The sequence below is a fragment of the Mchenga conophoros genome, linkage group LG4, assembly GCF_057382185.1.
Source record: "Mchenga conophoros isolate Kocher_MC1m ecotype Shallow Benthic linkage group LG4, M_conophoros_male_GT1.1, whole genome shotgun sequence".
Taxonomy (NCBI): domain Eukaryota; kingdom Metazoa; phylum Chordata; class Actinopteri; order Cichliformes; family Cichlidae; genus Mchenga; species Mchenga conophoros.
In genome coordinates, this window is record NC_140529.1 from 29310892 (window position 1) to 29880532 (window position 569641).

At 39.7% G+C, this 569641-nt stretch overlaps 38 protein-coding genes, 2 long non-coding RNA genes and 2 pseudogenes across 75 annotated transcripts; 23 read left to right on the forward strand and 19 right to left on the reverse strand.

Moving 5' to 3' along the window:
• The first annotated feature begins 6636 nt into the window (after positions 1-6636).
• On the forward strand, positions 6637-37798 carry dock6 (dedicator of cytokinesis 6). 4 transcript variants are annotated; one of them, XM_085271615.1, is made up of 50 exons: positions 6637-6849; positions 8448-8535; positions 9892-10070; positions 10278-10346; positions 10503-10629; positions 11050-11262; positions 13107-13192; positions 13313-13379; positions 13644-13793; positions 14894-14974; positions 15189-15345; positions 15907-16037; positions 17070-17163; positions 17279-17441; positions 20100-20217; positions 20819-20889; positions 20979-21117; positions 21240-21341; positions 21447-21533; positions 23298-23529; positions 24350-24514; positions 24656-24831; positions 25477-25578; positions 25892-25978; positions 26302-26397; positions 26524-26664; positions 26885-26998; positions 27096-27266; positions 27821-27960; positions 28076-28245; positions 28359-28510; positions 28819-29001; positions 29695-29821; positions 29910-29994; positions 30124-30220; positions 30337-30471; positions 30761-30913; positions 31329-31487; positions 31589-31689; positions 31769-31961; positions 32641-32784; positions 32876-33007; positions 33127-33141; positions 34487-34612; positions 34701-34790; positions 34869-35105; positions 35191-35334; positions 35469-35575; positions 35665-35838; positions 36508-37798. In XM_085271615.1, the coding sequence occupies exons 1-50, from the start codon at positions 6800-6802 to the stop codon at positions 36548-36550; spliced, it is 6363 nt and encodes a 2120-aa protein (XP_085127741.1). In that variant the 5' UTR covers positions 6637-6799; the 3' UTR covers positions 36551-37798. The 4 variants fall into 4 exon arrangements, with proteins under 4 accessions (XP_085127741.1, XP_085127742.1, XP_085127743.1 ...); XM_085271616.1 differs by having other exon boundaries at positions 24659-24831; XM_085271617.1 differs by lacking the exon at positions 25892-25978.
• On the reverse strand, positions 17692-19454 carry angptl8 (angiopoietin like 8). Its single transcript, XM_085272667.1, has 4 exons — positions 18996-19454; positions 18367-18516; positions 18105-18215; positions 17692-18014 (listed from the first exon to the last, which is right to left on the reverse strand). Exons 1-4 carry the CDS (start codon positions 19290-19292, stop codon positions 17997-17999), a joined length of 576 nt encoding a protein of 191 aa, XP_085128793.1. The 5' UTR covers positions 19293-19454; the 3' UTR covers positions 17692-17996.
• A 2600-nt stretch (positions 37799-40398) lies between the features above and the next one.
• kank2 (KN motif and ankyrin repeat domains 2) lies at positions 40399-60806 on the forward strand. 2 transcript variants are annotated; one of them, XM_085271620.1, is made up of 15 exons: positions 40443-40535; positions 43781-43900; positions 44013-44217; positions 46159-46244; positions 51425-51506; positions 51781-53145; positions 53588-53773; positions 53851-53959; positions 54143-54721; positions 54804-54891; positions 55437-55656; positions 55897-56039; positions 57148-57348; positions 57434-57532; positions 59409-60806. In XM_085271620.1, the coding sequence occupies exons 5-15, from the start codon at positions 51470-51472 to the stop codon at positions 59463-59465; spliced, it is 3084 nt and encodes a 1027-aa protein (XP_085127746.1). In that variant the 5' UTR covers positions 40443-40535; positions 43781-43900; positions 44013-44217; positions 46159-46244; positions 51425-51469; the 3' UTR covers positions 59466-60806. The 2 variants fall into 2 exon arrangements, with proteins under 2 accessions (XP_085127745.1, XP_085127746.1); XM_085271619.1 differs by lacking the exons at positions 43781-43900; positions 44013-44217 and having other exon boundaries at positions 40399-40535.
• Positions 60807-70096: 9290 nt separating this feature from the next.
• LOC146576385 (hemoglobin subunit alpha-B-like) lies at positions 70097-70969 on the reverse strand. Its single transcript, XM_085271622.1, has 3 exons — positions 70810-70969; positions 70484-70691; positions 70097-70318 (listed from the first exon to the last, which is right to left on the reverse strand). Exons 1-3 carry the CDS (start codon positions 70902-70904, stop codon positions 70190-70192), a joined length of 432 nt encoding a protein of 143 aa, XP_085127748.1. The 5' UTR covers positions 70905-70969; the 3' UTR covers positions 70097-70189.
• A 677-nt stretch (positions 70970-71646) lies between these two features.
• Positions 71647-72556, forward strand: LOC146576386 (hemoglobin subunit beta-A). The gene is made up of 3 exons (XM_085271621.1): positions 71647-71815; positions 71991-72213; positions 72325-72556. The coding sequence occupies exons 1-3, from the start codon at positions 71724-71726 to the stop codon at positions 72454-72456; spliced, it is 447 nt and encodes a 148-aa protein (XP_085127747.1). The 5' UTR covers positions 71647-71723; the 3' UTR covers positions 72457-72556.
• Positions 72557-73339: 783 nt separating this feature from the next.
• LOC146576387 (hemoglobin cathodic subunit beta-like) lies at positions 73340-74764 on the forward strand. Its single transcript, XM_085271626.1, has 3 exons — positions 73340-73648; positions 73980-74202; positions 74296-74764. Exons 1-3 carry the CDS (start codon positions 73557-73559, stop codon positions 74422-74424), a joined length of 444 nt encoding a protein of 147 aa, XP_085127752.1. The 5' UTR covers positions 73340-73556; the 3' UTR covers positions 74425-74764.
• Positions 74765-80437: 5673 nt separating this feature from the next.
• On the forward strand, positions 80438-82064 carry LOC146576388 (hemoglobin embryonic subunit alpha-like). Its single transcript, XM_085271640.1, has 3 exons — positions 80438-80580; positions 80670-80877; positions 81388-82064. The coding sequence occupies exons 1-3, from the start codon at positions 80486-80488 to the stop codon at positions 81514-81516; spliced, it is 432 nt and encodes a 143-aa protein (XP_085127766.1). The 5' UTR covers positions 80438-80485; the 3' UTR covers positions 81517-82064.
• Positions 81573-83926, reverse strand: LOC146576389 (hemoglobin subunit beta-2-like). Its single transcript, XM_085272522.1, has 4 exons — positions 83908-83926; positions 82606-82720; positions 82280-82502; positions 81573-82182 (listed from the first exon to the last, which is right to left on the reverse strand). Exons 1-4 carry the CDS (start codon positions 83924-83926, stop codon positions 82054-82056), a joined length of 486 nt encoding a protein of 161 aa, XP_085128648.1. The 3' UTR covers positions 81573-82053.
• On the forward strand, positions 82423-84988 carry LOC146576390 (hemoglobin embryonic subunit alpha-like). Its single transcript, XM_085271643.1, has 3 exons — positions 82423-84174; positions 84280-84476; positions 84785-84988. The coding sequence occupies exons 1-3, from the start codon at positions 84162-84164 to the stop codon at positions 84911-84913; spliced, it is 339 nt and encodes a 112-aa protein (XP_085127769.1). The 5' UTR covers positions 82423-84161; the 3' UTR covers positions 84914-84988.
• A 1666-nt stretch (positions 84989-86654) lies between these two features.
• LOC146576391 (hemoglobin subunit beta-like) lies at positions 86655-89634 on the reverse strand. 3 transcript variants are annotated; one of them, XM_085271634.1, is made up of 5 exons: positions 88044-89634; positions 87833-87873; positions 87292-87547; positions 86956-87178; positions 86655-86858 (listed from the first exon to the last, which is right to left on the reverse strand). In XM_085271634.1, the coding sequence occupies exons 3-5, from the start codon at positions 87381-87383 to the stop codon at positions 86730-86732; spliced, it is 444 nt and encodes a 147-aa protein (XP_085127760.1). In that variant the 5' UTR covers positions 87384-87547; positions 87833-87873; positions 88044-89634; the 3' UTR covers positions 86655-86729. The 3 variants fall into 3 exon arrangements, with proteins under 3 accessions (XP_085127760.1, XP_085127759.1, XP_085127758.1); XM_085271633.1 differs by having other exon boundaries at positions 87833-89634; XM_085271632.1 differs by having other exon boundaries at positions 87292-89634.
• Positions 88916-89754, forward strand: LOC146576392 (hemoglobin embryonic subunit alpha-like). The gene is made up of 3 exons (XM_085271635.1): positions 88916-89075; positions 89181-89388; positions 89626-89754. The coding sequence occupies exons 1-3, from the start codon at positions 88978-88980 to the stop codon at positions 89752-89754; spliced, it is 435 nt and encodes a 144-aa protein (XP_085127761.1). The 5' UTR covers positions 88916-88977.
• A 2150-nt stretch (positions 89755-91904) lies between these two features.
• LOC146576393 (hemoglobin subunit beta-like) lies at positions 91905-92592 on the reverse strand. Its single transcript, XM_085271641.1, has 3 exons — positions 92501-92592; positions 92119-92341; positions 91905-92033 (listed from the first exon to the last, which is right to left on the reverse strand). Exons 1-3 carry the CDS (start codon positions 92590-92592, stop codon positions 91905-91907), a joined length of 444 nt encoding a protein of 147 aa, XP_085127767.1.
• A 4252-nt stretch (positions 92593-96844) lies between these two features.
• LOC146576394 (hemoglobin embryonic subunit alpha-like) lies at positions 96845-97689 on the forward strand. Its single transcript, XM_085271642.1, has 3 exons — positions 96845-97005; positions 97114-97321; positions 97560-97689. The coding sequence occupies exons 1-3, from the start codon at positions 96908-96910 to the stop codon at positions 97686-97688; spliced, it is 435 nt and encodes a 144-aa protein (XP_085127768.1). The 5' UTR covers positions 96845-96907; the 3' UTR covers position 97689.
• A 2246-nt stretch (positions 97690-99935) lies between these two features.
• On the reverse strand, positions 99936-104520 carry LOC146576395 (hemoglobin subunit beta-like). 5 transcript variants are annotated; one of them, XM_085271631.1, is made up of 5 exons: positions 102585-104520; positions 102332-102443; positions 100627-100745; positions 100235-100457; positions 99936-100141 (listed from the first exon to the last, which is right to left on the reverse strand). In XM_085271631.1, the coding sequence occupies exons 3-5, from the start codon at positions 100716-100718 to the stop codon at positions 100013-100015; spliced, it is 444 nt and encodes a 147-aa protein (XP_085127757.1). In that variant the 5' UTR covers positions 100719-100745; positions 102332-102443; positions 102585-104520; the 3' UTR covers positions 99936-100012. The 5 variants fall into 5 exon arrangements, with proteins under 5 accessions (XP_085127757.1, XP_085127755.1, XP_085127754.1 ...); XM_085271629.1 differs by having other exon boundaries at positions 100627-102443; positions 102605-104520; XM_085271628.1 differs by having other exon boundaries at positions 100627-102443.
• LOC146576396 (hemoglobin embryonic subunit alpha-like) lies at positions 102430-103458 on the forward strand. The gene is made up of 3 exons (XM_085271636.1): positions 102430-102528; positions 102617-102824; positions 103251-103458. Exons 1-3 carry the CDS (start codon positions 102431-102433, stop codon positions 103377-103379), a joined length of 435 nt encoding a protein of 144 aa, XP_085127762.1. The 5' UTR covers position 102430; the 3' UTR covers positions 103380-103458.
• A 15-nt stretch (positions 104521-104535) lies between the features above and the next one.
• On the reverse strand, positions 104536-107456 carry LOC146576397 (hemoglobin subunit alpha-A-like; annotated as a pseudogene). The gene is made up of 4 exons (XR_014892302.1): positions 107449-107456; positions 106953-107046; positions 106670-106848; positions 104536-106268 (listed from the first exon to the last, which is right to left on the reverse strand). The product of XR_014892302.1 is annotated as a hemoglobin subunit alpha-A-like (transcript).
• On the forward strand, positions 107361-108713 carry LOC146576398 (hemoglobin subunit beta-A-like; annotated as a pseudogene). Its single transcript, XR_014892244.1, has 4 exons — positions 107361-107477; positions 107779-107989; positions 108189-108399; positions 108475-108713. The product of XR_014892244.1 is annotated as a hemoglobin subunit beta-A-like (transcript).
• Positions 108714-109712: 999 nt separating this feature from the next.
• On the reverse strand, positions 109713-110531 carry LOC146576399 (hemoglobin subunit alpha-A-like). The gene is made up of 3 exons (XM_085271638.1): positions 110374-110531; positions 110064-110271; positions 109713-109944 (listed from the first exon to the last, which is right to left on the reverse strand). The coding sequence occupies exons 1-3, from the start codon at positions 110466-110468 to the stop codon at positions 109816-109818; spliced, it is 432 nt and encodes a 143-aa protein (XP_085127764.1). The 5' UTR covers positions 110469-110531; the 3' UTR covers positions 109713-109815.
• An 891-nt stretch (positions 110532-111422) lies between these two features.
• Positions 111423-112339, forward strand: LOC146576400 (hemoglobin subunit beta-A-like). Its single transcript, XM_085271623.1, has 3 exons — positions 111423-111580; positions 111772-111994; positions 112082-112339. The coding sequence occupies exons 1-3, from the start codon at positions 111489-111491 to the stop codon at positions 112211-112213; spliced, it is 447 nt and encodes a 148-aa protein (XP_085127749.1). The 5' UTR covers positions 111423-111488; the 3' UTR covers positions 112214-112339.
• A 1359-nt stretch (positions 112340-113698) lies between these two features.
• Positions 113699-114754, forward strand: LOC146576401 (uncharacterized). The gene is made up of 3 exons (XR_014892245.1): positions 113699-114015; positions 114222-114439; positions 114515-114754. It is a non-coding gene; the product is annotated as an uncharacterized LOC146576401 (long non-coding RNA).
• A 489-nt stretch (positions 114755-115243) lies between these two features.
• LOC146576402 (hemoglobin subunit alpha-A-like) lies at positions 115244-116062 on the reverse strand. The gene is made up of 3 exons (XM_085271639.1): positions 115905-116062; positions 115595-115802; positions 115244-115475 (listed from the first exon to the last, which is right to left on the reverse strand). The coding sequence occupies exons 1-3, from the start codon at positions 115997-115999 to the stop codon at positions 115347-115349; spliced, it is 432 nt and encodes a 143-aa protein (XP_085127765.1). The 5' UTR covers positions 116000-116062; the 3' UTR covers positions 115244-115346.
• Positions 116063-116965: 903 nt separating this feature from the next.
• Positions 116966-117873, forward strand: LOC146576403 (hemoglobin subunit beta-A-like). Its single transcript, XM_085271625.1, has 3 exons — positions 116966-117117; positions 117306-117528; positions 117616-117873. The coding sequence occupies exons 1-3, from the start codon at positions 117026-117028 to the stop codon at positions 117745-117747; spliced, it is 447 nt and encodes a 148-aa protein (XP_085127751.1). The 5' UTR covers positions 116966-117025; the 3' UTR covers positions 117748-117873.
• A 2823-nt stretch (positions 117874-120696) lies between these two features.
• On the forward strand, positions 120697-139663 carry nprl3 (NPR3-like, GATOR1 complex subunit). 7 transcript variants are annotated; one of them, XM_085271644.1, is made up of 14 exons: positions 120697-121090; positions 121995-122064; positions 125800-125838; positions 126506-126638; positions 130966-131040; positions 134038-134188; positions 134291-134372; positions 134478-134615; positions 136991-137147; positions 137535-137641; positions 137830-137959; positions 138371-138599; positions 138683-138875; positions 139320-139663. In XM_085271644.1, exons 1-14 carry the CDS (start codon positions 120895-120897, stop codon positions 139483-139485), a joined length of 1866 nt encoding a protein of 621 aa, XP_085127770.1. In that variant the 5' UTR covers positions 120697-120894; the 3' UTR covers positions 139486-139663. The 7 variants fall into 7 exon arrangements, with proteins under 7 accessions (XP_085127770.1, XP_085127772.1, XP_085127774.1 ...); XM_085271646.1 differs by having other exon boundaries at positions 138386-138599; XM_085271648.1 differs by having other exon boundaries at positions 138410-138599.
• Positions 139664-140241: 578 nt separating this feature from the next.
• mpg (N-methylpurine DNA glycosylase) lies at positions 140242-143494 on the reverse strand. The gene is made up of 3 exons (XM_085271652.1): positions 142621-143494; positions 141015-141219; positions 140242-140769 (listed from the first exon to the last, which is right to left on the reverse strand). The coding sequence occupies exons 1-3, from the start codon at positions 142888-142890 to the stop codon at positions 140318-140320; spliced, it is 927 nt and encodes a 308-aa protein (XP_085127778.1). The 5' UTR covers positions 142891-143494; the 3' UTR covers positions 140242-140317.
• Positions 142551-143774, forward strand: LOC146576406 (uncharacterized). The gene is made up of 2 exons (XR_014892246.1): positions 142551-142702; positions 143478-143774. It is a non-coding gene; the product is annotated as an uncharacterized LOC146576406 (long non-coding RNA).
• Positions 143775-150439: 6665 nt separating this feature from the next.
• rhbdf1a (rhomboid 5 homolog 1a (Drosophila)) lies at positions 150440-187608 on the forward strand. 5 transcript variants are annotated; one of them, XM_085271655.1, is made up of 21 exons: positions 150440-150918; positions 170253-170397; positions 170473-170612; positions 171107-171214; positions 172457-172670; positions 172984-173190; positions 173340-173462; positions 173530-173693; positions 173994-174242; positions 174342-174453; positions 174556-174630; positions 174775-174936; positions 175028-175128; positions 175218-175281; positions 175813-175907; positions 176002-176077; positions 176276-176376; positions 178396-178549; positions 178673-181061; positions 183574-186514; positions 187103-187608. In XM_085271655.1, exons 2-19 carry the CDS (start codon positions 170281-170283, stop codon positions 179090-179092), a joined length of 2682 nt encoding a protein of 893 aa, XP_085127781.1. In that variant the 5' UTR covers positions 150440-150918; positions 170253-170280; the 3' UTR covers positions 179093-181061; positions 183574-186514; positions 187103-187608. The 5 variants fall into 5 exon arrangements, with proteins under 5 accessions (XP_085127781.1, XP_085127780.1, XP_085127779.1 ...); XM_085271654.1 differs by having other exon boundaries at positions 186248-186514; XM_085271653.1 differs by having other exon boundaries at positions 178673-186514.
• aanat2 (arylalkylamine N-acetyltransferase 2) lies at positions 180130-181213 on the reverse strand. The gene is made up of 3 exons (XM_085271662.1): positions 180841-181213; positions 180528-180682; positions 180130-180435 (listed from the first exon to the last, which is right to left on the reverse strand). The coding sequence occupies exons 1-3, from the start codon at positions 181007-181009 to the stop codon at positions 180130-180132; spliced, it is 630 nt and encodes a 209-aa protein (XP_085127788.1). The 5' UTR covers positions 181010-181213.
• Positions 183898-191674, reverse strand: mgrn1b (mahogunin, ring finger 1b). Of its 2 annotated transcripts, XM_085271660.1 has the most exons (17): positions 191294-191674; positions 190493-190611; positions 190279-190367; positions 190033-190179; positions 189312-189429; positions 189122-189188; positions 188483-188526; positions 188336-188383; positions 187869-187937; positions 187630-187789; positions 187416-187525; positions 187068-187282; positions 186575-186686; positions 186451-186496; positions 186264-186368; positions 185855-185900; positions 183898-185600 (listed from the first exon to the last, which is right to left on the reverse strand). In XM_085271660.1, the coding sequence occupies exons 1-16, from the start codon at positions 191379-191381 to the stop codon at positions 185860-185862; spliced, it is 1578 nt and encodes a 525-aa protein (XP_085127786.1). In that variant the 5' UTR covers positions 191382-191674; the 3' UTR covers positions 183898-185600; positions 185855-185859. The 2 variants fall into 2 exon arrangements, with proteins under 2 accessions (XP_085127786.1, XP_085127785.1); XM_085271659.1 differs by lacking the exon at positions 185855-185900.
• A 4615-nt stretch (positions 191675-196289) lies between these two features.
• On the forward strand, positions 196290-208846 carry cdip1 (cell death-inducing p53 target 1). Its single transcript, XM_085271663.1, has 6 exons — positions 196290-196436; positions 198117-198170; positions 201494-201646; positions 202273-202425; positions 202850-203126; positions 204606-208846. The coding sequence occupies exons 3-6, from the start codon at positions 201571-201573 to the stop codon at positions 204715-204717; spliced, it is 618 nt and encodes a 205-aa protein (XP_085127789.1). The 5' UTR covers positions 196290-196436; positions 198117-198170; positions 201494-201570; the 3' UTR covers positions 204718-208846.
• On the reverse strand, positions 208847-211391 carry polr3k (polymerase (RNA) III (DNA directed) polypeptide K). The gene is made up of 3 exons (XM_085271666.1): positions 211254-211391; positions 211066-211153; positions 208847-209092 (listed from the first exon to the last, which is right to left on the reverse strand). Exons 1-3 carry the CDS (start codon positions 211362-211364, stop codon positions 208965-208967), a joined length of 327 nt encoding a protein of 108 aa, XP_085127792.1. The 5' UTR covers positions 211365-211391; the 3' UTR covers positions 208847-208964.
• snrnp25 (small nuclear ribonucleoprotein 25) lies at positions 210695-219572 on the forward strand. Of its 2 annotated transcripts, none has more exons than XM_085271665.1 (6): positions 210695-210716; positions 211711-211950; positions 216489-216579; positions 216705-216810; positions 216899-216973; positions 217071-219572. In XM_085271665.1, the coding sequence occupies exons 2-6, from the start codon at positions 211723-211725 to the stop codon at positions 217126-217128; spliced, it is 558 nt and encodes a 185-aa protein (XP_085127791.1). In that variant the 5' UTR covers positions 210695-210716; positions 211711-211722; the 3' UTR covers positions 217129-219572. The 2 variants fall into 2 exon arrangements, with proteins under 2 accessions (XP_085127791.1, XP_085127790.1); XM_085271664.1 differs by lacking the exon at positions 210695-210716 and adding an exon at positions 211387-211512.
• A 1858-nt stretch (positions 219573-221430) lies between these two features.
• LOC146576413 (uncharacterized) lies at positions 221431-224040 on the forward strand. Its single transcript, XM_085271682.1, has 5 exons — positions 221431-221696; positions 221826-221960; positions 222032-222133; positions 222435-222582; positions 222717-224040. The coding sequence occupies exons 1-5, from the start codon at positions 221558-221560 to the stop codon at positions 222823-222825; spliced, it is 633 nt and encodes a 210-aa protein (XP_085127808.1). The 5' UTR covers positions 221431-221557; the 3' UTR covers positions 222826-224040.
• Positions 224041-225667: 1627 nt separating this feature from the next.
• On the reverse strand, positions 225668-309167 carry mrtfbb (myocardin related transcription factor Bb). Its single transcript, XM_085271675.1, has 15 exons — positions 309144-309167; positions 237995-238199; positions 234605-234670; positions 232257-232312; positions 232092-232167; positions 231726-231887; positions 231153-231331; positions 230773-230919; positions 229424-229671; positions 229011-229143; positions 228031-228900; positions 227180-227290; positions 226924-227061; positions 226790-226850; positions 225668-226702 (listed from the first exon to the last, which is right to left on the reverse strand). The coding sequence occupies exons 2-15, from the start codon at positions 238092-238094 to the stop codon at positions 226272-226274; spliced, it is 2778 nt and encodes a 925-aa protein (XP_085127801.1). The 5' UTR covers positions 238095-238199; positions 309144-309167; the 3' UTR covers positions 225668-226271.
• Positions 269832-291218, forward strand: shisa9b (shisa family member 9b). The gene is made up of 4 exons (XM_085271667.1): positions 269832-270653; positions 272834-272940; positions 285337-285468; positions 287075-291218. The coding sequence occupies exons 1-4, from the start codon at positions 270145-270147 to the stop codon at positions 287452-287454; spliced, it is 1128 nt and encodes a 375-aa protein (XP_085127793.1). The 5' UTR covers positions 269832-270144; the 3' UTR covers positions 287455-291218.
• igfals (insulin-like growth factor binding protein, acid labile subunit) lies at positions 306270-308727 on the forward strand. The gene is made up of 2 exons (XM_085271681.1): positions 306270-306351; positions 306489-308727. The coding sequence occupies exons 1-2, from the start codon at positions 306333-306335 to the stop codon at positions 308228-308230; spliced, it is 1761 nt and encodes a 586-aa protein (XP_085127807.1). The 5' UTR covers positions 306270-306332; the 3' UTR covers positions 308231-308727.
• Positions 309168-311856: 2689 nt separating the features above from the next.
• On the forward strand, positions 311857-320637 carry LOC146576417 (dynein axonemal assembly factor 8). Of its 6 annotated transcripts, none has more exons than XM_085271669.1 (28): positions 311858-312203; positions 312291-312392; positions 312586-312681; positions 312766-312885; positions 312968-313070; positions 313147-313252; positions 313329-313568; positions 313656-313874; positions 313957-314101; positions 314171-314356; positions 314448-314588; positions 315425-315616; positions 315721-315828; positions 315964-316108; positions 316216-316495; positions 316731-316810; positions 316977-317131; positions 317559-317685; positions 317813-317944; positions 318025-318183; positions 318314-318616; positions 318684-318965; positions 319059-319168; positions 319276-319390; positions 319728-319930; positions 320031-320107; positions 320183-320252; positions 320390-320637. In XM_085271669.1, the coding sequence occupies exons 1-28, from the start codon at positions 312117-312119 to the stop codon at positions 320456-320458; spliced, it is 4152 nt and encodes a 1383-aa protein (XP_085127795.1). In that variant the 5' UTR covers positions 311858-312116; the 3' UTR covers positions 320459-320637. The 6 variants fall into 6 exon arrangements, with proteins under 6 accessions (XP_085127798.1, XP_085127795.1, XP_085127799.1 ...); XM_085271668.1 differs by having other exon boundaries at positions 311860-312203; positions 316728-316810; positions 320390-320636; XM_085271670.1 differs by having other exon boundaries at positions 311861-312203; positions 316728-316810; positions 319074-319168; positions 320390-320636.
• A 33-nt stretch (positions 320638-320670) lies between these two features.
• unkl (unk like zinc finger) lies at positions 320671-338112 on the reverse strand. Of its 5 annotated transcripts, none has more exons than XM_085271677.1 (16): positions 338028-338112; positions 337194-337403; positions 332256-332432; positions 331116-331249; positions 330840-330975; positions 330644-330761; positions 329566-329650; positions 329298-329464; positions 328934-329125; positions 327908-327958; positions 327630-327807; positions 327443-327532; positions 327106-327342; positions 326699-326886; positions 326361-326618; positions 320671-326182 (listed from the first exon to the last, which is right to left on the reverse strand). In XM_085271677.1, exons 1-16 carry the CDS (start codon positions 338090-338092, stop codon positions 326027-326029), a joined length of 2442 nt encoding a protein of 813 aa, XP_085127803.1. In that variant the 5' UTR covers positions 338093-338112; the 3' UTR covers positions 320671-326026. The 5 variants fall into 5 exon arrangements, with proteins under 5 accessions (XP_085127803.1, XP_085127804.1, XP_085127802.1 ...); XM_085271678.1 differs by having other exon boundaries at positions 326699-326817; positions 327443-327553; XM_085271676.1 differs by having other exon boundaries at positions 327443-327553.
• A 6718-nt stretch (positions 338113-344830) lies between these two features.
• Positions 344831-346500, reverse strand: gper1 (G protein-coupled estrogen receptor 1). The gene has a single exon (XM_085272668.1). It carries the CDS (start codon positions 346175-346177, stop codon positions 345113-345115), a length of 1065 nt encoding a protein of 354 aa, XP_085128794.1. The 5' UTR covers positions 346178-346500; the 3' UTR covers positions 344831-345112.
• Positions 346501-355784: 9284 nt separating this feature from the next.
• Positions 355785-367722, reverse strand: gpr146 (G protein-coupled receptor 146). 2 transcript variants are annotated; one of them, XM_085271684.1, is made up of 2 exons: positions 367385-367722; positions 355785-360011 (listed from the first exon to the last, which is right to left on the reverse strand). In XM_085271684.1, exon 2 carries the CDS (start codon positions 359968-359970, stop codon positions 358969-358971), a length of 1002 nt encoding a protein of 333 aa, XP_085127810.1. In that variant the 5' UTR covers positions 359971-360011; positions 367385-367722; the 3' UTR covers positions 355785-358968. The 2 variants fall into 2 exon arrangements, with proteins under 2 accessions (XP_085127810.1, XP_085127811.1); XM_085271685.1 differs by lacking the exon at positions 367385-367722 and adding an exon at positions 366964-367231.
• Positions 367723-405095: 37373 nt separating this feature from the next.
• baiap3 (BAI1 associated protein 3) lies at positions 405096-458651 on the reverse strand. The gene is made up of 34 exons (XM_085271686.1): positions 458420-458651; positions 447697-447842; positions 432662-432749; positions 430939-431022; positions 430639-430746; positions 430063-430122; positions 426965-427031; positions 426490-426703; positions 426178-426222; positions 423797-423874; positions 423072-423177; positions 422212-422319; positions 422032-422124; positions 421627-421730; positions 421420-421537; positions 421116-421240; positions 420237-420327; positions 418524-418580; positions 418321-418418; positions 418109-418160; positions 417830-417981; positions 417610-417733; positions 416637-416777; positions 416396-416491; positions 415916-416131; positions 415716-415784; positions 415551-415630; positions 412516-412624; positions 412002-412073; positions 410911-410994; positions 410579-410699; positions 410383-410506; positions 410093-410298; positions 405096-409844 (listed from the first exon to the last, which is right to left on the reverse strand). The coding sequence occupies exons 2-34, from the start codon at positions 447831-447833 to the stop codon at positions 409741-409743; spliced, it is 3531 nt and encodes a 1176-aa protein (XP_085127812.1). The 5' UTR covers positions 447834-447842; positions 458420-458651; the 3' UTR covers positions 405096-409740.
• A 6272-nt stretch (positions 458652-464923) lies between these two features.
• On the forward strand, positions 464924-483083 carry usp31 (ubiquitin specific peptidase 31). Its single transcript, XM_085271687.1, has 16 exons — positions 464924-466083; positions 466733-466867; positions 467231-467325; positions 467416-467508; positions 468954-469089; positions 469407-469554; positions 469663-469843; positions 470065-470176; positions 470686-470780; positions 471768-471845; positions 473093-473222; positions 473465-473584; positions 473783-474008; positions 474608-474766; positions 474894-475046; positions 476526-483083. The coding sequence occupies exons 1-16, from the start codon at positions 465559-465561 to the stop codon at positions 478010-478012; spliced, it is 3873 nt and encodes a 1290-aa protein (XP_085127813.1). The 5' UTR covers positions 464924-465558; the 3' UTR covers positions 478013-483083.
• A 36071-nt stretch (positions 483084-519154) lies between these two features.
• hs3st2 (heparan sulfate (glucosamine) 3-O-sulfotransferase 2) lies at positions 519155-552800 on the reverse strand. 2 transcript variants are annotated; one of them, XM_085271688.1, is made up of 2 exons: positions 551860-552800; positions 519155-520403 (listed from the first exon to the last, which is right to left on the reverse strand). In XM_085271688.1, exons 1-2 carry the CDS (start codon positions 552366-552368, stop codon positions 519785-519787), a joined length of 1128 nt encoding a protein of 375 aa, XP_085127814.1. In that variant the 5' UTR covers positions 552369-552800; the 3' UTR covers positions 519155-519784. The 2 variants fall into 2 exon arrangements, with proteins under 2 accessions (XP_085127814.1, XP_085127815.1); XM_085271689.1 differs by lacking the exon at positions 551860-552800 and adding an exon at positions 529316-529966.
• Positions 552801-569641: the final 16841 nt, after the last annotated feature.

Consider the following 569641-nt stretch of genomic DNA (forward strand, 5'->3'; position numbering starts at 1 on the left):
ACTCTTGTAGACCCCCCTCTTCCTTTCTGTCATTGTCCCACAGCTCTCTTCCAGTTAGATTCTGAACATGGGCTCTGTCTGATATTTTACATAATTGCCTTACATAAGTAGCAAGCTTGGCTCAGAGCTTGGATGATATTAGCGGAGATGAATATTGCATGAGGAAAGCACTCGTTAAGCGTTAATAAGAGGATAGAGATGGAGCCCCACTGTCAGTCTGTCTTAACCCCGCCCCCACCATTCTGACAAGCAGTGACTCAACTCAGCCTGGATGCGTTGGAGCCTTTGAGTCAGTTTGTTAAAGAGGGAGTGTGCATGTGTGTGCAATAGCACACATGCACGTACGCTTCTACTGGCGTACATGGACGTCTGAGGTGAGACGACGAGATTCGGTCATTAGGTGCTTGTGTTTTTTCCACCTTTGTTTGCTGAATAAAAGCGGCTCTTGTAACACAAAGGCGCCCAGGACTGTCAACTGACTGCAGGCCCACTTACAGTTCACACTTAATGTGAATAAATGGGCTTAATTGTGGCCCCTCATTAGAGCCCTGGTTAGTAGCACGGCAGCTGAATCCTCCTCTGTGAATAAGAGGGCATTTAAAGCTCCTATTGTGTATTACTGAATCAAAGGATCAAGCATTGGTTTTGCTTAAAAACCTTTTTGTTATTCCACTGATTATTTTCTTATTGTTGAGGGTTCTCCACTAGTGATGATTAGGAGTCTTGTTGGGGTGGTCCTTTTCTCTTTGTATATTGTGGAATGCACCTTGATGCCAAAGAGCTGAATAAAATTAATACACTGATTTTGAAGACCGTCAGCATTCATAGGAAGCTGCTAACTCTTCAAATAGCCTAGAAAGTACAACAGGAGCAAAAATTGATGCATCTTTTATGATACATTTTTATATATACAGTAGATCTGCCAATACAGTGATAAATATGTCATATATTAGACATCTGGGTGGTGAATATAGGTTTGTTGAAGAATTGAGGTCTAAATTCGTTAGGTTGGATTTTCTGTTCTTCATCTTTTTTATTCTCACAGTATTACGTCAAAAACCAGTGCCTGTTGCCATTGCCCTGTGGTAAGGTAGTGGCCTTGTGTGTGTGTGTGTGTGTGTGTGTGTGTGTGTGTGTGTGAGAGAGAGAGAGAGAGACAGAGACAGAGAGAGAGAGAGAGAGGAGACAGGCGGAGTGAGAGAGTCACACTATGACAGCATATCAGGGGGATGGGTAGGCTGATTCAGCCTCAGGTCTGGTTAATTCGGTGGTCTCTCCACCAGGCCTGACTCTTGGCAGTCCAGGGTTCTGTGGCAGCAGCAATGAAGCAGTTCTTGCTTTCAGGAAAGGTTCCAAAAATAAATTAGCCTCTTTTTGAAAGGACATTTGTTGATAATGGCAACTGGCCTAATTCAACCCTTTATGTATTATTTGGCAATTTTCTTGCAGTCTCCCTCATGGGTTCACTCTTGCACTTTTTCTCTGTCTCTCTCCTCTCTTTCTCTCTATATCCCTCTCTCCCTCTGTCTGTCTGGATGTGTTGTCTCTGGGCTATTATTAGAGTAGACAGGCTGGTGGGAGGAAGTCTCTGAAGTAGACGCTCTTGTCATTTTTTTTATTTATGTATTAAATTCTGCTTTCCATGTGCCTTTTTAATTCTCGGTGTACAGTATCTGTCTTTTGTTTGTATTAAGTGTAGGTGATGCGTTTAACCTCTTTAGACAATGTAACTGTTCCACATTTTTATCATTTGATTAAAGGAAACATCGCACATATGCTTGTCCCTGTGATTATCTGCTAATCATAACGTTATTGCTGCTACTGATGTGAATTCGTGTGGGTTTGAGGAAGGACTAACCTCCTTTAGTGAGACCATGTATTACTCAAAACCTTTTTAAATATAAAGGCATGCTTATGAATCTTTCATTTTGTCCTGTCTGAGGTGGTATCTGGGGAGAGACCTTAAATACACAAAGCTCTTAGACATTCTCTTTGTTTCTTTTCTCGCCTCAGTTCCTGCTGCTCCATTTCTATCTGACATGGAGGAAAAATCATACATGTGGCACAACAGCAACAGAGGAGGTGTGAGTGTGCCCGTTCTGTCGAGCTGAGGTGTTTTTAGCTTTATTTACTCTGCAAATGCCTCGACTTACAATGAACGGTAAATACTGTAAACAGCTATCCTCCCTCATCCTGGAATCTACTTATTGTGCTTTCATGTACACTTTGTTGTGGTGTTTACTCGATAGAGGGAAAGTCAATTATTAGATAGATAACATAGGCTTTCCAAATTGGATATTATAATGTTTCCTAGAAAAGCTTGTGTAGCCAGTGCACTCTATTTCTTCCCCCTATACTGTCTTCTTTTCCTCCTCTCCTCTTTCAATCTCTGGCTTTTACTCCCTGTAGTCCAGCTTTCTCCCCCTCACAGTCCGTCCCCTTTTCAGTAATAGGAGACTTGAAATCAATAGCACATTAGTCTGGCCGGAAACTCTTATGAAATTAAATATAAATGACTGAGATTGCAGCTCTACCTGCTGCTGACAGAGATGCATGATGGCTCTTGGGGATTTTTTTTTCTTTTCGTTCCTCTCTCCAGTAAACAGTCAGGCCATTTTGTGCTGTTCCTACAGCTTACCGGATCACTGGAATACCTAGTGTTTTTCTTGGCGATTAGTGTGCAGCACTGTAGACTTTGATTGGCTTTGTTTAGGGTTTGACATTTTGTCCTCTGTGTTGAACAATGACCAATCTGATAGCATAATCTGATAGAGCAAATGGCATCGTGGACGTCACAAAGCCGCGACAGCTCAGGAGGCATGAAGAATCAGCCGGCCACACCCATCCTCCAAATACAGCAGCAGCGCCATTTGAATATGAATGAGCACTCTGGTTATTAGCAGATTGCATCTTACTTTTTGCTCTCCAGTATTTTCTCCAAATACAATGTGTGCTTTTCCTTTCATTAAGCTTTCAGGTTTGCTGCTCTGTACTTTTATTCTGGAACTTTTTACATGTAAATTTTGTTGCTTGGTCGTCTTCCATTTTCATTAACTGCTTCAGCGTGTAAAGTGCAACAATTTCTTTTAACATTCTGTTTGGCTTAAAAGCATAATTTGCAAGGTGGCTGGAGAGTGCTGGCTGGTGGGAGGAAAGTAATATGAGACAAAAAGCCACTGCATGCGCTTCTGGGAATTGGTGGAGGCTTGGACAACAGTAAGCTAATACACATAGATGATATAGAAGTAGATGTATTTGCGAGCTATATTTCACCCCATCAGAGATGAAACGGTTTGTGACAGATGGACTGATATTGTTCTCCTGTATGGCCCATAAGTGTAGCCCCTCCTGCTTTCCCTCCCTGACAGATGTAGGGGGAGGACCACAGTACACTCTTCTTTCTTTCAATTGATTTTGGTGCTTGAACCCTTAGGGAGTAGAGGATGGTGGTGGGATGGGTATATGGAGATGTTTTAGCCATTTCCTGCAGCACAGAAACTATAAAAAAGACCAAAGCAAAGGCTTTAAACCACTCAAACATACAGGCATATATCTGCATGTATTCAAATATGGCTGCACTCTCATAGCAGTGTGCACTCTGTGCACCGCTCTGACTAGAGCTTGGATGGATATTTCCATAAATCTTGGTTAGTGAGTGACAGGCTCACATGCATTCATGCATGTAATGTAGGCAGAGGAGAAAATGTGGCTGCTCATATTTACAGGGTGGTGTTCAAGAAATATACACCTGATTCACTAGATTATATTAGCGCATAACTATGGAATAATGTTTGTGTTGTTAGCAAAATTGCTATTATTTCTTTTTATTATGCCCTCTGGATAAGTTGACTGCCAGGAAATTCTGGATTGTGTGTTTTTTGGGGTAGTAATTAAGCTGATATCATGTGATTCAGCAATGATTACCCGCTGCACCAACGCCGACTGTAGGATCAACATTAGGAGACTTAACAGCTGTCTGAGAGCAGATGTGTCCTGTTGCTGCACCCATTCTGTGTCCCTGGAGGGGAGAGGTCAAGACAGGGGTGGAGGTTGAAGCAGAGATCGTCTCCCGAGGATGCTCCATGTTGATGCTTTAAAAGAAACTTTAAAAAAAAAGAGAGAGCAGCTGCCTGACCATTGTATAGCACACCAGTATAAGATGGAGATTAGCATTATTGATGACAATTTTCATCTGGTGTAATTCCTCCACCCTGCGTTAAGAGCAGCTGCTTAGCAAGCAAGGTCTCTAATGACATATATAAAATTCACATAAATAAATATATATATATATATGTGTGTGTGTGTGTGTGTGTATGTATATAAACATTATATATAACCATTGAAGGTGTCATGAAAGGTTATTTGGTGGGTTTTTGTTAGCTTTTCTCTGGAAGGTTTTAGTTATTTTGCCAGTTTCTATTGGTTCTAGTGATGCTCTGGAAGCAGACGCCAGTTAAAAAAGAAGTGCATAATGATTTTAATAGGACTCCCTGGTGGGGCTGGATATAGAGGGGACGTGCCCTGGCCATGGGCGCGTGGCAGCAGAGCAGGTGGATGACGGGCAGCTGAGTTCTGGCTCTAAGGGGAGGGGAGGAGGGGCTCCATTTTGGAGGACTCTTGGGGTTGAGAGAGACCCTGAAAAAAAGGCAACCCCATCTGGAACTGAGGTGGGGGCTCTGGTGTGAAAGAGATCTAGTGGGTGGTGTCTGACACTCTCTCTTTTGTTCTTTGGTAACACAACAGTGATGGTGGTGGTGGTGGTGGTGGTGGTGGTGGTGGGGGCTCTCACTGCCGTGGGGGCTGGGCACACAAACAATAGTGCCGATCTAAGGATTGAAAGCCTTCGATGAACAGAAAGGCAAGGAAGCAGGCAGGGAAGGTGTGGACTGAAGGATAAAGCAGGAATGGGTTCAGCCTACTTATAGGAGGTGGGTTTTCAACCAGGCAAGGACGTTGCAATGTCACATAAAGACACGGTACAAATACTAAGTGAGCTCATATTGAAATGCTTGTTGCAGACATTTAGAAATATACTTACTGTAGCTCTTCAGGTTATGCCTGAGACGTGCTGAATACACACATGAATGCAGGGCAGATAATAGAATTTTTATTAATAAAGGAATCAATTATAGAGAGCCCCATCGTCCAATAAATTAGAATTTGTTGGATCTTGGGGCAGAGGAGAATGAAAGATGAGTGTTGGCATTGTGGTGGAAGCGTGCCTGCATAGAGGGAGAGATGGCGAGTATGAGCTTCATTTATTTTCATTAGCAGTGTCTATGGGTCAGAGTCATGCCTGCTGCGAGCTCTAATGCAGCTCTTGAGTGCTACATGCATACATAAACATATATCCTAGAGACATCTGTCTTTGCTCAGCTACAGCCACGCTTCTGTCATGCGAGGTTAATTTTTCCTTGGTTCATTCCTTCTCTTCCCATTTTTCACATCTCTGCTCTACAGTTCTTGCCATTCATCAGCCATCTCGCAGAGGACAGCCGAGTACCTGCAGCAGCTCTCCAGGGTGCTGAATTGGAGAACTGTGGGGTAGAAGGAGTGAGAGTTGGGTGGCGGGGTTGGGCTGCAGCACTAAGCATGGCTATATAATTTCCTCATAGTAGGCGTGGGGTATGGAATGGTGATTGCAGGCAGGCAGACAGGAGGGAGATGTAGACCTGCCATTATCATAAACTGAAAAGTCCTCCATTAGAGGGGAGAGTCAGGGCCAATGTCATTCCTTATGTGTTCAAATACGACAGAGAAAAGAGCTGGTCAAACGGTAAGCTTAAAACATCGTTAGTATCTCCCTTATAGGTGTTTGCCTTTGAAATATATAAGTATTTTTGTGCTCACCAGTATGACTTTCCAACACGGCCAGTAAACAAAGCTGTAGTCCTTTTCTGTCTCCTTGCAGAGGTCAAATTTACAGATTGAATCTTAAAAAACACCAACCAGGCAAGGCTTCCCCTTTCTGCAGTCACGGTGAACAGCCCCATCTGCTGGTTTACTGCAGGTGTAACACGCTGTGTTGTCTTGAGTGGTCAGAGCAAGCTGAGTTGGCATGCTGCTTTGTGCTTTATGACGCATGAACTGTGTGGCCGCCCCTGACAACAGCAATGAACAAAACAAGTGAAAACAGTGAGTCCTTTTCCACCTAGTTATTAATGACGGTCAAAGTCATGTTATCAGAAAACCTTCTTTGTGAAAGTAACAGGACTTGAAATGTTTTTGGTCCACTTCCTAAATTTTAAACAGAAATGAAACCTAAACCGATGTGGATATGCGGCATGAACAGGTCGCTCTAAACCGGTCAGGTGAGATTTCTGCGTTAGCAGATGGTAGACATGATAGCCTCTTTGTGCAAAGTGGTCAAACTGACGCGGAAGGATAGTGAGGCCGGACGTAAAGTGATTTTTTCACAGCATTGTACAATTTTAAAGGCGCAGATCAGATTTTGTAATGTTAAAAGTTCTTACGTGTTTAAAAAGGGTTATTGGTTATGTATACTGAAAACGTAGTGTTGTAACTCTGTTTATTTTGATCGAAAAACCAATAAGGAAAGACGATCGCGTTTTATTTTGAAATAATACCGGATGTAGTATAGGTATGCTTTACAGCACGGCCGCGGTTCAGCTCCCGACCGCTAGGAGGAACAAGTAGGGATCCCTGCCCGGTCCCAGCGTGGAGAAGGAAGCGGTCTGAGAGTCCGCATCCCTGCACAAGCGGGACAGAGCGAAACCTCGAGAGGAGCAGACCACTTTCAGTTTTTATTCGAAGACTTTTCCTTACATGGGGACGAGAAATGTCATCGACTCCGAGCGAAAGGAGGGCTTTTGCTCATAAAATCAACCGGTGAGACAGTGACAGAAGTTATTGTTTAACGGCTACTACACTGCCGCTTGCTTTGCTTGAGAATGACCTGCAGGAGAGACGGTGCATATAGCCATTAAGCTAGGATTTGTAAGGTATCACAAAGCATAAACCGCTTGGTATAAACACACCTGTAGCCTAATACCACAAGAAAGGGGTTTAGTCACGTAGTTTGCGCTTTCTTAATGGGTGTCTTGCACTTTTGCGAGTTTAATAACCTGTTTTCTACACGTTGTCGTAGCATCGTAAGAGCTTTGTTGTCAACAATGATTGGGCTACTTAAGTAAAACAGCGCCGAGCCAAAGGCTGCTCTGCTATTAAGGTGTGTACTTTAAGTGGGAGTATTTGTTTCGGAGTAATAATAAGAGAAAGACTTCGCCTTGTGGGAATATATTAGTAACCTGTTTCTACATGTTGTAAACTGGTTCTGCCTCTCCGTTAAAAGTGGTGCTGCATGCGTTAGAAATGCACTGTTTCATCACACTGAACATATGGTGATCACATTCCAGGTAAAATTGTCAAAACTCGTCACACCTGTCACCTGAGTGTTTGAATAACAACTGCACCAAAACTTGTGTGGGTGTGTGGAGGTGTTGGTAGGGAAGTAGCTCCCTGTTTGTTACAAGTGTTTCCCCCCCTAGCTATTCACCTCAGCTTCAATCAGTTCATTTTATAGTCCGTTTCATCAAGAAATAAACATGATGCTACATTCTGATGTAAGTGTATAATTTCTCTATAACGCATCCTAAAGAGGAATTCTCAATCGCCCACCCCATTCCTAAAATCCCGACTTTTTAGTGAGACCAAGAGCATTGTTTAGCGCCGGATGCAGGAAAGGGTGGGAAGGGGTGTTCTGGCTGTTGACTTTGCAGTTGATAATGTTCCTTTTTCCTGTTTTAAATGGAGGTGTGCAGAGAAGCTGCAGAAGCTCTTTCCAGATTGCCAGTAATGTAGTACTAGTTCTTAAAAGTTCAACCTGATTTGTCATCACAAGGAGATCTTAGCTCTGTATTGGAGATGGAAGTGGAGGTCACTAGTCTTAAGGAGTCCTTGTGGTTTTGATTGATGTATGACATGAACCTTAGCAATGTAATCACAGCAGAAATGTTGAAGCCTTTGCAGCTGTGTATATGAAAGAAACAGACATGTGGTTCTAGAGGAGCAGCTGCTTGCTGTCTCTGGGAAAGGATTGTTTTTTTTTTTCCTTCTCTCGCTTTGTCTGTCTTTAAGCCTCCCTTTGCCGTTAGTTCATAAAGGCCTGCTCTGGCTCTGTGCCTGCTCTGTGAGATCGGATCGGGTCCCTTTTCAGAACAGCTGCTGCCCTTCAGCATTGCTACTAGTACCAGGAGATGAAAACGGTGATAAGGGGTTCACAGATTCTGTGGGGTAGGATTTGAGAAAGTGCAGACGTCACTTCCTGAATAGTTGTAGACACTTAAGCTGTTAAATGTAAATACTTTTTTTTTTTTAAGTAAAAATAAATAAATAAATGTGAATGACCTCTTACATTTAATTGGATTTTGATTTTGTTATTTGCACCCATGTTTTATTTCTAACCTGCAATCCTTTCTATTGTTCAGGACGGTTGCTGCAGAGGTCAGAAAACAAGTGTCCAGAGACTATGGCTCACCTCAGTTGTCAAAGAAACGAGGAGGCGCGCACCACCCTGTGAGTCACCCTGTGTTTAACCTCTCAGAGTTACTGCCCGGCAGCCCTGAAGCTCAAATTAGTCAGGCCAGAAATGGATGGGTGTAACTTTGTAAATGAGTACTGAGTTTAGATACAAGGAGGAAGATGTTACTTAGGTGATTGCAGTTTTAATTAGTGTTCACAGCAAGTGGCTTTGAAGCAAGCATACCTGCTCTCACTCAGCTGTGTTGTTCTACAGCTAGGCAAGGTCTCACCATGAACGCTTAAGAATAGAAGAAGGGATGGTTATATCAGGTGATTTGTCTTGGAAATTGTCTTGTGTCTTGTTATAAACATGCCAGTATGGTTTCTAATTAACCCAGAAGAAATGTAGAATTCTCTGTGATCTTCTAACAGACAGTCTGGTAGACATAGGTTGTGGAGTAGAGCCTTGTTTTTACTTGCAGTGAATTGGGCCATATGAAAAAAAAGATGACAACAACTTAGGGTTTTTTCCATTTAGACAGGGGCTGTAGCAGTAGTTCCTGTGGGGGATTCTGCTTTTGATTAAACAGATAAAAAAGAAAGTACATGCCTTGTTCAAAATTGAGAAGTGAAAACCAAAACTGTAAAAGAAATGGATAACCTTGTTTAGACACAGTATTTTTCTTTCTTTTTAGCTTGCATAGAGATATATAGAGATATATATGTGGTACAGGAAGTTTTTGTTTACCAACCGTGTGTGGATCTTTTATATTTTTCTGCCATTCCTGTCGTAGTGGGTTCCCATATTAAACATGGCTAGTTTTTAATAATCGGATCAGCATTTGTGAAAGTAATCTCTTGCACTGCGTTTTATTGTTTGGTATCAGAACCATGGTTTTTGCTGTTGTATGTCTATGTCATTAATAATTTGGGATACTCCTAATGGGGTCTTCTCAAACAAGCTTTGGCTGCGAGCACAGAAGCCCTACCCATGTGCTGGTTAAACCTTTTGTTTGGGTGCGACAATCAGTCAGGAAAACAGTTGAATTAAAAGGGAGAAGAGAGCTATAAGGTTGTTTCCGACAGAGGATGAACTCAATAAGTTCCAATAGTAAATAAACCTGGATTATTTTGAACGGTTAATCATCCAAAGCTACTCTGATCCAAGAGTAAATATAAGAAGCAAGAACGCATTGAAGTCTCTGACATGATGAATTTAGTGAAAAATGCCAATAAAAATGTAATAACTCCCCAGAAGCTGATTTTTTTCCTGTGAATGCCACTTAATTAAAAGATAACCATTGCTTTCACATGTTTACCCTTTCTGTGATTTTGTATTAAAGTGGTAATGCTAGAAATTGTGGGCACATCATAGTAATATGTACATAATAGTTTAATGCTGACTGACAGCTTCCACTGACGGAGGTGGTTGAGCCGGTGGACTTTGAGGAGTATGTGAGCAGTCATGCTCCCGGGGTGGAGCCCGGCCCTCTCAAGCAGCTAATGGAGTTCCCGTCAGATGACCTGGAGCTCCTCCACCTGGACAAAGACTGCAATACACTGGAGCCCCCACTGCCTGAGGAAGAGGAGTAAGTCCGCTAGTCTGCTAATGGCCAGCACAATCCTCATACTAAACTCTCAAGTCCCATTTATGGTCTTGACATTACTACACAAGCAGAGCTTTAATATCACTGTAATGGATAAACATCACTACAGATAGGAACAAAGCCTTCTCTCTGTGAACATAAATATTAAAAGCATGCTTTGCTCAATTATTCATGTGTTTTTCAATGTAGCTCGCTGGATTCCAGAGTGAGAGATGCCTTGGCTGTCTACACAGATGACTGGCTTGTCATTCAAAGAAAGTAAGTGGTCACAGTAGGGGTGTCAGCTAAATAAACCTACAGTATGCTTTTCATCTATTTTGTAATAATGTGCGCCACATTTCTGTGTTCACTCCACATGTGATTGACAGTTACATTATTAGTTGGACAACTCTTCTTCTTCTTCTTCTTCTTCAGATATCAGCTCTATAGCACCACATACACCCCTCACAACTCTGAGCGGCAGAGGGAGAGGCAACGAGGGCTGGTCAAACAGACCTTTGAACTGGATGAGGCTGCTGCAGCTGAGCGCCAGGAAGACCAGGTAGACGACTGCGATGTTCAAAGACCCTGTAATCTTAAATGCTGATGGGCGTTCAGTGAGGTTAGGTTCATGAAACATGTTTTAGTATTGCCGGGAGTAAAAGTTTTCCAGCTGTCACACACTAAAAGTGCTGTCATTTAATACACAGGCTAAGAGATAGAGTTGCCAGATTGCTGGGTGTCTCATTATCACAGAGAAAGGCAGTATGAGTTGTATTCTGGTCAACAAGCTAATTATATGAAAAATGACTAATGGATAAATGTCTTATCCATTATCTATTACATTTTCCCCACATGAGTCATATCAGATGGGTAATGGGATATGTAGCATTGTAATTCTTATAACACATCTTTGCCTGGAAGGGGGAAAAAATCAAACAGAAAAACACATGACCTCACCTCTCAATCTTGTGTGGTTCAGGATGACGCAAAGCGGCGGTCAGTCAGCATCGATGAGACTCCTCGCGGCAGCTGGGCCTCCAGCATCTTTGACCTGAAGAATTCATCTCCAGACGCTCTCCTGCCAACTGTGCTGGAACAAACAGCTGCAGAGGACATGGACCACCGCAATACAGAGGCACGACAGCAGGGGCGCCACAATGACCTGCTTGGCCTGTTCCCTCCCCCTGATGAGGTTTGTATTTGATTCTCTTATATCTGACTCTGTTGTGGTTTAAGTTAGAAAAAACAGAGCAAATTAAAAATGATCATGATTTATAGCTATGATCACACATTTAGTTTAAATAAGAGTTATTCAGGATTCTATACTGTCAACATAGGGTTTGGCTTACATGCTCCATAGTGTAGTGGTTAACACGTGTATAATATGCTTAAGATCCTGGGTTAAAACCAGGAGGAGACTCATATCCCTGGGGTTATTTGAGGGAATCCGTCATAAAAAAGTCTGTGCCAAGTCAAATATGCAGATGCATCTACTCTGGTAACCCCTTGTGAATAAGAGAACAGCTGAGAGAAGCTTTAGGTTTACTCTGTTTAGAGGAAACACATCACACTGATAATGAATGCTTATCACTCCGGGTCACAATTTCCTGGTGAGAAACATTCTATTATAAATTTTGTGGCAATAAATACCCATGATTGTATGAGTATTACCCATTAGTGTAATATTTTGGCACACAGAGCAATTTCCACGGTGCTGATTTCTCTGCATGGAGCCATGATGAGTTGTAACTGTAGATGAAAGTCAGACACAAATATGAGGCCGTCATGGAGACGAAAATTCAAATTGGGGGTTGCCACAGAGCAAATACAGCAACATGTTAGAGCAATACTGGGAGCATTGACAGAGGAAGCTATAACAGTGGAGGGAAAAAAAGAGTATGCTCATAAGAAGGATGAAATCAAAAAAGCTATATGAGCAAGCTAATGTTTTAGTTTTCTTTGTGTGAGATATAAGACGTCAGCAGGAAGCAAACATAAGCGTCTGTATCGTTTGATTCTGAAAGCTCACTTTGCTCATTTTGGCTGAAACACAATGCTGCAGTTTTTGAACTAAATCTGGGTCAGCAACATTTCTAAAAGTCTTTTTAGTGGTTCTAAAATGTCTTATCAGTGCCGGCGTTAGGCATAAATGTTGTAAAAGTTTAAAACTAAAACTTGTTAGTGTGGATGTACCCTGAGAGTTGTTTCTCTCTTATGGTTCACCCCGTGAGAACCTTGAAACAGCCCACGATCTAATTATTCTGTTATCAAAAAATAGATTTTGGAATTATCGATCTTAAGTGCAGCGTTTCTGTGGGCTAGTTGTGTAATGAATTAAGTGCAACAGCTTAGACTAGCAGCACACTGGAAGTACTGAAGGAACTTGGAGCTGTGTAAATGGTGATATTGCTGGTTTTCCACCAACATGGAGTCTAGAACTAGTATCGTGGCTGTGGGAGAGACTTGAGCAAGACATTCAGCACTGATTCAACCATGATTTCTGGTGGACAGAAATTAACTCCATAGCTAGTAACGTTGATTTGGTCATAATGTGGGCTGGTTAGATAGACCAACAACACTTCATTGGTGTTTAAAAAAAGGCATTACTGACATGCACGCTAAAATGAAAAAGTAAGCACCTTTTTTAGTCAGTGACAATAAAACTGTATTTATCATTTCCACTCCTAACTAAACAGTGCTACGAATTGAAGGCAAACCAGACATCTAAAAGAAAAGCACTGACCACACAGAGCTAAAGCTGCAGGGAGCAGAAGACTCTGGCAGCAGAGTTTATAAATGCCGTTGCCATTTGTTCAGCTCAGAGCTATTGAATGTTCCCATAAAGTGAATGTCCATAATGTCTGCAAATCCAGCCACTTCAGGAGAACTGTTTGCTTTCCTTCCCTCAGTGTTCTCCTTTTCTCACTCATCCTTTTTTTTATGTATGTGTACACTTCACTGTTTCTCTGCCACTATGTTGCCATGACATCTGTGTAAATGCTATGCCGGGGTCTTGTTTTCCTTTCTGTGTGGCAGGATGAAGCAGTAGAGAGATGCTCTCTTCCTGAAGTGCCCAAGGAACATTGTGGCCAGAGGATCATGGTCAAGTGTTTGTCTCTGAAGTAAGGAACATTTGGAGTCTTGCTCCTGGCATTTGTATCTTCATGCTCTGGTTATTATATTTATTACAAATACCCCAATGCACTCCTTATTTGACATTGTTTATTTTGTATGTTTTTCAGGTTTGAAATAGAAATCGAGCCAATATTTGGAACACTCGCCCTTTATGACATCAAGGAAAAGAAAAAGGTTTTATTTCTTTTTGTTCCATTTGATTAGTTCTTATTTGGCATAATGAGTCTTCTTTCAATGAGTTTCACTCTGTAAAACCACTTACATAATGCTGAGCTCATACTTCACTAATTTAATTTCCCTCTTCTCAAAGAGGCCTAAGTGGTCTTGCGGTTTAGATCACTGAGTCAAAACTGAATTAGCATCCCTTGACGTGCATTTCCATTATCATCTTTCCTTCCCCTGCCTCCTCTGATTCCCGCTTATCTTTCCTCCCAACAGATCTCTGAGAATTTCTACTTTGACCTTAACTCGGATCAGATGAAAGGACTCCTAAAACCCCATACACCTCATGTCGCCATATCTACATTGGCTCGTTCCGCCATTTTCTCCATCACATACCCTTCTCCTGACATTTTCCTGGTCATTAAGGTACTGAAAAACTCAACTACACATGTACAGTGCTGGGAAAATGCATTTGATTTGTTTCTTAGTTTTTGGCATATTTGTCACAATTGGATGTTTCAGATCTTCAAACTAATTTTAATATTAGACAAAGATAAATCAAGTAAATAAAAATGCAGATTTTAAATGATAGTTTCATTTATTAAGGGTAAACAGCCATCCAAACCTGCTTGGCCCTGTGTGAGAAAATAATTGCCCCTTAAACCTAATAGCTGGTTCTGCCACCCAAGATAGCAAGAACTGCATTCAAGGATTTGCCATAACTGGCAGTGAGTCTTTCACGTCGCCGTGAAGGAATTTTGGCTTGCTATTTTTTGCGCAATTGTTTTAATTCAGCCACATTGTAGGGTTTTTGACCACGAACAGCTTACCATTTGGATTATGCACATTTATGAAATGCTGTTTTGGTTTTATGCCACATGTAACAGGGTTCAAGCCTTCCAGTAAGTTCAGCTTTTGTCTCATCAGTCTGCAGAATTTTCCTAAAGGTTTTGGGGATCATTGCGAAGCTTTTTGGCAAGTATGAGATGAGCCTTTGTGTTCTCTTTGGTCAGTGGTGGTATTGACTCTGGAACTCTACAATGGGTGCCATTTTTGCCTAGTCTCTTTCTTACTGTCGAATCATGAACTCTGACCTTAATTGAGACAAGTGAAGCTTAGAGTTCTTCAGATGTTTTTCTGAGTTCTTTTGTGACCTCCCGGACCTCCTCCTCCATTGATGCATTTTAAGATCTTTTAGCCTGCTTCACCTGGTCATACAGGTTTTATTTAAGTGATTTCTTGATTTTCTTGAACAGTAATCAGGTCTGTAGAATGGGCTGGCCACTTGGGTGTGGCTAAAAAACTAAATACAAAACTGCATTTTGTATTTACTCAGGTTATTTTTGTGTAATTTTAAAATTCATTTGATGATTTGAAACATGTTTGGCAATTATGCAAAAAGACTAAAAAATCAGAAAAAGAGTGCAAATACTTTTTCACAGCGCTGAACATCAACAACAAATATTACTTTAAATCACATAATTGCTCTCAGTGAGTTAAAAGTGCATTTGCATGTGTTTTTTCAGCTTGAAAAGGTCCTTCAACAAGGAGATATTAGTGAATGCTGTGAGCCCTACATGGTTATGAAAGAATCAGATTCATCTAAGGTAATGGAGCCAAAATGTTCTTTAAACTGTTGCAATGCTCAGAGCTTGCAGCCGCCATGCACGTGGGACCCTCTTACTGTCTAGTCACAAGAATTACTCAATTTTGTCAGGGTGGCTGCAATATTTACTGTCGTCTTTGGCAAGCCAATACTGGCTCTTGCAGATGTTTTAGGCTGTTCAGTATCTTTTCAGATCATATTTTGTTCCACTGCAGCACAAGGAAAAGCTAGAGAAGTTGCGCCTTCAGGCAGAGCAGTCGTGCACGCGTCTCGGCTGTTTTCGCATGCCTTTTGCCTGGACGGCCATTCACCTTCTCAACATCGTCAGCAGTGTGGGAGGTCTGGATCGGTCTGACCCGGACTCTGATTCTGGTACTGCTGATTATATACATATATTTCATTGATAATTTCACATGTGCACGTACACTGATGAGCCACAACATTAAAACTACTGACAGGAGCATCACCGTGGTAGAATGGAACATGATGCTGGGAAACCTAACATTCGTGTAGATGTTAGTGTGATGTGTGCTGTCCACTTAAACACTGTTGCAATGTCAGCAGCGTCTCGCAGCTGGCCAGTGTGCCTTACAAAAGAAAAAATGCTCGGGAATTGCTTGAGGAACTCAAAAATCCCAAAATATTGCTCTAGTTTCTGCACTGTGCATATGTGGAATGCATCGTCACTCATCCAAAGGCCCCACACTCCAAATCTCACAGGGTCCACTGCTAACTTCCTGGATTCAGAAACCACAAAACACAATCAGAGGTCGTGTTTCCGGGTCAGAGCTGTTTTAGCACCTGGAATGGACCTACACAATATCAGGCAGCTGGTGTTAATGTTGTGGCTGATCACTGTATGCAGACCATTTGCCTAATTACAGTAACAAATGTCTCCTGTCCCTATAATACACACCTTTGGGTCACTGCTAGAGCGAAAAGGTCATGGAACGTGGAACGAGAGAAAGAAGAAGGGGTTCGAGCGGATGAGCATCGGTGATGACATGTGTAACTTTGCCACTTTCCGTCCTGCAACACTCACCGTTACCAACTTCTTCAAGCAGGTATTTAGAAGTGCACATGTGTAGATCTGTCCTTACAGTGAGGTAAACTACCCATTATTTGAATGGGGTAGTTGAATATCACTATAGAAACAAAAGGTGAGACATAATAAATAACTGCATAAAAAGTAGAGTTTCATTTTTCTTTCTACTGTCAACAAGCACTTATTTAAAGGTAATCAGTGGAATTCTCTATATATTATTGTCACATTGTTACTTTAAATAATGACAAGTGTCCAGAGAAAGTTATTGTCTTGTGAATTGCTGCTATATAAATAGAATTAATAGTATGAAATTAACAGTATCTAATAAAAGACATGGGAATAAATAAATAGCCCCAGTGCTTTAAAACTACTTTTTCTACTAACCTTGGGCAATACTGTCCATTTAATTATTAATCTTTTAAAAAAAAGATTATGCTCTCTGAGCTGTTGCACCATAGTTATCAGTGAATTGTTGTGAAAGCACAGTCTATGCAGACATCCCTTTTTATATAACTGTGAATCAAGAGTGCATTTCTTTCCAACGATGGGACACTTGTCACCATAACCTGAAGGCAACCCTGTTTTTCAGACCACTTATATGCTATATGTTATCCTAGTAAAATCCATGAATGTGGTGTGATTTATTAAAGTCAGTTGTCAAAAAGCCTTTCCCTCCAAAATGTTAGTTTTTATAAAAGTGAAAAACTGCAGCCTGTTTTTACTCTTTTTAATTTAGTAGAGACAAATGAAACAAAGCCTGTGAGCGTGTCCGCTATGTGACATACTCCTCTCACTGCAACATGTTTCTAACACACCCTCTTAATCATGGCAGTGCACTTAAATTGTCAGTGCTCTGGTCATTCTTCTAAACCTGACTGCATTTAACTCCATCCCCAGTGTCCACTTTTAGGGTAAGACTGAACTGAACAAAGACGCTGACCTATTCTAAATATATATATTAAAAAAAATCCATATAAGAGGGATGATCAAAAAATGCTTTTCAAATAAAATTGAAACAGTTTTATAGAGAACTGCTCTTTTGTTTACCAAGGAGGGGGATAGGCTGAGCGATGAAGACCTTTACAAGTATCTTGCAGATATGCGCAGACCGTCCTCTGTTCTGCGCCGCCTGAGGCCTGTCACAGGTAAACCCAACACGTTTCTGTTGTCTAGGAAAGGTTCACCCAAAGCTTCATGGGTGATTTTAGATGCACTGTTTATATGTCTCTGTTTTAATCCCCGACCTGCTTTGCCTCTCAGCCCAGTTGAAGATCGATATCTCTCCAGCTCCAGACTTGCCTCATTACTGCCTCTCACCAGAGCTGCTTCATGTGAAGCCATATCCAGACCTGCGTGTTCGACCAACCAAAGAGGTGCTGGAGTTCCCCGCCCGCCAAGTATACACACCGCACACTACCTATAGGTGAGCGTTCATCTTACAAAGGCACACACATAGGAACACACTGTGTATGTTTGTTTTATAGTAAGTTTACCTATTAAGCAAATATACATTGACCTAGTCTGGGCCTCTTGTGTCTATTTGATTATTGATTTTTGACTGAATCTGATATTCTTCAACCTTTAAGTCAATAGTTAAAGGAGAAAAAGAGACATTTTTCCAGCATTTTTTTTTTAATCTGAAATTTTTTTTTACTAATGTTATTTTCATGTAGAATATGAGCATAAAAATACAAAAAACAAACAAATTGTTTTTATTCTATGTACAGCGTATACATATAATACTGGTTCACCAAACACAATCTTTAATAATTTAACAGCTTATTTTAAAAAGCAAATTTACAAAGCAAACTGATGTAAAGACACAAAAATAATGCACAAAATATAGATTACAGGCACGATAACAAGGATGTAATTATGAAGGACCCAAAATATATATTTTCTGCCAGTGCAGTTGATCTATAGCATCCATAGCAAGGTTGGAAGGGAGTGCAGTGAGTTTATGGAGTTAAGATCTGGATCATGTCAGCACTTCACTCTGGAAGAGGGAAGCAAAGTAGCAAATTTAATGAAATAAAAACATGGAAAGTTTATCAAGAATATCAGATAGTTTGAACAAGTTATTTACCATCTTCTGCAGTTTGGCAAGCTGCTCATTCTGACTCTCAATATCCTCTTTTTGGAGCTCAGTCAAAAGCTGTAAGCCTCGCAAGACTTTGTCGTGCTCCTCTGCTCTCTCCTACAAACAGAAGTAAAGTTAAAATAACCTGTCAGTGATTATATGACTAGCGTTCAAATATGAAGCAATAACCAGCAAAAGCAACTATGGAGTGATGGAGTGTTAGAATTCATGCTACACTGTAACTATTTTGAGTACAGCTTTCTGTTACCTGCAGCTCCTTGATGCTTGGAGGTACAGAGTTGCTGAGGTACATCTCCAACTGGCTCACTTTTGTCCTCAGCTGCTGCTCTTCCTTCTCCAGGCTGGTCAGCCATTCTTTAGTCTTTGTGGTCTGAGCGTGTTGCTGGGCCATCTGGGCCTATCAAAAGAGGATGTGCCTATATTATTCTCTTCCCCCAACAAAAGCCTCAGTGCAGCTGGCAGCTGCTTTCCCCAGAGTCTTACATGTAGCTTTCACACTCATTTTGCTTGCTCTTGTCTTGGATATTAGAGTATGGTTTAACCTTATACAGCAGGCAAATGAAGTGAATAATAGTAATATGATTGTCTTGGCTGTGAGTGCCCACATAATAACAGCAATACAGGATTTTATGTAGGCATTTTAAAGAAAATGTTTTGCTTTCACAAGTCACCAAAAAGCTGCATTTTCTCTCTCCTTCTCTGTGTCTCCACCTCAATCTGATGGCGACTTATATACTCTGCCTCAAGTTTGCTCCCGTATGCTGTACTGAGATTGAACCTTGATTGTAATTCTGAGACATTATCTCTCCCCAAATACCACAGCCTTTCACCTTCACCTGGGGGATCTGTTGTTTACATATTTCCATGTCTTCTTACCTGTAGCAGCTGTATCACTTCTTTGATCTGTTTCTCCACCTCTGCAGCCTGCTCAGTCTGTTTCCCCAGCTTTTGGAGAGTTCTCTCAGTGTTCTTCAAAGACCGGCTGATTCTCGCTATCTTTGCCTCAGTGGTTTCATAAGCATAGTTTAGGGATTCGCCAAACTGTAAGACACCAAACATGAGCACATTGACTTCTTCTTGCGGTGCCACCTTGTATTCCGTCTTGCTGGTCTTCCTGACCGGGCTTGCGTGCACTGCTCCAGCCACAAAAAGCAAGCACAGGCTCCAGAGCATTGTGATAATAAATGTTGTTTCCTCAGTTCTTTCAGATGTTCAAAAGATATTTCTGATTTATCTTTCAGCAATAGCGCCTGTGCAGAATAAAGCTTTTTTTTTATGTATGAGTCAAAAATGAAAGCCATAAACAGGCACTTGTCTGTCATAGCAGTGTCATCAGCCCCTCAGCGATGAATGGAGGGTGGCTGCTCCACCTTATATTGCATGTGTGCATGGCTACGTGCGATACCAGGGTAAAACATTAGCTCGGCTTTGGCCTGATCACAGGTCTTGTCCATGGCCTTTGCCTCAGTGACCCTCCCTTGAAGTTTGACTGTAGCGATACTAATTTTGTCATTTAGGTCACAAACATGTGCATCATGCATAGCAATATATGTAGCTTTTTTTTAACGAAGAAAATTTTCACATGTATTATATTCTGTGCATGAAGTTTGATTGTTATGTCAATCACATGTGATTGCGTGGTGTGTCAGTGCCTTTATACAAGTGGCTAAAGTCAGCTTTCAAATATGTACAGGAGTTAACTCTAATGTTTAACTTGGATGGGGGTTAAGGTGACTTTCATCAAGTGAGGCCAGGTTCGGGTCACACTCCCGTTATGTGCGCTCGTATGATCTTGTCTTTTCTGAGAATAAGATTGTTATATATTGTAGGTTGTGGGAAATATTTAATATAAATGGGGTGTGATCTTATTGCCACATGCTGACATCATAACAGGAATTAAGTGTTCCCTTCATGGCTATGCAGCCTTTTAAAATTCTTGTATTTTTCTCTCTTTCTCTCTCTGCCTATTTTGGCTCTAAGGAACCTGCTCTATGTTTACCCACAAAGTCTGAACTTCAGCAGCCGTCAGGGCTCAGTGAGGAACATTGCTGTGAAAGTACAGTTCATGGCAGGAGAGGACCCCAGTCAAGCCTTAGCGGTGAGTTACACTCGGGGATAATGAAGCAACATGACCGTGATGTTCTCTGGCAAATGAAATCCCAGCCACAAAGAAAAGCTTAGAAATACTATATGATGTCTTTTTCAGTAGCGGGAACTTCAAAGGAACATATTTGTGAGCAGCAAAGGAAGAAGAATTTAGTTATGCATGACCTGCAGCATATCTTTCATGTTATCACTCTGATTTTCTTTTCTTTTGGTTTATTTAGTATAACATGGACGATGCACACTATATAGTGTTTACTATAAGTGGCACTCCACCCAGGATATTTCTTTTGCATATCCCATAACAGCAATCCCATGTAGAGCTGCAGGGTAGAAAAGGATTGCTTGTTATGTAACATGGCTGCTGCTGACACAGTTACAGTAACATAGAAACTACTCAAAATACTCAACCAGTGTAACTAGTTGAAATTCACTCTTTCTTTCATTTATGAGTGAAAAGTTTTCAAACCTTTGAAAAAAAAATTTTCCAGAGTGAACTGTTCTCAGTTTGGGGTTTGAAACAGTTGTGGTGTTCATTGTGAATGTCTTATTGGTTATGGAAAACTGCATTTATGCACTGCTTTTTTTAAAAACAGGTCATCTTTGGAAAATCGAGCTGTGCAGAATTCATGAAAGAGGCATACTCTCCTGTCATTTACCATAACAAGTAAGGTTCCCTCACCTGTTAAGCCTCTGCTCAAGTCTGTCCAACGTTTCTTTCTTTCCTAAATGTCTTGTTTAACTCTTTCTCATAAGGTCTCCTGAGTTCTATGAGGAGATGAAGATGAAGATTCCTGCCAATCTGACAGACAACCACCACCTGTTGTTCACCTTTTACCACATCAGCTGCCAGCCCAAACAGAACACTCCTCTGGAGACTCCTGTGGGCTACACGGTGAGTGCACTCCTTCAGCTGGCTCTCCTTGAATACTTTCACCCACACACTCACTTGTTCAATAGTTCTATCTGTTGTCTTGCCATCTGTTAGAGATCGCGTGTCTTTCTTTCTGCTTGCAGTGGATCCCTCTGATGCAACATGGCAGACTACGCACCGGCTCTTTCAGTCTGCCTGTCTCTGTGGAAAAGCCCCCGGCTAGCTACTCGGTGCTCACCCCTGACGTGAGTGTGTTTGAAGAGATTGTGTGAACATTGGTTCTTCTTCCAGCACCTATTCCTTTGTGGTGTGCCTGAGTGTTAAATGAGTTGGGTGTCACTTTCCGGCAGGTTCAGCTCCCAGGCATGAAGTGGGTGGATAATCACAAAGGTGTGTTCAATGTCGAAGTGAAAGCGGCCTCCTCAGTCCACACTCAGGTACACAAATGCGCTTCTTACACTTACTGCTCTTTCTTATTCCTCCCACGTGTAAAGACCCAATTTGCTATTATAGCTTGGCTGTGGGTCCTTAAAATTTTTTATAATTCTTATAGATCTGCTATCAAAAATACCTTAAAAAGCGTTGAATTATCTTAAATGTTCTTTAGTGTTATTACTACAAAACAAAAAAATAATACTCCCTGGTCTTTAAGGAGCTCACTTTTGGGCTGCTCAATTTGCGATACATCGGTGGAAGCTATAGAAATGTTAGTCTACAGAAATGGGAACATAGCAGTTAAAGTTAAAAGACATGCACCTGTCCTTGTCCTGGACTGGTGACAGTCAGTCTCACGTACCTAATTACAAGCTGGTCCTTTCCGTGCACGCACAAAAACGTACTCAGTAGCACAGGCAAATAGTCATGCGCTCACAACTACGCAGTAACATTTTGTTAGCGTAGAGGCTCCTGTCTGCAAGTGAAGACACAAAGTTCACTAAAGTAAACCACAGAGGGCCTACCATGAAAACATTCTTAATAACAAATCTAATGAGACATTTAAATCACCCTGACCCAGCTGAATATGGAGTTTTGAAAGAAGCTAATAAAGGCAGTTGCTAAATATAACACTATCCAGAATTTAGAAGCAGCCACAAGCCAGCAGCTTCACGAGCAGTGAACGGATCAAAGCAGATACGAGGAAAATTATGGAGACAAGTGAAAACACATGAGGGTCGATGTCCTGTTATCTGGTGAAGCTATAATTAGACTAGAAAGTGATGTAAGTAGATACATTTGTGTTGTTGTACCTGCTTTTGTTTGGTAAGGTGAAATACGTCAGGTAAAGGTGGATGTACAACAACTTATTTTCAGTTAATTATTTGTGCCTTGTTCCAGTAGCAGAACACTTTATTTTCACTTGTTTAAATTAGAGAGGGTCCTGTAAGTTACTAAAGTTTGGTGGAACTTCTAAAGTCCAATCATTTCTTTTATTATGAAAATAATATTTTGCATTGAAGAAAGGCTGGTTTTTATTTCTATAAGCTGTCAATAATAGCTCCAAGAAAATCAGAATAGGTAAAAATCGTTGTCAGTAGGTAGCATTAAGAAAAAAATCGAAATAAACCAAGAAAGTTGCACTGGGTGCATCTTTAGTTAAAGTCTGTGCCTGGAAGTATGTACGAAGCAAACTGAGTTTCACATTTGAGACTATGGGCTGTCTTTTAGATCAAAAACTAGATTTGTGTTAGTCTTTCACATCTATAAACGTATAAACATATTTCATCATGTAAAACATCAGTGTTTTCCTCAAACAGTATAATTTCACTTTTAATGTATTTCCATCCTGTTTGGCATTCACATTTATTTAAATTAATATACAAGCGTCATAGATGTAACTGGCATATGTCTATAGAAACTAGTTTAGTTTAATGTCTAAAACAATCATTTTGTTGGCTTTAGATAGTATCAAAGTAAATCGGCGTAAACTGGAAAACAAAAGAAGTGTGGTGCACATTAATGTTGCTCAGAGTGGAGAAACTTGAAATTTATTTTATTGTTTGATGTACGTCACAGTCTGCTTGGCTCCTGTTGGCTCACATATATGCAGGTCATCGGGAAATGCAGTTTCATGTCACTTTAGAAAAGGAAGGTCACACACACCCTGGATCACCCTGCTCTTCTAGAATTTCAGGTGTTCTGCCAAATCAAAGTTCACCAACATCAGCTGTTACTTATCATTCATTGTGCATGTGTGCTTCTAGGACCCTCACCTGGATAAGTTTTTCACGTTAGTGTATGTCCTGGAGGAGTACTCCTTTCCTTTCCGCCTGAAGGACGTCATCATAACTGAGGCAAACATGGAAGGGGAGCTGAAGGCCAGCATGGCTGCGCTGAGAGGGGCTGTGCTGGATACCTGTGTCAGGTTCTTGCATCAGCTGCTTAACAAACTCATTCAGCTCATTGTCTACCCTCCAGTCATTGCAGGCCAGATTGGTGAGGAGGCTGTCAACACTTCTTTCTTTTTTCTTTTTTTAACTTTCTTTTTATTGTTTTTCTTTAAACATTATACAGGGAGGGTAGGGGGTAACAACAAAACAAAACAACAAAGCAACAACAACAACAAAAAGATAAATACAACAAGTAGGATAACAACCCCCCCCCCCCCCCCCCCCCAAAAAAAACAAAAAAAAAACAACAACAACAACAAAAAAAAAAACCATGTTGGATCTCCTTGTTTCTACAGTTTGATCATTTCTCATTATCAATGTGTTGGTCTTTATCCTGTTGGGTTTATATACTCAGTCCATTTCTCCCACTTTTTATGGTATTGATTCTGTAGGTCAATTGTTCCATGGTTTGTATTTCATCTATAATTTTGATCCATTCGTCCTGTGATGGTGGGTCTATCTTGTTCCATTTTCTTGTAATTGCCTTTTTACAGGCAGCAAGCATAATTTTCAATATGTATCTATCTTCTTTCATCACATCACAACACTACTTTCTATGCAAACTAGGCAAAAATGCAAATTCTCATTTTTTTGAGTGATTGTAATAACTCTCTTAGAGATATATTAATATGATTATTGATAATTATTTTTTGTTGAAGATATGAAAAACAAAACTGTTTAATTTGCTTTACATTGAGGAATTTACTTCATTAACACACACAACAGAGGAACAGATATTCTAGATTCAGTTTAGCACCTGATAATAAATGCGTTAACTTGTGGTTACCTTTAGGGCAAGCATTACCTTTGTTGTTGTGGTTGTGGTTATTGTTGTTTTAAAGCACTCACTTTGAATTTACCTGCAGTGAACCTGGGTCGGGCTGCTTTCGAAGCCATGGCTCTGTTGGTCAATCAGATCCACAAAAACCTGGAAGGGAACCAAGATCAACATGGCCGCAACAATCTGCTGGCATCTTACATCCATTACTGCTTCCGCCTGCCCACTGCCGAGCCTACCCTGCCACCGAATGGTGAGTCACCAGGCTTAACTGTGAAACCTTTATTTTCATTTGAAAGAACAAAAATGGTTTTTGTTAGACCATAAAGTGCCAGGGGTTTTTTTTTTTTATTGTTTTATTTGCTAACTTCTATGTCCTTTCCTTCTCCCCGAGTAGCAGGCACCCAGTCCTATGAGATGCCAATGCAGTACGCTACCTTATCAAGGGCAACAGCGCGGCCAAGCAGTCTGCACCTGTCCCGTTCCAAAAGCATTAGCAACTCCAACCCAGACCTGGCTAGCACACCAGTTTCTCCTGATGAGGAGGTGCAAAGGATCATGGGGAGCAAGGTATGCTGCACTTCTCAAGTCATTTTAAAGGAGATTAAAGTTAGGTTATTAAATATTTTGCACTTTGTTGGTCTTATGTTTTGCAGGAAATGTGTACCAGTCAAACTTATCATAGGCAGCTGTTGCTTTACTTTCACATTTATTATATTTGCTTAGTGTCTCATTTTTCCCCTAGTATTTCAATTACATTAAGTAAAATATATGAATGTTGTTACAGTCTGGCTACACAGAAAACATGGTCTGTGTTTTCTGTCTTTATGAAACCACTTGTTTATTTTCTAGTTTCTGTTTAGATAATATCACTCTGTTATTTTGTTGTAATCGTAGTTTCTGGACTCTTCACAGCTGATTCAATAAACTCAGGTTAACTGAGAACTCTGTGCAAACAGTCTGTCTCACTGCTTAGACAACAATGTAGTAATTCTCTGTGCCTCTATCCCTTTACTTAATGCAGTACCTCAGTCCTTTATTCTCCTCTCCCCAGCTTTCTTTTCTTTGTTGCTTTTGTCTCCTTTTATTTCGTTCCTGATTTTCTTCTCTAAATAATCTTTTATGTAGTAATTACCCTCTCTTAATTCACTGTGCTCTTGCCTCTTGCCACACTCTGTGTGTGTTTTTGTGTGTGTCTCTGGTGGCTTATGGCAGGGCATTGACCGCTCCCACTCCTGGGTAAACTCTGCTTATGCCCCTGGGGGCTCCAGATCTGTGCTACGCCGGAACCCCAACTCCAGCTGTGAGCTCAAGCAGGTGCCAAATCCCTTCACCTCATCCTCACCTTTACCTCCTCCACCTCCATCCTGCACTGCCTCTCATCAATTCTCGCGGGTCATTTCTTACCTCCATTGCATCTGTGTCTGTCTGGCTCTCTCTCTGCTCGCCTCAGCCCACCTGTCACCCCTTTTTATCTACTCCCTGTACATCCTCTCTGCTGCCTAACAGGCACAAGTTCTGCCTGGGGCTTGTTAGGAGTTCATAGAAAGTTCTCTGGCCACCCACCCATTTCCATTCACCCATTTTCACGTCATCTGTGTGTGTTCACCTCACCATCACTCCATGTCAGGCAAACGACCGCAGCTGCAATCGCATGTCTGCCTTTCTGGACAGCGTGGCTTTGTTTTCAGTTCCCCCAAGGCAGATTGCAAAGAAGGTAAAACTGGCATCTAACTAACTGTAAAAGTTACAAACTAACACATTTGTGATATCATATCATTCACCAACTTCCAATATCATTACCATTCATCAACAATCATGCGATTTGAACACAGATCTACATGGAAATAATGTGAAAATTGAAAATTTAGATCTTTTTGGAATGAAGAACTATCAGTTCGTACTCCTAAACCTTTATAACCTGCAGTTACTGTTTATGAAGTATTCCTAATAGCATTGAAACTGTTTATTTTAATCTTGATAGCTCAAATACAATTAACTAGACCAAACTGAACTAGCTTGTTGTTGGTTCATGTCTAGCTGCTCCACGAGGAGCTGGCTTTACAGTGGGTGGTCAGCACCAGCACAGTGAGGGAAGCGGCACTGCAACAAGCTTGGCTTTTCTTCCAACTGATGGTAAGCATTCCTTTTTGAAATTGCAATAATTGTACACCACTTTCTAAGTAGCAAAAATCTAAAGAGAATGCAGTAAAACAAAACTTAAGGTCTGCAAACCATTTTCTTATGTATCCCCTCCTACAGACAAAGAGCATGGCCCACCACTTATTCCTGACCTCAAAACTGGATGTTCCCAGGCGTCAGCGGTTCCCAGACCGCTTTGTGGATGACATCGCTGCACTTGTGTGTGCCATCAGTGCAGACATTGCCAGCCGATACCACAAGGTACCAAATCCTGAGAGCTACCCCATATTCTAGAAATTGAATTCATTTCTTGATAACAATTTAGGTCACTGGCCAACAAAAACTATAGTGGCTTTATTTTTCTCCCTTATCTTTTATACAAAGCTTGAGCATTGCTGTTTGATTCAAACCTAATATACAACCTAATATAATGTAAACCAAGACTCTTCCTCTTTCTCTCACATGAATTTTCCCCTTCCAGGATGTGGAGCTTGTGGAGAGGTTAAATAGCAGTCTGGCTTTCTTCCTGAGTGACCTGTTGTCTCTCATGGACCGGGGCTTTGTCTTCAACCTCATCCGCTCTTACTACAAACAGGTCCCCATTGCACTTTTTCCTATTTTCCTGTAATCTGATACGCTCAGAGACTCCCACACACATTATTGTATCTTCTATGTAACTGCATGTTAAACAGATTGCCAACAAGTTGCACACGGCCCAGAATCCCAGCTCTCTGAATGCTCTGAGGATGGACTTCACTCGTATTGTCTGCAGCCATGAGCACTATGTGATCCTCAACTTGCCGTGCTCAATCCTGAGCCCCCCAGCCTCCCCCTCTCCTTCCACTTCTTCCACTACATCACAGGTACTACAGCACATTATCCATCATAGACGAATTATAAAAATAAAAAAATTTCACATAAAGAGAATGGATAAATTGAAATGTTGCTAATTTCCCTCTGTAATAAGTGCATACTCATAGCATCAGTGTCCTCAAAGTTCCAGTCATGGCCCTTGGGGATGTTTTTTGCAGCCCTTGAGTCAGCCAAGGAAAGAATGCAATACACTGTATTGTGTCATTTTGGGAGGATTTTTCTTGAATTCCAACTCTTCTGTTCTGGGCATCATAGCTAGAGTTTCTTAACAGAAATACCGCTGGGGTCAAAATGTGCCTTCCTCTTGGTTTAAAAATACAAACATAAATTATGAAATTAGCAAATACACTACAAACACTAACTAAAGCTGTTTATTTTCCTTAATAAATAAATGATGTCTTAAATTTGCAGTCATCAAAAATTCGAGAATAACTCTTCTACTGTGTTCCTACACAAACCATTGCATAACATTAATGTCAGCCACACTTAAAGTCATTTCTCTATAATTCTGTGTCATCTTAACTATGTCTCCTTGTGTCCACAGAGCTCAGCATTTTCCAGTATGGTGCAAGACCAGGGCGTGGCCACCATGTTTGAGCTCTCCGTCCCTTTTCGCCAGCAGCACTTCCTGTCCGGCCTGCTGCTGTCTGAGCTCTCACTCATCCTCGACCCTGATGGTGAAGGGTGGGTTTTTAGTATCTGCTCACAAGCTGATCAAGACTTTACATCGATTCAGACTTTAACGTGAAATAAAATGAGAGATGACAAAGATTATGATGATTTTGTTTATCACCCACAGGGTTTTTTTCCTTCATAAAAAGGCCATTAGTGCCGTTCACTCCCTGCTGTGTAGCCACGATGCAGACCCTCGCTACAGGGACCCTCAAGTCAGAGCCCACATGGCTCAGCTCTACCTGCCTCTCATCCCAATCGTCATGGAGACGCTACATCAACTCTATGACTTCTCTGGTCAGCAGAACAATATGAGCAGCCCATAAATATGATTTTCCACCTGCTCGAGAAGATGTTGTTATATTTGCAGTATTATTGTACCTGAGAGCGCTTTTCTTATTGCCTTGCAGACTCCTCGCCTTCTCGGGTCCGCCATGCATCCACCCACGCTGACGATGCTGACCCAGACAGTGGCAGCACTATCAGTCAGTCTGTTGCCATGGCAATCGCTGGCTCCCCTCTGCAGCACGCCAAAGCCAACCCATTCGCACTGCCCACAGTGGTAAGTGATAGCAGCAAGGGTCATAGTGTTCCCCAGAGCCCTACAGACTGACAGGTCACAGAGTGGCCTCTGTGTGGGCGACTGCTGCTTCAGTTTGACAGACGGTCACACCACACAACACTCACCCATTTAAATATCATTTGCATTCTTTCCATGTTGTTCTTTAGCTAAAGAACAACTGCTCCTCTTCACCTGTAGGTGGCTCTGTGTCCTTTGCTATAACTTTCTCTAAACAGCCATTTTGTTCTATACTCAAGTGGATTACAAGATTGGCACCGATTTTCTGTGTGTGTGCGTGTCGTTACCAGGCGGGGCGCCAGTCCAGCTCTCTGTCCGCCGAGTGCAGTAGGACTCTGCTGGTGTGTTTCCTGTGGGTGCTGAAGAATGCAGATGCAGCTCTCCTGGAGCGCTGGGTGTCAGATTTGTCTGTACTGCAAATCAACCGCTTGCTAGATCTGCTGCATCTCTGTGTGTCCTGCTTTGAATACAAGGTATAATAAATGGGCACCATCAAGATTCACAGTTCATTCAGGGAGATGCTAAATTCCTCTAAATTGATTTTTTTTTTCAAAGAAATCTAGTTCAGAGCAAATATTGATTAAATTTCATTTTCCTTCTTTTTCTCCTGTTTGATGGGGTTTTTATGAAGGCAATGAGTTAATGTTCATGGTTTAATTAGCTGTTATTTAAAAATTAGATTTAATTTAACCATTACTGCAAAAATGATGTCTGTGGCAGCATGTAACAGATCTGTGCTGGTCAGTTACTGCTGGCTGAGAATGCCCTCACTTCTGTCTCTGAAAAGTATATTTGATATGATACATTATACATAATGCATTGTACACTGAGGCACTTGGACTTCAGACATCATATCCAGGGTTACTACTGTATTTTCCATTACTGTTTACATAGCACTGCAAAATCACACAGTAGTCTATTTAGCTGTGTTTACTCTATAAATTATCAATAGGACAGAAGGCTATTTTTATGTTTGTTTGTTTTTAAATTGTTTGCCTTTCTAAAGTCCATTTCTTAGCAGCTTTCTACCCAGTTTTTTTTCCCTTTTATCCACTTTTAATATAGTCTTTTTTTCTCTGTCAGAGAAATTTCTGGGTAAACTTGCCCAATTTGTATGCTACCTTTTTATGATTTATTTGTCCTCTGATGTTTGGTGGGCGTTGTAGGGGAAGAAGACTTTGGAGCGGATCAATAGCCTGACATTTAAAAAGTCTCAGGATATGAAAGCACGACTTGAAGAAGCCATACTGGGCACAATCGGAGCCCGTCAGGAGATGGTTCGGCGTCACAGAGGTGGGAAGCACAACAGAAACATAGGTTTGCGTCGTGCATGTCTGAAGCAATTTATATTTGTGGTGCTTAAGGAAATTTACTCTTACAGAAAGGAGCCCTTATGGCAGCCAGGAGAACGTTAGGTGGAAAAAGAACGTAACTCATTGGAGAACAAATGCAGACAGAGTCGACAAGTATGTGCTTTACAGACATATAGATTTGGTTCTTCTGCTCACCTTGTGAAAATTACAAATATTCTTGGATTATAATTTATGTCAAATGTGTGTTTCTGTGTAACATGATTGTAAAATGACACCTTTCAGGACTAAGGCTGAGGTGGAACAGGAGTCTGTGGTGGATGGAAACCTAGCTACTGAGGCCTCTCTCATAGTACTGGACACACTGGAAATTATAGTCAAGGTAAAACAATGAGAATTAAATAAATCTGTTTAGACACCACCTTTCCAGTGGTTGACATACAGTGCTGTCCTCCTATATAAACATCCTTTGCTTGTTGTGTGCCTGTCTTCTTTCAGACTGTGGTTGCGTCAGAGTTGAAAGAAAGTGTTTTAGGTGGAGTGCTGAGAGTACTTCTTCACAGCATGGCAGGAAACCAGAGCGCCCTCTTTCTGCAGCATTGCTTCAATACACAGAGAGCTCTGGTTTTCAAAGTAAGTGCAGTTTGTTTTTAGCAATTACACAAGTTTTCAGGGGTTTTTTTTATTGTCCTTTCCAGCAAAAAAAAAATAAAAAAATCACAAATTAATGAATTAACACAAATAATTAATGTTTTGGTATTAATAGTTTTACTCCTATTTGGCATTATTCTGCTTACTCATTTTTATTGATGACATCTGTGTTACATTTTTGTATTGAAAAGTAAAGCAAGTGGGCCATATTTAATTTCTGGTGGCAGCGGGGTGAACTGTACGAAGTGACGCTGTGTGTTTTTGTGTATAGTTCCCAGAGATGCTGTTTGAGGAGGACACGGAGCTTTGTGCAGACCTGTGCCTGCGTCTCCTGCGTCACTGCAGCAGCAGTGTCGGCTCTGTCAGAAGTCACGCCTCGGCATCCCTTTACCTGCTCATGAGACAGAACTTCGAGATTGGAAATGTATGTTAAGATGTTTCATTATCTGTGAAATACTTTGATGTTCTTTCATTACTGTGGACATGTCAGCAAAATGCATCTATACCGTAATTCAAGACTGTAATGGGCGACTGTGGTTCAGGTTTGGGAAGCTCAGCTTGTAACCAGAAGGTTGCCGGTTCGATCCCAGCTCTGTCTGTCTTGGTTGTTGTGTCCTTGGGCAAGACACTTCACCTACCACCTACTGGTGATGGCGCGATAAGGCAGCCTCGCTTCTGTCAGTCTGTCCCAGGGCAACTGTGGCTACAAGTGTAGCTTGCTTCCACCAGTGTGTGAATGTGAGAGTGAATGAATAGTGGAATTGTAAAGCGCTATATAAATGCAATCCATTATTATTACTGATGTTGTAAGTCACACTGAGCTACGTTTTTGTTTGTAGAACTTTGCACGAGTAAAGATGCAGGTCACCATGTCTCTGTCCTCACTGGTGGGAACATCGCAGAACTTTAATGAAGAGCATCTTCGTCGGTCTCTCAAGACAATCTTGACATATGCCGAAGAGGACTTAGAGCTGCGGGACACACCTTTCCCAGAGCAGGTGGACAGCAACCATCATCTTGTTTACAGTTTTTGAGCTGAAGCTCGTGGAACGGGTAAGACATTTTTTTTCATTTGGTATATGTATGTTTGAAACTGCAGGTCCAGGATCTGGTGTTCAACCTGCACATGATTCTTACTGACACTGTGAAGATGAAGGAGCATCAGCACGATCCAGAGATGCTTATCGACCTAATGTACAGGTACTGGAATAACCATCAGAGTGGCTGTAAATCAAAAATAAAATAAAACCTAAAGTGTTTTCTCATTTTCTCTTTTCAGGATTGCTAAAGGTTACCAAAACTCCCCTGACTTGCGCTTAACGTGGCTTCAAAACATGGCAGGGAAACACTCAGAGAGAGGGAACCATGCTGAAGCAGCCCACTGTCTGGTCCACAGCGCAGCTCTGGTAGCGGAGTATCTCAACATGCTGGAGGATTGTCGCTACCTGCCCATTGGTTGTGTCACATTTCAGGTCAATGTGTATTCTGTTTAAACCTTTCTACTTACAAATAGTTGGCTAGGTCACAATGATTTTAGTCTAATGCCTCGGTCACAGTCGGTGACCTCCTGATACCTGCCTGAACACTGCAGCCAACATGTTTCAAAAGGCACAAAAATTTGTCTCCTTATCTGGTGCGTGTTACAGTTTTCACTGTTTCACTACAGCTTGGAAAGTAGTTGGCAGTTATCTGACAAGGAGATGTTTTCCATGCAAACTACGGGCAACCGCGACAATCTGCTCACAGTCAAAGCAACTGTAATCTTTCACTGAGGCACTGTATACCTCTTTGTGACCAGTTTGAAACTGAAACTGCCAGAAACCTCCAGCAACCAGTCACTAACTGGGTAGAGAATTCAAATTTTTCCCAAATGACCTGTCGTTGCCAGGTGATGGCTGACTGGTCTCTGGACTTGTGTGAGTTGAGTTTTAGCAATTGAATTTGCAGCGACTGCCAGAAACCTCCAACAACTATTCACCACCCGGTTTGAGACTCTTGTGACCTGTGGTTACTAGATCTTCACTAATGGGTGTCTAGACCTGTGTGACTCAGGCCTAAATGAAACTTTTACTTAAAAGACATATAAAACATGTGGGTTTATGACCAGATGTTAACTTTTTTCCTATTCTGTTTTGTCTGTTTTTACTACAGAATATTTCATCCAACGTATTAGAGGAGTCGGCAGTATCCGATGACGTTCTGTCGCCAGAGGAGGAGGGCATTTGTGCTGGGAAGTATTTCAGTGAGTCTGGCCTGGTGGGGCTTCTCGAGCAAGCAGCTGCTTCTTTTAATATGGTATGACTCACATTCACTGACAAACAGCACAAGGTTCCAGCATTAACATGATTTGTGTTAAAATCTCTATTTAATTGTGCTGTAACTGCAGGCCGGCATGTATGAGGCCATTAATGAAGTGTACAAGATTCTGCTCCCGATCCATGAAGCCAACAGAGACTTTAAAAAGCTGGCTACTGTCCACGGGAAGCTACAAGATGCCTTTAATAAAGTCTACAACCAAGTGAGTTGACAGCTTAATCCTGAAATCACCAGCAATCCACAAAGGAATTCGTTTCTAGCTAATTATCTTTATCCTAATTCCCTTCTTATGTGCTTTATTTCTTTTCTGATCTTTTCCAGAGTTCAGGATGGGAGGTAACAAACTAATCTGACATTAAGAGCATCTAATTTAAAGTAAAACATTCAGCAGTTGTTGTTGACAATGTTATTCTTCTTCCCCTTGGCTTGTTTTCTTCTCCCCTCCTGTGTCAATAACATGGCCACTGGTGAGTGATGCAAAGCTTACTTTATCACTTGGTTGAGTAGAATTAAGACAAGTATTAATTAATTTGTGCTGCAGTCCTGCTGTAATAAAACTACTTCTGAGCATGAATTTGTATTTTCCCACAACATGAAAAGCATCTGTTTTCCCAAATCCAAAGCGTTAACAAACAGTAAATGCTGTTTTGTTTTGTTTTTCATCACTGGTGTTGCAAACACAGGAATATAAATTAGTGTCAGGGTGAAAACAATCTGTGTGCATTTTACAAACCAGCTGTTTTAACTAAAAGAAAAAAACCAAACAGCTTTCAGCCCCCAAACAACTAAACAAGAGAAAACGTTTACAAAGAAAAGGCGGCTCACTGGTGTGGCCGGTTGAGAGAGAGAGAGAAGAAAGTAAATGATCCTCTGTGGTAGGCGGTGGCCATGTTGGCTCTTTTTACAAGGGTGGCCCTCAGGAAAGGACACAGTCATTGGCCCCACCAATATCCACATCCAATAACTATATAATTTCCAAACATCAACCAGACCTTTTCACTAACAGAAAATCAGGCACAGAAGTTAAATAGGATAACGCATAAATACAACAGCAGTATAACAACCATGGATCATGATTGGGGGGAAAAAAATAAACTCTGGTTATTCAGATAGATTTCTAGTTTACATTTCACATTTTAGGCTGTGTTAACACCTCCATATGGCTGCTTACTATGATGACCCCTAATTAGCATATAATTGCATAGTTACTTAGTTACTGACACTTTGTTATCACACTGTTACCAAGTACTTTTTACTGCATTTTTTCTAATGGTTAAACAGCTATTTCGCTAACATTTCTGTACAACACATTACTCGTGGTGAGTTTATTCTGCAGTGTCGCATAATGCTGTTCCTCCTGTTTTTGTGTTTCTATTCATTCATTCAGCATTTATGTACTAGTGGAAAAACAGTATGCTAACGTTTGTATGACAGATTTGGTCTTTGTTTCAAGGTTGTTGAGTCCTCAATAAAAACAGCTCAGTCATTTAAACATTTTAGTTTGTGAAGAAAAAAAATCTTCATTTCAAGTCTTTAGTGTCAGATAATGAGTCCATGAATTAAAACGGGGTATTTTTTTTTTCTACTATTACCACGTAAGCTCTGTGTCAGCTGCTTTTAATTCACTCATGCTCTGCACTCCTTAATCGTTTAAGTTTTCTGTCTTGTTTTTAGTGTTCAGCGAATGTTTGGGACCTACTTCAGAGTGGGTTTCTATGGCTGTCGCTTCGGAGATCTGGATGAGCAAGAATTTGTCTACAAGGAGCCATCGATCACCAAGTTAGCTGAGATATCGCACAGACTTGAGGCATGTTAACTCCTCCTGATGTTAATAAAGATGTCTTTAATGATTTATGAGGAACATATGTCTAAAGGTGAATGCCTCTGGCCCACAGGAGTTCTACTCAGAGAAATTTGGGGATGAGGTGGTCGAAATTATCAAAGACTCCAACCCAGTGGACAAAAACAAACTCGATCCCAACAAGGTAAAGAGATGTGTATGTTTGTTGCTTAAAGAATATGTATATTTTAAAAATGTCTAACTGTACTGATGACTTTTTCAGGCTTACCTGCAGATCACCTATGTCGAGCCCTACTTTGACACATATGAGCTGAAGGAAAGAATCACCTACTTTGACAAGAACTACAACTTGCGTACCTTCATGTACTGCACTCCCTTCACTCTGGACGGCCGCGCTCACGGCGACCTGCACGAGCAGTACAAACGCAAAACCATCCTGACAACGTCTCACGCCTTCCCTTACATCAAGACACGGATCAATGTTATCCACAAGGAGGAGGTGGGTGTCTCTACTGGAGGGATCAGATTTTAAATAAATGTAGACATTATGATGTATGTTCATTGTTACATCTTTGGCTTTCCAGATTATTCTTGTCCCCATTGAGGTGGCGATTGAAGATATGCAGAAGAAGACTCAGGAGCTCGCTTTCGCCACAAACCAAGACCCCGCAGACTCTAAAATGCTTCAGATGGTGCTCCAGGGCTGTGTGGGCACCACTGTCAACCAGGTGATAAAATAATTGAAATGCTGGTCCCCCTGGAATAATAATAACATCAAAGCAGAGCTTTAAGTCTGGGTTAGTGTTTTAAGCAGTGGCAGAAATTCCTCAGCTAATATGTAACTGTTTGTCTCCCCTAACAGGGCCCCCTTGAGGTGGCGCAGGTCTTTCTCGCCGACATTCCTGATGACCCCAAGCTGTTTCGTCATCACAACAAACTGCGCCTCTGCTTTAAAGACTTCGCTAAGAGGTACTGACATGATCTCCGTCTCAGACAAAGACTGTTGTGTAGCCAATAAAAACAAATCCCAACTCCCTGTGTCTTTCTTTTTTGTGCAGGTGTGAAGATGCCCTGAGGAAGAATAAAGCCCTGATTGGGCCAGATCAGAAAGAGTACCACAGAGAGCTAGAAAGGAATTATCATAAACTGAAAGAAGCTCTGGGTCCTCTCATCAACCGCAAGATCCCCCAGCTTTACAGAACCCTACCAGCTCCGACTCTGCAAACACAACGGTAACTTGAGACATTAATAACACACACACACGCCTACGCACAGAGACGCATAAAATGATCTCATGCTGCTTCTTCAAGCACATCAAGCTAACATAAGAGGAACGTAAAACTGTGTCATGCTTCAGGCTATATGCTCTGCATGTCACCAGTGAGCAGACATGCAGACACATTTCAGTGATTTCAAATGTGTCACATTTTATTCCACAGTCATTAATAAAAGATGATGCACTTCTTGAACTGCTGTAGCCTGTTTGACTATGGAAACTATCACCATATGTTACTTTTGGTTTTCATCATCTTCTGGCTGCACCTCTGTGTTTGCATGTGGACTGATTTCTAATCAGAAACAGTTACAGTCAACAGCACCTGCCAGACCGATGCTGCAGCACAGAGAAATGTAAAATCCCAGATATTTAAAATATTAACACAAACTTTGAGCTCCATTGGTCCGCTATATTACATTAGGGGTTTATCATTATTATTCTTGGAACCACAATGCTGACTCAAAGCCATGTAAGCTTTTAGTGGGACAACTTTCACACTCCTTGGGTGGCATTTTTTTGGCTCAAATGAAATAAAAATGAACTACATCTTTGCTAAAATATGTTTTTGATTTTGACAAAAATCTTTTTACCAGTATTCCTACTAATTATCCCCCCTCTCTTGCAGGAACTCCTACAGTAGGTCGAGTTTCCGCAAAGTCGACTGTTGAGCCACAGAAAGCTGCAAAGCGACACAAAGCAACAAGCTTTTAAAATTAGCACCATCTCATACCGTCTGTCCCCCCTTCCCCCCACTGCATTGCACACCAACTGTAGCAGGAACACACAAACTCACCGTCCTCTTCTTCATCTAGCTCGTTATTTTACACTCATCACCCTTGGCCACCTAGTCATGTCTTAACACCCCCCTCCCCCTTCCAGTCCCTCTATGCACACACAGTAAGTTGTCACCTCTTTCGCTGCCCTACCATCCCCACCACTCTCACACCTCTTTTGGGGAAAAAAACCCCTCTGGTGTTTATGCAGGAAGGTTATCTGCTCTGTAAACATTGTCATTTGGAGCAAGGCTCTAAGATGGCAGCGTTTAAAGAAAGCTTTTTACAGTTATCCACCCAAAGTAATCTCTCAGAGCCTGATCTGACTTTACCTTTAGTTTTTAGTGCACTGTTTTACATTTGTTTTTCTTTAGCTTCGAGTGTCTGCTTTTGAACAGGCTTAGGTTGTCTGTTTTGTGTCATGGACTTATTTAATTTGTGAGATTTTTTTTAATCCCTGGTAGTGATCACTGCCAGACTTTGTTATTAAATAGTCCCAGGGAGTTTTCTTTTGTTATCAACAGACCAAATAACTGACATTCCTTCTCCCTCAAGTCGTAACATTTATCTGCCCATCTCTCGTTATAAGGGTTCAATAAAGAGAGTTGGTGGGCTGCTTTTTGTGGAGGTCCAGGTTTGATATGATTGAGCTCATAATGTGTGGGAGAGACTGACTCGATGGGATGTTTAAATGTGTTCTTAAAACTGTGAACTCTTAGAAAAGCACTGCAGTCGCATCAGATGTTTATCACAGAAGCACTGTCTAAAGACAGGCCATCTCGTTTACTCACACAGGCATGTTCAAACTGCGACATTCACTATCATACTACAGTATAGATAGATAGATAACTGAATATGTTATGACTGCGTAAACAAGTCCTCGTTTGACTGTTATGCGCTTCTGTATAAGACCAAATGTTTTGTATGTATACACCTCTGTGGTTTGCATTTATTGTAGAAATCTCCATCTACTGTATCTATGAAATTGCACTATTGTAAACAACCTGCAGCACATTAACACTGTAACTACTAAAATATATGTGCTTTTGTTATTTTACAGAGCTGGAAACTGTTTTTTACCGATTAGATAGGCAATTTTTTTTATTTATTTACACTGTCTTCTATTAAATATTTCTCCCTACACTCCTGGTCATCCTTTATTTATGGGTCTTACGATGTAAATTCATGTAGTAATGTGTTTACTATTTTTAACACTGTTTCACATTAACAGTTTTGTTACTGGAAATCTATGTTTTTCACACATGGTTTCTTCGCTTTTCAGCAGTCAGTATCATATTATGGTATGGGAAGCATCTTTAATACCCATAGACCACAGTGATACTACAAAAACTACTCTAACAACGGGGCTACGACAGTAACATAGTGGCATTTCTACATTTCTGTTTCTATTTTTTTTTTTTTTTTTTTTTTTTTTTTTTTTTTATAAATACATTTCTGTTTCTAGATGAAACATACACAAGGTTTGCAAGTAATTATTACTAAATTTGCATGTATTAATTTTAGTTATGAATCTCAATACTTTTGAATGTTGTAGACTATTCTTTTTCAGATGTTATAACTTAAAATTAACAGTTATAATTAACCCTTTAGAGCCGATCGGAGCGGGAACGCTCTGTTATGGGTAACTATTTTTAAATCCCGGTAGCACTGCAACCATGTAAGCTAGTGCAAAAAAATTTTTTGCATATGAAACCGGAGGAGTTGTACTTACATATTGTGCCATCAGCTTGTCCTAGGTCACGGTTTCCTTCCACATAAAGCTTTGCAAAAACTGCATAAAAAGCGCTTGCAGGAACAAAAACATAATATTCCAGAAACACGCTTTGCCGGTCCGATCAGCTGTTCAAAACACTTCCTACGGTGGAATAGATGTCAGCGCGAACTTTCCGCCATTACCTGGCCGAAACCGGAAGTGACGTCATTTTCGCGGAAATGTAGTCTTTTTTGCGATCAGGGCCTCAGGGCCTATACTGCTCTTTTTAAAAGTTATCTTTGACTTTATGACTTTCTGTGTCGTTTCTGGGATGCTTAGGACTCATATTGCACTGCTGGAAATAGTTTATTTTGATGCATATGCTGCTTTTTTGCAAATTTGCAGTATAATATTTATTTTCGTTTTTCCTGCAGTGTATAAAAATTGGTGTATTTCAAAAATAAAACTATGAAGACACTCAAAATAAATTTCCTGTGGTGGGAAACTAGTTTGTGCAACTTTTTTGTATTTACAGTTTTGAGGGATAAGCCTCTTAAATTTCTCTAACTACAAATATATGTTAAAAAATCAAAAACGATTTTCAATTTTTTTGTAGTTTATTGCACTTTTTTGCAATTTATGTAATTACTATGCACTTAATGAATACATATTATTAAAATCTGGGCTATAATGGTTGTATTGATGTATAGCAACTTGAAATGCTCCCAAAAATGGCTCCACAGCATGTAAAAATATAATATAAGCTCTGGCGGACTTGGTTCTATGGTAGGTCTTAAAGGGTTAAGAATAATTATTTCATCACATATTTACTGCACATTCACAAGGGTTACAGTACCATTATGATTACATATAGTTTTTTATTTGTATTTGTTTATTTGGCGACATCCTCTTGCAGGGACTTTTATGGTTGTTTCTGCAAGTCTTTTGTGGGGTATGAAATTTCTCAAAGATACTCGGTGTCCTTCCACCAACAACTTTTGATGTCCATGGATCTCTAAAGAGGTTGTTTGAGGTCTTAGACGTTTATTGGGATTCCTCAGCGTTCCTTGATTTGATAATTTAATGGATTTGAATATATTTTAGACTTTTCAGTTGTATCTCCAGTTTGCTACACTTCAGTATTAAACTTGAAACTTAATATGCTGTTGTACTAGTTTGACAGCTGTAGTTGCATTTAAAGCATCTGTTGTTGTGATTGGGCGCTAAATAAATGCACAGCTCAGTGTTTCATATCCAAAAAGTGTGATCAAGTTGTTTAAAAATATTTTATTATCGAGTACAGTATGTAAACTTTAATGTTACCAGTGACAGCTGGGGACCAGTGAGGATTTTTAAGATTATAGTTGCTGACTTTACTGTACTTCGTTGCTTATTATTTTATAACAAGGCGTCTTATTTTGAAAGTTTAGCAATTCAAAGATTTTAACTGTTTCCTTTACAAAAGATTTATTTATTACACATATAACCCAGATGCTTGATTAGATTAATATTTTAAAAATGAGTATAGAAGTAACAAGGCGTTGAAAAGAGAATCACCACGTTGACTTCATTGTGTTTATTTACATGAGTTCCAGTCATCGATATTTTGGCGTTTAACCGATTCTAATAAACTGCTCTTGAAGGAATGACATTTATATTGTTAGAAGTAACAAACACATTTTTATAAATAAAGTTTTTTCCCCACAATTTGTTTTTTTATTTGCTTTTTTTTTTTTTTTTTACATAAAATTAAATACATTTTTATATGTCTATCATAGATAAACGGTACAGTACATAATAAATAAACAACCAGACCCATTTAAAAGAAACCCTTTAATTTTCCATTACAGTAAAAAAATAAAAATAAATAAATGTAGGCCAGTGTGATCATAAATGATCTCATCACTAAAATAGCTTGCCCCCCTTTTTTAATCTATGACTTTCAGACTGAAGGAGGGTCAAACGATTGCACAGCTTCATATATGTCTCTGTATGAAGACTCCAGCGAGACGTGCAGTGCGCGAGCCCACCGCCTGGCCTCGTGGCCGCGTGCCCTTTAAGAGAAGCGGGAGGGGGCTCGGAGCATCTTGGCTGCGGTGTTTTTGTCTCTCTGTCAGTGAGCGCTCCTCCTGGGCCGAGGCGACAGAAAGGATTTGCGCAGGGCAGGTAAGAGCAGACAATAAGTTGACTTTCCTCTGTGCGAAAACCAGCTCGGTCTGTCTTTGTCAGCGTGTTTTGTAAATGGCTTCAGACGAGGAGCTTTCAGTGGGACTTCTTTTGTGAAGCGTCGGTCCTGCCCATTCTCCCCTCCGGTGCTCCTTCTCTGAAGTAACGGGTCCTTTATCCTCAAAAACCAACACCCAGCGTAGCTTATGGCTGGTTGTGTATTTCTGTTAAATGTTTCTGACTAATTAGCTTTTATAATTTCATATTAGTATTTATCTGCGGTTGCAGGAATGTTTGACTCTCGCGATTGGTTCTCCGGTGCGTCCTCTTTTTTGTTCACAGCATCACTGGAGGCTCACCGCGCGGGATTAACCAGATTTATCAATATTTATCAATAATTTACATCATATGGGGACTGAGAGTGCGTCTGTCACACTAACTCTGGCCTCACAACCCTAGCTTTCTTAACATTTCTGTTTATAAGCTTTGCATTTTCCATACAGCGGCTTTAATTCATTACATAGGGCTCTATTATTGTCTTGGTGGGCTTGTGGAGGGCGGGGGGTGGGGGGTGCCTGGAAAGCTCAACTTTTAGGCTCTTAAATCTCGCAGTATGCAACTAAACGCGACATCATTTCCAAAATAGCAAAAAAACAAAAAAGAAAGAAAGGCATTTTGGGTGTGTTTGCACTTGGCTTTGAAACTTTTTTTTAATCTCGTGCTTAATTCAGAAAATGTTGCAACAATCCAGTCAGTTTATAATTTAATTAAAAACGAAAATCTCATTTAAAAACTGTAAGGGCTCATGGGAGAGGGTGGGTCCCACGCACGCTGCAAGTTTTCATGACTTCCAGATGTTCTTCAGCGCTGCTTTTTGCCCTCAATATTTGCTGGTCTCGCCAGCTGTAGCTGGCCAGTGGTCAGTGATAAGAAGGGGGGTTATATATTAACAGGGCAAGTGGATCAAATATATACCTTTTGCTCTTTCTTTTTCTTTTTCTTTCTTGAAAGACATCTCTAACCTGAGTTCTTTCTCAAATAAACTAGAATCTCCCTGTTAATTTTTGCATTACTATATTATTTGTTTATGAATGCAGTCATTTTACTGAGAAACTTCTAGCTCAGTCAGATGTTGTTTTCATGGTGGGCAAGCAGAACTTGGCAGGATGTGGGAGTGCAGTCATCAGCCTGTTACACTACATCATACAATACACCACTGTCCTGCTGTTGTGTAATGGGTTGCTGGCTGTATTAAATCACCTACCAGCAGCTGCATGGTGCTCACGTGGTCTCTGTCCCATCTGTCATGTTATTACATGGAAAAGGTGTTGGTGCGTCATATAGAACCCATATATTATAATATAGTTAAAGAGCATTAAGGACAGACCTTAGGGATAAATTAGCTTTTGTTACAGTGGTTTAAGGCAAAATCAGAGCCCTCGTGATTGTAGGATTTATTAAGACAATAATGTGGTTTAGTTTCAGCTAAGAGGACTGCTAACTAAATATTTGCTTGTTAATTTGAGATATGTTGAGTATAAGTGCAGTAAAAGAGAAAACCCACTCTAAGGGAGTCCCCCAGACTGCATTTTATGGATCTGTGTCCAGGTTTGTCAGCAGCTGGAGTCTCCTTAAGCAGATTCTTTTTTTTCTGAGCTGGAATGTGATTGTTTCATTACAGTGTTTGGATCCGGGGGTGCAGTGGAGGAATGCAGGGCCCATAAACCCATTTGCACACTGGGCCACACGCCGGGCGTTTAAATTGTTTAGCAAGGCTAATGAAATTACACCCTGAACCTGTGTGAGACTGTTTATCACTTTCTTGGATTTTTTTTTTAACCACAGATGAGCCTTTCAGAGAAGTTTTACTGCATTTTTAATCACCTGTTATATTAAGACAGTATATCATGTTCATAAAGTCATGTGAAATAATGATGGTTTATGGCACAGGGCTCTATAATAATATTAATGGACCTTATTCATTTATGCATGCAGTTTGTTTTTAGTGTGTTATTCTTCCTTTCTAAAAAGCACCCTGGAATATGCACCATAACAACATGAATATTAAACAGGAAGTTTTGCACTAGAGTTGGATAAATATACAGCCCAGCATGAGACTGCTGTGGTCAAGACAGTGAGTTAATACTCCTACTTAACTCTGTCGATTAGGGAGAGCAGTGTAGTGAACATATGGTGAAAAGCTGGCTTTTTCTCTAATAGGGACAGTAATTTGTTATCCTGCTGAATAAGCTGACTGATCTCCTTTATTTTATTAATCACCCAGAGAAGCCAGATGGACTGTGCTGTCCAGTAAGCAACATGTGTAAAGTGCATTGGATTATTATTTTTCCCCTTGTCTGTTTTGTTTTATTTGTGTCTGTACAACCGTTGCATCAACAACTTCACCAAATCAGGAAGTAATTGATAAGATTCTCGAGAAGGAACTGCTTAACTTAGCATGGAAACCGGACTGATATGACTTCCTGCGTTCTGTTGTACCATCTGTTCACACACGCTGATCTTTTAACCCTCAAACTGCTGTGACTGGCTCTCCACCATCTCTCAATCACTGCTGTCTGGGTTTCCTCCTCTCCAGACCACCTCAGTTTCTCTAAAACAGAGCAACTCTCTGCGTCTCTGCTCAGCATCCGTCTTAATCCCCACCTCCACAACTGCTCAGGAATTTTCTCCCAAATGGCTTTTTTCCCCCCCGTGCCGCTCCTTGTCGCTCAGCCCCACCCTTGCTCAGTTTCCTGTTGGAGGTCAGCACAATGACCAATAGCGGAGAGGCGGGTGTTTACTCTGCTCCTGTTCCAGGAGTAATGTGAGCTGGCCGGCCTCTCCTTTTGGCCATAGTCTCTCTAGCACCAGACTGCTCCAGCTCCACGCCGTCTGCTCCTTCTCATCACCACTCCTTAATGTGAAAAACAGGGCTTTTTCCTAAAGGGCAAGAAGTCCTGGAGGTGACATCCCATTGGGTTATGATTTCACTGTCCCGAATTTAATGGCTACATTAGTCAAAAACCACATGTCCCACCAGCAGCATGAGTACACACTGTATGAGCATGCTGATATGAGATCATCTGACCTCGCATTTGGTGAAGGCCCTTTCTGTCATGCGGTGACATATGCTCTTCAGCCACATTACGCTGGGTGAAAAATGGCTATTGCTGCTTCTGCATTTATTATTCTTCAGCTCTTTGGGAAACATTTGTTTTAATCTTTCTGATTTATTATTCATCCAGGGCTAGTTGGCTGAATGAAGCCATCTGTGCTGCAGAATGAGGAGGAAGACAAAGAAGTCTCAGTAGATACAGCAGCATCTTTATGTGACATTTAAAAGCCTTCAGCACATCTTTTTTGAGGTCTGTGGCCTGTTACCCTGAAAAAAAACAACTCTGAACAACAATAAGCTTTATTTAGTGCAACAAAGTGCTACTTGTCTTAGGGATTCTCTCTTTTTTCTCTCTATTTTAGGAGAGGAATGTACAAATGATGGTAATCTTCTAGGTGGAGCCATGTGGGATTATGAGGAGAGGTCCTCTTGAATCGTTATTTACTCATTGTGAGGAGCGCTCTGCGGCCCCTCTGTCTGATCTGTAGATGTTTGTCCTGCGTTAGTAGCAGCACTCATTCTGGTGTCAGCGTGATTCATTCTGGTGGAGTCCAAATCTGAGAACAGGCATGTTCTTCTCATTTCAGAAGTTTCCATCTAAAACTTTCTTCCCCCTCCTTTTACAGTTTGCCTGTCTTTCCTCGAATTTCCCCTCTTTTCTGTCCCACCCTCCCTCTCTCACTGTACTCCTTTCTCCCTCTCCTACCGCTGCTACCCCCCCTTTTTTCATTTATGCTCTCTTTCTCCTTGTTACTCTTTCTCCTGGGCTGGGAGGAAGTGACTGAGTTGTTTTTGCGTCCTTGGGGAATAGAAAGATGAAGCTCCCTTTCCTGTAACCCTTTCTTCGTCAGACCTCAAATATGGTCTCCGTTTTGAAACAGACAATTATCCTGGTATGATGACAGCAGCACGTAAACTGCCGTTCTGAGAGCTTTTCTTTGGGAGCTAAAACTTTTCAGATGAATTAAAAGCAGCTAAATCACTGGGCTTTCATATCTTCTTTGCCCTTACTTGAATAAATCAAAGTAATATCTTCAACTGTGTTTGTTGATTTATGGGAGTCATCAGGCTTCAGACAGTGTTGGTGTGTTTAGGGGGTATGTGTGTTTTCATCTGTGTTCTGTGGGAGTCCATGGGAGTTCAGCTTGTCTCCTCTGTAATGTTTGGTATTTGCCATCTCCGCCAAACGCACAGTTATAACAGCCCGACATGCGCCGCTGTCTTTGATCTCATTGTTTGCGAGTAGCTTTTGGATTTGATAAATGAGGTCCCATAACTAAGGTGGAAATGTATTCATAATATGTTTTTACTTTGGTATTATTCACAGTCATCAACACATACATCTAGTTTTGTTAACTTTGGAGCCTGTTTAGATTTAGATATCAGTCACTCAGTGCAAGTCCTGCATCTTGTGTTTCCACTTTCTGTCAGTGTGTGGGTCCATAACAGGTCTTCACCAACTGTTTGTTTGTTTTGAGGCAAATTTCCTTACCACACACTCGTCCATACTCTGTCTACCGCTCCCTCTCTTTTTCTCAGAGATGCCCCTCCTTGATTTCTATTAGAACCAGCTGTGGAACTAGGGCCTGAATGAATGGCTCTTTGTGATTTGGCTGTAGTTCTAGTCTAAAAGATGTTTCTCTCCCACCAATACCCTCAGTGGTATTGGCATGGCAACACAATGAAACAATGGACAGAACAACGGCAAGCCTTGTTATGATATGACGCAAAGGTCACTCGTCGGTGTTTTTTAGGCTCTGAGAACTCCAGACAAAATGTCGACCGCACTTTCACAGCAGCCTGACTCTGTGCTGCTGGAGCCAAAGTAGGAGAATCGGCAGCAGACGCTGTCATGCAGCATGTCTGGTTGACACTCACACAGCAGTTAAGACTGTGTTGAAGGAAATGCATCATAAGGCTCATGAAATCAGTCTAGCCTTAGGTGATACAGACAGGTTCCCACTAATCCAGAGGGTGGGGGTGTTTGTGAGTGCCACTGGATTTGGGAGAGTTAGAAAACTGACACATTGCCCAATCACATGGCAGGGAGGCTCCCGCTCCCAGCCTTGAATTGATTAGAGAGCCTTGAACTGGAATGGGGTGGGGGAAATTATTTCTAGAAAGCTGTGAGAGGAGAACTTGCACATGGCTCAGGCTTCACTTATATTGTGCAACAATCAGTGTGTGATTTGCATCTTATGGGTGTATGTTGTTCACATCCGGTGTGTGAGTCAAAAACACTGACACACTGGATGTGTGTTCTGTTTTGAAATGTTTGTTTCCTGCTTTGCAACCTGTGTTTACCCTCACGTCATGCCCACCTGTTATGAATCTCTGTTTATCTCTGTGTCAGCAGAGCTGCACACCCTTTCCATGATTTTACTGATGTCCCCTGAAAACTATTCCTGCATATATCCCAGTTATTGTCATTTTTCTGGACTACTAACTGATACAGTCAAAGGCAGTGGCAGCCAAAGTTCAAATTTCCTCTATTCTTATTTCCCGCAGGTGCTGACTGTAAGAGAGCAAGAAAAGGAAGGGAGAGGCAAGGGGCCTGGGGAGGAGAGATCCCATCCTCGCAGCGCAAGCAGCTGGTATGAAGTAGAAAATAAATCCCTCTTTTCCTAATTCACAAACCATTCCCAAGCTTGAGCAAAATCGCAATCACCAAAGGCTGAGAGTCAGCAGTGCAATGGAAAACTCCATAAAGATCGTCTCTGGGTGGTGGAAAGAGCGGCGGTATTTTTGACTTAGTAGTACTGAGGTTTAATCCTTTGTAATGGCAATAATAATAAGGTGACTCAATGAATGGAAGCAATGAGTTTGATAAACTAGGGAGAACAGACCTTGAAATGAAGCTTGGCATTTTAAAATTACTCATCACAGTGGTCTCAGTCTTCTGAGGGAATGTTTATCCACACTGTAACTCAAACCGAGTTTTAACCCTTTTAATACCATGCTGGAGTTTGGTCTGCATAGAAAGGAGTAAACCCAAAACTTTCATGCACATAGAGGAAAAAATCTTTTTCAGTGGTGAGTACGAGTAGTCAATTAAGCTACAGCATTATGCAGTTACTCTCGTGACATCCTACAGGACATACCACAGACGCGTAATTTGTGCTGGATGACCTGCATCTTACCCCCCCAGGGGTTGTCTTAATCTTAATAGCAGGGAATAGAGGGGAGAGACCAGACCATGCTAGCTTCCTCTAGCATGGTATGCAGCTCTATGAAGGAGGTAGGGGGGAGTAATGGGGGCAAACCATGTGTCCTAGATGGAGGCTGGCTGGGGAGAGTTGTGCTGGGGAAGGGCAAATGCTGGTTTCTGTTCAGATGTCATCTCAAAGGAACTCTGTTTAAACCAGAGAGACGGAGAGGAAGGTCAGCCACTCCACCCCAGCCATACTCACACACTCAGTGGAATACGTGCACACACATTAGCACATATGAAACACTCTGCTGTTGTTGTAGGAGCCTGATAGTGGAAAATAATCAGTTTAAATAAGAAGATTTCAGAATTTTGGAATTTGTTCAGGGTAATTAGTTTGAAACGAGTATGCCGTCAAGGGTGTCCCTTAAGCCCCACTTTACATTTTGCACTTTGCATTATTTATAGAGCTTCTTGCTCAAGTAATTAGAAAACACATTGGAATAACAGCAAATTTACTTACAGGGATAAAACAAGTTTTTATTCATGATGCAAATTAAACATACACTAGACCCAAAATATGTGTTTATAAAGCTATATTTTATCAACGCTAATTTTATAAACTCAGCAGAAAAAAATAGTATTATATATACCTAGGTATCACTATACAAGAGAATCTAAACAACATCAAATTTAAATTATTGTTTTATGCTAAAATAAATAAAAGTAGACCGTGAACGATGTGCTCCCTTAATTTGTATAATAAAGTAGAAATTGTGAAAATTTGATTTTATTTCTTCTGCTATTCCTTTTTCAGTCCGTACCAGCAGAGATATTAATAAAACAGATTAATAAATGGAAATGAATACCTGTAGGATAGGGCAGGGTAATAAGTCTAGAGTAAAATTTAAAATACTACAGCTAGGAAAAGAAAAAGGTGGAATGTTCCTGCCATGGTTGAAGGACTATTGTAGAGCAACACAGTTACAGTATTCATTCTGCTGGTGCAACAGTGGGTATGGTGCAAAAATGGAAAGGTTAAGAATTAAGCCAGTTGAGTGTCATCCTACAATCTGTGGTAGGTGAGATAAACAAGTACCTAAATAAATTAAGTGATCTGACAGAAGTATTGTTAAATATATTGTTTAATTAATGTAAGAGGAATAACTGTTCTTAAGATTTTTGGAATATAGTGAAGATTTTAAACGAGTATAATTCGGACTTGAAGTTTAGAGACTGGACCTGGAAAGGCATTACATCATATCTGTTATTTCAGCCAATACAGATCTCAAAAGTTTTCAACTTCTTAGTGAAACCTGCAATTTACATGAGGTCATCATAAATATTTTTTTATTGATGTTACCCAGAATTTGTTCATATATGCAGTGTCTTGGGAAAAAATTCCGCCTTATACATCAAGGTCAAATCAAGGAACAAATACAACACTAACAGGTGAAGATAGGTTATATAAATAAAATAAAATGACAGCACCTTTATTTAATAATTCATTTTTTTATAACCCCAAAAAGAAAACATCAACAAAGGGGCAGATCTGGAATCTGGACACTGCTGGATACAATGTGATATTACAATGGCTGATCATTATCACATGTTTTCTAATTGTCCAGCAAAACAATCTTACTGAGCAAAGACAGTAACATAAATTAAACTCATAATAGGTTTTGAGCTTGACTATACTCTCGATATCATATATTTAGGTAATCGACCAAATGACTTGTACATTTGAGGCAAATATAGCCATGAAGTATTGCTTAGTGCCAGTAAAAAGGCAATAACAAAGAAGTGTCTGGACAAGAACCACTTACAGGGGAGTGCTTCCTTGCTATCATAAAAGAAATATCCGAAAGGAAAAACTTATCATCTCTGCTCATTAAATTGGCTGTTATTTATGAATGGTAGTTTTACACAGGGAAAACTACTCTCCTGTGTCTGGGAGGTTTTTTTTCCATGGTACCTATAGTTTTGGAAATTAGGCATTGCTCATACAGGATTTTTATATTTGCACGTCAGATGTATGCTGAATGGATCAGGCCCTCTGGCCTCATCCGTGAACTGGATAAAGTTGATGGACTATTGGATATTCATCTACGTTTTTTATTAGGTGTTCATCAGCAGGTGTCTGGGTTGACCCTTCCTTTTTTTTTTTTTTCTTTTTCCCTCTGGGACTAATCGTACAAATAACCATCACCATGTAGTCAGCTATTGATTGTGTGCATTTTAATGATTTACCCGTAGTAACCTGATTTTTTTCTGTTCTGTCTCTCTATGCTTGTTTGCTTCTTCAGAGCAAAATTATAAAAATAAAGTGGAATTTGAAGGGAAGTCGAGTAGACGACATCAACCAGTCTGCTTGGCAGGCATGTTAGGTTGCAAAACTACATACTCTAATTATATCTCATCGGCTGTCCCCTGTCAGTGCTGCCCTCCACCCTGTACGCATATTCTCTCACACAGTCTGTTTTTTTGCAACCACGCCTCTATGTCCTACTCTCACTTTCTCACATATGTAGTCATTCCCAGACCGCACTGTACACCAGACACTGTACACCATCAGTCTGACACTTTCAATGGAGATAAACAGACACTTAAACTGTAGGCTGAAGGCAGGCAGCCAAATTCTTCATCTTTTTTAAAGGCTCTGCAATATTAGTCAAGATTTGTCTTTTTTTCTCCACTTTCTCATATGCAAGTTAAAATTTTATATCTGGGGCATAAAGTCCTCATGTGTAAGCTGAAGGATAGTTGGCTTCATTTTAAATTAGATTAACCAGTGTGATTCTTCCTTACCACCATGGTGCCAATCTTAAAATGGGTTTGGGTTTGCATGCAGTCTGTATTTCACGGCCCAATAGTGTGTGGCAATCTTGGAATGAGAGGGTGATGAAAGGGTACAGATAAGCAGAATCACATCGAGAAATTAAACTGACTAAAGCACTTCAAAAATACCATGTCAATTTAGTCAGTGTTTCCAAGTGTCCTACTTTTCACAAACGAGCAAGCACGGGCTAGGGTCACAAGATAGATGGAGAGAGAGAGCGAGAGCGAGAGAGGAAGAGAAAAAACAAAAAACAGCTTTAGACTGAGGCAAATATAGTTTGCACTTGAAAACAAAGTGGTTTGCAGCGCAGACTTCTGTTCCTATCTTATCAAAGCCATAGTATATAAAGATGTTCAACTGACTAATGCTGTGGACGGCTTAAAGATTTCCACAGTTCCCACAAAGTGATGACCTAGAAAGTTAATCTTTTCCAAGCACACACCAACTCAGAGGCATGGCATTAGGGTTTCTACATTTTTGCTGGCAGTGTGTTGCTCTCTGTGGAGGGAAAGGCTTAGTCTTTTGTTTATAAAGAGTCAAAATCCATATGTTACCTTTGGTAAAATGCAAGTTCTCAGCAATTCACTGTGTGTTTTGGCTGAATTAAAAAGCATCTAAGTGTGCAGAGGAAAAGAAAGGGACTAGCTGAAACCTTCTGATCATCAGCTGATGCTTAGAGGGGTAAAACGGGAGCAGAAGAGCATAAAGAAAGGACAAATAGAGAAGAAGCCAGAGATGGAAGAAGTGCAGGAGAGAAAGAAGAGAGAGTGTCTGTAAATCCTAATGTGAGAGGCGAAGTAAGTGCGCACAGATGATTCCTAATAAGGCTGTAACTGGCAAATCTCTGTCCTAGAATTAGCTGCCAGGAAACTTTCCCCCTGTAACTTCTCTTCTCTGAATGCTATGAACAGAAACAAATATACAACTGACAGTGGCCCAATATGCTCAAAAAAATGGAAGGATAAAATAAGGAATGGAGGCAGGCGGGTAGAAAGGCTAATGCTATTTCTGACCATTATACAGAGAGAGCAATGCAGTCAAAAGCGGTAATTATTTCTGGACACACTATGTCATGCAGACTTTACAGTTAACTTAAGATATTAAGATATTTGAATACTGATTCTGTTAGGTTTTAGTTGGATGTAGACAGTTGTGTATTACTGCATTGATTGCATCTTTATAATTAATGCAAGAAAAGCCACTTTTACAAACACCTTAAAATACTCACCAAAAGACTCAAAACAACAAAAACTTCCACAAATCCACTACAAACTGGACCTGGGAGCAATATGCTTATTTGCACACTTAATCACATAGTTACTGAACACACATCTAAATTATACTGTATTTGCATATTTTGCATCTTGCACATGTCTCACATGTCCTGTCTTGTCTACAATATCCTGACCGTAACTTGAACCTGGTATTCAACACCTACTGCACAATCCACTTCGTATTGTCTCTGTTCTGTCTTTGTTTATGGTACAGTTTGTATTGAATAGTTATTATTATAGTATTGTATAGTTAGCAATTAGTACCTTTTTATCCCTTAATTTTACCCAAATTTAGCATATTATTTATTTGTAATTCCTAGTTTTATATCTCTTGGAGATATATCTTTTATATACTTATAGATGCACCATGGGGGGCTTGGGGTGAAACAGCATTGCAGTACTCTGTATACTGTGTATATTGTTGTAAAGCTCTTGAAATCTTGAATCCTTTGTTATTTATAGAAATGCTTAGTGTACAGTATGTTTAATTTCAACACTTTTGTCTCCCTACAGGTGAGGTGTTTGTGTGACTGTCTGAAAAGCAGCCACAGGCGCATTATGGCACAGGTGCTGCATATGGACCCCGGCTTCCCAGGTGCGCCCTCTATTTTTAATTCCTTATAATGATCAACATAAAAATGATGATAGGTTAATGCTTTTGTTAGGATTTAAACTATCACACAACTGGCATGTATTTTAACTGTAAGATTGTGTCATAATGAACTCCAACAATCCACTTTGTGCCTAATTTGGTGATGAATTCTGAGTACATTTATAACTGTGGAGTAGCTGATGCTTTTTTCTGAAGTCTGAACCCAAGATTAGATGCAGATTTCCGTTTGTTTAAAGTTTATTTCCTTCCCCTGCAGGGAAACTCAACCCACCTGCCCCCCCTTCCCTGCACGCCAAAGAACAGGAGGCACCCTACTCAGTGGAGACCCCCTATGGCTACCGTCTGGACCTAGACTTCCTCAAATATGTTAACGACATAGAGAAGGGGAACACTATCAAGAAGGTGCCTGTCCAACGCCGGCCACGCTATGGCTCTTTGCCCCGTGGCTATGGCTACGCTGGCTCCTGGTGGACCTCCACAGAGTCTCTCTGCTCCAATGCCAGCATGGACAGCCGGCATTCCTCTTACTCCTACTGTGCCCCAGGCTACCATACATCACAAAGGCCCAGCTTCAGCACTGCCCGGGTGGAGAAGACTCTGTTGGATGCTCGCAGGAAGCTGGAAGAAGAGAAAGAGGGACGGAGATTCTCCAATCTTGGCAGCATGCACAGCAGTGTAGTTGGCTCTAACACCTCCATCAGCAGCGCACACAGCTTCAACCGGTCACAGGGTGGAGGTGGATCTTTCACTCCCATGAGCTCTGGCCTGTCCACCCCAGTAACTCCAACCCCAGCTCACTTGCAACATGTCAGGGAGCAGATGGCTGCAGCCCTGAGAAAGATAAGGGAGCTAGAAGAACAGGTGAAAACAATCCCTGTGCTCCAAGTTAAAATCTCAGTGCTGCAGGAGGAGAAACGGCAGCTCAGTGTCCAGCTGAAGAGCCAGAAGTTCCTGGGCCACACTCTGGGGTTCAACCGAGGTCGTCCCAGAGGGGAGCTCTATATTGACATCCCTGAAGAAGACATGAGCACTGGAAAGGGGAGCAACAACAATAAGCCAGCAGGGTCACTGTCCCCCACCACACCTGATGGGTCCAAGCAAGACTCAGGGTGTGAGATTGAGGACACAGTGATTGTGAGTGGAGTGCGACCAGATGCAAAGCGGGAAGTGCGCACCATTGGCGTGGGACCAGAGGACTCAAGAGGAAGTCGTCATGTGGGGGTCTGGGTTCAAGAGAAGGATCTGGGACTGCTGCCTGAGACAGAAGTCCTCAAAAATCAAGTGGGTCAGCTTGAGGGTCAACTACAGAGGACAATGCAGGAACTACAGGCTGCACAGCAGCAGGTGGCAGGAGTCCAGAAGGGCCCTCAGGCAGAGCATCCAGTCATAGCAACGAGCCTGGGCTGGCAGGAGCCTCAAGGCTGCAGCCTGCATACACTAGTCAGCTTCACACAGCAACGACACCAGAGGGACCAGAGAACTGTAGGAATTCAGGTGTACACACTGGAGCAGCCTACTGTGGTAGAGGTGGGAACACTGCTCCGAGCAGAGACCTGCAGCTCCCCCCCCATTCAGCCAGCTGCTGGAGGCGTGGAAGACCACCAGAGAGGGCGAATTGAAGGTCTGTTACTGAGACTTTATGAGCTTAAACTGGAGAGTCTGATGCAGTCCAATGCAAGAGCATTTTGTGAAACCTGTGCAAAAGGTTTCCCAGATATGAATTATGCTTAGTCCTAAACTGAAAGGAAAAAAATCACCAAGGATCTGTTCTTAAAAAAAAGTGTGTGTGTGTCGGGCGGGGGTTGGTCTAAGGCTAGACTTAATCATTGTCTGAGAAACTGAGTCTGTCACCCTCAAATATATGTTTTTACTGAAAGCTGAAAAGTCGCAAATACTTCTATATTTAATATATTTAAATTTTAACTGGAGGGGTTTGGAATGCTGCATTACTGCTGGATTGTACTGCATCAGACTGTATCTTTGCAATAACAATTATTTATTGCATTACTGCACAAAAAGACTGATTAGTTAGCTTTGAAATGTTGTCTGTCTCTCTCCCTCAGATGCTCCAGTTGAGTTGCCGATTGCAGTCAGCTCTAAGCAGGTACGCGATGTCTTGAAGAGCAGGTTGTCCACCTCAGTACCTGTAGCTAATCCTGCCATTGCTGTTGCATCTGATGATCAGATTGTGCATAATAAGGAAGAAGCAAATGATTCTATCCAATCACAAGAAGGCTTACCTAAGACAGGTATGTGATTTTTAAACTAGTGTCTTCTGACCACATCATGCTCCCACTGTATGAATAATTGCTGGTATCTTTTCTAGCTTCATCTCCCCAATTGTCTCTGAGATCAATTATGAAGCGGAAAGCAGAAGGTGAACCAGGCTCGCCCTCTACGAAGAAAAACCTACAGTTTATTGGAGTCAATGGAGGGTAAGTGTTAGTTATTGCATAGCAGCAGTCGGCTATTTTCATCCACTGAGTACCGTGTCAAGGGAATGTTGTCAGCATAAGGTTAAGTAAAAAGGTAAAAGAAGAAGCAGAAATGTACTCCCTGTGTCACCTGCAAAGACTCTGAGCTGTTTGAGCAGAGTGAAAATTGTTCGTGTCTTACAGCTACGAGTCCACATCCTCAGAAGATAGCAGCAGTGAGAGCTCAGATGAGGGGAGTGACTCTAGTGAATATCATGAAGCCAGAGAAAAACTTCCAGAGTCTACAGTCCAGCACCAGCAGACAATACACAACAAAGATTCCAAGCAAGAAGAAAGCACCAGTGTACCTCAGCAAAATGCTGTCAAACTACCAGCTGCCATTCCAGACTCAAGTCCCAGCCAGTCTGCAGCTGTAGACACAATGCCATCAAACAAAGCACCTCAGTCACCAGCGACAGACACTGTGGTGCAAAAATGTGCCTCACAGCCACCAGCATCAGACCACGCCATACCTCCTCCATGTTCATCAAATGATTCTGAGACTGTCAAACAATCATCAGAAAAGCACAAACAGGTCACCTCCACACCAGTTAGCACTGAATCCACTCCTGAGCAGAAGGCTTCACTTACCTGTTCTTCATCACCTGGCCTCACTAAAATCAGTGATAACGCCCAGCAGCGGTACAGCGTCCAGTCAGAGTGCAAACCAGCAGATGAACGTATTTCAAATGAGACTGCGACAGCGCCTTCAAAACAAGTCAGGTAAGTGTACACAGAGTCTGTCTGTGAGGATTAAAGGATCTATGAACATCTGAGAGTGATGTTGTCTCCTTATCTGCCACAGACTGGAGCTGACTGACAGCCTGATGTTAGCTCTGCATGCCCTGCAGAAAGCCCTGGGGGAACCTAATGCCTTCAGCCAACAAGGAGCAGTACGTGTTGAGTCTAATTCACATTTCTCCACATTTCTTCACATTTCTTCTGTCGTTACTTCTTTCTAGGAAATTCAGAAGGTTCACTTTTAAAATAAATGACATAGACCAACCTCAAACAAGGAGGCACAGCTACCCACAAACTGTGCACACTCAATAATTTAATTTAGAATATATTTTACTTTAGTTTGCCAACTCTAAATATTTACTAAAGCATAGCTTAAGATATTTGATTATCTGCATGTTTGATTCAGGAAAGAGTTTATGCCGGATGCCCTTCCCATTTATCCTGGCTTGGGAACGGCACTAAGACTACACTGGATTGTTGCACCCCATGTCTGGAATAAGACTAAGTTAAAATAAGAAAATTCTTAAACTTTGGTTTCATAATTTTTGCAAGTAATGAAAGATCAAACAACACATTAACTCAAGGCTTCTCCTGAGGTTTGGTTTCACATTTTTGATGTCGTCGTTGCTCTTGCATTTCTCCAGCCATCTGTCAAATGTTTATTTGCCTTAACAGTCCTCATTGTGTCTGATCTCAGAGGGCAGCTTACACCACAGTGCTGCAAGAGTGGCTACGTGTGTCCTGCCACAAAACGGCCGACACAGCTGTTGTCAAGGCCTACATGGACACTTTCGCCTCAATCTCCCCTCAGCTGCTGGAGTTTGTCATAAATATGGCTGACGGCAACGGGAATACAGCCCTTCACTACACTGTCTCCCACTCCAACTTCCCCGTGGTGAAACTTCTGCTGGACACTGGTGAGTTCTGTGCTTTTATGAGAAAACAACAGAGGCGCTGGAGAAAATTTTGATATTAAGCGAAGTAAAATCTCATAAGACTGAAGAGTCAATGTAAAGTCTTATGGTTATTTTTTATTATGATAATCTCTACAATTTAAGAAATAAGTCATATTAAATTATTAATGGTAACGATCCCTTTTACTTTGTTGTGCTGCTGTTATATCACCTGTCAAATTGATTGGCCTCTTTACCTGACAGGCTTGTGTAACGCTGACAAGCAGAACAAGGCGGGCTACACAGCCATCATGCTGACGGCTCTGGCTGCCTTCCACTCCGACAGTGACCTTCAAACTGTCCTGCAGCTGCTGCGCACAGGGGATGTCAATGCCAAGGCCAGCCAGGTGCGCCCTCTACTGCTCATTAGTTTTTACTGCGTCTCCACACACACACAAAAATCCCCCATTGTCATGCATTAGTGCAGGACTAGGACTGCATAAAATGTCTTATGTTTCAAAAACTGTAATCATTACAAAAAGTACAAGAGTAAAAACTTTGTAGACAGCTGACCCATGGCCAAGTGCTTCACAAAAGTTGTCACAACAGCGACACTGTGTGGACAGTTAGAAAAGTACAAAACTGTAAAACTTTCATAGCCTCCCACTGGTTGTTACCCAAACAAGAAGTGGTAACCAGATCCCAACAAACTAAATGTGCGTTTTATTGAAATATTTCTTTGTCAAGGAAAATGTGGTGCACGATACTAACCCTGGGAGGCATTTAGCATGTGAAAGACATATTTTATTTTAATCCAATTTCTCAAGACAATGAGCTGATATTTCTACTTCTTTTTTTTTTACTTCCATGTATTTTTCTGTTTATTCCACCTTTAACACTGTAAGCATCTGATTATCATTTGGCTTTCAGAGGAATACATCCATTAACAGGGACATTTTTTATAAAACTGACAAATTTCTGGAAAATATTTCATGCACCAGTTTTACCCAGTTATTTAGAATTTTCAGTCTTTATTTGTCTGAAACTTTTTTTGTGACATTTTGGCAAATATTCCAGAAAAATCTGAATACCTTGTGATTTTGTGTGGATATACAATTTACCACCTTGGGCATAGTGCAGGTAGCAAAAGCCAGTGACATGCATGAGACCAGTGATTATAGTCTTTGTTGCTTTCCTTACAGTCATTCAGTAAAAGCCGCTCTAACTAATTAAGTTTGGAGCAATGTGGGATATGACAACAGGGGATAAAAGTTGTGAATTTCTATGAAGCCAATGTAGAAAAAACAGCCAGTCTCATTTGCTCATCTGGTTTGATTCCTGTTAGCAATCACATTGCAATTGCTCTAGAAACTAGACCGTCTTCTTACAAGTGATTTTAAGAATTCTGCTCAAAATGTATCTGCTGCACCATGTACACAAATGCAGTCTCAATGTGTCCACAGTTTGGTTAAAAAATTAGGGTAACAGTAATTTTAACCAATGTGTGTTTTGTAGGCTGGACAGACAGCGCTGATGCTGGCAGTCAGTCATGGTAGAGGGGACATGGTGCGAGCGCTGCTGTCCTGCGGGGCACAAGTTAACATCCGCGATGACGACGGCTCCACTGCACTCATGTGTGCCTGTGAACATGGTCATGTGGACATTGTGCGTCAGCTGCTATCAGTGCCAGGATGTGATGCCACTCTCACCGATAATGTAAGAATTCCAGTTCGGTCTGTGGTTATGCGAACTCCTTCCCAAAACCAGCGTCTCACCAACATTTTCTCATTGTATTAAACAGGATGGCAGCACTGCTCTGTCCATTGCCCTTGAAGCCAGTCAGAATGACATCGCTGTGCTTCTGTACGCTCACCTCAACTTTGCAAAGCCTCCATCCCCTGTGAGTATCTAAATATGCTGCTAAGACACAAAGTAGCCCTTTCACACCAACATTCAACAATCCAAGAAATGTGTCATGGAAGTGATTGCCACTTTCTATGGCTAATAGCACACGGATAATTATGTAATATTCTTGTTTGCATGCAACCCATCCAAACTGGATTTTGTCACATATTGAGCCATGCAAAATACAACCTCTGTCAATTATTCCTCCAACCAGTTTCTTTAAAATAAGCCTCCTTCCCACATCTGGGCAGTGTTGCAATGTTTGCGTGTTTTCAAACACGTGTTGATATGCAAGAGTTGCATATGGTTTACTGCATACCTACAGAAATTAAAGTTGGCTTTGGGTTGAGCAAAAATAGCAAACAAGCAAATCTGTTTAAGCCAGAAACCAATTACCCACAAGCTTGCAGCTGTCAAACAAGTCACTGCCTTAGAATAAGTACACATTCTCACCTAATGTGGGGTTTATGGTGTATGTTTGTGCAGCTCTTTGGCTAAACAGAACGAGAGATGCATAACTTTGTCATATAATTTGACTTCTACCTGCTCCCCAACAAAACCTAAACTTCACTCATTCTTTTAAGTTTATTTTTTTAAGTTTCCATAAGTGACAGCACATTGCTGAAACATGCAGACATGAGTCTGCTCATGTTTCTCTATCCTACCAACCATCTGCACTCGTCTTTCAGGTATGAATCGCTATCCCAGCCTCTCAGCTGGCTATTAGTTTGTATATAACACAAAGTTGACCGTAAACAGGCAAGGTGTGTCATAAACTAGTATATAAACCCCCAAGTGATGGACAAATTCCAGATGTGCTTTATGCATTTTATTTCACAACCTGGCTAATAAACTACAACAAGCACTAACAAACTGTAATTAACTATCAGGAATGTGTGATTACATGTAATGTAAATGTGTATGTTTGGATGACTGGTAATGTATGTTGAAAGCAAAAGAAGGGAACCCAAGGACCAAGCTGTAGCTCAACCAGTTAGTCATAGCCTGAGCACACCTGGCCCTGAGTTGCTCATCCAGGTAATTACTCTCAGTCAGCTCTTTCAGGACAAAGCACAGCATGATCAAAACAAAGCAGAGTCACCTAGTGAACAGAAGGCCCAGGAGACAGTACAGTGTCTAAAGAATGCCCCTAACATATGAGTAATTCCATATCTTAACAAGAACATGCTTCAGTGGGATTAATTCTTAATATACAAACAGGATGTGTGGTTTCAACGACACATACTCAAATATAATATATTTTGTATTTAAAATGGTAATGTAATATTAATTTGCATGTAAATGTAGTGATCAAGAGGTGCTTTACATGAATAGAAACCACTCCTGGAAGAGAAAATACAGGGGAAATATGATGCACTTAAACAGTAAAAGGATCTAAACCTGAGATTTTTCTTGGATTGGCAGTAGCTGTTATTTTAACTTCACAAAATGTTCATTTCTTCCCAGTGTTAGGTTCATGGGTTCAGAGAGAGTGATAAATGGGTTATTGCTGTAGTGGCAACAATGTGCACTGATCTGGTGAAACAATTTGAGCTGTGGGAAGTGACTGAAAAAAGGAGAACATAGATGCAAGCAGTAGAAATGAGTTTCCTATGAAGGGTGGTGGGTTATCTCTTAGAGGTAAAATGAGCTTGGTCATCCAGGAGGGGCTCAGAGTAGAGTTGCTACTCCTTCCAAAGTATTTGGGGCATGGGGAAAAGCCCCGGGGCAAACCTAGGACACACTGGGGAGACTACATCTTTCCGCTGGCTTACCTTGGGTACCCTGATGGATGGATGGATTAACCATGATGAATTTGATAAAAAATTCTAAACTATAATTTGGTTACTTTTTTTTTTTTACTTGTCCAGGTTTCCCCCAAGTCTCCGCTCTTGGGCTCCTCTCCTCCTGCTGGTGAACTAAAGTAAACCACACGCCTACTGCTCAGCTACACAGCCAATCCACAGATGTTTATTCATCTATGTACTTAAAGGAAACATCAAGTTTGTTTGTGTGTTTGTTTTCACCCTGAATAATTTAATTATGTGCAGATAATTACGTGAGAGCTCGCACCATTGTTACTCATTGCTTATCGTACACAGTGGTCTTACTTTAATCCCAGTGGTGGTTGGAAAAGTGTGAAACTGAACATTGAATGGATTTCGTTCTAGTTTTGCAACAATCCAGTTGTCAGCACTGTTTTTACAAATCCAAACTGTTCACCGCATTTCACTATACGTTCAATATTTATGCACTCGTTCTGTAATTCCATATCAGTTTTATATAAGTTGGCTCATAGAGCAGTGTGTTTTCATTGTACCATAGGTGTTTCACAGTAGCATCGTTTTGTGTGACCATCACAGTCATTTGGAATAACTGAAGCCACCCCTCTCGTGGGTAAGTGTCCTTGCATCAACTAGCTCATTGGTGCTACAAAATATAACACTCCAATAGTCTGTTGATATTTATACACAAGATTTATTTACTTGAGAGTATTTTTGATATTGATTTTTTTTAATCATTCTGACTTAATTCAGGACCTCGTGGTTTTATTTCCCAGGTGTTGGTTAACTTTACACCTTTTTAACCAGTTTTATGTGTTTATCACATTCCCCAAATCAAACCCAAAGATGTCTGTTTCACATCACCTCTTTTTAAAGCTGCTTATTGTGGTAATAATGTTAACACAGGTGGTGTTAAAGAGGAGAGAGGTTACCATTGTTCTCTGATGGCTGCGGTACTATGGTCTTTGTATTTTTATATGTGAAGGTTTTTCGGATGGTTGTTTAGAGGGTATCTGTGTTTGTGATGTGTGCTCATAAAATTTAACAAGACTTTGTTGAGAGAGCGCTGGTGAAGCCAGTGAGATTTGTCAGGGAACCAGAAAGTAAGTGATTTTGGTCTTAAAAGGGCGTGCCATGTAAGATAGGAATATTAAAATAATATATGTCAGTGTAAACTGGTAATAATTATGCCTGAAATCGAACTCCTTGAACTAAAGTGCATAGGCTATTGATGTCAAAATTTCTATTACTTTTTAAAGATGTTTTACCAATTTTCATATTCACTTTTAAGCAAATTTTTTATAAATTTCAATTTTTTTAAGTATCTATCTTTTATACATTTGGAGTTTTTAAGCTCACGCCTGCGTTATGTAATCACACAGCTCTGTAGTTAATGTTTTATGATGGTTTTATGAAAATGCTAGATTGTGTGTCTCTTCTTCTAATTTGTGCATTTTGGAAAATAATAAATAAATGTGGACCACATGTTTTGTTGTCTTGTAAGTTCCACTCAGTCATGTAAAAACAAGGTAAAAACAGTTTGCATATAGAACCCCACAGGTTCCACTAGAGGGAGTCCTAACGCAAACAACTGGGGCTGGTCTCTTTTGTTTTCTTGGCCTTTTTTAAAAAATACAGTTTAATTGTGTTTTTCAGCTCTGAAAATCCTACGTGGTTTTGATGAAGTTATGAGTGCTCTGAAAAAAAAGCTATATAAAGAAAGACTTTCTGATAGTCTAAAAATATGATAATTTGCATTCAGTACTGGGATGTATTTTTAGTATCTTGGTATTCTTCTTGGTATAGTCCAACATCAAGTGTACATAACATTAATAATATGGCAGTATACTCAACAGTTCATTCTGACTTGGGCAGAGAAAACACGTACAGTAATGTGTACAGTAATGCTAAACATTCTCTGTGACAGTATAGCTCAATATGGGCTAATGAGCTGCAGATTCTATATTTAAATTTTGGGCCTTTAAAGGGCCCCAAAATTCAAGATCTGAATCATCCAAACTTTGATGTTACATTGTGCCCGTGCATATTCAAGGGATTGAGTAAAGGGATCTCAAAACAGGCTCTTATTTTTGCTTTAAGGTATACAGGGAGTGCAGAATTATTAGGCAAATGAGTATTTTGTCCACATCATCCTCTTCATGCATGTTGTCTTACTCCAAGCTGTATAGGCTCGAAAGCCTACTACCAATTAAGCATATTAGGTGATGTGCATCTCTGTAATGAGAAGGGGTGTGGTCTAATGACATCAACACCCTATATCAGGTGTGCATAATTATTAGGCAACGTCCTTTCCTTTGGCAAAATGGGTCAAAAGAAGGACTTGACAGGCTCAGAAAAGTCAAAAATAGTGAGATATCTTGCAGAGGGATGCAGCAGTCTCAAAATTGCAAAGCTTCTGAAGCGTGATCATCGAACAATCAAGCGTTTCATTCAAAATAGTCAACAGGGTCGCAAGAAGCGTGTGGAAAAACCAAGGCACAAAATAACTGCCCATGAACTGAGAAAAGTCAAGCGTGCAGCTGCCAAGATGCCACTTGCCACCAGTTTGGCCATATTTCAGAGCTGCAACATCACTGGAGTGCCCAAAAGCACAAGGTGTGCAATACTCAGAGACATGGCCAAGGTAAGAAAGGCTGAAAGACGACCACCACCGAACAAGACACACAAGCTGAAACGTCAAGACTGGGCCAAGAAATATCTCAAGACTGGTTTTTCTAAAGTTTTATGGACTGATGAAATGAGAGTGAGTCTTGATGGGCCAGATGGATGGGCCCGTGGCTGGATTGGTAAAGGGCAGAGAGCTCCAGTCCGACTCAGACGCCAGCAAGGTGGAGGTGGAGTACTGGTTTGGGCTGGTATCATCAAAGATGAGCTTGTGGGGCCTTTTCGGGTTGAGGATGGAGTCAAGCTCAACTCCCAGTCCTACTGCCAGTTTCTGGAAGACACCTTCTTCAAGCAGTGGTACAGGAAGAAGTCTGCATCCTTCAAGAAAAACATGATTTTCATGCAGGACAATGCTCCATCACACGCGTCCAAGTACTCCACAGCGTGGCTGGCAAGAAAGGGTATAAAAGAAGAAAAACTAATGACATGCCCACCTTGTTCACCTGATCTGAACCCATTGAGAACCTGTGGTCCATCATCAAATGTGAGATTTACAAGGAGGGAAAACAGTACACCTCTCTGAACAGTGTCTGGGAGGCTGTGGTTGCTGCTGCACGCAATGTTGATGGTGAACAGATCAAAACACTGACAGAATCCATGGATGGCAGGCTTTTGAGTGTCCTTGCAAAGAAAGGTGGCTATATTGGTCGCTGATTTGTTTTTGTTTTGTTTTTGAATGTCAGAAATGTATATTTGTGAATGTGGAGATGTTATATTGGTTTCACTGGTAAAAATAAATAATTGAAATGGGTATACAGTGGGGCAAAAAAGTATTTAGTCAGCCACCGATTGTGCAAGTTCCCCCACTTATAATGACAGAGGTCAGTAATTTGCACCAGAGGTACACTTCAACTGTGAGAGACAGAATGTGAAAAAAAAATCCATGAATTCACATGGTAGGATTTGTAAAGAATTTATTCGTAAATCAGGGTGGAAAATAAGTATTTGGTCACCTCAAACAAGGAAAATCTCTGGCTCTCACAGACCTGTAACGTCTTCTGTAAGAAGCTTTTCTGTCCCCCACTCGTTACCTGTATGAATGGCACCTGTTTGAACTCATCATCTGTATAAAAGACACCTGTCCACAGCCTCAAACAGTCAGACTCCAAACTCCGCCATGGCCAAGACCAAAGAGCTTTCGAAGGACACCAGGAAAAGTATTGTAGACCTGCACCAGACTGGGAAGAGTGAATCTACAATAGGCAAGCAGCTTGGTGTGAAAAAATCAACTGTGGGAGCAATCATCAGAAAATGGAAGACATACAAGACCACTGATAATCTCCCTCGATCTGGGGCTCCACGCAAGATCTCATCCCGTGGGGTCAAAATGATCATGAGAACGGTGAGCAAAGATCCCAGAACCACACGGGGGGACCTGGTGAATGACCTGCGGAGAGCTGGGACCAAAGTAACAAAGGTCACCATCAGTAACACACTACAACGGCAGGGAATCAAATCCCGCAGTGCCAGACGTGTTCCGCTGCTGAAGCCAGTGCATGTCCAGGCCCGTCTGAAGTTTGCCAGAGAGCACATGGATGATACAGCAGAGGATTGGGAGAATGTCATGTGGTCAGATGAAACCAAAGTAGAACTTTTTGGTATAAACTCAACTCATCGTGTTTGGAGGACGAAGAATACTGAGTTGCATCCCAAGAACACCATACCTACTGTGAAGCATGGGGGTGGAAACATCATGCTATGGGGCTGTTTTTCTGCCAAGGGGACAGGACGACTGATCCGTGTTAAGGACAGAATGAATGGGGCCATGTATCGTGAGATTTTGAGCCAAAACCTCCTTCCATCAGTGAGAACTTTGAAGATGAAACGAGGCTGGGTCTTCCAACATGACAATGATCCAAAACACACCGCCCGGGCAACAAAGGAGTGGCTCCGTAAGAAGCATTTGAAAGTCCTGGAGTGGCCTAGCCAGTCTCCAGACCTCAACCCCATAGAAAATCTGTGGCGGGAGTTGAAAGTCCGTGTTGCTCGGCGACAGCCCCAAAACATCACTGCTCTCGAGAAGATCTGCATGGAGGAATGGGTCAAAATACCAGCTACTGTGTGTGCAAACCTGGTAAAGACCTATAGTAAACGTTTGACCTCTGTTATTGCCAACAAAGGTTATGTTACAAAGTATTGAGTTGTATTTTTGTTATTGACCAAATACTTATTTTCCACCCTGATTTATGAATAAATTCTTTACAAATCCTACCATGTGGATTCATGGATTTTTTTTTTTTTCACATTCTGTCTCTCACAGTTGAAGTGTACCTCTGGTGCAAATTACTGACCTCTGTCATCATTTTAGGTGGGGGAACTTGCACAATCGGTGGCTGACTAAATACTTTTTTGCCCCACTGTACTTGGCCAATAAACACGATTCTGATTCTGATTCTGATTCTGAGATGTATATTTGTGAATGTGGAGATGTTATATTGGTTTCACTGGTAAAAATAAATAATTGAAATGGGTATATATTTGTTTTTTGTGAAGTTGCCTAATAATTATGCACAGTAATAGTCACCTGCACACACAGATATCCCCCTAAAATAACTAAAAAAAAACAAAAAAAAACAAACTACTTCCAAAAACATTCAGCTTTGATATTAATGAGTCTTTTGGGTTCATTGAGAACATGGTTGTTGTTCAATAATAAAATTATTCCTCAAAAATACAACTTGCCTAATAATTCTGCTCGAGCTGACCTGAAAAGGGGTCCCACCTGTCCAGCAACAACACATGGCATGGAATAATAGGCATCATAAACCACAGAGGCAGAACTGTGAAAACAGAAAACCTGAGTGTGCAGCTAGCAGAGGACATAAACAGCTTCTTTGCCCGCTTTGAAACACCACAACAGCAGCATTCATCTGCCTCAGCCCTGCTCCCATCCTCATCCTCACCTGGTTCCTGCACCGCTCCATTCACTGTAACGGAGCACGATGTCAGATGAGTGTTCCTAGCAGTGAACCCCAGGAAGGCGTCCAGACGGAATACGTGGTAAAGTGCTAAGACCATGTGCCCACCAGCTCACCCTCATCTCCACCAGAATCTTCAACCTCTCACTGGATGAAGCAGCCATCCCATCCTGTCTAAAATCAGCCACAATCATCCCAGTACCAAAGAAGTCTCCCATCACCAGCCTGAACTATTATTGCCCTGTGGCCCTCACACCGGTAATCATGAAACTAGTCCTTCAGCACACCAAGGATTACCTCCCCCCAGAATTCGACCCCCACCAGTTTGCATACCGTGCAAACAGATTCACAGAAGATGCCATCACCCTCCACTCGGTGCTGAGTCACCTAGAACAGCGGCAGAGCTACGCCAGAATGCTCTTTGTGGACTACAGCTCACCCTTCCACCACTCGCCCATTGAGAGCCTACTAACTTACTGCATCACAGTATGGTACAGCAGCTGCACTAAGGCGGATAGAGCCACCCTCCCAGCATGTTTGCAATGAGTAGGAGATGCTCTGTATCTCACTGTACAACTGTATAGTGACAAAGGTATTGGGTTCTTTTCTAAAAATTGCTATAAACAGAGGAACCCAAACTGATGAAAAGTGGCGAATATTTTTTTTCAAATGACTATTTTTAGTGGATGTTTGATATGGAGGCAGAATGAGAGAATGTTAAAAGAAGTTACTTTTAGTCATTCTAAGCTGGGCATTGCGTTCTCTGGCTGTTCAAAGCCATGGAACTTTAGACTTTCCAAGCAAATAATGATGGCCATACTGATGTTCTTTTCAGTACATTTTACTTTATGTTCATTTTCATTTTTATGATGTTTCTATTTTTACATAATTCCTCCCACATAGCAAAATTGGTATGGCCTGGATCTGTCCCACACAATGTGCTTACACATGGCCTGCGTACCGCAAAGAATGACGGCCCTATGGTGGCCCAGATCTGGTTTACCAGAGGTGGCCCACACATGAGCCAGCACAAGGCCAGTTGCAGACACACTGCTGGCCCTGTGCTGGCCCAGAACAGTTTCAGCTCTGGCCCCAGATGTCAGCCTAATGTGTACCTTAGCCATGTAAGCCATGTAATAACAACATGTGCTGGAACATAATAGTGCAAAAGTAACATGACGAGACTCTGTTCAGACAGTGAATGGACTGATTCTTATACAGCACTTTTTTACTCACCCATATTACTCAAAGTGCTCTATACAACATGTCACATTCACCCAATCAGGCCAAATGTGGCATGCCATCACATAAACAGTGCCATCTTACCATGCCAGAAGTCAGCCAGCAGTGCCGGCTTGACACCAGATCCAGGCAAGACCCGTCTGCTATGTGGGATGACTTGTTCTTTTGGCATTTTAGTTGTGGATTGTGTTTGGACTGTGTCTCTTGCCCTTTCAGTATTGTTTCCTTGTGCTTCTAAGTGTCCCTTTGTTTCTTTTTAGGTTATGTAGTATGGGTTAGAGATATTTTGTATGTTGTTTTTGTTTAATAAATCCGCCTTTTGGATTATTCCCTGATGTGCCTGAGTTCTGTTATTTAGTGTCACTTTGAAAGGACACACATCCAGCATTGACATATAATTGTTCTTTCAATTTTTGATAAAGATTACAGTGAATTGAGATGTAACTTGGCCCAGAGGTACGGTAGGACGACCAGAGTAAGAAAGTGTTGAAAGTTGGACCTCAACTATTATGGATGATTTTTAATGAATTTTTGAAATTTCCATAATTGTAGTGTATTGACTGTATTGAATTGAATAAATGTTTCCATTAATTTCTGAGGAATTCTACAGTAAATCTGGATGAAACCTGGCACACAGGTACAGTAGGTGTCCTAGAGGGGGGATGTGTTGAAAGTTGTACATCAACTACTCAGGATGATTTTTAATGAATTTCTGAAAATTGACATAATTCTATTGTATTGACTGTATTGAATTGAATATAAGTTTCCTTTAATTTCTGAGGAATTCTACAGTAAATCTGGATGAAAATTCGCACACAGGTACAGTAGGTGTCCCAGAGGAGGGATGTGTTGAAAGTTGTACATCAACTACTCAGGATGATTTTTAATGAATTTTTGAAAATTGACATAATTCTACTGTATTGGCCGACTGCATTGGATACAAGTACCCTTTAATTTCTGAGGAATTCTACAGTAAATCTGGATGAAAATTCGCACACAGGTACAGTAGGTGTCCCAGAGGGGGGATGTGTTGAAAGTTGTACATCAACTACTCAGGATGATTTTTCATGAATTTTTGAAAATTGACATAATTCTATTGTATTGACTGTATTGCATTGAATACAAGTACCCTTTAATTTCTGAGGAATTCTACAGTAAATCTGGCTGAAACCTGGCACACAGGTACAGTAGGTGTCCTAGAGGGGGGATGTGTTGAAAGTTGTACATCAACTACTCAGGATGATTTTTCATGAATTTTTGAAAATTGACATAATTCTATTGTATTGACTGTATTGCATTGAATACAAGTACCCTTTAATTTCTGAGGAATTCTACAGTAAATCTGGCTGAAACCTGGCACACAGGTACAGTAGGTGTCCTAGAGGGGGGATGTGTTGAAAGTTGTACATCAACTACTCAGGATGATTTTTAATGAATTTCTGAAAATTGACATAATTCTATTGTATTGACTGTATTGAATTGAATATAAGTTTCCTTTAATTTCTGAGGAATTCTACAGTAAATCTGGATGAAAATTCGCACACAGGTACAGTAGGTGTCCCAGAGGAGGGATGTGTTGAAAGTTGTACATCAACTACTCAGGATGATTTTTAATGAATTTCTGAAAATTGACATAATTCTATTGTATTGACTGTATTGCATTGAATACAAGTTTCCTTTAATTTCTGAGGAATTCTACAGTAAATCTGGCTGAAACCTGGCACACAGGTACAGTAGGTGTCCTAGAGGGGGGATGTGTTGAAAGTTGTACATCAACTACTCAGGATGATTTTTAATGAATTTCTGAAAATTGACATAATTCTATTGTATTGACTGTATTGAATTGAATATAAGTTTCCTTTAATTTCTGAGGAATTCTACAGTAAATCTGGATGAAAATTCGCACACAGGTACAGTAGGTGTCCCAGAGGGGGGATGTGTTGAAAGTTGTACATCAACTACTCAGGATGATTTTTAATGAATTTTTGAAAATTGACACAATTGTAGTGCATTGGCTGTATTAGATTGAATAAATGTTTCCATTAATTTCTGAGGAATTCTACAGTAAATCTGGATGAAACCTGGCACACAGGTACAGTAGGTGTCCCAGAGGGGGGATGTGTTGAAAGTTGTACATCAACTACTCAGGATGATTTTTAATGAATTTCTGAAAATTGACATAATTCTACTGTATTGGCCGACTGCATTGGATACAAGTACCCTTTAATTTCTGAGGAATTCTACAGTAAATCTGGATGAAACTTGGCACACAGGTACAGTAGGTGTCCCAGAGGGGGGATGTGTTGAAAGTTGGACCTCAACTATTCAGGATGACTTTTAATGAATTTTTGAAATAAACATAATTGCAGTGCATTGACTGTATTGCACTGAATATGAGTTTACTGTGATTTCTGAGTAATATTACAGTAAATCTGGGTAAAAACTGGCCCAGAGGTAAAGTAGGTGTCCGAGAAGAGGATTGTGTTGAAAGCTTGGCATCAACTTTTAATAATGATTTTTAATGAATTTTTGAATATGCAACCAGACTGTCACGATGGCTGTATTGGGCTGTTCCATTGTAATTTATGTGCGCGCCTGCGTGTGACTGTTCACGCGCGTGCATGTGTGCGCGAGTCTAGGCTTTCAATCAGGATATAAAGCGAAAAGGCGCTACCGTAAAGACTGGTGTAAAAGCGCAAGGAAATTTATGCGGCGGATAGGAGGCGGCTGGCTTGACCGCGGCTCACAAATGACGGCTCACTTTACCGCAGTATTTCAAGGTCCTGTACCCATCCGTCAGTAAACTGTTCCTGGGCTTGTTGCAGTGACCGGAAGTTACTAAACTTCAGAGTGTATGCACTCACTCCAAGAATGTGTAATTATAAATATGAGCGTAGTGAAAGTTGGGCAGCACGCTAACGTATTTTGTCCCTCTGTGTGCTCGTAAGGGTCTGACCCTTTCACTGGTTTGATTTTTCCTCGTATCTTTTCTTTGTCTTTTCCTCGAATCTGTCTTTGTACGGACCGGCATTGTTCTCCTTCGTTTTGTACATTCCTTTTTTGTGCGGCAAAGAAAAACAAGAAGGTATTGGAACCGGAGAATGAACGTTTTGCGGTGCTGCAAATGCTTGCATTTGATGCGGTACTTGGATTGTTTTGCCACGAGTTCCCGGCATGCAATGCGCGAAAATCACGTGATTGCTAAACAGGGGGGAGGGTGCATTCGGCCTCCTCGGCTGTAATTGGTCCAGCCCAGAGTCGATCATGACCAATTGGCCAATCCAACACCTTTCATTATATATACCCTTCCTAAAAATAAAATAAAATAAAATAAAAAATCCATCGGCCCATAAAAACAAAAAATCGCCAGCGGCCCACCGGGCAAATGCCCGGTACGCCCGATGGCCAGTCCAGCTATGCCAGTGTGCATGTCCAAACTCATACTCATGCTGAACACAAGCTACACCATTAAAAACAGTCTAAATGTGTGACTTGTAGTCGCTGTTTCTGAATGGTCTGTCACTGGTCATTTAAACACATCTGTGACTTGTATGAGTTTTGGCTATATGGCGGTGCGACGTTGGCACGCAGTCTAGATTTTGATACCTGTTCGCTGAACCATCTGAGAAACCAGTCACTGGTGATGTGATCCAAGTATGATATACGGAAAGCATGTATTGCTTTGGTTATTGCATGTTAGATGGACTATGGGGTCTTTGTGGCCACAGAGACTTTGTTCTGATGTTTGAAAACGAGCATACAGTGTAAACGGAATCGAAGTTGTGGCAAATGACGTGCCAGAATTAAAAAACATACTTAAAACATGGCTTATTTTTTCATACTGTGTGTGGGTTTTTTCATCTGTGTTGTAACCTGTGGGAATGAGCGTATTCTTCTCTACAAAAGCTTGAATAAATGGACACATAGACATTCTTATGTTTGTGAATTTTATTGAACAAGCCCCCACATATGATGAGGGTTGCTGACATTCATGCCACACGTTGGTAGCTTCTGTCTTGATGTTTAGCGGTATCTCTCGGACAGAGCCCAGGCGACGTTATTGAAGAACTTGTCCACGGAGACGTGAACCTCCGGGGTGAAGTCCGCAGGGAAGTACATGCCCAGGACCAAGATCATGTTGTGAGTGAGGATCTGTGTTTGTGACAGAAACAGCAGATTAGATTAAATCAGGCACTTCAGACATCCCTACATTCACTTAGTTTTTTAGTTTTTTAACGCTCACAATCTAAACTAAAGTACGTGCACAAATAATGATTATAATTTCTGGTAGGTTTAAAGGTCGCAATATTTTGTTACCTTGAAGTTGGCAGGATCCACGCGGAGCTGGCTGGCATGCAGCTCACTGAGCTTGCTAAGGTGGTTGGTAAGATCATCAATGTTCTTGACAGCTTTTCCCACAGCTGCCATGATGGTTGCACCATGCTTCTTCACCTGCGGACTGTTAGGGCTCAGGTCGCCCCAGTGAGAAAAGTAGGTCTTGGTCTGAGGATAAGCAACGAGCATCCTGTAAAATACAGCAGAAGGAAATACGAAGAAGTTACAAAAAAAGCAAAGAAAAAATAAAGAAAAACCCACCCTCTTAAAAAAGCCCGTGTCATCCCTACTTTAAAATTAGATCTTACCTGCCCAGAGCTTCTCCACCCATCTCGGCGACCTTTGACTCGACTTTGGCCCAGAAGGTCTTCACCAGGGTCTTGTCTTTCGAAGAGAGACTCATGACTGCCTTTGAATTTCCGGGATGCAAGGGAAAATGCTGATCAAAAAATGCTGCTTGGTTGGATCTGTCAGTGCGTCTTTATGTCGACCCAAATGGTGCCACGCCCAAGTATCAAATCCAGAATGCATGTCTGATAAGCAAACTGCTTATCAGTCAATTACGTGATATCACGTAATTGACGCAATTGACAATTAAAAAAAAGAAAAAGAAAAACTGAATGGCTGCACTGCACGAAAATCTTTAAACAACTGGCGAATAGATTTTATGCAAAAAGAAATATGCTCTAAGCAAAAATGGCATTAAACATAAATCATAATTTAAAGGCTGCACTGTTAGTCAGAGTTTGATATTTTAAAAATAAAAACACGTTGTTTTATAGCCAACAAGGAGCACAAATACCCTCCTAAAGTTAAGAGAGCACATATCCTTTTGGATAAATAAACTGTATGATATCTTAGCTTATTTAAAAGCAGGTGTTAAAAAGCTGGTATTACTGATATTACTGGTCCAATTTTGTGTGTTTTGACTGACTAATAGTATGGATTATTTGTAGCTGAGTAATTTTAAGTGACAGCAATATCTGAGCCAAATGACGTTATCTATCCGGTTGGCACTGACCGTTGCCCAAATTTGCTTTACGCAAAACACACGTCATTAAACAGGCGGGCGCAGATTATCCAATCAGATGCTTCGATGACTGAAGGAGGGGGTGCGGGTTAAACGAATAAAAACGGGAATCTCAAGTAAATCATTCACAAGCAGATTTGTGAGAACTTGTGAGAACCTGTTCGTGAACTAGGAGACTTGCACCCCGTCAAAATGGTCGAGTGGACAGATGCTGAGCGCAGTGCCATCATAAACCTGTGGGGAAAGATTGATGTGGGGGAAATCGGTCCCCAGGCCCTCTCCAGGTAACCTGCAGCTCATAGCAATTCAGAAACGTGGTCGTTTGTTATGCAACTTTTTTTACTATAATGTTGAAACTTGGCCGAAGCGAATATATCAACACGTTTCTTTGTGTATGTAGAAGCACTTATTAATGCTATATGCACTAAAATTAATATTGTTTCTCTGGTTTTATTTCAGGCTTCTGATTGTGTACCCCTGGGGTCAGAGATACTTCCAAGCCTTTGGAGACCTGTCCACCAATGCCGCCATTATGGGAAACCCCAAAGTGGCACAGCACGGAAGGACCGTGATGGGTGGTCTGGAAAATGCTGTGAAGAACTTGGACAACATCACTCAGACCTACGCCAAACTGAGCGCTATGCACTCTGAGAAGCTCCACGTGGATCCCGATAACTTCAGGGTATGCCCCCACCAGCACCCAGAAACAATCATCACACATGGACCTGAAAAAGGTTAGCTAATTAGTTTGTGTTTATTAACTCTGTTAAGCATTTTCTTTCTCTCATTTTAGGTGCTCGCTGAATGCATCAGCCTGTGCGTTGCCGCTAAGTTTGGTCCCAGCGTCTTCACCGCTGAGGTCCAGGAAGCCTGGCAGAAGTTTTTGTCCGTGGTCGTTTCTGCCCTGGGTAGACAGTACCACTAAATTTCTGGAGTGCCAGTTCATCAAAGATGTGCAACAGTGACATCATATATCTTTTTGACTCTGTTGCCAGATGCACCAATAAATAAAACCTCAAATCATACTCATTCTCTGTGCGATCATTTGACTTGTTCTTTTAACCGACAATACAACATCAAGAAGGAGATCTCGGACAGTCAATAGTCCTCAATAGAAGTCGCCTATATGTTTGAGTATAATATAAATATTACAAGTATGCCTCACCGATAATCCGTTTCGTGACTTTTTCCTTTACTGTTAAGTTTTGCTTTTCGTATAAAAAAGGGTGAAAGGGATCCAAAGTTGTTGTTCTCTGGCTGCATGGGAAGTATTGTTGATGTAAGTGAAGTGTTCCAAAATGCAAAGAAGAACATCAGCTATCAGGCATTTTACGCATATTTAAAGTTAGAGCGTTAACAACGAGTCAATCTGCGAGCTCAGAAAAAAGTATTTCTTCTTTAGTGCAGAAAATTCGTTTATAACCTCGACCCAACATAACACAAGAACATAGGCGTATAGCGGCAACATTATAAAAACGCTATGCTTTTGTTTTTTTAAAACGTCTTGAATGAAATTCAAAAATGACTGAAGGATATAATATAAGTACTGTCGCGATCGGACGGGCCATAATCCTGATTGAGCTGATCAGTTTTTAAAACAAGTTTAATTGAATGGGGTAATTTAAGGCCAAGAAATAAACTTTCATACGTTTCTGATATGAAGTGGACCCGCGGATCATTTATTTGGGTGGGGAAAGCCTGAATGTTCAGATAATGATAGCATGGCATAATCTAAGTTCATCAGCTGTTGGAAAATTACTTGATACAACAGGATGGGGAGGTGGTTATGTTTACGTGAGGATATTTTGATGCCATACCATATCTGGGCATTTCCATTGTGTTTTGCAGTGATAGTCGACACGTAGTCTGTGTAGCTCAGACTCATCCGTCCGCTTTTAGTGTGCTGGAAATATAGGACCCTCATACCATCTGCTGGTTCATTTTTGCCAGTCATTAAGCGGAAAAGCTGATCACTCAGCAGCTCAGAGTGCGGAAGTAAAACTGTTTATCCAATTCGCTCAGGTCATGGTTAAGTGGACGGAACTGGAGCGCAGCACTGTGAAAGCTATCTGGGAAAAAATTGATATCGATGAGATTGGGTCACAAATTTGGGCAAGGTAGGTGATTGTGAAAGTTTTACTGTTCAAGAACGGATCGTAAAAAAATCCTAAAAACGAAAAAAATATTCTGGCAATTTTCTCTCAATACATTATTATTATTATTGCTATTTAATTAGTTGATGGGTATTTCGTAATAGTAAAATTCAATGCCTGGTTTAAAAAGAAATAAATAAAGAAAAAACGATCGTGAAAAATTCTTATTTTTTAAATATTCCATTGTTTAAGGGTACGTTGTATATTTAGGGATTTTTTCTCCAGTTAGTTCAGATTTTATCACGTGGTATCGTTTATGCTCATTAACCTGTACCACTGACTGTTGCATTGTCAGAGTCTTGATAGTCTACCCCTGGACTGAGCGATATTTTGGTTCTTTTGGAGATCTCTTCACCATCACTGCTATTTTGAAAAACGACAAAGTGGCGGCTCATGGAAGGATGGTGCTGAAGGCTCTGGACAAAGCAGTGAACAACATGGACAACATGAAACGGACGTATGCTGATCTGAGCCGGTTGCATTTTCAGAAACTCGAAGTGGACCCTGATAGCTTCAGGGTAAGCAACACTTTTCCTCAAACCCACATGAAAAAAATACGTGACGTTTTGCACTTGTAGAGTTTTCATGGTGTTTTCTCTTTTTTTCCACAGCTGTTGGCAGACTGTATCACTATCACAATCGCATGCAAACTCAAGTCAGCCCTGAGCCCCCAGAGTCAAGCTATCTGGCAGAAGTTTATATCTGCTGTGGTCGACGCTATGAGCAGTCAGTACCGCTGAAAAGAACCTATTTGGAGATAATACAACTTAAAGAAAAACACAAAACAAAAAACGTGTGTTAGCCCTGATATAAGTTTGACATGAGTGCATTTCAGTTTGTTTTTTATCAGTTGGAGCTTGGTGAGTCTCATACTGAAGACAGTTACTAAAGACAAAACTGAAGTCAAAGAGACCCCAACACACACAAGCAGCAAGTGAAAGTAGTCTGACAGAGCTAAAGGAGGAAACAGCATTTAGTGACTTTCATGGGTTCCAGATTTCAGACAGTTAAGAACTTGTCATGGACTGAAAGTTGTTTTTTTTTCCAACTCTGTGAAAAGTTAATAAAACATAAAAACTATTTTTATAGTTAATATTATGTCACCTTTTCAAATTACTGTGAGCCTCTGAATATGGGGAACTGTATTAATGGCTATAATTCCTAAAATTAATACAGTACCTTTGCTAAACCACTTGAAATAATGCTGAAAGTCTTTCCATCAATCACACATTCATTGTTACATCTGCCAAACAGGTTATGTTTTTGGTAGTGTTTGCACATGTGTCATTCTGTCAGTAAACAAATGAAAAATGTGAGTATTAAGTGAGAAATACGCAGTTTGTAGCATTGGCGCGTTTAGACCCTTTTCAGTAGTGATGGGATTTCCGGCTCCTTTTAGAGAACCGGCTCTTTCGGCTCGACTCACTAAAAGAACCGGCTCTTCAGGTTGTTTTATTGCTTTAATTAATTTATTATTAACAACAATATAAAATTATGCACAAAAATAATTACTAATGTAAAAAAAGTGGTTTTATTTATATATGTTTATATATAAATATATACAATAGAGACAAAGCATGTACAATTTCCTCCAAACTACAAAACACATTTCTAGCGTTAACTGAACTTCCAAAACAGAGCTACCTAGATCACTTAAATTACACAATTGAACGCATATGTGTATTGTTTGTGTATTTATTCACAAGCACACACATATATTCAAAAAAAAAAAAAAAAAAAGTTCATTTACCTGTTACTACCACACACCAAATCCGGTCGTTGGTACTTCCTGGCTTGTGTAGCCACTGGGTAACAAAAGCTCAACACTGCCCCCTAGCATCCTGGAGCACTTCTGTTGTGTTTGTGTCTGTTTTGAAACTTGTACGTGCTTTGTCTCTAGGGGCCACCGTAAATATACTTTTATTTATTCACTCCACATAAAATGTAATAAATAAATCATATAATACAAAAAACAACTATTCACATTTCAACTTTCAACTATTTAAATTGTCAGCTTTTTCCTTTTAAACAAATTTTAAGTGAAACAACACAAAACACTGCAAACCACAACAAAATTAAATATAAATAAAATATGAAAACAAAAAGAACATGCACATTCTCTGTCATATAGGCCTGCATGAATAAACTTTCTGAATCCTTTATCATCCGTAACTGAAAATAGCTGTGGATGATTACTACACCTTTCTAATGTGACGTTGTTATCCCTGGCTCTCTTTCTCTCTCTCTCCCTCCTGCTCTGTTCCTGTGCTACTGCGAGTGTAACTATCGCTCCTCCCCCCTCTTCCCAGGGCAAAGCACAAGGCTCGCGTGCAGAGTGAAGCGGAAAAAAGTGTGAGAGAGAGGGTGAGAGAAAGAAAAAAAAACCCATGGCTCCCGATAAGGAGCCGGCTCATGTCGTTCATGTCAAAGACCCGGCTCTAAGAGCCGTTTCGTTCGTGACCGACACATCACTACTTTTCTGGATGCTCAACCACCCTAAAAGCAACATGCCCTTTTAATGCTACATTTTCCAAACTTCTCTGTTGGAGATCATACAGCAGATTACAGTGAAATCAAGTCCAGTGTTCTTGATGTCAAGTTGCTATTAGTGCACTCAAACAGAGGAGCTGCATGAGAGACAGGGATGGAAAGGGTTAGAGGTAAAGAGCAAAAGTCAAAGACAGCAAAAGCTGTAGCTTCTCTTTTGCCCACATTCATTGATGATGATTTCATGATCTAAAGTTTGTGCAAGTTTCTCCTCTTTTTCTGCTTTACTACAAATTTTGCTTTAACTTACTTTCAAAAGTTATATTAAGAACTGTGATCATTTATTCAGAATCATTCTTCGTGCATAGTGGTCAGTACAGTGGACAGCTATTCAAAGGCTGTTTTCTTGTATCTGTTTCAGTGTTGATGGCACACTTGCACTTAAACCACTACATCGGACACTGATGTGTCACTCCATACCAAATTCATAGGTCAAAACGTAGGTTGTCCACCTAAGTGGACATGTAACAAACTCTTTGAAAAGTACATGTTTAAAAAAAATGAAGTTCAAAAATCTTTTTTTTCATGCCTAAAGATGACTAAAACTACTTAAGAATAAAAATCCTGACTGAGGTTGTCATAATTCATGCATGAAAGGGTTCAACACTGAAATATAATCCAAAAAAGATATTTCTTTTGGATATGTTTTAATGTTTATCCTGTAACATTCAGGTCTGCAAAGGTGAAAATTATGTTTACATGCAGCATAATATGTTGGTATAATTGTAAGGCAGAATGGATGACGTTATGACTGGGGGCTGAGGCCTCCTAGTGGTTTGATCCTAGAATCGTCCCTGGTGTGTGGCTAATTGTCCCAGACGAACAAGGCAACTGATCATAAGAATGCAATTCTCTTCTTTGCCACAAGAAGTCACTGCCGGAAAAAATGAGTATGGTGCAACAGACCCCTGCTTGTGTGAGAGCACTGCAGACAGAACGAGGGCTCGAGTCATTTTGTTGTCCTGTCATAATCATATCGGACATGGTCGGGAGGTATGACTGAGAGCAGTGCATAGTTACAAGGTTTATAAAACAACTGAAGCCGCTCAAAAAGAAGACGATTGAGCACACTTGGTGTTTTACCTGGCAAAGAATTAGACGTTTATTTGACCAACGGACAGGAACCGACTTGGCCATTCAGTCTTGACGTTTTCTCACTGCGCGAGTGCACACATATAGGTACATTTAACTGAAGCAAATCAGATGGTGACAGCTAGAGTCAAAGCAGGTTCTAAACTTAAACATTAGCTAAAAATACCCGACTCACTGCCAGAGGCGGAGGCAGACATTTGATACACCCGGGGCTTAGCCCTAAAGGTAGTATGCATGTGGGATTTTTTTTTTTTTTTTTTGGGGGGGGGGGGGGGGGGGGGGGTGTTCACCTGCTCTTGTTCCCTCTCTGTTCTGTCCTCATTCTCCTCTCTCTCCCTCTCTGCTCCTCTCTCTCCCTCTCTCCTCCTCTCTTTCTCTCCCTCTCTCCTCCTCTCTCTCTCTCCCTCTCCTCTCTCTCCCTCTCTGCTCCTCTCTCTCCCTCTCTCCTCCTCTCTCTCTCCCTCTCCTCTCTCTCCCTCTCTGCTCCTCTTTCTCCCTCTCTGCTCCTCTCTCTCCCTCTTTGTGCTGACAATCATCAAATATACAGTTGAAACCAGATATTTACACACTTTTCAGATAAAAACACTTTTTTAATTGTAACATCAAATCAGACTAAATGTTTATTTTTTTAGATTGATAAATATAAAAACATGTTTGTTAACTTTAAGAGTAAAGGGAGAAACTATCTGTATTTCTTAATCAAAAATGGCACCCAATTGTATTCAAAATTGAGCCACACTTATGGAGCTCCACAGTTCTTTTCCTGGTGTTTTGGTTGACATCTTTGGTTGATTTTCCCATTTCAAAGAAACAGGCTGTGTTTTGCCTTATATGCATCCACAGGTGTGCCACCAATTTACTCACATGGACTCTGCTAACCTATCAGAAGCTTCTTCAGCTCAGAATGGAATCGTCTGGAGTTTTCTTATTAATTAATAATAAACTAAGTGTACATGTACTCCTAAATTTGATGAAAGTGATAAAAAATAGACAGCTCTGTCTCTCTTTATTCTGACATTTAACTAATTCAAAGGATATTTATTTATCCAAAGCAAAACAAGTTTACTCTAAATTGATGATGTACAGTAATAAAATGTTCTTGTGTTTTCCATAAAGTGTATGTAAGTATCTGGTTTAAACTGTGAATATACTGCTGTGTATTGAAATTCCTCTTGTTTTCCATAGAAATATACTGAACAACATACAAAGCATAATATATAAAATAACATCTACCAGAGTTTTTTCTTTGAAAGAAGCTCCTTATGCCCATTCTTGTATATCAGTGCATTACTGAAACCGATTTATTTAGCCGCGGAGGGTAACGACTGAAAATATGAAATAAACACATGTGTAAGCTAAGACTCTCTAAAGAAACAGCATTGTTGTTGTTCTACTTTTCATTTCGCCATTTGTTGATTCACTCGAAGAGCAAGTAACGTAATATTGGTCAAGTGATCAGTTTGATATCAATCTTTTGTGATTCACCGTCATATTTACATTATTTGTACAGTACGAATGATTTGCTTTTGGTACCTGGTCGATCTTCAGCTCTCCTTAGTCTGCTTGGCTCCGTTTCTCCAACAGGCAGCAGCTCCCCCCGGCCCCTCGCTCAGTCGCTGAGCTCGGATCATACCAATATTAGGAGGGATTCACGCACAGTCATAAATTTCCACAGTGTGCACTATGTGCTTCGAATATTGTGTGTAGTTTTTGTTTTATACAGTTGTCAGCCAGGCATCTAACTATGAAAAAATTACACTCCAAAAGACCCCGGGCTTCTGACAAAACAACCCGGGCTTAAGCCCAGTAAGTCACCCCCCCCCCCCCCCGCTCCGCCACTGCTCCCTGCAATGCAATGAAATAAACTAACACCAAGAGCGAATGTATAATTGTAACCGCGTCGATATGTCGTGGTGCAGCCAGTGCTGCTCCTGCATTATCATGTTTTGTTTTGTTTTTTTAAAAACAGGCCCACCCACTGAAACGATAAGCCTCACAGTAAAAACGAACGCGGCGAATGGCATAATCATCATGTTTGTAACTGATAGCACAACCAACAGGCCTATTAATTAATTGTAGAATTTAGATTTTAAATCAGAATCCACGGACTGATTGTTAAAGCGTACTGATTTAATTTATCTCATATAAATTGCAATTACAAAGGCAGTTAATAAAGTAAATAAACACAAGCATATATACAAATGTATGTATGTTTAAAAAGTTATTCTTGGCCGTCATAAACATGAAGCAGTAGTTTTGAGTAAAGACAACTGGAACATATGACATCAAAGATTTATTTATTCAGAATTAATTATTACGGAAAATATTTTTGACATAAATTGAATGTATACCAATCAAGTACATTTTATTTGACCAAATTCAATTACATTTAGCGTTTGACATGTATGTAAGAAAACTATATGGAAAACTTACATTTAATCAAATTACTTGAATTCAACATTTTGGACATAAATCTCTTTTGAGTGTAAATAAAATATTGAAATAGCAGTTACTAAGTTATATTTACATTTTTTTTCTTGTAGTTTGGTGTAAAACAAAATAAAAGCTTTAACCTCCAGTTAATAAGGAGTGTGATTTGTGAGGATAAACACTTGTTTAATTAGAACAAATAAAAAAATCATCTTTAGATTTACTCATCTAAAGGAGTGAGCCAAAATAAAAATGTTTGGATTAATTCCAAAGTGGAGGTTATTTATAGACCCTTACCATCCCTCAAGAGCGCATTTCCAGTGTGGGGCAAAGCTGAAACGATAAGATATTTGGCTTGTACACATACCATATGTGTTTCTTAGCAGCCAGTTAATTCATTAAGGCCAGTTTTTAACGTCCGAGCATTACCAGCACGTCCAAGTTTGAGCAGTTTGAGCAGGTGATACTAGCTGTCAGTTTTGTACGCTTCAGTTGGATGCCCGTGGGAAATATAATTCTGATTGTTTCGTCCTATATTATAGAACACCGTGAGACTTTGGTTTCGTGTTTATCTCATGCCAGCTGTTACATGTCATTTGGAATCCTTCCAAACGCCTATAGCATTATCTTGAAGGGGGGCTGGGTGTGCCTATGTTCCACTGCATCCATAAAACCCCTCCGTTTGCAGCGAACACGGCATTGAACTTGAAAAAAAAAAAGTCCAGAGGAAAGATGAGTCTTTCTGCTAAGGACAAGGAGATAGTCAAGGCCTTTTGGGCTAAAGTGTCGGGAAGGGCGGATAACATTGGCGGTGACGCTGTTGCCAGGTAAATAAGAAAAAACACGAGGCGAATTTAACCCGCTTCTGCATTTTTATCTATTACTTACTGGCTTATTCACCTGTGTTTTTGCCCAGGATGCTGACAGTGTACCCTCAGACCAAGACTTACTTCTCCCACTGGAAGGACCTGAGCCCCAGCTCTGCCCCAGTGAGGAAACACGGAGGAATGGTGGCAGCTACAATAACCGATGCTGTGAACAAAATCGACGACCTGGCAGGGAGTCTTCTTACCCTCAGTGAGCTGCATGCTTTCACTCTGCGAGTGGACCCTGCAAACTTCAAGGTATTTGTTTATTAAATCATGAAAGCGGTTCAGAAAACCTGTGGGTTTGCTTTAAAGATTAATTGGACTACAAATTAAACGCTTGCTTAAACATTTTTTAGTAGTTTTTATTTAAATGTGCCTCCATAGGCTACTGGTTGAGACTGCATCCCTTCTAGTGAGGAACTGTAACGTCATCATTAATTATTCTTTGATTTAGAAGCCTATAAATCTGTCCCATCCACACATGGATAAGGCCATATGCAAATATAAATAAATCATAAGTTGAACCCCAATTCGTGACATCGAGCTACAGTTATCTTTAGGATAAATGAAATGTGTGTTTCAGCTGCTGCAGCGCAAAAATGTTACACTTTTAAACAAACAGGGAAGTTGCCTGTGTTGTCAGCAAGTCAAAGCACGACACTGTCACCGAAGAAACACAGGATAGACTGAGTTATGATTCAGATAACTGATCTTTGATGTCATAATCCCTGATTCTGCTAAAGAAGTGTCACGATCTTTGTACAGATTCTTGCTCAGAACATCCTGGTGGTTCTGGCCACTATGTTCCCCGTCGACTTCACCCCTGAGGTCCATATGGCTTTAGACAAGTTCCTGGCTGCCTTGGCTCGTGCCCTGTCTGTGAAATACCGATAAATTGCATACTGGAGGCGACGAGCGGCAGGGGCTCAGATAGCAATTCACTGCCAGTCTGAATCTGAATAAATCAAATGCAATGAAACTGCCGTGTTTGTTTGGGTTTTTTTGTGTGGTGTACATTAAAAATACTTTACACCACAATACTTTATCATCCGTCATAATTTATGAGAGGTCCTTTGATGCGAAAGTCACAGCATGACTTATTTTTATTTTACACCATCTTATTTAAAATTTGAAAGAATAGGCTAATTAATATCTTACACCCACTATTTAACTCTTCTGTTACACCCTGATATAGTTGCAAATGCTAGAAAAAAAAAAAGAAAAAACAACAAAGTGAAAAATAAGCTCGTTGTTTTATTGATTTAAGCCTCCTCAAGACATGATTTAAAAAACAGAGTATGTAACGGTCCTATTATGAAAAAGGGGAAATAAAGCAAACAACTTGAGGTATATGCTTCATATATCTTATTTATTAACATCATTTTGAGGTACAATTTAACAACAGAGTGTGTGACGGTCCTCTGCAGCTCTCTAGTAGTACTGCTTTCTGAGGGAGGACACCACCACTGCCAGGAACTTCTGAAAAGCTGCGTGTACCTCAGGAGTGAAGGCTTTACTCAGCTGGGAAGCAACCACAATGGTCAGGCAGTGACCCAGGAGCTGTAACACAACACAACATGCATGATATATCATGAACATGCTAAATAAATACATAAATATCAATAGAAGCCAGTACCATCAGTTCACAATTGCCTACCATGAAATTGTCAGGGTCCACCTGCAGTTTCTCAGAGTGCAGCGCGCTCAGCTCTGCATATGTGGCCTTGATGTTGTCCATGTCCTTCACGGCTTTTTCCAGAGCTTCCATGATGACTTTTCCATGAGACGCAACCCTTGGATTTGATGTGATGGCAGCAGCATTGTAGAGGTTTCCAAATCCACCGAAATACCTCTGAGTCCAGGGGTAGACAATCAGACACCTGCGGAAACAGAAAATTTTAAATAGCTCACAATTACTAAAGAAGAGTCATATATAGAGTCATATAATCTTGCACATTCTTTAAGGGAGAAACATGGTCATACCTGGAAAAAGCTGCTTGCCCAACGACCGCATAGTCGATCTTGGAGAAGATGTCCTGGATCGCGGTGCGCTCAAAGTCTGTCCAACCATTTTGCTTTGTTGAGTTTTGCACTTGTCCTGTTAGTCAGCAGCCCACCACACGCAGCTTTTAAAGGTCTGTTTCGCTCCACCCAAAGATATGCAGTTGGGTGGAGTAGGACAGTAGGGTGGATAAACCGAGTTACATGTAACGCTTTGTACTTCTTTGTTCGTGTAACTTGAAAATCAGTCAAGAGAAAACAAGCTTTCCAGTGTAAGTCTTCGTCACATTTGTGCCAGCTTAGTTAATTAGTTTCATTATTCATAAACGTTTTCGTTACCTGATGTTTTCAGTATTACAGTTTTAAAAAATCATTTTAATGTTAGGGAATCACACAGAGCTACATTTTTAAGTTCGGGAAATTCAGAATATCATAAGAACACCTTCTGAATCGAGCTGACTCACAGACCAAATCCCAGTCTCATTTAACAGATCTGCAGACGTTTTTTTAATTAGCTTAATTAACTGTAAGTAAACATAAATAAAGAATTGTTTAAAGATAAGGTGAGATTAAAAAAAACCCCAGAAGATTCCACTGCGCTGGAGAGATAGCATTTTGGTTTTTATTGAAACTTTTTTGGTCTCATTTTTCCATACTTCTATATCTCTTCCGCTAATTTTAGGTTGATTTTGGCAGAGTTATCATGCCCTGTGCTCACATGGGAACCTAGAAATCAACTTTCCTTCCTGAGGCTAACGGCTCAGTGTGCACCCACCTGTTGAACATCAGATATGTTTCAGTAAGGTGTTGGCTGCTAAGATATAACGTCATCATGTTGGTAACTGACAGCCTTGCAAAATCTAGAACTTGAATCAGTATTTCTAGTCCTCTACATGTTTAATTTTGGTTTTTCAGTACTAAGCTGTATGCTACGTAATTTTTATAATATGTTCTTGTATAATAATAATAATAATAATAATAATAATAATAATAATAATTATTATTATTATTATTATTATTGTTATTATTATTATTATTGTTGTTGTTGTTGTTGTTGTTGTTGTTGTTATTATTATAAATTTAAAATGTCCATTTTACTGCTTTGACTTATTTCAGCACCACATTAATATGAACAGCAACAGACTCAAAGACAACAATCACTGTCACTGGAAATCTATGTTTTGGGTTTTAAAACTGCAAACTTTTAGTATTCAGTTGGATTAATTGAATTAATTTATTAAATAAATGAATAAATAAACACTGCCTTGAGACTGGCTTACGGACTGGTCTTCAGAGCCACCATTGCAATTTTATCTTGCGTTTATCTTGAGCAGAACCTTGTGGTCATATCTCTGAGGTGGCCCGGGTGTGTCCATTGCTTGTTTCATGTATAAAAGCCCCCGTAGTTTGAGCTGATCAGGAAAAGCGAAAAACAAAACAAAAACAGGCAACATGACATCCCTTTCCGAAAAGGACAAGAAAAATAGTCCAAACTTTCTGGGCTAAAGTGGCTGGCAGGGAGGAGGACATCGGTTGTGATGCTGTCTCCAGGTAAATATGCCTTATGATATACAACCTATGACCCCAACTGGACAGACCCTCTGCTGCATTTTTTACCTACTATTTACTTAACCTACATTTTACCTATGCTGACAGTGTACCCCCAGACCAAGACTTACTTCTCCCACTGGAAGGACCTGAGTCCCGGTTCTGACCCGGTGAGGAAGCACGGAGCAACCGTGATGGCTGCAGTTACTGATGCTGTCAGCAAAATTGATGATGTGATCGGAGCTCTTCTGAGCCTCAGTGAGCTGCACGCCTTCACTCTGAGAGTGGACCCTGCAAACTTCAAGGTACTTATTTATTAAATCATAGCAGTGAAACTTTTTAGTGTTTTGCTGTGAAGGTTTGGACCTAAATAAAACAGATCACAACTTTTGTGCATTTTCGTATTAATATAAAAATAATTTAATAGATTTAATATTTTTTTGTCTTTAGACATCCCAAGTTTTTCTTCCCAAATCACTATTCTCAAGCATATCTATTTTCTGTCTAAATTACACTTAACCCAGACTGTGCGGTTCAATCGTACAAAAAAAATGTTTGCAGAATATTACAGCAATTAAATGTGACTTTAAATGTGGCTATCATGTTTTCACAGGTTCTCTCTCACAACCTCCTTGTGGTCCTGTCCACCACATTCCCCAACGACTTCACCCCCGAGGTCCACGTGGCTATTGACAAGTTCCTGACTGCGGTGGCGCTTGCCCTGTCTGAAAAGTACCGATAAATTGCACTCTGACGGTCAACAACATGGGCTTGGATACTCCCAAACTGATTTTTAATGTAAAAACAAATAAATAAATCTAATACAGTACTGCTGTTATCTGTGTGGTGAAGTGAATTTATTTAAAGTTGATATCAACTTTCAATTTGGTGGCAAATCTAAAAAATAAAAACAATATACGTGTAATAAAGGAGGGCTGAGATGAAAGGCCAACAAAATGTGCCAGAATTTATTAAAAGTCAAGATGAGTGACCAATAAGCTTTCAGCTGGCCACTAAATAAAACTTAATGTGCAAACACAGAAAGAGTGTTCAAAGTAATAGCCTACCTTTCTAACCATTAAATGCGAGCTGCCACAGAGTAACGATTTTATTTGTTTCTACAGCTATAATGTTGTGCAATAAAAGTAACATCGCTATAACTTTATTGCAGGCTATAGGAGGCTGCCGATGTTTTGCAGATCCCAGCACAAATTAATATTCTGACGATTATATTTTTTAAAATAATATCAACATTAATTCTATTCATTCTATAAAATAGCTTTTTAGATGCCTGTATATATATTGTTGCTGCAGCAATTATGCTTTAAAATAACATGGAAAATCCAATCCAAGATAAACCCAGAACACAACACAGCAGCACATGCTGTAGTTTGCTGAGAACATCTTTATTATTGTTTATGATTCCTTTATAATTGTCCAGAGCAATGCAATAACCAACAAAATTTGTAAAGCAAAGAAAAAAATGTGTACGTTCAAATGATTTATAAAACCAAACGCTGCAAACTTTATTTTCATTATAACCATGGCCAGGGTCACATGCTCTTATTAGTAATTGACAGTTTATTTGACCTCGATCAGTTACAGCACAATCTGATTTACTAGAAGTTATGCCTTTAAAAAAAACACCCCAGAAGAAGATAGTAGTGATGTGGGATAATGCAGAATAAGGTATCGATCTGATACCAAGTAAATAAAGGCCCAGTTTTGCCCATACCAATACTGATACTGATACTTTAAATCTATATAGGCAGTTTATGTAGGGGAGAGCAGTGTATCAGGATTTATGACATGAGTCATGTCATACAGTTTACGAATTCTTAACACATTTTTAATGTCGTTCTACACTAATGAGTCGACACAACTTATCTCACAAAGTTCAGTGGGCTACATACTGAATTTAGAGAATACAAACAAATTATCAACCCTATTGCACTGCAATCGATCCAATACCATGGTTGTTATGGATACCATCAACTAGAAGACACAATGGTGTTTTCCTTTTACAAGTATCACCTTGCTCACATTTGTCTGTGTGTGTTTGTGTTTGGATGTAGTTGTATTTCGTTTGTACATCAGCTGTCTCACAGAACAGTATAAAAGAACAGTGTGTAGGCCTATATATTTTTCTATATATGAACAAAGCTTACAAGACTCTCAAAGAGTTACTTTTATTTACTAATATGACCATATATTCTGAAAAAAGGGGAAATAAAATGAACAACTTGAGGTATATGCTTCATATATCGCATTTATTATCAGCATTTTGAGTCACACTTTAAAAACAGTCCTCTGTAGCTTTCTAGTAGTACTGTTTTCTGAGGGAGGACACCATTTAAAAATTAAAAGAATAGGCTCATTTATAGGTTGCACTACAAGATACACCCACCATTTAACTCTTCTGCTACACCCTGATATAATTACAAATGTTGGAAAAGGAAAAAACAACAAAGTGAAGAATATGCCCATTGTTTTATTTATTTAAGCCTCCTTAAGACATGATTAAAAAAACTGAGTATGTGACGGTCCTCTGCAGCTCTCTAGTAGTACTGCTTTCTGAGGGAGGACACCACCACTGCCAGGAACTTCTGAAAAGCTGCGTGTACCTCAGGAGTGAAGGCTTTACTCAGCTGGGAAGCAACCACAATGGTCAGGCAGTGACCCAGGAGCTGTAACACAACACAACATGCATGAGATATCATGAACATGCTAAATAAATACATAAATATCAATAGAAGCCAGTACCATCAGTTCACAATTGCCTACCATGAAATTGTCAGGGTCCACCTGCAGTTTCTCAGAGTGCAGCGCGCTCAGCTCTGCATATGTGGCCTTGATGTTGTCCATGTCCTTCACGGCTTTTTCCAGAGCTTCCATGATGACTTTTCCATGAGACGCAACCCTTGGATTTGATGTGATGGCAGCAGCATTGTAGAGGTTTCCAAATCCACCGAAATACCTCTGAGTCCAGGGGTAGACAATCAGACACCTGCGGAAACAGACAATTTTAAATAGCTCACAATTATTAAAGAAGAGTCATATATAGAGTCATATAATCTTGCACATTCTTTAAGGGAGTGAATATCAGAAACATGGTCATACCTGGAAAAAGCTGCTTGCCCAACGACCGCATAGTCGATCTTGGAGAAGATGTCCTGGATCGTGGTGCGCTCAAAGTCTGTCCACACAACCATTTTGCTTTGTTGAGTTTTTCACTTGTCCTGTTAGTCAGCAGGTCACGGCGTGCAGCTTTTAAAGGTCTGTTTCGCTCCACCCACAGATATGCAGTTGGGTGGAGTTAGACAGTGGGATGTGCCAGTGTGGGGTTTGGCAGGACTATATTCACTTCACCATCAAACTGAATCAAAGAAAATGATTCAGTTTTTTCATTATCATTGAATCATAAATTAAATTCTAAATTATTTTCATTCGTCACTCTCAAAATCTGCGAATTTAGCCTCTGACCACTCAGATAGCTAATTGTGTCTACTCAGGTATACATGTGAGCCTCATTAGCTTTTATTATTTTATGTCCTGTTTTTTACATTTCACTGCAATGAAGGATCACCTCTGTCTAAACAGGAAATCTCAACTTTTGAGCTCTTTTGTGAACAAAAAAAGAAAAAAGTAAAAATAAACCCACAGATATCCAGGAAACATTTACTGCTCTCAGGGTGGATCCACCTGTTGGAAGTTTAGATAAGGCAGAAACAAACGTCATCCTCAAACCTTAGTCATCGTAAGTTTTAACTGCCTGAACAAACGGCAGTTAACTGCAGAATTTCAATTTGGAGTAATGACTCCTTGGCAATCTACATGTCTATATTTAAATCATAAATTTGAAGTGAAATTACATCAAATTTTGCTTGAATGAATTAGACCACCATCCAAATCTGGGTCCAAAATCTCCTGTGTAAAAAGCAAAATAAGAATGTTTAATCCACTGTTAAGATTGCAGCTGTCAAAATATAAAAAATTAGCTCATGCTTGAAAAGAAAATGCCTTGTTATAAAAATCCTCTGATATCATTAATTAATTGTTTTCCATTCTGATATCTGTTTGCAACATAAATAAATACGGGATTCACTAATGTCTCACCTTAAAAACTGAACTGTCTATCAAAGTTGATTATTTTAGATGATAAACAATTATTTTAATAAACAGTCAAAGTTAAAAATACAGTTTTCATTTGTTAATGTAACCCATGAGCCAAAAACATTGCAATTTTAGGTATTTATGAAAAAGTATTATATTTCATGATTTTCTATTTTATTTTTAAAATATGTACACACACACACGCACACACTCACACACACAGATATACATATTTAGTATACACATTCAGTAATGCGCAAATACTCTTATATTGTACATATATTTATTCGTATAATTGTCAGATTTACCCGCTCTTATATTTTGCTTGTTATTATGTTATTGTATTTTTGCTTGTGAAGCTCGCACGCAAGAATTTCACTCGCATGTACTGTACCAGTGTACCTGCACATGTGATGTGACAATAAAACTGATTTGATTTTGTTGTCTAGAAATACATTTTCCTTTTCCACTCTTTGGTTTAGTTTTATTTCTTTATTGTGTGCACTAACTTTATAGGTGAACACCATTTAAAACTCTTTTTCTTCAGTAGTTTTCAAAGCTATGTTGGGCCTGTCCAAGAGCCTGTTGCTATCTCTGAGGTGTGTCGGGTGTGTCCGTTTACTGTTCTACATATAAAAGCCTAAAGCTTTTCTGGTGGTCAAGACAACTTCAAACGAAAAGTCAACAGGCAAGATGACCAGTCTTTCTGCTAAGGACAAGGACACAGTCAAAGCCTTTTGGGCTAAGGTGGCTGGAAAGGAGGAACAAATCGGCTGTGATGCTGTCTCCAGGTAAATATGGATTATGACTTATAATCTGGACCCAAATGGACTGCTTTAACGTGCTCCTTTTTTTAAAATATATGTACTGTTAACTCACCTTACATTTTTACCCAGGATGCTGACAGTGTACCCTCAGACCAAGACTTACTTCTCCCACTGGAAGGACCTGCGCCCCGGCTCTGCCCCGGTGAAGAAGCACGGAGCAACCGTGATGACTGCAGTTACTGATGCTGTCAGCAAAATTGATGATCTCACCGGTGGTCTTCTCAGCCTCAGTGAGCTGCACGCCTTCACTCTGAGAGTGGACCCTGCTAACTTCAAGGTACTGACATACAATAAATTCTGAAAGTGGTCCTGATTTCGTTGTGTTTTTTTTCATGAAGGTTTAGTTGCAGTTTCTTTGTTTCTAAGCTTAATGTACATTTAATGTTTAACTTCTTGTAGCAGTACTGAATACTGAATCGCAGTATTCAAATAAACAGAAATAAATAACCCTGGCATGCATTTTCTAACAGCATGGCGTTTTTTTTATAAAAATGTGATCTTCATCTTTTCACAGGTTCTTGCTCACAACCTCCTCGTGGTCCTGGCCACCGTGTTTCCCAACGATTTCACTCCTGAGGTCCACGTGGCGATGGACAAGTTCCTGGCTGCTGTGGCTCATGCATTGTCTGAGAAATACCGTTAAAGTGTACACATGAGCAGATGTCTCAATTTGAATAATGAAACATAATAATAAAATAAAAATCAAACTGTTGTGATTATTTTTATATTCTTCTTGTGTTTGCAAACAATAAGTTAAAAGGATTTAAAAGCTTTCTATTTCAGGTCAACAACACATTGGCCCACATCTACATCCATTTTTTTAAGAGATGTAGACTGACCCTAACCTTTGATATGATTATAAATACTTGGCTGTTTGTAGGGGGGTAATAAGAAGACTTTGCAAAAATGTAGTACAACTTGACAAAAGCCAAGCAGGAGTTTTCCTTGTTGTTTAGTTCTTCCCCTAAGCTTATAACACATCTGAAGCTACATACATAGCATAGAGAAGTCCATTGAAAACCTGAAGTAAAATCAAGATCTGAATTCAGAGCAGTTGGGACACTTTTACTTGACTTTCAAATTCTGCATTGGTTTCTCTTTTCTATAGTCATTTATAGCGATTTAAATAATAACTATTATGACAAAAGTCACCTCAATGCGCTTTATATTGTACAGTAAACACATTGAACATAGGAACACAAGACCTCTTCAGAATAAAAGAAGAAACATAATTAGACGCAGACATGACAACAAGAACTTGACAACACAAGACACGCAGACATGAAACACATGAAGGGCAAGGGAGACTTAATACAGGGGTTGAAGACACAAAGGGGAATCTAATAAAAAAAAAAGTCTATAATGGCAACCTAGGCATAATAGAAATGAACTTAGAAAACCTAAAGGATTTAAGCAAACACGGGGAGAACATGCAGACACACAAAGAAAGGCTCCAGCTAGGTGGCGGAATCAAATTCAGGACCGTCTTGCGAGGCAACAGCGCTGTTATCTGTTATATGACTGTTATCTGTTAACCTGCCAATTACTGAAATTAATAAAGAAATATGATTTAGTCACAGAAACACTGGACACTAAGTTATTTCCATTAGATAAAACAATAATTTTCAAACAAAACAAAACATTAACCCATTTTCTCTGTGGTAGAAAAAAGCTTTTGTGACTAAATAGGTAGATCGAGCCCAGAAACAAAGACCAAAGGAGACCTTCATAAAATTTGGAATAAAGATACAGTTTTTATTGTTGCCACTATACACACTGTATTGTGAATGAAACCATCAATATGTGATTGAAATCCAGACTTTCAGCTTTAATTCAAGGGTTTTCACAAAAATTTTACATTCTTTCAAATACTTTCTGCCAAAGCCTAATTTGACTTTCTTGGTCTTCAGTGTAATCAGTGGTTTGGACCTTGGTGCAAACTCAGCAAACTCAGTATCTCTTGATTGCGACTTTGACAACTCCTCAAGAGTGTTAGATGTTGTAAGTTTTATTTTCCTCACCACAGAAATAATTTTTGTCAGCATGCACTTGTATTTCATTGCGTTTAAGGTTGTTTGGTGTGGCTGCTTATTAGTCAATTGTCCTATAATTTTTCAAGTTCTCAAACTGGGGACTTTGTATAAAAATTACTTTAATTCTAAAACAGTTCATGAAACATTTTTGTAAAACCTCTTGATTTAGAGCTGAAAGCAAGCACTTCAATCACATGTTGACTGATTGATTTACAACCCACTGTGGTTATGTATGGAAGCAAATCCACAAAAACTGGGTTCTTGTCCTGAACATTATGTGCATGCATTTGGTTGCATGGTTTTTAATGCTCTTATTGTTATATCAGCCTGCACCACATACTTTGCTGTGTTTAGTCGTCACATTTGTTTTTACAAGCTGTGAGTTCAATGGATTCATTTTACATTATAATTTTTGAGCGGGATCATAACATTGAGTGTGCTTCCATTTTACTTGATGCACCATATAATATCTAGGTGGTTGTTGCATGACTTTTATATGTATCATTTCGCTTTTGATATTGAAATTTATTTTGCTAATAAGGTAGATATAAACTTTTACATTTTGGTGATTTAACACTAAAATTAGTAAACTGTTGGGGGTTTTTAAGTTTAACTTATCATTACAGACAGTTTATTTTAATCATAAACAAAGTGAAAAAGAAAACAGGGAAATTTCTGAAGTTGCTTAATATTTTATTTTGTTTAAAGCTCATTGAGACAAGGGTTTAAAACAGAGCATGTGACGGGCCTCTGCAGCTCTCTAGTAGTACTGTCTTCTGAGGGAGGACACCACCACTGCCAGGAACTTCTGGAAAGCTGCATGGACCTCAGCAGTGAAGTTTTTACGCAATTGAGAAGCAACCACAATGGTCAAGCAGTCACCCAGGAGCTGTAACACAACAAAACATGCTTTAGCAATCTTCAACTCGCACACACATAACAATGAAAATCAGTACCATTAATTCAATACATACCATGAAATTGTCAGGGTCCACCTGCAGTTTCTCAGAGTGCAGTGCGCTCAGCTCTGCATATGTGGCCTTGATGTTGTCCATGTCCTTCACTGCTTTTTCCAGAGCTTCCATGATGACTTTTCCATGAGACGCAACCCTTGGATTTGATGTGATGGCAGCAGCATTGTAGAGGTTTCCAAATCCACCGAAATACCTCTGAGTCCAGGGATAGACAATCAAACACCTGAGGGAATATATAAATAACCGATTTGCTCTTAGTTCTAAAAGAAAAAATTACATTGTGTAATGCAAAAAATATGCCAGCTTTTTTCATTGCACATAAAGATGCTATTCAATTAACCCCAATTTCTTTATGTTAATATAAACACAAACAATGTTTCACCTGGAAAAAGCTGCTTGTCCAACGACCGCATAGTCAATCTTGGAGAAGATGTCCTTGATCGTGGTGCGCTCAAAGTCTGTCCACACAACCATTTTGTCTTGTTGAGTTTTTCACTTGTCCTGTTGGTCAGCAGGTCACCAAGTGCAGCTTTTAAAGGTCTGTTTCACTCCACCCAAAGATATGAAATTGGGTGGAGTTGGAGAGTGGGAGTTGACTAAACTGGTTCAGTTTAACGATTCTGAGTTCAGCTTTAATAAACCATCAAAATGAATCAAAAATTAGTTTGAAACTTTTATTATGGACAAATTCAATCCATATTTGGATAATTGATCAAGGATCTAATTAACAATTATCTTTGTTTCTCCTTTTAATTGGTTTTGATGGTTGAAAATTTTCACTGTTAGAATTACCAAAATTACTGTGACTGGTAAGATAAGCTTTAGTCATACAGAATACATAAATTTGCTGTAGCTGTGTAAGTCTTTAATGTATGAACAATATATTTATATATTTAGATAATAATTCTCCAACACATGGTACCTAATATAGATATAAATGCTTAGGAGCAGTGAGCAGCCAACTCCAGATTGTAAGTCAGTGCAATGGAAAAGAGAACTTTTGGAGAAACTCTGGTATTTAAAGTGTCTGTAAAATTCTAATTTCTTGTTCAAAATTAAAATTGTGTATCAGTCAATCATTTTTCTTGGTATGAAGTGCCCAAATTCAACAGCAAACAGTTTCCAGATCTAAATATCTTTACTGAAGTGCGTAGGCACCGGGCTTTTGGTGCCAGAGCATGTGAAAGAAGTGACATAAAGAAATATATAATCTCAGTTAGAAAAGTAAATCAGTTTTTCTCCTTCAATATTAATTTTACATGTTAAGTATAACAAACATTTTTGTATTTTTAAATAATTAACACAAATACGTAAATACAGAAGCTGTCAGTGTAATGTGTGAGCTTAAATTTTGAAATTAGAGATTTTGTCAGTATTTTAAAGACACCAAAAATACTAAAGCTTAATGGGAGGTCTTCATGGTGTTTAGATCTAGTAAGACAAGAACAATAAGATACACTCATAAAGGAAACGAAGTTCACTACAGAATGTATTGTTGTTTATTTAACTACACATAAGACCAACACTTTTTTTGTTATAGTTATGTTCATAGGCCTTATGAACTCACAACACACTTATTAGTCTGAGCCTCATTAACTTTCATAATTGTATGTTTTCCTTTTCACACTTCACTGAAATGCAGGATCACCTCTATCTAAAGGGGAAATCTCAGCTGTAAGCCATGTGTGAGCTCTTCTGTGCTCCCAAAAAACGTTAGATAAACACACAGATTTCCAGGAAACATTTATTGCTCTCAGGGTGGATCCACCTGTTGGAAGTTTAGATAACACAGAAACAAACGTCATCCTCAAACCTTAGTTAACGTAATTGTAAGTGCCTGTACAAATGTTAGTTAACTGCAGTATTCAAATTTTAAATCAGAATCCCTTAGCCGTACAATCCACTGTAAATGTTTATATTTAAATTACATCTTTGAGTTTAAATGACAAAAGTTTTTAGTGCAGTGTTCAAATTTATTAGATCACCAGCCAATATGAGGTTTGTGCCACAACTGACCTAATTTCTTAAAGCATTTTTTATGTTTCTATAATGGTCAAACCACCAATATGTACAAACACTTAAATTAAAATGTTAATGCCAAAATATAATTATTTTCATTATCCATAAATTTTAAAATGTACAGCTTTACAAAAAAAAGTAAAGCACAATATTATTTCTTGATTGAGATATCAAATTACAGTTACTTACTCGCCTGTTATCCTTTATTTAATCAGGTAAAAGTCTCACCTAAAAAAAACAAAAGGAGAACCCTTTTAAGAGAAACCTGGCCACAAGGACAGTAGAAGTTATAATATAATAAATAATAGATAACAAGTAAAGAAACAAATGGGTCATTCCATCTCAAATCAGCCAACTTTTAGAACATTTCCTGCTCAACCGTCTCCAATTTGGCCAAAAACTGTCCTTTGACCTACTTTCAAATCTTTTTTTGCACGTTGAAATCTACATGTTTGAACATGAATATCTCCAATTAATGTTCAAACATTTACACATAAAAGCCTGAAAATGAAATAAAATAGAATCAGGATCTGCCAGATTTTTAGTTAGTTGAAATATAAACACAACAAAAAAAGAAATGTCCAGCACTCCTGCAAAGTCTGATATTTGAGTACATATTAATTGAAAACTTCAAATTGCTTAAAAATAACTAGTGATGATTTCTGAAAGATTTGAAGTTAATGTAATACATGTTGTACTCTAATCATAACTTAGTAAAAAAAATTGTTAAATATGTTCTAAAATGTCATTGTTGATAGATTTCATTGAGGGTCGTTCCATCACTAATCTTCACATTTACAGAACCTTTACTGTTAAACCACCTCAAATTTGAATAGAAAAATATTATATGCTTCAAGGTTTGGACATATCATGATTGCTGTACAATCTTAGCTTTATATATAAAATACTTTAAGTTATATATGTTTGTTGTTTCCTTATATATTTTAACCCAAATTATTGATGGCACTAAGTTTCAGCATGATATGTAACTAGAAAATTTCTTCAAAATATAAAATATTACATGCACATATTTAACAAAATTGTTTTCTCAGTTATAAATTGAGCATTATCTGGAAATTCCAGAATTTTGAGCTTGTGATATTTATTTAGTCCAGCATGAAAGTTATATGAAAATGGGATGTTCTTCATTTTTGTGAATAAGAATCTAGTGTTAAGAAGTATTCTGTGTTTATTTTAGGGTTATTGTTTAGTTTTTTATTAGTGTGTGCTCGAACAAATATCTGTCCCAAATGATCAATTCTGATTCATTTTGATAAGAAAGGACAGTGAAAACAGGCTTTAGCAAGAAAAATGTCATGAAAGTGTCCTTTGGGGGAAAAAAAACTATATAAAAACTTACTTGATATATGAATCTAAAATTACCAGCAATCAGTATATACTGTATATTGAAACTTTGGACCAAAAGGTTTTTATATAAACAGGGGAAAGCGGAACTGGAAACTAGATGGTGAAGTTTTTAATATATAAAGCTAAAATTTCACAGCAATTGTAATATATGTCCAAACTCTGAACTATAACATTTTAATGCAAACTGGAGAAGGTTGAACAGAAAATGTTATAAAAATGTGATGATTTGAGTTTGGACTGACCCAAGTCTTAAAAACTAAAAATATGCACACATGTAACAAAATTACTTTCTGAGGTATAATTACAGTATCATCTGAAAACTCTATTATATTTATCTATCTATATTTTGTTGTATTTGGACAGGACAACCTACTGATATTGTTGTTCTTGTGGTACAAGTTATATTGAAAATGGCATTTTCCTAATTTTTGAAGTTTTTAATTAATGTGTGCTCAAATATGGGACTTGCATGAGTACTGGAGTTTTTTGTTGTTGTTGTTGTTGTTGTTGTTTTTCTTTCATTTTGGAACTAGCTCACACATTTTGTGATGTATCTGTCTCAATTTCAGGATCTGTATTAATTGTGACTTTAAGAAAGACCAGTGAACATTTCAGGATTCTATCTTTGATAGTCTTTGAAAGATTCATGTTCAAACATTGCTGCAGATTTCAATGTATGAAAAATTGTAGAGCAGAAGCCTTGATTTGAGACGGTTTGACCCCAAAACAACTGATATTGCATTCAGACGTGAGCACTAACATGCAAATCATATCCAACAAGAGATCATTACAAAAGTGAAATTAAAAGCAGTCATACTGGCCAAAAAGGTATTTTCTCGCTCCATTAAATTGATTGTTTTTTTTATTATATTTTTTAACCTGTTTGTGAAATAGGTTAAAAAATAAATAATTAAATAAATGTATGCCTCACCTTAAAAACTGAATTGTCTATCAAAATGTATCATTTCTCAAGATAAACAGTTATTAAATCAGTTGAAATCAAAAACACAATTTAATTTGTTAATGTAGGCTATAGACTAACAGATATTAAAATTTGAGGTATTTATAAAAGTATGTTACTTTGTGGTTCTATTCTTCAGACATACATTTCTCTTTTCAAGTCTTTGGTTTGATTTATTTATTTATTTTTTCATTGTGTGCACTTTAATTAAGTGAACACCATTCAAACATCTTTAATGATTTACTCTTTTTCTTTAGTAGTTTAGCTAGCATGACAATTGGTTTACCGTTTATCTCACCAAAGGCGTTACATGTCACTGGGGGCCTGTCCAGGTTGCTATCTCTGAGGTGTGCCGGGTGTGTCCGTTTACTGTTCTACATATAAAAGCCTAAAGCGTTTCTGTTGGTCAAGACAACTTCAAACAGAAATCCAACAGACAAGATGACTAGTCTTTCTGCTAAGGACAAGGACACAGTCAAAGCCTTTTGGGCTAATGTGGCTGGAAAGGAGGAACAAATCGGCTGTGATGCTGTCTCCAGGTAAATATGGATTATGACTTATAATCTACGAACCCAAATTGACTACTTTAACCTGCTCCTTTTTAAAAAAATATATGTACTGTTAACTCACCTTACATTTTTATCCAGGATGCTGACAGTGTACCCTCAGACCAAGACTTACTTCTCCCACTGGAAGGACCTGCGCCCCGGCTCTGCCCCGGTGAGGAAGCACGGAGCAACCGTGATGACTGCAGTTACTGATGCTGTCAGCAAAATTGATGATCTCACCGGTGGTCTTCTCAGCCTCAGTGAGCTGCACGCCTTCACTCTGAGAGTGGACCCTGCTAACTTCAAGGTACTGACATACAATAAATTCTGAAAGTGGTCCTGATTTCGTTGTGTTTTTTTTTTAATGAAGGTTTAGTTGCAGTTTCTTTGTTTCTAAGCTTAATGTACATTTAATGTTTAACTTCTTGTAGCAGTACTGAATACTGAATCGCAGTATTCAAATAAACAGAAATAAATAACCCTGGCATGCATTTTCTAACAGCATGGGTTTTTTTTAAAAAAATGTGATCTTCATCTTTTCACAGGTTCTTGCTCACAACCTCCTCGTGGTCCTGGCCACTGTGTTTCCCAACGATTTCACTCCTGAGGTCCACGTGGCGATGGACAAGTTCCTGGCTGCCGTGGCTCGTGCATTGTCTGAGAAATATCGTTAAAGTGTACACAGGAACAGATGACTGACAGCAGCATGAGATTGAATTCTTACTGTCAAACTGAATTTGAATAAAAAAGGAAACAAATCCAATCAAACTGTTGTGGTTATTTTTGTGATCCAGTAAATGTTTTTTTTGTTTAGACAATAGATTAAAAGCATTACAAGTTTAGGTCAATGGCAGGTGAAGACAAGTCATCCTGAATGAATTCATTTGGGTCATGTAAACAACCACTTAAATTGTTGAGTATTTATAATTTTTTTCTGTCTGTTTTAATTTTATTTTACAGTCAAACTCTGCAGTGAACTATTTCTCCTAAACATGACTAGTCTATAGTTATTAGTAGGAAATTATTAGTTATTAATTATACATCATCACATTTCCAAAGTCAGAAAAAAATTGTATTTGTTGAACAAAAAATTTTACAAACAATTATTTTTAAAAAAAATCTCTAGTAAGTGGAGAGGAACAGCAATGGTCCTCTGTCCTAAGACTTGGTATCTAAGGGGATAGGGTTTCTTAAGCAATGTGTGATGGCTGCATGCAACCACACAATTGAAATACTTGGGTAATATTCATTTGATCTTTTTGTCTTACGTTTACATTGTGCTCTAAAGCTTCTGTGATCATAAGTTAACCAATTTAATACTTTGAATTTACCTGTAATGCATGACAGCACTAAGCTATAGTCCAAACGGTGGCACAGACTCTGTTTTGCATTGTTTGTTGTTTTACATGAGTATGTGTTATATTAATTATATTTCTGTTCTTTTTGAGCTACCTGGCCTCTGCTCCAGTCCTGGTTTGGGTGGAAGAGGAGGCTGAGGGTGGAGCTGGTTTAAATGCAGAAGCCAATAAAATGGACTGGACCATCTATTGTGATCATGTAGGGGGGGATGGGGTTCTTCTTGAATGATGGTTAGCTGTTAACTCTTTAGTTTAGTCACCTTTGGTGTATATAACAGTTTATTCATTTGCTATATAACTAGAGCTGTTTCCCATTTGGGCAGGTCAGTTTGTTGAGTTATGTTTTGTGAAGTGAATTTTGTTAAGTTAACCTCTTTTACGGGCCCACCTGGTTCTTAAAAAAAAGTTTTGTTTTGTCATTTTGAATTTTTGTAATCATTTGGTCCTTTCGGGGGTACAATAAAATCCATTTTTTTGAAGATTACATTTGTGCCTATGTGTTCTTGGCTGCTTGGTCCATGATACAATGACTCAAGCATGTAATGTCACTTCCATATTAGTTGGGACAAACATAAAAATTTAAAAAATGTGCAGTTTTGCCTTTGTACACAACACACTGGATTGAAAACAAGAAAGTGCAGGCTTTCTCTCAGCTTTTTTTTTTTTTTAAAGAATGAATGCACTGACCAACTCAGAAACACTAGAACAAAAAAGGACAAGTGCATAATCACTGAATTATTTCAATGAAAACCAATTGTCACGACATGTAACTAAGCCAAAAACCTACTTGAAGAGGCTGGTGTATCACTGTCAGAGTCTTCAATTAAGAGATGTGTGCATGAATGGAAATAGAGTTTACAACAAACCACAGAATACAGTGACAGCCAGGGAGATGAGACTAGACTTTGCCAGAAAACATGTGAAAGATCCTGCACAGATCTGTAAGAAAAAATATAACATTTGGGAATTAATTTGGGAGAAGGAGAGAAGCAGCTCATGATGTGAAGCATGTGGAGAACGGGCGAGGCAGTGTTATGGCATGGGAATGAATGGCTGCCAATGGAAGTGGGTAGTCAGTGTTTATTGATGATGTGATTGCTGATAGAAGTATCTGGGTGAATTATGAAATTTACAGGACCATACTCTTGGCTCAGAATTTGTGAAATGCTGTAAAAAATTATCAGACTGTTTTTTGCAGTGCAAAAAAACATACTACAAAAATATTCCAAGAGTTTCTCAAGGCAAAGAAATTGGATGTTCACAGTCTCCAAGTCAATCACCTGATCTCTGTCCAACAGAGCATGCCTTTCCACAAATAAGCAGCAACTGGAGGCTACAGTCAAGGTCTATCAAAACAACTCAATAGAGGAAACAACATTTGGTGATTTACATGGGTTCTGGATTTCAGGCAGCAATTGGCTGCAGAGTCTTTTCATCCAAGCATTTAAAAATGGCTTTAATCCTTAAGCAGTCCATACAAGGTTTTTGCAAAGGACATTGTATTAAAACTTAAAGATAATAAAGCAAGTGAAAAAAAGAAAGGCACTGGGAACTTTCTGAAGTTGTTTAATATTTTATTTTTTTTAAAACGTATTGAGGCACAATTAATAACAGAGCATGTGACGGGCATCTGCAGCTCTTTAGTAGTACTGTCTTCTGAGGGAGGACACCACCACTGCCAGGAACTTCTGGAAAGCTGCATGAACCTCAGCAGTGAAGTTTTTACCCAACTGGGAAGCAACCACAATGGTCAAGCAGTCGCCCAGGAGCTGCAACACAGCACAACATGCTTTAGCAATCTTCATTGACACACACAAACATGCAATACTGGGAATCAGTGCCGTCAGTTCAGCATTGCCTACCATGAAATTGTCAGGGTCCACCTGCAGTTTCTCAGAGTGCAGCGCGCTCAGCTCTGCATATGTGGCCTTGATGTTGTCCATGTCCTTCACTGCTTTTTCCAGAGCTTCCATGATGACTTTTCCATGAGCAGCAACTTTTGGATTTGATGCAATAGCAGCAGCATTGTAGAGGTTTCCAAATTGACCAAAATACCTCTGAGTCCAGGGATAGACAGTCAAACACCTGAGGGAATGTGTAAATAATTGATTTACTCTTAGTTTTAAAAGAGAAATCTACATTGTGTAATGCACAAAATATGCCAGCTTTTTTCATTGCACATAAAGATTCTACTTGAATAGCCCAAACTTCTAAAAATAAATTTACGTCAATATAAAAAAAAACTATGTTTCACCTGGAAAAAGCTGCTTGCCCAACGACTGCATAGTTGATCTTGGAGAAGATGTCCTGGATTGTGGTGCGCTCAAAGTCTGTCCACACAACCATTTTGCTTTGTTGATTGTTGCTCTTGTGCTGTTAGTCAGCAGAGCCACAAAGTCACCTTTTAAAGAGTTCTTTTCACTCCACCCAAAGATATGAAATTGGGTGGAGTTGGAGAGTAGGAGTTGGCTAAACTGGTCAGTTTAACGATTCTGAGTTCAGCTTTGATTAACTGTCAAAATTAACCAAAAATCTGTTGGAAACTTTCATTATGGAATATCTTACAGACTACTTATTCTTCTATCTTGGGATAGGCTCCAGCCCTGAGTGACCCCTAACAGTTAAGAAAATTGGAAGTAAGGTAATCAAAAATATTTTGCAGACCTGGATAGAAATAAAGAACTGGATGAAGTACAATGAGTATATCCTTTGGAAAATAATGAATTCTAAATTTCAGTGACAAAAAACTTCTTGTGCTTGTAAATAATACATGTTTTTTTGTTTGTTTGTTTTTTAAATGGACCAGATTCCACAGATTTTAATTTTAACATATGACCAAACCATAGCATTAAGGTCCTGCATTTGCCATTTGTACATGCGTTTAATAAATAAACTTGATAAAGAGTTTTCTTAAAGAGGAAAATGACAAGAAAAGAATGGTACACCCACACATCCTACAGGCCTTTATTGACTGGCTGTAAGTAGAAAAAAAATTTAATAACTTTGTCTCAGCTTTTGTTTTTTTCTGGTTATCCACAAAACCTTTTCTGTCATTCTCTTAAATATTTTCAGTATTTCTGCCATATTTTAAAACCTGTTTTTCATCCTCAAATTTCTACACCTGATGTTTAACTTTACCTCAATATATCAGTAGCAACTGTCCACTCTGAGCTACATTTGAGCTCCTGTGGAGAACAAACAGCTGCTGTAAAAATTTAAACTGCCCTGTGAAAGGATTCACCTGCTGAAGATTAGATAAGCCTTAAACTGACACGGTTTTTTGAAGTGAATGTCATTGACATAGATTTTGGTTGTAGTGTTGGTAAATGATAGCCTAAACAACAGTATTTAAATTTTAACCTACACATTAGAACATCCCTGGACTCTCTGTGTTCAATTATATCCGTGATAGCTGCTTTCCACATTAGGATTTGGATTTGGTTTTTGATTATCTGTTTGGAAACATAAATTAGCCGTTGACTTATTAGTCTAAATATAGCCATAAACATTTAGATGCATGTGTATGTACAGTAAATGTATCTATAAAGCCCTGCTATAAATCCAACTATCTGTCCAGACCCAAATTTGAAGCCAACAGCCTTTTTAAAGTTATAATCATGTACCCATTTTGCTTTTTCTCAAATTATTATTATTAAATACATAAATAGATAAAGAAATACAAACTAACAGGTGACTTGTCGTGAATTAAATGGTAATATTAGACTGATATAAATTCAAAAATTGGAAGGTTAGTGATTTGATTTAACTGGCTCTCACTGAAAATTTAAGTTTTAAAATATGCACATTCATTTAATGAAGATGTTTCTTAAGTGAAGCCAAAAAGAAGAAATGAATTCTGATTATCTTGTTAAGTTGTCTTGCCTTATAGAGTCTTTTGTTTGGTGTTTGTCTCACGGGAACTGTTACATATCATTTTGAACATGCCTAAATTCCAGTACCTTATCTGTGAGGTGGGTCGGGTGTGTGCATTTCCTGTTTCATATATAAGACCTCCACAGTTTGAGCTGAACACAACTCCAACAGCAACAACAGGCAAGATGACCAGTCTTTCTGCAAAGGACAAGAACACAGTCAAAGCCTTCTGGGCTAAAGTGGCTGGTAAGGAGGAACAAATCGGCTGTGATGCTGTCTCCAGGTAAATATGGCCCCACAATGCCTACAAAAACCTGCTCCTGCATTTCTGTCTCTTACCCGCTGGCTTGTTCTCTTACATTTTTATCCAGGATGCTGACAGTGTACCCTCAGACCAAGACTTACTTCTCCCACTGGAAGGACCTGCGCCCCGGTTCTGACCCGGTGAGGAAGCACGGAGCAACCGTGATGGCTGCAGTTACTGATGCTGTCAGCAAAATTGACGATCTGACCGGAGCTCTTCTGAGCCTCAGTGGGCTGCACGCCTTCACTCTGAGAGTGGACCCTGCTAACTTCAAGGTACTGATCATTATTACTGTCATGTTTGTGGGGTGACATTATTTGAGGTCATCTACTTAATAAAAAGTTTGTGGTTCAGTGTAATCACTGAAGTGTGAATTTGTGTGAATGTTAGAGAGAAAAAAGCCTAGTCATAGAAAAAGAAGTACTTATATGAATGGGTCAATTAGGCAAGTTGTACGAAGTGCTTTGAATGCTCCAGTAGACTAGAAAAGCAATATATATACATCGGTCCATTTACTATGACAGCGTTTGCCAAATTAATTTTTCTGTTCTATTGTGAACACTGATTGGACTACAAATTAAACTCACCAGCTTTCATTTGATCTTAGATAGATTACTGGTTGATCTGAAATGATGTTCTCTGGTTACAAATAAATAAATGAAAAGTCCATTCATTTCAGTGTGATCATCATCTTTCCACAGGTTCTGTCTCACAACCTCCTCGTGGTCCTGTCCACCATGTTCCCCGAGGACTTCACCCCTGAGGTCCATGTGGCTGTGGACAAGTTCCTGGCTGCTGTTGCTCTCGCCCTGTCTGAGAAATACAGATAAACTGCATTATGTGCTCGAGTACTCACTGACAGTCTCACATGTAATAAAAGATCCAATGCAATTAAACTCTCGTGGTCGTTTGTGGTGATCATTTTTAAACAGTTGGATTATTATTGTAGCTTTTACCAGGAATGGGTTTTTTTCTCTTTATGGGCTAATTAAAGAAGAGTAGCGATTGATTTACTGAAAGCTTATATACACAACTTAAAAATAGAGCATGTGACGGTCCTCTGGAGCTAGTAGTACTGCCTTCTCAGGGAGGCTTGAGCTACAAAGACTCTCCTGGAAGCTGCACGGACCTCAGCAGTGAAGTATTGACCTAAACGAGCAGCAACTACAATGACCAGGCAGTCCCCCAGAACCAGCTATTCCTGTTTTATCGTCATTATTCCGAATTGCTTTCTTTTTCTTCTTCCTATTATTATTATTATTATTATTATTATTATTATCTTGGGTGGATGAATGGATGGAGTTTCGATGGGGGGGGGGGGGGAAATGAATTATTTTAACCACGCAGAAATACCATGACAGCTTACATAGGGTGTGACCTCGGTTGGCATCTCACCCCGCCCCTGCTGAAGATTTTGAGTTCATGCGATACACCTGTTACACTCGGTTGGCGTTTTGTGCTTCAACTTATTTTTAAAAATATATGAATGCATAAAAATAATAAAAAATAAAATTGACACAGATCTGTCACTATGGCTGCCACAGTGTCAGTGTCTACTGTCTGTCTACTGTTTACTATCATAGCCAAGTGGCTAACAAAGGTAAACAGTTTTCCCACGTTTTCCCAATCCCCACTAATGAGTGTTATCTTGTTTCAGGATACACAATACCTGCCATTATCCAAAGACACATCTGACCGGATGTGTCTCCTTTTCTCTTTTTTTCTAAACTGAGGACCTGATGGCTTTGACCTTTTCTTTTCCACCTTCCATCAGTAATTTTTGCGCTCTAATATAAACACCCAACCCCACAACATAAACTAATAGAGCTACACCTTGTATATGTTTTTTTTTCTTGGATTTCACAAAAAACAGGAATAAAAATTAATACATAATGGGCTTGGATTGACAATATTATGGAAGCAGCCCGCCCCCTCCCCGTGAGACTTCAGCACAGCAGCATCAGCAGCAGGCGCACCGAGGCCCCTCACGCTCACTTTTTGGGTATATGTGTGTGATAGATTTTGGAAAACAAATTATAAGTCTGTATCATTTCAGGGATTTGGAGTCATTCTGATGGATTAATTGTGTTAGAAATTTTAATCACGTTAATCCTGAAGACGGTATTAACGTTGACAGCCGTAGTTTGTTGGTTTATTTTCGGTGCCCATGCAATCCCCAAAATGCGCTGGCATGACGTCGGGGCAGCATGGGTACGAGCAACTTTTTTTGCCGATGCCATGATGCCACCCCCACCACAATGCTGCCCTGGGCAACCTCCCATGTCGCCCATATCAAAACCCGCCACTGGTAGCACCCCACCCGCACTGTGCATTGTCCAAAGACGAATCCCAATGATTTATGGGAGACAATACATATAATCATAAAGCATGATGGAGCTAACAGATTTGATTGGGGCAGGAATTCGCACGACTACTTGATTTTTGGGAATCAAAGTGTGTGCTATACACAGACTGATGAAATAATTAAGGCTACAGAACTACAGACTAATTTATAATACACACTAGTTCACATATATTCACTTCAACGTTGAGTGAGTCTTTAGTGCTCATGTGTATTTTATGACCTCTACCTGTTTCCCCTCAGAAAATTTGAAACAATGCTGACTCTCAGCCATCCTCATTATGGTTATAATTGAATTTTCATCTGTGTTTCTATCTGTGTTGAAATCTGAAATTCCTCTTCATTCAAGATGTGCTCTGGCACCAATCATAGGCGACAGCTACTGACAACAAGAAATAAAACAGTTTAGAGGGGCTGCTATGGGCTGAACCGTTTTTCAAAGAAGGGGTTGGGGTGACACTGTGAAATATATTCAATTTTGAAATTCATATTCTGTGTTAATTCTGTGTAGCTAGAATCAAAGTGTTAATGCTAGCTTTTTTTAAATAACAATATTGTCATGTGCAAAACTATGACAGTGACTAGGGGCGACGAGATTATTTTAGGGTGCACCGCAGTATCTGCCTTGCCATGACAGCTCCTTTATCTAAGGAAAGCTGCCATTCAGAAGGAAAAGACGAGGACCACAGAGGAGGTTCGTGGATGAAGGCACATGATGGGACATCTAAAGAGGGCAGCCGAAAGAAGAAAGAGGCCAACTAGAGCAATCAGATGGTCTACGCACACCCACCCGCGTTGATAACAGCTCCTCATTGATAGTGTGACTCTGATGTCGTATATAATTATTACTTTAGTTTGGCCTATTATGAAAGTAGAAGTATGTTTTTTACTTGCTGTTTTTAATCATCCCTAAATCACTCGTGCGCACAGGAAGTCAGAATTTCTAATTTAATGTGTTGGATGAGTGACGACACACCAGGGAACCCTTCACAAGTTAAAGAGTAAAGGGGCGTGTCCGAGGCGTCTGCTGTCGGAGCAAGTTAAACAGTTTTGTTTTATTGAGAATTAAAAATAATAATAATACAAGTATATACCGTGACTAAAGTAAAATAAATGTAAACATGTATTAATTTCATATAGTAACTGTGTTCTTCTATTATAAAAAGGATGTTGGTAGTGTGGCGGATGACACGCTCCATGCAGCGATTGGTGCGCCTGAATCTGGAGTTTAGCGGTATCTGTCGGACAGCGCCAAAGACAAGTTCTGTAGAAACATGTCAAATGAGACGTGGACTTCAGGGGTGAAGTCTTCCTGGGAGAACATGGCCATGCACAAGATGATGTTGTGAGCAAGAATCTGTATAAATAAATAAATATGGAGAAAACGTATTAATTCATAAATAACGAGAAATACATAAAATTTCAGACTCAGAGTCAGAATACTTTAATAATCCCTAAGGGAATTGTGTGAGTTATAGTTGCTCCAAGACAATAACAGTAACATACTGAACTAATTAAATAAAACAATATATTACACAGTTTATAAAATATAAGAAATGGCTCTGATCGACATTTTACTCTAAACTGTAAAACTTTGTCATTTGTTATTTTACTGTAGAGCGTGTGCAAAAGGCTGTAACTATTGCAGTGTGTACTGTGCAACAACATTATAGCTTTATATTACTTTTAGTATTTTGCTCATTGAGAAATTGTATGGACTTATGAGCAATGCATGGATCATTCCCTCCTTAAGCTTACCGTGAAGTTGGCAGGGTCCACTCTGAGCTTGAAAGCATAGCTTGCTTAGATTGGTCAGATCTCCAACAAGGTCGTCAATATTCCCGACGCCATGATGTTGGCGCCGTGCATCTTCACCTGTGCAGAATCTGGCCCAGTGAGAACAGTAGGTCTTGGTTTGCGGATATGCAGTGAGCATCCTATAAAACGTAAACGTGATAAGTTATGATAGAGCGAAGTTATTACGTAGAATGTGGTGCATGATGTGTGCACATCGTCAAAACAGAAAATAATGAAAACCAACCGGCCCAGAGCCTCTGCTCCAATCTCAGGGGCTTTCGGAGTCGCTTTATCCCAGAAGGACCACGGTTTTGTCCTTTCCAGAGACTCGTGTCTGCCTTTAAAGGTTTACGCAGCAGAAAGAAAAGTTAACTAAATTCTGAAAGTTGTTTGTTACTATCTTTCTTTATATGGAACTAAATTGCACGACACCCAGTATCAAATCTAATCCACACCTTCCTGTTCGAGTTTAACAAGCCATTTCTAGAGATAAAAGTAACCACACCCTGTTCTCAAGTATTTTTAGTCGCCGTGTTATCTTACCTTATAAGTCTGTATTTATAAGGTAAGATAAGTACAAAATAACACCTAACGTCAAATTAGTTAGTAAAATAGCGATGAATGCATTAAAGAACTGATGTCAGTATGAAGGGGCATGCAGTCTAAAGGAATAGTGGCAAAATTGCTAATGAACGGGAAAAAAATCTATATAAATTAAAAAGTTAGAGTTAAAAACACACTTCAACATATTAGATGCTCATATGTGCAGGTGCTGAGAGAAAAATAACAAATGAAGAAAATGTTTTGGGGTTTTTGAGCTTTTCTCCTTATGCAAAAATCACACCTTCAAAATCAGTTAAATTCTGCCTTACATTTTATCATATTCATTTACAATTAGGTTTATTGGTAAATGAATATTCGACACTGAATGGCGTCGAACAATTGATGTCGAGTTGATGGTGTTTTTAATGTTTCATGTTCTTGTCTTTTTTCTGTTCTTTTCCCAGTCTTCTGGCAAAAATTATATCTGACTTATTAACAGCCTTTGTCCTTGGTTCTGATCCAATCAGATGCTTCCGGACTAAGAGGGGTGGTAGCGGCCAATTAATAAAGTCCTCCAAAAGGGACCTATGTTTTGTGAACGAAGACTAATTTCAGCGAAGCTGGAGAAAATCTTATTTCTAACAATATGGTCGAGTGGACAGGTGCTGAGCTCAGCGCGATCACATACCTGTGGGGAAAGATTTATGTGGCTGAAATTGGCACCCAGGCCCTGAGCAGGTGAGTTACGTTAGATGATAATTTAACGACGCCTATTGGTATATCCAAATTAATTATTCTTGTTTTTACACGCCTTGTTATTTACCGCATGATAACAGAATTTGTTTTTGGTTTGTTTTCGTTTTGTTTTTATTAATCTGCCACAGAAAACAACTTAATTCAACCGAAATAAAAGAAAAAGTAAAACTCTTTATTTCAGGCTTCTGATTGTGTATCCTTGGACTCAGAGATACTTCCAAGTCTTTGGCAACTTGTCCACCAATGCTGCCATTATGAGAAACCCCAAAGTGGCACTGTGATGGTTGGTCTGGAAAATGCTGTGAAGAACATGGACAACATTAAGCAGACCTACGCCAAAACTGAGCGTTATGCACTCTGAGTAGCTCCGTGTTGATCCTGACAACTTCAGGGTATGTGATCTGAGACTTTTTCCACCAGTGATAATGATGAAGCATGCCATTATTATTGTTTCCCTTTCATTTTAGGTGCTTTCTGAAATTGTCGCTTTTTGTGTGGCCTCCAAGTTTGGACCTCAAGTCTTCGCCCCTGATGTCCAGATGACCTGGCAGACATTCCTCGCTGTGGTCGTCTCTGCCCTGGGCAAACAGTACCACTGAACTTGTGGAATTATAGTTCACATTCATAACCAAATAATTTACAGCAGTGTTTCCGTTTAGCGCTTCGAAGCTGATGCATGTGACAAATAAATTTCCAGTTAAATGAAATTCTCTTTGTGTGATCATTTTCAATTGCATTTTGTTTTTCTACTCAAGCCTTCCAAGAGCAGATTTTTACAAGGGATTGTGCACTTATACTGAAAATGTTCATGATAGTAATAATAATAATAGTAATAATAATAATAGAAATATTAATAAGGGTGGTGTCATTTCTTTTTAACTCAGCCAGTAAGTTGTAGTTAGAATTATCCATGTTGTATTATCTGAAATTAAAACCTCCTAAGCTCATTCTTATAAAAGCGTCTATATTTTACTTCTTATCTTTGCAAAGGGTGACGCTGCCGGTTTCTATTTAGTCCGTTTCAAAATGTGCACTTTGATATAAATGGGTGAGGTCGCGTGACATTATTGATAACAGTGCATCAAAAATACTGTTGGTTATAGTTGTGGACCATGATAAAGGATTTGAAATATTGTGTACATTACATTACGTTGCACTGTCCACTTTCTGCTTCAACATAACAAATTTCCCTCGTGTGGGGCTAATAAAGGTTATCTTATCCTATTAAATTCTTTTAATCCAAGAATCCAAAAAGGGTTTCTTCCACGTGTTCGGTAAGATAAGCAGAAAATGGATATGTATTAGAAGAAGAAAAAAGAAGCTTATTTTGTATAATTATATACAATGTTCATTACTTGTGTGTTCAGAAAAAGTATATAAAATGCCAAATCAAACTGTTTAATATCACGCCATGCTTAATGAATGAAATCCTTGTATACACATTACTATTTACTACCCATTTAAGCAAAGCTTTGGGGTAATTCCTCCACTATAAAGTAAAACGAATATTCAGTGCAAAATGTTAGAAGGTTAAATTTGCATTTAACACAACTGTATGTTCATTTCTGATTGAATTTTCTCTTTTCCTATGCTCCCACACCCCCTTCTGTCACTACAATATTATTAATTTAATTTCTTAACACACCCCTGCAATTATATCAAAAGTGAATAGTGTAGGGATGCAGACAAAGAAGAAAGGACCAGCTTCCAGAGTTTATTATATTTATTAACGGAGCCCTGCCATTTTAAGAAGTTTTATTGACATTACTGTAGATGACAGGCTTCAGTGGCTCCGGAGTTGCCGGGTTTTAGCGATATTTCTCGGACAGAGCGAGAGCCAAGTTCTGGAGGAACTTGTCAACGGAGAGGTGGACTTCGGGAGTGAAGTCTGCGGGGAAGAACATGCCCATGCACAAGATGATGTTGTGAGAAAGGATCTGTGAGGCAAAAAACACATGCATATGTTAGGTCGAAAAGTCTATATTGCCTCTTGACTAATGGTAATCTCTGTCTACAACGTGATCATTGTTGCGTGGATGTTACTGGGTGAGCTCACCCTGAAGTTGGCAGGGTCCACTCTGAGCTTGAAAGCGTGGAGCTCGCTGAGGGCAGACAGACCTCCAGTAAGGTCGTCAATCTTTGACACAGCGTCTCCAATGGCCGCCATGATGGTGGCACCATGCTTTTTCACCTGCGCAGAGCTTGGACTCAGATCGGACCAGTGAGCAAAGTAGGTCTTGGTCTGGGGATAAGCAGTCAGCATCCTGTAAAATATATATTCAAATGATGGAAATATGAATAAGTACTTACTAATTAATTAAAACTATGAATGAATAAAGAATGAAAAGAAAGGGGCTCAATACAACCTCCCCAGTGCCTCTCCTCCAATCTCAGCTGTCTTCGGGGCCACTTTGGCCCAGAAGTTCCTCACCACGGCCTTGTCCTTTCCAGAGAGACTCATGTCTGCGTTTTCTTCAGTTGTCTTCTGAACTGAAAGTGTTGACTATTTGTCACTATCATTTTTATATAACACCAAAATGGACCGCACCCAGTATCACATTTAAACCACACCTCTGCGATAAAGAAAAAAATCCAGCACTTTCCGAGGTATTTCTTGAGATAAAAGTTAACGCCCCTCCTTGTTTTTAAGATATGACTTATTTTGTTGGGGAAGAAACTAATATATTTATCCCTTAAAGAAATTATTAAATAGCAAGAGGTTGTTGAAAAAGCAATGTGATATTTTATAAAATAATGTCCGAAGTGTAAAATATGAAACAAGTGGCAAATAATCTCTCGCTGCCAAACGCTCGTTTGGTCTCAAGAGAGAATTAGAGAATTAGATGACAACATAAGCACTCACAGAATGACACCACATAATCAAAAATTAAGATATTTTTTTACCAAAATCTTGGTAAGTAATCATATCCGAGGCATGATGTGAGATATAAAAGGATGACTGGTTGTTGCGCTTCATGTGCGACTGCACAGCACCTTTATCCTTTGTATCCTATTTATTAGAGGTTGGAGAATTGTTCTCAAATAAAATAGGCTACATTTCTTTACTAGAGATGTGTGTTGCATATATATATATACATCAGAAACGGGTATTTACCCTACTTTCAGGCCAGCTTGTTGGGATCTGATCACTTACGAAAGATCAGAAATCACTTTCGAGGTTTAAATGTTTTTTACTGTACGTATAGGTTAAAAACAGTCTATAAAGACCTGTAGTCTATAATTCTTATACTTATTTCTACATTTGTTACATAAAAATATGTGTTTGCGTTTTTTCCTTATAATCTGGTAAAGATTATCTTACTCATGGGCAACAACCCAAAAGCCTGACGGCTATAGTCCAATCAGATGCTTCCAGGACGAAGAGGTGTGGCACTATGTAATTAATAAAAAGCTCCCGAAGATCGGCGTTTGCGAAAAGGTTTCTGATCACAAGCTACGTGAAAACCTTTACGCTGTCAAAATGGTCGAGTGGACAGATGCTGAGCGCAAGGCCATCATAGGCCTTTGGGGGAAAATCGATGTGGGGGAAATCGGTCCCCAGGCCCTCAGCAGGTAACCTGCAGCTCATTGCAATTTAGAAACACATTTATGTATTGAGTGACTTTCTCTTCCTATAATCTTAAAACCGAACTGAAACCAATGCATCTACACGTATGTTTGTCTTTTTAGATTAAAATGCTTTTTTTTTTTTTTAATTATATGCATTAAAATTGTCATTTTTTCTGTCTCTTGTCTTATTCCAGGCTTCTGATTGTGTGCCCCTGGGGTAAGAGATACTTCAAAGAATTTGGAGACCTGTCCACCAACGCTGCCATTATGGGAAACCCCAAAGTGGCACAGCACGGGAAGACCGTGATGGGTGGTCTGGAAAATGCTGTGAAGAACTTGGACAACATCACTCAGACCTACGCCAAACTGAGCACTATGCACTCTGAGAAGCTCCACGTGGATCCCGATAACTTCAGGGTATGTCCCCACCAGTACCAAGAAACATTTATCACTATTAGATCAGGAGTAATTCTTTAATTATTTTGTCCAACTCTCTCACTTTAGGTGCTCGCTGAATGCATCAGCCTGTGTGTGGCCGCTAAGTTTGGTCCCAGCGTCTTCACCGCTGAGGTCCAGGAAGCCTGGCAGAAGTTTTTGTCCGTGGTCGTTTCTGCCCTGGGTAGACAGTACCGCTAAATCTCTGGAGTGCCAGTTCATCAAAGATGTGCAACAGTCATAAAAGTGATTTTAAAATCGTATCTCTTTAACTCTGTTGCCATATGCACTAATAAAAAAAATAAATTAAATTATAACAAACTCAAACTCATTCTCTGTGCGATCATTTCAGGTGTTCTTATACCCGACAATACAACACTATGAACCGTTTAGTGTCATTTTAATTTAGACTGTCTTCAAAAACAACATTAATGACTTCTTAATTAAGAAATATGCCCCGACTCATTCATTATTTACGTTTCTTTGTCCTTAGTTTGTGTTTAAGTTTTGTGAACGAAGACTAATTTCAGCGAAGCTTGAGAAAATCTTATCTATCAATATGGCCGAGTGGACAGGCGCTGAGCTCAGCGCGATCACGTCCCTGTGGGCAGTGGCGGTCCTAGCCTGTTTGGCGCCTCGGGCGAGCACTCCCTCTGCCGCCCCCCCCCCCCCCCCCCACACACACACACACACATAAAACATATTAAGGATTGTACATTAACATAAAACTGTTGTCGAAATTCACCAGAGAAACACACACACACACACACATGAAGAGAGGGAGAGTATGCATTGTATGCAAACGGCTACCAAATAGCCATCATAATTCGTCATATAATGAGAACAGGACAAATCAACAATTCACAATGACTAATTAATATTATATTATTGGATATATTGTTTGGAGTTTAGTCTGTTACTGTTACTATTTTTACAATTTCTTCTTGGAGCAACTGTAACCCACATAATTTTCTTAGGGATTAATAAAGTATTCTGATCCTGATTGTTTTAAGATGACCCGCCATATCTTTTGCTCGTTCCTCCTTCTCTTCTTTTCTATTTTTTCTAAAGTGAGCACCTGATGGCTTTGAACTTTTCTTGTCCATCTTCCATTGGTTTTAATTTTGCACTCCAGTATGAGCACAAATCCCCCAACTCCAGGATCACCACAACATAACCTAATAGACCTACACCTTAGTTCACAGATTCACTTTGTCTAAGGTGTATTTCTGGGATTTCACACAACCCAGGATTCAAATCATGAATACATAATGGGATTGGATTTACATCATTATGAACCCGTTTCCACGGGTTGTGTGTGAGACATTAAATATTCAAAATATAAAATATAATAAATTTTAAATTGTTATTGATCCCATTACCCCGAGTCTTTAAGTGTATATTTATTTTCTTACTCTTCTTATATTTATTGTTTGTTTTCTTGCACTGCTGTAACTGGAGCCTCGTCGTCTCTCTATATACTTGACTGTATGTAGCGGAGATGACAATAAAGTTTACTTTGACTTCAGCAGCGAGCAGGCGCACCGAAGGCTCTCGCGCTCACTTTTCATGTATAGAATTTCGAAAAAACATCGGTGCAAATTATAAGTCTGTATCATAATGTCTGGTGTTTTCGTGTTTGTTGTTTTGTTTTTATTTTGTTTTATTTTGCGAGTTATTAGATGCTGCTCCAGCCAGCCAGAGACTCCCCCGCCGCCCCGCCCTCTCCTCCCTGCGCCGCAAGCAGCAGGCGCACCTCGCAAACGGAGGGCGCCCGTACTCCCAGCAAATGGGCGATAGAAAACCGATCGGTGCCTATGCCATTACCAATATGCGCTGGCTGATGTCGGGGCAGCATGAGTAGGCTACGAGCATTTTTTTTTTTTTTTTTTTGCCGATGCCCGTGATGCCGCCCCCCACCAAGATGCCGCCCGTATCAAAAACCGCTACTGCTTGTGGGGAAAGATGTATGGGGCTGGAATTGGCGCCTAGGCCCTGAGCAGGTGAGTTATGTTGGATGACGATTTAGCGACGCTTTATTGGTATCATCAAATTAATTATTCTTGTTTTTACATGCCTTGTTATTTACCGCATGATAACAGGATATTTCTTTTGTTTGTTTTCGTTTTGTTTTTATTAATCTGGCACAGAAAACAACTTAATGCAATCGAAATAAAAGAAAAAGTAAAATTGAGACTCTTTATTTCAGGCTTCTCATTGTGTATCAGTGGACTCAGAGACACTTCCAACTCTTTGGCAACCTGTCCACCAATGCTGCCATTATGTGAAACCACAAACTAGCCAAGCACGGAAGGACTGTGATGGTTGGTCTGGAAAATGCTGTGAAGAACAACATTAAGCAGACCTACGCCAAAACTGAGCGTTATGCACTCTGAGTAGCTCCGTGTTGATCCTGACAACTTCAGGGTATGTGATCTGAGACTTTTTCCACCAGTGATAATGATGAAGCATGCCATTATTATTGTTTCCCTTTCATTTTAGGTGCTTTCTGAAATTGTCGCTTTTTGTGTGGCCTCCAAGTTTGGATCTCAAGTCTTCGCCCCTGATGTCCAGATGACCTGGCAGACATTCCTCGCTGTGGTCGTCTCTGCCTTGGGCAAACAGTACCACTGAACTTGTGGAATTATAGTTCACATTCATAACCAAATAATTTACAGCAGCGCTTCCGTTTAGCGCTTCGAAGCTGATGCATGTGACAAATAAATTTCCAGTTAAATAAAATTCTCTTTGTGTGATCATTTTCAATTGCATTTTGTTTTTCTACTCAAGCCTTCCAAGAGCAGATTTTTACAAGGGATTGTGCACTTATACTGAAAATGTTTATGAGAGTAATAATAATAATAGTAATAATAATAATAATGATAGTAATATTAACAAGGGTGGTGTCATTTCTTTTTAACTCAGCCAGTAAGTTGTAGTTAGAATTATCCATGTTGTATTATCTGAAATTAAAACCTCCTAAGCTCATTCTTAAAAAGGCGTCTATATTTTACTTCTTATCTTTGCAAAGGGTGACGCTGCCGGTTTCTATTTTGTCCGTTTCAAAATGAACACAACTGTATGTTCATTTCTGATTGAATTTTCTCTTTTCCTATGCTCCCACACCCCCTTCTGTCACTACAATATTATTATTTTAATTTCTTAACACACCCCTGCAATTATGTCAAAAGTGAATAGTGTAGGGATTCAGACAAAGAAGAAAGGACCAGCTTCCAGAGTTTATTATATTTATTAACGGAGCCCTGCCATTTTAAGAAGTTTTATTGACATTACTGTAGATGACAGGCTTCAGTGGCTCCGGAGTTGCCGGGTTTTAGCGATATTTCTCGGACAGAGCGAGAGCCAAGTTCTGGAGGAACTTGTCAACGGAGAGGTGGACTTCGGGAGTGAAGTCTGCGGGGAAGAACATGCCCATGCACAAGATGATGTTGTGAGAAAGGATCTGTGAGGCAAAAAACACATGCATATGTTAGGTCGAAAAGTCTATATTGCCTCTTGACTAATGGTAATCTCTGTCTACAACGTGATCATTGTTGCGTGGATGTTACTGGGTGAGCTCACCCTGAAGTTGGCAGGGTCCACTCTGAGCTTGAAAGCGTGGAGCTCGCTGAGGGCAGACAGACCTCCAGTAAGGTCGTCAATCTTTGACACAGCGTCTCCAATGGCCGCCATGATGGTGGCACCATGCTTTTTCACCTGCGCAGAGCTTGGACTCAGATCGGACCAGTGAGCAAAGTAGGTCTTGGTCTGGGGATAAGCAGTCAGCATCCTGTAAAATATATATTCAAATGATGGAAATATGAATAAGTACTTACTAATTAATTAAAACTATGAATGAATAAAGAATGAAAAGAAAGGGGCTCAATACAACCTCCCCAGTGCCTCTCCTCCAATCTCAGCTGTCTTCGGGGCCACTTTGGCCCAGAAGTTCCTCACCACGGCCTTGTCCTTTCCAGAGAGACTCATGTCTGCGTTTTCTTCAGTTGTCTTCTGAACTGAAAGTGTTGACTATTTGTCACTATCATTTTTATATAACACCAAAATGGACCACACCCAGTATCACATTTAAACCACACCTCTGCGATAAAGAAAAAAATCCAGCACTTTCCGAGGTATTTCTTGAGATAAAAGTTAACGCCCCTCCTTGTTTTTAAGATATGACTTATTTTGTTGGGGAAGAAACTAATATATTTATCCCTTAAAGAAATTATTAAATAGCAAGAGGTTGTTGAAAAAGCAATGTGATATTTTATAAAATAATGTCCGAAGTGTAAAATATGAAACAAGTGGCAAATAATCTCTCGCTGCCAAACGCTCGTTTGGTCTCAAGAGAGAATTAGAGAATTAGATGACAACATAAGCACTCACAGAATGACACCACATAATCAAAAATTAAGATATTTTTTTTACCAAAATCTTGGTAAGTAATCATATCCGAGGCATGATGTGAGATATACCGTAAAAGGATGACTGGTTGTTGCGCTTCATGTGCGACTGCACAGCACCTTTATCCTTTGTATCCTATTTATTAGAGGTTGGAGAATTGTTCTCAAATAAAATAGGCTACATTTCTTTACTAGAGATGTGTGTTGCATATATATATATACATCAGAAACGGGTATTTACCCTACTTTCAGGCCAGCTTGTTGGGATCTGATCACTTACGAAAGATCAGAAATCACTTTCGAGGTTTAAATGTTTTTTACTGTACGTATAGGTTAAAAACAGTCTATAAAGACCTGTAGTCTATAATTCTTATACTTATTTCTACATTTGTTACATAAAAATATGTGTTTGTGTTTTTTCCTTATAATCTGGTAAAGATTATCTTACTCATGGGCAACAACCCAAAAGCCTGACGGCTATAGTCCAATCAGATGCTTCCAGGACGAAGAGGTGTGGCACTATGTAATTAATAAAAAGCTCCCGAAGATCGGCGTTTGCGAAAAGGTTTCTGATCACAAGCTACGTGAAAACCTTTACGCTGTCAAAATGGTCGAGTGGACAGATGCTGAGCGCAAGGCCATCATAGGCCTTTGGGGGAAAATCGATGTGGGGGAAATCGGTCCCCAGGCCCTCAGCAGGTAACCTGCAGCTCATTGCAATTTAGAAACACATTTATGTATTGAGTGACTTTCTCTTCCTATAATCTTAAAACCGAACTGAAACCAATGCATCTACACGTATGTTTGTCTTTTTAGATTAAAATGCATTTTTTTTTTAATTATATGCATTAAAATTGTCATTTTTTCTGTCTCTTGTCTTATTCCAGGCTTCTGATTGTGTACCCCTGGGGTAAGAGATACTTCAAAGAATTTGGAGACCTGTCCACCAACGCTGCCATTATGGGAAACCCCAAAGTGGCACAGCACGGGAAGACCGTGATGGGTGGTCTGGAAAATGCTGTGAAGAACTTGGACAACATCACTCAGACCTACGCCAAACTGAGCACTATGCACTCTGAGAAGCTCCACGTGGATCCCGATAACTTCAGGGTATGTCCCCACCAGTACCAAGAAACATTTATCACTATTAGATCAGGAGTAATTCTTTAATTATTTTGTCCAACTCTCTCACTTTAGGTGCTCGCTGAATGCATCAGCCTGTGTGTGGCCGCTAAGTTTGGTCCCAGCGTCTTCACCGCTGAGGTCCAGGAAGCCTGGCAGAAGTTTTTGTCCGTGGTCGTTTCTGCCCTGGGTAGACAGTACCGCTAAATCTCTGGAGTGCCAGTTCATCAAAGATGTGCAACAGTCATAAAAGTGATTTTAAAATCATATCTCTTTAACTCTGTTGTCATATGCACTAATAAAAACAAAATAAAATAAAAAACTCAACTCAAACTCATTCTCTGTGCGATCATTTCAGGTGTTCCTATACCCGATAATTCAACACTAAGAATCCTTTTGTGTCAGTTTAATTTTGTCTTCAAAAACAACATTAATGACTTTTTTAATTAAGAAATATGCCCCGACTCATTCATTATTTACATTTCTTTGTCCTCATTACAACGTTTTTTTTAAAAAGATATTTAATATTATATAACGGATTGCCATCTCCTCTGATTCTCAACCAGCATTCATTCTACTATATCGATTGCGACTATGGATATAGTAGTGTTGATTTTTTTTATTTTTGTTTTTTTATTTTATTTTAGAATCTTTGGGTACCACTGAGTTTTCTGAAGTGTCAGTTCACATTTACAAACAAAAAGGTGTGCAGCAGTCTTCCGGTTTCTGACATGTTCCCGCTTTGAAACTATAGAAAAATGAAATGCAATAAACTGGCTGCAACCTGTTGTGGCGTGATCACCTGGAAAAGTGCCGGGGTGGTGAGAATAAGGTGTGTGCCCTTGTGAGTCAGCAAATTGTATATTTGTTGCGAGTTATTTACAGTAATTTATTCCTTATCTTTGCCAGCGGAGAACGGTTATTCTGGCTTCTTCAAAAATGTACAGTTTGATATAAAAGGGAGTGGTTTTCTAAAATTAATGATAACAGTGTGTCACATATTGTGAGGGCGCGGTTGAAAGTTTTGGAACTGATACACACCGGGTGCCCGGGTCTTTTAGTACTTTATGACAGAAGATCTTACAAAAATCTTCATGCATATCTCCTCATTATTTTTGAACAAACAAAGTTACCACTGTTAAAATGTGCTTTATTTCTGCAGGCGTCAGCCGGGGATTATAGTGCAGCTCTAAATGCATGCAAGTGAATAAACAGAGTTCCTATACTCACGTGATATTCAAAATGGAGAATAAAGAGAGTGCAATCCATCCAGCCATCCATCCATCCATCATCTTCATCTGGATCTAAAGTCAAAGCTCCCACAGTCGCCCAAATGCGTCATCTAGTGGATAAAATTTGACATTGACGAGCTTGTTTTATAGAGCTAAGATAAACTAAAATTAGAGCGGATTACAATTACTGTGCAAAACAGGGGAAAGGGTTATTTGTGTTTTGTTCTCAGACATATTCCGATCCATACAGAGATTTAAAAAGAATCTCCCCCAGTTTAAATCTCAACTCAAAACCCATCTGTTCAAATCTGCATATTCACTGTGAACCCACTGTTTGTTAATTTTAGCTTGTGCTTTTGTTTTATTGTTCTTTTTTTCCATTTTTTTCCTCCATTTTTCCATTATGTGTTTTATCTAATTGTAAAGTGTCCTTGGGTGCATGTCTTGAAAGGCGCTTTATAAAAAAAAAAAAATGTTATTATTATTATTATTATTATTATTATTATTATTATTATTATTATTAAAAGAAAAGAAAAGAAAAGAAAAGAAAAGAAAAGAAAAGAAAAGAAAAATGGACAAGAAATGAAAATAGGTTTTAGAAACAATTTAGTTCCTGGATATCTCGTTTGGACTTTTACCATTTCATCGTCATCCTTTTCCTACTGGTCCACAGTCACCAGATCCCAATCCAACAGAGTAGCTTTGGGATGCAGTGGAAAGAGAGATTCACAACATAGATCACACACCTACTGTGTGATGTTGTCATGCAAATGCAAAAATCTTTGAGGAACGTTTCCAGCACCTTGTTGAATTTATGCCATGAAGAATTAATGCAGTTATGAAGGTAAAAGGAAGTCCAACTTAGTACTAGCAAGATGTACCTAATGAAGTGGCCAATGAGTGTTTATTGCAGTGCATATATTCAATTCATGTACATATGCATGGCAACATCTGTTTATTGCAACTATATCATGTCTCCCTGTCCTTAAATAATATTTGTTGACATCTACAAATATACTTTTTAGGAATCCCATGAAAATCGAGCGACCTGGTGTGGCACTTTATGAGGTACTTTTTTATTAAAAAATAAAAAAAAGTATAATAGAATTTTTATTAAAATTAGCACATCTCACAAAAATGGTACAGAAGAGAAAGTTATGGCAATAGAAAACGAACTCATGAGTGTATAATTAAATAAGAATAAACAAATAAATACATGAATTATATCATTAAATAAAACAACTTTGACTTATTAGAGGAGTGATTGTCTTTCACAGTTGTTTGTGTATCTACAGAATACACAAACAGTTGTTTATGTGTATCTATTATTATATTATAATTTTCAAATTAAGATAAACAACAATTTCCAATCACCTTGAAGCATTAGTAACATGTCCCACATTGTCCCACACAAACGCTCTCTCTGAGCTATATTTGGTTTCTTGGGCTCTCGTTGTCCTGCATATGCATCCTCTAAATTATGTATTCCTGACAACTTTTTTTTCAAAAGATTCTCAAAGTGATTTTTCTGACTCAGAGAGTAATTTCTTGCTTTTCATGCTGATGAGATCTGCGGTAGTTAATTAGGAGTTCATTTAGGTTATTTGTAATGTGTTGACACAGCACTGGTTCATGTCTTAGATTGGGTCTTCATAGCTCAACGTTAAGTTAGTCTGAAGGACTAAAAATAAGTGAAAAGTCAGTCAACGTGCAAAGGAAAACTTCAAATTACCCTCATAAAGCCTGGGCATCTATTGCTCAAGACTAATTCAAAAATATTAATAACAACAATTCAAGAAAGTCTCGCTCCTTGGAAGAAAAATCTATAGAAATCACGGTGAGTGACGCAGTAGATTATGTTATGTAGTAGCGGAAGAATATGATATCTGCCCTCCTTGTTTCAGCCGAACAGTTTTCACAGTGACACAAAACAATCCCAACAGTGGCGGATGGATGTGCGGTAGGGTATAATATCAAGGCTTTATAGTTAACTTTAGTCAGGCTATAATTTGTCTCTGGTCGGTGTCTTTGTATGGCAAACACCAGTGTTAAGCTTGAAGTGAAGCAAGATTACGCTCCCTGTCTGTTTGAAGCTAACTGAGGAGTTAGCTAGAATGCTAACATGATGCTCAACCCGTCAGACGGTCTACCAGATGACCGAAAGTCCTTGTACCCTCAGTCCCAAAGTAGTGCATACAAATGCGGCGACAAAACCAGCCCTATTAGCGTCATACTGGTTAGCTCTGGAAGCCGAGGGAACAAACTCCTTTTCCGATATCCCTACCAAAAGGTCGCTGAGTGTCCGTCATCTCTCTCAGGTAGGGGTAGCATTAGCATGAAGCAGAAACATAAACATTTACGCACACACAGATGTCGCTTCCACGTAATTACATATTTACAGGAGATAATAAAGCAGCAGTGTAATCCAGGGCAGACCAACAGCCCCTTTTGTTGTGATTGTCGACTTTGGAACTGCGAATTGTCTTTTTTTTTTTTTTTTTTTTTTTTTGAGGATCGGGTCTGCTTGTTCTTCCTTCTTGAAGTTTCCCTCTTGGCCTCTCAGATTGTTGTTGGTGGATGTGCCACATAAATTTGATGTACTTTTGTTCATTCACAAGTTCCTCTTGTTGCTGGTGTTGCACCAAAAAGTCATTGCAGTTGTTTCTGTGTGTCTTTTATGCCTAATAACCTTTCTTATAATTGGAAATAGGCTGCAGTCAAAAAGATTTCCGAACAGGATTTTATATAAAATAAAGCATTTACTTGATTTGCCAGTATCTGTATGTCTCAGCGTTATTGCACCTACTGTGTTCTAGATCAGGACTGGCCCAGGTTTCTCTTAAAAATGCATTTTAATGACACTTTTTACCTGGATAATTCAGAGATATATAAAAGTTCTACCTTGTGATAGGACTGTTCTTTCTCGCTCAGAATGACGTCATATCATTCATGAGCGATATCTTTGAGACTGTAGGCCGTGAAGTTATTTACAGCAGTTTAAATACCAGCAATTGTGTTTTTGGCAAATACTGGCACAGTACTGATGCTGAGAGGCTTTTACTAGGAACAGGGACACGAACTAGGACAGTAAAAGCATGTGTCTCTCTAACACAATTTTATGATTAGTGAGTTGAAGTCAGATTCACAGTGGTTCTTATTTTTGTTATGAGTCTAATATGTATTTTTCATAATGACTAACTCTCACTGATATCTGTCCACAAGCAAAACAGCGGAATCCATATGTGCTGAACACATCTGGGGATGAGCTTGATGACCAGGATGGTGATTCAAGGTATTTCTACAATCTTCATTTTTTTTATGTATTATTCAACTTACTGTTTCATTCTGAGATCCAAATGAGCTTATTAAGCTCATTATGTTTTCCTCCATCATGCTTGTAATCTTTTTTCCCCCATCTAGACACACTTTTTGTTTTTCAGCAATATTATAGATGCTGACACACATTTTAAATCAGTGGTTCTCAAACTGTGGGAGAGTGGGGATTACCAGGAAAAACTATTAGGTTAAGCTATTAGGTTATTGAAAACGTTGAGCTGTTGAGAACCACTGATTTTAATTAATTGTGTGGATGACCTTTAATAAACTTTATTAAACTGATAAAATAATTGAGTAAAACAGTTCAGTATATGATATATTTTTTAAAAAAAAACAAAAACGTTCACCTCACTTTGTACCTAATATTTGTCACAGCCCGAGGTGCTGTTTGGATAGACTCACTTTTCCCAGCTGCTAAGAGATACACTCACTGGCCACTTTATTAGGTACACCTTACTAGTAATGGATTGGTCCCATTTTCCATCTGTTTAAAGGTTTGATGTGATGTGCTTTTAACGACGCTCTTCTGCATGCCTTGAGTCTAAGCTCAAAATAGTTTGTCCATTCTCCTTTGTCTTCTGGCACCAACAAAACATTTTCACCCAGAAAAGCACCACTTACTTAACATTTTCTCGGTTTTAGACCATTCTGTGTAAATGCTAGAGTTGGTTATGCAATTTGACTTGACTCTGTGCATGCCTAAATGCAGTGAGTTGCTGCCATGTGATTGGCTGAGTAGATATTTGCATTAACAAGCAGTTGAGCAAGTGTATGTAGTATAGTGGGCAGTGAGTGTATGTAACCCCCTAATGTGCATCTTAAGATAGGGCTGTTCGATATAACGATATATATCGGATGACGATATAAAAACGTCTATCGTTTCATTTTACGCTATCGTTTGTTTCATGGTGTCGCAAAATAAACTGTTTACGGCAATATTTTTTCATCGTTTTGATGGTTACTGTAGTGGCTATATAAATTTCTTAAAGTTCTCTCTTTCTCTTATATTTTATATAACCACACTACAACGGACAAGCGCCTGTTTTTATGCGTTGTGGTTAGCAACAACGACGGTAACAGCATCGTGTGTCCGCTTGTTTATGTTCCACATAAACCTTTCACAATAAAGCTCAAGATCCTGTTGAGACTTTTCAAAATAAACTGAATCACGTGAAAGAGCAGAGTATTTACGGATGAGAATTTAAAAAGAGCCGCCAGGTGCTAAAAAATAAACCTTAGACTCAAACGTTAGAACAGGCTTTTCCCCGAAGCACGCTGTGTGATAAATACTCACAAAGAAAACGGCGGCCTTTACAACTTATGTCTAAAAATGTATAGTTTCATGCATCGTTTAAAACACGCGACTCCAGGTACATGACACGCAGCTGGAAACACTTCCCGCAAGACGAGCTGCCCGAGATTCACAGAATTTACAGAAAATGTTACATTTTTGTGATTTATATCGTTATCAGGACGATATAATTCTTATATCGGGATATGAGATATTGGTCATATCGCACAGTCCTATCTTAAGATGAGTTTCTATTTTGTCTTTCATGCTAGTAGATTCCATCAAGGCAGTTACTGTGTAACCACACCAGCAGTCACGTTCTGAATTTAGCTGGGACTCTTCTTCATCTACTGAGTAAAACAAAAGAGTAAAACTGCTTTTCAGTGATGCCACATATGTGTCAATAGCTGTATAATGTTCATATAAGTCTGTAAAATAACCTATTCATAGAAGCTTTGTTTACGTCATTTTGTTATTATTAGCTTTATTAAAGCAAGCAGTGCCATTCAATTGCATAAGAGCAGCTTTCATTTGGTGTTCATGACGTGAAACATATCTTAGATATTGGGCAGGTAGTGTAGGAATTTTCCAGACTAATTTAGCAGAACAAAAATAAGAAAATTTTTGTTGAAAATCAGAATTATGATTTTTCTGATATATATTCTATTACTTCCCACCAGCAGCATTTAAAAATTTTTGAAGCACTACTAGAGCTGGGCGATATGAGATTTTTTCATATCACGATATGTTTTTTTCATTTCAGGCGATAACGATATCTATCACGATATAAGCCAAATAACTATATTTGTAAGATTTAAATGTGCCGTTGCTCACAAGTAAAATGTGAAATAATCAGCAGCTTGTTTTTAAATATTTATTTCCCATAATAAGTTCAACAGGGTAGATGTACTTAAGGAACATGAGACTTTTTCAGATAAATAAAGGCAAATATCGCAAACTACACAAAAGGCAGCCGCTAAAGCGTTTAAGTTTCAAAATAGAACAAACGAAACAGACTAAATTGTCAATTCCACTTAGAAATAAAGTATTAATTCTAAAAATAAATCTTAGTTTGTTTTACAGAAGAACAGACAAAACTGACTAACTTTTGTCAATATCAAGTAAACTGAGAACTAAAAGGAAATTCTCAATCTCTCCTTGTTGTATAGCTGAGCTTTTCAAACAGTTGTAACAGTTACTTTAGTCTGACAAAAGCCGAATGATGAATTAGCGCTTCCAGTCAGAGACTCAGGCTACGTCCACACGTACACGGGTATTTTTGAAAACGGAGATTTTCCGTTTTCGTTTTAAAAAATAATCCCGTCCACACATAAAGGGAGAAATGAAAGAAAACGCTGCTATGAACATGCCAAAGCAGCAGGTGGCGCTAGATTCCTAACCGTGCAGAAATGTTGGCCAATCAGAAGTCTAGAAGCCTCGGTGGGAAAAAGTAAACAAAGCTGGGGCATAGAAGCAGAACAGAGTCGTATGTGTGGAGGGACAGTAACTGTGTGTATATGTAAGCATTTAAACACTGCAGAGAGTAGAATTAACAGTATTGTAGAAATTCATTTCACCGAAACAATAACGTGGCGCACAGTGTGACGCATGCACCAGTTTATTGTATTTCCAGACTTGCTTTCGGCACAATTTACAGTGCGCGCTACTCTGTTTTTTGTCAGACTTGAAATAGCCGAAATACCTTCACACTACGGAACTTCTATGGCTCTTCCGTTCGACAATCTCTCCGGCATTGGAACCATCATCTGTTTTCTCTTCGGTCACGCTCGGTTGATTTTTCTAGTCGGCACACTCATTTCCTCCATTATGCGCTGGCTCCATTACCCGCTGGCTGCTTCCCAAACAAACACACGTGCGGCTTGGCACTTGTGCTGTACGTAACAAGTCACGCGACGTGACGCTGCGGCTGTGATTGGTTCGGCTCTGCGCTACTGAATTTGGATCGGCTGACCTTTTTTTTTTTTTTTTTTTTTTTTTTTTTTTAAGAGGACAAGAGCGGCGAGGTCTATCGCGATAGCTTAATTTCTCTATCGAGTAAAAGTTATATCGCGATACATGTCGTTATCGTTCTATCGCCCAGCTCTAAGCACTACATTAACTGTATTAACCATAAAGATAATTCAGACTTATTTTATTGTACTGTCATATTTTATTACAAACTTAGTTACCTTGAAAACCTTTGAGGCGGGTATAGAAGCTCACTAACCAGCACTGCTGGTATTAGAACTTTAGCACACCAGTGTTTTCACATCACACTATCACATGTTTGTTCGGCTTGTTTTGATGTCCATTTTTATGCATTTAGCCCAACTGTGTGTTGCATTTTCCCTTTTGTTTGTTTTTTTTTTCTTCTTTTTTGTGGCCCAATCCCCATTTCAGAGAGCAATCTCCACTAACTGACGAACAGTTGGTAGCAGGGTAAGACGAAATCATTCTAAACCACCTTTCCTTCGCTTAGATCACCCCTGTCTTTTTATCCCCTTCTTTCCTATTTTGTGTCTTATATGGATCTCCAACCCTGATCTAAGTACACAATCCTTTTAAAATGTCGTACAAGAATGAATCAGTGCTTTGGTTTCTACAAAATATGAGTTTAAGGCTATCATTGAAGCTTTAGTCTGTATTGTTTATATTACCTTTAGCATGTAGAGTAAACTTTAAAGAACACAGTTCAAATTGTGGTGGTGGAGTAAGTCTGTGGTGTGTTTAATTTTTTTTTTTATTTCCGAGAGTTAACACCTTAATTTGTGTCCTTTTGATCACAGCATGAGTTACTTAAGTCAAACCAGCATGAGTCTTTCACACTCTTCATTCATACAGCGATTGCACCTTTTCCGCAAAGAGGCCTTTTTCCTCTTTTCGCCTCTCTAGTAGGCAAACAAGTTTTGTTTTCCATTTATACACTTGTTGAATTTAATTACAGGCAGATGCATCTGATTAATGTAACCTCTCCGATAGACAGGAATGTGAAAAGTATAAGCAAACTGAGCTAATTTAAACTTTCTCACTCATCTCAGTTGTGTCTGTGATGTCCGCGCTCTCCCCACACTGCACATTTTCTTATTGGGGTTTTTCCCTCTTTTAGGTTCTCTGACATCGTCCTCTCCACAATCCTGGCCACCAAATCTGATATGTGTGGAAAGAAGTTTGAACTGAAGATAGACAATGTTCGATTTGTGGGCCACCCCACCCTGCTTCAGCATCCTCCTATCATCCAGGTAGGATCATTTGTCGGCCGCTTTTGTCAGAGTCTTCGAATTTGGACAGTCTGTAATGTAATCGGCCTACAAATGTGGGCACAGAAGGATGGGTTCCTGAATTTGGACACAGCTACGATACCTGACACTGCTTCTTCTTCTTCGGGGTTTAGCGGCAGCTGGCATCCTTGTACATGTGGGTGGCTGTAACTCAGGTGGCAGAGCAGGTCAGCCGCTAATCAGAAGGTCGGTGGTTTGATCCCAGGCTGCCTCCTGGCTGCATGCCAAATATCCTTGGGCAAGATACTAACCCCATGTTTGCCTACTGGTGGTGGTCAGAGGGCCCAGTGGCGCCAGTGTCCGGCAGCCTCGCCTCTGTCAGTGCGCCCCAGGGCAGCTGTGGCTACAATGTAGCTTGCCATCGCCAGTGTGTGAATGTGAGTGTGAGTGGGTGAATGACTGAATGTACTGTGAAGCGCTTTGGGGTCCTTAGGGACTAGAAAAGCGCTATACAAATGCAGGCCATTTACCATTTTACATGCAGTGCTGCCACCTTCTGTTTCAGTCCATTATTACACTCTTAAATCCTACTACTTATTACTGCGTCTTTTGGGATCTTACAAAGCTTCAAACCACGCTTCTGCTATTAAATTAGTTGTCAACGATTTTGATAGTCGACATAATTGCGACTAGTCGACTAATCGTGGCAGCCCTAGTCTCTAAACATGTGGAGTGAGGCCTAAATGAAGGTCTGTAAGATAGAGTGAGAGTCTTGGCACAGTGTTCACTGATTTTAAAGAAATATAATAGGACTGACTAATCAGCTGTTGGGTCTCCAGCTCCTTTGTTTTGATTAATGACATCTGCTCACTTGTTCTGTCACATGTGGAGTGTTGCTCATTAATGTGGTCACGTGCTGCTGAAAGCTCCTACAATACAAATGCGTGCAACATGTATAAGCAAATATTTTGCTTCACTGTTGATAAACAATTCAATTCACGTGTTTTATTATTTATTTATGCAAACTCCTTTATTATGAAATCTGTGCCACATGTCTTTTGTAAGTACTGGTTTTAGCCACGATCTCGTGACACGTGAAGTGAATTCTTTAGCTCAGAGTTGAACTAATTTTATGACAAGAGCTGTTCCATCCGGTTGTTCAGTGATGACGCGACGAATCCTACTTCCGGGTCTAAAGTAGTCTGCGTTTAATATGGCTTTTGTGTTGTTAACATGTTTAATGTTATGTATTTTCTTCTATTTGATCTCTGAAAGCTCCTAAAACTGTCAGTGATCACTGTTGACCTCCCTCGGCTTTTATTACCGCTAATCATTTATTTAAGCTCAGTTTTTAAAACCTTAGGATGTAACTACAGCCCAGCCCATGCAGCAGTATGTGAATGACTAACCTCGTATTGTGGATGGATTAGAGCTGGGCGATATGAGATTTTTTCATATCACGATATGTTTTTTTCATTTCAGGCGATAACGATATCTATCACGATACAAGCCAAATAACTATATTTGTAAGATTTAAATGTGCCGTTGCTCACAAGTAAAATGTGAAATAATCAGCAGCTTGTTTTTAAATATTTATTTCCCATAATAAGTTCAACAGGGTAGATGTACTTAAGGAACATGAGACTTTTTCAGATAAATAAAGGCAAATATTGCAAACTACACAAAAGGCAGCCGCTAAAGCGTTTAAGTTTCAAAATAGAACAAACGAAACAGACTAAATTGTCAATTCCACTTAGAAATAAAGTATTAATTCTAAAAATAAATCTTAGTTTGTTTTACAGAAGAACAGACAAAACTGACTAACTTTTGTCAATATCAAGTAAACTGAGAACTAAAAGGAAATTCTCAATCTCTCCTTGTTGTATAGCTGAGCTTTTCAAACAGTTGTAACAGTTACTTTAGTCTGACAAAAGCCGAATGATGAATTAGCGCTTCCAGTCAGAGACTCAGGCTACGTCCACACGTACACGGGTATTTTTGAAAACGGAGATTTTCCGTTTTCGTTTTAAAAAATAATCCCGTCCACACATAAAGGGAGAAATGAAAGAAAACGCTGCTATGAACATGCCAAAGCAGCAGGTGGCGCTAGATTCCTAACCGTGCAGAAATGTTGGCCAATCAGAAGTCTAGAAGCCTCGGTGGGAAAAAGTAAACAAAGCTGGGGCATAGAAGCAGAACAGAGTCGTATGTGTGGAGGGACAGTAACTGTGTGTATATGTAAGCATTTAAACACTGCAGAGAGTAGAATTAACAGTATTGTAGAAATTCATTTCACCGAAACAATAACGTGGCGCACAGTGTGACGCATGCACCAGTTTATTGTATTTCCAGACTTGCTTTCGGCACAATTTACAGTGCGCGCTACTCTGTTTTTTGTCAGACTTGAAATAGCCGAAATACCTTCACACTACGGAACTTCTATGGCTCTTCCGTTCGACAATCTCTCCGGCATTGGAACCATCATCTGTTTTCTCTTCGGTCACGCTCGGTTGATTTTTCTAGTCGGCACACTCATTTCCTCCATTATGCGCTGGCTCCATTACCCGCTGGCTGCTTCCCAAACAAACACACGTGCGGCTTGGCACTTGTGCTGTACGTAACAAGTCACGCGACGTGACGCTGCGGCTGTGATTGGTTCGGCTCTGCGCTACTGAATTTGGATCGGCTGACCTTTTTTTTTTTTTTTTTTTTTTTTTTTTTAAGAGGACAAGAGCGGCGAGGTCTATCGCGATAGCTTAATTTCTCTATCGAGTAAAAGTTATATCGCGATACATGTCGTTATCGTTCTATCGCCCAGCTCTAGGATGGATTATCTCAGTTGTTCTCCTGGCTGAAGTTTGGTCCTTTTACAGCATCCTGCCATGCAATTACATTTGTTCCTGACCACCGAGAACACTCACGTTAACTTTTATCGAGTGGAAAAAAAAGTTAGCTTGTTTATATTATGCTAACATAGCTGTGTCGCTAGCGGTCACGTAGCACATCATTATATACCAGCTAGCGAAACTTCAGTAACCCTACAAACGTCACTGCTGTTTAGTTTTCTGTCTTCATTTATGCTGGAAGTGATAGCAGAGCTGTACGCTTTAATTTGTTTCCAAAACCCCGCAGTCAGGACATGCTATATTGTATTTAGATAGATAGCGAGCTAACTCCCTGCTAACTTCTAACTCCGTTAAATGTCATAAATTCCGTTTTCATGGATGCCTGGATGTTAAACTCAATTGTTACACCTGGTAGAGCAGAACGCTGATCATTTTATTAAAGATGAAAGACTTTAGACAGTTTTTCAACTCTCAGTAATGCCACAGTGATCGTTTGATATGTGGACCTGCAGCGGAGTTTAGGTCCAGACACGGCTAGTGACGTCAGACTGAACAATCGGATACAGAGGTTCCTCTCTCTGAAACGGGTCGCCAAGCAACACCAAACTGGTCAAAAACAGGGGTTCATTTAAGAAGCCACTAAAGCAGTACCTGCAGAGCTTAACTCAAACATGAATGGCAAATTATTGTTGTTGTAATGTTTTACGTCTTTGTTTGTTGATTTTTAGCGAAATGCTGCGCTGTTTTGAAATTTGTTGATGTATGTTGACTAATACATAAACAATAAACAATAGAAAGTGTCAACTATTATTATAATTATTATCATCATTATTATTATTATCATATTGTTGTGTATCGGTACTTAGCTTGAATAAAAGTGTTTTATATTCAATTGTGGCTTGTTTGAAATTTGGCTGAAGCTCCCTGCTGTCAGTCTTTTAGTCTAATGACTCACAGCATGTGTTGCTAAGATAATGGTGTATCACACAGGGTGGAGAAAATAGAGAAATATGAAAGTCACAAGGGTTGCACTTATTCTTTACAACAACACCTACTGTATCTGACTTAAAATTACCATGAAGCACTTCTGTTTACCTAAACTGAACATTTCAGTCCACAGTAAATTCATAAGATCATTGTACAAGGCTGGTGTGACATATCATGGAAGTTAGGCCTTAAGGTTAAGGTTCCATAGCATTTTGATTAGGTCTTAATTATTTAATTCATTTTACAAGTGAAAAGTGTGAGACCTCCTTTTATCAAATTAAATACTGTACTGCTCTTTTTGTTACAACATTTGATTTTGTTGCACTGGACATTGGAAAAGTTGTGGCAGGTTTTATTTGTCATAGTCTTCCAAAGAAAAAAATAAATCTAAAAAATGGCATCAGTTAGTAGTTTTGACTATAACAGCAAAATAACAAACTGTAAACTGACATTTTAATATAAAGGCTTGTCTAGATTTTGCATCTGGTGATAAGTTTGTCTTTTTTTCTTTGCAGGTTTCTAAAACAGATCCTTCACCCAAGAGAGAAATGCCAACAATGATCTTGTTTAATGTGGTATTTGCACTCAGGGTATGCACAAGATGTATTTTGATTTTAATTTTAAATGTTTAGGATTAGGATTCACCTTTATTGTCATTACACGTGTAAATACAGGGTTATGAAGTACAATTTGCATCTAATTAGAAGTGCAAGAGTAGTAAGTGCAATAAGAGCAATTATATACAGATAAGTGGAGAGCAAATATACAGATGTACTACGGGCAAATGTACAGATATACTGATATATGTCAGATATAGGTCGGTACCTGACCTGCGAGGCCAAATGTTTGTAACTGTAAAACTCTTGATATTGGAAACTTTAAACTTAATAATAATTTACATTTAGTTAGCTTGGGTGGGACACATAGATTTTGTGGGGGGGTTTTTATCTGTGAATGGGAGTGGTATGGGTAGCTGATAATATTCCAGTATACTTTATCAGTGAGAGCATGGTAACTTAGAGGGAGGAAGGGGGGCTTAATCACGTTGACCAGTGCGCCCCTCCCCATGCTGAGTCATGGTTCCCAGTAAGAGCAAGCAAAAAGTACTTAGTCATGTTTTTAATATCTTCCTGGCAACTGTGGAAATTCTGTACAAAAACACAGCAGGCCCACATGGCAGTATGTAAACCAAACACTGCTACATTTTGTTTTCATGTATTTTGTATGTTTATTATTTATGTTTATAATTAACATTATTTGATATTCTTATTTCTCTAATAAAACCATATCAACTTGCATTGAATAGGGATGCACCAATTGTGAACTTCTGAGAAGATGATGATGGTTGAAGTTGATGGTGAAAATAACAATTTGCCCACTTGCCAGTGCTAATATCCATCCATCCATCTTCTTCCGCTTTATCCGGGGCCGGGTCGCAGGGGCAGCAGCCTAAGCAGAGAAGCCCAGACCTCCCTCTCCCCTAGCTTATCCGGGGGAACACCAAGGCGTTCCCAGGCCAGCCGAGAGATATAATCTCTCCAGCGTGTCCTGGGTCTGCCCCGGGACATGCCTGGAACACCTCACACAGGAGGCGCCCAGGAGGCATCATTGTCAGATGCCCAAACCACCTCACTGGCTCCTTTCGATGTGGAAGAGCAGCGGCTCTCCTCTGAGCCCTTCCCGGATGGCTGAACTTCTCACCCTATCTCTAAGAGAGAGGCCAGCCACCCTTCGGAGGAAGCTCATTTCCGCCGCTTGTATCCGCGATCTCGTTCTTTCGGTCACTGCCCACAGTGCGTGGCCATAGCTGAGGGTAGGGACGTAGATCGACCAGTAAATTGAGAGCTTCGCTTTTACACTCAGCTTTCCGGAGACTTCACCACGACGGACCAGTGCAGCGTCCGCAGCACCAATCCATCTGTCGAGTTCCGGCTCCCTTCTCCCATCACTCGCGAACAAGACCCCGAGATACTTGAACTCATCCCCGACCCAAGTGGGCAGTGCTAATAGAGATATTTTATTTGATTATTTTATTTCTGTAGTTATTTATCCACTTCTGCTTTGTTGGTAAAAAGACATTTCCATTATAAACAGTTTCTGAGTTTTTCAACTATTTAAAAGGCTCCACATATACATAGGTATTTTTGGCCTTTGTTTACACGTAAACAGCATTTTAGTTCACTGGACATGGAGCCTTTGAAAAAACCCCATATTTAAATGGAGAAGATTGATTTGTTTTGCATCATCAAAGGTGTGTGCCTTTATCTCATTTTTGACATCAGTGTCAAAAACACTGTTGTTGTTTGTAGACTTCTAATTGGTCAACATATCTATAAAGTTAGAGTTTTATTACTTTTGCTTTGGCAAAAGCACTTGACTCTGCTTTTTACATTTTCACCTGTCTACATGTGAAGCCTGAAACACCTTTTAACATCTGAAGTAGGGGAACAGTTACTGTAACAAAACACATAAGTTATAAACACTGACAATTGTAAATATCAAGTTATTTACCAGTACGTCAACAAGAGTCATATAGTCTGTAACAATGTTTGGCTAATACGCATTGATGCTACTGATCCATGCTCAGGAGGTGGAGGTACTAATTAGAAGGTTAGTGCTCCAGGCTGCATGCCAAAGTATCCTTGTGAAAGTTTTATCACGCACTTTGAGCACTCACGTAGAGTAGAAAAGCACTATGTAAGAACCAGTCACCAGTCCATTTACCTTAAAGTAAGATCTACTTTATATCCAATATGTTGGGAAATTCTTGTGTCAAAGCAGCAAAAAAAACATTAAACACAACTTATATACATGTAAAATATTACTATACGAATTAAAACACTGTATAACAAAACAGTATCGTAGTGTGAAAACTGTACAAAAGAAATTAAAAAAAAAATCAGAATGTAAAATAAAATATAGGAGCTCAAGAAGTAAAAGTTTATTACAATAAAAGTAAAATTTTAAATAAAATACAATAAAAAAAAAAGCTGCATAAAATTCCTCAATAAAGTAAAAATAGCTCAGTAAAACAAAAAAAAAATTGTGTTATATACATTTCTCCATCTTTGTTTTCATACCTAAGGTGGACTGATTATAAGAAACAATAATTCCATGTACAACAACCTCACATCTGCTCAAGTTTAATCAAAATGCAATTCGTAATTCTTAACATTATAAGATGTAGAAATTATTGCAGAGCCTTTGTATTGAATTGCGTAAATATGACAAGAAATAAACATCAAAGATGTGCTCAAAAACAACATTTATACTGAGCGTGTTAAGTCATATTCATTCATCTTTCAGCGGGTGCCATGCTAAGATCATTAACTGACGTTAGGTGTAAAATAAACGGGATGTTTAATAGTTAACAACTGACAGCCTGGACATGAATGTGAACTGATCCATGTTGTATGCAGCGCTTTGAGTACTCCGGGAGAGTAGAAAAGCACTATATAAGAATCAGTCCATTTACCATCCACACAAAAAAGCACTGGTGTTATAATCAAAGTGTAACAGATACATTTTTCTTTCTTTGCATAATTATGACATTTAAAAAGTGGCTGATTTTCATCTCTGGCCTGCAGGCAAATGCTGACCCATCCGTCATCAGCTGCATGCACAACCTGTCACGCCGCATTGCCATTGCTCTGCAGCACGAGGAGCGCCGCTGCCAGTATCTGACCCGCGAGGCCAAACTCATGCTGGCCGTCCAGGAGGAAATTACCACGACTGAAAGTGAGATACAAGCTCAGACTACACATCAAATTTGCAGCTTGGTCTTAGTCAGACTTACATCTTTGTTAACATAGAATATTGGTATTTTGCTTCTGGTATCAGCAGATGGAAGCCCCCAGTCCCCATTTAGACAAATTCTTCCAAAGTGTAAGCTAGCAAGAGACCTCAAGGAGGCGTATGACAGGTGTGTGACCACATGCATTTTACATTCATTTGTTTGGATTTGCTGTCTAAATTTGTGTAATATATGATTCTGCAATTGCTGATTGTGATGATGGTGCTTTTTCAGCCTTTGTACAACCGGTGTGGTGCGACTTCACATCAACGACTGGCTGGAGGTGAGCTTCTGTTTGCCGCACAAGATCCACAGGATTGGTGACACCTACATCCCCCCAGAGGCATTAGAGCGCAGCCTTAAGGCCATAAGGTATATTACAGATTTGTTTTTCTTTTTATGTGACGTTTTCTTACATCTCACAACATCTTATTTGATTAGCTGTAACTAGAAGTATCTTGTTTACAGTTAAAGACACGGGAAGGGTGGGGAAGGGGGATTAGCTGTTCTAGATGAAATAAAATCAGCAGATGTGGGCTGTGTTGCTACAAATGGCCAACTAAAAACACCTATAGACCTCATTTGTCAAAACATAAACACATGGGTGTAATAGCTTTTTTATGTCATATTTAAAATGATATTATTTATATTACACATTCATAACTTACTCTGTGGTTTCTGTGGATTCCTTCTGTTTTTTCACACATTGCATCTTTTCATGACAAAATAAGTTCATCCAGTTGCATTTGTGATATAATCAATTGTGTTCATAATGTCTAATAATCATAATAATATGAATAAATTGTTAAGGCCAGAAAACAATCATTTTGTGACAGCCAGCTTGGAATATTAAAGTACAAACTAATTTGCTAAAAATGGACTTATCACAACTTATAACTTCAGCAATCATTCAAATGCACACAGTTGTACTACGTTGGCTAGTCAGCTTAGGTCTATACATAACCATCAAATAACACAGCTTTGTCAAAATCCCTCTTTGATCCACAGGTCACCTTACCCTTCACCCCTTTAGTCAGAATAGTCTAATTTCCCCTCAGTTTATGTCAAAGAAGTTTTGTGCCTTAATTAGCTGGATTGTATTTGGTAAGCAAATGTATGTGTTTAATATATAAAGCACTCAAACGATGCAGAATTTAGTGTGGTCTTTAGTGCCGCCTACTGGCATTTCAATGTAATAGCTGTAATTTTGATCAGCGCTCTCATTAGTTGCTGCTGCCCTGTGCAGGTACTTGGTTGGACCCCTTTTATCCTTCAGAATTCTTCACGGCATAGTTTTAACAAGGTGCTGGAAACATTCTTCTGAGATTTGGGGCCATGTTGACATACCGTAATTGTCGGGCTATAAGCCGCTACTTTTTCCACAAGCTTTGAACCCTGCGGCTTTTAGTCAGGTGCGGCTTTTCTATGGATCGTCCCTGATTTTTGTCATATCGTAAGACGATTTGTTTTTTTTGTTCCGCTGTTGTACGGCACTACGTTGCCTGGTGGAAGGGCATGTGATCAGACACACAGTATCGGTGTTCAAGAGTGGTATGTTGGTCACATGTCCATCCGCCAGGCAACAGTGCCGTACAAGTAGCACGAAAAACAAACTTCAAAGTAGCGCTACGCGTTCAGCGGGAGTCGTGGATGGTGTGCGGCAATAAACTTGCGAAAAGCAAGTTATGCTCAACTCCACCGGTGGAATCTGACAGCGTGGAAAAGTGTGAAAACATCCATCCATCCACCTGAGCCTAAAAGGTAGTCTGAATCTATTTTTCTGGTGTGCTGTAGGTTATTGTTATGTACTACATTTGTTACTCGTTTATGAAGCACAGCACATGTTTCGTACTTGTAATTACCGCTACTTGTACATATACCTAAAAAGTTGTGCAAATATGTACCCATAACTTGTTTTTCAAAATATTAATAAAAGGGGTGTGTCTCCAAACAGCCATCTCTTTCCTGACAATTCGCTTTGTGCATATTCTCTTACATATGATAAGTCAACATTGAAACACCTGCGGCTTTTAGTCAGGTGCGGCTAATGTATGTACAAAACAGGATTTTCCCCTGATTTTAGCTTGTGCGGCTAATATTCAGGTGCGCTCTGTAGTCCGGGAAATACGGTAATAACATCACAAACAGGTTGCTGCAGATTTGTCAGTTTGTAAATGCAATTGGGATTTCTGTCAAATTTTAATGAGTCTGTGTAAGCCTGTGTAGCCTCAGTTTCCTGTTCATATTTGACATGAGTGGCAGTGGGGTGGTCTACTGCTGTAGCCCATCTATTCCTAGGTTCAATGTGTTGTACATTCAGAGATGCTCTTTTGCACACCTTGGTTTTGACAAGTTATTTAAGTTACTGTTGCTTTCCTATCTGACCTGCATCTAAAAGGCATTTTCACCTTTTTCTCTGTAAACCTGAAAGATGTCTGTGTGGGAAAATCCCAGTAGATCAGCAGCTTCTGGCATCAACAACCGTTCCACATTCAAAGTCACTCAAATCATCTTTTTTCCCCATTCTGATGCTCAGTTTGACTGTCTTGACTATGTCTGCATACCTGAACACAATGAGTTGCTGCCATATGACTGGCTGATTGGATATTTAGTTAACAAACAGTTTAATATGTATACCTTTGTCTTTGTATGTAAAATAAACTAAATGTGTGTTTCTTTCAAACAGAGTCTGCTTGTATGTGGATGTATGTTCATTTAGAATCCGTATTGTGTGTCTGATCCTGCAGACCCTATCATGCCCTGTTGCTTCTGGAAAATGAGAAAACACTCCTCAGCCAGCTTCCCCTGGACTGCTCCCCTGCATTGATCCGCCTGATTAAAACCTGCTCAGCAGTGAAAAACCTGCAGCAGCTGGCTCAGGATGCTGACCTGGCCTTACTTCAGGTACAGGACAGTCACACTACCTGGATCAGATTTCCAGTTTAAAATGTCAGATGTGATTCTCATGAATTTATCAGATGAAATTAGTTTTTATAAGTCTAAAAGATGCATTAGTTGTGTTTAATACACAAAGATCTATAAATCATTGTGCAGTATGCATCACTGATAGAATAGAGGAAAGTTAAAATGTGAAAAAGTGTACTGTACATACATATATACTTTTAAAAAAGTATAACCTTCAGAAGTTGTTTAGTCAGGTGGTCTTACTGTCATCTAGTGGCAGATATATGTAATGCAAATCTGAGAAAATCCCCATGTGTAGCTCTTATTTGCTTATTTTGCTTTTATTTGGCATCCTAGAGATTAATTGACAAATATTTTCTCATTTAGATCTTTCAGATTGCTGCTCATTTGGTTTATTGGGGCAAGGCAATTATCATCTACCCACTGTGTGAGAATAATGTCTACATGCTGTCTCCGCATGCCAACATCTGCCTGTGAGTATCTGATGTGATATAAGCCAGCTGGGAAGAGGAAATGAAGCACACTAATGCTAAGCACTCATCCATGGCATTTCCTCATATAGAGAGGCTTCCTGATCTGACTTGCAACACTGTTTGGAATTAAATTTAAAAGATGTTCTGTGATGGAATAAGCTCTGTGTTGTTCTCTTCTCCCTGAATAGATATTCACCATTGGCTGAGCAGTTTGCCCGGCAGTTTCCTGGTCATGATCTGCCCTCTATGTTAGCCAAGTTCTCACTGCCTGTCTCACTGGCTGAGTTTAGAAATCCCCTGGAAGCTCCCACACAGGAGGTGGGGGTTATTGCATGATGTGGAATACATGTGTGAAGCATTTCAAAAGAGAAATACTTTTATTAAACCTGTGAAAATGTCCCAGTTTCTTTTCTTTTTTTTAAATTTGCATGATTTCAGGCATGTTTAATGAAATAATCTGATGTATATCTATGTCCTGAAGACAGAAATATATATGAAAACTGAACACAAACATAAGTTATAATACTTATAATCCTTGAGGTGGGCCATCATTCTTCGTCTTGTTCTGGCAGTGTAGGTCCTGATGAATTATTAATGGCAAAGGGACATCGTCTCTAGTGTATGCATCCTCCATTTTTCATGAGAACAGGATCAGACTCTTTCTTGTGGATCTATTTTAAAACATATTTGACCTGGTTACGTGAGCATTTTCCAATTCCCTTATTTCAGTTTATCCTAATGCAGTTTGCTGCTCTGCTGGTTAACCAGGCCCAGTTAATCCAGATGGTGGTTTGGATGCTGCAGCGCCGCCTCCTGATCCAGCTGCACACTTATGTGTGCTTGTTGGTACCACCCAGTGAGGATGAGCCTGGGCTGAGGGATGAAGACCCTCCGCTGGCTGCCCGAGTAGGAGGTCGCAGTCTCAGTACCCCTAGTGCGCTCAGTTTTGGCTCACCGAGTATGTCCTCCCGCCTCTACTCTTCTGCTCTTACGGCTCTAACTCTGTACTATAAAATCTGACATTCTTCTTGTTTTGTGTAGCCAGCAGTGATGACATGACCCTAACCAGTCCCAGTATGGAAAACTCCAGTGCAGAGCTGCTAACTGGTGGAGACTCCCCGCTCAACAAGAGGATGACTGAGACACTGCTCGCCAGCCTGTCAGAGCACGAGAGGCAGTTTATTCTTAACATCCCTGCTGCACAAAATCCAGAGGATCTGCGGATGTTTGCGAGGTGATTAAATCTGCCTTTAACTGACAACAGGACCATAGTGTGCTTGTTTTATTAAGTGTCCTTAAGGTTGCCATTGTTCTGTTTTATGTTCAAACATGAGAGCGGTGTACATGGATGACATGAACTAACTGATTGCCTGCCTTTGCCTCATATCTTAGAAATGAAATGTTTATGTCTCTCAATAGATAAAAAAGTATTTGTTCAGTGGTTTGAATAAATCTACTTGCATAGTATTGTAAAATTTAATTGGGCAGCATAGGCTAAAGAGTTAGTTTACCAGCAGTTAGGTGGAGATCAAAAGTGTCTGGAGAGCTTCTCAGCATTCCAGTGCTGCCACCTTCACAGCAATGAAGGCTCCCATCAGAGGTGCAAAAGTCCTGTCTCATGGATGATTGACACTGTTGATCAGTCAGTGAAACTCTTTCTCTTGTTAACTGCTTCCAGGCTACTGCATTATTTCCGAGGACATCACCACCTGGAAGAGATTATGTACAATGAGAACATGAGGCGCTCGCAGCTAAAGACGCTGTTTGACAAGTTCCGCAGTGTCCTTGTGGTTACCAACCATGAAGATCCCATTATTTCAATCTTTCAGTCACCGATGGACTAGCTGTGCAGACAGTGTTTCAGCAACTGGAAAATGTGTCAGTTTAGGAGAAGTTAATGGCCTGCTGGGCTCACAGCTAAGTGGTCAAAGACGTTTCAAAACAAAATGCCTTGACTGCAAGATGTTTTTTCTGTATGAGCCAAATGTTTGTTTACAGTAATAAATTATTTTGTATATATCAGACATGCCTTAAGGTTTTTTTTGTGAATATTGGAAGTGTGTGCAGTGTTTAGTGGAGGCTTCACTTCATCTTCCCGTGCCCCAGATGTGTTAGATCATCTGTGCTGTCCTCAGAGGGGCACAGTGAGTAATGATCATTCCAGACCTTGAGCTACCTCTCCTTAGGAATACCTGATGTGGAAAGAAAAAAGGAAGAGTCTAAACATCAGACAGACTTTTCCTGCTCTGAGGGAAACAGATCAGGCCAAACATCTGTGAAATCACTGAGGTGGAAATTTCCCAAGTGTGAATGTTTATTAAAAATCACAGATGAAACCAAACGAAAGGCGTGTGTAAAGGCAAATTACAGAACCCCCCCCCCCATTTTTTTTAAACAGATGCTAACAAACCGAGTCTGTAGTTCTTCAGTCTACTTTCCAGTACAGCTTTGCATCACTACCATAAAGCTGCAGCTTATTACTAAATGGTTGAGGAAAACAAGCAACATTTATTGTAGAATCTCCACTGCCTCCAAACTACAAAATTACAAATATACAGTTTAATTTCATGTGTGTGAGACACATCCCAACAAAGCAATCATGTATTTGTATGATTTTTATTCTTCTTCAGTGTTAAACTCTTTAAAGAGATCAGATGAGTTTCAGGAATTTTCCTGTTAAGTCCTTTTGACATTGTGCTGTCCTGTATCAGGCTTCACGGCATGGGGACTTAAATCGTTCATGACATTTCCAGACAGAGTCTGTCTCTCTGCCTCTTTATTCACAACGCTAACAGAGGGGTGCCCACGTAGATAAAAACGCCACGGCTTCTTGGCCCATTCCCCGTGGGACTCTATTCCGATGCGTGGTGCTGATACGATATCTTGGGGTTTTGCCGGACTTGTGTCGGGATCATTCTCCAGCCACACATCTGGGTCTGAGGCTAAGTCTCGACGGTCAAAACATCGTGGTATATTTAGAGCCTGGCAGAGCTTTGAAGGCCCGTTGCAGAGCTCTTTGTCCTTCAGCTGACGGGCTCCCTCTTTGCGTCTGGCTGCCCTCAGCTGCCTCATGACGGCCTGACCCTGTAGGGGCTCGAGTGAGCGCAGCAACACAGCAGCACCCTCCCCTGAGCAACACAGCACACAATATGCATCAGTCAGCAAGGCTCCACTCTGTCTCCTTCCTTTTACCCTTTAAACAGCGACTATTGAAGCCATGAACTGCTGTTTATGTTTAATGTTGTAATAATGAAGAATGATCAAAACGGGCCTTTTCACATCCATTGTTAACAATAATAAATATATGAATGTGAACAAAATTAGTGACATAATGTACAAAACATATTGCACCTTTGGTGGGTATAGCGTTTACCTTCACTAGACACGTTCATGCATAGGTAGATGCCATAGATTGGATACACGTAGATTGTGCCAGGCTTCATAAACATGGCTGTGTTTCTCTCGGTGCGTTTGCCTCCTGCCGAGTGTGAGGCCTTGTCCTCCCCTCCAAGGTAAGCTTCAGTTTCCACTATTCTTCCTCGCAACTCCGTACCATCTGCACACCTGTGGACCAGCACCTGCAGGAACAAAGGACAGGGAGATTCTTTCTCTATATCCACAGGATGGTGGGTTACATAGATTTGTCATTTAGCTGAAGGATGCTACCTACAAAACACAACTTTGACAATCAAAACCACAACAAATGTCTATTTTTAATGTCATGGCAAAAGTCCTATGAAAGCAAAATAATAAGTATCTCTGACCTTATTCTGTTAAGCCAAATATTCCTTTTGCTTCAAAAACTGGGTACGGACGTATTTTCATGAGGTGTACAATGAACGATCAAAGAAAATCCATGCTTGCCAGCATGCCAGTTTTGCTGCTAACAAAAAAAAACAAAACAAAAAAACTACACCTCAATCACACTTTCATGAATAAAATATTCCAGCTCAAAATCTTTATTGATTTATACTTGTTGGGAATAAAATAATAACTAGGGCGCACTGCACCAGCATAAGAACAATTGGTCTGAGGATTTCAAGCAGGGACCGTGATGTGCTCGCATGTGAAGGTCGTTGGGACCCTGCAAGGATATCGCTATTACCTACTGCCAAACCTTGCTGGAAGATGCTACAGGCAGCATAATGTTCCCCACAGTATCTCCAGAGTATTTCATATCAGTAACATGGACTCAATGCAAACTTGTTCTCAATTGTGAGGAAACCAGGGTTTCAGTGGTGGACCTGCAACTTCTGCTCACAACTGTACAGTTCTGGGGTGTGATGGAAAGTCTACTGAAGTATGTTGTGCCACCCTCATGGAGGGTGTTTCTGACAGGTTGCTCAGAAATATAACCTTTACACTCTTGAGACTTTGCTGGTAGACACAATAAACCTCCAAAGGCTTGTATGGAAGTGCCATCATGGAAGAGGTGGACTACCTTTGCAGCCTGAATGGTCGCAGGTATTGTCTCATACTACAAGTAGTGACAAAACTAGAAATAAAATCAGTTGGATAAGGAAAGAGCAAAACCTGATAAATCATTCCCTTTTTGGGAGACTTGTTTTTGCCTCTCCAGTACGCCTGTTGTCAATTTCATTTGCACCAAAGAAGGTAAACTAGGTCAAATAAATACACAATGGTTTATGGACAGATTAAACCTGAAGTTAGCAGACTTTGTTTTTGAAGAAGCATATGTGTTTAAATAAACAAATAAGCAACAGTTAGACAGCGTTAAAAATGGGAATCAGTGCTTAACAACTTAAATACAATCACTGAAAGTAAGTTTATCAGGCACATTCAAACGTACAGAAGGCAGTTACTAAGATATAAATTGAAAGGTGAAGTTAAAAAAACAACAATTTTAAACTAAAATAAATTTTCTTCCCTACATTTTGTGCCTCCTGACTTTTAAAAACACACACACACACACACATTTACATACAAAGGTGTTAAATTCAGGTGAGAAATCAGCCTACCTTGCCGAGGAAGGCTTTAGCCAAACTGATGCAGGGCTGCTTGAAGAAGTCCTCTCCTAGCCTGTGCTGCTGCTCATTCCCGGTAAAATAACAGCTTCGCTCCGCCTCAGCACTCTGAGCATTTTCACACTGACTGGGCTGCTTCTTAAGCGCGGTTTGTGAGTCCTTTGGCTTCAGCTCCGTGTCCTTGTTGTGTTTATTTAACGACACAGTTTGTTCAGATGTTGCCGCCGCCAGCGCTAGCATCTTTCTTTTTCGCGCTGCCATCATCTTATCGTAAATTCAGAAGGTTTACAGATTTTTAAAAAACACATGTAGGACGGCGTGTATTTATAAACCCAACAATACGTTTATTCAATATTTAGTATTTAATTCACAATACAAAGAGTCTTATGGAAGCCGTTCACGTACTAGCATACAGGAAGTGGATATGATTGTTTTGGTATCTCTTAAAGGGACCGCGCACTTCTTGGAGGTAGTGGGAGACGTTAACCTTCAAGGCTTTCTCCTAGAAAGATTTTATTTTCCCATCTATATTATTTTATATTTCAGTTGTGAAAGAAAAAAAATATTTATGGTTAAGAAAATGTGAAAATAAACATGTTTTGCAAAGAAAGAAAATTCATGAATGCAGTTTTCTTCTCTTTTTGGGCTGAAAATGTTTAAGCAGCCACTGACTGTTCATTATGGAGCAATTCTATGGTAATAAGACTGCCTCTAAGAACAAATCTCCATCTTTTTCTCACAAAATGACTTTACAGTGCATTATGAATTTTGCCCTTCAGCACAGCAGCCACTTTGCCGAAAGACTACCTGACAACCTGTGCCCTTTTCCTGCTGCTGCCTTATCTTTTCAGGATCATTTGGATAATAAGAGGTTATAAATAGAACCACTCTGCGTGCTCTCCACTGCCTGTGCCCAGGAAGTTGACGGCGCCAGTTTGGCCCCAGGCGCTTTGAGCCCATGCGGCTTTCTGGAAGACTAACAGTATGTGACGTGGTCATGCCACAGACTACAACTTCAGCAGGGAAATACAAGTTTTCTTTTTGGCTACTGTGGAGGCAAATCTCTGGCTGTAAAAAGGAATCAGCCTATTATGATGCAGATGAAAGGAATGAACTGCAAGTCAACTAATAAAGATGGACTTGATGTACCTTTCTTTTTTGACTTTTATTTATACATGTGAAAGAGAAAAATAAGCACGAAAGTGTCATCTTCCTCATTTGGTCACAGATTCTGTGTGGCATTGCACAAAAATAGATGACTGGGACAAATTTGCATGGGTAGTCATTGGGTATCATATTCTGTACTTTCTCTTGTCTCCTTTTTGTGCTGATCAAGCAATAATTTAATCTTGAACCTCTTGAGGTTTGATTTCCAGGTTTCCTCAAGAAGCAACGCTGTGATCACCGTGTTCATCCAAGGGCTGCGCTTCTAATGGAAACCTCAAGTAACTTATTGAGCCAGAATACATTCCAGACAGAAATCTGCTGAGCATGTTCAGTAGAAGTCTCCTGGAATGGCTTGTTGACTTTGTCATGGCTGGTGGGGCAGAGAACACCATTGTTTGCTGTGACTGTGTTGCTACTGCCCGTCAGCAGTGCTTGTGCGGTTTGGGCTGAGCAGCTTTCATTGTTGCTGCCACTGATAATCATAGCAGCCACATTCTGGATCACTGTCAATTCCAGCAGCCACCTCAGCGATCGTGACGCTGAGCAGGAACACCAGAGACTCCGCTGTGTGTGCAGATGGACGAGCAGAATGCCGCCGGAACGAAATGGCTTACTACACGATGACTCCGAGAATTCTATGAAAAAAAGCAATTGATCTTTTGGGTTTCATGTGCAGTATTCAGTGTGTTTGTGTTTAATTAAGGGAATGGTAAACTTATTTTAAAGTGACACTCACTGGACTCTTTACACCTTTTTTAGTACTGGGTTAACTCTCTCATGGTTTCAGATCTGCCTCAGTTTGTAGTGGCACAGATTCAACAAAGTGCTGGAATCACTCCTCCAAGATTTTGGTTTAGCAACTTTGTGATGTTATTACAGATTTGGTGCGAATTTTTCGGCTGCGCATTCATGATGCAAATTTCCTATTCCACTATATTCCAAAGGTGCTTTATTGGATTGAAACCTGGTGACTGTGGAGACGTGTGGAGTGAAGGGAACTCGCTGTCATGTTCAAGATGAGATGATTTGAGCTTTGTGACACAGCTTGTTGTCATGCTGAAAGATGTGTATACTGTGGTCACAAGGGAGGGACATGGTTAGCTGTAATATTTAGGTAGGCTGCTTTAACACCATTACACCAGCAGCAGCCTGAACTGTTGATACAGTGCAGGGTGAATACATTTCATGCTTGTTTACACCAAATTCTGACTTTCTGATTTTCTGTGACATCCAAATGTCACAGAAAAATTGAGACTCATCAGATCAGAAACCTGGTCCTATTTTTAGCTGACAGGAGTGACCTCCCTGTGTTGTCGTCCTTTGCTGTTGCTTATCCATTTCATGAGTTGATATTCTGTGAATTTAGAGATGCTCTTCTGCATACCTTGGTTGAAACAAGTGGTTATTTTAAAAAAAATTAAATCCAGTAGAATTTTGTGCAGGAAAATCCTAGTAGATCACCAGGTCCTGTTTGGCACCAACAGCCATCCCACATTGGAAGTCACTTTAATCAAATTTCTTCCCCATTCTGATGCTCTACCCTTTAACTTCACCAGGTTGTCACGACCATATCTACATGCCTAAATGCATCGAGTTGCTGCCATGTGATTGACAGATCAGGTATCTGCATAACATTGCAGCCAAATATGTATACCTAATAAAATGGTCTGTGGGTGTATGCAATAGCAGTTTGGCATTACTACATTTAGTTTATAACTATCTCTATAAACACATTACATCAAATGGATGTCTAAAAAAACTAGCCTCCTAAATTTATATCTCTATTTTTGAGTAACGTTTATACGATATCTTAGGTATGAATGTCAGTAGCACCATTGCGAAACTCAGACCATTACATAGTTTAATTAAAATAATTTCCCTAAAAAACTGTTACACTTTTAAAGAAAATTCCAAAATATAGTTTGAAGTAGTAATAAAAATATTTAAAAATATTAAAAATAATACTTTCTGTCATCGGTGTGGTAATAATGGGGCGATCGTGGCTCAAGACTTGGGAGTTCACCTTGTAATCAGAAGGTTGCCGGGTCGAGCCCCAGCTTGGACAGTCTCGGTCGTTGTGTCCTTGGGCAAGACACTTCACCCGTTGCCTACTGGTGGTGGTCAGAGGGCCCAGTGGCACCAGTGTCCGGCAGCCTCGCCTCTGTCAGTGTGCCCCAGGGTGGCTGTGGCTACAATGTAGCTTAGCATCACCAGTGTGTGAATGGGAGGATGACATGTTGTGTAAAGCACTTTGGGGTCCTTAGGTACTAGTAAAGCGCTATACAAATACAGGCCATTTACCATAATGTGGACGGACAGAATCTCGTGCATTGTAATTTTTATATGTTATACTATATTGTACTATTGCATGATGATTGTTATTCTTTTAGATTTTTTATTACTATTTATATATTTTTTTTATACATTTAACTTGAACATCGGCAGAGCTGCAAACCAAATTGTGTCACACTGCATAATATATGAATGAAAATAAAGACATATTCTATCTATATTAAGTATCCGTTTGAGACGTAACACCATGTCGCTATTATATGACAGTCATGATTTAAAAAGAGACAGCCATGATGTTGGTTGGTGTAAATAAACACAAGCAACTATTACTGGCATTGCTGAGATTACGTCTGGTCTTGGTCTGTGTTTAAATTTGTATTGCCTGCATGATATAATCGACATCTAAGCACCATAAAAAGCCAGAAATCAATTTGAAAGAGATTTTAGTACTTAGCGCTGCTCATTCCATTTCACAGTGTGTTAGTCTAAGTTAGTTTTCAGAGAGCCTTTTAACCAAGGTTATTAAAAAAATGTGGACATTGTGCATTTTTAATGGACCTCTTAACATCATTTCTCTTCTTCAGAACAAGCTTTATGTTAATAGATAAAGGTTCACTATAAAGAAAATAATTCCAATAGAACATTTAATTTCATTAATTTACATGATAAATTAACCTTCTTTTCCAGAGCAATAACATACATGACTGGAGGGTATTCTTTCTTACTAGTACTACAAGAGTCATTAGGTGGTAGGTAGTATTTGCATCCTCAGTGTGTGATGGGATTAATTATTAATTGCCAGCAATTAATGATTCATGCACCTCCTGTCTTGTTTGCTGCAGAGGTGTGGCGTGTGTGTGTGCTGTACAGGTGGCTGAGGTCTCATCAGGAGATGGAAGCAAGAGGATCACGTCATCTGAGACCCAGTTCATACACCTTGCACAACAAAGAAACGTTTATAAAGAAACAGGTTTGTCTCTTTCCACATCTCTGAACTCACATGTGGAGTTTTAAACATAACCACTGCGGCTTAAATAGGCTTAACCACAGGTTAGCTAATCACTGTAAATAGTTCAAAGGTTCTCTTTGTTTATCTAAATCACGCATAAGATGTTGTCAGTTTTTCCCAAAATTCCCACAGAGACATTCAACAGGTAGAGCTCATTATTTGTATGACTCAACATAATAACATGAGAGCCTATGACAGTTTGAAGACCTTTTTTTTTTCAAAACTTTGAGCTGTTTGGTTATTGATTGAACCTACCTGACCTTTCTCTGCCCTACTCTGATAAAACTTTCCTCGTCTCGGCTCACACCTGTAGCCCTCAGAGGGAACAGTTGTTGAGTCAGGCTGAGGGCAGGAAGACTGCCTGGAAGATTACCGGTCTTATCACAGAAACAAGTGAACATAAATGTAGCCGACATGACCACAAAGTGAAAGCCTATCTGTCTGAGTTATTCCACAGCCTCTTTCTACTTCTGTATTTTGTGCAGTCATGTGGTCTTTTAGTGAATGAATGCTTGCAAAGCACTTTAACTCATTTAACTTACCTTTCCTGATCTTTTGCTTGTTGGATTGCTGCTACTAAAAGCAAGCGTCATGTGAAGTGATTTCTTAGATGTCACTGATGCTGGCAGATGGGCTTTTTCCATCAAATGAAAATTAATTTAAAAAAATCATTTACAAAGTTGCATGATTGGAAACTGTATTTTGCCTCTTTTGAGAACATAAAGCATGTCACCCATGTACAAGCAAAACACTCCCTGTAGTGCTACGAATGATGGTCTCTGCTCTGCTTTTCCACTCGGCTGAAGACAGAGGAAGCTGTTTATGGACCGTCTGACAATGTCCTTTTGGTTAAACATGATCCTCACGCTTACCCCTTTTATCTGTGTCTGATTGATGGGTCTACAGGGGGGTTTGAGTGCTCTTACAGATCCTGTGCTGCTTCCTAATTGCTGCTTCTGACCTAGCTTCAACCCTCCTTGGTCCTAGGGGAAACTTCACCATTAATTACTGTGACTTCATGGTATATCAATCAGGGTGTCCTGAGGGGCCTCTCAACCACCCTTTTACAGTCAAGTACATGTAGAAGACCCACTGAAGTCTGATAAACTCATTCCTGTGGTGGGAATACAATCTTTTGCCTAATTTAGGAGGACGTTTCTGAATGAGCTTGATTTGATGTGTGGCTCTCAGTCACGCCGGCAAAGACGAGACCCCCGGGTGCAAGACGAAGTGGAAGGTTGAGGTGAGAGTAAACTAGCTTTTTATACTTTTAACCATATACTGTGCAGTAATAGCTGTGAGACCAATGTGTTTGAAAACTGCTGTGGTTCATCACTGTGTTTGAACGTATTTAATTCAGTGTTAATGCAGAGATTGGTTAAAAAATAGCGTGATCCTTGTATCAGATTTCTCATAAATGAGAAGAAACATGGAGGCGATGTTACAAAATTTGAAAACCACACTCATATTTCCTGTACCCGGAAATGTGAATACTGATTTCCTGACAAATCTAAAATTAGTTAAAGGAGCTGGCTGACTGTCAAATACTTTTTTTCCCAAAACTGAAAAAAAGCATTTATTTGTTGCCTCTAGATCTCTAGGGGATCCTGTTGAATGTAAAAACCTCTTGTTCTCATAATCCAGACAAGTAATCTACTCTGTCAGCATAAAATGGGGCCATATTATGTCTTCCATTATTTTAACAGCAGAAAGGCAACGATACCCATATTCAGTGGAGAGTGTCTTAATAAAGAAGCAGATCAAAGCAGCTATGAAAGAGACTTTTTCCAGGAACCTGAGATGCTTGTGCCCTGAAACCTCATCTGAGGGAAGGCTCTGAGCTTGGTGCCCCTTGTCAGCACCTCAGAAACTTTCTGCTTCCTAACATCCATCTCTGCTCTAGAGAAAATTCCCAGGTGAATCTGAGCTTTCACTGAAACCAGGATGGAATGCGCTGTAGTGGTCTTTTCATCAGATGGAGCAACAGTGTGTATTAACGGTTGCCTGAATGAGGAGCCTCAGTCACTCAAATTAAATCTCTGAGTTTGCAGCGTAAAGGAAAGTCTGTCTATCTATCTATGGTAGCATAATTTGCTGTTTGAGTTGGATTGCTGTCTTATATTAGGAACCGTTGACATCTCCATTGCTAATTCCCCCTTCTTTCTTGCTTTTGAGTTAAGAAACCTCTTGAGTTTAGTCAGCCACATCAGCAGACCCAACCTCAGAGTCTTATGACAGCGATGCAATACTGAGCCTGTGGATGCTCATCGAGTTGATAAAAAAAAGAAGTACTGTTTATGTAATTGATTCTTTGCTGCCTCTGTAATGAAGCAGGAGTGTATCATTTCACTAAAATATACACAGGGGAGCAGAGGGTGGAGGCTTTGATAATCATAGAAAGCATGTGGTGTTATGATCATCATGTGGCAACAAGCATGGTTTTGTCTAAAAATTGACCAATAAGCTGAAGAATTAGGTTTTTGTGATACATGTTTCATATTCTTTTGACTTGTTTGCCTTAGATGAATATAAATAAATACTGTTGTTAGAACTACATAAATATGAGCGCTTTGATGACCACTATAATAATCCTGAATGCATACTGTTTTATAGACATATCGAGTTGCATTTTGACGTAGAATTCACTTCAATTCTCTGTGTGTGCGGGCCAGTTTAGCCACCAGTACCTTACAGTTATTTGGTAGGAAAATGTCTTACCCTGTATTCAAAGTCCATAACCTCAAATGAATTCAAACAGGTCCCTGTGCTGTAACAGCTTGAGCCCAAGTAGCTCGTCTTTAGTCTGTGGGAGCAGTTCTTCACATGCATAGTGCAATCAATCATTTACTGGATGAAGATATTCGTGTAAACACTTGAAATTTTAATATAATCACTTCATTGCTGGGATTTTGTGTGCGTGTGTTTGTATAATGCCTTAAAAAGCCAAAGTTATGTATCTTAGCTGATAAAGATTCAAAATACTATGATATGTGCTGTTAAATCCTGAAGGTTAATTCGTGTAATTATCAAAAACTATTAATACGAGCTGTGATTTTTTTTTTTTTAAAAACTCACTGTGGTTTATTGCAGACGTGTTTAACTACAGTCTGTGTGGGTTTTCCTTCATTCACTCCACTGGGACACATCAATATAACTGATATGAAAGCATTATTATTGTTTAATTGGCCACAGCCATTTACCGTGAAATTTAATGCCTCTCATAACTATAACAGTCATGGTCCCCCCGTCTCACTGTAGATGAGGGTTAAAGGTTTCAGTCACTGGACCCCACTGTGGCTGAGGATATCGCTTAGTCACCCCGTCTGGAGAAGAAGCAGCGCCTCCCTGTGTACACACCGATTGGTTGGTGATCTTGACGGGCTCGCCTTCTCTACAGACCGTCTTCAGCCCAGGGCGGGGCTGATTCTCTACCAAACTGAATTGCTACAACCGCCAGGAGGAAACTTACCCCGGGTCGATCCATGGAGCAGTGTGGGAATGCTCCGTCTGTAGCAGAGAACCGGACGGCAGCCTCATTTCGACTTAATCATCCTGGACTGCCTCAGCTGCTCTTGGGATCGAGAGTGACCGGATTGAATACTACAGCACTGGGATTGGCTTAAAAAAATAAAATAAAACAAAATAACAGAAAAAAAGAAAGAAAACCCATCTGCGGGGTGAGAAAAGAAGCGCGTTAATCGCCGCACCGCTGTCAGGATGATGTGACAAATCATTTATCTGCTGCCCGTGGAAAAATCAGTGGAATCGGATTTTTTCTCTTCTTCTTCCACTGCTGGAAATCAACTGAACCGGTTGTTATAAGGGTAAGTTGAGACATTATATCGTGGCACTCTCGTGTGGTCGCCCTTACGGAAGGCAGGACTCGGAGGAAGCGCTCACGCGTCGTGACCGCGGTGGAAACGAGCTCAATCCGGTCGATTGAATTACTGGTCAGTTAATTGATCCACAGAGGAACCCTTCAGACTCGGGTTGGCTGTAGTAAACATGGCATCGGTTAGGTTACGGAGTGCTTTGCCATTTTGCACTCATTGTGAAGTTTTCATAGAGAAAGTGGGCTATTTAAAGTGCTCCAACAGCAGCCAATAATTGGTCTATATTTTTGCCCAATCACCTGCTTAACAAGTGTGATACAGCCTAACCTACATAGTAAAAGAGGCGTTGAAGTGGAATTAATGGGGTGTGAAATGAGCTTGAAGTCTGGAAAGGTGAATTACTTTTATTTTTGTACTTGAACTCCTCAAATTCAGGATATATTACTCTCGTTAGACTCATATGAGCCAAAGGCGAGGTGGTTTCCATTTCAACATCTGGTTAGATTATCTAATCTGGCTGTAGGCTCATCACTGGGAGAAAGCCCCAGCCTCATCTGAATTATAGATGTAGCATAAATGTTTTGTGGATAATCATGCAACACAGCACACATCGAATCCCACCTGACCTTATCTTTGTCATTCTCCTCCCATATCACCCTTTCTTCCTCTTGCTCATCATCATAAACTGGGTGCACATAAATGGTACATAATTCATGGGTAAAGGGTGCGAGGAAAGAGTAGCAAACAGTATTTTCTTTCCACCCCCCAGTCTCAGCCTCTGTGCACCCTGAAAGTATTATTTTGTCTTTGGATGTTTGTTTTCTGTTGAATTGCTGCTTTTGTGATGCACAGACACACTGTGACTCAGTGTGACTCAAGAGAAGGGCACACGTTTCTCAAAATCATACCCATGGAGCAGACACTTAAATGTCTCGATTTGACTCATCAGCGGTCCGGAGCTCTGCCAGGATGGCAGCGCAAGCAGCGCAAACTTATTAACAAACTGCACTCTTATTGACATCCACAAAGGGTATGTGCACCTCTGTCATACAGTACCTGGGCAGACTGAAGTGAAACCATAGACATACTGTATTAGAAACTGCTGAGTTATTTTGGCAGACAGGACATAGGAGCACATGGCCTGGTTTGTGTGCCCAGTGTTCCTGATCACATGGAGCAGGAGGGGGGGATCATATCTCTGGGTGATGTAATCACACTAATAAAGCAACCTCCCGATGTGTGATAGTGGCACTCATTCCTATCCTCTGTGTCTGCTCCAACTGGACCCTGGAGAGAATATTCCCAGTGTGTCTGTGTTTGTGTGTTTGTATGTCCATGTGATACTTGGAAGGAGCTGGGAGTAGCTGTGGTGAGGCCGGTCGACCATTCAGTCTGGCTTTTGTTGACCAACTGCTATGTGAGTTTTGCAGAGGGCTGCTTAGGGGGCCACGGTGTAGTCATGCCTACATGACTCACAGTATGTTATCTGTCTATCAGCCTAGCCAAGTGTACAATCCTGTATAACTGCTTCATGGTGTTCAAAACTGTTTCGGGGCAGGATTTTACACTCAGTGATTGATATTATCAGCCTTCATTCACTGCCATTTTCAGTAGATATCTTTCCCTGTGTATCTCAAAGCATAACAACAGCAACTTGGCAATGTTTTTATGTGTGACCTATAATCACTTCAAGATGCTGTATCTACATTTAGGACACACTTATCTGGCCTACAGCGGGCTCACTTTGATGCGCTTTCAATGGGCTGATGCAGTTTTCAGTAAGACTACAAACAAGCTGGAGATTTCCTGAAAGCCCCCCTCTGAACTCTAAAATCTGCCTGTTCTCGAACTTTGAGTGTACTCTCTGTGATTGTGGGTCATTTTAAGTCTGGATTACGCTTTCTCCGAGTCCAAATGAAATGAGCGTCACTGGGCTGAACAGTTCCATGTGTGCAGAGCACATGCTTCTCAAAATAACCTCAGGCTGTTTCACCAGCACACACATCTGTATCACGAGTCAGAAAGTGGCTCACTTCACAATCCTGTTTACTGGGCATTCTAAAGCTGGGGTTAATTCCTAACCTGCTACAAAATAGCTCTGCTGATTTGCTTAATTAATGTTTAAATAGCAAGATAGTGCACACTGTAGAGGCTGCTAGGTTAAATCTGTTCATATATGCACATATTTATGCACATGTTCTGATTGCAAGAAAAATGTCCCTTTAGGGCCTTTTCAGGATACTTTTGCAGGGAACAGTGCCTACTCTGTAGAAGATACCTCTGAGCAGCCCTAAAAAGCTGGGGGGCATAGCCAGATGCAGCTAAAGATGTTGCTAAATAATTTTACTAAATAAAAGGCTTAAAGCAGCAATAAGAAGCAATTACTGCCTCTACCTAGCACCTGTCCAGAGTTTCTGCAGTGGAAGCCCAGCTGTTTATTAGAAAGCATTGCATGCTATTATTATTATCCCAAAATATTGTCACTTCTAAATTTTAAGATAATGTAATACTTATGCTTTTCATGTAAAACTTTCACATGTTAAAATTCTGTTAAAACGCAGAGAGGATTTAGATTTTGCTTAAGCTACCTTTAAAGCAGTGATATTCATCCTGGTTATTCTATATCTTCTGTTTTTCTAAATCAGAAAAATATATTAAAACCCAAGTTTAAAACACTCGGCAGGATGTATGACCTCACAGGTTTGGTATCCTTTCTTAAACTCTCTTCTATAAAATTCAAAGAGATTTGTAATGCTCGACCTCCCTACCAGCGTATGGAGTTAAAGATGTATTGTAGTGTCATAAAAGATTGATGTCTAACCGTTGTGCAGCTGAAACACACATTTTTGTCTGAGACTTTTATATACCTGTCATCTCAGGAAGCGTCTGCTTTGTGCGAAAGCTGCAACAGTTTTGTCTGCTTGCCCGGTGTATGAATCAGGGGCACGGCAGCATTACCTAGAGAAGTCAAACATGTTAACCAACTTGTTCTGCTGCTTTCCAAACAATGCATGTGCATTCCCGTTAAATATATTGGTTACAACTGCTACCACAACCGCACGTTAGCTTAAAAGCATGTCAGGTCTGCTTGCTAGTGAGAGAGCTCACAGGCAATGTTTGATGTCTCCCTCCCTGGCGCTTGCTCAGCTCGTACCTTTTTGACTTTGATGTGGTTTTAACTAAGTTGTCAAAAAGAAGCACTGAGTTTTCTCCCCCCCCCCCCCCCCCCTCCTTGCATGTCAAATCATGTGATATTTGTGGGAGAAAACTGCCTCTAGAGTATGCTTTAGAGCATGGAATGTAAGCTGATACATCCAGCCTTGTTTTCAGAGCAATAAACAGAATATAACATGTATTAGTAGTGGTGCACAAAATGTAATTATATAGGAAGTGCAGTGTTTGTATGAATCCGCATCCAATGGCTGCTGTTTGTTTGGAATTACATTACACCAGGTACAGTAATAGACAGTGTCCGAGTTCTTCCCCCGTTTATGACTTGATGCGTGAGTCACAGGCGCTGCTGTCCCCTTCCCATGATACCTCATTGGTTTTGTGATGCAGTGGCAGCCATGACGATGAAGTTAGTTGTGATGTAATGCTGCATGCAGCAGCGGCAGTGCTATTTCAGGTCTACCTCTAAGCCTTCAGGGCTTCCATTTGCCAGAATGCCAGCCTGCCCTTCTCTCAGTCAGCACCTCGTCTGTCATGAGCATGACAGCCATACATGAACTGGTATTCACAGAATTTACTAGAAACCTCAGGTGTACTGCTTTGGAAAAAAGCTGTAAATTAAAAACGTGTCGCCGGAGTTGTTTTCAGAGTTACTTGGCTGAACTCAACATAACAGAGACGAAAACTTTAAATGTCAGATTGATAGTTACAGGGTGTTTTTTTGGCTTCCTAGCTTGTGTTGTCACTGACACGGCGTCTGAGGCTGGTTAACCTCAGGGCAAAGCTCACTTCCAGGGCGGTGGGAATGGTTTGCTCTTTCTCCCAGAAGGCCAGTGCTTGGAGACAAGCAGCAATGGCTCCTTGGCCTTTAATCTTCCTCTTAAGAGTGTGAAGAGCTCGTAAAGGGTGTGTCTGTGTATAAACCAATAAATATGCAGTATTTACCTGATGTCTCGAGACATCGTATGTTGCAACTGGGAAGTTTCCCTGGCTGAAATCTGTTGACTATTTAAAAGCTTACACAGGGTTCAGTTACTGCAGTGCAACGTGATAGTGAACTTGTGGGAAACCAACCAATAAAGTTGCTCCTTGTTGGAAATGATGAATGCTTTTATTGTCTCAACCAGTTTGTTTGTCACTGGTTACAAAATGTAGTTTTTGTGAACACACTTTTCTTATTGTCAGTTTGCACCGTTCGCTCCTTATGCAGTTCTTTTTTTTGGACAGAAACCTTAGTTGTCAATTTTGGGTCATTCAAACGGACACTGGAAAAAACTATGATTAGATTAATGTGCTCTACAAAGCCACCGCAGGTGGGGTGTTGACAGCCAAGAGAAAAATATGAATTGAAACGAAGTTGAATGAACATAATAGCTTTACAGAAGCTAAACAAATAAAGGCAGGTTGGATCCTTTGGTAATGTTAATGATTGATAAAATCTTGTAAGGTGTTTTGCACGTGAACCTTTTTTTTTGGCTTCTGAAGTAGGGCCTTCTGGATAAGATTTGAGAAACCTGTGGGTTAACCAAACCAAAATATAGTCCCTTTGTCACCACGATAGAATGATCCAGAAACTAAAATCAAACAGATTGTTAGATAGCTAACTAACGTTTGCTAAAGGCCATATATTGCCTTATTGATACATCCAGATTGAAAATACATTAAACTGCTTTCATCCTCCAGCAGCAGGAAGGATTCACCACAAGATAATGTCCAATTTCTTTTGCTTCCTTTTTCAGCTAATTGAAATACTGCAATTTAGAAGTTAGAAATGGATGTGTACAGTGTTTTAGGTAACTAAAATAACCTAATTAGGGCTACAAAACACATTTCAAACACATCAGCCGTGAGGACGGTTGATTCATAATGCAGCTGGGATGTCATGACTGTGAGTCAGCAGCATGACATGGGTATTCTAATACATATTCTTAACGTATTACGTCTTGCATATGAGAAATACACCCACGCATTTTGGCCTAAATTTAAATGTAATACCGAAACTAGTAAAAACTAAACAAAGACATTTTTTAACAGTAAAAACTGAAATGAAACAGGAAATTAAGTGAAAGCGAACTGGATCGGAAACAAAAATTTCAATCAATGAATATCTCATACAAATGTCCAATATCTACTTGTGTATTGATTAGGGCATAATGCCAAAGAGGCAGGTACGCTCCAGTTTAACAATGTAAACTCTTTAGTTGCTCAGAAAAGGATTGCTCTTTAATAAATAATAACTTTTCCTTTTTTTTGAATGAAGTCTCTTCGCAGAAGCTTTAAAATTACATCCCCCTTTTTAGTTGTTGTTAGTCCACATTGCTGCAAAGACTGCAGGACTGCATAGTGTCTGTTTACTTTTCCCCAGCTTTTTGTCAGGCCAGAGGGTCGGCCTGACTAGGAACACCCTGACTGATATAGTATCTCAGCACTATTACAGCAGCAATGAGAGTGCTGTTTTAAATAGGAAGCCTTCCCCCGGCCCACTCCCCTCCTAACCCTCTATCTTTGGCACAGCTGGTTGTCATACCCAGAGGCTGTGAATCCTCATTGTGCACCAGACTGCTAAACCCAAGTTCCCTGAATTGATTTGCACGCACACAGTTATATCTGGACAGTTTCAGCGCAGTCCCACCAACATCACATACCATGCACCAAACTCACTCCAGCAGCTTTCCCAGAAATGAGGGTGTGTTTTGGACTCCCGTGACTTGTCTTTTTACTGCCTTTTTTCGGAAGAGGTGGATCACAGTCGGTGGAAATGCTCTTTTCTTTGGAATGAGACTGAACCCTTGAAAGACCAACGCTGAGTAGTGTCCAAAATGTGCCAGTCATGCATCTCTTTAAATATTAAATATAGATGTTTAATACAAACAGATTTTAAGTAACTGCTTGGAAGATTTTGTGTGTTTTGTGAATAATGTGGCTTTAACCCAGGCATAATTTGCACATTTAAAAGTACCTGATTCTGTAACTCTTAACTTTCCCTTTCTCCTTCCTCTGCTTCTTGTTACACCGGTGCCAACTTTTCCTCCCATTTGCCAGCCGACAGAGCTTGTAAATTTAGTGTGCCAAGGAAAATGATGTAAAGCCTGTCTTTTATGGTTCCCAGCTGATCACGCCCAGTTATAGTGAAAGGCATCAGTCTGCAAGCCTAATATGTGGTGAAGCATATTCGCTTAGAAAAAGGCAAAAACAAACATTAACAATTGTGCAAAAAAAGAAGTTTTTTTTTCTTGAACCGACCCGAGTTTGTGCCCTCTCGTTTTATTTTCAGTTCTCTCATCTTTTCCCACTTAGACATTCTGTCTCCTGTCTCTGCCTCGTTTCCTGACGGTTTGTCACTTCTCCATCACAGTAGTTGTCTTGGTTTTCAGACCACAAACAAAACTTGGAGCCGTCCTTATGTGCGTGCTCTCTGACCTGGAGGGAAAAACTGATTTCAGTTCCATAGACAAAGAAACTGTGTTCTCTTTAGTTACATGAAGAGTAAGGAGGCCTTCCCCTCACTGGGCCTGTGACTGTCCCATAGGACCTGCCCCAGCCTTCCCAGTTTTCCTGTGCTTTTGTCCAGAGTTTTCCATAGATCTTGTGGCCCAGCTGCACGCCTCTATTCTCGCTCTTTCCTCCCCCTTCATCCTTGCTTTTACATCTCCCTGATCACAGCTCAGAGCTCATGGGTTCACTTATGGGTGATCCCCCCTGCATTCCCCTGCGTGTTCACAAAGTAACATATTTAAGGGTCTGCACAATTAGTTGTGAAGTCATGAAATAATTACCCCTTCATTAGATGGAAAGAAAGCCAGACTTTCTGAATTAGGCTTTCACGAGAGGTAAACTGAAAACTATTACAAATGTGAAATTCTGCAGTTCAATATTTGTAGTATTCTGACAAAAGACAGAAAAAACAAAATAATGGGTCAAAATCAATGAATCTACCTTTATTTTAAAGTAATTTAGTTCAATTCAAATTCCAATTAAATGTGAAAATATTTTTAAAAAACATTATTTTCATCCTTTTCGTGAAAACTAGTCATTGAAATGCCTTAAAATGACACCACCTAATAATAGCTTTGACACATAGTCACCTGACTTTCTTTGTTCCTCAGTCGTTGCTCCCCAATCTACACTCTTCACAGCCTCTGCCAAAATGCCATGTGACTCATATTGGTGTCTCAGCACAGTTGGCCTCACAGATTTCTCCTGAGTGGGTTGAATATCTCAAAGACTAGATCAGAAGCAGACTGTTTATCGTTAATTTTATTCCTTTTTCGCACAACTGTTCAAACAAATGTTGATTACGCGCGGCTGATTTGTGTGTTCCTCCCAGCAGTGAGAACTGGCTGTGAATAAGCACTTATCTGTTGGTCGGATCACTTCGCCGTCCATACGTTACGACCAACCAAACAAATACTGTTTCTCCAGCTTTTCCTTTCATCCACATATTTTCCCGTGTGACATTCGAAGGGGAGTTAAATGTGTAAGCTGTATTTGAAAAACATAGCTGTTGTATGTGAAACCGAAAAGGCTGGCTCTCTCTGCAATACACAGGCTTCTGCTGCCGTTTTCTCCAGGAAGAAATGAAATCTCATCTTTATAGAATCAAGCTTCTTCTATCAACCCAGACAGAGGCTCTATTACAAGAACGCTGAATCTGTTTTGCTGCAGAAGAATTGGTTTCATATTCCCCATAATTCAGGCCTTTTTTCAGCACCTGCATGCACAGCTTTATGCTTTCACACACATGCCTACAATCCACTGCTCCTATGTAGCTATACTGTGTATTTTCACAGCCTCCAGTGGTGATAATCAATGCAGCCAGTCAATAAGCAGTACTCTGTTTAAGGTCCGCAAATCTCTCAAAGAGGCGTTTCCTGAAATTGGATGTGAAGGTTGAGTTCATATGAGGCTTTTTAGTAATAACAGCAAGTGTGTTAAATGAAATTATTAAAGATGGAAAGAGTGAAAACCATGATTGTACCTTTGTGAGACGGTCGAGTCCATCAGTTGCTGAATAAAATTAGCAGCTGAGTAGAGGGTGACTCATATTTAAGAGAATAACTCGTCATTTAGATCTTCTGGTGTTAGACTGAGCGATGAATATCCTGTGTTTGGGATTAATAAGTGTGAGCCGTTCTTAACATTTGTTTTCCGTTTGTGTCTTTTATAAACACTTGTTGGGTTTTATCTCACATAAGCTTTTTATCTTACATCCTTGAAATGGATGCTGCTGTTTGCCTAATAACATAGATTCTCTTTAGTGTGCTCGTAGAAGAAGGCGGCTCGGTTTGCTCATTTTTGATGAAAAAATGAATACTTAATGCTTTAAGTTTTTATTCACGAGTTATTACAACTATAATCAAGGCTTAAATGATTTTGATTGTGTGTTTCTCAAAAGTTCTTCTTCATCGCTGTGCGGATTAGTTTTTCATCTACAGTGCCAGTTTCAGAATTAATTTTTTTTCTCTCCTTTATCCTTTTTTAAACTGCTCTACACAACCATCTCCACTTTGGAAGCTCAGTGTCACAGCATCTATTCTCTCCTCTGCTTGAAACCGTGCTACAGGCCGCGTGTTATCTGCTCTCTTCAACAGGCATGTTAGCTTTGATGTCACACTACACAGATCTCGCTCTGCGGCCAGAGTGGGCGGCGACCCTGACTCAAACCAGACCAATTATTTTTGGCGGATGGTGATGTTCTCTTTTACAGTGGACAGCAGTGTGGATGTGTTCCTGTGCATGTGAGCAAATGTATGTTGTTTCCGTGGTCGTGTGGACCGGACGCAGAGAACGCACCCAGTTTGCGGTGTGTTTCCTGCCTTCATTTTCACCTCGCCCCCTTCTCTGTTCTGCATTTCCTTCCTTCCAGCCCTCCTCATTAAAACTAGCAGTAACCTGACCTCTGTGGTCGTGCTCGTGGTTTCTCACAGAGGATGTGAGACAAGATGACAAAGCTAATGGCTGCCCTTTGTGAAGTATTTTTAATCATGTTGATTAGAACACAAGATAAACCTAAACACACACTGGAGGATGATGCATTACAGTTTGTTTTTAATGTTTTATATTTTTTTAAACTATTAACATAACTGTGGTCTATCCACATGTCTAACTTTTGCTGTGTTTGAGTTTAGCACAGACGCTGCTACTAGCACCTGAACGTTTTTAGAAAAGACTGTTAGAAAAGGCTAAGGATGCTTGTTTAAAGCAAAACTCATAATCACATTTATTTTGGTAAACACTGAGACCTTTCAAACATGATTACCTTAACAGAAAAATATTATTTTTCTAACTTGTTTCTCATGATACATCTTGAAACCAAAAGGCTTTCCTTTTGACCAAAACCTTTTTTTCTCGTCTTGGCTCAAGCTGAACTGAAACTGCCACAGTGGTACAGCCAGACGGTTTGGGTTCAAAGGAAGGAGAGAAACCAGAGTAAACTGCGTTTATAACTAAAGAGAACGCAGCACAGCTGTTTAAGCCAAACTTGTAATAGAACATTAATTCAGATTAGTTACACAGGCTTACTGCTGACACGGTTTACTTTGAAAATGTCACAACTCTGTTTTAGTCCCATCTACAGCCTGTATATAGAAGACAGCCATTTGTTGGTGAACTCCAGCAGTGCAGCGTCGAGCTTAGCGTTATCATTGTGGTAGTCTTAGTGTTTTAAATCCGGACGTGACAAGTTAGGGGTGACGGTATGGTGTGAATGAGCGAGAAACCAAGAGACACTTCAAGCTCATTTTAGCAACTAGTACTACGTGTCAGTCAGAAAGTGGGGTTGCTCTAAAGCCTCCTTTACTGCCTTATTTGACTATACAGTGTTCGCTCGTTTATTGCAGGTGTTACGTTTTAAAAATGACCCGCGATAGGTGAAATCCACGAAGTAGCAAACTTTATTTTTTACAATTATTATAGCTGTTTTAAGGCTGTAAAACCTCTCACGACACACTTTATACACTTTTCTCAAACAGGCATCGACATTTTCACACGTGTCTCTCTTGTTTAAACACTGTCAAAGTTCAAACCGTTGTAGAAAAATAAGTCCAGTATTATAGAATGAAATCAAAGATTTAGGTTAGAGCAACATGAATGAATCAATGGTACAGAAGTAGAGGAAGCAAGAAGAATGAGTTGAGTAAAGTTTGACTTATCTGACCGTTTGGTTTCACTTAATGCGTCTTATAATCCTTTGACCTTGACACTGTTGTGTTTGTTGTCTTCTGCTAGCGAAGATTTATGTAAATTTGACAAGCTGAACGAATTCTGTACTGTACAGGAGACACGGCACAAGATTGATTGAAAATAAGCTACATCCGATCAGGACGCAGAACACAATCTGCTGTAAAAAAAAAAAACAAAAAAAAAAATTACACCCCCAAAAAAATCCATGAAACAGCGAGGCTGCGAAAAGTGAGCTGCGATATAGCAAGGGACCACTGTAATGGGGACATAATTTACAAAATAGATATAATATTGTATTTAGTAAGACTTATGACCAGCAACTGAGCCTATAAAGTCTTAATGAAAGTCTTTACTGGTGTCACAGATCAAGAGAGCTGGGGCTATATTCCATTTAACCAAACTTCTTTGGTTATAAGGAATCGAGAATGGAGGTTTAACTTTTCAGACCTCAAATGTTTTTTTTTCTCTCTTTCTGGTTTCATCCGTCTCATGTGGATACTCCCACTTTCCCATTGTTATGTGTTTTCCCAGCAATGGATAATTTTCTCGCTGTTGCTCAAGCATGTTGTCATATTTACTTTGCAGCCCCCAAACCCAGTTTTAGCTGCACATACGTTTCTTTCAGTAACAATTCTTCCTCATTTTTGGCCTGAGCAAAGAAATCTCTGGTATTTCTGGTTATTGCTCTTTCTACACAAGCTCCGTCCACTTCCTGTTTACACTGATACCTGCCCTGTGTACATAAACGGTTATGTGATGATTTATGATGATGAATAAATAAGTCTAGAACTGCCAAACAAACATTATAGACAAACAGCTGCGCTAAAAGGTCTGTCCAGATGAAGATGGTTTTCTATGTGCAACAGTGTTTTAGGTTGAAAATGTATTGGCGCATATACATTTAAGGTGCCACCTTAACGTCGCTAACTCATCTTGTGCGTCACCCTCAGTAATTATCTCAGCTGGGAATTTGCTTACTGCACCATTTCCATTGATGAAGCAATGAAGACTTCAGCCCGCTGTAGCTTTTTTGACTGTGATCGGCCTGCACAATGACCCTTGTTCAGCCCAGTCCACATCAGCCCATACAATGAAGTCTTTTGTAGGGTTGATTCAGTCTGATATCATGCTGGAAACTATTTAGATGAGGATCACATGTTGTTCGGGCACGCCGTTTCTAAGATTCTCCTCTTACTCATTCAAGGGGAGAATGTCAAACCTCCTATAGACAATAAGATGGTTGTATGTAGTCTCAGGACACACCAGGAAGAGATGGTATTCACAAAGAAGACTGACTTACTTCCCTTTGTTGTGTAAAAAGACTTCTCGTTTTTAAGCTGTTCGCTTAACATGCTGTCAAACTGTTGGAGGTTTAATGAAAATACAACCCTGTCAGAAAGTCTGATGTGCATGCTATTGATCTTCTGATTATGGCATGTAGCACAAATAGATATCTTTGACATTTACATTATTTTGATCTGGTCTAACAGCCCTTGTTTAATTTGGATGCCAAAATATTTTCATAGTTTGGAATTGCCTTTCAGATTTATGAGAATGCAATTGCCTGTAAAATTGCTCCCTGAATACCATTTGATTCCTTTCATTATTACTTTATGCCATTGCCTTTCACGGCTTTTCTCAGAATATGCTGTAATGTTTAATATTCTGGCTTAATATCTAAAACATCTTCCTGAGATCAGGTCGTCTCCTCGAAGGTATCACAGCCTTGTTGAATTTCATTAAGTGCTCTCGACATGCATTTTGTGCGTACTTGCATGTGCTCTCTTATACGCCACACAGTGCAGAGTTGTACATCGGGACTTAGCTGCTGCTGAATTTTCCCACACTGTTGCAGACAGGCTGGAGCTAGAGATTCAGCGCTTTGATGATAAGCTTCTACAGCAAACAAATGCAGCAGGTTTCAGGTCTGGCAGCTGGAGTCCAAGCCTAAAGCTAACTGCTTATCAACTACTTAATCCCAAAGTGGTGAAGGCCATTTCACGGTCAAATGATTCAACAGGGTGGTACCTTATCTAACTGAAGAGACAGAGACTATGCACACAACTCTCTTGTTATTATGTGAAACTCTATCTAGTTGTCTTGGCATGTGTAGTGTATATAACCCACGGTGAGGGAGTTTTTACTGTCTGCTGCTTCCTGAAGATTACAGACGCAAACAGCCCACGACTGAGACCTTATACAGATTTATCAAATGAGCTTTATTTTCCCTCCTTGTTCCACTAAAGTGAAGACAGGCCTTATCTATCTATTCTTAACAACACCGAGAATGGCGACGCTACAGCTTAACTTTCCACGACCACATGCAGCCACCTGTATATGCCCAGGGGCTCCAGTAGGAGGTATGTTGTAAATAATTTACCTGTGCAGAATGACTGAATAATTCAAGCGCTGAATTAGACACACGTGTTGTTGCATATGTGACCAAAGTGTCTGCAAAAAGGAAGCAAGCTTTGGCTTGAGTAGAATTCATATCCAGGTGGGTGCTATTTTGTTTTTAAACACATTAAGATTAAAGAAATATGATATCTTGGTTTCATTGTAGTGTAACATGTGTCAGCACTCCTTTGCATTGATTTCCTGTTGCAGGATATTAATGCGCGGTGAAGGGCGGGGACCTGTGCTGATAAAATAGTAGAGCACAATTTTCTAGCTCCTGGGCGAGATATAAGGCTTTGTGACGGAAGGGAAGTGGGTGCATGTCGTTTGATGGCGAATACAGATAGAACTTGTGGTGCCCGTTTCTTTTTACAGGGATAAACATCTAGTTCCTTATAGATAACTTGATGTGCTTTTTCACAGTTTGGTTTTTGTCAGAAACCAGCTTGCCACCCGGTGATCTGAAGCAAGATGTTTTTTTTTAATTTATTTATTTTTGTCTAGAGGTACATTTGCAATCGATTTCCATAAATACACCACATGCACACAGCCTGCTGTTAGGAGGCCATTTATACTTTTGTACGCTATTCATATCTTTGGCTCGTGATCCTGTCATAAAGTAAACACTGGTGGGAGAGCCTAGCGTTGGATGCCATACAAATCTGACACTTGATACTGAAGCTACAGCAACTAAAAGGTAAAATCTGCTAGGTTAAAAAAAAATTATAAATCTAAAAGCCTGAGCTGAGATATTTTGAAAAAAACAAACAAACAAGGCAACGCCTGAGCTTTTCCACCCTTCTCGGCTGGGCATATCATCCATGCCCACCATCTACCTTGCCAGTCGCAGCGGGCTTGCCCGCCCACTATGCCTGCGCCTCAGCTAGCTGTGACACTTGATCTAAGGGTCAGCTGCGTCGGATATTTCTGCTGCCTCTGTGTGTATTTTTTTAATGTCGTAAGGGCTGGTTTGCTGTGACAGCCTGTCACATGTCACTAGGGTCAATTCGGATGACTGCAGCTTTTGCTGGCGCTCACTTGCGCTTGACTCTCATGCCTGTGGCAGTGATTCGCAGAGTATTTTCTTTCCTGTAAAATATGCATAATAATCAGTGGAAATAGAGAGTGGCTTCAAAGTCTGGACCACACAGCTTAATTTTGTTTTCCCACTGCTCTCATACTCGCAAGAGTGGCCAGAAAAGAAGTGACACGTTAGTGGCATGTTCTAATTACTCCCTTGGTTATATCATAACTTGTAACTCTATCATCAAATCAACTTCCACAACTGGTGAAGTCACCTGGCAGTAATGTCCGCCGTGCAGTATACCACGTCTATTTTTAGCGCCTGTTTTCTCTTCTCCACGCCCGAATGAAATATCAGTAGCTTTGTAGTTTTGTCAGCTTCTTAATTCATCCCAGTTGGAGGCACAATGTGCTATATAAAGATCAAAAGCCACCTTCTACAATTAATGCGCAGATGGGTCTCAGATGCATGCAGGAACTACACAAGACACAAGCCTGCAGTGTTATTTTGTGCAAACAAATTATATTTAGATCATCTGTCAGTGTGAGATACCTCCGCCCATTTTCCTTGAATGACTGTATAGCCATGAGTTTCTACTCATCATTACGAAATTCCCTTTGGGGAGCTTCTGTCAACTGCATATTGAGACTGATTTAAGAGTGTTTCAGCTCTAGATGACATTTAATTTGAAGACTTTTTCTCTTTTTTTGTGCTGTGTATTTATGCTGCAAAGAGCCTTTTATGAATAGTGTTTCTAGTTACACTAGTAAAAGAATAACTAAGTAAGAGTGACTACTTGAATAATGCGGTTTCCCTCCATTGTTTCCAGTGTTAAGTCTTGCCTCCAGCAAGGAGAGAAAAATGAAAAACAATGGATAGTAGGAGCATTTATAGTGAATGACTAACTGTTAGAGAATGGGGGAGTGAAACTAATATAACCTGTTTGTTCATTGTGTCCCTAACTTGTTAGTCTGTCTGGAATCTGCATAGATTACATACAAATGTCAAAAAATCCATCAAGCAAGAATGTTTAGGTAATGCATGAGTGCTAATTTAAAGCTTGGCTATAGTGAGAAAACGACCGCAGGAACCGCATGCAGGAATTAAAACGAAAACGAAACCAAAATAAAGAGTATCGACGGAGGAATGAATGCTCGAGGCCAGGAAGCACTGATGCTTTCATGAATCAGGTGTCTTGATTTTTCACTCCTCAGATTAACCAGGTCATCCATCCTTCGTATCCAGCCTTTCTTCCTTTCCAACGTAAACCTTGGATGTACAAGCCATGCTGGGAACAAGCAGGACCCTACTTGGCCAGGCACCTTAGGTTCTGTCAGCCTCAGTGACACAGCTCTCTCAGCCACCCGAAGTGTGGTTGCAGCCAGTCTGCCTCCTGTAGAGCAGCACATAGCAGCAGAGCACACACAGTACCCGGAAACCAGCCAGCTCCTGTCCATAATTGTTAGACTTCATGTGGTTTTTGGCGCTGCCATTTTAGCTTGGCTTAATTTCTACCAGAGCTCTTGTGGAATGTGGGTATGGCATTCACTGAGATTATAAACGACCGCGGATGGAGAAGATTCCAAGACTGTACAAATGCGTCTCTGGGCTAATTATCTCAGAAATGTTTGATTCGTTAATTTGATATCTAAAACAACTGATATCGTAGAGTTTCATACCCTTGGTAAATACCTAGATAACTCATTTGTATCAGAAAAAAATGTTATTGTAATGTTAATGGTGATGAAAATGTAAAGCGACTGACTGAGAGCCGTAGATTGTGATGCAGGCGTGTGTGGAAAAGGCAATGTCTCTGATATAAAGGAGGTCACAGCCAGATTACTATTTTATTTATGAGAGGCATGTAAAACACAAGGGTTATGCGCCTATCCAAGGTGCTTCACATATTTGAGGCATACAAGCTGCTGGACAAAAACTGATATGTTGCAGAGAAAAATAGTATGGCCTCCGTCTGAGAGAAGCTTTTTCTCTCTCTTGCTCCTGAAAGTGTCGGAGGTAGCACTTAGAGCTTCATCCTCCAAGCTTGTCTTCTATTTGACTTTAAGCCTCACCTGTGACAGCTGGGCCTCTGTTGTCATAAGCTAATGTCTTTATGTGCATGACTGAAGACCATTTCCCAAGTGATTACATTAAATGATGGCATGGAAAACTTCCCTGGGCTTGAGTTTGTATGCAGACTATAACGCAGCTTCCCAGACAGAGAATAAGAGCTCCGGTTATGCTTGTCAGCCCCGCTCATTATGGCCCATTGGACGTCCCCGCACCTGGAGAGATGTCAGCTTGATCTCTGTGTTTTGTTCGCCTGTCTGTCTTCTGCTGCCTAATGTGTCCTGGAGAGGCAGAATGAAAAACAATCCACGCTGTCGTGGATCTCGTGATTGAGTAGGAAGTGTTAGTTTCTTACAAGGACCAGCTGACGGCAGGGAGCCAGTCTTGCGAGGCGCTGTCCTAATTTATGGATGTGGGTGTTTTCCCTTTCCCGCTTTAGATGTGAATCTTGAAGTCAAAACAAATCGTTTGGAAATTTTTTTTAAAAAGTAGATTTAATCTGTGGTTGTGGTATGCACACATCAATCAGCAGTGGGAATGTAAACAGACACTTGAAATTGTTGCCATACGCCACGAGAAAAAAAAAAAGCACAGTCACCTTCATAGTAGACATTCGGGTGCGTTTTAGCCTTGAGTCCCCAAGTGATTGCAGATAACAGTGCAATGTTGAGGAAAGGATAATCCAGCACTCTGAATAAGTGCCAAAGACAGAGTTTAACTCCTCTTCCCCTAAGGATATCTGCTCCTGAAGGACATCCTGCCTGTGATGTCCAGTCTTCCTCAGACAGGGACCAGCCTTGAATCTGACCTTTTCCTTGCAGTGATTTATATTTTTTCACTGTGAAACGTGTGTTGGTGCAACTCAGCAATGACTATACCCACTGTTCCAGCTAAACCCCTCCAAAGACACGAGTTGCGGGCCCATGCCAGGTCAGCTGCAATGTTGATTTTTGAGAGAGACGGGAGAGAAAGACAGAAACAGACTTCCAAGGCACTTGGCTTGTCTGTCTGTTAAAAGTTAGAAGTTCACATTGGGATTTGACCAAACGCCCTTGCAGCCCACTGACCAGTAGACTAATGGAAAATTATAACAGTAGCATATGGCTGGATTAATCCTGCCACATCAGGTTATACTGGCATCTCCAGCAAGACTACTTTTACAGATGTGGAATGACTGGGACACAGTCCTTGCCATTCTTGCTGTTCCCGCTCTGTGAGATATTCAAAACATCTCTTTCAGCTGTCAGATTTTCTCTCTGACGTCATTTACATAATCTAAAAAATTGTTTAGAGAAAATGAAACTTGTGATTGCCTGTAAATGACAATCACTTATGCAAATACAGATGAGATGAGTGGGATGCAGCAGGCAAGAAAAGAGCCTAAAGCAGGAGGAAGCTTAGCGTTGAAACAATAAGAGTAAATTAGTCTGATTCCACCTAACCCTCCTTTATTTTCTGAAGTCAAAGCACCATCAACACAGCATTCAGGGCAAAATAAGTTAAAGAAGGAGTGGCCCAAGCCAAAGCAATCAAAACAGATTAAGCATAAATCAAAATTAGCTTCTGGGTGCTTCAGTTCAGTCCCAGTTTATGCCTGTCTGCAACCCTGAAGCGGATGCTCCCTCCTCCCTCCCTTCGCTGATCTGCTCTATATCAGGAGCCCCGCTGTTTGAACTAATGGCAAAAGTAATTAAATGTTGGATATTCTAGCTCGGGGCAAGAGAGATGGCTGTTGTTGCAACAGTGAGTGTGTGACTGGTGTCACACTTGTATTTTCCAAATGTTAGTGGCTGGGCAATGACAAAGATGAAGACAGTGATTGTTCTTTTGTGAATTTACATGTAAATTAAACAGATTAAACATAAGTGAAGTCACCGGAGGCCAAATATATGGGACAAAGTTGAGAATAATAAAAAAGTAAATACATTTTGCATGCTGTCATCGCTCTACTCATCAATCCATTTGACTCATCACCAGCCGGCTTTAGTCCAGTCTGCGGTGATAATCTGGTATCGGGAAGTGTCACTCAAGGTCAAACAGCAGTTGGGATAAATACCTAATAAGTGCATGAGTCCAAAATGTTCCACAGGGAGAGTGAATGACAGATAAACCCCCAATGTAACACCCTTAAGTGTATGCTATTGTATTATAAAGATCCCATCTAGATTTTCTGCGTAAAGTAGCACTTTCCCAGCATTGCAGTGGGAGAAATGTCAGCATGTGACACAGCAATTATACCGGTGCCCTTTTATGAGCCTGCAAATTAAGAAATATCTGTCAGGAAGAGGTCAGCCATGTTTAAATGTTAACACACTGGCGATGACCCTGCTGGTCTCATTGTGAGGCTTTCCTTCCAGCTCTGCTGAGATCAACTAATAACACTTCCCATCATCACTTGGGCTTGAAACAGAAGCCTGTGGTGCATTAAACTGACAATGTGGAGCAGATGTGGTCACTAGAAGGCGTGGACATTTTTTTTAAGACGCTTGAACTGTAGAAAGAGAAGTGAGGACATGACCCAGTGTGGCTGATGAAAGCTTGAGTCAAAGCCCCTGATGTGATTTTATTTTTAAAATGAATAAAGAAATGAACTGCCATGTGAGGCATTTTAACCTCATGAGAAGCCCAGTCAGAGCTTGCACAAGGACAGGGAAGGGACTTATCAGATTTATTTGTTTTTTTTTAACCGCTCTATAGTCTCACAAGTTCACACGTTTCCACTTTAAAGGAAGGCGGTCAGTTATTTTGTTCATTCCTCCAAACTGCTGACTGAACAGCTGATTTAATCAATGATAAATGAGTACGAAAAAATTCATAGGGTAGTGCTTGATCTTTGGAAGTGCCAAGGAGTAGAGTAAAGGGGGTTAAAGAGTGCAGATTTTCATAGGAATTAGGAAAATAATAGAAAACATACCCAGAGTTAGATGATGGGACAATTAAAGGAAAGGCTGGTGATAACAAGGCTGCAGCTACAGACGGGGATGTCTGATGCTGATGTATACTGAGCGCCTCCTGTGGTCCGCGGGTCTTGTCGTGGGAGCACATACACAGTCATTAGTCTCTTGTAGAGCTGCTTTTAACCGCAAAGAAGGATTGCATTTGGTTTTTAACTGTAGAATTAAGGGATTATGTTGAAACCTGCTAACTTCCTCACTCCGAAAAAGATATTTATTGCTTTAAAAAAAAGACTTAAGATGATCTGTTTCAAGGAAGGAGTGAGCTGTAGACTATTCTCAGTGGTTTCCACTTTACTGTCTGATAATCAGAGCTGTGTGAAACTGTGTGAACGCCCATGCTTGAATCAAATAAGGGGCCTTAGCACCCTCTTGTGAAGCACTTCTGCAGCACAAAATCATTGTGATCACCATGTTTACAGCAGAAAACACATGTGCATTGTGGCCCTGTGGTATTTCTGTTAATTGCATTTGATACATTGAGGCTCATTATATTAATGCCATCTGCTCCTTCTCTGTGTGCATAGCTGGCAGGCCTGGGGTGGGACAGAGAACATGGCTGAACCACAGCGGGAAAGCACCAGCAGCCTGCAGAGGAAGAAGCCTCCCTGGCTCAGGCTGGACATTCCCACGACTCAGATGTCACTAGATGAGCCTCCCACATTTGTTCAGGTGCTCTTTCCCTTACTTTTTGTCACTGTTGTCATTTATGTGTGTTAACACTTTTCCAATAAATCTCCTCTGCAGCCGGTGAAGAGACAGGGTTTTCTGCGCAGTATCAGCATGCCAGTCGAGCCCTCTCACCTCCAGTCCCCACCCCGCGATGTCTTTGACACCCGGCGGCCTGTCTTGCAACGCCAGTCATCCATCACTCAGACCATTAAGAGGTAAAACACATGTTTTTTTATTGCCATCACCCACAATATGGAAGTTTAGGATTAACACTTCAGGAAGCTTTAGAATTTTAACTTTAAGAACTTAACATCTCCTTAGCAGAGTAGCATGCAGTGAAGCTGTAGCCCACGTCTTGTTGGCTAGAGTTTGTGACTTTAGTTTACAGATTATGGGATGTCATGCAAAGTTAAATAGTGGATGGTGGCATGTTAAAAAGTAACTTCCCCTCCCTTACCTTTTTCCAAATTTCCTAACTGCTTCCCGTTAACATCTTGATGTCCTCTGCCCGGTATTACCTTCCTAATTTTGGAACTCTAAATGAAAACCTTTACATAACAATCTGCTTTGCTCTCTCCGCATGGCTGCCACAGCGCTATCCAGCTGCACATTTCCTTTTCACTGCCTGTTGTTGTCTTTTCTCTTTTCTTCTCCTTCCCCTTTCTTGTCCCTTCTCGCCACCTCGTGGTCCTGCTCTGCCTGGTCACAGCAGCAGGAGGGTTCACTTTGAGCGGATTAACACAGTGCCCGTTAAGGGGCAGCGGGCTGCACGGCGCAGCACCAGGAAACACCACTCTCTCTCCAGAACTCTGCTCAGGTACGCCAGGATGTGTTTGGTTCAGAATGAGGCTAGAGATCTGTAATTACTGATTTCACTATTATGATATATGGGCTTGATACTTTTAATGCAGCCTTAGACATTTGATCAGTATCAGTCCAGCTTCCAAATCACAGGAAACCATTTCTCTTTTAGTCACTGGATGTCGCATCCATGCGTCATGTCATCACCACAAAGACTTCTTTATAACTGAGTCAGAAGGGCATGCAAAACCAAAAGCTGTTATTTTCCTGTTACTGTTACAAACAAATGTTGTAGTAATGGCCAATAATGGCCATCTGCCAAACAAATCACAAGATGTATATGTTGTCTTAGAGCAGTGCTCATTAGTGAACCAGCATTTTAAGGATGACATGCCAGATTTGACGGCCCCGTTAGATTAGAGAGTATGTTCCTGGGCAGTGACAATGACCAGGCATAATCACGGAAGCCAAGCTGACGCAATAAAAGGCTCTCAACGTCTGTGCTTATCACGGAAGTCCTATCACCAGCATACACTTCAAGAACTAAGGGTCACACAGATATTACATCGTCTTAAGGAAAGGGTGAGCTTAAGAATACATAAACACCATCAAATTTCCACCTAGCCTTCACTCTGCAGCTGGCAATTAGTGCAGAAACAGCTAGCTGGCCTGAATTTTCCTTTGAAGAATGTTTCCACTTCCACTTCCTGGCCTCGGGGAGCTGTAACATTGTTTGCTCTGGTACTTATTAGGCTTCAACTTAAACAACATGATTGCATGTGTATACATCAAGGGTTACTAGAATGTGCCGGTGTGCAGAGTGGGACACAAATAAAACTTAAAAAGCATCCTTATTGTGTGTTTAATGGGATTTGCTGTCTGCTGGTGTCAGTTAAGATTAGGAAAGCTTAGTATGTTGTATTTTATTTGGCGCCTCAAAACTCAACTAGTTCCTAAAAGTGCGTGACAACACTGTGCATAAATATTTGGAGTGTGTAAATGTGTGACTTTCCCAGTGTATCTGGACATACGCAATACATGCCTAGACTTGTTCCCTCTCCTGTGCCCATTACTTAGACTATCTAGGGCACCTTTTTTACACCGTGGGAGGTGTTGTCTTATCAGTGCCTTGCATGTTTGCCGACCAACTCCTCTATATATTGCAAGGTTCTCTCACTCTGTCTTTCTTTAGAAAGGTAGGTGAATTTAATATCTCTGCGGGAAATGAAGCTGAAAAGTTGGTGTTTGTGGTTTTAAGGGGAACGGCGGACTGGTTTGGAGTCAGTAAGGACGGAGATGCCACTCAGAGATGGCAGAGGAAAAGTTTGCGCCACTGCAGCCTGCGCTATGGAAAGCTAAAACCACAGGTGATCCGAGAGATGGACCTGCCCAGCCAGGACAACATCTCCTTGACCAGCACTGAGACTCCACCTCCTCTCTATGTCCCCTCCTCACAACATGGCATGCAAAAGGTGAAGGGACACTTTGACACTACATGTTTAAAAAAAAACAAACTGATCTAATTTAGCAGAGAGGACATGAAAATAACACTGCTCAAAAGACATTACTGTGTAAGTGCAATAAAAACTTATCTAGCAGGTGTCACACTGTTTATTTTGTTTGTGATTGCAAATAAATGTGTAATTTTGATGGAAAAAAATGAGAAAACACAGGTATTTATGGCCTTAATTAAAGAGGGGAACTTTTTTTAAAAACATGTATCTAATATCTGAGGTAAAACATTCTTGTGAGATCTGCCTAACTTGTTGATCCACTGATCTCCAGATTGTGGACCCACTGGCGCGAGGAAGAGCATTCCGCATGGTGGAGGAGGTGGATGGTTACAGCGTGCCCCAGACCCCCATCACCCCTGGAGCTGCTTCGCTTTGCTCCTTCACCAGCTCCCGCTCAGGTCTCAATCGGCTGCCTCGCCGACGTAAGAGGGAGTCTGTGGCAAAGATGAGTTTCAGGGCTGCAGCGGCGCTGGTCAAGGTGGGAGGGAGGGATCCAGTAAACAGATTACATTTAAATACATGCGGTCTTTATAAAAATTAGCATTAATACTGTACAATAAAGAGTAAAACACTTTTGCATGTGGGCTCTATTTGTGCTGGTTCACTGATTTTGATGATATTTCTCAGGGGCGCTCATTACGGGAGAGCACTCTAAGACGGGCTCAAAGACGAAGCTTCACCCCCGCAAGCTTCATGGAGGAAGATGTGGTTGACTTTCCTGATGAATTGGACACATCCTTCTTTGCTAGAGTAAGACGAGACAAATAACAATATTCTTGTTCATGTTTCAAAGCCCCTAATCGCGTCTTCTTTGTAGGATATTCTGATGCACGAGGAGTTGTCCACATACGCAGACGAAGTCTTTGAGTCACCGTCTGAGGCGGCCGTGAAGGAGGCCGAGCCCAGCAGCAAGAAGGATGAGACGGAGCTGACAGGCAGCGCCCTAGATAAGACGGAGCTGGAAAGAAGTCATCTCATGCTGTGAGTTGCCACAGGGTTTGTCAGTGAGGCTGTGCTGATAATTTTAACATGAATCTTCATTCCTGTAAAGCAGTTTTCTCATGAAAAGTGCAAAAGATATGAGTCAGACAGTAGTGTTAGTTTAGATCAGTGTTTCCAAAAATCAAAATATAATAGACAATATAAAAAGCAATATATAAACTGACAGTGTAGGTTTGTGATTCTGGTTGGCGATGTTGTCTGACATTATCGCAAGTTGGAAATTTGTTCTAAAAGACAATGCACTATCTGATGAGGACATACGTCTCCCTTTTATTTCAGACCTCTGGAGCGAGGGTGGCGTAAAGCCAAAGAAGGAACTGGACCACCAAAGGTGCCCTTGCGGCAGGAGGTCGTGAGTGTTCACGGACAGCGGCGTGGGCAGCGCATTGTTGTTCCTGTCAAGAAGCTTTTTGCCCGAGAGAAACGGCCCTATGGCTTGGGCATGGTGGGGAAACTCACAAACCGCACCTACCGCAAGCGCATTGACAGCTACGTCAAGAGACAAATAGAGGATATGGATGACCACAGGTACAAAACTTCTCACTAATGAGCAGTTCTACCCCACAGTGGGTGATGTTGATGGATGTGTAGCTGCTGCTTATTAAACATGTTCTTTGTCTCTTCTAGGCCTTTTTTTACATACTGGATCACCTTTGTCCATTTGCTCATCACTATCTTGGCTGTGTCCATCTATGGTTTTGCACCTCCAGGCTTCTCCCAGCATGAGACGGTTGATTCTGTGAGTCCAGGCTCAGATGGGGGATGTATGTGCATTGACGCCTTGGCAATTTTCATCTTTCAATAATGTGTAACCTTTCTTTTTTTGTGTGTGATAATTCAGGTTTTAAGAAACAAAGGTGTGTATGAAAATGTCAAGTTTGTACAGCAGGAGAACTTTTGGATTGGGCCCAGTTCGGTAAGCTGTCTTTGATTATGTGTTTTTTTTTGTTGTTGTTGTTTTTTTTTGTAATTTGTTCTTTTTTAAAATCTTAGAGTTCATGCATAAATGTCAGCAAATTATTAAATTTTTTCCTTTATACCTCTATCCATTCATTTTTAGGAAGCCCTGATCCACTTGGGGGCCAAATACTCTCCATGCATGCGCCAAGACCAGCAAGTGCATGATCTCATCAGGGAAAAGAGGGACATCGAAAGAAACTCTGCCTGCTGTGTGCGCAACGATCGCTCAGGCTGCGTCCAAACCTCAGAGGAGGAATGCTCGGTCGGTAAACAACCCTTTATTTTGGGATCCTTGACATTTGCAGCTCTGCATCAAAGAGAAGCCATGGGCAATGTTGATTTCTTGTTTTCAGAGTACTCTGGCTGTGTGGGTGAAATGGCCGGGGCATCCCAGCACTCCCAAGTTAAATGGTAAAGACAGACAGTACGGTTCAGTGTGCCATCAGGATCCCAGGTAAGGCGCCTAGTAGTTTCAGTGGTTGAAGCTTGCGGTGTTTATTTAATGATAACGACACTGTACTGCTATACCTTCTGTGCTTCCAGGATATGTCTAGAGCCAGCCTCAGTGTCACCTCATGAATGGCCCGATGACATCACCAAGTGGCCAGTGAGTATGCTGAAACGCCGCTTGGTTTTGAGGCCCAAACAGAAGAAGGATAGATCAGATTGTGATTTTTCTCAAGAGAGTCCAGGATTTAAATCTAGAGCTAGGCCCTCCTGTGTGGCGTTTGCATGTTGTCCCTGTGTTTGTGCCGGTTTTCTCGAGGAGCTGGTACCCTCAGCACTGCAGGGCAACCACCCACTTTTCCACTACTAAGGATCGATTAAATGCATTAAAATAGTTTTTTAAATCTCACCTTTATTGCTACGACTGGTAAATCCTGACACCCTTCTAATATTTATGTTATACCTCAAAACACAGAAATTTTAGATCATTTGCAATTTAGCAATGTTATCATCTTTCTCCCTGCTACTTTTATACTATTCTCAGTATAAAAAATGCTTGCTTTTGGTGTAGCTGAGTTGTAAAAAAAAAAAAAATTTACACTACAGAATTCATTCTGTTTTATTTTAAAATTTTTGCCTTGGATATAATCAGGATAAATTGACTGTTGTTCCCTTTTTCCCTGGCTTTTAGGTTTGTACCAGGTACAACACAGGGAACCATACCAACCTGCCTCATATAGACTGTACCATCACAGGCCGACCCTGCTGCATTGGAACCAAAGGGAGGTGAGGAGAGAAACATTTATTCCAAATAAATTGCACACTGGATGAATAACCACTTGATTCACTTGCTTAACACATGCCGTTTGCTTTCTTCAAGGTGTGAAATTACATCCCGGGAATATTGTGACTTCATGAAGGGCTACTTTCATGAGGAGGCTACTCTTTGCTCTCAAGTAAGCAACTCTGTTTAATACAGAAGAAAGAAAAAAAACCCACTTAGTACTGATTAGAAAGATGTGGGGGGGTTTAATGTTTAAGGAACTGTGTAGGTGTCTGCCTTTCTTTCCAGTTTTTCCATTCCTTGTTTTGGGTTTTCATTATGACTGTGTGATGTTATTATGTCACGACACCGTGTTCTGCCCTTTCTTTAGGTGCACTGCATGGACGATGTGTGTGGACTGTTGCCTTTCCTCAACCCTGAGGTCCCAGATCAGTTTTACAGGCTCTGGCTCTCACTCTTCCTACATGCTGGGTGAGTCAGTCGCTGGCAGTAGCTGCTCATTCAGCTTTCTACCTGGCAAAAGAATCAAGTACTAATAAAAGTAATAGTTGGAAAGTTTTAACAGGTTTTGTGGTGTTTAGTTATTGTTTCAAGACAACTTCTAACATGAGCTGGATTAAACAAAAAGAAAATAATAATAATAATAACTAATTTCACCAACCAGAGGGACAATTAACACAGTTCTTCTTATCAGACAGTGGAAATGGTCCACGTCAGGGTCTGTGTTAGCACCAAGCAGCGAAGACAGAAATTATTAAAAGATCTGAATCAGGCAGGTTTATCCGCCCAAGATGTTTGCCACACACAAGGAAATTAGCTCTTGGTATCAATATGTCCTCGTATCACAACAAATCAAATACAGAGGCATCCTCAACACATATATGAAAGATGAATAGATGGTTAATAGAAGACAACAAAAGGAGGTGAGGACAAATAGTGCCTTTACAGACAATGAATTATATGTGGTTGGTTCCTGTTTGTTTATTAAAAAAATACACACTGAATGGGAGAATATGCCAGTTAAGAAGTGTTGAAATAGTGTTGGTTAGTTGATTATGTAGGCACCTGAGTACTGCAGGGATGACTTTTTCATTCTTTAAATTATATTATATTTATTGGTTGCTAACTGTGCTCTACACTTTTTGGAATAGTGCAGAAAATAAGATAATATGCATATAATAATAATATCATAAAGTTTCTCATACTTATGTGAGTTTTTGGCACAACAAACTTCACAAATTAATGCATCTTTCATTATTACTGAAGCACAAATGCAGTCACATAAAGTAAGTAATAATATTACCAGTCCAAGTTCCTGTGCTTGGCAAAATGAAGAATAATTTCCAGGAAATCCTCTGTAATATCATAATGCCACTTGTTAGCAAATGGCATCTCTGGAATACATAAAAATTAAGAACTCGTGGGTAGTTTATTTCTGTTTTGTAAAGTAAACACAACAAGATTGTAAACTGACATGTGACGTGTTCATTTACCTTGCAAATGCAAGGGGTCACCCGTAGGCGAGAGTGGTGCATGCTCTACGTGCAACCGCCAATTTTTACTTATGTGCGACTGAACTATAAAGCACTTAGTAAATAATAATGTTCCTTATTTTGCTGAATAACTAAATATTCCACAATAATGTGTTAGATATAAATACAGTTGCCCAAACTGACATTTTAATATTTGACGTGTCAGATAGTGACAGGAGTGCACGCTGCATGAATAGGCAGAGAAGTGACAGGTTTTCTGATTCTTCTTGCTGACGCTTCACTTGTCGTTGCCACATTTGACTCCTGCAAATGTTCTTTGGTTTGGCAGCTCTGGGTTCATTACCCTGTTGGTAGCGCATCCTATAAAACTGCTGCATTCAGGAATTTCCTTTTTTTATACATATTTTTCTTTTAAACCAGAACGTTTGTGCAATACAAATTCAAGGGAAGCTCTGTTCTCCCCTCCATTGTTGGGGGGATTTAATTGTTCTCTGTCTTTATTCCTGTTTAAAAGTGTATATATAATAATGTTATTATAATACAATATCATTAGAGAGATAGGGGCAATCTTCTTATCAGATGAACCAGCAGTGCCTCATATGCAGTTGGCTAAAGTTACTCCAGCTGTTTTCCATGTGTTCCACGTATTCATTACTTGCAGTTATTCGCAGTATATATCAGACTGTCAGTTTCTCTTTGGTGTAGTTTAGACCTGTCAGTCAGGCAGCACAAAGAGCTGACCTTCATCTTTATTCAGTCTCTTATCTCTCTCCTGGGTAATTAAACAAAGTGCCCTCGCCACACGAACTCATTAAGCTTCAGTGAGATGGAGGCTGATTTTGCTGTTGAGCAAAGTCATTCCCACTCGGCACTTGAGGGGCTTGCCTCTTCAACACAGAGGGATTATCTTCCCAACACGTGCGGCTTTTCACCCACATTCACTCGCGCATCACACTCGTCACACATATGAACTATTTGTCATTGTCTGTCCTCCCAGAATCCTTCACTGCCTGGTGTCGGTGGCTTTCCAGATGACCATCCTGAGGGATCTGGAGAAGCTGGCAGGCTGGTTGCGCATTTCAATCATTTACATACTCAGTGGCATCACTGGCAACTTAGCTTCAGCCATTTTCCTGCCCTACAGAGCAGAGGTGATCACCAGCTAGACACAATACCTTTCACAAAATGACAAGTAATTTTGATCAGATATAAAAGACTGAACAGCTCATTGTGTTTTCTCAAGCCTGTGTCCCTCGATGCTGTCTTTGTCTCAGGTGGGTCCAGCTGGCTCGCAGTTTGGGATTCTGGCCTGCCTGTTTGTGGAGCTGTTTCAGAGCTGGCAGATCCTGGCCCAGCCCTGGAGGGCCTTCACCAAGCTGCTGTGTGTGGTGCTCTTCCTCTTTGCCTTTGGGCTGCTGCCCTGGATTGACAATTTTGCCCACATTTGTGGCTTCATCTCTGGCTTCTTCCTGTCCTTCGCCTTCCTACCCTACATCAGCTTTGGCCGCATGGACCTGTACCGCAAACGCTGCCAGATTATCATCTTCCTGCTGGTGTTTGTTGGACTCTTTTCAGGCCTCGTGGTGCTCTTCTACGTCTACCCAATCAAGTGTGAATGGTGCGAGTTGCTCACCTGCATACCCTTTACAGACAAGTTCTGCGAGAAGTATGACCTCAATGCTCACCTCCACTGAAGTGTGAGCACTGCAGGAAGGCATCAGGTCAAAAGACACGGACTGGCTGGGGGATTGTCTCCCTCTTCTATGTGGACTATGATAATATGCTTGTGTTATTTTACTCAATATGAATACCCATACCACTCATCATAAGGACTTATTTTCATCATCACTCCTTCACTGTCGAGTGAAACAAAGCTAAGGCACTTGTGAACCTCACCAAAACACCTAGCTGTCCTGCAGAAATGAGAAAAGCCAGCGCTGGAACAATGAAGATTTTCTTTCCCCTTTTTTTGTACATTCACCCTCCAGGCAAAAGATTTATTAATATTATTATCCAGGCAACCTCATACAAAAGCAGGGACAAAAATCAGATATTGATACCTTTGGTGCCTTGTTGATAAATGTACCAACTACTGCCATATTTTTGTTACATTATGCTGAGCACTCGAATGTTATCTCTCCTTTTTTTTTTTTATTGCTTCTCAAGAAGTGATTACTGTTTTGAACACGGTAGTGTTTTAGCTACCTGTCTACTCACATGTATTTGAAAAGAAAAGTAAAAAAAAATCTACAAAATGAAAATGTCTGCCTCTCCTGCTTGAGCACATGATGAAGATCGCTTTAAAGTATTTAAACTCATAAGAATTCAAACAAAACCACAACAAGCTATGGGATTGTATTACAGCTTGGATTTGTATGGTTTATAAAAATAGAATTGTATTTACACTGAGATGTTGTTTACAGTAATTGCCTTCTATAATAATTAAAAACATTATTAATCTATTGTACAAGTGACAGAAGACTAGATAAATAGATAACTGAGAAAAGCAACAGGTTCATTTTGTTGCTTGAGCACCTAAATCCACTGTTGTTCCCCTCAGGCCTTAACACAGACTTAACTCCATGTTCAGTGGATCAGGGGACGCATTAGGATACCGAACCCAGGCCAGCTATATTCGTGTCCTCTTTTCTCCTGCTGCAGTATTTTGTGCTTGACAAGAGTCCATGTTAGAAATAAGTGGAGTGGAGAGTGCAGGGTAAGGATTGAAGGACTAGCAGTCGCTGTTCCGCCGTGAGTACGCCTGTCCAGATAGAGTGTACTCCATCTCTTGGAAGTGCATGTTAGATACTGTGATGGCTGATGGCCCTATCTCCTTGAAGCCAGCCTTGAGGTAGAAGGGCACGAGGAAATCCTCGCAGATCAGCAGAGCTCGACGGAGGCCTGGCATGCAGCTCACGTACTGCAAGTAGCGCCACAAGATGATGGAGCCCTTTCCCTGCTGGCGGCAGTGGCGGTGCACAGACAGCACATGGATGTGCACAGTGGAGCTGTCTGGGACATGCTGAGTCATGGCCTCCTGGTTAAATAGAAGTAATGTTATTAAAAAAAGAAAATGAATGAGCCACAGAATCACAGTCATTTCACCAAAATCAGGCAATTGTGAAATACCTGTGAAAGCCTCTCCTTGTCCCAGCCAGAGCCGATGATGAAAGCTACCAGCTGTCCCTCTTCAAACCAGCCCAGAGACAGCTCAGGGCACTGACCCAGGAAGCTAAGAACTTCATCCAGGGTAAGTGGACACTCTCCAGACACAGATATAAATGCTGGGGAGGATTTTAGAGAGTGCGTCAGTTTGTGGGAGGAATGAAAATGAAAGCATGAAAGAAATATGCTCTCACTAACTCTGTAAATGGCACTAAGATGAAGTTACACATTAATATGTTGCTTATATGAAATGCAACGATCTTGCCTAATGACTTGCCTTCTCTTTCAATCTCGAACACACTGATGGCATCCTGTGGTGTGAGGTTCCTGAACTCGCTGGCTGGGAGTGTGTGCCGCCTCTGTTGCAGAGAGCTGTCCACCCTGACAGGTGTCTTCTGAAAGAAGGGTTTGAAGAACAGTAAGCCACTGACCTGTTGTGTCATCATGCCTCAATACAGCAACAACAGGAGCTTCTGATTATTTTACACAGTTCCTCCTGTGAGTCTGTCTCCTTTTTTCCAGCCTTTTTCTACTAGAACTTTTAGTAGCAGTCAGATAAAGTTAAACCCTGCAAACAAAACCTCCCGTGCCCTGCTTTTCCCACAGCTCTGAGTCCAGTCTTAGTCACCTCAGCTGGCAAGATGCTGACCTTCTCGCCTCCCCCACTCTCTCTCCCTCCTCCTCTTTTTTAACTGATCTCTAAGTGGCTGCTTCCAAGTAGGATAGCTGTCTGTGCACGTGCCACCGAAGTCTTTAAATCCTCTAACGTTAAACAGCAGACTTTATTGTTCTTGCTGTATTTTTTATGCGCTTTATACTTTGGATTTGGTTTGCACTGCCACATTAAGAGATTGACAAGTCTGTAGCTGCAGCAGTTCAGTGAGAATTTTTTACTTATTAGTATTCAGAAAGCTTTAATCATTCCAACACTGAGATAAACATTTGAATCAACCTCGTGTCAGAGTAGTTACAGAAGTCTTTTTTTAGTTTTTCCCTCTGTGTTAGAATATCTTTTTGTAATGGTAATATCCTGCCTGCACAGATGGAATAACTCAGGCAGATTAATTGTAAAACTGTGAACCTTCAGTATGAAAAAAAGTGTGTTGTTGAGATACTAGTTTTCATGGGCACATGGATATTGGCACATGCACATTTGCATGTCCTCTGGGTTTTGTCTTGTTCAGCGTGGGGATGTGCAGGACATGGTGTGACTGTTGTGGTGATGCTCGTGTTTTTAGAGACCAAGGGCGTCCGGGCTACTTTGACTGAACTGAGTAAGGAGGAGAGATTTTATGCGGATTGCTGTGGGGGTGATTTCATGCCTTAAAGAGATTTAGCACAGGCTAATTAAATGAGAGCGCACGAGCATCAGCTGGCCTTGGGTAAACCTGTTTACACAGACGTGTTTAGCTGTCAGCACAACAGTAGAATTTCAAAGGACACTTTGAGTTCACTCTACAGCAAACCACTTCATGTCATGAAATAAAACCACAGTGCTCTATATCACAAATTCTGTGGATGTGTATGCATTGCATTCCTAAACTTCTTCATCTAATAAACTTTTTCATTGGATTTTCCTTTGTTAAGACTGAAAAAAGAAAGCCTTATTTCTCTGGCCCCAAGAGTTTTATATTTTATACTGCAGTTATTTGGCTGTACAAATACTTTCTCCAAATGGCCTCAACTATTAAAAAAGGAACATTATTATTAGGGATTACTGCTTCATACCACTCCTCCCTTTGGCCTTGGGCTGTAATGATGTTTTGTAAATCTCATTTATTCTGTGTTATCTGGACAGCCTGCTAATCACAAATACAAGAACATCTATGTGAGCCGGATCATCAGATGTCAGGCATGTACACAGCCAGAGATTGCGTTACCTTTTCTGACCTGGGAATCGTTCAGTGCTGAACACACTGTTACAGTTAAACAGTGACAGAGTTGACTTTCACTCATTCAGACAAATTTAGAAAAGGAAACGAACCTCTGACGCTCAAAGGTGTAAGCATGTGAAAGCTTATTAAACTCTGACGTTATGTAATTTAGCCTCGCTGACCCACTGACCAAAGTGTCATAGATCTAATCTAATGTGTGCGCGCGTGTGTGTGTGGATACACACATACTGCACACATGCACATTTCTACAGTGTATTATGTTTTTACAGGCTAGCTTGAAGCGAGCTTGTGTAACCAAATCCTCATTAAACTTTAAACTGGCTTACAGCTGTTGTTGTCTGAGCTGGGCAGCAGCTAATCATGACTGCAGAAAAGCTCTGAGACATTTTGCATCAGACGGGTGGAAAATTCTTACTGAAATGAGCTGTCGTTCATTTATTTATTCTTCTGGGATACATTATATCCATTTATTTAAATATCAGACTAGACTTCATGTTTTAGATGTTCTGGTGATTTAATTGTTTATTTTAATATGGGTGTAACCTCCTATGTGTGTTATCATACATATATTTGCACATTCATGCATATGTAGGTTCAGGATAGAGAATTCACTCAGACCTTCTTCACAGTCAACGCTCCCTGTGAAAAATACACTGAAATGTGATCCAAAGCTACACGTTTCCTTGGCCATGTGGCCAGTAGAGAGCAGTGTTCACAGTGACAGAAGACTCCTTATTGTCATGTTTATACACAATAAAAGATATAATCCAAAGTAGCAGAGTGCTTAAGTGTAATTCTAAAACCCTGTGTCAGGTGCTTGGTCTTCATAATGACAGAAACAGAGTATGCACACTTTTAATTTTATTTGATAATATACATAATATTTATTGATACTAGACTTGCCAGTATTCTGTTTGCTATTGTGCACACAGCAAAAAAGAAAAAAAGAAGAGAAGACAGACTTTGATAACTTTGAATTTTTCTTTGCTTTTCATCCGTTTACATGACGCAGTGCATAACATAGGAAACTGTGCTATCACTGAACCTTTTTGGGTGTGACCAAGTATTTGTCTACATTTAAAGAACACAGATTTGTATGTTTTTATCAATTTCAGGACCAACATCTTCATCTGAAGCTTGACAGATTTAATTGATATTGAGTGATGACTGCAAACATCATTTTACATCTCTTATGTTCTTCATCCACTACTAAACGTGTGTGCTTTTCTTCACGATGCTTGTAATTACCTTGTAAAACTCTGAATCCTTAAACTTCTGGGCTAATTTCCTACATCTACACAGTAGCAAATGTCACTGTTTTACTGTCAAAAACTTGTACATTTGTCAGCATTAAACTGTAATCTGTGAGCTCTACAGCATAATATTGTCTTAATAGAATTGTGTTCTTGAGATGATCAGCAAACAACTTGCAGTTGAAGTAATGACTCTTTCTTTATTGTTATACACATGCTGCTATACACACACGGGAAGAGACAGGTATTGATTTTACAGAGAGCCAAATACCACTTAGTGTGGAGTTATCCTGGATACCAGGTCAACAGTGGTCAGAACGGGAAGGCACAGTGTCAAGTTGAAATGGCACAGAAAAGGAGGGAGTAAAGACAAAATAAGCACGTTACCAAAAGTAAAAAAAAAAAACCATTCAAAGGAGTCAGAGGTTTAAGCATCTACAAATTCACATGCAAATGCGAGCCCAATTATTAAGATGCATTTGCCTTTGCATCTATTGCATTGGATGCCTTCCTTTCAAAAACACAATTGTTACGAGGAGAACCCACTTGAACCTAAACACTAATATTGAATGCATAATCAACACATGGCAATAACATAGTAAATGAACAGTTCAATTGAATATTGCTCAATAACAACATACGTTTTTCCAGTAGCATGAAGTTTGCGATACGAAAAAAAGGCTCTGTACATCAGCATAAAAAAAATCCTGTCTACGGGCTGAAACTGTTGTATACTGTGGCATTTTTAAGAACACTAATGTCCATTGCAACAAGCAGGCAGCCACATTAATTCAAGGCACATAGATCTATATGCAGTGTGCTACACGTACACAACCAAGGTAAGTACAGTCGCTGCAGCCACACAAACACGTGACCCCTTTTTTTGCAGCTACATCACAGAAGCAGACACTGGCATTGCCACGGAAAAAAAGGGACTGTAGAAAGTTGCCACATATACCACGAGCACCCTTACTGTGCCACACTAAGTCAGCAAACATGTAGGTGCAGCATCTATGCTTGTAGCAGGCTTTAGCTATCTTTGAGTTCAGCTGTTAGGATGTAAATCTGTAGCTCTTTTTGATTATCAAAGTCTTAAATATTGTGCATGTTAACTGAATGTAGTTCCTTTATTTATATTTTTTTATATATTATATAATATATATATAAAAAAATGTACAATTTTAAAGGCAACTACACAGGACTCTAGTTGTAATACATAGATATATAGTTTGAAATGATAAAACCATGTGTTGATGTTTTAGACAGCAGACAGCTTAAGACATATGTCATTATATACTTTTGTTGTGAGGAATGAATTATAACTGATTTTGTTGGGAGAGCAAAATCACCTCAAATGGCCACACGGATACACAAGTAATACAAATTCTTTAGAATTTAGTGTCAAAAACTTTGATACAGCGTTAATTTAAAGTAAGTGCGCTTAAAAGCACCACCATGACAGGTAGTGAAATTTCTCTGGAATAAACAGTACTAAACAACAACTCGACGACTGAAGACCATTCGAGAGTTAATAAAAAGCTGGGGGGAGTTGATCTTTTTTTTTTAAACTTCAGTCATAGAACAAGCCATCACAAACATCTTTGCGACCGTCCAATTTCTTTTGTTTTGTCAAGAGATGCTGATGGAATAAACAGAGTCCTGCCTCACTCTTGTTAACTTCCTTTCGGGGCTGTTGTCAGCTCTGATCACGCAAGCAGAAGACTGAGCTGTGGGGGTGAAAGGAATGAAAGAGCTGGATGATCTCTGAAGCAAAGATGGGAGGAGTTAGTGGATGAGATGTTCATCTTCCATATGAAGGCTGCTCGTGGGACACAGGAGAGGCTGGCTGGAGCAGTTTGTGCTCTGACTTTTCAGGCTTTCTGATGACCCTGGGGTTGGAAAAAGGGGAAACAATCAATAGATAAGAAACATAGTTAAAAGTGAAGTTTCCTTTCAGACTTTCAGTAGGAGAACAAACTGTTCTACACCAGTTTGGCCTTGCAGGCATTTAATTGTTGATCATAACAGAACATATCACTGCTGGGGGGAGGTTTCTAGCTGTGAATGATAGCAGTGAATGTTACCATTATCATCAGTAGAGCTCATACACAGAGAAGCAGAGCAGACAGGAAAGCCTACATACCACAGTTATTCCTCCATACCAATAGAGCAGGAATCAGGACCTAGAGCTGGCCAAAGTGAGATGGTAAAAAGAGACAAGATGGCAGGGAACAGAAGAGGGGGGGTAGATAACACACAGAAGCACCAGAGCACACACGTTAGAGGCAAAGCACACAGAATTGCAGCCTTAAAGTCCAGGGTTAAAGAAGAAAGACACTGAGCTGAAGTACCAGAGGGAATATTTAACTTCCAGTCAACAGTGACAAGTCTTCACTTTGTGAAGACCTGATTTGCTCTAAGCTTTCATCGGAAAGTACAGGTCCAAAGTTTAAGAAATGACACATCTTTCATTTTTATCACTTCTTCCTTAATTAAAAGGATCCTTGTAAGGGCTTTTTTTTGTTCTTCGTCCCAGATGGAAAAGCTCTTACCTGGCAAAGACAGATCACCTGGTGGGTCACTCTCTGTTTTGGTCAAGCTACTGTGTTCACTGATGCAGTCCTGCAGAATGTCTCCTCCAGAATGCATCCTGTCCTCTGGATACCAACAAAGTCCAGAATGTCATCACTGTCACTCAAACACATGACTGTTCACTGAGAACCAAAGGAGAAAACTCACCTTCATCTGGAGACAGGGATTCTGCCACGTCCTCAGTCGCTGTGGCCTGGAAGAATAAAGGAAGGTAGGTTTTTGTCTGTACTGGTGTCAGAGCTTAATGTCAGTTAGTGAAGAAGAAGCTTACATCTGTGGGGGCGGGGCTACTGGACAGAAGAGTGTGTGGCTGAGCATCAGACATCTCCGACAGCTTCTCTTCATCCTCCTCCTGGATTGGAGACGATGGAGACCTCAGGGTGCTGGAGGGGAACAATGCAGAAAAATAAGAAATACTTAACTATACTATTAGAAGTGGTAATTTAATTATTCACGGTGACATTCATGCACAGAATTTGACTTTGACAAAAATATTCTAGCCCTTAGATAAGCCCTTGGGCCTTCAGCCTCTAACAGGCCCATTTTACATGATTATGTCAGCTCTAAATTTTCCTCTAAAAAAGAAAATTTGCTGGAGGCATAAAGATTAACTAAAAACACAGCTCTTTACAGGAAATGGATAAAGGGGTAAATCTGATTACTGGCAGAGTCTCATGGGAAATGATGTTTGACACCATTACATGCTATCCAATTTCCTACCTAAACCAGATTACTTGCAGTAAAGATTTTATGTCTTAGATTACCTGTCAGGTGACTTGCTGACTTTGCCTTTCTGCAGACTTCCATCGCTTAAATGCTCTGGAGAGCTTAACTGTCTGTTGTCCCCTCCCAGACCCCCAGAGAAATTGATGTCGTCATAGAGGGGGGCTGATGGGATGGCAGGAGACACCGAGCGCAAACCATTCAGGGCCTCTAACAGTGAGATGGGCTCGAAGCCAGGAGGAACTGAGTCTGTGCCCTGCAAAAAGTCAGTGAAAGAGAAAAGTGGATTTATTGTTGATCTTAATATTATAATAAAGATTTCAAAAAAATTTTTTTACAGTTAATGCAGTTAGGTAAGATGCACAGCTGGTTAAAAACGTATATCTTACTGAGTGCTCATCGTGGTCCATAGTCTGAGCCAGAACTGGACTAAAGGACACGGGAGAAAGAGCTCCAGGCTTTTTCCTTACAGCTCTGATCTGAAGCAAGGCTCTGAAGGCTGGAAAGCAGATACATTCATTAATGAATTCATTGATTGAATCTAAACCTGCTCATATAGCATGACACAACTTTTTTTTTTTTTAAGAAAGTAACACTTCTTACGCAGCCTGCAGATGGGGCAGTTGTTGGCCTGGTACCGCAGAGTGTCCGCACAGGAGTTGCAGAGACAAAGGTGTCTGCAGGGCAGGATAAGCGTGTCTCGCAGGTCAGACAAACAGACGACGCACTCGTTGCTGTTGTCACTGTTCTCATCATCAGATGGCTAAAGAAGAACAAAAAGGCTTACAAATCAATCACAGCCAACTTTTTCCAACATCGTGATTCTTCTCAGCAATTCCAACCTTAGTTTCTTGGTTGTTTTTGTTCTCGATTCCATAAATCTCCTGCAAGAGGTAGCTTACACGGTCCACCTGAGAAAAAAGTAAAAAATGAAATTCAACATTTAGATTTTATAAAAAAAATATCCACATATTCTTAAAAGTTTGAAAGAAAACCCATTCACTACAAATGACTGTAAATCTGTTATGTATACTTAATAACATTAAAGTAGTGCTTGTCGCTCAAATGTAGAATAAATAAATACATTCAGAGTCTAAAGCGCAGGTTTACAATCAAGTCTATTTTAGAGATTGGCACACATCTGCTCACATGCTTTCACAGGCTGAAACATCCACCTTTCACCTGCTCTTTGATAGAAACATGCCACACATGGGCTGGATAAATAACTAACGGCTCAAATATGACTTTACTCTAAACTTCAATAACTTATAATAAAACAAGACTGAAATAAAAACCTTTATAAACTTACAATTTGCTTCTGCTTCAGAGGTTTCACTGAGAAACTCCCATCAACATGCTGGGGGGGGGGAGAGACAAGACATGTTTTAGCTCATATAAATAGTAAACATGCTCTCTACATGTTAAAATTATTTATTGTTTTTTAACATATACATACTCTTTCAAATGCTGCCAAAAGCACATGGGCATGTCCAAGACAATCTTGAAAAAAACAAAACATCAAGATTATTGAGGTAACAATTAAACTGTGATCGTAGTCCATTACTTTCAAATGTTAAAAAGGAGCCCACTGAGAGACGATTTCCAGCTTTTTAATTTTATTTTTTTGACTCCACTATAGTAGCTTTGCATGACTCAGAGTTCAAAATTATTCTATTTATCTTAAACAAGGCAGTTTAGCTTTTCTTTCTTGAAGGTCACCCTCCCTTCTAACCTTCCTCTGATTGGCTGCTCATCCCAAAAAGAAAGTTCATGGGGGTGGCTCTCCTGTTTTCACAAGAGAAAAACTGTTTGCCTGAGATGACTATATAAGGGAGATCTGCTTCCTCTGATATCATATAGAAGCAGAGAAAGGAGTCAGAAACCAAACACTTAGAGCACCTAAATGCCTAAACTTTTGGCTCACAAGAATTACCTGTACATAAACTGACCAAATTATCTAAAACTTTGGCCATGTTTGCTGTAAACATCTACAACTGTAGCATATATTAAAGACAAAATGTAAGAAAAAGTTCAACAGTCCCCTTTTTAACAGAGTCAATATTGATATTAGTCCTGTGCAGCTCCAGCGACTTACCGTCCCCTTCATCAACCACAGCTTGGATCACCATGGGAAACACTCCTCGGTCGAGGTCGAAATTCAGCTTTAAAGGAGACAGTTACACATAAATAGAAGACATATATCAAATCAAACGTGGTGATGCAATGCTTTTTTATGTGCTAAATTAAACTGATTACAAAATGCATTAACTACTGCAAATGCTTACATCTTCTTCTTTCCATTCGCTGAAATCTATTTTAAAAGACGGCATGGAGAACTGCTGGCTCACCCCCCGCTTGTAATGCACAGTTTCAGAGGCCATCGACGGATCCTTTGGGCTGTACCTACATGTAGAAGACAGCAAAACTATCAAAGTTGACTTTGGAAATGACAGAAAAGGGAAGAAATATTCCAGTACAACCTGGAAACATTTTGCTGCTGCACTTATACAGACATCAGCAATGAAGACTCAATGTGAACTAACACTTATATGTATTAAGAAATTCAGTACACTTTTTAAATAAAATCAAACTAAAGAAAATAGAAAACCAAGCACAACAGCAGCAGCCGCCGTCATTTTATGGATCATCTTGTTTGTTTCATAAGACGGCAACTTCAGACTATCACTTTCGTCTTTGTCTGAGTCTTATCTGGTATCCATGGTGACTGGTGGTTGCTAAGGACCCATTGCATCTATTCTAGACTTTGTGCTCTGGAGCTCAATCTCACACCCATAAAACAGCATTTAAATGTTTCTTGTTGTTACTGCTTCACATTAACATGAAGACGCTGTGTCAGAGCAGTATCAGTCTGTGTGAATGGTACAACTGATCCGCAGATGCATTTGCCCCATCTTTGTTTACTTCACACACGGCATGGATTTTTATTTAATAAGTAAAAAACCAGATGATGATTTGATTGTATTAATTGTAAGATTAAATCCTTACACTGCCATGCCATTGGAGAACTCCTCAAATGCCTGGCAGTAGAGGGTGATAGCCACTCGAGCATCAGCATCAAAAGTGAACTCCACACCATACTGGACCTTTGGTTTCCCGCCGTCCTCCGCCAGTGTGTCAGAGTCATCTTTATACCTACAATCCAGACATTTGACAAGGCTTAGGCCAATGTGACTGGCTTCATTAAAACTTTTATGGTGATGTTTCATTGTGATAGTGCCTTTATATCACTACCTGACCAAACGCAAAGAATCCTTCCTGATGTTCACCAGACTCCTCAGGGTTTTCACAGGCTCATGGGGTGCAGGTGTTACATATGGAAACTAGTGAAATAGAAGGATTTGAAATTATTGAAATAGTTCTACTGACCATTTTATTGATAAGAAATGTCAAACTGCTGTTGAAAATACAGTGCTAAACAGCAGGTTAAATAAACAACAGTTTTCACCTGCACTGGCCTATTTCCAAGAAAATTCAGGTCCATGTTTTCCCCAAAAAGGTATCCCTCTGGATGTGGCGTGTCAAATTTTTCTCCTCCCATGAAAAAGTGGCTGGCAAAATAATTCCCTGAAGGTGAGATATTTTAAAAGAAAAAGCGATGAACAGATTGGATGCACTCATGTTTAATAGTGCAGTCATTTCGGAAAAAGCAGCACAGCAACCTTGAAGCTTTAATTTTGATTCTTTTCAGCTATTTGTCAAATTTAAAATACTTCCATTATTCAGTTAATGCTAAGAAAACTAGTTTGGCAAGCAATAAAATGGTGGCTAAACTAGTTTATATACTCATCTTCACATTGTTTTTACAATGTGAAAAGATCTATATGCTATCAAACTGTGGTTTAAAGGTTATTGCTTTAAAGGGTGAGAAACATTTGATGACATAGAGGGTCACTACGTCAACATCTATGATTCCCCAGTTCTTAAAAGTCCATCTACTCATGATCATCCTGATGAACATCAAGACTGTCTGTCTGTAATAGCCTAATAAACAGCCATCGTGCTTTATCCTCGGTGGCAGCAATGTCCGACACACCGAAAATACTGTAAATCTGACAAAAATGTTTTATTAAGTTACCGTCTATTGGTAAAAAAAAAAAAAAAAAAATCGCAATCACATATGTTTACAATCATTATTTGTCTGCGCGGCTGACGGTCATTAGCAGAAAGCGCATTTAGACCGCACTAGTTAGGAAGATGGGGGTTTATGACGAATATGATTTCATCGGAGACATTGACGATCATTTACCAGATTTCGGTGGAAATCGGTAAGCCGAGTTGGCTTGAATATCGATGTCTTCAACACCAGCGATTCTACGACTCAGGATGGACCCCATCTCTGCTTTCTCTGTTGGGTCGCTCGATATTAGCTCCAGTTAGCTAGCAGCGAACGATGCGTCGGCAGTTCCAACTTCCTCTGCCTTCAGTCTAGACTAACACCAAAACGATAATAACACCAAACACAAATACACGCTTTATTTATTCTAACATTTTACTCGCTCTGTTTGTTGGTGGCTACGCGGCGAAAAGGAAAACAAATCGAAACGAGCTGTTGTTTTGCCAGAGGAGAGCTAACAAAGCAGGGAGATACGCTGATTGGCTGTCGCCGAGCGTTCCGGAGCGTTCGCTCTGTGTGTAGGGACTGCCCGGAGGTCCACACGGAGCTAATTTAGTAACGAAGGGAAGGTGTCAGAGCACGGGCGTCAGCTCCAATCCAGCAAATTCAACGCTGTATGAACTACGTGTAGGAAATGTTTGACCTAGGGTTAGGGTGCTTCCCAGAGGGTCATACTGATTTCTATAAAGTTAGAAAGCAGCAACAAACTGCATTGCATGGTTACAGATTACATAAAAAAGTCTATCAAAGTAGTTGCACTTAAATTAGTCTACAGCTTGCCAGTTGACTGATATGTAGCACTTCCTAGGTCACTGATGAAGGGAATTTTCAATACAGAATCACTGAAGAAATCTTGAGATTCCTTAGCATAGTTATGATTTTTTGTGGGGTTGGTTCGTTTATCTTTTATAAAAATTTTGGTCGCCCTTTACCAGTCCCAGGCCTCTAGCTCCTTGTATAATTTTCCCATGTGTGCTTTAGAAAAAAATTATAAACGATGACAAGGCATAATGCTGCTCACTGATTGTCACCACTCTTGTCAGCTTAAAAATCTCTCCCATCAAAAGTGTTTTATTTAACTTTTTCTTTATAACATGGCAGCACAGTGTGTTGTTGGGGGCTTTTTGTCCCCTGGCAGGGTCTCCAAAGTGATCCTGGGTGAGGGACCAAAGAGGGATTCAAAAACCCCTATAAGCAGAAGATCAAGGGAACTGTTCCTGCCTGGGATAGGGTTACTGGTTACCCTCTCGGGACCCTGGAGTCAGGCCCAGCGAGGGGCAAACGTCTGGTGGTTGGGCCTCCATTGCTAAAACTGCTGCACTGAAGCTGCAGGGAAACAGGGAACCATCAGGCTGAAGAAGGAGTCTTATTGGGCTTTGTTAGCCTGTGGGACTTCAGAGGCAGCTGATAGGTACCGACAGGCCAAGAGGAACACAGCTCGAGCAGTGGTTGAAGTAAAAACTCGAGTGTGGAAGGAGTTCGGAGAGGCCATGGAAAAACACTTTTGGACTGCCTTGAAGAGATTCTGGCAAACCATCAGGCGACTCAGAAGGGGAAGTGGTACTTTACCTACATTGTGTATACCTGTGGAGGTTCTCAGTGCTCCACGTCATCGTAGTCAAAGGAGCTTGGAAAGAAAAGCGTCTGGACTTCTTTAAGTTTCTTGTGAACCCTAAAGAAGTCCAGACGCTGCTGACTTTGAAGGAAGACATTGTCGGGCTTTGGAAGGAATACTTTGAGGACCACCTTAATCCCACTGACACATCTTCTGTAAAGGTAGCAGCATATGGGGACAAGGGAGACAACTTGTCTATCTCCGGGGGTTACGCCACTGAGGCAGTTAAATAACTTCTTAGTGGCAGGGCTCCCGGGGTGGATGAGGTTAGGCCTGGGTTCCTGAAGGCTCTAGCTGTTGTTGAGCTGTCTTGGTCGGCACACCTCTACAATGTTGTGTGGAGATCAGGGGTTGTAACTCCTGATTACCAGACCTGGGTGGTGGTTCCTATCTTCAAGAAAGGGGACCGGAGGGTGTGTTCCAACTATAGGAGGATCACACTCCTCAGCCTCCCCAAGAAAGTCTTGCCAGGGTGCTCGAAAGGAGAGCCCATCCGTTAGTCAAACCTCAGATACAGGAGGAACAATGCAGTTTTTGTCCCGGTCGCAGAACACTGAACCAGCTTCACCCTCTTTAGGATACTTGAGAGGGCATGGGAGATTGCCCAACCAGTCTACATGGGTTTCCCTCGAAGTGTCTTATGGGAGGTGTTCCGGAGTATGGGGTGTCAGGCCATTCGATCATTATTCAACCGTTGCATGAGCTTTTGTCTGCATACTGTTTCTGGTGGGTGTTGGAGTCCACCAGGGCTGCCCTTTATCACACATTCTGTTCATAATTTGGTCCTCAGCTGGAAAAAGGATGGAGTCACCACTCTATGTCAGGGACAACTTCCTGCCCCAAGCTGAAAGATTTAGGTATATTTAGGTTTATTGTAGGGTCTACCTTACAATTCAAAAGCGCCTTGAGGCGACTGTTGTTGTGATTTGGCGTTATATAAATAAAATTGAATTGAACTGAACTGAGTGGTGGTGCACTGGAAAGGCTTGAGGAGGTGGCCGGGGAGAGGGAGGTCTGGCATTCTCTGATTAGGCTGCTGCCCCCATAAGTGGAAGAAAATGGATGGATAGATAGATGGAATTTGCAAGTTAAATGGACTGGTTCATATATAGTAATTTCCTATTCAGAGCTTTATATAATATCACCTGTTGCCCTGTGACAACTGGGATAGGCTCCACCTTCAGTGCAACCCTGATTTATATAAGAAAAAGAGAATACATTGACTTTATCTTTAAACACACTCTCTCTTCTCCTCATATTTTTCACCACTGTCAGAGCAACTTTAATTTTCCTTGATATTTCCACTTGCTTCATCTTCTACCACATCTTGTTGTAACTATCTGATACACAGACAGACCTCTACAAGAATGTAGCATAGTACAGAAATGATACAAGCTGGTTCAGTTCTCAACCTTTTTGGTGCTAAAGGACATCAGAGGTCATAAAAGATCAAAGCACAGCAGAATAATAGTGAATAGTAGGGCTGGGCCATATCATACCTTTCACGGTAATACCGATATAATGTTAGGCAACGATAAATATCGCGATACAATATGGGTAAAACGCGCATGTGCAGTGCCTTTGTTTTCATACGCACATGGCAGAAAAAGCATAATGACCGAGAATGAGAAGGGCGTTGAATGAAACAGATGAACCAGAATTGGTTTGTTAAAATGGTGCAACTTCAGTGGTGTGGAACTGGTTTGGCTTTTGTCCGTCAGATACACACCAAAGCACAATTTTTGCTAGAGCATGCTAGCGGGCCGTTGTTATTACCATGGTTTTGGAAAAATAAGTTGCTCTTTAAATCCTTTGATTTTCTGAAAAAATTGACACTGCCCCTTATAATTCTTATGTATGAATTCTGGTTGTGCTTACTGACCTCGAAACGATTTTGTGTGGTACACTGTGCTCAAAAAAAAAAAAAAAAAAAGTTTTAGTACGACTTTGCTAAGCTACAAACCCGCACCGCTTGATGGATTGTCAGAGCATTATGGCTATCGTAGTCAGGAACCTCGCTGTGCTTCAACATAATATTACCATATTGTGTGTGTGTGTGTGTGTGTGTATAACCTCTTTTTAAGTTTTGTGGATATTATACATGGTTATGCTCAGGATATGTCAGCCCATTTTCACTGGAAATGCCTTTTGGTTAAACTGCCAGCAAGGAATTTGTATTTTCACTGTTAAATTTTCACTTAAACAGCTGCTTGTTTAAGTGAAAATACATTGATGTTTTTTTTTCTTTTTTTGCACTAATAAAGTTGGGAGTTGTAAAGTATTTTGTCTCGTGTCAATTATATTGTCAGTTATATTGTTATTGCAAATTTTCAAATGTATATTGTGATAAATATTTTTGGCCATATTGCCCTGCCCTAGTGAATAGTGTAATCAGTCTATCTCTATATATATTTGGAAGTTTAAATATATATATGTCCAGATCTTTAAATGTTTATGAAACTGTAACCCTAAAATTACAGTACCTTGGTTGGGCCTAATAAAAGTGTATTAAAAATGCATTAGGGTAAATTAGATTAAATGCGTAATGATGTGATATATAAAAATCACTTTTTGTCAGCATTCTTTAATGTGTTCAAACACAAAACTTAGAGACATATTGATAAAACTGTGAGACTGTACACAGATATCCTTATATTTTATGTTTAAATTTATACTTCATAAATTCATTGTCTGCAGGGTTTATTTAATTACCTCTCACCACACTAATAAGCCACCATAACGATAATCTATAACAACAACAACAATAATAATAATGGTTATGGTACAGGAATGGTTATGATAATGGTTATTGTACAAGGCAGAAATGGTTAAGCAAGGACTACTATTAGCACTATTAACTAAAGTTAATATTTGTAGTGCTGAGGGTTGGTTGGAGGTGATGGTCTAGGCACCTTGGGCCAGCTCTGACTCTGAATAGCTGGCGACAGAATAATAAAGCTAAAACATAATAAATATGATGTTGAATATATAATTCATAATAAAAAAGACTAGCTCACTAAACAACAATGGTGCGGTTTATTTATTTATTTTTATTTTTTTACAGCATTGCCATTGTCTTTCCATTATGCCTTCACTGACACTAACATTGTCTACGTTGACTAATTGACTAACGTTGCAGTTCTCCAGTTCGACCGCAGGAGGCCAGTAAACAACGATTTTAAACACTCGAAGGTCAGCTATTAGTTTCAACTGGAATCTTCTGGCAAGCGGTAGATTGATCTCCAAATCACACAAAAAAGCTATATAGGCTTTGACTAATACATATAAACAATGAATATAATGCTGGAGTTCCACTTTCTAAAGTATGCGATGTCGTAAAAATATTGTAATCATATTTAATGCTCTAAATAATTATATAATAAAAATGTAAAAAAGTAATGGTTGTTTACATGCTATTGTTTAATATAGTTTTATTTTTGTCGTGTTATTTACAGGATAAGAAGTTAATTCGTATTTTACTTAAACAAAAGGAAACGAGCGGAATGTGACGTAGAAGTTTTGAGCAGCAGCTCTTGTAACTCCTGATTAATGACGTCAGGTGTAAATCCATCTCGACGGGTGTTGACTCTCCTCAGGAGGGACGGAGCTGCTAACGTCAAGCAACTTCACGCAGCGGGCTGGCGTCTCATCTACAACCAGGTAATCTGGCATTCAGCATACTGACAGTTGCCCCGTTAAAGAGTCGTGACCGGAGACGGTTTTCTTCTCCACAGCCCTCCGGGTCTTCACTCCTTAACCGTTTCTGTCCGCATCTCTTTTTTTTTTCTTTTTACGAGGTCGTTTCTGTGTCACGAATGGCGACGCTAGCTATAGCCAGCTAACCACTGCTACCCAAACAGACATGCTTTAACTAAACAAACACATCGCTGTCTTTAAGATGACCTCAACGGCTGACAGGAAAACACTCCCTGCCGGCTGTCCTTCACGGGTTTCCTTTCTTTCTTTCTTTTTCGTATTTTTTTTAAAATTGCAGAGATGTTGTAGAAATAACGAATGCAACGGCTTATTTTACCGTTCACATCACTCCGCATTGCCTCTCAGTTAGCTAGCTACCCTACCACATGTATTAAATCCAAGCACCAATTTAAATTAACATCGCCGCTGGCTTCCTCTGGCCTCACTTACGTAACTAAGTTATTCATGGTTAGTTGTGCAAGTAGATTTGAGCAGGATTATCCGATACAGGATTATTAAAAAACACCAGCTAGCTGGCTAGTTGCTTATCTGGGAAAACTGTCGCAATAAGTTGGGAGCAGTTACACTCAGTAAACTTAGATATTTGGTTTGTGGAGGCACCGAAGTTAGTACTTGTTATTGCGATCACGTATAAGTTTTCTTTTCACTTTTGTTTTTTGTTTGCTCTGGACACAAGAAGAATCCAAATTTCAGCCTTAAAAAAAGAAACACATACACACACATACAGACACACATATATGTATATATTAGTTATAATATAGTTATTTCTTCTCGTTGGTTGTGAAATTACCAACCTGAGGAAGTGATAGTTAACGTTTGAATCGTTTTTTTTTTTAAATGACCATTATCATTGTTTATATCGGTAAATGGGCTGTAGTCAACAGGATTTACAAACGGGTTATATAGTTAATTAAAAAAATAGCTGTTATGCAAGTATCTTTATGACATTATTTGTATTTTCAGTGTATTCTAAATGCTAATCAAACCATCCTTTCAGGCAACTTCAAATGTCTTCATAGAACTACTGTGTTATATTTGTTGTCATTTCTGCTGCCCTGTTGGCAAAATTGCTCTTAACAAAGATGTTTATAATCTTAATTAGACTTTTAACTCGGATAAGTAAAGGGCATATAAAAGTGACTTTGGCAAAACTGATTGCAGCTTTTATCTTAGAATAGAATAGAATAGAATTCAGCTTTATTGTCATTGCACATGTCACAAGTACAAGGCAACGAAATGCAGTTTGCATCTATCCAGAAGTGCTTTGGCAATAGATATATTACAAAAATTGGTCTATTATAGGTAGGAGGGTACAAAATATGGGTCTATTATGGGTATGTTACAATGTACACGGTGTGAAGATATGTTATGAATATGCTATAACTATAAGTATGTACAGGCTTGTGACATATTATAGGTTAACAAGTTATTTACAACAGTTTCATTAATGGCTTACAGCATTGTAAGCAGCAGTGTCTTATTTCAGTTCACTGCTAAAGACTGACTTGTTTTTGTAAATTTTAGTGTAAATTTTAATAACAGTGTTGGCTTAATAATGTACTCTTTTAACTTGTACATTTTTAATAATAAAAATAATAATGGTGAATTTTGCTCATATTACAGGGTGTGGCAGATCTCAGGCTTCTCTGGAGGAATCCCTAATTTCAGTCATATCAGGTAAAACTATTAGTAATAGTAGTAGTAGCAGTAGTATTAGCCCTTTATTACAAAGCAAGTTTAACACACCCAGTTTTTTTTTTTTTTTTTTTCATTCTCTTGATTCAAACATTGGCAATCAGAGTACCGGTAAGAGGTCACAGCTGGTTATCAAGTTGAGTCAGCTTAAAAAGTGGTGCTGCTAACAGTATCTGACCAATCAGGGCAGGGATAGCTCAGTAGGTAAAGTGGTCGCCCCATGATCGGAAGGTCGGCGGTTCGAATCCACTTAACGGCTACCCTGAGGTACCCCTGAGCAAGGTACCGTCCCTACACACTGCTCCCCGGGCGCCTGCTTAGTGGGCTGCCCACTGCTTCACTGAGTGAATGGGTCAAATGCAGAGAAAAACAAGTAATTTCCCCATGGGGATCAATAAAGTATCCATTATTATTATTATCACAGTTTTACCTAAGTGTACTTGCTGCAAAACGGCTGACTTTACATAGGAAGATAAAAAAAAAAGAAAAATATGAAGGATTAAACACATAACAAAGGCTGAACTGAAAATTAGGCCAAATTAGTGCAAATTTGATACAACTTTAGGAAGTATCAAATATGATCATTAGTGCTCAGAGTACATTAAAACTGTTGTGAAATTGCTTGCAGCCAGCAGGAAAAAAATACCAAAGGTAAAATAATGCTGTTGCTTGTCAAGGAAAATCAAAGACTTTAGACACTTCAACTGTCTGTGCACAGATGTCCAAGGGATCTTCTGGGAATGGTGACCTTGTTTTCACTAGAACTCATTGGTCTGTCAGCAGTCATTTCATACCTGTTGATCTCTAATCTGCAATTTAGCCTAGTTCAAGGCAGGTTAGGTTTGCAGCATACGTTACCATGGTAAAATACCCTAGTAAGTAAGGTCTGGTATTTCTTGTAAAAAATACCTAAACAGACAAACATACACAAAAAAACACCTTAATACATTGAGAAAAGAGAAATGTCAAACTGACTGAACTACACCAGTGCTAGCATGCAGCCTCAAAATACAGGAGTGTATGTTGTGGCTCTATTAGGGGAGCTTGTTATTGTTGCTGCTTATAAGTGTAGATGCCATTATAGAAATTGATACATGAGCACATTGGTTAGTCAGCTTTCAGCCCAAAGAAACATCACTGAGTCAGTTAACATAATTGACCTACATTTAATAGGTAGGGTTTGTAGCATATTTAGTATTAGCATTGAGGTTTGTTTCTGACTCAGAAAGAATCATTTGAGGTTTGCTGTGCACATAAGTGTATTTATTTGCTAACGGAAATTAATCTGTGCTATTGATTTGACAGCGACTAGTGTGCATGTATGTTTTTGATAAATAATGTGTTAATAAACAGACATACAATTTTGGTACATTTGAAACCCCAGCTAACAAGACTAACTGGCAAAGGAGAATTTTTCTGCAGTTTAATTTCTTTTGTTATTTTTCTCCTCTGCACTTAGCAAACACCTTCTTTAGCATCATATGCTTTGAACACCTTAATATAACTGAGGAATGTGCTGAAATGATATCAGGAGATCACTGGGACAGGCTCAAAATTTGCACCGCTGGTCTTTAAAGTCAATCTTTATTTATTTTGTGGGCATTTCTGTTTATATCATTTTGAATAAAAAGGTCTCCCATAGTTTAAAAATATAGGGTAGTGACATTTCAACATCAAAACAAACTGAAGTCTAGAGACATTTCAACACTTTCTTTGGTCGGCGAGGAATGATCTAGTCCACACAAACCTCCTTTGTCTGTATACTCGTCTCTGTGTAGCAGCACCTTTCTTTTCCTCTCCAGATAAGCTCACATATTTAAGAAGTCAGTTCACATTTGACTAAAACAGATGGAGGAAGTTTTTTTCAGTGGGTTTTGTTTGTACTAGATTCCAGTGGTACTTTATGGACTTGCCACCGTTTATGTGAGAATTAAAATATTATAATCAATCTTACACAGACATCTTTGGATCAGAGGTGTTGGCGTGCCAGTGCTGTTTCAAAACAGGCCTACACGATTCGTCCACATGTAGTAGAGGCATAGTATCTGTATAACGTACTTAAAAGAAGTCTCAATTTTGGCATTTTTTTTGCCCATTGTTATAAACAGCTTTTTTATTGCAGTCCTATCAGAAGGCTAAAACATGTTTAGCCAGATTTAGGAAAAACCATGACTGTTTTGTAGACATTCCCTCATCAGAAAGACTTCGTTTAGAGTCTTTAAAATTAAGGGGTCTGTTGTATTAACAGTAGTGTAGTCTATTACACATATTTTCAAGTATGTAGAGGTTCATGTATAGATGTGAGAGCCTGCTTCTTTCTGTGTTAGTACTTTCACTTCTCTGACCTAACAGGTGGAAAATGCAAATGATGTGTTTCCTTAGAACAAATTATAGCACCATGCAATAACACAGTCTTTGGTTTTGCTTGTGCCTTAGTGCTTTGGAGTTGTCATCACTGGACATACATACTTTTAAATCTCCCCCCAAAATTGTTGTTCTTCTCCGAGGCATTTGTTGCACCTTACATTCAGACACCATTTGCATTATTTAAGCAGAGAGAAGAGGTGCTTCCTGCCGAAACCTGAGCGCCGGGGAAGGATGGAGGAGCTCACGATTGTATTGCTGTTGAAGTTTTCACACCTAGCAGTTCATTTCATTCTTCATTTAATCCAGGCCTTCCCTGGAATTGCTTTTGCTAAAGGCTTCTTCTTAACTGGTGGCTGTCACTCAGGAGGTGTAGAGCAGGTCATCTGGTAATCGGAAGGTTGGTTCCTGCCAAATATCCTTGGGCATGAATCGGTGAATGTATAAAGCACTTTGAGCGCTCGGAGTAGAAAAGCACTATATAAGAACCAGTCCATTTACCATTCTTTACTGCACTCAAGATCATCCAGGTTTTCACACAGTAATCACACTTACTCTGGTCATCTTATGGTTTTTACTGCTTTATCTTGGTTTATAAGACTGCAATTGAATAATTTGGTTTTAGTTGCAAATGAAATGTAAACCCATCATGATATTGTTTTCATGTTCAAATGAACAGTTTTGCTTTTACTTCTGTTTTATTGCCAGGCAGTATTCCTATAAACCAAGAAAATGTGATTAACACTGCCAGCGTTAAGATGTCTTAAAACCTCTATCTTTCAATTCCCCTGAAACTTATGGTACAGTATGTGCAGACTGACATCAGCAGTTACATCAGCTCCTTCATTAGCCTCTCTGACTGTTGATGGAACATTTTATGACTGTGTCAGAGAGTAATGAGCCAGGGGACTCAAACTGTGCTCATTTTTTATTCCTCACAGGGGGGGAAGTCAACCTGTCGAGTTGTGAGTGGAGCTCACGTGTCCGACCCATTTGCTAGTTCAGACATCCGGCCAGTATGTCCAGCGATCCTCCCCCTCCGTACCCCGGAGGTCCCAGTGCGCCCCTCATCCAGGAGAAAAATGGACAACCTGGTAATAAAGCTGAACACACAGGATTGTGAATGTTACAGTAGTGGTACTGGTGGTGACATATGTTCTACATTCAGTGTGAGTGATTCGGTAAACTTCCTCAGTTCAAGAGGAAGTACATCTGCGGCCGTTTTAACTGTTGAAAAAAATTGTAATTTGCTCATTTTAAATCCAGTCTGATTTGAATAATTTAGTCAAAATGTACCTTTTGTAATATCAGTCTGACTCAGTTCTAAGTTATTACAGCTTGGTCTCATTATGGAGCCTACCTACTCTGATATACTAACCAATGAAAAAGAGAAGTTCTTGAGTGCATTGAGATAATTCAAAAGCAGTTTGACCACTTCCCTACAGTTGATGTGAGAAATTTGGGCACTCACTGAGCTTGAGAGACTTCATTGTAATATTTGCTAGATTGATGAAGAACAGTAAATGTAAATCACAGCAAATAATGGTCTCACCTTTGAAAGCTTCATAGATGACCAGTGAAGTGAACACCCATGTTGTCATGCACTTGCAGCCGTGTACTACTGCAGTTATTTATTTCAGACCACAAACTTCAGTTTGTTGTGTCAGACTTGTGCGGGGCTATCTCCAGTGCCATCTTTTTAATGTGTGCTGTATTTCAGAAGCGGTAAGGACTGGTCCTCCACAGGGACAACCCCTACCTCCAGACTATGGTCCACCACCCTATGAGGCCACACAGCCAGGCTTCCTACCACCACATGTCCCTGGGGAAGGGCCTATGCCAATGCCCATGCCTATGCCTCCACCACCACAAGGTGCGACAGACTATCTGCATATATAGATAAGGAAATGAAGCATCATACTCCCACAATATGTGACTGTCTTCTAAAGCTGTCAGGGCATGTTATTGTTCATGGTTCTGGACCCGACATGGTGTACAGCTATGCACAGTACAAACTGCAATAGCTGTACACCCCCCCCACACACACACTTCAGCTTGTTAACTTTCATTACTTGAAAATAGTTTATCTGGCTTCAGTTTAGTTTGGTAGAAACCAGAAAATTGAATTAATAATGTGGAAATGTAAAAGAGCTAAAAAGAGTATTTTATTGCTCACTGGCTTGTAAATCTATTTTTCCTTTTGGCTCACGTCACTGTTGAGGCTATGGTTCATCTTCTTAAATATCATGACTGCTGTTCTTGTGCTCGCCCACTCTCATTGGTTTGTCTAAATGCAGGTGGCCACTACCCACCACCACCTGGTCACTTTCCTCAACCGATGCCAGGACAGATGGGCCCGGGTCCTGGTCACTTTGTCCACATGGGAGGTCACACAGCGACCGTCCTGGCTCCTCCAGGAGCAGCCACCACTGTGACCGTTCTGCAGGGTGAAATGTTTCAGACTTCACCAGTGCAGACTGTGTGTCCGCACTGTCAGCAGGCTATCGTCACCCGCATCTCCCACGACATCGGCCTCATGAACACACTCTTCTGCCTCTTCTGCTTCTTTGTAGGGTAAGTAGGTCCTGGAAAAGACATCTGGTGGTGGGTTTTCGCTGTTTTTACACATGAGTAATGCCTAAAAGTGACAGTAGTTTTAAATACACAGAACTAGAGCTGGATGATAAATTATGTCAAGAAAATCTGCAAGAATCATATATCTGACAATATAAAACGGTCATTATCACAGAATACTGATTGTTGTTATATTGCTGCATTTCCATTGAGCTAATTTACTTGATGAGACACTTTCTAATTCAAAGTTTCACTTTATTGACACTAGATGCATTAAGTAGCCTAGGTAGTGTTTTGGAAAGTTAAGCAATTATTTTATACGTTTACTCAACACTTCAACAAAACTAAAGTAACTTGACCATTTAACTTGTCAGGAGACTGCAGAATATTGTACATAATATATGTGTGACATATTTTTCAGCACATAATAACGCTGAAAAATATGTCACACAAAGGTCACACATCACCAGCTGCTAGTGTCTCATACTTTGTGGCCTGGTTATGCTCATTGGTGGGAGGTTGTTTTTTTTTTTGTTTTTTTGATTCAAATAGTAAAAAAAGAAAGTTGTTTCCAGCTTTAGCTAGATTAACTATTACTAGTTTTCAGAATGCTTTGCATTTGTTGGAAGTTGTTGAAGTAGCTCCCTTATTGGATACTAAATTGTCACTGGAGTCTCACATGTGCTCTTGCTCTCAGACACGCCCAGGTTTGTCCATAGTTGAGCATGTTAGGGAATGTGAAAGACTTCACTTTTATTCATATAGCAGCAAATACTCAAATAAAGCACTTTTATTCTAAGGTAAAGATCCCACAACAATAGAGAGAAAAAAACAACAATCAGACAACCCCCCCATGAGCAAACACTTGTCAGCAGTGGGAAGGAAAAACTTCCTTTTAACAGGAAAAAACCTCTGGCATACCCAGACTCAAGGAGGGGCAGCTACCTGCCACGACTGGTTGGAGGTTCTGTCAGGTTTCTTTTAAAAGGGAGCTGTTTTTACTTTCCACATTCACCACAGTGAAGGCTGTCGTTTGATTATTGTAGGGACTTTACCTTCCAATATAAAACACCTTGAGACAACAGTTGTTGTAATTTGGCAGTATATAATTAAAATAAAATAAAATACCCTATAGCGTCCATTACTTCCCAGCTCACCTTTTAAGGACTTTGGAAGATAAAATATTACCTGAACATTCAGACAGATGGTGTTTCAATAATATGTTCTTGACTTAGTAACTTGTTAATCGTGTCTATCTTAAATTTTGCACAACAGTATACTGTGGCATCTGTGACCTTCAACTTTTGCATAAGTGCTGATTGGAGCAGATAAGCAGATGGTGTATTTTTCATGCTTCTGTGTTGCCATGTTCTTGACCCAGTGACTGTTTTGTGAGAGCTTAATGTACGTAACGTGTACAATCATGAGCAGGTGTTTGATTTTCGCTTCATCTTCTGTCTGTCTGCTCCTCGTTCACAGCTGTGATCTCGGCTGCTGCTTGATTCCCTGTATGATTGATGACCTCAAGGATGTGACACACACCTGCCCTTACTGTAAGGGCTACATTTATACATACAAGCGTATATGCTAACCATGGACAGCTGGATGCCACAGAGACAAGTACATGCACACACATAAACCCACAGTGCCCCCTGCTGGTAGTGACAGGCTTCTCCCCCCCCCACCCCTCTACATTTTTGCAAAGTGTTGTGTAGCCCTCTTAAATTGTAAGTGAAGTTTTCTAATTAGTTCACAACATATTTCCTGTATATACCGTTCAGCATACTTCTCTCATGCATTTGAAATGTACAGTTCTCTGACTTAAGCGCAGCAGGTGAAGGCGCTCAGAGGCACACAGGTAAATTTGTGATGTTTCGCATGTGAATAAAAAAAGGAAAAAAACAAAACAAAAAACTGCCTCTGTTAGAGAACGCTGTGAAAATGTCACTTTATTTGAATTCATCTGTGAATTTTGCTCTATAGCAGGGGTAGGCAACCTTTCTGATGACGAGTGCTATCTAAAATTTCCTCAGAAGTCAGTGTGCCATATGATTGCATTAGCAATAAATTTAATAACGCTCTATATTAACAGTTACACACTATATAGAACCACTTGTTCTATATTTATTCGCAGATGTTAGCAGCTATCAGCGAATAGTTATCAGCTATTTTGAAACAAAAAAAAGACACTTTTTATCCATAACAGCAAATGAACTGTACAACAGAAAATACAAATGCTATTTATGGTCTCCTCACAACAATGATAAGAAAAATAAACTGAGCCAATGTGGCATCTTTGTTAATACAGAGATACACATGTTAAAGTGATCTTTGGTCTCCCACTCAGATACAAAGGTCTCTGAGTGTCCAGCATTCAGACGGCTACCTGAGGACACTCTTCGTGTGGGAGAAAACCGGCTCACACAGATATGTAGAGCCAAATACTGTCAATAAGGCCTCTGCAATGTTCTGAAGACAGTTAAACTTGTCAGGTAGTGATGTCCAGCAGGTGAAAATGCAAGCTCCATGAACACACACAGATATGGATTCCAGCTGCTTCGATGTCGCATTAACTGGCATTAACTCAGCCAGTTAATGTGAGACAAATCTAGCTGCTCATTAAAGCTTTCTGGTTTGATCAGAAAATAAAACATTGGTCTATAAAGCTGAAAGTCCCAAAATTGCATTGTGAATTCTGTCACGAGTCTACGGATGTATCCGTGTATCTCCGTGGTGCTGATGCTGTGCTGAGCGGAAAGCTGCTGAAGCTTTTGAAGTGTCGGAATGTGGAAAGCTAACAACGTCCCTCTCACCAGTAGGCTAAGGTCTCAGGAATTCGCATGATAAGGTGGGGCCAGGTTTCACAATGAACTCACCCGAAACTCTGGCTGATTGGGACCCACACCCAGTTTCACACCTTGGCTCAGGCGATTAGAGGATCATCAGGGGGTCCTTTTGTCCCTCTGTGGGGGGTTACTCCCACTAGGGTGTATGGGACTCTCCACCATTTGACCTTAGAACTGAAGAAGCTTCTCGGATGAGAGGTGAAACGTCTTCAAGTAATTTAGAGAAGTCCAGACGCTTTTCTTTGCAAGCTCCTTTTGACTTTACATCAGATAAAAACTTTGGTTGTAAGATTCAGATAATTATTTAATAACAGCCAGACATTTTAAATGAGAATAAGAAAGAAAAGTTTTTCTTTGTGCCCCCTTTCCCTGTTAATGCCCTACCTGCCCCCCTGGCAAACCTTTGCTAGACCCGCCCCTGCACAGTTACCAGCTGTCAGCTACATAGAAAAAGGATCCTGGTGTTATTTATCTCTCAGAAACAGTTCATAACTTCCCTTCAACTCATTCATGTCACCTAAAAGGTAAACCTGTTTCTCCATCACCTGTTCAGCTCTGATGATTCAGTAAGGACATCTCCTGGTTTCATCTTCATGTTTCCCTCTCACCAGATAACCAAACCGATATCATGACCAGCAGCTTTTACAGCTGTGGCTCCAGCAAACATCAGCTGATACTAGAAATTAATATTAAATAAATTCTAACAACAGCTGATCAAGCTTAAATGTGCTGCTGTTGTTTAACGCGACATCCGCTGGTTTCTTCTTTCTGGCACAAAATGGGCGATAAATAAACAAGAGAGAAAAGCCAATCAGCTGATCATTGATCAGTTTCATGATTGAAGCAGAAACAGGAGAGGGAGGGGGAGAGAATGAGAGAAGAAGAGGCAGCTGCGACAGAATAAATCCAGCTTTGTGTCTTTTTCATTGTAGCTGAAGTCCGGGACAAACTGTGTTCCTTTTCAGCTCAATACGAAACGCGTAATATTTTCTCTGAATACGAGACGATTCCGTTTTTTTATGGGACGGTTGGCAACTCTACTAACTAACCTTGTGAATAAAATAAAGTTCAACATCAGTAACATCAAAACAACCACCCAGCTGTATAGAAACTCTGTCATGCTAGCTAGCACGCAGTACGAGTTATTGTAACTGACTGTAAAAAGTCAGCATAACGAAAATAAACTCCACCTAAACTTGTTTTATATCTGACCCAGACAGACTGCAGGTCATAACTTCTTACCTGAAGTTCAGTTCACCTGACGCTTGGACCGGCGGCTGCCTCGGGTCTCTCCTCTTGCCTCCCCTTTCTCTCATCCACCTGCTGGCCTCCACCACTTGCTAATGTTACTGAATCTGTGGAAGGTCCGCCATAGCCACCACCAAATAACTGAGTTGTTTTTAAACACTGGCCAGCATCTGGCCAATCCACCACCTTTCATTGTTGTACTGTAACAAAAAAAAAAAAATAAAATAAAAAAACTGATGGCACGACCAGCTATGGTCGTGCCATCAGTTAACCCTTCCTAGGGTTGCCGACCCCTGCTCTATAGCAAGTGTATTCCGACACGGGTTAATTTTTAACTTTGATGTCAGATATTTAATTCATTATTTTAATATTTAGAACTGAACTTTTATTTTCCTTTGTCTGATTATTTTGTTCCAGCAGGTCTAGTGTTTTCTTTTAATCATCGATCCCTTTTGAATGTGAGCAAAATGAACCATTTATAATATTTAGCTACTAAATCTACTTGTTGGGAAAGTCTCAAGATTTATGTTAACCTGCTATATTTTGTTATTAATTTGGGCTGTAGTCACAAAATGTCCTGTGACTTACTGTTGAGCTAATGCTCATCAGTGCCCTCTGTCTGTAAAGGTGTTTTATTTTGATGATTGAGTCATTATTTGCACTTTAAGTTAAAGTTCACCTTTGCCCCTCAGATGCATCATTTGTCTAGGGGGGAAAAAAGTGCGACCACCTATGCATCATTTGGTTTTTACTTTGGTTTGCTGTTAGCTGAGTGAATCCCACCATGGTGGCACCTTTTCAGAATTTAGTAGATGGAAGTAGAGCTGACAGACTTAGGGCTCGACTGTTACTGATGGACGAACACTTCACAACATCTCAGTAGTGATTTGTCCTGTCGCTGGCCAAATGCTGAGTCTGAGTCGTTTAAGATGATTTTCAAAATAGTTATTTCAAAACAAACAGAAAATTGTTACTAGTGGCACAGTGTGTTATATTTGTTCTGTTATAACGTAAATTTATTTTGAAAAGTCATTCCAAGTCACTCTCACTGATGAGAGGTGCTAACATGTATAATTTAACGTACAGCACTATCATTACAGTGGTGGGACCATCTTCCCACAGAGTCCCTGACTTAGCATTAGCCTTTCCCGATGACTTGCATTGCTCAGAGGCATGTTAAAAAAACAATTACAGATACTAAATAGTGAGCTCTTTGCTAGGAAAAAGCTTTAAATAACAAATTAACTCCAACATTGCGATCCCACTGAATTTAACACCAACAGATACTGTTCCACCATCAGCATGCTGGATGTCTCATGCACCAAGCGCAGAGTTTGTCTGCACGAGTCACACATTGAAACAAGTCATTCTCACTGGCAAGTTCCTGACTCTATGTGCATTTGTTTTTGTTTTCCTTGAGGCTAACGGAGCTCTGTAAGAAAATCAATATGAAATGAAGGATTGCATTGAAATATTAATACGGTGTAACGCACACCATTGTTGTGGATTTTGGTGGTCTGCATTGCTCTAAATGTCTGTGAAATGTATAACTATGTAAGTCAAAGATTTGTTTGACTGTTGTATACAGCTACTATTTTATCAATAAAAGTCATGAAGGAAACTCAATTTTGAAATTGTGAAAGTGGATATTTTATTTAAATATTAAATGTAAAGCAAAAAAATAAATGTTTCTCAGCTGTGCTTGTGAATGAAGCTGAAAAACACAGCTATAGGTGAAAAGGTGTCAATCTCTCCATCGATGTCCGCACTGAGCGTTGCAGCATTTGTAGAACGTGGTCATCGGTTCGTCTGCTGATCTGGTCTGAATCTGCATGAAGTATGCTCGAGGATGCTCGCACTTCGGGCACGTTTCTGTAAATGGACAAGTGCATCATGTCAGTGTGGAATCACTAATACTGTTGGGATTGGCTCATTTAATTTAATTCCATTCGGCCATGCAGTATATAGAAAAATGCACGGAGTAGCATCACTGATACAGGATGTTCCTAATTTTGACAAAGATGTTAAAGCACCCATCCTGCCAGGTTTCTCAAACTAGCACCTGGAGGCCAAAGTAATGTCATCCAGAGTGCAAATACAATAACTTCAGTTTTTCTTAAGTAGAAAAATTACACATTATCGAGGTATTAGCCTGTAGTATGTAATTTGTGTTAAATAAATATGAAATCTGGTCTTTATTTAGAAATAATGCTCTTTAGTAACCAATTGAAGGAATATGACTCGTAATGGACTTTAATTCTTTCAATTTCTTGCCCGTGTTGCCATTCACAGGAAAACAACAACCTGCAGAAAGGTTGTTGTTTACGTCCTACCCTGAAGGGGGTGCAGTCCGGCAATGTAATGATGCAAAGACAAACTTTTTCTCACACTTAACAACCCCACATTAATTTTAGCTCTTCCATCCCTGGTATCCATTATAATAGACTAAACCTCCCTAAATTAACAAAGACAGCAGCGGTCAAGAAGTATAAAAGCCACCTCACTAATGATTAAAACAAACAAGCCAACACAAAATGAAATGTACGAAAATGCCATATAAATTACCATCCTCTGAAAAGACAAACACAAACATAGACAGACACACACTGTAATTAAAAGTTTGTATAAAATGCATTTTTACTCAGTGGAGGTCTCAAGCATATGCTGGCTCCCTAAAATGTGACTCAGTCAGAATTAGAAAAATATATCTAGTTCCAGAGAATTTATGGAGAAGACTTTCACGTTGATGTCATCAAGGGTGGACCAAAAAAAGACAAAAAAAAAAAAAAAAGACATTCTATTCTTTATAATATAAAGTGTAGGTATCCAAGCTGGATAGTTAAAAAGCTACAGTTGTCTTTCTTAGAGCTTTAATCTATCTGTAGAGTTATGTTTTTATTGGGCTGGGATATTGCAACAGCCCAATTTGTTTTTCAGGCATTCTGTTGTCATTTGGTGGTGTGCTTGTGGTCATTGTGCTGTTGAATGATGCAATTTTAACCATCTGTCAGATAGACAGCCTCACATTTAACTCTAGAATATTTATATACAGAGGAGTTTCTGTTTGACACAGTGACAACATTGTGCCCAAACGTTAAGGTAGCAGCAGCTGGCAGGGACTCACCCTCTTAATTAAGAATGTACTTTGTTTTTCACAGTATTGCACATGAAAACTCTGTTTTTCACATGACTGTTAACTTGAGCTACACATTTGACAGTCCATATTGACAGTGTTAATAGATATTTACCCTAAAATAACGAAAAACTGAAGGACCTAGCTCAAGTGGTTTTCTAAATAATTACATTTTTAAATGGCACAACAAAATACATCCCTACTGTCATCCATGGGAATACTTGGATGCTAACAACAGTTCAGAAGTGCATATTTCCCCTCAGTGTTTTAAAGGAAAATCTGTCCATGGTCAGGTGGGAAGTTTTTGTTTCAATCTGATAAATTGAGTTGATCCAAACACACGCTTGCTCACACACATCACGGGTAAGTGGAAGAAGATGGATGGCTGGCTGGATAACTTTGTTTTAAAAAGTGCTTCTTTTAAAGAGTTTCATTTTGACATGAAAGTGTGTGTTTAGAGTTTTGACCCCACAATACTTGTTGTCAGCAATCACATTGAGCTAATAAGCCTGTATCCAGTTGTCAAAAACTGCATTACAAACCACTCAAAGGCACTGCAGACATTGGTGTTTTGAGCAGGAATGCGGGACGATAGACACAACTTAACTCTCAAGCTAATTAAAAAAACAAAACAATATTTCTTCAACCAGTTAATTTTGCGATTATAAACAGATACATAGACCACACCATAAACTATTTTGATGACACTCACCAGGTGTTGAGTCCACGTTTTCCCACGCAGCAGCTCCACCCAGAACATCATCCACCTCCTTTAACTTCGGATACTTCCTGTTATTTACCTACAGGGGTTTAAACAGATAAGGTGAGGCTCTCAGAAGCCACGCTAACCTTAATGTAAGATGTGATACATTATATGTGAAATATTTCGTCGTTACTCACCTTTCGTGTGATGTTATGTACGTAGGGACAGGTGTTACACGCGAATCTCATGCACTTCTGCCCTTCCTCGACGATTAACACGTTCCCGCAGGTTGGACAGAAAAGAAGCATGTTAGCACGTACTTAAAAAACAAAACCCTGTTAGATTTTGAACTATTAAACAACACTAGCACTCTGTGGACTCAGCTGTAAACACTGCTGCGTGTGGAGCACCGGAAGAGAAGGAGAGAAAATGAGATGCACCCATATTGAGAGTTCGGTGAGAAACAAAGGCTTATTAAGCGGAACCATGTTTTCTAAGCCCCATTTCCTCGCCCGGTTATTATTGGTGACGGACGCACTTACTTCCACTGGCTTCCAGTTAAATTAGTTTCCATTAAAAAGTATATTTTCCCCAAAGTTATAAATTAAGTCGACAAACTGCCTGTTAAGCTGCTTGTCTGTTGAGTAAATTTAGCAGCTGGCGGTGATGGAGGAGGAGCAGAGAGCGGGAACCGCTGCTGCTGGAGCTGCAGAAGGAGGACAATCAGTGAAGGATGAAGAAGAGGTAAAAGAGGAAGATGTGACACATACAGCAACTCAAGGCGAAGAGGAGGAAGATGAGGACGCTCTTCCTCATTCAGAAATCTTGGATATTTTCGAGGAAGGACTTGCTCGACTCGTGCAGGATCCTTTGCTCTGTGACCTGCCGATTCAGGTGCTCCGTACACTACATGAACATGCGCATGTGCATCGCATACATACAGACAAGAGATTTGCATTTATGGTCAAAAGAGACATCACGTCATATAATGACTTATTACAAAGCCATTGGTATACACTCACCGGCCACTCCTAGTATCCTGATCCATCATAAAGGTGCTATGTTGGACTGAGATCTGGTGTCTGTGAATTCATTGTTGTGTTAAAGAAACCAACTTGAGATGTTTTGAGCTTTGTAACATGCTGTTATCTTGCTGGAAGCAGCCTTCAGATGATGGCTACATGTGGTCATAAAGAGTTGGACATTGTCAGCAATAGTAGGGGGTATATATAGGCTGTTGGGTTTAATCGACTCTCGGCTGGTACTAAACATCCCAAAGTGTGCAAAGAAAATATCCCCACATTGCAACAGAAATCAAGACAGCAGAAATCAAGACACATCAGACCAGGCAACATTTTCCCAATCTACTATTATTCAGTTTTAGTGAGTGTGTGAATTTTAGCCTTCCTGGTTTTAGGTGACAGGAGTGTCGCCCCCCCCCCCCAGTGTGGTCTTCTGCTGTTGTAGGATGCCTGCTTCAGAGTTTGATGTGTTGCATGTTCAAAGATGCTCTTCTGATACCTTGTTTATAACAAACGGTTGTTGGAGTTACTGAAGCATTCTGGCTATTCTTATCTGACCTCTGGCTTCATCAAATCACTGGTTCTCACGTAGAGAACTGACGCTCGCTGGATATTTTCTCTTTTTCTCTGTAAACCCTGGAGATAGTTGTATGGTAAAATCCAAGTAGATCAGCACTTTCTGAAATACTCAAACCAGCCAACATGCTGCTGTAAAAGTAACTTTTCTTCATCCTTTTGATTCTTGGTTTGATCTTCACGATGCCTAATTGCTACCGTGGCTGTTTAAGTATCTGTAGAAGTATCTGTAGAAGTTGAAAAGGCTTGTCTTCCAAATTTTCCAGTGAGTGTATAAAGACGCTAGTGTCTGGTTTTGTCTGATTGGTGTTTCAATCTTAAACACGCATGCTTAACTAGCAAAAATGCCGTAACAACCTGTTGTTCAACACTGTAGGTTCAGGTTCAGGTTTATTCATTTATATAGCACATTTACAAACAACAGGGTTGATCAAAGTGCTTAACAATCGGCAAAAAAACAGCAAGAGATTAATGTGAAATGAATGTGAAATATTTATTTTGGTCAACAACAACAACAGATTATCATTTACATAAAGTACTCAATCAAACAGTAACCCAAAAAGGAATAGGCTGAAGCCTTGTGGCTTATAATTATCCTATCCTTTACCCCCATAGGAATAATCAAATCCTTAACCTAGAAAATAAATGGTGTTGATAAATAAGTTATATAACAGTTTGAAAAGAAATCAATGATAAATCAAGAAATTACATCATCAAACCAAATTTCTATAACCTTGTATGATACAAATGTTTAAATTCTTCCTGAAAAATGACAAAGAAAAACACATCTTCAGTTCATCATTAGGTCCATTCTATAATTTCACTCCCATAACTGACACACATCTATACTTAACACTGGTTCTTACTTTAGGTATTTCAAACACATAAGACCACCTCAAATCATATTTTTCATCTCTTAGTTTAAACATACTTAAAATACAAATTGGAACATTCTTTTTCATCACTTGATATATCATTTCTAAAGTTTTGGAATATATAATGTCCATGAATTTTAACATAGATGATCCTACAAAAAACTGGTTGGTGGACTCCCTATATCCAACTTTATTTATTATTCTAATAGCTCTTTTTTGCAATTTAAAAATTGAATCCAAATATGTTTTGTATGTGTTCCCCCAAATTTCCGCACAATAGGTCATAAAAGGCAAACAAAGGGAAGTATACAATAAATAAAGGCAGTTCTTATTCAAAGAATCTCTTGTTTTATAAAGAATAGAAATAGACTTGGATAATTTCTGTTTCACATGTTCTATGTGGGGCTTCCAACAAAGTTTATCATCAATAATTACTCCTAAAAATTTTGTCTCATATACTCTTTCAATTTCAACATTATTTAAATTCAGTTTTACTTTAATATTACTTTTACTTCCTTCAAATAACATAAATTTTGTTTTACTTTCATTCAATGATAGTTTATTAAATACAAACCATCTATTTAACTTCATGAGTTCTTTTCCACTGTTTTCAGTCATTTCTTTATGTCCTTTCCAGAACAAAATAAGTTTGTGTCATCAGCAAATATCACATATTTTAAAGTATCACTGGCTGTACAAATATCATTTATATAAAGTAAAAATAACTTAGGTTCCAAAACAGATCCTTGCGGAACTCCACAAGTTACTTTTCTAAGCTTAGATTTCATGTTATTAATACTCATATATTGGAACCTATTGTTCAAGTAACTATTTAACCAAAATTGTATAACACCTCTTAAACCATACCTTTCACGCTTCTGTAAAAGTAAAGAATGATCTATTGTATCGAAGGCTTTACGTAAATTAAGAGTTAACAAACACACCAACAAATATCAAGGGTGAAAGACATAAAACAGGCCCGATGATAGTTAAAACTAATTTGATCCAAAAGCCAAAGTAAAAAAATGAGTTTTAAGACGTGATTTAAAAGAATGTATAGACTCAGAAGTGCGAATAGAAGCACGGAGACTATTCCAGAGTCTCTCTGGACTTCAGCTGGGATCTAGGTTGTTCTATGAGCATCTGGCAAGATGATCTTAGTGCCCTCCTGGGGTTATACAAGCGGAGGAGTTCAGTCAGGTAACTGGGTGCCAAATTGTTTAAAATTTTAAAAGTAAGCAAAAGAATTTTAAAATCTATACGGTTTTTGACAGGCAGCCAGTGCAAATTAGCTAGAACTGGGGTGATATGATCATACTTTCTAGTACCTGTTAGAAAGCGTGCAGCAGCATTTTGAACTAACTGCAAGCGGTAGAGGGAGGATTGTTGGAGGCCCATGTATAGAGAGTTACAATAGTCCAGTCTAGAGGTGATAAATGCATGAATATGTTTTTCAAGTACTTTTAAAGGAATATAGGGCTTCACCTTTGATATTAAACACAACTGATAAAAGCTAGTTTTTACCACTGAGGACACTTGCTTCTCCAATTTAAGAGAGCTATCCAAAAACACTCCAAGGTTTCTTACCGTGCAAGATAGATGGCTGGCAAGAGGACCAAGGGTGTCTGTTAACTGACCCAGAGGGGTATGACTATCAAAGACAATTACTTCAGTTTTATTTTCATTCAGAGTGAGAAAGTTTTTTGATAGCCAAACTTTAACATCACGAAGACAGCTGAACAAAGGTTGTAGTGGGTCAGAGACATCCAAGTTCAGGGGGAAGTAAATTTGGAAGTCGTTGGCATAGCAGTATTTTATAGGGGTCTGATCAGTGAATAATAATAAAAATAATAATAATGATACAGAACAAAATGCAATAAAAATAAATGTAAAAAAGATTAAAAATCACAGGCTGAAGTGGAACATCGCAGCATTTCCAGTTGTTCTCAGGACCTGCAGCAGGCTCTTCAAGCTGCTTGCGCAATAAAAAGCCTAACAATGCCTCCTCTCTTGCACTTTGAAACAAAGAGCAGATTCCTGCAAGGGGACTTTATTTTTCCCAAAAGTTGGGAATTTCCTGTGTTACATGTGCCAAAACATAAAATCCTAAGGGCATGAAAATCTAATTCAGTTATGTAAGGCCAGACACAGAAACTAATTTGCCTACAGTCTAAAAATACAAGATGAGATGACATACAGGGTGAGACTGAACACATCCACATTTTCACTGACATCGAACAAAAGCTTCAACAGTGTGAAAAGAAACCTGTGCTTCGGCTGATGTTTTTTACTCAGGTACTGCGTTTCTCTCTTTTCCACTCCTTTCCACCTTTTGTATCCCTCTGTACACTTTGACTGAACAACTGCTCGCAATAATATCCTTGGTAGAGCAGACTCCTCACAGCAGAGCAAAAGGACTCAGTCCACTGGGAAATGTCTCCAACTGATGTCATAAAAGCCCAAGACCAGCATAAATTGGTTAATTTTTAATGCAATTTTTTTTTACATTATTTGGGGGCTTCTCATTGTCATTATGTTATGCAGTGACGAAGAGACAGGAAAGCAGAGAGCCAGTGAGCGTAGGAAGACATGCAGCTAAGGGCTGTGTTGGAATCTGACCTCTGCCTCTGCATTCAATCTTGCAGATTACCTGTTGGACCTGTTACCTGCACCAGCTAAACTGGTGCTGCATAGATTGCTTTTTTTATTTTGTCTAAATGAAAAACCTCAAAAATTAATTTCCATATTATATAGGCTCAAAGAACTAGGAAGCGGCTAAAAAGAAAACCGTTCGGCTTTTGTTCTTAGAAGTATGACTCAAAAATAAATGAAATAGATCAAAACATTAAGTATAAGCGAAACTAAAACTAAACTATGAACATCCAGGAACTCCCTGCATGTTTTTGAGACCAAGTGAATTTATGTGCCGACAAAAAAATGAAAAAATATCTATCTTCAGGTGACTCTGGAGGAGGTCAACTCTCAGATTGCTTTGGAGTACGGCCAGGCGATGACTGTAAGAGTCTTGAAAGCAGACGGTGAAGTGATGCGTAAGTGCTGAAGCGGCCTTGTTTTCCGTTTACATGCTTTTTAAATTCGCAAAGCCTTTTATACTCTTCTGATTAAAAAAAATCAGAAAAATCCAAAACATACAAACTGCTTTTTTTCCTCATAGCGATTGTGGTGGTGCAAAATGCTACGGTTCTTGATCTGAAGAAGGCTATTCGCAGATTTATGGAGCTAAAACAGCAACGTGAAGGCGGCGTGAAACACATCAGCTGGTAAACACACTCACAAACACAAGAATGAAAAAGGGCATGTTTAAAAAAAATCTTATTTTTACTCTTTCCCTGTGTTCTGTGTTTCCAGGAGATATGTTTGGAGGACGTATCATTTAGTATTTCAGGGCGAGAAGCTCGAAGATGACAAGATGAGGCTTAAAGAGTAAGTGTATCAAGTTAGCACTTTATTTAACAGTGTTGATAACGCTTATTATCCATTCACCCCCTCTCTTTCTTTTTTCATTTGTGTATATCTTCAGCTATGGGATCAGGAACAGAGATGAAGTGACGTTCATGAAGAGACTCAGGAAAAAGTAAACCACGAAAAACACTGTTTGCTGCAGTCCTCGTGTGTGCTCGTGCTCACAGCGTTTTATTCTTAAAATAACTTTAAAAACAACGTTGTTGTAGTTTTTTAGCCTCTCAAAGAGGCTTCATGTAAATAAAATATTTATAAGTTGTCTCTTTTGTTTCCAGTGTGCAGTTTTGCTTTAAAGAAGCCAGACTTTCTTGTACTTCTTAAAGTCATTATAGTTCTTCAGGTTTTCTAAAGGTATTTGTTTGCCTTTGGACACTGGATGCTTTCTTACTTACTTTCATTCCAGTCCTTGTACCTTTGAGCTATGAAGCATTCAAGCACAAACAAGACACCTAACCCAAAGTATGAACCAGCGTTGTATCTACACACTTCAGACATCCAAGCAAAGAACCACTTGAATGTGATATTTAGGCACTTTGTTACTGGCAACCTGTCACAAAACACATGATATGTTCCACTTTCTTATTTAGAGTCTGCAGAATGGTCAGATAAGTTTCACAGGCATAAATAGTATTTTGTGAATGAAGGTGATTTCCAAAGAGCTACTAGCCAAAACCTTTGCATATCTCACCGTGGTGTGCAGCATGTCCTTAAAAAACATTAGTGGAGGCCAAAAGAAGAAATGCAGCAGGTAAACATAATCTGGAAAAAAAAAATGCAAATACAAATCCAGCAAAGACCTGACTCAGGACCTGAGAGATACATTTGGCCCTTCAGTCGGTCCATAATATGGTTGCTGAAGCAGGGTGGCTGTCGAAGAGTCATTCTTGAGGAAGGGGGACCAGGAGAAAAGGCTGAGGTATGCAAATTTCCACAAGAATTCTACTTAAAGTCAGTGGAAACAATGCTTTTATAGAGTGATGAATGCATATTTGAAAGTTTTGGTTCAAACCATCTTAAGTGTGTACAGAGGAGGTCAAGAGAGGAGTAGAAGAGTGAGTCTCTACAAACATCTATAAAGCAGGGTTATATTTTGGGCTCCATTTAATCGAGTGTTGTTGGGAATCCTGTGAAAATGGATGGAATAAAGAATGCAGAAAAATAAATGGCCTGTACTTGTATAGTGCTTTGCTAGTCCCTAAGGACTCACACACTGGTGATGGCAAGCTACATTGTAGCCACAGCCACCCTAGGGCGCACTGACAGAGGCGAGGCTGCCGGACACTGGCGCCTCCGGGCCCTCTGACCACCACCAGTAGCCAACGGGTGAAGTGTCTTGCCCAAGGAGACAACGACCGAGACTGTCCAAGCTTGAACTGGCAACCTTCCTATTACAAGGCGAACTCCCAACTCTTGAGCCACGATCGCCCCAAACTTACCACCAAACTTTGACCTACCATTCAATACCAAGAGGAAAGCAACTGATTGGCAATGGCTTCATTTTTCAGCATGGTATGCTTTTCCTGCCGGTGCATTAAAAATAAAAACACACTGGCACATTGTCAGCTATGGACTGGCCTCCCTAGAGCCCACACCTCAACATTACTGAAGCAGTGTGTGATCAGAGCTTTAAATGTCCTTTAAAATCCTGGAGAACTATTCCTGAAAAGCTTGCATAAGAGAGTTCAGAATGTGTTGAAGAATAAAGAGGCCAACCAACTATTGGCTTTCAAGCTTGTTAAAATTGTACAGAATAGTTTTTACATTGCAAACTGTGTTTGTGCACGTGTGTAAATCCCCATATTCTTAGCAAAAGATAAAACGATGGGGTCTAGAGACTTTTGCATACCTGTGCAATAACATAGCTGTTTTCCTAGGCTTGCATATAAGGTTATAACCATAACCTGATGATTTGAATATTCCCTGAGAACAGTTTGCTGTTGTTGAACCAGTACCAGTGTTACAGGATATACACGATACGGCAGGAACAGAAAAAGGTAAAGCAGATATCTTCCATTAAATAATGGTGAAATAGATTTTTATGAGGTTATAAGTTGAGATGTTAGATAAATGTTACAGCGGAGCATCAGTGCAGTTGGATACTTATTTGAACTTGTTTTATATACGATTGATCAGACAATTACACGCAATCATCAGCGTCCGTGTCTCTTTCTGTTTTATAGATCTTTTGCTTGTTTTCTAAGCATCCAGTCAGACCTGAGAAGCCATGTTTCTTTTAATGATTGTGACCAAGTTATCTGATTCAGAGAAAGCAGCATATTTGACTACATGCTGGATGAACTCATGTCCTGCATCTTTTTTATTTCATATCAGTAGTAATAAACTTTATTTCTATAGTTTATTTGTAAAATAGTTACAAGGGGTATTTGCAGAATTAGAAAAAAACTAACAATATTTAGTCCAATACATACATAGTTTTAAAAACGTTTTGGTAAGAGGAAGTAAATTCCAGAGTGTTCTGTTAAAGCCAAAACACGGTGCACCTGTTTTGTTAAGCCTGAAACTTGCATGTTTGTTGCTGATCTCGTGCTAAATATTTGAAGGGGGAACAAGATAAGCAAATCATATATGTAAATAAATATGGTTGGAATGAATTAAAAGAATATGAACTTCATCACCAGCACATTATAGTCCACAGTTTTTATTTATTTAAAGTAAACTAGCAAACACTAAAACTAATGGTTTTATTTTATTGTATGTAGTTTTCTAAGTTCACAAAATTCTTTATTCCAAAAGTCTTGTTTTGACTTTCATTGTAGTTAACTACGATTTTTAAAATCTGGTTTTAGTTTTTAGTTACATGTCAGTTAACTATAATAACGTTCGGTCCTGGGAATTGTGCCAAAAAGTGATTGCTGATGTTTGTATGTGCATTTTGTCTAATATCCATAGTTATACTGGTAAATTCATGGAGGGGATTTATATAAAATTTATTTGTTTTGCAAGTATTCTCGTGACCCTGCACTGTTGTACCTACGCTGTGTTCATTATAATCAGTCACATTATAATCAGTCCAGTCTTTTTTGCCAGTTAAAATATCTTTATAGAACTGTTAAAAGTCACTTTGCCAAAAAACTGATTGCAGTCTTTACGTTGTGATGGAAATGTTCTTTCTGCTTCAAAATGACTAAATATCATTCATGAGAGATATGTGTGACAGATTATAAGCCAACGAGCTATTTACAACAGCTTAAATACTGGCAATCACTTTTTGGACCCCTTTTGGGTTCAGAACTGCCTCGATTCTTCGTGGTATAGATTCAACAAGGTGCTGGAAACATTTCCCAAAATTCTGGTCTATGTTTACATGATAGCATCACAAAGCTGCTTCAGATTTGTTATGATGTGAACCTCCTGATCCACAATATCCCAAAGGTGCTGTGCTGGATTAAGCACAGGTGGCTGTGGAGATCATTTTAGTGCAGAAAACTTCATGTTCAAGATATTAGTTTAAGGTGATTTGAGTTTTGTGACATGGTGTGTTACCCTGATGGAAGCAACAATCAGAAGACGGGTCATAAAAGGTCAGCAACAATATTCAAGTGTACTGTGTCATTTAAACTACGGGGCACAAAGAGCATCAAGAGAATATCCTCCACAACATGCTTCCTGTTCCTAGCTGATGGGAGTGGCACCTGGTATCTGTTTAAAGGTTTGATATGTTGATATGTTTTGAGTAGCTATTTGAGTTACTGTTGCCTTCCAGTCAGTTCAAAGTAATCTAGCTATTCTACTCTGATCTCTACCATCATCAGGGCATTTCTATTGATGACATAAGTAAGATATTTTCCTTTTTTTGGACCATTCTCTGAAAACGCTAAGGATGTTTGTTTGGGAAAAATCCCAGCAGATCAAAAGATTCTAAAATACTCAGACTAGCCCGTCTGGCACCAACAAGCACGTCACGTTCATCTTTCTTTCCCGTCTGACTATCAGGTTGAACTTCAGCAGTTTGTCTTGCACAAATGCCTAAACATATTGAGTTGCGTTCGCACGATTGGCTGGTTAGATATTTGTGTTTCGCAGTTGATCAGGTTTACCTAATGCTAGAAGCTATAAGATGCTAGAAGAGCCTTCCAAGTCTCTGAGCCATCTTAAAGATGCTGTAGGTAACATGTTTTTGGCATAATTGAGAACAATTATTCTGTATTTTTAAACCAAACGTAAAAACAACTACCACAAATACAATATGAAAAATGATTAGGATAATCATGGAATCTGACTTCCATAAAATAAAATTACACAATCATTGTCATTTTAACAACTTTATGTGAAAAAGAAAGCGGTAGGAATAAACAGGGAGTTGGATTTCTACTATTTTCTGCCTCTTACAACTTAAAGACAAAGATAAATGCATGCACTCTCTTATGCAATCATCTCATTTAGAATGTGGGGTTTAGAAAAGAAGCACATTTGTAAATCTTTGATTCACAGTAACATTTTATATGCTTAACCGGTCCAAAAACAATGTCTGCAATTAAATAAGATCACGCTTTCTCTTCTGCTTCTGTCCTTCCAGCAGTTGCCATGGATTTGGACAGCGAACTAAAAGAGATAGCCACTGAGATGAAACGTCTCTCACTCAAAAGGGTACAACTGAAGGAGAGGAAAAACATTCTGTGCATATTTCAAGAGTTGAGGAATCGAGCTGAGTTTGGACAAACAGGTGAGCACTCAAGCAACTTCTGTGACAGTAATGGCTGTTTGCAGTCTTTTATATTTTCCATGAGGAATAAAAGCAAGTTGCGCTATATGTATAATCTCTGTACGGTTACTGTTTTGTTTTTATAATCAGAGGAAGCAGTCTCTACTCAGAAGGAGATTGAGAGCATCGATGAGAAACTGAAGGAACTGAATGAAAAACAGTCCGAGCTCCAGAAAAATTACGACAACATGCTCAATGCCGCCAAAAACAAACAGCACAAGAAAGGTGAGTCCCAGTTTGCTATGGCAAATCTAGCACACTTTACGCAGCTAACCACATTTGTTCTTCTTTGTTAGTGGTCAGTTTCACAGACAAAGAGAATATAGATTCTGCTGCTCCTCCTTCTCCTCCTCCTGGCTCTAATATTGTCTATGTTGTGGCTCCGCCTACTATCCCAGGTGAGCTACTTTTGGAAATTTGTCCTGTAAAACATAAAAGAATGAAAAGTTGAATGAAAACCACACTCGTGGTGAGGACTGCATGCAGATACTTGTGCTTGGATCGGGCCTTCTTGAGTGCATTTTCCCTTAGCTGCAGATCAAATACGACTTCATGCTACTGATTTTTGTACCTTCATGTGTGTTTTTCTTTCTTTTTTGTGGAAAACTATTTAACAGTTTGTCCAAGTTTAAAACGAGAGAGACGGATGTTTTGTTTTTATAAAATAAATCATCAGTCATGCATTGCTTCCCTTCACAGCCCCTGAAGTGGTTCTGGAGCTGGACAAGCTCCCGGCAGCTCCGTGCAGGACACAGTGCCCCGAGTGTCGGCAGTTCATCACGACAGAGACGTTCTCCTCTGTCAGCAGTGTGACATGGCTGGTGTGCATCATGACAGCTTTAGTAGGGTATGAAAGTCTCCTCCAGATTTACCATTGAAAGATTTGGACTGTTTCTGTTTGTCTAGCCAGTGTTATTGTCACCGTTACACAGCTTCCAGGCTAGTTGTCACTTAAGTGTCTTCTTGTTTCTTCTTTCGCAGCTGTGTGGCTGGTTGCTGCCTCATCCCCTTTTGCATGGATAGGTTCAAGTCCACCAACCACAGATGTCCTAAGTGTCGAACATTAATCAAAACTATTAAAAAGTTCTGAGATGAAAGCAGATAGGGAAAGATGGAGAAGATGCTGGATATCCACCTAGTGATGATAACAACACAGCTGCAAAGGGTCTCCTGCACAATGCACTGAACATCAGTGCATGACCGGTGATGTTTGTAATCTCAAACTATAGCTGCTATTACTTTTTAGAAGCCTGTCAGACGAGACAGGTGGTTTCTGCCTTTATGCATATGCATACAGGGAGTGCAGAATTATTAGGCAAGTTGTATTTTTGAGGAATAATTTTATTATTGAACAACAACCATGTTCTCAATGAACCCAAAAAAATATCAAAGCTGAATGTTTTTGGAAGTAGTTTTTAGTTTGTTTTTAGTTTTAGCTATTTTAGGGGGATATCTGTGTGTGCAGGTGACTATTACTGTGCATAATTATTAGGCAACTTAACAAAAAACAAATACATACCCATTTCAATTATTTATTTTTACCAGTGAAACCAATATAACATCTCCACATTCACAAATATACATTTCTGACATTCAAAAACAAAACAAAAACAAATCAGCGACCAATATAGCCACCTTTCTTTGCAAGGACACTCAAAAGCCTGCCATCCATGGATTCTGTCAGTGTTTTGATCTGTTCACCATCAACATTGCGTGCAGCAGCAACCACAGCCTCCCAGACACTGTTCAGAGAGGTGTACTGTTTTCCCTCCTTGTAAATCTCACATTTGATGATGGACCACAGGTTCAAATGGGGTTCAGATCAGGTGAACAAGGAGGCCATGTCATTAGTTTTTCTTCTTTTATACCCTTTCTTGCCAGCCACGCTGTGGAGTACTTGGACGCGTGTGATGGAGCATTGTCCTGCATGAAAATCATGTTTTTCTTGAAGGATGCAGACTTCTTCCTGTACCACTGCTTGAAGAAGGTGTCTTCCAGAAACTGGCAGTGGGACTGGGAGTTGAGCTTGACTCCATCCTCAACCCGAAAAGGCCCCACAAGCTCATCTTTGATGATACCAGCCCAAACCAGTACTCCACCTCCACCTTGCTGGCGTCTGAGTCAGACGCTCTGCCCTTTACCAATCCAGCCACGGGCCCATCCATCTGGCCCATCAAGACTCACTCTCATTTCATCAGTCCATAAAACCTTAGAAAAATCAGTCTTGAGATATTTCTTGGCCCAGTCTTGACGTTTCAGCTTGTGTGTCTTGTTCAGTGGTGGTCGTCTTTCAGCCTTTCTTACCTTGGCCATGTCTCTGAGTATTGCACACCTTGTGCTTTTGGGCACTCCAGTGATGTTGCAGCTCTGAAATATGGCCAAACTGGTGGCAAGTGGCATCTTGGCAGCTGCACGCTTGACTTTTCTCAGTTCATGGGCAGTTATTTTGTGCCTTGGTTTTTCCACACGCTTCTTGCGACCCTGTTGACTATTTTGAATGAAACGCTTGATTGTTCGATGATCACGCTTCAGAAGCTTTGCAATTTTGAGACTGCTGCATCCCTCTGCAAGATATCTCACTATTTTTGACTTTTCTGAGCCTGTCAAGTCCTTCTTTTGACCCATTTTGCCAAAGGAAAGGACGTTGCCTAATAATTATGCACACCTGATATAGGGTGTTGATGTCATTAGACCACACCCCTTCTCATTACAGAGATGCACATCACCTAATATGCTTAATTGGTAGTTGGCTTTCGAGCCTATACAGCTTGGAGTAAGACAACATGCATGAAGAGGATGATGTGGACAAAATACTCATTTGCCTAATAATTCTGCACTCCCTGTATTATAATGCATTTTTCAGGCATGTCTGTGTAACAAAATGTATATTTCATTAATACTTTGGTACTTTAAACATGCTAGTTATTTTCAAATCTTTTTTAAATACAATAAAACTTCAAAATTACAGACTTTCCTTGTAAATTTTTAATGGCAAGCAGTAAAGGGCAAGTGCTGAAGCTCATAGCCAGACACTGAAATCCCAAAGAATCTCTGTATTTACAAAACGACTGTTAATATTTGTATAAAAAGCCAACATAAATACATCATGTGTAAATCATACAAATGCAAGGTTTTTGTATGCTAGTGTAGTAAAGACTAAACATTTGTCATTCCAGCACATAACCCCTTTTTAAGGAGAGACACTTGGGTGGTCAAATGAGGCACAAAGGAGGAGATGGGGAAAAGAAATAAAAAAAAATAATAGAAATTTGCATCATTTTCATAACAACTATTTCCATATTTGGGTGGCTTAGAAACTGCCAGTAAGTGGTCAATAATTTAACAATATGACACAGTTATTACACACAAACTGTACTGCCAAGATATAATGGTTTGTGTCACTATTAACAACAGAAACCAAAAGGATAGCACGTCTTCCATTTGTTTGTATGAAGCTGATTCAAATCAGATGTGGCCAGTAGATGTCACTGAACTACAACCTGACTTGTAACGTCTGATGGTTATTTGATTTTGAAATGATGCTGCAGCAAAAACGAGCGCTGGATCATACTTCTGTTATTTTTCTCTGGTGTTGTGTGTTTGTGAGCTGCGCAGATGTCTATTTACTGAAAAATGAAAATAAATTATTCAAACATCTTCAGCCTTTAGGAATCAGTCCATCGCCCATCGCTGTAAGTGAAGAGTCTGGCTCTCTCTTTCTCTGTCTCGCTCCCTTTTTTAAGCTCGCATTTGTCTCGCGTATGTTTGACAGTGTGTACAGATGCACGGTGAGATACATAACAGACTTGTCTTCACTCTTTGATCTGTTTTGCAAAGTGCAAGAGAGGAAAACATGGTTTTTTTTTTGGTAATAAATACTGGCCTTGGTTTAGTCAGAGCAGCTGGGCTGCTTGTTGTGGCCCCTTTTCTAATTTCATCATATTCACACTCCCAGCTCAAATTAAACATCTGATTTATACTTCACAATTCACATACACACAAGGATCGTGCAGCGGTTGTGTGTTTACAATCTGTTTTGATAGTGATAATCATTCCAAGACAGGGTGGAGTAAACTACACAGCAGCCCTCAGCTACATTCGCTGTTTGGCCGTTAGCACTGTGGCCAGGATTTGGGACATTTTCCTGCTCTTTCTGCTCACACCACGCTGACTGTAAAGCTCTACATTCACTGAGATCAGAGGACTAAGAGGAATCAATAACATTAAATGAGACTGATAACAAATCAGCGGCGTGTCTTGAGATGGAAATCTTAAAAGCTTACTTCCACTTTCAGCTCAAACTGCCAGTACCACTCTAACTTTATCTGTCTCCCGATACAACCAGAGGATTTAGAGACCTCAAAGGAAGCAGTTCAGCAACTTCTAAAGTGATGTTGCACGATGAGATTATTACAGAGCTGATTTATCTGTCTGGAAAGCAGAACGGGGCTGCTGAAGCATCCAAACAGCTCTTATTGTCTCATGGAAACAAAAGCAGTCTTCTCTCACAATGAAAAACGATCGCCTTGACAGCACTCAGTCCCAGTTCAAGTGCAGTTCACTAGAGTCCAGGAAGTCAGACGAGAAGACGCCTACTGGCACCGACACATCCAAAGAGTGACCCTCCTCTGCTGGCACAGACAGAGTGAGATCCAGCCAATCCATGTTGTCCATGTTGAGAGCAGAGGTGGACATGTTGTCATTAAAATCCACTTCCATGGTGTCCCCAGGTGCATGTAACTCATCCATCAGCTTCAGTTTTTGTGGTTCTGTGTCAGGGAGCAGTGTGCCCTCCAGGAGGGTTTCCAGCCGGGAGTCGGAGGTCACGCACGCAGGCGGCTTTGCTACCTGGACTAAGGGTGGAGGGCGGGATAAAGCTGTGTTGATGGGAAGGGTGGTTACACTAGCTGTCACCACAAGAAGCTTATCCAGGTTGGGAGGATCCTGTGTAATATAGGGGGAGATCTCTGAAAAAAAGAAGAAGAGAAGGACATGGTGAGATTTAAAACCTCATAAAGGTATCACAATAATCAAATCACACCCAGTATTCTCACCACCACTCTCCAGCAACACGTCAAACAGGTCATCCATCTCCTGGCTGGCCGCAGTGGGACCCTGCAGAGAAGAGAAACCGTTACATGTCTGAATGACACAAGTGAGATGCTATATTTATGTATCAGATTCTTGCCTGAACAGCTGTTAACATGCTGTGTTTCTGTTTAACGGCATCCTCATAGCGCGGTGGGTCTTTACACTTTGACACGTGGTTCGTGAATTTTGGATGCTGCAAGATCAAACTGTTTGGAGACTGGCTGGAACAGGGAGGCTAATAAACAGGAAATAAACAACATCAAATACAAAAATACTAACTACATAACATTAATTCTTGCATGCTTTACAGAAAAATTAAACATAAGCAGAAGGAACATAAGGATAATCTCCACCTTATTTGTAGGTCCTTTGGGAAGAGCCTGGCCTGAAGAAGCTCCTGCAGTGCATCCACTCACTGGGAATGTATTGAGAAAGTTCTGTGCCACGGTATTAATCCTCCACGTCTGCACAGAGAATTGAAGAGGTCAGCACGGAGGCATCAGTGCAATCGAACATACTTTCTCTCAGGGAGTTTGGTTAAAGTAGCAGTGCAGCTGCATGAGAACTGTGGAAACCTGAAAGAAAACCCACTGTGGATCATTCACTTTTACGCAAAGACATCTTAAATTAAATTTCTTCAGCCCCTCTCCAGCCGGAGGATGACAATGTTTCATCTACCTATGACGGCACTGTTTGCAGGGTAAACCATGAGAGCTGCGGTTGAGTTAAGCAGCGGGTTCTGTTACTAATTCTGCCTGCATGTCGGACTCAGAGCAGAGGAATGACTGGGAGCGATGAGGGCACGATGGTCAGCTCTCACTCAGCACCTGCTCCAGTAACCCATGTTTCCACAGGCTTTCTTTTGATGTGCGGAGTGAAAGATGCCACCACTCAGCAGAGGCCTGTTATTACCGTAGCATGAAGGAAGGCGCATTAGCCATGGTAGCGCTTAACTGACTGTTAAATTAGTTACGTGATATATTATGCAGTGCCATGAAAAACATGGCAGAACATTTATGATGTTATCTTGTGTTTACACAGCACAATACTGGATTTATGATTTCAGGCGCGCATACATACACATTGATACGTTTCCAGTTCCTACAAGGAGACTAAAGTGAGCACAAAGTCACAGCTGATAGTGGTGATGAATGGGGAGACAGGCTGAGGCAGTCTGTAGAAGCAGCGTAGCTTTTTTTCTTACCTTTGCCAGTGGCTGGGTTTGAGTACTGCATTGCTGATGTATTGCTGCTGAGGCCTCTGTTTTCTGTGGCACCGATCCAGAAGCCTGGATAAGGCCTGTGTGTAATGCAATGCCTTTGGTGGGGAGCTGGATAGTGGCTGCTGAGGCAGGAAGGGATGCGGGCAGTAGGATCTGAGCTCCGGCCTGCGCAGGCTGACGGGATTCAGACTGTGTGATGGTCTGGTGACCGAGAATGAATTGATTTTGACTGGCTACGTGGCTCTGATCTGCAGGCTCTTCCTGTTTGACCAGTACTGGCAGACCAGGAGAGCTGCAGGATGCAGTGCAGTTTGACGGACTCCTGCGTTCCTCTTTGACCTGCACAGGAAGCAGAGGACTGAGCTGAGATGGAGAGTCTCCCTGTTGACTCCTTTTCTCCACCTCCAATTGCATCTTCAGTTCCTCCACCAGCCTCTGCTCCTGCTCCAGCTTCCTCATTAGTTCCTTAATCTGACGCTCCTTTTCATGTAGCCGTTTGTCCTTTTCAGAGTCCTGCTCGTGGGATTTTGTGTCCATGGGACACTCCTCATGTGGCGCACTCTGTGGGGAGCTCATGCAGGGAGCATGATGGGCTGGAGCATCTGAAAGCAGTTTTGTTGGACTGTCTGCTGTACTATTATCTTCTATGCCCAGATTAGAGACTCTAGAAGCAATAGGGGACACTGGTGGGGTTAATTTAGGAGTTTCTGACTGTGAGATTGCTGCATCGATGGGAGCAGCAGTCTGGATGCTAGAGTTCTCCTGATACAGCTTTAGCCTCTCGATCAGCTCAGTCTTGGTCCCAGAAACAGGCAAAGATCTGAGTTTTAATTCCATTTTCAGCTCAGCTACCTGCAAAGATAAAAGACTTGTAAAACAGCTGCACAACACTCAGCTCGTTCACCTCTGCAGCAATCATATATGCATGATACAATCAGGCTGCGCAGGCTGCAGTGCGTCACCTTCATCTCGTCCAGATTAGCTGGTAAGTGATCCGGCTTGCGGTTCATGTGGTGGAGCTGCAAAGGGGCAGACGCAGCGTTTCCACTAAAAGCAATGTTAGAACAGCTGGTTTGTACCTCAGTTGTTGGTCTGCTGTAATAAGATGTCAAGAAAAGGGAGTGCAGATGAGAGAGGGATTTTTTCTTTAATCCATTTTTCATAATGAGCACCTTCTGTGTAGGAAGCTGCGAGCAGGAAATGCAGAGTAATTGAGACAAAAAGCAGCTGTGATTAAACCGTGATAACAGTTATTACATTTTACATAACAAGGTGCGTACGTCTGACTGAGGATTTGAAAATCAACGTTGAAGTAATTGTAATGAGGATAAGAAAAATCCTGACTGCGATGAAGTAAAGCTTAATGGAGCCATACTTGAGCTTGGAGGCCTGGTAATTGTACTGCTGCTGTTGCTGCTTCTGCTGGTTTAGGATCTGGAGCTGCAAGAACTGCTGCTGTTGCTGCAGGAGGCGGGCGTAAGCAGAGTCCATTGGCACGTCATTAAGCTCTTGTTTCTGGTCCGGGGGAATATACTGATGGTACTTCAACTTCTTCACTCGTGGTTTGGGCTCTTTGCTCTTTTTGCTGCGGCTTTTTTCAGCAGGAGGCTTAGCCAAGCTTTGCTGCAGAGCACAACACACACAAAAAAGGGGTACATAAGACCAGAGAGGACCATGTGGAGGATATTCTTTCCTCATGACTGATCTCAGGCCAGTCCAGTTAACTTTATCAGGGAAGACAGTTTGCACTGCCAGTACCAACACTGTAAGAGTTGGAACTGATACGGTACTTTTATAACTTTAACATTAACATTGCTCTGACACTCGATGAGAACAGCAGGATGAGGAAACGGGTAGTGGAAATGTTACACTTATTGTTTTACCACCTGCAATTACAGGATGTAGTACTCATGAAAATGGCTTGGCACAAGAGCAGCAGGTTCTAGCAATGAAATCAGAAACTCGGGCCGGGTTAAACAAGCACTCACTTTCCAGTTTGTCAAACTCACTCCCTTATTATGTTCAAAGGGAGGGAGAGTTTAGCTTATACTCTGAGGATAACTGCATTATGATAAATGGATAAGTTATAGCTTCACTCCCGTTCTTTGATTCACAGCTTAGCCACGATGAGGAGGGCCGGCCTGTCATTTGACCCTAAAAATAGACAAACTGTGGCACAGATTTAAACCTCTGGATGGGTGAAATAACTTTAACCCTTGCTCTTTGACCTGCGCTCAACTCCAGCTAAATGCTGAATTTTTTTTGTCTGAGCCAAAACTGATGTAACTTTTAGCATGAGAAATAACAGACTCTGACATTGTGTCTCTCGTCACATTTTCAAAGGAAGCAAACAAAATAAATCAAACACACAGATGAAGAAAACAAGTCAGGAAAACAGAGCCAGAGGTCAACACTGCAACAGCTGCGTATAAACTACACGACAACAATGACAAGTAACCATAAACTTATTATTATTATTATTTTTAGAAAAATAAAGAAGATTGGGTTTTTAGGGGAAATACAGATAGTTATTTTGAAGGTCAGATTGCCAAGACTTTGGAAACTATTTTCCCACAGCCAAAAATCTCATGTTTTTATATGATAGTGTTATTGGTTACGGTTACATATGATGATGATGATTTAAGACCTCAGAGGATTTTAAAAAGCATCACTAATCTAACTTTAGCTGTAAGATCACATTAAAATGACTAAGAGAAAAGTCACCTTCACAAGAACTGGCCCCGGTGTAACACAGGTGACGACAGTGGTGACAGGTTGAGGTTGAGTTGATTGTGGGTTGCTTTGTTGCTCACCGGTGGGCATAGGGTTGTTTAAATCTGATGCAGACTGTGAGCTGGGTGGCGGGGAGTGCTAAGAAAAGTAAAGAGAGAGCAAAATCACATGAGCCCCTCAGTAAGAACAGCAAAGCTGAAACACCTGCTAACTATCATGCCACCTATGAAAAGGAAGAAAATATGACCCAAAATAGGCTGATAAACACTTGAAAAATGAGCATGGAAAACTACTAAAACACAGCTGATGTGCTGTATGTAGCAACTTAAGTAACCTAGGTTTTTGGTCGTCTGATACTGGTGTTGTTGTACCTGTATGGTCGTTTTTAACATAAGAGTGGCTTCTTCAGACTCCCGCGGCGAGGCCGATGTAGAGCTGGGAGAGTGTTGGCTTGCAGGACGTTGCGGTGAAAAGGCATCGCTGCTGTCCTCATCAAAGTTGTACACGTCCGAAGTGTCAGGTGTCTTCGCACGATCCACCTTGCTACCACCTGTGGCACAGGATCAAAAAATAAGCAAGCACTGGTTATTATTTATTTCAAGGATAAATAAAAATAATGCAAATAGAGCAAAAATCTCTGACTATAGTTTAGAGATGTAAGCTGAGACTGCCCTGCTGAGATATTTCGACGTAAATGTCATAAAAAACAAGCTACAGTTTTTTCAGTGAGGGCCAGCTTATCAGTATTAGCATTATCACAGTTTTACTGCTGTAATTAAACGGGGAGACCTTTCTCACAGCAGGCCTTTGCTTCCCAAACAAAGATAATACATCATTAAAAATAGATAAAAATCCACCAGATGTGCTGCACAGCTGGTTTGAATTACCTTCGCTGCACTCACTGTAAGTGGTGAACAGATATAATAATAACAATGAGGCTCTACCATTATTAACCTCCTCAACACCGGGGTCCACAGGCAGGATGTTCTTCTCCACCAGCTCCATGGGTCCGGGCCTCTGGGCGATCTTCTCATTGAGATCATCAGTCAGTCTGGCCCTCTTCAGCTTCATTTGTGTGGCCTGCAGGGAGGGCTCTGCATGTGTCTCTGATAAACACAAAGAAGATGTTCATCTGTGATCTGGCCAGTATCAGTCAGTCTCTCAAACTGCTTTATCATACTGACTCACAGCAGACTGAGCCAGACCTCACAAAAGCCATGCGTGTGGTTATAGCTTTTTTAAACACAAAGGTTATCATCTCTCTTATCTCAACACTCTTGCCCAGTAAGAAAACACCCCCGGATGATTACCTTGTAGGATGTGCATGCGGACCAGCTCAGAACGTCCGGGTCGGCTGCAGAGTTTGTGCTTCAGGAAGGTCCCAGTCTGTTTAAGAAAAGAAAAAAAATAAGAAAATACTCTGGGTACAGGATTGTGATCATCTGCAGGCTAGAGTGCATTCATTGCTGGCTTACCCTGGCTCTCTCCAGGCTGCGAATCTGCTCATGGAAGGCAGCAGGTGCTTTTAGGGCTACGAGAAGAGAAATCCATAAGAAATCAATACATTTTCTTGTTTAATACAGGCTAATTTCACACACACGAATGTTCCTTTGATTTTAAGACTGACGTCTTTTTGCATTCTTTCTTTCTAATCCCAAATAGTTTCCCCTTTGTCTGCCTTTGATATCATGACAAAGTATGTTTATGTAGCAAGCCTCTTAGTGATAAGATTGTACTCCACAACAACAGAAATGACGGTGTAACAGCATAAGTATAATACCACAGGAAATCTCAGTATTTCTAAAACATATACTTTTCATAATGGCCCTCATTAAAAAGTCTTTTAAAGTTATCAAGCAGTTTTCTCAAAAGTACCAATAACGTACTGTATGCCGACATAAAGTGTTTAAAATTATGGACAACACATATGTAAAAAAAATCGAAACTACAAATACACATTTGTTACAAACAGTGTAAGCAGATATAAAGAAGAAAAGAAGGGAGATAAAATGCATCTTTATTCCCAAATATGCCAAAAAACTATTTTCACACTCCAGGGTCGTCCAGTTTCATGTCATTGTTTATTATTTTGTCTCCTTTTTGGCATGCAATGGCGTGTCATTAATAATCAGCAGCTCGTGGGCGGGTGTCTGACAGGAAGTGTCAGTTTAGCTGACTCAAACAACGATTATTCCGTCCTAATTTCTGATCTGACCGAGTAAACTTGTTGAGCTTCAGACGAGGTCTGGCTCACCGGCGAGTCACCTCTGCTATGACGAACATTGTTTGGTTTAAGGACACTCTGCCTGGGGGGTGCTCTGAGGAGTGTGTCAGAGGAGCAAAGCAAACATTCCTCATGACCAAAACCTCACTGCATACCTATCATAAGCCTCTAAGTGTAGGAGAGGCAGATTGCTATGGAGAATGGCCTGGGAGGCTTGTGTGCAGGCTACGCTTGGCCAGGCCGCAGAGGAGATGGGGGGGCGTCTGACCTCCACTGAAGGCCCAGCCGCTGACTCATGAGGCCGCGTGGAGCCAGAGAGGACCTGAAAACTTGACTACAGGGGGCTTTTCATGACAGAACTAGATAAAGAGGAAGATGTCCATCTTTTTCCCTTTCTGTCTTTCCAGCTCTCAGTGGGATTCTGTCACAGTTTCAGCTCATCTTTTATTGACTGTACTCCTAAACAAAAGGCTTGCTGGAGGGAGGTAAAACAGGGACCGAGTCAGCTCCACCTCTGCTGGATCAAAGGATGGATGTGGATGGTATTAAAGCGGAGAAAGCCACTCCAGCTTTGACACCAGTGTGTCATTTATCTGTTATATATTCCAACCATTTTCACCAGGTTTTCAAGCACAGTGAAGCGATTTCAGCCTCTGACATAATTCTATAAAACAGCCCTTATAAAATAAAGCAGTTTGATGTACAAAGAGGATCTATTATATTAACTCTGAAATCCATATTCTCGATTCTTGGACTCTACTAAAGTGGCTTTGCATGATTTATAAGTCAAAATAATCCTCATTGATCCTGTATTAGGCTTTGGTGCAGCTCCTCAGTTCTTCCACTGTCTCAAACAAGTCGTTTTAGCTCCTCTCTCTTCAGTGCCACCCTCAATTCATACCAACTTTCTTCTGATTGGCTGCCCCTGGTAAATTTGAGGTTTGATCAGCAGGTTCAGCCGGAATTTCTGTACTCACACTTGTATGCCTGTCAAGGGATATTCCATCTCTTTGACATCACACACAGTCAAGAATAGAAACGTCCTGAAAACAGTCTGAAGCCTGAGCGTTTGGCTCAAATTACTTGTAGTTAAAGAAACTCATTATTTCACACTAATGGGCTCCATTTAAATCCATCCATCCATCCCTCAGTCTAGTTTCTTCCACTTATCCAATCATTACAGAGGATTCAGTGTATACTGGATGTCCTTCTACCCAGCAACATTTTGTAGGACACTTTCCTAAGGTAAGCTGAGCTATATTATCTCTCCAGTACATTCAAAACCTACCCCTGGGTCTCCTTCCAGATGTGCATGCTCAGAAAAACTATCCTGATTACAAGCCCAAGGGTTGGCTCTACTCTTGCAGCTCCCACTAGATTTGATTTATTAAATTATCAAATAAAAGCACAAAAAAATACCACAATAAATTCTGTATTTTGAGTTGCTTCATGATCCCCTATGTTCACCAGCTATTTGCTAATAGAGCCTGTTAATTTGGGAGAAATAAAAACAGAATATTTTGCTAGCTATAAATTTTTTATTTCTTATTAACACTGTTGGTGATGTTCACTGTTGTCTTATGTAGTAAAAATACTCACGCGGCATGATGCCTTGGTCCACAAGTTGCTCCCGAGTTCTCCTCTGCTGCAGACAGAGCTGCAGGACTATGAGAAAGCGGAGACACAGAGGTCAGGGTTAAACTTTTACCATTCAGAACCAGTTTGACTGAGTCACCTAACAACCATCCCTTCTGGCTTTGAACTGCGAAACCTGCAAGACTTCAAATAAAACAAGGCACTTATTATTTCTCAATCAATACGCTGCCCGAAGGGCTCAACTGTAAACCCCGTTCACCACCACAGACATTCTGTACTCTTCCTGTATGGTTTTAGCTCAGGGGTTGTGAGGAGTACCACACATTTTACAACACGCAAACAGTGTGATTGGCTGACAGCCTTCCCAGTGAGAGGCAATATCTCTGTGTGGGTTGCAAATGCGCTGAGGAAATAAAGTAACTACAGAGAAGAACACAAACAGATAAAAGAGGGATTAATGTCAGACCTGCAGTTACAATAATGAGGAAAACTTGAGCTGGTCATGACACCACTGAGAGCCAAGTAACTTGTGTCTGTTTAATAAATTGTTTTTAAAAACTAATCTTGCTTTGGATGGATAAGAAGTGACCAGTCATGTTACTGTGGAACATCAAAGACATGACTATCTTCCAACAGAAATTGTTGAGTCTTGCATGCGAGCTCTGCATATAGCACTTGGATGATCTTCGGTTTTATTTCCCCAAAAATATAAACTGTAGTAAGACGTTGTTTAAACATTTATAAACACGTGAGCGTGGACATGTTATTTCAGTAGAACGCCGAAATTCAGTGCAGGCAAAAAAAAAAGAAGTCTGAACAGAAGGCGGTGGGTGATGGGAACGAATGAAGTGGCGGTGGTGAGGTACGTGAGGCCTTTATTGTCACCCTCGTAGTAAAGTGAAGTTAACTTTAGCTCGATATACTCAGGGGCATTTTTGGGGGGTGGGGGGCAGCTCCCACTCATACACAAACACACACAAATACAAGGCAGACCTGCTCAACTCTCCTGGGAAAGGCACTGCTTCTGAACGGGCCTCTGTGACTCACGCTAGCAAAAATAAACTGGGCAGCTGTGAGAACAAGGCCTGGGAACCATGAAATTTGGGGGTAGTTAAGGGGGTGGGCTCTGCATTCGTACGCAGAGACGAGGGGATGTTCATGGGCTTCTACTGGTGGGCAAGGGAACGCGGAGTGACAAGAACCGAGGCAAAGGGTGGAAGGCCGAGGCCACTCTCATAGCAGCCCATCCACTGCAGGACAGAGAACACAGTGTGCCTGCTCTGCCTGCTGTGTTTCCTATTACAAACACAGGCCAGAGGGGTTTATGGTCAGCCAGAGATGGATCATAACGGAAGATTGTAGAAAATGCCACAAGCAAGAGAAGAGTGCATACTACAACATATGAATAATATCAAAAAGTGCCTCCTAGCTCTGACAGAGAATGCAATTTTTAATTTGAGGTATGGTAGTATGGGGTTACAACTCATGCCGGGTCCTCCTCATCACTCGGTGTCATCTTTGGTTCAACCTGAACCCTGGCTAACCTTCTCCGTGATGCAAACTGGCTCCGCTCTCCTGCTCACCAGCAAAGCGTAAACAGAGGTTTTGGAGAAACATAGAGAGGGGGCTCGGCTCAAATCCTTGTCTACTGATGTAATCTCTAATCTCAGACCCATGTTGTTCTCAGCAAATCATCCCTGGAGGTCTCCCATCAGACCTCTGAAACAATACAAATAAAAACTGGTGTGGCCAAAGCTGAATTTAGTTTAGAAAGAGACTCATGCTGGGTTATGTTGATTTTGCAGTTATAAATACAGAATTCTCCAAACAGAGTCCCACTTTAACAGCATTTGAGGCATTTATGATGGAATGCATCATGAATATTGAAATAAAATTAGTCTATCAAAAATGTCATTTTGATTTTCCTTCCATGCCTTTGTGTGGAGCCTAGAAACTTAAAGGCTGACTTCAATCCTTGGAAAAAAAATACCTGCAAACTTATCGATAATAAAACACGTACATCCTACGTTTAGCAATGCAGAGAATTCATCAGCAAGACTATCTCAGTATCTCAATTTTACATTATTTTTTAATTTTTGTATTATTTTGCCTCAGTGAAAAAAGCCAGAATCATATTAATAATAAGAAAGTAAAAAAATATTGCTTCCTTTCTGCCACGATTAGGTGTCAGGGCAACCAGGTTTCTCGCTTTATATGGGAAAGAAAAGCCTTTTAATAACATTATCCCACATTTTAAATGGCAAAAGTTTTTTTAAGGTTTCATCCAATGACAGTGAAAAAAGCAGAATGACTGTGTGGAAGCCAGTTGTTTGAGTTTTAAAGTGTATAAATACACAGGCGAAAATATGATGTGAAGTGAAGCAGAAGCACAAACTTCTGCTTCCTGTCAAGCTTGTTGTATTTTTTTTTTTTTTTAGCAAAGGAGTAAAATTCAAGGAAACACATTTTGGCTAAATGCCAAACCTGCAAAGATTGTGATTTTTTTTTAAAGACAGACACACTAAAGTCTCAGACTAACTCCTAATATCGGTATCAGCATCATCCCACACAAACATACTCTTTCCCCAGCATTTACTTTGTTAGGATTTGGTCAGATTAGTGTCAGATTATTACTCTGTCCTGGCAAAGTGATCTGAATCTATGAAGAAAGAGATATACTTAGTCAGGTAATGAATAATGATTTTTGTAAAAGCAGCAAGAATAGTTCTAGTGGAAAAACTTATATATATACTTCTTTTGCATAAATCCAGTATAATACACTGTTTTCATTTGAGTGTGATTCTCTGCTCACAGTATTAAAACGTTGCATGCAAAACACGCTATGTTGGATGCCCTATAAACTTTAGGTATTTGCAAAGGTTTTTTTTTATCACATTGCCAAACAAAGCCTATAAATCACTAACAAGACAGGTATTTTGTGTTTTACTGGCAGAGGCCACTTGCTTAGAGGAATGTCCTGGTGATGAATGCAAACCAGGAAGATAAAAACATGCAAATAATGATCAGAATCCTGATTAGCAGCATATCCAACTACTGCACGTCAGTTGAAGTAACTTCATTGTGTATGTGCATTACAAGAGTGAAGTCATGCTTCTGTGAGGTAATACCTTATAATAGTGATCCTACAGAGTGCCAGTTTGAACACAGGTAATTTAAAGCGATGGGTAATTACTTTCTACTTAAACAAATTCATCAGAATTCAAAAGAAGTGATGCTCCACTTGAGTCACGATCATGATCTTTTACTGTCATTTCCTGTTATGGCTGTGTGTCCATCACAACAATCCCCCCCTCTGCTTCCGAAGGCAGGGGATTAACATTACATTACAACAAAGCTTTCTGGTTAGAAAAAAAAGAAAGAAAGAAGCAGTACCTGATTTGAATTTACCCCTGCAGATGGAAGGGGTCTCCACGTCAAGGCACGCCATAGGGAAAAGTTGTAGTTCGATTGGTGGCCAGGTCTGGAGTCCCATGTGGTGATGAGGCCAGTGGAGAACACGGGAGTCAGCGAGAGGGAGGAAAGAGCCAGCGCTGAGAGGACGACAGCTGGCTCGCTCTCTCTCCGTCTCTCTGCCGGCCTCAGTGGAGAAAGTGTGTGTAAGTATGTGTGAGCGCTCACTCAACGTCAGAAGGAGGGAACACAGTGGTGCCTGCGTTAACCCTCGCTAGGTCACTGTGTTGTGTTCACAGAAGACTCAAATTGCAACACGACACCAGAGGGAACAACTTTTAAACGTGGTAATAATCAATATTTCTTATGCTGGGGAAATTCACTTGGCCTGGGACCAAAACATTTACTGGCAACCAATAGGAAGCTGATCAAAACAGGCTGTGATGAATTTTGAGTTGGCACATTTTTATGAGAAATAGCGTGTGTGTGTGTGTGTGTGTGCGTGCGCGCAGGGACCCTTGCTGCACTAAATAACAATGACAAGAACACATAGTGGGATGATTTGATTTTTAAATGAGTGATTATTCCTTGAGGTGTTTTTGCAAAATGACATATTTACAGTGTTTGTTTCTTTCTAGATTCCCAGTAAACCCCCAATAAAAATCAAAACTAAAGGGAATGTATAAGAGAAATTTAAAGAGGGGACGTCCAAAAACATCTTTGCTAGTCGTCTTTGCCTTTCCGCAGCTAGAAAAACGCTAACAGGAAATGAGATAGGAGCGGATTAGACTAATTGTGGGAAGTTGTGTGTGTCTCAGTGGATCCAGGAAGGATTGCATGTGAGCCAAAACGATCTCGTGTCAAGGCGACGCTGCAAAGACATGATGCTGTGGCAGCGCTGCGCTTGACTGTGAGGTCAATGCATGCTGTGGAGGAGTGGACAACTGCACTCTGGATTAATAATGTCACTTGTGGGATCAAGAAATATGCATGTCAAACAGCGTGGGACGGGGAAAAATAGAGATGATAAACAGAACTGGTAGAGGGCAGGCACAGCATGTTATGACAGCCCACAGTGGGGATTCAACACTGATGCACAACAAGATGATAAAAAATATGGGAGAGTAGTAGGAGGAGCTTTTTAGGAATGTGGAAAAACATCTTCCTGCATGTCATTTTGTCCACAAAAAGTTCACATTTCGAAAGTCTGCTGGATATAGAAACAAAACAAAAGCTTTTAGGAATGCGTGCACACCTGTATTAAACCACAGCGAACATCTAGCTGTGGGCTCTCAAAATTTCCATAGCTTTGTTATTGGTAGTCCAGTGCAGGAGCCCAGTTCAGTACAGTCATTAAAATAGTGAGATTACTTTAAAAATAAGATTTTAATTCGTTCACAAAAGACGGAGGTTAAAAAAATCATCCAGCTGTTGTTACTGTCTACTTCTCAAAGTCTTCACTGCTACATTTTCATTTGCACCCTTACTGGTTAAAGCCTAGAATACTAAATGAAAAGATTTTGTTTTATACAAGAAACTCTGGCCGCTGCATCAAGACCTTTATTTTACAGCTTTTTTTCTAAAATATAAGTTCTTAGTTGTTGGATATTTTTCTTATTTTCTTCTAAGGGAATGTTGATTTCAAAGTTTAAATGTCTCGAAGAACTTAAAAGTCTAATCTCTCTAGTCTAGACTGTTGATGCTTTCCATTTACATGAAAAAATTACACTTTTTTAGTGTTGATTTCCAGTTTGGGGTATTTTTTTTCGTGCACCACCAATTTCACCATTAACGACCATTTTAGCCCGATGATTATTGCACTCATTACATCATTACATCCATCTGTTTCCCATTGGCCAGATGGTTTCACTTCCTAATAATTCATTTAGAACTGAGTGAAGGACTTTGCAGTTGCAGCCACTAAATCACTTTGATTCATGATGCAGGTTGGTGCTGAGGAACGCTACAGCCAGCGGTATTATTGACTTCAAGGTACCAAAGGGAACTGTGATATTGTGTTTTAGTTCTAGGTGTGCTCGTGTTATTACAAATTGAGCAAGAGCAGTAAATATGAAATTGATAACTGACTCATTCTTTGGAGTGTTTTGGATGCCGTCATTGTGCATCACTTGTGCAACATAACCCAGTAATCACTGACAGACAGATATTGTCATTATTAGGTAGACCCAGGAGACTCATGAAAGATCATCTTCTGTTGTAGCGCTATTGCCTCACCGCAAGAAGATCCTGGGGTTGAATCTTTTAGTCTTTGGGCCTGCATCAGTTTCCACTGCTTTCCTTCAATGACCAGTCCAAAGAAATGCATGTCAGGCCAAATCGGTGATTCTAAATTGATCATAGGTGTAAATGTAAGATAGATAAAGTGCTTCACATGCCTAGAATATGAATATGTCCAAAAGGTAAAATGCGTGAAGTGCGCAGTGGTCAGTAAGACTAGAAAAGCACAACATAAATGCCATACCACTTTATTCCCTGACAAATCTATGTTCCCAAGGAAAACTCTGATTTCAGAAGCTACTTAAGCTGTGATTACATGTTGGCTTCCAAAGGCAATTCTGATCTGACTTCATTCTTCATTCCATAAACAAATCGCTGAATTGAGTTTGTTTTTCCAGAGTGGCCTTGCTCTTAAATGGTCAGTGTGCAACGTGCGTTGGTGACCTCTGATGCCATTCTTGTGAGTTCAAGTGATGGGAGAGTATGTTGAAGAAAACACATGAATATTGTCAATCCACACACGAGTATGCGTACACGGACACAAATACAGATACACTACAATCTGTTATGTGTAAGGCTACGTGATATTTTAGACTCTTTGTCTTCATGTGAAAATGTAATGACAGTGCAGAAGAGTAATTTCAGCGACACAGAGCCACAGTTTTATTGCAGTTTTTGACTGGGCCTCCCTCGTCTATCTGCGAAGCTCCGTAATAAGAAGCTGCTGATTCCCCAAGGGTGGACAACGCCATGCTATTTTTCTCTCATTAACATAGTGGGGGTTTTTTTTGTAATAGCTGTTTTATATGAGAAATGCCCAAGATATTTCAACAATAAAGGATAATAATTAAAATTGTCATTAAAATCCACAACCTTGCTACTGAATGTTTGGGTTTCTTTCTGTTATTGTAGGGTCTTTACCTTACAATATAAAGCATCTAGAGGTGACTCTTGTTGTGATTTGGTACTATATATAAAAAAACTGCCTTGTATCGAAGACACAATCAGGCATAAGGAAGGAGATAAAGGAGCTACACTGTAGGTGTTGCTGGTGTTGCAGGGCAATTTATAACACAAGTCTCAGATGAGAATAATTCCGATAATGTATTATGTTGAAATAATTTCTTTCTTTTTTTTTTTTTTTTACACTTTATCAGCTCCACATCATCCTGGTATGAGAGTCTAAAAGATTAGGATTTCATGGTATTTGTTTCACTGAAGGTGTGCTGCGGTTGAAGTGTTTAGCTTCCCATTTATTTTTATTCTTTGCTCCCACTGCAACAAGAAAAGCAAAGAAATAAACGTTAACTTTATTCATATTTGGACAAATGTAGCCTGTTCACCTGACAGGGGGGGTTACGCTTCTGTGTTAAATCTACACTGTAGATACGCTGGAGGGAGATTGCAGAAAGTATCAGGAACAAATCTGTTTGCACTTGAATAATACTGACCACAACAAAAAGTGGGGAGTTTTATTTGTTTCGATCATTGCTGTCAGGTGTACATAAAACACAAATAAACCATCATGAAAAGTATGAATGCTGTTATTAGCGTCGTCTACTTAACATTGGTTATGCTGTAGGCCTGCTGAAGACAACTATTCATTGCAGAAGTCTAAATCATCTATTGGGGGCAAGGCACAAAAGTGGCGTGGGTACCCAAAGTCTTTCTTCTTCGCTCTTTGACCCACAAGGCCAAAAGTTGTGAAGTTTGATACACTGATTATGAAGCTTCACCTCAAGTATTTTAATGCCACCTCTGAGCAGATGTTTGAGGTGTGTGCATGCAAACCATTAACCATCTGCTAATGACATAACAATGAAATACTCAGATCATGTTTAAACATCCTATTTTATGAAAATAATACTACTACTACTAAATAACTGTACAGTTTTTACCAAGCTGACCAAGACAAAGTAATAGAATGAACAATATAATTTCAATACAACTAGCCAATCAAATTTGGTGAGGGCACTCAACAACAGCTGTTTTTTTTTACTGTCACCAGATGTGCTGTGCGCATCGTGGCATTTGTTGCTTCAGGCTTCAGACCTGAACGACCTGAAGTTCTACAAATCTGTTACATTTTTTGATATCCTGTGTTAGCAAGTACTGTAAAACTGCTGTGTTAGACTTTATACCTGTGATGCACTGACAGGTTGGTGAGATTTATAGTTGAATGTAATTAGTTACATTCAGCTGTATAATTAGTAGTATTTGGTCTTTGATATTTGTTTTGTAATTTAAGCTTTAAGGAGTTTAAGAAAAGTTTTGTATTAACTGCTTTGGATTATAGTCATTTTATACACAGGGTACCATTTTCACCGGCTCAAAAGTATTTGGACAGCTGACTAATAACCAGTTCTTTCATTGTCTCATGACAGCTTAAACAGATAAAAGATGTGGAGCTGATAGAGTTGAGCTTTGGTAGCTGTTTGCTGGAACTCTCGACACGACAACCATATCTAATCTTTCTTTTTTGAAAACACTGTGTGTATTCCTGCTCTATTACTCTGTATACTCTCTGACTTCACACCCAGTGTTTACCATCCCATATGCATGTGTTATGTAAGTTAAATGAAAAAAGTGGTTGCTTAGTGTAGCAATGAATGACAACAAATGTGTTACAGACACTAATATTTATCAGTCCATGATGATTGCTAAAGTTCTTTTTAGCTCATGTATCAGATAGTTTATGCTGCTGTGCTATCATAATCTCCTAGTGAGAAAGTGCAGCTCAACCCATCACAGGGATCCTGACAGTCTTATTACACCTTGCCAAATGACTTTTCAGAGCCAAAATCCACATTGCTTTTTCCCACATGAAGCTACTTTTAACATCAAAGCACTCACTAAATCCAACTCCTGTCCAGAGCTTCAAACTTAGATTCACCAAATCATGTTGGCAGCATAGAGCCCAGGTTAAACAACATTTTAGGGCAAACACATTTGGTTTAACCTCTCTCATTCATGAGGAAAAGAAACAAAGTCAGTCTCAAAAGATGAGATTTTTCTGACTGTGCCTGCTGATGGGCAAGTTCACGTGTATTGTATTAACAGAGTGAGCCGTACGACTCCTCTCAGCTTGCATAGGTTTTTCACATAAAATGCAGCCAGCTTCATATTCCTTGTGGATCTTTGCTGCAGCGGTTTCAGGAAGAATTCAAGGAAAGGTCAGGACAAGAAGCACATTAGAGGTAATCTAGGTGCAGGTATGCACAGCAGACAGCTCCTTCCAAAACACACTATTCATTCTGGGCCAGCTCTGACTCGAGTAGTCAAAGTGAAAAAGATTGATCTGAGTAGCGAACAGCATGTGCTGCTGCACTAAAGACAGATGTTCAGTTTAATCAAACTATGAACATGTTAATCAAACTCTAAAAGTATCAGACGTCGAGACGTCGATGACTGATTGTAAGGTTCTAAAACACTGACATTTCAAGCTTTGGAGTTATTTATCATGGAAGTGAAAAGTCTGGGCAGCTGCCACAGTATTATCTCTGCAACAGGTGTGTTAAATTACACCTGGATTTAAGTTTAGTCCAAGACAATAAACCAAGAATGTGCTTCAGTGATAGGATGCAAGCAAAAATGTTTTGTACGCTCGCTGCTCACTGAACATCTGCCAGCATACAGAGTCCAAAATTGTGCTGAGAGAAGACTGCATGTGCTGAAGATGTTGGAATTGCACTGGATATTCATTTTCACAGGGGAGCCACCAAAGCAGCTGTCACATGCAGATGGTGGGAAAGCCAGAAAGAAATCCCTGCAGGCCTGCAGCTTTCTTTGAAGCTGTGCTACAAGCAGCGGTCACGAGAGCATAAATAAAGGCCGGCCCGCGACAGCTTTGGCCACATTAACATAGTCACCGAAACACCATTTGCACACATTTACCAAAAAGTAAACATACCCACAGCTGCCTGAAACCAAACTGTAATTACATTTCATTGCACATTAACCGTAGCATTTGTACACTACTTTCCCTCTCTGATATGCAAACATTCACATTCCTTCCCACATTTTCTGACAAACTGGCAGCATCTTTTTCTGCTGCCAGTCTGAACAACTGTTTCACCAAAATAAGTAATTATTCAGTTTTTACAGCAACTAACAGACACTTTTGTTCACCAAATACGCTGTTTTTCCAAATAAATCCAAATACAATAGAAAATCAACTGACTTATTAGAACAATGACTGAAACACAAAGAGTCACAGGAAACAGAACTGAGTTAGTCACAGCATCCGATAAAATAAACACTTTAGAAATAACCCCACAGTTCTTTCATGTTTGATGTTTAGACTCACATAAAGTGATCAAAACTTTAAATTTTGGTTGAAGTCAGTGTATTATTAACAAAGCACACAATAAAAGCAGTCATACCACCTAATGTTACACCTACAAAACTACAAAATATTTCTGCAAAATAATTCACTTGCTCTGTGACGTCAGTAAACACTTCACTGATGACTTTATGGGGTCAATTGCGAGTTTCAGGGGATGCAGAATAGAACATTAAGTCCATTCTGTAAATTATGGTTATTTTGAGTGTCATTAAGAAAGATTAATGAGGATATGAACTTGAGGTTTCTGAGGTTACGTTGTTAGAGCCACTGCTGTCTCGCCACGTCTAGCTTCAAAACATCAGATGTGGCAAAAAATACTCATGACAAAGGCTTCATATCAGCACTTCACTAACCAGCGGGCGATGTCACAATACTTCCTCTCAGATATGATTGTTAGCATTAGCAGCAAATATGGATATTTTTATTAAAATAAGCAGCTGATGCAGTGAAGAAGCTCATTGACTAGTGAGCTACAACATGATTCTCACCTCTAATTATTACCTAATTATATTTCCTCTGCAGACCTTGAAGATTAAGTATTTTTTATCTTTGAGAAAAACTTTTCCCTTCTGAAATAAACCAGAAAACAGTCGACTAACATTAACAAATTATGTACATTTTACAAACGTAACGTTTGGCTGTACGCTAAAAAAAATTTGACTGATATTTTAGTATGTCAGAACCAGTGAGGTGAGGAATATTGAAATATGCAAACATTGGACACCAGCACAAATATCCTATGATGCAATGAAGGATGATGCACATAACAGACATTGCTGAAATTTAGAGTAAGCGAGCTTCCTGTGAAGGGTGGCTGGAGTCACTTTTAGAGACAGGAAGAGGAGCTCAGTCATTCGGGAGGGACTCAGAGTTGCTACTCCTCCACATTGAAAGAGTCAGTTGTGGTCGGTTAGGAAAAGGCCCCAGGCCAGGACATGCTAGAGTTTCTCTCGGCTGGCTAGGGAACACCTTCTGGATGAGAGGTGATCAGGGAGAGAGATGAGTCTTGGTTTAGACTGCTGTCCCTGTGACCTGGATAAGCAGCAGAAAATTGATGGATGGATGGAACTTTTCAGTTCAGGTTAAAAACGTAGCTTCACTTTCCTAGGTGTAAATTTTTTTCTTTCTTTCCTGTGAATTTCTTATTCATCACTTGGTTCATCTGAAATATTTCCATGGTAACATGTCCAAGTGGCAACACGACTTTTAGGAAGTGAGGTTGACACACTAAGCAGGGTAAACGCTATTGTTGTTAAACCATAGCACACATTAACTACACAAAAACAATGTACTGGTTTTAACTGGCTTTGTATAAAAGAAATTCATGTATTCCTTAAAGGTGACGAAAACTTTTCATAATGTCCATCTCTGTACAACAAACGAGCTGCTGTTTTGACATGTGTATGTGGTAAATTAAAAATATCACACCACTGAAAAAACGTTGAATGAGTAATCCAAAGATTTATACCAGGAAAACCTTAGTCGTGAACAAACACACCACATTATCCAGTGATTAAATCAGCACTATAAAGCAGGAACAGGCTGTGCTGCTAAAAATAGCTGAGTGTATAGCCACAAAAAGCAGCTGAATAGGAGGGGGGGTTGAAATATTTTCTGTCCTGACAATCTGAACAACATGTAAAAAACTAAACAGCTCACACTTCCCCACCAACATTCCCTGATTTCAACAACCATAACTTTCCAGTCTAATTAACCCTCGAGTGGCTGTCACACACAACGTGAGCCCTCCCCATCTCTCCTCCTAGTTAAAGCCAGGCAGCAGTGTGGTTAGCAGGGGGTCGGTTAGGGGTCGCCCACAGACAAAAATAACCTCCTGTTTGCTCACTGGCATGCCGCAGCTCATGGTGTTGTTTTGAGAATCGGGAAAGGACTTTATGTTTTGGTAGTGGATATGGAAAACCACTGACAATGATACCACACGCTCTGTGGCTCACAGCTTATGTTTAAAATCTTTGGAAGATACAAAATGATTCTTAAAAGCTAATATTTTTTTTAATAAGACTGCTAAACTATGTTGTAGCCTATGTAATAGGGTCACAGATATGTCGCGACTTGGGGAAAAAGAAGAAAGCTTCTTACTTTATGTCAGCCATAATCTTCATATTGTATTTTGATGTTTGTACCATTAATTCAAAAAGCATTTTCAGAAACCTGATTTTAGTTTAGAGTTTAGTGTGAGGCATAACCAGTGAACATGATGTCATTGAAAAGGGTTCGTGGAGGTCCCGAAGTGCAAAAAAGTCATTACTCTAAACGCACCGCACTCGAACAGTCACGTAACTTTTCCATGCCTGAGTGGAAAATAAACACTTCTGCTCTTGGTATCAGATATCAGGATTTTGTTGTGCAAATAAAACACTGCCTCGAGACTTCTACAGTCACTGAAACATTTATAGAGTTTAAAAAGAAATAAAGAAAACTGATTCGGGGGACAAATATTATCTTTTTGCATTTGACACTCTTCTTTGTCAAAAACATGTCAAAACAAATTAAGATTTGCTTAACACAACATGAGATTATATTCATTTTCAAACTTGAGGGCCGAGCAGAGGGACTGCTTTTTTCAAGAAAAGGAGCTAGTTGGAGTGGTTCAATGGTTAGGATGCCTCCTGGGCACCTCAATTTGGAGGTTTTCCAGGCATGCCCAACTAGACGGAAACCCCGAGCAGACCCAGAACCCACTGAAGAGATTATAAATCTCATCTGACCTGGGAATGCATCGCGATCGCCCAGGAAGAACTGGAAAGTGTTGTTGGGGAGAAGAATATGTAGAAAACCTTGCTTAGCCACTGCAACTCAACTTCAGATACGTGGAGGATGGATGGTTGGTTGGTTGGATGGATCTTGAACTCTTTAGAAAGACCTAATAGGGTCTGAAGTGTAACAAAGCCTCTGAGTTAGATGTTGCAGGGAGCTCAAGCTACACTGTGTTATACACACTGATATGTCTCATGGCATATACCCACCCATATTGTGGGTGGCTGTAGCTCAGGAGGTAGAGCAGGTCATCAGCTAAATGTTGGTGGTTCAATCCCTGGCTGCTCCAGTCTGTGCCAAATTATTAAAGCATCCAACATACACCACTGGATTATTATGTGTGTTAGATAGAAAGCACTCAGGGCCTGTGGATGTGAATTGGTTAATGAGACTTTGAGTGCTCCAGTAATTTAGAAAAAAAAAAGCTATAAAAGAACCAGTCCAGCACACGCTTACAACTTGTGAGTCTATTTAAGCTGCATCTCTCCCTCTGACACATTATTTCCTACTGCCTTGTGTTTCACTGCTCCAGAATCCACCTGTAGACTCTGGGGGGATGTTTATTAATCACTTTCCAGTTTTTATGGGTATTACATTTGCAGGGAGTAATGAGCTCAATTCATAGATCCCCTAAACTCTGTTCTGATGCAGTAATAAATCAATCATTTCAATATGATATAATTTGAGAAGCTTTATCAGCTTCAAGAACAACAAAGGCTTATATTGGATGCATGAATGCATGCAGTAGTACTCTGGGATGTAGGCAGTAAACAGGCTTGTATTACAATCCCAGCAGCCTGCTTGGCCTAAATTGACACTTGCTGGGTCTGAACACTAGGATTTATTTTGTCATGTAGACCCAAGCTACAGCTGTTAAGTTTAATAATGTTTCTCTCTTTACACATAGACACAGATGCAAAAAATATCTTGAAGAAGCATATAACTGTATACATTTGTTGCAGTTCCCCCGATAAAGGGGGAATAATCCATTTTACAGATGCGTTCTGAACATTTTCTTCCTTCGACACAAATGTTCTGTCCATCAACACAACCAAGTGGTATGACTACAATTCTGCGTCCCCAGGAATAGATCAGGAATAATATTTGTCCATTGGAATAACAGGTAAGAACAACAGTGTAACTGTGGCCTCAGCCTCCAGGGAGACAGACAGACTGGAAGAACACAATCCAGACCACAAGGGAAGCATTAACTACCCTATAAATGCCAGGAATATAAAGTGTGCAGTGTTTTCAGATGAACAATGTATAATACAGCTTATACACCGAAAGCAGTAAAACGTGAGATAAATCCATCTCATTTCTGTGGAAATATGCACATCAGAAATAAAACATATAAATCACATCTCAAAACCCAACGTTTATGAAAAACCTCTCCTTGTTTTGTGTCTATCAGGATATGCTACCTCTATTCATCTACTGTCATCTCCCTGCAACTGATTTACTTCCTGACTCAGCTATGGGAAAGTTACCCTGATTACAGACATTTCCTTCCTCCCGTATTCACAGCAATGCCTGGAATGGCTGCACTATTTACTCAGGCCCGAAGCAGTAAACTGCAGATCCCACACCCACATGGCATATGCATCATGGGTTACAAAAGCCAAGGCTTCCTTGGAGAGTGGTTCTTCCCCATCCAGACGGAAATAAAAATAATCGTTCACAAGCTATGCAATGCAGTTAGATAATCTGACTAGTTTGGTTGGCATTTCAAAGGATTTTGACTGGTTTTATTTTGACTGAATCCATGGTGCTGGTGTGGGACTTGTGACCTGACCCGAGACTGGGTTTTGTACACAAATGTCTCCAGAATGATTGTTACTCTGTGAGTAAGCACTTTGGCCTCAGGCCCACTGATGCTGTGAAATCCCTAGTGAGTGAAAAACAAAACATTCACAAACACCTACAGTATAAGTATCACAAATATCTGTTAAAAAAAGGGAAAAAAGTTTGATTGACTGTAAAAATGTCGGGTGAAATACTCATCGGGTTCTTCTTCACTTCTCTCCTAATGTTGACCAATCCTGTGCCAGGCTTGTAACGCAGATAAAATGACTTCAGTATATTTGAATATGAAAACAGAACTGCACTTTTACACACCGTCTCTGTGAGGGAGAGGCCAGCACCTATTATATTATACCACACTACGTACTGTTTCATAATCTTTGAGGAACCACAATGGGGCAAGGGAAGTGAGGGGTGGAGCTCCCGCAGTGCAGCATTGTGATGGTTTTATTATGTACTGGCACACCAGGACATTCTTGTTCTTTTGGATGAGATAGGATTTGTGCAGTTTTAATACACCAACACATTTATATGAATGCAAACACAAAACGTTTCCATGCACAGAATTTGCTGAGAAGGCTGGATCTAGCGATGATCATATTTAAGACTCTTAAAGTTTTGAATAATGCATCAGTTGGCCTTCTGGTCTCTTAAAGAATCTTTTTCACTGAGGTGATGAAAGGATGCAACATGAAGCAAAGATCGCATATTTAAAACTCCACCGTGTGGAGCGTGGAGCTCTAGAAAGGTTCAAACATCACAAATAGAAGTCAGCTGAATGACACTGCCATCTAGTGGAATAATCAGAGAGAGGATGAGCAAGAAGAAAGCCATTATCAATGTCCTGTTACTCGGGAGCCATATGTGCCCCACAGCAAACAATGATGTGATTTATGCAGAATTGAAACTTGAAACCAAAAGCAGCTGCAGCATCATGCTTCTATTCATCTGAGACACGACACAAGCGGCCAAACATGTTTTTCATTTTACCTTTCAAATTAGCATGAAAAGCAATAAGTGGTAGAAGATACACCAGATACACCATGGACTCTCACTCCAAAGATGAAAGCATAAATTACAAAGCTGTGTTGAATATTGGCCACATGTACTTCAGAATTTTTCACATCTAATGTGGAAATGGGCACGTTCAGCCAAGTGGGGGTGCAATTTTAAAACCAAATTAATTTCTTAAGTGAGCACACGCTGCACGAATGTGAATTAGTTCTACGGGGATGAGCAAGCTGGAAATTGAGTGGATAATGATCAGTAGTATGATCGTGTAGCTGCTTTTTGTGAGATGTTCTTTGCTTTATTAATTATCCAAAAAAGACAATCTTTATGTCAGCCTTCAGAGCTTATTTACATGTAAAAATGAATGCAGTGATTAGATTGAGGACTAACATCATGTATCTCTTGCTTTTCCTCTCATGCTTGGATTTAATCACAGACACAAGGGGGCAGTGAAGTCTTTAAGAGCAGCAGCTTGTCATCTGGCTTTGAATAGAGGAGGTTAAAATTATATCTGAAGTGTTGCTCGGTGCCACAGAGCGATAATTTTAAAATCTTTTTCAGTACATATGCCCTCCATCAGCTCTGCCCTAAATATGGATCCAAGTATGAAGCTACAAGAGTGTGATGATAATATTAGTCAGTGATTTTCTCCCTCGGAGGCAAATTGTGGGAGTGACTCCATCAAGATTCTGCGGGATGTTATCTGTTCTATAACTATATTAAAATTACCACGAGGTACGCCTGCTTGGGATAATTCTTCTCAAATTTGCACTCACATCTATTTCAGTCATTTTGATGTGTTATTTTTATGAAGTTTGAAAAAGAATGATTAAAAGTTTCATTATGTATGTCAGGGTGGCTTAAATTTTTTGTAAGAATCTCATATATAGGGCGATGGATGTCAGCTCCTTTCAGCACACTAAATGACTTCACTTCAAATACAGCTAAGAGGAATAGTGAGTGCTGTGCAAAAGTCTTGATCCAGCTGTCATTTCTTTACATTTTGCTTCTAAGGAGCCAGATTTCTTCTTGAGCAATAAATCTCCAGGTCTTTTAATGTTTTCCTTTGGACATTGGCTGCTATTACACTCATTTTCAGTCCAGTTCTTATACCTGACAATTGTCAGGGATGTTTTTTCAAAGTGCTTTAAAATGACCTATAAAGCTTTAAAGCATAAAAAGGCGCCTAACTCAAGAGATGAAGTAGAGTTCTGTCTACAAATAACAGACAAAATAACCAGTTATTAATAGCTGTTTAGATTTGAATTCAAAATCCTGCTCCTCACATATAAGGTCTTAAATAAGCGGGCCCCATCTTATCTTAATGACCTTATAGTACCATATCCCCCCATTAGAGCACTTGGCTCTCACACTGCAGGCTTACTTGTTGTTCCTAGAGTATTTAAAAGTAGAATGGGAGAGAGAGCCTTTAGTTTTCAGGCCCCTCTTCTGTGGAACCAGCATGTCAGTTCAACGAAACAATTATAGGACACAAGAAGAAGCGGAAGGCCTAAAAAGCTCTCCAATATATCTGAAAGTAATGTCCTTAAAAAACAGGAAAAAACAAATCCAGTAAAGCCCTGACACGGGACCTAATGAATCACGACCATCTACTATTTGTTGAAGCCTCAGAAATGTTCTTGGTGAAAAGGTGGCTATTAACCAGCCATTTTGAAGGAAGGGAAATGGAGAGCAAAGCCTTAAGTATAACAAATTACACAACAACTAGAGTAAAAATTGATGACAACAGCACTTCTGGAGTGAAGAATCAAAATGCGAAGGTTTTGCTTCAAATAATGTTCAGTATGTACAATAACACCTTTATTTCAAAATCACACATATACTGGTAAAACTCTGACAAAATGAAATTGCAAACCGTTTCTCTTAATGTCACATTTCGCAAAGCAAGCAAACAATGTGTAAAGAAACATGTCCAAAAAACATAAAAAATGTGGTTTCATATTAGCAGCAATATCCTGCTCCATGACTAAAATCAATCTCAGTAACCACAGGATTCGGTGTAGTTTTTTAAAGCCACTGGTGGCTTTTAAAAGCTGTGTCCATGCTAAATTGAATAGAGTCCTTTCAGTTTTAAACAGTCCGTTGCTCTCTCTCCATGGATACAGTTGTGTTTGCAGGGTTGCAGTGGTGATTAAGGCATATACAAATAAGCCGGACTCAGCCTGATTCCCTCTGATTGTAAATGTCAAAACTATTTGAGAGGTAGGACACTGCCATTTGGCAAAAGCGCCACCAGAGTCACTGAGGTTTCCGAGCGTCTATCATCTCGAGAAGCACAGCGTTTGTTTTAAATAGATAAGCGTTGACAGGTTGATATAAAATCCCTCTGGGTACAGCTTATGAGCCCTGTTCTTGTTTCCATTTATGGCATTTAGTTTTTAGTTGTTCATCGAATTCCCACAATAAGCCAACGCTATAATTGAAACAGCACATTCGCACTGTAATCAGGTTTTTTAAGGGGTGTTTTGCAGATTGTGATTTTCTGTGTCATTTGTTTTTGCACCCTGGAAGTCTGTATTCAATTTAATTCAACTGAATAATCAGTACAATCAGTATAAATACTACCTTCCAAAGAGCCCCACTTATATAAGTATATTAAAAACCTAACACAAGCAACTTTAATTAAAAATGGCTTCAGTGAATCAGCTTTGTTTTTTTCTATTAGCTATTATTTTGACAGCTGTTTTCTTAATTAAATGATGCATCATGTTGTCTCTCAGTTTTAGGCAGACTGCAGTTTAAAGATGACAAGTTCCAGTTTTACAAAGCATAAAACTACTGGATCAATTCCAAAAGCAGCTATTTTCTGTTAAAGAACTAGTCAGTCATTTCAGCTTTAACAAGACTATGTCTGATGTGAGCTTTTGAAAGAGTGCAAACCTTTATGCAATGTTTGTTCTGGGCATTTAGTTTGTCCATGTGAGCCAGTAATTAAGATATGGAACTACGGAGACCCTTTGTAGAGTTCAGCCTATGTCCAAAGTGGTACTGAGTCAATTATATTCAGAGGGTTATAGGTGATTTAGGAAAACAGAAATCTTTAATAAGTCTCAAAATATCACCAAGTGGCCACAGTGGTACTTTCAGCATCTCGTCTGAACCCCTTGTACAGAAATAATATGAGCTAAATGGTTCTGATAACTACTGATCAGTGCGCAACAGCTTGGAGTAATTTTACCCCCAAAACAGAACAACTTCATCTGGGGTGCTGGCTGGTTTTCTCACATGAACTGCAAACTTAATTTTTGCCGACTGAGATCAGTCTTAAACATTAACTGCATTCTTCTGTGACCATTCTCTGGTATAAAAGACATGTTTGTTGTTTTGCTGCATGAGCCACTTTCGCTTGAGATCAGTCGTGGCATTTTCTTTTTGAATTTTCTTGTATAATTCAAAATTCAATTCTCCATCAGTGGTGGCAAGCCGTCCTTGCCCGGTGCATCAAAACAGGTCTAAACAATGATGCTAACATCACCCTTTTTCATAGCTAGAATGCATCTGAGCACCAGACAAGGTTTTATTTTGGTGTTATTCATTCGATCATTTATTCTTTTCATTTATAAAAGGCTAATCAAACTACTTTCTGGTCTGTCCATGTGATTTTTTGCAAACTGCACTTTGGTAACAGTCTTTTTATTTTTTGGAGAGGAGTACATGGCATGGCTTTGTCCTTGCACCCCTGCAAGCCACATCTTTCAGCACTTTCCTGATTGTGAACTTGTGAATACAAATGGCAGTATTCCTTTAAAATCAAAAACATGCACAATCTATATAATGACTACACACATTAAGAAAGACAAAACTCAAGTGACAAAATATAGACAGACAGTACAGGGCACAAACTTCAGTTTACTGAAACGCTGCATGAGCGATTCCACTTTAAAAACTGTTTCATTTTAAAATGATCCCAATCAGGATCCAGTTTGACTTCTGAACCGAAACCCTGTTTGTCCAAATGAGCATTTGGCTTTTGCAGTTTCAAATAGATGCTCCACATGTTACTGAAACCAAAGCTTTTGGAGATCACTGAGCATGGGAAGCCCGATTATGTAAGCATTTGTATGGCAGTCAGTCTCTAATAAATTTAAATGCATGCATGTTGCTAAAGCAACCTTGGTTACCTTTTTTAATATATTTAATATATTTGTTTCTCAATTTTCAGATGTGAATGTAAAATAAGGCCCAAATATCATACTTTATATCTTAAACCTCCTCTACGAATTGCACATAAATATTTACATTTAATGTATTGGCTTCTTTTAAGGACCCAGTCCTGGAAAAAAAGCAAAATGACACTGTTTTCTTAATGCTGTGTGTGAGATATGCTTTCAAACCATGCTGATATGAACCATAAATCATGCAACAGTCAATCCATTTCTGTCTGATACATATCACCGTATTGTTGACATAAGTCTTGAAAAGCTGCTCCAAGACATGACTGTGAGTAGATAATTTATCTATAATTTAAGCACACCAACAACTGACTCCAATGAACTCTGTGGTTCAGTGATCTTTGTAGACCCCTCCTGAGGAGGGTAACACAGTCTGTTTGAGTGTGGATGGAGTCTAAACTCTTTAGAGATGATTCTGCAACATGTTTCAGCCTGAAGACGACCGGCAAGAGTCCAGAAACCTGATTCATAAATAAACTAAGATGTCCATTCATGATTTAGTTCACAATCAGAATCGCTGCTAATTTTCCAGATTTCCATCTTTATGCCACTAACGGATATTATTTTCTCTTAATAAGTACACGAACAAGCCTAATATCGATTTCATTTTCTTAATCTCTAACGGGTTTAATAAAGACCCTGTAATAATGAGCAATTTCATCATACCAGACCACAAAAATTAGATCTGTTTAGACTGTCTGAGAAAACATCATAAAAATAGCTGTGATGCCAACAGTTGTCAGTTTCAATACAACACCAACGAGCACCTTTAGCAATAAAGCTTTAAAAACATTGGGCAGAGGTAAAGGCAGGGCTGAATATATGACACGGAAAAGAAAATTTGCAACAAAAAATAAATAAATAAATAAATAAATAAATAAATGTCAATCTTTGCCGCCTTGAAATACCATCCCGACATGGGCTTGGTGAAATAAAAGCACAATTTGTCGTAAATGTAAAAGTTGTCTAGCCCTGACAACAGTTGAACAGCTTGATCACATTGTAAAGAAGTGTGACAAGCAACACTCACCAGCTTGTTAAAGCTTTCCTGATCTATGAAAGGCATCTGCTCTGTCCACATGCAAACAGAAAATATAAACAGAGCAATAAAGACACAGCAAATACGTCTAGACATAAGTGAGAGGCATTAAAGGCTGTTGGTGAAGCACTGTTAACGAGGCTGTCTGCAGATCTGGGTGTTTTCAGATACTATTTGCAGATTATGATGGGCTGGGCAGACCTGAGTCTTTCCCTCAAAGGTCAAATTTAGCCTCAATTTGATTTGAGTAACCCAGCCAAGTGTCTGCTCAGTGTGTGCAAGTGTGTGTGTGTTTGTGTGTGTGTGTGTGCGTGCACTGCTGCCAAATTCTCCCAGAGAGCATGTCAGGGAGATCAGCTTTGCTCCAGTAAAATGTGTGAGCTGAAAATAGGCCTGATCGAAGAATAGTGTTTCATATTACAGTGCACAGGAGACCCATGCAGCTAAAGCTCTTGCTGATGTCCTCTTCACTTTTCTGGACTGAGGTCTCCACTTCTCATGAACAGCACACTGTGGACTCTAACAGGACACCAGGCAAGGTCACATTATCACCACAGGGAAGTAAAAGAAGCCAAGGACAGGGAGCTGCACAGATACTAAATGATCTGTCAAAAGAACCCTTGACTTATAGATTACTTGAAAGGTGCTTTAACTTGTTTGTTTTGGCTCGTGACCTCAAACAGGAATTAATTATTCGACATCATTTTAAAGTAGGTCATAAACATGCAGGTCCACAGTGCTGTCTTTTGGCACCATTGTTTTCTATTCTTATTACAATGCGTGACTTTGCTTCTTACACTTGTGCTTTGAAAGACTCTAAAAATAATCAAAGAAGCCACAAGCACATTGCACATAGTAAAGGGCATTTTATGGGGCTGCTCACCCGGGAGCAGACTGGACAGACATCCAGACATTAGTGCTATAGTTGAGTCACAATTCTCTGGGATATATGCCAAGGCTGGCAACCCATTTCTGGATATCTCTGCTGTCGCAGGTCCACAGTCTTTTCCCTCCAAGCATCTAATGTTCCAGCACCAAAAAGCAATATGTCCCCCCCCTCCACAGACCTACATATCTGGGTCTCTCACACATAATGCATCGCCTGCAGCAAGAGTGTTTTTGAATGGCAAGGTGAATACTCAATGACATCTGAAAATAACCACCTACAGCAGTGATTCTTGGAAAAGAAGAACAATTTTCTACAGTAGAGCTATGATTGTACATTTTTTCAGTTCTATTGAACTTTCAGACAAGTGGAAGTTGAGTGTTCTGGGTTAGTGATTATTAAAAGTGCATGTTATGAGGAGGAGATGGAGCACTTAGATCAAACATTAACTTAAGATTAAAAAAGACGGTTAATTAAAAAAAAGAATTAGTTGATCACATTCTATACATACAGCTTTTATAGCTATATAAATAACTGACCAGACAAGTACCCAAATACATTGCAAAATTGCTGTTGAATGGAAAGAGTTGCTTCTTGGACTTTGAAGCCATCCGACACACTTTCCACAAAAGTATTTTGCTCAAATGATCCCAAACACCCTAGCAAAACTACATCAGAATCGCTGTGGGGAAAAAGGTGTGAGCTGTGCATAAAGGTAAGGGTGCAAACATTTGTTTATGCACATCCATTATGAAGTGCCTTGAGGTGACTGTTGTTGTGATTTGGCAGTATAAAAATAAAACTGAATTGAAATTGAATTAAATTGAAAACTGAAGTGATCTCTTAGCTGAGCTGGTGTTTTGCAGCATAATTTTATTGAGGTAACCGAGGTGCAAGAGGTTCACAGTAACTGGAACACTATCCTACACTGTTAAAAAAAACATCTTAAAAAAACAGTAATATTCCGGCAGCTTCCTCATAAAAATACGTTTTTTTACAGTAATGACAATACAGTTTGTTGCCCTAATTTTACATGGGATCTTGCCTTTTCAAGTGATTTTAGACATCAAATTAAGAACATTTTAACGTGATCAAACAATGAAATTACCTATAAACAAGGTCAATGAATGTGGCAATATGAATCATAATATGTAAATGTACAGAAATATACAGTTAACAGATGGCTTAAATAATAATGGATTGCATGCCCTGGGACAGACTGACAGAGGCGAGGCTGCCATATCACACCATCAGCCCTTCTGGCCATCACCAGTAGGTGAAGAGTCTTGACCACAAACACAATACCGAGAGTGTCTAAGCCGGGGCTCGAACCGGCAACCTTCTGATCACAAGGCGAATTGCCAAGTTTTGAGCCACGATCGCCCTAAATTGTAATAATAATAATAATACTTATGTGATGTAACACAAGCTTATAGGAATCATGTTATATACTTTTCCATAGCATTACATTTGAATTCAACAGTTCAATCTTTTAAATAACGGACAGATATTTGTGAAATCATGATACATTTGTGAATGTATTTTAACAATCTAAATATGCATATGTACAGACAGATACATTTAATAATCATGAAAATTATTTTTTATTACATTACAGTGATTTAACGTTAATTTACATTTGAAATGTGAAATCATAGTCTATTTACGTAACTTTAATGATATTCTAGAAGAACAGAGCAAAACTGTAAAATGCACAGTAAAATACTTTTATATTAGGATTTTTTCCTACAGTGCAGCCATACCCACGACCTTGTGGTTGTTAGTTCACATTCATTGGCCGATGCTTAGCGTCATGTTATTATGTGTCCCAACATCCAATGGCATGTCACATTGTTTTCATGGCCACACCCTCACCCCAGGTGCAGAGGCCTATTTCTGTTCAGGAATGTTGTGAATACTTTGAGATTTATATTAATTGCAATTCCTACCTCTACATTTATTTTTAAAAATATATAATTAGCACAGCGTGGCCGTGCAATGTTTTATATGTTTTTTTTAGTTTTTATTCCTATTAATTATATTTTCACTTGTTACCTCTGAATTATTGAATCAGACCTAGATGACATGAAATTTTCAGCACAATTATAATTCAAATACTCCTTTAATTATTGATTATTCTCATTAATTTTCGATCATTTTATATATTTTTCCATAGTATTACATTTGACTTTAACAGATCATTCTCTCACATAACAGCTAAATATTTGTGAAATTATGATACATTTCTGAATGTATTTTTACAATCTAAATATGCATATGTACAAAAAAATATATTTAAAAAACAAGTAAATTGTGTTTTACTATATTTACAGTGATGTTATGTTATTTTACCTTTGACATGTAAAATCACAGTCTACTTATGTAAATTTAATGATATTCTAGAAAGACAGTACAAAACTGTAAAATATACAGTAAGATACTTTGACATTACTATTTTTTGGAACAGTATAAATCTAGTGTCACTTCCCAGATGATCTGTTGGTTAAAGGAATTTTGGAAGGTTGCATTTGTACATCTGATTGTTTCTCACTGCAGATCTGTTGAGTACCAGAGAGTATCGAAATACTTTTTAATCCTGCCAAAACTAATGTATTTCTATCATTTTTGAGACCTTTTAGTGAGCTTAATGCTTCTAAATTGATTATGACCAAGACAGCTCTGCTAAATGCCAGCTTTCTTTAAGGTCACCAAGTTACACAACAACAAAAGCAAACAAACATTAAGTGTAAAGTAATCTCATGTAGTCAGAGAAATAGTGCTAATAGGTAGATGCTTCTTATTTTAAATCACACCAAACTAACCAGCAGCTGCATGTGTCCTTAAACCTATTAGATAAACATGCACGATACCATAGATGGATGGTACTTTTCCAAAATATCCACATTTTGCAATAAGACAAGTTTCAGTAACATTAAATTAAGGTATATTATTGCATATCACAGCTTATTAAAATGTTATAGTAATATGTAATATACATAGCTATAAGCCTAGCTGACCTATTAGAAAACATTGCAAGTCAGGGAGAAAGCTTCTTCAACTTTGTCTGCTTGACACAGACAGACTGTAGCAGCCAGACGAGTATTACTCCCAGTGGTCAGGAGGCTCATTATCCCCTGTGAAGCTCATATAGTTAGAAGAGAGGTGAACTCTCATTCTGGTATAATGAGCTTGGCATCCCGATGGAGACTTGCATGAAGCCGGCCAACTCAGAACAAATCAGCCACCCTGTTGCTTCACAGATGACTGAGGAAAATGATTGGACCCTATGATGATGTCCTGAATGGGCCGTTAGGTACCCACTGCCAGGCAACGCTGCTTCCACCACTTCCTGTGAGCACTCTGAGCCAACTATTAAAAAGGCATTCGGGACTTTTCTTATAGTTTTCTCTGACTAAGTCGCAACTGTTCATATCGGCATCTTACAAGAGCAAAAAAAGACACTTAAATATCTTGAGTCACTCCGCTGAGGTATATAAATTATTAGCCATGATTTTTGTACATATTTTTGCTTTTTTTCTTGTGTTTTGGAGGAAGAACAGGATGTTCTTTTCTATTTTACTTTTCTCACTCAAGAAGAACAGTACAAGTGTACCTACTTTAGGAGCTGGTGCATTAATTATACCACTGCAGAATACATACATAGATTGTATGATCAAACAAAAGTAAAATATTCACACATGTTGAAGCTTTTAGATTAAAAAGACAACTCCGTTTTCGATCAGTGTGTTATTTTTATTGTGATTCGGCCCATTTTTTCCCTGCTGAAGCAGATAAAAGAAGGGGAACTGCTAAAATAGACATTTCTATAAAAATAAAAATGTTCAAAAACTTCTCCTGACATCCTTTTAAACATCTTCTTTAAAGATGAGAGAGTTTGAAATCTTTCCAGTTGCTATTTGCAGCTACAGAGTCAAAGATGATGAAACATTTCTTACAACTCTTTGTCAGAGTAGTAAGCAGAAACAGCTGCAGGTATGTCAGTGGTTCAACTCTGTCTCAGCACCAAATCTTCTCCTGTGTCACAGAGCAGCTTCTTTATGGGACAGCGACCACTGAGAGTGACCGATGGATTCTGGCTCTTAGGCAGAAAGTGCTGAAGTGTAGAAAGAGTAAAAAAAAAACATAAGAGGCTGCGTACTCTTCTTACGACACCAAGGATTAAGTTTAAGTTTCCCCGTCTAATGACAAGAACATACATCATCAGAACAAAAACAGAGAGCTGATCTCAAACCCTTTCAGCCTTGTTCAGCTTCTTTCTGCTTTAAAAAAAAACAGAAAAAACTTGAGAACACAATTTCACCAGTTTTTCCCCAACCACACAAAACTATCAGTGATAAATCTAAAAAATGCTTTGAATCAATAATAGCTGTCAGTCTATGTAGAGATTGGTACGGACTACACAAAAACCAAATTATTATTTTTCTTTCCCTCCGCTACGTACTTTGAAGTTGATTTCCAGAAGACATACTGGGAACACAAAAAGAAATAAGCAATTTGGAAAATTGGCCACAGTGACAGCAGAGACTTCAGCGAATGAAACAACCTCAGAAATATGCCGCTGTTCCAAATGCATATTTAACAGCTTAAGCTACAATGAAATTTATTAACACCATCTCAGGGCAGTGATAACCTTCACAAAAACGCTAGCTACACACTAGTATGAACCTTAAGGCTAGAGCTGGGCGATAGAACGATAACGATATGTATCGCGATATAACTTTGACTCGATAAGAGAAATTAAGCTATCGCGATAGACCCGCCGCTCTTGTCCTCAAGAAAAAAGAAAAAAAAAAAGAAGGTCAGCCAATCCAAATTAAGTAGCGCAGAGCCGAACCAATCACAGCCGCAGCATCACGTCGCCACAAGTGCCAAGCCGCACGTGTGTTTGTTTGGGAAGCAGCCAGCGGGTAATGGAGCCAGCGCATAATGGAGGAAATGAGTGTGCCGACTAGAAAAATCAACCGAGCGTGACCGAAGAGAAAACAGATGATGGTTCCAATGCCGGAGAGATTGTCGAACGGAAGAGCCATAGAAGTTCCGTAGTGTGAAGGTATTTCAGCTATTTCAAGTCTGACAAAAAACAGAGTAGCTTGCACTGTAAATTGTGCCGAAAGCAAGTCTGGAAATACAATAAACTGGTGCATGCGTCACACTGTGCGCCACGTTATTGTTTCGGTGAAATGAATTTCTACAATACTGTTACTGTTAATTCTACTCTCTGCAGTGTTTAAATGCTTACATATACACACAGTTACTGTCCCTCCACACATACGACTCGGTTCTGCTTCTGTGCCCCAGCTTTGTTTACTTTTTCCCACTGAGGCTTCTAGACTTCTGATTGGCCAACATTTCTGCACGGTTAGGAATCTAGCGCCACCTGCTGCTTTGGCATGTTCATAGCAGCGTTTTCCTTCATTTCTGCCTTTATGTGTGGACGGGATTATTTTTTAAAATGAAAACGGAAAATCTCAGTTTTCAAAAATACCCGTGTACGTGTGGACGTAGCCTCAGTCTCTGACTGGAAGCGCTAATTCGTCATTCGGCTTTTGTCAGACTAAAGTAACTGTTAAAACTGTTTGAAAAGCTCAGCTATACAACAAGGAGAGATTGAGAATTTCCTTTTAGTTCTCAGTTTATTTGATATTGACAAAAGTTAGTCAGTTTTGTCTGTTCTTCTGTAAAACAAACTAAGATTTATTTTTAGAATTAATATTTTGTTTCTAAGTGGAATTGACAATTTAGTCTGTTTCGTTTGTTCTGTTTTGAAACTTAAACGCTTTAGCGGCTGCCTTTTGTGTAGTTTGCAATATTTGCCTTTATTTATCTGAAAAAGTCTCATGTTCCTTAAGTACATCTACCCTGTTGAACTTATTATGGGAAATAAATATTTAAATAAAAACAAGCTGCTGATTATTTCACATTTTACTTGTGAGCAACGGCACATTTAAATCTTACAAATATAGTTATTTGGCTTATATCGTGATAGATATCGTTATCGCCTGAAATGAAAAAAACATATCGTGATATGAAAAAATCTCATATCGCCCAGCTCTACTTAAGGCTCACACTCGTTTTTTTTTATCTCACAGTAATATCCTGCAGCTTTAGCGTCAGGTCATGAAACCCCTTTGCAGAGTACAGCGTTCAATCAGGTCTGTCTCACTCGTGGTCATTGGGGCTATTTTTTTCTGTTACCATGACAACATCCCTCTGCACTCCTCTGCCTCTTGATTGTGTGGAAAATGAACGAGAAGACAAAGGGAAAAATGTCAGGCGCCGAGCAGCAGAGACCGACACAGGCGAACAGTCAGCACTGACTGGCCTACTTTGTCTACAAATTACTTAAAAGGTTCAGCTTGATGTGTTTGAGATGTTGAATATCTCACCAACTTTAGTTGCAGTGTCGCTGTCTATCTATAGCTGCGGAAAAGTGTGTCGCTCGATCTTACAGGCCAATCCTTCGCTGCCATTGCACATTTAGTGAAACCAGTCATGGGGTGTAACTGATCAGAGTGAATCAGACTGATCAGATTGAATGGGAGGCGCCAAAAAAAATTGTTTTAAAAAATTCTCCATTCAGTGGCGTACCGCTGATGTGACCTTCAGATTTGAAGCTCCAGTGTTTTCACTGTCCTCCAGTACTTCTCATAACTAGGACAAAGGAGAAAACAAGCACATTGGATGTTCACCAAGACACACTATGGGACCAAAAGCCTGAAGTAAAAGCGTACAGCTTTTTGACCCAGTAACACTCAGTGAAAAGTCCTGTGAATGCAGTAGCCTTAAGAGGAAAACTTCAGTATGATAGCCGGGCACTGTATTTTCAAAGAACTTCCTGTAAACGTACTAAAAATGGAACTAGGACTTAAAAACAACTCACTTCAGTGCCATAATTTGAGCGCATGTTTCCCAAGTGCTGTAAATAGCAGTTAATGATCCTTGGCAGTGACTTGCAGTATTGTTTTTTGTGTGTCATGAAATAAATATAGCCTTTTGAATGGCAACTTAATGTCTGTAATCACTTGAGTCCATGTGGATGACTGAGTCAGCCATTAAGTTGTTTTGCTCTCGATTAACGCCATTTCAAAACTCTGATCCCTGTCCAATATATCAAATGGATTTCCTCTCTCCGAAGAAATTTGCAAAAGCATTTTTAAAGGATTTGAAAATTTGTTTGTCATTGCTCTGCCATTTGTCAGTGAAGTAAAATAAAACTGATGGCGGGAATGTGTTTAACGCTACTCAGTGGAAGCAGAATACATTTTCACTCCCAAATCGTCACATGGTTTAGCACAAAAGCACGGCTTTTTCTTTCTGGCTTGAAAACAGTGTAGCTCCTCCGCATTTTGTGTCCTTCACTGTCAAAAGACTCTGGAGATGAAAAGAAACCACAGATTTGAAAAAGTAAAATCATAAGGTCATGTACTTGTTTGTGTGTCTCGCTTTGAGGTAGTAAGCTTCACGCCACACCCACATCAACAACTCATGCAGCTGGAACTCGAGACCATAACGCCAGGATCACAAGAGCAATCGCCGTTTGCACGATGGTGTACACTTTTATATAAAAGGTGCACAAATAGCACCCAAAGTAATCTTAATTGAAATCTTTATGGGAGAATTCTACAACAACAAAGATGGTGATTATCTGTCCCCAAAAGAGCAGATCAATAACCAAAATTGGAGACATGTAGGTGTAGGTAAGTGATGTAGGTAAGTGTGCTTTTGTTGTCTTACTGAACCTGTAACATGAATAAGCATTGCATTTGTCCTGTGTTTTCTTTGGATGAGCAGATGTGCTGATCGTCTGGCACTCTTGAGTCAATAATGAAGTATAGGATTGTGAAACCGTATAGCAAAAGCAACATAGAGTTAAAGAAAACATTAAAAAAACAAATAAAAAAATTTTTTCTGTTTTTTTTGACTGGTGAATGAGTTGAATTCCCAGTTGTACAGAAATAAACGATGAGGCGCTCTCCCTGTTCATTAGCTAGGTGTCTCAAAATAACTGCCTAAATAGCTGCCTAATGGCTGAGGAAATTTGGTGGTAACTGCATTTTACATAAATGACTTTAAAGGACTATATTACCAGGTTGTCCTAAAAACTCCCTGAAAAGCCTTCAGCTGATCAAAAGTGCAGCAGTGAGATTATTGACAGGGATTAGAAAAACAGAGCGTATCCTGGTTTCTATTCACCGGCTCCCTGTTGAATCCAGAATCACATTTAAAATTGTTCTCCTCACATACAAGGTCTTGAGTAATCAGGCCCCATTTTCTCTTAAAGACTTCGTAGTACCATATCACCTCAACAGAGCACTTTGCTCTAAGACTGCTGGTTTATTTGTTGTTCCTAGAATGGGAGGCAGAGTCTTAAGCTTTTAGGCCCCTCTTTTGGTGAACCAGCTCCCAGTTTGGATTTGGGAGTCAGACATCCTCTCCACTTTGAAGTTAAGTAGGCTTAAAATCTTCCCTTTTGATAAAGCATATAGTTAGGCCTGGATTAGGTGACCCTGAATCCTCCCTTAGTTATGCTGCAATAGGCCTTTCCTTACCCTTGTTACCCAAGTTCTAATATTTCTAAAGCACCTTGAGGTGAATGCTGTGGCACTATATAAATGAATTGAATTGAACTAAACTGTTAATGTTGATGTTTTGTTGTATGGTTTACCTTTTTTAATTAGCACATTTCACTTCATACAATAATACAGTAAATTAAATAATTAATAGTTACTGATTGCCAATAAAAGGCATATATGTTAAAATGAAACTTTTACAAGATTTTCAGAAAACTTGACCCCTGACCTTCAGGTCAAAGTCACTGAAATCCAAACTCACCTGAGATTTTTTGTAGATGCACCTATGGCATCAATTTGAAACTCTTACTATGTTCTGCCCACATTGCCCACATGCCCAGCAGGGTGTCAGCAATACAGTCAGCCTTTTATGGCGTAGGGGTAAAAACCAAGTTACAAGTGCAAAGGACCAAATGTGGATCCACTTCACTCTGGATAGTACACTTTGGAAATCTCAACCTGTTTAACCTGTTTAACCTGATCAAAGGACTGATGTTAAAATGACATGTAAAAGAAGAGATAAATATAGATGCCTGAAGAAGAGAATAGAACTAACCTGAAGTGACAAAACAAGAAGCTGTAAGGGAAACAACTCAAATGTCACAGAAAGGTATGAAGTATGAATATGCAGATAACTGAAATAACATCAAAACCAATTAAACATGCTGTCACACTGCTGCTGACACTGAATGTAAGTGCTAATGTTATTCTCCACGTGTTTCTTTTACAGATCTGACACAACCACGCGCTACCTCACCTGATCTTTCCCTCTAATCGAGAGACTTGGCTACGTGCTGAAAGAATACAACAGAGACATAAAGCCTTGCCTTAGTCAAGCTAAAGTGTATGCGTACAGTATCTATATTCTTTGATAATTATAACATGCAAACAGGTGACAAACTAAAGGAGAAACCAAACTACAGTGTGAAAGCCTATTGTAAGGATTGTAAGATGTCTCAACACCTTACAATCTACCTTTGCATTAAGGCTTCCAGTCTTCCAAAAGAATGATTCAGTGTTTTGATGATGGCTTTGAAGAATGCAGTCTAACATGTGTGTTCAGTTGGCTTGAAATCTGGTTAGCATATAATTCACATCATTTTCATACTAATCAACAGTGTAATCATTCAGTGAACCCTACAAAAAGAGATGGTCAATGTAGTGAACAGCAGAGACCTTTCTCCGAATGACCTACAGGCCTCACTGTAGGGGTCAGTCATCTGGGGCTATACCATTTACTTATTCCAAATTGGATGACAGTTGTGATCACTGCCTGTGCTTATGGACTCTTACATGATATGCATTTAGGGAGCTAACCAAATTCAAACACGGAACTCCGGAGTTTCCTCAATTACACCTGCAGCTGCAAAAAGAGCTCTAACAAATTTAAGTAGTTCCAAGAACGCCCCAGTTAAGCCTTAAAATGCAGAAAAGCGTTAGCTTTTGCTTTAAAAAAGTGCGTATGCATGAAAGATAGGAGAGGAACCAAGATGCTGAGAGAAAGTGAAACCTATTTGGGCCTGGATTGTTAAGCGCAGTGTGAGTTCAGGTCAGCGGGGGAGTAGGAACAATTGTGTTTGGGCACGGCACATGGTACAAGGAACCCATGCCAAGTGTGAGTACACCCCTTAGTGTTCCCCACACAAACACACCCACTTGTCAAGAATATGGTGGAGGATGATTCATCTGACCACATATCTCTGTTCACACCTCTCTGTAGACCTGTGCCTCTCACAAGTGCATTCATCTTCATAATGAGGGATTCATTATCAGTTGCAATAGTAGAGTTGCAATCCAACTCTAAATGCACTGACGCCTAAGGACTAGTTGCTCTTCTCTTCTACCTCACTTATCACCAAGGCACGAGCACCACAGTCATTTCTGCCTTCACGGAGACGTCACTGTTCCTATTAAAAAAATTACCAAGTTGTCCAGTCTTCGTGACTCCTGCCATCTCAATGCAAAATCAGAATCAAATAGATCTCGTTAGCCAATTTTATACATGTTACAGCGTGCTACGCCATGCAGTGCATCTTAGTGGAACCGTCTCCAATTCGTGTGTTTCTTGACAACTTTGTTAAGGTTCTCAATTGTAATTTGTCATCTAATTGGCCATTTTTTTTTACAATACTGAAGTGTTAAAGGTTTTCCTGAGACACAGGTTTCATTAAAGATGGTACAACATATGGATATGACAACATATAGCACAGTATAGTTCCTTTTCTTCGTATGACAAATAACAGACTAGCACTAAATATTGATCCATTCCATTCTTTGCCACTTATCCTTACCAGAGTTGCAGGGTGGCTGGAGTCCATCCAAGTTACCAAATATTGATAATTTTATGAAAACATGCAATCACTGCAAATTAATTCCTCCAACAATCTGACTTATAGTAACTCCTTAATAAGTGGTTCTACAAGGAGACAAAATTAATACTAGTACTACTGCTAATAACAATAAACACCATAATTGCAGTGAATAAATGCATAAGCCCTTTTTGTGCCTTTTATTTCCTCTTGATTTACACAGATGTCATGGTGTGGCATATATAAATATTTAGTTTAACTATTGTATCACAGCACTACTATTGTTATGAGCAACATATGGTGAGAATATTGTATTGTCCCAACTGTACTGTAGAAATCACAGTATGCATACAGGTGGTTCATAGTTCCCTTTAGGGCAATCCCCACCAGCAGACTGTAACAGCAGTCAGCGACAGTCGCATTACTCAGTTGGAACAAAACAGGATTACACTGAAATCCCCCACCGTGCGAGCATTTCATTAAGCACGCTCCCGTCAGAGTGGAATTATAACCGCCGCGTTTGCCCACCTGTTCCCACCCAAAACACAGCACAGGGTGACTAACTCTCTGGCAAAGATTTACCTGCCAGAGTCATGCAGTTTTCATATGGCAGCTTCATGGTGCAAATTGCTAGAATTTATGAAGAGCATGTTTGATTTCTGTAGAGCAATCCTGTAGAAATCCATTAGTTGTTAATGCTTTAAAATAAAAACCTTTACTGCTAAAGCCCCTTCATTAAAGATTGTGTTATTTTGTAATGGTACATCGTGTCATTTCCTCTATTCATTCATTATCTACTCGAGCTTAGTCTGAGAGTTTAAATTTTAAACTATGTGCCACTTGCTAAAAACAAACAAACAAACAAAACAAAACAGCGATAACACAGCAGATGTCAAAAATTAATTGAACAGACTAATAAACACTAAAGCTTTAGGACATTTATTAGGACATATATCAAAACACTTTAGACCCAAACAAACAATAATTTTCTAGACTGAATTTATAAGCAGATTTTTTTTTAAATCACTTGGTTGTTAAATTCTTTAGTGAGCCATCTACTTAAAGAAGGTGTAAAGAAAAAACTAAAACAACAAAAAAAGTGTCACCATCATCAAAAAAAAATACAAACTGATGGGGGGGGAATAAAGAGCAATAAAACTAGAATGTGCTTTTTTCACTGAGCATTAATGTAGCATTTTAAACTTCACAGGAATACATAGATACAAATTTATTATCTGGAGTTGATCTGGTCCTTATAAAACTTCATTGCCTGCACTTTGTTGGAACTCTGAAGATTCATCCCTGGGGACTGTGTATAACTATTTATAGTAAACTTTAAAGATTCACAAAGACAAGCAAAAACTCTTCTGACAGCCAACTGTAAATACAAGTAGCCTTCCATACCTAAGATGATTCAACATCAAACAAGAGGAGTGAGAATTCTCAAGTGGCAGATGGTATGCCTCCTTTCACTAATCATAAGTTTAGATGAAACGATTTGTCTAAAAATAATTTGCCACATTCTTTTTTTTGCAGCTCCATACTTGTCGAGACTCATTCATCGTCCTTTTGATTAGTAATCAATAGCTGAGGTCAACAAATGGTAAATTTTTTTTTTATGATAAAACAGGTTATAATGTTTATTAAAATAAAATGTTTATTAAAAGTGCTTTAATCTTAAATTCAGGTCCAAAAGCTGGATGGAGTTTTACACCTATCAGATAGAAGATAAATTCTCCACAGCGCTTGTTTTCTGTGGAGCAGGAAAAAACACACACCCTGAATGATAGTTTTCACTTGTGTTACAATCGTGTGGGAGAAGCGACAATAACAGAGGGCAGGAGGGTTACCGCTCTAATTAAAACTGCTAAAATTAAACGTTTTCTCCTTGGATAGACTTCGAGGAAATGAAAACTTCTGAGATTTATTAGAACCTCATTTGTGTGTTGATGAAAATGATTTAAATCTAATTTCTCATGCATGATTTCTGGGACTCTTTTGTCATTGATCAAATGACATTTTTTTCGTGGTGCAACTTGAAAGGTCACGGCTGTTTCAACATGACCTTACGCCTAAACAAGAAAGAGGTTTGAATGGATGCCATCACTTTTTTAATCAGAACTGTCGACTAAACAATGTAACACACTCTGTGTATCATTTATCTTTATGGACAAAATAAAATTGACTGTGAAAAGCTACTTGTTTTAATTCTTTCATATACAGAATATTGTGTAGATTTTTTACACTGGCTGAGCTTCCCTGAAAACGTATTTACTTTATGATTTCTCATTAACCATCAATCATTGCACTGCTGTGCAGACATCACTAAGTTGCTCAATAATAACACCGTTTGCTTCTACACATCAAAGCCCTGCCAACTAAACTTGGAAATGACTGCTTGGAATGACTGTTTTTTTGGTTGATGTGGATCACGAATTGTAGCCTACAGACGATTTTACGACACAACCCGATAATAATGGGCTGTCACGGCTTGTAATTAGCGCTATTGCACATCGCTCTCTCTTTCTCCCATTGGCTCTCTCCCTTCTCTCGCTCTCTCCCCCAATTCACATGCTCATAGGGTCCTTTGCGTTGTCTTTCTCCCACTCTCTCTGTCTCTGACGGCTTTGTGGAGTGGAGCAGCCTCAGAGGTGTGTGACACCCTCCAGCGCAGCCAGGGGCACAGCTTCGGTGATGCTCTCCAACTATTTACTACTATAAGCGACCCTTTGGGTGTCTGAACTGCTTTTTCCACAACAATCGTTTTGCTGTTGTTGTTAAAGGAAAGAAAAAAGTACAGAGTGGCATATTGTTTTTACGCATGGAGGTTGGAATCAGCCTTTTCCCGATTACGCATGGCTGTATCTCATCTCCTTGGAAGATGCTTGCGAGTTTGTGAGAGCGCGCCAGGGCGTCAAGCAGGGCGGAATAAGTGAGCAATGATGCGGGGCACTGAGCTGCTGCTCGGTTACTTTCTGGTGAAAGTTATGGTGTGCGATGCGGAGGGCGAACCCGGTCAAACTATCGATGACTATATTATACCCGGATTTAACGACTCAATGGAGGCTGAGATTGGAGTCACGGAGACCCCACACGTGGAGGACAAGTGCCGTGGCTACTACGACGTGATGGGCCAGTGGGATCCGCCGTTCGTGTGCAGGACGGGCAGCTACCTGTACTGCTGCGGCACCTGTGGCTTCAGGTTCTGCTGCGCGTTTAAAAGCTCCCGACTGGACCAGACCACCTGTAAGAACTACGACACCCCACCGTGGATGATGACAGGGCGACCTCCGCCAAAAGTGGACGTAGCGCTCGAGTCCGCGAAGGATAAAACCAACCTCATTGTTTATGTCATATGCGGGGTCGTGGCCATTATGGCACTGATAGGGATTTTCACCAAGCTTGGTTTGGAAAAGACGCAGCGTCCACACAGAGAAAACATGTCAAGGTGAGCTACAAATGTAATAACTTTTGGTTCTGCTGGATTACAGTTTCTGACTTTTTGTTTTGTTTTTAATCTGTCTAAATATTTAAAAGCCCCCAAGTTAGACAAATTCCGTCAGTATGGAAAGAATGTTCCAACTTTATATCAAGAACGAGTCAAAGCAACAGGTTGTTTTATTTTTATATGGACATTGATTCTGTTTAAATACACGCTAAATGAGTCTTATCAACCCGAGGTAGCGCACGGACTTTAGAAACATCTTCCTCATTCTTAAGTCTGTTAATGTTATAAAGCAGAATATAAAGCTGAATGTTAGCTTTTTGGTCTTTATCTATAGCGAGATTGAAGATGGTAAATACAAAAAAATGGATATAATCTATATTGGGTTTGGAAAACTAGGTCTCTGCCTATTTTCAGTACATTACAACTGAAACCAAGCCGGTGACCTATAATGGGACTTATGCCTTGCATCATTATTTGCTTGCAGTATTTACAGCTTTTCAATCAAACACAAACACATGCAGGGCTGATGCTCTATATATACTCACAGTGATTTTGCACTAAAGGAAGAACGACCTTCTGAGAGACTTAAGGAGCAGTCCAGGATATCACCATCAGCGAACCGCTTGTGTCTGTTTACACCTATGTTTGTTGATGACTTTTCAACACAAATGTATCCCATTAAATCTATGTTTTATTGGAAGTACACTCTTGACTTACAAGGTAATCTGTAAGCCTCAACTGAATCAACCCTTCTACCCAATTTGTAGAAATTTCCTTAAAGAGAACAATAGGAAAGAGGTGAGGTCATAGTAACCTTTACTAAATTCTGATTGAGAATGAGTCTAAGTGGATTTTACTGTAAGATTTAATGCAATTCACAATTTTTTTCATGCGTCATAATTGCAAGAGGCAGACCACCCTAAAAACATAGTTACTCCATTTATGAGTACCACAGACAAATAGCTATTTAAAAGAAATTAGGAAAAAAAACCCTCAATGCCTCAATTAGTCAAAATCCATGCATGTGTATAGCTCGTAAAATCTCGAGTATTTTTTTTTAACAACAACGTAATCTTCACTTTATCTCCCACTACAAGTGTGCTTGTGTATCTGTCTGCAAAGACCCTGTCCTCTGCATGTATGTTTGACAGCTACAGAGGCAGCGCTAGTATTCTTTTCACTTTGTGAGTCTATTTGTGTATTCATGGCAAAACATGGTCCTGGAGACTGCAGCAGGAACTACCACAAGAGTTGTGAGAAGTGTGAGATGTGTTTGAGGACAGAATTGCTGATGTGAAAACATCACATCCATAAATATCATCAAGGTTTAGAGGTTTGTAGTTAAAATCAAACTAGGTGTATAACGATTCTCCAAGCCAACAGCTGTAGAGAGTAAGGTGCATTTAGTTTAATTTAATGGAGAGCAGCAGATATTTTCTGTTAAGACCTCCCTCACATCTATCAGTGCAGCATGTGTTTGTTTACAATAAAATGACACAAATAGTTCTGTTATTTTCAAGAATGAAAAAAAAAATCAAGATAGAGAGAGAAGATCAAATCCCATCTCCTTTCTCACCTCTGCACAGCAGGGCGGTCACGCTGTGAAATGAGTGCAAATGTTACAGAAATAGTTAGATGCAACCCTCCCCAATACACTGCTGGAAAGGTGTGTGTGTGTGAAGATATTCGACCTTCTGACAAGCAGTGTTGACAACCTAACTCCAAGCCCTGATGACATCTGGTTTATGCCAAACAAGGACTAAGACTTAAAAGAGAAAAATTCTGCATGTGGGATGTAACGTGTGGAAGCTTTAAGGAGGCAAACATGGTCTAAAGATTTGCTTTCAAGATATGATCCAGTGTTTTAACTCTTCAAGAACTAAAAGTTGGAATGACTTAGCCTCAGTTATTTTTCAGTCTGTCTCTTGAGAGTAGTGTTGCAGATGTTTAGAAGAGCAACAATCACTGGCTGCAATATTTCTTAAAACTGCAGAAACAAAGCCTGCGACCTTAGTACTGTGAATTGTCTCCTGAAAAGTTGATGAAAACCATTTTTGCAACTTTAACCCCAAGTAGATTTGGCTATGGATTATATAACATGTTAAACAGATCTTTACTTATATTTTATTTTTGCACGTATTTCATGTATGTGTTCATATTCACATTCTTCATCTTTTCAGAGCTCTTGCACATGTGATCCGCCATCCTGCCTCAGAACATACAGACGACGCTGGACTCGGTCAGCACTATGAGAACATACAAACCAGACTCACAACTAACAGTTTCCGTAAGTAGCCGCATACATATCTACTTACATGCACATACATATCATAGGACCATACATGTTTGGACAGAGACAATGTTTTTCTAATTTTGGTTCTGCACATTACCTCAGTGGATTTTAAATGAAACAACTCAGATGTAGTTGAAGGGCATTCTTTCAGTTTTATTTAGTGTATTGAACAAAAAGATGATATGAAATAAAAAATGTGAGGAACTAAAAGATTTTGAACACAATCCCTTCTTTTCAGGGGCTCAAAAGAAATTGGACAAATTAAACAACTGAAAATAAAATGTTAATTTCTAATACTTGGTTGAAAACCCTTTGTTGCCAATGACAGCCTGAAGTCTTGATCTCATGGCCTTGCCAGGCCTTTACTGTAGTGGCTTTCAGTTCCTCTTTGTTTGTGGGCTTTCTATCCAAAGTTTAGTCTTCAACAAGTGAAACACATGCTCCATTGGGTTAAGATCAGGTGACTGACTTGAATATTCAAGAATATTCCACTTCTTTACTTTAAAAAACTCCCGGGTTGCTTTGGCTGTATGTTTTGGGTCAGTCCATCTGTATTATGAAATGCCACCCAATCAATTTGAGTGCATTTAGTTGGATTTGAGCAGACAGTATGTTTCTGAGCACCTCAGAATTCATTTGGCTGCTTCTGTCCTGTGTCACATCATCAATAAACACTAGTGTCCCAGTGCCACTGGCAGCCACGCACGCCCAAACCATCACACTGCCTCTGCAGTATTTTACTCTTCCACACCTTCTCCATACTTTTTTCTTGCCATCCTTCTGGTAGAGGTTGATCTTGGTTTCTAAGAATGTTTTTCCAGAGCCGTGCTGGATTTTTAATATATATATTTTTTAATATTTTAATTTTTAATATTTTTTTTTTAGGAAAGTCCAATCTGGGTTTTCTATTCTTGAGGTTTATAAGTGGCTTCTACCTGACAGTAAACCCCCTGTATTTTCTGTTCATGATAAACTTGGATATCGATATGCCTATCCTCTGGAGAATGTTGTTCTCTTGGTTGGCTGTTGTAAAGGAGTTTCTCTTCACAACAATCTACCATTGTTGTCTTCTGTGGACGTCCAGGTCTTTTGAGTTCACCAGTGCTCTCTTAGATTTCCATCCATCCATTCGCTTCCGCTTATCCTTTTCAGGGTCGCGGGGGGTGCTGGAGCCTATCCCAGCTGTCATAGGGCGAAAGGCGGGGTACAACCTGGACAGGTCGCCAGTCTGTCGCAGGGCTAACACATAGGGACAGACAACCACTCACACTCGCATTCACACCTAGTGACAATTTGAATTATCCAATTAACCTATCCCCACAAGCTGCATGTCTTTGGACGATGGGAGGAAGCCGGAGTACCCGGAGAGAACCCACGCAAACACGGGGAGAACATGCAAACTCCACACAGAGAGACCCCGGCCTGATGGTGGAATTGAACTCAGGACCTTCTTGCTGTGCGGCACCTTAGATTTGTCCACTCCTAATACAGTAGCAATTTGTCAGATGGGTTTTTTCTGTTTTTGCAGCTCAAGGATGGCTTGTCTCACTTTGCATGGAGAGCTCCTTTGACTGCATCTTGTCTGTTCACAGCAAAATTTTCCAAATGCAAGCACCACACCTCAAATCAACTCCAGGCTTTTTATCTGCTCAATTGATAATGACATAAAAAAGGAGTTGCCCACACCTGCCTATGAAATAGCCTTTGAGTCAACTGTCCAAATACTTTGGTCCCTGTAAAAAGAGGGTGGCACAAGTTAAGGAGCTAAAACTCCTAAAACCTTCATCCAATTTCAAAAGCGGATACCTCCAAAGGAAAGCTAAGAGTCTACAAATTATGTACATGTCCATTATATACTATAATTGAAATATGTTTCAGTAAACAGTTAAAAAAAATTTAATTTGTGTCAGTATCTGAGCACACAGGATGGATGGGTAATATCTGTTAACTCATGTTGCCATCATAAGCTTTTAATTCTAGTAAATTCCCACTTTCAGCGACTAATTGCTTTGTACCACAAAGCTCACCCTCGAAGGTCTTAACTGTTTCAAATACAAATATGAAACTGTGAGCTTTGTATGTTTTTTGTTTTCTTTTTGGCCTAAATGTGCGGAACCGGAAGTATCGGAAGCAGGGGGAAAAAAAATCCCATATCCTCAAGCCTGGCGAACATATTAGTCATACCCTCATACTGACAACCTTGAGCTCTTCCATTGCCAAAACATATTGTATGCCACGGCCATTATATTGCACCGTGATTCTTTCATTCGTCAGCACCAACGCCTACACACACCCACAAATGCACACAGACAGAAAGGAGTTCTTATTAATGCTAACCTGCTTACTGCCAACCTACTTTCTGCCTCAACAGCTACAGCCAGTAAAGGTCTCTTTGCACCCCCACGCCCCAACGAGATGGATAATTATGGCAAATGCCATTGTAATAAAAAAGGTTTTACAGACACAGTCAAACAGCACTCATTTTTGAAAAGCTGTTACAGCCAGACATCTGACTTTTAAAAAGTAAATTCCAAACTCTTAACTTAGGATAAACACTGACATGATACTGATTAGGTCCAATATTATACAGTATATACTGGGAAGTATGAGTTAGAGGTAAAAGAAATAACATGATTTAAGCTAGGTTCTGATTCAAATAAAGAATGAGGGATGCTCTGCCATTTTATGGTAAATGGTTCTCTTAATTAAAAAAAAAAAAAATTCAGGTGGAAATAAAAATCACCAGTTTGTTAATTTATCATTAATGAGGCCCAGACACTTGCACTTTCTCAGTAGAATTTACGGGCGCAGCAAGTGCACCCTTATTATTTTGCAAGGGTTTCTAATTAGTGAAAACATGAATTCTGTGATTAGAAAGAAAATCTTTTAGGTCTTAGCACATACTTGTCAACTTTAAGATGTTGAGACATAAATCCAAGATGATCACAGATGAGTGATGAATAGTAATAAATGTTCTCATTCATTTTTAGATGACAAACAGAGAGAGGGTCTGGAGGACTTTACAAGCACGAGTTAAATCTCTTTAAATCTCTGTAAAGCCTCAACTACAAAATAAATGCCAGAAAATTCTCCTTTTTAAACTAGAGTGCTTACTGAACCTTATGAAAAAATATATAATATAATATGCTACATATGGCATTTTTGTGCAATTTATTGCTTTATAATGTGTTGTGCAATTTATTTCATTTTTTTGTGAAAAAAAAAATCGCATTGTTGATTGTAGACATCGCAAAAACTTACACAAAAACTAATGTATCAAACATAATACACTTGGCATTACAGAGTTAAAATATAGTATAATAGCAGCAATCAGGTGTATTAAAAGGCTGAAGAAATGTTATGCAATCACACCAATCATGCTAATATTGCTAACACAAGACCGCTGTGCGTGATGTGTCACGTACAAGTGTATTTTTATACATCAGTGCATTCATACAATTTCAAGGCAGAAGGGGATTTTTGAAACTGAAGTGAGATGTCTGCATTCACAGGACAAATAACTAACCAACCAAACAAAGCAAAACAAAGAAACAACAAAAGCGCTAATACGATTTGTGTTTATTCAGTTAGTCTCTACTTTTTAACTATATTGAGGAGAAGACGGTTGCAGCTTTTATTTTGTGACCTTGCACATGCCATTTCAGAGCACAGCAGCTTAGAAATTTATGACAAGGACTCTGTGTAATTGAGGTGGCAACAGAAGAGTCATGATTGTTTTCTTGACAGCAAACCCTGGAAGGTTACATGAGGTGAGGTGGTATTTTTTGACACATGTACCCATCTTGTACAGCTGTGGTTTCTAGTGGCATGCCCAAGCCACTGTATTTTACAGATAGAGGTGTAAATCTCCGTAGGATACCCGTCTTTATCTGCTGCCTGTCAAAGATAATAGAAATCTGTTAAACTGGGCTATGAGCTCTTATTCTCCTTAAGACACCAGCAACACTGTCTTTATGACAAGGGCTTCTTTGGCTACCGGGACTATCATATCTTTGTCCTGCTGGACATCCGAGTACATGGGGGTAATTGTGAAGAGTGGCCTCTTTTTACTCCAGGCAGTCAGCCAGTGAGAACAAAGTCTCCACTCAGTGCCAACACTCCACTGGTGCATGACAGCCCATTTCCTCATTTTCAGATAGAAATGTATTTCAGCAGCATTACTTATGACAGCAGCTGAGAAACAGCTACCAAATGTAGAGTGTACCTATAGTTATATTTCCGCCTGCCACATGCTGTACTCTGAAACTCGTAGAGAAGGCTCAAAGAAGATGATTACTATGTGACTACATAGTGACCTGAAAAATTATTTGGATGGTGAGAGAAAGTTCAGTTGTGGATTCTCACTTATAGCTGACTGGCCAATACTCTGAGGAGCGTTGCCATTATGAGATTAATATGAGCTTAATATGATCTTAAAGTGCAGAATCTAAAGTACACATGATGGGGTAAACCATTATATTGTAATAACTGTTGAGGAATTATTTCTTTATTTATATAATTGTTTTTATATAATATAATAATTTATCATGAATCCTTTGCAGCCAGTGATTGCATAAAATCTGATGTTGTTTTCAAGGATTTTACTTTGGATTTCTCTGCAGACCATTAACAAATATTACATTTCCTGGCCTTGAATCTTTCAGGTTGCTTCTGCAGTATATTTTGGGTTCCTCATTCGTACTGTGACACACATTCCAGTCAACTTTACTGCATCCGGCAAAAATAATAGCTTTTCAGAGCATTTCCAAATTCATGGAGCTGCACCTGTCTTCCATCGCATCAGTAAACACCTGTGACTCACTGGCATAGGAAACTATACATAGCCATGCATCACGTAGTCCGTTTTCCATATTTTTCCCCTAGTTCCTGTACAGGTTGATCTTTGCTGCATCTGTCCTAAGAATGTTGCTTCAGAGTTTTGCAGATGTTTATGCACATTTTATTTACTAAGTTTAATCTGGATTTTCTTGAGAATTATGAAATGTTCTTGCAACCTGGGGTGAGTCCTCTGTATTGGCACTCATAAAGTCATCTCTTTATAGTAGAGTCAAATATAGTGAGTCTTGTTTGCTGTGTCTTTTCTTTACAATGGAAAGGATTCCACACTTACTTACTTACTTACTTACGTACCAGTCTCTGTGTGAATCTCTTGTTTATGTTGCTGAGCTCAGTTTTTTTTAAAATAACAAATTATTACATTCAAATTGATTGTTGGAGATTTAATAAAAAATATAAGCGAGGAAGCCCTGAAAAACACGAGCGGTTATAATTTGCAGTAAGCAAACTTTTTTTGTAAAAAGTTTGTTTTACAACTTTTATTGTAAATAAAAAATCTCTTTAAGATACAAAAACCATTCCTAAATTAAATTAATGTTAGAACACACTTCAGTTGTAAAACATCACCAGTTTTCACAGGTACACTGGTGGATAGGATGTCCCAAGTACTCTAGAACTTATCAGTCTCTGTGTGTATCCAGGCTGTCTTAATTGCTTTTGTCTTTTGATGTAATCCCAGACTGATTCCATGATGTTGAGCTCAGGCGTTGTGTGGGCCATACCATCTGCTGCAGCACTCCTTGTTCTTGTCGTCACTGAATATAGAGCTTTATAATTTTGGCTGTGGGTTTGTGGTTGGTGCTGTCTTGATGCAAAATGCAGTTGGGACCAATAAAATGTTTCTCTGATTACATAATATGATACCTAAACTTCCTCAACCTTTTGCACAGCACTATATGTACTTAAATGTTAAGAAAACTAACAAAAGTTAACTAACTTTTAACTTCACCATGTTTTCAATATCTGAGTTTGTACAAAGTTTTTTAATGCCTTTAGTTAAAAAAACAAAACAAAAAAAAACAATGAAGCTTTGTACACTAAGTAATCCTCACTTAATAATTATCAGACTAAACCATACTCGTTGGCCAATTTATTAGGTCAGTCTTCTTAGTATTGGACCCCCTTTTGACTTCACAACTGCTTTATTCTTCTTGGCACATACTCAACAAGGTGCTGGAAACATTCCTCAGTGATTCTGGTCTATATTAACATGACGGCATCCCACAGTTGCTGCAAATTTGTCAGCTGCATATTTATGATGCAAATCTCCCACTCCATCATATCCCAAAGGTGCTCTTTTAAAGATTTGGTTAAGTACAGTTAACTCATTGTCATGCTCAATAAACCAGTTTGAGGTGATCTGAGCTTTGTAATATGAAGTATTATCCTGCTGGAACATGGGTACACGGTGGTCATAAAGGGATTGGCACGGTCAGCAGCAATACTGAAATAGGCTGTGGCATTTACATGTTGTTCCGTTGGTACTAAGGGGCCAAAACTACACCAAGAAAATATGTCCCATACCATTACTCCACCAGCAGCAGACTGAACTATTGATATGAGGCATGGTGAATCAATGTTTGACTGGTAGTTACACTAAATTCTGATCCTGCCATTCAAATCTCACAATAGCAATCAAGATTCATCATATCAGGCAACATTTTCCCATCTTCTGTTGTTCAGTTTTGATGATCCTGTGTGAATTGTAGCCTCAGTTTCCTGTTCTTAACTGACCATTTCCAGTGTGGTTCTCTGCTGCTGTAGCTTATCCACTTCAATGTTCAACATTTGTGTTGTGCGGTCAGAAGTGCTCTTCTGCATCTTGGTTGTAATGATTGGCATATGAGCTGCTATTTGGAGGTCAGGTTGTACTCACAGTGTCTACATGCCTAAATGAAAACTGCTGCTCAAATTTGATCAAGTAATTTACACAAATGTTTAAATACATAAACTGAAATAAATATATAAATGTGTTTGGTAATTCAAATTTTCATAAATCTGGTAGAAACGTCAAGATATTCAATCAGAAAGAAATTAATATTTTCATTACCAACTTGAAAGTAGGGTGCCTGTAAATAAGAGCAAAACTTCTCCTTGTACCATTTGTTCTGGGGCATACAGCTCCCAAAATACTCTCTTAAATCTTTTATGAGTTCCAGGGAGGTGTCTGTGTCTGGAGTGTTAACTCACTTATTTCCCGCATCAACCATTGAGTCTTTAACCTTACAACTCTTCAGAAGTGGCCTACTTTCCACCAGCAGCTGACACAGAAGCCGTGACTACAACAACAGTGCAAGCTCAAATGGCACTCAATCAGAGTAAAATATGCAATAAAGAGGAAGATAATCAATAGTACACACCAGTACATCAGTTTAATGATGCTGAGTTTGGAATCCTGAAAAAGACATCAGATGCTAAAAAAAAAAAATCAGCTCCCAGTTTCAATTTTAGTGTCCATTTTTCAAGAGGAAATTTGATTTACTCGAGACCTCCAGACACAGAAAAGATCAAATGTTTATGACAAATGTTGAAATGACAGTTTTACCAAAGCATTCAGAGTATGGGAATTAAAATATTTACTCTCAGTGGTCTCTGCCTTTAAGCAGATACCTAGACTTTGACCTTGGCTGGAGTATCAGATAAACAGAAGTCAGGTGAAACAGCTCAAATGGTATCACTTACAAACTTGCCTGAGACTGTGGCCCAACAAATGAGGGCATGGACAGTTTTCCACAGATAATAGCTTATCCAAAAGAAAATTGCACTACATGGAACTATATTTAATTGAGGAATGTCATTTAACATGTATGTCAAAGAGTAAACCGATTGCTTTTATTAAAAGTAAAGTAACTTCTGGGTATGAAAGCAAAAGTTCTAATCCATGAGATTTAACAAGATCAGGCTGAATGAGAGCCTCTGTGGCTGGCCCACTTACAACAACTGTATGAAACTGAAACAGGTCAATAAGCTCAGAAAAAAAGTATGACAGCAATTTAAACCAGACAGATTTAATGTAGGGATTTGATTAAATGTATTAACGTTTTGACTATTTTTACCAGCAGTGACTATGTGGCTGGACTTTCTTCCACTGTTTCACTGTTTTCTCTTCAATTCCAAACCAGGTCTTGGTGACGTTAAAGGTAGCAGGAAGCATGGCACAGTCCGTTTAAAGCGTTTATACTCCATCGATCCATAGAGACCGAGAGAATATTTATTTGCATACATGGACAACTATGAATTATGAAGCATGTACATGAAGCATATGGACAGACAAAACAAGACACAAACTACAGGATGGCCATTATACTGTAGTTTTACTTTAACACCAGGGTCTCATGATGTAATAATACCTGCTAAGCCCATGAAAAAACATTTTTTTAAAAAGAACACCTTGGGGGAAAAATTTATTCCGGTTATTAAAACAACTTGAAATGGGACCATCTGGTGTTTTCAGTTTTCAAGGTAGGGGAGACAAATATAAATAAATACATAAATGCATACATACATAAATAATCTGCCTCATAGGATTTTAAGGTGCAAAAAACAAAGTCATGTCAGCTTGAAACAGGAACCCATCCATTCCTGCATCCATCTATCCATCCACCAGCTCCTCCCCAGGACCCTGAATTTGATAAGCAGAATTAATAGAGGAACATCCCGTAAAAATAAAATAGGCTAGTTGTTAAGCTGGCCCGAGATAGTGAATAACTGAAACAGGACCAGGTTTCTGTCTTGTAGAACCTTTTCTTCCTCCCCTTATTTTACAGATGGTCAATATGGTTGTCTTCACTTGGACAATGGTATTTGAGACCTCGTGCTCTTTTGTGATGTGTTTGAGAGCCTGTCATTTGAGTCATCACACAGAACAGTGGTTTCTTTTTTCTTTTACCAAGAAAAGATCATTTTAACGGCATCTACAATGTTGGCTGCCGACAGCTTCGCAGTCCTCCCTCCTACCTACATCCTCACCCTCACCACCAACACTGATGTTTTCCGTTTTCACGTCTTCAGGACCAGTCCATGATTGATCATGTTCCATTGTGTATTTCTATTCAGGGACAGTTTTACTGCACCAGCAGTGTGTTTGGAGTCATTGGCATGGTGAAAAGTGAAGAAACTGCATCAGATCTTTTCCAAATGGTAATATATGATGGATCAAAATCTGATGATAGTTTTCTGCGTTCATAATTCCAGCATATCCCCCAACAGCTAAACCTTGACAGAGCCTCCACCGCAGCTGCAGACGCTCACTGTTGTACGTCTCTCCTGACTTGTTTTGTACACTTTGAAAAAAACAAAGTCATGTCAGCTTGGAACAGGAACCCATATATCCATCCATAGGCTCTAGCCCTCCTATGACCCCAAATTTGAGAAGATTGGTACATTTGGATTCATCACTCTATTAGACTTGTCACCACTAATGTTTTGACCTCCACTTTTTCAGTTTCCTTAAAAATATTGAGGACATACTGTACAGGAAATTACTTGTTTCTTCCTTGCAACAGGCTGCTGATAAAAAAGTGCCAAACGACTGAAAGAAAAGACCATTTAAAATTCTTTGCTAAGTTATCTGCTATGGACACATTCAATACCATGTCATTTCTTGACTTAGGTGTCTTTCTTATGCCTGAATGATTCATAAGTCAGTGTTAACTGGCTTCACTAACAGTAAAAACAGTGACTTGAAAATGAGCAGGTACAAGGACTGGACTGTCAACTCACATCTCTACTGAAGTCTCCTGCTCAGACCATGACCTTAAACCTCTAATTCATAGGTTGAGGGTCACATATTGATTTGTATTGATTTGTTTCCACTGACTTTATTGGACTCTTATGTCATGCTGTCATCCTGATGCTCATTTTGTTGAAAAATTTGACCACACTGACAAAGACAAAAACGGAAATATAACTGTTTCCTGTTTCAATTAGCTTTGCAAGTACAAAATATTGTTTTTTTGTTACCTTTTGCCTTTTTGAATATTTTTAGTTAACTAAAAACTTTTTTTACAACTAGTTTTAATTTTTTAGTTCTGTTTTAGTGAACTACTGTAAAATGTCCTTGATCACAGATGATCTTTAGTTTTTATTGAACTGAATAAGTTAAGTCCCAGGAAAGGAAAGCTTGATATATAGATATTTTTATAATATAACGACCACTGTGGCACCACTAATCCTTTGCTATTTAAAATCCCCAAATCTGTTCGTACTAATTATACCCTCCCCTTGTCTATGGTGAAGTATCTGTTGCAGCTGTCCTCTGCATCATTTCATGAGACAGCATTGATAATTTGAGACTTTCTGAATTAATTAGCACAGTAATAAAGTTTCTTGCTGACCAGTGGGGAATAGGAGCCTAATTAACCCATTTTCTGTATTAATGATCTGTTTTTATGAGATGTATTCTAGACCAATGGGGCTAAAGGAATCATTGCATTTTAAACTTTGTAAACTTAAATAAATATAATAAACAAACATTTAATTAAAACTGTCCACAACATGTACAACCATAAGCATGTTGATATCTCTAATCAGATTCAACACAGCACACAGCGCAGTCCTCAAACAGCCGGCTGTGAATTGGTACGTTCTCCAATCTAAAGTAGGAGTAGACACTCTGAACATCTGTTTGCTCTGTCATGCCAGTAGGCAGGGGGCCAGTCTATCTGCTGTGCACCCCTTAATTTACCAGATGTCTACTATACGATTAGGATGGTTTTACAAAGCGCAGTTCAGCTCTACAGCTGGCTCCCCAAGAAAAGGCTACTTAAAGGAAAGTGACACTAGCAGGTCAAAGAAAACACTTCATGTTTTAGCCTATATGTTCACATCTGGACAGTTGATTTGTTTTTTGGAAGTTTGACATCACTGAACATCACTAGCTGACTGAGACACGACTAAATAAGTGAATAAAATACAAAAATTTCATTCATAAAACCTGAAGCATAAACTTTGTGCACAGACTATACCACACTGCAAACCATAAAGCTCAAAAAAGCACTGCGGAAACATGATCAAGTACCTTTTAAAGTAGCCATGCCCCTAACTCTAGTATCAAAATCACTATCTAAGAAGCTATCCATGGAGATGTGTCTGTGAAGGTTCTCAGTCAACCAGGTCATTGTAGTCTAAGGGGCTTGGAAAGAAAAGCATCTGGACTTCTTTAAGTTTCCTTGAAGACGTTTGACCTCTCATCTGAGAAGCTTCTTCAGTTCTAAGAGCAACTGGTGGAGAGTCCCAGATTTTAAACCCTATGGGAGTGTCCCCTGTTGATTCTCTACCTAATCACACGAGCCAGGGCGCGAAAACGGGTGTGGGTCACAATCAGCCAAGTTTTCAGGTGAAACCTGGCCCCACCCTATCATGTGATTTACTGAGGTCAAATGGCCCAGGATGTGAGTGGGCGTTAAGGCGTCTGGGAAGGGATCTCATAAGTGGATTATAGATGGCCGACAGTTGGTGTTGTAAGCCACCGCCTCTGTTCAAAGATGGTCGCTCACAGTGGACATAGATGGCTTCTTTCACTCCTCTTTTGGGGCTCTCCACCTGTTGCTCTTAGAACTGAAGAAGCTTCTCGGATGAGAGGTGAAACGTCTTCAAGGAAACTTAAAGAAGTCCAGACACTTTTCTTTCCAAGCTCCTTCGACTATCCATAGAGACCAAAACAAAACACTTTTGGATTGAGCTGTCTGTCTGTAAGGACTAATTTGCTATTTATTTAATAGCATGGCCACTAGAGGAATTGCAGTTTCTAGTACTAGTACACTTGAATTAAACATACTCTGAAAAAAACCCAACATTTGTAATTTCTGTTTCATATTTATGTCAAAATATGTCGAAAGAGCTAATGCGTGTAGCAAAAGCAAAGTTACTTATTATCAGTGATAAGATCAAACCTAGCCACTAGCCCGTCTTCAGTTAGCACAGAACACAAAAGCTAAGCTGCTAATAAAAACTTAAAAACCTGCACATCACTCCTGTTTTTGTTCCCCGACACTGATTCTAAATTTCATTTGACGGCAATATTGAAATGTTATTATTTACATGTAAATTACATCCAAGGCAAGGCATTATGGAATTTTATTTTCCCAGCAGTTGGTCCTCTGTAAACACCTGATCAACCATACTTTTGAGGTTGTAGCGCCTCAACTTTAGATCAGCCCCTCTCAGCTAATCAGCTCACCTGAATCAGTAGTTCGTTTCAAACGGCTGCAATGCGCTCACATAGATAGGCTTGTATTTCCTTAATCTGTTCCATTATTGCATTAATTTTTGCCTATAGCTCAGAGCAAATGCATGTATGGAAGAATGAAGAAATGGAAGGCCGCATGATCGACTGCATGCTTGTAGAAATGTACATTTTTTTAATGTCTATTTCATCCATGAAACTGTGTGTTTTGAAAACTGCTACAGTAATAAAGCTATTGTGTTATTATGACTCATTTTAAATTTGTTGACATCTTGCTTACAAATGCACTTAAAGAGGAAACTGTAATTCAGTTTCTGCATTAATAACTATTGATTGCCCTTCTTTAGAGAGCAACCAGATGAACAATGCAGCTCATGTACCAACTCTGGTAAGTCAGCCATATCCAGGTGTGGGACCAATAATCAGCCCATATGAGGACCCAAAGGATCTCAACAAGTACACCACACTCAAGGCTGTGGGTAAGAGGTTGTTTATCACAAACCAAAAAAACATATGGTGAAAAAGCACTTGAAATTCATTGTTTGATTTTATTAGGTAGGATCTTACATCAGATATAAATGCAATTTGCATAATTAATGAGGATTTCCCTGGATCTATAATGAGTGTCAGGGTGAGTGAGCTGAAACAATCTGTCATATGAGTAACCATGAGGGCAAGTTCAGAAGTTAATGAGGCAAAGATTTTGGATGAAAATCTTCATTAAATATTCTTTGGCATTTCAATAAAATTGGTGTTAAAAGTTGCTCATATCAACAGACAGAAAAGAGTAAGATGACATCTCTCTCTTTTTAGTTTAACATCAACAATTTATCTAATACATCTAGCTTTTCTTATTTGATTATTATCTACATGCCAAGGATACTACTTACATAATACAGCGGTAAAACTTTACAAGTGCTTTTTTGTTATTATAAAGGAGAATAGTTGGTTTGAATCTCTATCAAGTCTCTTGCTGTCAGAAATCCTTGTGATTTAATCCACCGTCCATCAATGCCAACAGCGAGGGGAACTGAAAGATTATTTATAGAAGCAAGTTTGTTGTTCTTCTCATGGGCTAATTTTGGAAAGTCTACAGCCAGTTCCTGGACAAGCAGCACTTTAAACAAGAAATTATAGAAGCTGTCAAAATAGTACTACTTAGAAACGTGGCTAAAAATATCTTTTTAAATATCTTTTGACATGCTTTTAATGTCAGGGTAAAGAAAAGAAAATCACTTCTCAGTTCCACTTTAAGTAACAATATTGTAGTGGTATGTATTTAGCAAGTATCTTTTATTGTTCGATTGGTGTGTTCATATATCCTCAAGAGCAATAAACTCCAACTTCAAAACCTCAGTTTTGAAATGTATTGTTCCCACTGTATTATATTAACCTTATCAGTAATCTGAATGAACTATAGTTAACCAACTACTTATCACATTGATTACTGAAGGAAAAAATAATTCCAAACAAATAGTCCTAATTTGACCCGATCACATCCAAGTCTCTAGTGATGGTATTTGTAGATCTGTGCATAATGCTATTAACACAGAAGTGCAATGCTTTATTTAGATTCCATTGAAATCAATTGGCTCTGTTTGACGGACCTGAGCATGGGAGAGATGACAGCTATCAGCATGCGTGAAACGAGGTCCAATCACTGCTCGCAGTCTTTGTGATGGCACAAGCAGCTGATGCTTCTTCGCCGCTAATCCACTGAAGTGCCGTCAAACGAACTTATCATTAGGGAGCAAATCTTAGCAAATGAGAGCAGGAACAGGAGACAATCAAGAGCAATCAAAACAAAAATGAATGAGGGGATGGTGATGTGATGCATCTTGTGTGCACACAAGAGGCTCTGTGGTCCGAATATATGAGCTATACCAACAATGATTTGTGTTTCACTGGTGCAAGGATATGCTTGTGTGTGTGTCTGTGCCAATTACAGCATCACTTTTGCCAAATCAAAGATTTCTTTCTGTATATATTTATTGTTTTAGTAAACAATGTCTAATATATGATGATGACACAAACGCACACACTTTTTGCTACAATAAATCTCTTGTTTATTTTTGTGTTTATTAGCGGAGAAAGCTAATGACAGCTTTCACAACAACCGTCGACAAGTGATTGAGATGACAGCCAAAGGTAGCCTTCCAATGGAAGGTGTGGATATGGAGCCAGAGCCGAGCAATCCTTACAGCCCTCCCAGACAGCTGTCAAAGCAGAATGGACACAAGTATAAAAGCTCCAAGAGCCACAGCTCCCAGTCACTGTACTACAGCGCCAGCAGTGCTCCCAGTCCAGGCGTGCTAAGATCCTGGGAAAGCAAGGACACACTGGGACTCCGACAGAGCTATGGCCCAAAGAAACTCTGCATCACAGAAAAGGAGCTGGACACCATTCGCTACATGCCTCCACAACCATACTATGTCACTAACAGCAAGACAGAAGTGACAGTATGAACGACTGCCTAATCGTCAGGCTTATAATGAGTCTGCAGACTCCAGATGTAGTTACAGGAGAGCAGTGTGAACTGTAGTATGTGGCTCTGTCTTTGTAATGGATAACATTTATGACACTGTCACGAGGTGAAGTGTACTTTGACAGGACTCTGTATCTAACACCGTGCCTCAGATGGGCACTGTAATGAATATTTTGTGTTTAATATTCACATAATCAAACTGCTAAAGTTACATAACTTATAGTACAGTGATGAGATGTGACACATTAAGTACTATCTCCAGTATCTACTGAAAGGACCTTAAAATAAAAGCGTATTATGTAACTTCTATTAAGAAAAAAAAAAAAAAAAAAAAGAGGTTTATGTTTATCTAATCAGAGTGGAATAGCCTGTGGTTGGTGGGATCTTTATGAAATGCTTCACTAGATAATGAATAGTGTTTAAAAATGTTGGGAACTGTTCATGTGTTAAGAGTACGGATTAATATCCAGTGGAAGTTGGACCAATTGCAGGGACCAGGGTTTGTATTTTCAGTCTATACAAATCTGTACCATACTCTGAATATGAGATAATCTAAAACCTCACATGAGACTAAATATCTCTAAAGTCCAACTTAAGGACTTATTCACACAGGCACAGAAACCCTGGCAGCTGGAGTTTTCCAGAGAAAACTGTGTATTCCCCAACCAGCTGTTGACTGGTGAAATTGGTCACAAAAAAGGATGCTGCTCTGGACACCTCTCTGCAAATGCTTTGACCTCTAGCCGATTGTTGCAGTTACCCGTATTTTGCATGAAATACACCGACTTGCCTGGAAACGATTACTATACTTTGAGCTGTAGTGAAATTTGAAAATGTCTGAAACTGGAAACGGATGATAATAACCTTCAAAGTTGAACCTAATTGCTGCAAAAAAAAAGGTGTTTCAAGAGGCGCAACTTTTACTTTAAATGCGAAGGGTCTCCATTTAAAATTTGCATTGCTCTTTTCACAGTTTCACAGACAAGCCGGCATCTTCCGTGCAAACTACAGGATTTTAGTGCCAAATCAAAAACTTCTTTGTGGCAAATTCTACACTCGCAACAGCTAGCAACCTCTAGCAGCTTCATTTCCTCATCGCAAAATACAAACTTTTCCCTAGTAGCCAGGTGATCACTGTCTGATCTCAAGGCTTACATGAAAGAGGTTTTAGCAATTGATTTTATAGTGACTACCAGCAACCGCTCACCAACCAGCTGGAGAACTTTTTCCCTAGCAAACGGTGGGAGCCCTTTGAGACTGGGGCAAGATAATAGCTGTACTTATTTAAAAGGAAAAACAATCAGAAACAAGAGCACTCAGAGAGCGTAACTCCAGCTTGATCTGATTTTCACCAGAATTAAATTAGCTTGAGCTATTATTGGTATCTGCTATCAAACACCATTTGAACATGATATCTTGAAAATTGTGGATGCCAGACTGCCAAACATACCTTACATACTAGATCCCTTCACGGGGAGAATCAATCTGTTTCCAAAATCCCGTCTATTTTCAAAAGCTGTGTTTGTTGATAAAGCATAGATGAATCAGTTTGTAAAAGTGTTGATGTTTACTTAAATGACTTAAGACTCATTTAAATTTGACGTAGTTTCCCTTTTTAAAGTTGTGGTTGTCTTACTTTGAAAGAAAACCATGTCAATACTGACGTACAACTTGGAGAAACATTCAGTAGCTGTGGCGTAATCAAACCAGTGTTGTCATGGTGTAATAGACCCTCATGCGGTATCAGTATGTGTGATTATCCTAGAAAATCTTGTACTTGAAAACCCAGCATTAGAGCGGAAACTGGTTTTATTCTTAGTAATGTATTATGCTCCCAACAAAAGTAATTTAAATGTTTGCATTATAGTTGAACCTTTTGGGTTTTTTAACATGTTATTTTTGTGACTTAAATCCCAATTTTGACATTTAAAGAATGTACGTGGTATGGATAGTCTAAATACAAGTGATATTAGTTGACTGTTAGAGGCCAATAATAAATCAGAATGAATGTAAAATTCTTGTGAAGCAATGTAAGTGGGTATTCAAAGGTGTTTTTGAACTACAATGAAATATTCCAAGTCAGGTCTGAATCAATAGGAACATTTTTGCCATACACTGAATTTTTTTTCTTTACCGTACATGGCAAAAGGTTTTTAATAAACAGGGTTTTCAGGTGCCGTTGATCATTTGTTACGCTGAATTCACAGCCAAGCAATACAAAAGGACATTCACGCCTGCCTCCATGCAAGTCTTACTCATGCATTTGACTATTTGAGGTAGCTGAGGACAGGGATGTTCTCAGAGCTGCCACACAAGTGGGAAGTGGGAACTGCTAGTGTAAAGATATATTTATGTCTTCTCGAGTCCACATCTTACCAAACAAAAAATATAACAAGGCCAGAAAATATGCATATTGTTGTGTTTTGGTAGTTGTTCGTATTGTCACACACTTCCAATCAAACTTTATGCACTATTTTCCATTACACATATCTAGTGGGCTGAACTAGCTTATCATGTCACCTAATTAATCAACTGTGTCAGCAATCACCTGATCTGATAATCACAGTATTCAAAGGTCAGTTGAGATTTTTAATCAATACTGAGTAGTCACAATCTTTGACTATTCTTGTTTCGTGAATGTTTTATTACCTCGTCAATACTGTTTAAATCACTTACTGTATATTTAACTACAGCACATCACATTTAATCATGAAGCTCTACTGTTATACTGCCAGTTAAAGCATAATGTGACCAATACACATCTGGACTGCAGCATTGGTAAAGATTAAAAGAACGCTCCTATGAACAGTGTTGTTCACAATGATAACTGCAATTTGTTTGATCGCTGTTTTTTCATTATCATAAGATGCATTTGAGTACCTATTTTATCTTTTATCTGTCATGTGTTATGTACAGTACAGGGTTACTTTGTTTTTAAAAAATGAACTTTTTCTTGAAGTGGTTAACATGTACTGGGAAGTTTCTGAGCAACTCGTTGAACGTTTTCCATATGTTATTTTTGTGTTGTGAACTGCAGTTCCCATGTTGTTGGTGCCCTGCAAAACCTTGAATCCAGTAATGTTTCACTGTGGTTCAAGGTTCATGACAGTGTCCTTGTATGTGCAACTGCTCTAATGTTCATACAAGATTTCTACAAGACAGCACAGGCACACATGTACAATAATCACCTGTAGTTAAGCCTAAGTCACACACGCCTGGAGATCTGTCAGTGACCACCTGACAACCTGCTGTTACTGAAGGAAAATATTTATTCCCCGACCATTTGGTGAGTGGTTGTTGGATGTTTCTGACAGTCACTAGGTGAAATTGGTTACAAAGACTGCCTAGTCTGCAAATATTTGCCAACTACTCAAAAAACTGTATGAAACTTGAAAAAGTGCACAGCAAATTAAAAACTGAAACGGAGTACTTTGCCTTCAAAGTAAAAGTTGTACCGGTTTTAGCCAATAGTCACAACTTTTACTCACTGAAAGTGAACAATTGGCAGACATTTGTAGATAAGTTGACATCTTCCTCCCACACTATGAGTGACCGCGGCAAACTGCTAGCAACCAAAAGCGACTCTCAACGACCTCCAGTGAGCGCTATCCTTCCTATCAATGGAAGGTTGCCAGAGGGTCATTGACTGGACTCTAGGCCTGTTCGACTGGGGCTTTAATAGACTTCACTAACATTCCAGGAACAAATGTAATAAAATTTACACATTAAACATTTTATAACTTGTTTTCTCATTGACTTTTTCTTTTGCAATAGGAAGACAGTCACCTGACATATGGTAGGGCCTACTGTGGCAGCACTAAAAGTGACGAGCACATAATCACAGAAACATTTCTAGAGCGCTCAGTTGACAGTAGCAGTTTTGGTGCTTTAAAAACACGCACACACTGTCACACATTGTGTCTTTTTGTTCCTAATTTATACTTGTCCCCTCTCTACACACACACACACACACACACACGCGCGCGCACACACACGCACCCCTCTCAAACACCACACCAGATGGTATCATAACACAGAAGAACCTTTGAGCTATGTCAAAAGACCACTTTGATATCACACACATTGCAGTTTTTGGGACCTTCTGTTAAAAATGCGCTCCAGCTGTACAGAAGTGAAGTGTGATTATAGTGTCAACATTAAAGTAATGTTTCATTTAAACTCTGCCTTGTGCTTACACATTCTTAAAACCTAGATGATTTGCTACTTTTGCTCCCAGTGAAACTGTATCTCTCAATTCATTAAGACATAATGCTGACATTGGATCCCTATGAGTTTGAAGGCATTTTTGAGACTCAAAATGTGGTTTTAGTGTCAGGGTTACAATTAGGTTATGATTAGATTTAGGCTGAGGTTTAGGATTAGGCATTCATTTTTGATGGTTATGGTTAGGTTAAGCTGCTAGGGAAAGCATTATGTCAATGAGATGTCCTCACTAAGATATGAAAATGTGTGTGTGTATATTAACTAAATAATATCAATAATATCAATCTGCTACAAGTAAACTCATTTACGCCACACAATTTCTACACTCTGTGCAAATAAATTTCTTTAACTGTGGCCTTTCCTACGCTCATGTGACACACTCATGCTCATCTTTCAAAACCTGGATAAGTAAAGGAGATGAATCAATTCAGCAAAGAACTAAGACCCAGGGCGTTATGTTTATGATAGCATAAAAGGACAGAACAACTTAACAGAGAAAATATTTTGTTGTTTTTTCCTCTCTTATGTGTTTGGTAATAACTTTGCATTTAAATTAAAAAACATACGTCTTTGGAAAAACATCTCCAAAACACATCAAAGTACCCAAACTATAGAGGGCTGATTGGAGACATATCCTTATACAGGGAGTGCAGAATTATTAGGCAAATGAGTATTTTGTCCACATCATCCTCTTGATGCATGTTGTCTTACTCCAAGCTGTATAGGCTCAAAAGCCTACTACCAATTAAGCATATTAGGTGATGTGCATCTCTGTAATGAGAAGGGGTGTGGTCTAATGACATCAACACCCTATATCAGGTGTGCATAATTATTAGGCAACGTCCTTTCCTTTGGCAAAATGGGTCAAAAGAAGGACTTGACAGGCTCAGAAAAGTCAAAAATAGTGAGATATCTTGCAGAGGGATGCAGCAGTCTCAAAATTGCAAAGCTTCTGAAGCGTGATCATCGAACAATCAAGCGTTTCATTCAAAATAGTCAACAGGGTCGCAAGAAGCGTGTGGAAAAAACCAAGGCGCAAAATAACTGCCCATGAACTGAGAAAAGTCAAGCGTGCAGCTGCAAAGATGCCACTTGCCACCAGTTTGGCCATATTTCAGAGCTGCAACATCACTGGAGTGCCCAAAAGCACAAGGTGTGCAATACTCAGAGACATGGCCAAGGTAAGAAAGGCTGAAAGACGACCACCACTGAACAAGACACACAAGCTGCTACGTCAAGACTGGGCCAAGAAATATCTCAAGACTGGTTTTTCTAAGGTTTTATGGACTGATGAAATGAGAGTGAGTCTTGATGGGCCAGATGGATGGGCCCGTGGCTGGATTGGTAAAGGGCAGAGAGCTCCAGTCCGACTCAGACGCCAGTGGAGGTGGAGGTGGAGTACTGGTTTGGGCTGGTATCATCAAAGATGAGCTTGTGGGGCCTTATCGGGTTGAGGATGGAGTCAAGCTCAACTCCCAGTCCTACTGCCAGTTTCTGGAAGACACCTTCTTCAAGCAGCGGTACAGGAAGAAGTCTGCATCCTTCAAGAAAAACACAATTTCCATGCAGGACAATGCTCCATCACACGCGTCCAAGTACTCCACAGCGTGGCTGGCAAGAAAGGGTATAAAAGGAGAAAAACTAATGACATGGCCTCCTTGTTCACCTGATCTGAACCCCATTGAGAACCTGTGGTCCATCATCAAATGTGAGGTTTACAAGGAGGGAAAACAGTACACCTCTCTGAACAGTGTCTGGGAGGCTGTGGTTGCTGCTGCACGCAATGTTGATGGTGAACAGATCAAAACACTGACAGAATCCATGGATGGCAGGCTTTTGAGTGTCCTTGCAAAGAAAGGTGGCTATATTGGTCGCTGATTTGTTTTTGTTTTGTTTTTGAATGTCAGAAATGTATATTTGTGAATGTGGAGATGTTATATTGGTTTCACTGGTAAAAATAAATAATTGAAATGGGTATGTATTTGTTTTTTGTTAAGTTGCCTAATAATTATGCACAGTAATAGTCACCTGCACACACAGATATCCCCCTAAAATAGCTAAAACTAAAAACAAACTAAAAACTACTTCCAAAAACATTCAGCTTTGATATTAATGAGTTTTTTGGGTTCATTGAGAACATGGTTGTTGTTCAATAATAAAATTATTCCTCAAAAATACAACTTGCCTAATAATTCTGCACTCCCTGTACACACTTACACCTCTTAATCTTTGACTTCCAGTCCCACTGTCATATATTTGATGATCAACTGTAAATGGTATTATTGCAAAGTGGAAGTGTTTAGGAACCACAGCAGCTTGACCAGAGTTGGGGTTGTAAAGTGTGGAGGCATACATTGTGTAAAAGTCACCAACGTTCTGCTGACTCAATAGCAGGAGAGCTCTAAACCTGGGTTTACAACGCAGAGCAACTCAAGGAGGAGAAGGTGGCCCCTCCTGGATTATAAGTGCCCCAGCATTTTAGTCCACAAAGTAAATCCTTTTGCTGTTCACTCTTCTTTTCACTTAATTCAATCCATCCTGCACAAGTTACTGTTTACAGTTTGCATTTCTATCAAAACTTGAGTGTTAACAAGCCTCTGGGAGCTCTGTCATTTACTTGAAAATGCCAGGAGACATTTGTTAATTAGCAAATCATGTTTCCTTCCACCAATGTGATTCCCTCTGGAAATTAAATCAGCACAATAACCTAATTCAGTCAGATAAAAGGGCACAGCTATGGTGAGAAAAAACTTCAGCAATGACATAAAAAGAAAAAAAACTGCATGCTTTTTCAAACATGAAATAATGCAACAACAGTCCATCCACAGGGGAGAAAAGTACGTTTCAGTTCGAACTTGCAAACAGGCAAATGCATTGGAGTAAAAAATTAAGTATGCCAAAGGTTTTAACTCAGAGAATCATCTACAAGTCAACCACTATAACATAGTTTTATAGTTCTGCTTACACAAACCCACATGTTGGGAAGAATATCTACTTTAAAAAAAAAAACATGTTGGGAAGAATTAAAATTGGGCAGCGACAGAGTTGAATAAAACCTCAAGCAGAAATACAAATAGATGCGTATGGTTTATCTTTCTTGTGGTATGCAGATAAAAGAAATGTTCAGCTTTCTTCACCGAAAAAAGTGGGTGTGAAAAACAAAATGCTTATTATCTCACATACAACTCAAATGTCATTAAGTTCAATTTATTTTAGAGGTCTTTTCTTAAATATCTGCTTAATTTTAAAGTCATTTTTTGGCATTCTCTAACTGAGAAACCAAAATAATTCACTCAATAATTCCCATCATTTTTATCAATCATTACTCATAACAGTAACAGTACACCAGCTTCTAGCTATAATCACACAGAGTAGAGTGCATATTTTCAACATGAGTGGTAACAATGTTTCAGTCCTTTACAAAAACTACTCAGCTATCAGAACTTCATCTTTTGGGCTATGTCCTCAGAGAAGTCATCAGCATCACCAAAGCCCTGGTGTTCATATCGATTTCTTTTTTGCTTTGATTGTGTAATTTAAAATACAGCTGTGCAGGCTAACTACTCTATAAGACATTCACTGAAAAACAAATCTTTGCTTCAACAGCTTCAACAGATCTTCCTCAAAACATTTTAGAAAAGTATTAGTGGAATATAAAATGACTAAAAATAAATTCATAAAGAAAATAATCCTGCATAAAAAAAGTTAGCTGTGCATTAAACACACAGTATAGTGAAACCTTTATAAATCCACTTTAACATAATGCTGGCAATACAAGTATCCAGTGTGTTGTAGAGGAGGGGCCTTAGCACATTAACATTAGGAAAATGTTGTTTTTTCCCCAATAAAATGATATTTATTTGAATTAGTTTCACTTCATATTTGTTATCTGATTTTCTAATCAAAAATCACCAGCAATGTAATAAAAAATAGATTTTTACCACTTTTAATAGGAAAGGAAAGAACAGACTCATGGCCCAAACTATATGTTGACCATGCAGCATTTTGACTTTATAGCATCCATCACCAAAATAATGAAAACCTGTTTAGGGTTAGATTAACATCCACATGTTTTTTTTTACATATCTACTGAGGGTTAACTCAAAACAACTATGAGGCCAAATGCATGCGTGCAACTTCAGCTTTGTGTAGCACGTGACAACAACCTAACCAGTATCCTAAAAAAAGTCAGTGGCGACTCAATGAATGCATCAAAAAAGCTTATCCGATATTACTGTTCAGGATAGTGACATCAGCAGGCAACGTTCAGAATAAGTACTTTTAGACTATCTGATTAGTAACTGTTAGTATCTAAGGTCACACTAGCATATTCGCAGAATCTTGACTAAGACCCTCTTCTCATGTGATAATTTTCAACCTTATCATCAAGTTCACCAACAACAGGCTAATAGAACAGTTGACTGATGGTTTGAAACAGACTTACTCAGGTGCTCTGTGTGGCTTCAGTAGCAGACAAAAGACGCAATTATAAGAATGCAATTATACAATGAATGGATTGTGTAAGCCCTCTCTGCTTCCACACCAGTAGTGATACAATTCTTGGGGTTCATGAAATGTGCATTGCTGGACTAAAGGGAAGTTTAACATGTCTTATTCAATTACTCAGTTGATTTGACTTCTGACTGCAGAATCGGTTCCCATAACAATTACATGCATGAGGACATACATACAGTCATACATATCTTTTATGCGCACAGTAAACAGAGAGGAACTGTGCCAGTTTTTTTCCCTTGTGACTGCAATAAAAATAGGAGCCCAGTGAGAAGCTTCAGATGACAAGCTGTCGAGATTTCATAGTCGCTGACATGACAAAGTGAACAGGCTGCATATTCTGCTGCAGATGCATTCAATATGAGCTGCTGCTTATTAAAAAAAACAGCTGATAACTACCTTTTATGAGTCATAAAGTGAGGAAATGTGGGCGATTTCTGTATTTACAGGAAAAATGCACTTGTGGCATTTAAATGAATACAATTGGTGTTTTTTAAGCAACAGCAATACAGTGAAGGTGTTCTTTGGTTTGATGTACCTGGAGGGCTGAGGCATTTTGAAATATGCTACACTATAGTTAAGTATTTATAGGTTCAGTTTAAAGAGCATTACAATACCAGTAGATGTTTACTGGAGTATTGTTCTCATGACAATTCCTTAATGCAAAGAAGTCATGCAGCATTTCTAATGAAAAGGCAGCTATGTTAATTGAGAAAGGCCAGAAAAGATCACAACACATTCAGCTGTGCTGCAGCCAAGCTAGACGTTAAACGAGGAAGAAATTTCCAATTGCAAAGCAACTTAGCCTAGATTGTTGTGGAGCAAATGAAACAGCACAATCTGAGACTTTCTGAAGGGAGGTACACAGAGATTAGGAATGTGGAGCTCCTCTGAGAGATGCCTAGACAGCAGACAGAGACACAGGGAAGTCTTTCCTCTAGCTCAAGTCAAAAGAAAGGTCATTGTGTTATTTTGGGGATAGGCACAGTTGAGATACTCTGATTACCTCAGAGAAGCAATGCAAAACCTTTGGAGTTTGTGATAACTTGGGTTCATAGTGTTTTACCTTACTAATGAAAGTTGCTTTATTTCAGCTCCTCTACCAAATTTTGGGTGTTGTATTCCTGCACACTGAAGATTTGATTCAATCATAACGGTGAGTGCTGCTGTTTATGTTTTTTGTGCATAAAAGTAAGATAACATAATGATATCAGTGTGAACGTAATAATTGTAAATTCATTAATTTACCTAAAAGTTAAGATTTCACTAAATATGGAATTAACTGTATTATAAATGCATACTTGTGTTGTGCTTTCATGAAGATTTAAATACAGTTTTCTATCAGCCTTCTTCGTTTGTCCTACAGAGACTTACAAGACTTACATGAACCATTTTAGTTCTTTAATCCTCAAAGACCAGATTGCTTTTTCTTTACTCCAGTATTTTAGTGAATGTTCTTGCTTGTCATCTACTAAGAGATTTCAGTCAATCCAAAGAAAAGCATACGTGTGACTGTGAGATAAGTACACCTGGACCTCCTGTGTTGTTTGCGTGTTGGTCCCAAGTCACATATGAAATTCTAAGGAAAGTAAGTTTAAAAATATTACAGCTTTAAGATTTATATTTGATCGTTTGTTTCCCCACCTGTCCTTCAAACCTTGCTTATCCTTGGACCCAGGAACTGCCAAACCACTCCAGGTCCTTTTGGAATCCTTTTACAGACAGATTCCTTTTATTGTAGGGTCTACCTTACAATATAAAGAACATATAATTTTTTTTATAGTTTGTTACTTCTGAGCTTGAGTTGTTCCTCAGTTTGGGTGCACTTTAAATGGGCCAAGTCATTGCTGTAAAGGTAAAAGAGACACAAAAAGAAGCTTGGACTTTAAAAGTCCCTCTATTTCTGTTCAGCCATGTCTAACAATACCCTCTTGTACTTCAGCTGTAAGCACAGCAATTTTTAAGCATCTACAGAAACCATTTTATTTCTGAAATCTCTCCTTGAATGTACCCATGACACTTAAAAAACAAAAAACAAAATGAAGTCCTTTGGAAGCAATCTACCCTAATTGCATACTTAATAATAAATTGCAAATTATGAATCTAGCAATTATGTAAAATGAGAGTAAATGTAAATGTACATAAACTTAGAGCACTTGAAAATGTGTCTGATCCTCTGCGGAGTGCTTAGTTAATCAAGAAATGGCACAGAGAGGGGAGTGACAACTGAGAGCAAGCTGATGAATTTCAAAGTCCTCTGCAGCTTAATAATATCAGTGACTTTGAAAATGAATGCTTGGGAACCCTTTGGTTCACAAGAAAATTAAACCGGCTCCCAAATTATTCTGCAAGCTCAATCAAGGCATTCATCGATCCATTTTCTTAACCATTATTCCAACGAGGGTTGTAGAGGGGTTGGAACCTTTTTTTTTTAGCTAACACTGAGCAAGAGGTGGAGTACACGCCATCACGAATTCTGTAAAATCAGTCAAGGCTACATGCTATTGTGTTTTATTTCATGGTTTACTTTTCCACTTGTACTAAAATTCAAACTTTCCAATAATTTGACATACTACCTTCAACACAACTCAATTCTGAATTGCACGCGGCCCATTAACATATATCTACTTACAAAGCTTTTCTGTCACCTGCAAAGACATCTTGTGTGTCTTTATGAGTTGCTCACAAAATATCATACCTCTCAAATATCTAACCTCATTAATTAAATGCCATTTCATGTACTGTTCAATCTAATGACAATGTAAATGAATGCCTAAATGAAGCAGGTAGTTACAGTAATGCAAAAGCCACCCTTGTCATTTATGTCTAAACTGATATACTGCCGTCACTTTAACACACTGACAAAGCTAGCAATGATATGTACCCCATTTCTGCAAAGTCCTCTGCAGCTTAATAGTATGGACTTAAAAATGTCATATGATGTATTAATTTAATTTCCTTCATTTCTGTGTCAGCTGATCTTTTTTCCATTTACTGGTGGCAGTTCATTCGGGTTGCAGACATGGCATATAATTTTTAGGTCCTTTTGTGCTCGGAGACAGGCTTCACCTCTTTATCTCATTTCTTTCTTTCACACCCGTTCCATGAAAGGTTTCTCACCTTTGCTTTGGCAGCCTCACAAAAGTCCTCTGTGATGGTTAAGCAGCAAAGTCACATAATAGACCCAGCACTATAAAATTCTTGACTTTATTTTGAAATGTAGCAGGCCATCCTTAGAGCAAAATTAAAAAACAAACAAACAAAATAACATATCAGCCAACTTCTATTGATCCACACACTTAGAAAGGGAATTTATTTTGATGATAATTTATATTTTAATTCCCTACAGTTCGCTCTAAGAGTTAAAGAAAACAAAACAAAGATATTTCACTGCATGCATATGAAATAAGAAGGAGAAAAACCGCGTCCCTACACTGCTCATTAACAATAAGTGACAGCAGCCCATTACAGTAACAATTCTCTTTCAGGAGAGAAACAAAGCTAGAAAATTACAGCCCCAATAAAACAAGACGGGAAAAAGCAGCTTTATATTTCTCCAGAGGAGCATAGCAGTTGGCAGAATTCAAAAGGCAGAAACAGAACCCATGTTGTCAGCAAAAACGAGCTCTTCTGCAGTGAAACTACTGTTGGACTAGTTAATAATTCATTTATCCACTGTCTGTAAGGAATTCTGACTGTAAAGTAAATCTGAAGAAAAAGAAGCGCATGTTGCGAGTTTTTACCAATCTAAACTGCTTTGAGATGCTCTTAGTTTTTCCCAGTAATCCCAGAATAACATCTCTTTATCCAGACATTAGGCAATTCAACTGCTGAGGCCCAGTTATTAAAGTTTTAAATAAAGTAGTAATGGATTGTTTTGGAATTAACCTCTTTATTTGATGAGGTGCCACTATTTTGGGGCCTGAAAAAAAGTTCAAATCAATGGGCCGTTTTGGTTGCTTTGTTTCAAGAAAGACCTCAAGGATGGTCTATGGGCTTGTTAATAGTATAAAGACATACTACGTTTCCTTATATGAAGGGCATACTAAGAGTGAGTATATTCACTCTGAAATGATTAGCATGCTGCACAGCTGTATCACAACAAGAAGGTCTTCTGTTCAAATGCACTGGGTTGTTGGAGCCTTCACTGTGCCTGCATGGCTTCTCTCTGGGTACTCCAGACTCTTCCTGCAGTCCCAAAGTATGCAGTTAATGGGGTTAGTTTAACTGGTGATTGGTGTTGTCCACTGTTGTGAGTGTGAACTGGTTGCCCCTCTCTTTGTTTTAGCTCTGCAATGGATTGGCAAACAATGTAGAATCTTGCCTTTTACCCTTTAAAGCCCTCTCATGGCTGTATGATAAAGCCAAAGTGATATCTATGTGCTATAAGCTGTCTAAGAAAAGGAACTATTAAAATATTTCCATTGTCCCATAGGCACAGTGTTATTTTTTTTATTATTGACCTACACTTCTATCCACATTTATACACTCTACTGCCTTAAATGTAGAGCAGGAGCTGCGGGCTACAGACTGCTAACACAAAACCAGTTCTATTGTCTTGCCCTGACACACATTTTTGACTTGACCTACGTACAAAGACAGGAGTAGATAGAAAAGCATCTTACGTGTTTTACCACTTCAGGAATATATATTGTTTATAAACTGTAAGACGACCACTGAAGCATCTCAACATTGTTGTTGAAGATTAAATAAAAGGCATGTCAGGAAAGTTTGCAGGACCAACTGAAAGAAGGAAACTGCCACGCGTGAAGGTTTCTTACTGTAGTGTGACAGGTCCAAAGATATAGTAAATGTCACAATAGCGATGAGGACTTGAACGAGAGAGACAGTGCAAAGAGTTTTTGTTGTTAAGAAGTATGAAGATAAGAATGTAGAATTCTTTTCAAGGATGCAGTACAGGAAATTGTTTGATTCTGGCAGAAAGCTTTGAAAGGCGCCAATTTCACTGTCAATTGGAGAACTGATGTGACATGCACAAACACGCTGCTAAAGTTGCTGAGTAAAGGTAAAGTTTTGGCATTTTTTAGGGAAATGTCTCCTCAAAAAAATGAACATGAACTACCAGAAGACACTCTCCATTAATAATAGCATGTAGGAAAAAAACACAATCAAGATCGGGTCTGCGGCAACTTTTCAAAGCCAACTTTTAGGAAGCATGCCGAAATTGCAGACAAGCCGACAACTAACATTAGACAAAGGAGATCAATGATATGTCACTATTAATGTTGCTCCACCTGCGTCTGGCCCACAGGCCTCCAAAATTGGACCACAATACAAGTGAACCCACTGCAAATCAAATCCATACCCTTCAAACAGCATTCACCAATGCATTTGAAAGGGAGGTTATTACAAAGTCCTTATAATGTTTGATATGTAGCTTTATTAGTAATATATAAAATAGCTAATATACCTTTATATTTCCATTTTTGGGTTACGCTGGTCACATGAAGTTGCATTTACTCATGTGAAGATAAAAAAAAGGTATAAATGAAGAAAAAATGAATGAGAGACCTAAATGAAGCTTCAGATTATCTGCATTTCTACAGGGATTCAGGAGCTGCTTTTCTTCCCTCCTCTCAATGAGATCCAGGTCTCTTCCCAGTTGCCTAATTCACACAGACATTAGTGTTTGGTTGTGTCTCTTTCACCTGTCTTCTTCAACTGACATTGTCTAGCTGTTTCAGTTTCATCCTGGATCCCCTGAGCATAGCTAAATGGGCAGGATGACAGTGAGGGGAAAAAAATGAGAGCGTTTCAATGGAGTTTCATTTCAATTCAGAGCTTTTTCTTTGATGATATATAAATTGACATGTGTGATAGCAGTTTACTATAAATCAATTTAACCCTGAAGTAGCCAAACTATTTTTTCACCTTGTCAGGATTCTTGTCTATCACTGCAAAACATTTTCTTTCTTTAATAAATAGAAATAGAAGGGCATCAGGTGTAAAAAAAGCAACAAAAAAAAGCATTTAAATAAAAATAAAAAGCATTTAAATAAAAGCTTTTGCAGCAATAAATCTTTAAGTACTCGAGGTCTGCTAGCCAAGGTTTACTGCAAGGCATTCATTATAATGTTAGATAAAATATACTTGTCGCATCTTGTACATATTGACAACAGTTCTAACCAAAAAACCTCATTTGGATTCATGACTCTATCAGACCTCTTACCCCTGCTTTTCAGTCTAAGCCTCGTCTAATCTGGTATACATAAACTTTTGTTTCATTTCCCTTCCTTAAGGATGGCTTCTTGACAGCCACCCTTGACATTAGATGGATCAGCTAAAGCCTGTGATTCATCTCTCACGTCATGTGTCTGGTTTCTTGCTTGATCATTTCTATTTCTATGGACATAATCTTCAGATACTGTTCATCTGCTGTACACATTCATTTAGGTCTGATACTTTTCAGCAAATAGCTCTTTAGAAATCACCTTGTTGGTGCAAAAATACAATTTTATATATGTCAGAGTGTGTTATCTTAAACTAAATATATGGGAACAAAGTATATTTTTGTAACATGCGGCATGTAAAAAAGCATAGATAGGCATTCGATTGGCTATGGCAGCAATAGAAATAGAACAATAGAACAATAGAAATCTAATCTGGGTCCTCAGCTGCATGATTTGGTCACATCATCACAGTCAATTACCAAAAAATGGCCAGTTCCAGCAGATTCCAGATGTGGACACTGAGTCATTGAATTCTCTTTCCTCCTTGAAAGCAGCAAGTTGACTGTGAGCCCTGGGTGTTATTAATAGCCACTGCAGGGGTGTTGAGGGTCTTTTTACTGTCAAAGGGTGAGGTGGCAGCGCTTTCAGAGCAGTACTGAACCAAAGGCAACTGAACAATGATTTAAACTCAGATAAAACACGTTTCTCTTTTATTAATTTGTTTTTAAAATGTAAAGGGAGGAGTGCAACAATCGACCAGAGGATGGCAGTGTTGACTGTCACTCCATATGAAGCTCTTATATATGTTTATCGTTATGTGTCGCTCCAACTTTAATCAGAGACAAATCAAACAATTTGGGTCACTAAAGTCTCTCCACTTCCCTAATAGCAGATTATAAGAATAAGAAAAGAGATCAGTTATTTAACCTTTCTTTAGTAGTAAAAAGTTATTTCCCTGTTACAGCAACAGAGCACAGAAATGAAAGTGCTCCTTTTGGCTGTTTTCCACTGTGTTATGTGTAACAGATGAGAGCAGCAGGAGGGTCCAACATTATTCATGTCCTGAGGCCCACTACAGCAGCACAGGAGGAGTAATCTTTGGTTTTACAGCTTGTTTTTTTCTTCTTCTTTTGATAGAGCTATTTCTTCACCGAAGTTACTACATTCAGCTGGTTTTTATGTACTTCTCTTAGACTCGTTTTAGAATTCTGGTGGTTTTTGTCTGTCATTGCTTTTCTAAAATGAAGCAGTTAATACCGCACACAGTCTTTTTAGTGTTGGCTTGTCACATAGCGTTTTATGTTTGAAAAGACAACAAGATAAGTTGTGTGGTTTCAAAGGTGAATCAGCTTGGACTGTGAATTGAATACCAGCCAATTAAACAAAAAAACACAGAGAAAAAACAAAGTACTAAAGTCTGAGTCATAATCACTTTAACAAGCACAGCAACAAATTTTCATCTTCACTTGCTAAATAGGCATGTTTAATTGTTTTTTACTGTGATGTTGAAAAAGTGTAGGTCATTGGATGGGATGAGAGTGACTAGATATATGTGTTTTACTGTTAATGATGTACAATAGACAGATAGATGGACAGGCAATGTAGAATAGTATATATTTCCAAAACAGTTAAACCTAATAAAAATCCCTGAAAACCCAGTTCAGTTTAAACTTGTATGATTTCTGTATCCAGATAATGACAAAAGTCTAAGTTAAACAGGCCTAACATAGCTGCAGCAGGATAAGCCTGTGTGTTCATTAGCTACAGTGTATGTGTTCTAATACTTTATCTCTCTAACTGGCAATCTCAATTATTGGCAGAGTAGCAGAATTAATATTAGTTTTAACTCGGATCAGCATCCAGCTGCTTAATTTAGATTGACTTCTTGCTTTCTAGCCAATTTATCTGCTGCTAAACAATTAAAAAAATGTATATAGAGTTATTTGAGAAAATTATTCTTCCTTAAACAAGACAAAGCCCAGTCAAAATACTACAACCACAGCGACAGGCTTTCCCGCTCACTATTAAGATGCCTCTCCTCCACCAAGTGAGCTCATAGCAACCGACCAAGCTGGAAACCTCTGTGTATGCCACAGAAGGAGCCAATCAGAGGTGTTTGTCAGCGATGCAAAAATCAAAGAACAGCTCGCTGCAGCAGCCATTCTCCAAGTTTTTTTTTCTTTTCATGTCATTTAAAAGAAAAAAAAGAAAGAAATTGACTTCAGAACGAGAAAGCTGCTTTCCACGGTTGATCTAGTGAAGCCTAGAAAGACACAGCAAAATCCATAGATCTGCTTATCGCTGCTGCTCATACTCTATTAAGCATTAACCATTTTGGTTAGTATAGGAAAGGCTTCCACAGATGAAGACAGTGCTGTTTGACCAAGATTAAAACAGCAAACCAGCAGTGCTCTCTACTGGCAAGAGAACGTTTTAATGCTGTTTATCTCTGTACACTCTGCAGCCTTTATCAGAGTTGCAGGCATGACAAAGGTTTCAGTCAGGACACATGATCCTTTCATATGAGAAATATGGAGTGCATTTCTTTTCAGCGTGGGACATAAAAGTATTATTATATACCTAAAAAACGATGTGTAAACTCTAACTTTGTGCCACATGTATTAATCAATACAAATGTCTATTAAAGATCATTTAAAAATGTGTATTTTAGATCAAATATAAAATAAGACTACAATACACACACCAAGCTCCATCTGATTTAGATGAATGCTGGAATAAACATAACTATCACTGATATTAACATATAAATCTGCCAGATGTAATTATCAACAACTGAAGAAGGCTGTGCTGCACATCACGTACACTTCTTAACAGATAATATTTTGCCTATTTGTGGAATGCAGCAGTGGACAATATTTAGCAAATAGTCACTATATATGTAATATAATGTGTCTTCATATTGTTAAAAATTCAGTGTTGGAAAATCACCCAATTAAATTAAATCAAATGAATGAGTAAGCACACAGTACTATCTAGATTTGCTTGGCCTTCAGAGCTTTAGCATGGTTCTCTAAAGATCTCAGATATGAGGAAAAAGAGCAAACACAAAGTTAGTCATTACAGCCATTGATAAGGAAATTGACCTCTGGAACTGACCCCATCCTACATTATGAACTTTGTGAATGAAGCATTTCTGGCACTGCTGTCAGTTTCTATGTCACATGCAGCTTTTGTCAAAACACATACATCTTAATTTTTTTCAAATATAACAGCTTTGTTCCAAAAGTATTGTTCAATAACAGATGACAAAATGTTATTGCATATTTAATATGCATATGATGTATGCTTCCAAGTTTAAGTTTGGAAGTGAAATATATGTTCAGTCAGTTTATCCTTAGACAAATGTTCCTTTGATAATGGGTTACCTATAAGCAGGAAAAAAAAACAAAAAAAAACTGAAAAACGTCATAAATTCAGTCAATGGCTCAGTGCACTGTGTAATCTTATCTCTTTAACACTGTATCTCAGTTAAAATCTACAGTAAATGCACTCAGTGGCATGACTCTGCCAGCCACCTGGGCTGACAATATTTTAGAAAGCTTACAAAGAAATGAGATACATAAAAAGAGAAATTTCAGCACAGCAAAAACCGCAGAGAGGAATGGAAAGTCTAAAATATTCTCATTTTGCAGACTTTGTTATTATTATGCTATTATTATGACACTGAAATGATCAGTATTGATGCTGGGAAGAAAGGTTTAGAAAGCCCAACTGAAAATTCTAAGAAAAAGTACATGAATAAATGTACTTACTAACAACTCTGACGGAAATGAATGGGTTAATGGTGCAGAAAAAGTAGACCTGACCAAAAAAAAAAAAAGAAGCTTGGGGGCTTGGTGGACTTTTCATTCAACATACAGTTGCACAAGGATCAGTCATTCACTATTACACAGGTTGTCTGCCTTAAATCATGACCTCTGAAACTCAAGGTAAATCTTTTCTGGCCTTTAACTATTAACAATTTTATAATTTAATGTTTATTTCTTATTTCTTAACCATATTTTGCATTCTATAATGAATTTATGTATTACATTTTTATATTTACATGTTAATATTCTCTCCACAGCTAGTATGCAAATCACTGCTCTGATGGTAGTCTGGATATTGGGAACATCACTGGTGTTTCCACAGTCAGACACAGCAGCTACAGAGAAGGTGGCTGAAGATCCCATTCCCTGCTCTAAGGTGTGCACCTGTCAATACGATGATTTCATCTCGGAGCTCAACATGTACTGCAGTTTTCACAACTTCACACAAGTACCAACTGACATGCCACCATCCACTTATTCTCTCTGGCTGGATGGCAACCGGTTTACAACGCTCCCAGCCGCAGCTTTTCGGGATTTGACCAACCTGGACTTTTTAAATCTTCAGAATGGCCAGCTGACGACTATTGACCCTCAGGCTTTCAAGGGCCTTGGGTCACTAGCACATATGCACCTTGAGCGGAATCGCCTCCGGGTATTACCAGGTACAGTCTTCCAGAATACACCCAACCTTGCTTCACTTAGTCTGCATAACAACCAACTCAGTCGCATTGAGGAAAGACTGTTTGCAGGACTCTCACAAATGTGGCTTCTTAACCTAGGTTGGAACTCATTAACGGTCTTACCTGAGACAGCTTTCCATGACCTGCAAGGTCTGCGAGAGCTGATACTCGCAGGAAACAGACTTGCTTACTTGCAGCCACAGCTCTTTCAAAACCTTGGTGAGCTCAAAGAGTTAGATTTGACAGGAAATTACCTGAAGGTGATCAAAGCCAACGTGTTTCTTAAACTAACTAAACTGCAAAAGCTTTACCTGGGACAGAATCAGATTTTAACAGTGGTCCCCAGAGCTTTTGCAGGCATGAAGTCACTTAGATGGCTGGATCTGACAAACAATAAAGTGACTTCTCTACATGATGACACCTTCCTTGGCCTGCACAATCTCCATGTACTTCGCCTTTCTCACAACTCTATCACTGGAATTAGGCCTAGAACTTTCCGTGATCTGCAGTACCTAGAAGAACTAAGACTGAGTTACAACAGGATTAGAAATCTGGGGGATAGGATCTTCGAAGATCTTGGCCATTTAGAGGTCCTAGAACTAGAACACAATCAAGTGCAGGAAGCACACGTGGGGGCTTTCACAGGCCTCTCTCATGTGGCTGTCATTAACCTTTCTGGAAGCTGCTTCCGCACTCTTCCAGACCAAATGTTCAAAGGTCTGCCAAGGCTTCACAGCCTACATCTGGACAGAGGCTGCTTAACTAAGATAACAACTCAAGCTTTCAGAGGACTGTCTGGTTTAAGGAGGCTATTTCTGCAACGCAACAATATTTCTGTTGTGGAACACCAGAGTTTTGTGGATATGGTAGGCTTATCGGGACTTGATCTGAGTTCCAACAAGCTGGGTGCTCTCACCACCCATACATTCTCTGGCCTCAAGAATTTGGAGTACTTGCTGTTGTCCAACAATGAGTGTAGACAGTTTTTGCAAAATGGCACAAGGCAGATTCTTCCAAGGCTGCGCTACCTAGACTTGAGAGATAATGCCTTAACAAGCTTGGCCCCAGACTTCTCTGATAATATAGAAAAACTATTACTGTCTGGAAACAGGTGGAAATGTGACTGCAGCAACCTCCCACTTAGAAACTACGCGTTGAGGAAGTCACAGGTGATTCCTCGGCTAGTGGAGACCCACGCAGAAGGTGAAGAGCCTGATACGACAATCACCATATACAACAACATCACATGCACCAGCCCACCTCGCCTAGCAGGTCAGGACTTACGGGATGTGGACGGTGAACACTTCCAAAACTGCTAAGCTGCACTACAAAGACAGTTTTATGGAGCTGGTTGGTTAAAATTCTGCTATCAGCATTAGCATTTCAACATTGTAAATTACTTAAGTTTGATTTGAACATCAAAACTGCAATACTGAAATGTGTTTCATGTTCTTATATAGCTATTAACAGATAAGCTCCTGCCATCTCATGCTTTTACAGAAAATGCTATTTGTTTCTAAACATATCTGGATTCTCTTCAAAGGAAATCCCATGAAAACCAATATTCCTTTTGCTTCATTAGATATGTTAAATATGTGGTTGTGGTTGAATGTGATGACAGTTGGCAGATTGTCAACACTAGGAAAAACAAAATGTGATGCAGCAACTTCACAATGCTTTGTGACACATCAATTTATGTTAGTATTAGAGAGCATGATGGAATGTGAAGAGCTCAATTTGTAATACCTTTGCTGAAGTGCTTCATATGGATATGAGTTTGCCTGAGATATTTAATAAAACATTTCAAATGTGCAAATGTGGTTCATTGACTTTTGCTAAAATAGTTATAAAATGATCTGTAACACAGATAACTTAACTTTAGCACAGAACGTATTAAGATTATGATAAGGCCTGACAGTACTTTAATTGCAGTAATTTCAAGCAAAGTAAAATAATAATATTAATAATTATCATCATCATCATCATCATCATGGGCCTTTGAAATTTGAAGAAATGTTTGAACATGAATAACTCAAAACATTTCACAGATTAAATCCTGGCATTTTCACTGGCCTGGCTTACCACAAAAATGAAACAGGATCTGTAATTTGGAACAAATGCATCAAAAATGTCTGAGTATTGGTTAGTTAAAATTAGAAAAAACATCAAGCAATCCTGTAAAATCGTATGAAGGCCTTGAAATAGTAGGTATAGTATGGCTATGCACAGCACCTGTAGGGGTGTCCAAATTCATAGCCTGCATCAGAGGCGGAGCCAGACATTTGAAACACCTGGGGCTTAGCCCTAAAGGGTAGTATGCATGTGGGATTATTATTTTAGAAATGACTGAAAGACTGAAAGATTAATAGGCTCTGTTTTGAGTTTTGTTCAAAAAAGAATGACTTCATATAGGAAAAAAATATATCACATATGCAGGACACCATAAACTAGTTTTTTAGTTAAGCAGCAAGGCAGAACAAAGTCGGGCCTGTATCAAGACACGAGGACTAAACCCCAATTCAACCAGACCAAGAACTGATCTGGAATTAAAACAGGACTACAACAGTTCAAAATCAGGACTACTGAGGACTTAACCAAGACAGAACCAGAATCAGAACTAGATGATAGTAGCACTAAAAATCATCATAGACCTGCACTACACTTATTTTTTAATTCTACCAAAGTCCACTATTTAGACTGAGAAAAGTTTATGTAATTATTTAGCCTTGTTGTGCAAACAAGCCTGCATAACTTAATATAGAATTTGAAAAATAACAAACCTAAAAAGAAACACTAGGTACAAGATACATGAGGACCTATGATACGGTGATACTTTTGGTAAACAACCATTTGACTAACATGTGTGTCTCACCTGCTCTTGTTCCATCTCTGTTCTGTCCTCATTCTCCTCCATCTCCCTCTCTGCTCCTCTCTCTCCCTCTTTGTGCTGACAATCATCAAATATACAGTTGAAACCAGATATTTACACACTCTTCAGATAAAAACACTTTTTTAATTGTAACATCAAATCAGACTAAATGTTTATTTTTTTAGATTGATAAATATAAAAAACATTTGTTAATTTTAAGAGTAAAGAGATAAACTGTCTGTATTTCTTAATTGCAAATGGCACCAAATTGTATTCAAAATTGAGCCACACTTATGGAGCTCCACAGTTCTTTTCCTGGTGTTTTGGTTGACATCTTTGGTTGATTTTCCCATTTCAAAGAAACAGGCTGTGTTTTGCCTTATATGCATCCACAGGTGTGCCACCAATTTACTCACATGGACTCTGCTAACCTATCAGAAGCTTCTTCAGCTCAGAATGGAATCGTCTGGAGTTTTCTTATTAATTAACAATAAACTTAGTGTATATGTACTCCTAAATTTGATGAAAGTGATAAAAAATAGACAGCTCTGTCTCTCTTTATTCTGACATTTAACTAATTCAAAAGATATTTCAATATTTATCCAAAACAAAACAAGTTTACTCTAAATTGATGTTGTACAGTAAAAAAATGTTCTTGTGTTTTCCATAAAGTGTATGTAAATATCTGGTTTAAACTGTGAATATACTGCTGTGTATTGAAATTCCTCTTGTTTTGCATAGAAATATACTGAACAACATAGTAAGCATAATATATAAAATAACATTTACCTGAGTTTTTTCTTTGAAAGAAGAAGAAGAAAGTGTGTACTTTATTGAGCCCCGTGGGGAAATTGCTCTCTGCATTTAACCCATTCACTTAGTGAAGCAGTGGGCAGCCATTGGGCGCCCCGGGAGCAGTGTGTAGGGACGGTACCTTGCTCAGGGGTACCTCAGGGTAGCTGTTAAGGGGAATCGAACCCCCGACCTTCCGATCATGGGGCAACCACTCTACCTACTGAGCTATCCCTGCCCCCTTTTTTTTTTTTTTTTTTTTTTTTTTTTTTTTTTAGAAGAAAGAAGAAGAAAGAAAGAAGCCTCTAATGTCCATTCTTATATTTCAGTACATAACTGAAACCGATTTAGTCGGGGAGGGTAAGAACTGAAAATATGAAATAAACACACGTAAGCTAAGACTCTAAAAAAATAGCATTTGTTCTGCTTTTCATTTCGCCATTTGTTGATTCACTTGAAGAGCAAGTAACGTAATATTGGTCAAGTGATCAGTTTGATATCAATCTTTCGTGGTTCACCGTCATATTTACATTATTTGTACGGTAGGAATGATTTGCTTTGGTACCTGGTCAAACTTAAGCTCTCCTTAGTATGGCTAGCTCCGTTTCTCCAACAGCGCACACAGGCAGCAGCTGCCCCGCCCTCTCGCTCAGTCGCTTAGTGCCTGAGCTCGGATCATACCAATATCAGGGGGGATTCACGCACAGTCGTAAATTCCCTCAGTGTGCACTATGTGCTTCGAATATTGTGTGTACTTTTTGTTTTATACAGTTGTCAGCCAGGCATCTAACTATGAAAAAATTGCACTCCAAAAGACCCCGGGCTTCTGACAAAACAACCCGGGCTTAAGCCCAGTAAGCCACCCTCACGCTCCGCCCCTGGCCTGCATCCACCTGAGGACCCGGCCTTCGCGGTCTACGTGGGCCGGGTCCTCCGAAGTCCCGGTAGGCCGGAAGTGAGCGGCTGTGAAATTGGACGGTCTAGCCTTCAGTTTTGCGTCATCAGATGTCTCGGTGGAGTTAAATAAACTCAGCCGTCTGCTCCTTTCTGTCTAAAATATAACAGGACACTGGCGTAAATATTCGATCATCTCAGACTTCTGTTTAATCGGTTTTCTGTTTGACGTTTATTCAGCTGTATGAAAACTATAACTTTAAGCAATTTTAGCACGGTAGCTAGCAAACTAGGAAAATTCCTGTTTAAAAGGTCATAAAAGAGTGTTAGCCAGCATAAAAAGAACATTTCCCTATATTTAGAAAAGTTACATCCTGGTGAGCTTACCTGCCCTAACACACACACAACGCAACTTTGGAACACTATGCCAATTTAGTACTTGTTTGCTTTCACATTTTCGCGAAACTTTCGCGTTTCAGTATGGGAATTACTGGCAGCATTTGAAGGCAACACTGTTGTGAAGCTTCTCGTTTCCAATGGTAACCAAGAAGTACCCAGGGACTAGCAATTACACATTCAGCTCAAAGACACACCAACAACACAAAAAACGTTCTTACTTTAAATTAGTTTCTTTTTATACATTGTTATAAATGGATTTTAACCGTTCTTCGTGTTGGAATTCAATTTTGGAGAAAGTTAAACCAAATATTCCTACCATGGACTTTGACCTTTCACCTGTAAGTTGTGTTTTTAAACTTAAATCTTGCTAACGTCCGCTAATAACTATTTATTTACACAATTAATGCCGTTTTAACGTTGTATAGCCAGAGAAAGACGAAATCATCGCCATATATGAAAGACCAGCTGCTCTTTCCCTGAAGCTTCCTGAGGACTTCAACAGTTTTTCAGTAGATGCTGAATTTGAGGTCAGTGAATTTTTTTTTTTTATTCTTAATGATAGAAAAATCATGAAACCCAAGCAAACGAATGACTGATTATGATGACATGAATGATAATAATAAATACTCAATTTCCCTCTGTTTCTGTGATTCTGATTCTGAATGATCATTGTTATTTCTTATTTTTATTATTTTTATTTGTCTCGTTTCCCTCAATCAGGAGCTCCCAAAACCATTATCTGAAGAGATTTGCAAAACGATGGATGTTAGTGAAACTGTAGAAAGCAGTACATTAGCCTGTGTGGATGATGCTGAGGTGGGATATACTGGTCTGGTTAGAGCACAGCACCATAAAGCCACAGCATTTTAAATGTACTTTGTTTTCTTGTTATCATTAAAGGCGGGTGCTGGTGAGGATAATTCTGAGGTGTTGAATAAAGGAGTCAAGCTGAAGGCCTCTTTAAAACCAGACCTGGAAAATGTGAAATCCTATGATGGTTGCCCTGTTCTCTCACTTGCTGTAAGTTTGAAGAGTAGAAAAACATCATATGAAAGCAGTTATAAACAATGCAAGTAAATATTCTCTAAAAACTTACATTCAGAGCCTTGACCAGTGGGACTTGGATGATGCCCTTAAAAATCTAAAAGAGAACAAGCTGTCTTTGCAACCCCATGTAACAGTGGCACCCCTGAAAACGCATCAAGGTAAGTCATTATGAAACGATTCACTGAGGCTGTAGTGATCGATGACAGGTTTATGAACTGAATCTTTGTTTTGCAGGTGGTGGCACAGACAAGTTGCAGGAGAATATAATGGAGAAATTAGCTGCTTTCTGTAAGAATCAGACTGCGTCTGTGTTAGAACCTGTGAGTCCAGACTCCGACAAGTAAGTCATATCACTGCCCAGGATCCGTGAGCCTTTAAAGATAATATTATTATAATAATCGACCTTTTTCTTGCAGAGAAAATAGAATGTCGAGCAGATCAGTGGAAAAGTGCGGAATAGATTTGCAGTTAAGCCACCGGGAATGTTCCACTGTTTATATTGACCTGCGTTGCCCTGATCCCTCAGTAAAACCAGCAAGAACATCCCCAAGTCTTCCATCAGAGACGTCAGCCAAACACAACAACACTCACCAGAAAACATCACCTGCAAAGAAAAACAATTTAAAAGTGCACCGTGGATTGCATATGGGAGGCAGGTAAATACATCCTGCGTCAGGAACGTTGGTCACACTTCAGTTGTGCTTGTTTTCTTCATGCTCATGTTGTCATTGCTGTGCTTGCAGGGAAGAGACTGGAAAGAGTATGTTGCTTAAAAAAGTAAGGGAGATGAATAGAAATGAGAATAAATATCCTGATAAACGTATGCGTCATCCAGAGCTCGGCGTGGAAGCAAGCACAGATGTTAAGTCAGAACATCTGTGGGTAGATAAACAATCCGAACCTGAAGTGGAAAGCCCACAAACTGTTTTAGGAAGTTTAGTTAAAGAACCAAAACAGCAGAGGTATGGAGTTTGTTTTGTTTGCCTTTATTTGTATTAACTCTTATAAACAAATATGTTAACCGCGATGATGACGAACTATTAGGGACCAACTGAGACGACGGGTTAAGAAGGCGTCTCACCATGAACAAGCCCAGGAAACTCTTAGGCAGCTGGAAAAACATTGTCCAACCAAATCTGTGTCCGGGAAGCAGCCAGCTGCCGAAATGACTGATGTTCTCTATGAGTTTGTAAGTGTCACTTAATTCAGAGTAAATGCACAGTGCATTTCCCTACACTTACTACTTCCCATTTTTCAGGAAGCATCTCATCAAGAGCCAATCAGCACACTACCAGCAGGTATTGAAAGTAAGGGCTCCTTGCTGCTGAAAGTCAACCTCTGCAGTCCTGGTGTGATAGAAGACAGAGGACATGGGAAGAGAAAATATCCAGCTGCAACCAAATTGCACATCTATAACACTTTAGTGGCATGGTTTCTGTCTCTGGTTAGTGGACAGTGGCTTCTATCTTCTTATGTTAGCCATACTGTAGTTTGTTTTTTTGAGTTCTTTCCCCTCTGTGTTCATGTTTTGTCAGGTCGGTTCAGAGCCACGTAGCAGTGAAGACAAGATCAGTGCAAAGGTCCCATTCTGGGTTGCAGGACTTCACCAGCTGTGGACAGAAGATGGACTGGCTTTGCATGTTTTAATTGTGGCTCGTCACTGTTATCCAGCAAGGGTACATGCAAAACAAAAGAGGAAGAAATTACACACACAAAAAAACATTTAAACTGCACAAAACTGATCTTTTAAATTCTGATTTGAGCCAATTCAGTCTGTGGCCTAAATCAGACACAGGTCTGTATATAGTTTGCAAAGATTGTAGGTACATCATGAGTTCAGACTGAACAGTAAAATCAGAATTCATGTCACCGGTCTCTAACCTGACCTGAGAGTTGAGTGGAGATGTGCTGGCAGACACAGTTCCTTTTTTGTAATTACCCCCCTGCAACTTTTAGCTAAAACTTTCACCACCAGGATGCAAAATTTTACCAGCGACTCTTACTGCTTTTGAGACTTCTTTGAAGCTAACTTAGTTCCTCAAGAGGCTCTACCCTTTCCCAGATTGGCATTGTAAAATGCTTGTAGAAGTTTTTTTTAATGCTTTGCCTGCTTAAATAAAGGATAAAGTGACATGGTACTTGGCATGACATGAAAGTATGGCCTGGCTCTAGTTCAGCTGCACAGGCTATCGCTTCAACAAAGTGGTCTGATGTTTTGGATATAAACTCGTTGTGATTATCTTTTCACATTAAAAAAATTTTTAGCTATTTTTTTGGAAGGAATTTTACTGTCAGAGTCAAGATTCTCCTTCCTTTAACAGCATCCTGACACCTAATACAGAAGTAATAGCCACTGCATCAGAAACAGTATGTGAAAGCTTTGTTACTGAATGGGCAAACAAACAAAGGGATGTAAACCGTGGCTCAGATTTGAGTGCTAAGGCATGCAGTGTGAATGCAGCCTTTGTCTCATGAATTTGACAGTGACGCAGATCTCATATTTGTTTTCTAGAAACGGGACACAGACGTCTATGCACCTTTCTATAATAATGTCTGCAGGTTCCTCTCTGAGACCTCACTCACTGCAATTACCAGCTGGCTGCCTCACCTTAAAAACCTGTTGGACCAGCGACCCTGCACCTCTCCCATCCACCTCCCTTCATCTTGTTTAAATTGTTTTATCTCTGCCACCTCCAACCAAACGGTGGGTTGCTGCAGGAAGGTTGCTTTAAGACTCCCAACATCAGAGCACTCAGATGTTTTTCCTTCCTGCTCACTGTATTTTGTTTTTTGTTTTTTGTTTTTTAGGTCATAGAGAGGACATTTGGTCTAAGTCCAGGTTTTTACTGGCAGACAGTGGAAACTCGGGATCGTGCTTTTAAGGGGAAAGAGACCACACAGGAGGTGCACACAGAGGTGAGCGGGGTGTCTTTAAAAGTGCTATCTGCAGGAGTAATTGTGCTTTCTTTAACGGCTTTCTTTTGATTGCAGGAAGCACAGAGTCAGAGGAACAGCAGGGACTAAATTTATTTTTACTCGACTTTGTTGTAGGTGTCAGTTGTTCTGGGGTGCAGTGGCTTCTTTCAACATCCTCTTCTAACACACTACACCCTCCAGCTGGTCCTAGACTCAGGACTCGATGTGTGTGGTCTCCGGCTGCTTTATCCACCACAGGAGCTTCTGAGTGAGCGCTTTGGTAGGACATAACTAATACCATCTGTGCTTAAAGTTACTCCACTTGGCCTGGATGCTTGTTTTTTTACTGATTAAAAAAAGCCTTTGAAAACGTCTCCTCTCATTCAGGTAGAACAGCGGGTAGTCTGAGAGACCATGAGCCCTGTCATCCCGTTGTTACTCTAGCAGTCCGAGGTCCTTATGCCCACTCCTTGTTGAAGGACATAACTAGCTCCTTAGATTCTCTGCGGCCCAAAAAGGCAGAAACCACTTCCAGCGATGGTCTACACTGCAGAGATCAAGAACCACCATTCATCTATTCACCCCAACTGGCCAGTCAGGTCCACAGTGAGCTGTGCCTGTGGTTTTCAGGAAGACTGCAGGGAGGAAGTGCACAGGATCACAACAGGTGTGTGGAAAATGTTCTTGAACTATGTCCATGAAGTTGTTTTTTTTTTTATCAAATAACTGATTATTGCACATTTTCCACCACCCTGGACAAATTCCAGGGTATTTATTACATTTAATTGATGCCATTAACTGATGGGTGTTGGTGTAATCCTGTGGGGATGACTGGAGCTTATTTTAAAGTGTTACAGTGTGATGTTTTTAGAATCAGCTACCTAACATTTTCTTTTTAGAAGTGTGCCTTCAGATGACAGAGCTGGAGCCATCCTGTCCAATCCAAGCAGATCATCTTCTTTCCTGTGTGCCACAACTAAAGGTATGATAATTCAGCAAGTCCAAACTGTCACAGTAGGGAAAATTTGTCAGTGCTTACCTTTCATTTTTAACTTTTATCATCCTGAGTCAAAGTCCTTGTTTGTATCAAGGATAAAAACATTCTACTTGAGTGGAGCTCCTCTTCTTTCTCTCCCTAATTTGTGTAGCTGATTTCCTCCTCTTGGTGTCACCTGTTGTTCCTCCATGCTGCTATGGCCAAGTGCTGGCTGTATGTGAACGCAGAGGCTTCAGTCTTAGAGGGCTGCAGAGACTGCAGGTTCATAGCCACGGGGCCTCCCTCCTGGGCTTCAGCAGCTTCCAGGTAGAAGAACCAAGACACTCGCTCAGTACACAGAGTCTTAGAGAGAGAAGCTCTAATCAATCAAATCTAAGCAAAAAAGGTTTTGAAAGTGATTGTCTTAGGTCTCAAGAATTATTCCTTCTATCTGTCTCAAAGGTTCATACTGAATTTGGAAAAAGAGCATTCAAATGCAGCTCTTTCCTGCTGGAATCAAATGAATTTAAGGCAGTTCAGGTTTCAAATGTTTTGCTTGAATAACCTGAATAATTAGTCATTATTATTGTACTGCTGTCCTTTGAGTTATTCTTTTTCGTGGTTAAATAAGGGTTAATAATAATAATAAAAATGCTAACAATAATAATAGAAGAGAAATATAATATGACTTTATTTTTACTCATAGGTACAAGTTAATCAGTAAAACATATAATAATATATAATTTGTTGGTAGGCATCTGTGTTCTGCAGTCCACCTGCTTCCACTCCAGATCAAAAAGAGCTAGAGCTGCCCTCTCACTGTCTCGTGTTACTGCTGAGAAAAGAAAATGCATCGCGTCACAGTGTCGGTCTACCATCAGGTCTCAAAATCTGTCTCAACCCTATAACATAATTCATCTCTGTAACGTGAAATGTCAAAATGTGTGTCTTATAATGCTGGAAGTCTTTGCTGTCAACATAATCTCGTCCAACTGTCATATGTTTCAGTGCTAATGAAAGAATTCAAAGCTCAAAAGCTTCTGGGTTACATTCACTCAGGAAAGGATGGTGTTCACACATCAGAGCCAAGCTTGTGTTTCCACACTGTACCGATCAACAAGAACTTATTCCAAAACTTTGGTAAGCAGTTTATGGTCAGTACAGATACGAGAAGACGATCCCGTGCTGTAACTCTCTACTTATATATGTTTTCTTTGTAGTTAGTTGCATGTGGGCAGTGCCAAATCCCTCCAGTGTGATCCTGTCTCATCACAGGTGTTCATTCAGACCTGACATGGAGCAGGTAGTAGTTTTGACTCTGTGTGGGAAGGACTTGACCCAAGGCCTCAGCCTCCTAAACAGAGTGCTGATAGAAGAAGGTAGAAGTATCTGAGAGCACAACTAGCTAAACAAACCTCATTCTGAGTGATTTTTTTTGGCCTCATCACAATTCTTTTAATTACCTTTATTGTTTCTAATTGATTGCAATACTTTTTTTTAATGTTATAGGTGATGAACAACATGCTAGATTTAGGCTCCTCAGCCTGAAGTGGCTTCCTGTGCTGACTCGACTTCAAGCCCAGGAGCTGAGCCCGTATGAGGTGGGAGATCCGCTCTGCTACACCAGCATGGAAACGCTGATGTCTTCTCCAGCTCTAGTGTGTGCTTTGAGAGGATTTGCTGATTTTTCTTCGTTGAGGAAGCTCCTACCGCATGACTGTCCTCAAAGCCTGAGTGTCCTCATGTCTCCCACACCTGAAGTGGCCCTCAGACAAGCCTCCCTTTTTTTCTTCGAGCATGAAATGATTCCCGGTAAGTTTGTTGTTCTCTATGAAAGGTGCTCTCAGTGATACATCAGAGCTGCTAACTTTCTGTTCAGACCCACAGATGCTGCTCACCGTGTGCCTGTTGAAACCACGAGCTTGGAATCACAGTCTCACTAAAATAGTCAGCAAACTTCAGCAGAGTGGCCTCACGTTGGTGGGCATACAGGTAGTGACCCATGACAAAAGTGGTGCTACTTCACTGCTGCGTGCAGAAAGTGGGCACAACCTGTGCTCTGGCCCCTCGCTGGCTCTCTGCCTTCAGGGAGAAAATGCTGTGAAGAGGCTGCTGGACATGCTGAGCCAAGAGGACTCTTCAATGTGGATGACCTGTCATGGTACGACCTACTTATAAGCTTCTGTGATCACTACCCTGTATACTCGTACACGAGAACAGGATTACCATGTAAGTATTATGTTTAAAATGTCAGTAACCAACGTTACAGGATCAGGATCGTATCAGCAAGCAATTATGGATGTAAGGAGGTTTTTTCCTGAGGGGCTCTGCTGTACTGAGACCAACACAATGAGACAGGAGCAGGTATGCTTGTTAAACACGGGACATGGGTAACCAGACTTCAAAGCCATCCTATGTTGAATACAAGGGTTGTAATTTTGGCTAAAAAACAGATGATTTGTTTTCCCCAGATACTCAGCTTATGTTCAGACCCATTAGCCTCCGTAGAGCGTCAGCGGAGCTGCACACTGACTCAAGCAGCTCAGGAAAGTCTTTCAGTCTCCTCTGAGTCACGACCAAATGGAGGTTCTGGTGTTTTCTTTAATATTTTATTTAATTATACGGTATTGTTGCTGACAAAACAGAGCTATGAGCACCTATGCCTTTTAATCATAACGCATTAGCCATGTACTCATATTAATGAATCCACATCTCCCCATTATTAAATATGACTCAGTTTAATTGACAACAGTGAACATTGCAGGGTTCACTAGTTATTTTTAAGCAAATATGTCCCTTTAAATGATTTATCTTTTTGGCAGAGGTTCTCTTGGAAAGGATGTTGAAATATGACTCAGTTCCAGGTAACCTTTGTAAGCTGTATGCAAACAAATGTTCTGTTTTGCTTGTTTGTTGGTACTAGGGTCCCTGAAGCACAGGCAAACAACCTGTCTGCTGATACCCTTGAACGCTACACCAGGCAGCCAAGTGCCTTCCCAACTGGAGATAGTGGAGCAGGTGCTGGGATCAGACTGCCATCTAATGGCAGGAAGGATGAGCATCCTAGATGATGAGCAGCAAAAACATATATCAGAGACACTTAAAGCGTCAAGCATAAGGGAGAAGGTGAGGAATGGGACCTTGATACAGGTTTATTTGGACCATAAATTCATGCAGACAGTGCAGTCAGATGCTGACTTTGGCTGTTTTCTTATGCTCTCAAAAGATCAACTCAACTCCTTGTCTCATCGTGGCTCTCCGAAGAGAAAATATCGCAACTGAGTTTGGCCTGATTCTTAAAAGGTATGGAGGAAAAACAAACTTGATAAACGTAGACTTTGTTTATTTATTTTTTTAAATTCTGCATTATTGCAACAGGATTTACAAGGAAAGGCCAGACCTGGAGCAAGTAGGGAAAAGCATTGTCTTCCCAGAAAATGAAAAAGAGGTACACCTGAAAAATATCAACTTTTGATTCTTTTTTATTCTTAATATATTTAAATAAACCACATCCTCAGCAGCTTAATAACCCTAACAATGTGTTAATATACATTTGAAGTTTGTTCATTTTATATTGTTTTCCAGGCTATGCTGCTGATATGCTACCTATTTGATACCTTGTCTTCTGAGAGCTGTGATGTCACTGTGCCATAAACATTCAAATGTGTGCACGTATAAGCATATTTTCCAAAGGTTGCTCCAAAAAGTGCATAGAAATTTATAGCTTTCACTTGTTTTACTTTTTAGATATTGTTCAATAAATATTTATTCAAAAACAGCATTTTGCCTCCTCTGCTAGTCCACTTCCTCTTTAAGGCGCAAAATCTTTTTCTGTCAGTTGTGTTTGAGACAAAAATTAGTCACACTTTTCAGATGAAAAATTATTTTAATTCTCAAGATGATAAAAATAATTTTGTGAACTCTGTAAACCATTGCATAACTGTAGTGTAACAATTTAACAAGTGTTAACAAACTAGTAATACACTACAGTAAATATGCGGTACACAATCCTCAATGTAGAAAAGAAACATCTAGTATTCTAAGACTTGCACCTGTTTTTGTGTTCACAACACAAAAATATCAATATATACCAACAGAATAATTTCTACAATTATCAGTATAGAATTTCCTACATATCCATACAGCTCATCACAAAATAAGGGACATATGTTTTAATCTATAATGTCTAAACCCACTTACATTAAGTAAATAGATCCATGAAATGCAGTTTCCTCAGATTTAACATTCTCTAACAAATCACTGTTTTACCCTGAGAAAAATACATTTCTTTCTTTATAGTTATTTTATGATTATGCTAACAAATAGAAACTTGAAAACTTGCATTTGTTTAAGTTCTAATAAATTTTATTGAATAGAAGTTCACAACTAGATGCTACATCATAATCAATTAACTGCGCTCCATAATATCCAGTGACCTATTCATTGAAATTCTAATTTAGAGCAATACATTCAATATTTCAGGGTTTCAATGTTAAAATAACATTTTTACTGAAATTTTCTAAAGTACATGGAACAACCGGCTCCACATTAAGATCATTTACTTTTGACTTTACACTAATATTTCTTTTTTTACTTAATTTGAACAGCTCCATACATGTACAAGATTGCATAAATCTTCTGGCTCCATTTTTATAATGTTAAAAACAAACAAACAAACAAACAAAAAAACAACAAAGAAGACACAACAACTAACAATAATGCAAAATAGATTAAACTATTCCAATGCAGAGCATAATGATACATCTATTACAGTTCATATACAAGAGTCTCCCTGTTTGGTGCTTTTCTTTGCAAACTGTTGGGTTTCTGATATCAAATGACAAATCCACATCAGATCTGTGTGTTCAGTGGTCGGGCGTTGCTGTGTTTTCTTGAAGTGCATGGCAAATACAGACGATTATCAGTCAGTTAAAAAAAAAAAATCTGCTTCATCCTCTTAAACTGGTGAAGCAAACCTCATTAGATTAGCCTTTTTCCTTTCGGCTGAATGTATGAGACATTTAGCGATCACATTATGGTCCACAAAATACTGTAAGGCACTGAACTTTTGATTCCAATTGAGCAAGTTATATTTTGTCTCTTCAATTAATCCACATTACAGAATTATTAAAAGGCACAGACACATTTGAAAGCGTAATTGGTCCGAGAGAAACAATTAAAGAAATCTGAAGAAATGTAAAGAAAAACCAAGCTGTGCTTCCAAAGAGAACGTTTCATTTCTTCTAGAAATTTTTGGCAGGTAGACTAGTCTCTAGAGAGACTGAGGGTCAGCAACAAATTAAGTGGAATTATGTCTGTATCTGCAATTGATGCGTCACAATTGTCATCTGTCCCCGGGAAAACAACAACTAATTTGGACCACGGCTTTAAGAAACAGAAAACAGAGTCGGATAAAAAGAAAGCACCTTACAGGCCTAGCATAACAGTACACAATGCTATTCATTTCCAAACTGATTTTTATGTAGATAAGCAAAAATCAACAAACAAAATTGACTTCACAACAGTAGTGAAGTTTATATGGCCACTTCAGAAGCACAAATGTCATTCACCTTTGACATTCCTTCACTGTAGACAACAATTAAACTTACACTGAATCCGCGCTTAAGGTCAGCATGTGCTTGCCAGTACTGCACAATGTGCCATAAACGTCAATGTATACTTAATACAAAAATCAAATGTACGAATACACATTTTGTAAGGATCTGACCCATGCATTTATAATCATCTGCCACTCACTATGACAAGCTTTAGATAGAAAAAAGAAAAAAAAAAGATTACTGTTAATGAACATTAACTATTTAAGGTACTAGGTGATTTACTTTTTAAAATCAATTTCACTTTTCATTAATGAAGACAAATGATGAAATGTAGTAGAAAAGAAATAACAATACAGGTCTTTGGTAAAACTACAAAACATGGGCTCAAGTCTGTTACTGTTGTAAGCGAAAGCCACTGGCAAAGTCCTGTTATTGACTCAGGATATACTGAATGAAATATTAATGCAAAACAAATTACAATAAATCCATCTAAAAATAGAATTCCTGCCACTCACAACGCTGTCTCACCTAGAGATTCGGGAAAGACCGAGCTATGCTGACAGCTACAGGGTGATCTGCCCAATACTCGAGTACTTGTCTGAATTCTGTTCAAGGGTAAATTTTCCCCTCACAATACATAATTGGACAGCTACTAGACCACCGCTTTGGTTCATTTTTAGATTTTCCCCACTAGACATCATTAATTTTGTTGGCTTCACAGGCAAAACAGAACAGAACAAAAGGATACTGTGAATTAGCTGCACTGTACACTGCTATCCAGTGTATAGGGGGGTGAGGAAACAAAGCCAACCTTCAATCAATTCAAATAAAAATAAACAAAAAAGGGACCATCTACTGTAGTGCAGGTCCTTGACATCATTTTAAGGATTTACAAAAGTACTGAAACTTAGACTGAAATGAATTTACAAATGAAGAATTCAATTTGAAACAAGAAAAAAAGATTAAGTCAAGTTAGATGCAGAAGACATTATTCCAGGATCTGAAATCTGAGCTGTGGATGCACAACAACATTCAAACATCTAAATGTTTACAAGAAACTACATTAATACCTTTTCCAGTAGCAGCGAAGCTTGCAGAAGTTATTAAGCCTTAACTACACTAAAATAAGTACAAATATTCTGGCAGTGTGACACAGTGCGAACATTTTTTTTTTCTTTTTTCTCCTTTTGTGTAGCTGGTTAATATATCGCATAACATGCAATACATGAAATGTTTAGCCTGCCTTTTATGCTTTAATATAATCATGAAAATCCTAAAATACCATTAACCTTTCTTGATATTTTTCCTCTGAGTTTCTTAATTGTCATCTGTGTAAATGTAAACAATGCATTTTCCCATTTATAAGTAGCAAAAAGTGTACCTGGAGATGCATGACTTTCTACTGGTTTTAAAGCAAGAATAAAAAGGGTTTTTTTTGTTTGTTTTTTTAAACACAGTAGAAGGTCATCTGAATTACGGGAATCTAAGCACAAACCCAACGCAGAAAATTACTGTGGAAATCTTCATTCACTGCAGAATCATTACAACAAACCCTACTGAACTGTTTAAAAAAAGCATTTTGTATGTTGCCGTATAAATTCATGTGGCCTAACTTTGCATACTCCCAAATCTTAAACTGGAAATCTAAATTCAAAGACTGAAGCTGCACCAAAAGAGCACCACAACCAAGGAATGAGTGGGTGAGTGGGTAGGTGGAGGGGAAGGTTCATTTCTAAGGGCAAAGTCAGGACACAGGCACTGACAATTTTCATATTCAATCATCTTCTGCAGAAATACTTAATGGAATTTGGCCAAATACACTGGCATATATTTATATTTACACACATATAGTCATAAACATGTCAATGCCTCTGCAGAATTAAAATACACATTTTGCAGAAAACGCGTGCACAAGCTTTGACTACTTGTGTTTGCGTTGACAATTCTACACATAACCTTTTGAACTAAGGCAAGGCACTTTAGAGTTAGAGGCCGATATGTTCTAGACAAGGTCAAGAGGCTAGATTCCTACAAAAAATAAGAGGAAAAAAAAAATAAAAGTGGGAAAAAAGGAAAGAAAAAAAAAATCCCAGTTTCAGGCTTATAGCAAATACAATACATGCTTCTCTAATGGATAGGCTATATAAATTTCTACAAAACAAAACTGATTGAAAAACAGCCTTAACATGTAGCATGTGCCTTACTGATATTACAGCTGCTGGTTATGCCTAAAGTGCAGTTTAAATTTGCACTTATTTGATTGAAATTTTTATAAATCTAGTTATGAAAGTAGAAACTATTAAGTACTTTTTTTTTTTTAATGAAATCTTAATATGTAGAACCATGCTATGATCTAACAATAGGAAACATGAAATATTCAATTATGTTTCACAGTACACACAAAAGCTTCAGACATTGTGTAGCTTATTATGTAGAAAACAAATGTATAAATCTAAAAAATAAAGACACAAAAGAATACCTACAAAGCAGCTTAAAGCAAATTTCTATATTTATATATATTTATATATACCCTTGAATAAAGTCCCAGGTCAACAAAGTGCTTTTAATAAGAAAAACTTCTTCAGAAAGTTGGTCAAAATAATGATGCTTGACTGTTTTGCATTTAAAAAAGAAAGTTGGTGAAATTTTATTTTGGAGGGTTTAAAGAAAATATGACTTTAATTAAAGAGGACTGCTTTAAATGGTGTTTTGAGATTTTCTCTTGATTTAAAGATGACAAACCTTACTGGATCTTTAGTATTTTATGAATCTGTTTTTTTACTACAATGAAAATGTGGTTTTCATCACATAAACAGTTCTCGTAGCGCTGTGTTTAATAATGAAATGTATACTAATTCAGCTTGACACGGACCTGCTTTGTGGTTCTCCATCACATACACCACCAGTGCACATATTGTTTTCCTGATCAGACTAATTGAGCTTAAAACAAATATGTGATTCCTGGATTAGACATCAGTCACTTGGTGCTAGGATGTCTGGTTTCTTGAATGGTTTCCAAATTGTTATTTTTTGATCCGGATGAGTTCCTCTGTAATTAAAGACATATCTGCTTTGAGTTTTGCTCACTTTAGCTTTACCATCAGCAGAATAACCTCAGCTTTGGATGGCCACCATGTTCCCAACATTTGCCAATTTTTGAGATGTCACCCTAACATCCTTATGGTTCAATGCTTTAATGTTTATTCACATTAAAGCAGTTCATAATTGTAAGTTATAAGCATTGCATTTAGATACAAACTCAGTCCTTATGTACGGAATTTTTAAGTAAGCTTAGTAGCAGACTTCTAATGTATAATTTTGTATGTACTCTTGCCTAGGTGGGATAGTAGACAGGTGGCTGTGTGCTAGGAGGACCTGATTTTATGTCCTGTACAATGTTTTAATCATGATTCCATATTATTCATTAACTAAGTGCCTGGTTTTCATATAGAAAGTGCTTGGCTATTTGATGTCAAGTGAACATAAAATGAGCAAAAACCACAACGATTGAATCCCCTGTATGCAATCTGATTGATAATACTATTTGTTTGGTCAGTCAAACACCATTTCATCCTAACAGACACTGCTGTGTAGAAAATTGTAATATTTATTAGTAGTTTTTCAAAGGGCTAATTGATTAAATAGTACCTTAAGTAACTGTACATCACCACTTCAATATTTTTGTTCTACAGTAGGGACATTCTGTTTTACTAGGTGCACAGTTCTCACAGAGTACATAATGTTGGCAAGGCTGCAGAACAATGCAACGATCATGCTTTTGGCAAACTATACATTTCTTTGACTGAAGCTGATATATTACCTGTTGGGGGAAGAAGAGAATTGAGATCAGCTGCAACTTAGGGAAATGCAGTTCATGCAGACTTTTCAAATAAACATGCTTGATGACAAACATGGATCTGAATGACAGTCTGACAAACTGTTTTAAAACTAAACCGATGCTACAAATGAAATGCTGTGTGTGCTCTGGGCTTTCTTACCCCATCTATAAGGTCTAGGTCATTACGCAGCTGACTCTGGATGGAGTGAAGCTTAGACAAGGGAAGCTGGTCCAGCTCTCCATAGCTACGTAGAAGAGGTGTTCCAGGGGTGCGACAAAGCGCATCAAAGTCCCCCTGGAGCTCTTTCAGCTTGCGCTCCGTTTCTTCCCATTTCTGTTCTGCCAGCTGCCGCTCTGCCTCTGCTGTCTTTGCTTGCTCCTTTGCTTCATGAGCGTCTTTCTGGCAAGCTTCACAGGCCTGGAACAAAGGTGAGGGTTGAATTAAAAAAAAAGTATAAAAAGGGAAATAACTGGCACACCGTCAGTGTGTATACTTACTTGCTTCACCTGATGCCAGGCCTCCTCAAATTGTTTGATCTTCCTCTTGGCCTCATCCAGCTCTCTGAAAAGGCGGGCCACATCAGCACTGGTGGTTGTGGAGGTTAGGCTGCTGAAAACTGGAGATGGACTGGGTGAAAAGCTGCCACTTACAAAGTCCCAAATGCTGCTAGCTCCTCCGTTCAAGCCTAGGTGAGCGACGTGTTAAGATAAGAGCGATTTAGATTAAACAAAATCTTGGTTGCACTAACTTGTGTCACTTTTTACACGATCCATCTCTATTAGTCATACTTTCAGCTTCACTACTGCACACAGAACTAGATTAAACACCGAAGGGAAGCTGAAGGAAGGGGCTGATGAAAGCAAATGCTTTCCAGCTTGCTCGGGGGAAAATGCGATCAGCTTACCCAGAGAGTTCTGGGAAGAGGAGGTGGGTGTTCCCAGAAGGCCGTGCTCTTGCTTGGCTAGCATGTTTGAAGGTTGATTTTGCTGAGATACTGTCCCAGACAGCAGGGACTGTGACAGCGACTGGGAGAGAGAACTTAGAGGGGAGGTGGAGAGCGATGATGAAGAATTAAAAGAAGATGATCGTGCCAATGAGCCAGGAATGTTGACAGGAGCAGATCCACTTAGCACCCTTTGACCTGAAGGACAAAGCATATACAGGTGTTCTTTAGAAACACACAAATCCTAATGGAAGGATTTGTGATGAATAAGTGCTTGAAACATATGAAGTGACCTTACCTGCCATTCCCACACTGTTATCTTGATCCTCTAACTCCTTATCAAGCGATGCAACATTAATGTCACTAAAGTTGAGGTCCAGTGCGGATCCTGACGGGAAACAAAACAAATCTGACTGAAATTTGACAACAAACTGCAGAGTGACAGTCAGTTCAAGCTGTTTTCCCTTTGTTTTGCATACACTTACCAATGACAGACTCCACTGTGTTGCTCCCTGGATAGAAAGGAGTGGCTTTTGCATTCATCGTTGATAAGGTGGTGGGTGAAGAACTGTCTGAACCAATACTAGAGGCCAAGCTTGATGTTATACTGGAGGTAAAGCTTGATGCCAATGGGTTCACCACAGAGAATACAGTATTTTGTGTCTAAAAGCAAAGCACAGTAAAGCGTTTAATTCCTATGTTCTCAATTACAAGTTTCATAATAAAATAAACACATTATCTAAATGACTCACTAAAAACAAACCTGTTTTTCTTGGTCCATCATTTTTTGATCCACCTGTCCCTTGTTCTTAATCTGGAAATGATCAAATGGCAAAGACAGTCTATTTCAGTGCCATATCCTTTACATCAAGCCAGTATTAATCAAAATAGTTTTATTGCACCTGCCCTGGACTAACACATTTTATCTTAACCATTTTTCACCGTCCCTGCACTTAGGCTTCGCAGCGCTCACGGCTCATTCTGATGATTAACATTTATGGAGCACCTTTCTTCAGACTGACTGCAGACTGTAATTAAACTGATCACGTTACTTCATTCTGCCTTCATCTTGTAGCACTAGCAAATCGTGAGTGCAGGAGACAGTAACATTTTACTGTGAGTGGAAGTCTTCTATAAAGCCAGAAAACATTTAAAAATTCCCTTTAGGGGAATTCTTAGCAAGGAACTATAAAACCACAAATGCAGTTTAAGAACCGAAACTATTTGCTGGTCAGCTTGATCATAAGACAATGCTACACTTCAGAAGATTTGACATTTCTTTAGACAAACAGAAATGCCATAAAGTGAGCATATTATGTTCATTTTAAAGTCCAGGATGTGGTTTGTGGCTCAGCTGCAGGGGAGCGGTGGAGACCATTTTTATGCCATATTTTTATTCTAGGGCTCTAATAAAGCAGCTTTCCATGATTCACAGTTCTAGTTATTTCATCTTATACTGGGCCTTAGTGTAGTGTCTCAAAAACAAAATTTTAGCTCTTTTAAAGTCATTTTAAAGCAATTGAAAAGTGTCCTGTAATATTCGACAGGTGTTTAACATTTAACAAGTCATCATCACATACATATAGTGCATGTACGTAATGGGATATTTTAAAGAAATCAATGACATGACAAGCAAACAATGAAATACGAGGAAAAGGGCTTGAAGTGGTCAAATTAAAATGGCATGGCAAACAATAAACGAGTGACAAATGGCTGCGATAAAAGTGTAAAGCCCTAAGCTGTGTGTGGGGTTTAGTTTTCCCGAGGTTAGAGAGAGCAGTCTGTGTACCTGATCTTCACGTTCAAAGCCCGGAGCTTTGGGATAGTTAGACGTCAGAGATGAGACACTGGATGTGGTGGACTCTGAACATGAATTATTATTATTTAAGGATTTGAGCCTGCTGCTGATGGATCCCATTGGGGATAACAAAGTGTCGCTTCCTGAGCTTGACGTTACAGTTGAGCTATTAGAACATGAAACCTGAGAAAGACAAGTGCACATGGTCTTATAAAAACGATGAATACAAAAAAATGACACGAAATAAAAACATCACAATGGATGAGCTATGAAAGTGATGACAGAGTTCTCAGACGTTTGAAATCAAACTGTTTAAAATTGTGTCTCGTGTGAGTGAGAAATGGAGACAACCTACACTTCCTATTTGTCCATTGCTACTGGCTGTGCTGTTGGTGGAGTTTCCTCCACTGTTCCACTCAGTGACTGGACACTCTGAATACTGCTGAGAGCTCAGCTGGGACTGAGAACTCGACTGTATCGCTGTTAGCAATGAGCTCATGGTCTCTTCTGTAGAAGGAATTCCTAAAAACATATAAACATAACATATGTATATGTTAAGTCTCAAAACACCCTCAAATCCTTTTCACTGTACTCAGATAGTATTAAGGCAAACATGCACTTACTTTCTACATGTGCAAATGCACAAAACGGTCCTCTGGGACAGTATCCAGTCTGGCGCATGTCATTGCATTTGGTGGATCTGTAGATCTTGGGAGACAGAAAATCAGGATTATAAAGAAATAAGATGAAAATGTGTCTCACTATAGAAAACTAACCACAGCGTCAGTCTCATCAACAAAACAATATTATGGTTCATACATTAGAGACCGAGGAGATGAGTGATGTAGTCACAGTAATATGACTGTAATACATGAAATCTGTCTGTTCAGGTGACCCTGAACCAGCCAATGGTTATGCTACAGGCTTAGGCTCCTGGGGGGGCCTCTCATTCTATACCACTGATATTGTAGGCTTTTTACTTACAATAAACAAAATAAATATAAAGCATCTTGAGGTGGCCGTTGTTATAAACTACTGCTAGATAAATAAAACTGAATTGAATCTATATCCACAGAAGTTGAATTACGCAGGATCTAATGCCATCATGTTGCCTGGAAACCACCTATCAATGGGTGACAATCCATTTTTAGCCTTTCCTTCAGCACCTTATGAAAGCTTCCTATTGTTTTAATTTCACAACAACAACTTCCATCACAAAAATTTAACTGTACATGCCTAGTAACAAGGCTAAAATTACTCTGTTTTTCCATATAAACAACATCCACCGAGCACTTGTAATTTTTCTCAATGATACATGTATCTGTCTGGCAAGAAGATGAACAGGACAAGAAATACAGTACCATGGACATGTACTAGTAATGAAAATGTGCAATAATCTTTATTATTATAATCTTAATTTTAAAATTAAGATTATAATAATAATCTTATTTTTTAAAATAATCTTACTATTACAAATTTTTTTTTTTTTTTTTAAATGTAGCATTAACACAAAATGGTTATAATTATGTGAGTGAAAGAGTTTTTTGCTTATAAGCATCTCTATGAACATTTTGTTGACATTTCACACTACTTCTAGGCACAACTAATGCTCAAAAATACATCATATTATGCATTATGGCCATTGTATTTTCACTCTAAGCTTGAAAAACTCGCATCGTGACTAAAACAAACTTAACTCACCTCTGGATGAAACTGCTGTTCGGTACGAGAATGGCAATACTGGCAACTGTCTCCACTTTCACACTTTGAGGGCTCGCCCCATTCATCACCGTGCTTCACATTAGGGCAAGGAGTTGACCTGCATTCAGAAGAGGCAGCTTTAACATTTTAGAATTAGAAGCCTTCATATTTTAACTTATACAGAATGAAAACTCACCTGTACTTGAACTTTCGAGGATTTCTCCTCCGATCTCTACTGTTGTGGTAGTGGGGGCAAGCATAGCCCTGTCTGCATAGTCTGGGTGGCTTAGTACACTGATCTGTTTTATAATTGGCTAAAACAAAAGTGGTATCTGCAAAAAGAGGCATCGCAGTTTACTTTCTTATCCCTATTACAATGAAAAATAAATAAATAAACAAAACGAATAAATAAAGAACATTGATTTGATTAGCATTCAATACAACAAACGGCATGCAAGTTGGAGTTTCTAACCTTGCCACCGGGGATCTTCTGTCAGAGTTTTTTCAATCATAGCTTGGCTGGCTAGCACACCAGGCTGCAAATCAGGAATCCCTTCCCCAGATCCCAACTGTCCATTTTGGAGGGCCTCTTGTGCTTGGATTTCTCTGTGCATAAAGAGTTAAAAACATTTTTAACTCAGTGTACCTTAAAAAAACAAACAAACAAAAACAAAACAAAAACAAAGCAACAACAACAACACCAAAAAACACTTTTAAAGGAAACTGAAAAACACTCTGAAGGGGAAATCTCCAAGCCTACTCTCATAACCAGTCAAAAACAAGTTTCAATCTAATGATATTTGCTTACTTTGAAACTCAAAATACTACACAAATAAATATAAAGAGACACCATATCATGGATTAGATATATATAGTACATCCAAAGGAAACTGCAAACCTACGGCCTGTGGGCTGGAATTGGACCACTAAAGGATCCAACAGGGCCCACTGTAATGGTTTTTGAGAGTAAAACTTTTAAGGGATTTTGGAGAAGTTACAGCAGAAACACTGACAATGATGTCATTAAAGTAGTAGTGTGAGCTGGTAATTTCATCTGAGTCTGAACCATTGTCACTTTCACAAAGACAGACAGCGTGAAAACCAAGACCCTGTGCCCACACCCTTCTTTCATCTTCAATAGTAGCATTTCTTTGTAATGTGAGTGTAGTCCATGCTGGAAAAACCAAGACATGATGTCTTCTTTTTCTTAATTTGGCTGTAACTTGTTTTATAAATGACTAGCTAATTGTTAATGTTGTCAGACTGTCTTGAGACATGAGAAATAAAGACAAATTTGGAGGCGTTTCTTTTTAACAGGTTGTCATTGATGTGTTTTACTTGTCCAGCTCACATGAAAGTCAGCAGAGCAGAAAATGACCATTACTTATGAGTGTATGCACTGATTTAAACAGACTCCTTAAGCTCATTAAAACATATTTATATATTATAACTTGTTCAGGAAAAAAAAGTCTCTATAAACCAAATCCACACATACAAAATAGCTACTCTGCACTGCAGGGGTTTAATGTAGCTCATTTGCTAAATGCATTGTAAGCTCTGAGTGAAAAGTCTGGCAGGCATAAAAGAGGCCACTATTTGCTTTGCATGTCACCTGATATCATAGACTGGAGGTCGGAGATCATGTGGCCCATGAGCAAAAGCACAGTGGAGGCCATTCTTCACACAATGCCCTCGAGCATCTGTCTCATGGATACAAGTGCCAGTCTTGTAATATCGTAGATGGTACTTGCGCTCTGTGTCACCAGTGGTCCGGTGTAAATAAGGACAGCTAAGAAAAACAAAGAAAACATTCACAACTTTCACCAGTTGATCCAAATAGGATATCCGAACAGAAACAATCTGACAAGGCAATGAAATAATATGCAACATAAAATGTCCAAAAACTAAACATATAGCACAAGTACAATTATTTTAAAATGCTTCATCCTTCTTCGATTATTAATGTTAATGCTATAACAATTCACTATAAATCCATAAGGACTATAAAGGAATTCTTATAGCTGTACATATTTTAAGATTCTGCTGTAAGTGCAGGACTCTGGAAATCTAGAGTTTTAAAATGGTAACTTTGCAGGCCAGTGATTGACACTTTTAACCTTGATGTAAATGTTGCAATCTGTGTACCAACCACACAGGTTGCAACACACTCTTCCAAGCAAATGTTTTCAAACTTAAAAGCAGCTCTGCAGTTATCAGTGCTCAGTTCAAAAGCCTGCATCTCTGACCCGTATGATATGGGGTATAACGGTGCATTAGTACCTATGGATTTGAAAGATTGCAAAGGCAGCATCAAAGCTAAAAAGATATACTGGCTTTAGAGCAACCTATATTCTGATCCAAATCACAAACTTTTTCAGGGAAGGGATTGAATATTTCTGTAGGGCATACTAAACCCCAAACTTCATCTGTTACAGCAGCATGGTTTCTCATCCAAAGAGCCCAAGGTGCTGAACTGGCCTGCTGGTAATTCAGACCTTTCACCATCTCAAAACATTTGTTGCACCGTGAAATAAAAAAGTACAACAAGGAAGACACAGGAATGTTGAACATAATCCTATATCAGACAATAATATCTCTTATATTTATTGATTTTTTATTTTAAAAAAGACCCTAACCTAATAATATCAAAGAATGTTTAATTAATATGATTTTCCCCGTGGTTCCAAAATATGTGTATTTTTTTCTTTTTATGATTTCAGAGCATTTTTTTTAATAGTTTACACCATTTTATTTGGATGACATATCCCTTTGAAAGCACTTTTTCTTTTTGTGAAAAGCATTTACATGCATACGTCATTTTATTTACCCACTGTACTTTTCTTCCTGTTGTTTTAAAGTGCCCCTTGTAGTGGATATGTGTGTGATACTAGATGGGGATTTCTTTTTTTAAATAACCCCAGTTATTTACACTTTTCCTGTCTAAGTGCCACATTAAGTACCACCCTGGTTTTCTATTGGGCACACCCCATTTTCAGGGACAATGATTGGCTTTAAGCCACATGACCATACACCCAGCCATCTGTGCTGTTGCCTCTTTCATGGATATGTATGTTGGCCATATAGAAATGTTTTTACTTATTTATTTAGTCTGCACACATTAAAATGTTGCCTGCAGCACGTTTTATAATGATCCTGAAGGCCACAAGCTGAATCAGTCAATGTTAAACTTGTTCTTTATATGCATGTTGCTTGAGCTTTAATTGCTTCAGACTTTGTTTTCCTCCATACATGTTGGAAATAGGTGAAGTTGAGCTAAAACGCTTTATTCTGTTACCACAATGCAGGGCTAACACACTACCAATGCCTCAAGATATGTAGAGCAAATAAGCCTCTTGAATAAACCAAATTTTCCTTTCTTGAGCAGTTGCTATAGCAACACATAAGGTCATACAAAAATAGCATCCATTAGTAGAGGAGGAATTGTAAGGATTGAATACTTTAATCATTTCATTTTTTTTTTAAATCATTTCTATCAGGCACTCGATTAAATGCGCCATCACAATTTCCTGTCACACCGAGAGGCTGCTGTCTGTTTAAACTACTCGGCGCAAATTATTGCATTAGTATTAGGAATGTCACTGCAACCCTTTAGCAGCTCGATAATTAAACTTCCACCTCACCGAGAAGCGCAGCCCTTTAGCAAAACCATTTCCCCCCAGGGACAGCCCACAAAATACCCAACACACAAAACTACAGATGTTCCATAATCAGTAATCACATATTAAACTATAAATGGGGCACTGTGGTAAATGGATATTTCGAAAATATGACGCCTGGAATATAAATAAATGGTTGTGTGTCAAATTACACAGCCTTTAGACAGAGGTAATAGCAGAAGCAGTAAATATAATGCTGGGGGGCAGAGTCAGCCTCTCAAAGGCTACATTCACACTGCAGGCGAAAGCGCATCAAATCCAACTTTTTTGACCCTATGCGACCCATGTCCGATCATGGTATGACAGTGTGAACGGCACAAATCCGATAATTTTCAAATCCGATCTGGGTCACTTTCGTATGTGGTACTGAATCCGATACAGATCTGATGTTTTAGAAAGCGACTGCTGTTTGAACGGTCATGTCGCATTAAATCCGTCTTTTACGTCACTGACACAAGACAGACGGCAATTATCAGCGCCGGTGAAGCGCCAGATAAGACATCGCGAACACTTCCTGGCCATCCAGTGAAACTGTTGGGAAGACAACGTTGAAGAAACGTGAATATTTTATTTGTACTGTATAATCTGCAGATTCTGACAGAAATCTGCAACTATCCTTTGAAGCACCGCTCCTCTCTAAAACAGCAATATGGATCATTGTTAGGCCATATGTAAATAACAAAATAACTTTACAACTTAAAGAAAAATTGGGAAACGTAAAGTCCGACACAAGTCTTTATATTAAGGACCATCAGTCAAACAATATTGTTTGGTCTGGGTCTAAACAGAGCGCGTTGTGTGTGACGTCTTCTTTTGCGCATGCGGGCCGCTTTGAGGGTTCACACTAGAGCGTGTTTGCTGTCACACTTTATTTGTAGTGTGAACAAGCAGAGAAAAAAAAATCGGATTTGATCAAAAAATTGGAATTGAACATTAAGACCTGCAGCGTGAACGTAGCCAAATAGCCCACTTCAAGGACAAGAGGGTTTGCTCTCATACTACACATAAAGGGCAAATCCTGTCAAAAAAAATGGTGATTTCAGACTTGTAGATTTTTATCAACATCAGTAAATGAAGATGTGGCCAATATTTGATTTATCTGTTGTGTCCCATGATTTTGCAGTAGCTACATTTTCAGACAGTCATAAAGAGCTAAAAGTCTCTGAAATAGCTCCATTATTTATTCATAAGAAAGAACTCACACTGTTCCAGTGAACATCAACAGTAGACCACAATTCCAGCATCAGTGTATCTCTAAATATTACATTAATTGCATATTTTTTATATTATACGTAGTAAGTGTATGAGACACCAAAAGGCAAGGTGATACATCGCCAGTGCAATGCTACATCTGTAATGTGCTGACAACATCTGTGGCAAAATTTCTCCTTTACAAAAGGGATCTAAATGGTAGATGCAGCCAATTTATGAGTTAATAATGGCGCAGTAAAGATATGCAGGAATGTTTATGTCTGACCTGCACCTATCTGCACAATGCATGCAACACTGGTGTGAAGTCATGCAATGCCTTCATACAAAATTGTTAAAAAGATTGTTAAAAAAAACAAACAACAACAACAAAACATACATACATAATGGAAATGTCCCCCCCCCTATTATCACTATCAAACTTGAACTGTACAATTATGGCCAAAATGCTTATCACAGTTGCTTGGTTCTATACTGGGATTGTGAATATTTAACAAAATGATTGATTCATTTTTGTGATTTAAAAAAAAAACTAACAAAAAAGATATAAAGCTGTTTTTATATTCATATTGCATGACAAAACTATGTAAAAAAATTTGTATTCAAATAAAACTGGTCCTCATTCAGTGAAGCTTTTAGAAGAAAAATATTGGGGAAAAAAAGCCCCAAAATAAGTACAGCTTTTACTCTTACATTGTGCTCCATTGCTATTCATTTAAAAATTCTGAGGTGTTGTGATATACACCAGACCGAAGTGCACCTTTTGAAGCACAATATAAAGCCTTTCATGCAATTCATTGTACCTGCATGATGAACCTGAAGTCCATTTTCATGGAGGCACATCGTTGGCCAAAAAGAATGTGATTGCTTTGTAAAGCGGATGGAACACTGAGTAGTTGTGCTGTTTTGTGGCGCAACACATCTAGAAAAAATGCTGCAGGCTTGTTGCATTTATTAACATCACCTGCCCTAAATCCAAAGCATTTCTAAACAACAAATGATGATGATCCAACTTCTAGGAATGAGCTCTTCACTTTCTGCTGCGCTGACAGACTTTTTAACGGTTTGTTATCTACAGTATGTCATCACTGCGGTCCAGTGCATTTAGGAGCCCTGAGGCTGTGTAGTGTGCTGCAGGTAACAGCTATGATTGGCACAGGCAGGCATGTCGTCAGGGAGTGTCTGATTTGCTCTTGCTTTATGTTCTATTGGCGAAGGACGGATTTGCAATATCAATTAATCATCATCATTTTATTGTGGAAAATCAAAATCACGATTGAGATTAATATTCGATTAAATGTGCAGCCGTATATCAGAAACACAAAACACAGTCATTTTTTGATGGACATTTCTAAGCAATACTGATGTTAAAATTAAACACAAAATATGTTACCTAATGCTGGCATCATTTTTTTCTTATTTGCTTTTTTACTTGCTATTAATTTCATTTTATGTGCGAGACAAAGACATGTTCATTATACATAAACAACTAAAATTCTTTAAAACCTTTCAGGAAAGCTATTTTGGTCATACAGCCTGAAAAATGTAAAACATGACATGAAAAGAGTAAACTGAGATCAAACAAACATGCTTCAAACGTCAACAGCTGCCAGGACGCAGTGACACACTCATGTAGCTGCCCTGACTGAAGTTGCGGGACTTACTCATCGCCATCTGGGCAGATGCCTGTGGTCTCGTCGTACTTGGTGCAGTAAACGTCGGGGCTGTAGTTGAAAGTCCCGTCCCTTCTTCGTATGGGTCGCCTTCGTCGCTGGTTGAGAAAATGCCAGTGAAAGCACGTAAAGGGTCTGTGCTGCGTACACTTGTGCTGGAGGAACAACGGGCACTGCTCTGTCCTGAACTCCTTCAAGTATCTGAAACAAGCAGGGCAAACACGAAGCGGGATTTAAACGGCTATCCGCTAGCAAGTAAGAGCTTAGCCAAGGGAAAAGTTTAGCAGGGAGTCGTGTTGTAGCCTACTATACATTTTGGGTCAGTAGAGTTAGTTTGCTATGCTGAGTGAAGACTACGTATGTTTTTCGTCGTAAAGCTCGTACAGAGCACCTGAGCGTACGTCTATAAATGTGCGTAGCAAGAGGGAACTCAAAATAAGGCCGAGCTATTTACAAGCGGACTGGTTAGCGAGTTCCTGGCTAATCATTTAGCGAACCAAGTTGACGGTGTAATATTAACCAGACCCATCAAAACCCTTTCATCAACAGCACGAAACACTTCAAAACGATCCCGCTAACGGTTGGCTAACCAGTTTGGTGATTTAAGATCCTAGAGTTTCCTGTATTGACGCAGATGTCTTTAGCGTACAGTCGCTGTCTGCTATGTAACGTTAGGTAGTCACAAAGCCAGGAAAAGCACCATGTTTTTAACGCACGCACAGGAGTTGAGGAATGCTGGAAATGCACGCGAGCAAAGGTGCGCGTTCAAAAGAGCATTTTCAGCAGCGAACGATTTTGTTGTTTCTTTGCAGCAGCTTTACTCACGTATAGTGGGTAGGTTTCTCGGTTTGAGGAGACGCATTGGCCGCCGTTTTCGAAACCGACGGCATTTTCAGTCAAAACAATGAATTGCGCATGCGCTCGGATCTGTTGCTCCCGTGAATGCATGTTCGCCTGCACGCCAGCGCACTGCAAACACCAAACGCGACCGCACGGGGGGAGTATGGGGGCACTGTAATCACGGAACGATGACTCACTTCACACACTGTTTATATCTTATTCACATGCCTTTGTTACGCCTCATACCAATATACCTGTATTTGTTTGTATTGTACTTAGATTTTCATTCGTTTAGAGATTTCATGATATTTCAGTCATTCTTTTTGTAGTTTTTACCTATGGATATGGCGTTCTTTCTTTTTCTTTTGTATTTATTTTTAATAGTCTGAATAGCTGTTTTGCTATAGGTTGTGTTTAATATTTGGCTTAAACACAAAAGTAAAAAAAAAGCTTTTGTGTTAAATAATTTCTCTGCCTTTATTTACCTTTTTCTGTCTGTTTGTTTTTAAATAGTTGCAATCATTAAGCTTGTCGTGTTAAAACCTGTAAAACCCTCAGTGTTACTTGAAAAAAGTGACTTTGTTTAGTCAAATGCACCTTACTGCTTGTGAGTAGTATAAATAAATGGTCTCTCATCCAATTAAACCTTTTAAAGGATTATCAAGCCATCACTGAGCAACAAGTGGAGTTTAAAGCTCCAGTCAGAGAGGGCCAGAAAACCAAGCTTCATCTTAGAATCAGTTGTTTTTCATGTTATGTGCTGAGTGTTCATTAAATCTAACCGATTTCAGGCCAACTTTCTGTTATGTCACAGGATTTAAAAAATATGCTTGAATGATGAATTATCTGGAATGACAGATAAAAATCAATGTGATGTAGTTTGTAGTAAGTAAGCTTTGATGTAGTAAGTTATGTTATGAGATGGTGATATATCAGATTGTTTTTTCTGTTTCTTTATTGTTGAAAAATCTAAAGGAGTAGTTGTTTTGCTTTTTGCATCTTTCTCAGCTTACCAGAATTCCACATTAAATTGACATCAGGTAGTTTCAGGGGTCTTTACTCCTGTATCTGGGAATATAATCTGCACTGTTCAAGTTCTTTTTTTCCTGGGATTTTAATGTACAAATGCAATTATACAGCTCATCCATTATTCAGCTGCTCAGGTGCACCGAGTGCACTGCCTTATATTTATGCATAAGCTCCAGAGCATCCCGTTGTAATTACATTGACATGCCCCACCTATGCTAAGCTTACAGTTAGACAATGTTGGGAATGTTTGTTATGTAAAAATAACATTTAAGGAGCGGAATCATATTTTTCAAGCATTATTTTTGGTATGCTTTAAGCAGCTCATGTTCATAGCAGAGGATAGATTCTTTTTAGATTTCAGCAATACGAATCCTTCAACATACAGTAATGTGCAAAAGTCTTGAGCCACCCAACCTTTCTTTTAAATTTTATTAGGAAAATGAGAAATAGGTGCACAGTAGGGCTGCTTGATTATGGCAAAAATGATAATCACGATTATTTTCACTGAAATTGAGATCTCGATTATTTGACGATATTTATTTAACCCTTTAAGACCTACCATAGAACCAAGTCCGCCAGAGCTTATATTATTTTTTTACATGTTGTAGTGCCATTTGTGGGAGCATTTCAAGTTGCTATACAACTGTTATAGCCCATATTTTAATAATATGTATGCATTATGTCCATAGTAACTACATAAATTGCAAAAAAGTTGCAATAAACTACAAAAAAATTGAAAATCGGTTTTGTTTTTTTACATATATTTCTACTTGGAGAAATTTAAGAGGCTTATCCCTCAAAACTTTAAATACAAAAAAGTTGCAAAAAATAGTTTACAACAACAGGAAATTTATTTTGAGTGTCTTCATAGTTTTATTTTGGAGATACACCAATTTTTATATACACTGCAGGAAAAACGAAAAAACAATCCTATGATGCAAATTTGCAAAGAAAACAGAAGGTGCATCAAAATAAACGATTTCCAGCAGTGCAATTCGAGTTCTAAGCATCCCAGAAACTATTCAGAAAAGTCAAACATGACCAGTATAGGCTTTTAAGGCCTACAAGTAAAAAACTACATTTCCGCGAAAATGACGTCACTTCCGGTTTCGGGGAGGAAATGGCCGACATGTGATAGTTCGTGCTGACGTCTGATTCACTGTGGGAAGTGTTACGAACAGCTGATCGGATCGGCAAAGCGTGTTTCTGGAATATTATGTTTTTGTTCCTGCAAGCGCTTTCTATGCAGTTTTTGCAAAGCTTTATGTGGAAGGAAACCGTGACCGAGGACAAGCTGATGGCATCAGATGTAAGTACAACTCCTCCGGTTTCATATGCTAAAAAAATTATTGCGCTAGCTTACACGGTTCAGGTTCTACAGGGATTTAAAAATAGTTACACAAAACAGAGTGTGCTGCTCTGACCGGCTTCAATGACTTTAAAAAATAATATAAAATAGTGTGCAACACCACTGAAGTTTTTTTTTTTTTTTAACCTCTCTTTTCAACCAACAGCAGTCACTCTCTCCTCTCCAAATAACTTCTGCTTAGCTTTCCGAGCTTCCCTCGGGTCCTCTTAATCAGCGGTCTCCAACCTTTTTTGCGCCACGGACCGGTTTATGCCCGACAATATTTTCATGGACTGGCCTTTAAGGTGTCGCGGATAAATGAGGGAGGGGCTAATAATCGGCTCAGTCATTTTTAATGATCGTTGAAAGCCCAGATCGTAATCGTGATTAAAATTCGATTAATTGAGCAGCCCTAGTGCACAGCTTTATTGAAATGTGCAAACACGCATGGAAATACTGTACATAAAGCTAAAATGGAGTTAATAGAAATATTTTGAGCTTAAAAGTCAGTGTCTGGTATGACCACCTTTATTCTTCAACATAGCTGGAACTTTCTTAGACAAGCTTTCTTGTAGTTTCTTTAAGCAGTCTTCAGAAATAGGTCTCCAGGCTTCTTGAAGGACATTGTTATTATGCGTTACAATATAACGTACCTTGAGGAGACTGCTTTTGTGGTATATAAATAAAATTCAATTGAGTTGAATTGAATGTAATGCTCTTCTTTAGATGTTGGCTGCCCTTTGTTCTCTTTTCTGTCAAGATGATCCCACACTGCTTCAGTGTTGTAGTCTGCACTCTGGAGGCCAATCCATGACTGATATTGTTCAATCGTTCCATGCTTTTACTGGATTATCAGTATGTTTGGGATCATTGTCATCCTTGAAAAATAAAGCCATTGCAAGTCAGATATTTTCTAGATGGCATTGCATGGTTGATCAAACTCTGACTGTACCTTTCTGTGTTCATATTTCCATCACTTTTGGCACAATGTCAAACACCAATGGCTAGAATTCAGCCTCAAACCATGACAGAGCCTCCACTGTGCTTTACAGATGGCTGTCAACACCTCTTTCTCAATCTTCTCCATACATGCTGATGAAAAAAACAAACATTTTGAATTTGGAATTATCATTCCATGAGACCTGTTGCCACTATTTTTCAGTTCAGTTCTTGTGTAATACCTGGCATACCTCAGCCTTTTCTATCTGTTTCTCTTCCTTGATAATGGCTTCTTGACAGCCACCCTTACTTGTCTGAGGCTTTGGCAAACAACAGATGGATCAACTGAAGGGTCAGATGCATCTCTCAGGTCATCTGTCAGGTGTCTGCTGAATTTCCTCTTAATTCTTAAGGACAATACTTTGAGAGACTGTTCAGACTGAAGACACATAATTGGTTCATCCCTTCAGTTAGCTAACTTTTGAATTAGCTGCTTTGAATGATTCACAAGTCTATGTTATGGTAAATGGCCTGTATTTGTATAGCACTTTATTAGTCCCTAAGGACCCCAAAGCGGTTTACACATCCAGTCATCCACCCATTCACACACATTCACACACTGGTGATGGCAAGCTACATTGTAGCCACAGCCACCCTGGGGCGCACTGACAGAGGCGAGGCTGCCGGACACTGGCGCCACCGAGCCCTCTGACAAACAAAAACATTGTTCTGAAAATGGTCCGGTAAAAGCACTGGATTCAAATGACGTGGGAAAGAAGAAGAACTGTTAAAACCCTCCAGAAAGAGCGAAGAACTGTTGCTGAAGACCACTTTAAACAATTACAATCGATTGTTTTTCCTTGGAAGCAAACTATGAAGAAATAAAGCAGATCTCCGTCTTAAGGAATGACCAAAAATTCAAACATTGGATAAGTCAATAGTATTTCATTTTGTGCTTTTATCAAATGGTTCTTGCTTATTGTGCAAGTCAGAATTATCAAGAGGAAGGACTGAACTTAGGCAGTGGAAAAGTCGCACCCTTTTCCCTTCTGTGACGTCAGCCACCACAACCCTTTAACCTTCCTCAGTAGTCTCAGCTGTTCACATAGTTCACTGAAAAGCTCTTCTCACAGTTGTGTGTGTTTATATGTGTACAGATGGGGGGTTTTGCCTCTCCTTCAGGGCTTAACAAAGAGGGTCTTGCCTCTGGAGTCTAGGTGTTGCTTGTTTATATCAATGAACTTGACAGTCCTCATTGCATTATTACTTGCCTGTCTTCCTGTTTCTGTGCCCTCACGGCACTGTTATAGCCGTGTGCCGTTTACAGAACATTATAAATCTTCAGATAATGTCTACGTTCATATAAATTTTCCAAATATACAATCTGTGCTTAATCTTTGTTAAGATTAACAGATTTATGGACAGGTGTGAAAAGCAGAGCTTGTTGAATGGGGAAAGTGCAAAACAAAAAACCAAAATTAGCGTAATGGAAACACTAGTCGAGAGAATTTTTAGCATCGTGCACTGCAAAAAGTTTAGCATTTTTTGCAGATGTCTAATAAACAATCACTGAAGCAATACTGAGAGTAGCTTTCCCAGGCTGAGGGCCCGTTACAGCTGGAATAACAGTTTGTGGTTTGGACTCCTGTTTTTCCCAGTTACGCCATTATCTTTGGTCGCCTAATGCACACACACACACACACACACACACACACACACACACACACACACACACACACACACACACACACACACACACACACGGCCTGCAGGCTGGCAATACACAGATTGTGTATAAAGATAACCTGGTTGTGATGGCAATTCCTGTATCCAGTATTCATAATGCATGATACTGTAAAATGTTTGCTTTTGTAAAAATGTAAATAACACTGTTAATATGCTTTGAACCATGTTATAATAAATGATAAAATATATGACTAGAAGCACTTGTGAAATTAAGAAGGAAGTGCAGTACTACACAAGAATTTACGACGTTGATTACAGATCAACAAACAAATTATGACAGGTTTCATGCAACGCCTCAGGGACCATACAGTTGAAAATTTGTACACTGCACCTGCTCATTTGAATTAAATTAACCTTTGTGGTCATTATCTTAATGTTTATAATGTTCTGTCAAAATCATTTTGTCAATTTACAGGCAGCTATATCGCAGTGATGGCCTCTGGGAACACAGTGAATCTGGAACAAACACATGTCTGACTGGCCAAATTGTGTTACTGTCATTAGTTGTTTGATTCTACCTAAAAAAGAGAAGTTTTTACCTTGTAAATAAAATATGTGGATGCAGTATGAGAAGATGAAATGTTGTCTGTCAAAGCCTCGTACTTAGAAATTAAGAATATATGTTAAAGAAAGCCTGAATGAAGCAGCAGCTTTATGTTGTTAGCATTGAATGATATGTTTACTCAGTCTCCTGCTCTTCTGGCAAAAACAACACCTGCCTCTTTGCTTTACCGTCATGCTAACAGGAACTGACAAGTGAGGTAATAACTGCAGCCATCTTTAAACTGAGCCCTGATCCCGATTCTGACATTGGATTCAATATAAATATGAGCACAAATGTTCTGCTTATCAATTAAGAAATAGAGATTGTGTGTTAACTTCTATTTCCTGAAAGATCTACAAAATAATCTCAATATTTAAAACTGGTTTATTGATGCTATCAATAACTTTGACTTTCAGTTCATGGAAAAGTGGGACATCTTCTTTATTTATAACAATAAAGTAAGTTTGTGAACATGTGTTTGCATGCTCCAGTGAATGTTTAAAGTGGACCTATTATGCTTTTCTTTGTTTTCTGTCATGTTAAACATGGCCAACATTTCAGGTTGCTAAATCCATGTAAAAGAAATGTAGATTTTCATCCACTTATAGCTCTTTATGAGGCTGGTTATACCAAATATGGCTGTCAGAGATAGATCTGCAAATCTTTTGCTTGCGAGGGGCAGCTAATAAAGAAGGAGCTACGTCTTTTTTTGCAGGGAGCTGAACTGAGGGGCTGAATGACCCCCAGTATGAGATAAATATGGATTATTTGGAGCTGTGAATCATGCAAAGTCACTCCAGTAGAGTAAAAACATAAAAATCTGGAGTTTTAAATAAGTTTAATAGGTCCACTTTCACTAAACATGGCAACATTTCAACAAAAGTAAAGAAAAAACTTAAAAGCAGAAATAAATAGGCACTGCATTGTCTTAGACAGGAAGAGAGCAAAGACGGTTGCTAATTTAGTTCCAAATGAGGCCACATGATGGTGTGGATGTGTAGGCGTCCGTATGCTATATATATATATATATATATATATATATATATATATATATATATATATATATATATATATATATATCACACAGGGTGATATATTTATTATATATATTATATTATTATTATTATTATTATTAATCTCACTTTGCCAGACTTTAAATAGCACATACCAACATCTTGCTTGTCATTCATTTTCTGATGCCACACAGAGAACTTAAGGAAAAGTAAATTTGGAGATTAGCATGAAATAGATTTTATATACTGTATTTGTGTGTTTGATATTTACTAAACACCTTGTTTTCCTTCTCATGGTGTAAATCCTTAATTTTTTTGTTCAGAAAGTGAGCAGATTAACTGAGACACTGGCACAGCTACTGTATGAGGCAAAGCTAAATAACAGTTGAAGAAAACTGATACGTAACTTTGATTTGACGCAAGTTTGTGTAACTTTAGTAACTGTCTCTCTTCACACCTCTGACACCTCACCCCTGACAGGGAGGTGTAAATCAAGACCATGGTGGCAAAAGCGGTTCACGGCCGACCAGCTGGCCTTCTGCTTAATGAAGAGACGCAGCTTGTCCCTGAAGGTCTCTCCTAGAAAGCTGTAGATAATGGGGTTGAGGCAGCTGTTGGAGAAAGCTGCCAGATTAACAATGTGGCCTGTGAGCGGGTAGTCGTGCCACAGGGTGGTAGCAGTCCTCTGCGATGGGTCAGCTGTGCCCTGCAGTAGCTGAATGCTGATGAAGACGTTCTCTGGCAGCCAGCAGATGAAGAATACCAGAACCACCACCACAATCATGCGCAGAGCCTTCTGCCGCCGTGGCCACAGTCCACGGTGCTTCTGGGCCCTCATGAGAATTCGCCCAATCAGAGAGTAGCATAGACCAATGATGGAGAAGGGCACCAAAAAGCCAATGGTTACCTCCAGCCACTGAATCTCAAAGACATTGGCGAAACAGAAGTGCACCTCACCTCTGTGCTGGGTCTGCACAATGGTGAAGGGGAGAAGCGTGGCCAGGATGGAGGCCATCCAAATGAGGCCACAGCTGAGCTTGGCGTGCTGCATAGTCCTCAGTGGGTTGCTGCTCATGGAGCTAGCCAAGGCGATGTACCTGTCAAAGCTCATCCACGTGAGAAAAAAGATGCTGCTGTACATATTGACCTGCAGGAAAAGTGACATGAAGGTGCAGAGGACGGCGTAGTCGTAATACTTTTCATTCAGATTAAAGACCTCAATGAGGGAATCTGCCACCAGGATGAGGTCAGCTACAGCCAGGTTAACAAAGTAAAGATCGGGGATGGTCATCTTCTCTCTGTGGTTCAGGTTCACCACCAGGATTAAGATGTTACCAATAAATCCAATAGGAAAAAGGAGGATGGTATACAGGCAGGAAAGGAAGAGACCAACGATGTATGACTGGTATTTGTCTGAGTTTTCGCTTAAGTCTGTAGCATTGTATGGATATGAAGTGTTCAGTTGTTCCGTACTGTTTACATATATCCAGACCCAAGAGATTGTCTGCCCTTCCATACTGTCTGTGGTCGGCCTGTCCTAAATCATAAGCCAAGTGTAAGTCACCTGTAGCTGCTACATCATTACACCACAGTAGTTCCCAGCTTCGCCTCTTCAAAGGGTGAATCATCTATGCTGTGACGGCATGCTGGCAGAAGTCAGGTGAGTGGAGAGAATCTTTTATGGCTTCTTTGACCCCATGCTTACATCAAGTTTCATCTACCAAAAGATTTTTGAAGCCGAACAGGAGCGCCTCCATGTCTTAAAATGGCCATTGGCCCTCAGCTTCTCCAATTCACATCACAACTGCAGTCCTGAGATTAAAGGGTGGCTTTTTTTTCTCCTCTTTTGAGTCATCTGATCTGAGTCCTGATTTGTCTCTTCAAGTCCACGTGTATCTCTATTCAGCAGGCTTTGACCCAAGATGTTATTGCTGTGACACCTGAGCTGTCTGAACAAAAACGCCCCTCCAAAAACAACAACATGAAAGACAATTAGGGGTAAAATCTTGGAAAAACAACACAAATCATTATAATCATGATACAAATGAGATATATCAGGTACATAACAGTTACTTAAAAATACTATCAAAGATAAAACATGAAAATTATACACCTTAAACAGAACAGTTAGGGGAATAAATGAATAGCAACAACCAAATGTGCACATTAACATTCAAGCTTTAGACTTAAACAGATGCATTGAAATCCTTCTTTAAAATCCTCAACCAATCCGAACACCCTCCCTGGTGAAACGCAGAGTGTATTCTGTATGGCAAACTTGACCTTTAACAAAAATTCTCAGCTCCCAGGGTTTTATTCCCATCAGAGTAAACCCCTCTGCAATATTAATGCACTCTTGGGAGGCAAATATCATAAATTAATGTGTAGACTATGAATCTCACAAAGCAATATGTGTACAGTATATTTTTATCTTTACTTTAAATGTCTCTGCTCTTTAAATGCATTGCACGTCATGATTGCGCTGCTAATTAGACTTTTCTATTAAACATTTAAAGGCAGTGCAAACCCTGAAATCTGATGGCAGCATTGATCAACAATTCACTTTATTCCTATATTTTTTCAACAATCAATTAATCAGGGTGGAGAATTTCAGTAAAAATCATCTGACATCTAAGAAATGTAATATATTACAGCTTTCTGAGTGATTACTCAAGTTGAAGACCATAATACATAACTTGCGTAACTGCATTCACACAAGAGAAAGCCCCATTCACAGTGAAATTAACTGAGTACATAGTGTAACACCCACACGTGATGTGCTATTTTCTGTCTTTTTAAGACAAAACACATGAAATACATAAATCTCCAACCAGTACAAAGAATTTGGTGATAAAAAAAAAATACACTTACATATAAATCTAGCATTTATTGCTCCTTCTTGCTTGCCTGGTGTAGAAGTCAGGGAGCCAGAGATTTGTATATCCCATGTCCAGGCTTCTCCTCTGCACCACCTGCTGTTTGGCCCAACCCTGCCTGGAAATGAGGGGAGGGCGGGAGGCAAGAGATGATCTGTCACGCATAGTTTGTCAACATGCTTCATTTCATTATCTTACTCTTTCTCCTCCGACTTAGTGATTCCAAGGATCTGACAAACATCTAAATCCTAAAATCACAGAATTGAACAGGATGCGTGCTAAACTTTAAATCAAAGAAAAGTTCTGGCAACAATTAGATGCAGCGTGGTATTTACCTGGACACAACCAGCTTGTGTTGTTATAGAAACCACATATTGTTTTAAGTATTTGTTCACCTGGGTAGCCTAGCATTTAGTCCTAGGGCCAGTGGAAAAATACCAGGCATTACCTTGCTTTTTCATTAGTATGCTTGTATAATAAGTAAAGAATTGATTTTTTATGTACAACAAAAAACAGTGACGGTTGCTTATTCAATGCCCATGGTCAATACGACAATTACACCCAGATAAATCTTTAAAACGCTGTGAGGTGTCACTTTCAATAAGTGGGAAACAAAACAGGCATTTTGCTACTGGCCAGGGTTTAACATCAGTATAATTTGTGCTCATTTCTATTACACCTGAGACTATGGAGAGCTGTTGGATGTAGTGTTGGCTGATTTGGCATCTTCCTGAACACTCAGATGGATTAGCCACAGATACCTACAATTATTCCAGACATACAATAACCATGTGCTAAAACAGAGCTATTTACTGAGAAGACATCAATGTGAAATTAAATTATGCTTGAAAATATAATAGATTAAACTATCCCAGTATAATTATTGATGCCCTAAGCCTACAGTGGGGCAAAAAAGTATTTAGTCAGCCACCGATTGTGCAAGTTCCCCCACTTAAAATGATGACAGAGGTCAGTAATTTGCACCAGAGGTACACTTCAACTGTGAGAGACAGAATGTGAAAAAAAAATCCATGAATTCACATGGTAGGATTTGTAAAGAATTTATTCGTAAATCAGGGTGGAAAATAAGTATTTGGTCACCTCAAACAAGGAAAATCTCTGGCTCTCACAGACCTGTAACGTCTTCTGTAAGAAGCTTTTCTGTCCCCCACTCGTTACCTGTATGAATGGCACCTGTTTGAACTCATCATCTGTATAAAAGACACCTGTCCACAGCCTCAAACAGTCAGACTCCAAACTCCGCCATGGCCAAGACCAAAGAGCTTTCGAAGGACACCAGGAAAAGTATTGTAGACCTGCACCAGACTGGGAAGAGTGAATCTACAATAGGCAAGCAGCTTGGTGTGAAAAAAATCAACTGTGGGAGCAATCATCAGAAAATGGAAGACATACAAGACCACTGATAATCTCCCTCGATCTGGGGCTCCACGCAAGATCTCATCCCGTGGGGTCAAAATGATCATGAGAACGGTGAGCAAAGATCCCAGAACCACACGGGGGGACCTGGTGAATGACCTGCAGAGAGCTGGGACCAAAGTAACAAAGGTCACCATCAGTAACACACTACAACGGCAGGGAATCAAATCCCGCAGTGCCAGACGTGTTCCGCTGCTGAAGCCAGTGCATGTCCAGGCCCGTCTGAAGTTTGCCAGAGAGCACATGGATGATACAGCAGAGGATTGGGAGAATGTCATGTGGTCAGATGAAACCAAAGTAGAACTTTTTGGTATAAACTCAACTCGTCGTGTTTGGAGGACGAAGAATACTGAGTTGCATCCCAAGAACACCATACCTACTGTGAAGCATGGGGGTGGAAACATTATGCTATGGGGCTGTTTTTCTGCCAAGGGGACAGGACGACTGATCCGTGTTAAGGACAGAATGAATGGGGCCATGTATCGTGAGATTTTGAGCCAAAACCTCCTTCCATCAGTGAGAACTTTGAAGATGAAACGAGGCTGGGTCTTCCAACATGACAATGATCCAAAACACACCGCCCGGGCAACAAAGGAGTGGCTCCGTAAGAAGCATTTGAAAGTCCTGGAGTGGCCTAGCCAGTCTCCAGACCTCAACCCCATAGGAAATCTGTGGCGGGAGTTGAAAGTCCGTGTTGCTCGGTGACAGCCCCAAAACATCACTGCTCTCGAGAAGATCTGCATGGAGGAATGGGCCAAAATACCAGCTACTGTGTGTGCAAACCTGGTAAAGACCTATAGTAAACGTTTGACCTCTGTTATTGCCAACAAAGGTTATGTTACAAAGTATTGAGTTGTATTTTTGTTATTGACCAAATACTTATTTTCCACCCTGATTTACGAATAAATTCTTTACAAATCCTACCATGTGGATTCATGGATTTTTTTTTTCACATTCTGTCTCTCACAGTTGAAGTGTACCTCTGGTGCAAATTACTGACCTCTGTCATCATTTTAGGTGGGGGAACTTGCACAATCGGTGGCTGACTAAATACTTTTTTGCCCCACTGTAAGCCTACTATAATTAAGAGTAGGTATTCCCAAATGATCAGTTGGCAGCTGCAAAAAACGGTAGCAGCTACGGAAAACAATGATGTAATCTTATAATAAATGAACTCATTAAACTCATTAAAGGGGACGTTATATACGTATCCAGTGGTGGATGCTAAAATTAACCTGACCCTGTAATTCCAAGTGTATAATATTTTATACATGAATATTTAAAACCTCTATCGTCAATGTGACTTCCATTCACTTGAAACACCTAAACAAAAATACAGGCTGTAGCAAAAACAATATGACTTATAAATGCAAATTTTTACTTAATTTCTTTCATTTGTCAGAAGGTTCAAAGAGCGATTTAGAATACCTCTATGAGAAAACCACCGAGGGAATAGTTCACCCTCCCCGGGGTAGAGTTGTCGGGGCCCCACCCTGGAGCCAGGCCCAGGGAGGGTGTCTGAGGGTGAGCGTCTGGTGACCGGGCCTTAGTCCATGGGGCCCGGCTGGGCACAGACCAAAATAAGGGACATGGGCCCATCTTCCTGCAGGTGGTGGGCACCATAGGGGTCGGATGCATTGTGAGCTGGGCGGCCACCAGGAGCAGAGGTCCTGGCGGAGCAATCCCCGGCGACCAAGACTGGCCAAGGTTCAATAAACATAAAAATTTTATTTATTTTTTTTATCATTTTGGTATCCCAAGTAGCTGAAAAGTATAATCCTATCCCTATCACTCACAGTGACCTGTGAGCCAAAGGCTTGATGTGGAAAGTCTTTTTCTAATTTTGGCTTTACAATATCATTAAATATCTTAATTTCTCAATATGAATTATACAAAAACACAATGGTAGAGTCTAAGGATAAAAAACGTGAAACTATAGAAGAGCATAATAGCTCACCTTCAAAAACAAAAACATCTAAGCAGGACTAAAGTGAAGAAAAATTGATAATTCAGGCAAAAGCTTCCAAAAGACCAAACTTGACTGTAAACTTCTCACAAGGTGGGAAGGTCGCTTCATTTAAAGACAGCCTGGGGAAGGCAGGGAGTTGGGGTCAAAGCTGCATCAGTGCTGGTAGGTATGGTGTTGAAGTTCCTTTGGTATTGCTGTGTGCCAGCCTCAGGGCTTTAAAAAAAAGATGTGAGCAACAACAAAAAGTCTGTGGAGGTAGTGAATTTAAAGACAGGGAAAGTCAACGCACTCAGAGGCGTCTGGGCTTGAAGTTTGGACAGAAAAACAAAAATAAATGTTAGAATTGAAGAAACTGCAGCCAACACAAAAACAATACCTAATGATGTTGAATGATTTTCTTTCTCGTAAATAATGTGATGACAGGATTAGACAAAAAACAAACAAACAAACAAAATCAAACAGGCCGAAACCCAATGAATTAGCTCAAAACCTTGGACATATTAAATATCAGCATCCACCACTGTGAATTTATATTTGGCAGAAGATGAAGAAAAGCATAAAAGGTTCCCTTTAGAAAGGTAAAAAAAGGGAAACATGTGAACCTTGTTCCCCCAGCACAGGATTACAACTTAATCTGTTGTGTGTGGAGTTGCTCACATAAAGCATTACGATCTTTACTGTGTTTTAATAATGTAAAAGACATAGCAGTATTATTGAAGGGACTTTTAAGGGACAACAGCAGCATGCAACAGCAATATGTCGCAGAGCTTCATGTCGTCAAGGAGCTGTGTTTTGGCAGTGAGGATATGGTACAGCAGAGCAACAGTAGCAGTCTGAGGGAGCAGACAGGGTCAATACAGCAGCTGGAAGCCCTGCTGGTGCAAACAACTTTGGGGTTTTGACAGGAGAGTGGACAACAGAGAGCTGTTTCTGTGGGTTACATAAAAGAGGATTTTAGCTGCGGTAGAAGGTCAGCACAGCAGCACACATGAAGAAAGACGAGAGCAGCAGGTCCGAGAGGTCATGCAGTCAGCCAGATTGGTGTGATTGTTTTTTCCCCAGCTACCTGAAATCTGAGTTATTCAGTCTGCGTGACTTCACACAGATAAGGGGAAAGCGGGGATGTAGTGGTCAAATGTGCAAGTCAACAAAACCAAATTCATGATGACTGCTGAAGCACACTTAGTTGTATTTGTTTTAGTAGAGAACAAATACCTCACATATGCCATTCCCCACCAAAGCACGATAAAAAGCTGAAAAAGAAAAGGTAGGGCACTGACCGATTGTTGGATTTCTCTGCAGTATAAAACACTTCTGAGAAACAAATCAGGCTAAAGGTTACATAAAGTCTGGGCCTCATCTGGATAAGGTTTTTTGTTTTTTGTTCCAGCAAGATCTTGCACGGCTGAAAAGATATTGAGCAAGACACTTTTTAAAACTTACTTAAAAATGCTGCAGGAAATCTCTGTTTTCCATATTTTGCTCTTTATTATACAGATAAAAAACAAATCATTATACCAGTTTTTGCCTTTTTCATGATCTGCATAACATAGAATTTCCATACTGTGCTTCAAATATATATTTCTGTCTTGAGGCGTTTCAACTGGACTTACAGTATATGCTCAATGTTGTCAGAAAGGTTGCAGTTCATGCTTATGTCCACTGGATGGCCCACTGGCATTAACAGTGATTGATGTTGGAGTGGGATGAGCAGTGGGTTACAGGAATCCGGTAAAAGTCTTCTGTGGTGTTTACGATGATTTATGAAAGTGTCTGAGTGTTTCAAAGTATTAAAGCAGGTCAGATGTTGATGTTTTTATTCTAAAAATACACAGCAGGTCAACTGATGAAACTGATGGATAAATGCACGATGAATCAAACATTTCTTTTGGTCTCATTTTTTAAAAATTGAGCCATAAAATTCTGTCATAACTACAAAACATACTATTGTTATAACTCCTCTTTAAGAACTAGGCTAAATATGGAAGCAATACTATCAGTACAACCAGTGTTAATGGGAAGTTTTGGGGTTTAACTGCTTGTGGTTGGGGGAGTGAAAGTGGGAGGTCTGGAGGAGGGAGGGTACAGCACCCTCATCTGCCTCCACTTACCGGTCTGATGTGCTGCTGGCTCTATTCAGCATCTCCCACAGCCACAACCACAAACTCTGAATGGAACATCCTGCCTGAGTCCAGCTCCTCTGCACTGCTTCCAGGCCTATGTTTGATATTTAGCTGATGCTGGGATTTTTATTGTTAGTCTATTTTTTTTTTTTTTTCGTTTCTGGAGATGAGAAGCAAAAAGAACAGGTTTGGCAATGGAGGAAGGGTGGGTTGAAATCAAAGCATCTGCCCTGGTGCACATGTTTCCCCAGAGCTGAAGCGATGCGATGGGCTGAACATGAAGGTTCCTTCCTGAAGCTTTCTGGTCTGTTCTGAATTTATTATGGTGGGAGATTTCAAACGTGTCAAGGCCAGACCTTCCACCATGTGAAAGGAACCGTAGCCCTGTTATTCTGCCATTTATCAAGAACATGTTCACCATGTTCTTGATAAATTGCAATCTTTAGATTTGTTTTTTCTTTTGTACAACTGCTATCTTTTTGCTGTGCTCCTGCCTTTTCACTTCCTTTGCCCTATTTAATGTATTAATTCTTATTCTTTTACTATCATGTGGAGGGTTTTCCTTGCCTGCAGTCAGACACTTTCGCTCTCTCTTTCTTGTGGCTTGGTTGCTCTAGGAATTCAGGATTTGACGCCACTTCTTCCCCTTTTTCTGATCCCAGCGTGAGATACCTGCGTGAGAACTGTAACCTGTTTGGTCTTGCTCCTGCCTTTACATTATATAGCCCAGTTTTCATCCACATTAAGAAAAAAACAGCGGTGGGTTAAGGTTTGTGTGTGAAATGTGGATGAGTGCCAGATAAAACATTTCAAACGGCAAGCCAAATTCTCCATCTTCATAGGTGGTCTCTGATACTGTGTGTAAGACCGAAGCCGACCCTCATACTTCTGGTCTGGCTGAACCTTTAAAGGAGAAAAACAACATTAAGACTAATGTAGCACATTACGAAATCTGTGCTATGTCAGCATTACTCCATTTCCAGACACATGCTGGTACACTTAAGAGCTTTTCCTGGTGCACTTAGCAAAATAAGGACGAAAGTGTGAAACTTGTAACCTGACACACTTCACACTTCACGCTTTGCTTTTATTCCAAGCAGATAATCCATACCAGATAATGTGTATGTGTAACTTTACAGTATATGGCAAAAAAAGTCGTTTGACATTATTGGAAAAGATCTTCTATATGCTTTCCTTAATGCACCTGCAGGCCTGGGGGAGTTGGTATCAAGTGCAACATGTTGCTGCATAGTTCCTTGAGGGCTTTTAGTTGGTGTGCAGTTGTTTGGGTTGTACGCGGTTTGTATGTTTCTTTGGACATAATCATGTGGGCTTGTAAACATGTCCAATTACCCAATTGTAATCAGCAACACATATGAATAATAATCCCTGCGTGCATGACAAGTTTCCTGCTCTTTAAGAGTGACAAACAACTGACAAACTCAGTAACTGATGAGTGATGGTTTGTGCTTTTTGAGTTAAAAAGCTCCGAGAAAGTTCAATCCTCAGAGATGGAAACAGCAGCCATGACAACCATGTTTTTTCACTTCATTATCATATCATTTCCAGATGCAGTGCACATGATTCAAGACCCCCCCCCTCTTCCCACTGGAGATCTTATGTTTGCCTCTATATTTTGGTCTCTCAGGTATTATTAATCCACACACTGTTGTGCAATACAGTGTAACTGCTTCCTAACTGTAATATGAACATCATAACCGATTACTTCAGCCTGTTCAGATTTAACTGAAAAGTTGGCTGTTTATAGTGTGATCCTGCTAACTCACACACTTCAAGCTCTTACTTGCAGACATTGGCGCAGCTCTAGTGTGTAGGGCATTGTTATTAGATGCCTACACAACATTGTTTTGTGACAGAGAATAGCAGCAGCCTCGGACTGTCAGACCCACAGAATGTTGGGAATGTTGCTATTTTCCCCAGCCTGTGTGTCCTGGTTAAAGGGTCCCTCCACAAAAGATGTGGTGTTAGCCATGTGGTAAGCAGGAAGGGAGCTGTGGCATTGTTCACAATCGCTTTCACTGCAGCTTAGAAATACAGGACAACCTACACAACTTTCACAGTCCCCTCCCAGATCTGATAAAGGTCTGTGGGATTAAGTTGCAGACATGCACTCAGTCTTCCTTAAAAAAGAAAACAAAAAACAATGCTTTTCACTCTATGCAGCCTTCATCATTAAAACGTGTAGTTTTTAAGCATTCTACTTTACACTCACCAGCCGCTTCATCTGGATACACATGTTCAACTGTTACTGCAAGTATTAACCAATAATCAGCCAATCATATGACAGCAACTCAGTGCATTAAGGTATGTGGAAGTGGTGAAAACAACCTGCTGAAGTCCACACTGAGCATCCGAATGGAGACGAATGATTTACTGGGATTTTCCAGTAAAAACATCTCTCGGGTTTATAGAAACTGATCTGGAAAAAAAAAACAAGCTATCCAGACAGGAAGGCAAAAAAAAAAAAAAAAAGAATCTGAATGCACAACATGTTGTCCCACATAATGGGCTACAGGGGAAGACCATCCCAGGTGTCAGTCTGGTCAGCTATAAAAGTGCACTGAGGCTTTTACACAGGCTCACGAAAATAAGACGAGCCTCTATCTTTGCTGTAACATTAAGATGGTAGTTTAAAAATGTGACATAAACAACATGAAAACATCTCGTTGAATCTTTACTGTCAAGAATGAAGGCAGATTGTGGTGGTACAAGCAAAGTGTAATTAATAAAGTGGCCAGTGAGTATATAAATGCCTACATCAGAGCTGATTCACTCATCCCATCATCTAATCAGGGGTACTACTGAGATTAGTGTCACTAATGAACAGCTCACATATGCACCACCAGTCCACCAATAACCAACATCTCAAGATGACTTTAACTTAGCCAACATCCACGTAAGCTCAGATCTATGGATTCAAAACACAAACATGTACACTATTTAAAAATAATACAAACATCTGACAAACAGAAACATTGTTCACATGACCACACGAATGGTAAGATTTCACTGAGACAGGAAGGAGCGGTTATATCCATTTTAGTTTATTGTTTAATCAGTCTTTGACTCAGCTGACAGTAGAGTACTTACAGAATCTAAATATATCTCTCAGAAAATAATACTGTATTTTTTCAAAGAGCACGGTGTCCTCCTGCAAGATTTTTACATACAATATATACAAATCATTTTGTACTATACATATACATTTGTATACACAGTCACAAAAGCATAACATCTGAATGTGGATTCATCTGGATGTTTGAGGTTTGGTTGTTCAAATAACTAAAATGTATCTGTACTCGTTCAACATACAAGACCTCTTAGGGCTGTTTCTTTGCGCCGACGCGAGGTTTTGGCCACCTCTGAAATAATAAACCATTCTCAGACACGAGCAGCCATCTGAGTTAGGTGTGATTTGAGCTTTGATCACGCTTTCGTTTCTAGATGTGAACATCACGCTATCACTCCATGTAGTGACCGCTGATCATTAATTCTGCCAAGGGATTGGGGTTGGATAGTTAAAAAACATTTTTAAAAAAACAGACTAATGGATGAAATTGCAGCAGTGGTTAAAGAAAACTGATCAGGCAAAGTTAGGCAGCACATGCACACATCATCTTCAAGCAATTCAGAAAAACTCGATGGTATTTTGAAGCAAAACAGTGCAGTTATTTAGCTACTGGAATCTCTACATGATTGTCACTCTCTTAGTGTCGTTTGGTGCAGCTTCAGGACTTATGCTAAAAAAGATTAATTATGAGCACCCTCTGTTTGGATATCTTTTCATAACACTTACATGCAGTTGGTAGTGTATCACATGAACTGCATAAAATCAATTTAAGTACGTTTTTCGGAGGAATGAACTTATAATTACAAAACGTAGCAATTTCTATGCTACATTTAACAAAATAAAAGGACTTTTAGAAATTCAGTCCAGTGTTTGCTCTTCATTCCTAAATGCTCAGTTCACATTAGGACACTGAACTGAGAGCAAATAATGATTAACTGTGCCAAAAACCATCCATTCAAGGATTTTGTGGGGCAGCACATGATGCATTTTAGGTGAATACTATTTCCCAGTGACCGAATCCATATGCATGTAACGAGGGCAGCGCATGAAATGCTTGGAAAAATAGAGAGAGTGTGTATGTGACTTTGTTATAATCTTGACAGAAAAAAAGGGTCAAACCTGTTAGTACATCTGGCATTCCTTCACATTTTACAGCAAAAGAGCACTCGCCCAAATACTTCAAACATTTCAGCTCAGCTTTGGGTCATTAACAGAGTTAATGTGTGCTTGAAGGTGTAAATTAAAACTGAATACAAACATACGATTCATATCAGAGCGCGCCCGTCTCCATTTAACTTCGAGTGGACGCCCCACCTTGCTGGTGTATCATTTCACAGGCTGATTAACAAACTGGCCTTTTAATTCAATATGCAAACTAATGCGGTGAAGCAGCAGACCGAATGCTAGAACGTGTTTTTAGTTCTGATAGCTGGGATTCGTCGCCATCAGATTGTTATGTTCACTGTTTACCATGGCAGGCAAGGAAGCAAAGCAGCTTTGATAATAATGTGCATGTGAGCAGCATTAAAGTTCAAACTCTTCTGTATTGTACACACTGCTTCTAGGTGCTTATCAAGTGGGCTTTTCATATGTTTAAGAAGGTTTTTGATACTGTTAGTGTGCAAAAACTTCACAGCCAGTCATGAGTCTTGTGGCCTGTGCATGACAACCCCTCAGGGCTCTCTCTGTGACCCTGTGTGGGGGTTCACTGATCCACTGGGTGGATAATTCCTGCAGAAATAGATCAAAAGTTAACAGAACACTGGCTGTCAGCTCAGCTTAATGAGGGGATTTCAAACTGTTTGTGGTTATCAGGTAAGGTTATAATCAGCAGAGATCACACGAGGTATACTGGTTATGTCTGAACCCTGAATACAAGCTTTACGTGAGTGTTCCATTTAGTTCTGTGTGATTTCAAAGTGGTGTAGATGTGTGTGTGTGTCTGTATATATATAGTGGAGCTTGACAGACGTAAAAATAATCTCTTTGTATGTTTGAGTGGATCAAAACTTCAGAATACAATCTTTGAAATTAAAATGGGAACATATCTTAATATCAGTACTTAGTTCTAGCCACAGGGTAGTATTGGTGTCCAAGACAAACTTAATATTGTACTCCAGCTTCAACATGTGAAGATTATTTAATCTGATAATCAAAACAAATTAAAGCAGAAGGAAAACTGAGTTCAAATAAAAAAAAAAGAAGTGGCCGAGGCTTATAGTTTGAGGGCGGTAAACAGTGATTTCCACTGGCACGCACACCGTTCATTAGTGGTGGTTGCTTATGGGTATACCAGCCACCATCATTGCAGGGGTGGAGAGGGTTCTGTTAAAAAACTAAGTAACTTGGCTGCATTTGATAATTAAACTTTTATAGCTTATTGGATCTGCTTGTGTGTTAGAGGTGAAATGTAGGCACAAAAACCACACCCACTCCCAAAGGAGGATGCGGAAAAACGGGATTTTTTTGTTGTGAAACTCTGTCCTCGGTAGTTATTGGATGATTGTTCCCAATTTACTACCCTTAAACTAGAAGCCTGAGTTTCTTGGTGGAGAAATGTATTAAAAATAAACAAACAAACAAAAAAAACCCAGCACTTAGTGGTTTTTGTTTGCATTGTCCCCTCATTGCAGACCTAGATAGAACAGATTAAAATCCGGGAAGGTGACAGGAAATTCCAGAGTTAGCTACGTCGCTCTCAAAACAGTCCGGGGTTGTGAGAGATCCCCGTCAGATACTGGCGCTATAGAGGGGAGATAAGTGCTGGCTAGGCCGAGAAGTGGAAAATGCAAGCAAGGGGGGCGGGGGATCTCACGTCACCACTTGCTGCACTGTTGAGCGTTCACGAGGGCAGGACTGGTCTCTGCAATGCAGCCTCCTGAGCAGCCGCTGGAGCTTGTTGGAGAAGTTTTTGTTCATCTGCCTGTACATAAGAGGCATTGCAAAGCTGCTGGAGAACGCCAACAGTTTAGATACGCATCTCAAGAAATAATAGATAGGTAAGTAACGTGCACTGCTAATGTATCCTGGTGCAACAACTACAGTATGTACTAAAAGAGTCATGTAGTACGGAGTCCACAGTACGAACTGCACACAGACTGAAGCTAGCAGCAACCTGTGTATGGAAGGGTCCAAGCGAGCAGAGTCCTGATCCAATGGTGTAGATTCCTTCCTGATGCGCAGAATGAGCACAAAAGCATAAAGCACAGCCAGGGCGGGCACCACGTAGCCGATGAACATCATGATCGAGTCCGCTGCCTCCTTGTTCTGCATTTTGGAGCATTCGACCATCTTGGTGGAGATGTGGTTGCACACATAGAAGAGCAGCGAGGAGAAGCTCGTGAGCACTGCACCGCCCCAGATAAACCCGCACACGTGTTTGGTGTTATACACACTCGACATGTACGTGCGAGGCAGCGCGCGCTCTATGTAGTAGTCCAGACTGAGCAGCGTGGTGGAATACATGATAACCAGAGATGAGATGTTGAAGAGGATGAGTAGGGTGATGTAAACCTCATTGTTATACTCCCACACATGCCAGCGGGTGAAGGTGGAGCTCAGCAGCTCCACGGGCGCCACCAGGTTGAGCACGAGACCCGCAATGGCCATGTTGACAAAATAGACATCAGGCATGGTCATGGACACCTTGTTTGAGAGGTTGACCACGACCAGCAGCATATTGTAGCACAGGCCCAGTGGGAAACACACCAGGAGGTAGATGAGGGAGAGGATTGACAGGATGAGGCCAAAGTCCCGGCAGAGCCGGAAGTCCACGCTGGTGTCCGTCTCATTGTAAACCATGCAGATCCACATCGCTGGGCTCTGACACGGATCAAGCACTCTCAACAGGTCGACTGTGGACAGAGTCAAGGAGAAAAGAATTAGTCATTAATGAGATATGTGTATGATAAAGGTAAAAATAACATAGAATTCCTGGTAGATTCATTAAACTCTTAAGCTTTGCTATACCATTACCATTCTTCTCAAAAACCATAAAGTTCACAACATCCTAAAGTTTGTGTGGCTTTTGTTTTCTTTTTGTTTGTTTAACATATATGAATTTCCCTCATCACGTGCTTCCACTGTCAGAAGCTGGAGGTAATGCACCTACGCGCCTTTTGCCAAGTGCCACTGTACAAACAGGACAAACGCGCAAAGTCTGAGGTTAATAACTGTTAAAGAGTAATGTTTGGAATTCCTTTGAATAATAAATCCAAACACGGTGCAGTGCAAATTAGAACAGATAAAGATAAAGCGTGCCATAAATGTACCACAACTATGCAGAGTCATCAGAGAGCGGTTTAGGACTGAATGCGAGCTTCGAATAACAATCGAACGGTTACCAGAGAAAGCTGAATAGCACGTTTGCTATTTGAACTCTCCATCATTTTCAGACAGAGCAAATCATTAAGTGGCTTCTTGCGCCCTTTGAATCAGGGCATTGAAATCCTGAAAAAAGACGACTCTAGTGACACACAGGGAACAGTGAAGGACCTCTGAAATGCTAATGATGGTGGCCACCAATGAGGGCATAAGTGGTGAGCCAATTAACAGCTTAAACAGGAAACATATTAGCCAATCCTGTTGGAGTAGAAGGGTTACAGTAGAAGAAGAACAGTAACTCCTTCTCACTCGTGATGCATACAGCTTTCAAGAGGAAGAAGCTTTTAAAACCTTTTCTTCCTGGGATGTGACTGTTGATTATAAACATTTAATTTTTACGTTAAAGTGAGTCATTCTCGTTTCCCCATTCATTTAGATAAGGGCTTTAAAATAACAACCCAGACATGAGTCAAAATAACAGTCAAGTCGCCAGACTTTCTTTTAGAGGGGCTTTGATGACGACCATCGTGACAGAAATGTTTCATTATAGGATAAAAACAGTCACTGTATTTTGTCTTGCAAAGGGATTTCCCTCTTAAGGGGCACAGACATAGGAAGAGCCTAGCAGTGACCATAACATGTCAATGAATTCAGCAACTTGTGGTGACGGTGGGGAAAAATAACCACTGGTGACACAAAGGGGGCGAATATTGAGGTAAATGTACCTCACCTTTAGGTGAGAGACTGAAGCAACAATCCGTGGAAGTAAAGGATACAGCTGTTGACATATGACTAAATACATTAGTGGATTACCTAGGCAACCGTCAGAGGTAAATCCCTTTATATGCGGACTGGGCTTTAGGGAACAAGTGCACCTAAACAATGTGCACAACGAAATACGCTCAACAGCTTAAGGGAGCCACTGAGTTCAGGCTTTTCCTTTAATTTGTCATCTATGCGTGTACAGCAGTATATATGACTGTAAAACATTTTAAAACTTATTTTTAACATCACCCAAAACTATCTTTATTTTATGTCATATTTATGGCTTTTATGAAAAGGTCTCTGAGTTTATCCTGCTTGATATTATTAAAATGATTAGTTTTTTAAGCAAGGCCGCGACACAAAAACACGTCCACCACGTCTCGCCTATTATGCCACGGGTAACACTGTTAATTTCACTTCACTGCATCTGACTGACTGAATACAAACGCCTCACAATATGTTTGATTTGCTAGCTCAGCCTCAAAAACCCACCGTTGCTCCTCACTGGCCAGAGCAAATGAGGCCTTTGTTCTGGTGGAAGAATACAAAACTGCATTTGTTTGACACCTTGGCGTCTCTCCCTCGCTCTGCCTCGGCCTCCTCGTTCTCCCTCCTACAGTTGCATGCAAGAGCGCCGCTGACTGTGCAGAGCTGCCCTTATATTTTTCATTCACACGCAGCGTGATAAAGAAGAACATTTCACAGACAGCTTTGGTGCCCAGTCAAAAGCATTTATCTTCCGTTCAAAGTTACTGCCAAGCTGCCTGGGGGCTGGGCAGGCGGCGATGGGTAGATTTATAAAGAGTGAAATGTGAAGCAGGCTTTGGTGAAGGGTCAGCGAAGGACAAGGTGTAGGTTGGAGTTCAGGACAAGGTCAAAAAACAAAGGAAAGGGGGAGACAGCGTAGATGTCAGGAACATTTAGGAGTGAAGCTGATGGGGCTGGATGATTTAGATGTTTCCTTACATAATTAACTGGGGTCATTCTTAGGAAGATTATTATTATAAGCTAAAGTAAATAACTCAGGTCCCACAATATTTCCTTTCCTCAGAACTAAATTGACAGATATGTTTCCACATGCAAAACTGCTTTTGGGAAGGGACGATAACATTTTTACATGGAAACAGTACGCCCGCTAATCTGTGCAGAATTTTCTGGAAATTTTCTCCCCGAGAACACCCTGAAACAAAGTGTAGGAAGGCAGTTTTGTTTTCAGAGAATGAGTAACGATGCCAGTAAAGGAGAAACATTCTTCTGTGTGCTTACGTAACACCACTACAGAGAGGCTGTTTTAGCCTTAAGCCTCTCACACACACACAGATACACTCAGTCTCTCCTCTGTGCTGCTCCAATTGGCTGCAACGGGGCTGTAGTGGGGGCTGGAGCACAGAGACGGACAAGAAGTGGATCGGGAGGAGGGCAATCTTCACCGAGTTGGGAGCACTGGTCAGCCCACTTGTAAACACTGCTCTCAAACACCGGCAGCTTGGTGACTCATTGACGAAAGCAGACCTTGAAAAAAAAGCACACTATAACCAGTGCTCCTCTTTTCATCGATTCGTGCTAAACCCCCCTCACCACCACCACCACCACAATGCTTCCATATACTAAGAAGTACAGTAAGCTTATTCACTCTTTACTTCCTCCCACAACCTTTCATCACTTACAGAGAAAATGACTTAAGGGGAAGTTCGTGATTATTAAAGAGGACTCACTGCAATGTGGCTGGCAGTCCTCATTAATTAGCACCTGCTGTATACGGACATTTCTAACTCCCTGTCATTAACACATTGGCTCACTCTACAGCTTCTGATAGCTGCAGGAGTTGTTAAAAAAAGAGGGCAACTGTTTTCTCTCGTATGTATGACTCGAACATTTGCACTTTGTGTAGGTTTCTAATTTATTTCTATCTAATTATCTTATTAAAAAAAGTCTATTATGCTTGAGAATGTGAATCCCAAGTTAAGAAAACAGGTTAAAAGTGTAATTCTGTAACACTGCTGGTGAGTTTTCTTTCCATTTCCCTTAAAACCATCTGTGGGATGCCAAAAACCCTCAGGAAAATCCCTGATACGCATCTCAGTTTATTCCCCTGACACTCTTCCCATCCAAAGGAGTGCTCATCGGGCCAAAAACAGATCTTAGTTTGCTTTTCAGGAACAAATTTAGTGACCTTCTGGACAGTACTCCCCCCATGAGGACAAAGTTGTGCTTTCCTGTTGCGGGCACATAGATGGTGGGAATCACAAAGTCACTCAGGATGCAGTGATGCTCAACAACTCCAGAAGAAAAAGCCCCATTAATAATCTCCATAGGGAATCGGAGCCGTATTGTTGTAACCCTCCAAAGCAGAGTTAATAGGAGCTGTCTGCTGTTGTTGTGGAAATCCACTTACAGAATCTGTAATCTGTAATTTGACTAAAATATCGATATCTGACAGCGGCATATCAATAATTGCATTGCGAGAGGAAGCAATGCTGGCGTATTGATATTTTTCTCCACTTAAAGGTCGCATTTTCTCTCTGCTTCTATTCTTTTTGAACAGTAGGAAAAAGGCTGTACGTCATGCGAGAGGAAAAATAACGGGAGCGTTCATGCTTGCTGTCATCGCCTTCGTGAATGACAACAGTAACAGTAACAGCCTTTTTGCCATTGTGGTGCGATTGGCGTGACCATGTTGGAGACACGATTTCACGATCGTGTTGGTCTTAACCGCCATTTCTGTGATATATCAGTACACAAAGTCACAGATGATATACACAGAGAGACACTGCAACAGTTTGGAAAAAAATTAGACTTTCTGGAGAAAACTCCTTTGCTTCCTGTTTTGACTTTTTCCAGCATTGATGCTGAGGTTTGTTTGTTTTTTCTGAGCTCTGACACGACGACTGCACACCTCAAATGCCGGTGTCAAATAGTTGTGAGGCTGTGGAGACTTGTGGAGTGCACAAAAACCAATGCTCTGACCATAAACAAAGCTTTAGAGGGATCACACTGAAAATGCATAGTAAAACAACCATTGCCGATTTTCTCAGACAATATTATGCATTAAAAAATATGACCAAAAGACATGCATTGTCTTAATTACCAATCCAATCTTACAAACAACCAATGCAGTGCAGAGTATATCAGAGTTGCATTATTAATATTATTTTTGCAAAGATTAATCTTTAAATGACCTGCTATGTAAAATTGGAAAAGCCCACATTCTAATGAATGTTTTCGTATAATCCTTGTGGACTGCTCGCTGTTTACCAAAAGCATTCATTCACTCTAGGCAACAACCACTCATGTCGTGAAAGTCAGTGCACTTTAGCTCTGCGCGTTTTGCCAGCAGCCCACGATAATGAAATCACTAGTTTTCTACTCAGCTGAGGGAAAAACAAGCGGGGTGTAAGAAAACGTCCACCCCTGACTCGGAGGCAGAACAGCTTCATGCTGCATGATCCACGTCTGTTTTGATTCAGTGTAATGAGGGCCATTTCATTTTCTATCCCATTTTGGAGCCTGTCAAGGCTACAGCTGGAGGTGACGTTGTTGGGGTTGAGTGAAGGTCAGAGAGAGACACTACACCCAGCTGTTATTACGGCACGAGCGCTGTCAGAGCAGTTGTGGTCAGGGCTAAGCTCATGCAGTCACTGAAGTATGCATATTATCTTTTATTAATTTCCAAGGAGAATGGTAACTTGTCACTTTATTTTCCTTTCATACGGTTGTTGAATAAAGTCTTTCAAGGACCGTTCCTTAGAGAACATGCCCATCACGGTTCCCTTCTTTTATGCTACATTAATTATGAGCTGTGCTAACAGGAGATATAACTATTCATTCATTTACATCTACTGCTACAAGCATGCAAACCAGGAGAGAGCTCTATAGCCTAAGCTGAAAACTCTTGAACGTGACTTTGACTGCAGTTGTACACTTGGTTAAACCTTGTCTGAACTTTTTGCACTACGCCATGTGAAAAGTGGTTAAGTTTATTATCCCCAGAGGGGGCAGCCCTGCTTCGGCATGCTTCGGCCCCACCAAACACGATCGCGTAACAGTGACGCCCACGTGCTTGACGTCTCAGCGTTCTGAAGCCAGATATCACCGCCTGATGGGAGCAGTGTGACATACTGGGCGCACACCCCTCGTATAGCCTTACTGGAATTTACAGGCCCTTCTCAGAAAGCTGCGAGTGATGTCACATGATTCTGTAGCCATGTCTACAGCAACACAGCAGCAGCAGAATGTACTACAGCCAGAAAATAAGATTACGCCACTCGTTTTTGCACGTTTTTGTGCAAGGGTGTTTCCGGGGCTTTTTCAAACGGCTGTCCACGGGACGGAAATCATAATATTTGATTAGAAATAAACAGTGTAGAAAATTGGCTTTGAATATATTGGACACTGAAGATTGTTTTTGCATGGACTATTTGTTTTCCAATATTTAGACTGTTAAAAATATATAAAGAAATATGCTTCAAGTATCTAAAATTAAAGCAAGCGTTATTCTTATCATCATATATAGGATATTATTGAATCATAACTACTGATTTATTAATGTGGACATTGGTTTATTGTTATGTATGTATTGTATAACTACAGCATTGATATAAAATGGTACATTAAGTACAATCTTTATATTCAAAATAACCCACACTCTGAGGGGTGGCCATCACCCCAGTAGACTCGCCTCAGATACTGTTGCTATGCAGCAACATCAGACGTGACAGGTGACACAATACAGCACATGCGTTTCTTTAATAACCCTCAAATCTACAAAGTAACTCATTGCATTCCAATTCAAGCCCTGGGGAAAGGTTCTATGCACAAATTGTACAAATTGTTATCAGTTTTTGTACAGTGGAGGCAAAATAGCTTGAGTCTGAAAGCTTTTAAACGGCACATTTTCCTGCAAACGATAGAGATCTGCTTCCTTGATTAATGAGCGCATCACTGATGCTTTAATGGATTATCTACTTCAAAAGGGGTGTCAAACATCATCTGATTATCTTTGAGGAAACAGTAGTTCCTCTTATTGAGTTCTAGTGTAACAGAGTCTGGTCAAACATAGGTCGGTCTGAGTCTCAGCAGACTTCCCGGCTTCTTTTCCGGCAACTTGCTGAACTGTCAGCGGCTTCAACAAAGTGAAGAGTTCAATGGTCAGCACAAAGCAGGCTTACTGTCATTAAGCCACAGCCACACACGCCCAGTTGCCCTCCGGTCACATGGATGAAGTTGATGACAACAAGTGCAAAGACCGAGTCTTAAGAAGCATTTCATTTGGGTGACAAGCACCACTGACTAGTGGCTAGAGCTACTTCGCAATGAAGTGGCACCCATTTCAAAATGAATGATAAAATATAGTAATTACCAGTAATAACCTTCCTGCATCTGCTAAAAGCAATGATGAAGTAAAAAAAGGACTGAAGTAGGTAAAGCAAAGACACACGATCTGTCAAAACAAACCGAAAGTTGGGTGTAAAACCTCATTAAAATTAAGATTAAGACTATTTTTTGTGTGTATCTTAATGGTTTAGCACTACAAGACTGTATATGTGTAGGCATGGATATAAGGGAGCGCATTCAGACCTAGGTAACAAAGCTGTGCTCATGTTGCAGCTTGTCATAACATACATATTCCTCACAGTTAACAGAGCCACTAGTTTTAGCTCCCAACAGAAGGTATCAACAACAGATTGGAAATGATTATTCATATAAAGAGCAGATTACCTGAGAGGCCTTTTGATCAAAATGATACAACTTTTTTTCTCCCCTGCACCTCAGAAAGCTGATCCCGTGAGAAACCTCCTCGTCAGGTGTTGTTTTCCAAATACAAGCCCGTCGCTAAAATTGTGGAACTTCTGAAGCTGAACAAAGCTAAGAAAACACCAGCTAATGGAGTTGGAGGGGGGGTTTATTTATTTTTCTTCACGCCGTGTCATTACACTTGACCAGGCGAGGATAGCTGTCACGACTTTACCATTATTTATTCCACCCCCTTTCTTTGTTGGCACAACTGCGACTACTCACTCTCGCATCTAGTCATCCCCAGCGGTGCAAATTCACTTCTTCCCACTTTCAGGTGAAAGCCAGAGACCGATACCTTTCGCATTTGTCGAGATGAAACAATGGAAACGAGAAGAGAACTCACCACAAACGTATAGGCTTGGATCGGTGACAACCCTAGGGAGGCATTGGGTTTTGATGTAGCATTTCCACTGGCATTTCTCAGTCGTTTCATTTGGGTATGAAAAAAAAAGACTTGCGCTCGTGAAAAGTAAAACAGCGGGAAGGGGAAAATCACGTTTTAGTGGATTTCAGTTGTTTCGCTTCGCATCTATCAACTTTTCGGACGAGGCTGGATCTGAAAGGGGGCCGACCGTTACAGGCATTACTACTGCTGGAGTGCTGCTGAGCTCTACAGTGTGTACACACGTGACCCTCCCCCACTGTCTCCTCACTCCGCTCCCCGCTGCTGCTGCTGCCGCTCCATGGTCGCGAGGCCCGAGTGGCCGTTCTGTGCTCTGATTGGATGGAGGACAGGGAGGTGGGGCGCGAGGGACACCCCCCCCCCCACACACACACGAACACACACACAAACTCGTGTTTTCATCACTTTAGAGGACATTACTTTGATTTATGTTTGTTTCCTGGAGTCCTGTCTTAACGTTCAACTTAATCCAAACCTTATCCAAACCTCAAGCTAAGCCTTCATACTAAAATCAGTTACGAACGTTTGGTGGACTTAATTTTGTATACCCCCCAAAAAGGAGTCCAATGAATCTCCAGGACATCATGGTGCAAAATATACATAGTAATTCATCAGAAGAATGGCATAATACACAGCCCGATTTGTTATGGACTTCTCTGTGAATGGCGAAATCTCAAAACATTCATCATGAATAAACAGAACATTTTTGTAGCAGTCTGTCCCCCAATTTTGTTTTGCTTAACTCCAACCAGGAACTTAACCCTTTTATGCAATGCTTAATTTTAACCATCCAATCAACCTAATCCTACCTAAACCTATTCCCAACATAACTAGTTGTCCCTAACTTACCTAACCTCTACCTTAATTTACTTACCTGTTCAAAACAACATGAAAAAAAATATACAGGTAACCTAAAGTTTTGTCACAGGACAGACAAAGTGCTTTTATGATGATGCACACACAAAATAGGCATGCATTCCTCCTCCTCTACATTCCACACAGTTTGTAACAGGATCACTGGGCGGCATTATTTTTAGATTCGTTTTTGGGGTGAAAGACAAAACAGCTACCAATGTTATGTTTTTCTGAGATGTAGTATCCTGTCTGAGCAAAGTATTTTTGAACTTTAAATGCATGGGTCTGTTACTTAAGCTGTATTTCACAGTTTGGTTTATTGTCTCATCACAATCTAAAACAATCCAGCTCATTGTTTTAAAAGATGCGTTTTTTTAAAGGCCAAAGGACCCCTAACCATAACCTAATTTAATGTTGGGTTCAGACAACCCAGTGATGGTAAGTCGATTGGTCTGGGATCAGTGTATAATCTGTCAAAGACATCAGGTTGTGAAAGAATAGGGCAAAAGCTGAGTTTGTATTGCTGAAACTCTGGGGTACAAAGAAAGTTTCCAAACCTCCTTTCCAACTTAATGTTGCAAGTTGCATGACTTGCTTTACTCTTAAACTCTTATTGTGATTCAAAAGCTTTGACATGCAACATTTTTAGGCGCTCTTGCTCAATTCATTTCAATCAGAACTGATCAAAAATTTGAATTTGGCTTTCAACCCATTACTGACCTTCATAACACCTGCAAAGTTCAAAGTAGCTTTGGTGTTTCTCCAGCTGATTAAACAGTAACTGTTGAGAGCAACACCAGAAACAATTGAAGTCTTGATAGAGGTGAAGACAGATGCCTGTATATACAATTTCTGCTGTGGCTTTGTATGATTCCTGAGAAAAATATTGTGTTTTAATGCATTTTGACACATTTTTATAAACTAAAGAGAAAATTAAATGAGAAAGTAATGATAACGTTCCGTTTCTGTTTTCTTTAATGAAGATGAAATGCAATGTTCCCGTCTCTCAGAAAGAAAGAAAACAAAGGTTACATTCATAACCCCAAACGTAGCGTACTGGTGGATTTCTACTTTGTTACACGCACGAGGAAGAAATTGGAATATAACAAAGCTTGTAATTAGCTTGAGGAAACATTACAATAAATGCAGTACAATAAAAATCGTTTGCATTGTCCTGCTGAATGGACTCTGAAAAAGCAGCGGGAGTTTGGTTAAGGAGCTTAAGCATTATAATGCAAATTGTTTACAGTTTAAAGCAGAAATCCGGATTATGAGACATGTCAGTAACATAAAAAGTAACACTATAGGATTATTGCAACTAATAGCTCATTTTGCCAAACATTACATTGTTACAAGATAATGGGCCAAGTTAGAAACTCATTTATTTAAAAGCAATGGTGTTTCAAGAAGAAATATGCAATTATTGGGATATCATCATTTTATAGCTGAACTGGAGCTCAGTGATCTTAAGTATTTAAATTACCCTACAACAAAAACCTTTTTGCCCATACAGGAGTCATACATAGAGTGTGAATTTACTGCTTACCTGAGGGAAGGAGGAATACAGTAACAAAGTAAAACACAGTATTCAAGGACATAAAACATATACTTCATTAATATCTAAGAGAAGTAGAAGTACAGTACCTGTGCTTTTTGTGCTTCGTCGTCTCAGTTAGTATTCCTGCCCTTTAAGAGTGCTGAACATTAGTCTCTTGTTCCACTTTCAAAGAAACAAAGTAGCTACATCGGCACAATTTCTGGTGGTTACTTACAGCCAGTCAAAGATACTGAGAACTGTGATGTTCAAGAACATTAAGTTTAATCAGATAAGTAGTCATAATACAGGAAACTGTATGCTACACTATTTCCTTTGTTATCATTGACTCTGTCAGCTAATAAGAACTGAAAACGCTGTGCTATACATGCAAAAGGCAGGGATACTGAGTATCGCATGAGTGTGTTAGTTTATTAGTCAGTGTTACAAAAGGCTTGGACCAAGCAGAAAAATGTCAACAATAGTACAACTATCTAGCAACATAAAGGCATCACGAAAAAGAGTCTAACCTTTACAAAACAGAAGCAGTTGTAGTTCCGTTTCACAACTAGATTGAAAGTGGCCACTCTGTAAATTAAGTATAACTTCAATCCCCAGAGTTCGTGTAAAGTGTTTATTTTCCTTGTTCCTGCTTGTCTCAGTCTTTTATCATTGCTTTTCAGCTAATTGAGGTGCTGCAGTAGAACAGCACACACTCGCTGCACTTCTTGTGAAAGCATTGCCCTGGAGACAGAGATGTTGTTCCAGTGATTACACCGTTGACTGTGTTCCTTTGTCCGGTAAGACATTCAGAATTTGTCACATTGTCCTTGGAACACAAAGTGCTCATTCATGCAACCACCCCCTCTGCTTCTGAAAAAAACTGATCAAATTCATGAACGATTGGTTTTCTTTACAATCAGTGAATTTCAGTATTACGTTAATCTCACAGCCCGCTGTCTCGCAGATTGACAGTCTGTTTTATATCATGAAATTGCATTCAATTGTTTAAGGCCATTGAGGTATTCATTGAATCATATACTTAAATGATTGATCATTAAAAAGCAAAAAAAACAAAAAACAAATCCCCCACATTTCCTTTAATGCACAGAGATCTAGAAAACAGATACCTGCTACTAGGAAACCAGTTTTATTTATTTAACTACCACATGTCCATGCTACAGTATTGTTTGGCCTATTTGTGTGTTTCTTGATCACACTGGAGGGGGAAAATGTGTGGTAGGTGTTATTTATGTGCTAATATTAGGTCGCTTTAACATGTTGCTAGATGGTTGCTAGGCAGTTATAATGAAAATGTTATCACCATAAATGAGAAGCAACCAGGTATTTTAAAACTAGAATGCTTTTATAAGATGTGATGGGTGCAAAAAGGTCAAAATAATTTTAGCCTGTTGCTAGAATGTTGGCAGGCAATGTGATTGCATCGTAATGCATCATCATATCAATTCAGTTTTTGTGGTTATAAATTTGATGTCACTGTTGCAAAATAAAAATGATCTGATACATCTGTAACATTTTACAAGTGTATAAATGTTTTTTAAAAATGGGTCATTTTAGCCAGGTAAGGTTTGGTTGCTATGGTGTTAAGAGGAGTTTGCAGATAAAGAAACAAACAGAATGAGATTTTATGTATTATACTTACCATTTTGTCATGTAAACTTGGGTCTGCACAGGCTATCCAGGTTGGATGAACAATTCTGACAGCTTAGATATTTCAGGTTCACCTATGCTGCACATCTGTTGTAGCTAATCAAGACACAATCTCTTGTCAAAAATTTATTTTAAACTATCACATACCCTGGTTGAATGTTCTCCATCATCCATATCTGCATCACAACATAATTTCACAAACTAATTTCTAAAGTTTTGGGACTCCAGCAAACTACAATGAGAAACATTATCGACAAATGGCGAAAACATGGAACAGTGGAGAACCTTCCCAGGAGTGGCCGGCTGACCAAAATTACCCCAAACGTGCAGCGATGACTCATCCAAGAGGTCACAAAAACCCCCAGAACAACACCCAAAGAACTGCAGGCCTCCCTTGCCTCAGTTAAGGTCAGAGTTCATTATTCAACAATAAGAAGAAGAGAAGAATAAAAAGACTGTGAAAAAATGCCACCCATGGGAGAGTTCAAGGAGAAAACAATTGCTGACCAAAAAGTACACAAAGGCTTGTCTCACATTTGCCAAAAAACAGCTTGATGATCCCCAAGACATAACATATTCTGGGAATTTATTCTGTGGAATGATGAGACTAAAGCGGAACCTTTTGGAAGGTTTGAGTCCTGTTACATGTGACGTGAAATAAACGCAGCATTTCAGGAAAGAAACATTGTACCAACAGTAAAATATGGTGGTAGTGTGATGGTCTGGGGCTGCTTTGCTACCTGGGGACCTGGAAGAAATGGAAATGGAACTGTGAATTCTGCTGTCTACCAAAACATCCTGAAGGAGAATGTCTAGCCATTTGTTCGTGACCATAAGTTGAAGTGCACTGGAGTTCTGCAGCAGGACAATTATCCAAACCAAACCAGCAAGTCAACCCCTGAATGGCTTAAGAAAAACAAAACAAAGACTTTGGAGTGGCCTAGTCAAAGTCCTGATCTGAATCGGATTGAGATGCTGTGGCATGACCTTAAAAAGGCGGTTCATGCTCGAAAACTCTCCAGTGTGGCTAAATTACAACAGTTCTGCAAAGATGAGTAGGCCAAAATTCCTCCACAGTGCAGCAAAAGACTCATTGCCAGTTATCGCAAACACTTGATTTCACTTGTTGCTGCTAAGAGTGGCCCAACCGGTTACTAGGTTTAGGGGGCAATCCCTTTTTCACACAGGAAATAGGTTTGGATTTTTTTCCCCTAATAACAAACACCTGCATTTTGTGTTTACTTATGTTATCTTTGTCTAGTATTTGAATTTGTTTGATGATCTGAAACATTTAAATGTGACAAACATATGACCAAATAGGAAATCAGGAAGAGGCAGACACTTTTACATACCACTGTTACTCTAACCAAGAATTTAAACCTTGAATTTACACCTCATATTTCCCGTGTTTATATCAGTTAAAGATCAGAGGTATAGTCTAACACCTTTTCAATTTTAGATTAATGAGCGTCATCAGAATAAAGTGAATTCTTTTAAAGTCTTAATGGCAGGTTTAAACAAGGAAAACGTGCTGACGTGTATTTGTTTGCGTGGCAGTGCATGTGATGCTGGCATTTACTCCAGCAGGGAGAAAGTGAGTGTTAGGGGCACAGTGTGTCGTGAGTCTGAGGACTAAACACAGTTTATCCCTAATCACGCTAAAAAAAAAAATCTGTTCTTCTTGGAAGCCTCAATCCACTGTAAGGTTCTGGACTGAATTTACTTTCCCCTAAATATGTTAGGCTGCATGACGACATAGGGGTTGTTTACAAATACTCATCTACACTCAGCTTCATTCAGCCCTGGATGCATCTGTTTGCACAGTCACTTTGGCACCAGATGGTCTCAGACACGTAATGTGAGTCTAATGATAATGAAAAAACACAGTGTCTGTGGACACTCTGAAAGTATGAAGCATTTCAGCAGATTTTAGTCTTACTTTGTGTCCTTTTACACAGAACAATTGCCTAAATAATCAATGATTAGGTTGCTCAAAGAAATTTGAGATATTTCACAGGAGCAGACACAGCTAAATACTTATTTGACTGCATAGAACTATGTTGTGCACACTCCTTTTAAGCTCAGAGGCCTGGGAGTGCACATTAAGCTCATTAAGTCTGTGGCGGAGATTATGGTTTACTGCAGACCAGGCAGCGCTGTCCAGCAGCTTGGACATCTCCTCATTTTTAAAGGCCAGGGGAAAGAGTGGAGGAGCTCTTCTTATTATTCACTATTGACACTTCCGTTTCAGACAAAGGGCTAACCGTATTGTATTACATACAATTAGAGAGCAAGAAAATAGAAACACGCTCTTATTTCTTAATAGAGGAAAAGTATAATATGGTCGCACACAACATACCACCAAGAACAAACTAGAGCAAAGCTTTGCATAATATTTACATTTACTGGCAGAGGACAGAGCAAGCTCTCATCATAAAACATGACAAGTTCATAATTTAAACAACAGTATGTTCTGTGCAGCTTGTTTTTGTTTTGCAACACACTGAGGTCTGTTATCTTGTCAGACAGTTTCCTGGAAAAAGACTTTTAATATGGTAATATGCATTTGTGTCAACAGTTTTTACTAATAGAAGCGTTGCCTGTGTTTCTGTGTATGTGTGTGTCTGTGTGCCAGGGTTTTCTTACTAGAAATATGAATGTAAATACAGTATTAAAATATTTAATGGTGGACCAGGTATAGATGAATACATATAACCAATGGTGTTTCTCGAAAGGAAGGAATCCCAATGGAGAATGGATTAATATGACAAGACATAAGCTTATCCCTTTAAGCTGGTGTCTGCGTGTGTTTCCCTGCTGGGACAAATTATGCTTTGGAAAGATTTTTGCTGTCACTTTTTGGTACTCCCTTCCCATCTGTTTGTGTCATCCATTTTTCTCCAAAGATTCATTAACATTTGGGCTTTGTGAGCCAAATAATGTCACGAGCAGCGGTGATATTTTTGTTGTCCTGGCTCATCCTCATATTTATGCTGAAATGAGCAGTATGCCTTGGAGGGAGATGGCAAATAGCACATCTGTCAGTCTGAAGAAACATCTTACTCTAATCAGTGCTGATAAAGGTATAATGGCCATAACAGAACACTTTGAGAAGAAGTCAGGCACTATAATTTATGTACAGTCCCGTAAAGTGTGTGTACATGTACTTAAATGACTGAGCACACATGCATCATGACTGATTTCAGTGTAGGCCATTCGATCCCTACATAGCCGTTGCAAGAGCTTGGTTCGCATTGCCGGCAATAAGTCGGACTCGTTCCCGGTGGGTGATGGGCTTCGCCAGGGCTGCCCTTTGTCTCCGGTTCTGTTCATAATTTTTATGGACAGGATTTCTAGGCGCAGCCAAGTGGCGGAGGGCTTTCGCTTTGGTGGCCTCAGAATCTCATCTCTGATTTTTGCAGATGATGTGGTTCTGTTGGCTTCATCGGGTGAGGGCCTCCAGCTCGCACTGGAACGGTTCGCAGCCGAGTGTGAAGCAGCGGGAATGAGGATCAGCACCTCCAAATCTGAGGCCATGGTTCTCAGCCGGAAAAGGGTGGAGTGCCCACTCCGGGTCGGGGATGAGTTCCTGCCCCAAGTGGAGGAGTTCAAGTATCTCGGGGTCTTGTTCTCGAGTGATGGGAGAAGGGAGCCGGAGATCGACAGACGGATTGGGGCTGCAGCTGCAGTGATGCGGACGCTGCACCGGTCCGTCGTGGTGAAGAGGGAGCTGAGTGTAAAAGCGAAGCTCTCAATTTACCGGTCGATCTACGTCCCTACCCTCACCTATGGCCACGAGCTGTGGGTAGTGACCGAAAGAACGAGATCGCGGATACAAGCGGCAGAAATGAGCTTCCTCCGAAGGGTGGCTGGCCTCTCCCTTAGAGATAGGGTGAGAAGTTTGGCCATCCGGGAGGGGCTCAGAGTAGAGCAGCTGCTGCTCCACATCGAAAGGAGCCAGCTGAGGTGGTTCGGGCATCTGACAAGGACGCCCCCTGGGCGCCTCCTGGGTGAGGTGTTCCAGGCATGTCCCACCGGGAGGAGGCCCCGGGGCAGACCCAGGACACGCTGGAGAGATTATATCTCTCGACTGGCCTGGGAACGCCTTGGTATTCCCCCGGATAAGCTGGAGGAGGTGGCTGGGGAGAGGGAGGTCTGGGCCTCTTTGCTTAGGCTGCTGCCCCCGCGACCCAGCCCCGGATAAAGCGGATGAAGATGGATGGATGGACATGAATATTTTAAAGACATGTAGCTCATATGTATAACAGTACAACACTGTCTCTAAGTTTATACTCATTATACTATGTACAGTTGTGCTGTGAAAGCCTTAATAAATTGTAGTTCCGGGTTTCTTATTGGGATCCATTTGTTTGTTTTTATGTCTTCACACTTCCCTCACCATATTCTTACCATATATAATAACTGTTGTGTAGTCAATAACCAGCTATTAATTAGACTAACTAGTTATACCAGTAATGGACTGATTAGCTGACTAATTAATTAAGGCTAATACATCTGATGTTCCTTTTTGTCCAATAAAAGCTGTTTCCAAAATTGGCGCAATATATTTGTTCCCTCTCACGCCATAGAAAAACTGTATTTGTGCTAACCATGACCATGACCCACTATGTGCGACTTTTCACATGCAGTGAGTCATATTTTATAACAGGAAAGACGTAACTGTCTGATAGGGAGCTGAACACTTTGCAACCGGCAGCAGAAAAAAAAATAATTATGTGCTATTCCTGTGCTGCCCATGTTCCCAGCATCTGCAATAAAAAAGAAATGATCAACCTTGTGTGTGTACTTTCAGCACCTGTGTAATATCACTAGGTCACCCAACGGTTCACGTTAATAACGGCAGGACCAGAGATACACATTAGCATGGTGAGCTATACTGCGGCCTTGTGCCACATGCAAATTTGATGTATTTATATCCAAACCATCAAGTTTACACAGCACAGGAATATCAACCCACATAACATATGTATGTGAGTACATAGTTGCAGCATAGTTGCTCCGAGAGTTTTTAGGAAGATATAATAACTCACCAGGAAATCTCCTAATTAAACCTATAAAATAAAGTCAATGTCTCCATGCATTTGGAGATATTCCTCATGTAAAATGAATCATGTATAATGTAGGGAGACATTATTACATATATATATCAACATACTATCCATCCATTTATTTTTCAATTCAGCAGTCATATTAACTATTTAATTTGGTTTAATTCAGGATGATTATAATCAAAGTCAGATAGCTGTTTCTCGGAATGGAACAGGGAGGCATCGATGAAATGAGGAGCTAAGGTGGAGGTGGGTTGCTCAGTGGCTTGCAGCATGCAGGCTGAAAAAGCTTAAACAGCATGCCCTGTTTTAGATTAGGCAATCAGCTGCATAGAAGATTATCAGCTGATCGGTCAGCTGATACAGGCTGGCACACAGAGAGCTGATCTGCTGGGATTGGAGCTTAGCTTGACATTTTTGCTTACTCGAACCGATACAATTGTCAATTCTTAATTTGTTGTGCTTGAGGAAATGCAAAACTGCATAACAAAGAGATTAAAATTCAAGACTGTTTGCATATATTTCAATAAGGAACAGGGCAAAGGAAAGAGTTAATCTGACTGACTTTAACTCTAGATACAAAATCAAGAATAGATATACGATGTGTTGCTCACAGTTACATAGCAAGTACAAAGACAATCAAACAATGCCCAATATTTTATCATCAGTTGAGGCAACATTTTTTTGGGGCAGTTTCATATAGTCTAATAATTCTTTCTTTGCACATTTTCTTGAACTGAAAGATATTTACACAGCCTCTTAAGACATTCTTCAGGGAATTTCACAATTCAACTGCTGAGGCACACATCTGCTTTGAAGCAATGAAAGGAAACCGTTAAATGCAATTTCCTTCTTTGGTTTGTTTTTTTTCCACATTTTCCGTTGATACTCGGCTTTTTGAGCTATGTAAATAAACAAATACTGATTGCTTGTAATCTGATACACACTTGACTTAGTTTTAAACAGAAATACTTGTTATACCTTTGTTTTAAATGTGCTGTTGTAGTGAAATTGCACAGTACATGGCTGCATGGCCTAACATTCCTGGAGTAACTAAATAGGACTGATGTTTTGGGACTGGGCGTATTCGAGAAGAAACTACAGAGTAACCGAGGAGGTGCTCGAGCTCAGGGAGGAAAACAGACAGCTGCTTCCATACACTGCTCTCCTGTTACCTTGTCCCAGTGACAGAATGAGTACTGACCTCAGATCAACCTTGTAATCTATCCTTTTCAATAACATCCACCTCAGCTGTATGCTTTAGCGGTAGTTTTATGGCACGTTCCTTGAATTTTCCTTGTATCTCATGGGAAATTTAATTGTTGCCTTTTGTCACAGTATAGCAGTTCAAATGAGGCCAGCTTGTGTGAGGCTTTTAGTGGTAATAAAATCCAGAAGATTTGGGTGACCTCCATGAGGAATGTGAGTGATTAAATAGGTCTTGATTATGTACTTTCTCTTGCTGGCAGATTCATTATTGCACAAGCTTTTGCTGCGCAGCACATTTAAATGTCCCCTCGATATGTATTCATTATGTTTTCGATTCACTTCTTTTGGTGTAATGTGGATGAACAGCCATGTTTTGGATTGCTTATAGGTTATTAGTGGTACTTAAGCATCTCCCTGGTGGTGCTGTTTGGCACCAGCATAAAAGACCTATTTACAACTTGCCAGATTAACTTGCATTAAGGTCATACTGAGAAAACAATACAAAAACGGGTGGATGAACACACACACAAAAAAGATGTGTCAAGCAGGTATTGCTGAGATATTCTGAAAACATGGGCAAAACTATAGCGATAAGGAAATTTAAATGGATAACTCTGAAACTGCAAGTCAGAATCAATTCTTAGAATAATAATAATCAAACCAATAATGTCATTAGTGTGTGCATGCAATATGCTTGGGTTATGTCATATTGAAGTGCAAGTCGTTTTCAGATGTTTGTTTTTATTAGAGCTGCTGAGTCTGGGGAGGCCATGCAAATCCTCTTGCACCTAATCTAGTTAAGAATTTATTGGGTTTAAACACTTTAATTGTGCAACAGCCTTGTTTTCAACAGCTTTTTGTTGCTTATTTAAGGAAAATAACATTTAGGAATGCACTACAGTGTCTTCAATGAAGTAATTAGCTGAATTTGAGAGAATAATTAGAATTGGGTAAACAATAATTTACATAGCTAAGTTGCTTAATGGTTTGATGTGATTCTACCTATGACCACATGCCTTCGAAACAGGGAAAAATCAACTGAAAGCCTTTTTAGACCTATGTGTGAGTTTTATCCTTGGTTTCATCATATGACAAAGAGGATCAAAAATGGGATTCAGTGAAGGAGACCAGGACGTCTGCCTCTTGGGCTCCCCTGCTCTGATGTGGCCGTAAGCCAAGATTATTGCACTGTTTGGTTCCACCAGATGTAGCAGCACAACTGGATGGGCACTGTCTGGCGCTGATGAGCAGATCTAAGAGGGATTAGTGAGCTGTTGAACACTGGGAGGCTGTCCACACACAGCTGTGTATTTTTGTGTTTCATAATGCTCTGGCCTCTGGTCTGTCTCTGGCTTTGGTTCCAACCCTGAACCACTTCTCCCTCCTGCTGACCTCACAGTTCAGGGAACTCTCGGACTGCAGACAGCAGGAACTCCTAAATTTCTGGAACAGCATGAAAGCTTTTAGAGAAACAAGACTCTCCCTGAGGTATTGTGGGAGAGAAGTGCTCAGACAAACACCATCATCTGACAGCGTTGTCTCTTTTTTTTTAATGGCCACAACTGCTAGAAATTTATATAGTGTTGTGTAAAAACATCTCATGCATTTAAAATGAAAAATATTCAGAATGCAGTATCTTGGGGAGACATGTAAACAGCATTTAGGATAATGCAATGCATGCATTAAGAAGCACATTACTGTTCCTAAACTCAGTAATCACATCAGAGTTAGGAATCAAACTATTAAGTAACTTGAGTTATGTAAGTTCTGCATTAGCACATCCATCTGCCCATTAGCTGCCTTATGGGTGAATGGGGGGGGGGAAGCAAACGGGCTTATTCATACACACTTTTACTGACTGGTGAGTGGTTGCTGGCTGTTACCAGGTGAAACTGGTAACAAAGAAGGTGGCATACCAAAAGTGTCTTTGTAATTTCTTTGGTTAGTAGCAGATCGCAGCAGTCCTCCATTGCACACATGAAAAATATCGATTTGTCTGCAAATAATTGCCATGTTTGCAGGATGAAGACTGATTGCCTTCAAATTCCTTCATTTGCCTTCAAAAGCTCCTGGTTACAGCATTAAGGAAGAACTTTTGCTTTGATTGCAAAGAGTTTCCATTCGGCAAGTAGTTGGCAAGTGTTTGCAGACAAATAGGGGTTCTGCAAACTGGGATGTCACCTAGCAGCTGCTGCCAACCACTTGCATCCACCCGCCAATCAGTCAGTTTTCCAAGTGACCAGTGGTTGCCAACTGATACCCTTGCTGGTAGTCTTAGGAAAAAAAGGGTGACTTTATATCCTTTTGGCTGCTATAGTCATATTTCACCTCCCTGTAGCAGCCCCTGTTAGCTGACATCTTTTATTTTCAGAAAACGATCCCCGTAGAAAAAAAAGAGTCAGATGATAAATGTCTTTGGGGAAAAAAAACAGCTACAACGCACTGATGTGGAAAAATATATTAAACACAGTTTTACATTTATCATGGGCTTTGGAGACCACCATTTTCCAAATAAGTTGTGTCATGACACAAAAAAGAAACATTGGTTTCACTTTTGGAGAAAAAAACTGTGTTCTTACATTTGTGGTATGTGAAACGGAAAAACTGGGTGTGTTTAAGAGTTTTTGGAAGACACAACCTGACCTTACCAGCCCTAGAAACAATATCCAGAAGAAACACTGGTTCAAAGGTGTCTGATCCACAGTTTGTGTTGTTGACACAGGCTGTATTCCTGCATTGTTTCTCAAAGACTTTCCCTATAAATTGGAAAGTGGAGTGGTCAGGAGAAAATGCTGTCCTTCTAAGCTTTTTCTAGAAGGCTTCGGTCTGCACACAACATTGCTAACAATTTTTTGGATTCAGTGTGTCTCTCCTCTCACTCTCTGTGTGTGTCTGTGTGTTTGATGTCGTGGTTTGGCTGTCCTCTAAAGTGTTCATTTCAGAGTGGTTACTCTGGGCCTCATTTTGACTCACTGGCTGTCTGCCTACACCCTGTGGTCTACCATCCACTACAACAACTGCCTGCTTTGTGTGTGTGCCTATATGTGTGTGTGTGTGTGTGTGTGTGTGTATATACACAGTATTTCTTCTTGTGCACCACTACTGTAAATTTCACAATAAACTGTCACTCCTATATGCTGTATGTACTTGCTGCAAAACACACTTATTCAGCCAGCAGAGGAGGTGAACCATAAAGAAGAGCCCCTGGCTGTCAGCCAAGCACCCAACAACCAATCCCAAGTCAGCTGATGTTTTTCCAGCTCTGCTCATCATTTAGTTGCAGTGTATTGCAGTCATCTCATAATCCTATTATTGGGAGGATGAGGAGTGTACATAGAACATGCTCATTACTTTTTAATGATATCCATCATCTTTAATCATGGTCAGACTCGGAGCAGACTGCTCATTTAGGTGCAGAGCCTATTCTCTCTTGTTAACCCTCTCAGGCTCAAATTCAACTTTGTGTTGCTAATGCACAACCAAGTCCTGCAGTGGTACTTCTGAGTAAAAACAACCTCATAAAATATGTATGTGGGGTAATCAGGTTGTTAGTTTTTAACTGTTGCAAATCGGCAACGCCTGCCTCGAGAGGGTTAAGAGTGCTCTTCGTTTAGTTTTTCAGGAAACTAACTTTAGTCACACTTCCTTAGTTCCTTAAACAGCAGACATACCATTCCAAATCTATTCTTAAATAGAAGCAGAAACAGAAAGACTTTGACTTATAGGAAATGATGACTCGTGCTAAGAACAGCTTGTTTATTCGTTACTAAATGCAAACTTTGTAACTGTGGAAGAAATGGTAACGTTGTCCAATATATCATTATTTATGCTAACATGAACTGCCTGCAGAGTGGGTTGTTGTCTTGTATGACTTCATGATGTGGTTAACTCATGTTCTTATTTTTCAAATATTTGTGTTAGGCAGCTGTACACAGTGAGATGAACAAAACCTTTGTTTGTTTATAAACATTTAAAAGCGAAGTAATTTATATATATAGGATAATATACACATAAATATATTTATTCAATGTCTTTGCAAGCTGCATAGTCAAGGCACGTAGAAATCCGTTCAGTTTTAAAGACAAAAAACCCCCCAACCTTTAAAATGGGTTTGCTGTCTATGCAGAATACTGTAATGTTGATATGGCTGGTGATTATTACGAAAAAAATGTATGCCTTAACCAGGCTTTTAAGAGACATAGTTCATGCACTGATTTCTTACAATTTAAGTGACAAAATTCTGTCACAAATGCAAAATGTGGTAACTGTTAATTATGTAGTCAAAGGAGCTTGCAAAGAAATGTTAATTATGTACGGAATATGTGCCTTTCTAAAGAAACAAGGCAAATATTCCACACAGCCATGACATTAAGGCCTGAATGTCTCTTAACTTTTTAAAATTCAATGATAAAAAGACTGAGGGGATGGTTTTTGATAGCCCCACTGATTCTTTTATTTGGAAGAGAGAAAAAGTGATCGGGATCTTGTCCAATCGAGGACCTCTGTGTTTATGACTTTTGATCGGCATGAGGAGTTTGTCTCTGCTGCTCAGCTGTATGAGCTTTTGGCTGTGAATCAGGGCAGCCTCTCTGAGTGTGAAGAATTGAATTGGTGTGGGTATTTGTACAAGGGACTGGATGATGGCAGGGGAGGAAATGCTAATGATCTTTATGGGGCAATAAACAATAAACTTTGCTGTGATTTAGTTCCACTGAGTGAGTGTCAGGGGAAGAATGACGTCAAAAGGCATTTTGGCTTTTTAGTGAAGCAGAGATGACAAAACACAGAAGTTGAAAAGCTCTTTGCCAGGACATGCTGTTGACTATAGATCATTTCTGTTCTTCTGAGCATCATATTTCGCAACACCTACTGTCTAAAAATAGTTTCCCAACTTCCCAACTTTCAATCTATGAATGACTTACTAACATTGATGTGTCACCTTTCGACTACATCTGTGTAGTCTGGTAATCTGCTGATTGGTCACTAGGCCTGTGCCACTAATGGTGGCATGAGTCTTATGCCGCCATTAGTGGTGAAGAGATACAACTGATTTTGAACTTCTTCAAAAACATAGTCTCTTAACTTTTTAAAATTCAATGATAAAAAGACTGAGGGGATGGTTTTTGATAGCCCCACTGATTCTTTTATTTGCTTTTAAAGCTCTCCATGGCCTAGCCCCATCTTATCTCTCTGATCTGCTGCAGCCTTATATACCCACCTGCTCTCTCAGGTCAGCTGATCAGCTGCTCCTGAATGCACCCAGGACTGAGCGTAAACTTAGGGGAGATCGTGCTTTTGCTGTAGCAGCTGTAGACAGGCCTCTTCTCTGCATGTTTTTAAGTCACTCCTGAAAACCCACCTCTTTACCCTGGCCTTTGGCAACACGTGAGATGTTGGTTTTTATTTTTTTTAAAGTTGTTTTTAGTTGATTTTATGCTGTTTTATCGTGTTTTCTTTTTAATATAGGGCTGTTTTAATGTTTACGTATTATGTGTTTTATTTATTTATTTATTTTTGCTGTTTTCTGTTATTCTATTGTTTTTAACTTATTTTCTGTACAGCATTTTGGTCCTGTGCTGGGTATTTTAAAGTTCTTTATAAATAAAATTGGATTGGATTGGGATGATGTACGTTGGTCCACCAGTTAAGGGGGAGAGGCAAAATAGAGATATAGATACTTACATGTGCCACAAACGTTATAGTATGGTATTATTTATATTTTTTATCTGATGTAAATCAATCATTTATTATAAATGATTGTCTGCAAACTATTTTTGAATGAACCCTAGTTTTATGTTGAGGGAGAACCTATTTTAAGACCAGTTTGAGCAGATGGTTAGACATCCTTTCAAAGATGTTTTAATTGCAATGACAGTGTAAAAATGTGACGCAGCTTCCAGGTCTGAAAAGTGGACCAAGTGCTGAAGTGTCTTAAAGCTCTTTCTAATAGCTTGTAGGTGGTGAGCAAGATTTGTCGATGTCTACGGGGACAATAACCCTCAGCTGCCCTGCTGACCAACGAACCAACGAACTTAAAAAAGGTTCGTTGGTTGAGGCCTTGTCAATCACAAGTCACCAGCCAATGAGACGGCAGTGTTAGAATTAGTTCTAGTGCTGTTTCCTTGCCAAAATTAAACTTTTGTCATTTGACATGTTTTGGATTTTTTTTTTTTAGTTAAATTATGCATTTTCTACCGATTGCAATATAAAGTGGCAATTGATAAACAATATCTCAAACTAGAAAGTATCCCTGCAAGGTTTAATGAACTTTCCCATACAGCATTTTTACATCTATAAATCTACAAAGTTGTAGTCGGACAGAAATGTTAATTTGAATTCTTTTTGTGTCATAGCAAATTCAGGACTGACATAACAAATTTAGGAAACTGAGTGTCTTTCATATATACACAAGTCTACCTTCATCTGTCTGAGGGGGAAGTCGCCAACTGTGATCAGCCCAAACATCTTTGCTTTCTCTATCAGCGTTCAGTTTCATTCTGCCTACAAATTGTGGTGCCACTTGAGAGTGCAACGCATAAATCAGTTTTTATTGATATTTTATGCCATATCTCAGTATACAACCGCTTTCCACTGCCTAGACTTCAACAATGGATTGGCCTCATGATGACTAAAGTGTTATGTAAACATGCAACTAAGAAAAAGTTCCATTTGAGCACAAGTGGATTGATTTATGAAACCGCATACTTCTGCTTTTAAATTTTCTGTGTGGAATCCTGTTGACAGGGACATGCATTGTTTTAAAACAGAAGTGTTTTTTTATTGTGAATATGTAATGCCCTAGGGCATTCCAGTGTGGGTTCCCCCTGAAGTCATTGTTAGAATAACTAAAGCAGAGACAGACAGGAACTTTGCAAGGACTGATTGGAAGCGAGAAAAAGTGATCGGGATCTTGTCCAATCGAGGACCTCTGTGTTTATGACTTTTGATCGGCATGAGGAGTTTGTCTCTGCTGCTCGGCTGTATGAGCTTTTGGCTGTGACTCAGGGCAGCCTCTCTGAGTGTGAAGAATTGAATTGGTGTGGGTATTTGTACAAGGGACTGGATGATGGCAGGGGAGGAAATGCTAATGATCTTTATGGGGCAATAAACAATAAACTTTGCTGTGATTTAGTTCCACTGAGTGAGTGTCAGGGGAAGAATGACGTCAAAAGGCATTTTGGCTTTTTAGTGAAGCAGAGATGACAAAACACAGAAGTTGAAAAGCTCTTTGCCAGGACATGCTGTTGACTCTAGATCATTTCTGTTCTTCCGAGCATCATATTTCGCAACACCTCCTGTCTTAAAATAGTTTCCCAACTTCCCAACTTTCAATCTATGAATGACTTACTAACGTTGATGTGTCACCTTTCGACTACATCTGTGTGTGTCATTTGTTGTAACATTATTGATCATTCTGGTATATCCCAGTTATTGACCTCTGGTTTACTATTTAATAAGGTAAGGGAAGACTAGTAGGACACTTCACAGTATGCACACTCCTTGGTGCCAATTCTACAAGGCCTCAGTAACACAGGCCTAGAGACCAGTGGGTGACTGCTTGTCATCCACCAGATGCTAGGAAAATAGGTTATTCGTGCACACTCACCAATTGCTTGCCAAGTAGTAAACAAATGGTGAAAAGTGTGACAAAAACCCCCAGAAACAGTTTGCCTTCAGAGTAAATGTGCCTTTTGAAACTTGTTGGTTTCATTGGCAAGACACCAATGTTAGTTGGTGAGTGTTTTTACTTACTCTTCCGTGCAAGTTAAGGCCACCACTGGTAATCTGCTGATTGGTCACTAGGCCTGTGCCACTAATGGTGGCATAAGTCTTATGCCTCTTATGCCGCCATTAGTGGTGAAGAGATACAACTGATTTTGAACTTCTTCAAAAACATAGTACTAACTTTCTTGCTGATGCACCACCAATGGCTTTATGGTCAAATTATAAGTACTACTAAAACATAATATTTAAACAACAGTCACTTCCTCGGCTGGAACTTGCTTCTTCTTTGCACAATTAGTTCCTTTGGAAAGAACTGGTTCTAGTTCATACATTAGCTTTAAAGCCTCTTCAGTAGCTTAGGCGATTGTGCTACAACTGTTATATAGTGTTGGAAAATGTTAGTGTTAATTTGCAAACTGCATAAATAAGTCAAATAAAGTTTAAGAGCTGTGAGAAATACCTTTCCCAAAGAAGAATGATTTACTGCCTGAAATAAAAAAGCTTTACTTCCTGGAGCCAGTTAGCTTAACATACATACCATAGCAGTCACTTTTTTTGTACAAATTAAACAAACAAGACGTGACCTGTTTAGTGTCATTCCTAAACATGTCATGTCACACCGTCACCCTGTCTAGGGTTAACATAGCTACTATAGCTATATTAGGGTAAGCTAGTAAGCGATAGAATGGCACATATTTCATAAAATTCTAAAGTCAAATACACAAGTAATCTCACCCTTCTACTAGTTTCATCAACCTGCCAGTTTTTTTTAACTACTTAGTGATTTCTGCATGCAAAGATATGCTCTATTGTGTAATTTAATAACAATAACCAAAAAGCAAGACGTGTTATGACTTCATGCTGTGGTTGTGGCAAATGTTGTAGCTTTAACACGAGATCAGGCTGAAACCATAATTTGTAAGACGTTTCTCTTTTCACACCGTTGTGGTGTGCCAAACAGCCACCAGCGGGTGATCTAACATTAACCATGCATTTTTTGGGAAAAAAGCCGCAGAATCAGACCACATGTTTCATGCACAGTCCCATAAGGTACATGCTGGCTCGCAAGTGTTTGAATGAAACAGCTCAAATAATGATTTCTACATGGGGAACATGTACTGTGTAATAATATACTTCAGGGAGAAGTTGACTGTGCTAGCAGATGAATGCAATCCAGCCTTAAATTCATTATTTATGCGGCTTCCTCCTTTTCATCACCCTCAGCTGTTAGGCCTAGACTTCTAGATGAAAGCACTCTTAGTGTCACTTGCCTATACTTGTGTTTCAGTTTTTCAGCCCCATATACCTGATGGTACAGTCAGTGTATGAGGTGGGACTATTTAAATTCTGAATTCATTATCCTAAGCTTCTTTTCAAGTTGTTAAAATTTCTAAAGCCACAAAACATACAGCTGTCATTTTTGCACAACCAGCTTCAAACGCTGATAATCCACATTCCTGGATTCAAGTTCAAAGAGTGCTTTTTCTCTCAGAGCTCAAATTATATGAAACTACATACGCATGAAGTCCATTGATCTCGCGCTGATGCTCATTATATGGATGACTGGCTCCATGAGATCTCTTAGTGTTAAAAGCTAGCGCACCCAAATTAAAACATCTGCTGTGTGCATGATGTTTAAGTGGCTGTAGCACCTGTTCCAGCTTGATGAATAGTGCAGATACAGATCAGGTTACACTTGCACAAAAGTTGATTTTGTATTATTTTTGTCTATTTTTCTCAACTTGAGCTTTTCCAAGCAGGGGAATGCTTTTGTTAAAGGAGAGGAAGGAAAGCGAATGGATGTGAAAACATGCGCAAAAACAGTGTATTCATCAGAGACGAGGTGGGTTCATGTTGAAATAGCCCCCGAAAGATTAATCATTAGCTTCCTTACAAAATACACATTTCTGCTTTGACTCATGTGGGGATAAAAAGGAAGGTTAAACAATATCAGCCTTTCTGGCACACTAAGTTGTACGATTAAAACATCTTCTTGACTGTAGGGAAATCTTTGGTTACCATGGCTCAAGCCACAGTTAGGGAGGTCTGGACAAAGTTACCCAACATAGCGTGGTTGAGAAAAGGCAATAAATCTGAAGGCTATTATCATAACTCAAACCTGTCATATTTCTGTATTGTGTGGTAATAGGCACTTTAATACTGTGAAGCAAAGCCGTCAAGTTACAAACATGTAAATGACTAAAACAGCTGTGTTTTGTGCATAATGCCAGAAACATGTCTTAGATTCACTGTAAACATGTACTGTTCTTGCCTTTGTTTTTAAATTCTGCTGGCAAACATGATATAACTGGAAGTGAAATCTTGCAGCTTGCTGTTGTTTTACTAATGTTACACAGATGCCCTGAGAAAACACTATAATTTTTGTTATAAAAAAAAAATCAAGTTCATAAGTGATGTCATAATGAGTAGAGTTGGGCGTGTAAAGGCTGGGCTGAAGCTGTACAATTTGAAATGCGCCTTTTTTCTTGTTTAGAAACACACACACACACACTCACTACAGCTTTCTAGGACTTGTTTGGACCCTCTTTTGCTTTTAAACTGCCTTAATTCTTTGTTGCATACATTCAACGAGATATTTTCAGATATTTTAGTCCATATTAACATCATAGCATGATGAAGTGGACCAAAAAAGTGTTCCCCACACCTTACACCACTATTACTAGCCTGAACTAATGAAACATGGCTGGCTGGACACATGCCATCATACTGATAACGCCGAAGTTCTGATCATACCATGTAGATGTTGCAGCAGAACTCGAGACTCATCATACCAAAGCAGCTTTTTCCTTTCTTCTGTTGTACAGTTTTGATGAGCCTGTTCGAGCTGTAGCCTCAGTTTACTCTGAGACAAGTGACACCCAGTGTTGTTTTCTACTGCTCTTGGCCATCTGCTTCAGGATTTTCAGAGATACTCATTTGAATATGTTGGCTGTAGCCCGTGGTTGTTTGAGTTACAGTTGCCTTCTTGACATCTCAAAGCAGTCTGACCATTCTCCTCTGACCCCTGGCATCAACAAAGGATTTTCACCCAAAGACCTTTTGCTCACTGGATATTTCCTGTTTTTCTCTGTAAATTCCAGCAGATCAGCATTTTCAGCAACACACATGGCACATTCAAAGTCACTTAAATTAATTTTTAAGCCTATTTTGATTCAGCAGGTCAGGTGGCTATGTCTGCCTTATAAAGTGGCCTGCTGGTATAAAAAGGAGAACTTTTCCAAGTTTCTCACAGACAAGTCTGAGCTAGCTTATTCAGTTGTACAGTGAAAAATAAAATAAATACACCAATAGTCCACCTGAGTCAACTACAACCTTGGTTGTGGTTGTTCTGAAGAACAGCCAATAAAACCAATTGTGTTTTCAGCAAAAACTAATCAATGTGCACACTGAGCTTCCAGATGTGCTTGTAGGCAGATGTTGTTTTCTTGAGAGGGAGTTAAATCAAAATGCTTCTTAGCATGCAAAAGAATGCTATTAATCTTTTCATCCAACCTCTTTCTTATTTTGACTTTAGCTGGATCACTATAGAACTGACCCGTGCAATAAGCTGTTGGTCTGTCTGTATCTTGTACCCATTTGGTAAAAAATCTTCAATTAGAAGATCATTTGAAATGGAAAATAAAATGGACTCTTTTCAGTAGTACTCTTGTCTCCTAGAGAAAAGAAACGCACACAGTATTTGAATCTAACCTTGGTTGGTGTTGAGAAAAGATGCGGTTTAAATGAAATAAACACATCGTCTCTCAGGTCACTGTAAACTTTATTTGTGTAGACTTCAGTATTTTGCCAACCTGACCTCAAGGCTGTGAGGGTTGCAGTCACCACAAAAGTAATTGTACTGCAAGATGCAATAACTTAACAATTACTTGATGAATTAAGTTAGAAAATGTCATCCTTTCTTCCCAAAACATATTACAGTTGCAGTTTAACTGTTAATACATTTCTTTTCTACATAACTGTTTAAATTCTTCCACAAAAGCCCCTTTTTAATGAGAGGTCTGCTCAACACACACACATACACCCAGTACTAGTCTGTTGCCTCCATGTTAGTGACATGATGACATGACAGACTTAAAAAAAAACCCCATCAAACTTTGTATTTTAATTTATTCCAAGCTCCAGAGTCATTCCCTAAAACCAGTTCCTTTCATCAGCTGATCTTACGGTTGGAATATTGGCCGGTTTTGGTATCTGAGTTACGAAATGTAGTTGCTGATCTGTGAAATAGTGCAAGCAAAACACATTAGCTATGCTGTTTTCAGAGTGGTGCTGTGTGTGTGTGTCTCTCTCTGTCTGGCTACACTGTGGGCCTTTTCAGTTGCCCCTCTCTGGGCCTCCTTCCCCTCCAAAACCCTCCTACTCACTATTGTTCATCTGTTTGGTGCTTTGTTTGAGGCTTTCTCTTATCATCTGTACAGGCTCCAACTGTCCTATTTATAAACATCTCAAATTCTCCCCCCGTTGCGCACTAACTGCCTGGCTCCCGAAAGCTGCAATAACAAATATAACATTAAACACAGCTAATTAGTTGACAAATCTGCAGGACATATTTGTCTGCATCCATCACATTTACCAAGTTTTCCTCACTCTCAGGACATTCTCCACCCTTTGCCTGCCAGCAGCCCCTTTTATTGGCCCTTTTAGTGCATTGTGGGAGGCTTGTGTGGAGGTAGAGTTAAGGCTGCCCGCCCTTGTCTGGAAGGTTTGTTTTATGGGAGGTCTGCGTTCACCGCACAGGATTTTCTAGAGACATGCAGAGTTTAGCAGATGACAGACTTACCTCTCTGTCTGCACGCAGAGTTAGAATCTACACGATGCAGGTACATAAGGGATTGTTCCCATGTTTGTAAAATTCTTATTATTTATATGCTTAAGCTGCAAGACCGGAAAGTCGTGTTGGGAAAGTAAAGCTATATAGGTGCGACTAGGACCACTGAACCGCAAGGGTGTCATTACACAGTTTTGCTTACATCAGCCACATATCCTTCACACCCCAAAACACATGACTGTAGTGCAAACAAAGAGCATGTCTCCACTCTGTCCAGAAACTCAAAGGCAGACTGACTGCCCTCACCGCAAAGTTTGACTTCCCAAAGTCCTGGGTTTTCCAGGGTGACATCTTGAACTTGAGTTACTCCAGAGCAGCTGTGCAGGAGAGGCAGACTTCAAGCTTAAATGACTTGTACAAGAAAGCCTGAATAAATGCATGGGCCTCCATGTGCTTTCAATCAGATAAGAGTAAGTCCAGGGAGCAGGCATGGACTTCTCTGAGCATTCCTGTGCTGCTACACAAGACGGCTTTTGTCTTCCCTCCGTAGCTGTGGCCCCTATTTCACTGGGAGTGTTAGATGTGTGCTGTTTTTAAGATGCAAAAGGCTTTATCTGCTTGTGCCTAACTGGATCACACAGAAAGATGATGCGATTAGAGCCTACATCTACTGTAGATAATGGGCCACCCAGCTGTACGTGGCATTAAATGCCATATAAACTCCAGAGAGACAGTACTGCATCTGCATATTAAATAACCAACTTAAAGTTTAATTTAGCTGCACTTACATAATTATTATATACGTACAACATTTTATGTTTTGTTCACCTTTCAATAACGATTCCCTTTCGTGTGTCTGAGAAACTGCATCAGACAGCACATGTAAGTTCGAATTCATCTTGAGCTTTGCACTGTAGCATTCAGCTGGAGATACAAGGGGTTAATGTTCTTTGCTGGGACACAGGGAGAAGTACTATCATTATATTCAAAGCCCTCTAGGGCATTTCTGAATTTCCGACACCTGGCTACATTAAATTCAAAGAAAATATGCTGCACAAGTAAAAAAAAAGATCATTTACATTTCTGTGGTAGATGTAGTCTTACCTGCCAAGACTTTTAGTATCTCTTAATCACAAAGAAAAGGATGAAATATAATCTGGCCATTTGATTAGGTACATATCACTAGCATTGGGCTGGACCCCCTTTTTCCTTATGAACTACCTTAGTGTTTCATGATTTAGAAATAACAAGGCAGTCGAAACATTTTGAAAGTGAAAGCAGTTTGAGATTACTTTTTGACGTGGTGCGTTATCCCGCTGGTAGCCATCAGAAGATGAGTACACTGCGTTCATGAAGGGATGGAAAGGGTCAGCAGCAACACTCACAATCCAGCCTTTAACAAGCCTGCTGCGCAGTCAACTTTACAGTAAAAGTATAAGGATCACTTGCACATTTGATTATGTTATTTTTACCATATGTTCACTTTATTACTTCGATCTTGTATCCTGTGTTTTATCACTTTACTATTTTGTGTACCTGCAGGGAATACAGATGGAAATTAACTAGCAGCTAAATCTGGAATGAGAAATTTTTTTTCTCATGAGATCAATATTTTTGTGCATAATCCCTAACAAATAAAGAATAAAACTAAATTAACATAAAACATCTTTTCGTATCTAGAAAGTACATCTTTCTTTTTAGTCAGAATTTCTTATTAGGTAATGTCTGCATATAATTGCAGGTTCTAACTTTTTCCTTTAGACTCCTGCTTCCTGATTTTCATACATTGCATCTAAATCTTCTGTCCATCAAATCAAAAGTCACACTTATGTTGTCAACCAGCTTTCATCACAAATTGCTGTTGAAACTGTAAATCTTTTTCCGTTTACGGTAACACACCTCCCGAGTTTTGCTGATGGATGAAGTCATCATGAAGTATTTCCATCCCATTAATATCTGATGTCATTATGCTGGCGTTTATTTTTGCAGCATTCAGTTTTCCTTAAGTAATATTTCATTAAGTCTAATGGCTTGTTTACTAGTTTTGGCTCGACGAAGAGTGTGATGTATGGTTCTTTAAATGTTGTGCACTACACTGCAGTTTAGCCGGGACAGAGATTTATGACACCGATTATTGTCTAAGTGTGTGCATACAAGACAAAAAAAATGATTTTAAACTGAGGGGTAACTATGTGTACGTGAGGCTCGTGAACTATTTTGAATTCAATTCACTGAGAACATTGAACATTTAATGGTTTCTACTTTTTGTGTGCTCTATCCACCTGGGTAACTGAAGATGTAGATTAACACAGAGCCAGACTAACCTGTTTGTTATCTCCATTCAGACATCTGCTCCTGCAATAACGGCGAGATAAATGTTAGATGAACAGACAGAGCAGGGTTTTACAGTAGGGTTTCATCCTCAGATGATAAAAAAACAACCACTCCCACTCTCCTCACTTCAAAGAGAGCAGTGCATTCTGGGGCAAACTGCAGGATTTTACTGTTGTGTAACAACCATGGGGTGTTTCTAGGATCTGAGTGAAAGGGAAGCTGTATGTGTGTGTGTGTGCGTATGTGCGTGCGTCTGGCTGGCTGGGTTGATATGTGTGAGCGTGTGGATGTTTGTATGCACTTGATCTGATAAAGTACAGTCTGTCTGCTCATGCACTGATTACCGAGGCTGTTTGGTATTTTCCATTGAAGCTTTGGGAGATGTGCATATAAACGAAGACTGGATAACCTCGGTTTACATTCACGTCAATTGTTCAGCTTATATAAATGTTATTTCATGACATAATACGTTGTTCTTTTTTTGTCTTATTTTGATAGAGAATCCTGACAATTTACTGACAATTACTAAGCTTTGAAAAAGTGGAAGACCTGCTCACGTTTTTGTCTGATTTTGGATAAATTTGCTGTTAAAGCAAAGCTCCGCTGCTATGTGAGGAATCAGCCATGTTGTTAGTGGAATCCACTCAGGGGTATAGGATGAGACAGTGCTGGTGTTGCCAAATAGCAGGCATCTGGATTGAGTTTCATCACGCTGAGGCCTGGTCCTCAGCAGATGGTGCTCGCCAAACAAGCAACGCTGATTAGAACCAGAGGGGCAGCCCTCTCACTTATATGCACACATTTCACGCATGCTTGTCCAAAGGCCAGTTTTAATAACATGTAAGGAAAGTGAGTGCCGTACACGCCTCTGTGATCAGGGTAGGGGAAGCTTCATTTACAGTAAAAAGCTGGTGGTGACTGATTAACAGCATTGTCTTTCTGTTTCTGTCCACTTTATTGCGAACCTTTGAGTGCTGATTGTAACCTTTACTGGCATTTTGGGTAAGAACAAAGTCTACAAATTTGTTTGCATGTTACTTTAGGATTTAGGGGAATTTAGGGGCAAATGGTCTTTGTCAAGCATGCCAGCAAGAACAAACAAGTACATTAGCATAAAGAACTGCATACTACTGAGCATGAGAGGGATGCCCGAGCTACATTTCCACTGGAATACAGGATGGCAATTTTTTCTTTCTAAATCTCACCACATGATGTCCACATGATATGAAAATACGGAGCAGTGCTTACCCACAGTGGCCACAGAGTTTTTTAACTGCGTGGGAGCTGATGAGAGCAGACTGTGAGTGTTGGCAGCTGCCATGGTGGTCCCAGGGACTCAATGATGGCATCCATTGGGGCTCTGAGCAAACTAAATAGGCTGAATGTGGGTTTTTGGCTGAAGTCTAACTGTAGAGCATTTTGACTTGTCGAGGCCAAATAGTTTGCTTAAACTGTCACCTTTGAGCCGTTTGTCTCCTTCTGTGTATGCATCTTTGTTCCAGTGACACACTCAAATAATATACTGCTTACAATACAGAGAAAAGAGCTTTTTTAAATTTTTGAATTTCTTCAGCTTTGTGGTCACATACTGTGTTTAACTGAGGCTGTTTATTTATGCAGACATGGCATGGCTGGAAGAATGTTTTGGAGACAACAGGACTATTTCTGACAGCCTCAGCTTTCCCCTTTGGCTCATGTGAAATCATTTGCATGTTTCAACACCAGTAAGACAAGCTAGGGTCTGTGCCTTTGTTCCCGCCTTTCGTGGTAGATTTCCTACCTGCTCTGATGATCTGTTAAGAGGCGTTTAAAGTCAAGATCACAGGAGACTGCAAAACAAAACGTGGGACAGCTGAGCCGGCTGTAAAATATGTGTGATTGGACAGGGTGTTAGGATAACATTTTAACAGCTGCTCCCGTCCATGAAAAAACACACAATTTGAAAGTGCCAACACCCCCATAACTGAGACCCCATCCACCTACTCTCCACCACCCAGGGAAAGTTGATTTGGCTTATGTGGAGGTCTGGGGGCATGGGAGAGAGGCTGACATTTATACACTACACCCACAGGCCGAGTAACCGCAGATTTGTGTTAGATTTGTGTTTCTTACCCTTATTCTCTTTTGGGAGGATTCTTTGAATCTATTCCCACAGCCTCCATGCAAGAGGTCCGGTCAGGAAAGAGAAAGGGGGGCACTGTTTACAGCTGTACCCTCTACCTTGTGAACCTCGACTTTATGGCACTTTCAGGAAGTGCTGCAGGAATAGCCCCCATTATTGCAAATCTCCTCATCGTCCACGAAGAAATGTGTGCTATTTTATTTCATCTGAAATTGTTGAGGATATGCGTTTCCCTGTTCAATACAGTTATATTTCACCACTTCATTTGCACACTGCATTGTTCAGTCATCCAGCTAATGCTCGCAGTGAAAGAGGGCATGAGATCCTTCATGTGAGCTGACTGGAAATCTTCCAAGGAAACGGAATAGCTGGCACTGAAAAACAAGACAGCTCTTTAGAGCTCTCACGTATACTTTATGAATTTGCAGTCATACAAAAGCCCCCAAGGGATGCGAGAGGAAACACATTGTGGTGGAGTCTGCTTCGGCAGCCAGCGTTTCCTGTATGAATCATCACAAGCCTATGAAAGTTATAAAGGAGCGGTAAAGGTTTGGTACACAATTTATATCTTGTCCAAAAAAAAGTTGGGGAAGTGTGAAAAGTCTGCTGACCTTGAAATGAACTGGGAGATTTCAACTGCAGTGACTGGTCACATTCTCCCTCTTTCACCACTGGTGGCCATGGATACAGTTGTCTTTATTAGTTAGTCACCTTCAAAGACTTCAAAGATGGAGCTGTGGGCACTTTGGCTTTAAGACTGACCACTTGACCCTCAGATGCCCTGCTCGTGGAGAGCTGTGATAGGAAATGAACTGAAGATTAGTCTGCCTACAATCAGTCAGGGGATAAAAAGAGGCTTTACACCAGAGGATATTAGCCTTTGCAACAAGAAGCGAGAAGAATACACCGGGCACTCAGAGATAAATACTAGGGTGGTGGTCCTTCAGATTCAATTAATCCTGACTTTGGGTGGCACGGCGGCTACTTTGAAGAATTCAGACTTTGGTTCTGTTATTTCTTGCCTGTGAAAAGGGCAGCGGTGACAACGAATGAATAACAAGAGGTCTAAACAACTCTGGTCAAAATGTCATCTTTAATGTCACCCCAGGCATTGGTGCAATGGTTTGCATTCTTCGATATGCATGAGATACAGATCCATTCTTTTGGATGTGGTCCCCACCTTTTGTGACCTTCTTGCTCTCTCGTGAAATTAGAGTGAGCGCATTTTTTTTTCTTCCCCATTTTTTTAAAGGAAGTGAAATAACTTTCATTGCATCCATCAACACAGCCAGCATGAGCCAGAAAGAGGAAAGGTTTAGGTTTGCTTGTGCAGTTGTAGTAAAAGTAAGGCTGCGTCACATCGTATGACTAATGTGATGAAAAATAGATTTAGTGCTGGATAAAAATTATTCACTTTGAACTTTTTTATCAATGCCAGATTGCTGGCACGATCCCTAAATTCAGTTCTCCTTAAAGCCTGCCAATGTTCTCTCTCAGTGCCAAAGCAAACAGCATGAATAAGTGCACATTGTGTTGAAATAGTGTGTTTTTCTAATTAATGCTATTGACTGCATATAAGGAGTGAGGTATCGAAAGCTATTAGGGAAACACGCAACAATTAAAAAGTCGTTTATTTCGCTTTGCTCTTATAATAAGCAGACCATAAGTATAAACAAGTAGAGATGGCACGATACCACTTTTTTATGTCCGATACCGATACCGATATCATAAATTTGGATATCTGCCGATACCAATATGAATCCGATATAATGTTTTTTAATCAACAAAACTGTTTTTTAAATATCTTGCTGCATTTTGTATAAGTTCATACTCAAGTTTAAAACAACAACTACACTAAAGCTATTCTGTTATACCTGTATGCAAAAAACAAAATTTCATAGTTCAGCAATACTGATCAATCTAATAAACTCAAACCTGCACCATCCTCCCTATTCTGGTATTTTAAAGAGTACTTAGCATAAATATTAAGCAACCTAACTAATAGGGTTCCAACTCCCAGCAACAACAAAAATAAATAAATAAAAAATAGGGAACCACCCCTCACGCGCCACCTCATGATGCTTAATCGACGTAATCAACCTTAATTTGATGCAGTGTGAAAAAAAAATGCACAGAAATCAATTATTTTTCAAGAAATATTAAATAGATTCAACATCTTTCTTCAACAAAATTGCAGACTGCACAGATGGTACCTTCCCAAAGGAAAAAGTACTATAGCTTACTAGGGTATATTAGACTTAACAGTTACTATATACAATAATGGACTTCTATACATTTTACATCAGATTAAAACTTTGGGTGTAAGATTCAGATAAATATTAAATAATTAAAAGCTCGACATTTTAAATGAGAATAAGAAAGAAAATTATGTCTTTGTGCCCCCTTTTCCCTGTTAATGCCCTATCGGCCCCCCTGGCTAAACTTTGCTAGATCCGCCCCTGCACAGTTACCAGCGTCAGCTACGTAGAAAAAGATCCTGGAGTAGAAAGTAATATTAAATAAATTCTAACAACAGCTTATCAAGCTTAAACGTGCTGCTGCTGTTCAGCCGCTGGTTTCCTCTTTCTGGTGCAAAGTGGGCCAAAAACAAACAAGAGACACGGACTTGGACAGAAAAGCCGATCAGCTGATTGTTAAGCAGTTTCATGATTGAAGTAGCAGCCGGAGAGCAAGAGGCAGTCGCTCATTAAGCTTAACGCAGGAATGCTTTACAAACATTCAGAGATGGACTTACACACTTGCTTTACTTCTCTCGGGGATAACTTTGTCAGAGATGAAATGCCAGGTTGCTAGCGAAGCTCCACATGCTATCCAGACCACCGACAGGTCCCGCATGCCACAGCCGCTCTATCACGTGATGCATACTGCTCCGACGTGCTAACGTTCTGAGGTGAGTTACGGCGTGTTGCAAGTTTTGTGAGGTGCTTTCGTGATATTTAATGGATCGGATTACATTTTTTATTTTTCTCCAATATCCGATCCAGTAATTTAGGTCAGTATCGGACCGATACCGATACGTAATATCGGATCGGTCCATCTCTATAAACAAGTCCCCCTGATTGTAAATGAAACTAAGAAAATAAAAACATCCTTGTGGTGAGATATGTTTTCTCATGTATTCAAAACCTTAAATACAACCTGCATTTACATCCAAAATTAAAATCACACACATTCAACTGAAATGACCATTTATGGTATGTGTTTTTCTACCAAGCGCTATATTGTGGCGAGTTGTGCACAGTCTAGCGTCTAGCTCAGGTTTTTAATCTCAAACTTTCCGTCATTTACCATTTTACATCTGCTCTGAACCATATGTTCGCTGATGAACGTTAAATTTTAGCGGCATCTTACTGATGAAGACTTGAAGACTCGAAGAAATCAGCAGCTTGAGGCCAGCCTTGCATGTAAAGTCCTGCCAAGCAGCAAATTATGTTGGCCTCCTGTTAAACTACGGGCTTATTTTAAGACTACAAGCAAAGTTAGGAACAGTTAGTCTCTCCATTAAGACGCACTGCCAAGAGAAAATCAAGCATGAATGCCCATACTGTAGACAAAGGAGAATACCAGGGGGAGATAACAATGTTTAATGCTCACTTTCAGTCATATAATTACTGTGCCAACATGTTTTTCTTCCAGCGTTGTGATTTGTTTGGGAGCTTTGTGTAAGTACATACTGCTGTGGAAGTATAAGTCTTTTATAATGTTGCAGAAATAGCTGGGGATAGATGTGCGTGTTTGAGACCAACTGAGTGAACTGCGGTTAGTGTGCTCCCCGCACTGAGTGGATAAACAGAGGATTCATGTGGACATGCCCTGCCACAATAATGACTTCTTCACAGAAAGAAGAAAGAAAACCGTTCTGTTTTTATTTAAGTCCCAAAATGAACATCCTTCACCAACATCAAAGCGCAGAGCTGGCCTGCCTCAACTGTGAGCTCCTGTCTCTGCTTTTTAGGTTCTGGGTTTGTGCAGCTGACCTCCTCAGTCCATGGTCTACCAGCAAAGGAGTCATTCACATGCAAGCTGTCTAGTAATTCCTGGAGTATGACTAGAAAAAAATCCTCTGATAACCTTTTACAGATATCATAAGTCAAAAAAGGCCAGAATGCTGAATGTGTGCTGAGGCACTGCACATTTTTTGTGTATACGATCTATTGTTTAGCTGTCATAACTAATTATTTACAGCTCTTCAAAGCTTACAGCACAATTACTGTGTGAACACAATGGAGACATTTGAACAAGAGCATGAACAGAAAGATGGAGTGAAGGCTTTGAGGCAGACTCTGCAAGGGCACCAGCAGGGGAGGAGCGAGACAGCGGGGTGTCTCCTTGATTAGTTTGTTCTTTAAACTACTTCCAACTGTCACTCCTTCAAGTGAAGAATGAGGAAAAGTTAATTATTATTGCAACCCGGGAGTCATGTCATGTGGAGCAATTGTGGACAAAGAAAACAACAACATAATGCACAACACAGAGAGAAGAAGGGAGTTCAGTGGCGTGCGAGTGCATTGTGTAGACACAGGGTTAAACACAAATGTATTGAAGTGTCAAATAGTGTTGTGTAGGTTACTGATATTCTGACTTCTTTTTGTAACTGAATTGAAGAATTTTCTGGCCACTTGGGAGCAACTTTAACAAACCACTGGCATTTTAATATCTTTCAAATTCATAGGTAACTTATTGCAAATTCCTTCCTGCTCTCTCACAAATGTCTCAGAGGAATAAATATCTAAATGCTCTGCATTGCTAGGGCTGAAAAATTTAGCAGGACAAAAAAAAAAAAACAGTTACCTGGTTTAAACTTTGAATGCTAGATGAAAATTGACAACCAGCCATTCACAATTTTAAGGCCCCAACGCTCCTTTTAATCTGAAAAACCTTCTGCAGGCCACCCAAACCTTTGATAACACCTCTGATCATCAAGCAAACCCAAAATAAAGTCTTTGGGGTTTTTTTAAAATTCATTTTATTCTAAAAATAATTTACCTCTTAAAGTCTATTCTACTTTAATGACTGTTCTTCGAGCACCATCGATTTAGTTCTATGACAATTAAACATATCTTTTTTTAAAAGCACAAAATTTAATGTAATTTAAAAAAAACAACTTTCAATAGTTTTCATTCTTTTAAAATAAATTTTTTATCACTGTTGAGCAAACAAGTTTTATTATATTTATTTATTTCAAATGATGTCAGCAGTACCTTCGCGACCCATCAGGGGGCCGAGCTCCACACAGTTTACTTACCCCTTGTGAAGCGATCTGGGTCACATTTGATTACTTAATTATTTGCAGTCTAAATTTGAATAGGTCCGGATGCATCCCTGACAAGTACACATCAAGGAAATATGTCATCACCTCAGTACTCTGAGGCTGATGTGGCAACACTACCGGTAGTAATTTGTATTTATGTAAATACATGCGCGCTAGCTTTTGAAATATTTCTGTTTTATTATGTAGCCTGGGGGTTGCGTCAAGAAGGGCATCCAGAGCAAAAGTCTGTGCCAAATCAAACATGCAAATCCATCCATTGTGGCAACCTCTCAGGAAATGAGGGTATTTAGCCTGTGCAAAATAAACCTGAATTAATAAATGTGTGTGGATCTCTTTCACTTTCTAAAAACACTGTTTCTTGGGAAATGAAATGAACAGTGATGTATCTTGGTAGTTGTTTCAAGGTAGTTCACTTGTTTGAGGTGAGGCCACAAGAAACTGGTAATCAAACAATATAGCACAGCTTTAATAGTTTAGAAAATCTGTATTTAATGGAATGTATATGAACTTTGCTGGTTTTGCTGGTCAGCCACGGTGGTTGGCACTTGTCACCCTTTGCCACGAGTGGTGACCTACATGCTTGCACTAACGTCACGGACAGGATAACATGAATGCATGAGGATAATAGCTCAAAATAGCATATTGCTCTTCATAGTGACCGGAGCGCAGGCATTTCTGTGGTCAGGGAAGTGAGGCTCATGTTTTGTATCTCATTAAATGAGTGTTACTAAAAGGGGGGATAATAATAAAGCCATATTGTTATTGGCTGAGATCATCTATAAACATTAGAAATTTGCTATTATTGGATGAACTCACTGCAATGGTGCCTGGCTATATTCTTGTAGGCCTAAACTTGTTCTTTCTAAATCTGGGGTCAAATCCAGGCTTTGGGTTTCCCTTGTTGTTCATTTTAATAATTTAATAACGCTATGAATCATGGGTAATGTCCCGACCAGCTGTCGCTCCCGATTCTTGGATTCTGACCTGGTGGAAACACACGACTCGAGGTGGACTTCTCAGTTCAAGAACTTCTTTATTCACCCATGAAGGGGAGATGTGCACAGCGCGAAGTCCCTCGATCTGTTACATTTATACTTTTTCAAAGTTCCTCATTCAGTGCCTACTTTTCCTGTTATTTAGTACTCTGTGTTCCTGTACCCTTCATACACAGTTTTGATCAAAACATCTCCTCCTTCCTTTAACATTCTTATCTTTTCCTTTTACAGTCTTACATGAATTCATCTCTCCTTCTCTGCACGCCCTCATTTTCTATGCACGTGGGTGCTGCATGTAGGGTCTCTAAATAAGCTAAGCTTTCTACCTAGTTCTACTTTTTTGATCTATACTTATCAAGATGTGTTAGACGGCAGTTAGTGCTGCCCTTTTCACCCACTTCTGTAATGCTGCTTCTGAACTCTTTCCTATAATGCTGTTTTATGTTGTAACTACTTGCTCCTGCAGTTACAAAGGGGCCTGCTAGTAGGGCTGTTCGATATAACGATATGTATCGGATGATGATATAAAAACGTCTATCGTTTCATTTTACGCTATCGCTTGTTTTGTGGTGTTGCAAAAGAAACTGTTTACGGCAATATTTTTTCATCGTTTTGATGGTCACTGTAGTGGCTCTATTAATTTCTTAAAGTTCTCTCTTTCTCTTATATTTAATATAACCACACTACCAACAGACAAGCGCCTGTTTTTATGTGTTGTCGTTAGCAACAACGATGGTAAAACCATCATGTGCCTGCGTGTTTATTTTCCACATAAGCCTTTCACAATAAAGCTCAAGATCCTGTTGAGACTTTTCAAAATAAACTGAATCGCGTGAAATAGTATGCAAAGAGTTTATGCATGAGAAGCAAAAAAGAGCCGCCAGGTGCTAAAAAATAAACCTTAGACTCAAACGTTAGAACAGGTTTTTCCCCGCAGCACGCGTAATAAATACTCACAAAGAAAACGGCGGCCGTTACAACCTATGTCTAAAAATGTGTAGTTTCGTGCATCAATAAAACACTCGACTCCAGGTGCACACTGGAAACACTTCAGCTACCCGAGAATTCACAGAATTTACAGAAAATGTTAAATTTTTGTGATTTATATCATTATCGGACGATAGATGTTTTATATCGGGATATGAGATTTTGGTCATATCGCACAGCCCTACCTGCTAGCAGTATAATACTATATACAATTCCACAGTAATTCTTTTAAAAAGTGTTGGTGGGACTGTAGACTTCAGAGAGACCTCAAGCACTTATTGCTTGAACATTGGGTTAAAGGTAATGTCTATGTCAAAACCCATGTGTCTATATTGATGGACCAGGAATAGACTCGCCTTCTCACTCTATAGAGATCAGTCGATACAACTTTGTGTGAAGATGATTCTGCGATGGGTCTCATTAAAAAGCTCACTGGCTTTGGCCCAAACACTGTCCTATTTGCATTCCTCATAGGCAAGCTGTCCAATATTATCTCTACTCACTCCATCACAGGCCCCTGAAACCACAAAGGACTTGCTGTGTTGGCTTCTTCCCACATCATATTTGCCGGAGAGGAGAGTCCAGACAGACTCTCCTCTCTAATAATGCTGACGCCACACCAAAGGATGCACCTGCAGTCAACAGGTGTTTTTGTCCTCAGCCTGCGAGGAGCCTTCCTTTATTCTGAGGAAAGCTTCTGAGGTCCTGCCAGTGTGCTGTGTCTATATATATTCACATTTTCCGTGAAGCCTCAAAGGTGGATCTTTCTCTGGAAGCGATTCAGATGTGAATTCTTTTCATTGTTTGAAGTGGAAGTTTTTAAAGATTTTTTTAAGTAACTCAAGCAAGCGAGTGCATGCTGATATACATGACAGATTGGTTAAGCTGAATTAATAACCTCCCTCTCCTCCTTCAGCACATGTATCAAGCTACAAAACTAAACCTGTGATATCAGTCTAAGAAAGCCATACAGTGCCATGTCTGGAAATCTGCAGGTGTGAAATTTTACATCTCAGACAAACAAAACAAAAGTGTCTGTGTGGGGGATCCAGGCTGACCTGCTGCAGTGGGAGGAGACGGCCTCTGCAGCGTAACATTACTGTGTGGAGTTGGAGGGTTGTTTGAGGGAAGATAAGAGATTGTGGGATCAGTGCGCTGTTAAATGTATCTGCCAGAGCCAGCAGAGGAGCTACAGCAATGCAGTGACTCTGCCAACATTCCTGGGGATCAACACGAGCTAAATGCTCCCACCTCTCTCCTCCACAGCCAGAAGTTAAAGAAAACCTGATAGATGGAGCTCACTGGAGCTTCCAGCACACTAAACTGTCTTCTTATGTCTCTATTGCTTTGTTTTAAATCAGGTTACTGTCCAAAAATAAAAAACTAAACTCTGTTGATGGAAAATACTTACACTGTAAAAAATGCCCCTGATAAAGAACAATACTGGCAGGAAAACACATCACAAAAATGGTATTATAGGCCTATTCTATGAATGAATATGGACTATACTTTATGATGCTGTCTGTTTGGTTGGTATTAAGTGTATTGATGTAATCTCCACAAAGTTTATTACTGTAAAATATAATTGCACACCCTCCCCCTGTACTCAGCAACTGTTGCCCATTACTTGCATTGCAAGGGGACAGAAGTCTGAATGTATTCATTGCAAATGTCATTCACATTGGCAGCTATACTTTAACACTGCTCTTGGTCACACAAACAGTGCAAACTGCATCACACTTCCACAACAAAGTCTACATATATTGTATTTTAAAAAAGTACAGTAGTTTGGTGGCCTTTATGGTAAAAGAAAATAAGAGCAATCTTGCAGTATAGCAGATTATTTTAGAAAACGTCCTGGGTTTTTTGTAGCAATTTGTTACATTGTTAGTACTTCATGTACTTCTACACCACTAAAGCTCAAAGAGCAACATTATTTCTCTCATTTCTGTCTCTCTGTTTGGTCCATTAAGATTTATTTAAGATTTGCCACACAAACATGACGATAAGAAATAATAACATGCATTTTCCCACAATTATTACACTTGCTTTTTATGTTTTGACTGAATCAAATCACTAGTCACAGCAGCAGGCGCTTATGTCTGTATGTCTGAAAACATGCATGCATGCATGCCCCAACACCCAGCGTCACCAGCTGAAGGCTGTCTAGTCCTTTCGATAGAGGAAGAACCTTAAAAGGATAAAGTAGTCACTTCTTATTCTGTGCTCCTATCACAAAATAATGTAAACAATCAAGTGACATCAGGCCTAGGGCGACCCCTATAAGGCTGAGTGAGGATTTGTAAAGTTACGACTACATCTAGTGGTTAGAACTGGAAATCCTTGGGACCATTTCTGTCTACTGAGCACCTCTCTAACACAAATACATGTTATCGCGCAAACACTGAATATAGCTTGTATTTTAGAATCCAGAATAGATGACAGTCAACCAGCGAGAGCATTAATAATCTGTACGTCGGCTCACAGGTGCACGGAGACAAAGACCAGAGAGCTGTCATATGCACCGACAGATGTAGTGAGCGCTGGCACTGACTAGAGGGCATAATGTCTGCATTAGATGACAAGTTCCTCTCCACACCTGAGCCAGCATGCAATTCAATACCCTTCAGTCATCACCAGGCTTCTAATTTAGAACGTATCGACTAGTGTTCAGTAGAGCACAAGCACTCGCAGACATTCATGTCCTCCAGCTGTGAGAAATTCTTGTCTAATCTACTATCACAGCAGCTCCTTGAGAAATGCGAACAGCAAGGTGATTGTGTCGAGGTATGTTTCACTGGCTGTGGAATATGATTTTTGTGGTCGTATGCGATTTTTCTGAAGGGCTGCTGCTGCGTTACAAGGTGCATTTGATCTTCATGTAACCGCTGCCAAGGGGATGTAAAACATTAAAGGTCATCTGAAAACCAGGGACACAAAACTTGGGGTGGGGGTGGGGTAGGAGGGCTGATGGTCGGGATGACGGAGTGAACAAATAGGTGTGAGCCTACAGCATGCCTCCACACTGACAAAGATGCAGCAAATGCTATCTAAGTGACGGCACTGAGTTTAAAGTTAAATACAATCTTTATTGGGTTTGTAGACATTTCCCAAAGGTATAATCCAATAAACAGCAACACAGGCATTTACAATTCAAGGACAAATAATTCACTTTCACAATAACAAATTGAAAGAGTTTTGCCTCTTGCAGATACTTTTCACCAGCAGTGCCTTTGAATCGAAACGACCAAAGAAAGTGCTCAACTCAGCAACATATCACATAATAGTTTAAATAAACTATTGGTTAAGCCGTGACACTAGGTCATAATGACGGTGTGTTGATTCACAGTCTGATTTCCTTTGCCACACTTCCTGTATATTCAGAACTAAACATTTTACATCGTTTTCAATGAACCAAACACTATGTTAACACTTTGACTTAACTGAACATTTAACGACCAAAATGTTTCATTTGCTTCTGAATAATCAGCAGAACAAATCCATAATAATACTGACCGGATCTGCCTGTCTAAGGGCAACGTTAGGAAATTTACAAAACTGTGACTGAGTATAGACAAATCTTTAATAACTGGAAAATATAGTTGCGTTCTTCAACTGCATTCTGGAAAAAAAGGTTTTTGCTTCTTTTTCTAAAATTTAAAATCATCAGTGTTAGTTTTAATTTGACTATAAATATGCAACTTACTCCTGCATGTTGATCCTACAATATAAGACTTATCTTATAACATTTATTTGACTTTAAAATAGTTGCTTACGCTCAAAGTGAGGTTGCATTTTTCTTTGTAAACATCTGGCCCAGAAGAACTGGTTTTAAAATAATACGGAGAAAATATAATCGCAACACTGGTACTCACTCAAATATCACAGTTACATCCTTTTATCACGCCTATGAAAACCTGCAGACTTAACAGTGGAGATGCTGGGTGATTTTTTTTTTCTGCAACAACGCCAACACTATTCTACCTGAAATATCCTAAGAACTAAATGTAAAGCCAAGTGCTCTTCAGATGGACTGAAAGCATTCCCAGCTCCTGTTTGTAAGGCAGGCTTATCGAACGCTTTAATAATGCCTGTAAATGCAGCACACTCTCCAGGCATAGATATGGTTTTTTGGGTGCTTCATCCTCACGACTCCACAGGTTAACGACAAAGCACTACACAAGCAGCTACTGTAAAGTTACATCACTATCAAAATGCTGTCGGTGTGAAGATTTTGGTGCTAAGTACTTGCTACAGTGTTTTTTCAGTGTTTCTTCACTACACCTCTGTTACTACTCTGTGATCCTGCTGTCTCGTCTAAAAAAGGTTCCATTCGTAATTAGAACTGCGATTTTAATACTTTCCAATAACCCGAATGTATTCCTGTTTTTTAAATGCTTTTAACATAGGTCTCAAATCCCCTTTGGGGTCACGTCAGGAAGGGCAACTGGCATGAAACACTCTGCCAGATCAAACATGCAGAGCTACCCGCTGTGGTGACCCCTTGTACCAAGGGAGCAGCTGAAAGTAGCTTGTTACAACAGCAGATGACTGTTCAGAGTTTCTAGTGCATTACAACTGTAAAACTTGAGCTACATTTTTGATATTAGGGGCAATTTCCTAGAAAAATATAGCATTAAACCTCCAATTTAAAAGTTCTGGTTGTCAATGAAAATAATTAAAGGTACAGTACTCGGCAGAACTCTTGAGCCACCCCTCATTTGTTTTTATTTTCCTTCCTTGCAGACTCAAGTGGTCTTGAGCAATAGTTCTCCAGCCTTTCTGATGCTCTTTCTGATTTTTTCTTTTGACATTGACTGCTTGTTTGTTAAGCCACTTAACACTGACCTATGAACCTATCAATTGACTCATTCAAGCATAAAAAAAGGTTCATATCTCAAGGTGTGGAATTAGTGTTGAGTCAGACCTTAACATTTTCAAGAAACCTGGAGAACTATTCCAGCAGACAACTTAAAGAAAAAACAAGAAAGCTGCTTAAGAGAATTTGGCTTGTGTCGAAGAATAAAGGTGGTCATAGCGAGTACTGACTTCTAAAATATGTTGTATTTCCAGGTGTGATAAGACATGTTTCAACAAATGTCTGCATGTATTTCTCAATTTCCTAGCAAAAGTCAAATAAATGAGGGGCGGCTGATTTCTTTGCAAAGTACTCCGCTCGTTTTCAATGTTTTGTTCCTTTTTTAAAATTTTGTTTGCTGAAAGATGGCTTGAGTTGTTGATATTATTCTCAATGTCACCAGACCTCTAACACTAAAGACTGAAATTAAGCTCATTAATCCACAACCTCCCCTTTAAAAGTAAATATGAGGTTTACTAAAAAGCCTCTTTTTAAAAGCATAATTGGCTAATTTTTATTTCAACCTTCCTAGGAAACGAGCCCTTTAGAATTAAATGAGTGTGAAATTGAGAATATTCCATTATTATATATTTTTTTAAATAAAATGGTTTGTTAATCTTTAAATTGCATAAAAATATAACAACAATCCCATGTGGTTAACAAGATAAATAGTGGCTGGATTTCTGGGTGTGGTTTAACCCTCACCTTAACATCCTAACCTCTCAGTTACTGGCACAGCTTTGAGAGACTGGCTAGTGTTATGTCTGTCAGCCACACGAGAGCAGCTGCTGGTAAGGAGAGCTTTCTTTACCCCTTAAGTATGATTAAGCCCCTGCGCAGGTTCATTAACCTTATTTCCTTTTGACCTCAAGAGATTAAACTTCAGAACACGACATAATGTTCATTTCTTTTCCTCGCAAAAGGACTACGATGAGTTCAAATGTGATCAATGGAGATCTTTTGATGTTTGATGGTTTTCTGAACACTACTGTTTCACCTAATGAATATTTTTTAACCTCTTTCATCGGGGTTTAGGGCCACACACTGTGCCACAAAGTGTATTACTTTTTGAGAGTGTCAGGGGATATATTCCCCCACCCATCAGATTGATCTAGATCTGATGTAGCAAAGAGTAATAGTTATTAAGGATTTCACATGTACTCAGTTGAAAAAAACAACAACTAATTTATCATGTTTAATAACGAAAACTTTAAAAAGGTGTCCTGCCTCTCTCTTTCGACTGTTCTTTGCAATTCCACTCTGCAATTCCCCGCGGCCTTGCAGATGCAGTGAAAGTCTTTTGGTGGTGAGTGGGCTTGATTGCATGATTTTCCACACTTGAGAAGATGTGGATAAAAGCATTACTAAGGTAACAGAGAGGGACACCACTTTTTACCATTGCTCTCCTGACTGTGCTTTTCAATAGCTCGCTCCTAGATTAGAATTTTGAATGTGCAGCGAGTTCAGTGCTGCTGTTTTCATAAGCTCTACTCTCCATCTCCCAACCACACTGCCTTGGATATCAGATCGTAATAATAAGTGACTAATAAGTCGACATGTGTGTGACGCATTAATGTAACAACACCCCCTGGATATCTGCTGTCATAAATGAACCAACTGTCTGTTTAGCAGGAACCTCTTATACTCTTTCATAACTGCATCTTTATTCTTGGACTCTACTAGAGTATCTCTGGATGAACAAGCTCTTTAAGCTCCTCTCACTTTGCCAACTTTCTACTGATTGGCTGCCTCTTGGAAACAAAAGCTTTGTACATCAGATGGGGAAAGCGTCTATGCTGAGATGACCATATTATAGATATCCCTCTCAGTGACATCATGTCAGATTGAAAAGCAGAAAAAAGTGTCTGAAATTGAGTGTTAGGGATTAGCTACACATATGATGCCCTCATTATCTGAAAGTTTGTCCATATTTTAATGAGCATCCACTAAGGAAATGCACAAACACGCAACATTTCAACCTTTTGCACACGGAGGATACATTTGTTTCTGGCGCTATGTCTGTAAAGTTAATCTGTCAGTTGAGGAGGTGGTGTCGCACAAAATACGGGAAGGAGTTCAAATGATAGAGCTTTCCAGCACTAAGGTAGCACTGTCTTTGGTCTCTTCACTGACCCATCACAATCTTTGTGAGGAACAATCTGAAAAGTTGAATGAACCCGAGCTGTGGCGTGTGCCTCAGGGGAACGTTAAGCCTTCCTGCTGCTCCTCCTGCTGCTCCTGCTGCTGCTGAGTGAATGACTGGTGCAGTTTCCCAAAGCTGTGCATTATGTTTTCATGAGTTCTACTACAAATTTCTATTTAAAATTCAACTTATGAAATGGAAACTAAATGCGGGTTCACGGTTTTACTTTCTTAATAGTCCTTCCCACAATTTATCTCCACAAAGTCATGAAGAATGTCAAACTTCCCTTCAACTAATGAGCATATCTGAGGTATAGACTTTGACTAAATACTATTGGATGTGTAAGCTACTTCCACAAAATAGTTCTAAAATGTTAAATCTATCATATCAAAGAGTATACAACAAAGATAACGATTACCTCATTACAAAAAATATAGACTAGTAACATTTAGGATCAGCTATCCACTGAATTCTAAAATATAGTTTAACTGAGACAGCATCGAGTTGCACAGTGACAGGACGTTCATTCAGTAAGAAAACAGAAATATGCTTCACTGTCTTCCTTTTCTTTTCATTTTGGTATAATTACTGAACAAACAATACATCAGGGAGGGGAAAAAATAATTTCAATAGTGTAAACATTGTACCAGTACAAAAGCACATGTCGCAAGACGTGGTCAGAAAACACCAACACAGGCAGCGCTGTCACCCTTTACTCTTCCTCCATTGACTTCTCAATCTCTTTCAGCCTGCGGACAAACTCCTGAGCCTCCCGGTCCCCGACGCGAGCTTCCAGCATCCCCATGATTGGCTTCTCTGGAGGCGAGAGAAAACAGATGAGCACAGTTTCTACACCTGACACAAATATCTCTTGATTGAATGGCTTTTCATGCTGCATTGAAGAAGTAATTGGAAACCCAGACTTACACCCCCTGGTCTTCAAGAAGCAAACATTATGTTTGAGTAAACAAAACGACGGCATAACCCCCCCCCCCCCCCCCCCCCCCCACAAAAAAAAAAAACAAAAAACCAAAATAAATGATACAGCCCGGAGCCGTATGTACCGCTGGGTTTACTGCGAGACAGATGCAGAATGACAGGCTGGACGCTCTTGCCAGCCGCTGAGGCGTTCGGTCTCCCCGGCCAGCAGAAGTCGCTGAGAGGAGCGACGGCTTCTCCAGCGAAGTCGTTGGTGGACAGCCAATCGTAGTCCATCACAGTAAAGGTCAAACAGGCAAACCTGTGCCTGTACTGTTCAGGACTGACGTGGCTGGAAGACAATGGAATCAAACAAATCAGCCACAGGGTGTGTGCATATAAACAGGGAGACCTAACAAAAGGGCAGAGTACTCACAAGTAAAAGAGCTCATCGAACACTGGGTGCAGCGTCTTAAGCTTCACTTGCGTGCGTTGACTCTTGGCCATAGGAAACAGGTGGTGAGGACATAACTCCACTATGACGAAGGGATCACTCAGACCTGAGGAAGTAGTGTTCAACTTTAATATTTAATTTAAGACAAAAATTTAAATTCATAAATTCACATATTTACCATTGGCATCCAGTGCAATGATATCAGCAGCATGCAGGATCTCCACTGTCAGGCGCTGCTCTGGAGCATCATAGTAGCACTTCACGCTGATCCGACCGTAACGTGTATGTTTGAGAGTTTTCTGCAACATTAAGTATTGACAGAAATATTAAGCATGCATCCATCCTCATTTCGCGGGTTGTGTTGTGTCTTCAAAGGGCCGACGAGAAGGCAGATTTTTAATCAGAGGTATAACAACAGAAGAAAGAGCACTCTGCTGTCCAATCAATACTTCCTTCTTCACTTCAAAGGAGAACAAAATGAGATTGTCAGTCTTGTAGGTTGAAACGCACCTGGTGGGAAATCTTCTCCAGATAGTACTGTTCAATCAGCTCAAAGGATGAACATTTATTCAGCCTCAGCTCCTCATCCAAGACCTAAAACAGCATCGAGATTGTCACAAAGCGATCAATAGCATGATGGATAACGCAACATAAATCTGACCTTAAACCCATTTATCAAGATACCAGGAGCCAGACTAGTAGATGTACTAGTAGATGTTCACCACTAAAAGTGTGTGTAATGGAAAAAGTGCAGAAATTTGCTTCTTTTATAAATCTTTGGACTTTACAGAAAGTGGAACTTGTAGAGTTTAACAATTTAGCAGAGCATCTGTCATAAAAACAAAAATATTTTAGAAATCTTTCGAAAACTTTAAAACTAAAAACTATATCACTTATTAGCCAAATAACAAACTGAATTTAAATTTTTATACCCAAACTAAACTTCTCTGGAAAATTAGGAATTAATCAAGTGTTTTAATGACTTTTTTTTTTAAATAAATAATGTATTTTACTGTTTTTTCCTTATGTAAAACTGAAAGGCTGCAGTTTTATGCAACATTTTAGCATTAAAAATATTATTTTAATTAAAGACCTTGCACATACTGGTGAATTAACCATAACAGAAACATAAAAATATTATTATTATTATTTGGCAATTACCAACAATGACAATTAAGGGCAGCTGTGGCATATATAAATAAACCTGGCATTGGGTGCTGGTCTTATAACTTGGTTAAGCACTGTAGAAAATTTCCTTCCTTATGGAATCATGAACAGAAGAAAAATGCCAAAAATGTAAAAGTAAAAGTAACTGAAGCCATCAACTCTGTAAGTTCAGGGTAAAAGATCACGGCAGATTTAGGACTGGAAGACAAACATGAACCATTAGTAAAACAGAATAAGTGTAATATTAAACGCAAGTTTTGTGAAAATTGTCTGTTTTGTTGCACTTTTTAAAATCTCAACTTTTTCATATCATGTGCAGTGTGCACAACATTTTTCATGCACTTTTTTGTTTATAAAAATCAGTATACGTTTGGGAAAAGATGTACATTATTTATACAGCCGGCTCCTGGTTGACAGATTGGACGAGTTCCTACCTTGTAGTCTCCGCTCTTCATGTCTTCCAGGAATAGACCCTCTCCCCTAGCATGAAAGAACTGCAACAGAGTCTAAAGCGATTGAACAAAAGCATTAAACTCGGGAGCTCATAACATTTATCCCTCTATTTTTGATAGACTTGTTGTTCACACAAACAGCATGAAACCTCTGGCAAACATTGCATCTGTCTGCCAGCCTCCGAATTCATGCCATGACTTTTCATGCAAATATGTCACGTCCTCTTCCAGCTGGTTAAATTGGAATTAGAATATACAACAGTTCCCACATTGTCATTCATAAGGGAGCTCACTTTGGCACTGAACTATTACCTAGTGTCTTCATGAATATCTGATATATGCTAATGATTGCACGCCAAAGGGCATACCGAGATAATTAAAGAATGCAAGTGGCAATGATAATCTTAACATATTAGACACGTCTTTTAAAACAGACCATTCTTTTCAGTGGGCACACAGACTAAAAGGATTATTGTGCGATGCAGTAATCACTGACCTCTACTGTGTACTGGAAGCGGTTGTAAAACTCCACCTGGACACCCCTGTTTTCAGTGACCGTGTCCAGGATCATCCGCAGGAGGAGCTCCCACATGCTCTGGAGAACTCTACCAGGAAGCAGACAATGAGACACCCACACATGTGTGTTTACCAGCTCTTCCAATTACACCCCATGTACTCTCACTATGTTTTCACAGATAATAGGCCGATAATGAATACTTGTAAGTAGTGTAAGTGCTAAAGGCTATTATTATTATTGCAACGCTTACATTCATACACAAGCGCAGCATCTTATTTGCTGAGCTGTCACACATTTTATGTAGTGCAACAGAATAGGGAAAATCTCTTTTTAAGACAAGGAAACAATGGATTTTGTTGTGTAACTGCGTTTGGAGTGAACCAGAAATCTATTTTGGGTTGGCTTGGATTCATTGTGGTTTTAACAATCAAATATATGCTGATCATGCAGTGTTTCATGTGCATGGGAAACATAAGGAACCAGGGGATATTTGGTGTGGTGCATACTGGCTGAACTCATATAAATCATATTTATAGTACAGTGCAAAAATCTTGAGCCACCCTTATACAGTTTGTACAGTTCTAACAAGCCTAAAATTCATATTTTGTATGGCCTCCTTTATTCTCAAACACGACCTGAACTCTTTTAGGCAAGCTTTCTTGTAATTTCTCTAAGTCGTCCTAAGGAACAGTTCTCCAGGCTTCTTCAGGGACATTAGAAGTTCTTCTTTGGAAACTGGCTGGCTTTTCTTTTGTTTTTATCAAGACGATCCCAAACTCCTTTAATAATATTGAGGTCCAGGCTTTGGGGATGCCAGTTCTTAACCAATAGTGTTCCATTGTGGGTTTCCCTATCCTGGTATCTTTCACTGCAGTGTGTTTGGGATCGTTGTTATAATGAAAAATGAAGCCGTGGCAGATGCTTTCCAGAGGGCATTGCATGATGGATCTGAGTTCATAATCCCATCAACTTTGACAAGATTCACAACAACACTGACTGAAATGTGGCTGAAATTTATGACAGAGCCTCTGCCAGATTTTATTGGTTAGTCCAGTTTTGTGTAATTTCACACACCTCAGCCTCCTTGATTCCCTTCCACTGACACCATTTCTGTTGAGGCTTTGGTGAACAGTAGCTGGATCAACTGGAGGGCAGATACATCTCTCAGGTCCTTCGTCAGGTCTTTTTTTGCTATTTCTTAAGGACATGACTTTGAGATACTGTTGATCTGCTGTAGATAGTTTTTCAGGCCTGCCACTTCTTTTTTTTGTCCTCCACTAGTCCAGTTTCCTGTGTCAAGATGTCAATTTTTGGCTAATAGCTCTTTGGGAATAACCTTGTTGTAGTGCAATAGGTGAATCCTAAAGCGCAAAAATAAAATCTTGCTATTTTATGCCTGTCAAACTGTGTTATCTGTGTCATCATTTCCCGTAGATTAAAAAATGGGGGCAATTATGTGCTTTTTCTGCAGGCTACTGAAAAACAAAAGGGTAAGAGTTTTAAATTTGACCTTTGTTTTTTTGAAAGTGGTGATTTGCTAAATGCACTGTTACATGTCTTTTTAGGCTTGAATGATTCATAGATCTGTGTTAAGTGGCTTAAATAAACCAAAAAACAAATAAAAACATTCCTCTGAAAAAGCCTGGAAAAGATACAAGCACTGGACGGAAAATTAGTGAAAAAGCAGTCAGTGTTAAAGAAATCATCCAAAGCTTCAGAAAGCCTGGAGAACTTTTGCTCAAGACCACCTTGAAACATTACGAGAAAGTCTAGATCCTTGGATGCTTGCATCAGTGTTATGCACATCTTAAGTTAGTATAAAGATACCATACTTTGAAATAAGCCTCAGAACAGTCTTTTCCTGCTACAGTCAAACTTATTTTCACAGTATTTTGACTATCACTCAAATTAATGTTGTGATTAGTTTTGCATGTATGCCTAAGGAGCTTGGAAAGAAAAGCGTCTGGACTTCTTTAAGTTGCTTGAAGACATTTCACCTCTCATCCGAGAAGCTTCTTCAGTTCTAGGGTCAAATGGTGGAGAGTCCCAGATTTAAGCTTTGTGGGAGTAACCCACCAAGAGGGACAATGAACCCCCTAATGATCCTCTACCTAATCACGTGAGCCAAGGTGTGGAAATAGGTGTAGGTCACAATCAGCCAAGGTTTCGGGTGAACTCATTGTGAAACCTAGCCCCACCCTGTGAATTCCTGAGGTCAGGTGACCCAGGATGTGAGAGGGCGTTAAGGCGTCTGAGAAGGGATCTCAAAACTGGATTGGCAGACAGTTGGTGTCGTAAACCACCGACTCTGTTCAAAGATGGTCGCTCACATCAGACACCAACTAGGGAGGATAAGAAGGACAAACGCAACAACATTGCCATCCCCTATGTAAGTTTCACAATGAGCTCACCCGAAGCCTTGGCTGATTGTGACCTACACCCATTTCCACACCTTGGCTCATGTGATTAGGTAGAGGATCATTAGGTGGTCCATTGTCCCTCTTGGTGGGTTACTCACACAGAGCTTAAATCTGAGACTCTCCACCATTTGACTCTAGAACTGAAGAAGCTTCTTGAATGAGAGGTGAAACGTCTTCAAGCAACTTAAAGAAGTCCAGACGCTTTTCTTTCCAAGCTCCTTAGACTACGATGACCTGGATGACTGAGAACCTTCACAGACATTTGCATGTATGCCTCTTCAACTATGAGCTCTATGTGCCCATTCTGATTTCTCATGTTCTTTGTTATGTTCATGTTTTGTCTTGTGTATGACATGATTCAGTGGTTTTGTACTGAATGTCTATTTCTTTTAGCACATTGTGACTCACAACAGTTATTAACACATTAAAGTCTACCTCCCCCCTGCCTTTTTTGGCATCTTGTGATGTCATTGCATAGTGACTCAAAAAGCAAGTTTTGCTGAAGGCAACAAAAGTCTGTGTGCTGTTTTTTTTTAGAAAGAAATGCAAGAATAAGAACTTAATATTAATAGTAAAAAGAGAATTAAAAAGTACCTGGTTAGATTTTCTTTTACAAGGTTTTCTGTCAGGATGACCATAGTGTCTTGTAAGTACTTCATGAGAGGGGAAACAGCCTGGGAGAATGTCACACATTACATAAATACCACAAAACACCGCTAATATAAGGATAAAAAAGGCTAGGCGGCTATTGCTACATACATCATCATTGTTGATGGAGTCAGGAGACAGGCTGATGTGCTGGATGTACCTCCGCAGCTCAGGCAGCATCTGCACAGGAATATTTAGTCACAGATGTTCATGAAGGTGCATACTTCAAAGTATATAGATGTCCGGATACGCTCAAAAAGTTCTACAAACTGGTTTGTGAGAAACAGGAAAATTATACTCCTCGTGTTCACCTTGTCAGTGAGCAGTGTGATGAGGCGTTTAGCTTCTCTCTGCAGATCCAGGTCCATGTTGAACAGCTGTCCATTCAGAGCCTTGTAAACCTGCTCTTTCCCCTCCACCCCGCATGATTCCTCCATGGCGCGCTCCACACCCTGCCAGTCCAGGTCCCGGGGCAGGTGACCCAGGAAAACACGCACATGCTCTATGTTGTTCAGGGCGATGCAGAGCTAGCAGAAAGCGAGGAGGAGCAAAGGCGGAGAAACAGAGGGTAGAGATGGAGAAAAAAAGAAGGAAAAGAAGCAGGGCTACAGAGAAGTGGAGGGATTGAGTTTGAGTGTAAATGATTGATGACGACAAGAAGCAACTGCTTTGTTTTTGTGTGTATAACATATCTGCTCTCCCACTGAGCCCTTTGTGTTGACAGAGAGCTTGCTGACATCGTTGACGTAATTCTGTGCCCACCCCCGGTTCTGTCTTGCTACAGGCGTTACCTGCACTGTGAAACTCTTGTGGTCTCGGCCCAGCTGGTTCCTCTCAATCTTGTGCGTTATCATCTCTGAGTAGCACACGGCCTCACTGCAGAAATTCTGCAGTAGATAAAATCAGTCTTGTCATTACGGCACAGCTCCCTCAGTTTCCTTTATGATTTTGACTGATAAACTGTATGTGTCATGTTTCTATGTGCACAGAATATGAGTATGTGAGTGTGGCAACACTATAAGTGGCACTCACGTCTGTCAAACGTGTGACAAAGATGAAGGCCCCCGCAGAGTCTGGCCAGGCCAGCTGGACCCAGATCTCGCGTACCTGGCTGAAGCAAGCTGTCACTTCAACTGCTGAGGAACTGTGCTTGGCTTGCTGCAAAGGTCCAAGCTACTCACAAAAAATAAAATCAATCTTAAAAAAGACAAAGCATGGATTTCCTAATATTTACATTTTTTTTTTTACATGCATGAAAATCTGTAACATTTTAGCATATTTTGCAAGCAGGGAATGAATAACTGTTTTAAACTTAACACGGTAAAACATTTTAATGTAGTTCCAAGGAGGTACATGACCTGCGATTAAAAAATAGGCAGTTCATTCATAAAAAACAGACCTGATTTAAAATTTCCCCTTTAAGGTCATATAGTTGTAAAGCTCACTTCCAATGCTGCTCCTTCTAATTGGATCACTTCTATTACAGCTCATCTCAACTGATCGAGGGACTGGCTGATCAGCTAATGAATGCTAGCTTATAGCGCCAGACAAATAATTTATCAGCAGATTACTGCTTCTCCTTAAAGTGAATACTGTACATGTTTAATAATGGTGAATAAATCATTATTGTACAAAATATTTTAATTCTTAGGAAAAAATATAGAAAAACAAGAGAGCTGGGGGTCTCATAATTTTTTTACACCTTTGGTAACAATGGAACACCTTTGAGCAATAAGGATACAATATATATATATATAATTAATTACAGGTTAATTGTACATTGATGCTGTGATAATGTGTTAATTGATAACACATTAAAGGTGCCTTTTACAGCTATTCACAGCTACAATCCTAATGAGTTTTAGCTTGTTCTAAAGCTTTAGACCTACTCTATGTGGCACACAGCTATATTTTACACACCTGCGTGTTCAGTACTTCTGTAAGTTGACTTGTTTTCTGAGAAAGAGTCTATTATGTTCCTTCTATTATTCATGCCATTTCTCACCTTATCTGTTTCCACTGCCTTGCGAATCCTGTCACAGGACCTGTCGTGAACAATCTGCAGCCACTTGTGAATTGAGGACTTGAACCAGTTATGGAAACCTGTCAAGGCCAACATTTTAGCATCCCTGTAAAAGAGAAATACATTCATTAGGACATGACTTCCAGTCAGAGCCTTTTACATTGTTACATCAATAGACGTTGGAGTCAAAAGGATAACCAACTTGAGAGGAAGAAACTCTCGAAAGCCTTTGAGGATTTTCAAGGACACGAAGAGCTCGAAGATGGTCTCTCCCATTGTCTGAGACAGTCTGGAGCTCTCCTGCTCGAGAGTCCCACACACCCGCTCCATCGCCACGTTCACATCATCAGCTACCTGTCAGGTCAAAGGAAGTCAGCGTGTTTCATCCGTGTAAAAGTTAGCAGCAACAACAACATATGACTCAGAAAGACTTGTCATGTCATGTTTACAGTGACCTGTCGCATCATTTTCAGTGACATACCTGCTTTTCCAACAGTCTGTATGATATGCTGAAGAAATCTACTTTCACTGCACTGTGGAGAAAACAAACAAACAAACAAACAAAGAAAAATATAAAAATCCCATCAACAACCAAGCACACAAATCAGTGTGTCACCACTGAATAATATAGCATGACACTTATCGGTTGTTTTTTTTTCTCCCTCGGATTTCTTGCAGAAAACTGCTGTTCACCTGTAGAAAAGTTTATTGTAGATGTTCTGGGCCCTCTGGACATCTGCACATGCAGCATCAATCACCTGAACCAGCTTCTTCAGCTGTTCCTCCAGAGTCTGCATTGTCAGAATATAATGAACATCACCCTGGATGAAAAAACTCAAGGTACACTGTGTAAAAGATGTTAGGATATCTATGATTTAGGACCAAAACAAGCTTACTCCTTCCTCTGGTTTATATCGAGTGATTAAGCTCTCGTACCACTCAGCAGTTCCTTTCTGTTCAAAAGATTAAAAGGAGAATAACTGGGCTGAAGTAAAGGGCTCTTATTGACTAGTAAGTATTTCTTACATTCATCATTTCTCATCAAAAACACTCTATGAATCAATAAAAGCTCAAGTGTTAAACACATTTACTTCCTCATTTAAAACTAATATCCATATTTCCATATTTTATTGGTACTTTGCTCCATTAAGACCAACAATGACATCCACAGATATGCAGTACATCACTACACTCTGTACACTAAATGACTAGGTTATTAGGTACATCTGTTCAACTGCTAACCAGCTATGACAGCAACTCAAAATATTCACGTATGGTTGTCAGTTTATTTCAGAATTTCAGAAACTGCTGATCTGCCTGGACTTTCCCACACAACCATCTGTAGGTTTTACAGAGAATGGTCTGAAAAAGATAAAATGGCACTGGGTGCCACTCCTGTCAACTAAGAAAAATATCTACACAAGGTCAACAGACAATAGAAGATTGGAAAAACATTGCCAGGTCTGATGAATTTCACTTTCTTTCCGATGCTAGTGTCAGGATTTCTCATTAAATACATGAATGCACTGATCCATCCAGCCTTGTATTAATAGTTTGAGTTGCTGCTCTTGGTTTAACAACGTGGGGAATATTTTATTTGGGACACTTTGGGCCCTTAGTACCAAATGAGCATCATTTCAGTGTCACAGCGTACCTGACCATGTCCTCCATGGCAAGGTCACAAAATTCAAATCATCTCAAACAGTTTTTTAAACATGAAAACGAGTTTGTGTTCAAACTGTATCCACACCCAGCAGATCCTTCATGACAATATAGACCAAAATCTGTGAGGAACATTTCCAGCACCTTCTTGAATCTACACTATGAAGATTTAAGGTCAAGGTCAAGGTCAAATTTATTTATATAGCACATTTCCAGATAGATGATGCTGCACAAAGTGCTTAACAATATAAAAATGTCATAAAAAAGAAACAACGTAAAACAATAATAACAATATAAAACAATGATAGGACAATAAAAGAATTAAAACAATAACTAAGATTATTAAATAAGACCAAAATGCTTGGGTCATAGTGTGTTAAAAGCCAGGGCATAAAAATATGTCTTTAGTAGTGATTTAAATTGATCAAGTGTTTGTGCAGATCTAATATTTTGGGGAAGACTATTCCAAAGTCTGGGACCTGCCACAGAGAAGGCTCTATCGCTACGAGATTTGAGATTAGTCCGTGGGATGGATAGCATTAATTTTGAGCTAGACCTAATGGATTTTCCTGGAGCATAAACAGAAAGGAGCTCAGACAGGTAAGAAGGGGCTCCAGCGTTAAGTGACTTAAAAACAAAAAGTAAAAGTTTAAATTGGATCCTGTAGGAGACAGGAAGCCAGTGTAGAGAAGCTTGACTAGCTGTCTTAACTGAAAAAAGCAGGATTAGACTACTGCACTCACCTGCTTATTCAATTTAAAAGAACCATCAAGGTAGACACTGAGGTTTTTTACATGCAAGGTTTTTTTAGGGCAGTTCTAGCACCTGGTACCTAATAAAGTTTCATAAGTACATGCATGAAGGACAACAATTAATTTATGTACTACATTAAAAAAATCCTGCTGGTCAAAAACTTCATGAGTCACCCACACAGGTTTTCTTGTTACCTTAATAGCAGTAGTGATGTCGAGATGCAGGTCATTTCGAAGAGGACACACAGTCTTAAAGGCACGCATGTTTTGCATGTACCCAATCCCCCTGACAGTCACAGACAGAAAAAGCCAGCGACAATGTATGAGTGCGATTATATCATAAAGCAGTTATACAGTAACATAATGTTCTTTACACCTCAGAAAATATAAAAGCTATATCTATTGCACTTTAATTGTATGCAAGATTCTGCATATCTGTGGAGAAAATGAGAAAGATAACTTTAACTGTTAGTGAGTCACTTTATGTGTGTGTGTGTTTCAGAGTGTAGAAAAGAGTTCCCTTGAGGTGCTGATAACTGGGCAGAGCAAGACTTCTTACTGTAAAAGCTTCTATAAAAAGCCAGTCGCCTCTAAATTAGTCCAAACCAGGCACATGAACTTCAATAATTAGCTGCTTTTACTGCAATTTATAAGATACAGACTCCTCATCTCTGTGCTCTTACTTTCTTCCTTTGGTCACTGCTACGTACAAGCAAAAGCCAAAAGATGGCGATTCTTCTCTTGCTGATCCAGATTTTGCTTGTCGATGGCTTCTCATTTCTAGTTATCCAAGACTTCTAGTTAAAATTTCCCTCTTGGTACATTAGTCAGGTGTTAGTCTTTTTTTTTTTTTTTACAACAAATTGGGCTTTGAGGAAAAGGTGTTATAGCTCTTTTGACATGAGTAATGAACAATGACATTTAAAACATTGTTTAGTGAGTAAGGAACCCAACACTGCTTCCTCCACAGAGTGTGACTCTCTGTAGTCTCTCTGTGTTTGTTGGGGTGAATGGCTGAACATGTTGGTATGAGAGCACGGGCGAGTGCGTGATGTGATGGTGGTGTGCCTTTACCTCAGCATGAGCTCGTAGCGTGTAATGGCAGCAGCGCTGGTGCAGGGGAAAACCTGACGCATGTTCTTCATCAGGCACAGGCAGTGCTCTGTGTACAGCCTGAAGCTGTCTGACAGCTGCCTCTCCTGGACACAGGAAGGGCCCTCAGTTATAGCTTCTAGTACACTGGCTGTGAGACATTTTTGGCTGAACCAAAAACCTTGATGAATGTCAGTGAGGAGCTGAGCTAATGAGGTGACTGTTTCTAGATGATGAAAGGTTTTTGTTTTTTTCCCTGTTGGGGGAGCAATGGTGTAGAACCTACTAGGTCTCCCCGCACAGCGGGAGGGTCCCACTCTGCATCGATAGTCCTCAGGAGGCGCAGCAGCAGGGAGTAGCACACCCTCTGGGTCCGATGGTGGCTGCTGTAGCACTGCCAGCGACTGCATTAAAAATAAAACACGCACCTTCCTCCTGATGCTAAAGCGTTCATATAACATTTGATCAATTTTATTCCTCCATTAATACTCACATAATAGCCTGTTGCAGAGGTGAGAGATCAGTTTGCACAGCATGGTGAGTTAGCACAGTCCATGCTGGAGGAGAAACCTGCCCGTTCCAGTTGTACGGCTCTCGCTGGAAATACATGTGGAAGATTACAGTCATTTCAACCACACTTCAATGTAAGAAGAAACTCTTTGTACAGTTTGTGCACTTTTGAGGCTTTGTTTCTAAATACAATCATTTTAGCCATGTGATAAACTGGCAGCCTATGCAGGGTGTACCCTGCCTTTCACTCTCTGACAGCAGGATTATTTCCATCTGTATAAGTTTACATTTAATGATAAAAAATATGACTAAATAGTTAAACAGAAAACAATAGAAGCTGTTATAAAAGTGTGTGCGTAGAAAAAAAAACCATCTAAAGGAAACTCACCTTAACATGAGCATGCTCGTACTCCACAATCTGACTCAGCAGTTTCTTGTGAATGGAGACATTTGTCTCCTTCTTAGACAAAGCTGTGTCTCTCTGAAGGTCAAATGAACATTTGAAGTCTTATCGTACACAGAGGAAGACACATTTTTATATAATGAATAACTGTTGTACTTTTAATACCTGGCTGGTGAAGAGCTTCAGAATCAGGTGACATTCTCCCTGAACTTTAGATGCACTCGAGCGTGGCTCAAGCTTGAACCAGGTGTCGTAGCCCATAACGGGAATTTCCTGAAGAAGGAAAGCAGCTTGACTTGACATACTGACAAAACTTTTACAGTATGTCCTTTAATGTATATGAGTTTGTGTGAGATTTTGAAGATGCAAGGGGCAGGGGTAGAATTAATGGGCTAAACCATCTGAAGCCACAGATTGAGCATAAGAGAAGGGAAGAAGCATGGAGCGGGTGAAGTATTAGAGGTGATTCGTGACAGAAGGATAGCAGCAAGAGAAGGAGATGATTTACAAGATGGTGGGAGACTTGCTATGATGTTTGCTTTGGATGTGGTGGCACTGGAAAAAAACAAATAAACAATAACCAACCAATCAACAAAAAAAAGCCCAAAAGAGGCCAAGCGGAAGCTAGCAGAGTTAAAGACGGTAAGACTGTTAGTGACCAGAAGTGACAGGACAAAATTAGAAATGAGTATATCAGAGTGACATCTCAGGTTCAGCAGTTTGAAGACAAAGGTAGAGAGGCAAGGCTGACATGGTTTGGACATGTGCAGAGGAGGATGACATGTACAAAGGATGTTGAATATGGAGCTGCCGGGCAGGAGGATAAAGAAGATTTGTGACAGAGAAGATTCAGGGATTCAGTGAAGGAAGACATGCAGAGGGTTAGTGTGATGGAAGAAGATGCTAAGGATTGGGGTGAGACGGAGGCAGATGGTTCGCTGTGGTGACCCCTAAAGGGAGCAGCTGAAAGAAGAAAAGCTTGTGTGTGGTTTCTCTGCGGAGACAGTTGCACTTTGTTCACTCACATTCAAAGGAATATTGATGCATCCGAGGAAGTCATCTACATTCTCCTCAGAGCCCGATGATGCAGATCCATTCGCACGCACCGACTTTGCTATTTGCTTAAAATACCTGAGCGGAAAATGCGAGGAACAAAGTAAATGGTGAGTTTTCAGTTTTTCTGCATTTAGCTAATGCCTTCATTATGTGTGACTCACAATTAGAGATACTGCATTTATTTACTGATGCCAGCTGACCACTTGTTACTTTCTTGTTGGATTAAAATTGCAGATTTTTCACCACGGGATGAGGATCCTTTAATCCCTTGGCTATGGTTGGCATTCTCAGGTTTTCATTAGACATGTCTGCTATTTATTAGTCTCTCTGTGACCTGGCAGATCTCCTCATGTTTTCTGTGTGCACAGATTTATTGGCACCAGGGTTTTCTGTATGTCAGTCTTTCAAAGGGCAAATACCAAATGATCCCGTAAAATTAACAAGTAGGCTGCTATCAGCTTTTTGAACATGCGGAGACAAACCAGGTCTCTATACTCATCAGCTGGAACTTCTGGAATAATTCACATGGAAATTACATATTTAATGACTCATATTTTTACTGTTGCAATGTCAACTGGACTCACGAATTAACAAGTTTAATTGTTTCCAAAATTAGGAAAGTTTTAAGGATTTCTGACAAAATTACGCTGGAAATCCAGAATTACTGTAGTTAGCATGCAGTACTTTTTTCTACCTGCCCATTCCTCGAAGTCCACTGACTTCATTGAGCTTTTTGCAGGCCTCAGCAACAGATACGTCGTCATCGTGATCCCTGAAGGAAAGAAGACGAATAAAAGCTTGTTACACTCTCACTTACTGCAAAACATGAGAGGCTGTAAGAAGCTGTAATAAACTGAGAAGAGAAGGTCATCTATAATCAAGGCCCATTGTTGTTTAAGAAAAGCAACTTTTACCATGACAAGAGGCAGGAAATGTTTCGGTAACAGCTGAATAATGGGGACATTTTGTAATTTAGAACATCACATTTTAACAGGCTATTTGATTTGCATAGTAATGATATTCACACTGAATGATGCGGATAAAATTGTTACATTTTTGCATAATTAGAAAGGATGATTGCTTCGCTTCACTTTGGACGTTTTCTCTTTTGCTTGTAAAACTTTGATCTGCTAAAATTGACAAAGTGAGCAGAACCAGGCACTAAACTGGGAAGATTGTAAAGCTTTTGACAAAGTAATAAAAAAGATAGAGCTCTGTGACTTTTCTAGAGCTGCAGTGATGAGCTATTTTAGAGGATTTTGTTGCTCAAATACAAAATATCAACTTTTTTTGACTGTTAATTTTCCAAAAAACCCAAAATGTGATGATTTATGTTTCTCAGCTGAAAGAGTATGCTGCCTTACATTTAATTTTAATTGAATTGATATACCTTTATTAGTCCCACAAGGGGAAATTTCATAAGGCTGCCGACCTATTGCACTCAATGGCAGCGCCATCTTACACTCCGACCATATATACATTACACAAAACATCACATGGGGAAGACAGGTCAGAGAGGTATAACAATGGAAAATGCCCCACATGAGGAAAGATAAGGAGAAAAAAATAACTCCAGACTGAGCTCCAACAGGGAGATCAGTTTGAGAACAGAAAAAAACACCTCTGCACATAGCACATGAAAAAACTCTTAATACACCAAAGAAACACATGACAAGCAACAGGGGTGGGTAAAGGGTGCAGCATCGGAAGGGAATAAGCGTCGAAGGCGTTTGGAAAGGGAGGGGGGATGAGTGTGTGCATATCAGTGTATATGTTTGTGTGTGCGTGTCCAGAGTTCAGCTGAGACAGTGTCCTTCGCCCTGCTAGGCTAAGTAAACAGTCTTCCAGCCAACCCAGGTGGCCTTGCATGGAATGGGAAGGAACAGACTAAACACAGTCGTTATCAGGGTGTTTTTGTTCGGCTCCAGCCCTGCGAACGCAGCTGGCGCCAAAGGGGTATCCGCATGAGGTGATGGTGCTTTTTACGTTAGTGCGAACAGCTCATATGAATTTCAAAGCAGTTCTACAGTCCAACACTGGTCTCTCAATCTCCCGCTGGAGAGCCGCGAGCTTCGCCATACTTGCGTTCTGTGATGTTGTCATTTCTTGTGCTCAAGGAGCAGATTTCTGAGAACTCACGGCAGTGTGCCTCCCCGAGATGTCATCCAATTTGCGCCCAGAGATGTTATTCCGAGCTAGCCCTTCTGAGATGTATCCAGTCTGCAGTCAGAGATCTTATTCTGAGTATTCACAGCAGCCGTAGCCTCTCCAAGATCTTATCCGTGCTGCACTCAATGAGCCCATTTTGAGAAACTCACGCCTCTTCCCATCGTTCCAATCCCAGCGGGCAGCCTTGTGGGGGTTTGAACAGCTGGTTCCGCTTTCTTAATTCTTTGATAAGTCAGGGCCAAGCCAGCTCCGATCCGCCAGAACCCTGTTACCATGGTTCCGAATAGGTAGATATCTTCAGCACTCAGGCTCACCCAAGCCCAAACTTCTCTTTGAGAAAGGGGTGTCAATTGCATTTAGGGACCAGTTGATCCAATCCATAATTCCTCTTTTAGGTTTTAGAGAACAGAGAGAGTGTTCCAGGGAAAAGTAATACAAAAAAACACGAGACTAGACAAGGACATAAGAGGCTAAGCAGGGAAGCTGAGGGAGAGGAGGAGGAGGAGAGGAGAAAAGTGCGACCGCCTTAGTCAAGAGCAAGAGCAGAAGAATTAACTCAATTGTATATCAATAGATTTTGACAGCTAACTGATCAAATCAAACACATTAGTTGAGAATAATTCAATTTGTCATGTTTTTCAAAAGTTTGCATAGATCTAATTATTAACTGATAAAGTAATCAGTTATTGTATACTTAATATATTTATTTACCACCTCTTGTTTCTCTGCTTCCATATATGTTTTCTTTTAAATTTCTGCAATGCAATGTAGTAATCTGGCATTAAAGCAAAATCAAATATACTGTAGGTTATGTTTGTAGCTGTAAGAGCTTGGCATTACTATGCACAGTCTCCTCAGATCACACACTGCATTAATAGGAAATAAAGTTGAATTGAATTATCTTACCATATGTCCAGATGTAAGAGGTCATTGTGGACATCGTCTATTTCACTAGAACACAACAACAGCAAAGCAACAATAAAAAACTAAAGACCCGGAAACATCATCGTTTAAGCGCTCAATTTCATCAGCAACACTGACAATAATCGGCTCAATTCTTCAGTGGCTCTTTTCACAGAAATGACATTGTGGCGCACTGGTCACATAACTAGCAGCTTTGGGCGTTAGTGTGAAACTAATGAAACCGTGATTCCTGCATATCACACATACCAGCGTGTGCAGCTCTCTGATAAAGGTTAGAATTTGTCTTATACTCACAACACGAAGTGCTCGTCCCACACTGGGTTCAGAGTCTCAGGTTTGACCTCAGTCACCTGAATACACCTGGCTGGTAACACTTCCTTGGTGCTGGAGCGTTTCTCCAGCTTGTCCTTCCTCTTCCTGAAGCTGAACTTTCTCTCCTTCTTCTCCTCCGTTTCCCGAGGGCTCTGGCCCACGAGGATGCCCAGCATGCAGTACGGGTCACTGTAGCCTGCAGGGTGACAACCAGAAGACAGTGTTGGATAGTTACTGTTATTGCTGTTTCATTAGCATAGTTCATTGGTCATAGAGTAAACATGATATCAGATTACTTGGATTGTAACATCAGCACTCATCCTTACACTTTAGGCTTATTGGCTTCTTTTTGTACAAAGTGTCAGAGTAGAGAAGTAAAGTGATTAATCACAGTGAGTGGATGAAGCATTTCAATTAAATATTAGAAAAAGAACATGTAATGAATGAAATATCTCACCATTTGCATCCTTGGCCATTAGATTCTTTGCTTTCATAACAGAAACTCTCAAGGAAAAATTAGCTCTCTGTGGAAAAAGAATTTCATGCCTGTTTAGTTTAAAACATCTGAGTATATTTCAAGGATGATGGGCATGAATTTTAAAAAACAATAACTTCCTATTTCCTGATAAACTTCAAGTAAAAAGTCAGTAAAACTCAGGCAACCTCTATTTCAAAACACTTCAAAGTTCTTTACGTGGATATTAAAAAGTGCAAAGTGGCAGTCAAGTAAATAGCCAAAAAGCCCCAAAAAACATGCTGTAGCTTTTACTTGTTACTGTCACGGTTCTGGGTCTTTCTGACCCAGCTTTTTGAGTTCTTGTGTTTTTTATATTATGGTTCATGTTTTGAGTCCTTTGTTGTACTGTTTCTTATTTCCCTAGGTTTCAGTTATGGTTATCATAGGTTTAGTTCTTAGGTTTTGTAATATGGCTTCCCTGCGTTCCATGTTATGTCTACTGTGACTTTTTGTACCATGTTTCAGGTTCCTATGTTCCGTCTCCCCAGTTGCTGTTAAGTTGTCTAGAGTTCAGTCAGTGTGTTTCCTGTTTTACTTTGAAGGTCCGTGTATCATGTCAGTGTTTCTAGTTTTTCTTCCCTTGTCTCATCCAGCATGACTGCTCCCAGCTGTGCTCTCCTTCTGTCTCTCATTCCCTCGTTATCCCTCAGTGTATTTAAGCCCTGTGTTTCTCTTTGTCAGTGTTGTGTTGTAGAGTCCCTCATAGCTGTGTGATGGTCCCTGTGGCTCCTTGTGCTTTAGGTTTTTTAGTTTAGTTTAGTATTGTTTTTTCGTGTCCCCCTACACCAGCAATAAAGCTGTGTTTTTGAGTTTACCTTTGTCTCTGCGAGTTTGCGTTTGGGTCCTTCTCTTGCCTGCACACAGCCGTATTGTGACAGAAGACTACGACCAGACAATGGACCCAGCAGCTCACAATCCCTCCGCTGAGCTCCAGGAGGACATGATTTACGTGGTGGAGTTTCTATGTCAGGAGTGGTTTGCCCTGCCTTTTAAGGAATACCAGGAGGAGCTAGCTATTCGGTTACAGAGAATGGTTTCTGGACTTCCCTGGCTATTTGGCGCACTACACCCACTCATTCGAGACTTCCTTGTTTCCATGGTACGCGTCCACCCTGAGCAGCCGCTCCTGTGTGAAGAGCTGGAGGATTTTCAGCCAAGAACGCTGGAGGATTCGCGGGCCGACCCGTCTCCTCCCTCTTCCAGGAGAAGGCAGTGTTCACGCCGCCATCGCTCCACGGCAGGTGAGCAGATGACTTTCGTGAGTGAAAATGACTGTTTGCCACATTCTCCACATTCTGGTACCAGACTTACTGCCATTTCATCCATGGTTAATCACGCTCCTTCTATGAACACTTTGGTTTTTCAACCGACTCCTCTGAACCTCGATAATCCTGCTTCTGTGTCTGAGACTCCCAGTGTTGCTCCGCCAGTACCTCACCGTATTTTTTTCTGTGCCTCAGTTGGAAAATGTGACTAGCAACAGAGTACCATCTGCCTTATTAAAACTGGCTAGCTTGGACTCAGTGCCTCAGAACCATTGAATCAAGTTGAGTTTTGTGTTTCAGAACCATTTCACCTTGACCCAGCTCACCATGCTTTTGTGTCCACCGTTAGAGTGGCTTTACCCCCGGACGGTGCTACTCACCAGCCCATTTACACAGAAACTGTCAGTGAAAATGCTCCTGAGCTCCAGTCCCTGCACCCAGGGCAGCTCGGGCCCAACTTTCCCCTGCACTTGTACCAGTCCCTCAGGTGAGGGAGGCTGAGGTCCAGCTGGTCCCTGCTCTGGTTTCCAGGCTGGCTGAGGCTCTGCCAGTCCCTGCACCTGTACCAGCTCCTCGGGTGGGGACAGCAGCTGCCCAGCTGTCGCCGGTACCTGTCCCGGCTCCCAGGGTGAGGCCAGCCAGGACACAGCCTACCTCTGCACCCGTACCTACTCCTCGGGTGGGTGGGCTCATGTCTGGCAGGTGCCTGCACCCATTCCTGTGTCCGCTGGAGGCTCAGGCAAGCCTATCCAGCCCCTGTCCTTGTGTTCTGGAGGCTCAGAGTTAAGTCAGCAACCACTACCACAGTCACTACAACCTCTCATTTTTTCCATAGTTCAGTCTGTTGCTCAGTTATTATCTCAGTCATTTGTTCCGTCATCAGTTTTGCCTCCAGGTCAGGCTTCAGTTTTGTCACCTATACCCCTTTCATTAGCCCAAACATCTGCACAGCCAACTGCTCAACAGTCTGTTCAGCACTCCGCGGCTCCCACGTCGCTGCATGTTCCAGCTGGAGGGCTCGGGTCTGTCCAGCCTCGTGCCACGTCAGCTGGGGGTTCTGGAGCACCCACCCAGCATCTCTCCGTGTCTGCTGACATCTCTGAGTCCGTTCAGCCACCGCCTGCTCCACCACCTGTGGCTTGCAGCGCCGCCATCTGCTCCTTTGCACGCAGCTGGTCCTGCCTCGTCTGGTCCTGCCTCGTCTGGTCCTGCCTCGTCTGGTCCTGCTATTGCCACGCCACCACCTCGTCCACGCCTAGCACAGCTGGCTTTTCCACGGTCATCTCCTCGACATCACCGGCCACTTTCCAGGCCTCTGGCTGGGCGTCATGGCCATTGTGGGCGGCCCCCGGACCTGCTCCATCGCCGCCACTGCCGTCCGCACGGCTGGCCCCCTGAACCCTTTGATCGTGAACTCCTGTGCCGCCGGCCTCTAACGAACTATGGATTTCTGGACCATCACCCTCCGGGTCGGCCCCTTGAGGGGTTATGAACTGTTCCCTGCATTCCTGTGCCTTTGATGGACACATCAAACACACATTCTGGACACATTTTTGTTTTTGTGCTCTGATTCTGCACCTCCTGCGGGGGCATGGCTGACTTTTTTCAGGATTTTTTTTTTTTCTACAATGTTTCACTTTAACTTAGGGATATCGTGAAAGGCTCACCCGAAAAAAGAATATTTGATAGAAGTCACATAATACTACAGCTGAATTCTGCCTGTCCTATAACAGAAGACACAAAATTTGCTTGAACACCACAAACAACTCTCACCTTGGATTCTTGAACTTTTTGGAGAATGATTTCATGTTCTTCCTCACCCATATCAAAAACCTTTAAGGAGGAGAGTGTCAGTCAAAAAAGACCTTTTAACCATATCTGACTTAGAGTTTCTTGGTAGCAAGATTAAAACCTACAAAATAGATAACAGAGTTACTGCTTAAATCTAACAAACCATCTCAGAAATATAAAAAAACATAATTCGGTCAAAGTCCCTGGCAGAAGCTAACCTTCTGTTAAAACAAGAAAGCCAGAAAAAGATGCCCACTTCAGAAAAAAACAAAAGGAGACTACGATTCATAGCATGACATCATCTGAATGAATGTAATATAACAGCTGAATATCAGTACACAGTGTAACTGGGCTTTGATGTTTAATCAGTTTTGAGCCAAGAGCATCTGCTCTGATTCTTACAGCCCGCTCACAACAAATAACGCTCTCTCTGAGGCTACCATCAGTGTTACTGACAGAGATTTAATGAAGCTCAAGAAATACAGTCTGCTCTTCTCATGTGTCCACGAGACAGAGAAAAAGACGGATGGACGGACGGACAGACAGACAAATAGATACCTTCAGCAGGTAAGCAAATAGCTCATCGTCACTTTTCACATGTTCGGGTGAGGGCACTCCAACCCTGTTGACCACCGTGTACACAGCTTCCTCATAAAGCAGGTCCAGCTACATGAAAACACACTCCAGTTAATAACAACCTTTCAAAAATAAAAAGCTCGTGTTCTTTTGCCCTTATGCGTTCTGCTCCACTGCACATCAAAAGCAGGAATAAAAAGCCTCAACTGTGTTGTTATTGTGAGTTTTGAGATTTAATCCCTGCTGAAATAAGATGAAAACAGAGAAGCTGAGCTCACGCACCTCTGTCCTGCTGATTCTGTCAGGGATAAAGGCCTGGTCCACATGCTCTTGGGGTGGTGGAACTGTGCAGGCCCCTCTTTGGCACTGCGAGAGGACAAAACCAGTTCAGCCAAAATAAAATTGGCCTTGGATAAAGGCTGTGTTGAGAGGAAGAACTTATAAGATACATGTTTGGCTTTTTTTTTTTTTTTTTTTTTTTTTCAACCTAAAAAAATCTTCCAGTGGTAGGAGAAGTACAACGCCCATTTATTTGGGTAATAGCATCAATACAACAATATAAAAATAATAATCTTTTTGAACTAAAAACACAAAAGCAAAAATTACAATCTAAGACGTCTCACTGAAAACTGAGGAAATTTCATGGAAATTATCTTCAAGACACATATCTAATTAAAAAATTCCTACTGTGTCACAGATTTCAAATGATTTGAAGTTTTTCCATGAATGCACAACTCATCCTAAGAGCTGCTCTCTTTTGCGAAAAAGAATAAAAAATGAAATAATTTAACAGGATCTGCAGGTAATTGGTGGTGTCAAAAAATCATAAAAACTGAAGGGTAGTCAAATGCCTTTGTTCTCCAAAAAGAACATTACAGCAAACCTGCCACTGAACACAAGGATAAAAACCGTGCCTAAAAGAATGTGCTCTTGATGATGGGTCAAAGTCATTGGCCAACAAATATTTGTACAATATTTGTTTGTTGTTGACCAATGACAGCTATGAAAAGAACCTTATAAAGGCATAAAAACATTATGGTCTTGTCCCCATACCCTCAGGAGCCAGTCAGGTTGTAGTTATTGATTCAGCAATGTATTCTGCACAACATCAAAAAGTGCTGAAAGACAACATGATCACAACCAGACCGAAAGTTGAAACGGAACTCAAGTTGAACTTCCACTGACGACTGGTTCAAGAATGGAGAAATGGTCAATAGTTATGGACAGGTTTACAAGGGACAACTCGTAAATCAGTGCCAACATCAATGTCCAAACTCTTCTGAGCTCCTGGAAAAATGGTCAAAAACTTCTATAAACAAACTCCTAAACCTTGTGGAAAGGAATGGGCTGAAATCGGATTAGACCCAATGTATTAAGAATGGGATGTCACTCAATTTCATTTGCATGGAAAGCCCTCTGTAAAGCCCTTTGACTTACCTTGTGTTTGAATACACTATACAAATGAATCTGACTCAACTTGATCCCTCTGGTGGAATAGAAATTCAGAGTTCAATTGTCTTTCTATCTTGCACACACAAACAAAATAAATAAATAAGCGTAAATTTAGCCACCGACGGGTAGGGGAAAAACAAAACAAACAAAAAAATCATGTTTCCAGAAGACAATATGATAAATGGCATGCTGAGTGAATATACCTTCTGTTTTGATCACAGTCAGCAGTTTGCTTTGGGCTTATTGGCTATTTTGCTGACAGTGATACAGCAATTTGGAAATGAAATCATCAAGCATTTGCTACAAATTTTTAAAAAGCATCACTGTCTAGCTTTGGCAGTAGGAGAAACTGAACACAGCCTCGACAGCAGTTTGTCACAGCCGAGTTTCCAGCCCTTTGAGCGCCCTGCTTGACCTAGTCCGTCTGTCCATAGACGTCAGAGTGGTCATGGTGGTGGGCTGAAAGACAGCGCAGAGATCTACACTCGCTACACATGCTGTACATGTTTCAAGCCTGTAACAGACAGAAATGAGGAGGTTAGGTGGGGGTTACCTCCGCCTGGGCCGCCCGCATCATGTTCTCCTGTTTCTGCAGGATGGCATTCATACGCTCAAAGAACTCCACGCTCTCCTCTGAAATCCTGCCAAGTAGACGGAACACATTGAAAATCGATTATCTCTAAAGATAGAGAGGGAAAATAAAAAAGTGAGTTGAAATGCATGTTGTACTCTGTTATACACCCACACAATCTGATCAACCTAAATTATTTATGGATGGTAATTACAGCAGGATTCAGTGACATTTGTGGGATCACACAGCATCCTGTTTGCAGACACTTTGAAGAAGCATCTGTCAATAAAGAGGATCTTTTTCTTTTAATGTTGAACTACTGGACTCCATCGCCTACCGTTCAGCTTTTTATTACTTATCAAACACCCTCTTGTCTCAAGCTTAAAAAAAGAAAAAGTCAGCATGTCTGCACCCTGCATGAACCATGTTAATCTGCTATGAGCCGGGCTGTGTGCAAAATGCAAATGATGTTTCTGTTTCCTCCAGGTGTGAGTGAATCCCCGGACTCCCGCCAGCCCCAGTTGTCATGGTGATTCGGGCACATTCACTGAGCTGGCTGAACACCTTGGGAATCCCCACCACCACCACCACCACCACTTACACCCCATCTCTCCCAGTATCGTCCAAATCTCTCTAGGGGGAATCTTCCCCTCAGCCTTTATGGAATTCACAGACACCGGCAGCCACTCTTATATGAGCTGTAGCGGAACCATCAGGATCAGCCATGCCGTCTGCCTTTAACTTCTCACCTCCACCACCTAACCCTACCACCACATCTACCTCTTTTCTTATCCTGGCATACTTTAAAAGAACTGTCCACAGAGGCCCTGACACACTCCTTTATTAGCATCCCAGCATCCCACATCCCAGCACTTACTGAATATCACAGTGGTGGGGCAGCAGATGGTAAACCCATGAGGTTTTTAATGGATACTAATTGCTGCCATGCTGGGTGAGTTGGTGAAGTTTCCACTGGGGTGAGGCCCAGTTGAACTGGAAAAGTGAAAGTTTCCTTGGGTAAACTTTTATAATCATATCAGAGTCACTAAAACATTCATTTTAACATAACACTCATGCATGGCTATAACTATACCACATAGTGTTTTTTTATGGGTTTATAATTGTGAACAGGGATAAAGAGAAAAACACTGCATTGCAATGGTATTTGATTTATCTTTGAGTGTCATGCCTTTGGTATACCCCCCCAAAAAAAAGAAAAATAAGAAAAGTGAGGTGTACAGCTTGACAGTGAGGTCAGTCCTCCCAATATCAGTGTCTAATGTTAGGCCTTCAGTGGTTGTTTTTTTTTTAATCTACAGCCAAGAAACCATTTTACCAAAGCAGTTTATTGGCATGATGCCATTTCATCTGACTCTGTTTGTAAAATTGATGGAGTTAGAAATCTTTTTTGTAGGTAAGTGACAGCTTATAGATATTTGGAGGGAATAAATCATGTATGAATATTTTCTAAAGAGTATTTTCTTCATTGCAGTTTCAACCCATAAAAAGTCGACAACTCATTTCAGGTGACTGAGCCATTGCAGCCTTACTGGTCATTATGGCAGGATTCACATGGCTGTATTTCAGGCTTCAGTGTTCTCACTTCTTGTAACTTTGAGTTGGTGATGTCATGCATTGCTGAAATGAATTCTCTTTTCTTACGCTACACGTGGCGAAAGTCAAGAGAGATTCAACTTCTGAAGTGCCAGCATGGCTGTTAGTCAATTAAATTTTTTATGCAAATATCCTGAGAGCATGAATTGGCCCGTCTGTTTATTTTTTATAGGAGTAATTGATCATTGCAGTGAATAATCAAGCTGTTGGATATAAACAAAGTTAGTAACAAGCATTAGCTAGCTTGGCTAATGCTAACATTAGTCAAAGCCCTGCTAGCTAGTCTTTTGATGACTGGTTATAGTTGCTATGACAATTGCCCTAGTAAAGATATCCTGACCTCAAAATTCTGGAAAGCCTGAATCCTCTGTGAATCTTGCCTTAGTGTTTTGATCCCCAACTAATCTAATCTGAAGTTTCTTTGGGTCAGATACTAAATCCCAAATTTCCCTCAACACATCCCCAAAATAAAAATAAAACTTTTAAAAAACCCCAACCTTTTTGAATATGTTTGGAACTTGTTGAATGTCCATTAGTCAGTAAGACTAGCTAAGCATTATTTAATGTTTACTCAATAAAAAATTCGACACTCAAACTTGCTTCAGGATTTCTTGCCTATTCCCATCAAAAATCCCAAAACAAATGGTATCTTCTTTTGTCTAAGTGACATTTCAACAACAACAACAACAAAAAATCCAGCAATTAACTGATAACCAGGACAGCTGCTGAATTTGCTCTACATTAAAACAGTTCTGAATAAAACCCATAGCTATACTTTTCAACCACCCTCCTGCATTATACAGAAAATAAAACCACAGCTGTTTTTCGTAAGTAAACCTCCTCAGACAGCATTTGAAAGAAACCCCCAAACCGAGTCTGTCAAAGACAAAGCCTGTTCCACTAACAAGGGATTGGGAGCTTTGTTTCACGGAGCTTCAGTTTTCATTTGCACAAATAGTACAAATAAGCTTCATTCCACACTAAGACTTGTGTTTAGAGACACTCGGTTCTCTCCACATCCGGGTTGAATTGAGAGTATTTTTGTATCCAGAAATCTGTCCCATCTTTTGTCAGTCAGCTTGAGGATTTGTCCAAACAGTCTGGGATACTTTTTTTTCTTTCTGGGGGCTTGGGACAACATGTTCATGGGAAGCAGTACAGCACAAATGATGCAAATCAAGTCCATTTTAACATGATACATCAAAAAGATATATTAAAGATGTATTAAGTTAAATCGTTCTCTCCATCTCTCATCCACACACACACACACACACACACACACACACACACACACACACACACACACACACACACGCTACCAGAATAACAAACTGATTTGATGTTGCTAGGAAACAGGTCCCTTTTTTTAAAACCTCATTTTATTGTAATTTATTTTCCGAATTCATTCAAATGCTTCAATTATGATTTCCTGTCTGGAGAGTAAATCAGAAGGAAAACAAATAAAAACAAGAATGTCTTCTGTCTAAAAGAATATCTCAGAATAAACCTGAACTGACTGAGAGTGCGAAGATGACAGAAGCCCTTCACTTCAAACCCCAATACATGATGGCAGTGCATACATAGTAATTAATATTGCCGACATCGCTGTCATCTGCGTCATCTTCTAGTAAAGTTAAATGTTGTTTTATTTATTTATTTATTTTTAATCTAATTCCTTATGGATGTCAATCCATAATATAAGCCTGTGGCTCCAATCATAAACTGAGATCTCTATGACAAGGAACCCCTCAAAACAACACAGAAGACTGTTTGTTATACTCTAATTGCACATTTGATTAAGCAGCAAAACATTACAGGTGGAAGGCTTCAGCGCGGAGATAAAATCACAAAAGCTCTGATTGAATCTTTCCATTAAATACCGTGGAAGAATCTGCAGTCGCTCATGCAGCCAGTGGTACTGACAGACATAAAAGTAGCCTGGTGTGAAATTATTTCCAACTCAAGACTTCTTGGTTGCTTCCCAGTTGCGTTTCACAGTTTTTACTTTCTCATTCCGTGGGTCAGTGGCTGACTGTGGATCTGACATATTTTAAAACAGACCACTGTCAGGTTTAAAGTAAAGGTTTGGCATGCCTTCTGAAAACAAAAGCAGTGTCAACAAGAAATCTGACACAAAGACACAATTAAAGGATTGCTGAGGTAAAAGACAATTCTCCTGGATACTTTGAGTAAATGGCTATTCCTTCCTTCAACTTTTTCCCCACTTATCACATACTGTTTTCACAATTTTAAGTAAGATGTGCCCCCTCAGAGCTCTTTGAGCATGCACAATCTTATTCTTCTTTTGACGGCTCGCTTTAGGGGTCATTACAGCGGATCATTTGCCTTCATCTAACTATGTCTTAGTATCCTCTTCTGTCACACTAACTCTCTGCTTGTCTTGCTTCATTACATCCACAAATCTTCTAGGGTGGTCTTTCTCTTTTCTCCTGTCTGGCAGCTCTATATTTAACATCATTTGCCCAGTATATCCACTATGCTTCCACTGTATGTCCAAACCATCTCAGAATTTTATCGTCACTTTTGTCTCTGAATGTCTCAACTTCAGCTTTCCCTCTGATATACTTGTTCATAATTCTATCCATTCTCGTCACCCAAATGATAATCTTAGCATCTGCATCTCTGCCACGTCCTGCTCTGCGTCATGTCTTCTTGTTAGTGCTAGTGTCCCCAGGCCATGCATCACAGCATGTCTCATTACCATGAAGAATAGCGCATCACTATAACATTTCAAATGTTGTAAAAATGTGTGGGACCACTTTGTTTTTTTACACGTTTATTTTTGTGTTTGATTTGTCTTCTCTGTTGTTATTTGGTTATTTTTAAGGGAAAAAAATGCAATTTAATGCATTTAGGCATGGAGACATGGTTAAGGCTACCGACTATTCTTAAAATCAAAAATTCTAAAATTCACAGGTTCATTTTCTCACAGCACAAATTATATATAAAGCAATAAATAACCTGCTTCCTGACAATATTCTAAAAATGTTTTCTAAAAGGGAACGGGGATACAATTTGAGGGGGGAATTAAATTTAAAACATCCTCGTATCCGTACAACATTAAAAAGTTTTTGCATCTCTGTGTGTGGAGTGAAGCTGTGGAACAGACTAAGTAAAGATATGAAGCAATGTCCAAGCATGGCGCAGTTTAAAAAGCGGTTTAAGGATATGGTTTTTACAGGGTACAGGGAAAAGGTAGAGATTTGATAGGGTGTTCTTGTCTAATATTTTCATGTGTGTGCGCATGCACGGGTTTGTTGGTATGGGTATATATGTATGTGTATATGTATGTATGTATGTATGTATATGTATATATGTGTATGTATATATATATATATATATATATATATATATATATATATATATATATATATATGTACAAGATCAATGGGACCCTAAGAGCCTTCATCAGGAACTCAATGGGGATGTGGCGTACAACACTAGAGGCCAACTCCAAGCCCATAGCACAAGTTACCATCAAGTGCGGGATCTACCAAGGAGATGCTCTGTCCCCACTGCTGTTCTGCATAGGCCTGAACCCCCTCAGTGAGATCATTAACAAGACTGGCTACGGATACCGACTACGGAACGGAGCAGTTGTCAGCCACCTCCTGTACATGGATGACATCAAGCTGTATGCCAAGAGTGAACGAGACATCGATTCACTGATCCACACTACCAGGCTATACAGCAATGACATTGGAATGTCGTTCGGACTGGAGAAGTGTAGTCGGATGGTAACAAAGAGAGGGAAGGTAGTCAGAACTGAGGGGATTGAACTACCAGAAGGCAACATTGCAGACATAGAGGACAGTTACAAGTACCTGGGGATCCCGCAGGCAAATGGGAACCATGAAGAGGCCGCTAGAAAGGCTGCAACCACCAAGTACCTGCAGAGGGTCAGGCAAGTCCTGAGGAGTCAGCTGAATGGTAAGAACAAGATCCGGGCCATCAACACATACCCGTGATCAGGTACCCTGCTGGGGTAATAAGCTGGCCAAAGGAGGAGATAGAAGCCACTGACATAAAGACAAGAAAGCTCCTTACCATGCATGGAGGGTTTCACCCCAAGTCCAGCACCCTGAGGCTGTACGCTAAGCGGAAGGAAGGGGGCCGGGGACTGGTGAGTGTCAGCACCACAGTCCAGGATGAGACAAGGAACATCCAAGAATACATTGGGAAGATGGCCCCAACTGACCGAGTGCTCAGTGAATACCTCAGGCAGCAGAAACCCAAGAAAGAGGATGGAGACGAGGAACCATCATGGAAGGACAGGCCCCTGCACGGTATGTACCACCGGCAGATAGAGGAGGTGGCTGATATCCAGAAATCCTACCAGTGGCTGGACAAAGCTGGACTGAAAGACAGCACAGAGGCACTAATCATGGCAGCACAAGAACAAGCTCTGAGCACAAGATCCATAGAGGCTGGGGTCTATCACACCAGGCAAGACCCCAGGTGCAGGCTGTGTAAAGATGCCCCAGAGACAATCCAGCACATAACAGCAGGGTGCAAGATGCTAGCAGGCAAGGCATACATGGAACGCCATAACCAAGTAGCCGGCATAGTGTACAGGAACATCTGTGCTGAGTACAACCTGGAAGTCCCGAGGTCAAAATGGGAGATGCCCCCAAGGGTGGTGGAGAATGACCGAGCTAAGATCCTGTGGGACTTCCAGATACAGACGGACAAAATGGTGGTGGCTAACCAACCGGACATAGTGGTGGTAGACAAACAGAAGAAGGCGGCCGTAGTGATCGATGTAGCGGTTCCGAATGACAGCAATATCAGGAAGAAGGAACACGAGAAGCTGGAGAAATACCAAGGGCTCAGAGAAGAGCTCGAGAGGATGTGGAGGGTGAAGGTAACGGTGGTCCCCGTGGTAATCGGAGCACTAGGTGCGGTGACTCCCAAGCTAGGCGAGTGGCTCCAGCAGATCCCGGGAACAACATCGGAGATCTCTGTCCAGAAGAGCGCAGTCCTGGGAACAGCTAAGATACTGCGCAGGACCCTCAAGCTCCCAGGCCTCTGGTAGAGGACCCGAGCTTGAAGGATAAACCGCCCGCAGGGGCGTGCTGGGTGTTTTTTTTTATATTAAATATATATAAAATTGTAGGTTGTGTATCCTTCAGGTGTTAATGGGGTTATTGAAAATGTGTATATGTGCGTATGTGTGTATATACGTAGGTATGGATAGATAGAAACATATATGTGTATATATAAAAAAAAAAAAAAAAAAAAAAAATTACACATAACATATAATGTAATTACAAGGAGGTATTTCTGTAGTCTATTGATACTAGATAGTGGAAAAGGGGTGGGATTAAATAAGCTTATGCTTCTTCCTGCTCCTTTTTGAACATGGACGTTATTTGGAGTTGTGGTTGCTCGTTTTCCTTTTGTTTGCTTTGTTCATTTGTCTCTTTTAATTCTATTTTTTTTTTATTTTTTTTTTTATACTTTTTCAACATGTTCAAAATAAAGATTCAATCAATCAATCAATCAATCAATCAAAAGATCAAACCCAAAATTAGCATTGGGATAACAGGTCATTTAATAAATGACTTTGAATGTGACAAGATTGTTGTTGAAGACAGGCTTGTCAGTGTTTTTTTCCCACACCACCATCTCTAGGATTTACAGAGAATGGTCTCCAAAAGGGAAAATATCTACTGGTCTGCAGTGAAAGAGAAAATGCCTTGTTGATGCCAGAGTTCAGAGAAGAATGGCCAGTCTGCTTTGGATAGCCAATATTAACTCAAACATAATGTTGAATCTGGAAGCAGATGGGCTATAGTGGCAGAAGACCACACTGTGTCACTCCTATCAGCTAGGAACAAGAAGGTGAGGCTGACATTCAAAAGTGGACAAAAGAACTTTGGAAAAACATGATGCGGTCTGATGAGTATCAGAGCAGATCACCCCTTTTATCTTCAAAAATTAAGGATGTTTTGAGGGTAAAAGGGAGACCAGCCCAGTATTAGCAAGTTTTACCAAATAAAGTGGCCAGTGAGGGTATACAACATTAACCAGGAAATCTTTTCACATCTGCAACAAACCCATGATCTCATAAAACTCACAGTTGGCCAAAGTCTAGCTATTTAATTCTGTGGAACTATCCTGCCCACTGAAAAATGAAGTTAAATGGAGTCCCAGCGTACTACAATGCAATCCTTACAAGTGCTGACCAAGCGTTGTAACATTGTGCTTACTGACACAACTAAATGTGCATTAGAGGTTGCCTGTCTGGTAGTATTTTAGATTTTCATAATTTCCACAACTCCCACAACTAAAAACCAAATCCAAAACTGAACTTTAAACTAAACTAAAGCTTAACTACAAACTGAGTAATTTTCAAAGTGTTTCAATATCTGATCCAGAATGCTCTAAATGCCAGAAACCGGCTAATTAAATTTGACATTTTAATTCATTTTAATTCATGAAACATCCTTGTGCAACAATGTTTCACTCTATGTCATGTTCATTCATTACAATTATAATATGTACTGTGATATAAGATACATTCTGATATTTATATCAGTTAAAGGAAAGGCATTAGAAAAATGCAAAAATAAAAAAGTAGTGATTCTACTTTAAAAACCGCAGGAACCACATGTAAGCCAGCAATCCGAGAGGATAGGGTTTTATTGAGGTGATATGGTACTATGAGGTCTTTAAGATAAGATGAGGCTGATTATTGAAGACCTTGTATGTGATGAGAAGGATTTAAAGTTAAAAAATTTGTTTGACTGAAGGACAAAAATAGGATCAGCAAAACATACTTTGAGGAAACCAATCAAGGAAACTTGATCATTATTATTCTGGAGGTTGGAGCAACCCATCAGCTACTTTTCCTGTGAATCGCTGTCCCTCATAAACAAAAATGTAAACACGTGGGTTAAGCTATCTGAAATGATTACAATATTGCCTCTCAATAGTGTAAAGAGTTAAAAGAAACGCTTAAAGCCTAACTTCTGAAACCTAAAATTTTGTCTCACTGTGACTACTTCCACATATGGTCATTATTTGGAACTTGTGTAATATAAGGATTCCCTACGGGAACCGTATATAAATTTTATCCTGATCAGTGTGGTGTCATGGTCTGTGGGTTTTGTTTGGTAGCTTTTTGTTCTCAATTATCCCCAGTATTTTGAAGATTCAGCTTTTGCTATATTTTAGTACTGTTTATACACTGTAAAAAAAAAATTGTAATATAAAAGTATTTTACTGTGTATTTTACAGTTTTGTACTGTTCTTCTAGAATATCATTAAATTCACATAAATAGACTGTGATTTTACATTTCAAATGTAAATTAACATAAAATCACTGTAAATGTAATAAAACAGAATTTTCTTGTTTTTTAAATGTATCTGTCTGTACATATGCATATTTATATTGTTAAAATACATTCAAAAATGTATCATGATTTCACAAATATTTGTCCGTTATTTGAAAGATTGAACTGTTAAATTCAAATGTAATGCTATGGAAAAATATATAAAGTGATTCTTATAAACTGTTTTTACATCAAATAATAATTATTACCGGTATTATTGCTATTTAGGCCGATCGTGGCTCAAGAGTTGGCAGTTCGCCTTGTAATCAGACGGTTGTCGGTTTGAGCCCCGGTTCGGACACGCTCGGTCGTTGTGTCCTTGGGCAAGACACTTCACCTACTGGTGATGGCCAGAGGGGAATTATAAAGTGGAATTGTAAAGCGCTTTGAGGTTCTCAAAAAGCGCTATATGAATGCAATCCTTTATTATTTAAACCAACTGTTAACTGTATATTTCTGTACAATTAAGTATTATTATTCATATTGCCACATTCATTGACCTTGTTTATAGGTAATTTCATTGTTTAATCACATTAAAATGTTCCTAATTTAATGTTTAAAGCACTTGAAAAAGGCAAAATCCCATGTAAAATTAGGGCAACAAACTGTATTGTCATTACTGAAAATAACCGTATTTTCATGAGAAAGTTATTTTCTGGTATTATTTTGGCGCCCCAGCTGCTGGAATATTACTGTTTTTTTTAGGATTTTTTTTTGTACAGTGTAGTACAAAATCCTACAATCCTATCCTCTGTGTTTCCTTTTTGTCTATCCTCCTGTGTCTTTCCCCTGTGCCAAGCTTATTCTTGTGTGTGTTTCCCTGTTTTGTGTGCACCTGTGTCTCATTTTTTCCCAACTGTGTTTAAATTCCTAATTCACCATCAGTGTGTATGTGTACCCTTTGTCCTCACAGCATCTGCTTTCCTCCCCATGTGTTTTCTGCCTGTTTTGGATTCTGTTTTTCTTTCTTTGGATTTGTATCAGCTGAAATAAAGGGCTTTCCTTTTTTTTATTCAGTCTGCCTAGGAGTCTGCATTTTGGCTCATCCTCCTCTGATACTTGACAGGTGGAGCTGTTTGGAACAAATACACTTTAGGATGTTTATATATATCCTATATTTAAATAACCTATTTAGGAGACCATATTACATTTTGCAGAGCTTGTAAAACAGTCAACTTTACAATATTTATCCAAATCAGAGTGGAAAGCACAACTGCCTCTTTTAATAGTGCATGCACAGAACTACTCTGTTACTTTCCATCCCTGGTTGGTTATTCCCACAATACGATCTAAATTCTTGTTTGAATGCAAAAACAACTACTCATGTGATGCTGGAAGCAGTCTCAAATAAGTGCAGTATTATTATTTGACTGACATGCTAAAGGCTGAGATTCTCAGCTACTTTACTGAGCTCTTTTAAAATTTAATTACTACACAAAGAAATAAAGTTTTACTAAGATTTTCTAGGTTTTGGGAAGACAGCCAGGAAGTCAGGAAAATAAAGTAAAACATGGTAGGTCCTGCTCGTTTCAAGGACTTGTAAAGCAAAAATTAAAAATATACTAGTCTTGGCTGACTTTGCAATAGCAGGTGTTGACTTTTATTGCATTAGGGGTTTCTGTTTAATGTCACTCTCAATTGACTGTGTTATTCTGCATTATTAAAAAACGAGAGCCTCGATACCGTGACACTGAGAAGTGAGAGCCATTAAGCAAGCTGGGGATTCAAAACACAGTGAAGGCAAGTGTGAAATATGAAGACTACTTCTCTTGACGGATGTGGAAGTGGACAGCAAAGTAATCAAGCAACAACAACAACAACAAAAAAGCAAAATATAAATTTAAATATAAACCCTGGTGGGTTTATATGCTGTACCGCCAGTCGAGCTGATTGCTGACAGTGTATTGTGCTTTTCCACATTGTTAAAAAAACCAGCTCACATAGAGGTAAAACACAATTTGCTCTACTGAATTAAAAAGTTCACCTCCGATGTGCAGGTCTCTGCTCGGAAAGGGCTCTGCTCTGACAGCCGACTGTACTACTGGGTCAACAACCGTGGATGGAGCAGCCTAAATCCACCCGGCCTCATTTGCAAATTCTCAATTAAAGTGAAAGTGCATCCAGGTCAGCAGGCGTCTGAATGGATAACAAAGATCAACAGCCTGACTCTAATGATGAGGGCTCAGGGTATGCACACAGCTGAGACTCAGTGGGGAAGCTGCAGCACCAAGAAGCTGGCATGGGAAATGAGAGAAAGGTGCGATACTGTCAGGTCGAATCACTGCTTAATGAAGACAATAAATCAGGTCTTTAATAAAGAGCACAAATCAGCTTCTATTATGTGATATTAATTTTGCTTAAAAAAAAAAAAATTCTAAATCAATAAACCTCTTTAAGTTATCTTAAAAAATACAATGAATTAAAATGTATGTGAAAAATGCGTCAAAAATAATCTGTATGTTCAGCATCACACTTTCAAATTCAAATTCGATTAGTGTTCAACGCAGCGATTGAGGTTATCTTCAATGTTAAAAATAGAAATGGTTGTTATTACAAGTATAAGTTCACATCACGGCAGCAGCCTGTGTTTAGGTTGCTATAGAAACCTCAGGTTCATACGATTACTTTTGGCTTTATATAAAGCTTCAAAACACGACTGAAATAAATCAGATGACTCTTTTTTTTTCCTATTCCACTTGTTGCGAAGAAAAAACTAAACTCCACTAACATAACTAGCATAAGCTAATGGTAACACATTTAAGAAATTAATTAAAAATGGCATTATAAGAGAGAGAAAAAAATAGAAAACATCACAAGGTATCTAGTGGATATACTGCAGAGTATAGATAAATATGTATGTGTGTATGGCATGAAGATGAACAATACAGGGCAACCACTGTCTATACTGGCTTAAAGGGTGACTAAAATACTGGATTTAGATTAATGTGCCCTTTCAGAGATTCAGATAGGTTTTATCCATTTAGTTTTCTATTGTTGGCTATCTGCATAAAAAAGCTCTGAGGTTAGCATATTCACTGGCCTGTCACAAGGTTTCTATCTACCATAATCTCATTTCAGAAATAGGATCTGTAACATTACTGGCTTCATCAGACTGTCACCATCACGGCGCTTTTGTCATGTGAATGTGTCACTTTTACGTTAATGATCCTCATAACTCTATACAGACATATCCATGACAGTAACAGAGCCACAGTAACCAGGCAATGTTTTTCATACACTCAAGAATACAGTGCCTTCAAAAGAGAAATATATAAGGTCTCAGTTTTCTTGCTAGTTTTGTAGTTACTTAGAAAGAACTGCGATGAAGCTGAGGAAGACTAAAGTATCTGCAGTTAGTCACAAACAGCAAATTATTTAACAGTAGGATATAAAGCGTGATGGAGTTTTGTCAAATCCTGACTCTACAGTCTTTGTGGATGGATCTTCAGTGCAGTAAAGGTTTTACTTAAAAGTTGTTGTTTACAGGTGTTTCAATTTGTAATAGGAAACTGTTAAATGAGGGAAAACTCAACATCTATTAAATGTGTTTTGTGATTTTGGAGAGGTCTAGTTTAAAGCAACTGAACTATGTCTTTTGTGCTTTCACTGCAGGTGCCAAAATGTGGAAAAAACATTTATTTTTTTTCCTTAAATGAGCTTTGAGACTTCCGCTTATCATTAGGGAGATTATCATGAGCATTATATATCTGATTCTACATCTGGCAGAGATTTATTTTTGCCTCATGGTAATGGTGTTTAGGGCTTTTGCAAAACCTGTCATGTTTGTGCGCTGAGTAACTCTTGAGTATCCACAGGAGACTAGGGTTTCACAATACTAGGATTTAAATGTTTCTGCTACTGTAAACATTACGTCCGGATCAACAGAATGAACCTTTTGGGACTAGGGTTTAAACTTGACACGGATACCCAGGAAAATCCTTGACACCATTTTCAATACCACAGGGGGAAAAAAAGACAAAATAAAATCAAGATGCACTTTTTTCAGTTACGTAAATGAGAAAACTATTTGTCAAGCTCTCTGCCATAGTGAGAAACAAAACAGAAGCTGTAAAATAACCATGCAACCAATTCTGGGTTGCGCGGAGGCTGGAGTATATCACACATTTTAAAAGAAAAGATCAGGTAGTTCAGTAACTTTTTAATACTACAATGCTACATTTCTTTTTTAAATGGGACCTTTACTCACTTTTAAATTCCTCATAAAGTGTAGTTCAGTGGTATGAATCTCAACGATTGCTGAAGTGTTCAGCTGCTAGTGAGGGGAGGGGGCTGTGATAAGGATGGTCAAGGCCCACTTCCCCCTTGGAATGAAAAGTTCGTACAAATCAATGCAAAGTTGTTTGGAGTGATCTGTCCTATGACATAACATTTCTATCCTGATAAGCACGTTTTCATCTTGTTAGCGGTTGTGGGATCAAAATAAAAAAAAATTATGAACACTTTTACCCAAAACTGCCGGGTACGTCATTTTGACCCCAAAGGAATTAATGTAAAACTACTACTGCTGCACGCCTGGTTGCCTAGCAACATTTTGTTTTTACACATAATTAGATTTGAAGGCTGCTATAACATGACCCAAAATTAGATAGACGTTATTGATAACTCTGCATGCCTTTCTTCATCAAATCCTAGAATCTTCTCTGTGGTCTTCATCATTTCCTCCTCTCTGGCAATTCAATATTCAGTGTTTCCAAACCATCTCAACCTTGCCTCTCTAACCTTGCCTCCAAAACACTCAACCTGTTCTGATATACCAATTTCTAATCCTGACTGTTCTGGTTGCTCTCACTGAAAACCTTAACATCTTCAACTCTTCCAGGATCATTCATCACAGCAGGTCTCTAATTACTATCTTGTAAATTTTCACTCTATTCTCCTTCTCCTCTCTAGTGCAATGTCAGTTGCTTTATATGGTCGACACCAAGCATTTAAACACATCCACCTTCACTACCTCTGCTCCTTGCAGCTTCTTGTAACACCTGTCTCCCTCTCATTTACATAGGTATTCTGTCTTGCATCTCCTGACTTTCATTTGTCTTCTCTCTAGAGGATACCGCCACCTCAGACAGACCACAACAATGTCTATGAATATACAGTCCACAGAGACTTAGCTCAACTGTCAGCCTATCCATTACCATTGCAAACAAAAAGGGGCTCCGAGGCGATGCCTGATGAACCCATCTGTCACTCCTATCACACACCTCTCCACTGCCTTGCTGTCCTCAAACATCTCCTGCACAGAATACTTCTCTACACTCCTGACTTCCTCATAGAACACCACAGATGTTCTCATGTTATCCTATCATATGTTTTCTCTAGATCCACAAAGAAACAGCGCAACTCTTTCTGACCTCTATACTTTTCCATCAACACCCTCAAAGCACATATTTCATTTGTAGTGCTCCTTCTCAGAATAAAGCCATACTGTTGCTCACTGAACTCTTCTAACATATCTTTAACAACTCTTTCCCATATTCTCAAAATTTAACCAACTTAACCATTTTATTCCTTTGCACATCCTTGTTCTTGAAAATCAACAGCAGTACACTTCTTCTCCACTCCTCAAACATCCTCTGACTCTCCAACTTTGTGTTAAACAGTCTGAATAAAAAGCTCACTGCCCTCTCTCCTAGACATCTCCATCCCTGCACAGATGTGTTACCTGGGCCAACCATCTTTTTAACCACGTGATTCACTAACCTTCCTCCATCCATCCATCCATCCATCCATCCATCCATCCATCCATCCATCCATCCATCCATCCATCTTTTCATTTTCATCATTCACGAGCTTCTCAATGTACTCCACCTTGACACTCTCTTCACTCGTTGGTACATTTTAATATCCCTAATTTGCTGCACATCCTTTCCAGGTCGATCTTTCTGCCTAACAAAAGTCCTTTTCCCCAGAGGTGGCGTGGAATGCGGGTATGGAAATCTTATTCTCGGTGAACATATATGATTGAATGTTTGTTTATTTGTTTGTGGTACTATTTGTACATGTATGTGCATCCGGCTGACTCACCTGCGAGGTAAGGGGTCAGGACAGTGTGTGAGGGGGCTGCTGGCAGTCGGAGGAGGAGGTTCCCTTCGGCTCCTTAGCGACTGGCTCCTCTGCACCTGCCTCAGCACACTACTTTTTAGGTCCAGCAGCGTAGTCATGATGTTTCACTGCAGAGTGGAGACAGGAAGCACATGTTAAGACTCTGCAACTCGCTGCAACCCCTGAGAGTTAGTAATTTGCAGGCTCAACTCTGGGAAGGTTTGTCATAATACATTTGATTTTAGGTACAAGACAATATTCATAAAACTACTTGTTTCTAGAAATACACTTGGTCTGAAGGCTTCTTTTAGTTTAATCAGCTGAATAATCACCCTCTTTCACCTTTAACATAATTATTCTCTTCCTCAACAGGAGCTGTGTTCTATTTCTGTCTGCACCTAACCGATGCTGCAGGGTATGCAATTTATCTTTCACCTTTATGTCTGGCCTGCTCAGAGCCAATTGAACCCTATTTTTTCCACTGCACTTTGTAAAAAAATATGCAAAACAAAAGAGAGAGTGGAAAAACAAGGCTGCATAAAAGTAATGGTCACAAAAGATGTTTTATAATTAAAAGAACCATAAAATATATGTTAAAAAAATAATGAGTTACGTAGAAACTAAATTTGGAAATGAATGTCTTAATTATAGACCTGGTCTTTGTGCGGATGTAATTTTATGCAATTCTACATCGTACTGCTAAAACAGTTCAGATTCCTCGAGGCGCAGACTTCGCTTGATCTTCTAGCGTGTGAGGAAACCAGACGTGAGTAAGAGGTAGAGATCTGTGGACTGGACTGAGTTTCCACTTTACTGGTATCTGGTATCTGGTTTACAATCATTTTAGGTAAGTGGTAGTTGGCAGTGTAATATCTGCATGAATGCCAGGAACAAGGATTTCTTAGCAGAACTTTAGCCAGATCATCACACCATGTTCACACTACAATATGAGCCAGCCTTAGCTTTTCACAGGCGTCAGTGAGCTATGGCCATCCCAAAACCTATAATGGGCTTAACATTTGTCCTTCTTGGGAATTAGTAGGTACTTATTAGGTACTAACAACTGCATATCACAAAACCGGCTGCTTTGACCCTGCTGCTTGCTGTTATAATTTGCTCCTTTGCTAAGTCATCCACATTTTTTCCTGCTTCCAGTACATCAAGTACAAACTGACTGTTCACTTTGTTCTAGACTAGGATTGTACTCGCTTGCAGACACTAACACCGACAGCTATACACACGTTAACCAAGTATTTGTTCCTGTTATACATTTTAGAAGTCAGTGTCTGCACAGGCTGTCACAATAATTCAGCAGGCACACATAAATTTTCATGGAGCTATGATTTTGACAAATATATAACACATAGACCTGGGCAGACTTTCTCTTACATACAATACTTATGTATCCCACTCCTTATCAACTACTATTGTATCAACATAATCAGTGTTATTCACTTCCTTTTAATTTGCTGCTAATCTGTCTAGCATGTATTAACCCTGCCTGCAGTGACTGGGGAAAACATCTTGCATAATCAAAACCAGTTTACATGAAAGCAGTAAATATTAATGTAAACGTAATTATTCAAGTTCTCATACCTGACCATTTTCGAAGAATTGATTTGTTTTTGTCACTTAATGTTGACTTAAAATAGACAAATAAGACAACTTTAAAAAATGATTTTTAATTCCTTTAGGCACGTTATTACTAGGTGCCTAATGCAAAAGTATAATTTGTTCTGAGGTATGCCAAATTACACAAGAACTTATGAGATCTTATGGAGGGATGAGTGCAAATTTGAACTCTTTAGTTCAAATGTTAAGCAGTATGTGCATGATCCACCCAACAATTCCTGATTTGATTGGCAACATATTCATTTTTCAGCTTAACAATAATCCCAAACATACTGCCAGTGCAGTAAACGGAAAGAAAAACACACAATGGAACATTATTGGTCAATAAATCTCTTAATAAATAAAGATTATATTCCCAATTTTCCTAGCAAAATATAGACAAATAATGGGTGGCTGATGTAGCTATGATGTAGCTGCATTTTGGGGGATTCAGCATTGTGTGATGAATGGGAATTTTAACATCTCGAGATTTTGCAACTTTTACACAGGATTGTTTTGCATTTCTTGGCAATTAACGTTATTGTTTTGTCGCTTAAATTTGATTAATAAGATTGATAGCAAGTGTTGCGTCTCTTAGTAAATAAGATGCTGGCAGCTTCAGCTGCTCTTCTTGGCTTAGCTCACAGACTGATAACTGTACTGGCTGCCTTTACCTTCTGTTTTATGTACATTACACAAAACAGATATTACGGAATGTGGTGACTAATGATAGGTGGATTTTGAGAAATCAGAGATTGGCAATTCCCTGTAGGTTGGAGCTCAGAAGACTACCAGCTGCTTTCTGTCGTTTTATATTCATTTTTGGGACAAGTGCTATCAGTCCTGTCATCTGTCTTTTGGCTAGAAAGTCAGGATCACAAAAAATTATTTATTAATTCCATCTGGGTAAAAAACAAAACAAAATCCCCTAAAGGAACTTAGTGATCTCAAACTGACCTTGGTCATTCAATTATTCTGGATGATGAATGTTTTAACTTGTAAATGACCCATTTGTAACAGCATTAATTAGACTTATTGAACTAAGGAGCCATTCATCAAGCTATGCCACACACACTACTGAAGCATTCAATGAGTGGACAGCTGAGCTACACAGGATGAAACCAGGTTGACTGTTATCTTTGCAAACAATAACTAAGAGTTGTTTGCATATAATACATTTAATTAAACAAGATTATGTCCAATAGTTAATTTCTTATATAGTTATTTCATAACATGACAGTTTTTTTTTTTAACAAATTCAAAAATGGCATCTGAGCATATATAAAGAAAGCTATCCTCGGGCTGTCATGAGTATGAAATATGAATTTAGAAATCTGAGCCTATGCAACATCCTGAAAGAGATTGGCACTGTGTTGCTAAGCGATTCTCTGAGACTGAGTAGTTCTCTCTCAAAGCCAATTGCCATAAAGTGAATTCTCATTTTGGCTTCATAGTGACTTTCAAGTGTAACTAAATTATATGTCCTAATAACAATATCATATGCTGTCACAGCTCCGTGCAGAGCCAAACAATCAAACAAATTCTTCTGGATGGAAATATCACATGCTGTCATTTTCACCATGTAAAGGAATAACACAAATATGTGAAGCAACCACAATATAAAGCTTAAAATATCAAGAATATCAAAAATCAGCTGTGGTTAGCCTATAACCACAGTTTGCTCCAAAACTATGGCACACAAAAATATTTTTTTAAGCTTCAGTTTTTTTTGTCTTAGTCAAGCAAAGAACTTCATTATGTATGTCGGAAGCACGTGCTGTTTATTAGGACTTAATCTACAAATGCTTGCAATTTAATATTAAAGTTAGGGTGTGGATGATTAAACATGTTTTATTTTTAATTGTGATTCTAGGCTCTAGTGATTATTTAAAAATACAATCAAGAGACGATGATTATCCTGCTGTATTTCATTTCCTGTCTTGTTTTGTAGAGTGATATCAGATGAACGGTTAACTCTTTTCACTCTATTTCCAGTCTTCAGTTTCACACACACTCTAACCAATTTCAACCTTGCTGACCAATTTCTAAAGGCAAAATATAACATCATATCAATTTGTTACTGATCCATAATAGGGGTACCGGAAAAATATCAATAGAGCATCATTTTGTGATATTTTGCATGGTGATATTCTTTTCATACAAGGACACTAAATATCTATATTTTATAAAATAAATTTAAATACTAAGAAAAAGAAGCCTCATCTCAGACACCACTATTGTGAGATTACGTTAGCAAATTGACTCGGCCCAAAAAGACAACCAAACAAACAAAATAAATCCAACATCGGACACACTTAGCTTGATAAAGCTAGCTCCTAATAATGGCTCAGTGACAGGAGTCATCAGTCACAATTAAAAAATAAATAAATTGGTGGCTAAATGGTAATTACATGGAATTGTTTTGGGGTTTTTTTTACATCCTGGTACCGATCACTACTTGTGGTGACTAAATAGGCTTGGACCGACAGCAATCCTCCTCAAAGAGATAGCAATTATTTGCATATCTCACAATCTAATTTATAAATGCAGACAGATTGCCAACATTTTGCTGTCATTCTGAATTAGTCTTTATCAATGAGGACAACCTAAGGGCACTCAACTCAACATTTATGGCAGGTTTTGCTGACAGTGTCATCAAATGAGACAGCTTTATCTTTTTGATAAAACAGATATTGACAAACTTTTAATTTGAGGACATCATTTGCAGTTGAAGAAGGTTACAAATCTCACTATATGTTATTGCAATACTTACCATACTGAAAAATGTCAAAATATTGTGATCACATTGTATTTTGTGGTGGCTGGTGTGTCCCACCTCTGATGTTAACATACTGGTTTTTCCTGGAGTTTTAAGAGTGGCAAGCAACAAAGTAAAATAGTCTTAAATGACCATATTAAGACCTTTTTTTTTTTTTTTACTGTGTTATGAATTCAGCACACGCCTTTTCTTTGCAGCATTCCACTTTGACCTCTCCTTAAAAGCCCAAACCATGTTTTGAACTGTTTACCTCAGACAGCACATGACAGGAAATGAGCTTTGGTCAGCAAGATTGATCTAGAGGATGTAAAAGTCATAAGGAGGTTTTCAGAGGTAGACATCTGGAAACGTGATTAATAGTTACCTGCCTGATCACCACCTGTCCTCCCTCTTTTGTGCCTGGATCAGCCACAGGGGTATACCTTCAGGCCTCTGCAGTTCTTATCTGTCATTCATTCACTTGAATTATATGAAAAATTGTGATTTAGCAGAATATTATTTGCTCAGCCTTAACTGATGTTGATTACCAAACTTTCACAGGAACACAGCACACTTATTAGCTGCCACATTTCTGAGCACTAACATTACATTTGTAATCACCGCAGCAGCAAAACAGTTTATAGTTGTGTTTACTTTTCATTTCACTCTTCATGTCAAAAGGCTTTACAATGATTGCAACCTCATTAATCACGCAGCTTGTATCTGTCTAGTAACTGATGAGGAGAGTATCAAGAATCCCCTTCACATCTTCCCATCGACACTGCTTATGGCTTTTAAATTTTGATGTGAAATTTGTATAAAAGGGACTGAGATTGCAGCTCCACCTGGATGAATGAGTGGCTTTTGTGCAACTGCAACAGTGTCTGTGCCACGAAAAACAGTGAAAGAAGAAGAGACAGAACACTCAAAAAAAGAAATGACAAGGACACAACGGAGAGAGGGTCTGATTGATGGAGAAGTTGTTTCAGAAGACAGTCAGACAGCCTCAAACAGTCAGACTCCTTTTCAATATTTGACAGCCAGTGTCTGCGCATCGACGAGAAAGAAACAGAGTGAGCCAGGGGAAGGGTTTGTTCTGACTTTTACAAGACACAATATCAACGTTAGAGGATAATTAGCTTGGTGGGTATGTGGGAAGAGATTCTGAGCTGATGGCACCCATTTTACTGGCAATGTTGATTTTTTTTGTCTTTTTAGGATGGTGCTGATGAAGGTTGCCTGTTGAATTGAATTTGCTTACACCAAATGAATCCAGAAAATGAAACATACTGTATTTGTGTGTGTGACTGTCAGTCGGTGCACCAGGCCAACTGCACAGAGAGAGCAGCATGCAGTCGGCTTTCCGGTTCGGAGTAAGCCAGAAGCTCGGGGTAGAAGTTGCATCATTGACTGTGCCAAAGGAGAGTATGCTATCGATCCTGGAGGCTGGCATCTGTTGTCCACATGGAGAATTCACACTTTACTTTGTTAGACTCAAGCGTTATCTGCTAGATAACATCAGTGTTTTGTTTCCAGTGCACCACAGAGGGAAACTCTTGGAATTTCCTCTACTTCGACGCACTTAGCAATTTTCGATGTTTCCCAAAATGGTAGCGATAAGGCGTAAATTTGCTGTTTTGAATCAGTGGTGGTGATTGTACATATAGACATGCCAGCAATTACAACAGGACTAATAAAGATTGCATGTTTTTAAAATGTAATTTTAACTCCTGACTATAATATCCTCACATAATCTTTCCTGGTCCTGGGCACTTCGAGCCAGCACTTAATTAAAACTAATTTTTGTTGTGGACTTGTGATTCTGTTCTTTTGGGAAATGAAACATTCAACTTCTATATTTTGTCCTTTGAAGTATTATATTGTTTGTTTGTGTGTTTGTCTTTCTTTGAGTTTTGTTTTCTATCCTTCTATCCTTGTCTTTCCTGTCCAGTCTGCCCTAGGCTTGTCAGTATGTCTGTGTGCCTTTCTGTCTCCTCTGTCGTGTCCCTGTGTTGGTCTGGTTTCTCAGTGTGCTGTCTTTGGGATCCCTTTTTAATTCTCATTCAAGTTTGTATGTCTTAGTCCTGATCCCAGTGTTTGTTATCTCCTATTTTACCTCCTACTTTTGCACCCCCTTGTCTCATTAGTTAGATTCAGTTCAACTGTGTTTTCTCAGATGTTTCCACTCTACCCCAATCTCCTCTTGTCTATTTATACCCTCAGTTTGCCTCTGTCTTTGTTGTGTCCTCCCTTGACATTTATCCCCATAGCAGACTTGTTGTTTTGGTTTCCTTGGTTTTTGACCTGCATTATTTTGTAGTTAGTTTAAGTTCAGCAATAAAGCTGCGTTTTAGTTTACCTCTTGTTTTAGAGTCCTGTGTTTTGATCCGACTCCTGCCTGCCACACAGCCAGCCTCGACAACACCATTATTTTTTTCATATTTTACAATATTTGAGTAAACTGTAAGACCTGCTATGATATATGGTTTAGAGATGGTGATGCTAGGGATATGGTGAGGAAGAGGAACCACTGCGATGACCCCTAAAGGAAGCAGTCGAAGAAGAAAAGTTATTCGTAATCGAATGACTTCCCGTGGTTTTGAGATTCTCAATGTTCAAATATGTTTGATCAGTAGGGTTAAGACTCCTAGTCCCCTACAAATGCAATTATTAACACTTATTTGTTTGACTTATATTGACTTTTTTTTTTGCATGATAATCAAAGACCACACTATATTCAAGTGGTGCTATAAATGAGGCATTTTTAGTTTGCTTCCTATTCATATGATACACTTGTAATTTACTAGGTTTCCTGGTTGACTGCCAAAAAGTAGCTTATAAAGGAAGCAATCGTGGCCTAATTTTCAGGGTGCTTTTTTCAAGAGCTTAAATGTTGCTTCTTCAGTGTTTGACAGGAAACAACAGTTAAGTCCTTCCAGTTCTTTATTGTGAGTTGTAGGTGAGAGGAAAGTCACAGGGAACTGTGACAATGACGAGTTTTGCAGTTATCCAGAGATTTAAGCATTCGGAACAGAAAGCACAGTGCAGTGGAAAAAGAAAAGGCTCATGCTGAGGGTATGTATGGGATACTTTGTACTTGTAAAGCAAATATTTATATGATTTGTATAAAAAACAGATATTGCAAAAAAAAAAGTTTTTTTTAGTCAGTCAGTTAATATCACAAAAATAAAAAAATTAATTCAAGCCTAGAAAAATTTCAAAAAGCATTAATTGTAACATAAATGTTATGTTCCAGCTGGCTTCGTGTGCACTTGCCACTTGTCACAGCTTTATTGCAGAGCATCTATTTAACAGAGTTATGCTCTGTGGATGACATCTTACAAAGGCCACACAGCTGAAATACCCGAGGCATCTCTTTCAACTTCCACACTATGGCGCCACCAGTGGAAGACTTGCTCAGGCATCATATTATATCTACTACATGCAGACTGGCAAGCGTGGACTGTTGACAGGTAGCAGGCGCCGCAGAGCAGCTGTCTCCCAGGTGAACTCATTTCAATTACGGGAGTGGATTTCTCCCAGCTGATTTCACTCTGTCTCGGCTGTCAACCCATAGTGACAAAATGGGTCGACGTGCCACTATTGGTGTGGCGCCAGCTGCCAAGGAAACACTGTCAAAGCCAAGCAAATGCCTTTCTCACTACACTGGTGCCGAAATCAAGCCAGGGAAACACTGGCTCACCAGTGTCTCTTTCCTGTGAGATCCAATGAGCCCGGCAGCCAAAGGCGACTTGCTGATAGGGATGGTTAGTCTCTATGGTAACAGCAGCGGAAAGGAGTCGGTAAATACAGGTAAATGGAATTCTGCAAGGGCTGAAAAAAAGACCCTGGGTTTTATAATGCATTCACTTTAATGCTGCAAAATACAAAGCTGATACTGACATTACATTTGCCTATTTAGTGCCAGTCATTAGTTCACCTAATGCTCAGTCCTGAGAATATTTCAGTGTGACTCATGAGCTAATAACTACAGTTCATACTTTTAACTTGGTCCCATTTGATATTTTCAATTCTGTCCAAAAGACAGCGAAAGAATAAAAAATCAATAACCTCAAAAAAGTGTAGCGCGTTCTGCAATAGTTGATTAACAACAGCTCTAAAGAGACACCTCGATCAACATAGTTGAAATGCTATTACATTCCCCTTGAGTCGCTGAAATAAAAGGGAACAATTAACCATCCCTTTGTGGCAGTTTATGTAATTGAATAAAACAAGACGTGCTTATTTTGACCTGCATATTCCTCAAAACTTAATTTAAGCATGGCAGCTTACACATTCAGATCATATCATAACTCTAAGTAGATTATTCTGCAGAGTTGCCTGTGTTAAAAACCACCTTTAAGTCAAATCCAAGAGCCTCGTCACTGGAATGTTATTATGTGGCTGGCCCTTGGGGACACAAAAGGCTAAATGGATTAAACTGCCAGCTCTCTGTAATATCTTTTCAGTGGGATCAATGGGAAAAAGTGCAGACATTACATCGTAGTGACCTGTCCTGTATGCACCTGCAGATAACACCTAATCTATGATTCACCTAAAAAACACTGAACATTTAGCTGTCTATTCCCAGGAGCTAACAGAGTCGGTGTTGTCAAGGCACATGACAGGCACTCCGGCTTGGAAATTGATTGCCAGAGAAAATCCCAGGAATTGACGGCAGAGAGCTTTTGTAAAGGGCATCTGCAGCACAGTAAGGCAGCAAAAACCACTGACAGCCACGCACAAAATATAAAATTTAAACAATAGTGAAAATCCCTGCTTATTATACTACACACAATGCATCTTTTGTCACCCTGAAAGCGCTCAGCAGCAGTAACACTACTCTCAAAAATAGAAACCACTGACTTATTATGCAGCGGCAATAATGCTCTATAGTTTACGCAAAAACATCAATCTGCATCTACAAGACACTGAGCTACAATACGATTCTCTGAAGACATGCAACACTTCACAAAGGCTGTAATTAATGGCGTACTACCAAACATCTGAATACTCTGTTTGTACAGCATTACCATAACCTTTTGTCATGCCTCTATGAGTGTGCGCAAGCTGCTTTTTACATAGACAGGTTTGTGAGTAATAACCACTGAGGCCCTGTATGATAAAAAGAGGTAACGATTAATTAATGTCTAATGGACTCATGACTCTAAAGTGGGGCTATGACCTGCACCAGCAAGGCTCATAAGGAGATAGCTGAAGGGAGGCCACAGAGAGCAAGGAATTATGAACTGGAGATGATTTCTGCAAAATTGAGAATCACTATGTTTGTTTGTTTTTGTTTTGTTTTGTTTCATACACCACCAGCGCTTCGAGTTTTATACAGATGGTGAATAATGAGATATAATCCTTTTTATTACCCTTTTAATCTGCTGTACATGTAATTATTGTCAATATAAATAGCTCAGGTAAATTACCAGCTCACTATTGCTGCGGCTTTCACTGGGGAAAAAGACGCTTCAAGCAGAGAAGTCGGTGTTTGTGTGTGTGTGTGTGAGAGAGAGAGAGAGAGAAAGAGAGAGGGTGCGCTTCACATACATCTCTATGACAGAACATTGATTTATACATAAAGCTCAGTAAGCATTACAAATAAGCTCAATAAGCTTTAGAACTGACATGATTAAGTAGTAAAAAAACAAAAACAAATCAAAAGGTTTAAATCCAACTTACCTTTATCTTCCTGAGTGTGTGTGTGTGTGTGTTTTATGGGTGTGGGGCATTGTATCTATAGAAATTTGAAGAGTAAACAGCTTTATATCCTCAGCTCAATTATAAAAACCACATGCATAAAACATAGTAGTAATAATACTAATGATGATACCATACAATCATATCTACCTGTGAGAGTTTAAGGCCAACATAATTCTACTAAAATGAATATTTATTATTAAATGTATACCAGTGTTTCCTCGAGCTTCTGATCAAGCTTGCAGCACCATGTTTATGATCTGTATGTTTATCAGTGGGGGCAACTTTTGGCCATATGGCAGAGAGATTGTGCAGGATCTTTTTACGAGAAATGCCATAAATGCTGCCCAGTGCATAAATCCTCACGTCGTCCTTCATGTGCTATTCCAGTAGAGCCTACTTTCATATCATCAGTGCGTCAACAGAACTTTATCATCCTTTAAAAAGACTAATTTTAAATGATTTCCAACTAGAGGAAATGCAGATCAACAGGTGCCAATTTAACATCCTTATAAATGACGATGAGTCTGCAGCTGTGTGACGCATTTTTTCTAATTTTTTTGGTTAATTAGTTTAAAAGGGGGATTTTTGTAAGGTGTTAAATGATTCAAAATAAAAAAAACACCTTACCTGTGTCTCCTGACAGTTTTCTCAGTGTCAAATGTTCTTTTGTTGCTGCGTGTCAGAGTTCCTGTGAATCAAAGCTCACTGCAGCAGGACGCTGCTTCCCTCTGTGAACGCGGCGCAGTCAACTTATGTGAAAACAACGTTTGGATTTTTTTTCTTATGACAGACGACAGACAAAAGCTCATTTTAGTCCTTCGAAATGCTTTCCTGTGCTCACGCTCCACCGATGCTCACTCCAAATATGGCCATAGGAAGTGCCGCGATACTTCAATGCCCTTGAATACGGTCGGATGTATGGCTATTAAGCGTTGACCGTTTTGTGGACAACCGATCGTTAAACAAAGTGTACTGCGTAGATTGATTGTTACTGTTTATACACGAGTAAGTAATATGGCTGGCCGGGTTAACCGATAAGGAGAAAAAAGTATAAGGCAAAGGAAATAGAAACGAAACAGTCGAATCATTTATCGTGTAACATGGCCAACATTTGCTACCTCGACTTAAAGTGAAAATCAAAAATAAATTTAAAAAATGTAGGCTACATATTTTTATGTTAGTAATTTTATTTATTTTATTTTTTAACTTTTGAGGGGTGAGGTAGGTTTAGCAGAGAATTTGTTTTCTGATGACAAGTTGGGTAGAATACAAGAGCACCCTTTTCTTCTTCTACTTCTATTTCTCCTCCTGCTGCTGCCTTTAGGGTTCGGCCCAGCGTATAATCTTCCTTACTTTCACATCACCTCTATTATCTTTCACACCAACGTCCTCCATCACTATATTCATGAATTTCCTCTGACTTCTTCCTCTTTTCCTCCTGCTTGCCAGCCCCATCTTCAAAATGCTTCCCCCTTATATCCACTATCTTTCCCCCGCACATGTCCAAACAATCTCAGCCTTGCGTCTCCAACTTTAATTTCAGCTCAAACCTGTGCTGTCCCTCTGATCATTTATCATTAATATTCAAGTCACTTTTTTAGTCATATTCCACTTAAGTCAGTAAAATTACTAGTCTACTTTCTGTCCTTTAAATGAACGCTTTCCAACACTGATTTACAGTACAGGTATGTCTTGTCCCCTGCCCGTTTCATGCTGATTGTTACTAACCAAGCTACTTTAGTGAAATTCGGAAGTTTACATTGTTCACCTGAAGGCATCATTTGACTGTTGCTGAGGGATGTCGCCGAGAATAATCCTCTCAGCGGCAGAGGGGAGCAAGTTCAGCTGTCAGTCAGATTGAGATTCATGTACTTTTTTCTTTGCTTTGCTTAATTAGCTCTTCCGGTGCTCTGACAGCGTTGTTGCACCTAAACGGGACTTTAATAAAAGTAGAGTATGCCCTATGCAGAATACCAAAAAGGCATTAGAGGTTTCTCAAACTGAGGTCTCATTTTCATACAAAAAGACAATATTTCACTTTTTCTTTTCTTTTCTTTCTTTCTTTTCTTTCTTTTTTTTTTTTTAAATACAGAGTATTAGTTCTGAATGTACATTATGTGTTGAACATGAAATTTCTCCACAGGCAGAGCAATGTGGGACAGAGGGACAAAAGAAAACATGCTGCAACCAAAAAAATTCAAGTAGACTACAAATACACAATTGGATATAATGGCCACTGTAGGTAATCCATTATTAATAATCATTTCCCATTTAATTTAAAAATGTGGGATTAGTATTTAAATGATAGAAATAATCCTTTTCTTTATGTAGCTAAATTAGACATCTTGGCAATACGCCTGCTTTGATAATAAGTTCAGGGCCTGTTTTTCATTGCAGTAATATAATGTTACTCTGAGGGTTAAATAGATAAAACACAGCATATGGGAGTCATTTCTTTTATGACACGTCAGAAATTTTCTCACACGACACGTGAGTGAACGTGCATGTGCTTTAAACTGGCTCAGGAACATTAATCATACCATTGCTTTTTTCTAATTATAGATATCATAGCAGAAGGTGCAAGCAGGCATCATCTTGTAGCGTAGGACTGGCAATTCACTAATGTATACTATTCATCAGCGTCAACAAAGTCAAAGCTTATCTTATTAGGGGATTTCATTTATCACAGTTTACTGACAATAATGTACATAAAAGCCTGGAGCAGTTATTGTGTTACAATGGTTTTAAATTAAGTAAGAGTGACCTTTGTTTATAAAGCCTATAAAGCCCATAAAACATAGACATGTTTTATGGAAATAATTTAGCATATTATTTCAAATCACGGTAAACAAAAAAAAGTTTTTACATCTATTTTAGAGCCTCTTGACATTCCAATTAAAACCAAAACAATACCAGAGCACTTCAGCTGTATTTTGAGTAAACACATTGGCATTCAAGAACATAAGAGCTGTAGTTCAGTCTTCAAAATGAATCTTATATTTTGCTGTTTTTCTGCTCAAAGCCTTTCCTAATTGATACTTGATCACTGGGAGGGTCGTGATGGGATAATTGCCAATGTTATTTGATTTATTTATTTATTTATTCATTTTTTTTTCTTTTCTATTTTTTTATGAGAGGTATTTTTTTCATGACTGATTGCAAGTGCCTCCTGTGAGTAATACAAAAATAGACTGACAAGGACTCCAAAGCTGGAGTCGGAAGAATAATATCAAAAGCCTTATCAAATCTACTAATGAGGAAAACCAAAAAGGTAGACTGTTCCTTGATTTTGATGTATTTTGACATCATTTTAAAATCTAAGAAAAATCAAGCACAGGGCTTTTCCTGTCTTGAGTGATAAGACACATGTGACCCTGTGCCTTGTTTCCATGGACACATCATTAGCGAACTTCCCCAGCTGGCTCCAAGTGCTTGAAGTATTGGTGGCAAATAATAAGAGAAGGATTTTTCAAAAGGAAGACAAAAGCAAAAGTGACTTTCAAAGTCCAGCACTTGAAGAGATTAAAGTCCTACAGATGCCACATGATTGAGCAGTTATAGTATATATTCAATATAGTCTTGGAATTTAGTGCATTGAATCATTTCCTTCCATTGAACGAGACCTTGCACTTTCTTGATGAGAACTGCACTAACAACGTCAGTTTTTTCAACCATTATAAGGTGGTTAAAATACACTTCCTGTAACTGTTACCTTGAAATCCCCAACCCACCCAACAGCGTCATATTCTCAGCACATATGTATATTAGTTGTAACATCGTTCTCTGTACAGATAAATCCATTATACATTGCATAAAGGGTGTCCAGATCCAGTAGGTACGTACAGCTTTATTGATTTTAAAAAACAATTACTGGGATTACAAGTTGGATTCTTTTATTTTCTCTAATTCACACAGGGTTAAAATTTTACGTACAAGCTAAAATGTATACTTACTCCCCACTAATATTTTTGCTGAATGTCCCTTAGAAAGTTGTACCTTGACCAGACATTTTTGGTAGTCAGGAGTAAGCTTCTGAATATATGACCACTCTTCTTGGCAGAATTGAGTTCATCTAAACTGGTTGGTTTCCTAGCAGGGACCTGTCTTCTAAGCATAAATTTTGAACAAATTTTCAATAGAGGTGAGGTTAGGGCTTTGCAAAGTACCAGCAAAACATCCCTAGAGCATGATGCCACTGCAAACATGCTTGAAATCGGAGGTTTAAAAGCCTCAACTGCACTCCTCCAAATATATACCTCTTGTCATTGTGGTCAAATAGCTCAATGTTTGTCTGACCATAAAACATTTCTCCGAAGTGCATTTGGCTTTTCCATGTGGATAACTGCGAAACTGAATTTTAAGATTTTTTTCTTGGTCTGCACCCTCAGTTTATGATGATAAAAAACTGGCTTCACGTGGGAGATGGGACGCTGGTGTTCTAGCAGTGTCCAGTTCTTGGCAAGGTTGAGTTTTGGTGGTTTCTAGGTTGTTTCTGAAAATCCTTAGCAATTTTATCCAAGGGTGACAGTTTGTGTCTTCTTCCAGACCTGGGCAAAGTGGTGACACATCCAAACTTTTACTTCCATGCAGACTTTTTATGCTGCCACAGAGAAAACTGCCAATTGGAGTTCGTCACGATCACGAATGAGAATTTAATAGGTCTTAGCCTTTATCTGCAGCAGATGAACAGTATCTGAAAGTCACATTTTTAAGAAGGATGTGACACAGAGGACCTGAGAGATGCATCTGTCCCTTCATTTGACTCATTAACTATTCACGAAAGCCTCACCAGAAATGGTGTCCATGGGGTGGCTGTCGAGCAATCATTCTTAAAAAAAGAAAACAGGGAGAAAAGACTGATGTGTGCCAAATTACTCAATAACTGGACAGGAAATCAGTGGCAACAGCTCTTATGAAGTGATGAGTGCGAATGGGAACTTTTTGCTTCAAGGAGACAGGTACAGCAGAGAAGATCGTGGTCTGGAGCTGCATTTCACTCAGTGGTATTAGGGATCTTGTCAAAATTGGTGGAATTATGATGCCACACCATCTGGAAAGTAAATGATTGGCAACAGCTTAGAGAGAACAGAAAAAAAAAAAAAGGCAGCCAGCATCAAAATAGGCCTGGAAAGGTTTTCCTAAAGACTACTTAAAGAATTACTAGAAACCTTCTAAAGAAAATTTAGCCTGTGTTGGAGAATAAAAGTGATCATACCAAATATTGGCTTTAAAGTACTTTAGAAGTGCACAAACTCTTTTTTAAACTACATCTATATACTGTATTTCTATGTACGACAAACATCTTTCAATAAATTACTGAGCCTAGTTCTCCTTTTTCTAGCAAAATATAAATGAATGAATAGGGTGGGGTGGCTCGGACTTTTTTACACAATGCTTTATGCTTTATTTGAAAAAAAAAAAAAAGAAGCTCACATTTGGCCCTGTAATCTCTGTAATCTTTAAAAGGATGGCTGGAAGTGTCACCCTGTTAAGGTTAGTAGCAACAATGTTACCTGACTGTTTTGAGAGCATCAAAAATATCCAGCCTGAGTTAAATTATAACCCACAAAAACACATGTACAAAAACACTTCACAAATAACAGTCAGTTTGACAATGTAGCTGCTACTAACTAGCTAAGAGTAAAATGCATATGACCCTTTTCAGACTGAACACAACCGATATCAGATTTGACTTGGACACAAGGACATTAGAAAGTCTGACTAAGCAGCTTTTAAATAAGATATTGCTGCATTTGGAGTGATAAATAAAATACAATCTTCTCTCACAGTCACGACAATGTATTTTATCAGACATATCCTGCGTTAATTATTTTGATTCTTTGTTTGAAAAAATGTACAAAGATATGGACAACCATATGCTAGCATGGCCATACAAAATTCACACACGTGTAGATATACACATACCACCTTCTAATATATGTACTTCAGTTACTCAGATAATCAGATAAATAGGCACACTTGTGGCTCTCCTTTTCCTTTTTTAATGCTAGTTGCACCTCCTTCAGGCACAATAGTGAACTGAAAGTAATGCATGTTGAGACAATTGCTTCCAGTGTGTACACATCTTAACAACTTAACACTCAATTCTGAAATACCCTTCCCAAAGCCCTGGTCTCAACCCTACTAAGTTGTGTTGTAAATTGTGGACAATGCTTAAAAGCCAGGTCTATACCAAGAAACCAGCCAACTTAAGTTTTGCCAAGAAGAGTGGTCACTTATCCAACTAGAATTATGTCAGAAAACTGGTTATTAGCTACCAAAAGTTTCTGGTTGAGGAACTTGCCAGAGGACATTTAACCAAATATTAGTGCTGGTGTATGTATTTAGAGCCTGTATGTTTACTTTTGACTCTTTGTGGATTAGAGAAAATCCAGCTCCTGTAAGCTTTTGTAAAGTACATAATAGATGTATACCCTGGAAAAAGAACACTTCAAAGAAATCATTAAAATCCCCAAATTACTCATGTCCATGATGTGTGTGAACTTCAGACTACAATTGTAAATCCCAGAATAAGATGTGATCTAACCAATTTGAGAAAGATTAAGAGATGCAAAATGATTACAAGAGAAATTCACTAAGCCCAAAGTGTGGCACAAAATGAGATATAAAAACACCAAATGAGAGACAAAACCCCCAAAACAAAAGAAAGTATAACACAAAGATACACAAAATGACACTAAAGATGCAAAAAACAAAACAAAACAAAAACAAAAAAAAACAACCCAACCAAAAACAGTGTCAACAGGGCAGACGCAGAGGAGCAAATGACTGTAAACAGAATCATAAATGATCAATATAAGAGACAGACGATGACTGGTATCAGCATGGTTAGTCCTTTGCGTGTATTACACCCCTGTGGTGAGTACAGCCCAATACTGTCACTAATCTGAATTCTTAAGATCTCCTTCCTGAAACTAATATATCTCTTAAAAATTAAACCTTTGATCAGACCTTTAGAGTTAATTATAACTGAATGATAGCCACGGTAGGTACATTTTCCCAGTTAACAAAAGAATATAATCTTAAACCGCTGATCCAACTCCTAGCCAATAGGTGGCGGTATATTAGCTCTAAACAGAGTTATCTGCCGACTACTCGGACAAGAAGAAAAAGAAGAAGTAAACGACAAGCTACTTGGTAGCTTATCCCGAATGTGCCTCTGAATGTGCTAGAAGATGTGAGGTTTAACTGGATTTCGTACACACTCTGCTTAGAGTGTAATTGCCTGCATACCATGGCGGACTGTCTGCTCGTATCGGACCGTGGTGGCTGGGCCGGGAAGCACTGCCGCGGTTTCTGCTGCTCTTGTTGAACCGTTAGCTAATTCAGCTAACGCTGCTGTTTTTACTTCAGCACAGCCGCTGTCGCTTCGGTGCTGCAGGGCAGTAGATCGCAACAACACGGTAACTTTGAAGCAAGTTGCAGGCATAAACAGCTAACCTAAGCAATGTCAGTGCTGCATCTCTTCCGCCATTAGGTCATTTGTTTTGTAGGCAGGATTGTTGTGGAGGATTAGCTAACGTTTTTTGACAACATAAAGACCGCTGCATGCTTTTGGAAGACACAACTTAGTGAACATGTTACCCGCTAACGCACCTAACACTCCCTGCAGCTCTAACGTTAACCACTGCTGCTGTCTACATATTTTGAGATGTAGCATCAGTTAGCCAGCAAGATGACTCGGACTCCGTGCAGCACATCTGAGTTTTCCGTCTGCATGTGAGCTGTCTGTGAGAGGGGAAATCATGTCTTGTAAAGCCGCAACCAAGGACAAGAAGTCCAGCTTCAGCAAGAAGCTGTTCAGGCGAGGCTCTGTGCGCTCTGTGGGCAGTTTTATGAGTAAACTCCTGAGGACACTCACAGCGCTGTCACACTTTGGATCCGAAGTGCAAACCGAGGATGACAAAGATGATGGAGGATTTTCCACGTTTAAATCTGGAAGTAAAGATGTACCCATGGAAGATGGGGACCTGGGGGGCTTCCTATCCAGGGAAAGGGTTCCTGGGGTGTCCGGTCTAAAAAACCACGGCAACACCTGCTTCATGAATGCAATTCTGCAGTGCCTCAGTAACACTGAACTCTTTGCCGAGTACCTCGTTTTGGAGCACTACAAAGGCGAGGAGGAGGACGAGGACCAACCAAAGACAAATGGTGTGCATTTGCAGAAGAAGGGTCTTCTGGCCAAAGGAGAGGTCACGGAGCAGCTGTCAGGACTTGTGCGGGCTTTATGGACGTTTGAGTATACCCCCCAGCATAGCAGGGACTTCAAGGTAAGAGTGACATCAATAAATCAAGGCGAGATAAATAGGGGACCTATTATGCTTTTTCATGTTTTCTGTCTTATATATACTCTTACAGTAGTGTATACAGTCATATTTAACATGACCAAAGTTTCAAAGAATGAGGGCAGTGCACTGTATAAACAAGGAATTCCTTTGGGCCAAACTTAAGCTTCTGTCTGCTTTAGATGCTTGGATGGAGATATGTTTTTCTACTCTTGTCTCTGTATGATGTCAGTGATTGCAGTGGCTGCTTTTGTTTGTTGATGCAACCAACCACTTCTAATAAAATAGCTTAAAGGGAGGTTGAATGGGCTCGTTTTAGACCGTGGATGAGCAGGAGTGGTGATAAGGGATCTGAGATAAATAAAGATTATTTTGAACCGTTGCTGATGCAGAACTACTTGCATAGGATAAAAAAAGTATTGAGTTGGACTTGAGCATAACAAGCCCTCTTTAAGTAAAGATGACCAGGATTATATTTTTATAACAGTGTATGGTAAAAACAATGCGTACCTACACCACACAAGTCTTATACCTGTTGTTAATAAAGCTTTACTCAATGATCTAGATATTCAGAGTGATTTCAGGATAAACGGTGGCAGGCATCGTAACTTTTGGACCATGCTGTTTCTTGCAGAATGTTGTGTCAAAAAATGCCACACAGTTTAAAGGAAACGCTCAGCATGATGCCCAAGAGTTTCTGCTGTGGCTGCTGGACAGAGTACATGAGGATCTCAACACCGTCAACCCCAACAGCAGGCCTGCTATTAAGGTGAATCCAGAAAATATTTGGTGTTCTAATGTACGTAACCCCCCCTAATCAAGCCACAATTGTGAATCATTAACTGGATATTTTCTCCTCATTGCAACTCATCAGTTTTCATTCCAAGGCTATTTTGTTTCAGTTTATATCTCATCAGTGTTCGGGGTGTTTTGGTCACTTGGTGCAGCTTCCAAATGAGCGGCATTCACAGTCTGGCTCATCTAGGCTTGCCAGGCTTTGTTTTCTCTTTTTTCCCCAGAGCTACTCAATAACAAGACTGTGTAGCTCCCACAGCAGCTTGTGAACCCTGATAGACCAGAATTTATTATGATGAAGTAATCAGACTAAACAAACCTGTTTGTTTTTGTTCAGCCACCTATTGAAGAAGACGATCAAAGCATAGAGGGACCATCTCCTCCCCTTTCTGCTGGGTCGTTTGTACAAGAACTGTTTCAGGCTCAGTACAGGTAAGCCGTAGATGTAGAAGCTCTGTTGCTCTGACAATGTGACAGGGAAGTCTCTGCACCACATTAAGATTTTTAATGTTTTCCCAACAGGTCTTCTCTTACCTGCCCTCATTGCCAAAAGCAGAGCAATACCTTTGATCCCTTCCTCTGTATCTCATTACCAATCCCGCTGCCTCACACACGGTGAGTTTCTCCATCTGAGCTGTGCTATAGGTCAGGGAGTAATCAGTTAACAACACTTTGATGACATGTTCTTACATGTTTCTGATGTGTTTGTTGCTCTACCAGGTTGTTTGCATTTCTACACTTTAAGCAGGCATGTTTGTTTAAAGGTCTTTAGAGGAATGATACCTTTCACTGGATGTAAAACAGAATGTGTGTGAAAATATGCAGTATATGTGATTGCAAAAGTGGGCGTGTTAAATGTCCAGGAGTAGATTTGTTTGTTGTTGTTGTGTTGTAGAGCATAGATCTCATTTTATAAATTAAAAAAAAAATTGTTCTTCAGGCCATGATATTCACATTTTATTTCAATTAAAATAATAGATTTTTACATGAAGGTCTAAAGCCATGATTAAGTTTACATCAGTAGTGAAAGAATTTGATATGGCCCTCTTAACATGAATTCCATTAGCTAAAAAGTAATCTCTTCCCTAAAGAAAAGAGCTCACATGGCTCAGAGGTGACAGAGTTGGAATGTGTATCGAGGTTGTCTGACATTTTAAGGAATAAAGCCCTTTGGAGATGAGTTGGAAGGCCAAAAAGCACGACTCCTCCCACGAAGAAGAGAATTTGAGAGTATGTGACTAGAACCTTAAAGGATTCATAACAGAAAACAAACACTCTGTAAGCCTCAGAGACTGAAAGACCCAGAGTGAAATTTCAAAAGCATACAAAAGAAGCGCAGAGTTTTTGAACAAAGCTTTACTGTTTGGATAAAGTAAAGATGATTCCCTAGCTAAGTGAAAGAAAGAGGAAGATGTCACCAGGGAAGCTACAAATTGTATGGCGATGTCTAAAGGTCACTGACAAACAGAGTTCCACAAACTATGAAATATGAGGATTTTGGCGTGTCACCATCCTGTTACTTTTTAACCTCTGGAGCTTGGGCATCACCAGGGCTCTGCTATTAGAAGTCTCATAGACATTTCTGTTCTATGATATGATCCTATCCAAATATTTACTTTATTGTAATATCCATTATTATACTTTACACTGATTGTTCTGGACTCGCAAAGAACAAATATTGCCTAACTGTCCAAATGCTTTTAGGCTCAAAGTATTTGGATTACATATCAAAGTATTTTTATGGTTGCAGTACGATAAAGATAAAAAGTGGCTTTATAGCACTTGGACACAAAGACAGCGTCATGGACTAAACAAACCTGGCGTAATGTTATCTTAGCATGTACTTTCAGGTAGCATGCAGAAGCAGAGGTGTGATGTGTTACACAACAGTGCCTGCGTCTAGTGTGGCACCTTTCCCGTCATATCAGTTCAGCTCCGGCTTACTTAAAGGCCAAGCTGCAACACCACACCCTCCCCATTTTGTCCAGTATTAAATAGGTGTGTGAATTTTTTGTGTGTGTGTTTTATTTGTGCTGCTCATTCCCGTTTCTTTTTGTTAGGCCCTTGTATGTGACGGTGGTGTACCAGGGGAAGTACTCTCACTGTATGAGGATTGGAGTTGCTGTTCCGCTCAACAGCACCGTGTATCGCCTCAGAGATGCTGTGTCACGCGAGACTAAGATCCCAATGGACCAGGTGCTATTCCTGTCACTTATCAGGGTCTGCCACAGTGAGACTATATTACGGGCACAGTGTCGGTACAGCCAGTTCTAAAACAGAAGCGAGTTTTGCTCCAAGCCCCTGGCTGTTATAGGTTATATTTGGGAGGTAGTACGCAATTCTAACATTTGTTCTTAGTACTACAGCAGCAAAAAAGGGCTTGAGAGCATATGTAAATTACAGCTAAAGCAGGATGCAGCTGCTAATAAGATTACTGAATTGCTGTAATACTGATATGGACTTGATACAGAATAATTGCTACAAGGTTTAAATGTGCTGTTTTTCTCTTGTAGTTTGTTTTGACTGAAATGTACTACGACGGCTTTCACCGTTCGTTTTGTGACGATGATGACGATCTTGACATCATACAAGAGAGCGATTCCATCTTTGCCTTTGAGACACCCGAGACCTTCAGGCTGGAAAACATCCGCACAAAAAGAGGTTACTCAGTAGTTTTACATTTTTATTTTATTTTATTTTTTTAAAAGGTGTGTTCTGCATTTTCCACGTTTAATCAAAAAGACTCGCGTGCCATTCTGTCTTTCGCAGGAAGCCTTCTGGCAAATTTGAATCATAACAACTTGAAGTATGGGACAGAAATCAGCAGGACTCCGTCTTTTATGCAGGGCGCTGTGACACCTGTAACTGCATCACCCAATAAAAACCTGGGACCAGAAAAAATGATCCTTTTGGTGTGTAACAGAGCGTGTACTGGCCACCAAGGAAAGAGGTACTGCATCTCAGAATGATTTTATGTTCTGCATTTCTTACTCATCCACTCTGCTTCTTCTGATTATGTAATACATGCCCTGTTCTTGTGGGTCTGTCAGTGATAAAGAAGGGTTATTGACATAACCCACAATTTGTCCCTGGCATTTACCTAATAACAGGCCTGATGGAGAAGCTGATAGCAGCTAATGGAACTTGTGCATTTTGTTTTTTTATTTTTAGGTTTGGCCTGCCTTTTGTACTGTACTTGGAGCGCACTGTGACCTGGGATGCTCTGCAAAAAGAGATCCTTGAGAAAATGCGCCATCTTTTGAGGCCTGGGGTCTACATTCAGGTAGGATGACAACCACTCACTGCCTTATACTCAGTTTATTTCCTTAAGTAGTCCTGCAGCCTTTATTTACCTGAACTGCTGAAGTCAAAGGTTTTATTTGGAGGTGGTTTATAGTGATCGTACCCTCTGTTTGATCACAAGTAAGTACAAACCTTCCTCCAGCATTCTCCTGTTTATACCGACTATACAAGCAGTGACTACCACTTGTGGGGAGATTATTAAGAAAGCTTTATTTCAAACAACAAGGTATCTAGACCCATCAGTCTAGATACCTCCTGCACTGATGGGTCACATCTTTGCTAACTTAACATGAAAGTTCATAAAACAGAAACAAATGTCGAGTGACACTTTCTGACAGATGATGTACAGCTGGAAAGACAATAGTCTTAATTTATTTTTTAAGTGAAGTTGAAATTTTAATAGGTATCAAAACTATTTTTAAGACAAAAGAGTTTAAAGTAGTTGGATGACACTGGGGGGTTTATATTTCATTTTCATTCTGTGTGCAGGTTGGACCTTTCAGTCTTCGAGTGGTTGGCGTTGTTGGCATCACCTACCTCCTGCCCCAAGATGAGCGACCACTGTGTCATCCAACTGTGGAAAGGTCCGTTCAGATAGCCATTGTTATATTTGATAACTTCTTGATTTCAGATGAGAAGTATGACCTAAAATTTAACTAAGTCGGGATATGTTTATTCAGAACGTTCTTTAGTAAATTTCAGCTTACTCACACTGTGACTTCTTGTTACAGCTCATAAAAGCAACTTATAAGGCTAATAACCCAGACTATAAAATGACTGTTTTTCTCTCTAAAGCCTGTTTACATTGCCATAATTATATTGGATCACTGAACTTAAAAAAATAAATAAAAATGCAACCTTGCCTTGCAAAACAAGTATAGCCGTTTGACATGTCGTAGTCATGTAATGTAGTAACAAACTCAGCAGTTTAAAAAAGGTGTATTACCGGTGCCAGGCTCTCCAAATGCCTTAATGTTTTGCAGCAGTCACAGCACGTCAGTGAAAGTGAGAAAATCTGAAATCCTAATAAATACTGGTGCATAAACATAAAGGTAAAGGCAGGCATGAGCTTGAGTAAATAGTTTGAAGTTGTAATTACATCAATTTTCAGCTTTAATCTCACCTCTCCACACTTGCCCCATCAGTTCTACTTCACTTATGACCTGAGCAGAGGACATGCCCTAACAGGATTTGAATGTTAAATTACCAGTTTGGCCTGTTTGACTTAGAAACTGAATGATTTCAGAATAACAAAACAAGTCACAACACTGCAGATGCACAAACCAAAGTGCAATTATATTTGATTTTATTATGATCATGATTAATCAGTGGCGATCATAACTAGCATTCTTTCTTTTGTTTATTGATTACAGTCCTGAAACATTTAATAAAGCTCTGTTCTCAGTATAAACTATTAACTCTCATACTGTATTCAAATGTCTGTCTGACATAAAGGTGTTTTTAAATTACATTTAAGTGAATGAAACTCTTGTCATACAGTGCTTGGAAGAGGGGAAAAAACCTTTTTCACTCATCTTACTTTGTTGCTAAATTATTTTTTCTCATTACAGAGCATACAAGTCCTGTGGACAAGGGGGACCACCACATGTGAAAATTGTGGTTGAATGGGACAAAGAGACCAAGGACTAGTAAGTGGAAAAAAATACGGATGTGTATGTGTCCAGTTTCACTTGTCTACAGCACAGTTGTTCTGCAAAGGATAAAAAGTTTGAATTGGAATTTGTGGGCCCTTTAACCAGAGCTAAACAAATATCATTGTTAAATTAAAAAAGTATAGTTTTTGTTAGCCATGACCTATCTACCCAAATATAAAAGCCAGCTTTGACAAATAGTAAGAAATGAGGTCTTTACTATAGGCAGACCAATTCTGCTTAAGACCCATTTTGAGATGGGGAAATGCTGAAAACTGTTCTGAAAATTGGTAAAGCCACTGGTTATAACTGACTTTGTTGACATAACATTGACTCTGTAATTGATTATGATTGCTACAGACAGCCTCGTTTTGCTTCGTAAGCAGTTCCATTCAGGCCACCATAGAAATGATGGAACATTACAGACAAATGCGGCTGAACTTCAAAGTGTTTTGATGTCTGCAGTTGCAGAATTTTGACCCGTTTCTGGTCCTGACTTAATGTAACTGCCTTTTGACTGTAAGGGCAAAATCTGTAGTGCCACAGACACAGAAAACCCCCCACCTTCCCTACTCCCATCTCTTCTATTGTAGCTGTCAGGGCTGTGGTTTAGCAGTTCAATGTGTCTCAGCATTTTCAGTAAAATTGATGGTGACAGTAATTGCTTTGCCGAGTGTTTCTGAAAAGACGTTCAAATTGAGCAACACCTCAAACTTAACTAAGGATGTTTCAGAGGACGTGGCCTTTTCTGTGCGTACCTCCTAACATATCGTTTGCTTGACAGGATTTCTTTTTTCAAGAACTAACTTATGTAAAATGTCAAAAAATTCACGCTGCATTTGAAGCAGTTCCTTCTTTCTCACTAAGCTGACTAATATGTCGAGCAGTTAACACAAACGCCCATGCTGGCCAAATCAAACTTTTTTTTCCCCCTTTTTGGTACTTGGATGTTGATGATGTTGGCTTTGAACAAATCCTGTCGAGTTCATGTGTAATGCATGTCTGCACAAGTGCTGATTGTGAAGCCCTTTAAAGTCTTAAATCCTTTAGTTGCACTGCTGGGTGTGAACCGTTAATGTAAGGACAAACAGCATTCTTATGACATGGTAAACAATTACTTCATCTGTCTCAGTTACAATAAAATACTGGTCAGTTTATTTTTCTTTTATCAATCTCAGATCCTGTGATCCTCACCTGACTGCGCTGTTACACGAAGGGTGTGTTTCTTTTTCTGTTTCCCACAGTCTGTTTGGACACACCGAGGAAGAGTATATTCCGGATGCTGAGAGTGTCTATCTGCATAGAGAACAACATCACCAGCCGCAGGCCTGCACCCTTGCTCAGTGCTTTCAGCTGTACACTAAAGAAGAGCAGGTAGACACACGAGCATGTATGCATGCGTGCAAGACGGCACTGTTAGTAGTTTAAGTTGAATAAATAAATCGTAAACTGGCCTTGGCACATGCGCTCACAGTGGTTTTACTGTGTTTTGCTCTGGAGTAAAAGAGAGAAGTTGGAGGGAAATTCGGGGCCTCATCCTGTGTGAGGTCTATTATATAAGCTCTGTGGTTGGGGCTTTCTCTTCATAGCTACTCCTTGGGTCTTGTGTGTTTTAGCTGGCCCCAGACGACGCCTGGCGCTGTCCCCACTGCAAGCAGCTGCAGCAGGGCCGGATTAAGCTCAGCCTGTGGACGCTCCCGGATGTACTCATACTGCATCTCAAGAGGTTCAGACAGGTATTTTAGTTCATCTGGATATTTTCAGTAAGAATTTGTAAGTAAGTTTTTTGCTAAATCCTATATGTTGACCAGCAGATATTAAAAATTAACACTGTACATCTGCAGAACTTAAAGGTTAGAGTTTTAGTCTAGGTGGACAGCTGATGGTCAGATAACGAGACTCTGTTGCAACATGCTTCTATATTTTTGTTTCAGGAGGGGGACCGGAGGGTGAAGATGCAGAACATGGTGAGGTTCCCGTTGATGGGGATGGACATGGCTCCTCACGTGGTTAAGAGAAGCCAGAGTAGCTGGAGTTTACCTTCCCATTGGTCTCCGTGGAGACGGTCCTATGGACTGGGAAGGAATCCTGATGACTACCTGTATGACCTGTATGCTGTTTGCAACCATCACGGGAACATGCACGGAGGCCACTACACTGGTAATGCGAGCAGTTCTTTGCTTCAGACGTATTTTAAAATGGATCAGAAATCCAAATTAAACCTTTTTTTAATGCCTGTCCTTATTTTCTCTCATATGTGCAATGTTACTGTGTTTGAAAGTCAAATGAAATGTGGGCAAGCTGTCAAATAGTGATGTAAAAGTATATAAAAGTAATCCCTGTAAGCCAAAAGCTCAGAGTCAGCCTCCAGACTACTGGAATATAAGCTTCATGCCAAGCTAATGTCAGCGAAGCACATGATTTCCTTATATTTCCAAGTGTTATATCCCAGTAGAGTCAAACTACAAGCTGCTTGGTAACATTTTTGCTGAGCAGTATTTTGGGATTAGGAGAAAGTGGGCTTTCAGACAAGCGGGCATTTAAAGGGACAAAACCAAAAAATGGCTTGTTTCAGCCTGAGGTAAAACTGAGTGGGACATCAGGGGAAGGAGTAAAAAAGATCAAGTCAAACAATGAATCACTGATTTGCTTTTAACTGTGATAAGATGCAAATTAAACGTTGTATTGGAAATGAGCATATCAAGCAGCTGAATGTGTTTGCCATCCATGTTAACTCATTCTTTACTTTGTGCTCACAGCATACTGCAAAAACTCCATTGATGGTCAGTGGTACTGCTTTGATGACAGTGAAGTTACAGCAATAGCTGATGATGACGTGTGCCAGCAAACAGCCTATATACTGTTCTATCAGAGGAGAACAGTCATCCCCTCTTGGTCTGCCAATAGCTCTGTGGCTGGTCAGTATTTATTTATACACCATTTGTCCACCTAGCATATGTAATGTATACCGTACCATAAAGTGGCATAATAAGCTTTATGTGACATTTAAGGCTTAAAATGTATCCATGTTTGTGTTTTAATCAGGCTCTACTAGTTCATCCTTGTGTGATCACTGGATCAACAGGCTACCTGGCAGCAGGCCTGCTAGTTTGGCCTCTGGAGCCTCATCCAGACGCACTTCTCTGGCTTCACTGGCTGAGTCGGTTGAGTTTCCAGTCGAACGTAGTGAGGATGACGGTGAGAAAATGCTGAACTTTCATTTATTTATTTATTTTTATTTAAAGGTTCCTGATTGTTCATTTTCATTGATTTTCATCATACACACATCTACTGCCTCCTGAGCAGGTCATAGTTTCAGAAATGCACAAAGTTCAGAGTTTGGTTTCAAGGTTTTTAAGTCCATCGCATTTATAGGGATACTTTAAAGCTTCCTCTAAAGACAATATCTAAAGTGGGATTAAACATTACAGTCAAGAATTACAAACTCAGACCTTAAATTTACCAATCCCAACTCTAATAATTAAAGTCACAAGGCAAATATGGCATTGGAGTGAAATGAACAAGTCCCCACAGATCTCTGAGGTGTGGGAAACCTTCACTAGCCAGTCTGCAAGATATGGCTTGCATGTTGTAAAATTTCAGAAAACTATGCATGACTTGTCTTGGATGCTCCCTTTTTATTAACTTATAATTTAACATGGTTTTTACTAGTCATCGTGTAGGCCTTGGTCTTGTACTAAGCGAGAATAACATTACAGGCACTGTAAATGTGATAAAGTCCTTTATTATATAGCATAGCTTTGTAGCAATGTAGAAATATGGCCTGAGTGATGTTTAAGGTCCAGTGGGTTATAGCTGTTTGCAATTTTATTGATATTGGCTATGGGGCGATCGTGGCTATGGGGCGATCGTGGCTATGGGGCGATCGTGGCTATGGGGCGATCGTGGCTCAAGAGTTGGGAGTTCGCCTTGTAATCGGAAGGTTGCCGGTTCGAGCCCCGGCTTGGATAGTCTCGGTCGTTGTGTCCTTGGGCAAGACACTTCACCCGTTCCCTACTGGTGGTGGTCAGAGGGCCCGGTGGCGCCAGTGTCCGGCAGCCTCGCCTCTGTCAGTGCGCCCCAGGGTGGCTGTGGCTACAATGTAGCTTGCCATCACCAGTGTGTGAATGTGTGTGTGAATGGGTGGATGACTGGATATGTAAAGCGCTTTGGGGTCCTTAGGGACTAGTAAAGCGCTATATAAATACAGGCCATTTACCATTTACCATATTGGCTTTGATAATGGCTAATAAATGGAAATTTAAAAACTAGAGAGTATTACATAGTTTGTCCATCAGATGGCACTCTGCAAGTTCCCTGTTGGTAACATGTGTTTATAATGCTGCAAAACAACCAGCTGATCACAGTAGAGTCAGTGTTAATGAGCAATAGATAATCTGTTGTGGTAATAAAACAAGATTATTTTTTTTAAACAACACGGTCACATCATCTAATAAGGACTCAAAAAAAGAAAACCAGCCAAAATGTCTATTTTTTAAATAATCAAATATCAGTGTCAGTATTGTTATTGATGTAGATACACTGATGGATTTACCCCCCCAAAAGTGTGAAACAGTACAACTATTTCATTTGATTCTTAATATAAAAATAATAATGCTTGTTCATTATTGTGTAGATGTTGGTGTGTTTTAAACTAAATAATTCCCTGTTTTTTAGGAGGATTCTCTGTCCGCCCCTTTGTGAGGAGTATTCAGCGACAGAGTTTGTCCTCCAGGTCATCCATTGCCAGTCCTTTAGCTTTCAGTGACAGTGGGATAAAACCTTCCTGGTCTCTCTCTGCCAAGCTGCACATGAGATCTAACTCGCCCTCACGATTCTCCCTTGACTCTCGGTGTTCCCCTCCTTTAGAGAGGATAGGAGAGGCATGTGACGACAAGGTTTCCACATCGTGTTTTGGCAGCTACAGTAAACACGAACGATACTTTGGCAACAGGACTCCGTTGTCTATGATGGAGAGCAGTTTCCCCGACCAGGACAACAATAAAAGGTTCTTAGACATGTACTGTCGGGCTTCCACTCCAGTGGAAAAGAAGATCACCAAAAATGAGCCAACTGAAAACAACAACCAGATCACAGCTATAGACCAAAACATATTACCCACTCAAGCTACTCCCTCCAAAGAACAGAAACGTAAGAATAGTATCGGAGGATTTGGCTTAAAGGCTGAAAGCACAGGATCCACAAAGAGTGTCAGCAAAGTGGAGCAAGATAAAAGCTCCAAAAAACGATTGTGCTCGACCCACAAGACCTCTGCACCTGAGACGTCTTCCAGTACACCAGTGAAAGGTAAAAAGCTGAGCAATACTAAAGAGAAGAGTGCAAATGCTAAGAAAAGCACCTCGACACCTAGCGGGACTCCCTCCAAAACGAAAGAGTCAAATCAGCCTCCAGAGGCTACGCCACAACATAAGCCATGCGTCCGTTCCACGCCTCAGTCCTCAGCTTCTCCTTCACCAACCTCAAAGAAGAATTCCACTGTCACTGAGAAGAGCTCAACAAACAGCAGGAAGCGGCTTATAGAAAGGAGCTACAGTAGAGATTCTATGCACACTAGCCCTCTGGCTGACAACCTCAGATGTGGCTCGGTAGCACGCTGCTCACTTTCAAAGAGCGGCGAAAGCAACCGTCCTGAGAGGAGATTTGTGCGGAGTTCCAGCAGCAGTTCTTCTGTCACTAGCCTGCGTTCACCCAGCGTTTCCACCAGAGATCTGCAGCGCAGCAGCAAATCTGAGGAGAAAGGGTTGTCTTTCTTCAAGAGTGCCCTCCGACAAAGGGAAAGCCGCCGGTCGGCTGATTTAGGAAAAAGTACCATGCTCACCAAAAAAGCCTCGGAGAGGACATGCAAGCAGAATGGACAAGCCAAGGAGATCGGTGGCAATGGTGGAAAGCCAGGAGACGCGGCGTCTTCTCCGAAATCTGCAGAGACTCCTGGAGGTGAGACAAAATCAGAGACAAAGGAGTCTTCCAAGCCCCCCAGCTCTCTGAGTCGCTCTCTTTTAAATGTAGGCAAGTCCAAGTCTTCCACTTCTGAAGTAAGTTCCAAATCTCCTAATGGGAAGAAACCCCTTGAAAGAATGACATCTTCCCGAAAACTGTCATCGAGCATGCAATCTCCTGCACGAACAACACAGAGGCCTCAATGATACATCTATAGTCGGTATATTGAACAAGCATAATGCAGCTAATCTTTGTGCCTAAGTTTCAGCGAGCTCCAGATGTATTTAAGACACATTTTTGATGTTATGGTTTTGTACTCTTGGTTTAAATGCACATGTTGGGTTTGCAATTTTAGTATTGGCAGCCAGCTTTGAGTGTTTAAAGATATTTAAAAGTACTGTATCATCATCCGCCTACCTGAGTGCCAAGCACTTGTGTAGTATGCTGCCAATTTAGCTTCTTCCAGTAGTAAATATTGATACCTTTTCCACCTTTGGTGGTGCAGCAGCATATTTGATTTTGTGCACGGAAGACCTGTACGACACGAGCGTGAAACAAAACTTGATTTAAAATGCAGCAGCTTATCCATTTGAACTTGAGTCTCTACGAAATACTTATCAATGTCTTGTGCACCAGTAACTTGTAATTCAGATATTGTAGTAGTTTTGTTGTAGTTTTCTGTTACACAGGTTCCAAGTCTTCTAGTTATTCTAGAATTGATTAGCTGGCTGCTGATGCTTGAATTCTGCTGCTGTTCTGTAAGCATTTCAAATCATTGTCAAAGGGTACAAAACTTTAACATCAAAAATAGCCTCTGACAAATACTGAAACAAAATTATTCAGACATGCACACAAATACAAAAGAGTTTCATTCCGAAATAGAGTTGGCTAATAGTACATTTCATTGATTGTTTTTACCACTGATGGGTTAAATCTCTGTTCTTCAAGCAAGTTTCTCCATGCACCTACTGCTTTAGTCTATAAAGGTCTTACAAATATTATTCTTACTCCATTTTTCCATTAAGAAAAAATAAGTAATCTCATAATGTGGCTCTACTTGATAGTTCCTAGCATTGATACAGAGCAGCAGGAAGAACAAAACCAGAACTAATGTTGGCAAGAAATTAGAATTGGTTTACAATTTGTCCAATAATTCAAAACGTTATTATTTTTTTTACGAGTACCTTTTTAAATATAAATCTATTTTTCAAAATTTTATTGAAGTACTTTTGCATTAAATTGATAGTGTGTTTTGGAATGAAACCCTTTACAGTCACGGTATATAAATATATGTATATGTGTCTGTACATATATTGACAGAAAGTATATGGTATGTAACTCATTTTTTATTTTCTCCTTCCATGAGCAAGATGAAAATAATCTTAAGCGCCTTTCAATGCTGTACATGTAAACAAATAATTGCCTTTGGCAACATAGTAGTCTTCTACTGTATGCATCACTGAGTAGGAATGTTTTGTTCGCACTTTGTAAACACGAAGCAGTGTCGTAATTATTAATTTAGTAGTTTCGAGACATATCAGACAGTAGATTCAACAGGCCTTAGACTTGAAATGATAAAAGTGTACATTCATCTCGATGTTTCAGGGGCCATTTTTTTTAAGAAATCACCCCTTTATTTCACCTGGTGCTCTAAAATGCCACTGCTCCACTAGCTCTTGTTTCTTAAATGAGCATTCTTTCAAATGATGACGTTCAGAACTGTGACCACAAACTTCAGAAAAGGTATTGTTTATCATAACCCGCGGTACCTCACTGGAGAATATTTTCCATTTTGTTATTCATCAGCTTGAATCAGAATATTGATAATGAGCCATTTGGTTGATTATAGATCTACACATACATTGTCATGGAGTGGTTGTTGTCCAAATATGGACATGTATGCGAAAATAACAGATGCATTGTGGAGTAAAGTTCAAAGCAGTGGCAGAATATTATCAGTGCTGCCGTCATGATGCTTGCTGGCCTTTTTGTGAACAATCAGCTTTAGTTCACTATAGAAATGCCCCATTTATAAGGCAATACTCATACATTAGGCACCACTGTAGTGTATGTTTCAAAAGATTCAAAGTTATTTTATTATAAACCACAACTAAGTGATTTTACTTCTAGCATAAAACATTTTGAGTTTGGTATTTTGCAGTATCTTTCTCACTATTTCTCTGTAGCATATATGAGGTTTCAGGTTTACATTGGGTTCTCAGATGGTTTTGGATGCCACTCATTTTTAAACAGTTCGGTGTATTATTTCAATGGTCTGTACAGGTTGTTAAAATTGAAATTATACCCAGAAACGTTTAATCTACCTGGTTTGCTTGATGAATTGTCACGTTTAGACAACACGATGTGCTCGAGCAACACTAGATGACGTTTCATGTCTTTATTGAAGCCACCTGTTAAACCTTTCCTTGCATTTAATAACTGGTCGAACATCCTGTTAACCTTCCAGTAATAATTAATTTGTTTATAACTGGGAGACTTATTAAAGTAGCCTCAAACCTGACATTTAAGGGAAGCTTTTGAAGGTCTCAGTCAGTGATGAACATTCTATTTATCCTCAGGACGATTTTATCGCTACTTCTGCGATTTAACATGGCGTGCTAATCTTTAGTGTTAGTGTGGGGTTGCATAAAAAGGTGTCTGCTGCAGACCTGGGACTTTTCTCCGTACGTGGACTGACTATGGCATTCAAGCTGCAACAGACCACAGAGATTACATAGAGCTGTTTAAATATGGTGGTGTTCTTGTAGCTGCTCTTTTCTACTTAACATGTGTAATCTATCAGGAAGCTGACAATGGCACTTTGGATCAAAGCAGGATCATTTTAAGTACATTTAGCTTTCCCTTTCTTGTTTGCCTGTTTAGAAGTCTGTAATTGAAATGTAGTGGTTAGTGTGTATTTTAGAGAGCTGGGCCTTGGCATTAAGCTTTTTTGTTTCTTGCTACATAAACAATTTATTAGAACATCTCACGAAGCAGTAGACAATCTCATAATGTAATAAAGTCAAAATGTATAGTGTTTATAACACACTGTGTAAATACGGTTTGTGGTTTGAGGTGCGGATGTCGCCAAACCTTTTATTTGGCTTTTTTCCTGTATATGTTGGACACTAAAAACTGCAGGATGTTTTCACTCATTTTTATAGATTGGCTTTGTTTTGATAACGTAGGGTTAGATGAGAGCTGTTGATTTAGCAGTTGCAGTTAAAGGTCCTAATGGCAAGCAGTTTGTTGAGCTTAAAATTGGCGGTGTGCAGTCTAAACTCTTGAAAGAAAGCTGGAAGCATATTGCGCACCTGTTACAGCCCTGCTGCCAAACATGAACCATAAAAACACTACGATTGCAAAAATCTAAAAAAAAAAGAAATCATAACAATGTCTTTGTTGTTTGGTGTTCATCAGATGGATTCAGTTTGATTTACAAAAACGTGTCAAACTGCCGCATTTGAGGGCCACTGAATTTATTAACGGTTGAAGGACAAAATATAAGATTCCTAGTTATCAATTCCAGGATCGGTCATCTCGTAGCTTTATCTCCACGCCAGTTATGTGTCTGCATTTTTCATTTTTGTTTGTAAATTTGTTGTCAGTGTACAAAATCGAGAATGATTAAGGAATGCAGTATTGCATGAAAACGCTAATGCATGTATTTATTAACTATGCAAAATTCTGCAGCTGTGTTAAGTAGAAAGCAAAGCATGGCTGGTATATTCATCGCTTAATTTGCACGTCATTTAGAAACTGTAAAATCTAGCATACTTCATCATTGCTTTAAAGGATTAAACTTAATGTTGCCTATATGAAAGAAAATCTAATTAATTCCCTAACTGCATATAGCATTATATCAATTAGTGTTTTGTTTTTTTCTCACTTTGTTATTTAATTCTGCTTATCTGTGCTCTCTGGGTGCTCCTACCACAGTGGTTGTTTATTGTGTGTCTTCTTTAATATTTACTGTTGTACACCAGCAGAGACAACACTATGGAATCGATTATCTCTCTTTGATCACTATATAGACTCATTATGTACGCGTATATCGTAAGAATTCCAACTTTGGTTCACCTCAGTGAACGGTTTGTGAACCCCTGTTTCCATGTTCTCAGCTGCATTGAAGATGTGGTCTGTCTGTCATATCTGTCATATAAAATAGATACATGTAGCTCAATGCAATAAACAAAGATAGTAAATTTATAGTTTTATAACACAGTACATGATCAGTGACATTATAATATTAATATCTTAATACTTTTGAGGGTTTTTTTATTTTATTTTTCTTATTGTAAACTGTTTATCAACAAACGGTAACTTCCAATGTTTTAAAACGGTGCCATTTATTCTCTTTTTTCTTTCTAATGACTGGTGAAGTGGGTATTAAACGTTAATCACTTTAGTTGTAAAATGCATTCAGGCTTCCCTGCAGAACTTAATTAGGATTAGAGAATCCTGCTTAGAGTTGTTGTTGCGACATAGACGTTTTGTTTTGCTGTTAAATTCACGATGTTCAATTCAAAGTTGCCGTAGCAAAACTACCATAATCCTACATTTGAGGTACAGACTTAAGGTTCTGCAGATGGCGAGGTACTGCAAATACACACCTGGATGAGCTGAAATAGCCGGTTAGGATTTGAGAAGCTTTTGAGAGCATTTTCAAACGGAAACACTACAAAAAAAGGATGCTGAAACTTTTCAGAAGCCTTAAGCAAAGAAAATTGTAATGGACAGTTTCTATCTTTGGATCAGAGAATCTAAGGAGAGGTTTGATGAATGAATGTCACAAGTCTCATTTTCTTTTAAACTATTTTAACACTACAGTGCTTAATGAAAGCATGCCTCTTCTTTTACTTTCTGTATAAATTGTAATGCGTTTGTACACTGCATTCATGGAGATTTGTTTTCATTCTAAAGTCCTTTACTGTACTCCCTGCTGAACTATGTGGTTATTATATTGACATCTGCAGTGTCTGAATAGACCAATTTTTCTTTCTTTTTTTTTTTTTAAATTTTAGTTTACATTAGAATATTTGTTCCAGCATATGCCTGCTATTTCACTTTTTTTTAATATATATTTTTACAATTGAAACAACCAGTTTCAAGTTCATTAGACTGTGTCCAAGCATTCTGTTAATTTATTTGTATTTGTCGTTTTTTTTAAAGTCATATATGCACTTTTTTTCCCTCCAAAAGAATGAATGTGTATATACTTTGTTGGTTAATCCATGCAAGTATAAATTGAAAAAGATTAAAAATATTGAAACTGTCTTGGTTGTTGTGCTTTTACTTTGTGTAATGTTGAGGTATAGCTATTCCTACACTAGGGGGAGTGTTTCTCTAACAAATCTGTCCACAGCATGACTCCTAATGCATCTCATGTGTTTTCTTGGTTTATGCATCATTAAAAAAATGAGGTTTTGAAATACATAAGAGGCTCTAAATTTCTGGACAGGGTTATTATTTCAAGCTTTCACTGGTTCCAGAATATCGAGGTCCGGGGGTGGGAAGTGCAGATGGGAGCAAGTCTGAGCTTAGCTTTTACTCAAAGACGTAATCACTTGTCAGATTTTTGTTTTTTTCCATCCACCTTTTGGCTTCTGTGTCAGTGAAAAGGGATTTAAAAAACAAACAAAAAACTTGCATAGCAGAATAGCAGAGCATGTTCCCAAGACAAGTTAAAAGAAGATCATTTTCTGCCAATACTTTGCAACAAATTAGATAAAACATATCTTTTTCAGGCAGGAGGTAAAATATGAGGTATTCCCAGTAATACTTCAAACTTCCAGCTCTGAGACACTGCAAATTTACAATTATGTTTTAAATAAACTGATTATTTTTTTTAAAAGAACCCTTAAAAAAACATGAATTTATTATTAGTTTAGCATAGTTTCTATTCTCCTATAAAATATTTCATAGTGGTCGTATTAATACTTTGTGTAAAGATCTTTGATAAATGTTCTTTTTTTTTTTTTTAAATCAGATTCTTCATTTCGTTACCAGATAAGAACAATCAGCATTTAGGTGCCACATGTAGAGGCCTCGTTACTGGCTCTCTGTCATGGGTCATTGTAAAGCAGCCGTTAAGCCATAGTGGTGTTTGCCTAAATTTTGAGGCATCTGAATATCTCTTACTGTCTGTCTGACTGTTATCAACTTGTCAGCTTACACTATCAAACAGGACAGCCAGTCAGCTGCTGGCTAACATCCACTTCATGCATCATTTGAAATTTCCTGGTAAACGAAGGATGCCATTTACTCTTATTCTCCAGTGCTTTTAAATGGAGTCAGAGCAGCATCTGAGTCTCCTCTCACGATAATACCAGTCCCCTGTGGTACAGTGAAGTTACTTTAGCAATTCGCCTGTGGTTTTATCTTCTTTGTCCCCTCTTTTGACTCCACCCCAGAGAGTGCAGCAAAATCAATAATAATTGATTTTAGAAAGCAGGAAAAGGAGGTTAGAATTCAAGGGAAGGACCAGAGGAAGACAGAGACAGAGAGGTACGAGCAAAGAGGTGCAAGACCCTAAGCATAATATGCATGTGCTGGCACAGATAAAGGTCACCAACATGAACCTGTCTGTAACAACAGATTATAAAGTGTCTAGCCTCGCAGTTACTGAGGTCTCGCGTATAAAAGAAGAATAGTGGCAGCTGCAAACAGTTACAGTGACAGTAAGTCATTTTATTCAATAAAAAGGTAGGTGTGTTGAGTTCAGTAAAAGTCAATTTTAGAGATTTTTAAAAGAGAAGACATTTTTTGGCAGTTGTGCTTATAAACGCTGTAAGATTTTGACATTTTCTGTTCATTTAAAAAAAAATGCATTAAATCGGATATAAAACCTGCTGCCCTTGTATAAGCATTCATGGTGATGTTTCTCCTTGTAGCAGCCAATTAGTTGCTTATTTTCCTGTTTCCTGTTGTCGCTTTTAAGGTTGAGTTTTTATCAGTCCTCTATTTCCAAGACCACTCAATCAGGGTAATGTTCAAAGCAGGACAAAACAGCAACAGACTTTCAGTACAGAGAAAAAAGGCTGTTTGATTTCTATTGCAGGATTTGTCTGGGGTCTGATGGGTCAGCGTGGCTGACAGCTTGGAGATTGATAGTTGAGATCTTTCCCAGGCGGAACAGTGTTGGACAACATGAGCAGTGATCCAAGGCACCAGCAGAGCAGAGTGGAGGTGGGGCAAAAACTGCAGATGTGGTGAAGAGTGTATATGCGAGCGGGCCTGTGTGTGGTCTTTTGGCTGAAGGCCATATCCCTCCTGTCATCAGGACTGCTGAATGGTACTCAGTACCTGCAGACTCAGATCTAAGCACCTGGGGATCCACCAGTGCTTCGGGATGAGTAAAATTTCAAAGAAAATGGAATCTTTTATTTTTTTTTCTCTTTTTTTGTTCTTTGTCCTCTTATTGAATTTTTTTTTTATTATTCCCTGCTGTCATTTCCTTTCCTTTCTTATCTAGTGTTCTCAGACAAAGCAAATACCCCAAGATTAGCACTGAGAGAAATCGTCACTCTTCCTGATGTTGATCAGAGCCATCCGAACGGTGAGTTGATTTTAATATAGATACATACACACATGCACATCCAATCGCAGTGCAGCTGCAGTGTTCCACTGATTTTTCCTCTCTTATGAAAACAACATGCTTATAAAAGTGATTTTAAAAGTTGATATCGCTGGGTTCTCCACTTCAGGGTATGCATTGTGGAAAGGTGGATGACCTTTCACATAATATTGTGTGCGTCTCATAGAGGAAACATTTTCTGACACAAGATTTTGACTTCAGCCGGCAGCTTGTTATTGTGACGATATATGGAAGTATTCATCAGTATATGGCAGCATAAAGTATAACTGAATAAACAATTACTATACAGCGACCATGTATCGGCAGGACTAGGAATCTTCAAAGTTTGCAGCATAGCTTGCAGTATGTATTAAAAATCCCTTCTTATGTTGGTTGCATGACCAGAATCAGACAGGTGCAATAACCTTTTGTACAGCTCAGCAGATTTATAGTGAGAGCCTTTTCACTATGACTTTGATGGCCAGTTTCTATTTTGGCTGTATTACTTTCAGTGTGGGATAAAACATAAAGAACTCAAACCTGGCACTGAGCAGGTGACAGGTACTTGAATATTGCCTTTGCATAGATGTATTTGCATACATTTCTGGAATAATGATGTAAAATGAACATTAATGTTGTAAGCATTTTCTTGAAAATGAGTACTTATTCAGTTAGTGTAGCTAATGCAATTGCTGCCCTACCGTTTCACTAAGAGGACAAAATAATTCTCAACGCTTTACAGAAACATACATTTTAAATATGAAAAATATCACAGAAATAACTCATTTTCATAAGGCCCACAATTAATTGTGTATTTCCGCTAGAACGGAATCTATTATATCTGAAATATACTAAAATAAAGGGGTAACACTTAAAGTTTATACATGAAAGAAGAAATAATTGAACTATATGTAATTTTAAGTAGTGCATAATGTCTTAGAAGTATATAAGATAGGCCTATAACCTGCAATGTTTGATGGTGTTTATTTTTTTTATTGTAAGTAGGAAAGGGAGATTGGTCATTATTACAATTTATATGTACTATAAGAGTACAGCTGAAGAGTCAAAAACCCATCATGTGCACTAAAATATTGTGCAATTACGACATAAGACTGGAAGGTTAAGCTACTCTAGAATACAGCCCGTGGCCCTGAAAGTACAGTGCATTCACAGAATAAGTTGTGGAAATATTGCTTATTTTTATGCGGGAATACGTGGAAGATACTCACTACTTGCTTGCAGGATAATTTGTGTCTTCTTGTATCTTGTGTAGATAAAATATATTTAAATTCCTTTTAATTCTAAGGAAATTACACCCTTAGCCGTGTCCCTCATTGTAGTTGTAACAAATCAGGAAACAAAAATCTTATAATGGATAATGCAATTTGTCTCATTGCAGTTCAGCAATGAGACAAATTTCATTATTTTTGCATCTGTAAGTCATCACAACAGCTTTAAAAAAATAAATAAAGCAAGATGCAGTTGAAGTCTAGACTCTCACTTTCGCAGTTCCCTATTTTACGAGATTAGAAGATATCAGTGCAAAAGAAATAGACCACCAGCTGCAACAACAAAGCAAATCCAACATTGTGAGAGCAGAAACTTTAGGGGTGGTTGGATAAACAGTTTTAAAACAATCAGGGGGATAAAAAAAAATCAACTTGGCAACATCAAACAGCCTGATTGTCCACTGAGCACAACGGTGGTTGTTGATCACAGGATCCTTTCCATAGTAAAGAAAAACTCAAGCCAATTGAATAGCACTTTCCAGCTGGCAGAGGATGTCCTTATGCAAGTTGACCATAGAGAAATGACCTTGTGATAGCAAATACTGGGAGCTCATTACACTGGTGTTTACTGATGATGTGGAAGTTGGATGAATTCTGATGAATTCTGAAGTGTGTAGAGCAATGTGTTCTGCTCATATTCAGGCATATGGGATAAAGTTGATTGTGCAGCACTTCGCAGCACTTCGCAGCACAGATACAGTGACCCAAAACATACGGCAAAAGCTGCCAGGAGTTTTTGAAGGTCAGATAGTGGAATATTATGCAATGGGTCAAACACCGGATCTCAACCTCATTGAGCATGCATTTAATTTGCTGAAGATAAAACTAGAGGATAAAGACCCAAGAACAATCAACTGAAGCGTATCTGTAACCGGAAGGTCGCCGGTTCGATCCCTGGGCTCTCTGTCCTGGTCGTTGTGTCCTTGGGCAAGACACTTTACTCTACCGCCTACTGGTGTTGGCCAGAGGGGCCGATGGCGCGATATGGCAGCCTCGCTTGTGTCAGTCTGCCCCAGGGCAGCTGTGGCTACAACTGTAGCTTACCTCCACCAGTGTGTGAATGTGAGAGTGAATGAATAGTGGCATTGTAAAGCGCTTTGGGTGCCTTGAAAAGCGCTATATAAATCCAATCCATTATTATCATTATTAAGATAGGCGCAGTAAAAGCATCACAAAAATGATGAAGTTTGAAGGATAAAAAGATGGATTGTGTACACAAACAAATGCAGTTCCTCAAAAGTTAATGCAGTTATTCTGTTCAATGCTTTAAATTACAGCAAAAAGCCTGAACTTGTATTTATCATGTTTCGTTTAACACAAAGGAACACTGTGTCACTGTCTAGAAATCTCTACACATATTTATGTGATCGCCCTTTGGACAGTAAATAATCAAGGCAGCAGAGTAAAAACTGTAAAGGTCATGCATGGTCAAGTGTAAATTGTATATCTTAGACTAGATCCAGCATAAACTTTGCAGCCTGACCTAATATATGTTCTGTCAGTATTATATCTGTTTTTGCTGTGAACCATCACATTGCTGGATTTGGACAAGAAATATAACATGACTCTTAATGTTATGTTTTTCTACAGGAAGAAAAGGCTTGAAGGAACAATATTTTAATGAGGCTCGGTGCTATGAATCCTCTTTATCATGATACATGGTTTTACGAGCACAGCAGCTATACGGATATAAAGCCAGATGTCCCTATAAGCTGTTTCACCATTATTTATTCATGAATGAATATCCTCCAACTTCACTAATACATCCCTGGGCTTAGGGAAATGGCCTAATATTTTTGTTAAGCATGGCCTGGGATTTTTTATTGCCTGTCAAATCTCTAAAGTTAACACTTTGTCATTTGTGTTTTTTTTCCTGTTTTCTTTCACCCCCTACTATACAGAAAATCTGCAGGAGCTGACAGTGGATGACAGTCGAGCCTGTAGAGGCACTAAGATCTAAATAAGTGCTTTTGTTATTATATCCTGCAGTTGATGCATTCTAAAAACAGAAATGAAAATTTGATCATAATCGTCAGAAGCGCAAATGCTGTTGATTGCTCACCAAAGCAGGAAAGCAGTAAAAGCCCGAGCAAATAGTTTCTGAGTATAAAGAAAATAGAGTCCTTTTCTAATGCAGCTTTAAAAGAGGAAATGATCTTCATTTCTTTATGCCCCCGATGCAAATACTCCATCTTCACTGACATATTTACGTAATAAACATAACCTTGTGCTTTGAAGTTGAATGAATGATAAACCTAATAGTGTCTGAAGGGGATATATCCCTACTCCTGTAGTTCTACTTTTGTAGCATTTGAGAAGAGCGCTTTGGTTGACACAAAGATACATTTAAAACTGCTTTAATATTCAAAACAATCTCTGGTGAATTCTGTTGGTTTAATGTGGATGAATACAGCAACAAAGTGCTTCCCTTGTACTGAGTTGAGCTTATTTATTCGGTTCTGAGGTTCCCATATGTCTTTGAAACCCCTCAATTAAGCTCAACCATGAACGCTGAGGCAGTGGACAAATCCAGGACTTGATTGGCCTTTTTTAATTTTTTTTTTTTTTTTACTGTTATTCATATTTCCTTGCTGAGAGATAGCTTAAAAGATAGCTTTTACAAAGAAAAGTGAACTACAAATTGTACCGCTGCTATATGGCAATGAATCAAATTCTGCACTCAGTAACGGCCTTGTGTCATGTTCATGAGAAGTGAAAAAAAAAGCCAATCTCTCTGCTCTGCTAATTAATAGTAAGAAGAGACCCTATCACATTCCCCAGAGTCTCCTTTTCACCAGTGAGAATAACAATGAACCCAGCTGAATGAATTATAGATTGCCCTATACTCTGAAGAATAATTCGAGTGCTTTAGTACACAGTAAATTTTGGTGACCATTTAAGGCACTTTTAAGCTGTTTTCAGCACCCACAGAAACTGACTAATGAGTGTACTCATGGTGCTGTAATGAGTCAGCCAAGTGTTGGCTTTAGCCAGAGCAGCACCTTAAACCAGAGCCCATGCTCCTGCTGATGTGTGTATGCTGTGTTTCAAGCGTTCTCCTTCACTTCCCACCAGTTTCTGGCTGGGTTCCCAAACAGGCTTTCTTCGGTGATAAGCACTACCTTTGTTGTTGTTGTTTTTTTTTAAATTTTGTTATTTAAAATGCAAATAAGCAATACTTGCTGCAGCCTCACAAGAACAGCACATTCTTGAGACATAGATACCAACAATTTCAGATTCTCAGTGGATAGCATGAAACAGAATTTCAGATTTGACTATTTTTTTCAATTTTCCCATAAAAAGGGATCTTTTTTCTCCAGATTTATATACTCAATATATTCTTATCGTCTCCAGCCAGAATGAGTTCATTTAGCTGTTGATGTAAAAGATCAGATGAAGCTCATAAGTGCTGGAGAAGAGTCACTGCAGTTTGCTCCTTGAAATGTCAGCATTGACTTTGAGGCAAGCTCCTTAAGTCTACCTCTATAATTATGACGTGAGGAAACACGTTAATGAATAAAACATCAAACTGTGCCTTGAGTGTGTAAACTTGAAAACCCCCTGGCAACTCACGAGGATCTTAAAACTCCTACTTTCATGCATTTTTAATTGGTGGTAAAATAAAGGGAACAGGAAAGAAAACAGAGCAAAAATGAACTCCACAAAAAGTCTTTACATGTAATGCAGAGGCAATTTACAGCAATTTAGTATGGCTGGAATCCAGCAGCCTCCTCAGGCGCCTCTTTTATTTTCATAGAAGATGCAGTGACAGTAATGAATCATAGTTAAGACCATACTGCAGTGTAAGCTTGCAGTTTATTAAACAGTCAGCAGCTCATTGCTTTTGATCCTTGGGAACGTCACTGTAATAGATTACAGTCCACCATGTTGATAGTTCTTCCACTGATTTGTCTCTGGTATTCTTTCCTCTCTGTGGGCTCAGAGGAAACAACAACAAGCAAACAGACCTAAGAAACCATGTTTTGGAATGTGAATGCGGTGACCTTGGCTTGCGTTATCCTCTCGAGCGTCGAGTTTCCCCGTGGCTGAAGGCAGGAATTTAATCATTGCATTCTTTTGTCTCTGAATCGGGTTCGCACTGACATCTCGGTGAAGGACGAGATATGTTTGGAAAGAGTTATCAGGTCTTACAAAGAAGCAGAAGACTTTCACTTTCCCTTGACTGCATCATTTATCCTCACATGACTGATACTTCTATCTGGTGCTAACATGAAGCCATTATTCTTAATTCTTCCCAGCCTCTGCTATTTAAGCCAGAGGAATGAGTTGGAGTTGGGTTACATTGTTGATTACTGTGACTCATCAGTATTGGTGAGATTTGCCACATTAACATTGCCTGCCAAATACTATTGATTATGAAGGACAAAAATATTGTTCTGTAACTCTCAAATGGGTAACAAATGTGTGTCAGCTGAACAACATAAGGAGGTGCCAGTGCCCAATGAAGAAGACATCCACCTTCATGTCTTAAGTCACAGCTTTGGTTCTGGTTACTAAGTGATCAATGCCAGGTTTCAATTAAATGATATGTATGAAATTTTATAGCTTATACTATTCAAGTGCTTGTTCTCATCTTCACAAGCTTTCCCTTGAAGCCTGTTTTGAATGCTCTTCCAGCCACCATTCAGTGTTAGCATTTCCTTATTACTGTAGGAGCTATTTTTGGGTTGATACCCTATGTATGCAGCTAGAAGTCACTTTTTGATGTGTTGAATGTATTTAAGGTAGACACGCGTAATTAGCGGCAGGTGTGTTGTTGATTGGAAGGAGGTAAACAGTTTGTGACCACTGCGCTGCTATGTTAAATCGTGGAAGGACAAGATGAGTAAGGCTGGGGTTATTGGACTGTATCAAGTTTAATAATTTCAAGCATACCAGTGGCATCGCGTCACCCCCGTCAATGAACACCTCAGTGGCTTCAAGCGTAGGCTTAGCCCCTACAATTACAGTTACCCACATTTTACTAAAAACAGTATTTTCTTTTATTTATTGCACTTTTTTACACAGGACAGTTGTTTGCTAATCTTAATTTGCAGAATATATCAGTGATATTGTGCATACTTTGCCTCCTGCTCTATAACAGCTGGGACAGGCTCCAACCCAACCACAACCCTTAGCTGAATAAGTGGAGCAAAATGGACGGATAGATGGATACTTATTGTTCACTGCCTTACTGCTTGCTCCAGCAATTCTCCTTAGTATTCTCTTCTTGTCCTCAGCAGAGACTTTTTGCCAGCTTCAAAAACCACTGTTCAAATCTTACTTTTTCCCCCCATTCCCCTTTTATTTTTTCTCTCTTTAGTGCTTACATGGGTAACTCAGTTTTCCAGACAACTATCGTCACAACAAAGAAAATGTATACATATAAAGAAGTGGAAGCCAGAAGACACGTATAGAAAAATGTAGAAAGTAAAACACAGAAATGAGATAAAAACACAGTTGGCTATTGCTGCGTACCTCCAAAGCCCCCGACTGTCTGCGCTGGCTGTTGTGTCTGTCATGAATCTCAGTATTGATCTCAGTTTTGAATGAATACCTTTTGTATAACATTGTAGGTGATGGGCCACACAGTGGTGCACAAGTTGTGCACACAGTCTAATATTTCAGTGACTAAAAAAAGCTTTTGTAAAAGTTAATTTACAATATTGTGCACAGTGGAAAATATATAGTGAAAAAACCAGTGATCAAATATGAGGACATTTATGTTTTTGTATTTGGTGATTTAAAATAATTTTTTCTTTCATATACATGAAACATACAAAGATTTCCCTAAAATTGTGTAGTTTATGGGTCTTTACTAAGGTAATATGACCTTACAGCTCTCTCTTCTTTACTCTTTAAATTTATTTGTTGCCCATTAATGAATGTTCATCCAAATATTGGCAAATAGCTAATAGCTCTATTTTTTTTTTACACTTTGTGTAAACCCATGCACTAACAACCAAACATGGTAAAAAAAAGATATATAAGTGATAAAAAAAAATATAATCACAATAGCATCTATAACATAATCATGTGTTTATGTTCTCTAGTGCACCAGAAATAAGCCCAGGCATGTCGAGCAAGAGACGTGTTCAGCCACCATAATTATTACTGAACAAGGGCGCTACTTTAGCAACCGTCAGCAAAACACAGTACTTTTGCAAAATATGCAAGAAAACTGTGGAACTGTTCAAGTTGGAAACAGCAAATGTGTTTTAGCACTTGACCACCACTGGTCTAGTATTACCAGGTTATGAAGGAGTGAATGCTAGTAGCTGGTGATGTGCAATGTAAATGTAAATAAATTGCACCACCCAGTACTACCCAGTGGAGTACCTGCTAGTTGCTCTCTATATGACACAAAGAACAAAAAGATGGGAAAGCAGGTCTTTAAGCAACTGGTTAAAAAAGTTCGGCCCTAGATACAATATCCCAATATTATGTGACAATAATATGTGAAGAAGAGTTACAAGGTTAAGTTACTTCAGTTAATGTTAAACTAAAGTGTGACTGAGTTGTTTTATACTGTTACTTAGAACTTCAAAAGAAAACACTACCTAGGCTACTTTTGTGCTTACATTTGACTTATGTTGTGTCACTACTATCGCACTATAATGTTGCTGCTGCTAGCACCTTTTTCAATAGATTCACACTTCAAATTAGGTAGTGTATCATCAATGACAGTAGCTCACTGGAAAAGAAAAATGGGAAATGCTCTTCATTTCTTACACTTACTGTATGAATGCTGCTACCTGCAAGCCGCAAGCATTGATAAAACATTCAGTAGTTTTTCTGTATCATCAGAAATACTGCTATCGCAAGTTTTCTTGAAATATCATGATATAATTTTACAGTACCCACCCCTACTCTGGACCTTCATCCTTGATAATCCAAAACTTTACATTGGGAACAAACTGAGCACATGCGTGCTGTGTCATACACACCATCTCTGCAGCTTGAAATATTCGTTTTATGAACTGATACAAAATAGTAGAGGTGCACTCTTTTGGGGCCTGTTGTGTTTAGATTTTGGATTCCCTTTTGTCCTTTTGCCTTGAAAGCATTGCATTAGTCATTAGCGTTCTCTTCAAAGTCGTTCTTCAGAACTGAATTTATTCAAATTTTTGACAGAGTCTGTCATGTGTGAAATCGTTTAGAAGCAGCCACCAGCTGCCCAGCTCAGCTTCCATCCTTGGTGAGAGGATCGAACACAGTCCAGGACATAATGGACATAATGTGTCACAGACTGCAAATCACAGCACACAGAGCTGCACAATGAACAATGAGGAGGTTGCATTGCATAACATGCCAGGTGCTACACTTTCCTCTGCTCCCCTACAGTTCTCTCGGCATGAATTTTCCCTTGGTAATGTTCACAGTGGGGGATTGGGTGGTTGAGCTGGTCCAAGTTGGTCAAAGCTTTTCCTCTAATACATGAAGGGCCTTTGATGCTGTTTCTGCAATGATTGCAAAGAAAAGTCTGTGATAGTCATCAGTCTACTGTCTGCGTGCAGCTTTGACTCAGAAAAACACAGAAATGTTACGCATATAATCCTAGTTTCAGAGGCACAGTGCATCAAATTTTGAGCTAAATATGCAGTAACAATGAGGCAAAGTTTTTAACATAAAGCAGTTTTGTAGAAAGACGGTCATTCCACTTGTGTTAGTTTGAATAAAACATCAGCTAAAAGATAATAACTGGAACTTTGAAGCACTCAAAAAATGGGCAGCAGGTCTTGTGCAATGTGATGCAAGATTTACAACATCTCAAAGTAAAAACACCAAAACAACAAACATGAAAGTGACATGTCATGAAATCTTTTTTCTTTAGGGAAGCTGTGCTAATATATAGAAAAACATCCTTGACAAAACCTGAATTAATTAATAGCAAAATAATTTAAATGGTTTCAGGTGCTAATGAACATCAATTTGCTACTTTATTACAATTCCAAAGTCAAATCAGTACACACTTCCCAGCTGATTGTTTAGCAGTCTAGCCCTCACTGTCATGTTTGACTGTCATGTTTCACTCTCACCTTTTTCATAGTAATTTAGCAGACAGCGCTTTTCAAAAATAAAACAAAATTAAATAACTGAAAAATTTAGCTTACCAGTAAACATAGTGACACATTTTACAGATTTGGTCTTACATTTGGCAGCTTGCTATAAAAATGAATCGTGAATGGATAATGGAATTTAACATGGAAATGTTGAATTTTTGCGTAACCGTATGCTAACAGGTGTGCTGTATTAACTTTAAATAGTTGTGTTCCTAATTTATTTCTACTAAGACATTCCCACAATACGGTTCAAAATGCTACCGGACACATTTATAAATTCTGTTTGAATGGAAAAATTTGTACCAACAATCTGATCAGAACACACAGAGCCGCATTGTTTCACTGTGATTAACAACTGATTAGAAAAACAAAGGGACTCCAGCCCCCACCTGGCATGGAGCAAAAGTTTCTTTAATCAGTGTCATCATATCCCAAGCTGCCTCTGCCAGGTATTATCAAACCCATAGAATAGACCAGGACAGCCAATCCCATGCCTGCTTTGCTCAGCATAAGAATATGCAAGAGCAATCTAAAAGCTGTTCTACTAACTGAGACAGAGCATCTAACGGCCCCGTTCCTGGGGGCATATAATTTCCCATTTCAGCATACTGGCCGCTTGTGTAATTAATCTTAATATAGGGACAGGAATTGGCAGGACAGGGTGCTATATGAAAGGTTCAGAGTTTGGTCTGCTGTCAGGTTGAACCTTGTGTCTCAAGAACACAAGTGGTTGTTTTCAGGAAAACTTAAGAGGCTGCAGGAATGATTTAGCGTCTCTGTTTGGGTTATAATGAGACAACACATACATGTGGCTGATTTTGATAGGATATCTAACTCCACAGCTCCAATCAAATCAAATCAAATCAAATTGCTAATACTTTGTTATACATCAATTGTCTTATTATATCATTTCCTCAAACAGAGAAATACATTTGTATTAGCACTGAATGCTACTTCTTTATGATTTCTAAAACAGCAGAGTCAACAAATGGGTATACTGTGATGATCGTATGTAACGACAATGCCCAGATACACTTAAACATGGCTGAATGGAGAAATGTGCTGTAATGTGTGTGTCTATAATTACTTTTGCTTTCACCAGAAAAGAAAATTATTGGTTATTTTTAAATTTTTCAGATGTTATTTTCTAATTAAAGCAATGAATACTGAGTCACACTGTAAATATGTGACCGCCCATCTCCATATTTACTTGAAATATAAGCCAAGGACTGAGATGGAAAAGGACATGGTGTTTAATGTGTTCTGCACATGCTAATGCAGTATCTAATTTATGTTTGCACATAACTTAACAAAGATGAAATACGACTTGGGGCTTCAGGGAAGTTACTCAAATGTCAAATGTTTAAAAATAGTGTTAACATTCTGTGTGTTTCATCTGAAAAATCACCCAGAGCCAGCTCCAGTTTTGTAATAACCCCACAAATGAAACTGGACATGAGCTCCATCTTCAAAATGTAGATAACCTCAACTGACAGGTGAAACCTCAGAGCTCAGAGGACACACTGCTGTGTATAGGGGTTTAATTGCAACAGTTTATTTATTTAAATCTGTTAAAGGACACAACGTACTGTAGGATTTACCATTAGGTATCTATATGACGATTAGCTTAAGAGATGCAGATCAGGACAGTACCCAGAATTCTCTGTGAAGTTTTTAAGGACTTGTATGTGTTTAAAGTGGGAATCAGTTGCTCAGTAAGGCCACATCCTCCCTCACAATGCAGACTAATGAATGTGTTGTTTAATACTACAAAGATTATTGGGCTGATCCTTTTGCAAGACTGCAGCTGGTTATACTGAGATTCCAACCACAGTCTGAGGTTCAAGCTCAAAATCCCCGTGACGTGTCTAAAATATCAAGTAGCTGTAATTGTGCATATTTGCATTGATGGACTTGCTGTTATTTCACTTGGATGATATGCAGGATATGTCGTTTGGGAGATATTAACTCCTCACCCCACTCTATCTCTTCCCGTTTCTCCTCCAGTCCTCCTTTTCTGATTCTCCCTCCCCCTTTCATCTCTCATCTGCAGTTCTCGGCTGATCTGCCATCTTTAAAGTCACTCTGGATCACTGAGACTGTTGCTCACTCAGCAGCTATGGTTGAGCTTATCCTTACAGTCTGGTGCATTATAGAAGCCATGTAAGTGTGTGCGATACCTATAGCTTTACTCATATACTCTCTATGACAGATTTATAGAGTGCAAAATATGAAAGATCGCTATCAAATGGAAACATGAAGACAGCGTTTTCCTTTATAAGATTAAAATTGTGAAAACCTTTGTTATCTATAATGGGAAAAGCAGAGAGACTTTATTTTACTTATCACTACAGAAAGTCAACATGTCTGGTTTTATTTGTCTAGACACTGGTAACATACAGGCCTGAATACTTTCAAAAATCTGATGTAGAGCAATCCAAACAAGATAGGCTCTTTTCTTCTAATCAGTGCCTTGATTGTTATCGATCTTCTCTCCAATCTGCAAACAGAAGTCCAGGAGTATTTTTATCATTTCAAAGTGGAGAAGCTTCTCTCCTGTGACTGTGTTGGTTCAGGAGAAGCGGTTTGATTTTTTTTCTTTTTCTTTTAATGTATCTATGTATTTATTTATTTAGTGTCAATAATTTGCCTTCTGACTAGTTGGAATGAGGCAAGAGCAGACACAAATGCGATTTCACACGGCTGTGGGTTTATTAAAGTGATGGACATCATCACAATCAATAATGAATACGAAAAAAATCTTAGAGCTCCTGTAAATTTTCTAAAGTGAAGCGAGTTCGCTTTATAATGAGAGCTATTTTGCAGCCAACTGATACTTAAAAATCAGGTCATTGTTTGAAATATGTCTTTGACCTTGTTATAAGAGTACACTGCAGCAGCAGCAGACGCGTGTTAAACTGTGATGACCCTTGGACTTTGCTGTCAGTTCTTTTCTTTGTCTGCCCACGTCTCAGGTGCCTGGTGGGCAGGGCAGGGATCCTGTAATCCTTCTTTTGATTTTGTTTTCCTGCACCACACAGCGCTCACCCACTACGTCCAATCTCATGCGCATCTCCCAACCCTGAATCCACACTGATCCTCATGCATCATGTATTTTCTTTGTTTTTTTGTTTTTTTATTTTTATTTTTATTTTTTATTTTTTTTAGGGGGGGGTCGTATTTAATCAGTCTCAGTGTTTCTTTGCTTTTTTTTTGTTTTCATAAATTATTTTTGTTCATTGCATTGGACTTGAAAGCCAAATGACAAAGCACTCCAATGATTTGGGTCAAGTTGTGTCAAAATGCCACTTTTTTATTGTGCAGGTGGATAATATGTTATCTATAACCCGATGCCCTTAGTGAAAATGACAGTCATTAAAGATAATGATCGTCAATCTATCAATCACAGTTGACAGTAATTAGCACACTTTATCCAGTCCTGTGAACCCTCAGCAATTAGTTGGTGTTTTACAAGAATGTGTAATGTCTGTCTGCAGGCCTTTCTGAACATCAAACAAGTTGGGTTTTACTTCTGATAAATTATATAAGACACGATTCTTCTCCTCTCGGGCATATCAGTTCAAAAGAATCTTCTGTACAATACCCCGCACTCATCATTTTATAAGACATGAACTCTATATGAAAAATCAATAACAAGGCAACATAAGTCTACCTAATATACTTTATATATAAGACTTCTTGTTTGGCTCAGTTTTGCCCTTTCTTGTTTGTTTTCAGTTTCTCTCTGGCAGAGCTGAGGCCAGGATACGCTTGAGTGTTTTTGAGGGCACTGACCTGTCCGCCTTCACTCCACTTCCTGCCAACGAACAATGTGTCACTTGGACATGTTATTTACCAGACTTTTGCTGTTCTTTAACGCAACACTAGAGCGAGACATCCCATGGATGAAAAGAGTGTTTTCAAATCATCTGTATCCCTAAAAGAGACATGACAGCAAGGGGTAATCTATGGTGCCTGTCAGGGATTTGCCAAAAAATAACACAGAATAAATATCTCGTGGTCTTTCTACATAATGAAGTGTTATTGTTACTGCCTGCACCCATGTAAGTTAACCTCCAAATAATTTGCTGTAGATACCAAAAGAAAACACTGTGTTCATAATCAGAACTGCAGTAATGCTATATTTGTTGTGTGCAGGCATAACTTTCCTACTTCTCAGTATTTTTTGCGTCAAAGATTATGTAGTAAAATACTTTTCTTCTGGTCATTTCAAAGTTTCAATGACCAAGAAACACTAAAGGAACAACTCAAATGGATTCATTTATGCTGATACGAAAAACGAAAGGTTTTCATAGGATTCGATGCAGGAATTTGAGCCACTCTTTTTTACACCGGTGTTTCATTTCAGGTACTGTGGCTGCATAACTTGCTCAAATAATCACCCCTTCACCGCTCTGCTGAACAGCTGGTTTGGGTTGCTTGCGCTGATATGCTGTGTTTGGTTTTCTGTATATATGATGGTGTGCACTATGGCCAAACATCACTACTTTGGTCTCATATGTCCAAAGGCCATTGTTCTACAAGTCTTGTGGTTTGTTCAGATGTTCAGAACTTTGCAAACCTAAGCTATGCTGTAACCCATCACCCCACTATGCTCTCGCGCTGCAGGCTTACTTGTTGTTCCTAGAGTACATAAAAGTAGAATGGGAGGCAGAGCCTTCAGTTTTCAGGCCCATCTTCTGTGTAATAAGCTTCCAGTTTGGATTCAGACACAGACGCTCTCTCTACTTTTTAGGCTTAACTTCTCTTTTTGCTAAAACAGATAATTAGGTCTGGATCAGGTGACCCTGAATCCTCCCTTAATTATGCTGCAATAGGTGTGGGGTGCTGGGGGATTCCCATGATGCACTGAGTATTTCTTCTTCAGGGACCTTTCTCACTCACTGTGTGTTAATAAATTTCTCTGCATTGAATCATTGCTTGTTATTAATATCTGTCTCTCTTCCACAGCATGTCTTCTGTCTTGTCTTCCTCCTCTCTCCCCAACTGGTCGCGACAGATGGCCGCCCCTCCCTGAGCTTGGTTCTGCTGGAGGTTTATTGTTAAAAGGGAGTTTTTCCTTCCCACTGTCACCAAAGTGCTTGCTAATATGGGGTCATATGATTGCTGGGTTTTCTCTGTATGTATAATTGTCGGGTCTACCTTACAATATAAAGCCCCCTTAGGCAACTGTTGATGTGATTTGTCGTTGCATAAATAAAATAAAATTGAACTGAATTTTAGCGAGATGGCGCTTTCTCTTGAAAACTCTTCCAAAGTCATATTTATTCACTGTTTTTCAAATTGTACAACCATGAACTCAAACATGTAGTCTTGACTACTGAGCTCTATAAATTTGGAGATGTAGTTCTTGGGGTTTTTGGAAATTCCCTGCCCGTTCTCTAGTCTGATCTTGGGGTAAATTTGCCGGAATGTCCATTCCTTGGAAGGTTTTAATATTGTGTTATGCCTCTTAATTTCTATGTAAACAGTAAGGATCTACTTTTTCACAGGACTGCATAGAGCCTGGAAAATGTTCTTTTTAACATGACTATACATGTAGAGGGCAGCACAGTGGTGTGGTGGTAAGCACGCTTGCCTCACAGCAAGAAGGTCCTGAGTTTGACTTCACCACCTGGCTGTGGCCTTTCCGTGTGGAGTTTGTACTTTAGAGGTGTTGAAATGTAAATAAAAATAAAATATCGCATGGAGTTGTTACTCAAAAAAGATGCTTCTTTAGCATTTCCCCCCAGCTTATATCTGTAAGGTGAAAAATATCTCCACTAATGAACATAAAGGAGTTTTTATGGCCCATTTACTAGGTACTAATTCGGAAAAAAACCTGAATGAGTGGGAGGCTAACTGAGGAGTTTAAAATATTACTTGAATAAAAAGAAGATGAAAGCAGAGATGCTTCACTGTTGCTAATTTTGCTGGTCAATTAAACTCAATCATTACCATTAGCCTCCAGAAATCATAAATTCAAATAATGATTAATGTAGTTTGAAAGTAGGGATTATAGTTACACAGAAGAAATATTTATTACAACTAGCATCAGCAGATTTCTCCTTCAGTGGCTAAAACAAGCCTATATTAATCTCTTTGCACTGAAACTGACCTCTTATGCTGAATTTCTATACATGACAGTCTCTTTCTATTTACACTGAAGAATAAACAATATATGTTTTATGGATTTCCATTCAATAACATACACGTTCATGTTTAATCAGAGAAAAAACACAAGCTCTCCGGATTGCAGCTTGGAAACTTGTTAGAATGTCAGCCAACCATTCCTAGTATGTAAATTAGCATAGGGCCAGGAAGCCTAGCATGAGGAATTGTCAGTATCAAGGCCTCTTTTTTGATCCCTGACCTCAGTGGGGCCACTCAGTGCATAACAAAGTGACCCGTGTGCTTCATTCACACCCTTGCAGCACTCTCTGTCCTCTCAACATCTGATTTAGGTGAAGATATACAGTTTGAAAAAATGAAAAAAAAAAATCTACCAAACACACACCTAACAGATAAATTCATCATGCGCGCTGCAAGTCGCACCACTTGTGCAATCAGAAGTGTGAAGCCAGTGCAAATGAGCAGCTTGTGTGTGGCTGGTGTGCAGTTACAGAGCTGCAATCTGAATCTTACAGCAGAGGCTTGTGATTGTTCCTTTAGGACAGTTTGTGTGCCATAAATATTCAGGATCACTTTCAGTGTATCTGCACCTACCAGATATTTGTTTAACCAAGACCAGACTCTTTATTTCTATACTTGTGCATTAAGAAAGCTTATTTGACCAAAATCCTAGTTATGCATTTTTGCATGTTTTTCTTCTTCTTCATTAAGCTAAATTATAAGGCAGTGTCTTTGGACCCAGAGTGTTTGGCTCAAACTCTCATTCAACTTGAGACTTTTTCATTCACACCAAATGGAGTGTTGGTTTGGTGTAAAGACTTTGGAGTGCATGCACAATTACTCCAGGCTGTCCCATTTTCTGAACATGTTAAATACTGATGATAAAACTGCCAGGGAGTATGCCAGTGCTTGTTTGTTTTTCGGATATGTTTCTCGAGGCTCTTGCACAACAGCCAGGTTTCCTGAGGCTCCAGAAAAAAATCCATCTCGCTGCCAAGTTGAACCTGTGTGACTTTAAGGGTTTGTGGTCATCCCAGTCTGAAACACTGGTGAATGAGATTTATACTATATCAGTAAACTGGTGCTCTTACATTTAGATGAATACATAAATGAACATATAAATGAACAGTTTGATACATTACAATCAGTGGCGGTCCGAGCTTGTTTGGTGCCCTGGGCGAACCCCCCCACACACACACACATAAAACATATAAAGGATTGTACATTAACATAAAACTGTTGTCGGGACCATACTGAATTTCACCAGAGAAACATAAACACACACATATGAAGAGAGAGAGAGTATGCAGACAGTTACCAAACAGCCATCATAATTTGTCATACAATGAGAACAGGACAAATCAACAATTGACAATGACTAATTAATATTAAAATCTGTAACACAATGTGTCTTTTGCTCGTTCCTCCTTCTCTTCTTTTCTCTTTTTTCTAAAGTGAGCACCTGATGGCTTTGAACTTTTCTTGTCCATCTTTCTTTGGTTTTAATTTTGCACTCCAGTATGAACACAAATCCCCCAACCCGAGAATCACCACAACAAAACCTAATAGACCTACACCTTAGTTCACAGATTTGCTTTGTCTAGGGTTTATTTCTGGGATTTCGCACAACCCAGGATTCAAATCATGAATACATAATGGGCTTGGATTGACAATATTATGAATCAAATGTGCTCTATTTGGAAGCAGCCGCCCCCCCTTTTTTTGACGGGTTGTGTGTGAGACTTTAAATCATCAAACTGTAAGTTATAAATTTTAAATTGTTATTGATCCCTTTACCCCGAGTCCTAAAGTCTATATTTATTTTCTTACTCTTCTTATATTTATTGTTTGTTTTCTTGCACTGCTGTAACTGAAGCCTCGTCGTCTCGTCTCTCTATATACTTGACTGTATGTAGCGGAGATGACAATAAAGTTTACTTTGACTTCAGCAGCGAGCAGGCGCACCGAGGGCTCTCGCGCTCACTTTATAGAATTGCGAAAAAACATCGGTGCAAATTATAAGTCTGTATCATAATGTCTGGTGTTTTCGTGTTTGTTGGTTTGTTTTGATCTTGTTTTATTTTGCGAGTTGGTTATTAGATGCTGCTCCAGCCAGCCAGAGACTCCCCCGCCGCCCCGCCCTCTCCTCCCTGTGCCGCAAGCAGCAGGCGCACCTTGCAAACGGAGGGCGCCCTTACTCCCAGCAAATGGGCGATAGAAAACCGATCTGTGCCTGTACCATTCCCAATATGCGCTGGCATGATGTTGGGGCAGCATGAGTACGAGCAATTTTTATTTATTTATTTATTTATTTATTTTTGCCGATGCCCGTGATGCCGCCCCCCACCACGATGCCGCCCCGTATCAAAAACCGCTACTGAATACAATGTAGCTGTACTAATCTATTGGTTATTAAACACTAGGCTTCAATCATCATATCTCCTATAGACATATTTTTATCACTACAGCCATGATTTGCCATTTGTCACTGTTTTACAGCAGCATCCTAAACTCTTCAAGGACGGCACATCTATATGTGCCATTGCCAAAAAATTTGCTGCATCACCCAACATCAAGAGCATAAAGAAATTTCCAAGAGACAGGCAGCTACTCTAGGAGACCTGGACAAGGATTTAAAAGGTCTTTAACCCAGCAGCGGGACCGGTAACTGCTCCTTTTTCCAAGGAGGAATAGGATGAGCACTGCCAGATGCTTACAAAATAACCCCAGCAAGACAGTGGTGTGAATGTCTCTGACTAAGCAATTAGAACCAAATTTGATAAGGGTGGCCTGAAGGTACGGCATTCCTTAGTGGGGTCTGTGCGCACTGCCCGACACCATGGAGCCTGACTGACATTTGCCACAGAACACCAGAAATAGCAGGTTCACTACTAACACTCGTTGTTTTTCAAGGGTTCACCCTGTGACAGATGTGAAAGGGTCTGAGAACATTGAGAACATTATGTTGCCTTTAACATTATTTTGCATGACTGGTTTAACAGTGGGTCAGGGAATATCAGTGGAGGGACACACAAAACTCTACAGGCTAGGTAACTGGCCTGACTCCCATTAGGTTTTGGGATGAAATCCTTGGACCCATTGTCAAGCCCTGCGCTGGTCCAGTGGGTCCTGGGTTTCTCCTGCTGCATAACAATGCTCAGCCTCATGTGGTGAGAGTATGCAGGCAGTTCCTGGAGGATGAGGGAATTGATAGTATTAACTGGCCCACACGCTCACCTGGCCTAAATCCAACAGCGATTTTACAAACTACTGACTGCCATTCTGGCAAATGCAAAGGAAAAGACATATAGTGAGGTGGCTGGACACTAAGAAACAAGAAAATGACTTATATCAGTTGGCTAGGTAAAGAGATTGAGCTGGAAAGGCCCCACAGCAGGTTAGGGTGATTAAAGAATGAAAGATAGATGTGAAAATGTACTAACAAGTGAAAAGACGGTGGAAGGAGTGCTCTGAATGAGATAAAGGAGGACAGATAGTGAATATGAAAGTGCAGAGGATTAGTAAGGAGGACGTAAACGCAACTATGAAGAGGATGAGGAGTGGAAAGGCAGCTGGTCCAGGTGACAAACCTGTGGAGGGATGGAGATGTCTTGGGAAAATGCCGTTGATGTTTTAACCAGATTGCTCAACACAGTCTTGGAGAGAGAGGATGTGTGAGGAATGAATAGATGTACTTGTACTGATTTCCGTGAACAAAGGTGATGTGCACAGTTGTAGTAACTACAGAGGGATAAGGTTGATGAGCCATACCATGAAGCTATGGGAACAGATGCTGAAGGTAGGCTGAAAAAGAGGTGAGAATAAGCTGCAGTATGGCTTCATGCTGAGAAAGAGCACTAGAGATGTTGTATTTGCTTTAAGCGTGTTGATGGAGAGGTACAGAGCAGGTCGGAGTGTTTTTGTGGATTTAGAGAAAGCATATGGCAGGGTACTGACTGTGGTTCTACATGTATGTGAGGCTGGTGCATGATATGTGGACAGTGGTGGGATGTGCAGTAGGACTAACAGGTGGACTCAAAGTGGGGGTGTGATTTCATCAGGGATTGGTTCTGAGCCCCTTCTTGTTTGCAGTAGACGGGCAAATGGTAAATAGATTGGTTCTTGCATAGCACTGTTCTACTTTACTTAAGCACTCAAAGCACATATTAGATCAAGCAGCAAGAGAAAAGACATCACATGCATGTTAGGCTAACTGGTGATTCTAAATTGGCCATAGGTGAGTGTGCATGATTGTCTGTCTCTCTATGTTAGCTTTGTGACCTGCTTGTGAACACTAAGATAGGCTCTGACACAACCGCTATCATGCACTGGATAAGCAGAAGAAAATGGTTGGATCAAAAGAGCATAAAAATATATTAAACAAAAGAAAAAAGAAGTATTTTAAGTGCATGAGTGCAATTGCCACAGATGCAAACCTACACTTAACAGTGTAGTGTAGAACAATCACCTTTACTGCATTTTTAGCGCTAACTGTGTCTATGAGTGTCTCTAAGCATCCATCCAACTGATTTAATCCTCAGACTGTCTGGAACTGACTGCTGCTGAACATGAAATTTCTAAGTAATTGCAGGAAAACAGAAAAATCCCAGAACATATACACTACTGTACTATCAGGAAATGATTTGAATTTTTCTTGACATTGATATTACAATCACACGCTTCATGGCAGGTTGTCTGAAAAATTTCTGAGGGAAGCCTGAAGCATAAATATTCTTTTAACACTAAAGATCAATTGTCTCCAATGATCAAAAACTACAGTGCTGAGCTGATTCCCTTTGAAGTTTAAGGCAGCACGGCTGAAGGCTCCTGATTTCAAACATTGCTGATTCAGTGGCATTTCGTAACCTCTGCAGTACATTATCACACACTTATCTATTCTGAATAATACAAGGATGGCATAGTAGAAACACTATCTTGATCAGTCTAATGCAGCATGTTATGCAGCATATAATATATACAGTTAGGTGCATAAATTTTTGGATACATATCACATTTATTGCTGCACATATTGATAGTGGATTTTAAACTAGTTTAAACTATTCGGGTTGTTTTTACAGTGTGCTTTTTATTCATTACTGGACAAACAGGTTAAATCCATGGAGGCCTCACCTTGCATCTCACAGGATTTAAAGGATCCATCTTGGTGCCAGATACCCCAGGGCACCTTCAGTCCATGCCTCAAGCCAGTCAGAGTTATTTTGGCAGCAGAAGAATATTAGGCAGATGATCATAATGTTACCCTACATTAGAAAGAAACCCCAACAATCAGATGACTGCCTGTAAGCAAGCACCTGGGAAAGAAAAAACTCCCTTTAATAGCAAGAAACCTCTGGCAGAACCAGGCTCAGGGAGGGGTAAGCATCTGCTGTGATGGGTTGGGGGTGAGGTGAAAGAAAAGGGAACAGAGAGAGAACTATGGGAGCTACAGCCAAAGTTGAACACTTACTGCTTAAATATAATAGTGATGTCTGTAATGTAATGCACTGTAATATGTGGCTTTATTTTAAACAAAAACAAAGAAACAAACAACACAAAACTGTATAAAGAGATGAGTGAATCATGGGAAGTCCCTCAGCAGCCTAAGCCTACTGCAGTATAACTGAGGGATGGTTCAGGGTCACCCGATCCAGTTTTAACTATAAGCTTTATCAAAAAGAAAAGCTCTAACCCTAATCCTAAACTGTAGAAAGCATCACGAATCCAAACTTGGAGCTGATTAGTTAGTTTTTAAAAAAAAAATTAGTTTAAAAAAAGGCAGCACGGTGGCACAGTGGTTAGCACTGTTGCCGCACAGCAAGAAGGTCCTGAGTTCAATTCCACCATCAGGCCGGGGTCTTTCTGTGTGGAGTTTGCATGTTCTCCCCATGTTTGCGTGGGTTCCCTCCGGGTACTCCGGCTTCCTCCCACCGTCCAAAGACATGCAGCTTGTGGGGATAGGTTAATTGGATAATCCAAATTGTCACTAGGTGTGAATGTGCGAATGAATGTGAGTGCAAATGGTTGTCTGTCCTTGTGTGTTAGCCCTGCGACAGACTGGCGACCTGTCCAGGGTGTACCCCGCCTCTCACCCCATGACAGCTGGGATAGGCTCCAGTGCCCCCCGCGACCCTGAAAAGGATAAGCGGAAGCGAATGGATGGATAGTTTAAAAAAAACTGTGCAAAAAATAGTTTTCTTGTTTGTTTATCAAATAGTGCCTTCTAGGCTTCATAAGATTTGTCTGGTGTCCCTTTTTCATATTATGTGTCAACAGTGCAATGTCAGCATTTCAGTTCATAGCACCTCATTATACTGAAATCAAACTTGGTGTGCTGAAAAATGACAAGCCAGCTCACGGTCACTAAATGGGGAAAATGCAGCAGCAGTCACTTTAAAAGCTGGACGGGACAGTGCATTACAGCGTGAAATATTCGTAGTATTTTGCGATAATCGGTACCAAACTGCAGCTCTGTGTTGAAATGCATCTCCTGTCGACTTAACATGGTCTCTCTCTTTGGATGCTCATCAGACTCTCTGTGCAGCAATATGTGTGACCTTTACATGATGGACCATGTGGGGCCACGGTTCTGACATATCGTTTTGTCTTGGGAGTATTTGGCAAAGAGGCTCAACTCTCCTCAGTGCAAGAAAGCATGACAGAGTTCTGGAGTTTTTGAAAGGCCACTATCCATTTTCAGAACATTTAACAAGCAATTAGGACACACTGCTATTGCTTGGCCCCATGAATCATATCTCCTCAACCACATCATACCCCTTTATTTGCTCTAATGTGTTTTTAGCTTGAGGAAAAAACATTGAGTTGTCTTAGTGATAAAACAGAGTTGAGTTTATGCTTGCCAGTTCTACTTCTCTAAGTTCTGTAAGTGCACCATGATGAACTTCAGCGGAAACTGTACCCTCTACATGCACACTGTTCTGTTAGTTAAGTGGGAAAGTATTGTTGCAAACATGATGTGCATAACATATTGAAGTACTTTTTTGATGTTGACATAAAAATGATAAGAAATAACAAATTCGTTTTAATGACCAAATTCATTATTAAATAGCACTACAAAGTTCACTAACTGTTATATAATTTCTTTATTCAGTGTTTTTTATTCAGTTTTAATTCTGCCAGAATTATACAGTAAAATGATCCTCTAACAAGAAAAAGAAATAGCTCAAATTTAGTCAGTAACATAAAACTCACCCTCAAATTATCTCTTTTTTGGAAACTTTCTGTGACGTGAAAACCATGAATTCTATTAAGGTGGGGAAAAAACTGTATCAAAAAGTTTTTGGAGCATAGTTGACTCTAGCTTTAACTACTGGAATCATACTTTGGTATTAAGACTTGAATAGTCCTTGAATTTTGATATGTCATCATTTTTTTTTTATTTCAGTTCTTGCTGCTGAGTGAAGCACACATGTCATTCATTTTGAGAGAAAGAAAAATGCATTCGGAAACCTTCAGCATGAGCTCCTTGAAGACGTTTGGAAGCGTTGGCGTGTTTTAAAGAAACAGACATTCACTTCAAAGTCAAGCATTGATTTCTGGCTGTGTTAAAGCACCAACATGACTTCTAGAAAGAGAAAAAAAATCTGCAGCAAATAGAACTGCACTTACTTGTTCTTGACACTTTGTGGTAAGTCACTCCTCAACACTTACAGATAACACAATATTTATATAAGAGCAACTGCAGAGCAAACATGATAAAATAAATAAATTCTCTGCTTCAGTCTCAGAGAAAATCCAGTACAAAACTCTTCAGTACAAGCTCTGTTTTCTGTTAAATATTTACATGCTGGGGAGTCGAAAAAGGTCCTGAAACTCATGATTACAAATTGAACTCTCATCTCAGAGTTGTTTCATCACCTTCTGTTACTATCCAAATAGTACGGCCATTAATAGAGGAGATTCTTGCCACGCTTTTCTGTCTTTTTGTGTACAACCAATGTTTTATTCAACTGAATCGTCTTACACAACTTTGATACTATAATACAAAGGCTGACAATTGCAGTGGAGCTCACTGAAAGTCCCAGTTATGTCAGCAAACATTAATCCTCATACATTTCGAACCCATGTAGAGTAACTTGTCATGCATTTCACATTGATTCTTTGTTGCTTGCATATAGCTGTAAAGCGCCTCTGCCAGCTACAAGCCATTAAGCTGCACCCATTTCACAGGCAGAGAGAACAGATGAGCCTTGTTATGTCTTTACCTTCTCTCTCAAGATTTCGAGGGTGTGTTTGAAATCATTCAGACTTAAATAACTGTACTTCCACACGAGGAGAACTGATGAAATCTGACATTAAATGGGTGATTTTCTCTCATTTGCAGAGAAGATTGTTGTTTTAAGTGTGCATTAACATATCATTTTAAGCTCTTAGCACGTAGTGTTGAAAAAATGCCAAAATGAGGCATGCATTAACACACACTACCCGTGTCTTCTTTGGGTCTGTTCTAATATTGCCAAAGTTTAAATGCTTTCTATAAAATCAATAACTGTGCTGGAATAAGCAATGGATTGCAGAAAATCCTAGATGCATGAATTAATAAAACCATAAACATCCACATTAATCATATTCAGTCTTTAGAAGCACCAGACTTGTTTAATGATCAAAATACTTAAATCTTCAGGTTATCTGTCTATGATGAGCTGAAGAAAGTCTCATCTCGCTATAACTTCAACCACTTCTAATTGAAAAAGTCTCTGTGTGCCATAGCTTAATTAATTTTAATTCTCCTTTTCTTTATTTTTAGCCCTTATCTACGTACTACACTTAAAATCAATTATATATTTTTTAAATGGTCTCTGTGACCATTTCTTTGATGTATTTTTGTGTCTTAGTGAGCTGTTGTTCAAAGCAGTCATAATGTTTGAAAGTTGCTATTGATATAAACTTACTTTGGATGGCTGTAGCTTTCTGTTTGTGCCAAGTTTGTCATCTTTGAGGTTGTGTGCTTAATGTTAGAAATTTCTGATGAAAAGATCAATACTTCTTTCATATCTGTATTTTACAAATTCATAATAAAAATATGAATAATATTAATAAATGTCTGGCTTGCAGCTCCTCGTTAGCCCTGCTATTAGCACATTTTCTCTATGTAACCCAAGTGTAAAAACAATAATTTTAGCTATTGTCACTGAGTAATGTTTCTGGGCTTATACCATGAATCAAGTTTAACATACCTGTAATATCTGAAATATAATTACAATTGCTATTCTATTAAATTAATTAAATATGTTCATTAGTTTCTGTAAAACTGTTTTGGCCTTTTTCTTTCATCTGCAACCCAAGAAAACATAAAAATGGCAGCAATTAAAAGATGTGGGTGCCTTGTTTTAGGATGATGTCACTGTATTAAGGTTTATAGAACAATATTGCTTTAAACAGGAAAAAAGCATGAATAATGTTGCTGCTTAAAAGTTCTGTTTGTTGATTGAGGCTCAACAGAGAAAGACAAAAACTGTAGAATATCTTTCAAATGTATACACTCACTTACTGCCTGCTCACTGACATCCAGCGGCTTTTCCAGGAACGGACACTATTTTCCAGAGAACTGATTGCTCTGTAGGTGGTGATTTCATACCCCTTGATCTCTTATCTACAGTATTACCTGCTCCTGAGTAGGTCTGCTGTGCAAGTTACCACTTCTTACCTCAGTAAGAAGTGAAACACCTTTGTAACCTTACGTTTTCTCAAATCCTGTTTATAATGCTGTGTTTCTTTTACCTCAGAAGTCGGATGTAGGAGCTGCGAGTAACGTCACTCCCAAATTGTTCACTTTTGAGAAGAATAGCAAAGAAAAGAAAAAATACAGATTTGTTTTGCTCCCTAGCAAGGTGAAGCCATTCATGCGTCACTAGAAATACAATGCCTCTTCTTTTTTTTTTAACAGATGCTGTATAGAGCCTTCTTGGAACTTTGGACTTTTTTCAGTTCAGTTCAATTCAAATTAGTTTCATTTACATAGCACCAAATCACAACGACAATCACCTTAAGGTGTTTTAAATTGTAAATAACGATCCTACAATAACACAGAAAAAACCACAACAATCAGACTAACCCCTCCAAGCAAGAGCTTGGCGACGATGGGAAGGAAAAACTCCCTTTTAACAGGAAGGAACCTCAGCAAGAAACCGCACAACCAGGATCAGGGGAGGGGAGGCATCTGCTGCGACCAGGTGGGGTTGAGGGGAAAGACAATGTGGACGAGACGCAGAGATTAATAACAACTAATAATTAAATGCAAAGTGATGTATAACCAAAGTGAAAGCAGAGAGTGAAAAGATGTGAATGAAGAAGAACTGCTCAGTGCATCATGGGAAGCCCCCAGCTGTGCAGGCCTATTGGAGCATTAGTAAGGGAGGGCAGAAGAAAGTCTGAAAACTGAAGGCTCAAGCTTGTCTACTGTTTACATGCACTGCGGCCATCTTGGATGGTGATGTTGGAGATGTGCGACTTCTCCAAATTGGGACTTGGAAGTCTGGATTTCCAATTTCAAAGCAGCAGTAGTGCAGACCTCAGTGAGTTCTGTTTGTCAATCAGACAATCCTTAATTTGTCCCTAAATATGTGACACAGAGTGTAATACTTTGTTTGTCATGACCATTGTATGTGCGCGGTTTTAATTCATTATGTCTCTAGATCTATTTTAAATAACCCTGTTTGTCTGTTAGTTGTCTTCAGTGTTTTTTGGTACATCTTAGTTTTTCTTTGCATCTTTGACCTGTCCCTGCCTCTGTGATACCCTGATTATTTAAACCTGCTCCTAATTACCTTGGTATATTTACCCATTTATTTTCTTCTGTGTCCTTAGTTTGTTTTTCTCTCTCTCACCATTTAGTTGTTTTTAAGTCTGTCTTATCCTTTTTTTTTAAATCTTCAATTTGCTTTAAACTTGTATTTTTTTATTATTCCTTTCCTCTTTGTCTCAGCATCTACATTTATGTCCTTACACTGAACTACATAAAAAGCAGAATAGTTTGAAATCCAGATAGATGCCTCTCTCTCTTAAAAAAATAAAAAATCTTAAAACCAGTGAAAAACATTGATGCCCATTCTCCTTTGCATAAAGAAATATACTGCGCAGTCAAACAATCAAAGGCTATGAGGAAGAGTAATCGGGGCAGAGAGCTGGTTGGAGTGAGCAGCAAATATCTTAAAATATTTAATATGTGGGTTGGGGGTTGAGGGTTGCTGAAAGGCGAGACGGTAAAAGATAAGAGAAGGAGTTGGACTGAAACTGACTGAATGAGCCCATTTTCTCTGAAAGCATGAAAGTAATGACACAATGGAAATGCTTTAATAAGTCACATTACGCTAAAGCAGAGCCAGTGTGATTGCAAAAACCTTTGCTACAATCTAAGCTAATTTCTCCCTAGAATTCATCCCAGGCAGACAGAGGCAATCTCAGTGGCTTTGCATTTGCTCTGATTATTGTCTCCTGTTCTCCAAAGTAAGGCCATTAGTTCCACAATTACAGAGAGTTATATTCAAAAATGATTCCCCATTCCCCCCCCCCTAAAATGCCTACACATTAAGGGTCAATGAGGCATTATATCAACAGAGCACGTCCTCATCCATGTTTATGACACTGATGGCATTTTGCTCATACCCTGAAAACAATCATGGCAGCTTTATAGTTCCATTTCATTAGAGATGCCTTCATAAATCTCAACCTTACATTAATAATTATGTCTGAACAAGCAGCACAAATATGCAGTATCATTCAAACAAGTCAAACACAAGTATAATTCTTATAATTTGTAATTGTAGTATAGAGACTAAGAGTTTAAATAGTGTATAGTTGTGCAAGCATTGTACTCATAGTGGGAGCAGAAGTGGTTGGGAGCGTTTGATAGATCACCTGATAGTGGGTGAGATATGTAAAGGAGCAAGTAAAAATGCTGTCCTCAAAGTTGTTGTTTTAGAAGCAGGAAAAATGGGCATGCATGAGGATTTAAACAAATTTAACAAGGATGGAACAACGGTGGTCCAGCAACAGACTCATGGGTGGCCAAGGCTCACTGATGCATATGGAGATTGCAGACTGGCCCCTGTGGTCTGATCCAACAGATGAGCTTCTGTGGCTCAAATTGCAGAAACATTTAATGCTGGTTATCAGAGAACATTATTTGAATGCACAGTCCAGAGCAGTTTGTTGTGCATGGGGCTACACAGCCACAGACCAGTTATGGTACCCATGCTCACCCCTGTCCAGCACCTAAAGCTCCAACAGTGAGCATCAGAACAGGACTATGGAGCAATGGAAGAAGGTTGCCTGGTCTGATTAATCATGGTTTTTTTTCATGTCTTTGGCAAGTACTACCTACCTAAACCAGACCACGTGGACTCTTTCATGGAATGGCTGTGACCTCTTTCAGCAGGATAATGTACCCTGCCACAAAGCTAAAGTGATCCAGGAATGGTTTGAGGTGCACAACAACACGTTTGAGGTGTTGACTTGACCTCCAAATTTCCAAGATCTCAGTCTGATTGAGCATCTAAAGGGATATGCTGGTCAAACAAGTCTGAGACCCATGGAGACCCAACCTCACAACTTACAGGACTGAAAGAATCTACTGCTAACATCTTGGTTCCAAATATCACAACACACCTTCAGGGGTCTAGTGGAGTCCATGCCTCCACTGGTCAGGCGTGTTTGGCAGCAAAACCAACGCAATATTATCGCAGATGGTCATAAGTTTATGCTTGGTATGCTTTTATCATATTCCAAAAGTATGAAAAAAGAAAAGGCACTATATAAATTATCATGCAATTCATACATTATATATTAGGACATAATAAAAATCATCTGGTCTTTAGCATGTCTTAAAATTACTTGAATACAATCTCTGATGAACACAAAGCACATGGCATATTACACACAGTCATTATTTATTGTACTAGGTGTATGTGAGAAATTATTGGCCAGCAGTAACAGTATTGAGATTACTAGTTCAGATGTTCTTTTTTTTTTTTTTTTTTTTTTTTTTTTTTTTTTTTTTTACTGGGAGTTAAGTTTATGTTTTTTTAAAATGATATTTTATTCATTTTCACCACCTGCTCAGTCTAAAAAAGTTTTCCGAAACTATGAGCTTCTTGTAACTGAGGCTGATGGGCTCTGGGATTTAGTAAGAAGAAGAAAAGCAGTGGAAGTTTGGGTCAGTGGTGGTCATTTGGCTGAGCTCCTTTTTTTTTGCTAAGCAATCTTGAACATGCTGCCAGGCACATTCACATAGCTGAAAAAGGTCTTAATTAACTAGTTCCAGACTACATTTATCAGGGATCCTGGAGAGTCAGTCTGTTATCATTGCGTACCTCTGCTTCTCCTTTGGGAGGTCCCTTGGGCACAGTCCTGTACACTGAACTGACTTTGTCTGTGATCCCACTTTTAAATGGAGAGCAGCGGGCAGAGCATATTCCTCTGACAACCCTGAATAGTTGCTCGTCTTCCAAAGCTGCCGCCTCTGTAACAGTTTGTCATGTGTTCTCTCAATGTTTTTATCAAAAAAATTAAAAAATAAATACAAATGGCAGTTTAGTTTTGAGCAGATTATTTGCAAATTTTAAATATTGCATTATATACTGACTTAAAGTACAGATTGTTGCTAAAAGACTGTTTACCAGATCTCTGTAAAGGAGGGGTTCAATGTATTTGGCAAATATGCTTTAGAGATTTTGAATTTCCCCCATTTTGAATTAAGATCAAATTACGATTTTTAACAGTATTGATACCAAGGATTCTATCTTTGTCTCCTCCAGCTGACACAAACTCAGAGATTGACACCTGGTGTGGTTGTATGGTACTGTATCCCATCTCCTTCAAGGTTCAAAAATGTGCATTTCTAGATGTATTGAGTTGCTGCCATGTGATTGGCTTATTAGATATTTGGGTAGCACTTTCTATCACAGCACAGTAATAAAGTGGTAATAGTAGATTAACAAGGAAGAAACACAATTTGATAATGTGGTATATTCTAAATTGTTACCATGCATTTATCAAAGTAGTAACCAAGTAATATCATGGTAACAGTGGTTACAGTTGATTTTATGTAATTGGATAATGAGGGCCCAAGAACTGGGGGTTATAATGTGGAAATACAGCTCGGTAATAAAGTGGTAATAGTAGGGTAACAAGGCCGAAACAATATTGTAATAATGTGGTAATTTCGAAGTTATTGCCACTCAATTAACTGTGGTAGTTTCTGTGTAATAAGCAGGAAACAGACCAGCAAAATGCAGACCTGCCTGTTTCTATTTAATAACATACTAATAACCTAGCAAACTGTAAATGTGTGTGATTATTACCTGGAAGCACAGGCATTCCTGATAAAGTAGCTGGTGAATGTAAATTCAGCACTGAACTAGTACCTATATGCATTTTTGTCTTATTTTTCCAGTAAAAATATCATCCAGAAGAACACTTCTGCAATGCTGTTGGCTGGAATGCAGTAGAGGTAGTTTCTTTTTGGTTGTTTGTTTTTTTCTCTTTCTTTTTAAGGAACATTTCCTTTCAATGATAAAGCCATTGATGGATAAAAATAAATGACCAAATCTTTTAATCAAATAAGCATTTTGCATTTACATTCTCATACTATCACAATTAAGATAATATATATATATATACTTGCATTTGTTTTATGGTATTTAATAATAAGTAATGTTTTAATGATTTGCATTAAAAAATGGGAATAGCTGAGTGATTCAGACATTGGTTTTTGGGTTTTTTCTCAATGTTACCATAAAGTTGATTTCTGTCCTGATATATAATAGTAGTGGTCTTTCATATTTCACAAGAGCAGTGTAATGCAAATCCCTTCTGTGCTTGCATTCGAAACAATATATTCGGTAGCCTCGAGGGTGGCTACCGACTGCAGCGGTCTCCTAGGAGCTGGTACGCATCTTCCACCACTACTGCTTAATTAGTTGAGTGTGTGCCTGGAGACCAGTTCTGCACTTGACCTTTCTGAAGGTAAGGCAAGCAGCACATGTTCAACAGACCAGAGGAAATGAGGTGAGGGGAAAGGTTTTTACATTGGTTAGTGGTGTGTGCATGTACATATAGCAGTTGTGCGTGTGTGGCTATGTTACTCCTCTTTCTCCCAAGAATGTGTAGTGCTCTTAATGGGAAGAATTTCATTAGTGCGGCACAAAAATTTGTCAGTCGCATCAACCATGGTGAAATTGCAGAGACATTTGAAACGTCCTCAGAAAATCCTAACATGCATCTGCAGTGGAAATAAATCAGTTTTGTACATCCTTTAATTTAGAGGAAAAGCTTGAAGTACTTGAAGATGCACAGTGATAGAACATATTCTAGGAAATACCTTGGGGAATGATGACATATTCAAACAGCGCATCGATGCAGGTAGAGGTTACCGCGTATGCCATTTTAGTATTTAATGAGATTTCATCTAGAGGGGTTTCTGGCTGCCAAGTTTCAAATCATCTAAAAGAAAGTCTGCTCTTCTCATTGTCCATCGAGAAAAGGGACATCCTCATTATCCTCCATGGCTTTGGCTCATTAAAGGGGACAAGGAGATGTATCCATATAAATACTGTCACACTATACCCCAAATGAAAAAAAAGACTTTTTGGGAGAAATTATACATTCCACCAAGAAACAAGGTGGAGATCAGTTTCCACTGCATGTGGAAATGTCAAGAAATTGAATATAAAACAAGGCACACTAGAGAGAACAAGTCTACAAATATTCTAACATTTTTTAATCATTTTATTGTTATTTATTTATTTATTTTTAGACAGGGTATATGAGCTAGAGAATATAAATAGCTGTTTTTCTTTAGATGTCTTACCTAAAATACAGTGGCACACACGCACAGATGATTGTGAAGTGTGTGAGAAGTTTCGAGGTTGAAATACAAGCTCAATAGACTTTTATAATGGCAGTTTCAAAAGCACTCTGCAGCTTTAGAGTCCACAAGAGGTGACTGTAAAAGACATATTTGAATTCTGCTTCGTTATTTATTTTTATTTAATAAAAAGGAAAATAAATGGACTCCATGGTAATGGATTTCAGTGTGTACGGCCAGACATTTCTGATGAGTAGCAGAGATGTATTTTACCTGGGAGTCTTTCAAAGTTCATGACATTTACAAGAGCTTCTTTGGTATTTACTTTGAAGGTTAGAAAGGTTAGTCAGACAGCTTGTGAACCTTTGTTTCTTCATAATGAGGAGTTAATACAATATATACATCAATGAACTGTGTGCTTTGATCGCCGCAGCTACATCTGTGACATTGAAGGCGTAGGTTGTCTTAAAAAAAAAAAAAAGAAGCAACAACAACAAAAATATAAATGTGGAAAAGCTATGTGGCCCAGTGCAATTTGTTGCATTTGGTTAAGGAAGCATGAATATTTCCAAAAAAGTTTATTATCTTTTAATAGAAGTCACACGGGGAAAAAAGTCATATTTAGGACTGATAACACATGAGAGTATTCATTGGGTATCATATGGTGGCAATGATGTGGGAGCTTTTCCTCAGCGCCATGTCATCAAGCTCTAAGCATTCTTGGGGAAAAGTTATAATTAACTGAGCAGAGATAAAGTTGAGCTTGTTGCTAAACTGGTGTGTCTGCTGATGGCTCACTAAGTAGCAGCCAGCTGAAGACAGCATTGGCAGGTTAATCAAAAATTAATGGGGAATATCACAAATGACAGTTTAAATACTGCCGTTGGCCGACGGACATGTACTGGTGGAGCACAGTCGGAATGCAAGTGAATATCTAATTTCCTTAATATGGAAGGTCACATTGTCACATTTGCACATTAGTCTAAGTGTGACTAGATAGAACTCCTGAATTTAAAGCCCTGTATCAGGAGATTAAACAATGAAAGTGAAACACCTATAGAAGAATTTACTGCTTTTCATATGCTAAATATGCAAGAACTAGTTTGAAAATTAGTACAGCAAATTGGTTCAGCCAGGATGTTTTCCTTGTATATATATATATATATATATATTCTATATTCTATATTCTAATATAGAATATTCTAATATGATCTACACTTTCAAGATGAAGCTATCCCGTGTCATTACTGTGAAACATCACTGAAAATGACACTGTGAGGCATTTTCATTTGTAGTTTCTATTAAGTTTAGCTGATGTCATGAAAAGTGTGTGTAATTTTTATTTGTAAAGTTTTAGATTCAGATATTTTCTGATTACATACAGCTGTGTGATAACACAATGCCCTAATCTTGCCCCTAGGAGTGGACATCCCACCAAATTCAGCCCAGGACCAGAGTGTGCAGTACTTAGAGAAGCTGCAAAAAAACAAACAAACCCAAGAGCTATCTCAGACTCTACAGTCAGACTCTTTAAGCTCATCAGTACTTTTGAAGATTGACTTTTGTTTTCATTCATTTTCTCCTTTTTTTCCTGAGAATTTTGGAGTCATCAGTGGAAATCATTAATGACCACTCTGATTGGCTTCAGAGTGAAATTTATGTGGTTAATGTGGCCCTTGCATGGTATGTACCACCGGCAGATAGAGGAAGAGGCTGACATCCAGAAGTCCCACCAGTGGAACGGCATAACTAAGTGGCCGGCATAGTGTACAGGAACATCTGTGCCGGAGACGCCTCATAGGGTGGTTGAGAATGATCGATCTAAGATCCTGCGGGACTTCCATATACAGACGAACAAAATGGTGGTGGCTAACCAACCAGACGAAGACGGCTGTAGTGATAGATGCAGCGATACTGAATGACAGCAATATCTGGAAGAAGGAACACAAAAAGCTGAAGAAGTACCAAGGGCTCAGAGAAGAGCTCGAGAAGATGTGGAGGGTGAAGATATCAGTGGCCCACTGGTAATCAGAGTACCTGGTATGGTGACTTCCATGCTAGGTGAGTGGCTCCAGCAGATCCCAGGAACAACATCGGAGATCTCTGTCCAGAAGAGTGCAGTCCTGGGAACAGCTAAGATACTGCGCAGGACCATCAAGCTCCCAGGCCTCTGGTAGAGGACCCGAGGTTGAAGGCAATACCACCCGCAGGGGCGAGAGGAGAATTTTTTTTGTTTTTTTTTTATCTCAATAGATAAGATGGTTGTGTATAAGTGATCTTGTGCTTTCTAACTGGGAAAAATGTCTTTATTATATCTCTATTATAAGATTATTCACACCAAGAATTTAAAAAAGATAAAACCTTGAATGCAGTCTTTTATTTTGATGATCACAACAAAAATGTAAACACAGCAAGAGCTGAATGAGTTCAGCAAATTCTAACCTTTATCAGTAATACAGAAGCCATTTTAATAAAGATGATGATTTTTATTCACATTTTATTTTTTTTATTCACACATTCTTAATTTTCCTTGCAAGCTTTTGCCAACAGTAAGGCAATAAAATGCATTGCAGAATAACTGACAGGCTGGTTTTATTATCGGTTTGGCGGTTTGCTGCGACATCATGTTGAGTGCTTTTTGACAGTAAAGACAGTGGTTCAGTTCCAGCAGAAATACTGAATAAATAAGCAATCTTGTTAATGAATATTCAAGCAATGCAATCTTTTTATGTCTGGTGTGACTAAATGACTAAGCCTTCTAATTCATTAAGAAGGTGTTGGCTACTTCTTAATGAATTAGTTAATGGAGAACTATTTGCATGTTAATGAATTCCTAATGCCATGTATGACAAGAAAACCGTGTTTGTATATATTAAGTGTTTTCTTAAGGAAATTTTTGTCCCCAGAATGATCGGGAATGTTGTGAAATCATTTCTATATTTAAGCTTTGAAGTCAGAGTTCTATATCATTTCTTTTAGATCTTTTCTTTAATCTACATATCTCAATAAACTTTTCTTTCAAATATTTTGTTAAAGATACATTTCTCCAGTGGTACAGACATTTTAATAAACAACACTCTCTCAATAAGGTACATTCAATCCCACTTGAAGTCTTGTCCTACAGTTTCATAGAATTTGATGTTAAATGGTCTATAAAACTCCTGCAGCTGTTCTATGACCTCCTCCTCAATCTGTACATGAGTCCTACCCTTGGATTTACCGAGGCATCGTGGCTGGCTGCTGCTCTCTGGTTTCTTCAGGCAGGGGAAACCTTTGGTTCGATTAAAGTAGAAGTGTTTGTCCGTAATAATTCGTTTCAGTCCCAAAAAGTCCTGGACACGTCCCATTTCCCCTGCTGGATCTGTTATCAGTCGCTCACCGCTCACAAAGTGCATTTGCGACAAGCGAAAGTATTGCAGCCAGTTCTCCAGGTGCACAATATACATCCCAATCCGAATGGCATTCCAGGAAGTATCAACAAGACCTAAGCTTCTGTTCTTAAAGGCCAGCTCTTCAAACGTGGGAATGTCAGGCTTCTTGGAAAGCGTCTGTGTGTAGTCAGAAATGGCTCTTGTGACTGGGTTACGCACCACAACGATCAGCTTGGTCTCATGGGACATGCTGGAAATGCGTCTGGGAGCCTCTCTGGTAACAAAGTAGCTGGGAGTCTTCTCTAATGTGATCTGGCTGTCTAGTGTACGTGGCATTAGTCCCCTGGGAAGAAAGACAAAAAATAAAATTCACATGAATGAGTCACCAGGAGTTGTTATTTTCATGTCCAGGAATATTTCCACATGCTTTTATGTTTTATGACTGAACCCCCCCCCCCCACACACACACACACATCTATCTTAGGTGGAAGTTTAAAGGCTGTCAGTTGGATCACAGAGCTAAAAAAAAGTGGGTGTTCAAATATTTTTAGGCAAGCAGCAATTCCACAATGAGGAAGATCCAAAATCTTTAGTTAAGCATATTGTCATTAATAACAACCAAAATCAAAAGCACAAATTATGCATAATGGCAAATTGAAATTTAAACTTAGTGTGTCTCTAATTCTTTTTATTATAGTTATAAAGTTATTACTCACAAATATGTCTATTTTGGTCTTGCATTGAAAATATTAATTAATAATATAAGGAAAGAAGAAACAAAAAAAGCATTAATTAAATGTCAATGTCAAATCTTACTGACTTTTGTATAACAGCAAGAGAAAAATACAAAATATTTAAGAGCTAACAAAGAAAGTTGTCCGTCTTTTGCACTGCATTGTTAAAACAAACACCCAAATAAACACGGTGTGGATGTATTTGTTAGGCATTCGGTGCTGACAGGACAGCTTGTACAACCAAAACATGCATCATAATTATCATCATCATGCTGCCAAGATAATGGCTTTGCACATCCACAGGCAAATGATTTTATTCGTCCTATTTGTCACAAGAGTTTCCCTTCGCAGTGTAATATGTCATTCTGCTTTGGCACTTTGGTTCAATAAAAGTTGATTAATAACCATCTGGTGTTGGCTGTTGAGACAATGGATCCCCTGTTCACGATTCAGAGATCATCCATACTTCTCTATAGTTATGTCTTTGCTCTACATATTCAAGTGACTGCTGTAGCTTTGGCAAAATAACTCACCAATTTGATAGGAACAGCTCCGAGACAGTTCTTTTAAAATAGCCTTTTATGTTTATTATTACAGATTACAGAGTACCTGAAAACATAACATTAATATTTTGTGTCTGCAATATGTTTGATATTTGGTGGTTAGGACAAATGCTGGGTTGATGGCATGTTAAAAAGAATGCTTAAATGTCTGTACTGTAAATGTCTGTGAAGGGTCTCAGTCATCCAGGTCATTGTAGTCTAAGGAGCTTGGGGAAAAAAAGCGTTTGGGCTTATCTAAGTTTCTTGAAGACATTTCACCTCTCATCTGAGAAGCTTCTTCAGTTCTAAGAGCAATTGGTGGAGAGTCCCAGATGAAAGAAGCCATCTACGTCCACTGTGAACGACCCTGCTTGAACAGAGGGGGTGGCTCACGACACCAACTGTCTGCCATCTATGTGGAGATAAAGTATCGAATTTCAGGGGTGGGACCACGCCTCCAAACATGTTTCTTCCGGTTCTTATCTATATATGTTCCCCCAGTTCTACAAGCTGTTCATTCTCGTTTATGTGCCAATTCTTTAACTTCTTCGCTTCTATTTAGTACATGGGGATCTGCTAGGCCCGGGAGCCACCAGCAGTCCCCTTCGAGGCCTTCCCCAAACCGCTGCTCAATTCACGTCCAAGCCATTCACCTTCATCTACTAAAATGCTGTCAAACCTAAACGGAGGACGTGGGCCCAGCTAGTGAAAATCCAGCTTTGAGATCCCTTCCCAGACACCTTAACAGTCACTCACACATTGGGTCATTTGTTCTCAGTAATTCACATGATAGGGTGGGGCAAGGTCTCACAATCACCTGAAACCTTGGCTGATTGTGACCAACACCCGTTTTTACACCTTGGCTGTGATTAGGCAGAGGGACAACAGGGAGTCCAAGACCCTCTTAGTGACACTCCCAATAGGGCTTAAAATCTGGGACTCGGCACCAATTGCTCTTAGAACTGAAGAAGCTTCTCAGGTGAGAGGTGAAACTTCTTCAAGAAGCTTAAAGAAGTCCAGACACTTTTCTTTCCAGCTCCTTAGACTCTGTACTGTACATGAAATCTCAAAACAACATACACCCAGATATAGTGTATGCTGTAGTAGACTGCACCGGGACACCTAAACCTCCAGGAGCTGCTCGTCTATAGAAACCCATGCTGTGAAGTTCCTGGCATGCATTTTTTTTTAATCACAGATGTTAATGCAAGAGGAGGTTTCAAACTCTGCAGTTGCTGGGCCAACAGAGTACTATGTAACTTTATGCTGTCTCTTACTTTGCTGCTGAGTTACTGTGCTTCCTTACACCTCCCAGTTTGCAATAATACCACTTACAGCTGATTGTGGAACAGCTAGGATGGAGAACATTTGATGGACTCACTGATCACAATGATGGCATCCTATTCCAGTATCACGGTCAAATTCAGTGAGCTCTTTAGAATGATCTATTCCTCCACAGGGCAGACTGCATGGTTACTGGCTTGATTTTTGTACACTTGCTGGAATAGGACTGAAAACACCTGAATTCAAAGATTAGGGATTCTGGCCCAGTACTCTTTTATCCACATAGTTTATCTAAAGTTGGGGTTGACACAAAGTTCACACTGAAACAATGCTGAAACATCAGTAAAAAGTTTAAAGATTGTAAAGTGTCAAACCCCAACTCCCTTGTGTAGCGCTAATTAAAACAAACGACAGGTAGTGAGAGATGTTCAAAAAACACTGACATTAACTTCGGATGTTGGCGTGTCAGATGAGCCTTGAAGCCTTGGAGAATGCTTTCTGTTTGTTAGTCTTCAACATTCATTTGCATGAGTACTTAGAACACACACATAACATACTGATATGCTTCATGACTGGATCATATGCATCTGTGGAAAAAATACTATCTATGGTATTGTGGTTAGTAATTAGCCACATTTAGTGTCCATATAACCTCAGTAATTAGGTTCTGGACATGGCAAAAATAAACATTATACTTTTGATCTGCAAGTCCAGCACAGTGCTGGGTGACTTTAAACCATGTTACATAGCTACATTCTCAGCATGTGAATTGGTTTCTGGATATCAGATACATTACTACACAGTTCTGATGATAAATATCAAACTTTCTTTATTATTACCGGAGGAAGGCTTCGATTAAAACCTAACCTTTCTGAAAGCCTTTTCTTTCAAGGTAGGGGTAGCCATAGGTTACCTCTACAGTCTTGGAATTATTGATCCATTTAGTTTTATTTATGAATCCTTAGTTGTTGGCTCGGGTGCCTCGGGGCCACCAGGGAACTATTAATCTTTTATAAGAACAGCACCTTCCAAGCAAACAGCTTTGCTACACACTGGAAAAATAAATAAATAAAAATAAAAAAAGGCGGTGCAGAACCTAAAGAGATCTTCAGTTGTCTTCTCGAATAAGTGTTTTTGTTATCTGATTTGTCAATTCCTTACGTTTTTACCACCCTCAGAGATGAAGATTGTGTAGTTGCAAAGTAAATTCAATATGCACTGGTTAAAAACTGCAATTTAATATTACACAAAGCTTAACATTAACACATACAGAGAAAGGGCACATAGTGTTTACTGTGCAAGCATATACAACTCTTTTTCTGTGGAGAACATGTTAACACCTTTGCAGTGCAGGGAGAAGAGGCTGGGACTGTGACATTTATGAAAACGATAAGGATGTCAAATTTAGAAGATATTTGACAGGGATTCCTAACTCCCACTGGTAGTGAGCCTGTCTTTTAAGCTTGTTTATTCCCAGTGAGGCGCAGGACTAGACATGGATATTGTATTGACAAGATCTCCTTAAAGAAAAAGAACAAAAAAACCCACGAATCTCAAATACATTTCTATTTTTAAGTTAAGGGAGGAAAGGATGTTATAAGCTACTGTGTTAATAAAGCCCAGTTGTGAAGCCATCATCATCATCATCATCATCAAAAACATCTTGGTGTTCTGAAGCCCGATGAGGCACGGCTGAGAAACTGAGGCGCACTGTGCTTTAATACCATAGCAACATGTCAATCACAGTCTAAAGCATACCTCCCGTATCTGCTGTTGAATCGTATGTGAGGCTGGACCAGGAAGTTGTTTTTTGTGAAACTGATCAAGTGTGGCTTGGAGTAATTGTCCTGTTTCCATCCTGATGGTATTCTACAAAGCACAATTAAATCATGTTATGTTGAACTTAAAGTTTTCAGTGTTACAAAGTTGGCTCCCTTTGTCCCTGATGCCAAACACATGAAGTCATCTGAAAATGTCACATTGTCTTTTATTTACAGTTTGCTTTGAGTTTCTTCTGAAGGAATACATTTATACACACAATTTTTAAACTGTCTTAAAAACACTACTTGTAATATTACCAAATGAAAACTAAGTTGCAGTATTTTATTTTAATAATTAGTCCTTATGTGCTGCACTAGTGTCTTTTACACAAGTGGAATGGCAGCTCAAAGCACAGAAAATTGATCAGTTATTTTTGTAGGCTATTTATCACTCAGAATACTCAATCAATAACAGTAATTTCACATTGATCTGCCATTTTCTTTATTAGTCAGGAGGGTGTCAGAACTCAATGGTCTAAAAATCTTGCTGTTTTAAAATTATCAGAAAAAAACTAAAAAAACAAAAACTCTGATATGTTCTAAATGTTTTAGAGACAGGTGTGGGTTATATATGTGTGTGTGAGTGTGTGTGCTACAGCCTTGCCTTTTTTACGTGTCTGCTTACATCTTCAACACATTCATTGTTATGTGTTCATGGTGGAAAAAGAAACTGTGGCAACAGAACCAAAGCATAGCTATCTGCTGCCAAGGAGAGAGTGTAAATTAAGATTTTTTTAAAAGTGCTATATCATTTAAAGTTTTAAACTTAACACTGATCTATGACTCACTGTCACTAATATGTACGGAGGAGGTCAGGAGAGCAGTGCGTGTCTCCAGCCATGTGTAAAACATCAGAGGCTCTGTCATGGTTTGGGGCTGGATTTCATCCAGTGGAGCTGCGACTCTTGTAGAAATTGAGAGAATTATAAACACAAAAAAACCCTGTCAGATTTTGATCCACCATGCAGTACTTCCTGGATATCATCTGACTGCCAAATGCTTAATTTTTCAGAAGGGTGATGATCCCAAATACACTGTCAGTGGAAATAAAGCACACCTGGATACACACAATGAAACAATAAAAGGCAGCCAACATCCAAAAAAGAGCTTTGAATGTGCTTGAAGAAGCCTGGAGAACTATTCCTGGAGACTACGTAAAAAATTACAAGAAAGCTCGCCTAAGAGAGCTCAGGCTGTGTTGAAGAATAAAATTGGACAGAGCAAATATTGACTGTTAAGCTTGTTAGAATTATACAAACTCTGTTTTCACCTTATATGCCTTATGTCATTCTATTTTTGCAGATGTTTAAGTGTTTTCTGATATTTTTTCATATTTCTCAGACTTTAACAGTGTTGGAAATCAGCCATAGAGCTATACTTATCTACTTATAGCTTGTAGACCAGGTTGACTAAATCCACAAAGAGCGCAGAGTACTGGAGTACAGCATAGGCCAGCTGATCACAGTGTGCTCACAAAGAAAAATCTACTGGAGCTCACAAAACAAATTATCATGTGTCTTATAAGTCATTTTTTTCATATATGCACTGTTACACCCAATCTTAGATGCTCGATTCCACTTTAACCTCTCGTGATGCTCAAAAGAGTGAAATGGTATGTCACATTTTATGCGAACCTGAAGCAGGAAGACCAGGTAACGAGAGAAACATGCTAAATACTTTTTATACTGTCATTACCTCTAAATGGAGTTTGAGGTTTTTGCCAAGAACGCCCAACTACATTAAACCTGCTTTGTAGTACACCGCTATGCTTTTTGTTTCTAATAGGAGTAATCCACGAACCAGATTAAACCACATGGTCTACTGGCTTTTTTCATTTGTGACCTGCTTCTCCTGTTCTGGTCTTTTGTTCAAGACAAAAGGTTTTTACTTGAAAATGCATGTAGTTTTTTAAATAAACATGTCCACAGAGAAAACACTGCAGTCAGCCGCATGTTAAAATCACATTAACATTTGAAAGGTGCTAATGCATGCAGCATACATTTGAAATCAAATGCATCTAAAACACATCTGAAGGTGGTCTGACTCACAGTTTTAGGAAGGTGTAAGTGTAATCAGTGTAGGTTTAATAGATTCTTCAGATATCACATCCAACATTATGAAAGAATTAAAGTAATGGATTATTTCCTTCCAGTATTAGAAAGTAATGACCAGTGAGCACAAAATAGCAATGTATGATTTCTTTACGTTACATACACTTGAACAAAATGCATTTTCTGCAAATGCAATCATTGGAAAACTTTGAAATAATGAATACATGTTTAGAATTTTAGGTTTTAATCTATTTAGTCCAGAAAGATTTATAAAATCTAGATTGAGTGGTAATAGTTCTATAAATTTTTCCCATCAATGTGTGCTGGGAGGTGTTCAGTTGGTTTAGTTAATCTCAGACATGGATGCTTTCTACCTCAGCTTTTGTGTACATGTTCTATGAGCCCAAAACCAGGAAAATGAGACGAGGCCATTTAAAATATATCTTCAGGGAACATCTAGAAATCTATTTCAGAATTGAATAGGGCTGATTTCCCAGCCTGTACAGGATATCTCCACCAACTTTTCTCAGGCCTGAGTGGAAAGCATTACACCAGCAGTGAGTGTGATTCCTACTAAAACTATTCAGGTGTTTACAGTAATTGTCATTAATGGATGAATAAATCTTATATGAGTTAATTATTGTTTTCTGAGGGAATTTCTTGAATGAAGCACAATTTGTTACCAATTATGAAACAAATTGTGTTTTTTCTTCATTATCTGTTTACACATAAATTATTTTTACATTTATCTTCGGCTTTGCATCCTCCGACTCTCACGTTCTTTTTATGATTCTTTAAATAATTACCTGATGTTTCATCATATTGTTTAACTAGCTATAACTTCAGCCAGGGAGCAAAAAGTAAAATCCAATAATCAAACAATGATGGTCCTCTTTTATATATTAAAATCATAACCATTTAATAGGGACACTTTTATATTAGTGAGATATTTAGAGAGATGTTAATCGTGAACACTGGAGCAAAGGTTTATGTCCAAGTTTATTTGTCTGGTTATCACACAATTCGGTCGGGTATGGCTGATTTTTAGCTGAAACAGACTGAATATTTTATTTTAATAAAGCATACACCTTTGCTCACTTAAACACACAGTAGTAGCAGCCTCATTTGTGTGTCTCTTCATTACCGAGATAGCAGGAATCAAGCCCGAAGGAGAATATGCAATACCTGAGGCAGGTGTCTGAACCCATCATCAAAAATTGTGCTTTTCAGCGTTTTTGTTTTCCCCCCCCCCCCCCCTCACCATACCAAGAAACTATCAGCACTGCAGACGGCATCTGAAATAAAAAGATAAAACTGAGGGTTCCTGCAGCAGCAGGTACGCAAAAGCTGCTCACGAACTCTGTGGATAATAATTATTTGTTACAACAAAATATATAGATTTTAATTCCCCTAGACTTGTTTGGGGGGCAGTCACTGTTTCTGAAAGTTTGAATCAAAATGCTTCGAATTAAAATACACTCCCATTTGAACACTTTGCTTTTTGGACCTGCGAACACAAACACATGCACAAAAACCCAGACACACACCTTGATTAACTGACATTTGAGTGAAGTGCCTTGATTGATTACCACCTTCTCACTCAGAATAAGTAGTAAATTCTTTGGGGGTAATTTGCAATCTACTTCACAATTCTTGGTCAAACTTTAAGTCAGGATGCATTACAGTCTTGGCTCTGACATTTTAATCACTTCAAGAAAATGAACTCATGGGTGGAAGATCTGCTCAATACAGTAAATGAGGCCGGCTCCTGGAGAACATGGATGAAAGCTAATTTGTTCTGGATGCTTCAGCACTGCATTTGAATCTGCAATTGCACTTTTTTTTTAAATTAATTAAAACATTCAACAGCTGATTTAATGTAATAATGTCACAGTGACACGTTTTCACTTCTTACCAACACACTTATAATTTTAAAAACACTGACTTAAATGATTGAAGTGGTGACATTTAGAATTTGTGCTGGAGTTAGTCTTAGAATAACTACTCTGACCATTCTGGTAATAATTACAATGTCGGTATGAGCGTCATATAAAAATGAATTTTGAAAACATTACACTGTGGTAGAATATTAATGAGAAAAGGAAGAAAACACAGAAATGAACATCCTTTTGCATCTCTTATCTACAGCTTTGTTGGGGTCAACTGCAGAAAGCACGTCAGTCCTTGCCTCTCATTAATGAAGTGTAGTATGCTGAAAGATAGTCTAAATATTAAAGTGAACCTGAAAAAGCTTGCTGGCTAGTTTGCTCAATGATTTTCTCTGTTGGCAATGTGGAAGCAGGGGGTTTGGACTCCATGCTGAGTTCCCCCCAGATGCTGCTATATCATTACAAAATTAATAACCTACAAATATGAACATCTTCATTTGAAGTACCAAGGATTCCCTATTAAACCCGGGTACAGCATTTTGCTTGTTATTATATATATATATATATATATATATATATATATATATATTTATTGGTCAACTGCAGTAGGCCGGTGGTGCAGTATAGGTAAGCACTGCCCTGTGCAATATGCAGCTTTGTTGTTAAAGTTTATTATGTTACAGTTATTAACGTATCTATTAAAAATGTTATTACCCTCAACCTTATGACTATACTATGCACTGATAACATAAAGATTTAAATTAGGTGATGGCGCCGGTGAGGTCGGCTGCCGTCACGACTGCTCCGACCACTTTTTCTTTGTCTTTGTTTTTTAAGTTAGTTTTCAGCGTTTCTAAATCGGCAAAATCACCACCATTGGGTACATTAGGTATGACAGTGACACTCTTGTTTCTATTGGTTTACAATGTACTCACAATTCGAAGTTTTTAACTCCGGATCCGAGCTGGCCGAGTGAGATCTTGAGGGAGAACAAAGGGAAGCGGCGGCGGCCTAGAGGGAAGCGAGCCGGCGTCAGGAACAGGCTGAGAGCTCGTGCACACCGCACACCTCTGCCTAGCATCCTGCTCGCCAACGTCCAGTCACTGGAGAACAAGCTTGACGACCTCAGGGCCAGGGTAAAGTTCCAGAGAGACATTCGGGACTGCAATCTCCTCTGCTTCACCGAGACATGGCTGAACCCAGCGGTGCCGGACCACGCCATCCAGCCGGCCGAGTTCTTCTCGGTTCACCGCATGGACAGGACACGGGACTCGGGGAAGTCAAGGGGAGGCGGCGTGTGTTTAATGGTGAACAACAACTGGTGCAACAGTGCGAACGTTGTTCCTCTCACACGCTCCTGCACACCAAATCTGGAACTACTGTCCATCATGTGTCGTCCTTTTTATCTACCTCGGGAATTTACATCGGTCATTATAAGTGCCGTTTATATTCCACCACAAGCGGACACGGTCACCGCCTTATGCGAGCTGCATGAGGCACTCACACAGCACCAGACACAACACCGGGACGCTGCGCTTATTGTGACGGGGGACTTTAATAGCGCCAACCTCAAACGCGCAGCGCCGAACTTTTATCAACACATCTCCTGCCCCACCAGAGGTGAAAGGACACTGGACCACTGCTACACTACGGTCAAGGACGGCTACAAGGCACAATCCCGCCCTCCTTTTGGCAAATCTGATCACGCCGCCATCTTCCTCATCCCAAAATACAAACAAAGGCTGAAACAGGAAGTTCCGGTTCAGAGGAAGGTCGCGCGCTGGACGGATCAATCGGTGGCCGCGTTACAGGACGCACTCGATGACGCAGACTGGGGCATGTTCAGAAACAGCTCCGATGATGATGTCAACGTGTTTACGGAAGCGGTTGTGGGATTCATCGGGAAACTAGCGGATGATACCGTGGAGACAAAGACTATCACAACGTTTCCCAACCAGAAGCCGTGGGTGGATAAAACCATCCGCGACGCTCTGAGATCCCGCACCGCTGCCTACAACACGGGACTCATAACGGGGGACATGGACCCGTACAAAGCCGCGTCATATAACGTGCGGAGGGCGGTGAAAGAGGCGAATCAGCGCTACGGGAGGAAACTAGAGTCACAACTCCAACAGAGTGACTCTAGGAGCCTGTGGCGGGGACTAAGGACAATAACGGACTATAAAGCACCAACAACCGGTATGACGAACGCGGCCGTGACTCTGGCAGACGAGCTGAACACTTTCTATGCTCGCTTCGAGGCTGCAGCTAAGGACTCCAACAATGCTAGTGTTAGCGGCGCTAACGGCTGCAGACAGGAAGATACTGCCAGCACCGGAAACGTGCTCGTCATCTCCGAGCATGAAGTAAGGAGAGCCTTCAAGAGAGTGAACACCAGGAAAGCAGCAGGACCAGACGGCATCCCAGGTCGTATCCTAAGAGACTGCGCATACCAGCTAGCTCCTGTGTTCACTGAGATATTCAACATCTCTCTATCTCAGTCGGTGATCCCCACATGCTTCAAAGAGTCCATCATTGTTCCTGTCCCGAAGAAACCCCACCCTGCTTCTCTCAATGACTATCGCCCTGTAGCCCTCACCTCAGTAGTGATGAAGTGCTTTGAACGCCTGGTCAGAGACTTCATCATTTCCTCACTACCAGACACACTGGACCCACTACAGTTTGCTTACCGTCCAAATCGTTCCACAGACGATGCCATCTCTCATCTCCTCCACACATCACTCACTCACTTGGACACTAGAAGGGGGAATTATGTTAAAATGCTCTTCATAGACTACAGCTCTGCATTTAACACCATAATTCCCTCCACACTCACCACCAAGCTGGAGCATCTGGGACTCAGCTCATCTATGTGTCTGTGGATCTCCAACTTCCTAACTGGCAGACCACAGGCAGTAAGGATGGGCGGACATGTCTCAGCCTCCACCACTCTCGGCACTGGAGCTCCCCAGGGGTGTGTTCTGAACCCCCTGCTGTACTCTTTGTACACATATGACTGTGTGGCCACTACCAGCTCCACCACCATCATCAAGTTTGCTGACGACACCGTCGTGGTGGGCCTGATCTCTGATAACAACGAGACGGCCTACCTGAAGGAGATTAATAATCCGGAGAACTGGTGCCAGAGGAACAACCTCCTTCTAAACGTCAGTAAGACAAAGGAGCTGATAGTGGACTTCAGCACTAAGCAGGAGAGGAACTACCAGACCCCCGTCATCAACGAGTGCCCAGTGGAGAGAGTGGACAGCTTCAAATACCTCGGAGTTCACATCACGCAGGACCTGTCATGGTCCTGTCACATCAACACCGTGGTGAAAAAGGCCCGTCAGTGTCTCTACCACCTCAGACGCTTGAGAGACTTCCAGCTGCCCTCCAAGGTGCTCAGGAACTTTTACTCCTGCACCATAGAGAGCATCCTGACGGGAAACATCTTAACCTGGTTCGGGAACAGCACCATGCAGGACAGACGAGCTCTACAGAGGGTTGTGCGGTCAGCTGAGCGCACCATCCGCTCCGAGCTCCCTGACCTGCACTCAATCTACAGCAGGCAGTGCTGGACCAAGGCCAGGAAGATCGTGAAGGACCTCAGCCATCCCAACAACAGACTGTTCTCTCTGCTGAGGTCAGGAAAGCGATTCCGCTCCCTGAAGACCAACACAGAGAGACTGAGGAGGAGCTTCTTCCCGCAGGCGATACGGTCTCTCAATCACACCACCACACAGTACTGACCCACACATACAGTTCTTACACACACTGGACATTCTGGACATTGTTTTCACTTCATTACTTAAATCACGCTGCTGTTATTGTGTATATGCTGCTGTTATTGTGTATATATTTATTTGTATTTCTTCATACATTTTTATATAGTTCTATATTGTGTATTTTGTTGTACAGTTATTTTATTTTCAACTTTAATTTATATATTTTATCTTATTCTCCCAGTTAAATTTACCCTTCATTCTAATTTGTGTTGTACAGTTATTTCATTTTTAACCTTAATTTATATTTTATTCCTTCCTAGTTAAATTTACCCTTTTTAATTTTTCATATTTATTTCCTATCTTATTCATAGCCTTTTCCTTTTTTGTTTTCTTTAGGTCACGAGCAGTTGTCCAAGCATTTCACTACATATCGTACTGTGTATGACTGTGTACGTGACAAATAAAATTTGAATTTGAATTTGAATTTGAATTAGGTTATCCCAGACTGCTTTCTATCAATACTGCATAATTCGGCACCAAACGATTACAAACATAACCTCTCTGAAGTCTTTAATTGGAAGTTCAATTTTTCAACACTACTTGGATTTTGTCCCAGTATTGTAAGTTCTGAATTTTCTTAGTGTTTTTGGTTTCATTATTATTCATAATTTCTGATTAATATAAACATATATAAATATAAACATTTCGATTTCCTGTTGGTCCTCTTTCTCATCTAGTATTTTCAATTTCATTCTTGTTATTTTAGAAATATGTTAAATTGTTATTAAAATATTATATTTCTTTGCTCAGTTTCACTGTGATTCTATGTGCTTTTTTTTCCCAATTGTGAGCCTTTAGTTCTTGTTGTAGTTGAGTCCCAGTTACTGTTACATGGAGTTTGTTATTTGTGTTTAGTTTCCTCAGTATTCCTTCCTTCCTTCCATTAGTTTTTTCCTGTGTCATTGTCTTGATTGTCTACACCTGTGTTTAGTTTGCCACAGCTGTCGCCACTTCCCTGATTGCCCTTGCGTGTAAACAGGCCTGCCTTTCCTGAGGCTTTGTCACAATATCTGTTGTTATTTCTGTGTGCCACCTGAGGGGTATATATTAAAGATGATTTCATTCTGTTAGCTGCTTTGAGAAAACCGAAGATCCCAGTGAGAGATAATGGGTATAACAACAGTGGTTATCAGCTTTCTCACTTAAACTGCGTTTTCTGTTTCAGGCCCTGAGCATGCTCACACAGAATAGGGGGTTTTCCACATTATTATATGACTCTGACGTTATATGACTCTGGTTTCTATGAGTGCCACCTACTTCAATCAGAGATATTATCACATGATGATAAAATGGTAATAAAATTCTTTAGAGGACACATAAAAAATAACAGTAAAATGCAAAAGTGTTGACAGGAAATTAATGCCGGAGGAAGTCTTTAATCTTGGGCTTTAAAACACAGTGCAATTTAAAAGAAAGGAAAAACAAAAACATGTTAATACTAGATAACCATTTTAATCCTGACTGTTTTCTCTGTGCTGCTGTTTCTTTTGTAAAGTTATGCTTGCACATTCAAGCTCTGAAACTATAAACTAGATACTCTTAAACATTAAAGGTGATTGAGTGTGCTCAGCTCTGACTTTGTCCAATAGCATAATAAAGATATGGAAACTGCTTCACTTTTTTTTGACAGATCAAAGTACAATGAATGCTACTGACGGAATAGGAGTTCTTGGTGTGTTTTGTGTTCTAGCAGCTGCAATGTGAGACTTATCACAAGATTAGAATCAAGTATACAAACCTTTACACATTCCCTGCATCGTTGGCTAAATATGTACAAATCTCACTAATAATGTGACATAGTTTTTGCAGGTGTAACTTTACAGGTAGGCTTCATCCCTGATGTTGATGGTTCAGCTTAGCAAATTAACTATATATTAAATCTATATTTCGCTTTAAACACACTGTTACGGCCCTAGCAGGGCCTCCTCCTGAAGGTGCCTGTGTGGGCGTGTCCCACCACCTCTTCTGCCTGAGGTGCCACCTTTCCCTGTAACACAGCTGACTCACATCAGTAATTAAAAGTATTTAAGCCCAGGGAAAGGTGAGCTCTGGGCCAGAGTGCCATTTTGTGTGGTGTTTGCAGCTAGTGAGCTGTCTGTGTTTTGTGGTGTTTGCAGCTAGTGAGCTGTCTGTGTTTTGTGGTGATTGCAGCTAGTGAGCTGTGTTTGTGGTTTCCAGCTAGTGAGCTGCGTTTTCCTTTTGACTTTTTGCCTTACTGACCGACGCCTGAGTTTTTGTTTGTTTCTTTTATGGTGATAACGGCTTGTCCGTCTCTTTTAGTTGAATTACTTCAATAAAACTGTTTTATTTAACTGTTTTGCCTCCCTGACTCCTTTTTCTGACCCGGTCACTTTTGTTACTTCCCCCTCCCCGCCTAGACCCCTCAGGGGAACGTAACACACACTGTAAATTAAAAAATTAATGAGAACATGGCGCATCTAGCCACATGTAGTTTTAAACTGAAACCCTGAACACACAATCTCCTCTCGACCATATTATGTGTATAGGATACCCTAGTCATTTAGCTAGGAAATAAAGAACACATATGAGACAGAAAAGTCACACTAGCAAGCTATATCAAGCTTTAAGCCATTCAGTCTTCCATCTTAGTACCTCCCTCTGCCAAGTCATGTTTCTTTTTTGTATTGTTGTATGTTTTGTACTTTCACCAATACTATCACCAATAATACCTATTCAGATAGTAAAAATTAATTCCAATATTGTCTCCATTTTATCATCATCATCATCATCATCATGTAACCTCTCTGATTGGAGCAGGTGACATTAGGGATCATTTTGTGAAGAGTATGAGTCATGTAAAGAAAAACATCCCTTGTGAAGCAGAAAGCCTAGGTTAACAAATGGTTAGATAGCGCTGATAAAATTCAGCAGAATTTAATTTAAAACTGTTAATGAGGAAGCAGGCCTTTATGTGTGATCTTGCATGTGTGCTATACTGTTAATAGGCTACAAAGTGTATAGCTGCAAATTGCTGTGTCACTTCCAGCACAGAAAGACTGAGGCGAAGAAAGAACTGATCTTCTCCAGATGCGCTTTGCTGAACAACTTAAACTTCCAAAGAGCAATGCAGGTTCATCAGGGATGCAGACCATCAGAACAAGTAAAGGTCAGCTTTGAATCATCTCCTTGTGAACAATCAATGAACTCAGAATGTATTACTGTCATTTTACCGTGGCTTGGACTTAAAAAACACTACTGCATTTTGCCAGTTCAACATAAGTTCTCTGTTCATTCTCTCAGTGAAAATAAAAGTGCATCTGTAACTTGTGCATTACTCATATATACCGTAGTCAGCATACCAGATGGGAAATTCAGAAAAATGAAGCCAATGCAGAAGTTTCTTTAGTTTATCTCCGACTTAATTAAGATAGCAATAGTTGTGCTGTACCTACTCAGTCCATATTTCTCTTCTGCTAATGGAGTTGACTTGGATTGTACTTAACAAGCCAACCTTCTTTTCTGGCTAAAAGCACACCCCTTTGAAGTGGGTGGAAGGAGCACTACAGCCACAAAAATCGCAACAATCAGTTGGGCATGACAACCTGGGAAATTGCTGCAATTGCTGCTGTCTTGGATGCAGTTTTCAGTAAAATACAGTTACTTTTGAACCGGTTTGGTTTGGTTGAACTATTCTGTATTCTAGAGTTGACCTTAAAGATTTTTTTTCTTCTTTAAAACTCATACCAAACTGTTGTTCCTGGCTGGCAGCTTCATTTTCAATCCTTTCAATCCCACTGAGTGTGGAGATCTTTGTCCAACATATCCACTATCCCTCCTCTGCACATTTCAAAACCATCTCACTCTTGCCTCTCTAACTCTGTCTCCAAAACACTCAACCCAAGCTATTCCTCTGAAACTCATTTATATTCAAATCTCGTCGCTCCCAGTGCTCCCAGTGAAAACTTTAACATCTTCAACTCTCTCAGCTCCAACTCTGCCTCTTGTCCTTTTGTCACTGACACCATCTCCAAACCACACATCACTTGTAAACCTTCCCTTTCACTCTTGCTGCTATTCTTCTGTAACAAATCACCCTGACACTTGTCTTCATCCAGTCCACCTTGCTTATATTCTCCTCTTCACCTCTCTTGTACACTGTCCATTGCTTTGGATGGTTGACTCAAGGTATTTAAACTCATCTGCCTTCACTGCCTCTACTCATTACAAATTCACTGTTACAGCTCTCTCCCTCACGTATTGCATTCACACATATATTCTGTCATGCTTCTACAGACTTTCATTCCTCTTCCCTCCAGAGCATGCCTCCACCTCTCCGGGTTCTCTTCTACCTGGTATCTTATTACTCTCACTACAGATCACAATATCATCTGTGAACATTATAGTTTGAGAACTTCTGTCTGACCTCAACTGTCAACCTGTTCATCAATATTCCAAATTAAAGGCTCAGAGCTTATCACTGTTGTAATCCAATCCTCACCTTGAGCCCACCTGTCACTCCTACCACACACTTCACCACAGTTTGGTTATTCTTATACAGTACTTGACATACTTCTGTCATTCTTGACTTCCTCATACAGTACCTGTTACGGCCCTGGGCCTTGGAGAAAGTGAGACCGCCTTTTCCCTTCAAGCAAAGCCAAGAGTGCCAGGACTCTCTGACGATTGGCTAGCTGGAGACTCATGCCAGCCCCTGTGCATGCAGATTGCACTATGGCAACCTACATAGACGATTGGCTGCCTGGGGATCCTGTGGCACTCCGTGAAGCAATCAGTGGCTGATCGTGCTCACCTGCCGCTACAAAACACTGGAAAACCTTCACTCGGGGCATCTGTTTTGGAGAGTGTGCAATTTGCCCTTCCTGCCTCCCTCTGTGAACTGTGCTCGCTCAACTCTATTCAAAGTGGTGAACTTTGTGGGTTAACCCCGGTGTATGGTTGAGCTTAGCCTGTTTAGACTTGTCATTTGTTATTCTCACCTGTGTTTGCCTTATGTGTTAATTGGTTGCCCAGTGGCGTGTTGAACACAGCCCTGTCAGTTTTCTGTTTAAAGTTTGCAATAAACCTTTTTTTTTTTAAACTGATTCCCCTCAGGGTGGCCTTGTTTGTGTTCGTCTCCTTAGTTATGTTGCGGCTTTTTATGTTGTGGCAGTTCTTACTTGGCACCCTATCTTACACTTTGTCTAGATCCGCAAAGAAATGATGCTCCATCTGACCATCTGTAGTACTCTTTCTTGACAGGAACTGATCATCAGTTCTCTTCTTAACCTAACTTCAACTCTTTCTCATAGCTTGACATGGCTCATCAACTTTATCCCTCTGCAGTTACCACTGTTCTGCACATCACTCGTCTTCTTGAAAATTTGTACCAGTACACTTCTTCTCCATTTCTCGGGTATCCTCCCCTAGACCCCATCCCTAGACATCTCCATATATGCACAGGTATGTCATCTAGACCACTTCTCTTCCTCTTCGTAGCTACCAACACTGCCTCCTTAAAATCGAAGACTCAATGTGAGATCTTTGCTACATTTCTGTGCTTTGTAGTGTTGCCCTATTAATGTGAGATATGTGCCATGTTTGTGGGGTATTAATGGCTGCTCATTAATGATTTTTGTATCACAGTTGAGCTTATGGAGTGTGAACATTTTGCTTCACTATTTAGATGTACCCATTAAAACAATGATTCCAGTGGGGCTTTTTCTCCTTTTTAAAAAAAATTTAATCTAAATGATCATTATTATATTCCATTAACAACTATTGTTTTCGACCTTATTTTTTATAATTAGCAAGAAAACACATTTGACTGTGAGAGCTAAGGAACTAACCAGTGTTTTCTGCACACCATTCTTCCTATATCTTTTAATCAATCAAGGTGTTGCAACAGAGTATGACTAATAAATCAGTTTAATGAGTTGGCAAATCTGTTTGGGATTTAGCTTAGAAACCATTAATCACATTGTGAAGTGTTTCTGCAGGGGCAAAGAAATTTAGTGAATGTCTTTACCTCCCATCGGACAACCAGTGTTTGCCATTAGAAGGAGTAATAATGAACCCTGCCCATTAAACAATATGCAAGCTCACAGACTGACCGCAGAGACGCCCAAACTAAAGTATCCATTACATGCCGTGTTTATCCAGTCTCAGGAGTAATTTAACAATGAAACAGTTACCCAATAAATTACAAGAAAAAGTCACTTGGGCTCTCATTGCCAGTGTGTTATCAGAATAAGCAGCATGCAGAGTAATGATAGTCATACGCCTTAGCAATGAACAAAAAGTTGGGCGTAAAAGCAAAAACATGGCATTTTCTAGAATGAACTTAAACTTGTATGGCAGTAGTGCATGGAGAAAAATGTTTATTACTGAGTCGAATCATTTACCTAATGTTAAAATCTGTTTAGTGTAAACTCTTATATAATTATGGCTGAACAATGTACTGTTTCAGTGCCCTGTTATATAAGGATTGGTGTAATTTTTTTTTAATGTCTTTGGATACAATGTTTTTAAACAGTCTTCATCTACATTACTGTTTAATTTAAGATCCAGCAAGTTAGATATGATGAATTTACTTGCATCATTTAATCACTTTTTAGATTGTGAAGTCCGAGCTAGTTCAGATAAGCAGCTCAAGATGCTGTGTGCCATACATACTTTAAATTCTTCACTTTCCTCATAATGGATTGTATTTATATAGCGCTTTTCGGGGCCCTCAAAGCACTTTACAATTCCACTATTCATTCACTCTCGCATTCACACACTGGTGGAGGCCCTGGGGCAGACTGACAGAAGCAAGGCTGCCATATCGTGCCATCAGCCCCTCTGGCCATCACCAGTAGGCGGTAGGTGAAGTGTCTTGCCCAAGGATACAGCGACCGAGACTGTCCGAGCCGGGGCTCGAACCGTCAACCTTCCGGTTACAAGACGAACTGCCAAGTCTTGAGCCACGATCGCCCTCATGTCATATATTGAATGCAAGTATCCAGTTTCGCAGATTGTTTAAGTTTGTTCTTCATACAACCCCTCCACCACCACGTCATCTACCCATAGGCTACTCTCTTCAGTTTTCTATGCAACATATTTATGGAACATGAACACCAAACTAACAATGTTCTGCTACTGATGTAAATTAATCAGTTCAAACTTGAGTTGTCCAATTGGAAATAATAAAAAAAAACAGGTTCCAGTGTTTTCAGATGTTTTTGTTTGCATGATTTCTTTGAACTGTACAAACCATTTGTCCTGAAATGTCCTGAAAAGCCAATACCACAGATGCACAGACCTGCTCCATGGCGTCTAAATCCATTAGCACTTTGTATTATGCAGGTAGACTGTGCAGAGAAAATGTTCTTATGCTGCGTGATTCTCATAATGTCTGTGACAATGCGCTTCCTAAAAATGGCATCTTCCTTTTTCCTGATATGACAGCACAGATCCAGTCTCCACTGGTGAGGCGGCTCTATTATTAAACTATCACTCACTTCGATTACAGCTGTGATGACATCTGATCATTAATCACCAGCAACAGAAGCCTGCCACCTCAAAAGTCTATTAAGAGTTAACAAAGGGCAGTCAAGGCGATTACAGCAAACCTGCGGCCAGCTCCGGCTACGTGAGGCAAAGAGGTGAATAACAATTCAGTGTCCTGAGAATCAAGCATCTACTTCTCTAATTTAATTGGCTGAAAACAGCAGACTAACTGAGTGTTGCAGCAGGGGTTCATTGTGACACCAGGCATGTCGTCAGCTACATTATAAAATCAAAACATATCTAATGCTGTACAATGCAGTACTGCAGCACTGGAAAAAATGCATGAAATTTTTAGCCTTAAACAAAATCCCATTGAACTGCTGTCATTTCAACTCAAGACCCCTGTTTTCCTTGAAATAACAATTATTCATGGTTTGGCCTGCAGAGGGAAATGACTGACACTTGCTCTCCTTGAGCAATAACACGTTCAATTGAACTGAGTTACGAGCTGTCACATTAACATGTGGCAAGGCAAAGTATCCATGGACACTGAAAGACACTGAGACAGACAGGAAAGCCTCTGAAATCCTAAACTGCATATTCTCACCGGAGGATTACAGCTCATTCCATATATTTTTTAAACTCTTTAAAATGAATTTAAAGCAGTTGGGCTGTTGCTGAAGTTCCAGCTGATGAACTGCTATATTCATATTTTTGCGTTATTTGTATATCTGCATTTACATGAAACCCACATTATGACATTGTGAATGTCTTATTCACTGATAAGCAGATTACATTTGTCCCTTCACACTTCCCCTCAGCTTCTCACCCAGTTGTTCATCTTTACAGCACCATCTTAACTGACATGAATCAAGATGCCATGAATTTACATCAACACAGAAGCCCTTAGCAGTTCTCTCTGAGTTTACAGTATAGCCTCTAGCAATGTGACAGTCAAGGATATTTATAAATGACGAGAAGCACATTCCACACCTTTAGAGCTTTTCGATGTTTACTTAGATGATGGGAAACTACAAAAGGAGAGAGCAAAGGCAGAAGAGGAAGCTCAGACAGGATTTGATCCCTGCTCAGCAGGGACACGCTGGGTTAGCCAAGAGGAGAAAGTTAACAAGCTGACAATTACTAAAAGTGAGCTAAAGATTGCTGACAGCAAAATATTTCCACAATCATAATGTCAAATGATAGTAATTTGAATCTTACTATTTAGTAGAGGGATGACTGAAACGAAAAATTAGAATATATATGTATTGTTTTCTATGCATCTAACGGCACAGTCACTGTCAGACATGTGCTGCTTGACAAACAATATATTTACAATATCACTACTTGTTTCTTAGAACAATTAATGGTTTTGCTGAAGTTTATGTTCAAATTGTCTAAAAAAAAGTAGTGTGTACCAGTAAACAACAAGCTTACCTGATTATTGATGGGTAAATGGTGGGTGCACAATATATAGGACGTTGACTCTGGTGACAAGGATTCACATCCAGGGTCATGCCTTCAGATTAAGCCTAAGAAAACTGCTTACATTATCGAAATGACAGCATGAACTATATGAACAACATTGTTCACCATGTTTAGCAAATTTTTTGGCTGGTTTGCTTGACCTGTGTTGAGTCTTCCCTTCCCCTACTGGTTTATCTGTTACTTATGATCATCCCACAGGTGTATCTGGTCTGATGAACTGCAAACCTATAAATGATGAGCAGGAAGTTGTCTTTGTCTCTCTCTCTCTCTCTGGATTAAATTAGAGCGGACACCAAATCCCGCAACAATTCTCAGGTTGTTTTGAGTCATTAATTTTGGTCATTTCTTTTGTTTCTTAACAAATGTGGTGATATTTCCAAGAAATCCTAGACTCTTTCTAGTTATGTTAAATTTCGTTTGTAGTGATACATTCTGGAAGCTTCTGCCACAAAGATAGCCAAAGGAAGTTATTAGAATTCTTCTTGAGGATCATGTGAATGAATTTCACAACAGTCTATCTTACAGGAAAGCCGGGGTTTAACTAAAGTTACAATACATTATCTGGGACTGAATCTGCAGAAAATGTCATGGTAACAGATATTTCTGTCTGGACCAAAAGCTAACCGGTCTGGGGCTTGATGTATGACTGAAGTATGTGCACAAAAAATATGCTTTTAATTCTTCCAGTTTCCTCATGAACTAGGAATATTGAAAAATGAAGAATGTGTGGACCTTGGATGTCTAAGACCATGCCCCCCCCCCCATCATTTTCTTTACCTCTGCCAGCATCCTTCGCTCAAAACTTAGAGAACTGATATCCTCCATTATTTTTTTTTTATCCTTCAGTAGTTTTCGTCTGTCAGGGAAGCAGCCTGTTTTAATTGCAGTAACTGTGCAACAAATTATATAGTTATTTGCAAATAGTATAGGAGTTTCTGCAGGCATTTCCGACTAAAGACAGGAGTGAAAATCACCTTTGGGCACTTGTGTAAAATTTCACAACAGCTGATATTATAAAAATTATTATTATTTTATAAAACTGATGACACAAATAACACACATCTGATTCTAACTAGTGAATCTTCACATAGTTTTATGCATCTTGCTGCAGGTTGAACTGATTTACTCGTTACTAATCAATAATTAATAAAGTTGTGGTGGAAAATGTGATTTTTCAGCACAATACCTTGATCTATGCTGAGTTTATGCGTGATCAGATTATATCCTGAACTTTTCTATAAGGATAAAAGTGCACTCTCTTGGTTCAGGCTGTCTACGCAAAAAAAGTAGTTTGGTAATTAATGATAACCACTGCATGTCTCTGAGCTGCGCTACAATAAAGACAGCTTATTAATAATGCAGAGTTAGACTTGACCATCCCTCAGTCTATAATGCGTAGTTTTCTGTGTTAAATGAGAACCATCTAACTTTCTGTCCTCATCAACCTTTCTGATGATACTGTTCCAGAGTTCCCTGCCTCCCCGAGCCAATTAATGTGGACCAGGAGAATATTTGTAGATGCAGCCTCTTGTACAATTTCAACACTTTTCAGAGAAGCAACTGGAAGTGCTTCTGACTCCTGTGAAATCAATAGAGCTGAGATGCCCTTTTAAGTCTTGATGGTGTATGGCAAGGTTTTTTTGTTTGATCTTTATGATTCTGCGAGAATGGAGAAAGTGGTGAGAAACGTGTGAGGAAATTGGTGGCAGAGAAATGTCTGTTTCATCAGGTCCTGTATGGTTATGCGAGTACCCTCACACAAAATAAATGAGGCCATGTGTGTGTTCTGTTCAGGAAGCACAGTAATGAACACTGAACCATTTTTCTTCTGAGCCTAAATGGTCTGTCACACGCTTAATGTAACAAGACAGACTGTGCAAAACAACTGGCCACTCTACTGAAACTTAGGGGAGTTAATTTCGTCTCACATGTTCTATGTTTTTGACTGTTTCTCAGTTATAAGCTGCTGAGAATGAATGTAAATAGAAGAAACAAAAGAAAACGAGCTATGATTTTCTTTTGAAGCATCTTCAAAAAAGGATGTTCCCAATTTTAAAGGCATTTTTACATATACATGTACTGGCTATTTTACTAGGTACACCTCTTTGCTAATTTGTACAACTGCTTATTAATGCAAATAGCTAATCATCCAATTAAAAGCAGCAACTCAACGTCTTTAGACATGTAGACATCGTCAAAATTACCAACTGAAATTCAAACCAAGAATCAGAATTTGGAAGAAAGGTTCAAGTGACTTTGAACATGGCAGAGTTGTTGATGCCAGATGGGCTGAGTATTTCAGAAAATGATCTACTGGGATTTTTCTCATACAACGATCTCTAGGGTTTACAGAGACTGGTCTGAAAAACAGAAAATATCTAGTAAGCAGCAGTTATCTGGGTGAAAATAACTTGTTGATGCCAAAGGTCAGAGCCTGGCCAGATTACTTTAGGCTGAGAGGATGGCGACAATAAATCAAATAGCCACTTGTTAGAACAATGTTATGAAGATGGGGATCACACCAAAAAACAGGAAACTGAGACTAAAATTTGCACTGGCTCACCAAAACTGGAAAATAAAAGGAAAAATGTTGCCCCGTCTGATTAGTGTCAATTTCTGCTGCAACCTTTGGAAGGAAGGATAACACTCAACACATAACAGCTGATCTGTACCAATATCAAACCAAGTTTTTTGTTTTTATTTGGTATTAAAAAAATAAGTGGTTTAAACGCCACAGCATACCTCAGTGTTGTTGCTGAGCATGTCCATCAGTTCATGATTACCGTGTATTTATCTTCTGATGACTGCTACCAGAAGCATCTTTGTCACAAAGCTCAAATCATCTCAAACCGGTTTCTTTAACATGGCAGTGAGTTCACAGCACTCCAGATCACCAGATCAATACTTGGTTGAGATCTTTTAGGATATGGCAGAACGGATTACTCACATCTAGGGCTGCCATGATTAGTCGACTAGTCACGATTACGTCGACTATCAAAATCGTCGACGACTGATTTAATAGTCGACGCGTCGTTTGAAGCTTTGTAAGATCACAAAAGACGCAGGAATGAGTAGTAGGATTTAAGAGTGTAATAACGGACTGAAACAGAAGATGGCAGCACTGCATGTACAAGGATGCCAGCTGCCATTAAACCCCGAAGAAGAAGAAGCTGTGTCCCAGAATTCATAGCGCAGCCCAGCTCAGTTTCCAACAATGGCGGCAGCTAGTTAGTTTTAATGTTACTCTTATTATTCTTTCTGGGTCACACAATAAACGTTTAACATATTTTCAGGCGAGAATGTAGCTGTGTAAACCTCAAATATCTGCTCAGTTTATCAAGACACCACATATTTTCAAAAGCGCTCCGACGTTTTCGGAGACGTCTGTTACCCACTAGCTCGATAGCTAGCCGGGGGCTAGGCTCACTAGCGCCGTGAGAGCACCGGACTCCCAGCAAATCGTTTTCAAACTCACCGCCGTCTTTCGCTACTCAGGTTAAACATGATATATAAGTCACTTAGATAACTTAAAAATGTTATTGTTTGGCTTTTTTCAGTATTTTATTTGTTCCTGAGTGAATCGGTTTGGCTGAGATTAAAGTTATAGTTTCTACACAGCTGAATAAATGTCAAGCAGACAGCTGATTATCAGAAGTGTGAGATGCTCGAGAATTTACTCCGGTGTCCTGTTATATTTTAGATAGCAAGGAGTTTATTAAACTTCACCGAAACAATCTGCAAATTTCATTAAAATTTAATAAACTATCATCTTGTCTTTATTTTTAGTTAGCACAGACCTTAAACACTTAAAGCTGTAAGCTAATGATAATTATATAAGATCAGATGCTGCTGGTGCAATAAGCTGTAGTTTTACGTCCAATGGATGATGATCTGATTAGTCGACTAATCGCAAAAATAATCGGTGACTAGTCGACTATCAAAATAATCGTTTGTGGCAGCCCTACTCACATCATAGATGAGTCCAACCGCAACTGTGTGATGCTATCATGTTACATTACGGTCAGGTACAGGTACAGGTACATTACGGTCCCTGACAGGACCATGATGGAAACCTGACCATAATGGGAAACCTGACTGTAATGACGAGGACGACATGAGTAGTAACGCCCCTAAGCAGTATTCTGGAAAAACTGAGGCACATTCATTTACAGGCTTGCTACACGAGCACTACTTGCGCAATAATATGTAGCACATGTGTGTATTTCTGGCAGAAAGATGTGGCGCTTTGTTCTAAACATTTCGATAGATTAATAAGGTCAGTGAAATGCTGCTGTAGGAGAGAACCACAAAACTCTGGCACTCTGCTTACGAGTCCCACATTAGTGGTCACAGTCCTGCCTGCATAGTCAAGTTGTCTCTTTCTTAACATATCACTTTGGTGATTTAGTTTAATACTCTACTCCAAACATTTTGCGCTGTGAAAGAGACACTCCAAATGCGACAATGGGTACATGTCCTGCCAATAAGTGTCCAACCTGCAGTCATTAATTATTTTTTTAGCTAGTTAGTTTTAAGTGAAATCTTCATGTGCTGAAAGGTAGGAGAGCAATAACAGTTATTAGCGATCAACCTGGTCTTAATGAGCGACTAAGCAAACAGCGCTCTCTGCCCCCAGAGAATATTATTATATTATTAACAGTTTGTCTTAAAGAGTGGATTGTGTTATCTTAACCGCCTGTTTTTGTTTTTAACTCGCCTTCCAAGTTCTGCACATCTCTGATAAATCACTGAGTGAATTTTAAGGCCAAAACTAACTTTTACACACAGGTAAGAGAGCGCAGACTGTCATTAGCATCTCAGTGGATTCCTTCATCACACATTACATTCAAACAGCTCTCCAACCCCTGATTTTAACACATGTAAATGGTATTCCAGGAATCTTTGACAGAAAGTATTATGACTGTTGTGAAAACAATGATCTTCTTTGTATTTTGAATTTGAATTTTATTACAAGCTCAAATGAGGGATTTTTGCGTTTCTCATTTCATCTGCTGAGCTTCATTTCACCTGTTAATGATGTGAATAAGAGCCTTCTGCAGACAAGCAAACAGGAATGCACCATGAGGTCGCTTCTGTTTGGTCAGTGTTGTCCCACAATTCCAAAGACAGCTCCCACAAAACCCCAAAGTCCAAACAGCTGACAAGAGTTACACACCCACACACATATGTCAAGTTAACACTGGTCTAATACACTTTCATTTTTGTGGTTGCAAGTAAAAGTAGAGCTTGGAAAGACACCACCCTCTAAGGTACAGGACTGAAAATGACTTATAAAGTAGGAACTGTCCAAAGAACAGCTTTGAAATACATTCATAAAGTCTGGAGAGCAAGTAAAAAAGAAACTAGGTGAAAGTCGCTCCTCTCTATATGCAAAATATAGAGAAATTATGGGTCACTGAAGACTTTTGTACAATTTAAGGTTTTAAGAAACCTTAAAAGAAAAAAGAAAGAATACATCAAAATAATCATTTGCAACCTAACAGAAAAAAATGCTCCTAATCATAACAGAGGTCTGAAGAAGTAATAACCCAGCAAACAATAAGCTAAATGGAAAATTAAGTTTACCAGTCTCAGAAATGACCTCCACATCTGGCTTGGGATCTACGAGGAAGCTTGTATGCAAGAATAATATTTTTCTGTATTTCATTTTCCAGGAAATAGTTTTAGTGGTTTGCAGTATAAAATGTATAAATAGGCAAACTGACTGGAAAGTTTTATTATTTAATAAAACTTATTATTTCAAAACATAACTTTTTGTATTATTGGGTGGGTTACAACGAAAGCTATCAAAATAATGTGAAATTCAATTTAGTTTTTTTTATATACATCACCAAATCAGAACAGTGGCTTCAATGCACTCTTATAGAAGGTAAAAACCATACAATAATACTGAGAAAATCATCTATAGCGAACGATTCAAGTCAACGTTTAAGAAAGAGAAATGACATATAGTGAAATGTAGATCCCTCCCAAGGGAAGGAGGGGTGACTCCTAGCTGCCAGCTGACCTCTGGCTATTTTGAATGGCTGTATCTGTATTTCTTAATCTTTAAATTCAGGTGTTTTTCAGTCCTATTTGCCACAGATAAAAACATTCAACAAGTTCTGCAGTCTGCCTTTGTAAACATTTGTAAAAATAAATACATAAATAAGTAAATACAACAAAAAATAGAGTGGTGGTTCTAAGGAGATCAGTGAATTTGAGTACCATAATAGGGAGTCATGATTACAAGTCACTTTGTCTTCCCTTTTTAGCTAGTCTACAATCAACTGTAAGCAGCGTTACTGCAAAGTGGAAGTGTTTAGGAACCACAGCAACTCATTGGCAGACCATGTACAGTGTGTGGGTGTAACCAACGGCACATCTTTCACGTTAGAAAAATCACACGGCACACCACCAAACAAAAAGCATAATTTTTCCCTGCATATCTGGTATAGTGGAACTGGTTCAGCTTGTCCCCAGTATACCCTTTTTTCCTTTCTTCTGACCACTACTCATGCTAGGGCCTTCATCTGGGTCGGAATTTTCTCCAGGACCCAGGTCAGATTGACTACTTTTTCTTTTCAAATACTAATCTATTGCCTGTTGCATCTCACAGCGTGTAATTTCTTCTTCATCTTCTTCTGTTTTACTGGCAGTTGGTAACCCATTTAATTAGAGCAGGTAGTTGTACTGCCCTCCAGTGGAAGAGAAAGTAATCATTCTGCCCGTTACTCACGCCAATTGCTTAGAGTACTAATCAGGTGGAAGCAGATAATCTTCCACGGCACACCTGATCATTTCTTGCAGCACACAGTGATTGGGAAACACTGGTGTAACGTATACGTGGCTCAGTACTCTTGCCCAAATAGAGAACATTTGTAATGGAAAGTCAAGCAATAGCTTTCAAAATCCTTTACTTTAAATTAGCAATGGAGAGCCACATGACTAATGTGGGTAAAATATGTTCATTTACAACTTCTCAAATATTAATGATGGTTTATTTTCGCTTTTCATTTCAAACATGTCTGACACTTAAATTTTTTTCATCAAAATTTAATATTTTTTGAGTGAATCATTTGATTTCTAAGCAAACAGTGAAAATGGCTGTGAAATGTCCTAACGCCAAGAATGACATCATAAAATGTATTTTTAAAAGAATTTTCACCAAAGTGCAAAATCCCAAACTAATTCATGACTATAAGAATTGAGCTACTTATTAAAGCAACTGATTATTATTATTATATATATTTTTATTATAAAAAAATCAAATGAGGTATGATCTATTCAATAAAACTGTCCAATATATTAATATATATTTAAATTAAACTGCAATGACTTATTAATATTCACTTGGATAGGCTAGAGTGGGCAGCTTGCTCTTGAATAAAGGGGATACCACAAGCTGTGGCATTTTCAGTTTGTCTCATTGTCTACTCTGAATTTGAGTGCTTTTATTATTACTGTGGATTTATAAACACTACTCTTAAAATTTTATTTTATGGATATTTAATTACATCTCACCTCAGTTTTTTTTATTATTGCAAATTAGTTTGCTTGTTGAATTAATCATTGCAGGTATTAAACACGCAGATGTTTTGTATTGTATTTATTGCTTAACGAACAAAAGTCAGTTTAAACTTGTGCAGAGTTTATTTTGTTTAACGTCCTGGCTAAAGCCGGAGATACGATGACTCAGTACAACCTGTGATCGCTTGCAAAATTTTACTAGATGTTGTGAACGTCTGGTGTAACATTTTGATTAGTTGGGACCAGATTGTTTTATTGTTTATGATAATTACAAATTAATTATAATGTATTGTTTACTATAATTAAAAAAAACAGCTGTTTTTGACACACAGTGATAAACAAATATGCCAGTTGATACGTTGTGTTACTGGAGAGCGCTCTGTTCTTTTCAAGGAAAATGCATACAGCCTATATAAATGCATTATCTTCTTTGCCTTTGGAGAGAAATGACACAATTAAATGAAATTTGATGTGCTGCCAAAAACCTAAACATTGTGACACATAATCACCTAGGGCCAGTCTTACACAATGAACATCCCTCAGTAACTCAGTAAAATCCAGTTGAATAATAGTTGTTTTAGCCTTAAACAGTACCTTGGACACAAAGTTTCAATTAATTAAGTTGTTATCTCGTGTATATGAACTGTCAGTTTGCCACAAGTGTGCAACATTTTAGCTTTGTAATTTTTCTACAAGTGCTTCATATCACTGAGAGACCTCGGTTTATTTATGTGTAAATTTGGAGTGACTCAGTGACTCAGAAGCAGAACTTCTAGTATGGCAGTTTGCGTACTAATGATGTGAACAGTTACTGTTGTGTATCATTAAGCTGTATTAAATGCCATATTTAGACAATGGGAGGTTGCTGTAGTAAGCAATGGACTAGCAGAGGGTCAGAAGCGTCATTGTTTTGTATTGAAATTCAGATGTTTGGTTCTTCTGTAATTGTATTGTTGTTGTTGCTGTGTGGATGCTCGTTATTGTAAGGTCTGTGTATGAATATACTATGTGCGACTGGCTCAGTTGCATTATGTCTACACTGTGTTGTGTGCAAGTGTTTTCATAAATTAGCCACCAGTTTCAGCAATGAAAAGATGCAATCCTCTGGGCCTTTCTGAAAGTTTACTGGGTGCTTGCTGAAGTGTTTTGCCATCTTATCACCTCATGCTGTTTAACTGCTTCCAAGATTTTGCTCCTTTGTTTGTGAATGCATTGTTTCTAAATCAATTTGATTTGCAAAACACATAACAATAAAGACTCCATGTCCATAAAGAAACTGGTTAGAAAGTTCGACCCCACTGTTTCAAAATTAAGTTCCTTATTGAGCATGCAAACACAATTAAATCACAATATAAGGTTCATAACAAATGAAAGCAAAAATAAGATCAATCTCAAAAAGTGGTAAAGTCTTTAGTAACGTGAAAATATTGTTAAAAATTAAAGTTTTACTATTTTAACATTGCTGGGGGTTTCTGTGTTACCTTTTATGTCTTTCTGTGATAAGTTTTTTAATATTAGCCTCTGGTTCACTAGATTGGGATGAAAATGATTTTCAGTTCTCTTTGCATCAGTAGGAATCTGCTTTTGTGATAATTCCATTGTATTAGAAGTCTTTAGGCCATCATTGTGCGCGCGCGTGTGTGTGTGTGTGTGTAGGTGTGTGTATGTGTGTGTGTTGGCGGTTCTCTTATGTTTGCATCAGTACAATTTGTTCATACAGTATTCAAGAAAAACACATGTATTATAAATATGGAGTTCCAACATATTCTATGTGGAATCCACAGATGATGAATATTTTCATCAAAAATCATTTTTGGTAAGGGCTATATTTTTTTATTTTGCAACTTTATACACAACTTTAATTTTAGGAAGGGAAAAAAATCTGGTGTGAAATGATGACCTAATAGTAAATTGGATGTACTGTAAAAAATAAAAAATAAAAATGTTGGTGTAGTAGTAATAGTAGTTGTAGTAGCATTAAAATTACAAGTTAATTCCAGAGATGTGAAAATTTCAAGTTAAAAGATGTTAACATGAGTTATTTTAAGAATTAGCTGCCAATCAATCAATCTTACAGCTTTTAGCAGCTCAAATTCAAGTTAAACAAGAGATTTTATTGTCCAAAACTTTAGCATGCAGATTTTCTGAATGTGCTTTAATCTTGCTGCTAAAAGCCAAAAAATGTCTCAAACTGCATGTCTGAAGACATCTGAGAAAACATGAACTGAGCCGTGATGGACAGATACTCATATACATGATAATTTGCTGCAGTCCGTGGTGTTCATTCCTGCAGTGCAGCCTGAGAACAGACTTCCTCCCTGTTTTGCAAGCAATGGCATGCACAGTGCTGATGCCATAGTAGGTACGTTTTTGGGAAGATGAGCTTCAACAGTGTGATGTGATGTGAGACAACAACCATCAAGCTGTTTTGGGGAAACACTTGCAGACTTCACGCTTTCATGGCAATTAGTGTGCTTTTGGTTTTGAGGATACTTTTTACTTTCTGCTATATAATCAATTTGTTTCTTAGAGTTTAAGATTTGGAAATGCTCTGTGGGTTAAAAACAAGTCAGAAAGGTGTCGTGTCAGACTTATAAAAGGCCATGCAGATGGGAATCTAGTGAACACAACACACCTGTAGGCAGAGATGAGCCCTGGGCTTGTTGCGCTTGTGGGTCCTTTCACCTGCCAATGCAAGAACATTCTGTGCTCTGGTGCAGCCTGTTTGAAAGGAGCTGCGGGCTGCCTTTGTCAACTGTGGTGTTGACTGTGATGTGTGTGTATGTGTGTGAACTGCATCAGTCTACATCAGCCTCATGGCGCTGTCTGCTCAGCACCATGGAGCTGTGACAGCTAACATGTGCATGGCTGAAAAAACACAACATTACACCTTGTAAAAAAGTAGAGCCAGTGTATGTCCTTAGAAGCTGTGTTTGTAATACCCAACATGTGTATGTGTTTGTGTGTGTTGTAGTCCCATCAACTAAGCTCATTCAAATAAATTTTAGCTTATTTAACAGAGAGTAAATGATAAGTGCTTTAATTACGCAATTTTGCTTTCCAGAAATCCACTTTAATGGACCTGGAAGAGCTCCCGTATCATAAACCAAGTCATAAAGACAAAATGAAAGATGTGCGATATTTAGCCATATCGATGACAACAATGTAAACGTGCTTATCTTAGTGAAAGAACAATTAGTTTTCAGTGTTTGCTTCGTTTTTCTCACCTGTACCAATCTAATCCTCTGTCATAGTTTCTGTCGAAAAAGTGCGGCTCTGTTCCAAGTGCGCGCACATCTGGATGTATCCGGATGAACTCCAACACCGCCCTGGTTCCTCCTTTCTTTACACCGACTATTAGCGCGTTGGGCAGCTTCTTGTTCCCATATTTTTGCGCAACACTCATGTTTTTCAACTTCGCGTCAGTCCAGTGACTGTCAGAAGAGGGGGCTTTACTTTGTTCGCGGAGATCGCTTGCTCCTCGCTGGGCAGCAGACTCATCCAGTGTGGACCTGGCTTTCAGCAAAGCGCAGTGGTCCAATTTTCCAAGAAGTTTCTTCCCTCCTGCGTTCTTGCCTGGCGGACACCGTTTCCCCTCGTAGCCCTGATTTGTCATGATTGTGCCGCGACAAAAAATGATATTATAGCATAAATAGGTGCAAGACAGTGACACGGTGAATATGAAGGCGAATCTGGCGCTGAATCTGTTCGCAGATGAAAGGAACCTATGTGCCATGTCTCCATGGGTTCAAAGTCCTGCATGATTTTCCATGGAGCTTGCCTCCTCTGTTGGTCTGCGGTCGGAGTCCGGTAGTAATGTGGGTTCCAAAGTCAGACAGGCTGGCATATGAGGATAGGGGTGGTTTCTTGGAGGCATCAACTGCGCACAAGTCGTGTTATTTCTTTTCATAGGCTGCTCAGCCGAATATGATCACAGCAGAGAGAGAAAAAAATGGGTCACTCCTTTAAACAACTTGTTCTTAAGTAGTTTGAAGAGAGTCATTTGGATCAATTACTGATGGCACTGTCTCGAAACGTATACCGAAGGAATTCGACGCCCATCATTACCCTCCTTCTCTTTTTCTCTTGTGTCAATTGTGTGAGAGAAGAAAAAGTCCAAGGCGTCCTCGGTGTCTCTGAAACTCTTTGTAGCGCGAGCGTTCTGCTTGCCTTCGTGGGGATTGTGATGCCTCTCCCTTTCATAATGAAGTTGTGAAGATATATGCACTTAGACTACCAGGTATAAATATTTAATCAACCCTCTGACGTCATGCACAAGATCATAATTCTATATACGTTTATCTTTTAAAGGAACATCCCAAATATTTCAGGCAGGGGAACATTTCAACGTGGGTTTCATTATAAGTGCGTGCAAAAGGTAAACTGTGGTTGAGCCTATTGAAACTTGAGCCCATGATGACGTGTAGCTTCATAATATCTTGCAAATCTGCCCTAAAAGTTTGACACTAAGCAACTTGCGAAAAATATTTTATATAATATGTGGAACATTTAGGCGAGGAAAAAAGAGTTAGAGGAAATTAAAAAGTGATGAAGATGGGTGGGAAAGACTTGTTGCAGCCATGGTGACTCACAAAGTTAATTTCATGAAATTATTTTGTGTGCTGCTTAAATCTGGGTTATATTTTTGTGCTCTTTCTTTTCACCACCCCATCCTAGGCAGCACACACCACATACTGTGTGGATAGGGTTGCCAACTCCCTGAAAAATAAATAAGGGACACCTCGTGGCCAGGGCCGGGCGACCCAGTTGTCTTCACCCTTCCCAGTGTGGTGAATTTTCTAGCTCTTTTTTTGTGTGTGAAATTATTTTTTTAACCATTTGACTTGAATTTGATTTAAGTAGATGTGTATTCTTTGTGATATGAACACATGTGAAACAAATGATCATTTAGCCATTTATTTTTAGCTCAAAATGACAACATTAACACGATAAAACAGGTCTCCTTCTTAAACAGAAGCCTGTCATGCTTAACTTTTGAGAATATAAGTAAATCTTTCTTTAAAAGAACTCTGTCCTGCTTAACTTAAAATAATAGAAAACAATAGAAAGAAAAATATTCTTGTAACAGTGCACATTTAGTGCATTTAGTACAATTGGCTTCAGTTGAGGTATTATTTCAGCTTTTCTAATGCTAATCAGCTGCTCCTGTTTGTAAACCCACTTGCTCCCATGATTACGCATCTTAACTCATCATCATTATTCATCTATGTATTACTTTTATGTATTAGTGATCTATTTGTTGTAATCATCTATTCTTGCAGTTGTTTATTACACAAAATAAATTATATTATCACACTTCTGGCCACATAGCGCTGATATTCACTGCACATGCCCATATTAACTTTTTCCAGCCAGGTGTTTTCCTTTTCCCATTCTTCCCTTTCTCTGAGGGGAACAAACATTGCTGCTCTAATGCTGGGCTTACACTGTGCAGTTTTAGGCCCATTTTGAGCCGATTTTTTGAGTGATCGGACCGATTTTGGCCTTCATCGTGCATCGTGTAGTATACGTGGGGTAACGAGAAGTGATTAACACCTCACGACCAGCTCCCGATCATCAATCGCTCGTGAGGGTCTCACCACAGCCGCTCACACTGCTCGCGCGCAAACACGTAAACGTTGGTGTAAAAGATGGAGCAGCACGGCTGTGCAGCGTGTGATCTGGACACAAGCGATGGAGGCACAACTTGTAGAACTTTGGAAAGCTCATCCGAGCCTTTTCGATGTGGCATCACAAAATTATCACGACCACAACAACCGTGAAAACAGTTGGATTTACACTGCTGCTCAGTCACAGCTGCCCGATCAATGTTTTTCATTAGCAATTTAGCAAAGTTGATGGTGGTGGTGTGTGTGTCTGTGTGAGTGTAAGACGGAGAGAGAGAGCGCGACAGATTTTCTGTTATAACCTTCATTTTATGGAGGCACAGTGTGAGCACTCAGGTCGCATCAGAGCATCGGGCGGTATAGTGTGAGACCTGCATCGTGACCTACCAACTGCGAGTCAATCGTGCAGTTTGAGCAGGAGCTGAATAACGTGACTGAAAAAAATTGCACAGTGTCTGCCCAGCTTTAGGTGTACTGTCGTCCGAGACTTGCACCGCAGTGTCTGCGTTTGTTTCCCTGTTGGCCATGCTTCTTGTTGTGGTCATTTGTTGTCTTCCGGTATTTTCTCCGTAAGCGACCTTTCCTCGACCAATGAGATGAGTGGTAATCTGAATTGTCATACTCGTAAGTGTGCTGTCAGCTCATTGGTCACAAAGCAGGAGAGGGGCTGGGAATTATGTTTTCAAACAAAGCGTTAATTCCATTAAAAGTTATAGACTACTTTTGATTCTCACTGTATTACGGGACAAAGTGCGTCCCTTATTAGCTCAATACGGGACGTGTACTTTTGTTTCGAAATACGGGACGATTCCGTATTTTAAGGGACGGTTGGCAACCCTATGTGTGGAATAATGCAGCCATAGCCCCCTTCCATTTGCCAGATCTGGATGACAAACAAGCTGTAGCAATTTTCTTGTTACCCAAAAATGAACCAAATAAACCGAAACTTAATCTATTCTGGGCCCGAATTAATGTGTATGGTGGCTCAGATCTCTTAGAGCCAGCACTTTGACTTTAAAGCTGTTCTCAGCTGCTTCTAAAGCCATAAAGTAAGTTTCCTGTTGTGCGTTACAAATTTAACTTCTACTTTAAGCAAAATGACTAATCAAGGTTGAGTGGAATTCTCTACATGTCGAGTGTTTTTTGTACGCACACCTGAACATTAGATCACGTTTCCTCAGTGTCGCTACAATAAAAAACTGGATGTGGGGTGGAATGCAAAGATATTTGTCTCTTTCAGTGTCATGGTCAAAGTTTGTTTAAATATGTAGGAGTGGATAGATTTCTAAAGCAAAAATATCAATGTAATATATTACTATTCTGTTTGCGTCTCCAGCCTTGTGCAGATGCATCCCTGCCTTTTTCATGAAGTTTGGGATCCATTTGTAGCAGCTGTGTGTTGTATCGGTGTCCTCTGAAGCACAGTCTAAGCAACAGAAAGGGTGTGAAATGGTTGGAAGGGGAGATATTCAGAGCTGAGTTATGTAGCAACATAGAGCTGCTGCTTCAAGGCACAGAGTCTACAAAAGAGTGAAGCACGAAAGTGAAAAAGTTAGTTTTATAAAGGATTTTAATGATAAAAGTGTACTCAAACCGTAATACATAAAACTAAATAGCAGCTAGGTGCATGGAGGTGAAGGTGAAATTCCTCATAAACAGAATGAGGCAGAAGCTTAATATTGAGTATATGCATTTTCTAACTCTTAAACTGCACACAGAACTAAAAGGTCACATTTAGTATCTATATGTGCATATAGTATATTTTCCCTTACTTAATCATTAACTTGCTGCTTTAATTTAAAATAAATATGTAAATAGGGATCATGTTGCACAGAAAAACAGCCAGTTTTTATTAATTAAAACACAAAGTGGTTGAATATACCTCCTGCTCACATTGCTTACAGATAATAGATTTAGTCAATGTGGGATTGCCATTGGGTTTATATTGTTTGTTGCTACCTTTGACCTATGCAGAAAAAAGGCTATGTGTATTTATGATTAGCATTGTTAAACTGATGTTTTCGTCTGATTAATGGTGTATAAATGTATTAATCAACCAGTATGGCTTGATTGGGTGTGTGTGAATATATGGACACGGTCTTTGTACGGTACCTTTTTAAATACACGTATCAGCAGTAAGTGAGAGAGTGTGTTGGAATTATATTTGTTCTTTGGAGCTTTTCTTCCAGTGCACCTGTTGCCCATTCAGAGATTTTTGCAGAGATTTTGAACAACTTGCTTATTAATTAATTCAGAAAACATCCACATACATTTTGGAAATATTGACACACAGCAGACTCAGTGCTGTTTTATAAACAGACTGCATTCAGGGCTCCTTGGGGTTTTCCACCATGCTGCTTTGCTGTGTTTTTGGAAACAAACAAGTGGCAAGTTTTTACTTCTACTGCAGCTGAACAGTTTTAATGAAATAATCTGTCAGCCCCCCTGTGCTGCTTACCAGACAGAATCAGTTCACCTGAAGCTGATGTTGGATGGTGTCCAGGGATGTAACCAGCTCCAAAACATTTGCAACTCAGAAATGCATTTGCTTTTGCCTTTTTTCCACATTTGTCTTTCTGATTTCAGCTCAAATACGGAAAAATAGTTAATGTTGTTCTTGGAAAACAGGCAGTAAGATAGAAGTTTAAATTTTTTCCCCCCTGTAAATTCCTAACTCCTGACACATACCTGAATGTTTGACCGGACCAGTCTTTCATGTTTGTCTTCACCAAACATATGCATCACTTCTATAGAGACAGTAATAACTAAAGAACAAAATTGACAGACTGAGTCAAAAACAGTTCAGTTACTGTCACTCAAAAATAAAACATGAAAGAATGGCTCTAGTATGCAAGGACATTCATACTTGTAGCTGCTTTGAATGTGTACTTGGAATTAAAATTCAAGAGCAAAAGGAGGAAAAAATTTAAATATATTCATGCTTCAATTTTGAAACACTATTGACTTTTTACTCAATGCAGGTAAAGCTTCAACTTCACTCCACAAACGCAAATAAATACACACCTTCTTTAGGAAACCTCCTTCTCACACTTACACAGACATAAGGTATTAAAAGGATCTTTATATAACACTTGAGCTCCTGTTTATCTCCGACAGTGGAGTATAAACTGATATAATAGAGTTTTCCAATAATGCTCATGATATATAACCATACACAGATCCATAACAGGAAATAAAAACAGACACAAACACATTTATTTACAGGGCTATGTAAAACAACACAACACTTTAGGAATCATGATGGTTATTTTTTTGTTTTCTGATCACATAACTGCAATCCCATTGAGTAATGAAGCAGAATATTATAAAGCTGTTGCCTGATATGTGCTCGTATCCCACAGATTGCTTCTAAATACAAGTTTCTACAATATCTGATACTTTGTTACACAGATTTCAGAAAATGACATTTGCAGGGCAGCATGCTGACTTTCATGCTGTGCCTAGTTTTGCTCATACTGATCCTGCAGCAGAGCAAAAGTAACACACTATTTCCCTGTTGAATTAATCTGAGTTGACCACTTGCCACTATGGCCCAATTAACCTCAAATAGTATCTCTTTGCTGCTATACCATTTCTGCTAAACTGCCAGCTGGATCCTGGGTGAAACTTCTGTTTCAAACAGAGAATACTATTCCAGGGGATTCAAATAATCTTCTGTTTTTAAAAGTTGATATAAACCACTGAGAATAAGCAACCTTGCCAAGAGCACCCTGTGGTAATGAAACACCTTCCCTTTCTTCTTTCCATCATTCTATAATGCCAGGGATATCAGGATATCTCACTTCTTCATTTAGTTTCTTGCTTTTCAGAGATTATAGGATCAGAAGTATCTGTGTGATATCAGGACTTGACAGCATTAAGTTATTCCACCCACTCTATGTGAAAACCTGACATTATGTGGCAAATTATGTGGCTTCCTGTAGACTGCAGGTTTGTAGATAAACTGAAAAAACAAAACAAAACAGTGGTGTAAGGACAATAGCTGTTGTTCCCTTAGGGGTGGGGGTGACAATGACAGTGATGATGGATTTCAGACCTCAGGTTATACAGCAAAATATGCCATGTTTATTTCTGGTTAACTCTCACCCAGCAGTCCCCACTCCAGATCAAGAGTCTTTACTTAATATCTTCACAAAAAAAAAAAAAAAAGAAAAAGAAAAGTTTGTGACTCCATGGTGTAGTGGTTAACACATTCTCCTTATACATAAAAAATCTGTTTGAGAGTGGGAGGAGACAGATCCAGACTCAGGGGGCCACAAGCTAGCGCACTTCTCGGGCTAGTCCCAATCTCAGAGAAATAGGAAGGTTGCATCAGGAAGGGTATCCAGTGTAAAAAAAATTCAAACATACTGATCCATCTACTGTAGTTACCCCTTGGGGAAATAAGGGAGCAGCCAAAAGTATTAAGAGAAGATATTTTGACAAATAAAGAAGAGTTTGCAGAACCCGAGCAGTTACAGCAATGTCTTGTGTCACTTCGACTGCGCTAATGTTTCAAACATTAAAAACAAAGATGCATTTCTCTCTGTCTTCTTTTTTTCCCTCTCACTGAATCCATAACATGTTATTATATAACTACCGAACAACCCTCATCATAATGTTCTGGCAGTGATGCAAGTGCGAGCTGCTGTAAATCATTGGTGTGATAAGACTGGAAGAAGCGACAGTTTGCTTCTTCCTTCTATTTTAGCTAAGACCTTTCTTTTTCTGCCACCTGCACAATTTAACTAAGGCATTTCTACCCCAATTAGCCTTTTCTACCACCATTATGGTGCCATCAAAATTCATTTAAAGATGCTTAATAAATTTAGTGGCACTCTATGGGTTTTTTTTGTGGTCCTTTCGGAGGATTGTATATGTAGTTTAATTATCTACATGTTGGTGTTTTAAGGTCAGAGAATTACGCTTGAATTACCAACTGGTGGTCATTTAATGGTCTATTGAATGTATTAATAGTTTTATATTCATTACTTAATTAACAAATGTGCTGGAGCTCTTTCTGTGCTGGGCAAAAAGGGAGGTGTGTGTGTGTGTGTGTGTGTGTGTGTGTGTGTGTGTGTGTGTGTGTGTGTGTGTGTGTGTGTGTGTGTGTGTGTGTGTGTGATTAACAACATAAAATTTCCTGACTGACTTGAACCTCTAAAGATATGTAATTAAATTGTGTCACTTCTACTAGACTGCTGGGTGTACAAGTGCAGACCATGTTATCTCGTGCATGAGTCTGAGCACTATACACATGCACTGCCTAATAAACATATTGTATTAAAATGCAGAGGGTAGAAGAAGCTATGTGTTTTGTTTAATAATTAGGGGGGAAAGTCTTCTTTTTTTCTCCAATAGCCACCCAAAAGCTTTTGCAATAAAGACGCCTTGACTATGAAACCTGTTATGTGCTGAACTTCTGGAAGCAAAATCATCACTTTTCAGCTTTCTCATAATTGAGTTTTGGTAACTTGTTTTTAAACGTGTATTCCTTGTATCTGCAGTTCAAACCAGTTTCTATTGCCACTATAACCATGATTATAACAACTCCTGTTTTTTTTTCCTAAAAGTTCTTCTTCCTCTGAATTTGCCATGGATTTATCAAGAAAAGACAACAAGAACAAAAGCCAAGCATCGACTAAAGGCCGTTGAACAGCAGGTTACCTCTCTCTTTGTCAGCTGCGGTGTCTGTTAATTGCTGCTGACATTTTGCCCACGTTGTTTAAATCCAAACTATTCTGATGCACCGCTTTCTTTTGTTTCTTCCCGAACGGGGGACATAGTTTAGAAATGCCACCTTCTCCGCTGTCTGCTGAGAATCTCAATATTTGACAAAATCTTCTAATTATCACACCGTTTGTTTTGACAGTACTCAGCAATTTTCCTAGATGCAGCAAACATTTTTGATCCTCTTGCATGCAGAGTGAAGATAACACCCACAGATTTTACCCCCTAGCAGGTGAAAAAGACTCTTAACTGTCGAGAGGAATCCTGAAATTCCAAGTAGTTACAAATTTAGCAACAAAAAAAAGAAAAAAAGAAAAATCAGATTTCTTTTATCTTTAACACTGCAGAAATCTGATACACATTTATTTGATAAAGTAAGAGACACTGATTCTAAGCAGTCGATGCTCTTTTTAATTGCACTGGGGAATAGTTTCCAACACTGACTTTTTTAGAAATGGAAATCTTGCCATCGCTTCTTTTCTTAACCATTTGTCAGTTCATAAAGTTGTTTGGGTTATGGAGAAGCTACTCAGTCATGCTTTTGATCAAGTGTATCTGCATCATTTTCTAGCACCGACCACTCCAGTTTGATGTAGCAGCTGTCTGACGGACAGCTGCCTCCAAAGAAGGACATCGGTGTGGTTAAATATGAAGCAGTCGCTTTGCTGCAAGCACTTCTGAACACAGTTGCTTATTGATTTAGACAGACCACATGGCTGATGGATTTTGTGCACTTTATTTGTGTCTCAATGACAGAGACAAAGGGTAGCTTTGCTGAATGATTGATCACTGTGCAGAGGAGGCTACACTCCTGTTTCTGTTACCTAAATGCGACAAGAGTCAATTGATGGCTGTGAAGAGGATTTCGATGTCCTTTCAGTATCTCTCAGATTTGTATTCTCTGATTGCATCACAGCCTCTTTATTCTGGATGACCAGCATCCTGTGAAAAACACACAAATGGGGAGTACCTAATCCCCTCTGTTATTCTGGGGCTCAGCAATTCTGAATCCAGACAAAATGAGAACTGTCTTTCACTGGGCCGTTGTATCACAGAACAGAATCAAACTGGGGGAACAGTGAGAAAGTCCGATAATGACACAGACCACCACGAGTCTTTCTGTGAAAATTAACTGGCTGCTATTGCTTGGTTAAGAGAAGTTTTTGTTGCACAACTTTACTATCCAGTAAAGTCATTGTACCTTTTTTTTTTTTTTTTTAAATTAAAACATTGGTTCTGCAAAGTTAAGAATGAATGCTTTAGATGTTATTTCTTAAGACCCTACATTTCGGTTTTAGCTGTTCCACCTGAGGAGAGAATTAACAATGACAAATATTGGTTGGGAAGTCCAGCAGAATTTCATGTCCAGCGGAGATGAGAATGTTTAATTGGCTCATATTGTGCTCCGAGCAAAACTGTAGATTGTTTAATTTACACACACACACACACACACACACACACACACACACACACACACACACACGGCTGCATGATTAGAATATTATATGAAGCGTTTCTACATTTCCCACTCAAACAGTCTCTACATGAACATGAAGAGCAAAAATTAGGAATATGATCACATGCTACATGCATATTTAACAGCAAAAAACCCACACATACACACATACAGATGGATAGATCAGTTGATATGTAGGCCTGAACCCCCTCAGTGAGATCATTAACAAGACTGGCTACAGATACCGACTACTACAGGATGAAGCAATTTTCAGCCACCTCTGCTACATGGATGACATCAAGCTGTATGCCAAGAATAAACAAGACTCTGAATCACTGATCCAAGCCACCAGGATCTACAGCAAGGACACTGGAATGTCATTCCTGTTTGAGAAGTGTAGTCAGACGGTAACAACGAGAGGGAAGGTAGTCAGAGCTGAGGGGATCCATCTACCAGAAGGCAACATTGCAGACATCAAGAACAGCTTCAAGTATCTGGGAATCCCTTAGGCAAATGGGAACCATGAGGCCACTAGGAAAGCTGCAACCACCAATAACCTGCAAAGGGTCAGGCAAGTCCTGAGAAGTCAGATGAACAGTAAGAACAAGATCCAGGCTGTTAACACCTACGCCCTGCCCGTGATCAGGTACCCTGTTGGGATAATAAGTTGGCTAAAGGAGGAGATAGAAGCCACTGACATCAAGATGAGGAAGCTCCTGGCCATGCATGGAGGGTTTCACCCCAAATCCAGCACCCTGAGACTGTGGTACTGACACTCACTAGTCCCCGCCCTCTTTCCTTCTGTTTAGTATACAGTCCAGGATGAGACAACGGACATCCATGATGTCATGGTTGGCTGTGTGGCAGGCGGGCAAGCAGGAGTGGTGGATCCAAAATGCAGGACTCAGACACAGAAATTCAACTTAAAGCGCAGCTTTAATGCTGGAAAACCTCTTACTAACTAAACTCACCAAAAGACAAACAAAAACGCTGGTGGACTAAAACACTGAAGCACAAAACACTGAACTGGAAACAAAACACTGGCAACACGGAGGCAAAACACACACAGCTTGTTGAGGGTACGACGCAACACTGACTCAGAGAAACACAGGGACTAAATACACTGGGAAGTAACGAGGAGAATGAGACACAGAAGGAGAGCACAGCTGGGGGAAATTAGAACTGACGAGACAAGCAAAGCAGGACACATTCACATAAGACACGGACCTTTAAAGTAAAACAGGAAGGATCACACAGAGACGCGAACTTGACACAGTGGAGAGACAGCAACTAAGAAACACAGAGACATAAACCATAAGGCAGAGGACTCTAAGAACCGAGAGACACAGAGGGGAAATCAAACATGCAGACACAGACTTACACAGAACAGAGGGGACATAGAGAAACATGAAGGGCAAGGGATCGAAACTAGAAACTCACACCAAGTACAATAATACAAAAATCACAAAGAACTAAAACGCTGGGTCAGGAGACCCAGGACCCTGACAGTACCCTCCCCCCAAGGGCTGGCTCCCGACAGCCCAACACAAGAAAACGAAAAAAAACCCCAAAAACCGCCCAAAACAGAAAACAACCCGACCAGGGCGGGCGGCGGGGGCCCAGGAAGGAGGGCACGAAACAAAAACACCAAAGCACAAGAAATCCCCAAAACAAAACACGAGCCCAGAAAAAAGAACAATGCAGGGGGCCGACAGCACAGGAGTCCAAACAGGTCAGGGGGCCGGCTGTGCGGAAGCCAACGGCGGCGACGAAGGAGACGACGGAGCAGTGCAGGGGGCCGACCGCGCGGAAGGCAGCGGCGGCGACGAAGGAGATGACGGAGCAGTGCAGGGGGCCGGCCGCGCGGAAGGCAGCGGCGGCGCCCCAGTGTCAAGCGTACTGGCTGAGGCCCGGTGGGCACAGGACCAGGCGGGGCAGGACCAGGCGGGGCACAGGCAGAAGCTGGACCAGGCGTGGATGAAGACACGGAGGCTGGGCCTGGCGAGGCTGAAGGCTCTGATGAGGCTGGGCCTGGCGAGGCTGAAGGCACGGAGGCTGGACCAGACGAGGCCGAAGGCTCTGATGAAGCTGGACCAGACGAGGACGAAGACTCGGATGAAGCTGGACCAGGCGACGACGAGGCGGCCGCAGGTGGCGGCTGGACAGGCTCCTCGGGCCCTCCAGCTGACGCGGCATGAGGCTGAACGGGCCCCTTGGAACCTCCAGCCGACGAGGCATGAGGCTGGTGTGGTTCTCCGGAACCCCCAGCTGACGAGGAGGGCTGCTGGACGGGCTCCTCGGGCCCCCCAGCTGAAACAGGAGACAAAGGCCGGAGCGGTCCCTTGGACCCTCCAGCGGAAACAGGAAACAAAGGCCGGAGCGGTCCGTCGGACCCTCCAGCGGAGACACGAGACGAAGGCTGGACGGGCCCCTTGGACCCTCCAGCAGAAGCCATCAAAAAGCCAGCAGGCATGGAGTCCACTGGCAGACATGAAGGAAATGGGTGCTGTGCTGAGCACTGGCCCTGCTCAGACAGCACTGACACGGGGCACTTCCCAGGTGGCTGCTTAAACTCCAGGGGTCCAGCATCAGCTGAGGACTGGGACCTAGCCTCTGGGGAAGCCCTGGAGCGGCAAACCGTGCCAATGGCGGCTGACCCATGAAAAGCACCTTGAGTAGGACTTAGGCTTTCTCCCTGCATGGAGTGAACGAGTGGAACCGGTAATGCTGGAGCCAGAGCTACTGGGGCCTGCGCTACAGGCGGCACTGGAGCTACTGGAGACTGAGCTGAGGGTGGCTGCGGGGGAGCTAACTGAGCTGAGGGTGGCTGCGGGGGAGCTAACTGGGCTGAGAGTGGCTGCGGGGGAGCTAACTGGGCTGAGAGTGGCTGCGGGGGAGCTAACTGGGCTGAGAGTGGCTGCGGGGGAGCTAACTGGGCTGAGAGTGGCTGCTGAGCAGGCGACACTGGGAGCTGAGCTGCTGGAGACACAGGTGACACTGGTGTACTGGGGTGAAGGCAACGAGGATGCAGTCCCTCTCTTAAGGGAGGATGGAATGATTTAGTGATAAAGCTTGATGGGAACAGATGCTGATGCTGAGAATACCAGGCAGCGAGGGCTTCCAGGAGGGTAGCTGACTCTACCTTGCCTGGACCGCCCATGCCAAACAGTTCGAAGCAAATCCTGGCTCTCAGAGCTGTTATTAATTGTTTTAATCCGTTAATGTCCAAAAAACCAGCTGTGCAGAGGGTGGAAGACAAAAAGTTGTCGAAAAAGACCACCTGAAGGAGTCTCTTGGGGGTGTCCTCAGCGTGGATTACCTCCCGGCAGTAATTCCACAACTGCGCGAGATACTGAGACCGTGAGTCCGCAGGATCCATTTGATGGTTGCGTCATTCTGTCATGGTTGGCTGTGTGGCAGGCGGGCAAGCAGGAGTGGTGGATCCAAAATGCAGGACTCAGACACAGAAATTCAACTTAAAGCGCAGCTTTAATGCTGGAAAACCTCTTACTAACTAAACTCACCAAAAGACAAACAAAAACGCTGGTGGACTAAAACACTGAAGCACAAAACACTGAACTGGAAACAAAACACTGGCAACACGGAGGCAAAACACACACAGCTTGTTGAGGGTACGACGCAACACTGACTCAGAGAAACACAGGGACTAAATACACTGGGAAGTAACGAGGAGAATGAGACACAGAAGGAGAGCACAGCTGGGGGAAATTAGAACTGACGAGACAAGCAAAGCAGGACACATTCACATAAGACACGGACCTTCAAAGTAAAACAGGAAGGATCACACAGAGACGCGAACTTGACACAGTGGAGACAGCAACTAAGAAACACAGAGACATAAACCATAAGGCAGAGGACTCTAAGAACCGAGAGACACAGAGGGGAAATCAAACATGCAGACACAGACTTACACAGAACAGAGGGGACATAGAGAAACATGAAGGGCAAGGGATCGAAACTAGAAACTCACACCAAGTACAATAATACAAAAATCACAAAGAACTAAAACGCTGGGTCAGGAGACCCAGGACCCTGACACATGAGTAGATTAGAAAGATGGCCACAACCTACCGTGTGCTCAGTGAATACCTCAGGCAGCAGAGACCCAAGAAAGCGGAGCAAGAGGAGGAACCGTTATGGAAGGACAGGCCCCTGTGTGGTATGTACCACTGGCAGATAGAGGAGGTGGCTGACATCCAGAAATTCTACTAGTAGTTGGACAAAGATGGACTGAAAGCACATGTGCATGACTATCAAGAATTTTTGCAGGGCTTTCATCATTAAATGTGGTAAAAACTCTCTGACTTCAATGTCCCTGCTGACCTTTTTGATTTTCCTGTAATAAGCAGACTGTTACATGACAGTAATAACACTTGGGGGAATATTCCTCCAACTCTAAACTTCTCCCTCTCTGCTGAAAGACTGAGCAGACTATTTTTTTTAATCATTCACTCATTATTATTTTCATTCCCCATCCTCAGTCACGGAAGCCCTTTCCATATTGCTGCCCATTCCTCAAGTTTGTGTTTTGCTAAAACCTTTTACATGTTTAATGTTTTCTTTCTTGCTATGGCCCACAAGCTATTTTTCAAACCTTCAATTTGGCCATAAGAAAGAAAATTGCTACTTTTTAATGGCATGAAAGAAACCCATACTTTGTAGAAACTCAAAGGGGTTTGGCTACGTTGCAGAGAAGTTGTTTGATATGTAGGCCTGTGAAGAGCAGAGATGAGATAATTCCTAAATTGGTGATTGACCAGAAACAATTTGAAAACCCTTCCATCTAAAAAAAACAGAAGAGGAAAAAAAAACATAAAGTTGGTCTTGTGGTCCCTTTTTTTCCTTCAGCCTTATTTGAGGTCCACTTTGTCAGCTGATGTTTTCTGTAGATGGTGGATCATTGCTGTTTTTCTGCAATTGTATTCCACATTATTTTTTCCTACCTGGTATCTTGTTAGAATGCACAGCTTATTGGGCCCTCAGCTCCTTAATTATCTGGGGTGATCGTGGCTCAAGAGTTGGGAGTTTGCCTTGTAATTGGAAGGTTGCCGGTTCAAGCCCCGGCTTGGACAGTCTCGGTCGTTGTGTCCTTGGGCAAGACACTTCACCCGTTGCCTACGGGTGGTGGTCAGAGGGCCCGGTGGCGCCAGTGTCCGGCAACCTCGCCTCTGTCAGTGCGCCCCAGGGTGGCTGTGGCTACAATGTAGCTTGCCATCACCAGTGTGTGAGTCCTTAGGGACTAGCAAAGCACTATACAAATACAGGCCATTTACCATCTCCCAGTGGGCCTGAACATGAAATAAACATGTATATACCTTGCAGTTTGCCTGAAATTATCCTGGTAAGATGCCTCAAGAAGTAGTTTTTGCTTTTCTGCACAGGCATACCAATATCCTCCCATCCAAAATGCAGGTCACATTACGTGTTATGACTGAGGTGACTGAGATGGGCAGAGAACCTATCTGCCTCTATCCATGCATACATTTTTAAAGATACCTGGTACTGACTCCCCTAAAGCATGCTATTCCTTGAACAGAATTTTTTGATTTTCCCAAGAAGTCTTGCAGTTCATCAGACATCTCCGCATATGAAAGGTGTCAGTGCAGGAAAGAGCAGATCTGCTCTTACAGAGCATCCCACTGTGAAAACAGAAGTGAGAACAGAAGGTGTTTGTAAAAAGTATCTTTTTATGATAGTGTATATGAAAAATGTGTAAATCTAGCACAAGTAACATGCAGCGCAGTGCAAAGATCTGGGACTTGTTAAAATTTAAAAACAGCTCATTTGTCTCAGGTAAGACACCTCTTTTTTTCCTCTCCAATAATGTGAAAGTTAAGAGCTTAAAGCTTATTTCATTTCTTCACAAAGAAAAACAAACAAGCCTGAAGTAAATGCAATAATTCAAATTTATAATATCGAATCCGATAAGTAAGGCTGTGCCTGAAAAGAACACACTGATTTCTGAGTTCATGTTTACTAAACAGGAAATGTCTAAACAATACTGGAAATCTCAGTCATCTAACGTAAAAAGGAACAACTGCTGTCATCAGTCCTGCAAACACTGGTGTATAAAACAGGATTGGCAAAGCACTAAACCATGTCTATTATTAAAGTGTGAAGGAGAATTTTTAGAGCACTCTGAAATTCTGCTGTATTCATAATTTATTTTTAAATCCTTCTTGGTCCCCACTACATATTCAGATCTCATTTACTGTCATCCGTGCAGACTCACCTCTTTTATCCTGCAGGAATCTAGTCTCAATTAATGTTCTTATTCGGGATTTCAGGGAGGATTTGAAAGGAAAGGTGCTCAGCAGTGACCATGGAAACAGGTAGCAGAAACAATCTGTGTGTTCAGACACAGACGGTGGAATAATGGAATTATTTTTGCCTTTTTTCTTCTTTACCAAGTTCCTGGAAAATTCTTGTAAATTTATCATAAGTTGGTAGATATAACCCTACACAATCTGAAGAGGGACTTTTAGAATCGCTACATAAATATTTTATCAACTTTTATATAAATTGGTTGTTGCAAATAGTGATGGAGGTGTTCAATTTTCTGCCTAGTTTGTCTTTTCACAGAGGGCTGACTCTGTATCCATACCATTCCTGCACTGCTCAGGGGAAACTCCACTCACAGACGGTGTCTGTCAAAGGAGATAGTGTAGCCACCACGCAGAAGAATGTGGAAAAAATGGTTGGGTGAGGGGGTAGGGGAATTCAATCATTTATCACCTTTTGCTGCACCAGTGTCATAGGGGTGGAGATTCAGAAAACAAAGAACAAGGGTGAGGGATGATAAAACTGCAGAAACAGAAGGTGGTTTAGTGATTTGTCATGTTTTGCATGGTAGACAGAAATGAAATGCTACATATTTAACTCTGAGGAAGAACTTGCAAGGCCACACGATCACAAGGGTCACATTTGTTTGCTTCTCTTCAGAATTATTTTTCCAGCTTTAAAGCCATAAGAATATGTGGAAATGTAACAGATAATCAAAACACAAACAACCAATTTTATGAGCCAAACATAAAAGCTCATAAAAATGATTAAAGTTTTTTTTTCTTCCTTTGTAGCTGTAGTTGGTTGTGGAAATGAGTTTTCTATTCACTTGCTTGCCATTTGCTACTTGTTAGCTGATGGAGAACACATCAGTGAGTGATTTGAATTATTTATCACGGGCAAATGTTAAACACTAAATTTAATTATGAATAAAAAGGCCCCACATTTCACTTAAATTTTTTTTTTTGCACCTTTAGGTTCTTAGGACGTGAAAGCTGTGCTGCAGGAAGTGATTTGTCGTGATAAAAGTTTCCTGTCATACACCAAATTGTTGTGACATGCACAGCCTAAATATTATTTTTCCCCTAAAAGTGACACCTTTCAAAGGTGAGGCTACCTGCTGAAACATATGTGTTACAGCTGCAGCCAATGTGCAACAACACAGCTTCCCAAAGTGTGGGGCCCGCCCCCTGGGGGGCAGAGCCATTGCGGGGGGGGGGGGGGGGTATGAAAAGGGAAAAAAAAAAAAGAACACTTGGACACTGCTAACAGAATGGACAGGTCTTTGACGGGGCTCCCACACAAACGCAAAGCAGGAGATGAAGCATCGCTGAATATGTTTCCAAATAAGCCAAAGACTAGAAAATATGGTTGAAGCATGTCTTCCCTTTGGCTTCACCTGCACAAGTGCCAAGGTAGGTCTCCCCTGCAGAATTAGTTTTCCTAGCACATGCTGGGCTCTCCAAATCACGGGCAAACAGTATCCCACATTCTTGATTTTTATTTCACAAACACTTGTTGTAATGACTAACTACTCCTGACATTTTGGAGATGTTAGCTCTTTATACAGTAAAGTTACAGCAGGATACAAATAATCAAATTTATGTTTTTAAACCCATTTTGCACAGAGAGGCATTTTTTGAAAAATGTATTGATAGCAATGTTGAATATCATTACACAGGAAAAAAAAACAACTACACGTAACATAATTGCACCGTGACGCCTCTGCCTTTCTAAATGGAGGGACAGTAACTGCGTGTGTATATGTAAGCGTGTACATTTTTTGTGTAAAACAAAGGGGGGCCTAGCAAAAAAAGTTTGGTAACCACTGTGTTATGCTGTCTATTGATAGACAATATAAATGATGCAGCTTCTGGGTTTAAAAAGTAAAGA

What these genes read in the sequence shown, in the direction of transcription:
- dock6 (XM_085271615.1), top strand. Translation starts at nt 6,800, where the DNA reads ATGTCATCGACTCCGAGCGAAAGGAGGGCTTTTGCTCATAAAATCAAC. An exon ending in GTCAAGTGTTTGTCTCTGAA is followed by an intron (nt 13,193 to 13,312) that starts GTAAGGAACATT and finishes TATGTTTTTCAG; the next exon opens with GTTTGAAATAGAAATCGAGC. An exon ending in AGAGAGCTCTGGTTTTCAAA is followed by an intron (nt 30,472 to 30,760) that starts GTAAGTGCAGTT and finishes TTTTGTGTATAG; the next exon opens with TTCCCAGAGATGCTGTTTGA.
- angptl8 (XM_085272667.1), bottom strand. Translation starts at nt 19,292, where the DNA reads ATGCTCTGGAGCCTGTGCTTGCTTTTTGTGGCTGGAGCAGTGCACGCA. An exon ending in AAGTGATACAGCTGCTACAG is followed by an intron (nt 18,517 to 18,995) that starts GTAAGAAGACAT and finishes CTCTTTTGATAG; the next exon opens with GCCCAGATGGCCCAGCAACA. An exon ending in CAAGCATCAAGGAGCTGCAG is followed by an intron (nt 18,216 to 18,366) that starts GTAACAGAAAGC and finishes TTCTGTTTGTAG; the next exon opens with GAGAGAGCAGAGGAGCACGA.
- kank2 (XM_085271619.1), top strand. Translation starts at nt 51,470, where the DNA reads ATGGCACAGGTGCTGCATATGGACCCCGGCTTCCCAG. An exon ending in CCAGAGAGGGCGAATTGAAG is followed by an intron (nt 53,146 to 53,587) that starts GTCTGTTACTGA and finishes TCTCTCCCTCAG; the next exon opens with ATGCTCCAGTTGAGTTGCCG. An exon ending in ATGCCACTCTCACCGATAAT is followed by an intron (nt 57,349 to 57,433) that starts GTAAGAATTCCA and finishes TGTATTAAACAG; the next exon opens with GATGGCAGCACTGCTCTGTC.
- LOC146576385 (XM_085271622.1), bottom strand. Translation starts at nt 70,904, where the DNA reads ATGAGTCTCTCTTCGAAAGACAAGACCCTGGTGAAGACCTTCTGGGCC. An exon ending in GGTGGAGAAGCTCTGGGCAG is followed by an intron (nt 70,692 to 70,809) that starts GTAAGATCTAAT and finishes TGTATTTTACAG; the next exon opens with GATGCTCGTTGCTTATCCTC. An exon ending in TGGATCCTGCCAACTTCAAG is followed by an intron (nt 70,319 to 70,483) that starts GTAACAAAATAT and finishes TCACAAACACAG; the next exon opens with ATCCTCACTCACAACATGAT.
- LOC146576386 (XM_085271621.1), top strand. Translation starts at nt 71,724, where the DNA reads ATGGTCGAGTGGACAGATGCTGAGCGCAGTGCCATCATAAACCTGTGG. An exon ending in GGTCCCCAGGCCCTCTCCAG is followed by an intron (nt 71,816 to 71,990) that starts GTAACCTGCAGC and finishes GTTTTATTTCAG; the next exon opens with GCTTCTGATTGTGTACCCCT. An exon ending in TGGATCCCGATAACTTCAGG is followed by an intron (nt 72,214 to 72,324) that starts GTATGCCCCCAC and finishes CTCTCATTTTAG; the next exon opens with GTGCTCGCTGAATGCATCAG.
- LOC146576387 (XM_085271626.1), top strand. Translation starts at nt 73,557, where the DNA reads ATGGTTAAGTGGACGGAACTGGAGCGCAGCACTGTGAAAGCTATCTGG. An exon ending in GGGTCACAAATTTGGGCAAG is followed by an intron (nt 73,649 to 73,979) that starts GTAGGTGATTGT and finishes TTGCATTGTCAG; the next exon opens with AGTCTTGATAGTCTACCCCT. An exon ending in TGGACCCTGATAGCTTCAGG is followed by an intron (nt 74,203 to 74,295) that starts GTAAGCAACACT and finishes TTTTTTCCACAG; the next exon opens with CTGTTGGCAGACTGTATCAC.
- LOC146576388 (XM_085271640.1), top strand. Translation starts at nt 80,486, where the DNA reads ATGAGTCTTTCTGCTAAGGACAAGGAGATAGTCAAGGCCTTTTGGGCT. An exon ending in GGCGGTGACGCTGTTGCCAG is followed by an intron (nt 80,581 to 80,669) that starts GTAAATAAGAAA and finishes GTTTTTGCCCAG; the next exon opens with GATGCTGACAGTGTACCCTC. An exon ending in TGGACCCTGCAAACTTCAAG is followed by an intron (nt 80,878 to 81,387) that starts GTATTTGTTTAT and finishes ATCTTTGTACAG; the next exon opens with ATTCTTGCTCAGAACATCCT.
- LOC146576389 (XM_085272522.1), bottom strand. An exon ending in GGGCAAGCAGCTTTTTCCAG is followed by an intron (nt 82,503 to 82,605) that starts GTATGACCATGT and finishes CTGTTTCCGCAG; the next exon opens with GTGTCTGATTGTCTACCCCT. An exon ending in TGGACCCTGACAATTTCATG is followed by an intron (nt 82,183 to 82,279) that starts GTAGGCAATTGT and finishes GTTGTGTTACAG; the next exon opens with CTCCTGGGTCACTGCCTGAC.
- LOC146576390 (XM_085271643.1), top strand. An exon ending in TGGACCCTGCAAACTTCAAG is followed by an intron (nt 84,477 to 84,784) that starts GTACTTATTTAT and finishes ATGTTTTCACAG; the next exon opens with GTTCTCTCTCACAACCTCCT.
- LOC146576391 (XM_085271634.1), bottom strand. Translation starts at nt 87,383, where the DNA reads ATGGTTGTGTGGACAGACTTTGAGCGCACCACGATCCAGGACATCTTC. An exon ending in GGGCAAGCAGCTTTTTCCAG is followed by an intron (nt 87,179 to 87,291) that starts GTATGACCATGT and finishes CTGTTTCCGCAG; the next exon opens with GTGTCTGATTGTCTACCCCT. An exon ending in TGGACCCTGACAATTTCATG is followed by an intron (nt 86,859 to 86,955) that starts GTAGGCAATTGT and finishes GTTGTGTTACAG; the next exon opens with CTCCTGGGTCACTGCCTGAC.
- LOC146576392 (XM_085271635.1), top strand. Translation starts at nt 88,978, where the DNA reads ATGACCAGTCTTTCTGCTAAGGACAAGGACACAGTCAAAGCCTTTTGG. An exon ending in GGCTGTGATGCTGTCTCCAG is followed by an intron (nt 89,076 to 89,180) that starts GTAAATATGGAT and finishes ATTTTTACCCAG; the next exon opens with GATGCTGACAGTGTACCCTC. An exon ending in TGGACCCTGCTAACTTCAAG is followed by an intron (nt 89,389 to 89,625) that starts GTACTGACATAC and finishes ATCTTTTCACAG; the next exon opens with GTTCTTGCTCACAACCTCCT.
- LOC146576393 (XM_085271641.1), bottom strand. Translation starts at nt 92,592, where the DNA reads ATGGTTGTGTGGACAGACTTTGAGCGCACCACGATCAAGGACATCTTC. An exon ending in GGACAAGCAGCTTTTTCCAG is followed by an intron (nt 92,342 to 92,500) that starts GTGAAACATTGT and finishes ATATTCCCTCAG; the next exon opens with GTGTTTGATTGTCTATCCCT. An exon ending in TGGACCCTGACAATTTCATG is followed by an intron (nt 92,034 to 92,118) that starts GTATGTATTGAA and finishes GTTGTGTTACAG; the next exon opens with CTCCTGGGTGACTGCTTGAC.
- LOC146576394 (XM_085271642.1), top strand. Translation starts at nt 96,908, where the DNA reads ATGACTAGTCTTTCTGCTAAGGACAAGGACACAGTCAAAGCCTTTTGG. An exon ending in GGCTGTGATGCTGTCTCCAG is followed by an intron (nt 97,006 to 97,113) that starts GTAAATATGGAT and finishes ATTTTTATCCAG; the next exon opens with GATGCTGACAGTGTACCCTC. An exon ending in TGGACCCTGCTAACTTCAAG is followed by an intron (nt 97,322 to 97,559) that starts GTACTGACATAC and finishes ATCTTTTCACAG; the next exon opens with GTTCTTGCTCACAACCTCCT.
- LOC146576395 (XM_085271629.1), bottom strand. Translation starts at nt 100,718, where the DNA reads ATGGTTGTGTGGACAGACTTTGAGCGCACCACAATCCAGGACATCTTC. An exon ending in GGGCAAGCAGCTTTTTCCAG is followed by an intron (nt 100,458 to 100,626) that starts GTGAAACATAGT and finishes ACATTCCCTCAG; the next exon opens with GTGTTTGACTGTCTATCCCT. An exon ending in TGGACCCTGACAATTTCATG is followed by an intron (nt 100,142 to 100,234) that starts GTAGGCAATGCT and finishes GCTGTGTTGCAG; the next exon opens with CTCCTGGGCGACTGCTTGAC.
- LOC146576396 (XM_085271636.1), top strand. Translation starts at nt 102,431, where the DNA reads ATGACCAGTCTTTCTGCAAAGGACAAGAACACAGTCAAAGCCTTCTGG. An exon ending in GGCTGTGATGCTGTCTCCAG is followed by an intron (nt 102,529 to 102,616) that starts GTAAATATGGCC and finishes ATTTTTATCCAG; the next exon opens with GATGCTGACAGTGTACCCTC. An exon ending in TGGACCCTGCTAACTTCAAG is followed by an intron (nt 102,825 to 103,250) that starts GTACTGATCATT and finishes ATCTTTCCACAG; the next exon opens with GTTCTGTCTCACAACCTCCT.
- LOC146576399 (XM_085271638.1), bottom strand. Translation starts at nt 110,468, where the DNA reads ATGAGTCTCTCTGGAAAGGACAAGGCCGTGGTGAGGAACTTCTGGGCC. An exon ending in GGAGGAGAGGCACTGGGGAG is followed by an intron (nt 110,272 to 110,373) that starts GTTGTATTGAGC and finishes TATATTTTACAG; the next exon opens with GATGCTGACTGCTTATCCCC. An exon ending in TGGACCCTGCCAACTTCAGG is followed by an intron (nt 109,945 to 110,063) that starts GTGAGCTCACCC and finishes TTTGCCTCACAG; the next exon opens with ATCCTTTCTCACAACATCAT.
- LOC146576400 (XM_085271623.1), top strand. Translation starts at nt 111,489, where the DNA reads ATGGTCGAGTGGACAGATGCTGAGCGCAAGGCCATCATAGGCCTTTGG. An exon ending in GGTCCCCAGGCCCTCAGCAG is followed by an intron (nt 111,581 to 111,771) that starts GTAACCTGCAGC and finishes GTCTTATTCCAG; the next exon opens with GCTTCTGATTGTGTGCCCCT. An exon ending in TGGATCCCGATAACTTCAGG is followed by an intron (nt 111,995 to 112,081) that starts GTATGTCCCCAC and finishes CTCTCACTTTAG; the next exon opens with GTGCTCGCTGAATGCATCAG.
- LOC146576402 (XM_085271639.1), bottom strand. Translation starts at nt 115,999, where the DNA reads ATGAGTCTCTCTGGAAAGGACAAGGCCGTGGTGAGGAACTTCTGGGCC. An exon ending in GGAGGAGAGGCACTGGGGAG is followed by an intron (nt 115,803 to 115,904) that starts GTTGTATTGAGC and finishes TATATTTTACAG; the next exon opens with GATGCTGACTGCTTATCCCC. An exon ending in TGGACCCTGCCAACTTCAGG is followed by an intron (nt 115,476 to 115,594) that starts GTGAGCTCACCC and finishes TTTGCCTCACAG; the next exon opens with ATCCTTTCTCACAACATCAT.
- LOC146576403 (XM_085271625.1), top strand. Translation starts at nt 117,026, where the DNA reads ATGGTCGAGTGGACAGATGCTGAGCGCAAGGCCATCATAGGCCTTTGG. An exon ending in GGTCCCCAGGCCCTCAGCAG is followed by an intron (nt 117,118 to 117,305) that starts GTAACCTGCAGC and finishes GTCTTATTCCAG; the next exon opens with GCTTCTGATTGTGTACCCCT. An exon ending in TGGATCCCGATAACTTCAGG is followed by an intron (nt 117,529 to 117,615) that starts GTATGTCCCCAC and finishes CTCTCACTTTAG; the next exon opens with GTGCTCGCTGAATGCATCAG.
- nprl3 (XM_085271644.1), top strand. Translation starts at nt 120,895, where the DNA reads ATGATGCTCAACCCGTCAGACGGTCTACCAGATGACCGAAAGTCCTTG. An exon ending in GACGAACAGTTGGTAGCAGG is followed by an intron (nt 125,839 to 126,505) that starts GTAAGACGAAAT and finishes TCCCTCTTTTAG; the next exon opens with GTTCTCTGACATCGTCCTCT. An exon ending in GCTCAGTTTTGGCTCACCGA is followed by an intron (nt 138,600 to 138,682) that starts GTATGTCCTCCC and finishes TGTTTTGTGTAG; the next exon opens with CCAGCAGTGATGACATGACC.
- mpg (XM_085271652.1), bottom strand. Translation starts at nt 142,890, where the DNA reads ATGATGGCAGCGCGAAAAAGAAAGATGCTAGCGCTGGCGGCGGCAACA. An exon ending in CTAAAGCCTTCCTCGGCAAG is followed by an intron (nt 141,220 to 142,620) that starts GTAGGCTGATTT and finishes TTGTTCCTGCAG; the next exon opens with GTGCTGGTCCACAGGTGTGC. An exon ending in CATGAACGTGTCTAGTGAAG is followed by an intron (nt 140,770 to 141,014) that starts GTAAACGCTATA and finishes TGTGTTGCTCAG; the next exon opens with GGGAGGGTGCTGCTGTGTTG.
- rhbdf1a (XM_085271653.1), top strand. Translation starts at nt 170,281, where the DNA reads ATGGCTGAACCACAGCGGGAAAGCACCAGCAGCCTGCAGAGGAAGAAG. An exon ending in CTCTCCAGAACTCTGCTCAG is followed by an intron (nt 171,215 to 172,456) that starts GTACGCCAGGAT and finishes TGTGGTTTTAAG; the next exon opens with GGGAACGGCGGACTGGTTTG. An exon ending in ATGACATCACCAAGTGGCCA is followed by an intron (nt 175,282 to 175,812) that starts GTGAGTATGCTG and finishes CCTGGCTTTTAG; the next exon opens with GTTTGTACCAGGTACAACAC.
- aanat2 (XM_085271662.1), bottom strand. Translation starts at nt 181,009, where the DNA reads ATGATGACACAACAGGTCAGTGGCTTACTGTTCTTCAAACCCTTCTTT. An exon ending in GTTCGAGATTGAAAGAGAAG is followed by an intron (nt 180,683 to 180,840) that starts GCAAGTCATTAG and finishes AATCCTCCCCAG; the next exon opens with CATTTATATCTGTGTCTGGA. An exon ending in ACAAGGAGAGGCTTTCACAG is followed by an intron (nt 180,436 to 180,527) that starts GTATTTCACAAT and finishes CTATTTAACCAG; the next exon opens with GAGGCCATGACTCAGCATGT.
- mgrn1b (XM_085271659.1), bottom strand. Translation starts at nt 191,381, where the DNA reads ATGGGGTCCATCCTGAGTCGTAGAATCGCTGGTGTTGAAGACATCGAT. An exon ending in TGTGGTTGATGAAGGGGACG is followed by an intron (nt 188,527 to 189,121) that starts GTAAGTCGCTGG and finishes GTTTTTTTCAAG; the next exon opens with ATTGTCTTGGACATGCCCAT. An exon ending in GTCAGCAAGTCACCTGACAG is followed by an intron (nt 186,687 to 187,067) that starts GTAATCTAAGAC and finishes GTTCCCCTCCAG; the next exon opens with CACCCTGAGGTCTCCATCGT.
- cdip1 (XM_085271663.1), top strand. Translation starts at nt 201,571, where the DNA reads ATGTCCAGCGATCCTCCCCCTCCGTACCCCGGAGGTCCCAGTGCGCCC. An exon ending in GGAGAAAAATGGACAACCTG is followed by an intron (nt 201,647 to 202,272) that starts GTAATAAAGCTG and finishes GCTGTATTTCAG; the next exon opens with AAGCGGTAAGGACTGGTCCT. An exon ending in TATGCCTCCACCACCACAAG is followed by an intron (nt 202,426 to 202,849) that starts GTGCGACAGACT and finishes GTCTAAATGCAG; the next exon opens with GTGGCCACTACCCACCACCA.
- polr3k (XM_085271666.1), bottom strand. Translation starts at nt 211,364, where the DNA reads ATGCTTCTTTTCTGTCCAACCTGCGGGAACGTGTTAATCGTCGAGGAA. An exon ending in TACATAACATCACACGAAAG is followed by an intron (nt 211,154 to 211,253) that starts GTGAGTAACGAC and finishes AAACCCCTGTAG; the next exon opens with GTAAATAACAGGAAGTATCC. An exon ending in AAACGTGGACTCAACACCTG is followed by an intron (nt 209,093 to 211,065) that starts GTGAGTGTCATC and finishes GTCCATTTACAG; the next exon opens with AAACGTGCCCGAAGTGCGAG.
- snrnp25 (XM_085271664.1), top strand. Translation starts at nt 211,486, where the DNA reads ATGAGATGCACCCATATTGAGAGTTCG. An exon ending in GCACCCATATTGAGAGTTCG is followed by an intron (nt 211,513 to 211,710) that starts GTGAGAAACAAA and finishes GAGTAAATTTAG; the next exon opens with CAGCTGGCGGTGATGGAGGA. An exon ending in GACAAGATGAGGCTTAAAGA is followed by an intron (nt 216,974 to 217,070) that starts GTAAGTGTATCA and finishes GTATATCTTCAG; the next exon opens with CTATGGGATCAGGAACAGAG.
- LOC146576413 (XM_085271682.1), top strand. Translation starts at nt 221,558, where the DNA reads ATGGATTTGGACAGCGAACTAAAAGAGATAGCCACTGAGATGAAACGT. An exon ending in AGCTGAGTTTGGACAAACAG is followed by an intron (nt 221,697 to 221,825) that starts GTGAGCACTCAA and finishes TTTTATAATCAG; the next exon opens with AGGAAGCAGTCTCTACTCAG. An exon ending in GGCTCCGCCTACTATCCCAG is followed by an intron (nt 222,134 to 222,434) that starts GTGAGCTACTTT and finishes TTCCCTTCACAG; the next exon opens with CCCCTGAAGTGGTTCTGGAG.
- mrtfbb (XM_085271675.1), bottom strand. Translation starts at nt 238,094, where the DNA reads ATGGGACTCCAGACCTGGCCACCAATCGAACTACAACTTTTCCCTATG. An exon ending in GGACCAAGGCATCATGCCGC is followed by an intron (nt 232,313 to 234,604) that starts GTGAGTATTTTT and finishes CTCTTCTCGTAG; the next exon opens with CCCTAAAAGCACCTGCTGCC. An exon ending in GCATGTTAACAGCTGTTCAG is followed by an intron (nt 226,851 to 226,923) that starts GCAAGAATCTGA and finishes TCTTCTCTGCAG; the next exon opens with GGTCCCACTGCGGCCAGCCA.
- shisa9b (XM_085271667.1), top strand. Translation starts at nt 270,145, where the DNA reads ATGATGCGGGGCACTGAGCTGCTGCTCGGTTACTTTCTGGTGAAAGTT. An exon ending in CACAGAGAAAACATGTCAAG is followed by an intron (nt 270,654 to 272,833) that starts GTGAGCTACAAA and finishes TCATCTTTTCAG; the next exon opens with AGCTCTTGCACATGTGATCC. An exon ending in CACCACACTCAAGGCTGTGG is followed by an intron (nt 285,469 to 287,074) that starts GTAAGAGGTTGT and finishes TGTGTTTATTAG; the next exon opens with CGGAGAAAGCTAATGACAGC.
- LOC146576417 (XM_085271668.1), top strand. Translation starts at nt 312,117, where the DNA reads ATGGATTTTAACCGTTCTTCGTGTTGGAATTCAATTTTGGAGAAAGTT. An exon ending in CAGTAGATGCTGAATTTGAG is followed by an intron (nt 312,393 to 312,585) that starts GTCAGTGAATTT and finishes TCCCTCAATCAG; the next exon opens with GAGCTCCCAAAACCATTATC. An exon ending in GAACTTATTCCAAAACTTTG is followed by an intron (nt 317,945 to 318,024) that starts GTAAGCAGTTTA and finishes TTTTCTTTGTAG; the next exon opens with TTAGTTGCATGTGGGCAGTG.
- unkl (XM_085271676.1), bottom strand. Translation starts at nt 338,092, where the DNA reads ATGCCGTCGGTTTCGAAAACGGCGGCCAATGCGTCTCCTCAAACCGAG. An exon ending in GCTTTGAACGTGAAGATCAG is followed by an intron (nt 327,959 to 328,933) that starts GTACACAGACTG and finishes GATCATTTCCAG; the next exon opens with ATTAAGAACAAGGGACAGGT. An exon ending in CACAGTGGAGTCTGTCATTG is followed by an intron (nt 327,554 to 327,629) that starts GTAAGTGTATGC and finishes AATTTCAGTCAG; the next exon opens with ATTTGTTTTGTTTCCCGTCA.
- gper1 (XM_085272668.1), bottom strand. Translation starts at nt 346,177, where the DNA reads ATGGAAGGGCAGACAATCTCTTGGGTCTGGATATATGTAAACAGTACG.
- gpr146 (XM_085271684.1), bottom strand. Translation starts at nt 359,970, where the DNA reads ATGTGGATCTGCATGGTTTACAATGAGACGGACACCAGCGTGGACTTC.
- baiap3 (XM_085271686.1), bottom strand. Translation starts at nt 447,833, where the DNA reads ATGACTACGCTGCTGGACCTAAAAAGTAGTGTGCTGAGGCAGGTGCAG. An exon ending in ACAAGAGTTTCACAGTGCAG is followed by an intron (nt 416,132 to 416,395) that starts GTAACGCCTGTA and finishes GCTTTCTGCTAG; the next exon opens with CTCTGCATCGCCCTGAACAA. An exon ending in TGGAGAAGATTTCCCACCAG is followed by an intron (nt 410,700 to 410,910) that starts GTGCGTTTCAAC and finishes TTAATGTTGCAG; the next exon opens with AAAACTCTCAAACATACACG.
- usp31 (XM_085271687.1), top strand. Translation starts at nt 465,559, where the DNA reads ATGTCTTGTAAAGCCGCAACCAAGGACAAGAAGTCCAGCTTCAGCAAG. An exon ending in AAACATCCGCACAAAAAGAG is followed by an intron (nt 469,555 to 469,662) that starts GTTACTCAGTAG and finishes TGTCTTTCGCAG; the next exon opens with GAAGCCTTCTGGCAAATTTG. An exon ending in CGAACGTAGTGAGGATGACG is followed by an intron (nt 475,047 to 476,525) that starts GTGAGAAAATGC and finishes CCTGTTTTTTAG; the next exon opens with GAGGATTCTCTGTCCGCCCC.
- hs3st2 (XM_085271688.1), bottom strand. Translation starts at nt 552,368, where the DNA reads ATGGCACATAGGTTCCTTTCATCTGCGAACAGATTCAGCGCCAGATTC. An exon ending in AGAGGATTAGATTGGTACAG is followed by an intron (nt 520,404 to 551,859) that starts GTGAGAAAAACG and finishes CTTTCTTCCCAG; the next exon opens with GGGACTAATGCCACGTACAC.